Source organism: Mobula hypostoma, chromosome 8 (genome assembly GCF_963921235.1).
Source record: "Mobula hypostoma chromosome 8, sMobHyp1.1, whole genome shotgun sequence".
Taxonomy (NCBI): domain Eukaryota; kingdom Metazoa; phylum Chordata; class Chondrichthyes; order Myliobatiformes; family Myliobatidae; genus Mobula; species Mobula hypostoma.
Window position 1 is genome coordinate 111,465,012 of NC_086104.1, and position 576,716 is coordinate 112,041,727.

The following is a 576,716-nucleotide window of genomic DNA, read 5'->3' on the forward strand; positions in this document are numbered from 1 at the left end:
ATTATACACTCTCTCCACGACCACACTCTCACAAGGAGATTATACACTCTCTCCACGACCACACTCTTACAAGGAGATTATACACTCTCTCCATGACCACACTCTCACAAGGAGATTATACACTCTCTCCACGACCAGACTCTCACAAGGAGATTATACACTCTCTCCACGACCACACTCTCACAAGGAGATTATACACTCTCTCCACGACCACACTCTCACAAGGAGATTATACACTCTCTCCACGACCACACTCTCACAAGGAGATTATACACTCTCTCCACGACCACACTCTCACAAGGAGATTATACACTCTCTCCACGACCACACTCTCACAAGGAGATTATACACTCTCTCCACGACCACACTCTCACAACGAGATTATACACTCTCTCCACGACCACTCTCTCACAAGGAGATTATACACTCTCTCCACGACCACACTCTCACAAGGAGATTATACACTCTCTCCACGACCACACTCTCACAAGGAGATTATACACTCTCTCCACGACCACACTCTCACAAGGAGATTATACACTCTCTCCACGACCACACTCTCACAAGGAGATTATACACACTCTCCACGACCACACTCTCACAAGGAGATTATACACTCTCTCCACGACCACACTCTCACAAGGAGATTATACACACTCTCCACGACCACACTCTCACAAGGAGATTATACACTCTCTCCACGACCACACTCTCACAAGGAGATTATACACTCTCTCCACGACCACACTCTCACAAGGAGATTATACACTCTCTCCACGACCACTCTCTCACAAGGAGATTATACACTCTCTCCACGACCACACTCTCAGAAGGAGATTATACACTCTCTCCACGACCACACTCTCACAAGGAGATTATACACTCTCTCCACGACCACACTCTCACAAGGAGATTATACACTCTCTCCACGACCACACTCTCACAAGGAGATTATACACTCTCTCCACGACCACACTCTCACAAGGAGATTATACACTCTCTCCACGACCACACTCTCACAAGGAGATTATACACTCTCTCCACGACCACACTCTCACAAGGAGATTATACACTCTCTCCACGACCACACTCTCACAAGGAGATTATACACTCTCTCCACGACCACACTCTCACAAGGAGATTATACACTCTCTCCATGACCACACTCTCACAAGGAGATTATACACTCTCTCCACGACCACACTCTCACAAGGAGATTATACACTCTCTCCACGACCACACTCTCACAAGGAGATTATACACTCTCTCCACGACCACACTCTCACAAGGAGATTATACACTCTCTCCACGACCACACTCTCACAAGGAGATTATACACACTCTCCACGACCACACTCTCACAAGGAGATTATACACTCTCTCCACGACCACACTCTCACAAGGAGATTATACACTCTCTCCACGACCACACTCTCACAAGGAGATTATACACTCTCTCCACGACCACACTCTCACAAGGAGATTATACACTCTCTCCACGACCACACTCTCACAAGGAGATTATACACTCTCTCCACGACCACACTCTCACAAGGAGATTATACACTCTCTCCACGACCACACTCTCACAAGGAGATTATACACTCTCTCCACGACCACACTCTCACAAGGAGATTATACACTCTCTCCACGACCACACTCTCACAAGGAGATTATACACTCTCTCCACGACCACACTCTCACAAGGAGATTATACACTCTCTCCATGACCACACTCTCACAAGGAGATTATACACTCTCTCCACGACCACACTCTCACAAGGAGATTATACACTCTCTCCACGACCACACTCTCACAAGGAGATTATACACTCTCTCCACGACCACACTCTCACAAGGAGATTATACACTCTCTCCACGACCACACTCTCACAAGGAGATTATACACTCTCTCCACGACCACACTCTCACAAGGAGATTATACACTCTCTCCACGACCACACTCTCACAAGGAGATTATACACTCTCTCCACGACCACACTCTCACAAGGAGATTATACACTCTCTCCACGACCACACTCTCACAAGGAGATTATACACTCTCTCCACGACCACACTCTCACAAGGAGATTATACACTCTCTCCACGACCACACTCTCACAAGGAGATTATACACTCTCTCCACGACCACACTCTCACAAGGAGATTATACACTCTCTCCACGACCACACTCTCACAAGGAGATTATACACTCTCTCCACGACCACACTCTCACAAGGAGATTATACACTCTCTCCACGACCACACTCTCACAAGGAGATTATACACTCTCTCCACGACCACACTCTCACAAGGAGATTATACACTCTCTCCACGACCACACTCTCACAAGGAGATTATACACTCTCTCCACGACCACACTCTCACAAGGAGATTATACACTCTCCACGACCACACTCTCACAAGGAGATTATACACTCTCTCCACGACCACACTCTCACAAGGAGATTATACACTCTCTCCACGACCACACTCTCACAAGGAGATTATACACTCTCTCCACGACCACACTCTCACAAGGAGATTATACACTCTCTCCACGACCACACTCTCACAAGGAGATTATACACTCTCTCCACGACCACACTCTCACAAGGAGATTATACACTCTCTCCACGACCACACTCTCACAAGGAGATTATACACTCTCTCCACGACCACACTCTCACAAGGAGATTATACACTCTCTCCACGACCACACTCTCACAAGGAGATTATACACTCTCTCCACGACCACACTCTCACAAGGAGATTATACACTCTCTCCACGACCACACTCTCACAAGGAGATTATACACTCTCTCCACGACCACACTCTCACAAGGAGATTATACACTCTCTCCACGACCACACTCTCACAAGGAGATTATACACTCTCTCCACGACCACACTCTCACAAGGAGATTATACACTCTCTCCACGACCACACTCTCACAAGGAGATTATACACTCTCTCCACGACCACACTCTCACAAGGAGATTATACACTCTCTCCACGACCACACTCTCACAAGGAGATTATACACTCTCTCCACGACCACACTCTCACAAGGAGATTATACACTCTCTCCACGACCACACTCTCACAAGGAGATTATACACTCTCTCCACGACCACACTCTCACAAGGAGATTATACACTCTCTCCACGACCACACTCTCACAAGGAGATTATACACTCTCTCCACGACCACACTCTCACAAGGAGATTATACACTCTCTCCACGACCACACTCTCACAAGGAGATTATACACTCTCTCCACGACCACACTCTCACAAGGAGATTATACACTCTCTCCACGACCACACTCTCACAAGGAGATTATACACTCTCTCCATGACCACACTCTCACAAGGAGATTATACACTCTCTCTCGACCACACTCTCACAAGGAGATTATACACTCTCTCCACGACCACACTCTCACAAGGAGATTATACACTCTCTCCACGACCACACTCTCACAAGGAGATTATACACTCTCTCCACGACCACACTCTCACAAGGAGATTATACACTCTCTCCACGACCACACTCTCACAAGGAGATTATACACTCTCTCCACGACCACACTCTCACAAGGAGATTATACACTCTCTCCACGACCACACTCTCACAAGGAGATTATACACTCTCTCCACGACCACACTCTCACAAGGAGATTATACACTCTCTCCACGACCACACTCTCACAAGGAGATTATACACTCTCTCCACGACCACACTCTCACAAGGAGATTATACACTCTCTCCACGACCACACTCTCACAAGGAGATTATACACTCTCTCCACGACCACACTCTCACAAGGAGATTATACACTCTCTCCACGACCACACTCTCACAAGGAGATTATACACTCTCTCCACGACCACACTCTCACAAGGAGATTATACACTCTCTCCACGACCACACTCTCACAAGGAGATTATACACTCTCTCCACGACCACACTCTCACAAGGAGATTATACACTCTCTCCACGACCACACTCTCACAAGGAGATTATACACTCTCTCCACGACCACACTCTCACAAGGAGATTATACACTCTCTCCACGACCACACTCTCACAAGGAGATTATACACTCTCTCCACGACCACACTCTCACAAGGAGATTATACACTCTCTCCACGACCACACTCTCACAAGGAGATTATACACTCTCTCCACGACCACACTCTCACAAGGAGATTATACACTCTCTCCACGACCACACTCTCACAAGGAGATTATACACTCTCTCCACGACCACACTCTCACAAGGAGATTATACACTCTCTCCACGACCACACTCTCACAAGGAGATTATACACTCTCTCCACGACCACACTCTCACAAGGAGATTATACACTCTCTCCACGACCACACTCTCACAAGGAGATTATACACTCTCTCCACGACCACACTCTCACAAGGAGATTATACACTCTCTCCACGACCACACTCTCACAAGGAGATTATACACTCTCTCCACGACCACACTCTCACAAGGAGATTATACACTCTCTCCACGACCACACTCTCACAAGGAGATTATACACTCTCTCCACGACCACACTCTCACAAGGAGATTATACACTCTCTCCACGACCACACTCTCACAAGGAGATTATACACTCTCTCCACGACCACACTCTCACAAGGAGATTATACACTCTCTCCACGACCACACTCTCACAAGGAGATTATACACTCTCTCCACGACCACACTCTCACAAGGAGATTATACACTCTCTCCACGACCACACTCTCACAAGGAGATTATACACTCTCTCCACGACCACACTCTCACAAGGAGATTATACACTCTCTCCATGACCACACTCTCACAAGGAGATTATACACTCTCTCCACGACCACACTCTCACAAGGAGATTATACACTCTCTCCACGACCACACTCTCACAAGGAGATTATACACTCTCTCCACGACCACACTCTCACAAGGAGATTATACACTCTCTCCACGACCACACTCTCACAAGGAGATTATACACTCTCTCCACGACCACACTCTCACAAGGAGATTATACACTCTCTCCACGACCACACTCTCACAAGGAGATTATACACTCTCTCCACGACCACACTCTCACAAGGAGATTATACACTCTCTCCACGACCACACTCTCACAAGGAGATTATACACTCTCTCCACGACCACACTCTCACAAGGAGATTATACACTCTCTCCACGACCACACTCTCACAAGGAGATTATACACTCTCTCCACGACCACACTCTCACAAGGAGATTATACACTCTCTCCACGACCACACTCTCACAAGGAGATTATACACACTCTCCACGACCACACTCTCACAAGGAGATTATACACTCTCTCCACGACCACACTCTCACAAGGAGATTATACACTCTCTCCACGACCACACTCTCACAAGGAGATTATACACTCTCTCCACGACCACACTCTCACAAGGAGATTATACACTCTCTCCACGACCACACTCTCACAAGGAGATTATACACTCTCTCCACGACCACACTCTCACAAGGAGATTATACACTCTCTCCACGACCACACTCTCACAAGGAGATTATACACTCTCTCCACGACCACACTCTCACAAGGAGATTATACACTCTCTCCACGACCACACTCTCACAAGGAGATTATACACTCTCTCCACGACCACACTCTCACAAGGAGATTATACACTCTCTCCACGACCACACTCTCACAAGGAGATTATACACTCTCTCCACGACCACACTCTCACAAGGAGATTATACACTCTCTCCACGACCACACTCTCACAAGGAGATTATACACTCTCTCCACGACCACACTCTCACAAGGAGATTATACACTCTCTCCACGACCACACTCTCACAAGGAGATTATACACTCTCTCCACGACCACACTCTCACAAGGAGATTATACACTCTCTCCACGACCACACTCTCACAAGGAGATTATACACTCTCTCCACGACCACACTCTCACAAGGAGATTATACACTCTCTCCACGACCACACTCTCACAAGGAGATTATACACTCTCTCCACGACCACACTCTCACAAGGAGATTATACACTCTCTCCACGACCACACTCTCACAAGGAGATTATACACTCTCTCCACGACCACACTCTCACAAGGAGATTATACACTCTCTCCACGACCACACTCTCACAAGGAGATTATACACTCTCTCCACGACCACACTCTCACAAGGAGATTATACACTCTCTCCACGACCACACTCTCACAAGGAGATTATACACTCTCTCCACGACCACACTCTCACAAGGAGATTATACACTCTCTCCACGACCACACTCTCACAAGGAGATTATACACTCTCTCCACGACCACACTCTCACAAGGAGATTATACACTCTCTCCACGACCACACTCTCACAAGGAGATTATACACTCTCTCCACGACCACACTCTCACAAGGAGATTATACACTCTCTCCACGACCACACTCTCACAAGGAGATTATACACTCTCTCCACGACCACACTCTCACAAGGAGATTATACACTCTCTCCACGACCACACTCTCACAAGGAGATTATACACTCTCTCCACGACCACACTCTCACAAGGAGATTATACACTCTCTCCACGACCACACTCTCACAAGGAGATTATACACTCTCTCCACGACCACACTCTCACAAGGAGATTATACACTCTCTCCACGACCACACTCTCACAAGGAGATTATACACACTCTCCACGACCACACTCTCACAAGGAGATTATACACTCTCTCCACGACCACACTCTCACAAGGAGATTATACACTCTCTCCACGACCACACTCTCACAAGGAGATTATACACTCTCTCCACGACCACACTCTCACAAGGAGATTATACACTCTCTCCACGACCACACTCTCACAAGGAGATTATACACTCTCTCCACGACCACACTCTCACAAGGAGATTATACACTCTCTCCACGACCACACTCTCACAAGGAGATTATACACTCTCTCCACGACCACACTCTCACAAGGAGATTATACACTCTCTCCACGACCACACTCTCACAAGGAGATTATACACTCTCTCCACGACCACACTCTCACAAGGAGATTATACACTCTCTCCACGACCACACTCTCACAAGGAGATTATACACTCTCTCCACGACCACACTCTCACAAGGAGATTATACACTCTCTCCACGACCACACTCTCACAAGGAGATTATACACTCTCTCCACGACCACACTCTCACAAGGAGATTATACACTCTCTCCACGACCACACTCTCACAAGGAGATTATACACTCTCTCCACGACCCACACTCTCACAAGGAGATTATACACTCGTCTCCACGACCACACTCTCACAAGGAGATTATACACTGTCTCCACGACCACACTCTCACAAGGAGATTATACACTGTCTTCACAACCATAATCTCACTGGGAGATTATACACTATCTCCAGGACTCTACACTCTCACAGGGAGATTGTACACTCTCTCCATGACCACACTCTCACAAGTGAGATTATACATTCTCTCCACGACCACACTCTCACAAGGAGATTATACACTCTCTCCAGGACCACACTCTCACAAGGAGATTCTACACCTCCTCATGACCACACTCTCACAAGGAGATTATACACTCTCTCCACGACCACACTCTCACAAGGAGATTATACACTCGCTCCACGACCACACTCTCACAAGGAGATTATAAACTCTCTCCACGACTACACTCTCACAAGGAGATTATACACTCTCTCCACGACCACACTCTCACAAGGAGATTATACACTCTCTCCACGACCACACTCTCACAAGGAGATTATACACTCTCTCCATTCGACCACACTCTCACAAGGAGATTATACACTCTCTCCACGACCACTCTCTCACAAGGAGATTATACCCTCTCTCCACGACCACACTCTCACAAGGAGATTATACACTCTCTCTACGACCACACTCTCACAAGGAGATTATACACTCTCTCCACGACCACACTCTCACAAGGAGATTATACACTCTCCACGACCACACTCTCACAAGGAGATTATACACTCTCTCCATGACCACACTCTCACAAGGAGATTATACACTCTCTCCAAGACCACACTCTCACAAGGGAGATTATACACTCTCTCCACGAATCACACTCTCACAAGGAGATTATAAACATTTCCTGTCCACGACCACACTCTCACAGGGAGATTATACACTCTCTCCACGACCACACTCTTACAAGGAGATTATACACTCTCTCCACAACCATACTCTCACAAGGAGTTTATACACTCTCTCCATGACCACACTCTCACAAGGAGATTATACACTCTCTCCATGACCACACTCTCACAAGGAGATTATACACTCTCTCCACGACCACACTCTCACAAGGAGATTATACACTCTCTCCAGGACCACACTCTCACATGGAGATTATACACTCTCTCCACGACCACACTCTCACAAGGAGATTATACACTCTCTCCACGACCACACTCTCACAAGGAGATTATACACTCTCTCCACGACCACACTCTCACAAGGAGATTATACACTCTCTCCATGACCACACTCTCACAAGGAGATTATACACTCTCTCCACGACCACACTCTCACAAGGAGATTATACACAATCTCTCCACGACCACACTCTCACAAGGAGATTATACACTCTCTCCACGACCACACTCTCACAAGGAGATTATACACTCTCTCCACGACCACACTCTCACAAGGAGATTATACACTCTCTCCACGACCACACTCTCACAGGGAGATTATACACTCTCTCCACGACCACACTCTCACAAGGAGATTATACACTCTCTCCATGACCACACTCTCACAAGGAGATTATACACTCTCTCCACGACCACACTCTCACAAGGAGATTATACACTCTCTCCACGACCACACTCTCACAAGGAGATTATACACTCTCTCCACGACCACACTCTCACAAGGAGATTATACACTCTCTCCATGACCACACTCTCACAAGGAGATTATACACTCTCTCCACGACCACACTCTCACAAGGAGATTATACACACGTCTCCACGACCACACTCTCACAAGGAGATTATACACTCTCTCCACGACCACACTCTCACAAGGAGATTATACACTCTCTCCACGACCACACTCTCACAAGGAGATTATACACTCTCTCCAGGACCACACTCTCAGAAGGAGATTATTTACACTCTCCATTCGACCACACTCTCACAAGGAGATTAATACACTCTCTCCACGACCACACTCTCACAGGGAGATTATACACTCTCTCCACGACCACACTCTCACAAGGAGATTATACACTCTCTCCACGACCACACTCTCACAAGGAGATTATACACTCTCTCCACGACCACACTCTCACAAGGAGATTATACACTCTCTCCACGACCACACTCTCACAAGGAGATTATACATTCTCTCCACGACCACACTCTCACAAGGAGATTATACACTTCTCTCCACGACCACACTCTCACAAGGAGATTATACACTCTCTCCACGACCACACTGTCACAAGGAGATTATACACGCTCTCCAGGACCACACTCTCACAAGGAGATTATACACTCTCTCCACGACCACACTCTCACAAGGAGATTATACACTCTCTCATGACCACACTCTCACAAGGAGATTATACATTCCTCCACGACCACACTCTCACAAGGAGATTATACACTCTCTCCACGACCACACTCTCACAAGGAGATTATACACTCTCTCCACGACCACACTCTCACAAGGAGATTATACACTCTCTCCACGACCACACTCTCACAAGGAGATTATACACTCTCTCCACGACCACACTCTCACAAGGAGATTATACACTCTCTCCACGACCACACTCTCACAAGGAGATTATACACTCTCTCCACGACCACACTCTCACAAGGAGATTATACACTCTCTCCACGACCACAATCTCACAAGGAGATTATACACTCTCTCAAGACCACACTCTCAGCAAGGAGATTATACACTCTCTCCATGACCACACTCTCACAAGTAGAGATTCATACACTCTCTCCACAAGACCACACTCTCACAAGGAGATTATACACTCTCTCCACGACCACACTCTCACAAGGAGATTATACACTCTCTCCACGACCATACTCTCACAAGGAGATTATACACTCTCTCCACGACCACACTCTCACAAGGAGATTATACACTCTCTCCACGACCACACTCTCACAAGGAGATTATGCACTCTCTCCACGACCACACTCTCACAAGGAGATTATACACTCTCTCCACGACCACACTCTCACAAGGAGATTATACACTCTCTCCACGACCACACTCTCACAAGGAGATTATACACTCTCTCCACGACCACACTCTCACAAGGAGATTATACACTCTCTCCACGACCACACTCTCACAAAGAGATTATACACTCTCTCCATGACCACACTCTCACAAGGAGATTATACACTCTCTCCACACCACACTCTCACAAGGAGATTATACACTCTCTCCACGACCACACTCTCACAAGGAGATTATACACTCTCTCCAGGACCACACTCTCACAAGGAGATTATACACTCTCTCCACGACCACACTCTCACAAGGAGATTATACACTCTCTCCACGACCACACTCTCATAAGGAGATTATACACTCTCTCCACGACCACACTTTCACAAGGAGATTATACATTCTCTCCACGACCACACTCTCACAAGGAGATTATACACTCTCTCCACGACCACACTCTCACAAGGAGATTATACACTCTCTCCACGACCACACTCTCACAAGGAGATTATACACTCTCTCCACGACCACACTCTCACAAGGAGATTATACACTCTCTCCACGACCACACTCTCACAAGGAGATTATACACTCTCTCCAGGACCACACTCTCACAAGGAGATTATACACTCTCTCCACGACCACACTCTCACAAGGAGATTATACACTCTCTCCACGACCACACTCTCACAAGGAGATTATACACTCTCTCCACGACCACACTCTCACAAGGAGATTATACACTCTCTCCACGACCACACTCTCACAAGGAGATTATACACTCTCTCCACGACCACACTCTCACAAGGAGATTATACACTCTCTCCAGGACCACACTCTCACAAGAGATTATACACTCTCTCCACGACCACACTCTCACAAGGAGATTATACACTCTCTCCACGACCACACTCTCACAAGGAGATTATACACTCTCTCCATGACCACACTCTCACAAGGAGATTATACACTCTCTCCACGACCACACTCTCACAAGGAGATTATACACTCTCTCCACGACCACACTCTCACAAGGAGATTATACACTCTCTCCACGACCACACTCTCACAAGGAGATTATACACTCTCTCCATGACCACACTCTCACAAGGAGATTATACACTCTCTCCAGGACCACACTCTCACAAGGAGATTATACACTCTCTCCACGACCACACTCTCACAAGGAGATTATACACTCTCTCCACGACCACACTCTCACAAGGAGATTATACACTCTCTCCACGACCACACTCTCACAAGGAGATTATACACTCTCTCCACGACCACACTCTCACAAGGAGATTATACACTCTCTCCATGACCACACTCTCACAAGGAGATTATACACTCTCTCCACGACCACACTCTCACAAGGAGATTATACACTCTCTCCACGACCACACTCTCACAAGGAGATTATACACTCTCTCCACGACCACACTCTCACAAGGAGATTATACACTCTCTCCACGACCACACTCTCACAAGGAGATTATACACTCTCTCCACGACCACACTCTCACAAGGAGATTATACACTCTCTCCACGACCACACTCTCACAAGGAGATTATACACTCTCTCCAGGACCACACTCTCACAAGGAGATTATACACTCTCTCCATGACCACACTCTCACAAGGAGATTATACACTCTCTCCACGACCACACTCTCACAAGGAGATTATACACTCTCTCCACGACCACACTCTCACAAGGAGATTATACACTCTCTCCACGACCACACTCTCACAAGGAGATTATACACTCTCTCCAGGACCACACTCTCACAAGGAGATTATACACTCTCTCCACGACCACACTCTCACAAGGAGATTATACACTCTCTCCATGACCACACTCTCACAAGGAGATTATACACTCTCTCTCACACCACACTCTCACAAGGAGATTATACACTCTCTCCACGACCACACTCTCACAAGGAGATTATACACTCTCTCCACGACCACACTCTCACAAGGAGATTATACACTCTCTCCACGACCACACTCTCACAAGGAGATTATACACTCTCTCCACGACCACACTCTCACAAGGAGATTATACACTCTCTCCACGACCACACTCTCACAAGGAGATTATACACTCTCTCCACGACCACACTCTCACAAGGAGATTATACACTCTCTCCACGACCACACTCTCACAAGGAGATTATACACTCTCTCCACGACCACACTCTCACAAGGAGATTATACACTCTCTCCACGACCACACTCTCACAAGGAGATTATACACTCTCTCCACGACCACACTCTCACAAGGAGATTATACACTCTCTCCATGACCACACTCTCACAAGGAGATTATACACTCTCTCCAGACCACACTCTCACAAGGAGATTATACACTCTCTCCACGACCACACTCTCACAAGGAGATTATACACACTCTCCACGACCACACTCTCAGAAGGAGATTATACACACTCTCCACGACCACACTTTCACAAAGAGATTATACACTCTCCACGAACATACTCTCACAAGGAGATTATACACTCTCTCCACGACCACACTTTGACAAGGAGATTATACACTCTTTCCACGACCACACTCTCACAACGAGATTATACACTCTCTCCACGACCACACTCTCACAAGGAGATTATACACTCTCTCCACGACCACACTCTCACAAGGAGATTATACACTCTCTCCACGACCACACTCTCACAAGGAGATTATACACTCTCTCCACGACCACACTCTCACAAGGAGATTATACACTCTCTCCACAACCACACTCTCACAAGGAGATTATACACTCTCTCCACGACCACACTCTCACAAGGAGATTATACACTCTCTCCATGACCACACTCTCACAAGGAGATTATACACTCTCTCCACGACCACACTCTCACAAGGAGATTATACACTCTCTCCACGACCACACTCTCACAAGGAGATTATACACTCTCTCCACGACCACACTCTCACAAGGAGATTATACACTCTCTCCACAACCACACTCTCACAAGGAGATTATACACTCTCTCCACGACCACACTCTCAGAAGGAGATTATACACTCTCTCCACGACCACACTCTCACAAGGAGATTATACACTCTCTCCACGACCACACTCTCACAAGGAGATTATACACTCTCTCCACGACCACACTCTCACAAGGAGATTATACACTCTCTCCACGACCACACTCTCACAAGGAGATTAAACACTGCTCTCCAGGACCACACTCTCAGAAGGAGATTATACACTCTCTCCACGACCACACTCTCACAAGGAGATTATACACTCTCTCCACAACCACACTCTCACAAGGAGATTATACACTCTCTCCACGACCACACTCTCACAAGGAGATTATACACTCGCTCCACGACCACACTCTCACAAGGAGATTATACACTCTCTCCACGACCACACTCTCACAAGGAGATTATACACTCTCTCCACGACCACACTCTCAGAAGGAGATTATACACTCTCTCCACGACCACACTCTCACAAGGAGATTATACACTCTCTCCAGACCACACTCTCACAAGGAGATTATACACTCTCTCCACGACCACACTCTCACAAGGAGATTATACACTCTCTCCACGACCACACTCTCACAAGGAGATTATACACTCTCTCCACGACCACTCTCTCACAAGGAGATTATACACTCTCTGCACGACCACACTCTCAGCAAGGAGATTATACACTCTCTCCACGACCACACTCTCACAAGGAGATTATACACTCTCTCCATGACCACACTCTCACAAGGAGATTATACACTCTCTCCACGACCACACTCTCACAAGGAGATTATACACACTCTCCACGACCACACTCTCACAAGGAGATTATACACTCTCTCCACGACCACACTCTCACAAGGAGATTATACACTCTCTCACGACCACACTCTCACAGGGAGATTATTCACTCTCTCCACGACCACACTCTCACAAGGAGATTATACACTCTCTCCATGACCACACTCTCACAAGGAGATTGCACACTCTCACCTCGATGACACTCTCACAAGGAGATGATGCACTCTCTCCATGACCACACCCTCACAGGAGATTATACCCTCTCTCCAGGACCACACTCTCACAAGGAGATTATACACTCTCTCCACGACCACACTCTCACAAGGAGATTATACACTCTCTCCACGACCACACTCTCACAAGAGATTATACACTGTCTCCACGACCACACTCTCACAGGGAGATTATACACTCTCTCCAGACCACACTCTCAGAAGGAGATTAAACACACTCTCCATGACCACACTCTCACAAGGAGATTATATCACTCTCTCCACGCACCACACTCTCACAGGGAGATTATACACTCTCTCCAAGGACCACACTCTCACAAGGAGATTATACACCTCTCCACGACCACACTCTCACAAGGAGATTATACACTCTCTCCACGACCACACTCTCACAAGGGATTATACACTCTCTCCACGACCACACTCTCACAAGGAGATTATACACTCTCTCCACGACCACACTCTCACAAGGAGATTATACACTCTCTCCACACCACACTCTCACAAGAAGATTATACACTCTCTCCACGACCACACTCTCACAAGGAGATTATACACTCTCTCCACGACCACACTCTCAGAAGGAGATTATACACTCTCCACAACCACACTCTCACAAGGAGATTATACACTCTCTCCAGGACCACACTCTCACAAGGAGATTATACACTCTCTCCACGACCACACTCTCACAAGGAGATTATACACTCTCTCCACAACCACACTCTCACAAGGAGATTATACACTCTCTCCACGACCACACTCTCACAAGGAGATTATACACTCGCTCCACGACCACACTCTCACAAGGAGATTATACACTCTCTCCACGACCACACTCTCACAAGGAGATTATACACTCTCTCCAGACCACACTCTCAGAAGGAGATTATGCACTCTCTCCACGACCACACTCTCACAAGGAATTATACACTCTCTCCAGGACCACACTCTCACAAGGAGATTATACACTCTCTCCACGACCACACTCTCACAAGGAGATTATACACTCTCTCCACGACCACACTCTCACAAGGAGATTATACACTCTCTCCACGACCACACTCTCACAAGGAGATTATACACTCTCTCCACGACCACACTCTCACAAGGAGATTATACACTCTCTCCACGACCACACTCTCACAAGGAGATTATACACTCTCTCCAGACCACACTCTCACAAGGAGATTATACACTCTCCACGATCACACTCTCACAAGGAGATTATACACTCTCTCCACGACCACACTCTCACAAGGAGATTATACACTCTCTACATTACCACACTCTCACAAGGAGATTATACACTCTCTCCACGATCACACTCTCACAAGGAGATTATACACTCTCTCCACGACCACAATCTCACAAGGAGATTATACACTCTCTCCATGACCACACTCTCACAAGGATATTATACACTCTCTCCACGACCACACTCTCACAAGGAGATTATACACTCTCTCCACGACCACACGCTCACAAGGAGATTATACACTCTCTCCAGACCACACTCTCACAAGGAGATTATACACTCTCTCCACGACCACACTCTCACAAGGAGATTATACACTCTCTCCACGACCACACTCTCACAAGGAGATTATACACTCTCTCCACGACCACACTCTCACAAGGAGATTATACACTCTCTCCACGACCACACTCTCACAAGGAGATTATACACTCTCTCCATGACCACACTCTCACAAGGAGATTATACACTCTCTCCACGACCACACTGTCACAAGGAGATTATACACTCTCTCCACGACCACACTCTCACAAGGAGATTATACACTCTCTCCACGACCACACGCTCACAAGGAGATTATACCCTCTCTCCACGACCACCCGCTCACAAGGAGATTATACCCTCTCTCCATGACCACGCTCTCACAAGGAGATATTATACTCTCTCCACGACCACTATCTCACAAGGAGAATATACCCTCCCTCCACGACCACACGCTCACAAGGAGATTATACACTCTCTCCACAACCACACTCTCACAAGGGGATTATACACTCTCTCCCCGACCACACTTTAACATGGAGATTATACATCTCTCCACGATAACACTCTCACAAGGATTTGTACACTCTCTCCACGACCACACTCTCACAAGGAGATTATACACTCTCTCCACGACCACACTCTCACAAGGAGATTATACACTCTCTCCACGACCACACTCTCACAAGGAGATTATACACTCTCTCCACGACCACACTCTCACAAGGAGATTATACACTCTCTCCACGACCTCACTCTCACAAGGAGATTATGCACACTCTCCATGACCACACTTTCACAAAGAGATTATACACTCTCTCCATGACCACACTCTCACAAGGAGATTATACACTCTCTCCACGACCACACTCTCACAAGGAGATAAGACATTCTCTCCACAATCACACTCTCACAAGGAGATTATACACTCTCTCCACGACCACACTCTCACAAGGAGATTATACACTCTCTCCACGACCACACTCTCACAAGGAGATTATACACTCTCTCCACAACCACACTCTCACAAGGAGATTATACACTCTCTCCACGACCACACTCTCACAAGGAGATTATACACTCTCTCCATGACCACACTCTCACAAGGAGATTGCACACTCTCCCACGACCACACTCTCACAAGGAGATTATGCACTCTCTCCACGACCACACTCTCACAAGGAGATTATACACTCTCTCCACGACCACACTCTCACAAGGAGATTATACACTCTCTCCACGACCACACTCTCACAAGGAGATTATACACTCTCTCCACGACCACACTCTCACAAGGAGATTATACACTCTCTCCACGACCACACTCTCACAAGGAGATTATACACTCTCTCCACGAACACACTCTCACAAGGAGATTATACACTCTCTCCATACCACACTCTCACAAGGAGATTATACACTCTCTCCAGACCACACTCTCACAAGGAGATTATACACTCTCTCCACGACCACACTCTCACAAGGAGATTATACACTCTCTCCACGACCACACTCTCACAAGGAGATTATACACTCTCTCCACGACCACAATCTCACAAGGAGATTATACACTCTCTCCACGACCACACTCTCACAAGGAGATTATACACTCTCTCCACGACCACACTCTCACAAGGAGATTATACACTCTCTCCACGACCACACTCTCACAAGGAGATTATACACTCCTCCAGACCACACTCTCAGAAGGAGATTATACACTCTTCCACATCACCTCTCACAGGAGATTATACACTCTCCCACACCACACTTCAAAGGAGATTATACACTCTCTCCACGACCACACTGTCAAAAGGAGTTTATACATGCTCTCCACGACCTCTCACTCACAAGGAGATTATGCACTCTCCCCACGACCACACTTTCACAAGGAGATTATACACTCTCTCCACGACCACACTCTCACAAGGAGATTATACACTCTCTCCACGACCACACTCTCACAAGGAGATTATACACTCTCTCCACGACCACACTCTCACAAGGAGATTATACACTCTCTCCACGACCACACTCTCACAAGGAGATTATACACTCTCTCCAGACCACACTCTCACAAGGAGATTATACACTCTCTCCACGACCACACTCTCACAAGGAGATTATACACTCTCTCCAGACCACACTCTCACAAGGAGATTATACACTCTCTCCACGACCACACTCTCACAAGGGATAACCCACGGAGATTATACACTCTCTCCACGACCACACTCTCACAAGGAGATTATACACTCTCTCCACGACCACACTCTCACAAGGAGATTATACACTCTCTCCATGACCACACTCTCACAAGGAGATTATACACTCTCTCCACGACCACACTCTCACAAGGAGATTATACACTCTCTCCACGACCACACTCTCACAAGGAGATTATACACTCTCTCCACGACCACACTCTCACAGGAGATTATACACACTCTCCACGACCACACTCTCACAAGGAGATTATACACTCTCTCCACGACCACACTCTCACAAGGAGATTATACACTCTCTCCATGACCACACTCTCACAAGGAGATTATACACTCTCTCCACGACCACACTCTCACAAGGAGATTATACACTCTCTCCATGACCACACTCTCACAAGGAGATTATACACTCTCTCCAGACCACACTCTCACAAGGAGATTATACACTCTCTCCACGACCACACTCTCACAAGGAGATTATACACTCTCTCCAGGACCACACTCTCACAAGAGATTATACACTCTCTCCACGACCACACTCTCACAAGGAGATTATACACTCTCTCCACGACCACACTCTCACAAGGAGATTATACACTCTCTCCATGACCACACTCTCACAAGGAGATTATACACTCTCTCCACGACCACACTCTCACAAGGAGATTATACACTCTCTCCACGACCACACTCTCACAAGGAGATTATACACTCTCTCCACGACCACACTCTCACAAGGAGATTATACACTCTCTCCACGACCACACTCTCACAAGGAGATTATACACTCTCTCCACGACCACACTCTCACAAGGAGATTATACACTCTCTCCACGACCACACTCTCACAAGGAGATTATACACTCTCTCCACGACCACACTCTCACAAGGAGATTATACACTCTCTCCACGACCACACTCTCACAAGGAGATTATACACTCTCTCCACACCACACTCTCACAAGGAGATTATACACTCTCTCCACGACCACACTCTCACAAGGAGATTATACACTCTCACCATCACCACACTCTCACAAAGAGATTATACACTCTATGCACGACCACACTCTCACAAGGAGATTATACACTCTCTCCACGACCACACTCTCACAAGGAGATTATACACTCTCTCCACGACCACACTCTCACAAGGAGATTATACACTCTCTCCACGACCACACTCTCACAAGGAGATTATACACTCTCTCCACGACCACACTCTCACAAGGAGATTATACACTCTCTCCACGACCACACTCTCACAAGGAGATTATACACACTCTCCACGACCACACTCTCACAAGGAGATTATACACTCTCTCCATGACCACACTCTCACAAGGAGATTATACACTCTCTCCACGACCACACTCTCACAAGGAGATTATACACTCCTTCCACGACCACACTCTCACAAGGAGATTATACATTCTCTCCACGACCAAACTGCGAAAAGGAGATTATACATGTTCTCGACGACCACACTCTCACAAGGAGATTATACACTCTCTCCAGACCACACTCTCACAAGGAGATTATACACACTCTCCACGACCACACTCTCACAAGGAGATTATACACTCTCTCCACGACCACACTCTCACAAGGAGATTATACACTCTCTCCACGACCACACTCTCACAAGGAGATTATACACTCTCTCCAAGACCACACTCTCAGCAAGGAGATTATACACTCTCTCCACGACCACACTCTCACAAGGAGATTATACACTCTCTCCATGACCACACTCTCACAAGGAGATTATACACTCTCTCCACGACCACACTCTCACAAGGAGATTATACACTCTCTCCACGACCACACTCTCACAAGGAGATTATACACTCTCTCCACGACCACACTCTCACAAGGAGATTATACACTCTCTCCACGACCACACTCTCACAAGGAGATTATACACTCTCTCCACGACCACACTCTCACAAGGAGATTATACACTCTCTCCACGACCACACTCTGTAAGGAGATTATACACTCTCTCCACGACCACACTCTCACAAGGAGATTATACACTCTCTCAGACCACACTCTCACAAGGAGATTATACACTCTCTCCACGACCACACTCTCACAAGGAGATTATACACTCTCTCCACGACCACACTCTCACAAGGAGATTATACACTCTCTCCACGACCACACTCTCACAAGGAGATTATACACTCTCTCCACGACCACACTCTCACAAGGAGATTATACACTCTCTCCACGACCACACTCTCACAAGGAGATTATACACTCTCTCCACGACCACACTCTCACAAGGAGATTATACACTCTCCCATGACCACACTCTCACAAGGAGATTATACACTCTCTCCATGACCACACTCTCACAAGGAGATTATACACTCTCTCCACGACCACACTCTCACAAGGAGATTATACACTCTCTCCACGACCACACTCTCACAAGGAGATTATACACTCTCTCCACGACCACACTCTCACAAGGAGATTATACACTCTCTCCACGACCACACTCTCACAAGGAGATTATACACTCTCTCCACGACCACACTCTCACAAGGAGATTATACACTCTCTCCACGACCACACTCTCACAAGGAGATTATACACTCTCTCCATGACCACACTCTCACAAGGAGATTATACACTCTCTCCACGACCACACTCTCACAAGGAGATTATACACTCTCTCCACGACCACACTCTCACAAGGAGATTATACACTCTCTCCACGACCACACTCTCACAAGGAGATTATACACTCTCTCCACGACCACACTCTCACAAGGAGATTATACACTCTCTCCACGACCACACTCTCACAAGGAGATTATACACTCTCTCCACGACCACACTCTCACAAGGAGATTATACACTCTCTCCACGACCACACTCTCACAAGGAGATTATACACTCTCTCCACGACCACACTCTCACAAGGAGATTATACACTCTCTCCACGACCACACTCTCAGCAAGGAGATTATACACTCTCTCCACGACCACACTCTCACAAGGAGATTATACACTCTCTCCACGACCACACTCTCACAAGGAGATTATACACTCTCTCCACGACCACACTCTCACAAGGAGATTATACACTCTCTCCACGACCACACTCTCACAAGGAGATTATACACTCTCTCCATACACATACTCTCACAGGAGATTATACACACTCTCCACGACCACACTCTCACAAGGAGATTATACACTCTCTCCACGACCACACTCTCACAAGGAGATTATACACTCTCTCCACGACCACACTCTCACAAGGAGATTATACACTCTCTCCACGACCACACTCTCACAAGGAGATTATACACTCTCTCCACGACCACACTCTCACAAGGAGATTATACACTCTCTCCACGACCACACTCTCACAAGGAGATTATACACTCTCTCCACGACCACACTCTCACAAGGAGATTATACACTCTCTCCACGACCACACTCTCACAAGGAGATTATACACTCTCTCCACGACCACACTTCACAAGGAGATTATACACTCTCTCCAGACCACACTCTCACAAGGAGATTATACACTCTCTCCACGACCACACTCCACAAGGAGATTATACACTCTCTCCACGACCACACTCTCACAAGGAGATTATACACTCTCTCCACGACCACACTCTCACAAGGAGATTATACACTCTCTCCACGACCACACTCTCACAAGGAGATTATACACTCTCTCCACGACCACACTCTCACAAGGAGATTATACACTCTCTCCACGACCACACTCTCACAAGGAGATTATACACTCTCTCCACGACCACACTCTCACAAGGAGATTATACACTCTCTCCACGACCACACTCTCACAAGGAGATTATACACTCTCTCCACGACCACACTCTCACAAGGAGATTATACACTCTCTCCACGACCACACTCTCACAAGGAGATTATACACTCTCTCCACGACCACACTCTCACAAGGAGATTATACACTCTCTCCACGACCACACTCTCACAAGGAGATTATACACTCTCTCCATGACCACACTCTCACAAGGAGATTATACACTCTCTCCACGACCACACTCTCACAAGGAGATTATACACTCTCTCCACGACCACACTCTCACAAGGAGATTATACACTCTCTCCACGACCACACTCTCACAAGGAGATTATACACTCTCTCCACACCACACTCTCACAAGGAGATTATACACTCTCTCCACGACCACACTCTCAGAAGGAGATTATACACTCTCTCCATGACCACACTCTCACAAGGAGATTATACACTCTCTCCAGACCACACTCTCACAAGGAGATTATACACTCTCTCCACGACCACACTCTCACAAGGAGATTATACACTCTCTCCACGACCACACTCTCACAAGGAGATTATACACTCTCTCCACGACCACACTCTCACAAGGAGATTATACACTCTCTCCAGACCACACTCTCACAAGGAGATTATACACTCTCTCCATGACCACACTCTCACAAGGAGATTATACACTCTCTCCACGACCACACTCTCACAAGGAGATTATACACTCTCTCCACGACCACACTCTCACAAGGAGATTATACACTCTCTCCAGACCACACTCTCACAAGGAGATTATACACTCTCTCCACGACCACACTCTCACAAGGAGATTATACACTCTCTCCACGACCACACTCTCACAAGGAGATTATACACTCTCTCCACGACCACACTCTCACAAGGAGATTATACACTCTCTCCACGACCACACTCTCACAAGGAGATTATACACTCTCTCCACGACCACACTCTCAGCAAGGAGATTATACACTCTCTCCACGACCACACTCTCACAAGGAGATTATACACTCCTCCATGACCACACTCTCACAAGGAGATTATACACTCTCTGCACGACCACACTCTCACAAGGAGATTATACACTCTCTCCACGACCACACTCTCACAAGGAGATTATACACTCTCTCCACGACCACACTCTCACAAGGAGATTATACACTCTCTCCACGACCACACTCTCACAAGGAGATTATACACTCTCTCCACGACCACACTCTCACAAGGAGATTATACACTCTCTCCACGACCACACTCTCACAAGGAGATTATACATTCTCTCCACGACCAGACTCTCACAGGGAGATTATACACTCGCCCCAGGACCACACTCTCACAAGAGATTATACACTCTCTCCATGACCACACTCTCACAAGGAGATTATACACTCTCTCCACGACCACACTCTCACAAGGAGATTATACACTCTCTCCACGACCACACTCTCACAAGGAGATTATACACTCTCTCCACGACCACACTCTCACAAGGAGATTATACACTCTCTCCACGACCACACTCTCACAAGGAGATTATACACTCTCTCCACGACCACACTCTCACAAGGAGATTATACACTCTCTCCACGACCACACTCTCACAAGGAGATTATACACTCTCTCCACGACCACACTCTCACAAGGAGATTATACACTCTCTCCACGACCACACTCTCACAAGGAGATTATACACTCTCTCCACGACCACACTCTCACAAGGAGATTATACACTCTCTCCACGACCACACTCTCACAAGGAGATTATACACTCTCTCCACGACCACACTCTCACAAGGAGATTATACACTCTCTCCACGACCACACTCTCACAAGGAGATTATAAACTCTCTCCACAACCCCACTCTCTCAAGTAGACTGTACACTCTCTCCTCGACCACACTCTCACAAGGAGATTATACACTCTTTCCATGACCACACTCTCACAGTGAGATTATACACTCCCTCCAGGACCACACTGTATCAAGGAGATTATACACCATCTCCACGACCACACTCTCACAAGGAGATTATACACTCTCTCCACGACCACACTCTCACAAGGAGATTATACACTCTCTCCACGACCACACTCTCACAAGGAGATTATACACTCTCCCACGACCACACTCTCACAAGGAGATTATACACTCTCTCCACGACCACACCCTCACAAGGAGATTATACACACTCTCCACGACCACACTCTCACAAGGAGATTATACACTCTCTCCACGACCACACTCTAACAAGGAGATTATACACTCTCTCCATGACCACACTCTCACAAGGAGATTATACACTCTCTCCACGACCACTATCTCACAAGGAGATTATACACTCTCTCCACGACCACACTCTCACAAGGAGATTATACACTCTCTCCACGACCACACTCTCACAAGGAGATTATACACTCTCTCCACGACCACACTCTCACAAGGAGATTATACACTCTCTCCACGACCACACTCTCACAAGGAGATTATACACTCTCTCCACGACCACACTCTCACAAGGAGATTATACACTCTCTCCACGACCACACTCTCACAAGGAGATTATACACTCTCTCCACGACCACACTCTCACAAGGAGATTATACACTCTCTCCACGACCACACTCTCACAAGGAGATTATACACTCTCTCCACGACCACACTCTCACAAGGAGATTATACACTCTCTCCACGACCACACTCTCACAAGGAGATTATACACACTCTCCACGACCACACTCTCACAAGAAGATTATACACTCTCTCCACAACCACACTCTCACAAGGAGATTATTCACTCTCTACACTACCACACTAACACAAGGAGATTATACACTCTCTCCACGACCACACTCTCACAAGGAGATTATACACTCTCTCCTCGATCACACTCTCACAAGGAGATTATACACTCTCTCCACGACCACACTCTCACAAGGAGATTATACACTCTTCCACGACCACACTCTCACAAGGAGATTACACATCTCCCACGACCACACTCTCAGAAGGAGATTATACACTCTCTCCATGACCACACTCTCACAAGGAGATTATACACTCTCTCCATGACCACACTCTCACAAGGAGATTATACACTCTCTCCACGACCACACTCTCACAAGGAGATTATACACTCTCTCCATGACCACACTCTCACAAGGAGATTATACACTCTCTCCCGACCACACTCTCACAAGGAGATTATACACTCTCTCCACGACCACACTCTCACAAGGAGATTATACACTCTCTCCACGACCACACTCTCACAAGGAGATTATACACTCTCTCCACGACCACACTCTCAGAAGAGGTTATACACTGTTCTGCACAATCACACTCTCACAAGGAGATTAAACATGCTCCCCAGGACCACACCGTCAGAGGGAGATTGTACACTCTCTCCACGACCACACTCTCACAAGGAGATTTTACACTCTCTCCACGACCACACTCTCACAAGGAGATTATACACTCTCTCCACGACCACACTCTCACAAGGAGATTATACACTCTCTCCACGACCACACTCTCACAAGGAGATTATACACTCTCTCCACGACCACACTCTCACAAGGAGATTATACACTCTCTCCATGACCACACTCTCACAAGGAGATTATACACTCTCTCCACGACCACACTCTCACAAGGAGATTATACACTCTCTCATACGACCACACTCTCACAAGGAGATTATACACTCTCTCCACGACCACACTCTCACAAGGAGATTATACACTCTCTCCACGACCACACTCTCACAAGGAGATTATACACTCTCTCCACGACCACACTCTCACAAGGAGATTATACACTCTCTCCACGACCACAATCTCACAAGGAGATTATACACTCTCTCCACGACCACACTCTCACAAGGAGATTATACACTCTCTCCATGACCACACTCTCACAAGGAGATTATACACTCTCTCCACGACCACACTCTCACAAGGAGATTATACACTCTCTCCACTACCACACTCTCACAAGGAGATTATACACTCTCTCCAGGACCACACTCTCACAAGGGAGATTATACACTCTCTCCACGACCACACTCTCACAAGGAGATTATACACTCTCTCCACGACCACACTCTCACAAGGAGATTATACACTCTCTCCAGGACCACACTCTCACAAGGAGATTATACACTCTCTCCACGACCACACTCTCACAAAGAGATTATACACTCTCCACGACCACACTCTCACAAGGAGATTATACACTCTCTCCATGACCACACTCTCACAAGGAGATTATACACTCTCTCCACGACCACACTCTCACAAGGAGATTATACACTCTCTCCACGACCACACTCTCACAAGGAGATTATACACTCTCTCCACGACCACACTCTCACAAGGAGATTATACACTCTCTCCACATACAATACTCTCACAAGGAGATTATACACTCTCTCCACGACCACACTCTCACAAGGAGATTATACACTCTCTCCACGACCACACTCTCACAAGGAGATTATACACTCTCTCCACGACCACACTCTCACAAGGAGATTATACACTCTCTCCACGACCACACTCTCACAAGGAGATTATACACTCTCTCCACGACCACACTCTCACAAGGAGATTATACACTCTCTCCATGACCACACTTTCACAAGGAGATTATACACTCTCTCCACGACCACACTCTCACAAGGAGATTATACACTCTCTCCATGACCACACTCTCACAAGGAGATTATACACTCTCTCCACGACCACACTCTCACAAGGAGATTATACACTCTCTCCACGACCACACTCTCACAAGGAGATTATACACTCTCTCCACGACCACACTCTCACAAGGAGATTATACACTCTCTCCACGACCACACTCTCACAAGGAGATTATACACTCTCTCCAGGACCTCACTCTCACAAGGAGATTATACACACTCTCCATGACCACACTTTCACAAAGAGATTATACACTCTCTCCACGACCACACTCTCACAAGGAGATTATACACTCTCTCCACGACCACACTCTCACAAGGAGATTATACACTCTCTCCACGACCACACTCTCACAAGGAGATTATACACTCTCTCCACGACCACACTCTCACAAGGAGATTATACACTCTCTCCACGACCACACTCTCACAAGGAGATTATACACTCTCTCCACGACCACACTCTCACAAGGAGATTATACACTCTCTCCATGACCACACTCTCACAAGGAGATTATACACTCTCTCCACGACCACACTCTCACAAGGAGATTATACACTCTCTCCATGACCACACTCTCACAAGGAGATTATACACTCTCTCCACGACCACACTCTCACAAGGAGATTATACACTCTCTCCACGACCACACTCTCACAAGGAGATTATACACTCTCTCCACGACCACACTCTCACAAGGAGATTATACACTCTCTCCACGACCACACTCTCACAAGGAGATTATACACTCTCTCCACGACCACACTCTCAGAAGCAGATTATACACACTCCCCATGACCAGACTTTCACAAAGAGATTACACACTCTCTCCACGACCACACTCTCACAAGGAGACTATACACTCTCTCCACGACCAAACTCTAACAAGGAGATTATACACTCTCTCCACGACCACACTCTCACAAGGAGATTATACACTCTCTCCACGACCACACTCTCACAAGGAGATTATACACTCTCTCCAGACCACACTCTCACAAGGAGATTATACACTCTCTCCACGACCACACTCTCACAAGGAGATTATACACTCTCTCCACGACCACACTCTCACAAGGAGATTATACACTCTCTCCACGACCACACTCTCACAAGGAGATTATACACTCTCTCCAGGACCACACTCTCACAAGGAGATTATATACACTCTCTCCACGACCACACTCTCACAAGGAGATTGTACACTCTCTCCACGAACACACTATCACAAGGAGATTATACACTCTCTCCACGACCACACTCTCACAAGGAGATTATACACTCTCTCCACGACCACACTCTCACAAGGAGATTATACACTCTCTCCACGACCACACTCTCACAAGCAGGTTATTCAATCGCTCCACGAACACACTCTCACAAGGAGATTATACACACTCTCCACGACCACACTCTCACAAGGAGATTATACACTCTCTCCACGACCACACTCTCACAAGGAGATTATACACTCTCTCCACGACCACACTCTCACAAGGAGATTATACACTCTCTCCATGACCACACTCTCACAAGGAGATTATACACTCTCTCCACGACCACACTCTCACAAGGGGATTATACACTCTCTCCATGACCACCCTTCCACAACGAGATTATACACTTTCTCCACGACCATAATCTCACAGGGAGATTATACACTCTCTCCAGGACCACACTCTCACAAGGAGATTATACACACTCTCCATGACCACACTCTCACAGTGAGATTATACACTCTCTCCACGACCACACTCTCACAAGGAGATTATACACTCTCTCCACGACCACACTCTCACAAGGAGATTATACACTCTCTCCACGACCACACTCTCACAAGGAGATTATACACTCTCTCCACGACCACACTCTCACAAGGAGATTATACACTCTCTCCACGACCACACTCTCACAAGGAGATTATACACTCTCTCCACGACCACACTCTCACAAGGAGATTATACACTCTCTCCACGACCACACTCTCAGAAGGAGATTATACACTCTCTCCATGACCACACTCTCACAAGGAGATTATACACTCTCTCCACGACCACTGTCTCACAAGGAGATTATATACACTCTCTCCACGACCACACTCTCACAAGGAGATTATACATTCTCACCACGACCACACTCTCACAAGGAGATTATACACTCTCCCCACGACCACAGTCCCACAAGGAGATTATACACTCTCTCCATGACCACACTCTCACAAGGAGATTATACACTCTCCCCACGACCACACTCTCACAAGGAGATTAAACGCTCTCTCCACGACCACTCTCACAAGGAGATTATACACTCTCTCCACGACCACACTCTCACAAGGAGATTATACACTCTCTCCACGACCACACTCTCACAAGGAGATTATACACTCTCTCCACGACCACACTCTCACAAGGAGATTATACACTCTCTCCAGGACCACACTCTCACAAGGAGATTATACACTCTCTCCACGACCACACTCTCACAAGGAGATTATACACTCTCTCCACGACCACACTCTCACAAGGAGATTATACACTCTCTCCACGACCACACTCTCACAAGGAGATTATACACTCTCTCCACGACCACACTCTCACAAGGAGATTATACACTCTCTCCACGACCACACTCTCACAAGGAGATTATACACTCTCTCCACGACCACACTCTCACAAGGAGATTATACACTCTCTCCATGACCACACTCTCACAAGGAGATTATACACACTCTCCACGACCACACTCTCACAAGGAGATTATACACTCTCTCCATGACCACACTCTCACAAGGAGATTATACACTCTCTCCACGACCACACTCTCACAAGGAGATTATACACTGTCTCCACGACCACACTCTCAGAAGGAGATTATACACTCTCTCCACGACCACACTCTCACAAGGAGATTATACGCTGTCTCCACGACGCGACTCTCACAAGGAGATTATACACTCTCTCCCACGACCACACTCTCACAAGGAGATTATACACTCTCTCCACGACCACTCTCTCACAAGGAGATTATACACTCTCCTCCACGACCACACTCTCACAAGGAGATTATACACTCTCTCCACGACCACACTCTGACAAGGAGATTATACACTCTTTCCACGACCACACTCTCACAAGGAGATTATACACACTCTCCATGACCACACTCTCACAGTGAATTAATACACTCTCTCCAGCACCACACTCTCACAAGGAGATTATACACTCTCTCCACGACCACACTCTCACAAGGAGATTATACACTCTCTCCACGACCACACTCTCACAAGGAGATTATACACTCTCTCCACGACCACACTCTCACAAGGAGATTAAGTACACTCTCCAGGACCACACTCTCACAAGGAGATTATACACTCTCTCCACGACCACACTCTCACAAGGAGATTATACACACTCTCCACGACCACACTCTCACAAGGAGATTATACACTCTCTCCACGACCACACTCTCACAAGGAGATTATACACTCTCTCCATGACCACACTCTCACAAGGAGATTATACACTCTCTCCACGACCACTCTCTCACAAGGAGATTATACACTCTCTCCACGACCACACTCTCACAAGGAGATTATACACTCTCTCCACGACCACACTCTCACAAGGAGATTATACACTCTCTCCATGACCACACTCTCACAAGGAGATTATACACTCTCTCCACGACCACACTCTCACAAGGAGATTATACACTCCTTCCACGACCACACTCTCACAAGGAGATTATACACACTCTCCAAGACCACACTCTCACAAGGAGATTATACACTCTCTCCACGACCACACTCTCACAAGGAATTATACACTCTCTCCACGACCACACTCTCACAAGGAGATTATACACACTCTCCACGACCACACTCTCACAAGGAGATTATACACTCTCTCCACGACCACACTCTCACAAGGAGATTATACACTCTCTCCAGACCACACTCTCACAAGGAGATTATACACTCTCTCCACGACCACACTCTCACAAGGAGATTATACACTCTCTCCACGATCACACTCTCACAAGGAGATTATACACTCGCTCCACGACCACACTCTCAGAAGAGATTATACACTGTTTCCACAATCATAATCTCACAGGGAGATTAAACATGCTGCCCAGGACCACACTGTCAGAGGGAGATTGTACACTCTCTCCATGACCACACTCTCACAAGGAGATTATACACTCTCTCCACAACCACACTCTCACAAGGAGATTATACACTCTCTCCACGACCACACTCTCACAAGGAGATTATACACTCTCTCCACGACCACACTCTCACAAGGAGATTATACACTCTCTCCGCGACCACACTCTCACAAGGAGATTATACACTCTCTCCACGACCACACTCTCACAAGGAGATTATACACTCTCTCCATGACCACACTCTCACAAGGAGATTATACACTCTCTCCACGACCACACTCTCACAAGGAGATTATACACTCTCTCCACGACCACACTCTCACAAGGAGATTGTACACTCTCTCCACGACCACACTCTCACAAGGAGATTATACACTCTCTCCACGACCACACTCTCACAAGGAGATTATACACTCTCTCCAGACCACACTCTCAGAAGAGATTATACACTCTCTCCACAACCACACTCTCACAAGGAGATTATACACTCTCTCCAGGACCACACTGTCAGAAGGAGATTATACACTCTCTCCATGACCACACTCTCACAAGGAGATTATAAACTCTCTCCACGACCCCACTCTCACAAGGAGATTGTACACTCTCTCCACGACCACACTCTCACAAGGAGATTATACACTCTCTCCATGACCACACTCTCACAAGGAGATTATACACTCTCTCCACGACCACACTCTCACAAGGAGATTATACTTTCTCTCCATGACCACACTCTCACAAGGAGATTATACACTCTCTCCAGGACCACACTCTCACAAGGAGATTATACACTCTCTCCACGACCACACTCTCACAAGGAGATTATACACTCTCTCCAGGACCACACTCTCACAAGGAGATTATAAACTCTCTCCACGACCACAATCTCACAAGGAGATTATACACTCTCTCAAGGACCACACTCTCACAAGGAGATTATACACACTCTCCATGACCACACTCTCACAATGAGATTAATACACTCTCTCCACGACCACACTCTCACAAGGAGATTATACACTCTCTCCACACCACACTCTCACAAGGAGATTATACACACTCTCCACGACCACACATCTCACAAGGAGATTATACACACTCTCCAGGACCACAATCTCACAAGGAGATTATACACTCTCTCCACGACCACACTCTCACAAGGAGATTATACACTCTCTCCACGACCACACTCTCACAAGGAGATTATACACTCTCTCCATGACCACACTCTCACAAGGAGATTATACACTCTCTCCACGACCACACTCTCACAAGGAGATTATACACTCTCTCCACGACCACACTCTCACAAGGAGATTATACACGCTCTCTGCACGACCACACTCTCACAAGGAGATTATACACTCTCTCCACAACCACACTCTCACAAGGAGATTATACACTCTCTCCACGACCACACTCTCACAAGGAGATTATACACTCTCTCCACGACCACACTCTCACAAGGAGATTATACACTCTCCACGATCACACTCTCACAAGGAGATTATACACTCTCTCCACGACCACACTCTCACAAGGAGATTATACACTCTCTCCATGACCACACTCTCACAAGGAGATTATACACTCTCTCCACGACCACACTCTCACAAGGAGATTATACACTCTCTCCACGACCACACTCTCACAAGGAGATTATACACTCTCTCCACGACCACACTCTCACAAGGAGATTATACACACTCTCCACGACCACACTCTCACAAGGAGATTATACACTCTCTCCACGACCACACTCTCACAAGGAGATTATACACTCTCTCCACGACCACACTCTCACAAGGAGATTATACACTCTCTCCACGACCACACTCTCACAAGGAGATTATACACTCTCTCCACGACCACACTCTCACAAGGAGATTATACACTCTCTCCATGACCACACTCTCACAAGGAGATTATACACTCTCTCCACGACCACACTCTCACAAGGAGATTATACACTCTCTCCATGACCACACTCTCACAGGGAGATTATACACTCTCTCCAGGACCACACTGTCACAAGGAGATTATACACCGTCTCCACGACCACACTCTCACAAGGAGATTATACACTCGCTCCAGGACCACACTCTCACAAGAGATTATACACTGTCTCCACAACCATAATCTCACAGGGAGATTATACACTCTCTCCAGGACCACACTCTCACAAGGAGATTATACACACTCTCCATGACCACACTCTCACAGTGAATTAATACACTCTCTCCAGCACCACACACTCACAGGGAGATTATACACTCTCTCCACTACCACACTCTCACAAGGAGATTATACACTCTCTCCAGGACCACACTCTCACAAGGAGATTATACACTCTCTCCACGACCACACTCTCACAAGGAGATTATACACTCTCTCCACGACCACACTCTCACAAGGAGATTATACACTCTCTCCACGACCACACTCTCACAAGGAGATTATACACTCTCTCCACGACCACACTCTCACAAGGAGATTATACACTCTCTCCATGACCACACTCTCACAAGGAGATTATACACTCTCTCCACGACCACACTCTCACAAGGAGATTATACACTCTCTCCATGACCACACTCTCACAAGGAGATTATACACTCTCTCCACGACCACACTCTCACAAGGAGATTATACACTCTCTCCACTTACACACTCTCACAAGGAGATTATACACTCGCTCCAGGACCACACTCTCACAAGAGATTATACACTGTCTCCACAACCATAATCTCACAGGGAGATTATACACTAACTCAAGGAACACACTCTCACAAGGAGATTATACACTCTCTCCACGACCACACTCTCACAGGGAGATTATACACTCTCTCCACGACCACACTCTCACAAGGAGATTATACACTCTCTCCACGACCACACTCTCACAGGGAGATTATACACTCTCTCCAGGACCACACTCTCACAAGGAGATTATACACTCTCTCCACGACCACACTCTCACAAGGAGATTATACACTCTCTCCACGGACCACACTCTCACAAGGAGATTATACACTCTCTCCACGACCACACTCTCACAAGGAGATTATACACTCTCCATGACCACACTCTCACAAGGAGATTTATACTCTCTCCACGACCACACTCTCACAAGGAGATTATACACTCTCTCCACGACCACACTCTCAGAAGGAGATTATACACTCTCTCCACGACCACACTCTCACAAGGAGATTATACACTCTCTCCACGACCACAGTCTCACAAGGAGATTATACACTCTCTCCACGACCACACTCTCACAAGGAGATTATACACTCTCTCCACGACCACACTCTCACAAGGAGATTATACACTCTCTCCACGACCACACTCTCACAAGGAGATTATACACTCTCTCCAGGACCACACTCTCACAAGAGATTATACACTCTCTCCACAAAAATAATCTCACAGGGAGATTATACACTTTCTCCAGGAACACACTGTCACAGGGAGATTATACACACTCTCCATGACCACACTCTCACAGTGAATTAATACACTCTCTCCAGGACCACACACTCACAGGGAGATTATACACTCTCTCCACGACCACACTCTCACAGGGAGATTATACACTCTCTCCAGGACCACACTCTCACAAGGAGATTATACACTCTCTCCACGACCACACTCTCACAAGGAGATTATACACTCTCTCCACGACCACACTCTCACAAGGAGATTATACACTCTCTCCACGACCACACTCTCACAAGGAGATTATACACTCTCTCCACGACCACACTCTCACAAGGAGATTATACACTCTCTCCATGACCACACTCTCACAAGGAGATTGTACACTCTCTCCTCGACCACACTCTCACAAGGAGATTATACACTCTTTCCATGACCACACTCTCACAGTGAGATTATACACTCCCTCCAGGACCACACTGTATCAAGGAGATTATACACCGTCTCCACGACCACACTCTCACAAGGAGATTATACACTCGCTCCAGGACCACACTCTCACAAGAGATTATACACTGTCTCCACAAACATAATCTCACAGGGAGATTATACACTATCTCAAGGAACACACTCTCAGAAGGAGATTATACACATTCTCCATGACCACACTCTCACAGTGAATTAATACACTCTCTCCAGGACCACATACTCACAGGGAGATTATACACTCTCTCCACGACCACACTCTCACAAGGAGATTATACACTCTCTCCAGGACCACACTCTCACAAGGAGATTATACACTCTCTCCATGACCACACTCTCACAAGGAGATTATACACTCTCTCCACGACCACACTCTCACAAGGAGATTATACACTCTCTCCACGACCACACTCTCACAAGGAGATTATACACTCTCTCCAGGACCACACTCTCACAAGGAGATTATACACTCTCTCCACGACCACACTCTCACAAGGAGATTATACACTCTCTCCACGACCACACTCTCACAAGGAGATTATACACTCTCTCCACGACCACACTCTCACAAGGAGATTATACACTCTCTCCACGACCACACTCTCACAAGGAGATTATACACTCTCTCCATGACCACACTCTCACAAGGAGATTATACACTCTCTCCACGACCACACTCTCACAAGGAGATTATACACTCTCTCCACGACCACACTCTCACAAGGAGATTATACACTCTCTCCAAGACCACACTCTCACAAGGAGATTATACACTCTCTCCAGGACCACACTCTCACAAGGAGATTATACACTCTCTCCACAACCACACTGTCAGAAGGAGATAAAACACTCTCTCCACGACCACACTCTCACAAGGAGATTATACACTCTCTCCACTACCACACTCTCAGAAGGAGATTATACACTCTCTCCATGACCACACTCTCACAAGGAGATTATACACACTCTCCACGACCACACTCTCACAAGGAGATTATACACTCTCTCCACGACCACACTCTCACAAGGAGATTATACACTCTCTCCACGACCACACTCTCACAAGGAGATTATACACTCTCTCCACGACCACACTCTCACAAGGAGATTATACACTCTCTCCAGGACCACACTCTCACAAGGAGATTATACACTCTCTCCACGACCACACTCTCACAAGGAGATTATACACTCTCTCCACGACCACACTCTCACAAGGAGATTATACACTCTCTCCAGGACCACACTCTCACAAGGAGATTATACACTCTCTCCACGACCACACTCTCACAAGGAGATTATACACTCTCTCCACGACCACACTCTCACAAGGAGATTATACACTCTCTCCACGACCACACTCTCACAAGGAGATTATACACTCTCTCCAAGACCACACTCTCACAAGAGATTATACACTGTCTCCACAACCATAATCTCACAGGGAGATTATACACTATCTCAAGGAACACACTCTCAGAAGGAGATTAAACACACTCTCCATGACCACACTCTCACAGTGAATTAATACACTCTCTCCAGCACCACACACTCACTGGGAGATTATACACTCTCTCCAATACCACACTCTCTCAGGGAGATTATACACTCTCTCGACGACCACACTCTCACAAGGAGATTATACACTCTCTCCACGACCACACTCTCACAAGGAGATTAAATACACTCTCCAGGACCACAATCTCACAAGGAGATTATGCGCTCTCTCCACGACCACACTCTCACAGGGAGATTATTCACACTCTCGACGACCACATTCTCACAGGGAGATTATTCACTTATTCCACGACCACACTCTCACAGGGAGATGATACACTCTCTCCATGACCAGTTGCTCAGAGGGAGATTACACACTCTCTCCACGACCACTCTGGCATAAGGAAATTATACACTGTCTCCACGACCACACTCTCACAAGGAGATTATACCCTCTCTCCATAACCACACTCTCACAAGGAGATTATACACTCTCTCCACGACCACACTCTCACAAGGAGATTATACACTCTCTCCACGACCACACTCTCACAAGGAGATTATACACTCTCTCCACGACCACACTCTCACAAGGAGATTATACACTCTCTCCAGGACCACACTCTCACAAGGAGATTATACACTCTCTCCACGACCATAATCTCACAGGGAGATTATACATGCTCTCCAGGACCACACTCTCAGAAGGAGATTATACACTCTCTCCATGACCACACTCTCACAAGGAGATTATACACTCTCTCCACGACCACACTCTCACAAGGAGATTATACACTCTCTCCACAACCACACTCTCACAAGGAGATTATACACTCTCTCCACGACCACACTCTCACAAGGAGATTATACACTCTCTCCACGACCACACTCTGGTAAGGAGATTATACAGTCCTTCTATGACCGCTCTCTCACAATGAGATTACACACTCTCTGCAAGACCACACTCTCACAAGGAGATTATACACTCTCTCCACGACCACACTCTCACAAGGAGATTATACACTCTCTCCAGGACCACACTCTCACAAGGAGATTATACACTCTCTCCACGACCACACTCTCACAAGGAGATTATACACTCTCTCCATGACCACACTCTCACAAGGAGATTATACACTCTCTCCAGGACCACACTGTCACAAGGAGATTATACACCGTCTCCATGACCACACTCTCACAAGGAGATTATACACTCGCTCCAGGACCATACTCTCAGAAGAAGTTATACACTGTTTCCACAATCATAATCTTATAGGGAGATTAAACATGCTGCCCAGGACCACACCGTCAGAGGGAGATTGTACACTCTCTCCACGACCACACTCTCACAAGGAGATTATACACTCTCTCCACGACCACACTCTCACAAGGAGATTATACACTCTCTCCACGACCACACTCTCACAAGGAGATTATACACTCTCTCCACGACCACACTCTCACAAGGAGATTATACACTCTCTCCACGACCACACTCTCACAAGGAGATTATACACTCTCTCCACAAAAATAATCTCACAGGGAGATTATACACTATCTCCAGAACCACTATCTCACAAGGAGATTATACACTCTCTCCATGACCACATTCTCACAAGGAGATTATACACTCTCTCCACAACCACACTCTCACAAGGAGATTATACACTCTCTCCATGACCACACTCTCACAAGGAGATTATACACTCTCTCCACGACCACACTCTCACAAGGAGATTATACACTCGCTCCACGACCACACTCTGGTAAGGAGATTATACAGTCCTTCTACGACCGCTCTCTCACAATGAGATTACACACTCTCTGCAAGACCACACTCTCAGAAGGATATTATGCACTCTCTCCACGACCACACTCTAACAAGCAGATTGTACAATCGCTCCACGAACACACCCTCACAAGGAGATTATACACACTCTCCACGACCACACTCTCACAAGGAGATTATACACTCTCTCCACGACCACACTCTCACAGGGAGATTATACACTCTCTCCACGACCACACTCTCACAAGGAGATTATACACTCTCTCCACGACCACAATCTCACAAGGAGATTATACACTCTCTCCAGGACCACACTCTCACAAGGAGATTATACACTCTCTCCACGACCACACTCTCACAAGGAGATTATACACTCTCTCCACGACCACACTCTCACAAGGAGATTATACACTCTCTCCAGGACCACACTCTCACAAGGAGATTATACACTCTCTCCAAGACCACACTCTCACAAGGAGATTATACACTCCCCCCACGACCACACTCTCACAAGGAGATTATACCCTCTCTCCACGACCACACTCTCACAAGGAGATTTTACACTCTCTCCAAGACCACACTCTCACAAGAGATTATACACTGTCTCCACAACCATAATCTCACAGGGAGATTATACACTATCTCAAGGAACACACTCTCACAAGGAGATTATACACACTCTCCATGACCACACTCTCACAGTGAATTAATACACTCTCTCCAGCACCACACACTCACTGGGAGATTATACACTCTCTCCACTACCACACTCTCACAGGGAGATTATACACTCTCTCGACGACCACACTCTCACAAGGAGATTATACACTCTCTCCACGACCACACTCTCACAAGGAGATTATACACTCTCCAGGACCACAATCTCACAAGGAGATTATACACTCTCTCCATGACCACACTCTCACAAGGAGATTATACACTCTCTCCATGACCACACTCTCACAAGGAGATTATACACTCTCTCCACGACCACACTCTCACAAGGAGATTATACACTCTCTCCATGACCACACTCTCACAGGGAGATTATACACTCTCTCCAGGACCACACTCTCACAAGGAGATTATACACTCTCTCCACGACCACACTCTCACAAGGAGATTATACACTCTCTCCAGGACCACACTCTCAGAAGGAGATTATACACTCTCTCCACGACATAATCTTATAGGGAGATTATACATGCTCTCCAGGACCACACTCTCACAGGGAGATTATACACTCTCTCCACGACCACACTCTCACAAGGAGATTATACACTCTCTCCACGACCACACTCTCACAAGGAGATTATACACTCTCTCCACGACCACACTCTCACAAGGAGATTATACACTCTCTCCACGACCACACTCTCACAAGGAGATTATACACTCTCTCCACGACCACACTCTCACAAGGAGATTATACACTCTCTCCACAACCATAATCTCACAGGGAGATTATACACTATCTCCAGGACCACACTCTCACAAGGAGATTATACACTCTCTCCATGACCACACTCTCACAAGGAGATTATACACTCTCTCCACAACCATACTCTCACAAGGAGTTTATACACTCTCTCCATGACCACACTCTCACAAGGAGATTATACACTCGCTCCACGACCACACTCTGGTAAGGAGATTATACAGTCCTTCTACGACCGCTCTCTCACAATGAGATTACACACTCTCTGCAAGACCACACTCTCAGAAGGATATTATGCACTCTCTCCATGACCACACTCTCACAAGGAGATTATACACTCTCTCCAGGACCACACTCTCACAAGGAGATTATACACACTCTCCACGACCACACTCTCACAAGGAGATTATACACACTCTCCAGGACCACACTCTCACAAGGAGATTATACACTCTCTCCACGACCACACTCTCACAAGGAGATTATACACTCTCTCCACGACCACACTCTCACAAGGAGATTATACACTCTCTCCATGACCACACTCTCACAAGGAGATTATACACTCTCTCCATGACCACACTCTCACAAGGAGATTATACACTCTCTCCACGACCACACTCTCACAAGGAGATTATACACACTCTCCACGACCACACTCTCACAAGGAGATTATACACTCTCTCCATTACCACACTCTCACAGGGAGATTATTCACTCTCTCCACGACCACACTCTCACAAGGAGATTATTCACTCTCTCCACGACCACACTCTCACAGGGAGATGATCCACTCTCTCGAGGAGATTATACACTGTCTTCACAAACGTAATATAAACAGGGAGATTATACACTATCTCAAGGAACACACTCTCAGAAGGAGATTAAACACACTCTCCATGACCACACTTTCACAGTGAATTAATACACTCTCTCCCACACCACACACTCACAGGGAGATTATACACTCTCTCCACTACCACACTCTCACAAGGAGATTATACACTCTCTCCAGGACCACACTCTCACAAGGAGATTATACACTCTCTCCATGACCACACTCTCACAAGGAGATTATACACTCTCTCCACAACCACACTCTCACAAGGAGATTATACACTCTCTCCACGACCACACTCTCACAAGGAGATTATACACTCTCTCCACGACCACACTCTCACAAGGAGATTATACACTCTCTCCATGACCACACTCTCACAAGGAGATTGTACACTCTCACCTCGATGACACTCTCACAAGGAGATTATACACTCTCTCCATGACCACACTCTCACAGGGAGATTATACACTCTCTCCAGGAACACACTGTCACAAGGAGATTATACACCGTCTCCACGACCACACTCTCACAAGGAGATTATACACTCGCTCCAGGACCACACTCTCACAAGAGATTATACACTGTCTCCACAAACATAATCTCACAGGGAGATTATACACTATCTCCAGAACCACACTCTCACAAGGAGATTATACACTCTCTCCATGACCACACTCTCACAATGAATTAATACACTCTCTCCCGCACCACACACTCACAGGGAGATTATGCACTCTCTCCACTACCACACTCTCACAAGGAGATTATACACTCTCTCCAGGACCACACTCTCACAAGGAGATTATACACTCTCTCCATGACCACACTCTCACAAGGAGATTATACACGCTCTCCAAGACCACACTCTCACAAGGAGATTATACACTCTCTCCACGACCACACTCTCACAAGGAGATTATACACTCTCTCCAGGACCACACTCTCACAAGGAGATTAAACACACTCTCCAGGACCACAATCTCAGAAGGAGATTATACACTCTCTCCACGACCACTCTGTCAGAAGGAGATTATACTGTCTTTCCTCGACCACTCTCTCACAAGGAGATTATACACTGTCTCCACGACCACACTCTCAGAAGGAGATTATACACTCGCTCCACGACCACACTCTCGTAAAGAGATTATACACTTCTTCCACGACCGCACTCTCACAATGAGATTACACGCTCTCTGCAAGACCACACTCTCACAAGGAGATTATACACACTCTCCACGACCACACTTTCCACGACCACGCTCTCACAAGGCGATTAAACACACTCTCCAGGACCATAATCTCACAAGGAGATTATGCACTCTCTCCACGACCACTCTGTCAGAAGGAGATTATACACTCTCTCCATGACCACACTCTCACAAGGAGATTATACATTCTCTACACGACCACACTCTCACAAAGGAGATTATACACATTTTCCACGACCACACTCTCACAAGGAGATTATACACTCTCTCCATGACCACACTCTCACAGGGAGATTATACACACTCTCCACGACCACACTCTCACAGGGAGATTATACACTCTCTCCACGACCACACTCTCACAGGGAGATTATACACTCTCTCCACGACCACACTCTCACAAGGAGATTATACACACTCTCCACGACCACACTCTCACAAGGAGATTATACACTCTCTCCAGGACCACACTCTCACAGGGAGATTATACACTCTCTCCACGACCACACTATCACAAGGAGATTATACACTCTCTCCACGACCACACTCTCACAAGGAGATTATACACTGTCTCCAGGACCACACTCTCAGAAGGAGATTATACACTCTCTCCAAGACCACACTCTCACAAGGAGATTATACACTCTCTCCACGACCACACTCTCACAAGGAGATTATACCCTCTCTCCACGACCACACTCTCACAGGGAGATTTTACACTCTCTCCAAGACCACACTCTCACAAGAGATTATACACTGTCACCACAAAAATAATATCACAGGGAGATTATACACTCTCTCCATGACCACACTCTCACAAGGAGATTATACACTCTCTCCTCGACCACACTCTCTCAAGGAGATTATACACTCTCTCCAGGACCACACTCTCACAAGGAGATTATACACTCTCTCCACGACCACACTCTCACAAGGAGATTATACACACTCTCCACGACCACACTCTCACAAGGAGATTATACACTCTCTACATTACCACACTCTCACAGGGAGATTATTCACACTCTCGACGACCACACTCTCACAGGGAGATTATACACTCTCTCCACGACCACACTCTCACAAGGAGATTATACACTCTCTCCACGACCACACTCTCACAAGGAGATTATACACTCTCTCCACGACCACACTCTCACAAAGAGATTATACACTCTCTCCAGGACCACATTCTCACAAGGAGATTATACACTCTCTCCAACACCACACTCTCACAAGGAGATTATCTACCGTCTCCACGACCACACTCTCACAAGGAGATTATACACTCGCTCCAGGACCACACTCTCACAAGAGATTATACACTGTCTCCACAACCATAATCTCACTGGGAGATTATACACTATCTCCAGCTCTACACTGTCATAGGGAGATTGTACACTCTCTCCAGGAGCACACTTTCACAAAGAGATTATATATTCTCTCGATGACCACACTCTCACAAGGAGATTATACACTCTCTCCACGACCACACTCTCACAAGGAGATTATACACTCTCTCCACGACCACACTCTCACAAGGAGATTATACACTCCCTCCACGACCACAATCTCACAAGGAGATTAAACACTCTCTCCAGGACCACATGCTCACAGGGAGATTACACACTTTCTCCATGACCACACTTTCACAAGGAGATTATACACTCTCACCTCGATGACACTCTCACAAGGAGATGATACACTCTCTCCATGACCACACCCTCACAGGGAGATTATACACTCTCTCCAGGACCACACTGTCACAAGGAGATTATACACCGTCTCCACGACCAGACTCTCACAAGGAGATTATACACTCTCTACATTACAATACTCTCACAGGGAGATTATTCACAATCTCGACGACCACACTCTCACAAGGAGATTATACACTCTCTCCACGACCACACTCTCAGAAGGAGATTATACACTCTCTCCACGACCACACTCTCACAAGGAGATTATACACTCTCTCCACGACCACAATCTCACAAGGAGATTAAACACTCTCTCCAGTAGCAGATGCTCACAGGGAGATTACACACTTTCTCCACGACCACACCACTCTCACAAGGAGATTATACACTCGCTCCACGACCACACATTCGCAATGAGATTATTCACTGCCTCCAGGACCACATTCTCAGAAGGAGATTATACACTCTCTCCAGGACCACACTCTCACAAGGAGATTATACACCGTCTCCACGACCACACTCTCACAGGGAGATTATACACTATCTCAAGGAACACACTCTCAGAAGGAGATTATACACACTCTCCACGACCACACTCTCACAAGGCGATTAAACACACTCTCCAGGACCACAATCTCACAAGGAGATTATGCACTCTCTCCACGACCACTCTCTCAGAAGGAGATTATACACTCTCTCCAAGACCACACTCTCACAAGGAGATTATACACTCTCTCCATGACCACACTCTCAGAAGGAGATTATACACTCTCTGTATGACCACACTCTCACAAGGAGATTATACACTCTCTCCACGACCACACTCTCACAAGGAGATTATACACACTCTCCACGACCACACTCTCACAAGGAGATTATACACTCTCTCCATGACCACACTCTCACAGGGAGATTATTCACTCTCTCCACGACCACACTCTCACAAGGAGATTATACACTCTCTCCACGACCACACTCTCACAAGGAGATTGTACACTCTCACCTCGATGACACTCTCACAAGGAGATTATACACTCTCTCCATGACCACACCCTCACAGGGAGATTATACACTCTCTCCAGGAACACACTGTCACAAGGAGATTATACACCGTCTCCACGACCACACTCTCACAAGGAGATTATACACTCGCTCCAGGACCACACTCTCACAAGAGATTATACACTGTCTCCACAAACATAATCTCACAGGGAGATTATACACTATCTCAAGGAACACACTCTCAGAAGGAGATTAAACACACTCTCCATGACCACACTCTCACAGTGAATTAATACACTCTCTCCCGCACCACACACTCACAGGGAGATTATACACTCTCTCCACTACCACACTCTCACAGGGAGATTATACACTCTCTCCAGGACCACACTCTCACAAGGAGATTATACACTCTCTCCACGACCACACTCTCACAAGGAGATTATACACTCTCTCCACGACCACACTCTCACAAGGAGATTATACATTCTCTCCACGACCACACTCTCACAAGGAGATTATACACTCTCTCCACGACCACACTCTCACAAGGAGATTATACACTCTCTCCATGACCACACTCTCACAAGGAGATTGTACACTCTCACCTCGATGACACTCTCACAAGGAGATTATGCACTCGCTCGACGACCACACTCTCACAGGGAGATTATACACACTCTCCAGGAACACACTGTCACAAGGAGATTATACACCGTCTCCACGACCACACTCTCACAAGAGATTATACACTGTCTCCACAAACATAATCTCACAGGGAGATTATACACTATCTCAAGGAACACACTCTCAGAAGGAGATTAAACACACTCTCCATGACCACACTCTCACTGTGAATTAATACACTCTCTCCCGCACCACACACTCACAGGGAGTTTATACACTATCTCAAGGACCACACTCTCACAAGGAGATTATAAACTCTCTCGACGACCACACTCTCACAAGGCGATTATATACTCGCTCCAGGACCACACACTCACAAGGAGATTATACACACTCTCCATGACCACACTCTCACAAGGCGATTAAACACACTCTCCAGGACCACAATCTCAGAAGGAGATTATACACTCTCTCCACGACCACACTCTCAGAAGGAGATTATACTGTCTTTCCTCGACCACTCTCTCACAAGGAGATTATACACTCGCTCCACGACCACACTTTGGTAAGGAGATTATACACTCCTTCCACGACCGCACTCTCACAATGAGATTACACGCTCTCTGCAAGACCACACTCTCACAAGGAGATTAAACACACTCTCCAGGACCACAATCTCACAAGGAGATTATGCACTCTCTCCACGACCACTCTGTCTGAAGGAGATTATACTGTCTTTCCTCAACCACTCTCTCACAAGAAGATTATACACTCTCTCCACGATCACACTCTCACAAGGAGATTATACATTCTCTCCACGACCACACTCTCACAAGGAGATTATACACTCTCTCCATGACCACACTCTCACAAGGAGATTATACACACTCTCCACGACCACACTCTCACAAGGAGATTATACACTCTCTCCACGACCACACTCTCACAGGGAGATTATACACTCTCTCCATGACCGCACTCTCACAGGGAGATTATTCACTCTCTCCACGACCACATTCTCACAGGGAGATGATACACTCTCTCCAAGACCAGATGCTCACAGGGAGATTACACACTCTCTCCACGACCACAATCTCACAAGGAGATTATACACTCACTACACGACCACACTTTCCCAATGAGATTATTCAGTCCCTCTTGGACCACATTCTCAGAAGGAGATTATACACTCTCTCCAAGACCACACTCTCACAAGGAGATTATACACTCTCTCCACGACCACACTCTGACAAGGAGATTATACACTCTTTCCACGAACACACTCTCACAAGGAGATTATACACACTCTCCATGACCACACTCTCACAGTGAATTAATACACTCTCTCCAGCACCACACACTCAGAGGGAGATTATACACTCTCTCCACTACCACACTCTCACAAGGAGATTATACACTCTCTCCATGACTACACTCTCACAAGGAGATTGTACATTCTCTACACGACCACACTCACACGAAGGAGAGTATACACACTTTCCACGACCACACTCTCACAAGGAGATTATACACTCTCTACATTACCACACTCTCACAGGGAGATTATTCACACTCTCGACGACCACACTCTAACCGGGAGATTATTCACTCTCTCCACGACCACACTCTCACAGGGAGATGATCCACTCTCTCGAGGAGATTATACACTGTCTTCACAAACGTAATCTCACAGGGAGATTATACACTATCTCAAGGAACACACTCTCAGAAGGAGATTAAACACACTCTCCATGACCACACTTTCACAGTGAATTATTACTCTCTCTCCCGCACCACACACTCACAGGGAGATTATGCACTCTCTCCACTACCACACTCTCACAGGGAGATTATACACTCTCTCCAGGACCACACTCTCACAAGGAGATTATAAACTCTCTCAACGACCACACTCTCATGGGGAGATTATACACTCTCTCCAGGACCACACTCTCACAAGGAGATTATACACTCGCTCCAGGACCACACTCTCACAAGGAGATTATAAACTCTCTCCACAACCACACTCTCACAAGGAGATTATACATTCTCTCCACGACAACACTCTCACAAGGAGAGTTTACACTGTCTCCACGACCACACTCTCACAAGGAGATTATACACTCTCTCCATGACCACACTCTCACAAGGAGATTGTACACTCTCACCTCGATGACACTCTCACAAGGAGATGATGCACTCTCTCCATGACCACACCCTCACAGGGAGATTATACCCTCTCTCCAGGAACACACTGTCACAAGGAGATTATACACCGTCTCCACGACCACACTCTCACAAGGAGATTATACACTCGCTCCAGGACCACACTCTCACAAGAGATTATACACTGTCACCACAAACATAATCTCACAGGGAGTTTATACACTATCTCAAGGAACACACTCTCAGAAGGAGATTAAACACACTCTCCATGACCACACTCTCACAATGAATTAATACACTCTCAACCCGCACCACACACTCACAGGGAGATTATGCACTCTCTCCACTACCACACTCTCACAGGGAGATTATACACTCTCTCCAGGACCACACTCTCACAAGGAGATTATAAACTCTCTCCATGACCACACCCACACAGGGAGATTATACACGCTCTCTGCAAGACCACACCACAAGGATATTATGCACTCTCTCGACGACCACTCTGTCAGAAGGAGATTATACACTATCTCCATGACCACACTCTAGCAAGGAGATTGTACATTCACTACACGACCACACTCTCACAAAGGAGATTATACACCTTTTCCACGACCACACTCTCACAAGGAGATTATACACTCTCTACATGACCACACTCTCACAGGGAGGTTATTCACACTCTCGACGACCACACTCTCACAGGGAGATTATTCACTCTCTCCACGACCACACTCTCACAGGGAGATGATACACTCTCACCACGACCACACTCTCTCAAGGAGATTATACACACCCTCCACGACCACAATCTCACAAGGAGGTTAAACACTCTCTCCAGGACCACATGCTCACAGGGAGATTACACACTTTCTCCACGACCACACTCTCACAAGGAGATTATACACTCACTCCACGACCACACTTTCCCAATGAGATTATTCACTCCCTCCAGGACCACATTCTCAGAAGGAGTTTATACACTCTCTCCAAGACCACACTCTCACAAGGAGATTATACACTCCCCCCACGTCCACACTCTCACAAGGAGATTGTACACTCTCACCTCGATGACACTCTCACAAGGAGATGATGCACTCTCTCCATGACTACAATCTCACAAGGATATTGTACATTCTCTGCACGACCACACTGTCACGAAGGAGATTATACACACTTTCCACGACCACACTCTCACAAGGAGACTATACCCTCTCTACATTACAATACTCTCACAGGGAGATTATTCACACTCTCGACGACCACACTCTCACAGGGAGATTATTCACTCTCTCCACGACCACACTCTCTCAAGGAGATTATACACACCCTCCACGACCACAATCTCACAAGGAGATTATACACTCGCTCCACGACCACACATTCGCAATGAGATTATTCACTCCCTCCAGGACCACATTCTCAGAAGGAGTTTATACACTCTCTCCAACACCACACTCTCACAAGGAGATTATCTACCGTCTCCACGACCACACTCTCACAAGGAGATTATACCCTCTCTCCAGGACCACACTCTCACAAGAGATTATACACTGTCTTCACAACCATAATCTCACTGGGAGATTATACACTATCTCCAGCTCTACACTGTCATAGGGAGATTGTACACTCTCTCCAGGACCACACTTTCACAAAAAGATTATATATTCTCTCGATGACCACACTCTCACAAGGAGATTATACACTCTCTCCATGACCACACTCTCACAAGGAGATTACACACTCTCTCCAGGAACACACTGTCACAAGGAAATTATCTACCGTCTCCACGACCACACTCTCACAAGGAGATTATACACTCTCTACATTACAATACTCTCACAGGGAGATTATTCACACTCTCGACGACCACACTCTCACAGGGAGATTATTCACTCTCTCCACGACCACACTCTCAGAGGGAGATGATCCACTCTCTCCACGACCACACTCTCTCAAGGAGATTATACACACCCTCCACGACCACAATCTCACAAGGAGATTAAACACTCTCTCCAGTAGCAGATGCTCACAGGGAGATTACACACTTTCTCCACGACCACACCACTCTCACAAGGAGATTATACACTCGCTCCACGACCACACATTCGCAATGAGATTATTCACTGCCTCCAGGACCACATTCTCAGAAGGAGTTTATACACTCTGTCCAAGACCACACTCTCACAAGGAGATTATCTACCGTCTCCACGACCACACTCTCACAAGGGGATTATACCCTCTCTCCAGGACCACACTCTCACAAGGAGATTATACACACTCTCCACGACCACACTCTCACAAGGCGATTAAACACACTCTCCAGGACCACAATCTCACAAGGAGATAATGCACTCTCTCCACGACCACTCTCTCACAAGGAGATTATACACTCTCTGCAAGACCACACTCTAGCAAGGAGATTATAAGCTCTCCCCATGACCACACTCTCAGAAGGAGATTATACACTCTCTCCATGACTGCACTCTCACAAGGAGATTGTACATTCTCTACACGACCACACTGTCACGAAGGAGATTATACACACTTTCCACGACCACACTCTCACAAGGAGATTATACACTCTCTACATTACAATACTCTCACAGGGAGATTATTCACACTCTCGACGACCACACTCTCACAGGGAGATTATTCACTCTCTCCATGACCACACTCTCACAAGGAGATTATACACTCTCACCTCGATGACACTCTCACAAGGAGATGATACACTCTCTCCATGACCACACCCTCACAGGGAGTTTACACACTCTCTCCAGGAACACACTGTCACAAGGAGATTATCTACCGTCTCCACGACCACACTCTCACAAGGAGATTATACACTCGCTCCAGGACCACACTCTCACAAGAGATTATACACTGTCTCCACAAACGTAATCTCACAGGGAGATTATACACTATCTCAAGGAACACACTCTCAGAAGGAGATTAAACACACTCTCCATGACCACACTCTCACAGTGAATTAATACACTCTCTCCCGCACCACACACTCACAGGGAGATTATACACTCTCTCCACTACCACACTCTCACAGGGAGATTATACACTCTCTCCAGGACCACACTCTCACAAGGAGATTATACACTCGCTCCAGGACCACACTCTCACAAGGAGATTAAAAACTCTCTCGACGACCACACTCTCACAAGGAGATTATACATTCTCTCCACGACCACACTCTCACAAGGAGATTTTACACTCTCTCCACGACCACACTCTCACAAGGAGATTATACACTCTCTCCATGACCACACTCTCACAAGGAGATTGTACACTCTCACCTCGATGACACTCTCACAAGGAGATGATGCACTCTCTCCATGACCACACCCTCACAGGGAGATTATACCCTCTCTCCAGGAACACACTGTCACAAGAAGATTATACACCATCTCCACGACCACACTCTCACAAGAGATTATGCACTGTCACCACAAACATAATCTCACAGGGAGTTTATACACTATCTCAAGGAACACACTCTCAGAAGGAGATTAAACACACTCTCCATGACCACACTCTCACAATGAATTAATACACTCTCTCCCGCACCACACACTCACAGGGAGATTATGCACTCTCTCCACTACCACACTCTCACAGGGAGATTATACACTCTCTCCAGGACCACACTCTCACAAGGAGATTATAAACTCTCTCCATGACCACACCCACACAGGGAGATTATACACGCTCTCTGCAAGACCACACTCTCACAAGGATATTATGCACTCTCTCGACGACCACACTCTCACAAGGCAATTATATACTCGCTCCACGACCACACTCTGGTAAGGAGATTATACACTCCTTCCAGGACCGCACTCTCACAATGAGATTACACGCTCTCTGCAAGACCACACTCTCACAAGGAGATTAAACACACTCTCCAGGACCACAATCTCACAAGGAGATTATGCACTCTCTCCACGACCACTCTGTCAGAAGGAGATTATACTGTCTTTCCTCGACCACTCTCTCACAAGGAGATTATACACTATCTCCATGACCACACTCTAGCAAGGAGATTGTACATTCTCTACACGACCACACTCTCACAAGGAGATTATACACTCTCTACATGACCACACTCTCACAGGGAGATTATTCACACTCTCGACGACCACACTCTCACAGGGAGATTATTCACTCTCTCCACGACCACACTCTCACAGGGAGATGATACACTCTCACCACGACCACACTCTCTCAAGGAGATTATACACACCCTCCACGACCACAATGTCACAAGGTTAAACACTCTCTCCAGGACCACATGCTCACAGGGAGATTACACACTTTCTCCACGACCACAATCTCACAAGGAGATTATACACTCACTCCACGACCACACTTTCCCAATGAGATTATTCAGTCCCTCTTGGACCACATTCTCAGAAGGAGTTTATACACTCTCTCCAAGACCACACTCTCACAAGGAGATTATACACTCCCCCCACGATCACACTCTCACAAGGAGATTATACCCTCTCTCCACGACCACACTCTCACAAGGAGATTAAACACACTCTCCATGACCACACTCTCACATTGAATTAATACACTCTCTCCAGCACCACACACTCACTGGGAGATTATACACTCTCTCCAATACCACACTCTCTCGACGACCACACTATCACAAGGAGATTATACACTCTCTCCGTGACCACACTCTCACAAGGAGATTGTACACTCTCTCCGTGACCACACTATCACAAGGAGATTATACACTCTCTCCGTGACCACACTCTCATAAGGAGATTAAATACACTATCCAGGACCACAATCTCACAAGGAGATTATGCGCTCTCTCCACGACCACACTCTCACAGGGAGATTATTCACTTATTCCACGACCACACTCTCACAGGGAGATGATACACTCTCTCCATGACCAGTTGCACATAGGCAGATTACACACTCTCTCCACGAACACTTTGGCATAAGGAAATTATACACTGTCTCCATGACCACACTCTCACAAGGAGATTATACACTCTCTGCATGACCACTCTCTCACAAGGAGATTGTACACTCTCACAAGGAGATTATACACTCTCTCCACGACCACACTCTCACAAGGATAGTTTACACTCTCTCCTCGATCACACTCTCACAAGGAGATTATACACTCGCTCCAGGACCACACTCTCAGAAGAGATTATACACTGTTTCCACAATCATAATCTCACAGGGAGATTAAACATGCTGCCCAGGACCACACTGTCAGAGGGAGATTGTACACTCTCTCCATGACCACACTCTCACAAGGAGATTTTACACTCTCTCCATGACAACACTCTCACAAGGAGATTATACACTCACTCCACGACCACACTTTCCCAATGAGATTATTCACTCCCTCCAGGACCACATTCTCAGAAGGAGTTTATACACTCTCTCCAAGACCACACTCTCACAAGGAGATTATACCCACTCTCAACGACCACACTCTCACAAGCAGATTTTACACTCTCTCCAAGACCACACTCTCACAAGAGATTATACACTGTCTCCACAACCATAATCTCACAGGGAGATTATACACTATCTCAAGGAACACACTCTCAGAAGGAGATTAAACACACTCTCCATGACCACACTCTCACAGTGAATTAATACACTCTCTCCAGCACCACACACTCACTGGGAGATTATACACTCTCTCCAATACCACACTCTCTCAGGGAGATTATACACTCTCTCCAGGACCACACTCGCACAAGGAGATTATACACTCTCTCCACGACCACACTCTCACAGGGAGATTATTCACACTCTCGACGACCACATTCTCACAGGGAGATTATTCACTTATTCCACGACCACACTCTCACAGGGAGATGATACACTCTCTCCATGACCAGTTGCTCAGAGGGAGATTACACACTCTCTCCACGACCACTCTGGCATAAGGAAATTATACACTGTCTCCACGACCACACTCTCACAAGGAGATTATACACTCTCTGCATGACCACACTCTCACAAGGAGATTGTACACTCTCACAAGGAGATTATACACTCTCTCCACGACCACACTCTCACAAGGATATTGTACACTCTCTCCTCGATCACACTCTCACAAGGAGATTATACACTCGCTCCAGGACCACACTCTCAGAAGAGATTATACACTGTTTCCACAATCATAATCTCACAGGGAGATTAAACATGCTGCCCAGGACCACACTGTCAGAGGGAGATTGTACACTCTCTCCATGACCACACTCTCACAAGGAGATTTTACACTCTCTCCACGACCACACTCTCACAAGGAGATTATACACTCTCTCCACAACCATACTCTCACAAGGAGTTTATACACTCTCTGCAAGACCACACTCTCAGAAGGATATTATGCACTCTCTCGACGACCACCCTCTCACCAGGCAATTATACACTCGCTCCAGGACCACACTCTCACAAGGAGATTATACACACTCTCCACGACCACACTCTCACAAGGCGATTAAACACACTCTCCAGGACCACAATCTCACAAGGAGATTATGCACTCTCTCCACGACCACTCTGTCAGAAGGAGATTATACTGTCTTTCCTCGACCACTCTCTCACAAGGAGATTATACACTCTCTGCAAGACCACACTCTAGCAAGGAGATTATACGCTCTCCCCATGACCACACTCTCACAAGGAGATTATACACTCTCTCCATGACTACACTCTCACAAGGAGATTGTACATTCTCTACACGATCACACTGTCACGAAGGAGATTATACACACTTTCCACGACCACACTCTCACAAGGAGATTATACACTCTCTACATTACAATACTCTCACAGGGAGATTATTCACACTCTCGACGACCACACTCTCACAGGGAGATTATTCACTCTCTCCACGACCACACTCTCACAGGGAGATGATCCACTCTCACCACGACCACACTCTCTCAAGGAGATTATACACACCCTCCACGACCACAATCTCACAAGGAGATTAAACACTCTCTCCAGGACCACATGCTCACAGGGAGATTACACACTTTCTCCATGACCACACTTTCACAAGGAGATTATACACTCTCTCCACGACCACACTCTGGCAAGGAGATTATACACTCACTGCACGACCACTCTCTCACAAGATGATTATGCACTCTCTCCACGCTCACAGTCTCGCAAGGAGATTATACACTCTCTCCTCGACCACATGCTCACAAGTTCACAAGTAGATTACACACTCTCTCCATGACCACTCTAGAACAAGGAGATTATGCACTGTCTCCACGACCACACTCTCAGAAGGAGATCATACACTCTCTCCACGACCACACTCTCGCAAGGAGATTATACACACCCTCCATGACCACTCTCTCACAGAGAGATTGTACACTCTCTCCACATCTACACTCTCAGAAGGAGATTATACATTCACTCCACGACCACACTTTCACATGTAGATTATACACTCTCTCAGGAGCACACTCTCGCAAAGGAGATTATACACTCTCTCCACGACCACATGCTCACAGGTAGATTACACACTCTCTCCATGACCCCTCTAGCACAAGATGATTATACACTGTCTCCACGACCACACTCTCACAAGGAGATTATACATTCTCTCCATGACTGCACTCTCACAAGGAGATTGTACATTCTCTACACGACCACACTGTCACGAAGGAGATTATACACATTTTCCACGACCACACTCTCACAAGGAGATTATACACTCTCTACATTACAATACTCTCACAGGGAGATTATTCACACTCTTGACGACCACACTCTCACAGGGAGATTATTCACTCTCTCCACGACCACACTCTCACAGGGAGGTGTTCCACTCTCTCCACGACCACACTCTCTCAAGGAGATTATACACACCCTCCACGACCACAATCTCACAAGGAGATTAAACACTCTCTCCAGGACCACATGCTCACAGGGAGATTACACACTTTCTCCATGACCACCCTCTCACAAGGAGATTATACACTCTCTCCACGACCACACTCTGGCAAGGAGATTATACACTCACTGCACGACCACTCTCTCACAAGATGATTATGCACTCTCTCCACGCTCACAGTCTCGCAAGGAGATTATACACTCTCTCCTCGACCACATGCTCACAAGTTCACAAGTAGATTACACACTCTCTCCATGACCACTCTAGAACAAGGAGATTATGCACTGTCTCCACGACCACACTCTCAGAAGGAGATCATACACTCTCTCCACGACCACACTCTCGCAAGGAGATTATACACACCCTCCATGACCACTCTCTCACAGAGAGATTGTACACTCTCTCCACATCTACACTCTCAGAAGGAGATTATACATTCACTCCACGACCACACTTTCACATGTAGATTATACACTCTCTCAGGAGCACACTCTCGCAAAGGAGATTATACACTCTCTCCACGACCACATGCTCACAGGTAGATTACACACTCTCTCCATGACCCCTCTAGCACAAGATGATTATACACTGTCTCCACGACCACACTCTCACAAGGAGATTATACACTCACTCCACGACCACAGTTTTGCAATGAGATTATTCACTCCCTCCACGAGCACATTCTCAGAAGGAATTTATACACTCTCTCCAAGACCACCCTCTCACAAGGATATTACACACTCCCTCCACAACCACACTCTCTTAAGGAGATTATACTCTGTCATCCACGACCACACTCTCACAAGAGATTATACACTTTTTCCACGACCACACTCTCGCATGGAGATTATACACTCTCTCCAGGACCACACTCTCACAAGAGATTATACACTCTCTTCACGACCACTCTCTCACAGGGAGATTATACACTCTCTCCACGTCTACACTCTCAGAAGGAGATTATACACTCTCTCCACTATACCCTCTCACAAGGAGATTATACACTCTCTCCACGACCTCACTGGTTTTTCCAAAGTGCTCCTGTTTCCTCCCATAGTCCAAAGGCATACTAAGTACATTAACTGGTCATTGTAAATTGTCCAGTGATAAGGTCATGTTTAATTGGGCTTTTTGGAAGTTGCTGGGTCTGCATCTTTTGAAGTGCTGGAAGACCATTGTTTATTTATCACTAAATAAATAAACATGAATTCCATTGCTGGTGTTTCAAGAATATTGGGACAGATACATGGATAGAAATGTTTTAGCAGGGTAAAGGCCAAACATAGTCTTCGTGGGGAATCTTGGTTGGCATGGACCACTTAATCTCCTCAAACCATCAGGCACCTGAAGCAGTGTGGGATTTCTTCATTCACTACACTCTGAATGAATTCTATGACCTACATACTCAGTTTTCAGGATTCTTCTTAACTTTTGTTCTCAATGTCATGTTTATTTGTGCAGTTTGTCTGCCTTTGTACATTGGTTGTTTGTCAGTCTTTGCCCGTTTATGTATCATTTTTCATCAAACTGAAATGTATTCAAATGTTCTATTTTTGTTTCCAGGACAGAGATGGCTAATACAGAGGCGGTTAATTATCGATAAATAAATAAAGCTAATGTTTAATCTTTAGGTGGGGTATGAAATGGAGATATATTCATTAGATGTATATGGACTTGCTGGGCATGGGCATTTTCTTCCACTGTAGAATTTCAAACACAAGAAATTCTGCAGATGCTACACATCCAAAGCAGCTTATTCAAAATGGTTCCTTCAGGTTGCTCCAGTCGGGAAGTGGTGGGGTTAGTGGAGATAACCCAATACTGCCTACTAAATGCTCCCAAAGGCATGTGTCTCTGATTGCCTATGACAACCAAGCCCAACTCCTGGCCTTCACATGTACAAGCTACCAGCCTGGTGGAAAAATTTCTACTGACAGGAGAAGGGGCAAAGGTGGGTTACTGGTGCCTCCAAACCAGTCACTCGGGGCAGTTGGGTCTCGTCAGCCATGGCTGGCAGCTCATCTAGGAGAAAGAAAACTCTCATCTGAAACCTTTAGGTAGACCTAGAAGGAAAATGTGGAACTGGAGACCCTAAGGCAGTCCTATGTTGAGTTTAACATTGACTGGCAGCTCCTGAGATGCTGTTCTTGTCAAACAGTTTCAATCTTTGCTGTTGCATGGGCAACCACTTGCTCTCCATATTGTACTGTCCCAACTTTCTTTCTGGCTTGTGTATCATGTAGACAGCTGCGACACAACATCCGTGGTCGAACCCAAACAGAGAACCTCATGACACAAAGTGTCAGAGGAACTCAGCAGGTCAGGCAGCATCTACGGAGAGAAACAAAGAGTTGATGTTTCAAGCCGAGATCTTCACCAGTCCTACCAACTGCCAGCTTGTATTCCTTCTCCTCATCCCACCTTGTTTGGGAATAAGAAACAGAAAACTTGTTTTTAAGTGACACCATTCACCAGACAGGAAGCAAAGAGTGGGAATAAACGGGACCTTTTCAGAATGGCAGGCAGTGACTAGTGGGGTACCGCAAGGCTCAGTGCTGGGACCCCAGTTGTTTACAATATATATTAATGACTTAGACGAGGGAATTAAATGCAGCATCTCCAAGTTTGCGGATGGCACGAAGCTCGGCGGCAGCGTTAGCTGTGAGGAGGATGCTAAGAGGATGCAGGGTGACTTGGATAGGTTAGGTGAGTGGGCAAATTATTATCTCAATGGTGGCCGATTAGGAAAAGGGGAGGTGCAACAAGACCTGGGTGTCATTTTACACCAGTCATTGAAAGTGGGCATGCAGGGTACAGCATATGGTGAAAAAGGCGAATGGTATGCTGGCATTCATAGCAAGAGGGTTCGAGTACAGGAGCAGGGAGACACTACTGCAGTTATATAAGGCCTTGGTGAGACCACACCTGGAGTATTGTGTGCAGTTTTGGTCCCCTAATCTGAGGAAAGACATTCTTACCATACAGGGAGTACAAAGAAGGTTCACCAGATTGATTCCTGGGATGGCAGGACTTTCATATGATGAAAGACTGGATCGACTAGGCTTATACTCACTGGAATTTAGAAGATAGAGGGGGGATCGTATTGAAACTTATAAAATTCTAAAGGGATTGGACAGGCTAGATGCAGAGAGATTGTTCCCGATGTTGGGGAAGTCCAGAATGAGGGGTCACAGTTTGAGGATAAAGGGGAAGCCTTTTAGGACTGAGATGAGGAAAAACTTCTTCACACAGAGAGCGGTGAATCTGTGGAATTCTCTGCCACAGGAAACAGTTGAGGCCAGTTCATTGGCTATATTTAAGAGGGAGTTAGATATGGCCCTTGTGGCTAAAGGGATCAGGGGGTATGGAGAGAAGGCTGGTACAGGGTTCTGAGTTGGATGATCAGCCATGATCGTACTGAATGGCGATGCAGGCTTGAGCGGCTGAATGGCCTACTCCTGCACCTATTTTCCATGTCCAAAACACTATACAGTCACTGAAGTAGTTACTTTTGCATGGCAAGGCACACAGCAGCCATTCCCGGCAGCCCACAACAACACACACAAAATACTGAAGCAACTCAACAGGAACTGGAGGAAGCATCCATGGAGATGAATAAACAGTCGACAGGTGAGAGGAGGCACGAGGCCCAAGTAGGGATAGAAGGAGGGAGAAGGGGGAAGGAATAAGTATTACTGGAAGGAGAAGTTGATGTTCATACCGTCATGTTGGAGGCCACCATGAAAATGAAATATGAGGTGTTGCTCTACCACCCTGAGAGGGGCCTCATCAAGGCACAAGAGGTGGTCATGGACTGACTTGTCAGAACAGGAATAGGAATGGCACTGACTGGTTGGGCACCGGGAAATTCAGCTTTGGCAGATGGAGCAGAGGTGGTCGATAAATCGATTCCCCAAATTATAAAAACAGAATAATTTTGCCATATATTTTTGACGCAGTAGGACCCTAAACACAAGAGACTCTGCAGATGCTGGAAATCCAGAGCAACACACACAAAGCTGGAGGAATGCAGCAGGCCAGGCAGCATCTAAGGAAAAGAGCAAATAGTTGACCCTTCAGCACTCAGGACAGTAGAATCCTTCCAGGCTGCCTCAGCACAAATAATGATCCCATCTGACACAAATGATACATTGTACAGGATGTTTCAATATTTCAATGGGTGTGTGACAAATAAAGGCAATCTTTCTTTGTCCCACATAAGGCAACTTAAAAGTCCTAGGAATTTCTATAAATTCTAACTCCCCTAGCCTAGAACTTCCAGCCTGATTTACCACAGAGCACAAAAGAAGACTGCCCAGTTCATCAAGAAAGTCATAATTCAAAGCTTACCCAAAATATTTTAGAAAATTACCATTGAATACATTCTCAACCTTATGTTGTAGATCAGAACAGCTTGAGACCTGTTCAAAGGTAAGTGTAAATAAAAATGCTGTTAAGTCAGCGAGAATTATGTAGTCAAAGGAGACAGAACTGAAGAAAAATGTCAAAAAATGCCCATTTGGGAAAGAAGGAGATTTTGTTCGACACAGTACAATGTTGCAATCTGGAATGTTCTGTGGAATTGAGTTACAGAACAAATTTGATAGTTATGTTCAGATAGGAATCTGATTAAAAACTTGTATAATAACTATTCACTGAAAAGAATTTTCCTCATTTCTCCTGTGGAACTTTTATTTGCTGTAAATTTGGCTAAAGGCTCAAGCACCATGAAGAACAATGTTTTTTCTCTCGTGAAATTCAAAAGTCAAAGCAAATTTATTATTGAAGAATGCATATGTCACCATAACACTATCTTGAGATTCATTTTCTTGTGGGCTTTTATCAGAAAGTAAAGAAATGCAATAGACTCCATGAAAAGCTGGACGTAAACAAAGACTGACCAATGTGCAAAAAATAAATTGTGCAAACTTTAAAAATAAATATTTAATGCTGAGAACATAAACTGTGGTATCCTTGAAAGTGAGTGTGCAGGTTGTGAAATCAGTTGTGTGTTGAGGTGAGTGAAGTTACCCACGTTGGTTCAGAATCCCGATGAGTTTCAAGGTAGTATATGGTGATACACATGTACTTTGTGATAAATTTACATTGAACCTTGATTCCTCATCACTTTCAAAGAACAGCTCATCTTCCCTGTTCAGACACAACATTCCCAACTCCAATCACAACTTGTCTCCAGAGAGATGTCTGTAAACTTTCACTGAACCAATAGTACCTTTCATTCACAATTACTCCATAATAGTCTATTCCAGCTGAAAGTTAGCTTTAAGATTAAAGAATACCTTAAGTATTTTATCACTATTTCTTCATAAGAATCCTCATGGTACTAAATGATTTGTTTCAGTTTGGGTCTACACTCAGTGACCACTTTATTATGTCCACTTGTACCTAATAAAGTGGCCACTGAGTGTACGGTCATGGTCATCTACTTCTGTAGCCCATCCACTTCAAGGTTTGATGTGCTGTGCATTCAGAGGTGCTCTTCTGAATAACACTGTTGTAAATGCATGGTTTTCCGAGTTCTGTCACCTTCCTGTCAGCTTGAACCAGTCTGGCCATTCTCCCCGACCTCTCTCATTAACAAGGTGTTTTCACCCACAGAACTGCCACTCACTGGACTTTTTTTTCACCATTCTTTGTGAATTCCAGAGTCTGTTATGAAAATCTCAGGAAATCAATGGTTTCTAAGATACTTGAATCATTCCATCTGGCACCAACAATCATTCTACAGTCAAAGTTCATTTCCTCCCCAATCTGATGTTTGGTCTGAACAACTGAACCTCTTGACCATGACTGCATGCTTTTATGCATTGAGTTGCTGCTACATGATTGGCTGATTAGATATTTGCAATAACAAGCAGATTACAAGCAAAACTAATAAAGTGGCCACTGAGTAATTATCATGGACCTCTGGGCATTTAAGAAATAAGATGAAATAAAGACTTTAGCAGAAAAGGGAACAAGTGATTGTTCTGCAGTCATTCCCACCCTGGTTGACTCAGCACAAAACCAGACCTTCCCAGGTCAGCATGCAGCAGCTAGGTCCTGAACCAAATGTGCGATTCAAACCACTCCCTGTGTGTATTTTGGACAGAGCTACAACCATTTCCTTCTTGTCCACCTGCCAGGAGAGCATCATGGAATTATTGTGCTCGCTCCACTGCAGAGGCAGGAGTCTAGAGGTAATAAAGCTTTGGCAGTGCTTGCTGAGTGAGACTCAAAACAACTTTCACTGGTAGATGTTTTTAACTGTTTAACACAGTGATCAGTGCCAACCCACACTAATGTGTTATGCATTCTGTGTTTGCCATTTCTCCTTGGATGATGTCTCTGTCAAAGGAATTTTATTCTCAAATGCTACCATATTCTACTTTGAGATTCAGTTGTGCAGCCGTAAGAACAACAATAGAATTTATGAAAAACTGTACAAAGACTGACAAACAACCCGTGTACAAAAAAAGACATTATGCAAATAGAAACATAGAAAACCAACAGCACAATACAGGCCCTTCGGTCCACAAAGCTATGCCGAACTTGTCCTTAACTGAGAAATTACCTAGGATTACCCACTGCCCGCTATTTTTCTGAGCTCCTTATAACTGACCAGAAGTCTCTGAAAAGACCCTGTCGTATCCGCCTCCACCACCGCCGCCGGCAGCCCATTCCACGCACTCACCACTCTCTGCATAAAAAAAACTTACTCCTGACATCTCCTCTGTACCTACTTCCAAGCACCTTAAAACTGTGCCCTCTAGCCAGATCAACCTTGGGGAAAAAGCCTCTGACTATCCACACGATCAATGCCTCTCATCATCTTATACACCTCTATCATGTCACCTCTCATGCTCCATCGTTCCAAAGAGAAAAGGCCAAGCTCACTCAACCTGTTCTCATAAAGCATGCTTCCCAATCCAGGCAACATCCTTGTAAATCTCCTCTGCACCCTTTCTATGGATTTCACATCCTTCTTATAGTGAGGCAACCAGAACTGAGAGCGGTACTCCAAGTGTTGTCTGACTAGGGTCCAATATTAAATTAGATTAGATTAGATTCAACTTTATTGTCATTGTGCCGAATTCACATACAAAGCCAATGAAATGCGGTTAGCATTTAACCAGAAATGCAAAGAATAGTGTTATTTACAAAATAACTGCGAATAAAAAGTAAGTGCTACAGCACACAAATACAAAAGTATTCAGACAGTACAATATGGGTGCAATACTGCTTAGCGCTGTGGTGTGAGATGCAGCAGGGTCACAGCATCAGGGAAGAAGCCCTTCCTGTGCTTGCTGGTGCGGGAGCCTACCGGATGGGAGGAGTGTGAAAAGGCCATAGTTAGGGTGAGATGCATCCTTGATAATGCTTTTCGCCCTGCCCAGGCAGTGTTTATGGTAGATGTTCTCAATGGTGGGCAATTGGGTGCCGATATAGCTACAACATTACCTCTCGGCTCCTAAGGTCAATCCCATGATTGATGAAGGCCAATGCACTGTATGCTTTCTTAACCACAGAGTCAACCTGCACAGCAGCTTTGAGTGTCCTATGGACTCAGACCCCAAGATCCCTCTGATCCTCCACACTGCCAAGAGTCTTACCATTAATACTATATTCTGTCATCATATTTGACCTACCAAAACGAACCACCTCACACTTACCTGAGTTGAACTCCATCTGCCACTTCTCAGCCCAGTTTTGCATCCTATTGATGTCCCGCTGTAACCTCTGACAGCCCTCCACACTATTGACAACATCTCCAACATTTGTGTCATCAGCAAATTTACTAACTCATCCCTCCACTTCTTCATCCAGGTCATTTATAAAAATCACAAAGAGTAGGGGTCCCAGAACAGATCCCTGAGCAACACTTACTGGTAACCAACCTCCATGCACAATATGACTCATCTACAACCATTCTTTGCCTTCTGTGGGCAAGCCAATTCTGAATCCACAAAGCAATGTCCCCTTGGATCCCATGCCTCCTTATTTTCTCAATAAGCCTTGCATGGGGTACCTTGTCAAATGCCTTGCTGAATTCCATGTACACTACATCTACTGCTCTACCTTCATCAATGTCTTCAGACACATCCTCAAAAAAATTCAATCAGGCTTATAAGGCACGACCTGTCTTTGACAAAGCCATGTTGACTATTCCTAATCTTTTTATGCCTCTCCAAATGTTCATGAAGAGGATGGAGATCCTCTCAGGATCTTCTCCATCGACTTACCAACCACTGAAATAAGACTCACTGGCCTAAATTTCCTGGGCTAGTTCTACTCCTTTTCTTGAATATTGGAACAACATCCACAACCCTACAATCCTCCAACCCTCCGAAACATCTCTCATCCCCATTGATCATGCAAAGATCATCGCCAGAGGCTCAGCAATCACCTTCCTTGCCTCCCAGAGTAGCATGGGGTACATCTCATCCAGTCCAGGTGACTTATCCAACTTGATGCTTTCCAAAAGCTCCTGCACATCCTCTTTCTTAATATCTACATGCTTAAGCTTTTTAGTCACTGTAAGATATCCCTACAATCACCAAGATCCTTTTCCGTAGTGAATACTGAAGTAAAGTACTCATTATGTACCTCTGCTATCTCCGTACACACTTCTCCACTGTCACACTTGATTGGTCCTATTCTCTCATATCTTATAGAAATATAGAAACATAGAAATTATGTGCAGGAGTAGAACATTCCACTCAAGCCTGCACCACCATTCAGTATGATCATGGCTGATCATCCAACTCAGAACCCTGTACCTGCCTTCTCTCCATACCCCCTGATCCCTTTAGCCACAAGGGCCATATCTAACTCCCTCTTAAATATAGCCAATGAACTGGTCTCAACTGTTTCCTGTGGCAGAGAATTCCACAGATTCACCAATCTCGGTGTGAAAAAGTTTTTCTTCTTCTCGGTCCTAAAAGGCTTCCCCTTTATCCTCAAACTGTGACCCCTCGTTCTAGACTTCCCCAACATCGGGAACAATCTTCCTCCATCTAGCCTGTCCAATCCCTTTAGAATTGTATACATTTCAATAAGATCCCCCCTCAATCTTCTAAATTCCAGAGAGTATAAGCCTAGTCGATCCAATCTTTCATCATATGAAAGTCCTGCCATCCTAGGAATCAATCTGGTGAACCTTTTTTGTACTCCTTCTATGGCAAGAATGTCTTTCTTCAGATTAGGGGACCAAAACTGCACACAATACTCCAGGTGTGATCTCACCAAGGCCTTGTACAACTGCAGCAGTACCTCCCTGTTCCTGTACTCGAATCTTTTTGCTATGAATGCCAGCATACCATTCGCCTTTTTCACCGCCTGCTGTACCTGCATGCCCACTTTCAATGACTGGTGTATAATGACACCCAGGTCTCATTGCACCTCCCCTTTTCCTAATCGGCCACCATTCAGATAATAATCTGTTTTCCTGTTTTTGCCACCAAAGTGGATAACCTCACATTTATCTTCATTAAATTGCATCTGCCATGAATTTGCCCACTTCCCTAACCTATCCAAGTCTCCCTGCATCCTCTTAGCATCCTCCTCACAGCTAACACTGCCGCCCAGCTTCGTGTCATCCACAAACTGGGAGATGCTGCATTTAATTCCCTCGTCTAAGCCATTAATATATATTGTGAACAACTGGGGTCCCAGCACTGAGCCTTGCAGTACCCCACTAGTCACCGCCTGCCAGACTGAAAAGAACCATTTATTCCCACTCTTTGCTTCCTGTCTGCCAACCAATTCTCTATCCACATCAATACCATACCCCCAATACCCGTTTAAGTTTGCACACTAATCTGTGTGGGACCTTGTCAAAAGCCTTTTGAAAATCCAAATGTACCACATCCACTGATTCTCCCCTATCCACTCTACTAGTTACATCCCCAAAAAATTCTATGAGATTCATCAGACGTGATTTTCCTTTCACAAATCCATGCTGACTTTGTCCGATGATTTCACCACTTTCCAAATATGCTGTTATAACATCTTTGGTAACTGACTCTAGCATTCTCCCCACCACCAATGTTAGGCTAACCGGTCTATAATTCCCCGATTTCTCTCTCCCTCCTTTTTTAAAAAGCGGGGTTACATTAGCCACCCTCCAATCCTCAGGTACTAGTCCAGAATCTAAAGAGTTTTGAAAAATTATCGCTAATGCATCCACTATTTCTTGAGCTACTTCCTTGAGCACTCTGGGATGCAGGCCATCTTGGCCCTGGGGATTTATCTGCCTTTAATCCCTTCAATTTACCTAACACCACTTCCCCACTAACATGTATTTCCCTCAGTTCCTCCATCTCACTGGACCCTCTGTCCCCTACTATTTTTGGAAGATTATTTATGTCCTCCTTAGTGAAGACAGAACCAAAGTAGTTATTCAATTGGTCTGCCATGTCCTTGTTCCCCATGATCAATTCACCTGTTTCTGACTGTAACGGACCTACATTTGTCTTAACCAATCTTTTTCTTTTCACATATCTATAAAAGCTTTTACAGTCAGTTTTTATGTTCCCTGCTAGTCTTCTCTCATAATCTTTTTTCCCTTTCCTAATTAAGCCCTTTGTCCTCCTCTGCTGAACTCTGAATTTCTCCCAGTCCTCAGGTGTGCCACTTTTTCTGTCTAATTTGTATGTTTCTTCTTTGGAATTGATACTATCCTTAATTTCCCTTGTCAGCCACAGGTGCACTACCTACCCTGGTTTACTCTTTTGCCAACCTGCGATGAACAATTGTTGTAGTTCATCCATGCGATCTTTAAATGCTTGCCATTGCATATCCACCGTCAACCCTTTAAGTGTCATTTGCCAGTCTATCTTAGCTAATTCATGTCTCATACCTTCAAAGTTACCCTTCTTTAAATTCAGAACCTTTGTTTCTGAATTAACTATGTCACTCTCCATCTTAATGAAGAATTCCACCATATTATGGTCACTCTTACCCAAGGGGCCTCTCACGACAAGATTGCTAACCCTTCCTCATTGCTCAATATCCAGTCTAGAATGGTCTGCTCTCTAGTTGGTTCCTTGACATGTTGGTTCAGAAAACCATCCCGCATACATTCCAAGAAATCCTCATCCTCAGCACCCTTACCAATTTGGTTCACCCAATCTATATGTAGATTGAAGTCACCCATTATAACCGCTGTTCCTTTATTGCACGCATTTCTAATTTCCTGTTTAATACCATCCCCAATCTCACTACTACTTATCCTCTTGTTCTTCACATACTTGTAGAATGCCTTGGGGTTTTCCTTAATCCTGTCCGCCAAGGCGTTCTCATGGCCCCTTCTGGCTCTCTTAATTTTATTCTTAAGCTCCTTCCTGCTAGCCTTACAATCTTCTAGATCTTTATCATTACCTAGCTTTTCAAACCTTTCATAAGCTCTTCTTTTCTTCTTGACTAGATTTACAACAGTCTTTGCGCACCATGGTTCTTGTACCCTACCATCCTTTCCCTGTCTCACTGGAACATACCTATGCAGAACTCCAGGCAAATATCCCCGAACATTTGCCACATTACTTCCGTACATTTCCCTGAGAACATCTGTTTCCAATTTATCCTTCCTGATAGCCTCATATTTCCCCTTACTCCAATTAAATGCTTTCCTAACTTGTCTGTTCCTATCCCTCTCCAATGCTATGGTAAAGGAGATAGAATTGTGATCACTATCTCCAAAAGTCTCTCCCACTGAGAGATCTGACACCTGACCAGGTTCATTTCCCAATACCAGATCAAGTACAACCTCTCCTCTTGTAGGCTTATCTACATATTGTGTCAAAAAACTTTCTTGAACACACCTAACAAACTCTACCCCATCTAAACCCCTCACTCTAGGGACATGCCAATTGATAAGTAAGTAAATAATACTGAGAATATGAGTTGTAGAGTTTTTGAAAGTAAGTCCATAGGTTATGGAATTAGTTCAGAGTTGTGGTGAGTGAAGTTATCATGTTGGTCAGAAGCCTGACAGTTGAAGGGTAATAACTGTTCCTAAATCTGGAGGCTTTGGACGTAAGACTCCTGGTACCACCTGTCTGATGGTAGTAGCAAGAAAAGAGCATGTCCTGGTTAGTGGGTGACCTTGATAATGGATGCTGCTTTCCTGTGGCAGGACTCACTGTAAATGTGCTCAATGGTGTGGACTTTAGCAAGGTTTTTGACGAGGTCAATTATACAGGCTAGTCTGTGACGCTAGAAGGTAGGGAACCAGGGGTAGATAGTGGACTGATTCAAAATTGGCTCAGTGGTAGGAAGCAGAGGGTGATGGTCGAGGGTGGCTTTCTCAGACTGGAGGCCTGTGTCTAGTGGTGTATCAAAGGGGTTGGTACTGGGACCTTTTGTTGCTTGTGGTTTATATAAATAATTCAGATCTTGATGTACAAGGCATGGTTGGTAAATCTGGAGACGAGACTAAAATAGTTGATGTTGTAGACAGTGAACAAGGTTGTGAAGAATCACAGTGGGACCTCAATCAACTGAAAGTTGCATCACAGGTAGACAGGGCAGTGAAGGAGGCAATTGGCAGGCTGGCCTTCATCAGTCAGGACAGGAGTTTGGAAGTTATGCAAGACCACACTTGCAATATCGTGCATTGTTTTTGTCACCCCGATAAGTGATAGATGTGATTAAATTAGAAAGATTGCAGAAAAGATTTACCAAGATGTTGCTTGGACATTGTAGCCTAAGTTACAAGGAGAAGTTGTGAAGACTAGGACTTCATTTCCTGGAATGTAGGAGAGAAGGGGTGAACGGATAGAGGTAAACAAGATCATAAAGGGCATAGACAGGGTGAAAGCATACCATCTTTCTCTCCTAAGTATAGATGATAAAAACCGGAAAGCACAGGTTTTAGATCAGAGGTGAAAGGTTTAAAAGGAACATTGGGGTCACCCTCTTCAAACTATGTGTGGTCTGTAATTGGAATGAGCTGCCAGAAATAGCAGTTGAAGCAGGCACATTAGCAACTTTAAATACCATTCAGAACATTTAAAGGAAAGTTTTAGAGTGTTTGTAGATGGGCCAAACATGGGCTGATGGGACTAGCTCAATAGATAATATATTTGACGTGGATCACTTAGGCCGTATGCTGTATGATACTTTGATTCTGTGCTTTTTTGGAGTGTTTGTTCATGGTCTCCAAATGGACTTGCCATTGGTCACATAGCACAAGTAGACTCACATCCCAAAGCTCTCGCCTATCCTGATGGGAAAACCAGCAGAATTCTCTGATTAATTGCTGTTTGGCTATTGTCCATTTTAATTCCATCCCCAGAGCAAATGAAAGTAACTCTTCAAAGAATAGAATGGATTATCGGCACCCAATTGCCCACCATTGAGAACATCTACCATAAACACTGCCTGGGCAGGGCGAAAAACATTATCAGGGATGCATCTCATCCTAACCATGGACTTTTTACTCTCCTCCCATCGGATAGGTGCTACAGGAGCCTCCGCTCCCACACCAGCAGACACAGGAAGAACTTCTTCCCTGAGGCTGTGACACTGCTGAACCTCACATCACAGTGCTAAGCAGTATTGCATCTGTATTGTACTGTCTCAGTACTTTTATATTTGTGTGCTGTAGCACTTCTTTTAAATTTGCAGTTATTTTGTAAATAACACTATTCTTTGCATTTCTGGTCAGATGCTAAATGCATTTCATTGGCTTTGTATCTGTACTCAGCACAATGACAATAAAGTTGAATCTAATCTAATCTATCTAATAGGAAACAATAAAGAAACACACCTTTTCCTTACACTGTCATGATATTTCCCTCTCCAGTTGCTTGTTGATGTGTGCTAAGTAACAACAACTCACGCCTGAAGTTGGCAACTCTGTGCACTAGTACTCTGAAGTGCAGAGACTCTGGAATCTCAGCTGTGCAGTGTGGACACCTGTTAGGGAGATGGAAGAATAACCGGCTGCTCAGTTGATCGTATTCTAAATTTTAATGGGGCATTCTGATTTCAGGAACAATATCTGAGAACTTTTATTAAGCCTTATTAAAATTGGGTGGCAGGATGGAGATACCACAGGAGGTGCAAGGTGCTCCTTCCCTCCGCTAACCTACAGATCACCCTTGGTCAAGGTGTAGCACCTGCTCTGCCACCCTCCCTCCCCCCCACCCATCAGGGTCACGTGAAACCACAGGAGCAAGTGGTGGATGGTCATACGAGCAGCTGGAGCATATCACAAGTCCTGACTATTCCGCCACTGACACCAGGCAGACAATCTTTGAAGAGAACTGGAAATAACTGGAGTCACCTGTCTTGTAGAGACACTGACCAAAATGCAGCAAAGGGGAAACCATTTCAATTTCTGTAGGAAAAAAATTCCCAAGAACAACCATTGTCATGGAAAGACCATGATCGCCCATGTCATATGACGTGGCACATAATGAATGAGTGAATTGAAATTTTCATATCCTTGTTTTCTAGGTTTCCATTGCCTAGACCCTTTGCTGTCTTCTCAAGCCACATAATCAGGGTCAGAAAGGGGTGTGGGGGAAACTGAGCAAATCAGGGAGTCACAAATAGAGGGGTTCCTGTGGAAATCAGAAAAGAGAAGGAGTAAATGTTCCTTTACACTGATGTTTGGTGAATCTAGACTAGAGGTCCTAGGCCTAGAAAAGAAGCCGTTTCCCATCCTAACAGTCCTTGCCCTGATGCTATGATCAGGCTGGAGGTAGCATAGCATTAGGACAAGCACTTTTAGGATGGGAAACAGCTTCTTCCCCCACACCCTGAGCTTACTGAACTACCTGCCACCACTCATCCCATCACTTATGAAGTGCCAGTAGTATTATACTGCACTTTTTAAACTTGTCATAAATCGACCTCACGATAAATGTCAATCTTCTAGAATATTTTTATTGATTGTTTATTTATTTGTGGTAATTTTACTTCATGTGTTGCTTCATCATCCACTCATCGCTCCCCACACAGTTCTCCCTGCGCAGGTCCCATTCCTTAGCGAGTCCATGATCCATCAACCCCCCCCCCCACCCATACTTTCCTGACCCCTAGTACTTTCCCCTGTAACAACAGGAGATGCAATACCACCTCCCTCATGACCTCCCTGGGACCAAAACCACCCTTCCAGGTTCAGGTGAACCTCCTTCAACCTCATCTACAACATTTGGTGGCCCCCATGTAGCCTCCTCCACATTGGAGATCAATGGAGATGATTTGCAGAGCACTTCCAGTGGTCTTTACAAGCTCTCAGCTGCACGCCACTTCAGTTCCTCTTGTCCATCATTGGCCTTCCTCCACTGTAACGATGAAGCCTTACGCAGCCAGGAGAACCAGCACCTCATTCTGCCTGGGTACATTGATTTTTAATCTTTTCAACTTTAGTTAACTATCCACTTTGGTGTGTTTTCACCAATCCCAAACCTCACCTTCTAATCCTTCACCAGTCCTCATATTTTATTAAGATTTAGATTTATTTATCAGATGTACCTCAAAGCATATAGTGAAATGTGCCATTTGTATTAACAATCAACACAACCCGGTGTGTGCTGGGAGATGCTGGCAAGTGTCGCCACACATTCCAGCACAGCACAGCAGGCCCAAAATGTTCAACACGACAAAGCAAACAGCATCAACAACAGAATCAGACAACAGCAAAACAAGCCCCTAACCCACATACCCACAGAGAGACAGGCTTTCTACCCCAGGGCTGGCTACCTCCAGTCCCTCACTCTGGATTTCCAGACTTCCTCCAGGAAAAGTCAAAATAAATTAATTATCGAAGTATGGTGAATCTGTGGAATTCTCTGCCACAGGAAACAGTTGAGGCCAGTTCATTGGCTATATTTAAGAGGGAGTTAGATATGGCCCTTGTGGCTACGGGGATCAGGGGGTATGGAGGGAAGGCTGGGGCGGGGTTCTGAGTTGGATGATCAGCCATGATCATAATAAATGGCGGTGCAGGCTCGAAGGGCCGAATGGCCTACTCCTGCACCTATTTTCTATGTTTCTATGTTTCTATGTACCTGTTAAAGTTCCCACTAATTTGTATTGACCGGCGTGCGCAAAAATCTTGTGCTGAGCAATTTTTTGCCCAGTGACAACAACATGAGCGCACTGAATAATTCCTTCAATAAAAACAGAATAAATAAGTCGCTTCTACAATCTACAGACAAATCATCGCAAACTCCCCCTTGTCAACACCATCCACATCAGAAACCTGAAAAGGAAATGGGATTGTGTACGATCGTGAAATATACTTAACGTGCCAATGAGGTGGAGGGTGACAATCTTCTGTGTGCAGTTTAACCTACAATATTTGTGTGCTAGTAGCAAAAGATGTTGGAGTGTGCACATCTTAGAGGCAACATTGGTCGTCATATACTACCTTGAGATTCATTTTCTTGTGCCCATTTACAGGAAAATAAAGAGATACAGTGGCATTTATGAAAATACTATACACGAATACAGACTGATAAACAACCAATGGGCAAACGACAAATTGTGCAAATAGATATTTATAATACTGAGAGCACAAGTTGTAGAAAGTTTGTCTGTAGATTGAGGAATCAGTTCAAAGTTAGCTGAGTGAAGCTATTCACACTGGTTCAAAAGCCTGATGGTTGAGGGGTAATAACTGTTCCTGAACCTGGTGGAGTGGGACCTGAAGCTCCTGTACCTTCTTCCTGATGGTAGTAGGTAGCAAGAAAGGAATAAATTATTATGCATTGTATGGTACTGCTGCTGCAAAGACAACAGATTTCGCCATGTACACTGGTGATAGCAAATCCAGTTCTGAAGACTGCGTGGCCTGGATGATGGGTGCTGCTTCATTGTGGCTGCACTCCTTGCAAATGTGCTCAGTGGTGGGTTAGCTTTTGCCTGTGATGGACTGGGCCGTATCCACCATTTTCCAGAGACTTTGCAGTTCCTAGGCACAGGTGTTTTCATACCAGACCATCAGGCAACCAATTAGGATACTCCCCACTGTGCATCTATAGAGTTTGTCAATGTCTTTAGTGACGTGCTGAACCTTTCTTCGCACAGTTCCCATTATCACCCCGCTCATCAGATTCCAGCACTGGCAGCCCTTTGCATCCTTGCCTATCAACCAGTCGCTACTTCACTCAGGAGATAGAAAAGACATAGCAGCAGATTTGCCAGGCAAGATTTTCACCTCATGGGAACAATACTGACCTTGACCTATTGTATTATGTGCCTCCAAGTGCTCCAAGCCCGAGCCCTCCTCCTTAACGAGGGCTGCCTTCAGTGCATTTGTTGGTGAGGCAGTGTGAGGTTTAGAAAGTGCTCAGGTGTTTTCAGAACTTTTGGTGGGCTGCAGTCATAAGGCAGGTCACAGGACCAATAAAGGGAAGTGAGTTGTGAGTACAGCAGCCACTGTGAGTGGACAGAGTTGGAGTGGCCAGTCTTTCACTCAACGGGCACAGGCAGAGATTCCAAGCCTCCAGCAAAATTTTTTCCCTGTTAGGACACATCTAACGTGCTGAAAATGGGTCCAGAGTCAGGGATATGTTTCTCCTGTGAGATGTAGGAGTTTTGGTGGGCCTCCAGTCTCTCTGATAACTACTGCACATCTGCAGCTGCTTCGGGACCACGTTAGGGAGTCGGAGATGCACCTCGATGATACTCGGCTCATAGGGGAGACTGCGGAAGTGATAGCTCGGAGATACAGAGAGCAGGTCACACCCAAGCTGCAGGAGGCAGGTAAGTGTGTGACTGTCAGGACAGAGAAAGGCAATAGGCAGATAGTGCAGAATACCCTTGTGGCTGTTTTGGTCAATAATAAGTATATTGTTGGTGGGGGGGAGCCGCAGTGACCTGATTTCTGGCACTGAATCTGTCTCTGTGGCTCAGAAGGGAAAGGGGGAGAAGAGGACTAATGTAATGATAGGAGATTCCATAGTTAGAGGAGCAGACAGAAAATACTATGGATGCAAAAGAAACGACCTGATGGTATGTGCTCAAACATGAGGAATTCTGCAGATGCTGGAAATTCAAGCAACACACATCAAAGTTGCTGGTGAACGCAGCAGGCCAGGCAGCATCTGTAGGAAGAGGTACAGTCGACGTTTCAGGCCGAGACCCTTCGTCAGGACTAAAGAAAGAGCTAGTAAGAGATTTGAAAGTGGGAGGGGGAGGGGGAGATCCAAAATGATAGGAGAAGACAGGAGGGGGAGGGATGGAGCCAAGAGCTGGACAGGTGATTGGCAAAAGGGATATGAGAGGATCATGAGACAGGAGGCCCAAGGAGAAGAAAATGGGGGAGGGGGGGAAGCCCAGAGGATGGGCAAGGGGTATAGTCAGAGGGACAGAGGGAGAAAAAGGAGAGAGAGAGAAATAATGTATGTATATAAATAACGGATGGAGTACGAGGGGGAGGTTGGGCATTAGTGGAAGTTAGAGAAGTCAATGTTGATGCCATCAGGTTGGAGGCTACCCAGATGGAATATAAGGTGTTGTTCCTCCAATCTGAGTGTAGCTTCATCTTTACAGTAGAGGAGGCCGTGGATAGACATGTCAGAATGGGAATGGGATGTGGAATTAAAATGTGTGGCCACTGGGAGATACTGCTTTCTCTAGCGGACAGAGCGTAGGTGTTCAGCAAAATGATCTCCCAGTCTGCGTCGGGTCTCGCCAATATATAGAAGGCCACATCGGGAGGACCAGACGCAGTATATCACCCCAGCCAACTCACAGGTGAAGTGTCGCCTCACCTGGAAGGACTGTCTGGGGCCCTGAATGGTGGTAAGGGAGGAAGTGTAAGGGCATGTGTAGCACTTGTTCTGCTTACAAAGATAAGTGCCAGGAGGGAGATCAGTGGGTAGGGATGGGGGGGACGAATGGACAAGGGAGTTGCGTAGGGAGCGATCCTTGCGGAAAGTGGGGGGGGGAGGGAAAGATGTGCTTAGTGGTGGGATCCCGTTGGAGGGGGCGCAAGTTACGGAGAATAATATGTTGGACCCGGAGGCTGGTGGGGTGGTAGGTGAGGACCAGGGGAACCCTATTCCTGGTGGGGTGGCGGGAGGATGGAGTAAGAGCAGATGTGCGTGAAATGGGGGAGATGTGTTTGAGAGCAGCGTTGATGGTGGAGGAAGGGAAGCCCCTTTCTTTAAAAAAGGAGGACACCTCCCTTGTCCTGGAATGAAAAGCCTCATCCTGAGAGCAGATGTGGCGGAGACGAAGGAATTACGAGAAGGGGATGGCATTTTTGCAAGGGACAGGGTGAGAAGAGGAATAGTCCAGATAACTGTGAGAGTCAGTAGGCTTATAGTAGACATCAGTAGATAAGCTGTCTTCAGAGATAGAGACAGAAAGATCTAGAAAGGGGAGGGAGGTGTCGGAAATGGACCAGGTAAACCTGAGGGCAGGGTGAAAGTTGGAGGCAAAGTTGATAAAGTCAACGAGCTCAGCATGCATGCAGGAAGCAGCGCCAATGCAGTCATCGATGTAGTGAAGGAAAAGTGGGGGACAGATACCAGAATAGGTACGGAACATAGATTGTTCCACAAAGCCAACAAAAAGGCAGGCATAGCTCGGACCCATGTGGGTGCCCATAGCTACACCTTTAGTTTGGAGGAAATAGGAGGAGCCAAAGGAGAAATTATTACAAGTAAGGACTAATTCCGCGAGACGGAGCAGAGTGGTGGTAGAGGGGAACTGATTAGGTCTGGAATCCAAAAAGAAGCAGAGAGCTTTGAGACCTTCCTGATGGGGGATGGAAGTATATAGGGGCTGGACATCCATGGTGAATGGTGAATCCAAGGTACTCCTGTTTGAGTACTGTTGGAGGGGACAGCTTACCGGGGGGAAGCGACAGTGGCCGTGCCTCCGGCACAGAGTCTGGCCCTGTAGCTCAGAAGGGTAGGGCAAGGAAGAGGAGGGCAGTTGTGATAGGGGACTCGATAGTAAGGGGGTCAGATAGGCGATTCTGTGGACGCAGTCCAGAGACCCGGATGGTAGTTTGCCTCCCTGGTGCCAGGGTCCGGGATATTTCTGATCGTGTCCAAGATATCCTGAAGTGGGAGGGTGAGGAGCCAGAGGTCGTGGCACATATAGGTACCAATGACATAGGTAGGAAAAGGGATGAGGTCCTGAAAGGAGAATATAGGGAGCTAGGAAGGGAGTTGAGAAAAAGGACCGCAAAGGTAGTAATCTCGGGATTACTGCCTGTGCCACGCAACAGTGAGAGTAGGAATGCGATGAGGTGGAGGATAAATGTGTGGCTGAGGGATTGGAGCAGGGGGCAGGGATTCAAGTTTTTGGATCATTGGGACCTCTATTGGTGCAGGCGTGACCTGTACAAAAAGGACGGGTTACACTTAAATCCTAGGGGGACCAATATCCTGGCAGGGAGATTAGCGGGGGCTACTGAGGTGACTTTAAACTAGAATGGTTGGGGGGTGGGAATCAAATTAAAGAGGCTAGGCGTGAGGAGGTTAGTTCACAACAGAGGGATGGGAACCAGTGCAGAAAGACAGAGGGGTGTAAAGTGAGCGTAGAAGCAAATGGTACAAAGGAGAAAAGTAAAAGTGGCAGGCCGACAAATCCAGGGCAAGCATTAAAAAGGGCTAAGAGAGTTGTAAAAGAGCGCCTGAAGGCTTTATGTGTCAATGCAAGGAGCATTCGTAATAAGGTGGATGAATTGAAAGTGCAGATTGTTATTAATGATTATGATATAGTTGGGATCACAGAGACATGGCTCCAGGGTGACCAGGGATGGGAGCTCAACGTTCAGGGATATTCAATATTCAGGAGGGATAGACATGAAGGAAGGGGAGGTGGGGTGGCGTTGCTGGTTAAAAAAGAGATTAACGCAATAGAAAGGAAGGACATAAGCCGGGAAGATGTGGAATCGATATGGGTAGAGCTGCGTAACACTAAGGGGCAGAAGACGCTGGTGGGAGTTGTGTACAGGCCACCTAACAGTAGTAGTGAGGTCGGAGATGGTATTAAACAGGAAATTAGAAATGTGTGCAATAAAGGAACAGCAGTTATAATGGGTGACTTCAATCTACATGTAGACTGGGTGAACCAAATTGGTAAAGGTGCTGAGGAAGAGGATTTCTTGGAATGTATGCGGGATGGTTTTTTGAACCAACATGTCGAGGAACCAACCAGAGAGCAGGCTATTCTGGACTGGGTTTTGAGCAATGAGGAAGGGTTAATTAGCGATCTTGTCGTGAGAGGCCCCTTGGGTAAGAGTGACCATAATATGGTGGAATTCTTCATTAACATGGAGAGTGACATAGTTAATTCAGAAACAAAGGTTCTGAACTTAAAGAGGGGTAACTTTGAAGGTATGAGACGTGAATTAGCTAAGATAGACTGGCAAATGACACTTAAAGGATTGACGGTGGATATGCAATGGGTAGCATTTAAAGGTTGCATGGATGAACTACAACAATTGTTCATCCCAGTTTGGCAAAAGAATAAATCAAGGAAGGTAGTGCACCCGTGGCTGACAAGAGAAATTAGGGATAGTATCAATTCCAAAGAAGTAGCATACAAATTAGCCAGAGAAAGTGGCTCACCTGAGGACTGGGAGAAATTCAGAGTTCAGCAGAGGAGGACAAAGGGCTTAATTAGGAAGGGGAAAAAAGATTATGAGAGAAAACTGGCAAAGAACATAAAAACGGACTGTAAAAGCTTTTATAGATATGTAAAAAGGAAAAGACTGATAAAGACAAATGTAGGTCCCCTGCAGACAGAAACAGGTGAATTGATTATGGGGAGCAAGGACATGGCAGACCAATTGAATAATTACTTTGGTTCTGTCTTCACTAAGGAGGACATAAATAATCTTCCAGAAATAGTAAGGGACAGAGGGTCCAGTGAGATGGAGGAACTGAGTGAAATACATGTTAGTAGGGAAGTGGTGTTAGGTAAATTGAAGGGATTGAAGGCAGATAAATCCCCAGGGCCAGATGGTCTGCATCCCAGAGTGCTTAAGGAAGTAGCCCAAGAAATAGTGGATGCATTAGTGATAATTTTTCAAAACTCGTTAGATTCTGGACTAGTTCCTGAGGATTGGAGGGTGGCTAATGTAACCCCACTTTTTAAAAAAGGAGGGAGAGAGAAACCGGGGAATTATAGGCCGGTTAGCCTAACGTCGGTGGTGGGGAAACTGCTGGAGTCAGTTATCAAGGATGTGATAACAGCACATTTGGAAAGCGGTGAAATGATCGGACAAAGTCAGCATGGATTTGTGAAAGGAAAATCATGTCTGACGAATCTCATAGAATTTTTTGAGGATGTAACTAGTAGAGTGGATAGGGGAGAACCAGTGGATGTGGTATATTTGGATTTTCAAAAGGCTTTTGACAAGGTCCCACACAGGAGATTAGTGTGCAAACTTAAAGCACACGGTATTGGGGGTAAGGTATTGGTGTGGGTGGAGAATTGGTTAGCAGACAGGAAGCAAAGAGTGGGAATAAACGGGACCTTTTCAGAATGGCAGGCGGTGACTAGTGGGGTACCGCAAGGCTCAGTGCTGGGACCCCAGTTGTTTACAATATATATTAATGACTTGGATGAGGGAATTAAATGCAGCATCTCCAAGTTTGCGGATGACACGAAGCTGGGTGGCAGTGTTAGCAGTGAGGAGGATGCTAAGAGGATGCAGGGTGACTTGGATAGGTTGGGTGAGTGGGCAAACTCATGGCAGATGCAATTTAATGTGGATAAATGTGAAGTTATCCACTTTGGTGGCAAAAATAGGAAAACAGATTATTGTCTGAATGGTGGCCGATTAGGAAAAGGGGAGGTGCAACGAGACCTGGGTGTCATTATACACCAGTCATTGAAAGTGGGCATGCAGGTACAGCAGGCGGTGAAAAAGGTGAACGGTATGCTGGCATTTATAGCGAGAGGATTCGAGTACAGGAGCAGGGAGGTACTACTGCAGTTGTACAAGGCCTTGGTGAGACCACACCTGGAGTATTGTGTGCAGTTTTGGTCTCCTAATCTAAGGAAAGACATCTTTGCCATAGAGCGAGTACAAAGAAGGTTCACCAGATTGATTCCTGGGATGGCAGGACTTTCATATGAAGAAAGACTGGATGAACTGGGCTTGTACTCGTTGGAATTTAGAAGATTGAGGGGGGATCTGATTGAAACGTATAAGATCCTAAAGGGATTGGACAGGCTAGATGCGGGAAGATTGTTCCCGATGTTGGGGAGGTCCAGAACAAGGGGTCACAGTTTGAGAATAGAGGGGAAGCCTTTTAGCACCGAGATTAGGAAAAACTTCTTCACACAGAGAGTGGTGAATCTGTGGAATTCTCTGCCACAGCAAACTGTTGAGGCCAGTTCATTGGCTATGTTTAAGAGGGAGTTAGATATGGCCCTTGTGGCTACAGGGGTCAGGGGGTATGGAGGGAAGGCTGGGTTCTGAGTTGGATGATCAGCCATGATCATAATAAATGGCGGTGCAGGCTCAAAGGGCCGAATGGCCTACTCCTGCACCTATTTTCTATGTTTCTATGTTTCTAAAATAAAGCGGTGGGGGCCAGGGAACTTAAAATCATCAAAAAGTTTAAGAGCGTGAGAAGTGTCACGAACATTGGTAGGAAGGGATTGAACAAAGGGGAATAAAACCGTGTCGAGGTATGCAGAAACGAGTTCGGTGGGGCAGAAGCAAGCTGAGACAATAGGTCTGCCAGGACAGGCAGGTTTGTGGATCTTGGGTAGGAGGTAGAAACGGGAAGTGCGAGGTGCGGGAACTATAAGGTTGGAAGCAGTGGATGGGAGATCCACTGAGCGGATAAAGTCGGTGATGGTGTGGGAGACAATGGCCTGGTGCTCCTTAGTGGGGTCATGATCGAAGGGTAAATAAGAGGAGGTGTCCGCGAATTGTCACTGTGCCTCGGCAAGGTAGAGGTCAGTACGCCAGACTCATACCTCTTTTGCCAATCACCTGTCCAGCTCTTGGCTCCATCCCTCCCCCTCTCCCTCCCACTTTTAAATCTCTTACTAGCTCTTTCTTCAGTTAGTCCTGACAAAGGATCTCGGCTTGAAACGTCGACTGTACCTCTTCCCAAAGATGCTGCCTGGCCTGCTGTGTTCACCAGCAACTTTGACGTGTGTTGCTTGATGGTATGTGCTTCTTAGATGCCAGGGTCAGGGATGTCATGAATTAGTAGTCATGGTACATACTGGTACCAACAACACTGGCAGAAAAAGGGAGGAGGTCCCAGGAGAGAATAGAGTGGAGAAAACTGAAAAAGGAGGAGGTCCCGAGAGAGAAAGCTGAAGAGCAGGACCTCGAGGACAGTAATTTCTGGATTTCTGCCTATGCCATGAGCCAGGGAGGACAAGAATCAGATGATTTGGCAGATGAATTTGTGGCAGGAGGCAGGGTTTCAGCTTTCTAGATCATTGGGATCTCTTCTGGGGAAGGTACGACTTGTATTAAAGGGATCGATTACATCTGACCCCAAGGGGGAACCAATATCCTTGCAGGCAGGTTTGCTAGAACTGTTGGGGACGGTGTAAACCAATTTGACAGGAGGATGAGAAACTGAGTGGTAAGGCTGAGGATGGGGCAGTTAGCACACAAGTAGATGCAGTGTATAGTGAAACTGTGTTGAAGGAACCAAAGAGTCTCCCGATGATGGGGCAAAATTGCAGTCAGTGGGATGAGTTAAAATGTAACAGTAAAAAACAAAAAGGATGATGAATACAGGACTGAAGGTGTCATATTTGATAGCCCTGGGAGATTTCAATATGCAGGTAGATTGGGAAAAAAACAGGTTGGTGCTGGATCCCAACAAAGGGAATCTCTAGAATGCCAATGAGATAACGTTTTAAGACAGTTGAGCCTACGAGGGAAAAGGCAATTCTGGATTGTGTAATGAATCAGATTTGATTTGGAAGCTTAAGGTAAAGGAACCCTTAGAAGGCAGTAATTATAATAGAATTCACCCTGCAGTCTGAGAGGGAGAAGATAAAGTCAGATCGATCAGTATTGCTGTGGAGTAAAGGGAATTAGAGGCATGAGAGAGGAGCTGGCCAAAGTTGATTGGAAAGGGACACTAGTGGAGATGACGGCAGAACAGCAATGGCTGGAGGTTTTGGAGGCAATTCAGAAGGCACAGGATAGATATATCCCAAAGATGAACAAGTATTCTAAAGGGAGGAAGAGGCATCAGTGAGCGACAAGAAAAGTCAAAGACAGTATGAAAGCAAAAGACAGAACATATGGCAAAAAAAAATTGCGAAGTTAGAGGATTGGGAAACTTCTAAGAACTGACAGAAGACAATTAGAAAAAAAAACAAAAGAAGAGAAAAGATGAGCTAGCCAAAAATAAAGAGGATACCAAAAGTTTTTTTTTCAGATGTATGAAGAGTAAAAGAGGTGTAAGTGGATATCGAACTGCTGGAAAATTATGCTAGAGAGGTAGTAATGGGGGTAAAGAAATTGAAGAATTTTGCATCACTCTTCACTGTGAAAGACACCAACAGTATACCAGAAGTTCAAGGGTGTCATGGGACAGAAATGAATGTAATTGCTGTTACCAAGGAGATGCTGCTTGGGAAGCTGAAAGATCTGAAGGAACAGTTAATAAGTCAACTGGACCAGATGGATTACACACCAGGGTTCTGAAAGGGGCAGCTGAAGAGATTGTGGAGGCATAAGTAGTGAACCTTCAAGAATCACTAGATTATGAAAATTGCAAGTGTCATTCCACTCTTTAAGAAGGGAGGGAGGCAGAATTTGATGGCCCTGAGTTTATAGTTTAGAAGGATGGAGGGATCTCACTAAAGTCTGTGGAATATTGAAAGGTCTGGATGGAGTGGATGTGGAGAGAATATTTCTAGTGGGTGAGTGAGTCTAGGACCTTAGAATAGGACATATTTTAAAACAGAAATGAGAAGGAATTTCTTCAGCCAGAATCTGCGGAATTCCTTGCCACAGGTGGTCAAGATATTGGACATGCTTAAAATGAAGGTTAATAGGTTTTTGATTAGTAATGGTGTTAAAGGTTATGTGGAAAAGGCAGGATAATGGGGTTGAGAGGGAAAAGTAAATCAGCCACGATTGAAGACTTGGTGGGCTGAATGTCTGAATTCTGGTCCTCAATCTTATAGCCTTTTGGTCTCTCCCCTACCCCTAACTCACTTCATCTCCCTTTTGTTAATCTCTTTTGGCAGCCTCCATCTGCTTGTCACTGTCTCCCAACTCCATCTCTCCCCAGCACATCCTGGTCATCAGTCACCCCTCCTCATTGCCCCTTTCACCTTAGGCTCCTGTCTCAACACTCCCGCTCTCCTCTTTGGAGTGGCCATCTCCCCTCTCCACTTGTAGTCCTGATGCAGGGTCTTGACTCGACATGCTGACAGTCCCCTTCCTCCCACAGACATCGCCTGACCCAGTGAGATCCTCCAGCAGACAGCTCGTTGCTCCAGCTTTGTGCATTGTCCTACCATATCTGTTGCAGCTCCACTGGATAATCTGGGCTTCTTTTCCTCTGACTGAAGGGTAACCCAACAGATTTATCTAAAAATCTAATAGACATAGATGTGGTAGGTAGTCAAAACTTTTTTCCAGTAGTAGATGTCAAAATAAGAGTGCATCATTCTGAAATGAGTCGACCCAGTAAAAGTGTGTCTGGAAGGAAGTTGTTTTTTATTAACACACAAGGACTGGTTGATGTCTGGCGTATGCTGGCAGAGAGGATAACATACAGTGTAGAATCACTATGTTTAAGAGCCACTTCAAAAACTATCAAAACATGTGAAAAGTCAGAAGACCAGAAGACATGGGAGCAGAATTAGGCCATTCAGCCCATTCAGACTGCTCCACCATCCTATCATGGCTGATATATATTTAACCCTCTCAATCCCATTCCTCAGCCTTCTCTCCACAACTTTTGACATCCTAACTAATCAATAACCCATCATCCTCCACTTTAAATATACCCAATTACTTGGCCAATAGTCATGGTGCAAAGCAGGCAAATGGGATTAATTTAAATGGGCAAAGAGACCAGCATATACAGTATTGTGCAAGACTTAGGCACAAATATATAGCTGGGGTGCCTAAGACTTTTGCACAGTACTGTATATGCCGGTCTCTTTGCCCATTTAAATTAATCCCATTTGCCTGTATTGCACTGTATTGCTGCTGCTGCAAAACAAAAACACATTTCGTGACGTATGTGAGTGATAATAAACCAGATTCTGATATTGGTCTCTATTGTGGACTGAGAGTGGGAAGAGGGCAGAGAGAGGAGAATCATGGTTGGGAACAGGTGAATGGAGAGGGGAGGGAGTGAGAAGCACCAGAGAGACATTCTGTAATAAACCAATAAAACAATTGTTTGGAATCAGATGACCTTGCCTGGTGTCTCACCCATGACACTCCCTGCCCCTGGCATAACACTACCCGCCCCACACTCCTCCTGTGGCACTTCACCCTCATCTTTCCCAACTTCCATTGCTCCCACCAGATTTACAAACTCGCTCTTTGCTCCACATTAATACAGGAGTGTGCAAAAGTCTTAGGCACCCTAGCTACAGTACTGTACACTGGAATGAAAGGGTATTTTTCTGTGCTGTACAACTGAGTATCACGTGACTCAAGCAAGGCAAAAATTCTAGAAACCCTATCAAGAGAAGGGGTAGTGATAGAAATTTATCCCCAGAGTCTTGATATCTTTCAGAAGAGTCATTACACAAGGCTCTGTCTGTTTCTTTGAGAGTGTAAAAGACCCCATGGCATTAGCTTTCCGAACTGTCCCAGTTGTGTAGTAGGGTGTATGTTGAACAGGGTTGAAGTTTGCACATGGAGGATTATCTTCTAATTGTAGAACTACCTTCTAATTGTACAGTTAACTCAAGCAACCAAGATCAAATTGCTAAACATGATGATTGATGTCTGTTTTCCTGATCTTGTTGCATAGAGCTAAGCCTTTCCTGTAGGTAGCACAAGAGCTGAAACCAAAGTAGGCCAATGCCAATCCCTTGAGCAACGGGAATAATAGCAATAACAGGCAGCTTGTCAGCTGTGAAATGTTACCACACCTTCCCAAATCTTTATTGGCCAGACACTGTAATCAATGCAAAGAAGAACATAACATCTTTGTAACCTATTTTAATACATTATGCTTTCTCAAAGTATCTATATAGGCAATGAAATGTTCAAAACATACAAATCCAGTACAGCAAACTCTACAGAAAATAATGTTCCCTCCCCCTCCCTTCCCTCATCCCAGTTTTACTCTGCCCCCTCCTTCAGCTGCCTATCAGTTGCCTCTTAATTCCGCCTCCTTCTGCTACCCATTGTGCTTTCCCCTATTCATTCTTCACCTTTCCTGCCTATCCCCTCCCTTCTTCCCCTCCCCCACCCCTTGATCTTCCCCCTTACTGGTTTTTCACCTGGAACCTACCAGCCTTCTCCTTCCCACCCTCCCCCCACCTTCTTTATAGGGCCTCTGCTCCTTCCCTCTTCAGTCCTGAACAAAGGTCTCAGCCCGAAATGTTGACTGTTCATTTCCACGGATGCTGCCCAACCTGCTGAGTTCCTCCAGCGTGTTGTGCGTGTTACATTGACCTCAACATCTGCAGAGTATTTTGTGTTTAAGAATCTATCAATTCTGCCTTTGATGTATCTAATGACTTAGCCTCCACGGAAGCCTGTGGCAATGAATTCCTCTGATTCACCACTTTCTAGCTAAAGAAATTCTTCCTCCTCTCCATTTTAAATGGATGTCCCTCTTTTCTGAGGCTGTCCCCTTGTCTAGAACCTCTCTACTATTGGAAACATCCTCTCCACATCCATTCTTTTGAGGAGTTACAATATTAGAAAGGTTCTAATGAGGTCCTTCTCCCCCACCCCCAACACCACATTCATCTCAATTCCATTGAGTAGAGGCCCAGAGCCATCAAGCACTCATCATATGATAAACCTTTCAATCCTGGAATCATTCTCATGAACCTCCTTTGAACCCTCTTCAATGTTAACACATTCTTTCTTAGATAAGGGGCCCAAAACTGCACTCAATACTCCAAGTGAGGCCTCATCAGTGCCTTATAAAGCCTCAACATTACATCCTTGCTTTTATATTCTAGTCCTCTCAAAATGAATGGTAACGTTGCATTTGCCTTCCTCACCACTGACTCAATCTGCAAGTTAACATTTAAGGAATTCTGCACAACATTTAGGGAATCCGGCGCAAGGACTCCCAAGTCCTTTTGTACCTCAGACTTTTGAATTTTCTCTCCATTTAGAAAATAGCTGATGTTTTTACGTCTTCTACCAAAGTGCATGACCATACGCATCCAGACACTGTATTCCATCTGCCATATCTTTGCCCCTTCTCTAAATCTGTCTAAGACCTTCTGAGCCTCTCTGCCTGCCTCCTGAATACTTCCTGCCCCTCCACCTATCTTCATATCATCCACAAACTTGGTCACAAATCCATCATCTAAAGCATTGACATATAATGTAAAAAGAAAACAATTGCTCCCAACACAGCACATTGTGGAACACCACTAGTCACTAGCAGCTAACTAGAAAAGGCTCCCTGTATTCTCACTCTTTGCCTCCTGCTGATCAGCCAATGCTCTATCTATCCTACTACCTGTCCTGAAATACTATGGGCTCTTAACTTGTTAAACAGCCTCATGTGGCACCTTCTGAAAATCCAAGTACACAACATCCACTGATTCTCCTTTGTCTATCCTGCTTGTTATTCTCTCTCCCCCCCCCCCACCCATCCAAAGAATTCCATCAGATTTGTCAGGCAAGATTTTCCCTCAAAGAAACCATGCTATGGGCTACAAACAAGATAAATCTGCAGATGCTGGAAATCCAAGCAACACACACAAAATGCTGGAGAAACTGAGCAGGCGAGGTAGCATCTATGGAAAAAAGCATAGTCAACGTTTACATCAACAGTTCCTTTTTCCCATAGATGCTGCCTGGCCTGCTGGGTTCCGCCTAGATTTTGTCTGACTATAGACTATTTTATCATGTGTCTTCAAGTACCCTGAAACTGCATCCTTAACAATATAGAGGAATGCTCAAGGCAGACAGGCAGATCAGATTAATCATTAACCAACAAGGGCGGTATCGTGCATTTTCAGAAATCAAATAGTTGCTGTATGTACATATATATATATATTAGATTATGAGAACACTCAGTCTTCGTTTATTGTCATTTAGAAATGCATGCATTAAAAAATGATACAACGTTCCTCCAGAATGATATCACCAGAAAACACAGGACAAACCAAGACTGAAACTGACAAAAACACATAATTATAACATATAGTTACAACAGTGCAAAGCAATACCATAATTTGATAAAGAGCAGACCATGGGCACGGTAAAAAAAAGTCTCAAAGTCCCGATAGACTCATCATCTCACGCGGGCAGCAGAAGGGAGGAACTCTCCCCACCATGAACCTCCAAGCGCCGCCAACTTGCAGATGCAGCACCATTGGAAGCACCAGACCACAGCAGACTCTGAGTCCATCCAAAAACTTCGAGCCTCTGACCAGCTCCTCTGACACAGCTTCTCCGAGCACCATCCTCTGCCGAGCGCTTCGACCCCGCCCCAGCTGCCAAGCAACAAGCAAAGCCAAGGACTCGGGGCCTTCTCCTCCGGAGATTCTGGACCACGTAGTAGCAGCAGCAGTGAAGAAGGCATTTCAGACGTTTCACCAGATGTTCCTCCGTACTCTCACGTCCGTCTCCATCAAATCAGGATTGTGTACGGCACCCTACTTGACAAATAACAGACATCACCACCGGAGTGGCCGCTGTGAGCTGCGTTGCACCACCATATTAAAGTTCAAGGTTCAAAGTCGATTTATTATGAAAGTACATATATGTCACCATATACAACCCTGAGATTCATCTTCCTGTGGGTATTCACAGTAAATACAAGAACCACAATAGGATCAATGAAAGTCTGTAACCAACAGGAATGGACAGGATGACGGGGTGATATAATACAAACAGAAAATGCTGGAACTACTCTGCAGGTCAGGCTGCCTGAAAGCAATATTGGTGAGCAGAGAGACCTATGGGCCCAAGTCCATAGTTTTCCTGAATTAGCAACACAGGTCAATAGGGTGGAAACGAAGACAACTGGCAGTCTCATCTTTGTAGGTTGGGGCAATGAATACAAGAGGTAATGGTGCTGTGTTACAATTTATACAATTATTTGTTATGCCACTTTTGGAGTGCTGGGTGCAACTCTAAGTACTGTAGGTTCACCAGGATGTTAGCAGAATTTGAGGAGTATAGTCATGGGGAGGGACTGGATTTCTGTGCTTGTTTTCCTGGGAGTGCAGGTGACCCAATAGAAGTAGATAACGTCATGAGAGATGTAGATGGATAAGACAGTCAAAAATCATTTTTTTGCCATGGCCATAGTTCTATGATGTTTAAAGGGGTCCTTAGGAGGCAAGTACTTTACACAGAGTACTTAATATAGGGAATATGCTGGCAGAGAAGCACTGGAAACAGATGCAATTACAACATTTATTTTTTGAATGGAGAGTGTTGTGTATGTGGCCTGGTTACACAACAATGCTATTAATAAAAATACTTCATACTTTATACTTTATTGTCGCCAAACAATTGGTACTAGAACGTACAATCATCACAGCGATATTTGATTCCGCGCTTCCCACTCCCTGGATTACAAATATTAAATAATAAAAATAGTAAAAATAGTTAAAATTAGTAAATATTAAAAAATTAAATTATAAATCATAAATAGAAAATAGAAAAGTGGGAAGTAAGGTAGTGCAAAATATTTGGAGGTTACGGCCCAGATCCGGGTCAGGATCCGTTCAGCAGTCTTATCACAGTTGGAAAGAAGCTGTTCCCAAATCTGGCCATACGAGTCTTCAAGCTCCTGAGCCTTCTCCCGGAGCGAAGAGGGACGAAAAGTGTGTTGGCTGGGTGGGTTGTGTCCTTGATTATCCTGGCAGCACTGCTCCAACAGCATGCGGTGTAAAGTGAGTCCAAGGACGGAGGATTGGTTTTTGTCATGATCTTCTGCAGCTTCCTTCGGTCTTGGACAGGACAACTTCTATACCAGGTTGTGATGAACCCTAGAAGAATGCTTTTTGCGGTGCATCTATAAAAATTAGTGAGGGTTTTAGGGGACAGGCCAAATTTCTTTAGTTTTCTCAGGAAGTAAAGGCGCTGGTGGGCCTTCTTGGCAGTGAACTCTGCTTGGTTGGACCAAGTCAGGTTATTTGTGATATTGACCCCGAGGAACTTAAAGCTTTTAACCTGTTCCACTTGCGCACCACCGATGTAAATTGGGTTGTGCGGTCCGCTACTCCTTCTGAAGTCAACAACCAATTCCTTCGTCTTGCTGACGTTGAGGGATAGGTTATTGCTGGAGACGTGAGCTAAGGATCATGGTTCTTTACTGGCAGAAACCGAACTTGGCACACACGTACAGATCAATATGCGCCTAATAGCGTGTGCTCAATAGATGCCTTAAAGCGCATTCAACAACGTGTTACTAAAACATAAAGTAGTCCCTTATTATACTGTAGGCTATACGGTACACACCTCCCCTTTTATTTTAATAGTGTATCAACTATTTTTTTAAACTGGGGCATTATGCTAAACAAATATGTTTACCCTTAACATACAAACGCCTACCATTTGTTTACTTAATAACCTAATAATATCAAATTATAACAAGCCTTTTTTTACTTTTGGTCTAAGACCCATTTATAACTCAAGTCTCTGTGGGGCTTCTTCTCTGCCTCTCCGAGTAATGTCTGTCAATAAACTTGTTTGTTTTAATATAGATTTCCATATAAAGGTCATGAAAAGATGACCTCTGAGCATAGGGAGTTAAGAAAATGTGCGCCTCCAACTTGCTAAGTGTTCTAGGCAGCAGATCGCCTCTATATAATGACTACTCTGTGCAGCTGTCCTAGATATATATGCATCTTTGTGCTCTCACTTGTCTTATTTACCCGTATCTCATTTGTCCCAACTGAGCTAATTACACAGCCAATCTTCGTATTCTCCTTAGATTCCAAATAGATAGCGTAACCTTTATGACACCATCTCTTATCGTAATATAACTTTCCATCTTCTATTCGTGCTTCATATCTTTGTGGTGGTGATTCAGCAGGAGTGCTGGGAAGATGCTCAGGAGAAGATGGAGATGCTGGTCTTTTTGGAGATTTAAGCTTATTGAGAGTTCACAGATCTTCCATTATCTGTTCATCTGTTAACAAGTAATTTAACTGTTTAGGTGCAGGTTTTTGTCTTTTGTCTGTAATTAGAATAGGGTCATTAGGTCTCCTCCTTCGTTTCCTATTCCTCATTGGCTTTACCTTCATAGAATCTCCTGTGAGTTCCATTGTTAGCCTTTCATTTTCAATCATATTTTTTTCTTTTCTTCTAACTCAATCTTTTTATCTTCAAGCTCCTTCATTGATGTTTTCTTCTCTTTAATATAATTCCTTTCCACATGTTCTGTCTCCAATTGCAGAAAAAGCTCTGCATTTCATATTCTTTCCTTGCATTGTCATTGTTGATCTAGTTTCTTCATCCTTTTCTGATACTCCTGCAACGTGCCTTCCTGTAACTGTTGTAGCTGTCTATTTTGAAAGATGTCAATTTCTCCTGGTACAACTGCTCTTTTACTCCAGGTAGTCTTCATCATCCTGCTTATTGGCAATATCTGTCTCCCTTGCATCCTCTGTACCTTCATCCGAGTTGCAGCCATGGATACTGCATTCGTCCTCATCATCGATGCTGTCTAGCTCTTCCTCGTCGTTGTAATAGTCGACAATGGGTGAAAGGAGAGCTGTGGACATCTTCCCTGCCGAGCTGCCCTCCTTTGTTTACACATCTAGTGCCTTGATGGTGTGCCAATCCAACTGGATTTTCCTGAGCCATTCACATCCCAGCAACGGTGGTCCTCCATTTTTCAGTACATTGAGGTTCATCTGCTGTGTTTTGTCTCCATAGGCCACTGTCACTTTAATTTTACTTTTGGAACGCACTTTCTGTCCTGTGTAAGTCTTTGATAGAAGTTTAGTTCATTTCAGAGGTATGTGCAAAAACAGTCGTTTGTATTCATGTACGGAAATCACTGTTAAAGCCGAGCCTGTGTCCAACTCCATTTTCAGTCTCACGCCCACCACTTGTGGAGTGATCCATATTACTCTTCGATCATCTGTCTCTTTCACGCTGTGAAGTTGCCGACAAGACAATCCACTTTTGTACCTGTACCTCTTCCTAGAGATGCTGCCTGGCCTGCTGTGTTCACCAGCAACTTTTATGTGTATTGCTAGTCTATCATGTGAGCCAGGTGAGGTCTTGGTGCTTGTTTGTGAGCTTGAGTGATGACATATTCTGCCAAATGACTTTGACAGTCTGCTTGGAAACAAACTCACAGGATCTACCACAGTGGTAGTACTGATTTGCCCATGAAGCAACGGTGTTAGCAGTAACTCCTGCAAATCTCCAAGTCTGTACAAAGACACACCAACAAAACAGGGGAAAAAATTACAAATGGGAATTGGTTGCATGGGCTTTGAGAAGAGTGAAATGTTGGAGGGTGTTGGGAGTGGTATCTAATACTCATTTATTGGTTATTAATGCATTGGTTTACATAGAACAAGATGGCACAGTACTGTTGGTGTAAAAATTAAATTCCCTGAACTATCGGTGAGCTCAGGAAACACTTCAGTAATAAAATCTTTGGGGGAAACCCAGGACCTACAGTAATGTAAATTCTCCAAAGGTCAGGCCCTTTCAGTCACAGAATGCTGGCAAAATTGATTTTTTCTAAATTTACTTGCAGATACAGCACAAAACAGGTCCTTTGGGGCTTTGAGCTGCACTGCCAATAGCCCTAATTTAACCCTAACCTGATCATGGGACAATTTACAATGGCCAGTTAACCTAGCTAGCACCTCTTTAAACTATGAGGGGAAACCGGAGCATCTGGAGAAAATGCACACATTCCATGGGGAGGACTGAGGATTGAGGTCGAATTCCGAACTCTGATGCCCTGAGCTGTAATAGCATTGGGCTAATGTGACAGTCAATCCCCTCTGTAAAAAAAGCATTTCCATAAAGAAAACCAGCAATCTGAAATGATAGCGGCCTTGAATTAAATATTTTGTTTTAGTCAAAAAAAGGGCAGATTACAAAGCTAATCACCTCAACAGTGACTTTCACAACTTCAGAGCAGTTTTGAAGTGCAATCCATTGAAACACTAGAGACAATCTGCAAAGAACAATTTGACCCCAACATGATGGCGTAGATAGATAAACACTGGTGAGGATGTCAGGCATGCTCAGTGGTCACTGTATTATCTACCTCCTGTACCAGATAAAGCAGCCACTGACTGATGTTTCTGGTCTGCTGCTGCAAGGTTTGATGTGTTGTGTGCTCAGAGATGCTCTTCTGCACACCGCTGTTGTAATGTGTAGCTATTTGAGTTACTGTCTTTTTCCTGTCAGCTTGAACCAGTCTGGCCATTCTCCTCCGACCTCTCTCATCAACAAAGCATTTTTGACCACAGAACCATTGTTCCATAGAACCATAGAAACTACAGCACAGAAACAGGCCTTTTGGCCCTTCTTGGCTGTGCCGAACCATTTCCTGCCTAGTCCCACTGACCTGCACACGGACCATATCCCTCCATACATCTCCCATCCATATATCTGTCCAATTTATTCTTAAATGTTAAAAAAGAACCCACATTTACCATCTCGTCTGGCAGTTCGCTGGATTTTTTTTTGTTTTTCACACCATTCTCTGTGAACAGTGAGCAGTGATTCCCAATGGGGCGGTTACATGTTCTAAATGAGTGTTAGGGGGAATAGAAGTCATTGGAGGGCATTCAAGATTCATGGGTGGGGGGGGTGGAACAGTAATCTGCACCCTAACTTGAAGCACGAAACCTGACCTGACCGTTCCACAGCTCTGCAGGCAGTGAGCGCTCGTCCTCACAATGTGTCTGAAACTCGGCAATCTCACCAAACACATAGACAATATTGGGGATGCATTAACTAGCAACCAGGGTGCCCAGCAGTTCCCCTTGACTCACCACATGGAACGAGTTCATGCAATTTAACAGACAAGTCAAGTACTCCCTCTTAACTTGCTCTACAGAAAACAAGTCACACAACAACACGGTGCTAGCCGGAACCAAACGGTGAAATAGAGCAAATCAGTGAACCTGCGACCCTGAGGATTCCTCGTGAGGTGTTCAAAGCGACATCGACTTCATATGTGCTGTCAAGAACCATCTTTGGGGATTATCAGGCCTTACGTGATTAGTCAATCACGCTAACTGGAATAGTATAAAGGTAGCTGCCGATCACCAGCTCCATCCCGACTAACATTCAGATTCCAATCTAAATCCTTCTCTGTTATGGTAGTCTCACCTTCGCCTCACCATTCCTTTGCATGCCATTACCATCATTCAATCCGTGTCAACTCACTGCCGTTGTCAACATCTGATAGGCATTCCCAGATTGTGTTAATATTTATTTTAATTTAGCCTGTTAATGATGGATAAATATGTAAGTGCAATCTCTGAGTCTGAAGGCAGTGAAGCCTTCAATTCTAATCCTGCTAGGAAACAGAAACTATAGAAAGTGTGTCAATACAATGCTACATTCCTGGAGTACGGTTTTATTCCTGACAGATCAGCGACACCCCATGTTGTCTGATTTGTATTACTGTACTGTCGAATGAAGCTATGAAACCATCAGGTTTGCAGGAACACTTCCATAAAAGACACCCTGAAAAGCCTACTTAAGGTATTACTCAGTTCCAGAAGATGAAAGAAGCATTTGAAAAGAATTGTCCACTTGAGTCACTTGCCAAGAAAGCTGAAAATGATCTTGATAGTGGTCTCATTGCTTCTTATACCATTTCCAAAATGATAGCAAAGTGTGGAAAATCTCATACAAATGGTAAAAGATTAATAATGCCTGCTGCATCAGAAGTGTTCACCACTGTTCTCAAAATGGACACCACTATTTTAAAGTCAATTCCCAAGCAATAACTGTGCATAGCTGATAGTGTCTTCACTGATTTCACCAATACCATGAACTACAGAGTTACAAAAAACAGAATTTGTGAAAATAGAAATTCTAATTCTGTTTGCAAAAAATTGTGTAAATCATCTTCAACATCTCTCAGCCAAAAACCTCAGACAGTGACTTTTTTCAAGCATGACTTTCTATATCTGTTATCAGCAAAATTAAAGCTGTTCCTTTAAATAGCACAATATTTCACAGGTTATGCCAAGATAACAAAGAGTTTGAACACTTGCTTCTTTAATAGAGTGTTGACTGCCAAAAGGCTGCTGCTTAAAACATTTCTTTGATCTTTTGACACTGGTTGGATATTTGCTCAAGTCAACAAGAGCTTGGGAAACAAGATTGAACTTCGACATGGAGATGTGGCACACCTAGCTGATTTGTATGACGAAATAAACATTCTAAATATGAAACTGCAGGGTGAGAATTTCAATTTATTCCAGGCAAAAAGTGCCATGACCACTCTCATCAGAAAATTAGAACTATACAAGCAAACCATTAAGAGAAGAATGTTCTCACAGTTTCCCTGCATGGAAAGCATGGCACTCTTTCATAGATGGTGATTTGCAAGAGTACTCCTTACACCTACAGTCGCTGAAGAAGGATGTTCAGAATTGATTCAGAGATTCAAATGATCTGGAAATTACAGACTGGGTAATTAACCCATTTCTTTGCAAGGTGTAAGAACAGGAAGAGAGCTTGTAAGAAGAAATTATTGAAATTCAGAATGATTAAGCAAAAATGCTTTCCAAAAATGTCAGCTTTTGTGGTAGGTGACTACACTGTCATAAGGAGTTTCCTGGTCTTTGGAGAAGAGCCATACTGCTCTTTCTACCCTCCTACCTTGTAAATAAAAAGGATTCAATGCAGTGAATTACATACTCACGAAAAGCAGAAACCGTTTGGATATTGTTACGTGTGGGAACTTAAGGCTTTTGCTGTCAGAACTTGAACCAGCTATTTCAACTCTTGCTAAAAACTGTCAAGCTCAAGGATCACATTGATATTCAGGCTGCTGTATAGGTATTGTGTAAGCTAAGTTTAAAGACAAATAAAAATTGAAGTGAGATCCTTCTCATCATAGACATGTTTTTACACTATGGGGGTGCTAGAAAGTATATTGTGCCCAAGAGGGGTGTTGGCAAGTATGAAGGTACTTTAGGGGGGTGTTGGGCTAAAGAAAAGCTGGGGAACACTTTTAGATACTGTTGTGCACGAAAACTCCAGGAGATCAGCAGTGTCTGAGATATGAAAACCATCCCATCTGGCACCAACAATCATTCAAAGTTTAAAGTAAATTTATTATTAAAGTACACGTTACCATATCCTATCCTGAGGTTCATTTTCTTGTGGACATTCAATCGGTGAAAGACTCACTCAACAGCAGATAAACAACCAGTATGCAAGAAAAAACAAATTGTGCAACTACAAGAAAAATAATAATAATAATAACTAAAAAAGCATGATCATGAGATGAAGAGTCCTTGAAAGTGAGTCATGGTAAAAGTCATTGAGATCACATTTCTTCCCCATTCTGATGTTTGGTTTGAACAAATGGACCTCTTGACCATGTCTGCATTCTCTTATGCATTGATTTGCTGCAAAATGATTGGTGGATTACTCAGATTTTATTAGTTGCATCACTGAGTTCAAAAGTCAAGAGGTTATGTTGCAACATTATAAAACTCTGGTTAGGCCACATCTGGAGTATTTGCGTACGGTTCTGGTCACCCCACTATAGGAAGGATGTTGAGGCTTTGAAGAGGGTGCAGAAGAGGTTTACCATGATGCTGCCTGGTTTAGAGGGCATGTGCTATCATGAGAGACTGGATAAACATGGACGGAGGGGAGATCGGATAGAAGTTTTTAAGACTATGAGAAACATAAATAGCGAAGACAGAGAGAATCTGTTTCCTAGGGTGGAAATGTCTAATACCAGAGGGCATGCATTCAAGATGAGAGGGAATGCGAGGGATAAGTTTTTTTTCCATAAAAACACACAGAAGTAGATGCTGGAATGCAGTGCCTGTGTGGTGGTAGAAGCAAATACATTAGAGGCTTTCAAGAGATGTTTAGACAGGTACATGGATGTGAGGAAGATAGGCGGAAGGTAGGAGGGTTTTTTTGGGGGGGGGTTTGATTTACTTTTTTGCTGGTTCGGCACATTATGAGCTGAATGGCCTGTTCCTGTGCTGTACTTTTTTGTGTTCTATGGGGTGTGCCTAATAAAGTGGACTCTGAGTGGATAAATAGATTGTCTTGTTTGAAATACAATCTGACTCCTTTCACCTTCTTAAGGGTTGAAGCATCTGTTAAAAGTTCTCAGAGCTGAAGTGGATTGGAAGCACTGCTGTTGAAACTATTCTGAACAGTTACATCATTGTCTAGTATGGAAATTCAGAAGTGCAGGATATACAGAGGAGTGAACGCTGCCCGTTTCATCTCTGGCACATCCTTCCTACTATCGGAAAGTATCTACCTCAAGAAAGGAAAATCCATACCATCCGTGCAATGTCATTTCCAAGTCTGCCATCAGGCAGGTGGTAGAGAAGCCAGAAGTCCCACGCCAGCAGGTTCAGGAACAGAGCAGCAACTGCTCACCACTCCATTATGGAACCCAACAGCAAAATTCTAATCACTGCAGTTCAGCAACACAGTGACCACTCTGATCACTTTGCACCAATATGTCTGTTCTCATTTTTTGTAAATGGTGTGTATTTTGTTTAATGCATGTTTTTTCTTGTGAATACTGTCTTTTGGTGTTACGTGCCTGTGACGCTGCTGTAAGCTTTACATTAGACCTCTCATACACTCGTTTGTGCCTGTGACAATAAACTCAGCTTTAGAATTTTAATCTCTTCACTGCATCTCCAAGGCAAGTTTTGAACTCACAACTTTTGACTAGAAGACTGCAGTTTACTCAGCCACAACCCCCGCTGTGGCGAACAGCACGGCAAGCTGTGCTGGGAATGGAAATGTGAACATGAATGCTCCCTGGACATCGGACTGGTGTAGCAGCTGTACAAATGGTGGGATTTCCTGAACAAACAGTTGTGGGACGGCAGTGTGAAGCTCCCATGTGATAATCTGTGATACATGCATCACTGTCAGCCTTTACATCACAGGCTCTGCAGGGTGCCGGCAGACTCTTCCTCCTCAATGACAGAAGCCTAGTATTGTGAAGCCCAGTTGCTGTGCCCGAACCTTTTGTGCCTTTGCACCGTGGAATCACTCTTACAACATTCAAGATTGTTTCATGTCATTTCCAGTACACACGTGTAAAGGAGAACAAAATAATTGTTATTCCAGATCTGATGGAACACAGAAACACAATAAGATAAAGAACACAACACAATCAATATACATGCAGTTCGTTGATTTTCTGTCCACAAAGTGATGCTAGATACATGAGTGACGGGCTCACTGCTTTGATGAGTCAGACAGAAAACACTGATTACGAATAAGCATATTAATTATTTATTTACAAACAGTCAAAGATTCAACCAAACAATTAAGTCCAAAGTTGCACGAGCTACAAAGCTAAATAGTGAAATAACAGCTAAAGTGCACGTGTGGAGCACATCTTCCCAACGGTTCTGTGAGGCCTGCCCTGAGGACACACGAAAGCAAGCAAGCAAGCCTCCCACACATGCTATTATACCCCTGAGAGGCATGGAACCAGAAACTGGCACAAGCCAACCAATGGGAAAGAGCACTGCAAACTTTAAATGGACTAATCAGTAGCCGTCTCGGCAAAGGCTGCTTTTGACCGGCAAATATGCCACACCCCTACACAACAAGGAAATCATAAAGTAGTGGTGATGAGAGGGTGCGGAGAGGTAAAGTTAGTGGGTGGAGGTGTTGATCACCTTACTGCTTAGGGAAAGTAAATGTTTTTGTGTCTGGTGGTGGTGGCATGGATGCTACATAGCTTCCTCCCTGATGGGAGTGGGACAAACGCTCTGTAAGTATGACGAGCTTAATTTGTCACATGTACATTGAAACAGTGAAATGTGCCACTTCTGTCAAATCAAATCAGCGGGGATTTTGCTGGGCACCCAAAACTGTTGGCACAAATCTTTGGCAACACAGCATGCACACAACTCATTAACCCTAACCCACTGGTCTCTGGAAAGTTGGTGGGGGGGAACTGGAGCACCATGGAAGGGATGCACGTGGTCATGGGAAAATGTATAAACCCCTTACAAGCAGTGGTAGGAATTGAACCTCAATTGGTGATCACTAGCTGGCACCGTAAAGTGATGCTCTAACCACTACGCTACCCTGCCACACATTTTTGGCTTCACAGGTGCTCCAGACCCTCACCAAGTTACTCAGCAGGTAATGTTGTCAGGAGGCAGGAACATTCCCCTTCAAAGCTGAGATGTTTCCAGTATCAGCCGTTGTTTTTCTATTTCTGTTGCTCTCAAATTGCATCTGAAGAGAGGAGGAGCTCACCCTGGTGCCCTGGACAATGTTAATCCTCAGATCACATGACCAGGTAATCCAATCAAAGTCATATTTTTAGCTGCAGGAGCTTGCTATCTGCTAGTTACCTGCCATGGTCTTGGCTAGACAACAGTAATTTCCTCCTTTTACTGGCTGACTCGTTTGTTGAGTTGAATCTGTGACACAGTCTGGTTTCAGCTTCCAAATTCTCATGAGTTCATAGATTTAGCTGAATAAGCACCACTTTCCCTGGTTTACCCTAGAAGCCCATTCATGACTGCAGTCCCAGAATTCACTGGGAAACCAGAACATTGATATCTCTAACTTCAGTAATTTCTCCCTTCTCTCTTTTTCCATTTCCCATTCTGGCTGCTTTCTTTCCCTCACCTGCCCATCACCTCCTTCCCTTTCTCTCATGGCCCACTCTCCTCTCCCATCAGGTTCTTCTCCTTCAATCCTCAACCTCTTCCACCACCCACCTCCCTCCTCACCAACACCCACCTACCTCCCTCCCTTCCTCACCCTACCTTCTTCTTGTAACTTCTGCACCCTTCCTTTCTAATCCTGAAGAAGGGTCTCGGCCCAAAACGGCGACTGTTTACTCTCCTCAGACAGACCCTTACTAGTCCTTTGAAAGTACATCATCTTACGTTATTCAGGATTGAATTCTATGGAACATTTCTCTGCCCATTTGTCAACCTATCATTATAATACTCTTACTAAAGGATAACCTACTATCATCAACGACATCTCCAATGTTTGTGTCATCCACAAATTTACTAATTCTGTCTCCTACACTTGTATTCTTATTGTTCATAGGTTTACAAAGAGCAAGAATCGCAGCATCATTCCCGGCACTATTTCACTGGTCACAGGTCTCCAAAGGGAAAAAAAAACAATCTTGATTGTCATCTCTGTCCCCTGTCTCAAAGACAGTTTCAGATCCAATTTGCCAAATTGCTCTATTACTACTACTAGTCCCCATTCATCAGGAGAAGCAAAAGCTTGAAAGCCAAGAGAATTACCACAGCAGTTCAAATTCTACTTGTAAAGCAAGGAATTCCTCAGGGATAATCTGTGTGAAAATGGAACCTAATTCCTCTCTAAAAAATTTGTATCATCAGACAGGTTCACCATTGTAACCTCATCCCCCACACTGTATGAGAAGATGCAATTTCAAAGAAAGGCATATCCAAATGACCAAGGAAAATCTAAACTGCATCTTATTCTCACAGACTAACACACACAACACAAAACACAGGAGAAACTCAGCAGGTTAGGCAGCATCTGTGGAAAGGAATAAAGAGTCAAAGTTTTGGGTCAAGACCCTTCAACAGTACTGGAAAGGAGGGGAGATAAAGCCAGCATCTTATTCTTATTCTCACTCCAGTTTACACATCTTCTATTCCTGAAATACAACCAATGATAGAGATAAACTTGTTGCCACAAGAGGATAAGACGGTTTAATACCATTCACCCATTTACACCAGAAATGATATTGCAGACAATATCAGCAGCAAAACCAGCATCAACAAGTGTCACACTTACTACATTGGACAGGCTCCCAATCACCAAACAACACCAACTCTTTGGAGAGAGGGTTGACCTCACCCAAATCTACAAATGGAGATGTAATATCTTACCACCCGAGTAAAGCATGGCACATAGCAAGTTTTTAAAGTGTTAAGCAAATAGGTGGATTGTTCTTTTATACATAGAGACAGTAAGTTATTGGAAGAATAAAGAGGAATCATCTCTTAGTTATAAGCAGAGGGTTACTATTAGTCCCTCACAAGTGCGTTAGACAATGGATTCCAGTTAATTGAGCCATCTGTCAATTGGGGCAGCCACTTATTTGAGACAATTCTTAAAGAAGAAATACAAATTGAGAAAATTGATGACATTTCCTTCAGTTATTTTGGACACTATGGCACTTAGTTAGGGCAGGAGACAGTCATGTGTACTTATGTGGCCATTAAACACTACAAGAGTTGTGTCAGTTGCATGTGCTTATGTGAAGGTAGACACTGATTCAAAAAGCACTGATTTTTGATAATTTTGTTTTTTTGATTTTGACCTTAAAGAAGTTTTTGAGATCCTTGCCATGAAAAGATTTGACACTAGCCAAAAAAATTACCCTAACAGACCAAATTAAAAGCCATTTGCCTAATGCCACTCATCAATCTGCTGGCAGAGATCACAGAGTGTTGAAATCTACATTTGCACGCTTGATACATCAGCAAGATAAACGGTGAGAAGAATGGGCATAACATTAGGGACACCAGGGAACATTCCACAAACACAGTTGTGAAGGTAATGATCCAGATATTGAAGAGGACCTGGATGAGGGAGGGAGGTAGGTGTGTGTCAGTGACTAATGTTGAAAAACAACTCAGAGGAGCTTGCTAAGAAGCTGGGTCGCAAAAAAATTTACATTAAAATCACAAAAGCATATGGTGAGAAAGCTCGTGCTGATTCTGCAAGTGCAGAAACATGGAAATCTACAAAACTCCCCAACTTGCTTCAAAAACTTTGTGCAGATGATATCTACTACCCAATGAAAAAGGGCCTTTTTATTGTGCCACGGTGGGATGGCTCCTTTGCTGCAAACACGCAACACTATCAGATTCAAAGCAAGTCGTGGATGTGTTGTTCATAAAGGTCAGGAACTGATAAGAAATCGGTGGTTATTGGGAAGTGTTAAACCTCAATGCTTTCAAGGGCTAAGAATGGACAGTTTATCAGTCGAGTACTATGCCAGTGTACACTCGCTGAATTCTTCCATCAATAACCATTACTAACACACAGTTTTATGGTATTCTAGTAATATTGGTCTTATTCTAATGTGTTCTGTATTTCATTTAAATACATAATTTGTTACTCAGTTCAATGGTACCATAGAACCATAGAACCATAGAAACTACAGCACAGAAACAGGCCTTTTGGCCCTTCTTGGCTGTGCCGAACCATTTTCTGCCTAGTCCCACTGACCTGCACACAGACCATATCCCTCCATGCACCTCCCATCCATGTATCTGTCCAATTTATTCTTAAATGTTAAAAAAGAACCCGCATTTACCACCTCGTCTGGCAGCTCATTCCATACTCCCACCACTCTCTGTGTGAAGAAGCCCCCCCTAATGTTCCCTTTAAACTTTTCCCCCCTCACCCTTAACCCATGTCCTCTGTTTTTTTTCTCCCCTAGTTTGGCAGTTTGTCTTTTTAACTACTTCCATGAAACTTTGGGTAATTGAGGCAGTGTTTAATTGGGCCAAAACATACTGGTCCTGAGGTGTCCCAATTAACCAGAATCCACTGCGTTCAGAATTAGAATAGTTTTATCATCATTGATATATGACCTGAAATTTTGTTCAGTGGCAGCAGGACAGTACAAAGACACTATGTTCATTGTATTTTATATTTTTGCACCATTATAATTTATAAAACTACAAAATGAATAAATACATAGATAGTGCAAAGAAAGGAAAAACAAAGCAGTGTTCATTGTTCATTCAGAAATCTGACAGTGAAGGGGAAGATGCTGTTTCTAAATCATTGACTGTGGGTCTTCAGGCTCCTGCACCTCCCCCCTGATGATAGTAATGAGAAGGGGGCATGTCCCAGATGGTGATGGATGCCACCTTCTTGAAAATGTCCTCAGTGGCAAGGTATGCTTCAGCAGCATATTCAGTGCCTACAAAAAGTATTGACCACCGCCCCCCCCCCCAGAAGTTTTCATGTTTTATTGTTTGTCAACACTGAATCACAGTGGATTTAATTTGGCTCTTTTAACACTGATCAAAGGAAAAGACTCTTTCATGTGAAAGCGAAACAAATTTCTACTAACTGGACTAAATTTATTACAAATATAAAACTCAAAGTAATTGATTGCATAATTACGCACCCCCTTCAAGTCAGTATTTTGTAGATGCACCTTTGGCAGCAATTACAGCCTTGAGTCTGTGTGGATAGGTCTCTCTCAGCTTTGCACATCTGGACACTGAAATTTTCCCCCATTCCTCTCTACAAAATTGCTCAAGCTCTGTCAGATCGCATAGGGATCTTGCATAAACAGCCCTTTTCAAGTCCAGCTACCAATTTCAGACATCCCACCCTGCAAAAACTCATTTCAGGGAGGTAGCACCACCATTTCAGGGAGGTAGCACCCCCATGCCCCGCAACCCCATATCCCCACCCCCCTGGTCGACCTCCAAGGGTGTATGTAATACTTTGTTTAGTGATTTTGTCTAATCTGTAAACCAAGTTGGGTATATGCTGAAAATGTGGCATTAAAGTACAACATTTGTATCTACTTATATTATATTAGTTAGAAGAGTGGGCTGAAAGATGGCAGATGGAGTTTAATGCTGAAAAATATGAGGTGCTACATTTTGGTAGGACTAATCAAAATAGGACATACATGGTAAATGGTAGGGCATTGAAGAATGCTGTAGAACAGAGGGATGTAGGAATAATGGTGCATAGTTCCCTGAAGGTGGAATCTCATGTGGATAGGGTGGTGAAGAAAGCTTTTGGTATGCTGGCCTTTATTAATCAGAGTATTGAGTATAGGAGATGGGGTGTAATGTTAAAATTGTACAAGGCATTGGTAAGACCAAATTTGGAGTATTGTGTACAGTTCTGGTCACCAAATTATAGGAAAGATGTCAATAAAATTGAGAGAGTACAGAGGAGGTTTACTAAAATGTTGCCTGGGTTTCATCTCCTAAGTTACAGAGAAAGGTTGAACAAGTTAGGTCTTTATTCTTTGGAGCAAAGAAGGTTGAGGGGGGACTTGATAGAGGTGTTAAAATTATGAGGGGGATTGATAGAGTTGACGTGGATAGGCTTTTTCCATTGAGAATGGGGGAGATTCAAACAAGAAGACACGAGTTGAGAGTTAAAGGGCAAAAGTTTCGGGGTAACATGAGGGGGAACTTCTTTACTCAGAGAGTGGTAGCTGTGTGGAACGAGCTTCCAGCAGAAGTTGTTGAGGCAGGTTCGATGTTGTCGCTTAAAGTTTAATTGGATAAATATACGGACAGGAAAGGAATGGAGGGTTATGGGCTGAGCGCAGATCGGTGGGACTAGGTGAGGGTAAGAGTTCGGCATGGACTAGAAGGGCTGAGATGGCCTGTTTCTGTGCTGTAATTGTTATATGGTTATATTATATTATCATGTTAATTCAACTACAACTTTAAGCAAGTCTACAGGGATTTTGGCATCATCACGTAGGACATCAATAGCGTAGCTCCTTAGCAGCTAGCCAACTAGTTTAAATAATGTTAGCTATGCTAATGAATGAATGACACCTGTTAAACTCACCTCAACAAGTCTTTTACATTTTAACTCACCACGGGCAATAGAAAAGTCACCGTTGCAAACAGTGCAGTGAGCAACACTCATTACTTTTGAGGTCGATTGTAAAGCCTGCCCGCAGAGAAAACTGATAGGTCTACTTAGCAGGGATCCCCAACCTTTCTTGCACCGCGGACTGGTTTAATATTGACAATATTCTTGCGGACCGGCCGACCAGGGAGGGGGTGCTAATCACGACTGGAATATAGGTGATAAGTGAACTATAATTCACTTATAAGTGGCTAATACACTCAATTTCATTTCTAAAAGGGTTTATCTAATGAATTTAATATTAAACACACAGCGCATATTTTCCTCGTATGAACATATAAAATCATTACAACACACCAATATTGCTGAATCAGTGGGAGCCCTGGACTTGTTTTCCTGCAACAAGACAGTGCCATTGAGGGGTGATGGGAGACAGCGATACTCAAAGGGGGTTCCTTATGTCCAATCTATTCTGCAATTTAGTTTTCGTTGCACTCATTGCAGAAAACTCCACTTCGCAGAGATATGTTGGAAATGGGAGCAACGTTTTCAGTGTTTTCGCGGCTATCTCAGGATATTCAGCCTTGACTTTGATCCAGAATGCCGGTAAAGATGTTATGTCAAACATACTTTTCGGCCCACTGTCATTTGCAAGCTCAAGGAGTTGATCTTCCCATGCTGACATAGATGATGCATGCATAATAACCTCGCGTGCATTCAAATTCAACAGTGCATGACAGGGAATGAGGAAAGATGCAGCTGACTCATATTGCCAAATCATATTGTTTCCTCGCAGCCCGGTGGTTGGGGGTCACTCTTAGCACAAAGAGAGACCAATCAGGATGCTCGCTCTCCCTCTCCTTCTCTTTCTCAAAAAAATCTATTTCCAGGGTGTCGTACATAATTTCCGGGTGTCAGGGAGCCACTATCGATATGCAGGAGACTCCTGGAACTTCCGGGAGAGGTGGGATGTCTGCAGTTCTCAATTAGGTTGAGGTCTGACTTGCCACTCCAGGACATTGGCTTTATTGTTTTTAAGCCATTCCTGTGTAGATTTGGCTTTATGCTTGGTGTCATTGTCTTGCTGGGAAACAGATCTCCCAAGTTGCAGTTTTCTTGCAGACTAAATCAGGTTTCCTCCAGGATTTCCCTGTATTTTGCTGTATTCATTTTACTCTCTATCATCACAAGCCTTCCAGCAGTGAAGCATCCCCACAGCATGATGCAGCCACCACCACGCTTCACAATAGGGATGGTGTGTTTTTGATATGTAGTGTTTGGCTTACACCAAACATAACATTTAGCCTGATGGCCAAAAAGCTCAACTTTGATCCCATCTATCTATCTATCTTCTATCTGACTTCAGAGTCTTCCACAAGCCTTTTGGCAAACTCTAGCCGAGATTTCATGCAAATTTTTTCAACAGTGGCTTTCTCTTTGCCACTCTCCCATAAAGCTGTGACTGGTGAAGCACCTGGGCAGCAGTTGTATGTGCTTGTCTCTCCCATCTCAGCCAATGAAGCTTGTAACTTCTCTAGAATTGTCATAGGTCTCTTGGTGACCTCCCACACTAGTCCCTTTCTTGCCCAGTCACTCAGTTTTTGAGGACAGCCTGCTCTAGGCAGATTTACAGCTGTGCCATATTCTTTCCATTTCTTGGTGATTAACTTAACTGCACCCCAAGGGATATTCAGTGACTTGGAAATTTTCTTGTTTCCATCTCCTGACTTGTGCTTTTCAATAACCCTTTTTTAAAGTTACTTGGAATGTTCATTGGTATTCATGGTGTAGTTTTTCCCCAGCAGTTGGACCTTCCAACTAGAGATGTATTTTTACCACAATCAATTGAAACACCTTGATTGCACACAGGTGATCTCCATTTAACTAATTATGTGACTTCTAAAAACAATTAGCTGTAACAATGATGATTTGGTGTGTCATATTAGAGTGGGTGAATACTTATGCAACGATTATTTTGTGTTTTATATTTGCAATAAATTTGATTACCTTGTAGAGATCTGTTTTCACTTTGACATGAAGAAGTCTTTTTCTGCTGATCAGTGTCAGAAAAAGCCAAATTAAATCCACTGTGATTCAATGTTGTAAAAAGATAAAACATGAAAACTTCCAAGGGGGGGTGAATATTATAGTCTGAAAATAACATGCTATAAGCCATCAGTTGCAGACATCAGATGAAATGACAAAAGCAGAACTCTGGAATAATGATAACTAGCCTAGAGCTTAGGGCTTGGTGCCTGAAACTTGGATACTAGGAGTTAAATTCTGGTGTTTGGACTGGGCCCTGCAGATTACACTCCAGCTCTGTGCTATAGTTTATTGCTTGGAGACAGAGCTGGGGTCTGGGCTTCACAGAATCAATCCTGCTTCATGATAGCAGTAAGCAGCGACCAGCAGGGGGGTATAAAATGCGCTCAGTTGTTGTTGTTCAAGATCAGAGGCTGAAAGTGGAAGTGACAAGGTGGTAATCTTCCCGCAGCAATTTGCTGGTCATAAATGCTGTTTATCCCATCGGCTCTCGCAGACTGAAGAAGTGCAGAGTTTTACTGCTTCCCTCCTGTCAGCACTCTTGCTGATTTGTGGTTCCAAGTCCCAGAAGGTGCTCTTTTCCCAAAAAGCCACAGGATCAAGTTACACTTCATGTTAGGACCCTGACCCTGAGTCACCCACTTCCTGCTTCCTGTGACCTCCGCAGTGTGGGAACAACGCTCCCTCTTGCTCAGACCTGCCCCCTGAAATCTACAGACACACTTGAGTGGGCTGGTGCCTATGGGTGACAGAATAAATACATTCTGAGGCTGCTCAGGTGGTGGGGTCTGGAAAACACATTTCAAAGCGGCATAGGTGGGGTCAGACGTTTACCCACAGCCACCACGGCAGGCAGCAAAGAATGGGACTTAATTTATGCTCCACTCACCCAGCTCTAATGCCTCGTCTTCTCCAACTCACTGATGTGGCTGCCACTCTGAATTCCGGGTCATGCTCCCAGCTGGCTCAGTGAGTAACAGGACACAGTTTCAGTCCCAGCTAAGTGAAGACAATGCCTGAGCATGGTAGCGTAATGTTATTACAGTACCAGCGACCAGAGTTCAGTCCCCATAGTAGTCTGTAAGCAGTTTGGACACCATAGCCACGTGGATTTCTTCCGGCTATTCCGGTTTCCTCCTACATTCCAATAGGTTTAATCGGTAACATGATTGTAATTGGGTGGAGCGGGCTCGTTGGGCTGGAAGTGCGCGATACCGTGCTGTACCGCTAAATAAAGAAATAAATGCTCTGTGATTAGTCAACACATAAACTCTTGCTGCAGTCCACCTGGAGTCGATGCCCTAAAGTTGAACATGACCTTTATTTGTCACGTGTACATCAAATCATACAGCCAAGTGTGTGGTTTTGCATCCAATCAAATTACTGAACCCGGTGCTGGGGTAGTCCGCAAGCATCGCCACATTTCCGGCGCCAACACAACTCACTAACCCTAACCCCTATGTGCTTTTGGATTGTGGGAGGGAACTGGAGCACACAGAGGAAACCGACATGATCACATACAAACTTTTTACCGGCTGCGGTGGGATTGAACCCAGTTTTCTAGTATTGTAAAGCATTGTGCTAATCACTGCGCTACCGTGATCTAAGTGACACTGATGGTTGGTGCTAGATGGGGTGGTTTGAGTATCTTAGAAACTGCTGATCTCCTGGGATTTTCACTAGCTAGGAATATAAAGGAGGATAGCAAAAGTTTTTTTAGGTATGTGAAGAGAAGGAAGATAGTTAAGCACAATGTTGGGCCCTTGAAGAATGAATTGGGAGAAATTGTTATGGGAAACAGAGAAATGGCAGACGAATTTAATAAGTACTTTGGATCTGTCTTCACTAGGGAAGACACAAGCAATCTCCCAGATGTATGGATGGGCCAAGGACATAGGATAACAGAGGAACTGAAACAGATTGACATTAGGAAGGAAACGGTGATGAGTAGACTGATGGGACTGAAGGCTAACAAATCCCCAGGTCCAGATGGTCGGCATCCTAGGGTACTAAAGGAGGTGGCTCTGGAAATTACGGATGCATTGGTGATCATTTTCCAATGTTCCTTAGATTCAGGATCAGTTCCTGAGGATTGGCGAATGGCTAATGTTATCGCATCTTTTAAGAAAGGAGGGAGGGAGAAAACAGAGAACTATCACCCTGTTAGCCTAACATCAGTAGTGGGAAGATGCCAGAGTCCATTATTAAAGATGAAATAGCGGCATATCTTGATAGCAGTGATAGGATTGGGCCGAGCCAGCATGGATTTACCAAGGGCAAATCATGCTTGACTAATCTATTGGAGTTTTTCGAGGATGTAACCAGGAAGATAGACGCAGGAGATCCAGTGGACGTGGTGTACCTTCAGAAGGCATTCGATAAGGTACCACATAGGAGATTGGTGGGTAAAATCAGAGTTCATGGCATTGCGGGGAGGATATTGACATGGATAAAAAACTGGTTGGCAGATAGAAAGCAAAGGGTAGCAGTGAATGGGTGTTTCTCGGAATGGCAGGTGGTAACTAGTGGGGTGCCACAGGGCTCGGTATTGGGACCACAGCTGTTTACGATTTACGTCAATGATTTAGAGGAAGGCATTGTGAATAACATCAGCAAGTTTGCTGATGATACTAAGCTGGGTGGCAGTGTGACATGTGATGAGGATGTTAGGAGAATTCAAGGTGACTTGGATAGGCTGGGTGAGTGGGCAGAAACTTGGCAGATGGCGTTTAATGTGAATAAGTGTGAGGTTATTCACTTTGGGAGCAAGAACAGGAAGGCAGATTATTATCTGAATGGTGTGGAGTTGGGTAAGGGAGAAATACAAAGAGATCTAGGAGTACTTATTCATCAGTCTCTGAAGGTGAATGAGCAAGTGCAGCAGGCAGTGAAGAAAGCTAATGGAATGTTGGCCTTTATTACAAAGGGAATTGAGTACAAGAGCAAGGAAATCCTTTTGCATTTGTATAGGGCCCGGGTGAGACCACACCTGGAGTATTGTGTGCAGTTTTGGTCTCCAGGGTTAAGGAAGGACATCCTGGCTGTGGAGGAGGTGCAGCATAGATTCATTAGGTTAATTCCTGGGATGTCCGGACTGCCTTACACAGAGAGGTTAGAGAGACTGGGCTTGTACATGCTGGAATTAAGGAGATTGACGGGGGATCTGATTGAGACATATAAGATTATTAAGGGATTGGACAAGATAGAGGCAGGAAATATGTTCCAGATGCTGGGAGAGTCCAGTACCAGAGGGCATGGTTTAAGAATAAGGGGTAGGTGATTTAGGACAGAGTTGAGGAGGAACTTCTTCTCCCAGAGAGTTGTGGAGGTGTGGAATGCGTTGCCTCAGAAGGCAGTGGAGGCCAATTCTCTGGATGCTTTCAAGAAGGAGCTAGATAGGTATCTTATGGATAGGGGAATCAAGGGTTATGGGGACAAGGCAGGAACCGGGTATTGATAGTAGATGATCAGCCATGATCTCAGAATGGCGGTGTAGGCTCGAAGGGCCGAATGGTCTACTTCTGCACCTATTGTCTATAACAGTTCCGAGAGATTACAGAGAATGGTCTGAGAAACAAAACCATCCAGTGAGCAACAGTCCTATGAGGTGAAAACACGTTTTTGATGAGAGAGCTCAGAGGAGAATGGCCACACTGGTTTAAGCTTACTGAAGGCAACAGCACTCTCTTTGGGGAGAATGTCCAAATTACTTAGAGGACAGCAAACGCCAATCTTACAGCTGGCTCAGGAAAGTGATTGTGCTAAAATATCCGTCTGTCTTCCTCGAACCAGTAAGCTCACTTTCTCCATTCCCCATTTACGAGCAAGAGAATGTACTCATCCAGCAACCTGTCATTGCATTAAGTAGACCAAAGAAGAAGAAAGACTTGTATTTTGATGGCAACTTACACTATATTTAACAGCCATTGGAATTCTTTATAACTGTAGTCACTGTGCAAAGTGGGGGCATTTTGCACACAGCAAGCCCCAGACCTGGGCCTCTGAACCTCTATCTGCACAAACCCAGACCTGGGCCTCTGTAGCTCCCTTTGCACAAACCCAAACCTGTGCCTCTGTAGCTCCCTTTGCACAAACCCAAACCTGTGCCCCTGAACCTCTATATGCACAAACCCAGACCTGGGCCTCTGTAGCTCCCTTTGCACAAACCCAAACCTGTGCCTCTGTAGCTCCCTTTGCACAAACCCAAACCTGTGCCCCTGAACCTCTATCTGCACAAACCCAGACCTGGGCCTCTGTAGCTCCCTTTGCACAAACCCAAACCTGTGCCCCTGAACCTCTATATGCACAAACCCAAACCTGGGCCTCTGTAGCTCCCTCTGCACAAGCTCCAAAGCCTGGCCCTCTGTACCTCCATCTGCACAAGCCCCAGACCTGGGCCTCTGTACCTCCTTCTGCACAAACCCAAACCTGGGCCTCTGTACCTCTATCTATACAAACCCAAACCTGGGCCTCTATACCTCTATCTGCACGAGCTCCAAACCTGAGCCTCTGTACCTCCCTCTGCACCAGCTCCAATCCCGGGATCTGTACCTCCCTCTGCAACTGGATCCTTGACTTTCTTAACATAATAGCACAGTATGTGGGGATGGGAAATAACATCTCCTCCTGAATGACAATCAACCCTGGTGTACTTCAAGGATGCATACTCTCTGCTGTACTCTCTCTGCACCCATGAAAACGTGGGTAGGCACAGCTCAAAAACAACTATAAATTTGCTAAAAACACAACTATTTTTGGCAGAATTTCAGATGTTAATGTGAAGGCGTACAGGAGTGATATAGATCAGCTGGTTGACTGGTGCCATAGCAACAACCTTGCACTCAATGTCAGTAAAACCAAGGAATTAATTGTGATCTTCAGGAAGGGAAAGTTGAGGGTACATACACTAGTCCTTAGCGAGGAATCAAGTTCTCGTGTCTCAACAACTCTGAGAATTTATCTGAGGTCCAACATACTGATGCAGTTACAAAGAAGGCATGACATTCTTTTTTCATATTTTTCATTAATTTCTTGAGCAAAATTGATTTGTCACCAAAAACATTCAAATTTCTACAGATGTACCGTGGACAGCATTCAAACTGGCTGCATCAGTGTCTGGTACGGAGGGCCCACTGCACAGAATCGGAACAAGCTGCAGAAAGTTGTAAACTCAGCCAGCTCTGTCATAGACACTCACCTCCCCAGCATCCAGGACATCTTCAAGAGGTGATGCCTCAAAAGGGCAGCATCCATCATTAAGGACCCTATCACCCAGGACGTGCCCTCTTCTCATTGCTACCGTCAAGAAGGACGTAATGGAGCCTGAATACACAGACTCAATGTTTCAGTAACAGTGTCTTCCCCTCTGCCTTCAGATTTCTGAATGGACATTGAACCCATGAACACTATGTCAGTATTTTTTGCTGTCTTTTTGTACTACTTATTAACTTAATTATCCTTTAAAATATATACTCCTTGCTGTAAATTATAGATGTTATTATGTATGGCAATGTACTGCTACTGCAAAACAACAGATTTCATGATCTATCCCAGTGATATTAAACCTGATTCTGACCATGGCCCACAAGCAGCAGTTCCAGCGATGTTGACCAAGGCATAAACATTGGCCAGAAGTGTGGGGAGAACTGTCATTGCTCTTCCTTGAAATAGCACACTGAGGCTGTGTTTGAAATCTGCATTTCCACTTGGTTTACTGTGAAGTCTGAAAATACCAATTCACAGGGCTACACAGAAGAGCCTCTGCCTCCCATCAGTAGCCTTCTCTGGGGCCCCCAGCCTGTGTTAACAGAAGGCACACTCGTTACCAAGCACTGTCTGGTTAATGAATTACAAGTATCATCCATTCACAGCACATTCAATAACAGTTCAATCACCAGGCCCTCTAATGATAAACAGTTCTTACCAAGTCCAACATCTGCAAACCATTTGCACCATATTCTTGACATTAATGATATAATTCCACCTGATTGAAACCCCATTACCAGCGATGGCCTCCAAAACACATCTGTAGATCATCACATTATTTTCTGCCATATATCCACAAGGAAAGTTTTCCTATTCCTTTTTGGTAAAACAACTGTCAAACAGCATGTCAGGATGAGTTGACTAAACATCTAAAAAAGATGTCCAGCTCTGAACAATGGTAACCCCAGTATTTAAATACCAAAGTGAAATATCCTCAAATGCTTAATGGAATGTGTTCTTAACCAATCTGTGGAGCAAGTCAGCGTTCCTGGTGAGAAGATCTTTGTTAGCTCTCTCTAGCAAACATGAAAAGTCCCCCAGGTCTCTTTTGAAAAGGAGCAGAGTGGTTCTAGCTTGATCTGAACAACTTTTATCCCTTTTCATCATGAAACATATTATTGTGTAGCTTTCTGTGGCTGCTGCTTCCAAAGTTCTCATTCTGCTGGGAATTGTTCTAGAACATCCTTCAGGAGTCTCTTGTCTCTGTCCTGTACCCCGGTGGTCTGGTGAATATTTACCATCCCATCATCACAAAATATATTTTGAAAAACTCTTAGGTAGACACATGGATGAATGCCATGTGGGAGGGAAGAGTAGGTTAAAAGATTGGCACAACATTGCAAGCTGAAAGACCTGTACCGTGCTATAGTGCTATGTTCTATGTTCCATATGTATCTTTCTGAACAATATTAGATTTCAACAGTCTGGACGTTAATACCAGTTCAACAGCCACAGCTGGAAAATTTAAATTCAAGTATTTAAATAACCTGGGATTATAAAATTGTTAATATGATTATGATTATGATTATGAGAACACACAGTCCCCTTTTATTGTCATTTAGTAATGCATGCATTAAGAAATGATAAAAATGCTTTTCCAGAATGATATCATGAAAACACATGACAAACCGACTTAAAAACTAACAAAAACTACAAACGTTTGTACATAATTATAACATATAGTTACTACAGTGCAAAGCAATACCATAATTTGATAAGAACAGTCCATGGCACAGTAAAAGTCTCAGAGTCTCTCGAAAGTCCCATCATCTCATGCAGGCGGTAAATCTCCAGCGCCGTCAACTTGCTGATGCAGCATCCTGGAAGCATCCAACCACAGTCCGTCTCCGAGTCCATCCGAAAAACTCCAAACCTCTGACCACCTACTCGACACCGAGCACTGAGCACCATCTCTGCTGAACGTTTCGACCCCAGCCCTGGCAACAGGCAATACGCAAAGCCAAGGGTTTGGGGCCTACGTCTCGGAGATTCTCAATCGCACAGTAGCAGCGGCAGCGAAGCAGGCATTTCAGAAGTTAATCCAGATGTTCCTCCGTGCTTTCTCACGGCTGCCCCCATCAAATCCAGATTGTGCACGGCACCCCTAGTTACACATATCGATATTCATTCGGAACGGCCGCGCGCACTGCGTCACGCCACCATCTTCTCCTCCCTCCTAGCAATCATGATTTAGACTACTATTAAAAATTTTCACCTGGTCCAGCTCCAGACTGATCCAGGCTAATTAAAAATGAACACTAATTGCTGGTTTTGCCAATGTTGTCTGCATCCTGTGAATTAATTTAACAGAATAGATTTGTTGCCAGACTTCCGATCAAAGTATTTCTGTGTGCTGTACTTCAACGTTGCTGAAATTCATTTGTTCATTATTGCCATGCTGTATGTTGTGGGCGATCATGGTCTTAGACCATGATTGTTCTTGGCAAATTTTTCTACCAGAGAGGTTTGCCATTGTCTTCTTCTGGGCAGTGACTTTACAAGATGGGTGAGCCCACCCATTATCAATACTCTTCAGAGATTGTCTGCCTGGCATCAATAATCACATAACCAGGACTTGTGATATGCACCAGCTGCTCATATGACCATCCACCATCTGCTCCCATGACCTCACGTGACCCTGATCAGGGGGCTATCCAAGTGCTACACCTTGCCCAGGGGTGATCTGCAGGCTGGTGGAGGAAGGAACACCTTCCACCTCCTTTGGTAGAGACATATCTCCACTCTGCCATTCTGAAATTCATTTCTCTAATATTAATGGACTGTTTCAGGGGCAGAATGCAATGTGTTGAAATAACTGTGTGGCTTATTGTTCTTTTTGTGAGGTTATAAATACACTGTAGGCCAGGAGTACAAAAACAAAGAAGCTATGTTAAGCTACACACACAAAATGCTAGTAGAACACAGCAGGCCAGGCAGCGTCTATAGGAAGAGGTACAGTCGACGTTTCGGGCCGAGACCCTTCGTCAGGACTCCTGATGAAGGGTCTCGGCCTGAAACGTCAACTGTATCTCTTCCTATAGATGCTGCCTGGCCTGCTGTGCTCTAAAAGTATTTTGTGTGCGTTGCTTGAATTTCCAGCATCCGCAGATTTTCTCGTGTTTGTGAAGCTATGTTAACCCTTCATTGTGGACACGGATTCAGACTCAGCAAAAACACTTAAAAAGACAATAGAAGTTAAGTAAATGGGGATGTAGCCTGGGCCTGGAATCCAGACTTTCACCCACCACCTGTTTTACAGTCCAGGTTCAAGAATTACTGAAAATATTGCTAAACTAACTGTTAGATGCATTTAACTCTCTAAAATCTGGAGCTAGCATTCTCAAGTATGTACCAAAACACCTCTAATTCAGTTCAGGGAAGATTTTGATAAGAGTGTGTTAAGTTTTTGCTTGACAGCAGTTTCTCACTATCCTAATTAAACTGTAGCTAAATCTTATCCGCTGATTGCATCTGATTTCAGAAGTAAACTGTAAAGCAGTGTCGGATGTTTTAAAATGTCAGAAGTACAATATAAATGCAAAGTTATTGTGAAATTATATCAAACCACTGAACAAAATAAACTTTTGAGAATTTGTGTCTTTGATGTAGGATGACTCACTGAGCAAGTGAATGGTATGATCTAACGGTAATCACCAGGTCTGAGTGCTCAGGATTCTAGTTTATACAATATTCCAGAGGAACTGAGAGGCAATGGGGGGAGGGTGGCATCAAAGGAGGTATCAGAGAGTTGTTCTGTTATGATGCACAGACCGTAAGACTTCAAGTTCAAGTTGAATTGACATTCAGTCATACAAGGTGCCAACAGTCATGCATGAAATAAGGCCACATCTGGCATGTCTGAGAAAGCAAGTAAGCATACAGTCACACATAGCCCAAGTCCCTGAACGACATGTCTTGTAAATTGATGGTGCGTGGGCATTGTGGGCAAAAACAAGCAGTTCTCTGCAGCCTACAGACGAATGTACGCACTCACGCGGCCAATCCTGCTTGCTATTCTACCGATCAAACACTGGGGGGCAGCACCAACATGAGGGCCAGCTCCCAATCCAGTATGGACATCTCCTCAGGTGTAGACCGAGAAACAAGATTAGGCCATCAGCACCATAGTGTCTGCTCTGCCATTCCATCATGGCTGGTTTATTATCCCTCTCAAATCAATTCTCCATCTAGAGGTGGTGGATAGTAATTTAGAAACGACTTGGAAAGGAACTATGAACAGCGGGAGAAAGAAAGCATGGGATGGAGTAGTGCAAAATTTGGCCTGTCCATAAGGTGGAGCATGACTAGGATAGTTTGAAGTATATACAACAGTCAAGAGAGATTTAGGTGGACCAAACTGTCATAGGTATCGCAGAAGAAGAACTTGTGAAGTGCATCAAGGATTGCTTTTGAGAACAGTTAGTTAAGGAATTTACCTTGAAAGAGACTACTTTAGATTTGATCATGAGTAATGGTGAAGGATTAATCATAGACAATATGGTTAAAGGTCCCGTCAAGGCCACTGACCTCAATACAATAGATATCTGATAGGCTGGTGCTCCAGAAGGTTAGTACACCTGGGATCGAGGGTGTCTCAGATATAAAATTGGCTTTGTGGTAGAAGGCACAAGGTGGTAGTAGAAGATTACTTTTTAGATTGGAGGCTATTGATCACTGGTCTGTTGTAATGTGACTGACGTCCTCTTCTTTATCATATATTAGACCATAAGACCATAAGATATAGGAGCAGAATTAAGCTATTTGGCCCATTGAGTCTGTTCCACTATTTCATCATGGCTGTTCCAATTTTCCTCTCAGCCCCAATCTTCTGCCCTCTCCCCATATCCGTTCATGCCCTAACCAATTAAGAATCTACTAACCACAGCCTTAAATATACATAAAGATTTGGCCTCCACAGATGCCTGTGGCAAAGAATTCCACAGATTCACCAGTCTCTGGCTAAAGAAATTCCTCCCCACCTGCATTCTAGAAGGACGCTTCTCTATTCTGAGGCTGTGTCCTCTAGTCTTAGACTCCCCCACCATAGGAAACATCCTCTCCACATCCACTCTATCAAGGCTTTCACCATTTGATAGGTTTCAATTAGGTCACCCCTCTGAATTCCAGTGAATACAGGCCCAGAGCCATCGAACACTCTTCATATGACAAGCCGTTCAATCCCGGAATAATTTTCGTGAACCTCCTTTGAACCCTCTCCAGTTTCAGCACATCCTTTCTGAGATAAGGGGCCCAAAACTGCTCACAATATTCCAAGCGAGGCCTCCCCAGTGCCTTATAAAGCTTTGGCATTACATTCTTGTTTTTATAGAGGCAAGGGAGATTTCACTTTAGATACATAAGAGATGGTGGCATTGTGCTTACATTACTGTGTTAATAATTCTGAGTCGTCTGGGCTAATGCATTGGTGGTATGGTTTCAAATTCTATCCCTGGCAGCACAGAAACTTAAATTGAATAAATTTACAGTAGTTCATTTAATTTAAAATGTTGACATGAAACAACTGGATTGCTGGTTTGCTTTAAACAAAAGCTCTGATTCACTAATGGAAAGAGATGGACTGGTTGATGGAGATTTGGTGCATCAAATTCTGGTAGACATATAAACAAAGTGACAAGAACCTTAGGAGTGTTGTTAAACAGAGGAGCCTTGGAGTGCAAACCCATCGCCCCCTGAGAGTGGCAACACAGCTGGTGAAAAAGGGCATTTGATATTCTTGCCTTCATGGTCTTTGAGTGTAGGAGTTGGGATGTTCTGTCTGGACTGGTGGCAGAGGCAGATACATTCTGGACTTTTAAGAGGTATTTAAATAGACACATGAATGTGAGGCAAATGCAAGGAGATGGACGTAATGCAGGCAGAGGGGATTTGTTTAGTTGGCCATTTAATAAGTAATTTGATTGGTTGTGGGTTGAATGGCCCCTCCTGTGCGACACTGTTCTATGCCCAATGTTAGGTTGTAAAACATTGGTTTGATCATACATTAAATACAGGAAGAATATGGCAGCAATAAAGAGTGTGTTGAAGAGAATTAACGAGTACTCATAAAGAGAGATTGGATAGGCTGTTTTTACTCTTGTTGGGATGTAGGAAGCTGGAGGTTTATTGGATCTAGGTTAAGTTAAAACAACATCTAAATCAACCAGGAAAGTGGGTAAAAGATGGCATTTAAGTTAAATGCATTTGTGAAATTAAATCGAGGCAGGATATTGTGTACAGTTCTGGTCAGCGAATTATAGGAAAGATGTCAATAAAATTGAGAGAGTACAGAAGAGGTTTACTAAAATGTTGCCTGGGTTTCATCACCTAAGTTACAGAGAAAGGTTGAACAAGTTAGGTCTTTATTCTTTGGAGTGTAGAAGCTTGAGGGGGGACTTGATAGAGGTGTTTAAAATTACGAGGGGGATTGATAGAGTTGACATGGATAGGCTTTTTCCATTGAGAGTGGGGAAGATTCAAACAAGAGGACATGAGCTGAGAGTTAAAGGGCAAAAGTTTAGGGGTAACATGAGGGGAAACTTCTTTACTCAGAGGGTGGTAGCTGTGTGGAACAAGCTTCCAGCAGAAGTGGTTGAGGCAGGTTCGATGTCGTTTAAAGTTAAATTGGACAGCTATATGGACAGGAAAGGAATGGAGGGTAACGGGCTGAGTGCAGATCGGTGGGACTAGGTGAGAGTAAGAGTTCGGCACCGACTGGAAGGGCCGAGATGGCCTGTTTCCGTGCTGTAATTGTTATATAGTTATATGGTTATATTATATTATAAATCGAGGCAGGATGTAAAGATGGAAAATGAAAGTAAGTTAGCCCATAATATTAAAGAGGATACCAAAAGTTTCTTTTGATACATAAAGTGTAAAGTGTGAGGCACGAGTAGATATTGGACCTCTCAAAAATGATTCTGGAAAGATAGTTACGGGAAACACGGAAATGGCAGACAAAATTAATGAACGTTTTTCATCATTCTTCACGGTGAAAGGCACTAGGAGTATCGTGGAAGTTCTAGTTGTCAGGGGTCATGAAGTGTGTAAAGTTACCATAACCAGTGAGAAGGTTCTTGGGAAACTGAAGGGTCTGAAGGTAAATAAGTCACCTGGACCAGATGGTGAACACCCTAGAGTTCTGAAAGAGGTAGCTGAAGATATTGTAGAGGCATTAGTAATGATCTTTCAATAATCACTACATTCTGGAATGGTTCCGGAGGACTGGAAAATTGCAGAAGTCATTCCACTCTTCAAGAAAGGAGAGGAGCAGAAGAAAGGAAACTATAGGCCAGTTAGTCTGACCTCAGTAGTTATGAAAATGTTGGAGTCAAATATTAAGGATGAGATCTCAGGGTGCTTGGAGGCACATGATTAAGTAGGCCATAGTCATCATGCTTTCCTCAAGGAAAAATCTTGCCTGACAAATCTATTGGAATTCTTTGAAGAAATAACAAGCAGGATAGACCAAGAAGAATTGTTTAATGTTGTGTACTTGGATTTTCAGAAGGCCTTTGATAAGGTGCCACACATGAGGTTGCTTAACAAGCTTCAAGCCCATGGTATTATAAGATACTATATTTAGAGATAAAGCACAGAGCTGGCTGTTCCATCCCATTGAGCCACACTGCCTAGTAACCCACCTATTTAACTCGAGCCTAATTTACAATGGCCAATTAACCTACCAACTGGTACGTCTTTGCACTGTGGGAGGAAGCTGGAGCACCTGGAGGAAACTTACACACTGATGGGAAGAACACAAAAACATTCTTGTAGGAATTGAACTCTAAACTCTGACAGCCCAAGCTGTAATAGATTCGCAGCAAGGGCTATGCTACCATTTGCCAGTGTGATTCTGCTCCTGGAGACAAATAGTCCACTGAAAGGGTTAACACCAAAAAGAGCTTGGGAGGAAGAGAGATGGCTGTCAAGCCAATCAGAGCAGGCACTTCCGAGCATACTCCCCCTGTCTTTGAAATTAAATCACATCTGTTCCAGCTCTAAGTCTGGGATTAAGCGGCTGCTGCAGAACACTTGGTGGGATCATTTCTGATAAGGTTCATCTATCTCTCACACAACAGATGCATCAGTAGGAACAGTTAATGCTGTTTGTGATAATGACTCTTCTCTATCTTTTAATAATGGGTTGCTGAAATAATTAATAAAGGCCAACAACATGCTCACATTTAGCTTGCCAAATATAGAACCACTTAGTTATTCCAATTCCCCAGCTTGAAATCCACTGCCTTGGCGATTGTAGTTCACCAAGTGCTCAGTCCCATTTCCTGCCTCCACCACCCTTTCAGGCACATTACTGATCCACATCAATCTTTTGCTGAAGCCATGCTTTGTTGTCTAGGCCTCCTTTATTGCTCACTGTGGATTCTCTGAATTAGATCTGGAGTTTCTGGGGATTATTTGTAAGCTCTGAACCGTTGCAGATGGAAACGCCAAACTCCAAAACTTGACATGTGCACCAGAGGCTAGAACTATCCACATGCACCAGACACCAGGGTTAACAACGTAGACTAGAGACAAGGACCATCCACATGGACCAGAGACTAGGACTATCCATTTGGACCAGAGACCAGGACTATCCATGTGGAGCAGAGACCAGGACTAACCATGTGCACCAAAGAGCAGGACTATCCATATGGACCAGAGACCAGGACTATCCATGTGCACCAGAGACCAGGACCATCCATGTAGACCAGAGACCAGAACTATCCACGTGGGCCCGAGACAAGGACTCTCCACGTGGACCAGAGACCAGAACTATCCATGTGCACCAAAGAGCAGGACTATCCACATGGACCAGAGACCTGGACTATCCATGTGGACCAGAAACCAGGACAATCCACGTGGACTAGAGACCAGAGACCAGGACTATCCACATAGACCAGAGACCAGAGACCAGGACCATCCACATGGACCAGAGACCAGGACTACCCACGTGGACCAGACACCAGAGACGAGGATTATCCATGTAGACCAGAGACCAGGACCATCCACATGGATCAGAGACCAGGACTATCCATGTGGACCATAGACCAGGGCCATCCACGTGGACCAGAGACCAGGACTATCCATAGAACATAGAACATAGAACATAGAATAGTATAGCACATCACAGGCCCTTCGGCCCACAATGTTGTGCTGACCCTCAAACCCTACCTCCCATATAACCCCCTAACTTAATTCCTCCATATACCTGTCCAGTAGTCCCTTAAACTTCACGAGTGTATCTGCCTCCACCACTGACTCAGGCAGTGCATTCCATGCACCAACCACTCTCTGAGTAAAAAACTTTCCTCTAATATCCCCCTTGAACTTCCCACCCCTTACCTTAAAGCCATGTCCTCTTGTATTGAACAGTGGTGCCCTGGGGAAGAGACGCTGGCTATCCACTCTATCTATTCCTTGTATTATCTTGTACGCCTCTATCATGTCTCCTCTCATCCTCCTTCTCTCCAAACAGTAAAGCCCTAATTCACTTAATCTCTGATCATAATGCATTCTCTCTAAACCAGGCAGCATCCTGGTAAATCTCCTCTGTACCATTTCCAATGCTTCCACATCCTTCCTATAGTGAGGCGACCAGAACTGGACACAGTACTCCAAGTGTAGCCTAACCAGAGTTTTATAGAGCTGCATCATTACATTGCGACTGTTAAACTCTATCCCTCGACTTACGAAAGCTAACACCCCATAAGCTTTCTTAACTACCCTATCTATCTGTGAGGCGACTTTCAGGGATCTGTGGACATGTACCCGGAGATTCCTCTGCTCCTCCACACTACCAAGTATCCTGCCATTTGCTTTGTACTCTGCCTTGGAGTTTGTTCTTCCAAAGTGTACCACCTCACATTTCTCCGGGTTGAACTCCATCTGCCACTTCTCAGCCCACTTCTGCATCCTATCAATGTCTCTCTGCAATCTTCGACAATCCTCTATACTATCTACAACACCACCAACCTTTGTGTCATCTGCAAACTTGCCAACCCACCCTTCTACCCCTACATCCAGGTCGTTAATAAAAATCACGAAAAGTAGAGGTCCCAAAACAGATCCTTGTGGGACACCACCAGTCGCAACCCTGCAATCTGAATGTACTCCCTCCACCATGACCCTTTGCCTTCTGCAGGCAAGCCAATTCTGAATCCACCTGGCCAAACTTCCCTGGATCCCATGCCTTCTGACTTTCTGAATAAGCCCACCGTGTGGAACCTTGCCAAATGCCTTACTAAAATCCATATAGATCACATCCACTGCACTACCCTCATCTATATGCCTGGTCACCTCCTCAAAAAACTCTATCAGGCTTGTTAGACACGATCTGCCCTTCACAAAGCCATGCTGACTGCTCCTGATCAGACCATGATTCTCTAAATGCCCATAGATCCTATCTCTAAGAATCTTTTCCAACAGCTTTCCCACCACAGACATAAGGCTCACTGGTCTATAATTACCGGGACTATCCCTACTACCTTTTTTGAACAAGGGGACAACATTCGCCTCCCTCCAATCCTCCGGTACAATTCCCATGGACAACGAGGACATAAAGATCCTAGCCAGAGGCTCAGCAATCTCTTCCCTCACCTCGTGGAGCAGCATGGGGAATATTCCGTCAGGCCCTGGGGACTTATCCATCCTAATATATTTTAACAACTCCAACACCTCCTCTCCCTTAATATCAACATGCTCCAGAACATCAACCTCACTCATATTGTACTCACCATCATCAAGTTCCCTCTCATTGGTGAACACTGAAGAGAAGTATTCATTGAGGACCTCGCTCACTTCCGCAGCCTCTCGGCACATCTTCCCACATTTATCTCTAATCGGTCCTACCTTCACTCCTGTCATCCTTTTGTTCTTCACATAATTGAAGAATGCCTTGGGGTTTTCCTTTACCCTACTCACCAAGGCCTTCTCATGCCTCCTTCTTGCTCTTCTCAGCCCCTTCTTAAGCTCCTTTCTTGCTTTCCTGTATTCCTCAATAGACCCATTTGATCCTTGCTTCCTAAACCTCATGTATGCTGCCTTCTTCCACCTGACAAGATTTTCCACCTCACTTGTCACCCATGGTTCCTTCACCCTACCATTCTTTATCTTCCTCACCGGGACAAATTTATCGCTAACCTCCTGCAAGAGATCTCTAAACATCGACCACACGTCCATAGTACATTTCCCTGCAAAAACATCATCCCAATTCACACCCGCAAGTTCTAGCCTTATAGCCTCATAATTTGTCCTTCCCCAATTAAAAATTTTCCTGTCCTCTCTGTTTCTATCCTTTTCCATGATAATGCTAAAGGCCAGGGAGTGGTAGTCACTGTCCCCCAGATGCTCACCCACTGAGAGATCTGTGACCTGACCCGGTTCATTACCCAGTACTAGATCTAGTATGGCATTCCCACTAGTCAGACTGTCCACATACTGTGACAGGAATCCGTCCCGGACACACTTAAGAAACTCTGCCCCATCTAAACCCTTGGAACTAATCAGGTGTCAATCAATATTAGGGAAGTTAAAGTCACCCATGATAACAACCCTGTTATTTTTGCACCTTTCCAAAATCTTCCTCCCAATCTGCTCCTCTGTATCTCTGCTGCTACCAGGGGATCTATAGAATAACCCCAATAGAGTAACTGCTCCCTTCCTGTTCCTGACTTCCACCCATACTGACTCAAAAGAGGATCCTGCTACATTACACACCCTTTCTGTAGCTGTAATAGTATCCCTGACCAGTAATGCCACCCCTCCTCCCCTTTTCCCCCATCTCTATCCCTTTTAAAGCACTGAAATCCAGAAATATTGAGAATCCATTCCTGCCCTGGTGCCAGCCAAGTCTCTGTAATGGCCACTACATCATAATTCCATGTATGTATCCAAGCTCTCAGTTCATCACCTTTGTTCCTGATGTTTCTTGCATTGAGGTACACACACTTCAAGCCCTCTACCTTACTGTCTTTACACCATTTATTCTGCTTCTCTTTCCTCAAAGCCTCTCTATATGTTATTTCTGGCCTTACTCCATGCACTTCTTTCACTGCTCTATCGCTCCGGGTCCCATCTCCCTTGCAAATTAGTTTAAACCCTCCCGAACCATGCTAGCAAACCTACCTGCAAGGATATTGCTCCCCCTTGAGTTTAGGTGCAACCCATCCAAGCTGTACAGGTCCCACCTTCCCCAGAAGAGATCCCAATGATCTAAAAATCTAAATCCCTGCTCCCTGCACCAACTCCTCAGCCACGCATTCAACTGCCATCTCCTCCAATTCTTACCATCACCGTCACGTAGCACTGGCAGCAATCCTGAGAACGCCACCCTTGAGGTCCTGTTCTTCAGCCTTCTGCCTAGTTCCCGAAACTCACACTTCAGCACCTCCTCCCTCTTCCTGCCTATGTCGTTGGTACTTATACTTTATACTTTATTGCCGTCAAACAATTGGTACTAGAACGTACAATCATCACAGCGATATTTGATTCTGCACTTCCCACTCCCTGGATTACAAATATTAAATATTAAAAGTAGTTAAAATTAGTAAATATTAAAAATTTAAATTACAAATCATAAATAGAAAATAGAAAAATGGAAAGTAAGGTAGTGCAAAAAAACCGAGAGGCAGGTCCGGATATTTGGAGGGTACGGCCCAGATCCAGGTCAGGATCCATTCAGCAGTCTTATCACAGTTGGAAAGAAGCTGTTCCCAATTCTGGCCGTATGTGTCTTCAAGCTCCTGAGCCTTCTCCCGGAGGGAAGAGGGACGAAAAGTGTGTTGGCAGGGTGGGTCGTGTCCTTCATTATCCTAGCAGCACTGCTCCGATAGCGTGCGGTGTTAAGTGAGTCCACGGACGGAAGATTTGTTTGTGTGATGTGCTGCGCCATGTTCATGATCTTCTGCAGCTTCCTTCGCTCTTGGACAGGACAACTTCCATACTAGGTTGTGATGCACCCTAGAAGAATGCTTTCTATGGTGCATCTATAACAATTAGTGAAGGTTTTAGGGGACATGCCAAATTTCTTTTGTTTTCTCAGGAAGTAAAGGCGCTGGTGGGCCTTCTTGGCAGTGAACCCTGCATGGTTGGACCAAGTCAGGTCATTTGTGATATTGACCATGAGGAATTTAAAGCTGTTCCACTTGCACACCACCGATGTAAATTGGGTCGTGTGGACCACTACTCTTTCTGAAATCAGTCAATCAATTCCTTGGTCTTGCTGACGTTAAGGGATAGGTTATTGTCTTTGCACCATGCCACCAGGTTCTTAATTTCCTCTTTGTACTCAAACTCATCATTACCCGAGATACGGGTTACAGTTGTTGTTTCAACATGTTGGTACCAACATGTATCACGACTTCTGGTTGCTTTCCCTCTCGTAGCAGGATGTCATGCACCCGGTCAGAGACATCCCGGATCCTGGCACCCGGGAGGCAACAAACCATACAGGTGTCCTTCTCACATCCACGAAGTCTCCTGTCTGCTCCCCTGACTATGGAGTCTTCAATGACGACAGATCTCCTCTTCTCCGTCTCACCCTTCTGCACCACTGGGTCAGACTCATTGCTGGAGGCCCTACCACTGTGCACACACGTGGTCGGTCGTCCCTACCAACAGTATCCAGGACGGTAAACTTATTATTCAGAAGAATGATACACGAGTGCTCTGCACTACCTGTCTGCTCACCTTCCCTTTCTCCCTTCTGACTGTCACCCAATGACCTGCTTCCGAAAGCCAAGGTGTGACTGCCTCCCTGTAGCTCTCATCTATGATTGCCTCATACTCCCTAAGGATCGAAGGACATCCAGCTGCTGCTCCAGATTCCTTGCATGGTTTTGTAATCTATCTGGGCATCCATGTAGACCAGAGACCAGGACTATCACCATGGACCAGAGACTAGGACTATCCACGTGCACCAGAGACCAGGACTATCCACGTGCACCAGAGACAGGACTATCCAAATAGACAATAGACCAGGAATATTCACGAGCACTAGAGACCAGGAATATCCATGCAGACCAGGGACAAGGTCTATACACATAGACAGGAGGCAAGGATGATCCACATGGACCAGAGACCAGGACTGTACATGTAGACCAGAGACCAGGACGATCCACGTGGACCAGAGACCAAGACTATCCACGTGGTCCAGAGCCCAGGACTGTACATGTAGACCAGAGACCAGGACAATCCACGTGGACCAGAGACCAGGAGTATCCATGTGGACCAGAGCACAGGACTATCCATGTGGATCAGAGGCCAGGACAATCCTTGTGGACCAGAAGCCAGGTCTATCAACGTGGACCAGAGACCAGGACTATCCATGTGGACCAGAGACCAGGACTATCCATGTGGACCAGAGACCAGGACTATCCTCATGGACCAGAGACCAGGACTATCCATGTGGACCAGAGACCAGGACTATCCATGTGCTCCAGAGGCCAGGACTATCAACGTAGACCAGAGACCAGGACTATCCATGTGGACCAGAGACCAGGGCTATACTCGTGGACCAGAGAACAGGACTATCCACATGGACCAGAGACCAGGACTATCCATGTGGACCAGAGTCCAGGACTATCCACATGGACCAGAGACCAGGACTATCCATGGACCAGAGACCAGGACTATCCACGTGGACCAGAGACCAGGAGTATCCATGTAGACCAGAGACCAGGACTATCCATGTGGACCAGAGACCAGGACTATCCACATGGACCAGAGAGCAGGACGATCCACATAGACCAGAGACCAGAAGTATCCATGTAGATGAGAGACCAGAACTATCCATGTGGACCAGATACCAGGACTATCCACGTGGACCAGAGAGCAGGACTATCCACGTACCAGAGACCAAGAATATCTATGCAGACCAGAGACCAGAGATCAGGACTATCTTTATAGACCAGAGACCAGGACTATCCACGTAGACCAGAGACCAGGACTGTCCATGTAGACCAGAGACAAGGACTATCCATGTAGACCAGAGTCAAGGACAATCCATGTAGACCAGAGACCAGGACTATCCACGTGGACCAGAGGCCAGGACTATCCTTGTAGAACAGAGGCCAGGTCTATCCACATGGACCTGAGAGCAGGACTATACATGTGGACCAGAGACCAGGATAAACCTCATGGACCAGAGACCAGGGTCATCCATGTGGACCAGAGACCAGGACTATCCATGTGCACCAGAGACCAGGACTATCCACATGCACCAGAGACCAGGAATATCCACGTGGACCAGAGACCAGGACTATCCACGGAGACCAGAGACCAGGAGTATCCATGTATGGACCAGAGACCAGGACAATCCATGTGGACCAGAGACCAGGACTATCCTCGTGGACCAGAGATCAGGGTCATCCATTTTGACCAGAGACCAGGACTATCCTTGTAGACCAGAGACCCGGACTATCAATGTAGACCAGAGACCAGGACTATCCACGTGGACCAGAGACCAGGAGTGTCCATGTAGACCAGAGACCAAGACTATCCATGTAGACCAGAGACCAGGACTATCCACGTGGACCAGAGGCCAGGACTATCCTTGTAGACCAGAGACCAGGACTATCCACATGGACCAGAGACCAGGACTATCCACATGGACCAGAGACCAGGACTATCCATGTGGACCAGAGACCAGGACTATCCACGAAGACCAGAGACCAGGACTATCCACGTGGACCAGAGACCAGGACTATCCACATAGACCAGAGACCAGGACTATCCATGTGGACCAGAGACCAGGACTATCCACATGGACCAGAGACCAGGACTATTCACGTGGACCAGAGACCAGGACTATCCACGTACCAGAGACCAGGACTATCCATGTAGACCAGAGACCAGGACTATCCATGTGGACCAGAGACCAGGACTATCCACGTGGACAGAGAGACTATATCCACGTACCAGAGACCAAGAATATCATAGTCAGACCAGAGACCAGGACCATATAGACCAGAGACCAAGACTATCACGTGGACCAGAGACCAGGACTATCCATGTAGACCAGAGACCAGGACTATCCATGTAGACCAGAGACCAGGACTATCCACGTGGACCAGAGACCAGGACTATCCACGTCAACCAGAGACCAGGACTATCCACATGGACCAGAGAGCAGGACTATCCACGTAGACCAGAGACCAGGACTATCCACATGGACCAGAGACCAGGACTATCCATGTAGACCAGAGACCAGGACTATCCATGTGGACCAGAGACCAGGACTATCCACGTGGACCATAGGCAAGGTCTATCCAGGTAGACCAGAGACCAGGGTCATCCATGTGGACCAGAGAGCAGGACTATCCACATTCACCAGAGACCAGGACAATCCATGTGGACCAGAGACCAGGAATATCCTCGTGGACCAGAGGCCAGATCTATCCACGTCAACCAGAGACCAGGACTATCCACATGGACCAGAGACCAGGACTATCCATGTGGACCAGAGACCAGGACTATCCATGTGGACCAGAGACCAGGACTATCCATGTGGACCAGAGACCAGGACTATCCATGTAGACCAGAGACTAGGACTATCCACATTGACCAGAGACCAGGACTATCCATGTGGACCAGAGACCAGGACTATCCTCGTGGACCAGAGACCAGGACTATCCATGCAGACCAGAGACCAGGACTATCCATGTGGACCAGAGACCAGGACTATCCACATGGACCAGAGACCAGGACTATTCACGTGGACCAGAGACCAGGACTATCCACGTGGACCAGAGACCAGGACTATCCATGTAGACCAGAGACCAGGACTATCCACGTGGACCAGAGACCAGGACTATCCATGTAGACCAGAGACCAGGACTATCCATGTAGACCAGAGACCAGGACTATCCATGGAGACCAGAGACCAGGACTATCCACGTGGACCAGAGACCAGGACTATCCACGTGGACCAGAGACCAGGACTATCTATGCGGACCAGAGACCAGAGACCAGGACTATCCATGTGGACCAGAGACCAGGACTATCCACGTACCAGAGACCAGGACTATCCATGTAGACCAGAGACCAGGACTATCCATGTGGACCAGAGACCAGGACTATCCACGTAGACCAGAGACCAGGACTATCCATGTGGACCAGAGACCAGGACTATCCACATGGACCAGAGACCAGGACTATCCACGTGGACCAGAGACCAGGACTATCCACGTAGACCAGAGACCAGGACTATCCATGTGGACCAGAGACCAGGACTATCCACGTAGACCAGAGACCAGGACTATCCATGTTGACCAGAGACCAGGACTATCCATGTGCACCAGAGACCAGGACTATCCACATGCACAAGAGACCAGGACTATCCACGTGGACCAGAGACCAGGACTATCCACATAGACCAGAGACCAGGACTATACATGTGGACCAGAGACCAGGACTATCCATGTGGACCAGAGACCAGGACTATCCATGTGCTCCAGAGGCCAGGACTATCCAAGACCAGAGACCAGGTGTGGACCAGAGACCAGGACCATACACGAAGACCAGAGACCAGGACTATCCACATGGACCAGAGACCAGGACTATCCTTGTGGACCAGAGGCCAGGTCTATCCACGTCAACCAGAGACCAGGACTATCCACATGGACCAGAGAGCAGGACTATCCACGTAGACCAGAGACCAGGAGTATCCATGTTGACCAGAGACCAGGACTATCCATGTGGACCAGAGACCAGGACTATCCACATAGACCAGAGACCAGGACAATCCATGTGGACCAGAGACCAGGACTATCCTCGTGGACCAGAGACCAGGGTTATCCATGTGGACCAGAGACCAGGACTATCCATGTAGACCAGAGACCAGGACTATCCACATGGACCAGAGACCAGGACTATCTATGTGGACCAGAGACCAGGACTATCCACGTGGACCAGAGACCAGGACTATCCATGCGGACCAGAGACAAGGACTATCCATGTGGACCAGAGACCAGGACTATCCATGTAGACCAGAGACCAGGACTATCCACGTGGACCAGAGACCAGGACTATCCATGTAGACCAGAGACCAGGACTATCCATGTAGACCAGAGACCAGGACTATCCATGTGGACCAGAGACCAGGACTATCCACGTGGACCAGAGAGCAGGACTATCCACGTACCAGAGACCAGGACTATCTATGTAGAGACCAGAGACCAGGACTATCCATATAGACCAGAGACCAGGACTATCCACGTGGACCAGAGACCAGGACTATCCATGTAGACCAGAGACCAGGACTATCCATGTGGACCAGAGACCAGGACCATCCATGTGGACCAGAGACCAGGACTATCCTTGTGGACCAGAGACCAGGACTATCCACATGGACCAGAGACCAGGACTATCCACATAGACCAGAGACCAGGACTATCCATGTAGACCAGAGACCAGGACTATCCATGAGGACCAGAGACCAGGACTGTCCACGTAGACCAGAGACCAGGACTATCCATGTGGACCAGAGACCAGGACGATCCTCGTACCAGAGACCAGGACTATCCATGTAGACCAGAGACCAGGACTATCCATGTGGACCATAGACCAGGACTATACACGTAGACAGGAGGCTAGGACTATCCACGTGGACCAGAGACCAGAACTGTATATGTAGACCAGAGACCAGGACTATCCATGTAGACCAGAGACCAGGACTATCCACGTGGACCTGAGGCCAGGACTATCCTTGTGGACCAGAGGCCAGGTCTATCCACGTCAACCAGAGACCAGGACTATCCACATGGACCAGAGACCAGGACTATCCACATGGACCAGAGACCAGGACTATCCACGTGGACCAGAGACCAGGACTATCCATGTGGAGACCAGAGACCAGGGTCTATCCATGTGGACCAGAGACCAGGACTATCCACATGGACCAGAGACCAGGACTATCCATGTGGACCAGAGACAAGGACTATCCATGTGGACCAGAGACCAGGAATATCTATGCCAGGACCAGAGACCAGAGACCAGAGACCAGGACAATCCATATACACCAGAGACCAGGACTATCCACGTGGACCAGAGACCAGGACTATCCATGTAGACCAGAGACCAGGACTATCCATGTAGACCAGAGACCAGGACTATCCACGTGGACCAGAGACCAGGACTATCCACGTAGACCAGAGACCAGGACTATCCATGTAGACCAGAGACCAGGACTATCCATGTGGACCAGAGACCAGGACTATCCACGTGGACCAAAGACCAGGACTATCCACGTACCAGAGACCAGGACTATCCATGTAGACCAGAGACCAGAGACCAGGACTATCCATGTGGACCAGAGACCAGGACTATCCACGTGGACCAGAGACCAGGACTATCCACGTAGACCAGAGACCAGGACTATCCATGTGGACCAGAGACCAGGACTATCCATGTGGACCAGAGACCAGGGTTATCCACATGGACCAGAGACAAGGACTATCCTTGTAGACCAGAGACCAGGACTATCCACATGGACCAGAGACCAGGACTATCCACGTGGACCAGAGACCAGGACTATCCATGTAGACCAGAGACCAGGACTATCCATGTGGACCAGAGACCAGGACTATCCATGTGGACCAGAGACCAGGACTATCCACATGGACCAGAGACCAGGACTATTCACGTGGACCAGAGACCAGGACTATCCACGTACCAGAGACCAGGACTATCCATGTAGACCAGAGACCAGGACTATCCATGTGGACCAGAGACCAGGACTATCCACGTGGACCAGAGACCAGGACTATCCACGTGGACCAGAGACCAGGACTATCCTTGTGGACCAGAGACCAGGACTATCCATGTAGACCAGAGACCAGGACTATCCACGTGGACCAGAGACCAGAAGTGTCCATGTAGACCAGAGACCAGGACTATCCATGTAGACCAGAGACCAGGACTATCCACGTGGACCAGAGACCAGGACTATCCTTGTAGACCAGAGACCAGGACTATCCACATGGACCAGAGACCAGGACTATCCACATGGACCAGAGACCAGGACTATCCACGTGGACCAGAGACCAGGACTATCCACCTGGACCAGAGACCAGGACTATCCACATGGACCAGAGAGCAGGACTATCCACGTAGACCAGAGACCAGGACTATCCACGAAGACCAGAGACCAGGACTATCCACATGGACCAGAGACCAGGACTATCCACGTGGACCAGAGACCAGGACTATCCACGTAGACCAGAGACCAGGACTATCCATGTAGACCAGAGACCAGGACTATCCATGTGGACCAGAGACCAGGACTATCCACGTGGACCAGAGACCAGGACTATCCACATGGACCAGAGACCAGGACTATCTACGTGGACCATAGGCAAGGTCTATCCAGGTAGACCAGAGACCAGGGTCATCCATGTGGACCAGAGACCAGGACTATCCACATTCACCAGAGACCAGGACTATCCATGTAGACCAGAGACCAGGACTATCCACGTGGACCAGAGACCAGGACTATCCTTGTAGACCAGAGACCAGGACTATCCATGTAGACCAGAGACTAGGACTATCCACATAGACCAGAGACCAGGACTATCCATGTGGACCAGAGACCAGGACTATCCACATTGACCAGAGACCAGGACTATCCATGTGGACCAGAGACCAGGACTATACACGTAGACAGGAGGCTAGGACTATCTACGTGGACCAGAGACCAGAAGTGTTTATGTAGACCAGAGACCAAGACTATCCATGTAGACCAGAGACCAGGACTATCCATGTGGACCAGAGACCAGGACTATCCTTGTGGACCAGAGGCCAGGTCAATCCACGTGGACCAAAGACCAGGACTATCCACATGGACCAGAGACCAGGACTATACATGTGGACCAGAGACCAGGACAAACCTCATGGACCAGAGACCAGGGTCATCCATGTGGACCAGAGACCAGGACTATCCATGTGGACCAGAGACCAGGACTATCCTCATGGACCAGAGACCAGGACTATCCATGTGGACCAGAGACCAGGACTATCCTTGTGGACCAGAGACCAGGACTATCAATGTGGACCAGAGACTAGGACTATCCACATTGACCAGAGACAGAGGACTATCCATGTGGACCAGAGACCAGGACTATCCTCGTGGACCAGAGATCAGGGTCATCCATTTTGACCAGAGACCAGGACTATCCTTGTAGACCAGAGACCAGGACTATCCACGTGGACCAGAGACCAGGACTGTCCATGTAGACCAGAGACCAGGACTATCCATGTAGACCAGAGACCAGGACTATCCATGGAGACCAGAGACCAGGACTATCCACGTGGACCAGAGACCAGGACTATCCACGTGACCAGAGACCAACAATATCTATGCGGACCAGAGACCAGAGACCTGGACTAGCCATATATACTAGAGACCAGGAATATCAACATGGACCAGAGACCAGGACTATCCACATAGACCAGAGACCAGGACTATCCATGTAGACCAGAGACCAGGACTATCCATGTGGACCAGAGACCAGGACTATCCACGTAGACCAGAGACCAGGACTATCCACATGGACCAGAGACCAGGACTATCCACGTAGACCAGAGACCAGGACTATCCATGTGGACCAGAGACCAGGACTATCCACATTGACCAGAGACCAGGACTATCCATGTGGACCAGAGACCAGGACTATCCACGTAGACAGGAGGCTAGGACTATCCACGTGGACCAGAGACCAGAACTGTTTATGTAGACCAGAGACCAGGACTATCCATGTAGACCAGAGACCAGGACTATCCACGTGGACCAGAGGCCAGGACTATCCTTGTGGACCAGAGGCCAGGTCTATCCACGTGGACCAGAGACCAGGACTATCCACATGGACCAGAGACCAGGACTATCCATGTAGACCAGAGACCAGGACTATCCACGTGGACCAGAGACCAGGACTATCCATGTGGACCAGAGACCAGGACTATACATGTGGACCAGAGACCAGGACTAACCACATGGACCAGAAACCAGGACTATCTATGTGGACCAGAGACCAGGACTATCCACGTACCAAAGACCAAGAATATCTATGCGGACCAGAGACCAGAGACCAGAACCAGGACAATCCATATACACCAGAGACCAGGACCATCAACGTGGACCAGATACCAGGACTGTCCATGTAGACCAGAGACAAGGACTATCCATGTAGACCAGAGACCAGGACTATCAACGTGGACCAGAGACCAGGACTGTCCATGTAGACCAGAGACCAGGAGTATCCATGTAGACCAGAGACCAGGAGTGTCCATGGAGACCAGAGACCAGGACTATGCACGTGGACCAGAGACCAGGACTATCCACGTACCAGAGACCAGGACTATCCAGGTAGACCAGAGACCAGGGTCATCCATGTGGACCAGAGACCAGGACTATCCTCGTGGACCAGAGATCAGGGTCATCCATTTTGACCAGAGACCAGGACTATCCTTGTAGACCAGAGACCCGGACTATCAATGTAGACCAGAGACTAGGACTATCCACATTGACCAGAGACAGAGGACTATCCATGTGCACCAGAGACCAGGACTATCCACATGGAAAAGAGAGCAGGACGATCCACATAGACCAGAGACCAGAAGTATCCATGTAGATGAGAGAACAGGACTATAAATGTGGATCAGAGACCAGGACTATCCACGAAGACCAGAGACCAGGACTATCCACATGGACCAGAGACCAGGATTATTCACGTGGACCAGAGACCAGGACTATCCACGTACCAGAGACCAGGACTATCCATGTAGACCAGAGACCAGGACTATCCATGTGGACCAGAGACCAGGACGATCCTCGTGGACCAGAGACCAGGGTTATCCATGTGGACCAGAGACAAGGACTATCCTTGTGGACCAGAGACTCGAACCATCCATGTAGACCAGAGACCAGGACTATCCACGTGGACCAGAGACCAGAAGTGTTTATGTAGACCAGAGACCAGGACTATCCATGTAGACCAGAGACCAGGACAATCCACGTGGACCTGAGGCCAGGACTATCCTTGTGGACCAGAGGCCAGGTCTATCCACGTGGACCAGAGACCAGGACTATCCACATGGACCAGAGACCAGGACTATCCACGTGGACCAGAGACCAGGACTATCCACGGAGACCAGAGACCAGGACTATCCACATGGACCAGAGACCAGGACTATCCACGTAGACCAGAGACCAGGACTATCCATGCAGACCAGAGACCAGGACTATCCACATGGAACAGAGACCAGGACTATTCACGTGGACCAGAGACCAGGACTATCCACGTACCAGAGACCAGGACTATCCATGTAGACCAGAGACCAGGACTATCTATGTGGACAAGAGACAAGGACTATCCACGTGGACCAAAGACCAGGACTATCCACGTGGACCAGAGAACAGGAATATCTATACGGATCTGTTACCAGAGACCAGGGTCATCCATATAGACCAGAGACCAGGACTATCCACGTGGACCAGAGACCAGGACTATCCATGTAGACCAGAGACCAGGACTATCCATGTAGACCAGAGACCAGGACTATCCACGTGGACCAGAGACCAGGACTATCCTTGTAGACCAGAGACCAGGACTATCCACATGGACCAGAGAGCAGGACTATCCACGTAGACCAGAGACCAGGACTATCCATGTGGACCAGAGACCAGGACTATCCATGTGGACCAGAGACCAGGACTATCCATGTGGACCATAGACCAGGACTATACACGTAGACAGGAGGCTAGGACTATCCACGTGGACCAGAGACCAGAAGTGTTTATGTAGACCAGAGACCAAGACTATCCATGTAGACCAGAGACCAGGACTATCCACGTGGACCTGAGGCCAGGACTATCCTTGTGGACCAGAGGCCAGGTCTATCCACGTCAACCAGAGACCAGGACTATCCACATGGACCAGAGAGCAGGACTATCCATGTGGACCAGAGACCAGGACTATCCACGTGGACCAGAGACCAGGACGATCTATGTGGTCCAGAGACCAGAGACCAGGACTATCCATGTAGACCAGAGACCAGGACTAACCACATGGACCAGAGGCCAGGACTATCCATGTGGACCAGAGACCAGGACTATCCACGTACCAGAGACCAAGAATATCTATGCGGACCAGAGACCAGAGACCAGAGACCAGGACAATCCATGTGGACCAGAGACCAGGACTATCCACGTGGACCAGAGACCAGGACTATCCATGTAGACCAGAGACCCAGGACTATCCATGTAGACCAGAGACCAGGACTATCCACGTGGACCAGAGACCAGGACTATCCATGTAGACCAGAGACCAGGACTATCCATGTGGACCAGAGACCAGGAGTATCCATGGAGACCAGAGACCAGGACTATGCACGTGGACCAGATAGCAGGACTATCCACGTACCAGAGACCAAGAATATCTATGCGGACCAGAGACCAGAGACCTGGACTAGCCATATATACTAGAGACCAGGACTATCAACGTGGACCAGATACCAGGACTGTCCATGTAGACCAGAGACAAGGACGATCCATGTAGACCAGAGACCAGGACTATCTACGTGGACCAGAGACCAGGACTATCCTTGTGCAACAGAGGCCAGGTCTATCCACATGGACCTGAGAGCAGGACTATCCACTTCGACCAGAGACCAGGACTATTCACGTAGACCAGAGACCAGGACTATCCACATGGACCAGAGACCAGGACGATCCACGTAGACCAGAGACAAGGACTATTCATGTGGACCACAGACCAGGATTATCCATGTGCACCAGAGGCCAGGACTATCCACATGGACCAGAGACCAGGACTATCCATGTGGACCAGAGACCAGGACTATCCACGTGGACCAGAGACCAGGACTATCCATGTAGACCAGAGACCAGGACTATCCATTTGGACCAGATACCAGGACAATCCATGTGGACCAGAGAGCAGGACTATCCACGTACCAGAGACCAAGAATATCTATGCGGACCAGAGACCCGAGACCAGCACTATCCACATGGACCATATACCAGGACTATCCTTGTGGACCAGAGGCCAGGACTATCCACGTGGACCAGAGACCAGGACTATCCACATGGACCAGAGAGCAGGACTATCCACGTAGACCAGAGACCAGGACTATCCATGTAGACCAGAGACCAGGACTATCCATGTGGACCAGAGACCAGGACTATCCACATTCACCAGAGACCAGGACTATCCATGTGGACCAGAGACCACGACTATACACGTAGACAGGTGGCAGGGACTATCCACGTGGAACAGAGACCAACACTGTATGTGTATACCAGAGACCAGGACCTTCCATGTGGACCAGAGACCAGGACTATCCTTGTGGACCAGAGACCCGGACTATCAATGTGGACCAAAGACCAGGACTATCCACATGGACCAGAGACCAGGACAATCAATGTGCACCAGAGACCAGGACTATCCACGTCCAGAGAGCAGGACGATCTATGTGGTCCAGAGACCAGAGACCAGGACTATCCATATTGACCAGAGAACAGAACTAACCACATGGACCAGAGACCAGGACTATCCACGTACCAAAGACCAAGAATATCTATGCGGACCAGAGACCAGAGACCAGAGACCAGGACTATCCATGTGGACCAGAGACCAGGGTTATCCATGTGGACCAGAGACAAGGACTATCCTTGTAGACCAGAGACTCGGACTATCCATGTAGACCAGAGACCAGGACTATCCACGTGGACCAGAGACCAGGACTGTCCATGTAGACCAGAGACCAGGACTATCCATGTGGACCAGAGACCAGGACAATCCATGTGGACCAGAGACCAGGACTATCCATGTGGACCAGATACCAGGACAATCCATGTGGACCAGAGAGCAGGACTATCCACGTACCAGAGACCAAGAATATCTATGCGGACCAGAGACCCGAGACCAGCACTATCCACATGGACCATATACCAGGACTATCCTTGTGGACCAGAGGCAAGGTCTATCCACGAGGACCAGAGACCAGGACTATCCACATGGACCAGAGAGCAGGACTATCCACGTAGACCAGAGACCAGGAGTATCCATGTAGACCAGAGACCAGGACTATCCACGTGGACCAGAGACCAGGACTATCCACATAGACCAGAGACCAGGACTATCCATGTGGACCATAGACCAGGACTATACACGTAGACAGGTGGCAGGGACTATCCACGTGGACCAGAGACCAACACTGTATGTGTATACCAGAGACCAGGAGTATCCATGTAGACCAGAGACCAGGACTATCCATGTGGACCAGAGACCAGGACTATCCTTGTGGACCAGAGACCAGGTCTATCCACGTCAACCAGAGACCAGGACTATTCACATGGACCAGAGACCAGGACAATCAATGTGCACCAGAGACCAGGACTATCCATGTCCAGAGAGCAGGACGATCTATGTGGTCCAGAGACCAGAGACCAGGACTATCCATATTGACCAGAGAACAGAACTAACCACATGGACCAGAGACCAGGACTATCCACGTACCAAAGACCAAGAATATCTATGCGGACCAGAGACCAGAGACCAGAGACCAGGACAATCCATATACACCAGAGACCAGGACCATCAACGTGGACCAGATACCAGGACTGTCCATGTAGACCAGAGACAAGGATGATCCATGTAGACCAGAGACCAGGACTATCCACGTGGACCAGATACCAGGACTGTCCATGTAGACCAGAGACCAGGACTATCCATGTAGACCAGAGACCAGGACAATCCATGTGGACCAGAGACCAGGACTATTCACGTGGAACAGAGACCAGGACTATCCACGTACCAGAGACCAGGACTATCCTTGCAGACCAGAGACCAGGGCTATCCATGTGGACCATAGACCAGGACTATACACGTGGACCAGAGACCAGGACTGTCCATGTAGACCAGAGACAAGGACTATCCATGTAGACCAGAGACCAGGACTATCCACGTGGACCAGAGACCAGGACTATCCTTGTAGAACAGAGGCCAGGTCTATCCACATGGACCAGAGACCAGGACTATCCACGTAGACCAGAGACCAGAAGTATCCATGTAGATGAGAGAACAGGACTATAAATGTGGATCAGAGACCAGGACTATCCACGAAGACCAGAGACCAGGACTATCCACATGGACCAGAGACCAGGATTATTCACGTGGACCAGAGACCAGGACTATCCACGTACCAGAGACCAGGACTATCCATGTAGACCAGAGACCAGGACTATCCATGTGGACCAGAGACCAGGACGATCCTCGTGGACCAGAGACCAGGGTTATCCATGTGGACCAGAGACAAGGACTATCCTTGTAGACCAGAGACTCGAACCATCCATGTAGACCAGAGACCAGGACTATCCACGTGGACCAGAGACCAGAAGTGTTTATGTAGACCAGAGACCAGGACTATCCATGTGGACCAGAGACCAGGACTATCCACGAAGACCAGAGACCAGGACCATCCACATGGACCAGAGACCAGGACTATCCACATGGACCAGAGAGCAGGACTATCCACGTAGACCAGAGACCAGGACTATCCATGTAGACCAGAGACCAGGACGATCCTCGTGGACCAGAGACCAGGGTTATCCATGTGGACCAGAGACAAGGACTATCCTTGTAGACCAGAGACTCGAACCATCCATGTAGACCAGAGACCAGGACTATCCACGTGGACCAGAGACCAGGACTATCCTTGTGGACCAGAGACCAGGACTATCCACATGGACCAGAGACCAGGACTATCCACGTAGACCAGAGACCAGGAGTATCCATGTGGACCAGAGACCAGGACTATCCATGTAGACCAGAGACCAGGACTATCCATGTGGACCATAGACCAGGACTATACACGTAGACAGGAGGCTAGGACTATCCACGTGGACCAGAGACCAGAAGTGTTTATGTAGACCAGAGACCAGGACTATCCATGTAGACCAGAGACCAGGACTATCCATGTGGAACAGAGGCCAGGAATATCCTTGTGGACCAGAGGCCAGGTCTATCAACGTCGACCAGAGACCAGGACTATCCACATGGACCAGAGACCAGGACTATTCATGTAGACCAGAGACCAGGACTATCCACGTACCAGAGAGAAGAAATATCCAAGTGGACCAGAGACCAGCACTATCCACGGAGACCAGAGACCAGGACTATCCACATGGACCAGAGACCAGGACTATTCACGTGGACCAGAGACCAGGACTATCCACGTACCAGAGACCAGAAATATCCAAGTGGACCAGAGAACAGCACTATCCACAGAGACCAGAGACCAGGACTATCCATGTGGACCAGAGACCAGGACTATCCTCGTGGACCAGAGACCAGGGTCATCCATGTGGACCAGAGACAAGGACTATCCTTGTAGACCAGAGACCCGGACTATCCATGTGGACCAGAGACCAGGACTATCCACGAAGACCAGAGACCAGGACTATCCACATGGACCAGAGACCAGGACTATCCACATGGACCAGAGACCAGGACTATCCACGTAGACCAGAGACCAGGACTATCCACATGGACCAGAGACCAGGACTATCCACGTGGACCAGAGACCAGGACTATCCATGTAGACCAGAGACCAGGACTATCCATGTGGACCAGAGACCAGGACTATCCACGTGGACCAGAGACCAGGACTATCCACATGGACCAGAGACCAGGACTATCCACGTGGACCAGAGACCAGGACTATCCACGTAGACCAGAGACCAGGAGTATCCATGTAGACCAGAGACCAGGACTATCCATTCGAACCAGATACCAGGACTATTCACGTGGACCAGAGAGCAGGACTATCCACGTACCAGAGAGCAAGAATATCTATACGGACCAGAGACCAGAGACCAGAGACCAGGAGTGTCCATATAGACCAGAGACCTGGACTATCAACGTGGTCCAGATACCAGGACTGTCCATGTAGACCAGAGACCAAGACTATCCATGTAGACCAGAGACCAGGACTATCCACGTGGACCAGAGACCAGGACTATCCTTGTAGAACAGAGGCCAGGACTATCCACATGGACCAGAGACCAGGACTATCCACATGCACCAGAGACCAGGACTATCCACGTGGACCAGAGACCAGGACTATCCACCTGGACCAGAGACCAGGACTATCCACATGGACCAGAGAGCAGGACTATCCACGTAGACCAGAGACCAGGACTATCCATGTGGACCAGAGACCAGGACTATCCACATGGACCAGAGACCAGGACTATCCACGTGGACCACAGACCAGGACTATCCACGGAGACCAGAGACCAGGAGTATCCATGTAGACCAGAGACCAGGACAATCCATGTGGACCAGATACCCGGACTATCCACGTGGACAAGAGAGCACTAATATCCACGTACCAGAGACCAAGAATATCTATACGGATCAGAAACCAGAGACCAGGGCTCTCCATATAGACCAGAGACCAAGACTATCAACGTGGACCAGAGACAAGGACTATCCATGTGCTCCAGAGGCCAGGACTATCAACTTAGACCAATGACCAGGGCCATCCACGTGGACCATAGGCAAGGTCTATCCAGGTAGACCAGAGACCAGGGTCATCCATGTGGACCAGAGAGCAGGACTATCCACATTCACCAGAGACCAGGACTATCCATGTGGACCAGAGACCAGGACTATCCACGTAGACCAGAGACCAGGACTATCCATGTTGACCAGAGACCAGGACTATCCATGTGGACCAGAGACCAGGACTATCCACATGGAAAAGAGAGCAGGACGATCCACATAGACCAGAGACCAGAAGTATCCATGTGGACCAGAGACCAGGAGTGTCCATGGAGACCAGAGACCAGGACTATGCACGTGGACCAGATAGCAGGACTATCCACGTACCAGAGACAAAGAATATCAATGCAGACCAGAGACCAGAGACCTGGACTATCCATATGGACCAGAGACCAGGACTATCAACGTGGACCAGAGACCAGGACTATCCACGTAGACCAGAGACCAGGACTATCCATGTAGACCAGAGACCAGGACTATCCATGTGGACCAGAGACCAGGACTATCCACGAAGACCAGAGACCAGGACTATCCACATGGACCAGAGACCAGGACTATTCACGTGGACCAGAGACCAGGACTATCCACGAGGACCAGAGACCAGGACTATCCACGTAGACCAGAGACCAGGACTATCCATGTGGACCAGAGACCAGGACTATCCATGTGGACCAGAGACCAGGACTATCCATGTGGACCAGAGACCAGGACTATCCACGTGGACCAGAGACCAGGACTATCCATGTGGACCAGAGACCAGGACTATCCACATGGACCAGAGACCAGGACTATCCACGTAGACCAGAGACCAGGACTATCCATGTGGACCAGAGACCAGGACTATCCACGTGGACCAGAGACCAGGACTATCCACATGGACCAGAGAGCAGGACGATCCACATAGACCAGAGACCAGGACTATCCATGTGGACCATAGACCAGGACTATACACGTAGACAGGAGGCTAGGACTATCCACGTGGACCAGAGACCAGAACTGTTTATGTAGACCAGAGACCAGGACTATCCATGTAGACCAGAGACCAGGACTATCCACGTGGACCTGAGGCCAGGACTATCCTTGTGGACCAGAGACCCGGACTATCAATGTAGACCAGAGACTAGGACTATCCACATTGACCAGAGACAGAGGACTATCCATGTGGACCAGAGACCAGGACTATCCACGTGGACCAGAGACCAGGACTATCCACGTAGACCAGAGACCAGGACTATCCATGTAGACCAGAGACCAGGACTATCTATGTGGACAACAGACAAGGACTATCCACGTGGACCAAAGACCAGGACTATACATATGGACCAGAGACCAGGACTATCCACATGCACCAGAGACCAGGTCTATCCACGTCAACCAGAGACCAGGACTATCCACATGGACCAGAGAGCAGGACTATCCAGGTAGACCAGAGACCAGGGTCATCCATGTGGACCAGAGAGCAGGACTATCCACATTCACCAGAGACCAGGACAATCCATGTGGACCAGAGACCAGGACTATCCACATGGACCAGAGACCAGGACTATCCATGTGGACCAGAGACCAGGACTATCCACGTGGACCAGAGACCAGAAGTGTTTATGTAGACCAGAGACCAAGACTATCCATGTAGACCAGAGACCAGGACAATCCACGTGGACCAGAGGCCAGGACTATCCTTGTAGACCAGAGGCCAGGTCTATCCACATGGACCAGAGAGCAGGACTATCCACGTAGACCAGAGACCAGGACTATCCATGTGGATCAGAGACCAGGACTATCCACGTAGACCAGAGACCAGGACTATCCACATGGACCAGAGACCAGGACTATCCACATTGACCAGAGACAGAGGACTATCCATGTGCAGCAGAGTCCAGGACAATGCATGTGCACCAGAGGCCAGGACTATCCACGTGGACCAGAGACCAGGACTATCCATGTGGACCAGAGACCAGGACTATCCACGTAGACCAGAGACCAGGACTATCCACGTGGACCAGAGACCAGGACTATCCTTGTGGACCAGAGACCAGGACTATCCACGTAGACCAGAGACCAGGACTATCCACATGGACCAGAGACCAGGACTATCTATGTGGACAAGAGCCAAGGACTATCCACGTGGACCAAAGACCAGGACTATACACATAGACAGGTGACCAGGACTATCCATGTGGACCAGAGACCAGGACTATCCATGTAGACCAGAGACCAGGACTATCCACGTGGACCAGAGACCAGGACTATCCATGTAGACCAGAGACCAGGACTATCCACATGGACCAGAGACCAGGACTATCCACGTAGACCAGAGACCAGGACTATCCACATGGACCAGAGACCAGGACTATCCATGTGGACCAGAGTCCAGGACTATCCATGTGGACCAGAGACCAGGACTATCCACATGGACCAGAGACCAGGACTATCTATGTGGACAAGAGACAAGGACTATCCACGTGGACCAGAGACCAGGACTATACACATAGACCAGAGACCAGGACTATCCATGTGGACCAGAGACCAGGACCATCCATGTGGACCAGAGACCAGGACTATCCTTGTGGACCAGAGACCAGGACTATCCACCTGGACCAGAGACCAGGACTATCCACATGGACCAGAGACCAGGACTATCCACGTAGACCAGAGACCAGGACTATCCATGTGCACCAGAGTCCAGGACTATGCATGTGCACCAGAGGCCAGGACTATCCACATGGACCAGAGACCAGGACTATCCACGTGGACCAGAGACCAGGACTATCCACGTAGACCAGAGACCAGGACTATCCATGTAGACCAGAGACCAGGACTATCCATGTGGACCAGATACCAGGACTATCCATGTGGACCAGAGAGCAGGACTATCCACGTACCAGAGACCAAGAATATCTATGCGGACCAGAGACCCGAAACCAGGACTATCCATGTAGACCAGAGACCAGGACTATCCACGTGGACCAGAGACCAGGACTATCCACGTAGACCAGAGACCAGGACTATCCATGTGGACCAGAGACCAGGACTATCCTTGTGGACCAGAGACCAGGACTATCCACGTGGACCAGAGACCAGGACTATCCACATGGACCAGAGAGCAGGACTATCCACGTAGACCAGAGACCAGGACTATCCATGTAGACCAGAGACCAGGACTATACATGTGGACCAGAGACCAGGACTATCCACATGGACCAGAGACCAGGACTATCCATGTGGACCAGAGACCAGGACTATCCATGTGGACCAGAGACCAGAGACCAGGACTATCCACATGGACCAGAGACCAGGACAATCAATGTGCACCAGAGACCAGGACTATCCACGTCCAGAGAGCAGGACGATCTATGTGGTCCAGAGACCAGAGACCAGGACTATCCACATGGAGCAGAGACCAGGACTATCCACGTAGACCAGAGACCAGGACTATCCATGTGGACCAGAGACCAGGACTATACACGTAGACAGGAGGCTAGGACTATCCACGTGGACCAGAGACCAGGAGTGTTTATGTAGACCAGAGACCAAGACTATCCATGTAGACCAGAGACCAGGACTATCCACGTGGACCAAAGACCAGGAGTATCCTTGTTGACCAGATGCCAGGACCATCCACGAAGACCAGAGACCAGGACCATCCACGAAGACCAGAGACCAGGACTATCCACATGGACCAGAGACCAGGACTATCCATGTGGACCAGAGACCAGGACTATCCACATAGACCAGAGACCAGGACTATCCATGTGGACCAGAGACCAGGACTATCCACGTGGACCAGAGACCAGGACTATCCACATGGACCAGAGACCAGGACTATCCACATAGACCAGAGACCAGGACTATCCATGTGGACCAGAGACCAGGACTATCCACGTGGACCAGAGACCAGGACTATCCTTGTGGACCAGAGGCCAGGTCTATCCACGTGGACCAAAGACCAGGACTATCCACATGGACCAGAGACCAGGACTATCCACGTAGACCAGAGACAAGGACTATCCATGTGGACCAGAGACCAGGACGATCCATGTGCACCAGAGGCCAGGACTATCCACATGGACCAGAGACCAGGACTATCCACGTGGACCAGAGACCAGGTCTATCCACGTAGACCAGAGACCAGGACTATCCATGTAGACCAGAGACCAGGACTATCCACGTGGACCTGAGGCCAGGACTATCCATGTGGACCAGAGACCAGGACTATCAACGTACCAGAGACCAAGAATATCTATGCGGACCAGAGACCCGAAACCAGGAACATCCACATAGACCAGAGACCAGGACTATCCATGTGGACCGGAGACCAGGACTATACACGTAGACAGGTGGCAGGGACTATCCACGTGGACCAGAGACCAGCACTGTATGTGTAGACCAGAGACCAGGACTATCCATGTAGACCAGAGACCAGGACTATCCACGTGGACCAGAGACCAGGACTATCCTTGTGGACCAGAGACCCGGACTATCAATGTAGACCAGAGACTAGGACTATCCACATTGACCAGAGACAGAGGACTATCCATGTGGACCAGAGACCAGGACTATCCTCGTGGACCAGAGATCAGGGTCATCCATTTTGACCAGAGACCAGGACTATCCTTGTAGACCAGAGTCAAGGACAATCCATGTAGACCAGAGACAAGGACTATCCACGTGGACAAGAGACCAGGACTATCCTTGTAAAACAGAGGCCAGGTCTTTCCACATGGACCTGAGAGCAGGACTATCCACGTAGACCAGAGACCAGGAATATCCACATGGACCAGAGACCAGGACTATCCATGTCGACCAGAGTCCAGGACTATTCATGTATACCAGAGACCAGGACTATCCATGTGGACCAGAGACAAGGACTATCCACGTGGACCAGAGACCAGGACTATCCACATGGACCAGAGAGCAGGACTATCCACGTAGACCAGAGACCAGGAGTATCCATGTTAACCAGAGACCAGAACTATCCATGTGGACCAGAGACCAGGACTATCATTGTGGACCAGAGGCCAGGTCAATCCACGTGGACCAAAGACCAGGACTATCCACATGGACCAGAGAGCAGGACTATCCATGTAGACCAGAGACCAGGACTATCCATGTGGACCAGAGACAAGGACTATCCATGTGCTCCAGAGGCCAGGACTATCAACTTAGACCAATGACCAGGGCCATCCACGTGGACCAGAGACCAGGACTATCCACGTAGACCAGAGACCAGGACTATCCATGTGGACCAGAGACCAGGACTATCCATGTGGACCAGAGACCAGGACTATCCATGTGGACCAGAGACCAGGACTATCCACGTGGACCAGAGACCAGGAGTGGACCAGAGACCAGAGACCAGGACAATCCATGTGGACCAGAGACCAGGACTATCCACGTGGACCAGAGACCAGGACTATCCATGTAGACCAGAGACCAGGACTATCCATGTGGACCAGAGACCAGGACTATCCTCGTGGACCAGAGGCCAGGTCTATCCACGTCAACCAGAGACCAGGACTATCCACATGGACCAGAGAGCAGGACTATCCACGTAGACCAGAGACCAGGAGTATCCATGTTGACCAGAGACCAGGACTATTCACGTAGACCAGAGGCCTGAACTATCCACATAGATCAGAGAGCAGGACAATCCACGTAGACCAGAGACCAGGACTATCTATGTGGACCAGAGACCAGAGACCAGGACTATCCACATGGACCAGAGACCAGGACAATCAATGTGCACCAGAGACCAGGACTATCCACGTCCAGAGAGCAGGACGATCTATGTGGTCCAGAGACCAGAGACCAGGACTATCCATATAGACCAGAGAACAGAACTAACCACATGGACCAGAAACCAGGACTATCTATGTGGACCAGAGACCAGGACTATCCACGTACCAAAGACCAAGAATATCTATGCGGACCAGAGACCAGAGACCAGAGACCAGGACAATCCATATACACCAGAGACCAGGACCATCAACGTGGACCAGATACCAGGACTGTCCATGTAGACCAGAGACAAGGACTATCCATGTAGACCAGAGACCAGGACGATCCATGTGGACCAGAGACCAGGACTATCCACGTGGACCAGAGACCAGGACTATCCTTGTAGACCAGAGGCCAGGACTATCCACATGGACCAGAGACCAGGACTATCCACGTAGACCAGAGACCAGGACTATCCACATGGACCAGAGACCAGGACTATCCACGTGGACCAGAGACCAGGACTATCCATGTGGACCAGAGACCAGGACTATCCATGTGGACCAGAGACCAGGACTATCCATGTGCTCCAGAGACCAGGACTATCAACTTAGACCAATGACCAGGGCCATCCACGTGGACCATAGACCAGGACTATCCATGTAGACCAGAGACCAGGACTATCCATGTGGACCAGAGACCAGGACTATCCATGTGGACCAGAGACCAGGACTATTCACGTGGACCAGAGAGCAGGACTATCCACGTACCAGAGACCAAGAATATCTATACGGACCAGAGACCAGAGACCAGAGACCAGGGGTATCCATATAGACCAGAGACCTGGACTATCAACGTGGTCCAGATACCAGGAGTGTCCATGTAGACCAGAGACCAAGACTATCCATGTAGACAAGAGACCAGGACTATCCACGTGGACCAGAGACCAGGACTATCCTTGTGGACCAGAGGCCAGGTCTATCCACATGGACCAGAGACCAGGACTATCCACATGGACCAGAGACCAGGACTATCCACGTGGACCAGAGACCAGGACTATCCACGTAGACCAGAGACCAGGACTATCCACATGGACCAGAGACCAGGACTATCCACGTAGACCAGAGACCAGGACTATCCATGTGGACCAGAGACCAGGACTATCCACATGGACCAGAGACCAGGACTATCCACGTGGACCAGAGACCAGGACTATCCACGTAGACCAGAGACCAGGACTATCCATGTAGACCAGAGACCAGGACTATCCATGTGGACCAGAGACCAGGACTATCCACGTGGACCAGAGGCCAGGACTATCCTTGTGGACCAGAGGCCAGGTCAATCCACATGGACCAAAGACCAGGACTATTCACATGGACCAGAGACCAGGACAATCAATGTGCACCAGAGACCAGGACTATCCATGTCCAGAGAGCTGGACGATCTAAGTGGTCCAGAGACCAGAGACCAGGACTATCCATATAGACCAGAGAACAGAACTAACCACATTCACCAGAGACCAGGACAATCCATGTGGACCAGAGACCAGGACTATCCTCGTGGACCAGAGACCAGGAATATCTATGTGGACCAGAGACCAGAGACCAGGACAATCCATATACACCAGAGACCAGGACCATCAACGTGGACCAGATACCAGGACTGTCCATGTAGACCAGAGACAAGGACTATCCATGTAGACCAGAGACCAGGACTATCCACGTGGACCAGAGATCAGGACTGTCCATGTAGACCAGAGACAAGGACTATCCATGTAGACCAGAGACAAGGACAATCCATGTAGACCAGAGACCAGGACTATCCACGTGGACCAGAGAGCAGGACTATCCACGTACCAGAGACAAAGAATATCAATGCAGACCAGAGACCAGAGACCTGGACTATCCATATGGACCAGAGACCAGGACGATCCTCGTGGACCAGAGACCAGGGTTATCCATGTGGACCAGAGACAAGGACTATCCTTGTAGACCAGAGACTCGAACCATCCATGTAGACCAGAGACCAGGACTATCCACGTGGACCAGAGACCAGGACTATCCTTGTAGACCAGAGACCAGGACTATCCACATGGACCAGAGACCAGGACTATCCACGTACCAGAGACCAGGACTATCCATGTAGACCAGAGACCAGGACTATCCATGTGGACCAGAGACCAGGACTATCCATGTGCACCAGAGACCAGGACTATCCACATGGTCCAGAGACCAGGACTATCCACGTGGACCAGAGAGCAGGACTAACCACGTAGACCAGAGACCAGGACTATCCATGTAGACCAAAGACCAGGACGACCTATGTGGACAAGAGACCAGGACTATCCACGTAGACCAGAAACCAGGACTATCCACATGGACCAGAGACCAGGACCATCCATGTGGACCAGACACCAGGACTATCCATGTGGACCAGAGACCAGGACTATCCTCGTGGACCAGAGACCAGGACTATCCATGTAGACCAGAGACCAGGACTATCCATGTGGACCAGAGACCAGGACTATCCACGTGGACCAGAGACCAGGACTATCCACATGGACCAGAGACCAGGACTATCCACGTAGACCAGAGACCAGGACTATCCACGTGGACCAGAGACCAGGACTATCCAGGTAGACCAGAGACCAGGACTATCCATGTGGACCAGAGACCAGGACTATCCACGTGGACCAGAGACCAGGACTATCCATGTAGACCAGAGACCAGGACTATCCATGTAGACCAGAGACCAGGACTATCCACGTGGACCAGAGACCAGGACTATCCTTGTAGACCAGAGACCAGGACTATCCACATGGACCAGAGAGCAGGACTATCCACGTAGACCAGAGACCAGGACTATCCACATGGACCAGAGACCAGGACTATCTATGTGGACAAGAGACCAGGACTATCCATGTGGACCAGAGACCAGGACTATCCATGTGGACCAGAGACCAGGTCTATCCATGTGGACCAGAGACCAGGACTATCCACATGGACCAGAGACCAGGACTATCCACGTGGACCAGAGACCAGGACTATCCACGTAGACCAGAGACCAGGACTATCCATGTAGACCAGAGACCAGGACTATCCATTCGAACCAGATACCAGGACTATTCACGTGGACCAGAGAGCAGGACTATCCACGTACTAGAGACCAAGAATATCTATACGGATAAGAGACCAGAGACCAGAGACCAGGAGTATCCATATAGACCAGAGACCTGGACTATCAACGTGGTCCAGATACCAGGAGTGTCCATGTAGACCAGAGACCAGGACTATCCACGTGGACCAGAGGCCAGGACTATCCTTGTAGAACAGAGGTCAGGTCTATCCACATGGAGTTGAGAGCAGAATATCCACATGGACCAGAGACCCGCACTATCCACGTCGACCAGAGACCAGGACTATCCACATGGACCAGAGACCAGGACCATCCACGTAGACCAGAGACCAGGACTATCCATGTGGACCACAGACCAGGACTATCCACATGGACCAGAGACCAGGACTATCCACGTGGACCAGAGACCAGGACTATCCACGTAGACCAGAGACCAGGACTATCCATGTAGACCAGAGACCAGGACAATCCATGTGGACCAGATACCCGGACTATCCACGTGGACAAGAGAGCACTACTATCCACGTACCAGAGACCAAGATTATCTATACGGATCAGAGATCAGAGACCAGGGCTCTCCATATAGACCAGAGACCAAGACAATCGACGTGGACCAGATATCAGGACTGTCCATATAGACCAGAGACAAGGACTATCCATGTAGACCAGAGACCAGGACTATCCACGTGGACCAGAGGCCAGGACTATCCTTGTAGACCAGAGACCAGGACTATCCACATGGACCAGAGAGCAGGACTATCCACGTAGACCAGAGACCAGGACTATCTATGTGGACCAGATACCAGGACTATCCACGTGGACCAAAGAGCAGGACGATCCACATGGAGCAGAGACCAGGAACATCCACATAGACCAGAGACCAGGACTATCCATGTGGACCAGAAACCAGGAGTGTCCATGGAGACCAGAGACCAGGACTATGCACGTGGACCAGAGTAGCAGGACTATCCACGTACCAGAGACCAGGAATATCCATGTGGACCAGAGACCAGGACTATCCATGTAGACCAGAGACCAGGACTATCCACGTGGACCAGAGACCAGAAGTGTTTATGTAGACCAGAGACCAAGACTATCCATGTAGACCAGAGACCAGGACTATCCACATGGACCAGAGACCAGGACTATCCACGTAGACCAGAGACCAGGACTATCCATGTGGACCAGAGACCAGGACTATCCACATGGACCAGAGACCAGGACTATTCACGTGGACCAGAGACCAGGACTATCCACGTACCAGAGACCAGGAGTATCCACGGAGACCAGAGACTAGGAGTATCCATGTAGAACAGAGACCAGGACAATCCATGTGGACCAGATACCCGGACTATCCCCGTGGACAAGAGAGCACTACTATCCACGTACCGGAGACCAAGAATATCTATACGGAACAGAGACCAGAGACCAGGTCTCTCCATATAGACCAGAGACCAAGACTATCAATGTGGACCAGATATCAGGACTGTCCATGTAGACCAGAGACCAGGACTATCCATGTGGACCAGAGACCAGGACTATCCACATGGACCAGAGAGCAGGACTATCCACGTAGACCAGAGACCAGGACTATCCACATGGACCAGAGACCAGGACTATCCACGTGGACCAGAGACCAGGACTATCCACATGGACCAGAGACCAGGACTATCCACATAGACCAGAGACCAGGACTATCCACGTAGACAGGAGGCTGGGACTATCCACGTGGACCAGAGACCAGAACTGTATATGTAGACCAGAGACCAGGACTATCCATGTAGACCAGAGACCAGGACTATCCACGTGGACCAGAGGCCAGGACTATCCTTGTGGACCAGAGGCCAGGTCTATCCACGTCAACCAGAGACCAGGACTATCCACATGGACCAGAGAGCAGGACTATCCACGTAGACCAGAGACCAGGACTATCCATGTAGACCAGAGACCAGGACTATCTATGTGGACAAGAGACAAGGACTATCCACGTGGACCAGAGACCAGGACTATCCATGTGCACCAGAGTCCAGGACTATCCACATGGACCAGAGACCAGGACTATCCACGTAGACCAGAGACCAGGACTATCCACATGGACCAGAGACCAGGACTATCCATGTGGACCAGAGACCAGGACTATCCACGTAGACCAGAGACCAGGACTATCCACATGGACCAGAGACCAGGACTATCCACATAGACCAGAGACCAGGACTATCCATGTGGACCAGAGACCAGGACTATCCACGTGGACCAGAGACCAGGACTATCCTCGTGGACCAGAGGCCAGGTCTATCCACGTCAACCAGAGACCAGGACTATCCACATGGACCAGAGAGCAGGACTATCCACGTAGACCAGAGACCAGGACTATCCACATGGACCAGAGACCAGGACTATCCACGTAGACCAGAGACCAGGACTATCCATGTGGACCAGAGACCAGGACTATCCATGTGGACCAGAGACCAGGACTATCCACATGGACCAGAGACCAGGACTATTCACGTGGACCAGAGACCAGGACTATCCACGTACCAGAGACCAGGACTATCCATGTAGACCAGAGACCAGGACTATCCACGTGGACCAAAGAGCAGGACGATCCACATGCACCAGAGTCCAGGACTATCCACATACCAGAGACCAAGAATATCTATGCGGACCAGAGACCAGAAACCAGGAGTATCCATATAGACCAGAGGATAGGACTATCCACGTGGACCAGAGACCAGGACTGTCCATGTAGACCAGAGACCAGGACTATCCATGTAGACCAGAGACCAGGACTATCCTTGTGGACCAGAGGCCAGGTCTATCCACGTGGACCAGAGACCAGGACTATCCACATGGACCAGAGAGCAGGACTATCCACGTAGACCAGAGACCCTCCAGGTCTATCCATGTAGACGAGAGACCAGTGCTATTCACGTGGACCAGAGGCCAGGACTATCCACATAGACCAGAGAGCAGGACTATCCACGTAGACCAGAGACCAGGACTATCTATGTGGACCAGAGACCAGAGACCAGGACTATTCACATGGACCAGAGACCAGGACTATCCATGTGGACCAGAGACCAGGACTATCCACGTGGACCAGAGACCAGGACTATCTATGTGGACCAGAGACCAGAGACCAGGAGTATCCATATAGACCAGAGACCAGGACTATCAACGTGGACCAGATACCAGGAGTGTCCATGTAGACCAGAGACCAAGACTATCCATGTAGACAGGAGACCAGGACTATCCACGTGGACCAGAGACCAGGGCTATCCATGTAGACCAGAGACCAGGACTATCCACATGGACCAGAGACCAGGACTATCCACATGGACCAGAGACCAGGACTATCCACGTGGACCAGAGACCAGGACTATCCACGTAGACCAGAGACCAGGACTATCCACATGGACCAGAGACCAGGACTATCCACGTAGACCAGAGACCAGGACTATCCATGTAGACCAGAGACCAGGATAATCCATGTGGACCAGATACCCGGACTATCCACGTGGACAAGAGAGCACGACTATCCACGTACCAGAGACCAAGAATATCTATATGGATCAGAGACCAGAGACCAGGGCTCTCCATATAGACCAGAGACCAAGACTATCAACGTGGACCAGAGACCAGGACTATCCATGTAGACCAGAGACCAGGACTATCCATGTAGACCAGAGACCAGGACTATCCACGTGGACCAGAGGCCAGGACTATCCTTGTGGACCAGAGACCAGGTCTATCCAAGAGGACCAGAGACCAGGACTATCCACATGGACCAGAGAGCAGGACTATCCACGTAGACCAGAGACCAGGACTATCCATTTAGACCAGAGACCAGGACTATCCATGTGGACCAGAGACCAGGATTATCCATGTGCACCAGAGACCAGGACTATCCACATGGACCAGAGACCAGGACTATTCACGTGGACCAGAGACCAGGACTATCCACGTACCAGAGACCAGGACTATCCATGTAGACCAGAGACCAGGACTGTCCATTTGGACCAGATACCAGGACTATCCTTGTGGACCAGAGAGCAGGACTATCCACGTACCAGAGGCCAAGAATATCTATGCGGACCAGAGACCAGAGACCAGGACTATCCATATAGACCAGAGACCAGGACTATCCATGTGGACCAGAGACCAGGACTATCCACGTTGACCAGAGACCAGGACTATCCACGTAGACCAGAGACCAGGACTATCCACATAGACCAGAGACCAGGACTATCCACATGGACCAGAGACCAGGACTATCCATGTGGACCAGAGACCAGGACTATCCACGAAGACCAGAGACCAGGACTATCCACATGGACCAGAGACCAGGACTATCCACGTGGACCAGAGACCAGGACTATCCATGTTGACCAGAGACCAGGACTATCCATGTGGACCAGAGACCAGGACTATCCACATGGACCAGAGACCAGGACTATCCACGTGGACCAGAGACCAGGACTATCCACGTAGACCAGAGACCAGGACTATCCATGTGGACCAGAGACCAGGACGATCCTCGTGGACCAGAGACCAGGACAATCCATGTGGACCAGAGACCAGGACTATCCTTGTGGACCAGAGGCCAGGTCTATCCACGAGGACCAGAGACCAGGACTATCCACATGGACCAGAGAGCAGGACTATCCACGTAGACCAGAGACCAGGACTATCCATGTAGACCAGAGACCAGGACTATCCATGTGGACCAGAGACCAGGACTATCCACATGGAAAAGAGAGCAGGACGATCCACATAGACCAGAGACCAGAAGTATCTACGTGGACCAGAGACCAGAGACCAGGATTATCCACATGGACCAGAGACCAGGACAATCAATGTGCACCAGAGACCAGGACTATCCAAGTTCAGAGAGCAGGACGATCTATGTGGTCCAGAGACCAGAGACCAAGACTACCATATAGACCAGAGAACAGAACTAACCACATGGACCAGAAACCAGGACTATCCATGTGGACCAGAGACCAGGACTATCCACGTACCAAAGACCAAGAATATCTATGCGGACCAGAGACCAGAGACCAGGACAATCCATATACACCAGAGACCAGGACTATCAACGTGGACCAGATACCAGGACTGTCCATGTAGACCAGAGACCAGGACTATCCATGTAGACCAGAGACCAGGACTATCCACGTGGACCAGAGACCAGGAGTGTCCATGTAGACCAGAGACCAGGACTATCCATGTAGACCAGAGACCAGGACTATCCATGTGGACCAGAGTCCAGGACTATCCACATGGACCAGAGACCAGGACTATCCACGTGGACCAGAGACCAGGAATATCCATGTGGACCAGAGACCAGGACTATCCATGTAGACCAGAGACCAGGACTATCCATGTGGACCAGAGACCAGGACTATCCACGTGGACCAGAGACCAGGACTATCCTTGTAGACCAGAGACCAGGTCTATCCACATGGACCAGAGAGCAGGACTATCCACGTAGACCAGAGACCAGGAATATCCACATGGACCAGAGACCAGGACTATTCACGTCGACCAGAGACCAGGACTATCCATGTAGACCAGAGACCAGGACTATCCATGTGGACCAGAGACCAGGATTATCCATGTGCACCAGAGACCAGGACTATCCACATGCACTAGAGACCAGGACTATCCACGTAGACCACAGACCAGGACTATCCATGGAGACCAGAGACCAGGAGTATCCATGTAGACTATCCATTTGGACCAGATACCAGGACTATTCACGTGGACCAGAGAGCAGAACTATCCACGTACCAGAGACCAAGAATATCTATGCGGACTAGAGACCAGAGACCAGGCGTATCCATGCAGACCAGAGACCAGGACTATCCACGTGGACCAGAGACCAGTACTATACACGTAGACAGGAGGCTAGGACTATCCACGTTGACCAGAGACAGAGGACTATCCATGTGCACCAGAGTCCAGGACAATGCATGTGCACCAGAGGCCAGGACTATCCACATGCACCAGAGACCAGGACTATCCACGTGGACCAGAGACCAGGACTATCCACGTAGACCAGAGACCAGGAGTATCCATGTAGACCAGAGACCAGGACTATCCATTTGGACCAGATACCAGGACTATCCTTGTGGACCAGAGTCAAGGTCTATCCACGAGGACCAGAGACCAAGAATATCTATGCGGACCAGAGACCCGAGACCAGGAGTATCCATATAGACCAGAGACCAGGACTATTAACGTGGACCAGATACCAGGACTATCCATGTGGACCAGAGACCAGGACTATCCACATGGACCAGAGACCAGGACTATCCATGTGGACCAGAGACCAGGTCTATCCACGTCAACCAGAGACCAGGACTATCCACATGGACCAGAGAGCAGGACTATCCACGTAGACCAGAGACCAGGACTATCCATGTAGACCAGAGACCAGGACTATCCACGTGGACCAGAGACCAGGACTATCCACGTAGACCAGAGACCAGGACTATCCATGTGGACCAGAGACCAGAGACCAGGACTATCCACATGGACCAGAGACCAGGACAATCAATGTGCACCAGAGACCAGGACTATCCACGTCCAGAGAGCAGGACGATCTATGTGGTCCAGAGACCAGAGACCAGGACAATCCATATAGACCAGACAACAGAACTAACCACCGGGACCAGAAACCAGGACTATCTATGTGGACCAGAGACCAGGACTATCCACGTAACGAAGACCAAGAATATCTATGCGGACCAGAGACCAGAGACCAGGACAATGCATATACACGAGAGACCAGGACCATCAACGTGGACCAGATATCAGGACTGTCCATGTCGACCAGAGACCAGGAGTATCCATGTAGCTCAGAGACCAGGGTCATCCATGTGGACCAGAGAGCAGGACTATCCACATTCACCAGAGACCAGGACAATCCATGTGGACCAGAGACCAGGAATATCCTTGTGGACCAGAGGCCAGGTCTATCAACGTCGACCAGAGACCAGGACTATCCACATAGACCAGAGACCAGGAGTATCCACGTAGACCAGAGACCAGGACTATCCACATGGACCAGAGACCAGGACCATCCATGTGGACCAGACACCAGGACTATCCTTGTGGACCAGAGGCCAGGTCTATCAACTACGACCAGAGACCAGGACTATCCACATGGACCAGAGACCAGGACTATCCATGTAGACCAGAGACCAGGACTATCCACGTGGACCAGAGACCAGGACTATCCACGTGGACCAGAGAGCAGGACTATCCACGTACCAGAGACCAAGAATATCTATGCGGACCAGAGACCAGAGACCAGGAGTATCCATATAGAACGGAGACCTGGACTATTAATGTGGACTAGATACCAGGACTATCCACGTGGACCAAAGGCCAGGACTATCCTTGTAGACCAGAGGCCAGCTCTATCCACATGGACCAGAGACCAGGACTATCCACATGGACCAGAGACCAGGACTATCCACGTGGACCAGAGACCAGGACTATCCACGTAGACCAGAGACCAGGACTATCCACATGGACCAGAGACCAGGACTATCCACGTAGACCAGAGACCAGGACTATCCATGTGGACCAGAGACCAGGACTATCCATGTGCTCCAGAGGCCAGGACTATCAACTTGCACCAGAGACCAGGGCCATCCACGTGGACCATAGACCAGGACTATCCACGTAGACCAGAGACCAGGACTATCCATGTGGACCAGAGACCAGGACTATCCACGTGGACCAGAGACCAGGACAATCCATGTGGACCAGAGACCAGGACTATCCTTGTGGACCAGAGGCCAGGTCTATCCACGAGGACCAGAGACCAGGACTATCCACATGGACCAGAGAGCAGGACTATCCACGTAGACCAGAGACCCTCCAGGACTATCCATGTAGACCAGAGACCAGGACTATCCACGTGGACCAAAGACCAGGACTATCCACATGGACCAAAGAGCAGGACTATCCACGTAGACCAGAGACCAGGACTATCTATGTGGACCAGAGACCAGAGACCAGGATTATCCACATGGACCAGAGACCAGGACAATCAATGTGCACCAGAGACCAGGACTATCCAAGTCCAGAGAGCAGGACGATTTATGTGGTCCAGAGACCAGAGACCAAGACTACCATATAGACCAGAGAACAGAACTAACCACATGGACCAGAAACCAGAACTATCTATGTGGACCAGAAACCAGGACTATCCACGTAACAAAGACCAAGAATATCTATGCGGACCAGAGACCAGAGACCAGGACTATCCATATAGACCAGAGACCAGGACTATCAACGTGGACCAGATACCAGGACTGTCCATGTAGACCAGAGACCAAGACTATCCATGTAGACCAGAGACCAGGACTATCCACGTGGACCAGAGATCAGGACTGTCCATGTAGACCAGAGACCAGGACTATCCATGTAGACCAGAGACCAGGACTATCCATGTGGACCAGAGACCAGGACTATCCACGTGGACCAGAGACCAGGACTATCCACGTGGACCAGAGACCAGGAATATCAATGTAGACCAGAGACTAGGACTATCCATATTGACCAGAGACAGAGGACTATCCATGTGCACCAGAGTCCAGGACTATCCACATGGATCAGAGACCAGGTCTATCCACGAGGACCAGAGACCAGGTCTATCCACATGGTTCGGAGAGCAGGACTATCCACGCAGACCAGAGACCCTCCAGGTCTATCCATGTAGACGAGAGACCAGGACTATCCACGTGGACCAGAGACCAGGAATATCCACGTAGACCAGAGACCTGGACTATCTATGTGGACCAGATACCAGGACTATTCACGTGGACTAGAGAGCAGGACTATCCATTTGGACCAGAGACCAGGTCTATCCACGAGGACCATAGACGAGGACTATCCACAGAGAACAGAGACCAGGAGTATCCATGTAGACCAGAGACCAGGACTATCCATGTGGACCAGAGACCAGGACTATCCTCGTGGACCAGAGACCAGGACTATCCACGTCAACCAGAGACCAGGACTATCCACATGGACCAGAGAGCAGGACTATCCACGTAGACCAGAGACCAGGACTATCCATGTAGACCAGAGACCAGGACTATCCACGTGGACCAGAGGCCAGGACTATCCACATCGATCAGAGAGCAGGACTATCCACGTAGACCAGAGCCCAGGACTATCTACGTGGACCAGAGACCAGAGACCAGGATTATCCACATGGACCAGAGACCAGGACAATCAATGTGCACCAGAGACCAGGACTATCCAAGTCCAGAGAGCAGGACAATCTATGTGGTCCAGAGACCAGAGACCAAGACTACCATATAGACCAGAGAACAGAACTAACCACATGGACCAGAAACCAGGACTATCTATGTGGACCAGAAACCAGGACTATCCACGTAACAAAGACCAAGAATATCTATGCGGACCAGAGACCAGAGACCAGGACAATCCATATACACCAGAGACCAGGACCATCAACGTGGACCAGATACCAGGACTGTCCATGTAGACCAGAGACAAGGACGATCCATGTAGACCAGACACCAGGACCATCAACGTGGACCAGATATCAGGACTGTCCATGCAGACCAGAGACCAGGAGTATCCATATAGACCAGAGACCAGGACTATCCATGTGGACCAGAGACCAGGACTATCCACGTGGACCAGAGACCAGGACTATCCTTGTAGAACAGAGGCCAGGTCTATCCACATGGACCTGAGAGCAGGACTATCCACGTAGACCAGAGACCAGGACTATCCATGTAGACCAGAGACCAGGACTATTCACGTGGACCAGAGGCCTGAACTATCCACATAGATCAGAGAGCAGGACAATCCACGTAGACCAGAGACCAGGACTATCTATGTGGACCAGAGACCAGAGACCAGGATTATCCACATGGACCAGAGACCAGGACAATCAATGTGCACCAGAGACCAGGACTATCCACGTCCAGAGAGCAGGACGATCTATGTGGTCCAGAGACCAGAGACCAGGACTATCCATATAGACCAGAGAACAGAACTAACCACCGGGACCAGAAACCAGGACTATCTATGTGGACCAGAGACCAGGACTATCCACGTAACAAAGACCAAGAATATCTATGCGGACCAGAGACCAGAGACCTGGACTATCCATATAGACCAGAGACCAGGACTATCAACGTGGACCAGATACCAGGACTGTCCATGTAGACCAGAGACAAGGACGATCCATGTAGACCAGAGACCAGGACCATCAACGTGGACCAGATATCAGGACTGTCCATGTCGACCAGAGACCAGGAGTATCTATGTAGCTCAGAGACGAGGACAATCCAATTGGACCAGATACCAGGACTACCCATGTAAACCAGAGACCAGGACTATCCATGTGGACCAGAGACCAGGACTATCCTTGTGGACCAGAGGCCAGGTCTATCCACGGGGACCATAGACGAGAACTATCCACAGAGAACAGAGACCAGGAGTATCCATGTAGACCAGAGACCAGGACTATCCATTTGGACCAGATACCAGGACTATTCATGTGGACTAGAGAGCAGGACTATCCATTTGGACCAGAGACCAGGACTATCCTTGAACACAGAGGCCAGGTCTATCCACGAGGACCATAGACGAGGACTATCCACAGAGAACAGAGACCAGGAGTATCCATGTAGACCAGAGACCAGGACTATCCATTTGGACCAGATACCAGGACTATTCACGTGGACCAGAGAGCAGGACTATCCACGTACCAGAGGCCAGAATATCTATGCGGACCAGAGACCAGAGACCAGGAGTATCCATATAGACCAGAGACCTGGACTACCAATGTGGACTAGGTACCAGGACTATCCACGTGGACCAAAGGCCAGGACTATCCTTGTAGACTAGAGGCCAGCACTATCCACATGGACCAGAGAGCAGGACTATCCATGTGGACCAGAGACCAGGACTATCCACGAAGAGCAGAGACCAGGACTATCCACGAAGACCAGAGACCAGGACTATCCACATGGACCAGAGACCAGGACTATCCACGTAGACCAGAGACCAGGACTATCCATGTGGACCAGAGACCAGGACTATCCATGTGCACCAGAGGCCAGGACTATCCACATGCACCAGAGACCAGGACTATCCACGTGGACCAGAGACCAGGACTATCCACGGAGACCAGAGACCAGGACTATCCATTTGGACCAGATACCAGGAATATCCACGTGGACCAGATACCAGGACTATCCATGTGGACCAGAGACCAGGACTATCCTTGTGGACCAGAGGCCAGGTCTATCCACGAGGACCAGAGACCAGGACTATCCACATGGACCAGAGAGCAGGACTATCCACGTAGACCAGAGACCCTCCAGGTCTATCCATGTAGACCAGAGACCAGGACTATTCACGTGGACCAGAGGCCAGGACTATCCACATCGATCAGAGAGCAGGACTATCCACGTAGACCAGAGCCCAGGACTATCTACGTGGACCAGAGACCAGAGACCAGGATTATCCACATGGACCAGAGACCAGGACATCCATGTGGACCAGAGACCAGGACTATCCATGTGGACCAGAGAGCAGGACGATCTATGTGGCCCAGAGACCAGAGACCAGGACTATCCATATAGACCAGAGAACAGAACTAACCACATGGACCAGAAACCAGGACTATCTATGTGGACCAGAGACCAGGACTATCCACGTACCAAAGACCAAGAATATCTATGCGGACCAGAGACCAGAGACCAGGACAATCCATATACACCAGAGACCAGGACCATCAACGTGGACCGGATACCAGGACTGTCCATGCAGACCAGAGACAAGGACGATCCATGTAGACCAGAGACCAGGACCATCAACGTGGACCAGATATCAGGACTGTCCATGTAGACCAGAGACCAAGAATATCAATGCGGACCAGAGACCAGAGACCTGGACTATCCATATAGACCAGAGACCAGGACTATCCACGTGGACCAGAGACCAGGACTATCCACGTGGACCAGAGACCAGGACTATCCTTGTAGAACAGAGGCCAGGTCTATCCACATGGACCTGAGAGCAGGACTATCCACGTACCAGAGACCAAGAATATCTATGCGGACTAGAGACCAGAGACAAGGCGTATACATATAGACCAGAGACCTGGACTATCAACGTGGTCCAGATATCAGGAGTGTCCATGTGGACCAGAGACCAAGACTATCCATGTAGACCAGAGACCAGGACTATCCACGTGGACCAGAGGCCAGGACTATCCTTGTAGAACAGAGGCCAGGTCTATCCACATGGACCTGAGAGCAGAATATCCACATGGACCAGAGACCCGCACTATCCACGTCGACCAGAGACCAGGACTATTCACGTAGACCAGAGACCAGGACTATCCACATGGACCAGAGACCAGGACGATCCACGTAGACCAGAGACCAGGACTATCCATGTGGACCAGAGACCAGGACTATCCATGTGCACCAGAGGCCAGGACTATCCACATGCACCAGAGACCAGGACTATCCACGTGGACCACAGACCAGGACTATCCACGGAGACCAGAGACCAGGAGTATCCATGTAGACCAGAGACCAGGACTATCCATTTGGACCAGATACCAGGACTATTCACGTGGACCAGAGAGCAGGACTATCCACGTACCAGAGACGAAGAATATCTATGCGGACCACAGACCAAAGACCAGGCATATCCATATAGACCAGAGACCTGGATTATCCACGTGGACCAGAGGTCAGGAATATCCTTGTAGAACAGAGGCCAGGTCTATCCACATGGACCTGAGAGCAGGACTATCCACATGGACCAGAGACCAGGTCTATCCACGTCAACCAGAGACCAGGACTATCCACATAGACCAGAGACCAGGACTATCCACATGGACCAGAGACCAGCCCGTCCACGTAGACCAGAGACCAGGACTATCCATGTGGACCACAGACCAGGATTATCCATGTGCACCAGAGGCCAGGACTATCCACATGCACCACAGACCAGGACTATCCAGGTGGACCACAGACCAGGACTCTCCACGGAGACCAGAGACCAGGAGTATCCATGTAGACCAGAGACCAGGACTATCCACGTGGACCAGAGGCCAGGTCTATCCTTGTAGACCAGAGGCCAGGTCTATCCACATGGACCTGAGAGCAGGTCTATCCACGTAGACCAGAGACCAGGATTATCCAGATGGACCAGAGACGAGGACTATCAACGTAGACCAGAGACCAGGACTATCCACATGGAGCAGAGACCAGGAACATCCACATAGACCAGAGACCAGGACTATACACGTAGACAGGTGGCAGGGACTATCTACGTGGACCAGACACCAACACTGTATGTGTAGACCAGAGACCAGGACTATCCATTTGGACCAGATACCAGGACTATCCACGTGGACCAGAGAGTGGGACGATCCATGTACCAGAGACCAAGAATATCTATGCGGACCAGAGACCAGAGACCAGGAGTATCCATATAGACCAGAGACCAGGACTATCCACATGGATCAGAGATCAGCCCGTCCACGTAGACCAGAGACCAGGACTATCCATGTGGACCACAGACCAGGACTCTCCACGGAGACCAGAGACCAGGAGTATCCATGTAGACCAGAGACCAGGACTATCCACGTGGACCAGAGGCCAGGTCTATCCTTGTAGACCAGAGGCCAGGTCTATCCACAGGGACCTGAGAGCAGGTCTATCCACGTAGACCAGAGACCAGGATTATCCAGATGGACCAGAGACGAGGACTATCAACGTAGACCAGAGACCAGGACTATCCACATGGAGCAGAGACCAGGAAAATCCACATAGACCAGAGACCAGGACTATCCATGTGGACCAGAGACCAGGACTATACACGTAGACAGGTGGCAGGGACTATCTACGTGGACCAGAGACCAACACTGTATGTGTAGACCAGAGACCAGGACTATCCACGTGGACCACAGACCAGGACTATCCACGGAGACCAGAGACCAGGAGTATCCATGTAGACCAGAGACCAGGACTATCCATTTGGACCAGATACCAGGACTATCCACGTGGACCAGAGAGCAGGACTATCCATGTACCAGAGACCAAGAATATCTATGCGGACCAGAGACCAGAGACCAGGAGTATCCATATACACCAGAGACCAGGACTATCAACGTGGACCAGAGGTCAGGAATATCCTTGTAGAACAGAGGCCAGGTCTATCCACATGGACCTGAGAGCAGAATATCCACATGGACCAGAGACCCTCACTATCCACGTCAACCAGAGACCAAGACTATTCTCATAGACCAGAGACCAGGACTATCCACATGGACCAGAGACCAGCCCGTCCACGTAGACCAGAGACCAGGACTATCCATGTGGACCACAGACCAGGATTATCCATGTGCACCAGAGGCCAGGACTATCCACATGCACCACAGACCAGGACTATCCAGGTGGACCACAGACCAGGACTCTCCACGGAGACCAGAGACCAGGAGTATCCATGTAGACCAGAGACCAGGACTATCCACGTGGACCAGAGGCCAGGTCTATCCTTGTAGACCAGAGGCCAGGTCTATCCACAGGGACCTGAGAGCAGGTCTATCCACGTAGACCAGAGACCAGGACTATCCACATGGAGCAGAGACCAGGAACATCCACATAGACCAGAGACCAGGACTATACACGTAGACAGGTGGCAGGGACTATCTACGTGGACCAGACACCAACACTGTATGTGTAGACCAGAGACCAGGACTATCCACGTGGACCACAGGCCAGGACTATCCACGGAGACCAGAGACCAGGAGTATCCATGTAGACCAGAGACCAGGACTTAGGAAGGGGAAAAAAGATTATGAGAGAAAACTGGCAGAGAACATAAAAACGGACTGTAAAAGCTTTTATAGATATGTAAAAAGGAAAAGACTGATAAAGACAAATGTAGGTCCCCTGCAAACAGAAACAGGTGAATTGATTATGGGGAGCAAGGACATGGCAGACCAATAGAATAATTACTTTGGTTCTGTCTTCACTAAGGAGGACATAAATAATCTTCCAGAAATAGTAAGGGACAGAGGGTCCAGTGAGATGGAGGAACTGAGCGAAATACATGTTAGTAGGGAAGTGGTGTTAGGTAAATTGAAGGGATTGAAGGCAGATAAATCCCCAGGGCCAGATGGTCTGCATCCCAGAGTGCTTAAGGAAGTGGCCCAAGAAATAGTGGACGCATTAGTGATAATTTTTCAAAACTCGTTAGATTCTGGACTAGTTCCTGAGGATTGGAGGGTGGCTAATGTAACCCCACTTTTTAAAAAAGGAGGGAGAGAGAAACCTGGGAATTATAGGCCGGTTAGCCTAACGTCGTTGGTGGGGAAACTGCTGGAGTCAGTTATCAAAGATGTGATAACAGCACATTTGGAAAGCGGTGAAATGATCAGACAAAGTCAGCATGGATTTGTGAAAGGAAAATCATGTCTGACGAATCTCATAGAATTTTTTGAGGATGTAACTAGTAGAGTGGATAGGGGAGAACCAGTGGATGTGGTATATTTGGATTTTCAAAAGGCTTTTGACAAGGTCCCACACAGGAGATTAGTGTGCAAACTTAAAGCACACGGTATTGGGGGTAAGGTATTGGTGTGGGTGGAGAATTGGTTAGCAGACAGGAAGCCCAGAGTGGGAATAAACGGGACCTTTTCAGAATGGCAGGCGGTGACTAGTGGGGTACCGCAAGGCTCAGTGCTGGGACCCCAGTTGTTTACAATATATATTAATGACTTGGATGAGGGAATTAAATGCAGCATCTCCAAGTTTGCGGATGACACAAAGCTGGGTGGCAGTGTTAGCAGTGAGGAGGATGCTAAGAGGATGCAGGGTGACTTGGATAGGTTGGGTGAGTGGGCAAACTCATGGCAGATGCAATTTAATGTGGATAAATGTGAAGTTATCCACTTTGGTGGCAAAAATAGGAAAACAGATTATTATCTGAATGGTGGCCGATTAGGAAAAGGGGAGGTGCAACGAGACCTGGGTGTCATTATACACCAGTCATTGAAAGTGGGCATGCAGGTACAGCAGGCGGTGAAAAAGGCGAACGGTATGCTGGCATTTATAGCGAGAGGATTCGAGTACAGGAGCAGGGAGGTACTACTGCAGTTGTACAAGGCCTTGGTGAGACCACACCTGGAGTATTGTGTGCAGTTTTGGTCCCCTAATCTGAGGAAAGACATCTTTGCCATAGAGGGAGTACAAAGAAGGTTCACCAGATTGATTCCTGGGATGGCAGGTCTTTCATATGAAGAAAGACTGGATGAACTGGGCTTGTACTCGTTGGAATTTAGAAGATTGAGGGGGGATCTGATTGAAATGTATAAGATCCTAAAGGGATTGGACAGGCTAGATGCGGGAAGATTGTTCCCGATGTTGGGGAGGTCTAGAACGAGGGGTCACAGTTTGAGGATAGAGGGGAAGCCTTTTAGGACCGAGGTTAGGAAAAACTTCTTCACACAGAGAGTGGTGAATCTGTGGAATTCTCTGCCACAGCAAACTGTTGAGGCCAGTTCATTAGCTATGTTTAAAAGGAAGTTAGATATGGCCCTTGTGGCTACAGGGGTCAGGGGGTATGGAGGGAAGGCTGGGTTCTGAGTTGGATGATCAGCCATGATCATAATAAATGGCGGTGCAGGCTCGAAGGGCCGAATGGCCTACTCCTGCACCTATTTTCTATGTTTCTATGTTTCTAAACCAGGATTATCTATGTGGACCAGAGACCAGGACTATCCACGTACCAAAGACCAAGAATATATATGCGGACCAGAGACCAGAGACCAGGACAATCCATAGGCACCAGAGACCAGGACTATCAACGTGGACCAGATATCAGGGCTGTCCATGTGGACCAGAGACCAGGAATATCCATGTAGACCAGAGACCTGGACTATCCACGTGAACCAGAGGCCAGGACTATCCTTGTAGAACAGAGGCCAGGTCTTTCCACATGGACCTGAGAGCAGGACTATTCACGTCGACCAGAGTCCAGGACTATTCATGTATACCAGAGACCAGGACTATCCATGTGGAGCACAGACCAGGATTATCTATGTGCACCAGATGCCAGGACTATCCAGGTGGACCACAGACCGGGACTATCCACAGAGACCAGAGACCAGGAGTAACCATGTAGACCAGAGACCAGCACAATCCATTTGGACCAGATAACAGGACTACCCATGTAAACCAGAGACCAGGGCTATCCATGTGGACCAGAGACCAGGACTATCCTTGTGGACCAGAGGTCAGGTCTATCCACGAGGACCAGAGACCAGGACTATCCTCGGAGACCAGAGACCAGGAGTATCCATGTACCCAGAGACCAGGACTATCCATTTGGACCACATACCAGGACTATTCACGTGGACCAGAGAGCAGGACTATCCACATACCAGAGACCAAGAATATCTATGCGGACCAGAGACCAGAGACCAGGAGTATCCATATAGACCAGAGACCTGGACTATCAACGTGGACCAGATACCAGGAGTGTCCATGTAGACCAGAGACCAAGACTATCCACGTGGACCAGAGACCAGGACTATCCATTTGGATCAGAGACCAGGTCTATCCACATGGACCTGAGAGCAGGAATATCCACATGGACCAGAGACCCGCACTATCCACGTCGACCAGAGACCAGGACTATTCACGTAGACCAGAGACCAGGACTATCCACATGGACCAGAGACCAGGACCATCCACGTAGACCAGAGACCAGGACTATCCATGTGGACCAGAGACCAGGACTATCCTTGTGGACCAGAGGCCAGGTCTATCCACGAGGACCAGAGACCAGGACTATCCACGGAGACCAGAGACCAAGAGTATCCATGTAGACCAGAGACCAGGACTATCCACGTGGACCAGAGGCCAGGTCTATCCTTGTAGACCAGAGGCCAGGTCTATCCACAGGGACCTGAGAGCAGGTCTATCCACGTAGTTCAGAGACCAGGATTATCCAGATGGACCAGAGATGTGGACTATCAATGTAGACCAGAGACCAGGACTATCCACATGGAGCAGAGACCAGGAACATCCACATAGACCAGAGACCAGGACTATCCATGTGGACCAGAGACCAGGACTATACACGTAGACAGGTGGCAGGGACTATCCACGTGGACCAGAGACCAACACTGTATGTGTAGACCAGAGACCAGGACTATCCATGTAGACCAGAGACCAGTACTATCCACGTGGACCAGAGGTCAGGACTATCCTTGTGGACCAGAGGCCAGGTCAATCCACGTGGACCAAAGACCTTGACTATCCACATGGACCAGAGAGCAGTACTATCCACGTAGACCAGAGACCAGGACTATCCACATGCACCAGAGACCAGGACTATCCACGTGGATCAGAGAGCAGGACTATCCAAGTAGACCAGAGACCCTCCAGGTCTATCCATGTAGACCAGAGACCAGTACTATTCACTTGGACCAGAGGCCAGGACTATCCACATGGACCAGAGGCAAGGTCAATCCACGTGGACCAAACACCAGGACTATCCACATGGACCAGAGAGCAGGACTATCCACGTAGACCAGAGACCAGGACTATCTATGTGGACCAGAGACCAGAGACCAGGACAATCCATAGACACCAGAGACCAGGACTATCAACGTGGACCAGATATTAGGGCTGTCCATGTAGACCAGAGACCAGGAATATCCATGTAGACCAGAGACCTGGACTATCCACGTGAACCAGAGGCCAGGACTATCCTTGTAGAACAGAGGCCAGGTCTATCCACATGGACCTGAGAGCAGGACTATCCACATACCACAGACCAAGAATATCTATGCGGACCAGAGACCAGAGACCAGGTGTATCCATATAGACCAGAGACCTGGACTATCAACGTGGACCAGATACCAGCAGTGTCCATGTAGACCAGAGACCAGGAATATCCATGTGGACCACAGACCAGGATTATCTATGTGCACCAGATGCCAGGACTATCCACATGCACCAGAGACCAGGACTATCCAGGTGGACCACAGACCAGGACTATCCACGGAGACCAGAGACCAGGAGTAACCATGTAGACCAGAGACCAGGACAATCCATTTGGACCAGATACCAGGACTACCCATGTAAACCAGAGACCAGGACTATCCATGTGGACCAGAGGCCAGGTCTATCCACGAGGACCAGAGACCAGGACTATCCACGGAGACCAGAGACCAAGAGTATCCATGTAGACCAGAGACCAGGACTATCCATTTGGACCAGATACCAGGACTATTCACGTGGACCAGAGAGCAGGACTATCCACATACCAGAGACCAAGAATATCCATGTAGACCAGAGACCAGGACTATCCACATGGACCAAAGGCCAGGACTATCCTTGTAGAACAGAGGCCAGGTCTATCCACATGGACCTGAGAGCAGAATATCCACATGGACCAGAGACCCGCACTATCCACGTCGACCAGAGACCAGGACTATTCACATAGACCAGAGACCAGGACTATCCACATGGACCAGAGACCAGGACCATCCACATAGACCAGAGACCAGGACTATCCATGTGGACCAGAGACCAGGACTATCCTTGTGGACCAGAGGCCAGGTCTATCCACGAGGACCAGAGACCAGGACTATCCACGGAGACCAGAGACCAAGAGTATCCATGTAAACCAGAGACCAGGACTATCCACGTGGACCAGAGGCCAGGTCTATCCTTGTAGACCAAAGGCCAGGTCTATCCACAGGGACCTGAGAGCAGGTCTATCCACGTAGATCAGAGACCAGGATTATCCAGATGGACCAGAGATGTGGACTATCAATGTAGACCAGAGACCAGGACTATCCACATGGAGCAGAGACCAGGAACATCCACGTAGACCAGAGACCAGGACTATACACGTAGACAGGTGGCAGGGACTATCCACATGGACCAGAGACCAACACTGTATGTGTAGACCAGAGAGCAGGACTATCCATGTAGACCAGAGACCAGTACTATCCACGTGGACCAGAGGTCCGGACTATCCTTGTGGACCAGAGGCCAGGTCAATCCACGTGGACCAAAGACCTTGACTATCCACATGGCCCAGAGAGCAGTACTATCCACGTAGACCAGAGACCAGGACTATCCAAGTAGACCAGAGACCCTCCAGGACTATCCATGTAGACCAGAGACCAGTACTATTCACTTGGACCAGAGGCCAGGACTATCCACATGGACCAGAGGCAAGGTCAATCAACGTGGACCAAAGACCAGGACTATCCACATGGACCAGAGAGCAGGACTATCCACGTAGACCAGAGACCAGGACTATCTATGTGGACCAGAGACCAGAGACCAGGACAATCCATAGACACCAGAGACCAGGACCATCCACGCAGACCAGAAACCAGGACTATCCATGTAGACCACAGACCAGGATTATCTATGTGCACCAGAGACCAGGACTATCCACATGCACCAGAGACCAGGACTATCCACGTGGACCACAGACCAGGACTATCCACGGAGACCAGAGACCAGGAGTATCCATGTAGACCAGAGACCAGGACAATCCATGTGGACCAGATACCCGGACTATCCACGTGGACAAGAGAGCACTAATATCCACGTACCAGAGACCAAGAATATCTATACGGATCAGAAACCAGAGACCAGGGCTCTCCATATAGACCAGAGACCAAGACTATCAACGTGGACCAGATATCAGGACTGTCCATGTAGACCAGAGACAAGGACGATCCATGTAGACCAGAAACCAGGTCTATCCACGTGTACAAGAGGCCAGGTCTATCCTTATAGACCAGAGGCCAGGTCTATCCACAGGGACCTGAGAGCAGGTCTATCCACGTAGTTCAGAGACCAGGATTATCCAGATGGACCAGAGACGAGGACTATGAACGTAGACCAGAGACCAGGACTATCCACATGGAGCAGAGACCAGGAACATCCACGTAGACCAGAGACCAGGACTATCCATGTGGACCAGAGACGAGGACTATACACGTAGACAGGTGGCAGGAACGGCAGGAACTATCCACGTGGACCAGAGACCAACACTGTATGTGTAGACCAGAGACCAGGACTATCCATGTAGACCAGAGACCAGTACTATCCACGTGGACCAGAGGTCAGGACTATCCTTGTGGACCAGAGGCCAGGTCAATCCACATGGACCAAAGACCAGGACTATCCACATGGACCAGAGAGCAGTACTATCCATGTAGACCAGAGACCAGGACTATCCACATGCACCAGAGACCAGGACTATCCACGTGGACCACAGACCAGGACTATCCACAGAGACCAGAGACCAGGAGTATCCATATAGACCAGAGATCAGGACCATCAACGTGGACCAGATACCAGGAGTGTCCATGTGGACCAGAGGCCAGGACTATCCTTGTAGACCAGAGGCCAGGTCTATCCACATGGACCTGAGAGCACGTCTATCCACGTAGACCAGAGACCAGGACTATCCACATGGAGCAGAGATCAGGAACATCCACATAGACCAGAGAGCAGGACTATCCATGTGGACCAGAGACCAGAAGTATACACGTAGACAGGTGGCAGGGACTATCCACGTGGACCAGAGACCAACGCTGTATGTGTAGACCAGAGACCAGCACTATCCATGTAGACCAGAGACCAGTACTATCCATGTGGACCAGAGGTCAGAACTATCCTTGTGGACCAGAGGCCAGGTCAATCCACGTGGACCAAAGACCAGGACTATCCACATGGACCAGAGATCAGTACTAGCCACGTAGACCAGAGACCAGGACTATCCATGTGGAACAGAGACCAGGTCAATCCACGTAACAGTGACCAGGACTATCTATGTGGACCAGAGAGCAGCGACCAGGACTATCCACATGGACCAGAGACCAGGACTACCAATGTGCACCAGAGACCAGGACTATCCGCGTCCAGATAGAAGGACGATCTATGTGGACCAGAAACCAGAGACCAGGACTATCCATATAGACCAGAGAACAGAACTAACCACATGGACCAGATACCAGGACTATCTATGTAGACAAGAGACCAGGTCTATCCAAATTGACTTGAGACCAGGACTATCCATGTGCACCAGAGACCAGGGTCATCTGTGTGGACGAGAGACCCGGACTATCCATGTGCACCAGAGACCAGGGACATCCATGTGGACGAGTGACCAGGAATACCCATGCACACCAGAGGCCAGGACTATTCACGTAGACCAAAGACCAGGGCCATCCACCTGTACCATAGGCCAGGACTATCCATGTAGACCAGAGAAAAGGGTCATCCATGTGAACCAGAGACCAGGACTATCCACATGCATCAGAACCAGGACTATCCACGTGGACTAGAGGCCAGGACTATCCATGTGGATTATTGGACAGGTCTATCCACGTGGTCCAGAGACCAGTGCTATCCGCATGAATCAGAGACCAGGACTATCCACGTGGACCAGAAACCAGGACTATCGATGTGGACCAGAGACCAGGACTACCCACGTACAAAAGACCAGGAATATCTATGCGGACCAGAGACCAGAGACCAGGAGTATCCATATAGACCAGAGACCTGGACTATCAACGTGGACCAGATACCAGGAGTGTCCATGTAGACCAGAGACCAAGACTATCCATGTAGACCAGAGACCAGGAATATCCACGTGGACCAGAGGCCAGGACTATCCTTGTAGACCAGAGGCCAGGTCTATCCACATGGACCTGAGAGCAGGTCTATCCGCATAGACCAGAGACCAGGATTATCCATGTGGACCACAGACCAGGACTATCCACATGGACCAGAGACCAGGACTTTCCACTTAGACCAGAGACCAGGGCTATCCACATGGACCAGAGACCAGGTCTATCCATGTGGACCAGAGACCAGGACTATCCTTGTGGACCAGAGGCCAGGTCTATCCACGAGGACCAGAGACCAGGACTATCCACATGGATCAGAGAGCACGACTATCCAAGTAGACCAGAGACCCTCCAGGACTATCCATGTAGACCAGAGAACAGTACTATTCATGTAGACCAGAGGCCAGGAGTATCCACATGGACCAGAGACCAGGACTATCCACGTCCAGAGAGCAGGACAATCTATGTGGACCAGAGACCAGAGACCAGGACTATCCATATAGACCAGAGAACAGAACTAACCGCATGGACCAGAAACCAGGACTATCTATGTTGTCCAGAGACCAGGACTATCCACGTACCAAAGACCAAGAATATTTATGCGGACCAGAGTCCAGAGACCAGGACAATCCATATACACCAGAGAACAGGACTATCAAAGTGGAACAGATATCAGGACTGTCCATGTAGACCAGAGACCAGGAGTATCCATGTAGACCAGAGACCAGGACTATCCATGTGGACCAGAGACCAGGACTATGCACGTGGACCAGATAGCAGGACTATCCACGTACCAGAGACCAAGAATATCAATGCGGACCAGAGACCAGAGACCAGGATGATCCATGTAGACCAGAGACCAGGACTATCCACGTGGACCAGAGGCCAGGACTATCCTTGTAGAACAGAGGCCAGGTCTATCCACATGGACCTGAGAGCAGGACTATCCGCGTCGACCAGAGACCAGGACTATTCACGTAGACCAGAGACCAGGACTATCCACATGGACCATAGACCAGGGCCATCCACGTAGACCAGATACCAGGACTATCTATGTAGACCAGAGACCAACACTATCCACGTGGAACAGAGAGCTGGACTATCCACGTAGAACAGAGACCAGGTGTATCCACATGGACCAGAGACCAGGACTATCCATGTGGACCAGAGACCAGGACCACCTATGTACACCAGAGACCTGGGTCATCTGTGTGGACCAGAGACCAGGACTATCCATGTCACAAGAGACCAGGGTCATCCATGTGGACCAGAGACCAGGACTATCCATGTGCAAAAGAGCCCAGGGCCATCCAGGTGGACCATAGGCAAGGTCTATCCAGGTAGACCAGAGACCAGGGTCATCCATGTGGACCAGAGAGCAGGACTATCCACATTCACCAGAGACCAGGACAATCCATGTGGACCAGAGACCAGGACTATCCTCGTGGACCACAGACCAGGGTCATCCATGTGGACCAGAGACCAGGACTATCCAGCTAGACCAGAGACCAGGACGATCCATGTAGCCCATAGACCAGGACTATCGATGTGGACCAGAGATCAGGACCATTCACGTGGACCAGAGGCCAGACTATCCACATGGACCAGAGACCAGAACTATCCATATGGACCAGAGACCTGGACTCTCCATATGGACGAGAGATCAGGACCATACACGTGGACCAGAGGCCAGGACTATCCATGTGGACCAGAGATCAGGACTATCCATGTGCACCAGAGCCCAGGACTATCCACGTAGTCCACAGACCCGGGCTATCCACATGGACCTGAGAGCAAGACTATCCACGTAGACCAGAAACCAGGACTATCCATGTAGACGAGTGGACCAGAGACCAGGACTATCCACATGGAACAGAGAGCAGGACTATCCTCGTAGACCAGAGACCAGGGCTATCCACGTGGACCAGAGACCAGGACTATCCACGTACCAGAGACCAGGACTATCTATGTGGACCAGAGACCAGAGACCAGAGACCAGGACTATCGACGAGGACCAGGGACCAGGACTATCCACGTGGACCAGAGACCAGGGCTATCCACGTACCAGAGACCAGGACTATCTATGTGGACCAGAGACTAGAGACCAGAGACCAGGACTATACACGCGTACCAGAGACCAGGATTACCCTCATGGACCAGAGACAAGGGTCATTCATGTGTACCAGAGGCCAGGACTATCCACATGGACCAGAGACCAGGTCTATCCATGTGGACCAGAGACCAGGACAATCCATGAGGACCAGAGATCAGGACCATTCACGTGGACCAGATGCCAGGACTATCTATGTGGACCAGAGACCAGGACTATCCATGTGCACCAGAGGCCAGGACTATCCATGTAGACCATTGACCAGGGCTATCCACTTGGACCTGAGAGCAGGACTATCCATGTAGACCAGAGACCAGGACTATCCATGTAGACCAGTGGACCAGAGACCAGGTTTATCCACATGGACCAGAGAGCAGGACTATCCACGTACCAGAGACCAGGACTATCTATGTGGACCAGAGACCAGAGACAAGGACTATCCACATGGACCAGAGACCAGGACTATCCATGTGGACCAGAGACCAGGACTATGCGCGTACTAGAGACCAGGACTATCCACATACCAGAGACCAGGACTATCTATGCGGACCAGAGACCAGAGACCAGGACTATCCATATGGACCAGAGAACAGGACTATCCACATTGACCAGAGACCAGGACGATCCATGTGCACCAGAGACCAGGAATATCAATGTACACCAGAGACCAGGGTCATCCATGTGGCCCAGAGACCAGGACTATCCATGTGCACCAGAGGCCAGGACTATCCACATGCACCAGAGACCAGGACTATCCACATGGACCAGAGACCAGGACTATCCACGTGGACCAGAGACCAGAATTGTCCATGTGCACCAGAGGCCAGGACTATCCACATGCACCAGAGACCAGGATTATCCACGTAGACCAGAGACCAGGACTATCCACGTGGACCAGAGACCAGGTCTATCCATATGGAGCAGAGACCAGGACTATCCACATGGACCACAGAGCAGGACTATCCACGTAGACCAGATACCAGGACTATCTATGTAGACCAGAGACCAGGACTATCCACGTGGAACAGAGAGCTGGACTATCCACGTAGAACAGAGACCAGGAGTATCCACATGGATCAGAGATCAGGACTATCCATGTGGACCAGAGACCAGGACTATCCACGTACCAGAGACCAGGACTATCTATGCGGACCAGAGACCAGAGACCAGAACTATCCATATAGACCTGAGAACAGGACGATCTACATGGAGCAGATACCAGGACTATCCACGTAGACCAGAGAACAGGACTATCCACATGGACCAGAGACCAGGACTATCTATGTGCACCAGAGACCAGGGCCACCTATGTACACTAGACACCTGAGTCATCCATGTGGACCAGAGACCAGGACTATCCATGTGGACCAGAGACCAGGACTATGCGCGTACTAGAGACCAGGACTATCCACGTACCAGAGACCAGGACTATCTATGCGGACCAGAGACCAGAGACCAGGACTATCCATATGGACCAGAGAACAGGACTATCCACATTGACCAGAGACCAGGACGATCCATGTGCACCAGAGACCAGGAATATCAATGTACACCAGAGACCAGGGTCATGCATGTGGACCAGAGACAAGGACTATCCATGTGCTCCAGAGGCCAGGACTATCCACATGCACCAGAGACCAGAATTGTCCATGTGCACCAGAGGCCAGGACTATCCACATGCACCAGAGACCAGGATTATCCACGTAGACCAGAGACCAGGACTGTCCACATGGACCAGAGACCAGGACTATCCACGTGGACCAGAGACCAGAATTGTCCATGTGCACCAAAGGCCAGGACTATCCACATGCATCAGAGACCAGGATTATCCACGTAGACCACAGAGCAGGACTATACACGTAGACCAGATACCAGGACTATCTATGTAGACCAGAGACCAGGACTATCCACGTGGAACAGAGAGCTGGACTATCCACGTAGAACAGAGACCAGGAGTATCCACATGGATCAGAGATCAGGACTATCCATGTGGACCAGAGACCAGGACTATCCACGTACCAGAGACCAGGACTATCTATGCGGACCAGAGACCAGAGACCAGAACTATCCATATAGACCCGAGAACAGGACTATCTACATGGAGCAGATACCAGGACTATCCACGTAGACCAGAGAACAGGACTATCCACATGGACCAGAGACCAGGACTATCTATGTGCACCAGAGACCAGGGCCACCTATGTACACCAGACACCTGAGTCATCCATGTGGACCAGAGACCAGGACTATCCATGTGCACAAGAGACCAGGGTCATCCGTGTCAACCAGAGACCAGGATTATCCATTTGCACATGAGACCAGGGCCATCCACGTGGACCAGAGGCCAGGACTATCCATGTGGACCAGAGATCAGGACTATCCATGTGCACCAGAGCCCAGGACTATCCACGTAGACCACAGACCAGGGCTATCCACATGGACCTGAGAGCAAGACTATCCACGTAGACGAGAAACCAGGACTATCCATGTAGACGAGTGGACCAGAGACCAGGACTATCCACGTAGACTAGAGACCAGGACTATCCACGTGGACCAGAGACCAGGACTATCCACGTACCAGAGACCAGGACTATTTATGTGGACCAAAGACCAGAGACCAGAGACCAGGACTATCGACGAGGACCAGGGACCAGGACTATCTATGTGGACCAGAGACTAGAGACCAGAGACCAGGACTATACACGCGTACCAGAGACTAGGATTACCCTCATGGACCAGAGACAAGGGTCATTCATGTGTACCAGAGGCCAGGACTATCCACATGGACCAGAGACCAGGTCTATCCATGTGGACCAGAGACCAGAGACCAGGACTATCGACGAGGACCAGGGACCAGGACTATCTATGTGGACCAGAGACTAGAGACCAGAGACCAGGACTATACACGCGTACCAGAGACTAGGATTACCCTCATGGACCAGAGACAAGGGTCATTCATGTGTACCAGAGGCCAGGACTATCCACATGGACCAGAGACCAGGTCTATCCATGTGGACCAGAGACCAGGACTATCCATGAGGACCAGAGATCAGGACCATTCACGTGGACCAGATGCCAGGACTATCTATGTGGACCAGAGACCAGGACTATCCATGTGCACCAGAGGCCAGGACTATCCATGTAGACCATTGACCAGGGCTATCCACATGGACCTGAGAGCAGGACTATCCACGTAGACCAGAGACCAGGACTATCCATGTAGACCAGTGGACCAGAGACCAGGTCTATCCACATGGACCAGAGAGCAGGACTATCCACGTACCAGAGACCAGGACTATCCACATGGACCAGAGACCAGGACTATCTATGTGCACCAGAGACCAGGGCCACCTATGTACACCAGACACCTGAGTCATCCATGTGGACCAGAGACCAGGACTATCCATGTGGACCAGAGACCAGGACTATCCACATGGACCAGAGGCCAGGACTATCCTTGTGGACCAGAGACCAGGTCTATCCATGTGGAGCAGAGACCAGGACTATCCACATGGACCACAGAGCAGGACTATCCACGTAGACCAGATACCAGGACTATCTATGTAGACCAGAGACCAGGACTATCCATGTGGAACAGAGAGCTGGACTATCCACGTAGAACAGAGACCAGGAGTATCCACATGGATCAGAGATCAGGACTATCCATGTGGACCAGAGACCAGGACTATCCACGTACCAGAAACCAGGACTATCTATGAGGACCAGAGACCAGAGACCAGAACTATCCATATAGACCCGAGAACAGGACGATCTACATGGAGCAGATACCAGGACTATCCACGTAGACCAGAGAACAGGACTATCCACATGGACCAGAGACCAGGACTATCTATGTGCACCAGAGACCAGGGCCACTTATGTACACCAGACACCTGAGTCATCCATGTGGACCAGAGACCAGGACTATCCATGTGCACAAGAGACCAGGGTCATCCGTGTCAACCAGAGACCAGGATTATCCATTTGCACATGAGACCAGGGCCATCCACGTGGACCAGAGGCCAGGACTATCCATGTGGACCAGAGATCAGTACTATCCATGTGCACCAGAGCCCAGGACTATCCACGTAGACCACAGACCAGGGCTATCCACATGGACCTGAGAGCAAGACCATCCACGTAGACGAGAAACCAGGACTATCCATGTAGACGAGTGGACCAGAGACCAGGACTATCCACGTAGACTAGAGACCAGGACTATCCACGTGGACCAGAGACCAGGACTATCCACGTACCAGAGACCAGGACTATCTATGTGGACCAAAGACCAGAGACCAGGACTATCGACGAGGACCAGGGACCAGGACTATCTATGTGGACCAGAGACTAGAGACCAGAGACCAGGACTATACACGCGTACCAGAGACCAGGATTACCCTCATGGACCAGAGACAAGGGTCATTCATGTGTACCAGAGGCCAGGACTATCCACATGGACCAGAGACCAGGTCTATCCATGTGGACCAGAGACCAGGACTATCCATGAGGACCAGAGATCAGGACCATTCACGTGGACCAGATGCCAGGACTATCTATGTGGACCAGAGACCAGGACTATCCATGTGCACCAGAGGCCAGGACTATCCATGTAGACCATTGACCAGGGCTATCCACATGGACCTGAGAGCAGGACTATCCACGTAGACCAGAGACCAGGACTATCCATGTAGACCAGTGGACCAGAGACCAGGTATATCCACATAGACCAGAGAGCAGGACTATCCACGTACCAGAGACCAGGACTATCTATGTGGACCAGGGACCAGAGACCAGAGACAAGGACTATCCACATGGACCAGAGACCAGGACTATCCATGTGGACCAGAGACCAGGACTATGCGCATACTAGAGACCAGGACTATCTACGTGTACCTGAGGCCAGAGACCAGGACTATCTATGTGTACCTGAGGCCAGAGACCAGGACTATCGATATGGACCAGAGAACAGGACTATCCACATTGACCAGAGACAGTGGACTATCCATGTGCACCAGAGTCCAGGACTATCCACATGCACCAGAGACCAGGACTATCCACGTGGACCAGAGACCAGGACTATCCACGTGGACCAGAGACCAGAATTGTCCATGTGCACCAGAGGCCAGGACTATCCACATGGACCATGACCAGGACTATCCACATAGACCAGAGACCAGGACTATCCACATGGACCAGAGACCAGGACTATCCACGTGGACCAGAGACCAGAATTGTCCATGTGCACCAGAGGCCAGGACTATCCACATGGACCACGACCAGGACTATCCACATAGACCAGTAACCAGGAATATCCATGTGGACCAGAGACCAGGACTATTCTTGTGGACCAGAGCCCAGCTCAATCCACGTGGACCAGAGACCAGGACTATCCAGATGGACCAGAGAGCAGGACTATCCACGTAAACCAGAGATCAGGACTATCCCCGTCGACCAGAGACCAGGACTATCCACGTACCAGAGACCAGGACTATCCATATGGATCAGAGAGCAAGACTATCCACACAGACCAGAGACCAGTATTACCCACGTGGACCAGAGACCAGGACTATCCATGTAGACCAGAGACCAGGACTATCCATGTGGTCCAGAGACCTGGACTATCCATGTGTACCAGAAGCCAGGACTATCCACATGCACCAGAGACCAGGACTATCCACGTGGACCAGAGACCAGGACTATCCACGTGGACCAGAGACCAGATTTGTCCATGTGCACCAGAGGCCAGGACTATCCACGTGGACCAGAGGCCAGGACTATCCTTGTAGACCAGAGGCCAGGTCTATCCACGTGGACCAGAGACCAGGACCATCCACATGGACCACAGAGCAGGACTATCCACGTAGACCAGATACCAGGACTATCTATGTAGACCAGAGACCAGGACTATCCACGTGGAACAGAGAGCTGGACTATCCACGTAGAACAGAGACCAGGACTATCCACATAGACCAGATACCAGGACTATCCAGGACTATCCACGTGAACCAGAGACCAGGACTATCCACGTAGACCAGAGAACAGGACTATCCACGTAGACCAGAGACCAGGACTATCCATGTGGACCAGAGATCAGGACTATCTTTGGAAAGTCAGAAGGCATGGGATCCTGGGAAGTTTGGCCAGGTGGTTTCAGAATTGGCTTGCCTGCAGAAGGCAGAGGGTCGTGGTGGAGGGAGTACATTCAGATTGGAGGGTTGTGACTAGTAGTGTCCCACAAGGATCGGTTCTGGGACCTTTACTTTTCATGATTTTTATTAATAATCTGGATGTGTGGGTAGAAGGGTGGGTTGGCAAGTTTGCAGACGACACAAAGGGTGGTGGTGTTGTAGATAGTGTAGAGGATTGTCGAAGATTGCAGAGAGACACTGATAGGATGCAGAAGTGGTCTGAGAAGTGGCAGATGGAGTTTAACCCGGAGCAGTGTGAGGTGGTACACTTTGGAAGGACACACTTCAAGGCAGAGTACAAAATAAATGGCAGGATAATTGGCAGTGTGGAGGAGCAGAGGGATCTTGGGGTACATATCCACAGATCCCTGAAAGTTGCCTCACAGGTAGATAGGGTAGTTAAGAAAGCTTATGGGGTGTTAGCTTTCATAAGTCGAGGGATAGAGTTTAAGAGACGCAATGTAATGATGTAGCTCTATAAAACTCTGGTTGGGCCACACTTGGAGTACTGTGTCCAGTTCTGGTCGCCTCACTATAGGAAGGATGTGGAAGCATTGGAAAGGGTACAGAGGAGATTTACCAGGATACTGCCTGGTTTAGAGAGTATGCATTATGATCAGACATTAAGGGAGCTAGGGCTTTGCTCTTTGGAGAGAAGGAGGATGAGAGGAGACATGATAGAGGATAGAAGATATTAAGAGGAATAGATAGAGTGGATAGCCAGAGCCTCTTCCCCAGGGCACCACTATTCAACACAAGAGGACATGGCTTTAAGGTAAGGGGTGGAAAGTTCAAGGGGGACATTCGAGGAAGGTTTTTTACTCAGAGGGTGGTTGGTGCGTGGAATGCACTATCTGAGTCAGTGGTGGAGGCAGATACACTAGTGAAATTTAAGAGGCTACTAGGCAGGTATATGGAGGAATTTAAGGTGGGGGGTTTATATGGGAGGCAGGGTTTGAGGGTCGGCACAACATTGTGGGCCGAAGGGCCTGTACTGCGCTGTACTATTCTATGTTCTATCGTATGCTACCTTGAGATTCATTTTCTTGCAGGCATTCAGAGTAGAACAGAGAAATACAATAGAATCAATGAGAAACTGCCTACAAAGACTGACAAGCAACCAGTCTACAAAAGGAGACAAACTGCACAAAAACAAACAAATAAATAAATACATAAATGAATAATATTGAGAACATGAGTTGTAGAGTCCTTGAAAGTGAGTTTATAGGTTGTGGAATCAGTTCACTGTTTCAAGTGAGTGAAGCTATCCACGTGATTCCGGAGCCTGATGGCTGTAGCGTAGTATCTGTTCCTGAACCTGGTGCTGTGAGAGTAATTTGAAACAGCACCCACAGAACTTATAATCGTAAAGCTTGTTTCAGTGAGAACTTCTGTCTTGCTCACTTAAAGTGTAAAGACTTCTAAAGATGATATAAAACAAGACAGTGAAGTGGCTTAACTCACCATAACTTGACCTTCTGTGAACCCTGGGCCTGTGTAATCCAGCTAATCAAGCACTACCATAAATTTCCTGGCCTCTATTTAGTATTGTGATCTGAAATCACTTTTATTTAGTACACATCTAGAAATGTTTTAAACATGTATCTAGGAGGGTAAAGGATTTTGGAACACTTTATCACTCAAGTTTGTTTGAATTATGATGTGGCAGTGTGAATTAGGAGTGACAAGGTGTTTGTTTAATCTTCATTAATTCTGTTGAATGGAAGACTAACTGCATTTTGAATGGTCTCGATGTTATTGCCATCTATTCCCAGCTTTCTGGTTCTCTTGGGGAAGCGATTTGTTGGAAATTTAAATGGGAAGTTGGCATAAAGTGGAGTGGAGGCTACATTCCCAAGCCGATAGACCATGGGGTCTGAGGAATACAACATGGGATGTATTGCTATCAGGGCAAATCTTAAAATTCTGGAATTTAACAGGTGGTGACAGAAATACACCCTTGGTTCCCTGTGCTGAACACATAATATAGATGTATTCTGTTCTCTGCTTCCAAAATGTAACCCATACCATTCTCTGCTTCCAAAAGTAAGTCAACACAGCACAGTTTAGCAGCAGAGTTCAGAGATGTGTCTTTGCATTGCATATGAAAGTAATCTGGAAATCTGCGAGTGAGTTTTCCTCAAGACCTTACAGGTTGTATGCTCAAATTACCCCAAAGACACCCTCATGTCAGGGAAATACATATCATTTCAAGCCTACACCTTGAGTCCTGACAGGGAGTGCACATATATCTCTTGGCATTGGGAAATGAGAAGACTGCAGCAACCCAGAAAGCTGGCAGTTTTCATAAACTACCATTGCACTAAATCTTCCCCAAGAGAGTCGACAAATGTGTTAAGGTATCTCCTGCGTGGTTATTTGACTTACTGTTGTCCTCTTGTCAGCTTGAACCTGTCTGGCTCTTCTCCTCTGACTTCTCTCATTAACGAGGCATTTTCAGCCACAGAACTGATGCTTGCTGGATATTTTTTTCTGTTCTTTGTACCATTATCTGTAAACTCCAGAGATTTTTGTGTGGTGAAAATCCTAGGAGATCAGCAATTTCTGAGATACTCAAACCACCCCATCTGACAGCAACAGTCATTCCATGGTCAAGTCACTTAGATCATATTTCTCAATTCTGGGCTCAACCACAATCTGCTACAAAATGTCATCTCATGGGCTTTCTATAAATTCCCCCTCTTGGAATCCAGCACCAATTTGATATTCCCAATCTACCTACGCACTGAAATACCCCATGACTATTGTAACATTGCTCTTTTGGCATGCATTTTCTAACTGCGATTGTAATTTGCAGACCACATACTCACCACGGCTTGGGGATCCGTATATAACTCCCATCAGGGTCTTTTAAACTTTACAGTTCCTCAGCTGTATCCACAATGATTCAGCAACTTCCGACCCTATGTCACTTCTTTCTAATGATTTGATTTCATTTTTTAACTACTAGAGAAATGCCGCCCCCTTTGCCTTCCTGCCTGACCTTTCACCACAATGTGTATCCCTGGATATTATTCTTCCAACTATAATCTTCTTTCAGCCATGATTCAGTGATGTCTACAACATCATACATGCCTACCTGTAATTGTGTTACAAGTTCATCTACCTTATACTGTATACTGCATGCATTTAAATATAACACCTTCAGTCATATATTCAGCTTTTTTCAATTTTGTCCACCTTTTACATTGCAACTCATTCTGTTGACTGCAATTACATAGAAACATAGAAAATAGGTGCAGGAGTAGGCCATTTGGCCCTTCGAGCCTGCACCACCATTCAGTATGATCATGGCTGATCATCCAACTCAGAACCCTGTACCAGCCTTCCCTCCATACCCCCTGATCCCTTTAGCCACAAGGGCCATATCTAACTCCCTCTTAAATATAGCCAATGAACTGGCCTCAACTGTTTCCTGTGGCAGAGAATTCCACAGATTCACCACTCTCTGTGTGAAGAAGTTTTCCTTTATCCTCAAACTGTGACTCCTCGTTCTGGACTTCCCCAACATTGGGAACAATCTTCCTGCATCTAGCCTGTCCAATCCCTTTAGGATTTTATACATTTCAATGAGATCCCCCCTCAATCTTCTAAATTCCAACGAGCATAAGCCTAGTCGATCCGGTCTTTCATTATATGAAAGTCTTGCCATTCCAGGAATCAATCTGGTGAACCTTCTTTGTACTCCCTCTGTGGCAAGGATGTCTTTCCTCAGATTAGGGGACCAAAACTGCACACAATACTCCAGGTGTGGTCTCACCAAGGCCTTGTACAACTGCAGTAGTACCTCCCTGCTCCTGTACTCGAATCCTCTTGCTATGAATACCAGCATACCATTCGCCTTTTTCACCGCCTGCTGTACCTGCATGCTCACTTTCAATGACTGGTGTATAATGACACTCAGGTCTCGTTGCACCTCCCCTTTTCCTAATCGGCCACCATTCAGATAATAATCTGTTTTCCTGTTTTTGCCGCCAAAGTGGATAACCTCACATTTATCCACATTAAGTTGCATCTGCCATGAATTTGCCCACTCATCTAACCTATCCAAGTCACCCTGCATCCTCTTAGCATCCTCCTCACAGCTAACACTGCCGCCCAGCTTCGTGTCATCCGCAAACTTGGAGATGCTGCATTTAATTCCCTCATCTAAGTCATTAATATATATTGTAAACAACTGGGGTCCCAGCACTGAGCCTTGCGGTACCCCACTAGTCACTGCCTGCCATTCTGAAGAGGTCCCGTTTATTCCCACTCTTTGCTTCCTGTCTGCCAACCAATTCTCTATCCACATCAATACCACACCCCCAATACTGTGTGCTTTATGTTTGCACACTAATCTCCTGTGTGGGACCTTGTCAAAAGCCTTTTGAAAATCCAAATATACCACATCCACTGGTTCTCCCCTATCCACTCTACTAGTTACATCCTCAAAAAATTCTATGAGATTCGTCAGACATGATTTTCCTTTCACAAATCCATGCTGACTTTGTCCGATGATTTCACTGCTTTCCAAATATGCTGTTATCACATCTTTGATAACTGACTCTAGCAGTTTCCCCACCACCGATGTCAGGCTAACCGGTCTATAATTCCCCGGATTCTCTCTCCCTCCTTTTTTAAAAAGCGGGGTTACATTAGCCACCCTCCAATCCTCAGGAACTAGACCAGAATCTAAAGAGTTTTGAAAAATTATCACTAATGTATCCACTATTTCTTGGCTACTTCCTTAAGCAGTCTGGGATGCAGACCATCTGGCCCTGGGGATTTATCTGCCTTTAATCCCTTCAATTTACCTAACACCATTTCCCTACTAACATGTATTTCCCTCAGTTCCTCCATCTCACTAGACCCTCTGCCCTTTGCCCTATCATCAGCCTCTCCTTGCTAAGAGTCTCACTATACGTTGTCTCTGTTTGTAAACCAACTACCTCATCTTCAGCACTATCATTCTGGTTCCCATCCCCTCGCCAAATTAGTTTAAACCCACCTAAACAACTCTAGCAAACCTGCTACAAGAATATTCATCCCCCTCGGGTTCAGGTGGAAGCCATCACTTTTGTACAGGTTACACCTTCCCCAGAATAGATCCTGATAATCCATAAATCTGAACCCCTGCCCCTGCACCAGCTCCTCAACTGTGCATTCACCTGCCAACTCACTCAACTCTTACCCTCACTGGCATGTGACACAGGCAGCAATCCAGAGATTACTACCCCATAGGACCTATTTCTCAGCTTTCTTCTTAGCTCCCTAAAATCTCTCTTCAAGATCTCCTCACCTTGTCTACCTATGTCATTGGTGTCAATATGTGTCTAGACCTCTCCCTCGCCCTTGAGAATGACATGGACCTGATCCGAGACATCCCTGATCCTGGTACCAAGGAAGCAACATTCCAGCTGAATGTCTCTATTGCACCCACAGAGCCTCTGCTCTGTTCCTCTGACTAAGGAATCTCCTATCAACACTGCAGTCCTCTTCACCTTTCTGCTCTTCAGAGCCACAGCACCAGTCTCAGTGCCAGAGACCGGGTCACTTTGCCTCCCCCTGGTAGGTCGCTCCCCCTCAATAGTATCTAAAGTAGTTTATTTTGTCATGGTCTGGTCCGTGAAATCCGCATTCTGGATCATGGTCCGGTTCATCAATCTGGATTTTCCTGTTTTCCCTTGTTCCATTGGGTGCCTTAATTGAGGCACCTGATTCTCGTTTTGGGCTGGACTGTTCTTTCTCTCTCTCTTGCCCCCTCTCTCCTCCTTTCTGAATCCCTCGCAGTTTCTTCGGCAGTTTATCACAACAGTTAGTTTGGCACTAACCTTCGTCTGTAATCTATGTCTGTTACCTTCGCCTGCTACCTTGCCTGCATCCTCGCCTGTATCGCCGTCAAGTTCAATCGCTGGAGTGAGACCAGAGCCTTGTCACGCCAAGGTAAGGAACAATCTATCGTTGTGTTTGGAACTGTCTCTTTGTGTCCCCGTGTTTAGTGTCAGCGTTAAAGAAGTGTCCCGGCCCTAGATCCTGTTCCCAAGGAGAGGTCCTGACTCTGTGTAAAGCCCCGGCCCTACATCCTGTTCCTAAGGAGGGGTCCCAGCTCTGTGTTCCTGTGTTCCTGTGCTCAAGTCCAAGGCTCTGTGTTCCTGTGCTCAAGTCCAAGGTTCTGTGTTCCTGCTCAAGTCCAAGGCTCTGTGTTCCAGTGCTCAAGTCCAAGGCTCTGTGTTCCTGTGCTCAAGTCCAAGGTTCTGTGTTCCTGTGCTCAAGTCCAAGGTTCTGTGTTCCTGTGCTCAAGTCCAAGGCTCTGTGTGCCTGTGCTCAAGTCCAGGGCTCTGTGTTCCTGTGATCCAAGACCTAGTCCAGGTGCCGTGTACCAGCCCTGTCTAAGTTTGAACTTCGCGTCCTCATCCAGTTCTGGTGCCTCTTCCAGCCCAGGAGTACCTTGCCCAGCCCGGTGCTGGGGATTCCTCATCCTATGCTGGAGATCCCTCATCCTGTGCTAGAGTTCCCTCATCTAGTCCAAGCCACATCCTAGAACCTCGTCTAGTCCAAGCTACGTCCAAGAACCTTGTCTAGTCCAAGCTACGTCCAAATACCTTGTCTAGTCCAAACCACGTCCAAGAACCTCGTCTAGTCCAACCTACGTCCAAGTACCTCGTCTAGTCCAAGCCTAATCCAAGCCTAGTCCAAGAACGTCATCCTGTCCAAGTCAAGACTTTGTGTTCTCATCCTGTCCATGTGCCTCGTCCTGTGCAGGAGTTCCACGTCCAGTCCAGTCTTGCCCTCACCTAGATCCGGGGTCGAGTCGAGTCAAGACCCAGGTTCCGGGTCCCCATCCAGTCTCTGGCTCAGAGTCCTAGCCCAGGCTCCTAGTTCCAAGTTCCTTGTCCTGGTCCCACCTTGTCCTAGCCCAGGGCTGGTGTCCTTGTCTCGTCCAGGGCCTGTGTCCATGTCTAGCATTGTTTCTTCCTGACTCCCCTTGCTTTCTTGATAAACCTTGTCCTGTTCCTAGTACTTCAGTGCCTGTGTCTTTCATTTGGTTCCGCTAACATTGCCCCCTTATGACATATTTATTATTGAGAGCAACGGTCATGGGTGTACTCTGCATTGGCTGTTCATTACCTTCCACATCCCCATTCCTCTGACAGTCATCTAGTTACTTGTCTCCTGCAACCTAGGGGTGACTACCTCCCTGTAGCTCCTGCCTGTCAGCTCCTCATTCTCCCGTAATGAAACAGATTTGATTAGGGACCTTAAGATAAAGGAGCCCTTAGGATGCAGTGATCATAATGTGATAGAATTCACCCTGAAGACTGAGGGGGAGAAGCTAAAGTCAGATGTATCAGTTTTACAGTGGAGTAAAGGGAATTACGGAGGCATGAGAGATGAGATGGCCAAAGTTGATTGTGGAAGGGGACACTAGCAGGAATGACGGCAGAACAGCAATAGCTGTAGTTTCTGAAAGCAATTCAAAAGGCACAAGATAGATACATCCCAAAGATTAAGAAGTATTCTGAAGGGAGGAGGAGGCAATCATGAGCGACATGGGAAGTCAAAGAAAGCATAAAAGCAAAAGAGAGGGCATATGGTATAGCAAAAATTAGTGGAAAGTTAGAGGATTGGGAAACTTTTATAAACCTCCAGAAGGCAACTAAAAAGACTTAAGGGTGGAAAAGACAAAACATGAAGGCAAGCGAGACAGTAATATAAAAGAGGATACCAAAAGTTTTCTTTCATACGTTGTAAGAGTAAAGGAGAGGAGTGAGTAAATATTGATCAACTGGAAAATGACACTGGAAAGGTAGTAACAGGGGACAAGGAAATAACAGATGAACTGAATAAGTATTTTGCATCTGTTTTCATTGTGGAAGCCACTGGTAGTATGCTGGACGTTTGAGAGAATCAGGGGGCAGAAGTGAGTGCAGTTGCTATTACTTGGCAGAAAGTGCTGGCTGAAGAGATTTGTGGAGGCATTAGTAATGATCTTTCAAGAATCACTAGATAGTGGCGTGGTCCTGGAGGACCGGAAAATTGGAAACATAACTCCACTCTTCAAGAAAGGAGGGAGGCAGAAAAAAAGGAAATTATAGGCCAGTTAGACTGATTTCAGTGGTTGCAAAGATGCTAGAGTGGATTGTTAAGGATGTAGTTTCTGGGTACTTGGAGACATTTGATAAAATTGTCTATAGTCAGCATGGTTTCCTTAGGGAAACTCTTGTCTGACAAATCTGATGGAATTCTTTGAGGAAATAATAAGCAGGATAGACAAAGGAGAATCGGTAGATATTGTGTACTTGGATTTTCAAAAGGCCTTTGTCAAGGTGCCACACATGAGGCTACTTAACAAGTAAAGAGTACATGGTATGATAGGAAAGATACTAGCATGCATAAGGCATTGGCTGATTGGCAGGAGACAAAGATTGGGAATAAAGGAGGCCTTTTCTAATTGGCTGCCAGTGACTAGTGGTGTTCCACAGACGTCAGTATTGAAACAGCTTCTTTTTACTTTGTGTATCAATGATTTGGATGACAGAATTGATGGCTTTACGGCCAAGTTTGTGTGCAATACCAAGTGTACGGTCATGCATTTTGGTAGAAAGAATAAAAGCACTAACTTTTTTCTAAAAGGGGAGAAAATTCAAAAATCTGATGTGCAGAGACTTAGAAGTCCTCATGCAGGATTCCATAAAGGTTAACTTGCAGGTTGAGTTGGTGGTGAGGAAGGCAAATGCAATGTTGGCATTTATTTTGAGAGGACTAGAATATAAAAGCAAGGATGTAATGTTAAGGCTTTATAAAGCACTGGTGAACCCTCACTTGGAGTATTGTGAGCAGTTTTGGGCCCTTTATCTAAGAAAAGATGTGCTGATATTGGAGAGGTTTCAAAGAAGGTTCACAAAAATGATTCCAGGATTAAAAGGCTTATCATATGAGGAGCGTTTCATGGGACTGGGTCTGTATTCGTTGGAATTTAGAAGAATGAGGGGGTATCTCATTGAAACCTATCAAATGTTGAAAGGCTTAGATAGAGTGTACGTGGAGAGGATGTTCCCTACCATGGGGGAATCTATGACCAGAGGGCACAAGCTCAAAATGGGGGACATCCATTTAGAATGGCAATGAGGAGGAATTTCTTTAGCCAGAAGACAGTAAAACTGTGGAATTTATTGCCACAAGTGGCCAGGGCAGTGAGTGTATAAACAGAATGTAAGACAGGCTTTACACTGTATTCGTGTGACAATGCTAAACTTATAGCAATACCATACCTATAGCAATACCATTCATTACACTAATCTGAGTAACTAACACAGAATTCTGGAGGAACTCAGCAGCTTGAGCAGCATCTATGGAGAGGAATAAAGAGCCAATATTCAGTAATAATAAATTTATTTTGAGCCTTGAGTTCCTCCAGCATTTTGTGTGAATTACTCTGGATTTCCAACATCTGCAGAATCTCTTGTGTCCTGTATTTTCCCTCAAGGAGGCCAGCTGTGTATTTCCAACCCATTTCTATCTCAGGTTTCCATTGCTTGCATCACATGAAGCAGTAAGGGGTGTAGATTGAGGGAGAAGGGACTGGCTATTAATTTCCTCAGTGCTATTTTTAGCACACTGCCTAATGTTGTTGCATTAAATTTTTCATTGTGTTGTCTAAACACAGCCGTTAACTTGTTTATAATAAACAGTTTCAACCCACTCAGAGCGGCCAGCGTGACCACAGCCTGCTGAATGATGATGGAGGGAAAAGGATTAGAGGATTGGCTGAAAGAGGGAGTCAATGGAAGAGGATTCCGCAAGTGCACCTTTGTTTCTGTCAGTCTATGCTTGTGTGTGGCATGGCCAGGTTGCTTCTGCATGTGTTTAGTGTGTGAGAAGGCACCTGGGAGTATTAGTCTGCAGAAATGTTTCTGTCCATAAGAATATAAGTAAATTAGTATGGGGGTAGGGCACTTGGCCTCCCAAGAATACTCCGGCATTCACAGCTGATCTTCCTCAGACCTGGATTTGCACACCAGTTTCAGAAAGGTTGTGCTGGCATTGCAGAGGGCACTAAGAAGGTCAACAGGAATGATCCCAGGAATGAAAAGGTTAATGTGTAAGGAGCATTTGACAGCTCTCGGCTTGTACTTGCTGGAGTTTAGAACCATGAGGTGGGAATCTCACTGAAACCCATCAAATATTGAAAGGCCTGGATAGAATGGACATTGAGAGGATGGAGAGGGGCAGCCTAAGACCAGAGGGCATAGCTTCACAAAACAAGGTGTTATGGTCTTATGATCTATTCACGGGACACTCAGATTCCACTGTATCTATCAGCTCCCTATCTGCAATCTGCCACCATTTTGATAACATGACCGACACCCATAAATCAGGGGTTCCCAACCTTTTTTATGCCATGGACCAATGCCATTAAGCAAGTCAGGCAGAGGCAAATAAACTGTCAATGTTTTGGGATGAGATTCTTCATCAGGATTGGAAAAGAAGGGATCAGAAGCAGAATAATAAAGCGACAGGAGGGGAGGGATTACAAGCTAGCAGGTGACGGGTGAAGCCAGGTGAGGGGGAAGGTTGGTGGATAGTGGAAGAGGTAAAGCTGGGAGGTGATAGGTGGAAGAGGTAACGGGCTGAAAGAGAATGAATCTGATAGGAGAGGACAGTGGACTACAAGGGAAAAAGAAAGAGGAGGGGAAACAGATGAAAATGAAGGGCAGGTGAGGAGAAAAGAATAGGTGAGTGGGTTACCAGAAAGGGAAATGGGAAAAAAGAGAGAAGGACAGAGGGAGGAGAAATTACCAGAAGTTAGATAAATCGACGTTCATGCCATCAGGTTAGGAATTATCCAGACAGAATAGGTGGTGTTGCTCAACCAAAGGGAGGTGATGGGCAGGGGAGGAGAAGGGGTGACAGAAGAACCAGTATGAACAGGGGATTGGAAAAAGAGAGAAGGGGACATGGAGAAATTACTAGAAATTAGAAAAATTGATGTTCTTGCCATCAGGTTGGAGGCTACTCAGACAGAATATGAGGTGTTGCTCCTTCAACCTGATTGCGGCCTTATTGTGGAAGTAGAGGCTGCCATGGTCTGACATGTCAGAATGCGAATAGGAAATTGTGTATTTAATATTTCTGTAATGTTTAAGTAATATTGTAAATATATTGTTTGATTCAGCATTCTTTGTTGCTTACATAATTCATTATGGGTTATATGTAAAAATGTGTGAATGGCATACATCATTAGGCCATTACATCACACGTGCAGGCCTCACCAAAATAAAAATGAAACTAGAGTACACACATTATCTCCTAGCTCTGTGCTTTTCTTTCAATTAGTTTTATGTTCTGGAGATACAAAACATAACAGTGGCAACGAGAAAGATTTAAAATGAACCCAAGGTGACAATCTACCTGTTTGAGCACAGGAAGTTGTTTGAGTTTAAAAAAAAACAGAGTGAGACATTTGACTTAAAAAAATATTGCAGCACCTTTTTTTCTTTGCAAGAGGCTAAAGAAATTTGAGTTTAAAAAAGGCAGAAAGCAAATTCACTGGTTCATAAGCAATGCGTACAGAATGATAATTATAATACATTGAAAAAGAAGCAGAAATGGCTGGCTACATTGGAAAGATAGATGAGTTCAATTGCATAAAAGATAACTAGCTGCTGTATATAGAACAAATTGAGCAGTATTTTGAAGCAAATGGAATAGCCAATGAGAAGCAACAGACAGTTTTGCCATTTGCATTAGGTGGCAAAGCATACAGTTTAACTGCTCCAACCAAACCAGTTGAAGTGAGTTTTGCTGATATTGTGGAAGTAATACAGGAACATTTAGAACCAATACCACTATTGATTACAAAATGTTTTGAGTTTTATAAGCTGAATCAGAGAGCAGAGGAGTCCATTTCAATTTATGTGGCTGAATTGAAGAGATTGAGTAATGTCAGTTCAGTAATGGGCTTAATGATGCACTGAGAGATCATTTAGTTTGTGGAATCTTATGAGAAAACATTCAAAATGTCTCTTAAATGAAGCACAACTCACATTTAAAAGAGTAGTTGAAAGTGCTGTATCGATGGACACAGCAGACACAAATGAGTTGGAGTCAGTAATGAAAGTAGTGTGAACAAGATTGCAGCCCCTAGACAGAAACCTTCCTGACCGAACAAGTTGTGAGAACCATTGTGGAGGTGGTTCACATTCCCCAGACCAAGGCAGGTTAAAGGAGAAACTTGCAGAAAATACAACATAGCAGGACAAATACAAAGAATATATTGGGCAGATGAAAATGAATTAACTGCACAGGGAAGAGAAAATGATAAAAAGTCAAGTTGCAGTTTCAAAAAGAGCACTAATCTGCATGCTGCTGATGAAAAATCTGATAACAATGAGAATGACACAGGCCTGAGTAGTCTTAAGATTTAACATGTGAAAACTAACAAGAGATAAGCAATATGGCTTACACTGGGAGTGAATGGCAAATTAATTAAAATGGAATTGGACACTGGCTCGGCTGAATCAGTCATTACACAAATGAGTTTGCACAACATTTCAAAGATACTGACTGAAGCCTGCAGATATCCAACTAAGAACTTATACTGGAGAAAAAAGCAATTCCTGTGGGAATGACATTCATCACAGTGAAATATAACAACGAACAGGCCATATTGGGATTATATGTGGTAAAATAGGAGGCCAGCATTGTGGGGACATGATTGGCTGAGACCCATCCACCATTTTCAGGCCATGTTCCCTGTGAAATAATCAACTGAAAGAGAATTAGCAAGGAACTGGATGTTGCCACAGCAGTGTTCAAGGATGCCATTGGAAAACTCAAACATATCAGGACTAAAATAGTGATAAATGAAAGTTATGCAAGTTTCCAAGTTTTGCAAAGCCCGACAGGTTCTTTATACCTTCTGTGATAAAGTAGCCAGATTGCATGAAGGCTGAAGGAATTATTTCGAAGGTTGAGTGGAGCCCATTGGACAACTCCATTGGTCCCAGTAGCCAAGGAGGATGGGTCTGTCAGGGTCTGTGGGGATTTTAAGGATACTATCAGCCCAGTACTGAAAGTAGATCAATACTCTGTGCCTAAAGGGACCTCCTCCTTCTTCCTATCTATATCGTTGGTACCAATATGTACCACGACCTCTGGCTGTTCACCTTCCCACTTCAGGATATCATGGAAGCGATCAGAAGCATCCTGGATCCTGGCACCTGGGAGGCAAACTACCATCCGTGTTTCTTTCCTGTATCCACAGATTCGCCTTTCTGACCCCCTAACTATAGAGTCCCCTATTACTGCTACCCTCTTCCTTTCCCTACCCTTCTGAGCCACAGGGCCAGACTCTGCGCCAGAGGCATGGCTACTGTTTCTTCCACTAGGTAGGCCATCTCCCCCAACAGTACTCAAACAGGAGTACTTATTGTTAAGGGGAGAGCCACAGGGGCACTCTCTAGCATCTGACTCTTGCCCTTCCCTCTTCTGCTTAGAAAAATAGAGGGCTATACTCTTGAATCTCTAGCCAGTTTCTCGAGTAGATTACATGGTGGCCCGAAGAGCCTGTAATGTGCTGTAGATTCCTATGTTCTATGTTAAACTGTATATGTAACAAAACATTTTATTTCCCTTTAACAAACCATATTCAGATAAACATGCTTTCACAAAGACAATCTGTAACTAACTTCACTATACTAGAGATTCAGTCTTTTGGGTGGCGCTCTGTTTCTTTCAGGATCATGCCTCTGGACCTATGGAATGGCATCATGTTTGGTCATTGTCTTGTCTAAGGTAACATTCTCAGTTGCTGGTGTCAAGTTGCTGTCAGTGACATGATTATCACTCACAGGTAAATTCAGTGGCTGCAATATGTCCATCTTGTTGGATGCATTCCACTCAGGTGCGTCCTTTGGTTGAGCATCCAGTATCTGGTCCACATGACATCTCCATGCCTGATCTCCAACGTCCACTGTGTACAGCAGTAGTCCGGTTCTTGTAGCCATCCTACTAACTGTCCACTTGGCTTCTCGGTAATCACACGTTAGTTCCTGTCCAATCTCGAAGCTTTATTCTGCATTTCCCTCCGTAAGTCTGATTTCCGGAGGTCTATGAGAAATATCAGATTCCCATTCATGAACATCATTGCAGGTGTTTGATTTGTCATCGTATGAACAGAGTTCCAATACACAAAAAGGAAGTTTTCTATCTTGTGCTGTAGAGAAATATCCTCCTTGTCCATCGCTTTAACGGACTTCTTGAATGTTTGGATAAACCTTTCAGCTAACCCATTCGTTGCTGGGTGGTGAGAAGCTGCCTTGAAATGTCTGATGTCACTTTTCTTCATGAGTAGTCTGAACACTTCTGCCGTGTATTGCAGTGCATTGTCACTCAATTTGTTCAGGTAAGTCATTTCTGGAGAAGATGGTCCTCAGAGCAGAAGTAGACTTTTCTGATGGGGTTGACTTCACTGGTATAACTTCAGGCCACTTCAAATGAGCATCCACAGCAGTGAGAAACATGGAGCCCACGAATGGCCCAACTAAGTCATTGTGAAGACTGCCACTCCCATTGGTGTAATGGTGCCTGTGGGGGTGCATTTTGAACTCAGTGGCATCCCGAACAACTGTTGCTCAAGTCTTCAATATGTCTATCTACCCTCAGTCACCACATGTAGCTCCAGGCGTGACTCTTCATCTTGATTGTATCCAGGTGTATTTCATGCAGACTCTCTAACACTCTGGTATGCACTTTAGAGGGAACCAAACACTGTAGTGTGCACTTTAGAGGGAAGTGCATTCACACATCAGTAGTCTTTGACATACAGACACTTGGTCTTGTCTCACTGAGAACTTTGGAATCATATGATTACCATGAGCTGGCCATCCTTGCATGGTGATTTCATAGACTTTTGACACATTTGGGTCATCCTTTGTTTCTTTTTGTATTTCAGAATTTGTAACCAGCAACAGGTCCACCAATGCTGTGCGGAGCACTTCTGCTGGGTCACAGACTGAAGACCAAGTTCTTCAGTTGTCAACAGTGGAAGACATGACAAGTCATCAACATTGCCGTGTGGTTTGGTACCTTGAACTCTATATATTAGAGTGAGCTCCTAGGAAAAATGCCCAACGTTGTAGCCAGGTAGCAGACATCACTGGTATTTCCTTCCAGGGATTGAAAATGGGCACAAGGGGCAGGTGATCTGTCACTAGTGCGAACTTTGTCTGTGGAGGCAGTGGGTACAACTTCTTTACTCCCCGTACTAGACTAAGGGCCCCTCAATTGTGTGCAGCTGCGTTCTGTGCTTGCCAGTGATGTTGAAGCAAATGCAATCAGACGTTCAGATCCATCTTTCATAGGTGTTACAAAATGGCACCAATGCCATAAAGGAATGCATCACGTGCCGGTCAAATGGGCAGGAATGGGTCATAATGGGTGTGCTGTTTATTGGATGTTTTTAACTCTTTGTTTCCTAGAATGCTCTTTCACATCTTTCTGACCATTCCCGCTTTACTCCTATCTGTAACAGTTCAATGGGTGCAACACTGTAATGATGTTTGGGAGAAAAGTTTGGGTGTTACCAGTTTACAAGGCCCAAGTATGACCTGAGTTGTGACACATTTTCTGGTTTGGGTGCCTGCATCGCTGCTTCAATCTTCTCTTGTGACTTACGTCAGCCCTGCTTGTCAATGACATGTCCACAATATGAGATTTCATTCATGAAAAACTCACATTTCTCTCTCTTTGCACGCAGACCATACTCACTCAGCCTGATAAGCACCTTACCATGGTTCTGGAGGTGCTCTTCATCATTTGCCAAATTGCTGGAGCTGATGGGATGTCAAAGATGAGACAATTATACTGGAACAGACACTTGTGAGTGTGATAGTGAGGAACTTCCTGCTTGATTCTTTGATCTCCATTTGCAGATAGGCTTGTGACAAGTCAATCTTTGAAAACCTCTTCCCACCTGCCAAAGATGCAAAAATGTCTTCTGTTCATGGCTGGGGATCCTGTACAGTACGCAGCACTGGGTTGATGCTCACTTTCAAATCCCCACATAGGCGAACAGCTCTGGCCTTCCCTTTATTGATCACTGAGACAATGGGCATGGTCCAATTGCTCCACTCAACCTTGGAGAGAATGCCAGATGTCTCCAAGCTCTGCAGTTCAGCATCCACTTCAGGACATTGGCCGTAAGGCACTGGACACACTCTACGGAATTTTGGTGTTGCTGTTTCATCCAGTTCTATTCTGGCCTTCATGCCTTTGAGTTTACCAATACCTTCTCAAACACCTCATTAGCATTAAGCAGCTGTGATGGTCTCTGGTTAGTGCTACCATTTGGGCTGCAGTTGCCTGTTGATGACACATTGAAAGCTTTGATTGTGTGCCAGTCTAGTTGGGTTTTTCTCAACCGTTCACGCCTTAAAATTGCTGGTCCTCCACTTTTCAACACATGAAGCCCTAATTGCTGTGCTTTGCTTCCGTATGTCAGATTTGTTTTCAGTTTACCTTTGGGAGACATGTTTTTACCTGTGCAGGTCTTTAGCATCACTGAGGTCTCTTGTAATGGCAGTCTGTTGTAGTCAGCCTCTGAAATTCTAGACAAACTGATCCTCCATCCAGCTCAATTTTCAGTTTTACACCAGACACATCTGTTGTGATCCATATGATTTCACTATCTGCTTCAGTAATGCTATATAGCTCTAGGCATAGCAGCTCACCTTTGTCAGACTCTGTGTTGTCTGATTCCACTTCACATTCTATCACTTTATGCATTTGTTTAGTTTTATGTTTGAAATTTTTCGGTATGATTTTTCTCTTTGGTTGCGCTTTTTGTCAGACTTGAACACTCTCGATGTGACCTTGTCTGTGACACTTTCTGCAAACTTTTTCTTTGAACCAAGAGTCATTTGCATCATGGGAGGATTTAGAATATCGATAATATTTTTGGCATTTTGCGTTACTCAGGGACATTCTGTGCTTTTCACATTCTAAGCTATTTTTCTGTGGTTCTGCTGCATCCTCTTCTGCAGTCTCTAATGATATTGCAATGGTCAATGCCCATTCTAAGGTTAGGCTTCTTTCTGATTGACAGGCATGCCATATACAAGCTTATCCCTTAATGCATCTGAAAGTCCATCTCCAAAGTCACAATATTAGGAAATTTTGCGCAGTTCTGCAATGTATTCAGAAATGTTTTCATTCCTTGGCTGGTTCCTTTTATTAAATCTATTACTAGCAGTTTAGGGCTTGAATGATTTTGTAAAATTGTAACAATTTTTATTGTGTCTTTACAACTACGTGTCAAATAAATAAAAGCACGCACGCAGAGAGGGCAATAGCTGGTGTTTTCACACTGCAGGGAGAGGGAGCAGATCAAAGTGTGTGCATAAACCACAGATCAAAGCGTGTAGGTAAGTTACCTGTCCATACATAGTGTTAATAGCCTCACAAAAGTGCTGTAGGAACTCAGCAGGCCAGGTAGCATCTATGGAAAAAAGTACAGTCAATGTTTTGGGCTGAGACCCTTCATCAATACTGGAGAAAAAAAGATGAGGAGTCAGATTTAGAAGGTAGGGTGAGGGAAGGAAGAAACACAAGGTTATATGTGAAACCAGGAGAGGGGGTGGTGCAGTAAAGAGCTGGGAAGTTAATTGCTGAAAAAGATACAGTGCTGAAGGAGGGGAATCTGATAGGAGAGGACAGAAGGCCAAGGAAAATGAAAAGGGGGAAGAGCACCAAAGGGAAATGATGGGCAGGAAAGGAGATAAGGTGAGAGAGGGAAAATGGGATGGGGAAAGGTGAAGGGGGGCCATTACTGAAAGTTTGAGATACCTCTTTCCACCCTATTACTTATAAAAGTGCCATCCCCTTCTCGCAATTCCTCCGTCTCTGCCCCCTCTGTCCTCATTCTTCCAAGACAGGGGCTTCCCTTCCTCCATCATCAACACTGCCTTCAACCGCATCTCTTCCAATTTATGCATGTCTGCTCTCACCCCATCCTCCTGCCACCCCACCGGGGTTAGTCTTCCTCTTGTCCTCGCCTACCACCTCACCAGCCTCCGTGTCTAACATATAATTCTCCGTAACTTCTGCCATCTCCAAGGAGATGGAGTTGTCAATTGGGGAACTGCGCAGATGCAACAGAAACTTTCCCGTACAGGTCCGGTGAAGGGCTTTTAAAAACCCAGTCTCTATAAAAGAGAGGTACCACTTACTGGAGCATCCATCATGGGAATGGTCAGCGCCGGAGTGGCCTGAGGCAGTGTAGTGAAGCTTTGGCTCAACAGGGCTTCGGTGAGTTCATTCCTTTTTTCTAATTTAAATTTTGAGAGAACGGGGCATGTCTATAGAGCAGTGTTCTGTTCTGAGTGTCAGATGTGGGGTTTCCAGGAGACTACCAGCCTCCCCGATGGCCACTACAGTGCCAGATACATCGAGATGCAGCTCTTTAGAGACATATGTAGGCCTCCAAATAGTAGCCAAGATGTGGGGCTGAGATTGCAAAAGGAGCTGGAAAAGGCATGTAATAAAGGCAATGTCACAATTGTAATGGGGGACTTCAATATGGGGGAATTGAGAAAATCAGATCGCAAGAGAGGGAATTTGTTGAATGCCTACGAGATGCTTTTTAGAGCAGTTTGTGTTTGAACCTACTCAGGGGAAGGGCTATCTTAGATTGGGTGTTGTGTAATAAGCCAGATCTTATTTGGGAGCTTAATGTAAAGGAACCCTTAGGAGGCAGTGATCATAATATGATTGAATTCATACTGTAATTTGAGAGGGAGAAGCAAAGCTGTAATTTGAGAGAGGAGCTTGCCCAGGTTGGTTGGAAGAGGGTACTGGCAGGGATGACAACAGAGCAGAGATGGCTGAAGTTTCTGGGAATAGTTCACAAGGTGCAGGATAGGTATGTCCCACAGAGGAAGAAATTCTCAAATGGCAGGTGTAGGCAACCATAGCTGACAAGGGAAATTAAGGACTACATAAAAGCCAAGGAAAGGACATATAAGGTAGCAAAAGTGAGTGGGAAGTTGGTTGATTGGGAAGCTTTTAAAATCCAACCAAAGACAACTAAAAGAGCTGAAAGAGGGGAAAAGATGAAATATGAAGGCAGACTAGCCAATAATATAAAGCAGGATACCAAAAGTTTTTTCAGTAATATAAAGAGTAAAAGGAAGGTGAGAGTTGGTAATGGACCACAGGAAAATGATGCTGATGAGGTAGTAATGGGGGAGAAAGAATTGGCAGAAGAACTTAATGGGTACTTTACATCTGTCTTCACTGTGGAAGTCACTAGCAGTGTGCCAGAGGACTGTAATTGTCAGGGAGCAGTAATGGGTGCCATTACTAGAAAGAGGAATAATTGCTAGGTAAACTCAAAGGTCTTGATTAATCTTTCAAGAATCAGTTGATTCTGGCATGGTCTCAGAGGACTAGAAGTTTGCAAATATCACTCTACTCTTTAAGAAGGGAGGAAGGCAAAAGAAAGGAAATTATAGGCCAGTTTGTCTAACCTCAAAGGTTGGAAAAGTGTTGGAGTCTATTATGAAGGCTGAGGTTTTGGGGTACTTGGAGATGAATGATAAAATAAGTCAAAGTCAGCATGGTTTCTGTAAAGGGAAATCTTACCTGACAAATCTATTAGTATTCTTTGAGGAAGTAACAAACAGGGTGGACAAAGGAGAGGCAGTGAATGTCACTTACTTGGATTTTCAGAAGGCATTTGATCAGGTGCCACATATGAAGCTGATTAACAAAATAAAATCTTATGGTGTTACAGGAAAGATACTGGCATGGATAGAGGAATGGCTGACAGGCAGGAGGCAGCAAGTGGGAATAAGAGGGGCCTTTTCTGGTTGGCTGCTGATGACTGCTGGTGTTCCTCAAGGGTCACTATTGGTACCGCTACTTTTCACCTTGTTTGTCAATGATTTGGATAATGGAATTAATAGCTTTGTGGGAAAGTTTGCAGATGATAAAAAGCTAGGTGGAGTGCTGAGGAAGCAATACAATTGCAGCAGGACTTAGACAAATTGGAAGAATGGGCAAAAAAGTGGCAGATGGAATACAGTTTCGGGAAATGTACGAAAATGCATCTTGGTAAAAAGAACAATAGTGCAGACTATTTTCTAACTGGAGAAAAGGTTCAAACATCAGAGGTGCAAAGGGACTGGGAGTCCTCATACAAGACTTTCAGAATGTTAATTTACAGGCTGAGTCTATGGTAAAGAAGGTAAATGCGATGTTGCCATTTATTTCAAGGAGAATAGAATATAAAAGCAAGGAGATAATGCTGGGCCTTTATAAGACACTAGTCAGGCTGCACTTGGAGTATCGTCAACAGTTTTGGGCCCCATATCTCAGAAAGAATATGTTGTCATTGGAGAGAGTCCAGAGGAGGTTCATGAGGATGATTACGGAATGAAGTGATTAACATATGAGGAGTGTTTGGCAGCTTTGGGTCTATAATCATTGGAATTTGGAAGAATGCAGGGGGATCTCATTGAAACCTACTGAATGTTGAAAGGACTCGCTAAGGTGGATGTGGAAAGGATGTTTCATGTGGTGTTGGTATCCAGAACTAAAGGATACAGCCTCGAAATAGAGGGATGACCTTTGAGAACAAAGGTAAGGAGGAATTTTTTTAGTCAGAATGTAGTGAATCTGTGGAATGCTCTGTCACAGATTGCAGTGGAGGCCAAGTCCGTGGGAATATTTGAGGCAGAAATTGATCATTTCCTGATTGGTCAGGGCATCAAAGGATATGGTGAGAAGGCAGGTGTATGGGTTTGAATGGGATCCGGGATTAGCCATGATGGAATAGCGGTGCTTCTATATCTTATGGTCTTATGGAGATCCCACCACCAGGCACATCTTTCCCTCCACCCCCCAACTTTCTGCTTTCTGCAGGAATTTCTCCCTATACAACTCCCTTATCTATTCGTTCCTCCCCACTGATCTCCCTCCAGACACTTATCCTTGCAAGCGGAACAAGTCCTACACCTGCCCCTACACCTCCTCCCTCACTACCATTCAGGGCCCAAAACAGTCCTTCCAGGTGAGGCAACACTTCACCTGTGAATCTATTGGGGTCATATACTGTGTCCAGTGCTCCGCGTGTGGCCTCCCGTATATCGGTGAGACCCAATGCAGATTGGCAGACTGCTTGACCAAGCATCTATGCTCCATCTAGCCGAACAAGTGGGATCTCCCAGTGGCCACCCATTTTAATTCCACTTCCTATTCCCGTTCTGATATGTTCATCCATGCCCTCCTCCACTGTTGTGATAAGACCACGCTTAGGTTAGAGGAACACCTTACATTCTGTCTGGATAGTCTCCAACCTGATGGCATGAACATCAATTTCTTGAACTTCAATAGTGCCTCTCCCCCCCACCTTCTCCATTCCCCATCCCATTTTCCCTCTCTCACCTTATCTCCTTGCCTGCCCATCACCTCCCTCTGGTGCTCCTCCCCTTTTCTTTCTTCCATGGCCTTCTGTCCTCTCCAATCAGACTCCCCCTTCTCTAGCCCTCACCAATCATCTTCCCAGCTCTTTGCTTCCCCCCTCACCCTCATTGTCTCACGTATCACCTTGTGCTTCTTCCTCCCCTCCCCCCACCTTCTAACTCTGACTCTTTATCTTTTTTCCTCCGGTCCTGCTGGAGGGTTTTAGCCTGAAATGTCGACTGTACTCATTTCCATAGATACTGCCTGGCCTGATGAGTTCCTCCAGCATTTTGTGTGTGTTGCTCAGATTTCCAGCACCTGCATATTTTCTCTTGTAGCGCTGAGGGGAGTCATTGCTCTTATTTAAATAGATCCATGCATTACAGGCTCTGTTTCTTTAAGGAAACAATTAGAAAATCAAATTCAGGAGTATGTCTAATCATGAAAATGCTGATATATTGTCTATTTACCATTGGAAAAGGAAATATCTGAAAAATTTACAAAATAGAACACTCCACTATTCTCCCTAATGCAAATTGAAAGTCTCCCTATTATAGCAGGAAAACCAGAATAGATCCCCACATTGTCTCAGGTCTACATGGCAAACCAGAATGGCTGGAATGTGCATCAGTTCCCCCATATTTACCAGATGAACTTGCGTTTGACGGAGACTACATTATGAGGGGAGAGAGAGTTGTTGTACCATCCAATCTGAGAGTTACAGTGCAGGAGGAGCTCCACGCCAGTCATCTAGGCATGGTCAGAATGAAAGCGTTGGCTCAAAGCTTTGTCTGGTGGCCTGCGACAGATGAGCGGATCGAGCAGTTTGCCATGTACTGTTCTGGGGAGCAACATTCCAGCAGAAAGGTGTTCAGAGCTGTTAGAACCGCTTCCTGCAGTCTCAGAGTCAACTCCTGCAACCACACGGAGAAGGCCCCAGGACATGAGATTGTTTCACAGCCACAAGTTTCTCCTGCCGAGCAAAGTGACCCGCCCACCACCCTTTCCCACTCCGCCCAGTCAGCAAAGATGTTATTCACAAGAGTAAGAAATCCTCCACAGCAATGAAAGTTGTCAGCCTTAATGGGAGAATTTAAAATTTACAATACTGTGGACGTCTGTATAGTAGTTGTTATTTTATAGTATACTGTGTTATAGTTAAGATGCCTTCTCTATTGAGTTGGAGTCTATAGCTGAGCAGGGAGGAGTGTTGTGTATTTAATATTTCAGTATTAGTTGAGTAATATTGTAAATAACATACCTGGCAGACTCATAGCTGAGGTGTTGCCTCACCTGGAAGAACTGCTTGGGTCTCTGAATAGAAGTGAGGGATGAGGTGTGAGAGCAGATATAGTACTTGTCCCACTTACAGCAATAAGTGTCGGGAGGGAGATCAGCGGGGAAGGACGAGTGGACAAGGGTGTCACATTGATCAGCGGGGAAGGACGAGTGGACAAGGGTGTCACATTGATCTTTTACATCAGTTTGAGAGGATTGAAACGACCTCAGTTTAATATCTGTCTGAAAGGCAGCTCTCCAACAATGTCTCCCCCGCAGTTTTGCCTACATCTTAGGGGAGAGAGGTGCTGTGCTGGCTAAATAGGTTAACACTAAGTACCTGCGTTATTACTCTCTGTGTCCATGACCTACTCACTTTCATTGGCCTACGGAGTGGAAAGTTCTGCCCTTTCAAAGCCGCAATCCATATGCCCCTTCAGAATCAGCATCGGGTTCATTATCACTGGCCTATGTCATGAAATCTGTTGTGTTGCGGCAGCAGTATAGTGCAATACATAAAATACACCATATATTACAATAAGGAATATATATACTTAAGATAAATTCGTAGTGCAAAGTATAAATAGTGGCGTAGTGTACTTGGGCTCATTTTCTATTCAGAAAGCTGATGATAGAGGGGAAGAAGCTGTTCCTAAAACATAGAATGTGAGTCTTTCAGCTCCTGTACCTCCTCCCTGATGATAGTAATGAGAAGAGGGCATGTTCTGGGTGGTGAGGGTTATTAATGATGGATGCCACATTTCTGGGACAAGGTGTTTTGAAGATGTCCTTGATCATCACAGGGTCTGCATTTCTGGCATTTGATCTCACTACTTGGGGTCAGGAGGCATCTTGCTGCAGGGCTTTTTGTCAATGGTTGGAAGTAGGTCGAGGTGCCCCTCCGAGTCAGTTATGTTTACTCATCCATCAATGGTTTGAAGAGAAGCTGACAGGAGTACTGACAACTCTGCCAGATGATGCCAATAGAAATGGGAAGACGCAGATAGATATTGATTGGAATAAGATCGTATAATGCCATGACAGATGGAAAATAAGGTCATCTGGAGTGAGGTGATATATTCTTGTTTGGAGGTAAACAATAGTAATGATACCCTGAATAGATCCCAGCACTGAACTGGTTCCACAAACAATGAATTCACTTACAAGGACTCTGTAACTCACGTTACAAATACTTATTGCTTATTTATTCATTTATTACTATTACTTTGTTTTTTTTCCCTCTCTCTTTTTGTGTTTGCACAGTCTATTGTACATTGGTTGTTTGTCTGTCTTTGTTGTATGTGGTTTTTCATTGATATTATTGTGTATTTACTGTATTGCCCGACACCGGCCCCCGAGGCCTGAGATGCCTGCAAGAAAATAAATGTCAGGTTAGTATAGGGTGACACATATGTACTTTGATAATAAATTTACTTTGAAGTTTGACTGATAAAGATTGAAACTAAGTTATCTGAAGTTGTAGAATTCAATTGAACTTTGAACTTTTATTGTCTTGGTAAACAGACAAGCCAAGGAGTGGGATGTAAAATCACAGAATAATAATGAAAATAACTGAGGTTGAAAACTAATTGAAATCAATGGTTTCATGATAAGTTATTGAATGTGAAAGTTAATAAATTATGATAAAGTGCAATAAAACTTTAAAAAGTGTTATAGAAGTCATGTAGAGTTAGGATTATATAAAAAGAGGAACAGATCACCTGTAAGTTCCTGAGACGAGTGGTACTCCCCTCATCAAGTTCAATAGAATTGAGAGTGCAGAGGTGAGCAATGACCAGAGGATAATGCATGAGTTCTTGTTTTGCTGTAGAACCCTAAGACAGCTTTGCTTTGGAAAACCCTACATTTCTATAGCATCTCAGCTCCCTCAGAGTACCACAAAGCACTTTACAGCAAGTGAAGTATTTTGGAAGTGTAGTCGCCGCGGGAAAGTGGGAAAGGACCTCAGTGTGAAGGTCTCCAAATATATAAAGGATTTCAAGGGAGGAAAAAGAAAACACTGCCTATCATCTCCCTCGGGTGCCCCTCCTCCTTCCCTTTCTCCCATGGTCCATTCTCCTCTCCTATCAGCTTCCTTCTTCTTCAGCACTTTACCTCCCTCATCTATCACCTCCCAGTTTCTCACTCATCCCCTCCACTCCTACCCACCTACCTTCCTCCTCTCCTGGCTTCATCTATCACCTTCTAACTTGTACTCCTACCCCACCCCTACCTTCCTATTCTGGCTTCTTTCTCATTCCTCTCCAGTCCTGATAAATGGTGTCAGCCCAAAATGTCAACTTTTTATTCCCCACCATAGATACTGCCTGACCTGGTGAATTCCTCCACAGTTTTGTGTGTGTTGTGTTACTCTGGATTTCCAACATCTGCAGAATCTGGTACAACTAAATATAAAATTTAAAAAGCTTTGGAAATTGGGTTTTTATTCTTTGAATGTGTCTGATCTTGTAGGTAAAAGGGAAGAATAAATTGATAGATTTTACACCAAAGAAGGCCATAAAAATATCCCCTCTGGCAGCATGTGAGGATTGCATTTTTATCAGCAGAGTTTAAAGCCAAAGCATAATTAGTGCTTTACAATGTCTCCAGCTCAAAATGAACTGATTTTTTTAATGTTTGGGTTGTAGTTCCTTCGAAAAAATTACATTATCCATTGAAGAAGTTGGAAATTATTTTTTATTTTCTATTGTTTGTGATATTTCAGTTGCTGTTTTAATCTCCTATTCTGTCTGGTCTTTATTCATAATATAAAAAATAATTAAGTTTTTGGTTAATATAGTGCTTCATACTTGGTTCCACTTCATTGTGATTGGCTAAAGTCTGCTGAACTTTGTGTGCTACAGATTCCATTGGGTTGATGTCCAACAGAAGCAACATAATAGATTTGTGTTGATCGGAGAAGTCAGACCACTGTAAAAAGTCTGAAGAACCATTCAAATAGAAAAGGACATAACTGTGATAAAGGCCACACTGGACATTAGAATGTCAATATGTTGACCCTGGGCCCTCATTCCCTTGTGAACATTGAAGTATGATTTCAACCTCCTCAATTTGTCACCAAATTCTCCATACGGCTGTATTGTTGTTCTGTATCAGTCAAATTGAAACTAATGTGGGGCAGAAGTTTTACATGCATTCCACACAATGTAGTTGATTTTATTATTCAGTAGCAAAGGAAGCTCTTCATAATTCCAACACGCAGATCATAGAGCTGTACTGCACTGTGTAAACGTGCATAGATTTCAGACCAATGGATTATTTCTAGAGGATCTCTCCTACCATCTGTCAATCATCAATCATTATTAAAGCCCAGCCCTGAAAAACATACAAAATGCTGGAGGAGCAGATTTTATCGTGTTTGTGTTGTTATACCCTTTGTTTTGTCTCACAGTGAGACCATGGAAAGCTGTGTGCAAATCGGCCATTAGATTCCCTAGTTTATATCACTAACAATGTTTCAAGAACTGCATTAAAGGCTGTGAAAAGAACAATGTAGATATTTTTATATAGCTTTGAGGCACAAGAAGATTGTTTACAACCTTTTATGGTGACTGAATGCAGCGGTTCATAGAATGCATGCTCTGGAGAAATGCAGCAGAGATGGAATGTTTGGGATTGTATAATACTAATATATCTCTGTCATGATGGAGTTATCCAACATGGGATCCCAGTTGTTTACAATATATATTAATGACTTGGATGAGGGAATTAAATGCAGCATCTCCAAGTTTGCGGATGACACGAAGCTGGGTGGCAGTGTTAGCAGTGAGGAGGATGCTAAGAGGATGCAGGGTGACTTGGATAGGTTAGGTGAGTGGGCAAATTCATGGCAGATGCAATTTAATGTGGATAAATGTGAAGTTATCCACTTTGGTGGCAAAAATAGGAAAACAGATTATTATCTGAATGGTGGCCGATTAGGAAAAGGGGAGGTGCAACGAGACCTGGGTGTCATTATACACCAGTCATTGAAAGTGAGCATGCAGGTACAGCAGGCAGTGAAAAAGGCGAATGGTATGCTGGCATTTATAGCGAGAGGATTCGAGTACAGGAGCCGGGAGGTACTACTGCAGTTGTACAAGGCCTTGGTGAGACCACACCTGGAGTACTGTGTGCAGTCTTGGTCCCCTAATCTGAGGAAAGACATCTTTGCCATAGAGGGAGTACAAAGAAGGTTCACCAGATTGATTCCTGGGATGGCAGGAGTTTCATATGAAGAAAGACTGGATGAACTGGGCTTGTACTCATTGGAATTTAGAAGATTGAGGGGGGATCTGATTGAAACGTATAAGATCCTAAAGGGATTGGACAGGCTAGATGCAGGAAGATTGTTCCCGATGTTGGGGAAGTCCAGAACGAGGGGCCACAGTTTGAGGATAGAGGGGAAGCCTTTTAGGACCGAGATTAGGAAAAACTTCTTCACACAGAGAGTGGTGAATCTGTGGAACTCTCTGCCACAGGAAACAGTTGAGGCCAGTTCATTGGCTATATTTAAGAGGGAGTTAGATATGGCCCTTGTGGCTACGGGGGTCAGGGGGTATGGAGGGAAGGCTGGGGCGGGGTTCTGAGTTGGATGATCAGCCATGATCATAATAAATGGCGGTGCAGGCTCGAAGGGCCGAATGGCCTACTCCTGCACCTATTTTCTATGTTTCTATGTTTCTAGATCAAGCTCAGATAGGCAGTTCCAGGGATCACATTAAGAACTGTGTTTTGAGTTCCATAGATAGATAATGGATAGATAATAGATAATTGAAATCTATTGAATGTTGAAAGGCCTCAATAGAGTAGATGTGGAGAGGATGTTTCCTATGGTGGGAGAACCTAATACCAGAGGACACAGCCTCAGAACAGAGTGAGGAGACCCTTTAGAATGAATATGAGGAAGAATTTCTTTAGCCAGAGAGTGGTGAATCTGTGGAATTAGTTGGCACAGACAGCTGCAGAGGCCAAGTCACTGGACATATTTAAGGCAGAGGCTGATAGAGTCTTCATTAGTCAGGCCATGAAGGGATACAGGGAGAAGGCAGGAGATCGGGGCTGAGAGGGAAATGGATCAGACATGATGGAATGGTGGAACAGACTTGATGGGCCGAATGGTCTGATTCTGCTTCTATCTCTTATGGTCCTATAACTGTATATTGTACCCCAATAGATCTGAAGTAGAAAGTTGTTCTTAATTTATTTTATTTTTATTGTTTTTTTTATTTAGATACACATCATGGAACAGGCCCTTCTTGCCCACTGAGCAGCACCGTCCAGTAACCCACCTATTCAACCCGAGCCTAATCACAGGACAATCTACAATGACCAATTAACCTACTAACTGGTGCATTTTTGGATTGTAGGAGAAATCCACAGCACCCAGAAGAAACTCAAATGCTTTATGGGGAGAATGTACAAACTTCTTACAGGTGGCACTGGGACTCCAAACTCCAAAATGCTCTGAGCTGTAATAGCATCATGCTAACTGCAACGGTATAATTTAACACTCACTTTGGTCTCCAACATAAACTCCAGCCCCTAGTCACTGTCTCCAAATTCCTTTTGGAAACCAAATAATGTGTTAATAATAATGATGTCACATTTGAATCTGACATTGTTAATTTTCAATTATAATGCCTTTGTGAAGCCCCTTAGGAAATCTTACCAAGATATAGGTATTAATATATTCTTGAGGAGAAGCAGTCTGTGCTTTATCTCTCAAATTGCAGCCATAGACACATAAAGGCACTGACACGAAGGCACAAAGTCTTTGTGGCTTCCTCCACAGTCAAAGCAGAGGCAAAATATTCATTGGGGATCTTAGCCTTCCCTTCTGGATCCACACAAGGACTCAAAGATTCAAGAAATATTTATTATCAAAGTGTGTATGCAGTATACAACCCTGAAGTTCATCTTCCCCACAGACAGTCATGAAACAAAGAAAAAATATGGATCAACCGTTCAAAGAGAAACATAACCCTCCCTCCTCCTCACGTGCAAAAACTATCTCACAAATGACAACAAAAAAAACAATTGAAAACACGGACTATAAAACAAAAAAGGTATATTTCAGTACAGTCCAGCTCAGTGTTTATTATCTGCAGGCCGCCCTGATTCAAAAATCGCCCAAGAATAGCAACGAGAACCAGAACCAGAAATGGATCACATCATAAACCTCAATTAGAGTCCAAATCTACAATCCCCATCGACTAAACCTTGCTCCGGCCCCATCTGCCGACAGCATCGAGGGAGAAAGAGATCACTCAAATGCAGGGGTTTTCCCTCGGGAGCAGTGAATAAGAGAGAGCAAGAAACTTCCACACACAGACACCTTCTCCGGCCACGAGTGAGCGAGAGGCTGGTAGACGGCGCAGAACAGTCGCTCACTCTTGGCGCCCATCTCCATGTTTCAATCTTCCTCAGTGTTTTAATCAGTGAGATCAGTGAGAAATGTAGTCAATCATGGGCTCACGCCCCATCTCCTGGCTTCTTGGCTTCCATGCCGCAAGCTTTGGTCGCAGCCTCCTGGCAACCCTCTCGGAGACAGCAAAGTGCCCGATCGCCCAGTCAGCCCAAAATCACACCACTGGAATGTAGATTACAAGGTTGAACAGTAACAGAACTAGATCTGAAATAAAAAGAAGGAGTAAAAGTTGACTCCTTTGGCAGCATTGTTTGATAGCGCCATCCTCTTCCCAATGCTCCATTTTGGTCTTTGAGGAACCCTATAATCTTCTTAGTTACTCTTTTTCAATGAATATATAAAAAATCTCTTTGGATTCTCCTTAATCTTCTATGCCAAGCCATGTCATGCTCCACCTTTTCCATTCTGATCCCTTCTTCAGTCCACTTGTGCAAATCCTCTACTCCTTTAGGGATTTATTTGATCACAGCTGACCGTATGTGACCCACAATCCTGTATGTGAACCTTAGGGTTCCCTACTGCTGTCAGCCCTGCCCTTCACCCCAACAGGAACACGCAGATCCCGAACTCTTGAATCTGCTGTTGGTTGATGAGTTATCACTTATCCGTGGTTACTTCCAAGTTCATTCAGATTTTAAGTGCAGTTTTCTCTAGGTGCTGATTTAAAGTTTTATTCTGATTTCAGCAAATTAACCTGGACAGACTGCAGAATTATTTTTCAACAAATGGGGGCAAATTAAAAATGAGTTTCGCATAAGTAATTAAAAACCCAATGAATGTGTTAAAAATACAACTGGAAATGTTCTAAGAAAGAGAAAAGTTCATTTAGGGATAGTTTTTTTCCAAATAAAATAAAATATTGTTGTCCAAACTGATGACAGATCATTTATTTAAAAGTCCAAATATGATATTTTAGAATATCTAATTTCTTTATTATCATGATCTCTCTGGAAGGCTGGCATTTAGTGCATAAGCACAGTTGTTCTTGAGGTGAAGAAAGGCATTTGGAATATTGTGTACAGTTCTGGTTACCTAATGACAGGAAAGATATCAATAAACTCGAAAGAGTACAGAGAACATTTAGACCATAAGACCATAAGACAAAGGAGCAGAAGTAGGCCACTCAGCCCATCAAGTCTGCTCCGCCATTTTATCATGAGCTGATCCATTTTATCCTATTTAGTCCCACTGCCCCGCCTTCTCACCATAACCTTTGATGCCCTGGCTACTCAGATACCTATCACTCTCTGCCTTAAATACGCACAATGACTTGGCCTCCACTGCTGCCCGTGGCAACAAATTCCATAGATTCACCACCCTCTGACTAAAAAAATTTCTTCGCATTTCTGTTCTGAAAGGACGCCCTTCAATCCTTAAGTCATGCCCTCTCATACTAGACTCCCCCATCATGGGAAACAACTTTGCCACATCCACTCTGTCCATGCCTTTTAACATTCGAAATGTTTCTATGAGGTCTCCCCTCATTCTTCTAAACTCCAAGGAATACAGTCCAAGAGTGGACAAGCGTTCCTCATATGTTAACCCTCTCATTCCCGGAATCATTCTCGTGAATCTTCTCTGTACCCTCTCCAACGTCAGTACATCCTTTCTTAAATAAGGAGACCAAAACTGCCCACAGTACTCCAAGTGAGGCCTCACCAGCACCTTATAGAGCCTCAACATCACATCCCTGCTCCTATACTCTATTTCTCTCGAAATGAATGCCAACATTGCATTCGCCTTCTTCACTACCGACTCAACCTGGAGGTTAACTCTAAGGGAATCCTGTACGAGGACTCCCAAGTCCCATTGCATCTCAGAACTTTGAATTCTTTCCCCATTTAAATAATAGTCTGCCCGTTTATTTTTTCTGCCAAAGTGCATAACCATACACTTTCCAACATTGTACTTCATTTGCCACTTCTCTGCCCATTCTTCCAATCTATCCAAGTCTCTCTGCAGACTCTCCGTTTCCTCAGCACTACCGGCCCCTCCACCTATCTTCGTATCGTCAGTAAAGTTAGCCACAAAGCCATCTATTCCATAATCCAGATCGTTGATGTACAATGTAAAAAGAAGCGGCCCCAACACTGATCCCTGTGGAACACCACTGGTAACCGGCAGCCAACCAGAATAGGATCCCTTTATTCCCACTCTCTGTTTCCTGCCAATCAGCCAATGCTCTATCCACATATGTAACTTTCCCGTAATTCCATGGGCTCTTATCTTGTTAAGTAGCCTCATGTGTGGCACCTTGTCAAACGCCTTCTGAAAATCCAAATATACAACATCCACTGCATCTCCCTTGTCTAGCCTACTGGTAATTTCCTCAAAAAATTGTAATAGGTTTGTCAGTCAGGATTTTCCTTTAAGGAATCCATGCTGAGTTCTGCCTATCTTGTCATATGCCTCCAGGTACTCTGTAACCTCATCCTTGACAATCGACTCCAACAACTTCCCAACCACCGACGTCAAGCTAACAGGTCTATAATTTCCTTTTTGCTTCCTTGCCCCCTTCTTAAATAGTGAAGTGACACTTGCAATCTTCCAGTCCTCCGGAACCATGCCAGAATCTATCGACTTTTGAAAGATCATCGCTAATGCCTCTGCAATCTCCACAGCTACTTCCTTCAGAACACGAGGGTGCATTCCATCTGGTCCAGGAGATTTATCGACCTTTAGCCTATTCAGCTTCCTGAGTACTTTCTCTGTCGTAATTGTGACTGCGCACACTTCTCTTCCCTGCCACCCTTGAGTGTCCGGTATCCTGCTGTCTTCCTCAGTGAAGACTGATGCAAAATACTTGTTCAGTTCCTCTGCCATCTCCTCATCTCCCATTACAACTCCTCCAGTATCATTTTCTATTGGTCCTATATCTACTCTCACCTGTCTTTTACTCTTTATATACTTGAAAAAGCTTTTAGTATCCTCTTTGATATTATTTGCTAGTTTCCTTTCATAGTTAATCTTTTCTTTCTTAATGACCTTCTTGGTTTCCTTTTGTAAGGTTTTAAAAACTTCCCAATCCTCTGTCTTCCCACTAATTTTTGCTTCCTTGTATGCCCTCTCCTTTGCTTTAACTTTGGCTTTGACTTCTCTTGTCAACCACAGTTGCATCCTTTTTCCACTCGAAAATTTCTTCTTTTTTGGAATATACCTGTCTTGCACATTCCTCATTTTTCGCATAAACTCCAGCCACTGCTGCTCTGCCATCTTTCCCGCCAGTGTCTCTTTCCAGTCAACTTTGGCCAGTTCCTCTCTCATGCCACTGTAATTTCCTTTACTCCACTGAAACACCGACACATCAGATTTCGGCTTCTCTTTTTCTAATTTCACAGTGAACTCAATCATGTTATGATCACTGCCTCCTAAGGGTTCCTTCACCTCAATCTCTTCAATCACCTCCGGTTCATTACACAATACCTAATCCAGTACAGCCGATCCCCTAGTGGGCTCAACAACAAGCTGTTCTAAAAAGCCATCTCGCAGACATTCTACAAATTCTCTCTCTTGAGATCCAGTGCCGACCTGATTTTTCCAATCTACTCGCATGTTAAAATCCCCCACAATTATCATAACACTGCCCTTCTGACAAGCCTTTTCTATTTCCAGTTGTAATTTGTAGTCCACTTCCCTGCAGCTGTTTGGAGGCCTATAAATAACTGCCATCAGGGTCTTTTTACCCCTGCTATTCCTTAGCTCAACCCCTAAAGATTCTGCACCTTCCAATCCTATATCACCTCTTTCTAATGATTTAATATCATTTCTTACCAATAAAGCCATGCCTCCCCCTCTGTCTACCTTCCTATCCTTCCGATACACCATGTATCCTTGGACGTTCAGCTCCCAGAGACATGCATCCTTTAGCCAAGTCTCAGTGATGGCCACAATATCATACCTGCCAATCTGTAGCTGTACAACAAGATGTTGTAGCAGGATGTTGCTGGGACCAGAGGACCTGAGTTATGGGGAAAGGTTGAATTGGTTAGGACTTTATTCTCCAGAGCATTTAAGAATGAGGGGAGATTTGACAGAATTATGAGGGGTTATAGAAAGGTAAATGTAAGCAGGCTTTTTTTCCACTAAAGTTGGGTGAGGCTAGAGCTAGAGGTCAAAGGTTAATGATGACAAGTGAAATGTTTAAGGAGAACGTGAGGAGGGAAGTTTTTCATTTAGAGGGCAGTGAGGGAGTGGAAGGAGCTGCCAATGGAAGTGGTGGATGCAGGGTTGATGTCAACATGGATGGGAGGGGTTTGGAGGCCCAAGGTCTGGGTGTGGGTCAATGGGAATTGGTGGAATAACAGTACAGGTGGCAAAGACTAGATGGGCCATACTATAACTCTCTGCCAGGGCATTTCAGAGACCATTGGTGGACACATATAAGATTTGCATGAAGAAGACAGGTTTCTGTTTCAAACAAATATTCATAACCCAAATGCATTTTTGACATCAATCTACAGTTCTACAATCTTTATGACAATTAACTAATTTGTTTTTCTCTTCATTCCAAAATACTCTGAAACACTTTACAGTACTTTTGAAATGTGATTATCATAGAACATGCAGCCAAATCCCTCTGAGCAAGCAGCAATGTGATCATGGAGGATGTACAGAGACCCCTCACAGAACGGCACTGGAGTTGAACTCTGAACTCTGGAATGCCCCGAGCTGTAATAGCATCACTCTACCTGCTATCTACAATGAACAGGACTCTGTGGTGGCTGAGGGATAAACTCTGACAGGAACTCCAAGGTGAACTCCTCTGACTTTGCCATACAACCTCAGATTTGCACCTGAGAGAACACAGGGAGACTTGGCTCATCTGGAAGAAAACCCTCTTGAAAGGCCATAGGAAACATTGCAACGTTAGAAAAGGATTGATTGGACTGCATCTCAAAACTCAAACTTTACTTCCTTCCATTGTGCTCCCTTGATACAACTAATTGTTAAAAACCTGTCAATATCAGGTGTAAACAAATAGCCTGTCATCAGTTACAATTAGCAAAAGAGATCTCTGTATTTCCGTTACTCATGGCATGTAGATGTTTTTCTTACTTAGACCAAAAGTAGGTGGTGGATACGGCCCAGTCCATCACGGGCAAAGCCTTCCCCACCACTGAGCACATTTACACGGAGCATTGCTACAGGAAAGCAGCATCTGTGATTAAGGATGCCCACCATCCAGATCCTGATTTCTTCTTAATGCTGCCATTAGGCCAGAGGTACTGGAGCCTTTGGTCCCATACCACCAGATTCAGGAGCCATTTAAGCTGCTGGATCAGCTCACCCTCAACACTGAACTGATTCTACAAGCTATGGACTCACGTCCAAAGGCTCTCAATATTATTTGTTACCTATTATTTCTGTAATATTAGTATTTGTTTATTTGTATTTGCATGGTTAGTCTCCTTTTAAACATTGGTTGTTTGTCCATCTTCATTTTTGTATAGTTTTTCACTGATTTTATTGTGTTTCTTTGTACCTACTGTGAAAGCCAGCAAGAAAATGAATCTCAGGGTTCTATGTGGTGGCGCATATGTATTTTGTCAAAAATTTACTTTGAACTTTAGATCAAACTTTGAACTTTTAACTTCATTCTTGAATGATCTAGCTCTAATTTTTAGATTGTGCAACCGGTTCTGGACTCACCAACCATAGGAGGAACTAGTCTCCATATCTTTGATCTCCATATGTTTGGTATCAAATATCAATTTCCTTTCATATCTTGAAAATGCCAGTGAATGACCCATGAACCTTCTAAATACCAGAATATAGTCCAGTCTGAGTAATCTCTCCTTGTTATTTAACTCTAGTAGTCTAGCCCTGCTTAATCTACTTTGAACTCCCTCCAAGCCAAAGATTTCTCCGGAACAGTAACCAGCACTGCTCATGGTGCTCCAAGGGTCTTCTGTCCAAGGCCCTGCACTGCTGTGGGGAGTTCCATCCCCACTCACTACAGTTCTTACCATATAAAATCCAGCACTCTATTTGCTTCTTTCTTCTTTCTGTATAAGGCATTTTAATAATACAAGTTATTTTGAAATCTTGGATCACCATCTAATTTGTTCCCATTTGCTCTTTCTGAACTTCCCCATTTCTCTGCAACATAAAACTTGATTTCACAAACAAGAGAAAATCTGCAGATGCTGAAAATCCGAGCAACACACACAAAATGCTGGAGGAACTCGGCGGGCCAGGCCACATCCATGGAAAAAAGTACAGTAGATGTTTTGGGCTGAAAGGACTGGAGAAAAAAGCTGAGGAGTAGATTTGAAAGGTGGAGGAAGGGGAGAGAGAAACACCAGGCAATAGGTGAAACTTGTGGGGGTGGTGGATGAAGTAAAGAGCTGGGAAGTTGACTAGTGAAAGAGATACAGTGCTAGAGAAGGGGGAATCTGATAGGAGAGAACAGAAGACCGTGGAAGAAAGAGAAATGGGAGGAGCACCACAGGGAGGTGATAGGTGGGAAAGGAGATCAGGTGAGAGAGTGAAAAGGGGATGGGGAATGGCGAAGTGGGGGAGGATTACCAGGAGTTTGAGAAATCGATGTTGAGGCCATCAGGTTGGAGGCTACTCACTCAGAATATGAGGTGTTGTTTCTCCAACCTGAGTGCAGCCTCAGTGCCGCAGTAGAGGAGACCATGGGAATGGGAAGTAGCATCAAAATGGGCAGCCACCACCTCTTCTGGTGGATGGAGAGAAGGTGTTCGGTGAAGCAGTCTCCCAATCTACGTCGGGTCTCACCGATATACAGGAGGCCACACCAGGAGCACTGAACGCAGTATATGACACCAACAGACTCACAGGTGAAGTGTGGCCTCAGCTGGAAGGACAGTTTGGGGCCCTGAATGGTAGTGAGGGAGGAGGTGTAAGGGCAAGTGCAGTACTTGTTCTGCTTGCAAGGATAAGTGCCAGGAGGGAGATCAGTGGGAAGGGATGAATGGACAAGGGAGTCAAGTAGGGAGCGATCCCTGCGGAAAGTAGAACGTGAGTGGGGGGAAAGCTGTGCTTGGTGGTGATATCCCTTTGGCAGAAGTTCTAGAGAATTATGTGCTGGGCACAGAGGCTGCTGAGGTGGGAGCTGAGGACAAGAGGAACCCTATCCTTGATAGAGTAGCAGGAGGATAGGGTAAGAGCAGACATGCGTGAAATGGAAGAGATGCAGCTGAGTGTAGCGTTGATGGTGGAGGAAGGGAAGCTCCTTTCTTTGAAAAAGGAGGACATCTCCTTCATTCTAGAATGAAAAACCTCATCCTGAGAGCAGATGCGGCGGAGATGGAGGAACTGAGAAGAGGGGATGACATTTTTACAAGTAACAGGGTGGGAAGAGGTATACTCCGGGTAGCTTTGAGAGTCCATGGGTTTCATCAATGAGACTATCAGATCATAAGATAAAGGAGCAGAATAAGTCCATTTGGTGCACTGAGGCTTCTCTGCCATTTCATCATGACTGATCCATTTCTCTCTCAGCCTAGTCTCCTGCCTTCCCTTCATGCCCTGCCCAATCAAGAATCTATCAAATTCTGCCATTAATATACCCAATGATTGGCCTCCACAGCTGCCTGTGGCAACAAATTCAGCAGATTCTGGCTGAAGGAATTCCTCCTCATCTCTGTTCTAGATGGATACCGTCCCTTTATTCTGAGGCTGTGTCCTCTGGTCTTAGACTCCTCTACCATTGGACACATTCTCTCCACATCTACTCTATTGAGGCCTTCCAACATTTGATAGGCTTCAATGAGATCCCCCTCATTCTTCTGAATTCCAGTGAGTATAGGGCCAGAATCATCAAACACTTCTCATATGACCTTTCAATCCCAGAATGATTTTTGTGTACCCACTCCAGGGGGCCCAGAACTGTTCATGATGCATCAAATGGGGCCTCACAGGTGTTTACTATTACATCTTTGCTTTTATATTCTAGACCTCTCGAAATGAATGCTAACATTGCATTTACCTTCCACGCCATTAACTCAACCTGCAAATTAACCTTTTGGAAATCCTGCACAAGGACTCGCAAGTCCCCTTGCATCTTAGATTTTTGAATTTTCTTTCCATTTAGAAAATAATCTATGCTTTTATTTCTTTTACCAAAGAGCATGACCATACATGTCTCAACACTGTATTCCATCTGCCAGTTTGCCCATTCTGCTAATCTTTTTAAGCCTCTCTGCCTCCAAAACACTACCTATCCCTCCACCTATCTTTCTATCATCCACAAACTTGGCCACAAATCCATCAATTCCTTCATCCAAATTTTGACATAAAAGGTAAAAATAAGCAATCGCAACACAAACCCCACCAACAGCCAACCAGAAAAGGCTCCCTTTATTCCCACTCGCTGCCTCCTGACAATGTTCTATTCATGCTAGCATCTTTCCTGTAATATGATGGGTTCTTATAAAGCAGCCTCATGTGTGTCACCATGTCAAAGGCCTTTGAAAATCCAAGATCACTGCATCCACTGTTTCTCTTTTGTCTTTGCTGCTTAAATTCCAACAGATTTGTTAGGCAAGAATTTCCCTTGAGGAAACCATGCTGACTACAGCCTATTTTATCAAGTACCTCCAAGCACCCCGAAGCCACATCCTTAATGATCGATTCCAACATCTTCCCAAACACTGAGGTCAGGCTACCCGGCCTATAATTTCCTTTCTTCTGCCTCTCTCCCTTCTTGAAGGGTTTAGTGACATTTGCAATTTTCCTGTCTTTCAGAATATTGCCAGAATCCACTGTTTCTTCAAAGATCATTACTAATGCTTCCACAACATCTTCAGCCTCTTTCAGAACCCTGGAGTGTACACCATCTGGTCCAGGTGACTGATCTACCTTCAGACCTTTCAGTTCCCCAAGCACCCTCTCTCTAGTAATGGCAACTTCACACACTTCTGACCCCTGACACTCTCGAACTTTTGGCATACTAGTAGTGCCTTTCACAGTGAAGACTGATGCAGAATTTTTGTTCAGTTTGTCTACCATTTCCTTATTTCCATTACTACCTCTCTAGCATCTTTTTCCAGCGGTCTGATATCTACTCTCACCTCTCTTTACACTATATATATATCTGAAGAATCCTTTGGTATCCTCTTTAATATTATTAGCTAGCCTACTTTCATATTCCATCTTTTCCTTAATGACTTTTTAAGTCACCTTCTGTTGGTTTATAAATGCGTTCCAATCCTCTAACTTTCCATTAAATTTTGCTCTATTATATGCCCTCTGTTTGGCTTTTATGTTGACTTTGACTTCTCTTGTCAGCCACGGTTACATTGCCCTGCCTTTAGAATATTTCATCTTCTTTGGGATATATCTATTCTGCACTTTCTGAATCGCCCCCAGGAACTCCAGCGGCTCCAGTATCATCCCTGCTATTGTTCCCTTCCAATCAATTCTGGCCAGCTCCTCTCTCATGCCTCTGTAATTCCCTTTATTCCACTGTAGTGCTGATATATCTGACTTCAGCTTTTCCTCCTACAGTGTGAATTCTATCCCAACTTCCCAAGGGTTTCTCTAGATTAATTTGTCTAGTCAATTCCGGTTCATTGCACAACTACCCAGAATAGCTGATCGCCTAGTGGGCTCAACAGGTTGCTAAAAAGCCATTTCATAGGCATTCTACAAGTTCCCCCTCTTAGGATCCAGCACCAACCTAATTTTCCGAATTTACCTGCATATTGAAATCCCCCATGGCTCTTGTAACGTTGATGTTTTGGCATGCAGTTTCTATCTACCATTGGAACTTGTAGACTACATCCTTACTACTCTTTGGGAGTCTGTATATAACTCACACCAGGGTCTTTTTCCATTTTTATTTTCTTTTTTCTTGCAGTTTCTCAGCTTGACCCACAATGATTCTGCACCTTCTGTTCCTATGTCACCCCTTCAAAGATTCAAAGGTTTATTTTTATAAACGTATACGTCTCCGAGATTCGTCTGCTCCAGGAAACCAAGAAAGAAAAGAAAGACGGCACGATTATTTTTCTAATGATTTGATTTCATTTTTTACCAACAGAACCCCTCCCCCACACTCCCTCTGCCTACCTACCTGTCCTTTTGATATAATGTGTATCCTTGGAATTTCTCTGTTCTATCCTTCATTGATCCAAGATGTACGTTCTGATAGTTACTTAATTGGAGCTTATTTTATAGAGTTTTGCCTATTTGCTGAATCTAATACACCTTTCTGACATAATTCTCACACCTGTGCTGCTTATAATACTGTTAATCATTGCGTTGTCAGCTAACCTGGACATATGGGTTTCTATCCCAGATTCTAAGTCATTTGTAAAGATGGTCATTGGTGAAGTTGTGACCCACAGTGCAAATACTTTTATATCATTTGTCAATTTACCAACAGGATAGTTCATTATTTTTGCGATCTCTGATATCTCTGAGTGTAACATAGCGGTGAGTGCAATGCTTTACAGCAAAAGCCATAAGATCAGCACTTAATTCTCACTGCTGCCTGTAAGGAGTTTGTATGTTTTCCCCATGACCGTGTGGGCTTCCTCCAGGTGCCCTACATTTCAAAGACATACGGGTTCGGTTTAGTGAGTTGTGTGCATGCCAGGTTGGCACCAGATGCGTGCTGACACTTGGAAGCTGACCAGGACAGTTCTTGCTGATTTGATGCAAACAACACATTTTACTCTATGTTTCAATGCACATGTGACAAATAAAACTAAACTTCAAAAACAAGATCTAAAGTGGACTTGAACTCACAGAATCTGGAATCATAAGAGCAATGGATTCCCAAAGTACGCATGTGGATTCTTGGTGTACCACCAGGTTTGTTATGGGATCATGAATGCCTCAGGAAATAGGGTGACTTGCTACCATGGGCTGCAAACTCTTGCATATTGCTTCAAAGTTCTAAGTAAATTTATTATCAATGTACATATATGTCACCATATATAACCCCAAGATATATTTTCCTGTAGGTAATCACAGTAAGTGCAGGAAGTACCAGAGAATCAATGGAAGATGATTCTTCCATTGTGCAAAAAAATATAATGAACTGCGCAAGTGCAAAAAGAAATAAATAAGCATTAAATATCAAAAACATGAGATGAAGAGCCCTTGAAAGTGAGTATGTAGGCTGTGGGAGCCTGATGGTTGAAGGATAGTAATTGTTCTTGAGCCTGGTGATGTGGATCCTGAGGCTCCTCTATCTTCTTCCTAATGGCAGCCGCAAGAAGAGAGCATGGCCTGAGTGGTGGGGCTCCTTGACGATGGAAGCTGCTTTCCTGCGACAGCGCTCCGTGTAGATGTGCTCAATGGTAAGGAGAGCTTTGCCCATAATAGACTGGGCCAGATCCACTACTTTTTGCAGAATTTTCCATTCAAGGGCATTGGTGTTTTTATACCAGGCTGAGATACAGCCAGTCAATATATTCTCCACTACACATCATTCGAATCTGTCAAAGTTTGACATGACAATCTTGGCAAACTTCTAAGCAAGTAGAGGTGCTGCCATGCCTTATTTGTAATGGCGGTTACGTGCTGGAGCCAGGGCAGGTTCTCTGAAATGATGACACTAAGAAATATAAAGCTGCAGACCCTCTCCATGTCTGATCCGCAACAAGGACTAGCACATGGGCTTCCAGTTCCCTCCTCCTGGGTCTTGCTGACATTGAGTGAGAGGTTGTTGTTGTAGCACTGCTCTGCAACCTCTCCTGCTTTTTATGAGGCCAAATATGCCAAGGGTCACTTCATCACCAGCTTCTTCGCAGGTGGTGTTCACTCCCACCCTCCCCTCATGTCCCTCCTGCGCACATTCACTTTTGCTGGTTGTGAACAGATTTTTCTTGGAAAATAGCATGAGTCACTCAAATGTTAGAACTCAGTTCACCACTAGACGACTAGCCCTGTACCCAGTGCGCATTGTTTACTGAGTGTTTGAAGTTGAAAGTGGCATACTTGTGGATCCTGGTGGCAGTGGTGGCTTGGTACAGCACTTTGAACGTTGAAGTGTTGCAATCTGAGCTCACTCTGTTATGCAATGCTTGCGAGCCTTGGTTCTTCTACAAATATGGAGAAAACGGCAAAGTCTGTGTGGCTGATTACCCCGGCGTCTCTCAACCCTCCATCCCACTTGTGCTGCATACCCTGGTATTAAAGTGCAGTAATCTAAAGAAAACGAGATAAAGACTAGCTTTATTTGTCACATATACATCACAACATACGTCATTTGCCTCAAGTCAAATCAGTGAGTGTTGTGCAAGGTAGCCCACACTTTAGAGCCTACATACCATGCCCAAAACTCACTAACTCTAGAGGTACATCTTTAGACTGTGGGAGGAAACCGGACAATCCCGAGGAAAGCCACACAGGAACAGGGAGAATGTCCAGACTCCTCACTGACAGTGGTGGGAATCGAACCCTGATCTTACTGCTGGTGCTGGAAAGCGAATGCACAAACCACTAGGCTACTGTGCCACCTGGGTATGTATAATTTGTACATATCATTATTCACTTGGACGCTATTAATCTTTTTCTTATTTTTGCATCCAGACCTAAAAGAATTACCTGCTTCTCTTCGGCACCTACAACCATCTAGCATGCACCTCTGTCTTTACTGGAAGGTTCCTCACAAGCCAAAAGCTGCCACATCCAAACCTCTGGTCAGAGGTCCATGTGAATCTAGAAATCAAGGCCCAAAGGTCAAACCATTATTGTTGAGCCCTTGGGTCTAGGCCCAAAGGTCAAACCCATTATTGTTGAGCCCTTGGGTCTAGGCCCAAAGGTCAAACCCATTATTGTTGAGCCCTTGGGTCTAGGCCCAAAGGTCAAACCCATTATTGGTAAGTCCTGGGGTCGAGGCCCAAAGGTCAAACCCGTTATTGATGAGTCCTGGTGAGTGCTGGATGTCTCATCAGTGAGGGAGAGAGAGGTCACTCTCCTGCAACACCAAGAGTGGAAACTAGCCACTCGCTGTTCTAATGTTACAATCTTCTGCATTGTTTCTCCAAGCCACCACCCCACCCCCTGACTCGGGGACCAACCAGCTCTCATCCTCCATAGAGAAAGAGAGATCACTCAAGTACAGAGGCCTTCATCTGACAGCAGCCAGCAATTAGCAAACACACAGCCTGCTATCTCGAGTTACGGTCTCCCACGATGTCTCATTTGAGGGATCAGGTCGTCCACAGTGGCACTCCCCGAAGGCCCCAGAAGGTCAGACCCATTAATCAGAGCACCTGGAGGAAACCAGAGCACTCGGAGGAAACCAGAGCACCCGGAGGAAACCAGAACACTTGGAGGAAACCAGAGCATCTGGAGGAAACACACATGCTCATTGGGAGAACCTACAAACTGCTTTCCGACAGTGGTGGGAACTGAGGCCAGACTGCTCACACAGTGAAGTGTTATACTAACCACTATGCTATGACTCAAAGCTAAAAACATTTCAGGGAAGCTCCTCACTTAAAAAAAACTCCTGTACAAACGTTTCCTAAGCATTTTGGCACGTGAATTCAATTTTTATCACTTCATCTGCATTGTTAAAAACAACTTTCAAAGGGTTTTTTTTTCAAATGGCCTCTCATTACAGGTTATTGTTCCTGCTTTCTCTTTCAGCATGATGTCACCACGTTTCCTGCCAGTAATGAGATTACACCGTGAAGCCAGTAATGGCAACACTGTTAATTTAGCTAATTTCATAAAAATATTTGCCTTGAAATTACATCATGGGAAATTGGCATCCATGGGATTTAATGATTCCCTCCAAGCTCTACCCTCTGCTGATAAAACAGTCCAAACTGGTCAATACCTACACTGAACAAGAGGCAAACCTAAACAGCCCAGGTGAAATCATTTGCATAGAGGAATTTCAGTTCGTGGACCACAATGATTCTCTCACCAATTAGTTGCAATCCAGTGATGAGGGAAGCAGAGTGTAGGCCATTAGATCAGAACACTGGCTTACATTCACTCCAGAAGGGGCAGACTTTCAGAAATATAAGACATTGGATGCATGGAGATAGATGTGATTGGATAAATCATTTACAGAGATGTGACAGGAATAATAGACAAATACGCTCAGTGGCTACTTTATCAGTTACTTCCTGTACCCAATAAAGTGGTCACTGAGTATTTGTTCGTGGCCTTCTGCTGCTGCAGCCCATCCACTTCAGGGTTTCACAAGTTGTGTGTTCAGAGATGCTCTTCTGCACACCACTGTTGTAACACATGGTTATTTGAGTTTCTCTTGCCTTCCTGTCAGCTTGAACCAGTCTATCCATTCTCCTCTGACCTCTCTCATTAATAAGGTGCTTTTGCCCACAGAACTGCAGCTCACTGGAAGTTTCTTTTTTTGTTGTTGTTTTATTTTTGTGCTCTAGAGATTGTTGTGCATGAAAATCCCAGATCAGCAGTTTCTGAGATACTCAAACCACCCTGTCTGGCACCAACATTCATTCCATGGTCAAGGTCACTAAAATCACATATACTCCCTGATATTTGGTGTGAACAACAACTGAACCTCTTGACCATGTCTGCATGCTTTTATGGATTGAGTTGCTACCACACGATTGGCTGATTAGATACGCATACAAAGCAGATCAAGTAGGATCTATGGAAATGAATAAACAGTTGGCATTTTGGGCTGAGACCCTTCATCAGAACTGGAAAGGAAGGGGGAAAAGAGCAGAATAAAAAGGTGATGGGAGGAGAAGAGGGGTAGCTAGAAGGGGATAGGTAAAGCCAGGTGATTAGAGAAGGAATCTGATATGAAAGAAGAGTGAACCGTAGGAGAAAGGGAAGAAGGAGGGGACCTGGAGGACGTGATGGGCCGGGGAGGAAAGGTTTTTGTATTAATGAGTAGGTGTACAGGGGAATCTAATAAAGTGGCCACTGAGTGTGACATCCATCGGTGATATACATAAACTGCGACTCATAGCCCAAGGAAAGACCAAAAACCATGACAGAGTTCCCTTATCACTCTTGCAATTTCTTAGTTTATCCTTTGTGTTCCTCAGAAGAGCTTTGACAAACTCAGTGGAATCAGAATCAGGTTTAATATTTCAGGACTGTTGTTTTACATTGCAATACATAATTTTTAAAAACTATAAATTACAGTAGAAAGGATGTATATAAATTAAACTGAATGCGTCTTCCGGCTCCTGTACCCTCTCCTTGATGGTAGCACTGAGAAGGGGCAAGTCCTGGGTGATGGGATTCCTTTTTGAGAGTGTCTGGAGGCCAGGGAGGCCATGATGGAGCTGGTAGAGTTTACAACTTCCTGCCACTTTTTCTGATCCCATGCAGTGGAGCCTCCATACCAGACTGTGATGCAATCAGTCAGAATGCTGTCCACGGTACATCAGTGTCTTTGGAGACATACTGCACCAATTCTCCTCAAACTACTAATGAAATAGAGCCACTGTTGTGCCTTCTTTATAATTGCATCAATATGTTGGTCCCAGGATAGATCTTCGAGATGTTGACACCAAGGAACTGCTCACTCTTTCCATTTCTAGTTCCTTGATGAGGGCTGGTGTGTGTTCCCTCGGTTTCCCTTGCTAAAGCCTATCATCAGTTCCTTGGTCTTAGTGATGCCGAGTGCAAAATTGTTGTTGCTACACCACTCAACCAGCTGATCTACCTCATTCCATCGGAAATTCCTCCAGCAGTAGTTGTGTCATCAGCAAAGTTATAGATGGCATTGGAGCTGTACCTAGACACACAAGTGTGAGTGTGGAGAAAGCACAGCAGTGGGTTAAGACGCACCCTTGAGAAGTACAGTGCTGATTGCCAGTGAGGAGAAGATGTTAGAGTCATAATGTCTTCGAACAGTACAGCACAGAAACAGGCCCATTGACCCATGCTGAACCACTTAAAACTGCCTACTCCCATCTACCTGCACCTGGACCACAGCCCTCCATACCCCTACCATCCATGTACCTATCTAAATTTGTCTTAATGGTTGAAATTGAGCTCATGTGCACTACTTCTACTGGCAGCTTGCTCTACATGCTCACAACCCTCTGAGTGAAGAAGTTTATCCTCATGTTCCCCCTAAACTTTTCACCATTCACACTTAACCCATGACCTCTAGTTGTAGCTCCACCCAGTCTCAGTGGAAAAAGCCTGCTTCCATTTGCCCTATCTATACCCCTCATAATTTTGTACACCTCTATCAAATCTCCTCTTAATCTTCTATGTTCCAATGAATAAAAGTCCTAATCTTTCCTTATAACTCAGGTCTTCCAGTCCCAGCAACAATTTTTGTAAATTCTCTCTGTTTTCTTTCAACCTTATTTACATCTTTCCTGTAGGTTGGTGACCAAAACTGCACACAATACTCCAAATTAGGCCTCACCAATGTCTTAAACAACTTCAATATAACATCCCATCTCCTTTACTCAGTGCTTTGATTTATAAAGGCCAATGTGCCAAAAGCTTTCTTTACGACCCTATCAGCCTGCGATACCACTTTCAATGAATTTTGTACCTGTTTTCCCAGATCCTCCTGTTCTGCCACACTGCTCAGTGCCCTACCATTCACTGTGTAAGACCTACGCTGGTTGATCCTACTGAAGTACAACACCTCAAACTTGTCTGTATTAAATTCCATCTTCCATTTTCAGCCCATTGGTCCAGATCCTGCAGCGAGCTCTGCCAATCTTCTCCTACACTATATCGTAATCTTGGTGTCATCCAAAAACTTGCTGATCCAGTTAACCACATTATCATCTAGATTGTTGATATAGATGACAAACAACAACAGACCCAGCACCGATCCCTGTGGCACTCCACTTGTCATAGGCCTCCAGTCAGAGAGGCAACCATCTACTACCACTCTCTGGCTTCTCCCACAAAGCCAATGTCCAATCCAATTTACTACCTCATCTTGAATACCGAGTTACTGAGCCTTCTTGACCAACCTCCCATGTGGAACCTTGTCAAATACCTTAGTAAAGTCCTTGCCTTCATCAGCTTCCCCGGTAAGTTCCTGGAAAAACTCTATAGGATTGGTCAGACATGATCTACCATGCACAAGGCCATGCTGACAATCTTTAGTCTGTCCATGTCTATCCAAATACTCATATCTCCGGTTCCTCAGAATACCTGCCAATTAATTTTACCAACACACATCAAAGTTGCTGGTGAACGCAGCAGGCCAGGCAGCATCTCTGGGAAGAGGTACAGTCGACGTTTCGGGCCAAGACCCTTCGTTAGGACTAACTGAAGGAAAAGCTAGTAAGAGATTTGCAAGTGGGAGGAGGAGGGGGAGATCCAAGATGATAGGAGAAGACAGGAGGGGGAGGGATGGAGCCAAGAGCTGGACAGATGATTGGCAAAAGGGATATGAGAGGATCATGGGACAGGAGGCCCAGGGAGAAGAAAAGGGGGAGTGGGGGAAAAAAACCCAGAGGATGGGCAAGGGGTATGGTCAGAGGGACAGAGGGAGAAAAAGGAGAGAGAGAGAGAAAGAATGTGTATATAAATAAATAAATAAATAAATCTTTCTCTCTCTCTCTCTCTCTCTCTCTCCTTTTTCTCCCTTTATCCCTCTGACTATACCCCTTGCCCATCCTCTGGGTTCCCCCCCCGCCTTTCCTCTCCCTGGGCCTCCTGTCCCATGAACCTCTCATACTCCTTTTGCCAATCACCTGTCCAGCTCTTGGCTCCATCCCTCCCCCTCCTGTCTTCTCCTATCATTTTGGATCTCCCCCTCCCCCTCCCACTTTCAAATCTCTTACTAGCTTTTCCTTCAGTTAGTCCTGACGAAGGGTCTTGGCCTGAAACGTCGACTGTACCTCTTCCTAAAGATGCTGCCTGGCCTGCTGCATTCACCAGCAACTTTGATGTGTATTGCTTGAATTTCCAGCATCTGCAGAATTCCTCGTGTTTGCGTTTTTCAAATAATTTTACCACTTCTGATGTCAAACTCATAAGCCTATAATTTCCTGGTTTATTTTTAGAGCCTTTTTTAAACAGCGGACCAACATTGGTGATCTTCTAATCTGCTGGTACCTCACCTGTTACTCAGGATGATTTAACTATCTCTGCTAGAGCCCCTGCAACTTCTGCACTTCCCTCACACAGGGTCTGAGTGAACACCTTGTCAGGCCCTGGGGATTTATCCACCCTGATTTGCCTCAGGACAGCAAACACCTCCTTCTCTGTAATCTGTACAGGGTCCATGAAGTCTGTGTTAACTTTGCCTCACCTCTATAGACTCTGTATCCATCCCCAGAGTAAATACAGATGCAAAAATTGCATTTAAGATCTCCCCCATCTCTTTTGGCTCCACACAGATTACCATTCTGATCTTCCAGAGGATCAATTTTATCCCTTGTGATCCTTTAGTATAAACAACCTGTCAAATCCTTTATGATTCTCCTTCACCTTGTCTGCTAGGGCAAGCTTATGCCTTCATTCAGACCTCCTGATCTCTTTCTTAGGTGTTCTCTTGTATTTCTTACACTCCATAAGAACATCATTCGTTCCTACCTGCATATACCTGCTATGCACCTCTATTTCCTTCTTAACCGGGGCTTCACTAAGGATCCCTAAATCTGTTATCTTTAACTTTTATTCTGAATGGCAAAATCAAGCTTTGTACTCTCCAAATTTCACTTTTGAAGGTCTCCCACTTACCAAGTACACCTTTGCCAGAAAACGGCCTGTCCCTATCCAAAATTGCCAGATCCTTTCTGATATCATCAAAATTATCTCCAATTTAGAATTTCACCCTGTGGACTAGACCTATTTTTTCCATATTTACTTTGAAACTAATGGCATTGTGATCACTAGATGCAAAGTGTTCCCCTACACAAACTTCTGTCACCTGCCCTGTCACATTCACTAAACGCAGGTCAAGTATCACACACTCTCTCGTTGGGACTTCTACGTACTGATTAAGGAAACTTTCCTGAATACATTTGATTAACTCTATCCTTTTTGGACCTTTTACAGAATGGGAGTTCTAATCAATATATGGAAAGTTAAAGTCACTTAATATAGCAGCCTTATGTTTCTTGCAGCAGTCTGCAATCTCTCTACAAATTTGTTAATTCTGATCCACACAAGTTGTGGTTTCATCATGAGGAAGTCAAGAATCGAGTTGCAGAGGGAGGTACAAAGGCCCATGTTTTGGAGCTTGTTGGTTAGAACTGAGAGTATGATTGTGTTGAATGCTGAGCTGCAGTTAATAAACAGCGGCCTGACATAAGTATTACTGTTGTCCAGGTGATCCAAGGATAAATGGAAAGCCAGTGAGAGAGCATCTGATATAGACCTACTGTGGTGATGGGCAAATTGCAGTGGGTCCAGGTCCTTGCTTAGGCAGGAATTGATTCTGGCCATGACCAAACTCTCAAAGCACTTCATCACAGTAGATATGAGCGCCACTGGATGAGTTGTTGAAACAGATCACCCTGCTCTTCTTGGGCAGTGGTCACCCTTTTGAAGCCGTTGGAAACCTCTGACTGCAGCAGTGAGAGACTGAAGATGTCTTTAAACACTCTCGCTGTCTAATTTAGTAAATGGTCAATGTGCATTATTCCCTCGCACGTTTGGCATACATACCAGCTTCGAATCAGAGGCCATCAATGACTAAGATTCTGGCTGATCAATTGTTACCTTGCTTAGATCACGGAGCTAAGTTAGGCCATTCAGCCCATCAAGTCTGCTCCACCATGGTTGATTTATGATCCCTCTCAACCCCATTCTCCTGCCTTCTCCCCGTACCCTCTGAAGCCCTGACTAATCAAGAATTTATGAACCTCTGCCTTAAATGTATCCAATGACTTGACTTGCATAGCCTTCTGTTGCAAAGAATGCAACAGATTCTCCAATCTCTGGCTAAAGAAATTCTTCCTCATCTCTGTTTCAGAATCCGATTCAGAATCAGGTTTAATATCACCGGCATATGTCATGAAATTTGTTAACTTTGTGACAGCAGTACAATGCGATACATGATCATATAGAAAAAAAAATTATAGTATGTATATGTATGTATGTATATTAAATAGTTAAATTAACCATATAACCATATTATAATTGTGCAAAAACAGAAATAATATTAAAAAGTCAGGTAGTGTTCATGGGTTCAATGTCCATTTAGGAACCAGATGGCAGAGGGGAAGAAGCTGTTCTTGAATCACTATGCGTGTGCCTTCAGGCTTCTGTACCGCCTTCCTGATGGTAACAATAAAAAGAGAGTATGCTCTGGATGATGGGAGTCCTTAATGATGGACACTGCCTTTCTGAGACACTGCTCCTTGAAGATGTCTTGGATACAATAGAGGCTAGTACCCAAGATGGAGCTGACTAATTTTACGACTTTCTGTAGCCTTTTTTGGTCCTGTGCACAAGCACAGCTACCCTACCCCCACCCCCCGCACCCCACCCCCCAAACCAGACAGTGATGCAGCCTGTCTGAATGTTTTCCACGGTAGAAGCTTTCGAGTGTTTTAGTCGACAAATAAAATCTCTTCAAACTCCTAATGATATGTTGCCTTCTTTATAGCTACATCGATATGTTGGGACCAGGTTCGATCCTTAGAGGCCTTGACCTCCAGAAACTTGAATTTTCTCACCCACTCCAGTTCTAAATGGACTTCCCTCAATTCTGAGGCTGTGCCCTCTGGTGGTAGACTCGCCACTATAGGAAACATCCTCTCCATGTCCACAGTATCAAGACCTATCAATATTCAAAAGGTTTTAATGAGATCCCTCCTCATTCTTCTAAACTCCTGTAAATAAAGGCCCAGAGCCATCAAATGCTCCTCATATATTAACCCTTTAATTCCTGGGGTCATTCTCGTGAATGTCCTCTGGACTTTCTAAATTATCAGTACATCCTTTCTCTGGACCAGATGGACTACATCCCAGGGTTCTGAAAGACTCTTCAGCTTCCCAAGCACCTTCTCCTTAGTAATAGCAACTACACTCACTTCTGCCCCCTGACACCTTTGCACTTCTGGCATCCTGCTGGAGTCTTCCACAGTGAAGACAAGTGCAAAATGTTCATTAAGTTCCGACTTCATTTCCTTGTCCCTCATTACTATCGCCCCAGCATAATTTTCCAGCAGTCTGATATACACTCGCTTCTCTCTTTTACTCTTTATATACCTGAAAATATTTTTGTGTCCCCTTTTATATTATTGGCTAGCTCACCTTCATATTTCATCATTTCTCTCTTTACAGCTTTTTAGTTGTCTTCTGTTGTATTTTAAAAGCTTCCCAACCCTCCCCACTATTTTTGCTACATTAAATGCCTTCACTTTTTCTTTTATGTTATCTTTGACTTCCTTTGTCACTCATAGTTGCATCCTCCTCTCTTTAAATACTTCTTCATCTTTCGGATGTTTCTATCCTGCGCCTTCCAAATTGCCCCAAGAAACTCCAGCCATTGCTGATCTGCCATCATCCCTGCTAGTGTTCCCTTCCAATCAACTGTGACCAGTTCCTCTCTCATTTGACTTCTTCCCTTGCTGTCTCGATGTAAACTGGGTCAATAATGTTGGAGACACTGGCTCTCGACTAATTTTAGTCATCTGCATCTTTGTACGATATCGCGGAACCCAGATTCAATCCTAACTCAAGTAATATCTGTGTGGAGTTAATAGATTCTCCCCACGACTAGTGGCTTTCAGCCAAATGTGCTTTTTCTCCCAGAAATGTGTTGGAAGTTGGAGCTAATATTTCCTCTTCTATAGGAATCATTGCTGTAAGACCATAAGACCATAAGACATAGGAGGAGAATTGGGCCATTCAGCCCATTGAGTCTGCTCTGCTATTCCATCATGGCTGATCCCAGATCCCATTCAACCCCATACACCTGCCTTTTCACCATATCCTTTGATGCCCTGACCGATCAGGAAACTATTAACTTCCACCTTAAATATAATCATGGACTTGCCCTGAACACAGTCTGAGGCAGTGCATTCCACAGATTAGAAACATAGAAACATAGAAAATAGGTGCAGGAGTAGGCCATTCGGCCCTTCGAGCCTGCACCGCCATTCACTATGATCTTGGCTGATCATCCAACTCAGAACCCTGTACCAGCCTTCCCTCCATACCCGCTGATCCCTTTAGCCACAAGGGCCATATCTAACTCCCTCTTAAATATAGCCAATGAACTGGCCTCAACTGTTTCCTGTGGCAGAGAGTTCCACAGATTCACCACTCTCTGTGTGAAGAAGTTTTTCCTAATCTCAGTCCTAAAAGGCTTCCCCTTTATCCTCAAACTGTGACCACTCGTTCTGGACTTCCCCAACATCGGGATCAATCTTCCTGCATCTAGCCTGCCAATCCCTTTAGGATTTTATATGTTTCAATCAGATCTCCCCTCAATCTTCTAAATTCCAACGAGTATAAGCCTAGTTCATCCAGTCTTGCATCATATGAAAGTCCTGCCATCCCAGGAATCAATCTGGTGAACCTTCTTTGTACTCCCTCTATGGCAAGACTGTCTTTCCTCAGATTAGGGGACCAAAACTGCACACAATACTCCAGGTGTGGTCTCACCAAGGCCTTGTACAACTGCAGTAGTACCTCCCTGCTCCTGTACTTGAATCCTCTTGCTATAAATGCCAGCATACCATTCGCCTTTTTCACCACCTGCTGTACCTGCATGCCCACTTTCAATGACTGGTGTATAATGACACCCAGGTCTCGTTGCACCTCCCCTTTTCCTAATCAGCCACCATTCAGATAATGATCTGTTTTCCTGTTTTTGCCACCAAAGTGGATAACCTCACATTTATCCACATTAAATTGCATCTGCCATGAATTTTCCCACTCACCTAACCTATCCAAGTCACCCTGCATCCTCTTAGCATCCTCCTCACAGCTAACACTGCCACCCAGCTTCGTGTCATCCGCAAACTTGGAGATGCTGCATTTAATTCCCTCATCTAAGTCATTAATGTATATTGTAAACAACTGGGGTCCCAGCACTGAGCCTTGCAGTACCCCACTAGTCACTGCCTGCCATTCTGAAGAGGTTCCATTTATTCCCACTCTTTGCTTCCTGTCTGCCAACCAATTCTCTATCCACATCAATACCTTACTCCCAATACCGTGTGCTTTAAGTTTGCACACTAATCTCCTGCGTGGGACCTTGTCATAAGCCTTTTGAAAATCCAAATATACCACATCCACTGGTTCTCCCCTATCCACTCTACTAGTTACATCCTCAAAAAATTCTATGAGATTCGTCAGACATGATTTTCCTTTCACAAATCCATGCTGACTTTGTCCGATGATTTCACCGCTTTCCAAATGTGCTGTTATCACATCTTTGATAACTGACTCCAGCAGTTTCCCCACCACCGACGTTAGGCTAACCGGTCTATAATTCCCCGGTTTCTCTCTCCTTCCTTTTTTAAAAAGTGGGGTTACATTAGCCACCCTAAAATCCTCAGGAACTAGTCCAGAATCTAAAGAGTTTTGAAAAATTATCACTAATGCATCCACTATTTCTTGGGCTACTTCCTTAAGCACTCTGGGATGCAGACCATCTGGCCCTGGGGATTTATCTGCCTTTAATCCCTTCAATTTACCTAGCACCACTTCCCTACTAACATGTATTTCCCTCAGTTCTCTATCTCACTGAACCTTCTGTCCCCTACTACTTCCGGAAGATTATTTATGTCCTCCTTAGTGAAGACAGAACCAAAGTAATTATGCAATTGGTCTGCCATGTCCTTGCTCCCCATAATCAATTCACCTGTTTCTGTCTGTAGGGGACCTACATTTGTCTTAACCAATCTTTTCCTTTTCACATATCTATAAAAGCTTTTACAGTCAGTTTTTATGTTCCGTGCCAGTTTTCTCTCATAATCTTTTTTCCCCTTCCTAATTAAGCCCTTTGTCCTCCTCTGCTGAACTCTGAATTTCTCCCAGTCCTCAGGTGAGCCACTTTTTCTGGCTAATTTGTATGCTTCTTCTTTGGAATTGATACTATCCCTAATTTCTCTTGTCAGCCACGGGTGCACTACCTTCCTTGATTTATTCTTTTGCCAAACTGGGATGAACAATTGTTGTAGTTCATCCATGCGATCTTTAAATGCTTGCCATTGCATATCCACCGTCAACCCTTTAAGTGTCATTTGCCAGTCTATCTTAGCTAATTCATGTCTCATACCTTCAAAGTTACCCTTCTTTAAGTTCAGAACCTTTGTTTCTGAATTAACTATGTCACTCTCCATCTTAATGAAGAATTCCACCATATTATGGTCACTCTTACCCAAGGGGTCTCTCACGACAAGATTGCTAATTAACCCTTCCTCATTGCTCAAAACCCAGTCTAGAATAGCCTGCTCTCTAGTTGGTTCCTCGACACGTTGGTTCAGAAAACCATCCCGCATACATTCCAAGAAATCCTCTTCCTCAGCACCCTTACCAATTTGGTTCACCCAATCTACATGTAGATTGAAGTCACTCATTATAACTGCTGTTCCTTTATTGCACACATTTCTAATTTCCTGTTTAATACCATCCCCAACCTCACTACTACTGTTAGGTGGCCTGTACACAACTCCCACCAGTGTTTTCTGCCCCTTAGTGTTATGCAGCTCTACCCATATCAATTCCACATCCTCCCAGCTTATGTCCTTCCTTTCTATTGCGTTAATCTCCTCTCTAACCAGCAACACCACCCCACCTCCTTTTCTTTCATGTCTATCCCTCCTGAATATTGAATATCCCTGAACGTTGAGCTCCCATCCTTGGTCACCCTGGAGCTATGTCTCTGTGATCCCAACTATATCATATTCATTAATAACAATCTGCACTTTTAATTCATCCACCTTGTTACGAATGCTCCTTGCATTGACACACAAAGCCTTCAGGCACGCTTTTACAACTCTCTAATTATGTTGAAAAGTGGCCCTTTTTGATGCTTGCCCTGGATTTGTCGGCCTGCCACTTTTACTTTTCACCTTACTACTTCTTGCTTCTACCCTCATTTTACACCCCTCTGTCTCTCTGCACTGCTTCCCGTCCCCCTGTTGTGAACTAACCTCCTCTTGCCTAGCCTCTTTAATTTGATTCCCACCCCCCCCCCCAACCATTCTAGTTTAAAGTCACTTCAGTAGCCCTCGCTAATCTCCCTGCCAGGATATTGGTTCCCCCTAGGATTCAAGTGTAACCCATCCTTTTTGTACAGGTCACGCCTGCGCCAAAAGCGGTCCCAATGATCCAAAAACTTGAATCCCTGCCCCCTGCTCCAATCCCTCAGCCACGCATTTATCCTCCACCTCATTGCATTCCTACTCTCACTGTCGTGTGGCACAGGCAGTAATCCCGAGATTACTACCTTTGCGGTCCTTTTTCTCAACTCCCTTCCTAGCTCCCTATATTCTCCTTTCAGGACCTCTTCCCTTTTCCTACCTATGTCATAGGTACCTATATGTACCACGACCTCTGGCTCCTCACCCTCCCACTTCAGGATATCTTGGACATGATCAGAAATATCCCGGACCCTGGCACCAGGGAGGCAAACTACCATCCGCTACTCTCTGGATTCACTACTCTCTGGCTAAAAAAAAGTCCTCCTTACCTTTGTTCTGAAAGGTCACCTCTTAGTTGTGAGGCTGTGCCCTCTAGTTTTGGATACCAACACCACATGAAATATCCTCTCCACATCCATCCTATCTAGTCTTTTCAATATTTGGTAGGTTTCAATAAGATTCCTCCCACATTCTTCTAAATTCCAGTGAGTACAGGCTCAAAGCTGCCAAAAGTTCCTCATATGTTAACCCCTTCATTCCTGGAATCATCCTTGTGAGCCTCCTCTGGACTCTTTCCAATGAAAAAACATCCTTTCTGAAGTATGGGTCCCAAAACTATTGATAGTACTCCAAGTGCAGCCTGACTAGTGGCTAATAAAGCTTCAGCATTATGTCCCTGTTTTTATATTCTATTCCCCTTGAAATAAATGCCAACATTGCATTTGCCGTCTTTACCACAAACTCAACCTGTAAACTAACCTTCTGGGAGTCTTGCATGAGGACTCCTAAGTCCCTCTGAACTGCTGATGTTTGAAACTTCTCCCTATTTAGATAATAGTCCGCACCATTTTTCCTTTCGCCAAAATGCATTATCATACATTTCCCAACACTGTATTCCATCTGCCACTTTTTTGCCCATTCTTCCAATTTGTCTAAGTCCTGCTGCTCTAAGTCCTCAGCACTACCTACCCCTCCACCCATCTTTGTATCATCCGCAGACTTTGCCACAAAGTCCTCGATTCCATTATCCAAATCATTGACAAACAATGTGAAAAGTAGAAGTCCCAATATTGACCCCTGAGAAACACCACTAGTCTCTGGCAGCCAACCAGAAAAGACCCCTCTTATTCCTATTCATTGCCTCCTGCCTATTGACCATTCTGTTATCCATGCCAGTTTCTTTCCTGTAATACCATAGGATTTTATTTTGTTAATCAGCTGCTTGTGTGGCACCTTATCAAATGCCTTCTGAAAATCCAAGTAAATGACATCCACTGCCTTTCCTTTGTCCAACCTGCTTGTTACTTTCTCGAAGAAATGATCTGTCAGACAAGATTTCCCTTCATAGAAACCATGCTGACTTTGACTTATTTTATCATTAGTCTCCAAGTACCCTGAAACCTGATCCTTAATAATAGACTCTAACACTTACCCAACCACTAAGGTTAGGCTAACTGGCCTATAGTTTCCTTTCTTTGGCCTTCCACCCTACTTAGAGAGTGGAGTGAGAGTTACAATCTTCCATGCCAGAATCAAGTGACTCTTGAAAGATCATGACCAATGCATCCGTAATCTCTTCAGCAACCTCTCTCAGGACTCTAGGATGTAGTCTATTTGCTCAAGGTGACCTATCCACCTTAAGACTTCTGAGTTTGTCTGGCACTTTTTCCAGTGGTCCAATATCAACTCTCACCTTTTTACTCTTTCTATAACTGGTATCTGGCTTTATATTATTGGCTAGTTTGCCCTCATAGTTCATCTTTTCCCTTCATATAACTTCTTTATTTGCCTTTTTTTGTTTTTGAAAAGCTTCCCAATCATCCAACTTCCCATTCACTTTTGCTACCTTGCATGCCCTTTCCTTGATTTTTATGCAGTCCTTAACTTCCTTTGTTACCCATGGTTGCCTACCTCTGCCACGCGAGAACTTTTTCCTCTAGGGGACATATTTATCTTGCGGCTTGTGAACTATTCCCAGAAACTTCAGCCATCTCTGCCTTGCCATCATCCCTACTAGTACCCTCCTCCAATCCACTTGGGCAAGCTCCTCTCTCATGCCTCTGCCTCTGTAATTCCCTTTATTCCATTGTGATACTGATACATGTGACTTATGCTTCTCCCTCTCAAATTGCAGTATAAATTCAATCATATTATGATCACTGCCTCCTAAGGGACCCTTTACATTAAGCACCCTAATAAGATCTGGGTAGATAGCCTTTCCCTGAGTAGGCTCAAGCACAAGCTGCTCTAAGAAGCCATCTCATAGGCATTCAAAAAATTCCCTTTCTTGCGATCCGACACCAATATGATTTTACCAATTCCCTTGGATATTGAAGTCCTCCATTACAGTTGTGTCATTACCCTTATTACATCCCTTTGCAATCACAACTCCACATCTTGGCTACTATTTGGAGGCATATACATCGGCCCCATAATTTTCTTAACTCCACCCACAAAGATTCGACCATCAACCATCTATCCTTATTATGTGTGATCCACTTACTTGCTTACCTTGCTCTACATTTCCCATTTTCTTTAATCATAAATCTCATGGACTCCCTTGACAAGATATCTTCCTAAAATGATGCTGACTGCAGCACGCAGAGCCCATTTCATTTTGATCTGTTGAAATGGATGTGTTTATCGAACAGCATATTTTGCCGACTCAATTTATTGAATATACCAGTCCTCATCAAGGGATTAGAGTGGAAAGGGTGAACAGTTTCAGTTTCTTTGTTGTCAACATCTCTGATGATCTATCCTGGGCCAAATATATTGATACAGTTACAAAGAAGGCACAACAGCGGCTATACCTCATTAGGATTTTGAGAAGAATTGGTCATGTCAAAGGCTGTCACAAATTTCTCCAGATGTACCACTGGGAGCATTCTAACTGGCTGCATCACTGTTTGGTGTGGAGGGGCCATGGCACAGGTTCGGAAAAAGCTGCAGAAAGTTGTAGCCTCTGCAGGCTCCATCACGGGCATTAGAGTCCCCAGCATCAAGGACACCTTCAAAAGATGACGCCTCTACCTTTAAGGACTCCCGTCACCCAGAATATGCCCTCTTCACATTGCTACCTCCAAGGAGGAGCTACGGGAGCTGGAAGACACTCACTCAACGATTCAGGGACAGGTTCTTCCCCTCCGCTGTCAGATTTCTGAATGGACATTGAATCCATGAACACTACCTCACTGCACTTTTCCTCTCTTTTTGCACTATTTAGTTAATTTAATTTTCTTCTTTTATCTATACTTACTGTAATTTATGTTTTTATTGTTACGTATTGCGATGTACTGCTGCCACAAAACACCAAATTTCATGACATATGGCAGTGATATTTTACCTGATTCTATTTCTTTGCCACCTCATTATAAAGGCCCCTGTTGGAACATAATGGGAGTGTGAGTGGCCATTTGGTCCATCTATTCCTTTCTGCTATTCAATATCATTGTGGACCCTCTTACTTCAAAAAATGTCCTTTCTATTCCTGTTTCTTTCAATTCCATTAAGCATTCAAAGATCCATGAATACATTGGTGATAGGTTGGTGGGAGATGATTCAATAGCAACATTCACTGGGAAACTAGAGAAGTTTTACAGGGACGGTGTGGAAAAAAGGAGTATGTGAGAAGCATTGGACAGCTCTCTCAGAAAGGCAGCATGGAGCAATTGTCTGAATAAGATGTTTGGAGTGATCCAGTGAGCAGCAGCATCCAACTAAATGATCAGCTGCATCTAGACTATGAGGCTAGAGTTTACAGTTCTGAACCATAGACTTCCCCGTGGATGTTGTTTGTAAAAGTTGTCATTGACCTTAATAAATCTAGTCCTTTATTATTTATTCTTGGGTTTTAATGACCTTAGAGCAAGTTCAATGCAAGAACAATACAGTAGGCTGTTTTATCATCTCCCAGATGGCAAGTTACTGATCTTGCCCAGGGAGATAGGAAAGGGCATCACGTGGAAGCAGAGATTGATCCTATAGGGAGGGATGTAAAAAAAGTTAAATGGCAATTAGAGCAGTACTGGCAGAGACTCAGACTAGCTGCTCTCTTGGCTAGGAAATGGTGTGAGGTGACAGGGGAAAAGAGTTGCATCAATTGTTTTAAAAATCCGATTTTCAAAAAAAACAGCTAAGTCGCAGACATGCTAATGATTCCCTTGAAATCAAATGTATTGAGTGCCTGCACTGAACTCGGTGATTGCTGAGGTTGTTTTTGAATTTTCTTAACCAAAGAACAATAAAGGAAATGTTTGCATCCCCACTGGGAGTGATCTTATTAGGGGGGAAGAAAAACCCACAGTGCATGCCTGAATTTTTGGCCCTGACTCAATAAACAATTCTTTGTTTTAAAAGCGATTCTGTGGTTGAATATCTGCATAGCTAGTCTGAAAGCCAATAGATAAAAATTGCATGTTCTCCTAAAATAAAAATAAAAATAAAAATAGAAGATGGTTGAATGAATCTGTAAACATTTTTACCAGTTGAGGGAGTATTAACTTGAGGTTTCTTTGATGTGAGGTTTCTCAGAAATGCAGTATTAGGCCAGGAGAATAGTAGAGGAAATGTTCCTCAGCAGTAGCCATGGAAATCTGACAGATCGATGGTGCCAAAGACTGGACGGAAACACACAACGATTGGGGAAGATTGCTGAGGAAACCTTCGGCCCTAGCAGTCTGACAACATTTAAAATTAAGCATTCCTGGAGAGACACAGAAATTGTTTTGGCTGAGTAATTCATAGAGAATGGGCCTTTTTTTTAAATTTTAGGAGCCTTTCCTGTACATTAGACATTGGAGCCTCATTAGGCCATTCGGCCCATCAATCTGCTCCTCTATTTGATCACGGCTGATTCTATTCCCTCTCAACCTCATTCTCCTGCCTTCTCCTCTAACCTTTCACTCCCCGACTTATCAAAAATCTATCAACCTCCACCTTAAATGCACCCAATTTCCTGGCCTTATCAGCCATCTCTGGCAATGAAGTCCGTATATTCACCATTCTCTGGTTAATGAAATTCCTCCTCATCTCAATTCAATATAGATGTCCCTCTGTTCTGAAGTTTTTACCTCTGATCCTAGACTCCCCCTATAAAGGAAACGTCCTCTATCAAGGACCTTTCAACATTCAATAGGTTGACATCCATGCACTCCATCTCTCAATTTCTCTCTCTCTTACACACACACACACACACACACACACACACACACTGACGCGCACACACACACACTGACACACACACATTGACACACACACACACACACACACACACACACACTGACGCACACACACACACACTGACACGCACACACACACACACACACACACATACTGACGCACACACACACACACTGACGCACACACACACACACTGACACGCACACACACACACACACACACACATACTGACGCGCACACACACACACTGACACGCACACACACACAGACACACACACATTCACACACACACACTGACACAGACACACACATACTCACACACACACATTGACACACACACACACACACTCACACACACACACAGGTACACACACAGAAACACACAGACATGCACACTGACACACACAGACACAGGCACACACACAGATACAGATACAGACACACACACACACACACACACAGAAAGACACAGACACAGGCACACACACAGAGACACACACACACACAGAAGCAGACACATACAGACACGCTGTTTAATGTGCTGTTCACTGCTTTTTGAATTACGTTTTATTAGCTTACATATAGTGTAATATTTGACTTATGTGCTGTGTGTCATATAGAGGAAGTCAAGAGCAGGGGATGAGCTAAAGTATAGGCATTTCTGGAGCGGTCTTGGAGCGAACTGGATGTGGTAGAACCGAGGCAAGATGGGAGTATGCAGAGTATGGTCCTATGAGTGAGAAAAGACCCAAGCTTTGATCAGTTTAAGTGCTGTGCCGAATGGAAAGGACAGGTATGAGCCAAATGGAAAGAACAGGAATGAGCTGAATTCGAAAGGACAGGCATGAGCCAATTGGAAAGGACAGGTGTGAGCTGAATGGGAAAGGACAGGTATGAGCCAATTGGAAAGGACAGGTATCAGCTGAATTCGAAAGGACAGGTATGAGTTGAATGGGAAGGACAGGTATGAGCCAATTGGAAAGGACAGGTATGAGCTGAATGGGAAGGACAGGTATGAGCTGAATTTGAAAGGACAGGTATGAGCCAATTGGAAAGGACAGGTATCAGCTGAATGGGAAGGACAGGAATGAGCCATTTGGCAAGGACAGATATGAGCTGAATTGGAAAGGACAGGCATAAACCGAATTGGAGAGGACAGATATGAGCTGAATTGGAGAGGACAGGTATGAGCCAAATTGAAGCAGTGGGGCTCATGCCCAGGATCGTATCAAAGCAGCAGGGCCTTGGTCTGAAAGCAAATGAATCCTCGCTGGTTTCCTTGGCTACAGAAAGACCATTACATTAGCAGTGTAACCTTTGCCAGGGTGTTTCACAAGGAATGACCTAAGGTTTGGATGATTTAAGCACTGGACCAGATTGGAAAGGTCAGGGTGTCAGGGCCAGAGGGGAGGGATTGGTTGGTTCAGCTCACTGCTCCACGATGTTTACTTGGCTCTGTGCTGAAGTGAGGCTGTGACCTGGACTCACTTTCGTGAACGTGATGATAAATGTCCTTTAAACTTTGATAGAAGGTAGTTTAATCCATGTCAATGAGTAATTTGTGGATATTTTCAAAATTCCGATTCCATCAAGTTTGTCTAAGCTGTTCTGAGGGAACACGAAGACTAAACTAAGACCAGCAAGATGCATTTCTTGAAATGTGCAAGAGAGAAAATGGAAGTCTCTTGTGCTTTTGAGCTTTGTCTGTGTTGTAAGTTGCAGGAATGGTCAATATATTATGGGTGCTAGCCTCCCCGCCATCGAGGACATCTTCAAAAGGCATCTAATTCATTTTTATTTGTATACAGAGTATATTTCTCATTGTAATGTATAGTTTTTATTATTATGTATTGCAATGTGTTGCTGCCACTACACAACACATTTTACACCATGTGCCTGAGATACTAAACCTGTTTCTGATTTTGATTTTTGACTCAGGGACTTTTACAAATAGGAGGAAACAGTGCCAAAGGAGGGGGAGGAGAAGATGGCAGTGCGACGCAGAGCGCGCAGCCGCTCTGAATGATATCATATTTGTTAAAATAGGGGCCGTGCACAATCCTGATTTGACGGAGACAGACGTGAGAAGCACAGAGGAACACCTGGAGAAACTTCTGAAATGCCTTCTTTGCTGCCACTGCTACTGTGCGATCGAGAATCTCCAGAGGCGAAGGCCCCAAATCCTCGGCTTTGCCTATCACCTGTTGCCGGGGCCGGGGTCAAAGCGCTCGGCAGAGATGGTGCTCGGTGCTCGGTGTTGGAGAGCTGGTCGGAGGCTCGAAGCTTTCAGACAGACTTGGAGTCGGACTGTGGTCGGGTGCTTCCAGGATGCTGCATCGGCAAGTTTGTGGCGCTGGAAGCTCCGTCTGCGTGAGATGATGGGACTTTCGAGAGACTTTGAGACTTTTTACCGTGCCCATGGTCTGGTCTTCTATCAAATTACGGTATTGCTTGCACTGTTGTAAGTATATGTTGTAATTATGTGGTTTTTGTCAGTTTATTTAGTCTTGGTTTGTCTTGTGTTTCAGTGATATACTTTTGGAGGAACAAAATGTATCATTTCTTAATGCATGCACTACTAAATGACAATAAAGGAGGACTGCATGTCCTCATAATCTAATCTAATGGGCAAATGGCATTCTTCAACCATAATAACCTCACCTGTACACAAATGACTGAGGAGACATTAGATATCAGTGAGCTAGCTTACATTTTCTCTCTGTAATGTAAGGCTAGGCCTGTCTTGATAGTTGTGTTTATCTCCATCCTAGACTTGGATGGAGCCCACAACCTTTTTGACTCGGGCATCAAATATGACTGAAACCTGAGAAGAATTTTGGGAAAGACTTTTAGGACCTAATCTATGGGATTTTTTTTCTCTCCTTAACCACATTACTACTTCAGATTCTTTCTTGTGAGAAAACCAAGTTCTGGAAAGTTGAAATAAAATCAGAAAACTCTACAATCGCTCAAAGGTCTAATAGCAGTTATGGAGAGATAAATGGTTTAGTATCTCATGTCAATGACCTTCATTTAGAATTGGAAAGAGTTAGGAATCAAGTACATTTTAAGTTACAGAGAATGGTTATAAAGTTACTGAGATACGGAGAAGAATGGGGAGAGCTAAGAGATTGTCTATGATAAAATGGAGACCATAAGACATAGGAGCAGAAGTAGCCCATTGACCTGCTTTTTCTTTACTTTTTGCATTTGCACAGTTTGTTGTTTTTTGAGACTCAAGAAAATCTGCAGCAACACATGCAGAATGTTGGAGGAACTCAGCAGGCCAGGCAGTGGCTGTGGCAGTCGACATTTCAGGCTGAGAGCCTTCTTCAGGACTGAGAAGGAAGGGGGAAGATACCAGAATAATAAGGTGAGGGAGGGGAAAGAAGCTAGCTGGAATGTGGCAGGCCCCTCTCCTCCTTCCCCTTCTGCTATGGCCCATTTTCCTCTCCTTTTAGATTCTTTCTTCTCGAGCCTTTGACCTTTCCCACCCACCTGGCTTTACCGAATACCGAGCTAGTCCTCCTTCCCTTCTCTCCAACTTTTGAAATAAATAAACAAAATACAAAACACAACAAGCACAAAATACTGGTGGAAGCCAGCAGGTCAGGCAGCATTAATGAAAAAGAGTAAAGAGTTGACATTTTGGGTTGAGACCCTTCTTCAAGACTGGAAAGGAAGGGGAGAAGTCAGAGTAAGAAGGTGGGGGAAGAAGAGGAAGAAGTACAAGGTAGCTGCTGATAAGTGAAACCGGGAGAGTTATAGAGTCATAGAGAAGATTTGCACAGAAACAGGTCCTTTGGACCATCTGGTTTATGTCAAAACCATTTTAACTGCTTCCTCCCATCAACCTGCACCTGCTCAAGGGCTGTAGACCTCCATAATGTACCCCTACTATCCATGTACCATCCAAACTTCTCTCAAATGTTGAAATTGAGCCCGCATGCACCACTTGTTCTGCCAGCTAATTACACACTCTCACAACTCTCTGAATGAAGGAGTTTCCCTGATGTTCCCCTTAAACTTTTCACCTTTCACCCTTAATCCATGACCTCTAGTGCAGTTGCACCTAACTTCAGTGGAAAAAGCCTGCTTGCATTAATCCTATCTATACCGCTCATAAATCTGTCAAAACTCCTCTCAATCTTAGGTCATAACCTATTCAATCTTTTCTTAAACTCAGGTCTTCCAGACCTGGAAATATCCTTGTAAATTTTCTTTCTGCCTTGTTTATACAGAATCTTTCTTGTAGGGAGGTGACCAGAACTGCACACGATACTCCAAATTAGACCTCACCAACAGCTTATACAACTTCAACATAATATCCCAACTCCTGTGCTCAATACATTGATTTATGTAGGCCTATCTTCCAAAAGCTTTCTTTATGACCCCTCTACCTGTGCCACCTCTTACAATGAATTATGGAGTTGTTTTTTCCAGATCTCTTTGTTCTACGACACTCCTCAGTGCCCTACGGTTTACTATGTAAGACCTACTCTGGTTGGTCCTACCACCATGCCAAACCTTGCACTTGTCTGCATTAAATTCTATCTGCCATTTTCTGCCCTTTTTTCCAGCTGATGCAGATCCCCATGCAAGCCATGATAGCCTTCCTCACTGTCCACTACACCCCCAATCTTGGTGTCATCCACAAATTTGCTGATCCAGTTAACCACATTATCATCCAGATCATTGATGTAGTTGACAAACAACAAAGGACCCAGCACTGATCCATGCAGCACACCACTAGTCACAGGTCTCCAGTCAGAGAGGCAAGCATCTACTACCACTCTCTGGCTTCTCCCACAAAGCCAATGTCTAATCCAATTTACTACTTCATCCTGAATGTTGAGCAACTGAACCTTTTTAACAAACCTCCCAAGCGAGTCTTTGTCAAGTGACTTGCTAAAGTCCATGTAGACATTACTGCCTTCCCTTCATCCACTCTCCTGGTAACTTCCTCAAAAAACTCTATAAGATAGGTTAGACATAACTTATCACACAAAGCGCTATGCTGACTATCCTTAATCAGTCCATGTCTATCCAAATGTTTATATATTCAGTCCCTTCGAGTGCCTTCCAATAACTTTCCCACAACTAATGTCAGACTCACTGCCCTATAAATTTCTAGTTTATGTTTAGAGTCTTTTTTAAACAATGGAACAATATTGGCTATCTTCCAATCCTCTGGTACCTCTCCTGTCACTAAGGATGATTTAAATATCTTAGGAGGATTAATGGCGCCTAATGGTGACTCCTTTGCTTGCATCTTTGGAAACAGCTCTATTTCCATCTTTAATATCTCTATTTTTCCCTCTCAGGGTTCTTTTGAAGACCCTGACCTGGAGTTACATGCTGACTATGGTTCTTTTCGGGAAGGGGACCTGCTCTTGGGGTTTCATGATTGGCTGTTATTCGGGCTCAGCCTAAGAGCTCAGCTCGCCTTCAGAGAGCTGAGATCTCATAGCTCTGGAGATGGGCAGATCAAAGGTCAGTGTCCGGGCAGGAGGTCGGTGTGTCGTGGGAGGTGGAAGATCTAAGTCTGTGTGCCCAGAGACCTGAGATCTTTGGGCACAGAGCTTGGAAAAAACAATGCAACGGTCTGTTAACATTGTAAACCAGTGAGTTGTTTGTTATGTCTCCCCTCTCACTGTGAAACGGAGACACCTCTTTCTCCCTCATTGGGGAGAGAGACAGAGCCTCTGGTATATGAATACCGGGTGAACAAGTCACCTTTGGAGTACTGCAGGTCTGTGTCTTTGCTGTTGCTTTGCTCACACTTGAGTGCTCAGTAGTGGGTGGCGATGCTTTTATTGCTGGTGGGGGGAGGGGGCAATCATTGCTTGCTGCCACTTACATGTGGGAGGGAGGGGAGCTGGGGCGGGCTTTGGGGTTCTAACATTTAACTGTCATTCATTCTTTGGGGCTCTCCTCTGTTTTTGTGGATGGTTGCAAAGAAAAATCATTTCAGGATGTATATTGTATACATTTCTCTGACATTAAATGTACCTTTGAAACCTTTCAAACCTTTGAAATATCTCTGCTGGGGCCCCTGCAATTTCTACACTTGCCTTCCGTAGGGTCTGAGGGAACACCTTGTCAGGCCCTGGGGATTTATCCACCCTGATTTGCCTCAGGGTAGCAAACACTGTAATCTGTACAGGGTCCATGAAATTGATGCTGCTTTGTCTCACTTCTGTAGACTGTATCCATCTCCTGACTAAATACAGGTGTAAAGAATTCATTTAAGATCTCCCCCCTCTGATTTGACTCCACACATAGATTACCATTTTGATCTTCCCAAGGACCAATATTATCCCTTACAATTTTTTTGGCTTAACATATCTGTGGAAACCCTTAGGATTCTCCTTCACCTTGTCTGTTAGAGCAACTTCATGCCTTCTTTAACCTTCCTTATTTATTTTTAAGTATTCTCTTGCATTTCTTATGCTTCATCAGCACCTCATCTTTCTCTACTTGCCTATACCTGCTATACACCTTCTTTTTCCTCTTATCCAAGGCCTTAATCTTTCTTTAAAGCCAAGGTTCCCTACACTTGTTATCCTTACACTTTATTCTGACAGACACATTCAAGCTTTGCACCCTCAAAATTTTGTTTTTGAAGGCTTCCAACCTCCCAAATACACCTTTGACAGTAAGCATCCTGTCCCAGTCCACACTTGCCAAATCATTTCTGATATGATCAAAATTGGCCTCTCTCCAATTTAGAGTCTCCACCTGCAGACCAGACCTATCTTTTTGCATATTTACTTTGAAACTGACATGGCTGGTTGCATAGTGGCATAAGCATCAGACTCTGGGATAACTGGCTCCCCTGCACGCTTTCCATCCGTGCTGGGTTACGAGCTGGTGATCTCAGGTAAAGGCAATGGCAAACCACTGCTGTAACCTGCCTCGTACGCGATACCTCACTACGTCAGAGAGACGTGGAGGGAAATAGTCCACTAACCAGAGAAATTCCGGATGCAACGTACCTTTCCTTACTTTGAAACTAATGATCAGATGCACGAAGTGGCAAACAGATCAAATTCTCTCTGTCATTCATTGCAGTATTCTTGTTGGACATTCACATCTCTCAGCATTTCTGCTATATTACTCAGTGGCAGAACTCAGGACAGAATTTTAAAGTGATTGGAGGAAAGTATGTGGGGGATGTCAGAGTAAGCTTTTTTACACAGTGTGGGGTGCGCAGAACACACTGTCAGTGGTGGTAGTAGAGGCGGATACATTAGGCGGACCATTAATAGTCTCTTACTGTAGATGGGCACGAGGATGATAGAAAATGGAGACTATGTGGGAGAGAAGTGTTAGACTGATCTCAGAGTAAGTTCTAAGGACGGTACAACATTGTGAGCCAAATGACTGTGCTGTAATGTTCTGATTTATGTTCTATAACACCAGCTGGGGTCTATTCAGTGTTGCAAGTGCATATAGATGACTGCTAGATGATTTCCCTGACCACAATTACATGAACATCACTTGCATCAAAATTGCCTGATGATTAATTGTGGGATTTTTTTAACGTATTATTGGACAGTACAGGATGCATGACAGAAACCGGTTCCTTAAGGTTATCCCATATCGTACTGCCTTTGCTTGCATATCATGTTGACGGCTCGGACACAACAATCTTGGTTGACCTCAACCAATGGAGAGCCTCCAATAGAAACCATTGTTCAGCTCAGTGTCTTAAAGCAGGGGTCCCCAACCTTCTTCTCACTGAGGACCGGCCGACCAGGGGGTGGGGGGGTGGTAGGATTGCCAACGGACAAGAATAGCAGTCAAATATGTTGAGTTTACCCCGACAAAGACTAAAATGACCATGAAGCCTTGCGCGGGCACCAGTGCGCATGCGTAACCCGCCGATATTTTCTCCTCCTTCTACAAATCGTTTTCGGCGATTCTGTTCGGGGGGGGGTGTTAATCACTACTGGAATATAGGTGATAAGTGGCTAATACTCTCAATTTCGTTTCTAAAAGGGTTTATCTAACGAATTTAATATTAAACACACAGCGCATATTTTCCATGCTTGAATATAGTGATAAGTCAATTATCAGGGGAGGACAGGGGAGCTTCAAGTAAGTGTTGGACGAACTTCCAGTAGAAGTGGCAGAAGCAGGTTCGATATTATCATTTAAAGAAAAAATTGGATACGTATATGGACAGGAAAGGAATGGAGGGTTATGGGCTGAGTGCAGGTCAGTGGGACTAGGTGAGACTAGCGTTCGGCACGGACTAAAAGGGCAGAGATGGCCTGTTTCCGTGCTGTAATTATTATATAGTTATATAAGTCAGTCAATAGCATCATAACATTTTAAGTAACGTTTGGATATTAAACACACGGCACATATTTTCTCCGTATGAACATATAAAATCATTGCAACACACCAATATCGCTGAATCAGTGGGAGCTCTGGGCTTGTTTCCCTGCAACAAGACGGTCCTATCGAGGGATGATGGGAGACAGCAACACTCGAAGGGGGTTCCTCATGTCCAGTCTATTCCACAATATAGTTTTCGTTACATTCAATGCAGAAAAAATGTTGGAAATGAAAGCAACGTTTTCAGTGCTTTAGTGGCTATCTCAGGATATTTAGCCTTGACTTTGATCCAGAATGCCAGCAGAGATGTTATATCAAACATAATTCTCAGCTGGCTGTCATTTGCAAGCTCGAGGAGTTGATCTTCTTCCCGCGCTGACATGGATGACGCGTGCGTAATGACCTCACGTGCGTTCAAGCTCAATACAGTAGTGCATGACAGGGAATGAGGAAAGGTGCAGCTGAGTCATATTGCCACATCATATTGTTTCTTTGCCGCCCGGTAGCACATGCTTTGCGGCCTGGTGGTTGGGGACCGCTGTCTTAAAGTGCAAGGCAAAAGAGGCACGGGGAGTGATGGTGGGGAGTAACAATAAGCTTTTTAGCACAGGAGTAGTCCTTAGCTGGTATTCTCTGAATGCAAAGTTGATGTGAGTAATCAGTGCTTTCGGCAGTGACTTGGACAGACACTTGGTGGAAAATAATTTACATGACTAAGCCAGTGAGTGTGGAACTGGGATGGAATGGGATCCACTACAAGAAGCCGTCTAATTCCAGAGGGCATGCATTTAAGTTGAGGGGGTAAATTCAAAGAAGATGTGAGGAGGTGGATTATTTTACAGAGTGGTGGATGCCTGGGGTGGTGGTAGAGAATTTTAAGAGATAGGTACACGAATGAGAGGGAAATGGAAGGATTTCTACATTGTGTAGGCAGAGGGGATTAGTTTAGCTGGCCATTTGATTACTAATTTAATTAGTTCGGCACAACTTTGTGGGCCAAGGGTGCTCTGTTCAATGGGCTGAAGTCTCCTCCTGTAACACGAGAATTCTGTCATTATGAACAGTCTTCTTCACCAGAACAGCAATCATGCATCCTCTTAAAGACTGCTCCCCACCATCAAAGACATCATCAAGAAGGTGGCATCTATCATTCAGGACCATCAGCATTTGAAGCATGTCTTCTTTACACTCCTACCATCAGAGAGAAGGTACACGAGCCTGAGGACTCACTCCCAACATTTTAAGAACAGCCTCTTCTCTGGTGTGAAAGGTCCATGAACCCATAAATGCTCCTTCATTCACCTTTTTCAAAATTCATGTATTTTTGTAACATAGTAAGTTGTGATGTTTTCCACTGTACTGCTTCCACATGCAATAAGTTTCATGACATGCTGCACGTCTGCGATAAGAAGCCTGATTTTGATTGATAGTGACAGTGGCCACAGCAAACCACCTATTACTCCTATCCACACCTAAACAGGATTGATTGTTGTGACGGAATAGAGTAAGTTTTGGCATTGATTAATTCTAGTGCATAAATGCACATATTTCTGAGTACGAATTTCATGGAGTGAACATACAGTAGTTTTGGTTCCTCCAGATTCTTTACTAAGTGGCCAGATACTTCTGCAATCATTTTAAAGCCACCTACTGGTCCTGTTGCAGGGTCTCGACCCAAAACGTAAACCTGCATCTTTCAACGTGTTGTGAGTTTGGGATGCTCTTGTTGTGCACTCAGAGATGCTCTTCTGCACACCACTCTTGTAATGTGTGTTTATTTGAGTTACTGTCACCTTCCTCTCAGCTTGAACTACCCAGGCCAAATTTTTTCTGATTTTTCGCATTAACAAGGTATTTTCACCCACAGAACTGCTGCTCACTTGATGCTTTTGTTTTCTTTTTTGTACCATTCTCTGTAAACTTTACAGACTGTTGGTGTGAAAATGCCAAGAGATCAGCAGTTTCTGAGATACTCAAACTACCCTGTCTGGCACTGACAATCATTCTACAGTCAAAGTCAGAAGAAGAAGAAGAAGAAGAAAGCCCTTAACTCCCAGTGGAGTCATTGGGACCCCATCATGACGGCTTTTTTTAAAAGGCTTTCTTATTTTTATGAGACCAAGTTGCTAGCTCGACACTCAACCCAGCACGGATGGAAAGTGTGCAAGGGAGCCGGCTGGATTTGAACTTGGGAGCCTTTGCTCCAAAGTCTGGCGCTGATGCCACTACACCACCAGCTGGCCACAGTCAAAGTCACTTAGATCGAATTTCTTCCCCATTCTGAAGTTTGGTCTGAAAAACAACTGAACCTCTTGACCATGTCTGCATGTTTTTATGTATTGAGCTGCTGCCACATGATTGGCTGATGAGATATTTACATTAATGAGTAGGTGTACCTAGTAAATTGGTCAATGAATATGTAAGTAATTATAAAACAACTGAATTGAGACTAAGATTGCAGCACTTACAAACAAATTCACTCATCTAGTCTGACCTCTTGTTTATGTTCAGCATGAGTCTCCTTCTACCCTGTGTCATTTCCCTTTGTCAATACCATTTCCAGGCATAGTAGTGTAGCGCTTAGCACAACAGTTTACAGTACCAGCAACCCGGATTCAATTACCGCTGCTGCCTGTAAGGAGCTTGTACATTCTCCCTGTGACCACGTGAGTTTCCTCCAAGTACTCTGGTTTCCTCCCACAGTCCAAAGACACACCAGCTGGTAGATCAATTGGTCATTGTAAATTGTCCCACGATTAGGCTAAAGTTAAATCGGTGGTTGCTGGACAGTATGGCTCAAAGGGCCCAAAGAGCCTATTCCACAATAAATACATAAATAAATACCTTTTGCCCTCTTGTACCATGCAGTTTTCTCTAAACACACCAATTATTTTACTCACATTCAGCTGATGAAAGCTCAGTCCAGGTTATTTGTCACTGTGGAGCGGAGAGCGAGTTTGTAAATCTGGCTGGAGCAAAGGACGTTGGGAATGGTGAAGGTGGAGCACCCGCGGGAGAAGAGTGGGACAGGTGGCAGAGAAGGACAGCCGGGGCTGGGTGGGGGTGGAACGAATGCCGACACACCCAGCCCTGAGAGGTCATTTAATTCCAAACAATTGGTTTATTGGTCATTACAGAATGTCTCTCTGGTGCTTCCCACTCCCTCCACTCTCCCTTCCCCTTTTCCCAACCAGGATTCCCCTCTCCCTGCCCCCTTTCCACTCTCGGTCCATAATAGAAACCCATATCAAAAACAGGATAAACATCACACAATATGTTATGAAATGTTTTGCATTAAATGTACAGTGTAATTCATAAAATTACTATAGTACTGTTCAATAGTCTTAGGCACCCTAGCTATACATACAGTATGTGTTCAAGACCCTTGCCCAGAACTGTATTGGTGGTTAAAAACCAGTACAGGAGCATGAGTGTGAAGATCTTGTCTAACACCTTAATGCAGAGAGTCCTACACTGTTGACAGCTGCCCAGAATAGACTAAAGTGAGAATCTCATCTGCTCTTGAAGAATGGAACAGATTTCGAGCTGCTTTGTTGAGGAATCCAAAGTACAATTCTCCTCTTGATTTCCTTGATCCCAGGTACTGCACTTTTGGACAGGGTAATACCATGATTTCTTTAAACTGACTCTGACTTCCGATAGCATAGCAGGAGCAGTCTGGTAGCATGGGATACCTCTGCCAACGCTCCAGTGTCTAGGATGGTGCTCAGCATCTTGTTCTTTTACCTCATGACAATATCAACCTTCAACCATGGCACTGGAATAAAGTAAGTTTTTACTTTGGAATTAATGTCTAGTCATGCTTTTTAAACTTCCTTTGAAAGCAAGCTGAAGCGATAGCATAACCCCTGGTCTCCATAATTGTGAAACAATCAAAGTTTATCTGCCAAGGTTCTGCCACAGGCTCAAGTCTGTAATGACTAGCTGATATGAGGCCAAACATGCAGGTTTCGGGCAAATATTCTTTTTATTCTTCAGGAGATATCAGCAACAGTGCCAAGGCCAATGTTTCTTGTTCATCCAAAATGATCACCAAATTGAGTTATTTGTTCAGATATTTTAGGGGGAAATAAAAGTCATTCACATTTTGGCTAAACCAAAGTTCAAAGTGAATCTATTATCAAAGTACATATGTATATGTCATCATATACAACTCTGAGATTCATTTGCATGTGGCCATTCATAGTAAATCCAAGAAACACGATAGAGTCAATGAAAGACTGCACCCAACAGGATAGACAAGCAACCGGTGTGCAAAAGACTACAGCTGTGCTAATACAAAAAAAAACAAATAATAACAAGAAACTAAGCAATAAATATCATGAGATAAATTGTCCTTGAAAGTGAGCGCATAGGTTGTGGGAACATATCAATCCTAGGTCAAGTGAAATTGAATGAAGTTAACCCGTCTAGTTTGAGCCTGATGGTTGAGGAGTAATAACTGTTCCTGAACCTGATGGTGTGGGTCCTGAGGCTCCCGTACCTTCTCCTGATGGCTGCAGCAAGAAGAAAGCATGGCCTTGGTGCTGGGTGTCCTTGATGATGGATACTGCTTTCCTGTGCCAGAATTCCATGTAGATGTACTCAATGGTGGTGAGGAGCTGTGAGCTGCAGCTCCTCAAAGAATGTGTTCAAGAACCGGAGCTGCAGCTCGATGACTTTCAGCTCATATGGAAAGCTGAGCAGGTGATAGACAGGAGGAACAGGGAGGTAGTCATCCCTGAAGTGCAGGAGGCAAGCACCTGGGTGACAGTCAGGAGAGGGAAAAGAAGTAGGCAGAGAGTGCAGAGTACTGTTGTGGGCGTCTCCCCTCAGTAATTAGTATACCGCTTTGGATATTGTTGAGGATGGGGAGGGGGGAGACCTATGAGCAGCCATAGTGAGTGGCTCTCTGGTATTGTGCCTCAGAAGGGAAGGAAGGGAAAAAAGAGCTTCAGTAGTGATAGGGGATTCCATAGTTAGAGGAGTTGACACAAGATTCTGTGGACATGAAAGAGGTACCCTGCTGATACATGGTGCCAGAGTGAGGGGCAACTCAGACTGGGTCCATGGCATTCTAAAGGGGGCAGGCTGAGCAGCCAGAAGTCTTGGTACATAAAGGCACCAATGACATGCTGTAGGTATGGAAAGGGAATAGAGAATTTAGGGGGTTAGTAGAAAGCTGAAAGGCAAGACATTCCAGCTGTTATATAAGACCATAACTCATAGGAGCAGAATTAGAATCAGCCCATCACGTCTGCTCCACCATTCCACTCAGGATCCCTGAATTCCATTCAACCCAGTCTTGTCGCCATATCCTTTGATGCCCTTACCAAACAGGAAACTATCAACTTCCGCCTTAGATATACCTGTGGACTTGGCCTCCACCGCAGTCTGTGGCAGAGCATTCCACAGATTCACTACCCTCTGGCTAAAAATATTCCTCCTTACTTCTGTTCCAAAAGGTTGCCCCTCAGTTTTGAGGCCGTGCCCTCTAGTTCTGGATACCCCCACCAAAGGAAACATCCTCTCCACATCCACCCTATCTAGTCCTTTCAATATTCGGTAGGTTTCAATGAAATCCCCCCATGTTCTTCTAAATTCCAGTGAGTACAGGCCCAAAGCTGCCAAATGCTCCTCATAATTAACCCCTTCATTCCCAGAGTCATCCTCATGAACCTCCTCTCGACTCTCTCCGAACCCAGCACATCCTTTCTGAGATATGGGTCGCGAAACTGTTGATAGGTGCAGAATGATTAGTGTCTTATAAAGCTTCAGCATTATCTCCTTGCTTTTATATTCCCCTTGAAGTAAATGCCAACATTGCATTTGCCTTCGTTACCACAGACTCGGCCTGTAAATTAACCTTCTGAAAATCTTGCACGAGGACTCCCAAGTCCCTTTGCACCTCTGATGTTTGAACCTTCTCTCCACTTAGATAATAGTTATGGTTCCTTTTACCAAAATGCATTATCATACATTTCCCAACACTGTATTCCACCTGCCACTTTTTTGCCCTTTCTTCCAATTTGTCCAAGTCCTGTTGCAATTGCATTACTTCCTCAGAACTACCTACCCCTCTGGCTATCTTCGTATCATCCACAAACTTTGCCACAAAGCCATCAATTCCATTAACTAAATCATTGACAAAAAATATGAAAGTAGCAGTCCCAGTACTGACCCCTGAGGAACACCACTAGTCACTGGTAGCCAACCAGAGAAAGCTCCCTTTATTCCCACTCGCTCCCTCCTGCTTGTCAGCCATTCCTCTATCCATGTCAGTATCTTTCCTAAAATACCATAGGATTTTATCTTGTTAAACAGCCTCATGTATGGCACCTTATCAAACGCCTTCTGAAAATCCAAGTAAATGACATCCACTTCCTCTCCTTTGTCCACCCTGGTTTTTTTTTTATGTATAACAATTACAGCACGGAAACAGGCCATCTCGGCCCTTCTAGATTTCTTGATTCCTTGAAGAGCTCTAACAGATTTGTCAGGCAAGTTTTCCCTTGACAGAAACCATGCTGGCTGTGGATTGTTGTCTCTGCCATGCACCAGTGAGGGTAATAATAGGGTGAATTAGAGAGAGAATTCAAAAATCTGAGATGCAAAGGAACTTGGGAGTCCTCATGCAGGATTCGCTAACGTTTAATTTGTAGGTTTAGTCGGTGACTTTGAGAGGATTAGAATATAATAAACAAGGATGTCATGTTTATAATGTGCTGGTGAGGCCTCACTTGGAGTATTGTGAGCGGTTTTGGGCCCCTTTCCTAAGAAAGGATGTGCTGACATTGGAGACGTTCAAAGGAAGTTCAAAAAAATGATTCCAGGATTGAAAGGCTTGTCATATGAGGAGCGTTTGATGGCTCCAGGCCTGTACTCACTGGAATTTAGAAGAATGAGGGGAGAACATTGAAACCCATCAAATGTTGGATGGCCTCAGTAGATTTGGAGAGGACGTTTCCTGTGGTGGGGGAGACTAAGAACAGAGGACACAGCCTCAGGTTAGAGGGACGTCTATTCAGAACAGAGATGAGGAGGAACTTCTTTATCCTGAGAGCGGTGAATCTGTTGAATCTTGGCAGCTGTAGAGGCCAAGTCTTTATGTATATTTAAGGCAGAGGTTCATAGATTCTTGATTAGTCAGAGCATGAAGCATGGGGAGACGGCAGAGGTCTGGAATTTAGAATGAAATGGATCAGCTAGGATGAAATGGCAGAGCAGACTCAATGGGCCAAATGGCCTAATTCTGCTCCTGTATCTTACGATCTTGTGATCTAGCAGATGAATGAGCAAAAATTAGTTGAAGGTAGAGGATTGGGAAGAAAAACCAAAAGAAGGCAACTAAAAAGTCATAAGGGGGAAACAGATAAAATATGAAGGTAAGCTAGCCAATAAAAACGGATACCTAAACTTCTTTCAGATGAATCAAGGATAAAAGAGAGGTGAGAGTAGCTATTGGACTGCTGGAAAATGATGCTGGAGAGGTCGTAATGAGGGACAAGGAAATGGCGGATGAACTGAATAAGCATATTACATCACTTTTTAGTATGAGGACACTTGACAGTATGCTGAACATTCAAGAGTGTCAGGAGGCAGAAGAGAGTACAATTGTTGTAAAAGGGAGAAGGGGTAGGGAAACTGAAAAGAATGAAAGCAGATAGGTCATATGGACCATATGGACCAGGGTTCTGAAGGAGGTGGCTGAAGAGATTGTGAAAGGAGTAGTAATGATCTTTCAAGAATCACTAGATTTGGCCATGGTTTTGGAAGACTGGAAAATTGCAAACGTCACTCACTCTTCAAGAAGGGATGGAGGCAGAAGAAAGGAAATTATAGGCCAGTTAGTGTGACCTCAGTGCTTGGGAAGATGTTGGAGTCAATTAATAAGGATTAGGCAAACACGAGGAAATCTGCAGATGCTGGAAATTCAAGCAACACACACAAAATGCTGGTGGAACGCAACAGGCCAGGTAGCATCTATAGGAAGAGATACAGTTGATGTTTTGGGCCAAGACCCTTCGTCAGGACTAACTGAAAGAAGAGATAGTAAGAGATTTGAAAGTGGGAGGGGGAGGGGGAGACCCGAAATGATAGGAGAAGACAGGAGGGGGAGGGATGGAGCTAAGAGCTGGAAAGTTGATTGGCAAGAAGATACAAGGCTGGAGAAGGGAGAGGATCATGGGACGGAAGGCCTAGGGAGAAAGAAAGGGGGAGGGGAGCATCAGAGGAAGATATAGTGAGAGGGACAGAGGGAGAAAAAAGAGAAAGAAAGGGGATGAGGTCTCAGGGTACTTGGAGGCACATGATAAAATAGTCAGCATGGTTTCCTTAAGGGAAAATCTGTTGGAATTCTTTGAAGTAATAGCAAGCAAGACAGACAAAGAAGTAGATGTTGTGTTCTAGGATTTTCAGAAGGCCTTTGACGAGGTGCCGCAAAGTAGGCTGCTTAACAAGATAAGAACTCATGGCATTACAGGAGAGATAGAACATTGGCAGATTGGCAGGAGGCAAAGAGTGGAAATGAAAGGAGCCTCTTCTGATTGGCTGCCGGTGATTAGTGGTGTTCTGCAGGGGTTTGTGTTGGAACTGATTCTTTTTACGTTATCTGTCAATGATTTGGATGACCAAATTGATGGCTTTGAGGCCATGTTTGCCGATGATACGAAGAAGGGGGGAGGGGCTGGTAGTGCTGAGGAAGCAGAAAGACTCAGACAGATTAGGAGAATAGGTCATTGGATATATGTATACTTATACTTACTTTATAATTTATTGTCACCAAACAATTGGTTTATATTTATACTTAAGGCAGCGATTGCATTCCTGAGAGTTCACCAAATCCTTCAGGTGATTGGTTGAGTTTTATAAAATTCATTAGTTTCACAGAACTGATTACTGATATTTCTTTAGATTGATTTAGCAGAATTTAAGTTCTACAGTGTCAAGGAATTCCAACTTGTCTCTGTAGTATGAATTCAGAAATAGAACCACCAAATAGTTTTATTCCACAAGGTAGCAGAATTAGATTTTTATCTTTGGTGAAGCAATACACTCCAATTATGAGGCAATAATAAGGTAATAAGTGCATCCATTTGTTATAAGATGGAAAGTTTTTTTTGTGCTCTTATTCCCCTCCATCTGCTCAAGAGAAGCCAGCCAGTGGCAGCAGATGGTTGCCTCTCTGATTGGAGTCCAGTGACTAGTAGACTGCTGCAGGGATTGGTGCTGGGTCCATTGTTGTTTGTCAACTATATCAATGATCTGGATGAGAATGTGGGAAACTGAATCAGCAAATTTGTGGATGACACCAAGGTGAGGAATATTATCGTGGCTTGCAGTGGGATCTGAACCAGCTGGAAAAATAGACTGAAAAATGGCAGATAGAATTTAATGCAGACAAGTGCGAGGTGTTGCACTTCAGTAGGACCAACCAAGGTAGGTCATACATAGTGAAGAGTAGGGCACTGAGAAATGCTGTAGAACAACTGGATCTGGGAATACAGAACCATAATTCATTGAAAGTGGCATCACAGGCAGATGGGGTCATAAAGAAAGCTTTTGGCACATTGGCCTTCAAAAATCAAGTATTGAGTACAGGAGATGAGATGTTATGTTGAAGTTGTATAAGATGTTGGTAGGCCAGATTTGGAGTACTGCGTGCAGTTTTTGGTCACCTCGGCCTTGACCCTACCTTGTGCAGCTGGATCCTAGACTTCCTGTCAGATCACCAGCAGGTTGTAAGAGTGGGCTCCATCACCTCCAACCCTCTGATTCTCAATACGGGAGCCTCTCGGGGCTGCGTACTGAGTCCCCTCCTTTACTCCCTGTATACCCATGACTGTATCACCACCCACAGCTCTAATCTGCTAATTAAATTTGCCGATGACACTACATTGATTGGCCTCATCTCGAACAATAACGAGGTGGCCTACAGGGAAGAAGTCATCTCTCTGACACAGTGGTGTCAAGAAAACAACCTCTCCCTCAATGTTGCAAAAACAAAGGAGCTGGTTGTGGATTACAGGAGAAATGGAGACAGGCTAACCCCTATTGACATCAATGGATCTGGGGTTGAGAGGGTGAACAGCTTCAAGTTCCAAGGCATCCACATCACTGAGGACCTCGCATTGTCTGTGCACACAAGCTGTGTGGCAAAAAGGCACAACAACACCTCTTCCACCTCCGATGGTTGAGGAAGTTTGGTATGGGCCAAATCCTAAGAACTTTCTACGGGGGCACAACTGAGAACATCCTGACTGGCTGCATCACTGCCTGGTATGAGAACTGTACTTCCCTCAATCACAGGACTCTGCAGAGAGTGGTGTGGACAGCCCAATGCATCTATAGTTGTGAAATTCCCATGATTCAGGACATTTACAAGGACAGATGTATAAAAAGGGCCCGTAGGATCATTGGAGTCCCAAGCCATCCCAACCACAATCTATTCCAGCTGCTACCATCCAGGAAGTGGTACCGCAGCATAAAAGCCTGGACCAACAGGCTCCGGGACAGCTTCTTCCACCAGGCCATCAGATTGACCAACTCACGCTGACTTGAGTGTACTCTATATTACATTGACTGTTCTATTTATTATAAATTACTATGATTGCACATTGCACATTTAGATGGAGACGTAATGTAAAGATTTTTACTCCTCATGTATGTGAAGGATGTAAGAAACAAAGTCATTCAATACCTACAGGAAAGATGTAAATAAGGTTGAAAGAGTACAGAGAAAATTTACAAGGATGTTGTTGGGTCTGGAGGACTTGAGTTATCAGGAAAGATTGAATAGGTTCAGACTGTATTCTTTAGAACATAGAAAATTGAGGGGAGATTTGATAGAGGTATACAAAAACATGAGGGTATAGACAGAGTAATTGCAAGCAGGCTTTTTTCACTGAGGTCATGGATTAAGGGTGAAAGGTGAAAAGTTCAAGGGGAACATGAGGGAAACTTCACTCAGAATGTCGTGAGAGTGTGGAATGAACTGCAAGCACTAATGGTGACGTGATTTCAATTTCAACGTTTAAGAGAAGGTTGTATAGGTACATGGATCATAGGAATATGGAGGGCTATGGTCCTAGAGCATGTCAATGGGAGTAGGCAGTTTAAATGGTTCGGCATAGACTAGAGGGGCCGAGGGGTCTGATTCTGTGCTATACGTTTCTATGGATCTGTGTCTCTAAACTGCCGAATGGAAAATAACAAATTTAAAAAAGACACCTTCAGGTATTTTGCCCATGAGAGTACTCGCAATGTTTGGGCCCAGCAACTGGCATTTTGACTGTATTCAGGCTGGTAGAAATCACTTCTCCAGTACAAAAGAACTGGAGAAGTGAACCCTTTAGAGTTGGAGGGATTGATAGACAGGATATGTTGGGAGGTAGTTACACCCAAGGTGCAGGACACAGGTAACTGGGTGACCATCAGGAGAGAGAAAGAGGTTAAACAGTCAGTGCGGTGTAACACTGCGGCCGTTCCCCTCAATATAGGTATACCACATTGGATACTGTTGGGGCGGGGTGACCTACCGGGGAAAACCGCAGTGAAGTCTCTGGCACTGAGTCTAACTTTATGGCTCAGAAGGAAGGCAAGGAGAAGAGGTGAGCTGTTGTGAAAGAGGATTTGTTTGGTTAGGAGAATAGAAAGGGGGTTCTGTGAGCAAGAACGAGATTCCCGGATGGTATGCTGCCTTCTGGGTCCCAGGTCTATAGCATTCTTAAGTGGGAAGGTGAGCAACCAGATGTTGTGGTCCACACCATTACCAAAGACATGAGTAGGATGTGTAACGAGATCTACAGCATGGGTTCAGGGAGTTTGGTACTAATTTAAAGGACAGGAATGTCAGGGTTATGATCACAGGATTGCTACCTGTGCCACATGCCAGTGAGGCCAGAACGAGGAAGATCATACATTTTAACACATGGCTGAGGAGTTGGAGTAGGAGGGAGGGTGTCAGGATTTTGGATCGTTGGGCTCTCCTCCAGGAAAGGTGGGACCTGTACAGAAGGGATGGTTTGCACCTGAACTGAACTGCTGTGGAAATAATATCCCAGCAGGAGGATTTGCTAGTGTTGCATGGTAGGGGGTTTAAACTTGGCTCTTGAGTTGCAGGGGGATAGGAAACAGAGCACCAGAACAGATAGTGAAGTGGTTGTGGGGAAAAGTATTGTTAAACCTACATACAAAGTCAGGAACGGAAAGGTTGATCATGGTGGGACTAGCGTTCTACATTGTCTATATCTCAATGCAAGAAGTATTGTAGGGAAGGCAGATGAGCTCAGGACATGGATCAGCACATGAAAGTATGACATTGTGGCCATTAGTGATACGTGGTTGCAAGAGGGGCAGGACTGGCAGCTCAATGTTCTGAGGTTCCTTTATTTTAGATGTGATAGAATGGGAGGGATTAAAGGGGAAGGGGTGGCATTACTAGTCAGGGAAAAGGTACTCAGGAAAGACTAGAGAGCTCATCTGATGAGGCTTTATGGGTAGAACTGAGGAATAAGAAAAGTTTGACCATGTTAATGGGATTATATTACAGACCACCCAACAGTCTGTAGGATTTAGCGGAGCAAATTTGTAGAGAGATTGCAGACTGTTGCAAAAAACAAGGTTGTGAAAGTAGGTGTGCCACAGGGTTAAGTGCTGGGTCTGTTGTTTGTCATCTATATCAATGACTTGGATGCTGGTTAACTGGATCAGCAAATTTAAAGATGACATCAAGATTGAGGGTGTAGTGAACAGTGAGAAAGACTATCAGAGCTTGCAGCGGGATCTGCACCAGCTGGAAAAATGGGCTGAAAAATGTCAGATGGAATGTCAGAAAAGTGTGAGGTGTTGCATTTTGGTAGGACCAACCAGGGTAGATCTTACGCAGTGAATGGTAGGGCACTGAGGAGTGCGGTTGAACAAAGGGATCAGAGAGTACAGATCCATAAGTCCTTGAAAACGACACCACAGGTAGATAGGGCTGTAAAGAAAGCTTATAGCACATTGGCCTTCACAGATCAATGTATTGAATTTAGGAGACAGGAAGTTATATTGAAGTTGTATAAGACATTGGTGAGGCCTAATTTAGAATATTGTGTGCAGTTTTGGTCACCTACCTATAGGAAAGATGTAATTAAGATTGGAAATAAGTGCAGAGAAAAGTTACAGGGAACTTGCTGGTATCTGAGGGCCTGAGTTATAGGGCAAGGTAGCAAATGTTAGGATTTTATTCCCTGGAGCGTAGAAGAATGAGGGGAGATTTGATAGAGGTGTATGAAATTATGAGGGCTAAATGTAAGCAGGCTTTTTCCAGTGAGGCTGGGTGAGATTACAACTAGAGGTTTTTATGGGTTAAGGGTGAAAAGTGAAAAGTTTAAGGGGAACTTCTTCACTCAGAGGGTGGTGAGAGTGTGGAACAAGCTGCCAGTGCAAGTGGTTGATTTCAACATTTGAGAAATTTGGGTAGGTACATGTTTGGGAAGGGTTCAAAGTTCAAAGTGAAGTTATTATCAAACTACATATATGTCACCATATACAACCCTGAGATTCATTTTCTTGCGAACGTACTCAGTAACTCTAATGATGTGGCCTTTTATATATTGGTGAGACCCGACGCAGACTGGGAGACCACTTTGCTGAACACCTACGCTCTGTCCGCCAGAGAAAGCAGGATCTCCCAGTGGCCACACATTTTAATTCCACATCCCATTCCCATTCTGACATGTCTATCCACGGCCTCCTCTACTGTAAAGATGAAGCCACACTCAGGTTGGAGGAACAACACCTTATATTCCATCTGGGTAGCCTCCAACCTGATGGCATGAACATCGACTTCTCTAACTTCCGCTAATGCCCCACCTCCCCCTCGTACCCCATCTGTTACTTATTTTTATACACACATTCTTTCTCTCACTCCCCTTTTTCTCCCTCTGTCCCTCTGAATATACCCCTTGCCCATCCTCTGGGTTCCCCCCCCCCTTGTCTTTCTTCCAGGACCTCCTGTCCCATGATCCTCTCGTATCCCTTTTGCCAATCACCTGTCCAGCTCTTGGCTCCATCCCTCCCCCTCCTGTCTTCTTCTATCATTTTGGATCTCCTCCTCCTCCTCCAACTTTCAAATCTCTTACTCACTCTTCCTTCAGTTAGTCCTGACAAAGGGTCTCAGCCTGAAACGGCGACTGCACCTCTTCCTAGAGATGCTGCCTGGCCTGCTGCGTTCACCAGCAACTTTGATGTGTGTTGCTTGAATTTCCAGCATCTGCAGAATTCCTGTTGTTTACAAGAAATTTCAAGGTTCTTTAATGCTATTTCCAGTACACAAGAGTAAAAGGAAACAAAATAATTGTTATACCCATTCTGATGCAGCACAAAAAACACGATATGTTAAAGAACACAACAATAATAAAAACATAATAAATATAAATTCATAACATAGATTGACTGCATGTACACACCAGCTGTGTGGTGAAAAAGACATGACAACACCTCTTTCACCTCAGACGGTTGAGGAAGTTTGGTATGGGCTCCCAAATCCCAAGAAATTTCTACAGGGTCACAATCGAGAGCATCCTGACCGGCTGCATCACTGCCTGGTATTTACAAAGACAGGTGTGAAAAAAGGGCCTAAAGGATCATTGAGGACCCGAGTCACCCCAAACACAATCTATTCCAGCTGCTACCATCCGGGAAATGGTACCACAGCATAAACGCCAGGACCAACAGGCTAAGGGACAGCTTCTTCCACCAGGCCATCAGATTGACCAACTCACGCTGACTTGAGTGTACTCTATATTACATTGACTGTTCTATTTATTATAAATTACTATGATTGCACATTGCACATTTAGATGGAGACGTAATGTAAAGATTTTTACTCCTCATCATTATGAAGGATGTAAGTAATAAAGTCAATTCAATTCAATTCATGTCCATAAAGTGATGCTAGGCACGGGAGTATCTGTACACAAGGTGACTCTGACAGGACATGATAAAGTAGTGATGCTGGGAGTGTGGAGGGGTGGGTTAGTGGCTGAAGGTGTTGATCACTCTTACTGCTTGGGTAAAGGTACTGATTTTGAGTCTAGTGGTCCTGGCGTGGATGCTAAGTAGGCTCCTCTCTGATGTGAGTGGGACAAACAGTCCAAGAGAAGAGTGAGTGAGATCCTTCATGATGTCACTGGCCCTTTTCTGGCACCTTTCTGTATATATGTCCTTGATGGAGGGTAGGCTGGTGCCGGCAATATGTTGGGCAGTTTTGACTACCCGTTGTAGAGCCACCTAGCATGCCTTAGTGCTGTTTTGGTGCCATGCAGTGGTGCAGCTTGTTAAGATGCCCTTACTATGTACGTGTAGAATGACGTGACTATAGATGCGCACAGTCCAGTTCTCTTCAGCCTGCTCCGAAGTAGAGGTGTTGTTGAACTTTTCTGACTGTGTATAATGTGTTCTCGAACCATGAAAGAAAGGGGGCTGGAGTGACAGGAGGAAGTGGGAGGCCTGGAATCTGTCTAAGAGTTGTAAAGTGTAAGACGTAGAAGGAATGAAGAGACCAGGCTCTGACATGCCTGAAGGGAGGGAAGCTCTGAGAAGTCATATAGATTGTCTGAGAAATCTGGTGGCAGGGAGTGGTTGAGGCCCAGAAATGACTACCAGTTTCTGGGAAGCCTGGAGACAGAGCAAGAACTGGAAAGCCTGAATTCAGAAAGCAGGTTATGGGAGGCTGGAGGCATGGAGCCTGGGAAACTTGGAGTTGAGCAGGGCCTCTGAAATCTGGAGTCGAACAGAAAGGATCTGGGATTCTTGGCAAATGAAAAAAAGCTCAATCTGCATGTCTGTCATAGTCTTTTCTCCAACCAGCCAGCCTCACACACCTGACTGACTGTCTGCAGGGCCTTCTCTTTGTCTCAAGGCCTGGAGACAGAGAGGCCTCTAGGAGGTCTAGACAAGATTCTGAAAAGAGTAGAAAGCGGAATAATTGCAAAGTCTTTTTAATTATCAAGATATGCCTGGTTTGGAAAGGTACAATTTGCCCTATTTATCAGTTTGCTGAGATAACCTGAATGGAGACATTTCTAATTATTTAACTTTTGTTTATAATAAAGCCACAGGGTTAATGGGTGAGTTAACATTCTGCACTAGAATATATTAACGTAACTGGACCAGGACAAAACTGTCCACCTGTTACTCTTTCAAATGAGGAACATAAAGCTTCTATGAAACAAAAATTTAGGGAAGTATATCCATAACAAGTAAAAACAAAATGCACTGTTGAATCAGTCATCTTCTTCTACTACTCCTCTTCAATGTTAACAAAGGAAAGACCGAGTGTGTTGTGGCTGTATGTGTCTCAGATAGTTGCTGGGGAAACAGAGCTCATTGTATAATACTATACCAGCCTGGTGCAGAGTTCATGTTTGCTGTCATTCCCATTGCTCGAACAAAATGCAATTCATTACTTACATCACACAGTCCTTGAATCCATCCCACTTCCAATAGCAAACAGGAATTGCCAATTGAGGTGATCAAAGCCCATCAAGACATGTAAAGAAAGGACAATGGCTGAGGAGGGTGGCACAGGATGTGACATCCATTAGCCTCCCAGCACTGAAAGCTGTTCTTATTCAACACATTGAGCCACATTCGCAAGCATTTCCTTTAAAGCAACAAGTTTTCATCCGAAATAGGAGACAGAAGTTATTAAATCCTGGCACCATATTCTGGCTAAGCTCCAACACAATGACATGAACATTGATTTCTCCTTTCGGTAAAAATTTTCCTTCCCCTTCCCTCTTCTATTCCCCACTTTGGCCTCTTACTTCTTCGTTTCACCTGCCCCTCAATCCCTTCCTCCTTCCTTTTCTCCCATGTTCATTCTCCTCTCCTATCGAATTCCCTCTTTTCCAGCCCTTTACCATTCCCACCCACCTGTCTTCACCCACTATCTTCTAGCTGGTCCTCCTTCCCCTCACCTCACCTTTTTATTCTGACATCTTCCCCCCTTCCTTTCCTGTCCTGATGAAGGGAATTGGCCCAAAATATTGATTGTTGATTCTTTTCCATCAATGCCACCTGTCATGCTGAGTTCCTCCAGCATTTGTGCGTGTTACCACATCCTGGAGAAGACCTGTGCAAGGAACAGGTCTTAAATCTGCAGGTGCTTGGCAATGCTTTTTAAAACTACCAGCAGTTTGTGTTGCGAGAGTTTAGAGAATTTCTGAAAGTGAAAAGGAGTCCTTAAATGTTGATGCACATCTGATCGAGTCTGATGTCACTCTGCTTCTAGGCCTGTACTTGGAACAGTGCATATTTGACAAAGGGAGAAGCCTAAAGCCTGCTCAAAGGTTCAAAGGTCAAGTTTAATGTCAGAGAAATGCATACAATATACATCCTGAAATGCTTTTTCCTTCAAAAAATATCCACAAAAACAGAGAAGTGCCCCAAAGAATGAACAACAGTTAAATGTGAGAACCCCATGGTTCCCCCCCCCAGCTCCCCCCTCCCACGCGTAAGCGGCAACGAGCAACGATGCCCCCTCTCCCCACCAGCAAAAATAAATGCAGATCAGTACTATCACCGAGCCCAAGCGTGTGCTAAGCAATAGCAAATACACTGACCAAAGTTACCCTAAAAGCTTCGCATTTCATCCGAAAATCGACAACCCACAGGTTCTCTCTCTCTCCTTGACCAAGCTTTGAGGCCAAGGGCCTCCCTGTACGAATTTTGCTCATTTCAGAATCAAATTTAGGATCTCTGACTTAGATTGCATGAAATTTGTTGATAGTACGATAGCAAAGCTTCGAGCCCAATACAAGCCCAAACAATCTCTGCTCCTGGTTGTATAGAACCAAGCATAAACTAAATGAATATTAATTTTATCATGGCAATTTCAGGTGAGGTGTAGCAATGTTTGACTTGAATGAGGGTGTTGCACACAGCCTGTACAACAGTGATAATAACAGCTTCATCAAGAGTCTATATACTGTTTCAGATAGTGGATGGATTGGAGAGGCCATATGGGTGGAGCTGGAGAATGGGAAAACTGTGACCACACTAATAGGGTTGCATCATGGACCGCCCAATAGTCAGAGAGAATTGGAGGAGCAAATCTGTAGAGAGATAGCAGACTGATGCAAGAAACGGAAAGTTGTGATAGTAGGAGATTTTAACTTTCAACGTATTGACTGGGACTCCCACACTGTGAAAGGGCTAGAAGGTTTGGAGTTTGTCAAATGTGTTCAGGAAAGTTTTTAAAGTCAATATATAGAGGTACCTTCGAGAGAAGATGCAATACTTTTCTGGCAAGGATGAGTTCAGTAAATGGAAGGCCTTCAAAGGTGAAATTTTGAGAGTGCAGAGTTTGCATGTTCCTGCCATGATTAAAGGCAAAGTTAACAGGCATAGGGAACCTTGGTTTTCAAGGGATATTGGTGATCTGGTTAAGAAAAAGAGAGAGGTGTATAGCAGGTATAGGCAACAAAGAACAAATGAGGTACTTGAAGAGTGTAGAAAATGTAAGAAAATACTAAAGAAGGAAATCAGGAAGGCAAAAGGAAGACATGAGGTTGCTTTGGCAGATAATGTGAAGGTAAACCCGAAGGGTTTCTACAAGTATATTAAGAGTAAAAGGATAGTAAGGGACAAAATTGGTCCCCTAGAAGATCAGAGTGGTCATCTATGTATGGAGCCTCACGAGATGGGGGAGATCTTAAACGGTTTTTATGCATCAATGTTTACTCAGGAAACTGGCATAGCGTATATGGAAGGAAGGGAAACAAGCAGTAGTGTTATGGAACATATAGAGATTAAAGAGGAGGAGGTGCTTGCTGCCTTACAGTGAATAAACCTAGATAAATCCTTCGGGCTTGACATGATATTTCCTCGGAGCTTGAGAGGGTCTAGTGTAGAAATTGCAGGGGCCCTGGCAGAAATATTTAAAATGTCCTTAGCCACGGGTATGGTGCCGGAGGATTGGTGTCAGCCAATGAGGATTGGGACAGCCAAGGACTGATTAAAGTTAGTTAGCATGGCTTTGTGTGCGGTAGATCATGTTGAACGAATCTTGTAGAGTTTTTCAAGAAGGTTACCATGAAAGTAGATGAAGGAAAGGCTGTGGATGTTGTCTACATGGAGTTTAGTAAAGCCATTGACGAGGTCCCACATGGGAGGTTAGTTCAGAAGGTTCAGACACTAGGTATCCATGGAGAGGTTGTAAACTGGATTCGAAATTGGCTGTGTGGGAGAAGACTGAGAGTGGTAGTGGATGATTGCTTCTCAGACCGGAGGCCTGTGACTAGTGGTGTGCCTCAGGGATCTGTGCTGGGACCATTGTTGCTTGTTGTCTATATCAATGATCTAGATGATAATGTGGTAAATTGGATCAGCAAGTTTGCTGATGACACTAAGATTGGAGGCGTTGTGGATAGCGAGGAAGGCTTTCAAGGCTTGCAGAAGGATCTCGACCAACTGGAAAAATGGGTCAGAAAATGACAGATGGAATTTAATGCAGACAAGTGTGAGGTGTTGCATTTTGGAAGGACAAATCAAGGTAGGACATACACAGTAAATGGTAGGGCACTGAGGAGTGCAGAGGAACAAAGAGATCTGGGAGTTCAGATACATAATTCCCTGAAAGTGGTGTCACAGGTAGACAGGGTTGTAAAGAAGGCTTTTGGCATCCTGGCATTCATAAATCAAAGTATTGAGTATAGGAGTTGAGATGTTATGGTGAGGTTGTATAAAACATTGGTGAAACCAAATTTGGAGTATTGTGTGCAGTTCTGGTCACCTAACTATAGGAAGGATATCAGTAAGATTGAAAGAGTGCAGAGGAGATTTACTAGGATGTTGCCGGGTCTTCAGGAGTTGAGTTACAGGGAAAGATTGAACAGGTTAGGACTTTATTCCTTGGAGCGTAGAAGAATGAGGGGAGATTTGATAGAGGTTTACAAAATTATGAGGGGTATAGACAGAGTAAATATGAATTGACTCTTTCCACTTAGATTAGAAGAGATAAGTACGAGAGGACATGGCTTTAGGGTGAAAGAGGAAAGAATTGGGGGAACTTCTTCACTCAGAGAGTGGTAGGAGTGTGGAACGAGCTGCCATCTGACATGGTAAATGCGGGCTCACTCAAGTTTTATGAATAAATTGGATAGATACATGGATGGGAGAAGTCTGGAGGGTTATGGACTGGGTGCAGGTCAATGGGACTAGCGGAATAAAGTTTCTCCGTAGACTAGAAGGGCCAAATGGCCTGTTTTCTGTGCTGTAGTGTTCTATGGTTCTATGGTTCTATGAGTGAAGGATGGGAGATTTCTCGCCGGGGGGAGCATCACTCCCTACTAACATCTTAACTACATTCTACAGAGGCGTGGTTGAGAGTGTGCTGACCTTTTGCATCACAACCTGGTACTCCAGCTGCAGTGCTGTCAACAAAAAGCCTTGCAGAGGGTGGTTAGGGGAGCAGAGAAAGTTATTGGGGTCTCCCTACCTTCTGTCCAAGACCTCTTTCAGAGTCGATGCCTCCAGAAGACACGGTACATCATTAAAGACCCCTCACTCCCTCTCCATGAACTGTTTGTTCTTCTGCCATCAGGCAAACGTTACAGGAGCATCAAAACTAAAACCACAAGGCTACTAAACAGCTTCCTCCCACAGGCAGTCAGACTGCAAAATAGCTGCTCCACCTGACTCTGCTTTGGACACTTTTAACTTGCACTGGACACTTATAACTGATTTAACTGACATGTGGCTGTTGTGTTTTACTATTTATTGTTATGTTTATTATTTAGTGTTGCGTTTGTTATGTTATGATTGCACTGCCCCTGAGGAACGCTGTCTCATTCTGCCCTACAGAGCTGATGTATGGCACTAGATTGATTCCTAGGATAAATGAATTGTAGACTCATGGAGTCACAGAACACTACAGTACAGAAACAGGCCCTTCAGCCCATCTAGTCCATGCTGAACTAGTAATCTGTCTAGTCCCATCGACCTGCACCCAGACTATAGCCCCCCATATCCCTCCAATCTGTGTACCTATCCAAATTTCTCTTAAATGTTGAAATTAAACCCGCATCCACTACTTCTTCTGGCAGCTCATTCCACGCTCTCACAACTGTCTAACTGAAGAACTTCCTCATCACGTTCTTCTTAAAGATTTCACCTTTGACCCTTAACCCATGACCTCAAGTTGTAGTCTCACCCAACCTCAGTGGAAAAAGCCAGCTTGCATTTACCCTATCTATGCCCCTCGTAATTTTGCATATTTCTATCAATCTTCTACATTCTAGGGAATAAAGTCGGAACCAATTCAACCTTTTCATATAACTCAGGTCATCAAGTGCCAGCAAATTCCTTCTAAATTTTCACTGAATTATTTCAATCTTATTTACAAACCCCATTTCCAGAAAAGTTGGGATATTTTCCAAAATGCAATAAAAGCAAAAATCTGCGATATGTTAATTCACGTGAACCTTTATTTAACTGACAAAAGTACAAAGAAAAGATTTTCAAAAGTTTTATTGATCAACTTAATTGTATTTTGTAAACATACACAAATTTGGAATTTGATGGCTGCAACACACTCAACAAAAGTTGGGACAGAGTTATAATAAGTTTGAAAAGTGCACAGAATATTCAAGTAACACCGGTTTGGAAGACTCCACATTAAGCAGGCTAATTGGTAGCAGGTGAGGTATCATGACTGGGTATAAAAGTAGCATCCATCAAAGGCTCATTCTTTGCAAGGAAGGATGGGTCGTGGCTCACCCCTTTGTGCCAAAATTCGTGAGAGAATTGTTAGTCAGTTCAAAAGGAACATTTCTCAATGCAAGATTGCAGAGAATTTAGGTCTTTCAACATCTACAATACATAATATTGTGAAAAGATTCAGAGAATTCTGAGACATCTCAGTGCGTAAAGGGCAAGGTTGGAAACCACTGTTGAATGCGCGTGATCTTCGAGCCCTCAGGCGACACTGCCTAAGAAACCGTCATGCTACTGTGACTATTATAGCCACCTGGGCTCGGGAGTACTTCGGAAAACCATTATCACTCAACACAGTCTGTCGCTGCATCCAGAAATGCAACTTGAAACTATTATGCAAGGAGGAAGCCATACATCAACTCTATGCAGAAACACCGGCGAGTTCTCTGGGCCCGAGCTCATCTCAGATGGATTGAAAGACTGTGGAACCGTGTGCTGTGGTCAGATGAGTCCCCATTTCAGCTAGTTTTCAGAAAAAACAGGCGTCGAGTTCTCCGTGCCAAAGATGAAAACGACCATCCAGATTGTTATCAGCGAAAGGTGCAAAAGCCAGCATCAGTGATGGTGTGGGGGTGCATCAGTGCCCACGGCATGGGTGAGTTGCATGTATGTGAAGGTACCATTGACTCTGAGGCGTATATTAGAATTTTAGAGAGACATATGTTGCCATCAAGGTGACGTCTCTTCCCGGGACGTCCATGCTTATTTCAGCAGGACAATGCCAGACCACATTCTGCACAGGCTACAACAGCGTGGCTTTGTAGACACACGCGTGTAGCACACGCTTGACTGGCCTGCTGCCAGTCCAGATCTATCTCCTATAAATGTATGGTGCATCATGAAGAGGAGAATCAGACAACGGAGACCATGGACTGTTGAGCAGCTGAAGTCTTATATCAAGCAAGAATGGACAAAATTTCCAATTGTAAATCGACTACAATTAGCATCCTCAGTTCCAAAACGGTTAAAAAGTGTTATTAAAAGGAAAGGTGATGTAACACAATGGTAAACATGCCTCTGTCCCAACTCTTGTTGAGTGTGTTGCAGCCATCAAATTCTAAATTTGTGTATGTTTACAAAATACAATTAAGTTGGTCAGTAAAACTATTGAAAATCTTTTCTTTGTACTTTTGTCAGTTAAATAAAGGTTCTCATGAATTAACGTATCACAGATTTTTGTTTTTATTGCATTTTGGAAAATATCCCAACTTTTCTGGAAATGGGGTTTGTACATCTTTCCTGTGGAGAGGTGACCAGAACTGTACACAATACTCCAAATTAGACCTCACCAATGTCTTATACAACTTCAATATAACACTCCACTCAATAACACACACAAAATGCTGGAGGAACTCAGCAGGCCAGGCAGCATCTACGGAAAAAAGTACACGATGTTTTGGGCTGAAACCCTTTGGCAGGACTGGAGAAAAAATGCTGAGGAGTAGTTTTGAAAAGTCGGGGGAGAGAGAGAAACATCAGTCGATAGATGAAATTTGGAGGGGTAGGAATGAAGCAAAGAGCTGGGAAGTTGATTGGTGAAAGAGACAGAAGGCTGTGGAAGAAAGAAAAAAGGGGGTGGGAGAGGAGCACCAGAGGAAGGCAATGGGCGGGTAAGGAGATAACATGAGAGGGACAGGGAATGGGAAATGGTGAAGGGGGGAGGCATTATTGGAAATTTGAGAAATCTATGTTCATGCCATCAGGCTGGAGGCTACCTCACTCAATATTTTGATTTTGAGTGTCTTATAAGATTGAACAGGTTGTACTAATACATGATATACTTCTGGTTAAGATGGCTCGAGCCGCAGTCTCTATTGAGATTGTGACTCGGACTTAGTTGCTTTATAAGTTCATAGGGATGATTTTGGGACAGACAGAGATGTGGAGGAGTTAGAAGTCAAATGAGGACTTAGGGTCAGGACTGTGGAGGAGCTGATGTCAGTTTTCCACTGTAATAAACAAATACCAGTATCACATGATATCACAATTGTTGTACTCATTGCATCAGCCAATCAAAAACAGCAAACCTTTCAACTTTCTCATGACCCTATCTCCCATTTTCAAGAAAGTATATATATTTGTACCCCACGATCTCGCCTCCCGGTACTGGCCCTTTACTGTGCACGTCTTACACTGATATAACTTCTTAAAAATGCATCACCTTGCTGTTGTTCATGTTAATTCCATGTGCCATACAGTTAGACAACTTTCTTTGCTTATGCTAACCATATAACATATAACAATTACAGCACGGAAACAGGCCATCTTGGCCCTTCTAGTCCATGCCAAACGTTTACTCTCACCTAGTCCCACCGACCTGCAATCAGCCCATAACCCTCCATTCCTTTCCGGTCCATATAGCTACCCAATTTAACTTTAAATGACAATATCGAACCTGCCTCAACCACTCCTGCTGGAAGCTCGTTCCACACAGCTACCACTCTCTGAGTAAAGAAGTTCCCCCTCATGTTACCCCTAAACTTTTGCCCTTTAACTCTCAACTCATGTCCTCTTGTTTGAATCTCCCCCATTCTCAATGGAAAAAGCTTATCCACGTCAACTCTGTCAACCCCCCTCATAATTTTAAACACCTGTATTAAGTCCCCCCTCAAGCTTCTACACTCCAAAGAATAAAGACCCTCATGTTATATTTTATAACATGAATTTGGTGCCACTTTTAAATTTACCAGTCATGCTATCTCTATTATTATGAATATATATGACAGACAACAAAGGGCCCAGCGATGACACACTGCTGGTCACAACCTCAAAGGGAGGGAGGAGAAGTTGGCGGCGCGACGCGGCATGCGTGGCAGTCCCGAATGAATATCGATATGTGTATCTAGGGTGCCGTGCATCAATCCGGATTTGATGGGGACAGCCGTGAAAGCACAGAGGAACATCTGGAGCAACTTCTGAAATGCCTGCTTCGCTGCTGCTGCTACTGTGCGATCGAGAATCTCCAGAGACGTAGGACCCAAATCCTCGACTTTGCGTATTGCCTGTTGCCAGGGCTGGGGTTGAAACGCTCGGCAGAGATGGTGTTCGGTGCTCAGTGTTGAATAGGTGGTCGGAGGCTCGGAGTTTTTCGGACGGACTCAGAGTCGGACTGTGGTCGGATGCTTCCAGGATGCTGCATCGGCAAGTTGGTGGTGCTGGGGGTTTTCCATCTGCGGGAGATGATGGGACTTCAAGAGACTCTGAGACTTTTACTGTGCCATGGTCTGTTCTTATCAAATTACAGGATTGCTTTGCACTTTTGTAACTATATGTTATAATTATGTGGTTTTTGTTAGTTTTCAAGTCAGTTTGTCATGTGTTTTTGTGATATCATTCTGGAAAAACATACTTATCATTTCTTAATGCATGCATTACTAAATGACAATAAAAGGGGACTGCGTGTCCTCATAATCATAAAACAAAACAAACTTTACAGGGAGCCAGAAAACAACGAAACCCAGTAGAAACCATTAGATTGTCAAACACCCAATGTGCAAAAGAAAAGAGCAAATTATCCAAACAATAACAAGTAAGTAAATAATATTCAGAGCTAAACTTTGTGGAAGTGAGTTCACAGCCACAAAGCCAGTGGGTCCAGGAGCCTGTTAGTTGTAGGCCACAGTCTCAGGTCACTGCAGAGACAAGTAAACCTTGCTGAGCAGCGATCTGAATACTGGCCCACCCCTCACTCTGGCCCCGACACCCTGACCTTTTCAATCTTGTCTGGCACTTAAAACAGCCGAACCTCGGGTTATTCCTCACTCTCAGGCTCAGGTCCTGCCAAATCTATACATTCTTGGGCTGGAACCCACCACCTCACCTTGGATCTGCTGCTTTTAGCAGAGAAAGTGAGATGAATAAAATATTTAGCTGCTTTGTTTGTTGCCAGCAAGGCATTGCTGTGTTTCACTGGTGTCATCTTAAACCGGATCTTATAAATCATCTAGACAATATCCTTGCCAATACCATTGTTTACCTCCTCGAAAAACTCAAATCAAATATGTGAGGCATGATTTACCCATGCACAATGCCACACAGACTACACCTAACCAGATCTTGCCCTTTGAAATGCAAGTAAATACAGCTTGCAATAACTTTCTGATCACTGAGGTAGGGCTTACTAGCCTGGGGCTCCGTGACTTTCCCCCTGTTGCCCTTCCTAAATGAAGGCAAAGCATTAGTTACCCAACAATCTTCCAGTACCTCACCTATGACTAACAAAGATACAATAAATCTCCACCAAGGGCCCAGCAATCTCCTCCCTTACTTCTTATTATAGGCCAGTGATGTTGTGGGGATGGAACTGGACTCTCTGACGGTGGTGTCTGAAAAGAGGATGCTGTCCAAGTTGCATACCATCTTGGTCAATGTCTCCCATCCACTACATAATGTACTGGGTGGGCACAGGAGTACATTCAGCCAGAGACTCATTCCACTGAGATGCAGCACAGAGCATCATAGGAAGTCATTCCTGCCTGTGGCCATCAAACTTTACAACTCCTCCCTTGGAGGGTCAGACACCCTGAGCCAACAGGCTGGTCCTGGACTTATTTCATAATTTACTGGCATAATTTACATATTACTATTTAACTATTTATGTTTCTATTACTATTCATTATTTATGGAGCAACTGTAACGAAAACCAATTTCACCCAGGATTAATGACTATGACTATTATAATATCCAAAGGTACACCTGGTCAGGCCTTTGGAAGTTACCTGCCTTGATGTGCTTCAAGGCTTCCAACACCTCTTCCTTTATAATGCTGATCACAGACGTAACAGTGATATTAGTGTTACTTCCTCTAAACTCACTATCTTCATTGTCCTTGTCTAGGATAAATACAGCTAAGAATTATTTATCTAAGACCTCACCCACTTGCTCTGATTCCATATATAGATTGTCATACTGATCCTTAAGGAGAACTTCTCACTCCTTAGTTTCCTTTTGCTTTTAAAATACTAAGACGCTTTTAGAATTCTCCTTCATTTTGTCCGTCATGGCCCCTTTTTGCCTTCCTGATTTCCTTCTTAACTGTAGTCTTACATCCCTTATACTCAAGAGACTTGCTTGATCTTTGCTTCCTGTACATGACAAATACCTTCTCTTTTCTTTTTCCTGACCAGAATCCTTAATATCCCAAATGAATCAAGGTTCCCTAATCTTGCCAGCACTTGCAATCTATGCGATGAATTCTCCTGCCTTTGAGGATTCTGTCATTAAATGAGATGCAATTTGACCAAAAACACCTTCCCTGCTTTCTGTCCTGTGCTTCAACTTCCCCATCTGTTATGCTCCAATGTTGGTTTCCTCTTCACTGCTAGTTTAAATCCACCTAAGTGACACTAGCAAACTCCCCATAAAGATATTAGTCTCGTTCAGTCCAGATAGATCTAGTACCTGCTTGAGAAGACAACCCAATGACCCATGAAGATGAAGCCCTCTTACCTGCACCAGCTCTTCAGCCAAATATCAGAGGACACACAGAACATGGAACAGTACAGTACTGCACAAGAACAGGCCCTTTGGCCCACAATACTGTACTGAACCAGCTAAGAAATCAATCAAAACCCCTCAATAACAAATCCCTCCTACTTAAATAACGTCCATATCCCACCTACATAATATCCATATCCCACAGACACAATGTCCATATCCCACCTACACCATGTCCATATCCTATCTACACCATGTCCATATCCCTCCTACACCATGTCCATAATGCACCTACACGATATCCGTATCCCACCCACACAATGTCCATATCCCACCTACACCATGTCCATAATGCACCTACACGATATCCGTATCCCACCCACACAATGTCCATATCCCACCTACACCATGTCAATATGCCACCTACACCATGTCAATATGCCACCTACACCATGTTGATATCACACCTACACCGTGTCCATATCCCACTACACCATGTCCATATCTCACCTACACCATGTCAATTTCCCACCCACACCGTGTCCATATCCCACCTACACCATATCCATATCCCAACTACACCATGCCCATATTCCACCTACACCATGTCTATATCCGACCTACACCATGTCCAATTCCCAAATGCACCATATCCATATCCCACCCACACAATGTCCATATCCCACCTACACTATGCCCATATCCCAACTGCACCATGTCCATTTCCTACCTACACCATGTCCATATCCTACCTACGCCATGTCCAACTCCCACCTACACCATATCCATATCCCACCTACACCATGAACATATACCACCTACACCATGTCCATAATGCACCTACACAATGTCCATATCCCACTACACTATGTCCATATCCCACCTACACCATGTCCATATCCCACCCACACCATGTCCATATCTCACCTACACCATGTTCATATCCCACCTACACCATGTCAATATCCCACCCCCACAATGTCCATATCCTACCTATACCTAGTCCATATCCTACATATACAATGTCCATTTCCCAATTACACCATGTTGATATCCCACCTACACCATGTCCATATCCCACCTACTCCATGTCTATATCCCACCTACACCTAGTCTATATCCTACCTACACCATATCCATATCCCACCTACACCATGTCGATATCCCACCCACACAATGTCCATATCCCACCTACACCTAGTCCATATCCTACCTATACAATGTCCATTTCCCAATTACACCATATAACCATATAACAATTACAGCATGGAAACAGGCCATCTCGGTCCCTCTAGTCCGTGCCAACCTCTTACTCTCACCTAGTCCCACTGACCTGCACTCAGCCCATAAACTTCCATTCCTTTCCTGTCCATATATCTATCCAATTTAACTTTAAACGACAACATAGAACCTGCCTCAACCACTTCTGCTGGAAGCTCGTTCCACACAGCTACCACTCTCTGAGTAAAGAAGTTCCCCCTCATGTTACCCCTAAACTTTTCTCCTTTAACTCTCAACTCATGTCCTCTTGTTTGAATCTTCCCCACTCTCAATGGAAAAAGCCTATCCACGTCAACTCTATCAATCCCCTTCATAATTTTAAACACCTCTAGCAAGTCCCCCCTCAACCTTCTACGCTCCAAAGAATAAAGACCTAACTTGTTCAACCTTTCTCGGTAACTTAAGAGATGAAACCCAGGCAACATTTTAGTAACCCTCCTCTGTACTCTCTCAATTTTATTGACATCTTTCCTATAATTCACTTACCAGAACTGTACACAATACTCCAAATTTGGCCTTACCAATGCCCTATACAATTTCAACATTACATCCCAACTCCTATACTCAATGCTCTGATTAATAAAGGCCAGCGTACCAAAAGCTTTCTTCACCACCCTACCAACATGAGATTCTACCTTCAGGGAACTCTGATTCATTGACCCTCTGTTCTACAGCATTCTTCAATGCCCTACCATTAACAGGTATGTCCTATTTTGATTAGTCCTACCAAAATGTAGCACCTCACATTTTTCAGCATTAAACTCCATCTGCCATCTTTCAGCCCACTCTTCTAACTGTCCTAAATCTCTCTGCAAGCTTTGAAAACCTTCCTCTCCATCCACAACGCCACCTATCTTAGAATCATCTGCATACTTACTAATCCAATTTACCACCCCATCATCCAGATCATTAATATATATGACAAACAACATTGGACCCAGTACAGATCCCTGAGGCACACCCCTACACACCGTCCTCCAATCTGACACACAGTTATCCACCACTACTCTCCGGCGTCTCCCATCTAGCCACTACTGAATCCATTTTACTACTTCTATATTAATGCCTAATGATTGAAACTTCCTAACTAACCTTCTGTGTGGAACATTGTCAAAGGCCTTACAGAAGTCCATATAGACAACATCCACCGCTTTACCCTCATCAATTTTCTTAGTAATCTCATCAAAAAATTCAATAAGATTTGTCAAATACGACCTTACACGCACAAATCCATTTTGACTGTTTCTAATCAGACACTGTCTATCCAGATAATTATATATACCATCTCTAAGAATACTTTCCGTCAATTTACCCACCACTGATGTCAAACTCACAGGCCGATAATTGCCAGGTTTACTCTTAGGACCCTTTTTAAACAATGGAACCACACGAACAATACGACACCATCCCCTTTTCTAATGACATTTGAAATATTTTTGTCAGAGCCCCTGCTATTTCTACACTAATTTCCCTCAAGGTCCTAGGGAAATCTTGTCTGGACCCGGAGACTTATCCACTTTTATATTCCTTAAAGGCACCAGTACATCCTCTTCTTTAATTGTCATACTTTCCATAACTACCCTTCTTGTTTCCTTTACCTTACACAATTCAATGTCCTTCTCCGTAGTGAATACTGAAGAAAAGAATTTGTTCAAAATCTCCCCCATCTCTTTTGGCTACGCACATAGCCATCCACTCTGATTCTCCAAAGGACCAATTTTATCCCTCACTATCCTTTTGCCACTAACATAACTGTAGAAACCCTTTGGATTTATTTTCACCTTACTTGCCAAAGCAGCCTCGTATCTTCATTTAGCTTTTCTAATTTCTTTTTTAAGATTCTTTCTGTATTCTTTATATTCTTCGAGCACCTCATTTACTCCAAGCTGCCTATTTTTATTGAAGATCCCTCTCTTTTTCCGAACCAAGTTTCCAATATCCCTTGAAAACCATGGCTGTCTCAAACTTTTAACCTTTCCTTTCAACCTAACAGGAACATAAAGATTCTGAACCCTCAAAATTTCACCTTTAAATGACCTCCATTTCTCTATTACATCCTTCCCATAAAACAAATTGTCCCAATCCACTCCTCCTAAATCCTTTCGCATCTCCTCAAAGTTAGCTTTTCTCCAATCAAAAGACCTCAATCCTAGGTCCAGTTCTATCCTTCTCCATAATTACACCGAAACTAATGCTATTGTGATCACTAGACCCAAAGTGCTCCCCAACACATACCTCTATCACCTGCCCTGTCTCATTCCCTAACAGGAGTTCCAACACTGCACCTTCTGTAGTTGGTACCTCTATGTATTGCTCCAAAAAACTATATTACACACATTTGACAAACTCCAAACCATCCAGCACTTTTACAGAATGGGCTTCCCAGTCTATGTGTGGAAAATTGAAATCTCCCACGATCACAGCCTTGTACTTACTACAAATATCTGCTATCTCCTTACAAATTTGCTCCTCCAGTTCTTTGTCCCCATTAGGTGGTCTATAATATACCCCTGTAAGCGTCACAACACCTTTCCTATTCCTCAATTCCACCCAAATAGCCTCCCTAGACGAGTCCACTAATCTATCCTGCCAGAGCACTGCTGTTATATATTCTCTGACAAGCAATGCAACACCTCCCCCTCTTGCCCCTCCTATTCTATCACATCTGAAGCAACGAAATCCTGGAATATTTAGTTGCCAATCACACCTCTCCTGCTACCATGTTTCACTAATAGCTACAACATCATTTTTCCAGGTATCAATCCATGCTCTAAGCTCATCCACCTTTCTTACAATGCTCCTAGCATTAAAATAGATGCATTTAAGAAACTCTCTACCTCCCACTTTCTGTTTATCCTTAATGGAGCAAACTTTGTTATCTTTTTCTTCCTTTTCCCCTACATCAACCTTCCCTCTCCTAGTCTCCTTAATTTGATTCCCTCCCTGCAACCATTCTAGTTTAAAGTCATCTCAGTAGCCTTCGCAAATCTCCCAGCCAGGATATTTGTCCCCCTCCGATTCAAGTGCAACCGGTCCCCTTCGTACAGGTCACCCCTGCACCAATAGTGGTCCCAATGATTCAAAAACACCATGTCTATATCCTACCTACATCGTATCCCTAACCTACCTACACCATCCATATCCCACCTACACTGTCCATATCCCACCTACACAATGTCCATATCCCACCGACACCATGTCCATATTGAGTATAAGAGCAAAGAGGTCCTTCTGCAGCTGTACAGGGCCCTGGTGAGACCACACCTGGGGTACTGTGTGCAGTTTTGGTCTCCAAATTTGAGGAAGGACATTCTTGCTATTGAGGGAGTGCAGCGTAGGTTCACAAGATTAATTCCGGGGATGGCAGGACTGTCATATGTTGAAAGATTGGAGCGATTGGGCTTGTATACTCTGGAATTTAGAAGGCTGAGAGGGGATCTTATTGAAACATATAAGATTATTAAGCGATTGGACACGCTGGAGGCAGGAAGCATGGTCTGACTGATTGGTGAGTCCAGAACCAGAGGCCACAGTTTAAGAATAAGGAGTAGGCCATTTAGAACGGAGCTGAGGAAAAACTTTTTCACCCAGAGAGTGGTGGATATATAGAATGCTCTGCCCCAAAAGGCTGTGGAGGCCAAGTCTCTGGATGCTTTCAAGAAAGATATGGATAGAGCTCTTAAAGATAGCGGAATTAAAGGTTATGAGGATAAGGCAGGAACTGGATACTGATTGTGGATGATCAGCCATGATCACAGTGAATGGTGGTGCTGGCTCGAAGGGCCGATTGGCCTACTCCTGCACCTGTTGTCTATTGTCTATTGTCATATCCCACCTACACCATGTCCATATCCCACCTACACCATGTCCATATCCCACCTACATCTAGTCCATATCCTACCTACACCATGTCCATATCCCACCTACACTATGTCGATATCCCACCTACACCTTGTCCATAACACACCTACACCATGTCCATATACCACCTACACCATATCCATATCCCGCCTACACCACGTCCATAACCCACCTACACAATGTCCATATCCAATCTACATGATGTCTATAACCCACCTACGCCATGTCCATATCCTACCTATACCATGTCAATATCCCACCCACACAATGTCCATTTCCCACCTACACCATGACAATATCCCACCTACACCATGTCCATATCCCACCTACACAATGTCCATATCCCACCTACACCATGTCCATATCCCACCTACACAATGTCCATATCCCACCGACACCATGTCCATATTGAGTATAAGAGCAAAGAGGTCCTTCTGCAGCTGTACAGGGCCCTGGTGAGACCACACCTGGGGTACTGTGTGCAGTTTTGGTCTCCAAATTTGAGGAAGGACATTCTTGCTATTGAGGGAGTGCAGCATAGGTTCACAAGATTAATTCCGGGGATGGCAGGACTGTCATATGTTGAAAGATTGGAGCGATTGGGCTTGTATACTCTGGAATTTAGAAGGCTGAGAGGGGATCTTATTGAAACATATAAGATTATTAAGCGATTGGACACGCTGGAGGCAGGAAGCATGGTCTGACTGATTGGTGAGTCCAGAACCAGAGGCCACAGTTTAAGAATAAGGAGTAGGCCATTTAGAACGGAGCTGAGGAAAAACTTTTTCACCCAGAGAGTGGTGGATATATAGAATGCTCTGCCCCAAAAGGCTGTGGAGGCCAAGTCTCTGGATGCTTTCAAGAAAGATATGGATAGAGCTCTTAAAGATAGCGGAATTAAAGGTTATGAGGATAAGGCAGGAACTGGATACTGATTGTGGATGATCAGCCATGATCACAGTGAATGGTGGTGCTGGCTCGAAGGGCCGATTGGCCTACTCCTGCACCTGTTGTCTATTGTCTATTGTCATATCCCACCTACACCATGTCCATATCCCACCTACACCATGTCCATATCCCACCTACACCATGTCCATATCCCACCTACATCTAGTCCATATCCTACCTACACCATGTCCATATCCCACCTACACTATGTCGATATCCCACCTACACCTTGTCCATAACACACCTACACCATGTCCATATACCACCTACACCATATCCATATCCCGCCTACACCACGTCCATAACCCACCTACACAATGTCCATATCCAATCTACATGATGTCTATAACCCACCTACGCCATGTCCATATCCTACCTATACCATGTCAATATCCCACCCACACAATGTCCATTTCCCACCTACACCATGACAATATCCCACCTACACCATGTCCATATCCCACCTACACAATGTCCATATCCCACCTACACCATGTCCATATCCCACCTACACAATGTCCATATCCCAACGACACCATGTCCATATCCTACCTATACATTGTCCATATCTCACCTGCACCATGTCCATATCCTTTATTTTAAGGCATCCGTTAGTCTTGCGAGACCATGGATCTGCGTCTGGAAAGTCTTCACTTTCTAGGGCGTAGGCCTGGGCAAGGTTGTATGGAAAACTAGCAGTTGCCCATGCTGCAAGTCTCCCCTCTCCACAACACCAACGTTGTCCAAGGGAAGGGCATTAGGACCCATACAGCTTGGCATGAGTGTCGTCACAGAGCAATGCATGACTAAGTGCCTTGCTCAAGGATACAACACGTTGCCTCGGCTGGGGCTCAAACTCATGACCTTCAGGTTGCTAGTCCAATGCCTTTACCACTTGGCCATGTGCCCACACTTGTCCATATCCTACCTACAGCATGTCTATATCCCACCTACACAATGTCCATATCCCACCTACACCATGTCTATATCCTACCTACACTGTGTCCCTAACCTACCTACATCGTCGATATCCCACCTGCACCTAGTCCATATTCTATCTACACCTAGTCCATATCCTTCCTACACCACGTCCATATCCCACTACACCATGTCCATATCCCACCCACAGCATGTCCGTATCCCACCTACACAATGTCCATATGCCACCTACACCATGTCCATATCCTGCCTGTTATGTACCCCTAGGGGGTCATATTTTTATGGACTGTACCTTTTAAAAGAGAGAGAGAGAGTTGTCCAACACAAACACTTCGTTATTAAGAGAGAGAGTGAGGCGGAGACTTCTTTGAGATGGTGTTATGGTTTCTCTGCAGCATGGACACTTTTGCAAGGACACTGCCCACTTTTGTGTTCTTACAGAGAGAGAAGGAAAGAGCCACTTAATGAACAGCTGGTGTTCAGCATGTTGAGATAAATACAAGGGAGGTTGATAGACTGACAGACACATGGTTTTGGACACTGAATGGGCTTTGTTTTGCCCACAGAAAAAGTGGGTTTTGGAGGATCGATCAGTGGCTCTCACAGTGTGAAAAAGGTGTGACCGGTGGGGAGTAATTCATGTGTCCAATCCTCGCCTGGGTTGATAATTCCACCACAGGAGAATGGTCCCCTTTGTTGTGGTCAAAGTTGGTGACTTCTAAAGGATTTTGGAGGACAACAGGAAGATCGACGACTCAGCTCACCTGAAGACTCAAACCTCTCTCTCTCTCCATCACTACTCAACTCAATACCACAAACTGAACTGAACTTTACTCATCACCGTAAGACTGTATCTATTTACCCCTAGGCTTGAAGAAGCTTGGTTTTCATATATTTCTACAATTATATACATATAATCTTTGCTAACCTGATTAATATATCTGAAATTATATTACTGTATTGCATAGTTACTAATAAATAATATTAGTGAATATCAATACCGGAGTCCAAAGTGTTTTTCATTTCTGCTGGATCTTTAACCTGTCACGGGGTACATGACATACCTACACAATGTCCATATCCTACCTACATCATGTCCATATCCCACCTACACCATGCCCATATCCCACCTACACCATGCCCATATCCTACCTACACCATCCATATCCTACCTATAGAATGTTCTTATCCTACCTACACCATGTTAATCTCCTACTTGAACAATGTCTGTTCCTTTGCCCTATGCTCCTTTTTCTACCCTTGCCAGCACATGGTATAGGGAGATCACAAACCCAGACAGCCTGCTTTTTAATTGTCTGCCTAACTTCCGATCTTGAATTTGCAGGGCCTCATCTCTCTTCTTGCATATACTGTTGGTAGCAAAAGGGATGACAGTCTCTCAGCACTCAGTTCCCTTTTTCGGAGTGCCATAGATTGGTCCCACTGCTGCTTCCGGAGACCTGCTTCCTGCCTCTTACTCTTAAATTACTATAAGTAGTTTCAGGTCTTCCTTTCTTCTGTCTGCCAAGGCGTCTGTCATTATTCACCCTGGCACAACATATGATACTAGGTACCCACTTGGGGCCACAGAAATACCTTTTTTCACCCTTAACTAAAGTCCCTCAACACTATTCTTCACCTGGAATTTGACTTTTCCTGCTGTAGATGCTGCCTGACTTATTGAGTTCCTCCAGAATTTGCAGAATCTCTTGTGTTTATACTTGTTTGAGATGGAATAGCCACAGGGAACCCCTGACTACTTGCCTTCCTCTCCTGGCAGTCACCCATCTATCTGGCTGAACCTGTGTGACTATTGCTCTTGAACCTCCTATCTATAACACCCTTCTATCTCCTGTATGCTCCTCAGTGAGTTAAACTGCCATGCTAACCAATCTATGCAGTCTGAGAGGTCTGGACTCACTTCCTGCAAATAGAGTCAAAGAGTCATAGAAAAGTACATCATATATGCAGGGCCCTTCAGCCCATCCAGTCTGTGCTGAACCATTTAAAAGTGCCCACTCCCATCGACCTGCACCAGGACCTTTGCCCTCTATACTTCAACTATCCATGTACCTGCCCAAACTTCACTTAAACATTGGCATCAAGCTCACCTGCACCTCTTACACTGGCCGCTCATTCCACATTCTCATGGCACTCTGAGTGAAGAAGTTTCCCCTCATGCTCCCCTTAAAATTCTCACCTTTCACCCTTAACCCATGATCTCTGGTTGTAGTCCTACCCAACCTCAGTGGAAAAATCCTGCTTGCATTTACTTTATTTATACCTCTCATAATTTTGTAACCTCTATCAAATCTCCTCTCAATCTTCTATGTTCCAAGGAATAAATTCCTAACCTATTTGATATTTCCTTATATCTCATGTCCTTCACACCTGGCAACATCCTTGTAAGTTTTCTCTGTTTGCTTTCAGTATTATTTACATCTTTCCTGTCACTGACCAAAACTGCACACTATACTCTAAATTAGGCCTCATCAATGTCTTAAACAACTTCAACACAACATCCTATCTCCTGTACTCAATACTTTGATTTATGCAGGCCAATGTGCTAAAAGCTTTCTTTATGGCCCAATCTACCTGTGACATCACTTTCAATGAATTAAGTATCTGTATTCCAGGATCCCTTTGTTCTACCATACTCTTCAATGCCCTACCATTCACTCTGTAAGAACTACCCTGGTCGGTCCTACTGAAGGGTAATGCCTCACACTCATCTGTATTAAATTCCATTTGCCAATTTCTAGCCAATTTTTCCAGGGCGTCCAGATCCTTCTGCAAGCCATGATAGTCCTCCTTACTGTACACTACAACCCCAAGCTTGGTGTCAACTGCAAATTTGCTGATTCAATTAACCACATTATCATCCAGATTGTTGACATAGATAACAAACAACATTGGACCCAGTAATGATCCCTACAGCACTCCAGTAGTCACAGGCCTCCAGTCAGAGAGGCAACCACCTACTACTACTCTCTGGTTTCTCCCACAAAGCTAATGTCTAATTCTATTTTCTACCCCATCTTGAATGCCAAGTGATAGAATCTTCTTTACCAACCTTCCATTCAGGACTTTGTCAAACACCTTGCTAAAGTCCACGTAGACAACATTCACTGCCTTGCCTTCAAATACTTTCCTGGTAACTTCCTCAAAAAAATCTATTAAATTGGTTAGACACAACCTACCACTCACAAAGCCATGCTGTCTATCCTTAATCAGTCCCTGTCTATCCAAATACTTATATACCCGGTTCCTCAGAATACCTTCCAATAACTTTCCCACCACTGATGTCAGGCTCACCAGCCCATAATTTCCTGGTTTATTTTTAGAGCCTTTCTTAAACTGTGGAACAACATTAATCTTTTGATTAACCTTCCAATCTTCTAGTATTTCCCCAGCCACTAAGGATAATTTCAATATCTCTGCTAGGGCTCTGGCAATTACTGCACTTGCCTCCCGTAGGGTCTGAGGGAACACTTTGTCAGGCCCTGGAGTTTTGTCCACCCTGATTTGCCTCACCTCCTCTGTAATCTCTACAGGGTCCATGAAGATGATGCAGCTTAGTCTCACTTCTATAGACTCTATGTCCATCTACTGATGCAAAAAATTCATTTAAGATCTCCCCCATCTCTTTTGGCTACCAAACATTCCTCACACATTAACCCTTTTATTCCTGGGATCAGTCTTGTGAACTTCCTCTGGACCCTCTCCAATGCTAGCACATCCTTTCTTGGATAAGGGGCTCAAAACTGCTCACAATACTCTGTCCAGTCTGATCAATGACTTATAAAGTCTCAGCATTACATCTTGCTCTTATGTTCTAGACCTCTTGAAATGGATGCTAGCATTGCATTTGCCTTCCTTACCACTGATGGAATCTACCAGTTAATCTTTAGGGAATCCTGCACAAAGACTCACAAGTCCCTTTGCATCTCTGATTTCTCAATTTTCTCCCCTTTTCAAAAATAATCTTATTCATTCTACCAAAGTGCATGACCATGTACTTCCCTATACATGATATTCCATCTGCCACTTCCTTGTTGATTCTCTGAACCTAAGTTGTTCAGTAGACTCCTACTTCCTCACCACTACATATTCCTCCACCTATCATCCACAAAGGTTCAGCAAAGGAACACTGACTTTGTCTAGGGGTGGGGGGTTCTGTTCTTCTTCACAACTGGTCAACTGTGAGCATTCAGCCAGGGAGGACATGGAGATGCAGACAACTTTGTCTGTTTGAACAGAGTTATTAACCTTATGGGAAAAGATAGTGCAGGTGTGTGATTGACTTATTTCACTTTATTTTTAATTAAGATTTAATTTTTCAGTTTCTTAATATAATATTTTCAAAGACTTTTAAAGTTTTTTTTTATTTTCAGAGACATTTAAATCCGTTTAAAACATCTAAGTAAGTAAAGGCATCCGTTAGTCTTGTGAGACCATGGATCTGCACCTGGAAAGTCTTCACTCTCCAGGGCGCAGGCCTAGGCAAAGTTATATGGAAGACCAGCAGTTGCCCATGCTGCAAGTCTCCCTTCTCCACAACATCGATGATGTCCAAGGGAAGGGCATTAGGACCCATACAGCTTGGCACCAGTGTCGCCGCAGAGTAATGTGTGATTAAGTGCCTTGCTCAAGGACACAACATGCTGCCACGACTGGGGCTCGAACTCATGACCTTCAAGTCGCTAGTCGAATGCCTTTACCACTTGGCCACGTGCCCACACTTAAAACATCAGGCAAGCTGGAATGATGGCCTTCGGCAACACACTGACTGAGGCCCGGTCACCTTGTGCTGTTGAGGTTTGCAGTCATTCCAAGCTGAGCTTTGGAATTGGAAGACCAAGATTGATTGGACTCATGAAGTGAGTGCAGGCATAGACAGAACAGAGGGCAGGGTGCAGTGAAAGAGGGAAGGTCAGATTCATTTATTTATCACATACAGTGAAATGCATCTTTTACGTTAACAGCCAGCACAATCTAAGGATGTGCTGAGGGCAGCCTGCGAGTGTTGCCATACACCATGGCGCCAAGATGGCATTCCCCCTATTCTCAGCAGAACAACATAGAACACAGCAAACTACAAAATAACAAAGCAAGCCCCTTTCCACCCTCCCAACACACCCACAAACACAGACAAGCTTTCAACCTCAGGACAGGCCTCTGCCTCCAGCAGAGTCAAAAACAGGCCTCTGTCTCCAGCAGAGTCAAAGACAACAGGCCTCTGACTTCATCTGTTTGATTTAAGACTTATAGGCCCAATTCTTTGGCCATTGAGCTTTACTTCCAGATTTCCGATCGACCTTCGGGCTCCAGTCCTCAATGTTGAACCCTGGACTAGCCAATGACGGGACCCTGAACTTGATTCAGTCTTGTTTGAATTTGGTTCAAGGTTGCAGGAGGTGACGGAATTCAGCTTCCAATTTATCCAAGGACTAGATCATGTATTTTAGTACTGCCTATTGAGATTGTCTCTGACAGCATTGAGAATCACTCTGCTCTTCTTCAAAGTCAAGCCTTAGGATTTCTGATGAGGTCTCTGCCCAAAAGCTTCCCCTATTCCTGACAGTGTGGCAATACTATGGCAATAGCCTCTGGCCAGTTCAATCAACTCTGGAGATGGAAAGGCAGTTCACTGAGCTGCTTCTCAAGAGTCAGCGCTTACTCTGTGCTGATAAATTTCAATCCTAATGTTTCCTTAGTGCCTGTGGCACTGACGATACTCCAGCTGGAAATGACACAATTTACTTAATCATGGTTTACCTCGGTATTCAAAATAACCCGGCCCGCACAACCTCCCCGTCCACAAGCAAAACCCAATTTTAAAAAAAGAGCAAATAAAAATAACCTTGATCATGTACATGGTGTAAATCAGGCTGACAGAATTTGAGGTTTCGATTAGAGCAGTAATTACATAATTTGCATAGTTTCAAAAAGGGAAATTGTGGCTTTCTGCCAAAAATAGAACTGAAATAGAGTTGGGAAGAACAATTCTTTTGATTAATCAACCATCAAAGCCATAAGGCAGGAAAAACAATCAATTATCATCCACTTCTGGCCTATTAATAGAGCTTCTTGCCCTGTCCAATGTAATTATCTATTATTAGAGTCACCAGTCTCCTATCTACCGCTCATCTGACACTTATTACCACCCATCACTGCATCAAACACCGTTACTGCAAAACTAGGACTTGAAAGGGCTCTCCTCGGCCTTGTCTTTAAGGCTGAACAGTGCGGCCCTTGTAAGAGATATGAAGAAAAGATTGAGTGAAGGACAGTGCACTGAAGGGCCCTTTAACCTCTCTCCCTTTTATTTCTTTGTTTGTGCATTGTGTGAGCCCCGAAAACAGCTTGGCAGCAACTCTCTGACCAGCTTCCTGCTGCTCCATTACAGTCCGGAGAGCCGTATGCCAGCAAAAAGCACCTCCTCCCTTTTGCGCTGTCAACCATGCTCTGAGTGCGAGTGTTTGCCGACCTTCCTGATATCCAGGAAGGCAGCTGTAGAAAGAGCCACACTCTAAGACAAAACAAAACTTATTATCTTTGGTTGGAGGGAAGAAGGGAGTGGGGTTTGGCATGAGATCACTGGAATAGAGGTGCTGTCACTTACATATGGCTTTATAGGTCATTAAAATCTGATTTTTTAACATTCATTATTAGTGGTGTGCTCCTTATGAAAGGCGAGTGAGAAAACAGTTACTAAGATTAAAAAACAAAGTACTTATGTTCCTATTGCACTTTTCATACCTTGGTTCCTTAAGGCTGTTATATATGGGGGAGGTAATGGGATAAGCTCCCGCTACCTATTCAATGCTCCCAGTGGTGTGGGTCTCAAATAGCCTCTGACAATCAAGGCCAGCTCCCATGTGGCTTAGCTACTAACCCCAGTGGAACCGTTTCTACTGACAGGAGAAGGGGCAAAGGTGGGTTGCTGGTGCCGCAAAACCAGTTGCATCAGGCAGATGAGGCTCATCAGCCGTGGTTGGCAGCTCATCAAGGAGAAGGAAAACTCTGATCTGAAACCTCTGCTGCCTTGTGGTGATACCCACTCACGGGCGAAGTTTCAGGAGTAAATCCCAAGGGAAAATTGCAGAGCTGGAGTCCCGAAGGCAGTCCTATATTGAGTTCAATGCTGTCTGGTAACCCCCGCATTGCCACTGGTGTCAAACGACATCAGACTCTGCCGTTTCTATGGATTCATCAGCTGCATGGAGATGGGGGGACTGCTACAGGGGAAACAGCCTGCTCTCCATACCACACTGCCCAGGTGTGTGTAACATGAAGACATCCATGGTCGACTCCAACCAATGGAGGCCCTCAGTTTCATAGCTGAAGGACATCCCAAAATGTTTTACTGTTAATGAAGAACAGTCAGTATTGTAATCGGGGAATTTTGTGCCGAAAGGTTCAATTATCAGCAATAAGGGATCAGCACTGGGGAGAACTCTACTTGCTCTGAGTTGTTCCATGAAATCTTTTACATTCCCCTCTATAGAAATACCTATGGGAACCCGGCTGAAAATCACATTTGAAGGTCAGACATGCACCCCTATTATTGGTCTCCTCTCAGTCTTCAATACTCCAGAGAAATCAACCCAAGTTGTCCAAATTCTTCTTATCTCTCATACCTTCTAATTCAGGCAGCACACACAAAATACTGGAGGAACTCAGCAGGTCAGACAGCATCTATGGAAATGAATAGATAGTCGACATTTCAAGGCGAGACCCTTCTTCAGGACTGAGAAGGAAATGGGAAGATGCCAGATTAAAAAATTTGGAGGAGGGAAAAGCTTAGTAAACTTCTTCTGTACCCTTTCCAAAACATTCATACGCTTCCTGTGATGGGGTGGCTGGAAATGCACACAATACTGCAAATGCAGCCTGGCCAAAGTTTTATATGCTGTAACTATAAGGTGACTTTCCGACTCTTATGCTCAATGCCATGACCAATGAAGGCAAGCATGTCACACACCTTCTTTACCATACTGTCTACCTACATGGTCACTTGCTGAAAGGTATGGACCCTGAGATGCTGTAAAGGGCCCTACCACTGACAGCATAAATCCCCTGTGTATTTGACCTGCCAAAGTGCTACATCTCACCCGTGCCCAGATTAAACTCCACTTGTCCATTTCTCCATCCATACATAGTCATTGATATTGACTATTTCCTTTGACAAACTTCTTCACTGTCCATCAATCTTTGTGTAGAGTGTAAACTACTAACTCTCCACCTACATTTTCATCTAGCTTCCCAGCACTGACCCCTGCAGAACACCACAGAGATGATGGCTTTGTGGCCACGTCTGCGGATGATACGAAGACAGTGGAGGGACAGGCAGCATTGAGGAATCAGGGAGGTGCAGAAGGATTTGGACAGATTGGGAGAATGGGCAAAGAGGTGGCAGATGGAATATAGTGTCAGGAAGTGTATGGTCATGCAGAAAATTGAAAGAAGGTATTCAGAATGAAGTGGCAGCATATCAGGAGAGGAGAACAAGGATAACTTTAAGATGAAAGACTCCGATTTAGGGGAAATAGGCAAGATGTGGAGATGTAGAAAAGTGTGTTTTTTGGTATGGTTATGGAATAGACTGACAGGAGGTTCAAAGTTCAAAGCAAACTTAATATCAATATACATATGTGTCACTATATACGACCCTGAGATTCATTTTCTTGCAGGGATTCACAGTAAATAGAAAGAAACACAATAGAATCGATGAAAAACCGCACGCAACAGAGATGGACAAACAACCAAAATGCAAAAGGCAACAGACTGCATTTATACAGAAAGAATAGAAAATAATAATGATAATAAATAAATAAGCAATAAATATCAAGAACATGAGATGAAGAGTCCTTGAAAGTGAATCGATAGGAAGTGGAATCAGTTCATTGTGGAGGTGAGTGAAGTTATCCCCTATGGCTCAGAAACGTGTTGGTTGAGGAGTAACACCTGCTCCAGAACCTCGTATGTGGGACTTGTGGCCACTGTGCCTCCTTTCTGTTGGCAGCAGTGGGAAGAGAGCTTGTCCTGGATGTGTGAGGGTCCTTGATGATGGATGAAGTTTTCCTGAAAATATGTTCTATGGTAGGGAGGGCTTTCCCTATGATGGACTAGGCCATATCCATTACTTTTTGGAGGCTTTTTCATTCAAGGGCATTGACATTTCCATATCAGGCTGTGATGCAACTAGTCAGTATACCCACCACCATATATCTATAGAACTTTGTGAAAGTTTCAGATGACATGCTGAATCTGTGCGAACTTTTAGAAAGTTGAGGCACTGCCGTACCTTCTTTATAATGGCAGTAACGTGCAGGACCCAGGACAGATCCTCTGAAATGATAACACTGATGAATTTAAAGTTGCTGACTCCCTCCACCTGATGAGGGCTGGCTCATGGACCTTCATTTTCCTCCACCCGTAGTTTACAATCAGCTCCCTGGTCTTACTGACACTGAGTGACAGGTTGTTGTTGTGGCACCACTCGGCCAGATTCTCAATCTCCCTCCTGTACGCTGATTGGTCATCACCTGTGATCCAGCCCATGACAGTGGTGCTGTCAGCAAACTTAAAAATGGCATTAGAGTTGTACTTAGCCTCACAGTCATCAGTGTAAAGTAAATAGAGCAGGCCTGTGAAATCAGATTCAACAGTAGTTTTTAAAGGTAATTAGGAAAATTAAATATCAAGAGAAAATTGTAGGGTTATGGGAAGGATGTACAACAGACTGAATGGTTCTAAATGTGGCAAATAAAAGAAAAGGGAGAAAAACGTCAAATGCGATCTTCTGCCCTTCACAGCCCGGCAGCAATGAGCTGCCTTTAGTCATCTTAACTCACTCTCTCTAACTTTCCCAGGACCGTCAGAGAGAGATTCCCCAGCCACTTGAATCTGGGAGTGTCAACTCCAATAGTTTCACTTTCGTGCAGGGCATTATTGATGAGCTTCTGCTCTGCCTCAGACACGTCGAATTGTGGTGTCCTTCATAAATCTACCCGCATCTTGACAGGCAAACCACAGGCTATACTGCTTTTCAGAGGGGGTTTTGAGTGATCCTCCCCATACAATGCTTATAGGCCCCCGTACCGTTGTAGATAATCTGGATTGACCAGACTGACAAACACATCACAATGTGATCTTCATGTGAACTTAAGACTCATTCTCTGTCAAAAACACAAGTATTTGAAGAAGATAAATCCATCTGACAAAAGCTCAGATGATGCCTGTGTCCTGCACACCATTATAGGCAGAACATTTTTTTTATGCAACAAGCCCTCTGAGAACCAGAGAATTAGGAATTTATCCTTTGTTCTGAATGCTAACTGCATAATGTAGAGTTGTACTCCATTGAACTTGAAGCCGATTGATGTGAATTTTGGAGACAGGGAATAGAATGCAGCTCCAACTGCAGTGCATGGTTAGATAATGTGTTTTGGGCCTGGTGGTACCTGAAAAACAAATTAAACCATCCTGCCTTTCAACACTCCATGTTCTTCCCTGCCACCCTGCAAGTTTATCCCCTTTACCCACTGTTCTGAAGAGAGCTGCTGTTGAACCTTGATTCTTGAAGTGAATTTCTGGACTTGCATTCAGAGTCTGAATCAGGTTTAATATCACAGGCATATGTTGTGAAATGTATTGTTTTGCAGCAGTTGTACATTGCAATACCTAATAATAAGCAACTATAAATTACAATAAGAAATATATTTAAAAATTCAAATTACTAAGTAGTGCAAAAAGAACAAACTTAAGCAAAAAAAACTAAGTAATGTTCATGGGTTCATTGTCTATTCAGAAAATCTGATGGTAGAGGCAAAAATGCTGTCTCTAAAACATTGAGTGTGTGTCTTCAGGCTCCTGTACCTCCTCTCTGAAGGTAGCAATGAGAAGAGTGAATGTCCTGGGTGGTGGATACCTAGTGATGAGGCATCACCTTTCAAAGATGTGCTCGTTATAGGGCAGACTTTTGCCCATGGCGGAGCTGGCTGAGTACACAACTTCCTGCAGCTTTCTCTGATCCTGTGCAGTGGTCCCCCTCCTGATACCTGACGGTGATGCAGCCAGTTAGAATGCTCTCCATGGTGCATCTGTAGAAGCTTGTGAGAGTCTTTGGTTCATACCAAATCTCTACAATCGCTTCATGAAATATTGTATAGCCGCTCTCGTGCCTGCTTTGCAATTTCATCATTGCTTCCTAATGTAAGAGAAAACTTGTTTCTGGAACAGCTTTTATTTTCCTTCACATAGAACTGCCTCAGGTGTCTTTGCACTTCCTGCAGACTCTCTGCACTTCTTTAGTGAAATGACCATTAACCCACAAGGAAGATTACATAAAGTAATCTAGAATTTCCTGGAACGTCTACTGTGACAGATTTTCCTGTCCTGGTGTAGGAAATTAGAGTATAAATTACTAAAATTGCTGCAATGGTGTGGTGTCTGTGGTATGCAATGGGGAAATGCCCCTTGGAGTGTGGAGAATATGAGAGAAAGTGATGGCCTATAGTAGCTTCAAGGTATATGCACTCCTGCAGTGCAACTCCTGATTCCCTTCATGTCTGGACTGATTCCACAACCAATGAAATCACTTGCAAGATCTCTACAAATCATAGATTCTTAGAACATTACAGGTCAAGATGGCACCAACGAACAACGATTCCTCAGGCAACATCTTCCAGATAATCAATCATTTCAGCTTTTCTACATCTTCCACTTGCCCTTTTTATCATAATTCTGTTTTTGAAGCTGTTGAAGCCTGGGACTTACAGTCTGTAGTCGATCGAGTTTGCTAGCATTCTGCTTTCCATGAGAAAACTCCAGGAGAGGAATGTGAGCATGAGCTACCACAAGGAGAAGCTCAGAGGTGAGACGAGGGGCCACGATCGACTACATTTCTCACAAATATGGAGAAGAGCAAGCGGTTCTTGAAGAGGCCCGTTTAAAAGTGCTGGATAGTGTTGCAGCCATCGGAAGGGGCACTGGTTCACTTCACTTCCCTTGGAGGGGCCTCTGGGTTGAATCACTGCCCTCAGAGAGGCCACCGTTCCGTGTTGCTTCCCTCGGAGAAGTTGCTTGTTCTTGACGCTTCCCTTGGAGAGGGCACTGGTTTCTCTCACTGTCCTGATATTGTGTCGCTGGGTCCTGACGCTCTTGGAGATGTTCGCAAAATCCGGAGATTTATGTATTTCATATTGGCCACTTTCAGTTCTATGTTTTTTTCATGTTCTTGCCCATTCTTTCTTGTTGCCAATTGGTGGGCTGGGGTTTGGGGTTTGATGTTCTTGTTGCCGATTGGTGGGCTGGGGAATTGGGGCTTGATGTTCTTTTTGCCAATTGGTGGGCTGGGGGTTGGGGTTTGATGTTCTTCTCGCCAATTGGTGGGCTGGGATTGGTAGGCTGAGGGTTGGGGCTTGATGTTCTTGTTGCCGATTGGTGGGCTGGGGATTTGGGGTTTGATGTTCTTGTTGTTTCTCCATGCAAAGATCTGTTAGTTTTTGTGTGAGGGAGGGGGTGGGGGGTTGGGGGGTTGGGGTTTGTAAGTTTTTCTTTCTTCTTCTTTTCATATGGGGGGATTACAATTAGAGGGAAAGGGGGATTGACGTCTTTCTTTCAACTACTTCTATGATTTTCTGTATTTTGTAGCTATCTGGAGAAGGTAATTCTCAGAGTTGTATTCTGCATACTTAGCTTGATAATAAAATAAACCTTTGAACATAGAAACAGGCCCTTCTGCCCATCTAGTCCATGCCAAACTATAAGTCTACCTAGTCCCATCAACCTGCACCCAAACCATTTCCCTCCACTCCATCTACTTACCCAAATTTCTCTTTAATGGTGAAATTGAACCCACATTCACCACTGCAGATGGCAGCTCGTTCTCACTATCCTCTGAGTGAAGTTCCCCCTCACGTTCCCCTTAAACAAATCACCTTTCACCCTTAACCCATGACTTGTAGTTCTAGTCTCACCCAACCTGAGTGGAAAAAGCCTATTTGCATTTACCATATCTCTCTATCTATCTATCCATCTATCAAATCTTCCCTCAATCTTCTATGCTCCAGGGATTACTTGAATTCATGGCCCCAGTGTGATGCAAGAAATGTGATGTTACCTGGATTGGAGAGTATGTCTTTATAGGGACATATTGGAAGCTAGCAAGCAGTATCATTGTAGATCCATCACACCCTGGACATCACCTGTTTCAACTCCTTCCTTCTGGTAGGCGCTTTAGATCACTGCATGCCAGGACAAATAGATACAAGAACAACAAGCAACACACATCAAAGTTGCTGGTGAACGCAGCAGGCCAAGCAGCATCTATAGGAAGAGGCGCAGTCGACGTTTCAGGCCGAGACCCTTCGTGAAACGTCAACTGCGCCTCTTCCTATAGATGCTGCTTGGCCTGCTGCGTTCACCAGCAACTTTGATGTGTGTTGCTTGAATTTCCAGCATCTGCAGAATTCCTGTTGTTTAGATACAAGAACAGTTTCCTTCCATATGCCGTCAGTCTTATGAACACTTGAATTTTAGTCTATTATAAGCCAAGTCCACCTGTACATACACAGGTATACCTTATTGTATATAGTTCACGATTAATTGCACTATTGTTTTGTTTGCTTTTTGATTCTGTACAGCGAGAGCTCAGGGAAACCGGCATCAAATTCCCTGTATGTGTCCACATAGTTGGCAATAATAAAGGATTCTGATATTGACCGAGCTAGGGATTTTCTCTTTGGACTGAAGGAGGGTGAGGTGTACATGACGATAAGAGGCATAAATTGAGTGGATGGCCAGAGACTCTTCCCAAAGAAGGAAATGGCTTAAAAATTGGGGACATCATTTTAAGGTGATTAAAGGAAATTATAGGAGGTGGGTTGGTTGTGGTAAGTTCTTTACACAGAGTGTGGTGGTACTTAGAATGCCCTGCCTGGGGAGGTGGTAGAGACAGATAACTGAGGGGCATTTAAGAAACTCTTAGATAGACATATGGATGATAGAAAAATGGAGGTTTATGTAAGGAGAGAAGGGGTAGATTGATCTTAGAGTAGGTTATAAGGTTGGCATAACATCATGGGCCAAAGGGCCTGTGGTGAAACTATGTTCCAAACATGGCAGCCAATTTTCGCATTACAATCTTTCATAAACATCAGCGTGACAGTGATTGAGACTGATTAAATGCTTAAAGAAAATCAACAGACAACATCTCATTGTCTTCAAATCAGTGTCATGATGTCTTTTATATATCACATTAATGCAATATTACTGCACCTAAAGGTCAGACTAATCTTGTGTACTGAAAACTCTGAATGGGACTCTCACTTTCACTCTCAGAGAAAATAGCGCAACCAAGTTTAGCAATAGTTTAACAATAGTGCTACCTACTTTAGCAATAGTGCTACCTAGTTTAGCAATAGTTCAGTAATAGTGTTATCTAGTTCAGCAGTCTACAAATTAAACTGCACTCACATAGTTTCTGGAGGACACACTTCATCAATGGAATATTCTTATCCAAATAAGTTTCCAAATATATTGTGAAGCAATTTAAAATTCAGAAATCTGTTTAATCAATTCTGAGGCATAGTAGACGCTTTTGAGGGTCTTTGATTGTTTTCCCAATGCTCTGGTCAAATTTTACCCTTAATCGATTGCACTTACTGAAGTGTTATCAAATTACTTTTCCAGGAAATTTTGGTCCAAGGTCGCAGCTGAAAACACAAATTAATTGTGTAATTCAAAGAAAACATTGTGTCTAAATCTCTTAACCTGCGATAACGCTTTGAAGCAACCTCCCCCACTTTCCAAGCAACACGGATATACTTTCAGTTTGAGTGGTGTGCTAATCAAGCGCACAGAACATCACACTTGTACAATGGGTCAAACAGGCTAGAATTAGTGCAGCACACTAGTCTGCTTCCAGATTTCTGATGGTTTGTCAAGATCGATCGTCTGCATTATAACATTACTGGCTGAAGACGGCTGCACGGACGTTGTTTGCGGCAGCAGAGCAGTGTTAGTTAAGGCCTAAGAGTGGGCCCCAGTGGCTGAGGGGGGCACACCAATGTGTCCTGTGAAGTTGATCGAAGATAGTTTAATGAAGTGGCCTGAGAGTGAATGGAGACGACTGTCCCTCGCTGCACAGATGGCTGCTTTGTCACTGGTGACACCTGCCATCTGCTTGTTTGTCTAAATGATGTTGGACGGGCCAGTGCGAGGACCCAATCTACTAAACTGGCTGCAACCGGCCCTGGGTGACCCCCTGACCTCTGTGTCAGACAGGTCCAGTGAGTTTGTTCTTTCTGCTCAGCGTGTACTTCTTTATGTTGCTAACCTCTCTCTGGCCTCTGAGTTGCAACCCAGCTGTCAGCGGATGACTCACAGATTGGAGACCTTTGTCAATATTCACCACGAGCAATCTTCTACTAAGGACTCACTTACTCAAGGGCATTTGAATCCAGGTAATTTTTTAAAAGACATTTCCTGAAAATGCTGTACAACTCTAAGCAAGTAAAAAAAAAATTTTGAAAAAGACGTGCAGATTTGCTTCTCTGTGTGAAATTAAGTATTTCCCTTCAGAATGTGTTAACTCCATAAAGATTACAAAAATGTTTCAACATCTAGGAGAGTGAAATAACCAAAGTGCATGAGGTGGATTGGTAATATTGTTTAAGTACACAAGTTGGGAATTAACTCTGTTGTATAAACTAAACACAGGAAGATGCAGTTTATCTTTCAATTCAGCGGGATTGGGTAACAGCAGAGAACACTGTGCGTACATGACTAGATTGTGCATTTAATACGTGCAAATTACTAACCATGTGGAATTGTATTTTCCTTCAAAGAAATGTTATGGAATGCAGACTTCACTGAGGGGATCTCTTAAACCAGGGAAGGAAGTCTTTTTTTGGAGTGAAAGGGGGCAACGAGTATCCATCCTGTTAACAGAAGACTTCACCATTTACTTCTGACTGGAGGGGTGGAGTGGGTCCTGGCCCTCCAAAACTAATGGTCTCCAGTGTTCAAAGTATTCAGAAGAGGGTCATCTTTTGGCATAGATAAAAGCACAAGGTGGCAGATCTGTAGTGAAGTAGAGTTGCATGTCTGTCCCCTGTCTTTAACTCCTGTGCTTGGAGGCAATGGTTGTTAAGGGTGGAGTGATTGAACACAAAGGTTTCATAGCGTAGGAAGTTACAGGAAAGGCAATGCAGACGGGGTGAAAATTCAGCAGTTGTCTCCTGGGCATTGCACCCGGGCACTAGCCTCTGTCCTGATACCTGTGAGAGCTGGTTTCCACCATGCCAGGTGAATCGCATTAGACACCATGGTTATTTGATCGTTTGTTGGTTTGTTTATTTATTTATTGATATATTGCGTGGAGCTGGTCCTTCTGGCCCTTCGAGACACGCCACCCAGCGATCCCTCGATTTAATCCAAGCCCAATCACGGGACAATTTACAACTTACTCCCTGTCGCAGGGAGAACGTACAAACTCCTTACAGGCAGTGGCAGAAATTGAACATGGCTCACCTGAACTGTAAAGCACTGTGCTGACCACTACACCAGCAACTCTGGCTGCAGTGAACAGCAAGCCTGATATCTTTCTGCACCTCATGGTTGACGAATTATGTGGGAATGAATCATTATGAGGATGATTACTAATGGGTTCACAAAAGCTTAAATAAGCTTGGTCTTAATTAGATCAAAAAGGGGCAGCGCAGTAACATGGCGGATTAGTATGATGCTTTCCAGAGCCAGCAACTGTGGTTCAATTCCCGCTGCTGCCTGCAGGGAGTTTCTATTTGTCCCTGTGACCACATGGGTTTCCTCAGGTGCTCTGGTTTCCTCCCACATTCCCAAAGATGTAGAGGTCAGGGTTAATAAGTTGTGGGTATGCTGAGTCAGCACCAGAAGTGTGGCGACAGTTGCGGGCTGGCCCAGCACAATCCTGAGACTGTGTTGGCTATTGATGCATCTCATTGTATGTTTCGAATGTACATATGGCGAACAAAGCTAATCTTTGCCTTTATCTTTTAATCTGACCAAAACAGGCTATGATGCCCAATCTTTCTGGGGAGGTCAGCTCCAGCTACTGTCTTAGTTTGGAGCCTCTGTAGTGTGATTTCATTGCATTGATGTGATCTCATTTTGCTAATGGGCTTACCCCAGAGTCTGTTGTAGAATGATGGCAAAGTTCACACTACCAACCTATTAGTACCTATGCTGCAGAGTGCATGGTGACTAAGAACAGGACTTTTCTGCAGCATGTGCTTATTGTTGGGTTAGCACTCTCGTCTCTGCTTTAGATTATTGGTTCAAGCCTGGTCTTTTGAGTCCATCTTCAAGGAGTGGTGTCTCAGAAAGGTGGCATCCATCATTGAGGACTCCCATCACTCAGGACATGCCCTCTTCTCATTGCTACCATCAGGGAGGAGGTACAGGAGCCTAAAGACACACTCACACATTGATTCAGGAACAGCTCCTAACCCTCTGTCATCCGATTTCTGAATGGACATTGAACCCATGAACACTACCTCACTACTTTTTTTATTCCTATTTTTGCACTATTTATTTAATTTAATTATTTAATATGTACACCTACTGTATTTCACACTTTATTCTCTGTATTATTATGTATTGCATTGTACCGTTGTCACAAAGAAAACAAGTGATACGACATATGCTGGTGATATTTGACCTGATTCTGATTGTGATTCACCAATATGGAACTGAAGAGTTGCTGCAGTAATAGAGGTGCCTTAAACTCAAATGTTAAATTACATACTTTAGGGCATTTAAAAAACAAATACAGAGGCACATGGATGAAAGAAAAATAGAGGGCTATGTAGGAAGGAAGGGTTCGATTGAAAGGGAAGGGATTGTAGGCCAAAAGGTTGGCACAACATTGTGGGCTGAAGGGCCTGTAATGTGTGCTGCAATGATCTATATTCTACCAATTGCGTCTGCCTTTCAAAGTGGATGTGAAAGACCCCCTGACGGTATTTGTTGTAGGCTAGTGAGTTCTCTTGGCCAAGATTCCTTCATTAATTGACAAGTTACAAACATAGCCAATTTCAGATTCTGAAATTGTTTTAGTCTCTCATAGATGACAGAATTAAAACACAACAAGATCAAAATATATAATGGTCTTTGATGCCTTGGGTATCTGAAAGGATCTTTAGATTTCTGAGGGCTACATGGCCTCCTCTTTTCCCAATGTAACACCTGTACTCTTAATGGCATGCTCCCAAAGTTGAATAGCTTGGCAACCATCATTATCTGGACCTTTACAGTTTATCAAGGTGTCTGGAATTTACTTAACAGCAAACAGAAGTTCAAATGTTGCCATTTATCTCTGTAATAAATGATTAAGCATTGAGTAAAATACCAATTGAAGCAATTAGTAAAGGGGGATAAGTTAGAAGACAGGCAACAAGAATATGGCTGGCTGGTATTTTCTGATAGTCCATATGGAGTATTAGTTATATGTGAAGTAGGTTTAAGTCCCACAATCACACACTCAATGCCTTCAGCACATCTGTCACTGATTGCTAATGTTATGCAGCATCAAAGACCAAACAAAGGGCAAGGGGGAGAAAGAGACTGTGGAGGGGGAGAGATTATCCTTCACAGAGTGGTTACAGGCCAATAATCGATTACTGGGCGGTGTCTGTGCTCTTTCCATCCTCCGTGCAGGGACTCATATCTGTCAAAATCTGAATGTTAACTTAGAGTTTCCTCAGAAAAGAAAAAAAAACTAAAAATGCAGAAGGTAAAGGCAGCCATGAGACACTTGCTTTGATCCAGGCTCTAGAGAAGATTTGTGAAAATCCAGATTGAAGGACTCACTTTTCACTATCCTGTTTCAAAGAATCTTATAAGGTAGATTCTATGAAACAGATTCTACATCCCAGCTCTTTGAAAAAGCTATCCAATTAGTCCCACTCCCTCATTCTTTATCCACAGTCCTGCATATTTTTGTCTTTTCACGTGTACACCCAATTTCCTTTTCAAAGTTACTTTTTAATCCACTACCCTTTCTGGGAGGGCAGTAGAAATTCAAATCTTCTCTTTCAGCAATTGCATTAAACCTCTAAAACTCTCGTACACCTATTCCATCTGTCAGAATTTACGAAGGAAGTGCCAGGTTCATGTTTCAGGTTGGAAACTGCCTGATTTTTTTGCTCTAAACTTTCAGTCACCAAGTAGATAAAATTTGATTTGATATGGTGACAATTTTTGTTCAGTAAACTAATTTATGCTTTCAATAACAACTTGTATTTACATAACACTATTAATGCAGTGATGCCTTTTGAGACACTTTGCTGAGGTGTTATTGGAAAATGGTTGACCATCAAAGGCAGAGTGTTTGCTCCATGGGATGAGTAATCACAAGAATTTTAAATTACAAGGGAGGCTTAAGTTGAAAAGTCTGAGGTTTGAGGCATAACTAAAGAACACTGGTGGGTTGAAGAAAGTTGGGTTTGCACAAGAGATACTCACCACTAAAATCGAGGCGAGAAGACTGCAACTAGCGGGGCACTGTCTACGCCACCCTGAGCTACCTGTCAGCCTAGTCATCATATGGGAGCCCAAGCATGGGAGGATGAACCCTGGGCGCCCTCCCAAGACTATGGTCAACACGCTCCTAGAAGACAGAGGCGCGACTGATGTAGATGAACTGAACACACTGATGAGGGAGAGGGAGAAGTGGAGAGTCTGTCATCATGCCCGATGCCAGTCCTCTAGGCCTGAGTCGACGTAGTAGTAGTGGTGTGAGTTGTAGGATTGGAGCATATGGCAGAGAAAGCTGCACACTGAGAAAAATTGCCAGTTTGTCAGAAAGCACAGAAAGTGGCAGCTGAACAAATTAAGTCATGAGCAGAAGTGCTTAGCAAAGAGAAGTAGTTAAATAGTTTCCTGCTTAACATCCTCACACTCAGCAGGACACCAGGTTTACCCCATTTCTTCAGGTTATTTGCTAAATTCTAGCAGGATTCTAGAAGAATATTAGAATTTCAGTTCCATCCAAAGAAATTTTGTCATGAGTCAGATGATCCACTATTGAGAATTTACAGACTGTTAGGGTGTATTCTGGAGTTAGGGTTATATAGCAAATATTAATTTCAACAGCAACCAATCTTCAGACATGAGTGTGGATTCTGGATTGAATTTACAATGCAGCCCTGAGCAATGATTTTCCTGGGGTTGTAGACTGGTGTTGATTGCAAACCAGACAATGCTGATTAACATTCACTTTGGTGTGTCTGGATTCTGGGTGCAAAGAAGGAGATATGGGAAAATTATATGTCACTCAAATAAAGCTTTGTAGATACATTGTAACTATAGAATTGTCCTGTGGTTATCTTTGATCTTTAGCATATAAAAATGTCATGCAATATTGAGTTGGGAGGCCTCTTCTTCCATGAGTGTCTCAATAGGATGCCTGCAGCTGATTGTTGTTAAATAAAACATTTCTATATCCACTAGCTCCAGTGTCTCTCTGGTGACTTTGTTCACATTACAACAACTACTATTCTGATGCAGCTGAACTTCTCTTGTTTCACACTGTTCAGTCTACATTACCCTCATGAATGAGCTACCATCTCAGTAACCTTTCCCTTGTAGGTAAACTGCATTTCTCCAGGGTTGCTAGTCTGCTTGAGTTTCTTCCTGGAGGTTTCATCATGATCACCAATCTCCGGCAATCCTTTCCAGTCATAGAATCAAAGAATCAGGGAAAAAGCCGCTTGACTAATCAGCTTCATATTGGTTCACAGTAGGACAAACCCTCAGTACTGCTCACTCATTTTTCCCCATGTCTCTGTAAATTACTTGATGTGAAGTGGTAACAGCCCTTACAGATAGTTCCAGATCATTACTACTTGCTCTGTGAAAAACTTCTCTTCTCACCTCTCTTGTAGATTTTGCCCATCACTTTGAATTAGTGTACCTGGTCCCTGAGACTATAAGATAAAGGAGCAGAATTAGGCCATTCATTCCTTCAGGTCTGCTCCACCATTTCATCATGGCTGATCCATTTCCCTTCCAACCCCGTTCACCTGCCTTCTCCCCGTAACCTTTCATGCCCTGACTAATCAAGAACCTATCCACCTTCCGCCTTAAATGTACCCGGTGACCTGGCCTCCACAGCCACCTGTGGCAATAAATTCCACAGATTCACTACCCTCTGGCTAAAGAAATTCTTCTTCATCTCTGTTCTAAATGAATGTCCCTCTACCTCGACTCTCCCACCAAAGGAAATATCCTCTTCACATCCACTCTCTCTAGGCCTTTCAACATTCAATAGGTTTGTTGAAAGGCGTAGATAGAGTGGATGTGAAGAGGATGTAATAAAAAAAACCTTTACTGACCTTACCTAAACACTTCATGATCTTGAATATAAAATAATAGCTCTTGTGGAAGCCTGAAATAAAAGCAGAGAACATTGGAGACATTCAGTAGGTCAAACAGCATCTATAGAAAGAGAAACAGACTGTCACTTGAAGATTTTTCCTGCAGCCACTTGATGATCTTGATTCTTCAACAGATTAGAAAGATTTCCATTTATAGTTCTTTCGAAATCAGCCCAAAGAACATTATGGTCCTTTGAATTCTAGTCACTGTTGATATACATAGGAAACAATTTGCACACAGCAAGCTCCCACAATGATATTGAACAAACACAGATAGCTTGATATTTTTCAGAATGTTGCCATGGTACTTTTCAGGATCATTTAGGTGAGAAGATGTGGCCTGAGGTTAATGATTATTCCAAAGTACAACAACGTAGCACTGCCCTTATACTGTACTGAGATGACATCTCAAACTATGGTGCTCAACTCCCTGGAGGAGTGTCAAGCCTGCTGAGTCCAAAGCAAGCACTCTATCCAATTAATACAAATACAAAACTACCCAAAAAAATAAAATTTAAGAGTACGCAGAGTTATTATTAGCGCACCTTTGGTTGCTTAAGGTTGTCATAGCCGGGGGTGGTAATGGGGATAAGCTCCCACTAACTTGGCCTTCACATGTGGTTTAGCGACTAAGTCAGTATCTACTGACAGGAGAAGGGCAAAGGCGAGGTATTGGCACCTTAAGACCAGTCGCTTTGGGCAGGCAGGGCTTTTCAGCTGTGGTTGGCAGCTCATCTAGAAGGAAAACTCCGATTTCAAACCTCCGCTGCCTTGCAGTTATACACACTCTTGGGGAAGTCTTTGGGAGTAAACCCTGAGGAAGAATCTGGAGCTGGAGACCCTAAGGAAGTCCTACTTTGTGTTCAACACTGACTGGGAACTCTTGTGACGCTGTTGTTGCCAAACTGTATCAGTCTCTGCTGTTCCTTTGGGTTCATCATCTGCATGGAGATGGGGATCCTGGTGCCTGGTCAACAGCTTGCTCCCCATATCATACTTCCCTGGCTTGCGTATCATATAGACAGCTGGGCAGCAAAATTCAAGGTCAACCCCAACCAATGGAAAGCCTCAAGCTTAAGAAGAAGAAGGCGGTACATAGCAGGTACAGGCAGGCAGGAACAAACGAGGTAGAAAACATAGAAAACCTACAGCACAATACAGGCCTTTTGGCCCACAGAGTTGTGCCAAACATGTCCCTACCTTAGAAATTACTAGGCTTACCTATAGCCCTCTATTTTACTAGGTTCCGTGTACCTATCTAAAGTCTCTTAAAAGACCCTATCCTATACACCTCCACCACCGTTGCCGGCAGCCCATTCCACACATTCACCACTCTCTGTGTAAAAAAACTTACCCCTGACATCTCCTCTGTGCCTACTCCCCAGCACCTTAAACCTGTATCCTCTTGTGGCAACCATTTCAGCCCTGGGAAAAGGCCTCTGACTATCCATATGATCAATGCCTTTCATCATTTTATACACCTCCATCAGGACACCTGTCATCTTCTGTCGCTCCAAGGAGAAAAGGCCAAGTTCACTCAACCTATTCTCATAAGGCATGCTCCCCAATCCAGTCAACATCCTTGTAAATCTCCTCTGCACCCTTTCTATGGCTTCCACATCCTTCCTGTAGTGAGGCGACCAGAACTGAGCACAGTACTCCAAGTGTGGTCTGACCAGGGTCCTATATAGCTGCAACATTACCTCTCGGCTCTGAAATTCAATTCCACGGTTGATGAAGGCCAATACACCGTACGCCTTCTTAACCACAGAGTCAACCTGCGCAGCCGCTTTGAGCGTCTTATGGACTCGGACCCCAAGATACCTCTGATCCTTCACACTGCCAAGAGTCTTACCATTAATATTATATTCTGCCGTCATATTTGACCTACCAGAATGAACCACTTCACACTTATCTGGGTTGAACTCCAATTGCCACTTCTCAGCCCAGTTTTGCATCCCATCAATGTCGCGCTGTAACTTCTGACAGCCCTCCACACTATCCACAACACCTCCAACCTTTGTGTCATCAGCAAATTTACTAACCCATCCGTCTACTTCCTCATGCAGGTCATTTATAAAAATCACGAAGAGTAAGAGTCCCAGAACAGATCCCTGGGGCACTCCACTGGTGACCGACTTCCATGCAGAATATGACCCGTCTACAACCATTCTTTGCTTTCTGTGAGCAAGCCAGTTCTGGATCCCCTTGGATCCCATGTCTTCTTACTTTCTCAATAAGCCTTGCATGGGGTACCTTATCAAATGCCTTGCTGAAATCCATATACACTACATCTACTGCTCAACTAAATCTGTTTAGTCATGGCCTCAAAAAATTCAATCAGGCTCATAAGGCATGACCTGCCCTTGACAAAGCCATGCTGACTACTCCTAGTCATATTATACCTCTCCAAATGTTCATAAGTCCTGCCTCTCAGGATCTTCTCCAACAACTTACCAACCACTGAGGTAAGACTCACTGCTCTATAATTTCCTGGGCTAACTCTATTCCCTTTCTTGAATAAAGGAACAACATCCGCAACCCTCCAATCCTCCGGAACCTCTCCCGTCCTCATTGATGATGCAAAGATCATCGCCAGAGGCTCAGCAATCTCCTTCCTTGCCTCCCACAGTAGCCTGGGGTACATCTCATCCTGTCCCGGCAACTTATCCGACTTGATGGTTTCCAAAAGCTCTAGCACATCCTCTTTCTTAATATCTACATTCTCAAGCTTTTCAGTCTGCTGCAAGTCATCACTACAATCACCAAGATCCTTTTCCATAGTGAATGCTGAAGGAAATTATTCATTAAGTACCTCTGCCTTTTCCTCCGGTTCCATACACACTTTCCCATTGTCACACTTGATAGGTCTTATTCTTTCACGTCTTATCCTCTTGCTCTTCACATACCTGTAGAATGCCATGGGTTTTCCTTAATCCTGCCTGCCAAAGCCTTCTCATGGCCCCTCCTGGCTCTCCTAATTTCCTTCTTAAACTCCTTCCTATTAGCCTTATAATCTCCTAGATCTTTAACATTACCTAGCTTTCTGAACCTTTTGTAAGCTTTTCTTTTCTTCTTGACTAGATTTATTACAGCCTTTGTACACCATGGTTCCTGTACCCTACCATATCTTCCCTGTCTCATTGGAATGTACCTATGCAAAACTCCACACAAATATCCCCTGAATATTTGCCACATTTCTTCTGTACTTTTCCCTGAGAACATCTGTTTCCAATTTAAGCCTCCAATTTCCTGCCTGATAGCCTCATAATTCCCCTTACTCCAATTAAACGCTTTTCTAACTTGTCTGTTCCTACCTCTCTTCAATGTTATTGTAAAGGAGATAGAACAATGATCACTATCTCCAAAATGCTCTCCCACTGAGAATTCTGACACCTGACCAGGTTCATTTCCCAATACCAGATCAAGTACAGCCTCTCCTCTTGTAGGCTTATCTACATATTGCATCAAGAAACCTTCCTGAACACACCTAACAAACTCCACCCCATCTAAACCCCTTGCTCTAGGGAGATTTCAATCGATATTTGGGAAATTAAAATCTCCCATCACGACAACTCTGTTATTATTGCACCTTTCCAGGATCTGTTTCCCTATCTGCTCCTCGATATCCCTGTTGCTATTGGGCAGCCTATAAAAAACACCCAGTAAAGTTATTGACCCCTTCCTGTTCCTAACCTCCACACACAGAGAATCCGTAGACAGTCCCTTCATGGAGCCCACCTTTTCTGCAGCCATGGCACTCTCTCCGATCAGCAGTGCTACGCCCCCACCTCTTCTGCCTTCCTTCCTGTCCTTTCTGAAACATCTAAAACCCTGCACTTGAAGTAACCATTCCTGTCCCTGAGCCATCCAAGTCTCTGTTATGGCCACCATATCATATCTCCAAGTACTGATCCACGCTCTAAGCTCATCCGCTTTGTTCACAACACTCCTTGCATTAAAACAGACATATCTCAAACCTTCGGTCTGAGCGCGTCCTTTCTCTATCATCTGCCTATCCTCCCTCTCGCACTATCTACAAGCTTTCTCTATTTGTGAGCCAACCTCTTCTTCCCTAGTCTCTTCAGTTTGGTTCCCACCTCCCAACAATTCTAGTTTAAACTCTCCCCAGTAGCCTTAGCAAACCTCCCCACCAGGATAATGGTTCCCCTGGGATTCAAGTGCAACCCGTCCTTTTTGTCCAGGTCACACCTGCCCCAAAAGAGGTCCCAATGATCCAGTAATCTGAATCCCTGCCCCCTGCTCCAGTCCCTCAACCACGCATTTGTCCTCCACCACATTCTATTCCTTTTCTCACTGTCATGTGGCACAGAGAGTAATCCGGAGATTATAACTTTTGCGGTCCTGTTTCTCAACTTCCTTCCTAAATCCCTGCAGTCTTTTTTTAAGACCTCTTCCCTTTTCCTACCCATGCCATTGGTACCAATATGTACCATGACCACTGGCTGTTCTCCATCACAGTGCAGGATATCTTGGACGTGATCTAAAACATCCCGGACCCTGGCACCTGGGAGGTAAGCTACCATCCGAGTTTCTTTCCTGCGTCCACAGAGTCATCTGATTGACCCCCTAACTATAGAATCCCCTATCACTACTGCCATCCTCTTCCTTTCCCTACCCTTCTGAGCCACAGGGATGGACTCCCAGAGACACAGCCACTGTCGCTTCTCCCAGGTAGTCTGTCCTCCCCAACAGTACTCAAACAGGATTTCTTATTGTCAAGGGGTGCAGCAACAGGGGTACTCTCTAGTACCTGACTCTTCCCCTTCCCCCTCCTGACTGTGACCCATTGTCTTGGGGAGTATAAGAAGTGGGAGAGAACGTTTAGGAAGGAAATTAAGGGGACTAAAAGAAGGCATGAAGTTGCTCTAGCAAGCAAGGTGAAGAACAATCCCAAGGATTTCTAAAGATATATTAAGAGCAATGGACAAAATTTGTTTGTTAATTTTCTGACTATTTTATTAAAGTTGCTGTAGTCCTTGGTAGCTAGTTTGACAAGTATTGGACAATAGAATTCAGATTTTCCCCCAATTCTGCTGCCAGATTTTATTCATCACCTCACCAACTATTTTTACTTTGCTATACTCTAGTAATCCCTCACATTTCCTACCCACAACAGTGCCTATAGATTAGATCCAATGCTTCAGTAGGCAAGAACTGCTTTAGAAGCCACTATAGAAATGAAACGTGTTCTCTCTTCAGTGAAGTACTGTCACTGCACATCGCTGATCAATCGAAGTACAAAGTTAATTGATTATCAAAGTACATATACTTCACCATGTACAACCAACCCTGAGATTCATTTTCTTGTGGGCATACAACAAACTGCAAAGGACAACAAAACTGTGGGACTTTGAAAGTAATAACTGCTCCTTAACTTGGTGGTGTGAGTCCTGAGAAACAGTGCAGAGAAAACTTACAAGGATGTTGCCAAATCTGGAGGACCTGAGTTATAGAAACATAGAAACATAGAAAACTACAGCTCAATACAGGCCCTTCGGCCCACAATGCTGTGACGAACATGTACCCACTTCAGAAGTTACCTAGGGTTACCCATAGCCCTCTATTTTTCTAAGCTCCATGTACCTGTCCAGGAGCATTTTAAAAGACCCTATCGTATCAGCTCCACCACCATTGCCGGCAGCCTATTCCTCGCACTCACTACCCTCTGTATAAAAAACTTACCCCTGACATCTCCTCTGTGCCTGCTTCCAAGCACCTTAGAACCGTGCCCTCTTGTGCTAGCCATTTCAGCCCCGGGAACAAGCCTCTGACTAGCCACATGCTCAATGCCCCTCGTTAGCTTGTACACTTCTATCAGGTCACCTCTCATCCTCTGTCGCTCTAAGGAGAAAAGGCCGAGTTCTCAACCTATTTTCATAAGGCATGTTCCCCAATAGATAGATAGATAGATAGATAGACAGACACGCTTTATTGATCCCGAGGGAAATTGGGTTTCGTTACAGTTGCACCAACCAAGAATAGAGTATAAATATAGCAATATGAAACTATAAATAATTAAATAATGATATGTAAATTAAGCCAGATGGAAATATTGGCCTATTGGCTCAGGGTGTCTGACTCTCCCAGGGAGGAGTTGTAAAGTTTGACGGCCACAGGCAGGAATGACTTCCTATGACGCTAAGTGTTGCATCTCGTTGGAATGAGTCTCTGGCTGAATGTACTCCTGTGCCCAGCCAGTACATTATGTAGTGGATGGGAGACATTGTCCAAGATGGCATGCAACTTGGACAGCATCCTCTTTTCAGACACCACCGTCAGAGAGTCCAGTTCCATCCCCACAACATCACTGGCCTTACGAAGGAGTTTGTTGATTCTGTTGGTGTCTGTTACCCTCAGCCTGCTGCCCCAGCACACAATAGCAAACATGATAGCACCGGCCACCACAGACTCATAGAACATCCTCAGCATCGTCCGACAGATGTTAAAGGACCTCAGTCTCCTCAGGAAATAGAGGCGGCTCTGACCCTTCTTGTAGGCGGCCTCAGTGTTCTTTGACCAGTCCAGTTTATTGTCAATTCATATCCCCAGGTATTTGTAATCCTCCACCATGTCCACACTGACCCCCTGGAAGGAAACAGGGGTCACCGGTGCCTCAGCCCTCCTCAGGTCCACCACCAGCTCCTTAGTCTTTTTCACATTAAGTTGCAGATAATTCTGCTCACACCATATGACAAAGTTTCCTACCGTAGCCCTGTACTCAGCCTCATCTCCCCTGCTGATGCATCCAACTATGGCAGAGTTATCAGAAAACTTCTGAAGATGACAAGACTCTGCAGTAATTGAAGTCCGAGGTGTAAATGGCGAAGAGAAAGGGAGATAAGACAGTCCCCTGTGGAGCCCCAGTGCTACTGACCACTCTGTCTGACACACCGTGTTGCAAGCACATGTACTGTGGTCTGCCAGTCAGGTAATCAATAATCCATAACACCAGGAAAGCATCCATCTGCATCGCTGTCAGCTTCTCCCCCAGCAGAGCAGGGCGGATGGTGTTGAACGGACTGGAGAAGTCAAAAAACATGACCCTCACAGTGCTCGCTGGCTTGTCCAGGTGGGCGTGGACACAGTTCAGCAGGTAGACGATGGTATCTTCAACTCCTAGTCGGGGTTGGTAGGCGAACTGGAGGGGGTCTAAGTGTGGCCTAACCATAGGCCGGAGCTGCTCCAGAACAATTCTCTCCAGGGTCTTCATGATGTGGGAGGTCAATGCCATCGGTCTGTAGTCATTGAGGCCACTGGGGCGCAGGGACGAGGCAGGACGTCTTCCACAGTACAGGAACCCTCTGGAGACTCAGGCTCAGGTTGAGGACATGGTGAAGTACTCCACATAACTGGGGGGCACAGGCTTTGAGCACCCTGGTGCTGACACCATCTGGGCCTGCAGCCTTGCTTGGGTGGAGACCAAGTTCGTTGGCCCTGTCCACACTGCCTTCAGCTCCTCTGTTGCTAGTTTGCCAGAACCCAGTGATGGTCCTCATCCCACTCCAGACCTCTCTCATGTTGTTCTGCTGGAGTTTCCAGTCAAGCTTCCTCCTGTACCTGTCTTTAGCCTCTCTGATCCTGGCTTTCAGGTCCCTCTGTATTGTCCTCAGCTCCTCTCTATTTCCATCTCTAAACACCCTCTTTTTAGCATTCAGGATGTCCTTAATGTCCTTTGTTACCCATGGCTTGTTATTTGAATAACAAAGGACAGTTCTTGCTGGAACATTGCAGTCCACACAGAAGTTGAGGTAACCGGTGATGCAATACAGGCAACATCCTTGTTAATCTAAGGAAAGATTGAATAGGTTATGACTTTATTCTTTGGAATGTAGAAGATTGAGGGGAGATTTGATAGAGGCACACAAAATTATGAGGAGAATAGATAGGGTAAATGCAAGCAGGCTTTTACCTCTGAGATTGGGTAGGACTACAACTAGAGGTCATGGGTTAAGGGTGAAAGGTGACAAGTTTAAGGGGAACATGAGGAGAAACTCCTTCAATCAGAGGGTCGTGAATGTGTCGAATGAGCAGCTAGCACAAGTGGTGCATGCAAGTTCGATTTCAACGTTTAAGAGAAGTTTGGATAGGTACATGGATAGTAAGGGTACAGAGGGCTATGGTCCCGGTGCAGGTTGTCTGGAATAGGCAGTTTAAATGGTTTGGCATGGACTAGATGGGCCGAGGGGCTTGTTTCTGTGCTCTACTTTTTATGACTCTGGCTTATTTGCTTAGTATTATTTGTTTTTTATTTATTTGCACAATTTGACTTCTTTTGCACATAGGTTGTCAGTCTGAATCATGTATTGCTTTTCACAAATTCTATGAAAGTTCAGAAGGTTCTGCTAGGTGTACGCAATTATGAGGGGTGTAAGTAGGGTAAATGCAAGCAGTCCTTTTTCACTGAGGTTGGGTGAGACTAGAACTAAAGGACATAGATAAAGGGTGAAAGGTGAAATACTTGAGGGGAACATCAGGGGGGACCTTCTTCATGCAGAGGGTGGTGGAAGAGTGGAACAAGTTGCCAGCACAAGCAGTGGATGCGATTTTGATTTCATTGTTTAAGAGAAGCTTGGATAGGTATATGGATGGGAGGGGTATGGAGGGTGCGTGACGATGGGACTAGGCTGTTTAAATGGGTCAGCACAGACTAGATGGGACAAAAGGCCTGTTTCTGTGCTGTGGTTTCGTTTTCTATGACTTTATTCTTTATTCTCCTGCAAGAAAATGTACCTGAAGGGATTATATGGTGACATATATATACCTTGATAATAAATTACTTTGACTTTTTAAAATCATTTCTATCCCCACAGCCCACACACACCTGCACAAGTAAGAAACCAATGAAGAGAAAAAGGAAGTGAAAGAAAATAATTCCCAAAACTGACAGCACACTGTGATGTGGAGTTTCAATACCACAATGGCAAGTAGGATTCAATAAAGCTCCACACATCACCACAGACACCACAGTGTGCCACAAACGTTCCACCAACTTCAAAAGGAGTGGCATGGAAAAGTGGCATACGACCAAGGAAAGAGCTGTGTCATCTCCAACAAGCACAGGCAGAGATTTTCAGTACATTGGGAAGGAGAAGTTCGCACAGTTCCTATGAAATGGCATATTTACAAAATGCATCTTGAAGTAATTGTAATTAAGGAATAATATAAACCCCTTTCAAATGAAATCAGTATCTTGTGCCGAATATTTTTCCTTTTACTTTAGGGCAAAATGTTGACTATTAAGTGTAGCTGACATGACCCAATGGTTTCTTCGTAATAAGAGAATACGTTTTGGCCACCATCACATCAGCACTGTACCTTTAAAGTTCCTGTGCTAACTTTACCCCTGGAGCAAGGAATCACACAGCAGTAGTGGCAGGCTTTTGAATTTTGGTGGAGAATTGGGTGATAGTGTTGTCTTAGTAGCAACAATCAACCATTGGGAAACTACCAATGGTGAATCAGAATCAGAATCTGGTTTCATATCACCAGCTTATGCCTTGAAATGTGTTGTTATGCAGCAGGAATACATTACAATACATAATAAAAACTGTTAATTACAGTAAGTATATATATATATTTTAAAAATATATTGACCATCAGCTTGTCACTCTCAACCAACTCTCTGTCTCGATACAGCAACCTTACACCAATCAACCTCCTCTGTTTGAGCCCTGGATTCCAGTGCCCAAACACTTTGATGGATCACCAACCCAATGCACAAACATCTGTCCCATTGTACATTATACTTTGAGCTTCAGCCATCTCTGTATTTTACAGATTGAGCCAAGATTGTCTTTGCCATCCCTCTTTTGAATGGGTGGTCCCTGACCTTGGCCACTTATAGCTGGGAAAATTAAACCTCCATTTGCAATAAATATGAGAATTTCACTCCTGAGATGCACCTGGCTTTTGCGCATTCGGGTAGTGGAAAGGAGACTGTGGATTGGACACTTCACCCTGGTTAAGGCTCACATTCTGTGCTGGATTACATGGTGGAATTTGGACCCCTTGCCATGAAGTGTTGCTGGAATGTGGACGTGCTGCTGACCCAACACCATCACGGCCTCTTGAACTGCTTGAAAGATGAGTTCTCTACCCAGGAGATGCCCACCAACTTCAAAAGCCTCATCAATCTGGCTCTCTGTATTTACAAGGGTCTTATGGGATGACCCTCCAAATCATCGTTCAGAAGCCCATTGAGAACTAGTTTCACTGTAGTTTCAAGTATTCAGGCTTGGAGATGCCAGAAACGGCCAGGAGTGAAAATGAAACGATTTCACTACATCAACAAGTTAGTACTATGAGGAATTTGAAGGATTTGAATTCCTCTGTCAATAGCTATTAGGAACAAATACACAGCCTTACAATACTTTAGTAGCATTGGTACTGTTCTAATTTATTCGCTATTTTATTTAATATATAATTTGTATTCAGTTAAAAGATAGTTTGTCTTTAATGTACCGTTTTAACTATTTCCGAAACTTCAGCTGCTTAATTGGGCCAAAATGTGCTGGTCCTGATCAGTTAACCAGAATCAACCCACTGTCCTTTTTCTGAAGCTCTCCGCCTTCAACCCCACAAGTTTTCAAGATCCCGTTATAACTAATCACTGACCAAGCTTTTTGTGGTCTGACCTAATTTTGTGGCTGGGCATAAATACTCAGTTAATAATTGCTCTCTTGAAATTCTGGTATGTCAAAGGTACATTATAAATGATATTATTTTCTCTTGAATACATGTTGGGAAATCAGGAGTCTGTTACTTGTACTGACCTGGAACATTACCTTCAACATTTCAATTTATTAAACAAAGGATTGCTTCAAGGGATAACCTACTCTCCTTAAAATCTTCCTTCCCTTTAATTAAATTACTCATTAGTGATTACTTCATTAATAACCAGGTGGTGGAGCATGACCATGCAAATTGTTATTCTAATGGAATTATCTGCAATATCGGTTAGATAAACAGATTACAAAAGATAATGTTGTTTAATTTAACCGTATGCTGTAGTAGTTATCACACCATGCCATAACCTACCACTGGCCTCATGCAGGGAGATCCAGAGAAGTTTCCCAGAATCTTGCTGTATGAGTATATAGATAACTTCTCCACAGTGTGTGCTTCAAATATCATCTTATGCAGCAACAAACCTTAGGCCAGCCATTCAAAGGAAGCTGACAGAAAGAAGAGCCCTACCTCGTGCTTGATCCTTAAAACACTGAAAAATCCTGTAGAGTTGTTTCAGGACATAATAGACATCAAAAGAAATGGCATGAAGAATTGTGATGCCTGCCCCTGCAATGCAGCTTCAGGAGATACCTTGAGTAAACTTATAAACACACCCTCTGGTGCAACTTTCCCCCATTCTTCTTTACAAAACTGCTCAAACCCTGTCAGATTGCATGGGGATCATGAGTAAACAGCCCCTTTCAAGTCCAGCCACAAATTTGCAATTGGATTGAGGTCTGGACTCTGATTTGGCCACTCCAGGACATTAACTTTGCTGTTTTTAAGCCATTATTGTCAGGCTTTGGCTTTATACTTGAGATAGAAACATAGAAGCATAGAAAATAGGTGCAGGAGTAGGCCATTCGGCCCTTTGAGCCTGTACCGCCATTTATTATGATCATGGCTGATCATCCAATTCAGAACCCTGCACCAGCCTTCCCTCCATACCCCCTGATCCCTGTAGCCACAAGTGCCATATCTAACTCCCTCTTAAATATAGCCAATGAACTGGCCTCAACTGTTTCCTGTGGCAGAGAATTCCACAGATTCACCACTCTCTGTGTGAAGAAGTTTTTCCTAATCTCGGTCCTAAAAGGCTTCCCCTTTATCCTCAAACTGTGACCCCTTGTTCTGGACTTCTCCAACATCGGGAACAATCTTCTTGCATCTAGCCTGTCCAATCCCTTTAGGATTTTATATGTTTCAATCAGATCCCCCCTCAATCTTCTAAATTCCAAGGAGTACAAGCCCAGTTCATCCAGTCTTTCTTCATATGAAAGTCCTGCCATCCCAGTAATCAATCTGGTGAACCTTCTTTGTACTCCCTCTATGGCAAGGATGTCTTTCCTCAGATTAGGGGACCAAAACTGCACACAATACTCCAGGTGTGGTCTCACCAAGGCCTTGTACAACTGCAGTAGTACCTCCCTGCTCCTGTACACAAATCCTCTCGCTATAAATGCCAGCATACCATTCGCCTTTTTCACTGCCTGCTGTACCTGCATGCCCACTTTCAATGACTGGTGTATAATGACACCCAGGTCTCGTTGCACCTCCCCTTTTCCTAATCGGCCACCATTCAGATAATAATCTGTTTTCCTATTTTTGCCACCAAAGTGGATAACTTCACATTATCCACATTAAATTGCATCTGCCATGAATTTGCCCACTCACCCAACCTATCCAAGTCACCCTGCATCCTCTTAGCATCCTCCTCACAGCTAACACTGCCGCCCAGCTTTGTGTCATCCGCAAACTTGGAGACGCTGCATTTAATTCCAAAGTCATTAATATATATTGTAAACAACTGGGGTCCCAGCACTGAGCCTTGCAGTACCCCACTAGTCACTGCCTGCCATTCTGAAAAGGTCCCGTTTATTCCCACTCTTTGCTTCCTGTCTGCTAACCAATTCTCTATCCACATCAATACCTTACCCCCAATACCGTGTGCTTTAAGTTTGCACTTTAATCTCCTGTGTGGGACCTTGTCAAAAGCCTTTTGAAAATCCAAATATACCACATCCACTGGTTCTCCCCTATCCACTCTACTAGTTACATCCTCAAAAAATTCTATGAGATTCGTCAGACATGATTTTCCTTTCACAAATCCATGCTGACTTTGTCCGATGATTTCACCGCTTTCCAAATGTGCTGTTATCACATCTTTGATAACTGACTCCAGCAGTTTCCCCACCACTGACGTTAGGCTAACCGGTCTATAATTCCCCGGTTTCTCTCTCCCTCCTTTTTTAAAAAGTGGGGTTACATTAGCCACCCTCCAATCCTCAGGAACTAGTCCAGAATCTAACGAGTTTTGAAAAATTATCGCTAAAGCATCCACTATTTCTTGGGCTACTTCCTTAAGCACTCTGGGATGCAGACCATCTGGCCCTGGGGATTTATCTGCCTTTAATCCCTTCAATTTACCCAACACCATTTCCTTACTAACATGTATTTCCCTCAGTTCCTCCATCTCACTGGACCCTCTGTCCCCTACTATTTCTGGAAGATTATTTATGTCCTCCTTAGTGAAGACAGAACCAAAGTAATTATTCAATTGGTCTGCCACGTCCTTGCTCCCCATAATCAATTCACCTGTTTCTGTCTGTAGGGGACCTACATTTGTCTTTACCAGTCTTTTCCTTTTTACATATCTATAAAAGCTTTTACAGTCAGTTTTTATGTTTCCTGCCAGTTTTCTCTCATAATCTTTTTTCCCCTTCCTAATTAAGCCCTTTGCCCTCCTCTGCTGAACTCTGAATTTCTCCCAGTCCTCAGGTGAGCCACTTTTTCTGGCTAACTTGTATGCTTCTTCTTTGGAATTGATACTATCCCTAATTTCTCTTGTCAGCCACGGGTGCACTATCTTCCTTGATTTATTCTTTTGTCAAACTGGGATGAACAATTGTTGTAGTTCATCCATGCAATCCTTAAATGCTTGCCATTGCATATTGAGATCATTGTCTTGCAAGAAAACAAATGTTCTCCCAAATCACAATTCTCTTGCACACTGCATCAGGTTTTCCTCCATGATTTCCCTGTATTTTGCTGCATTCATTTTACCCTCTACCTTCACAAGCTTCCGGGGTCTGCTGCAGTGAAGCATCCCCACAGCATGATGCAGCCACCACCGTGCTTCATAGTAGGGATGGTGTGTTTTTGATGTGTGCGGTGTTTGGCTTACACCAAACATAGCGTTTAGTCTGATGGCCAAACAGCTCAGTTTTGGTTTCATCAGACCGTAGAACCTTCTTCCAACCGACTTCAAGAGTCTCTCACGGGACAAACTCTAGCTAATATATCTTGTGAGTTTTTTTTTCGACAATAGTTTTCTGATTGCCACCCTCCCATAAAGCTGTGACTGGTGAAGCACCCAGGAACAGTTGTGGTCTGTGCAGTCTCTCCCATCTCAACCACTGAAACTTGTAACTCCTCTAGAGTTGTCATAGGCCTCCCTCACGAATTCGCTTCTTGTATTGTCACTCAGTTTTTGAGGATGGCCTGCTCTAGGCGGATTTACAGATGTGTCATTTCTTGATGATTGCCCTCCAAGGGATATTCAGCGACTTGGAAATTTTCTTGTATCCATCTCCTGACATGCGCTTTTCAATAAACTTTTTGTGCAGTTGCTTGGAGTGTTCTTTTGTCTTCTGGTCTAGTTTTTGCCAGGATACAGACTCACCAGCAGTTGGATTTGAAGGATGAAGGATGGTTGTAGTGGGGATCTGAATGTCCAAAGTTACATGTTGTATTGGAGGAATAGGAAGGTAGGCAGAGGGGGTAGCGTGGCTCTGCTGGTGATGAATGGCATCAAATCAGTAGAAAGATGTGACATAGGATTGGAAGATGTTGGATCTTTGTGGGTTGAGTTAAGAAACTGTGAGGGTAAAAGGACCCTGATGGCAGTTATATACAGGCCTCCCAACAGTGGCTGGGAGGTGGACCACAGATTACAGGAGGAAATAGAAAAGGTATGTCAAAAGGCCAATGTTATGATAGTCATGGAAGATTTTAACACACAGGTCATTTGGGGAAATTAGGTTGGTAATGCATCTCAAGAGAGTGAGTTTGTTGAATGCCTAAGAGATGCCTTTTTAGAGCAGTTTGTCGTTGAGCCTACTAGGGGATCAGCTATACTGGACTGGTGTTATGTAATGAACCGAAGGCGATTAGGGAGCTTAAGGTAAAAGAACCTTTAGGAGGCAGTGATCACAATATGATTGTGTTGAACTTGAAATCTGATCAGGAGAAAGTAAAGTCTGACATAGCAGTGTTTCAGTGGAGTAAGGGAAATTACAGTGGTATGAGAAAGGAGTTGGCCAAAGTAAATTGGAAGGAGATGCTGGCAGGGAAGACAACAGAGCAGCAATGGCATGACTTTCTGGGAAAAGTGAGGAAGGTGCAGGATAGATGTATTCCAAAAATAAAGAAATGTTCAAATAGCAAAATAGTATAACCATGGCTGACAAGGGAAGTCAAAGTTATTGTAACAACAAAAGAGAGGACATACAACAAAACAAAAATTAGTGGAAAGACAGAGGATTGGGAAATTTTTAAAAACTTACAGAGAGCAACTAAAATGATCATTAGGAGGGAAAAGGTGAAGAGGGAAAAACGAGCAAACAATATCAAAATGGATTGAAAAAGCTTTTTCAAGTATATAAAAAAACAAAAGGGAGATGACAGTGGATATAGGACCTCTAAAAAATGAGGCCAGAGAAATAATACCAGGCAGATGAACTAAATGAGTATTTTGCATTAGTCTTCGCTGTGGAAGACACTAGCTGTGTGCCAGATGTTGAAGGATGTGTGGGAAGAGAAATGAGCGCAGTTACTATTACAAGGGAAAAGGTGCTTGAAAAACTGAAAGACCCAAGGGTACATAAGTCACCTGGACCAGATGAACTGCAGCAGAGGGTTCTGAAAAAGGTAGCGGTAGAGATTGTGGAAGCATTAGTAATGCTGCAGCTTGATGACCTCCCCTTGTTAGGGGAAGTGAAGCAGTAATAGACAGGAACTACAGAGAGGTAGTCACCCCAAGGCTACAGAGTGACAGTCAGGAGAGAGAAGGTGGAATGTCAGATAGTAGAGAACACATCTGTAGCCATCCCCCTCAATAATACTCTATTTTGAGTACTGTTGTGGGGGACAACCTACTTGGAGGAAGCAACAGCGGCCAGGCTCTGACACTGAGCCTGACCCTGTGGCTCAGAAAGGTAGGGAACTGTAGAGGACGGCAGCAGTAATAGAGGACTCTATAGTTGGGGGACAGATAGGCGATCCACAATATTTCTGAACATGTCCACAATATCCTGAAAAGGGAGGGTGAGCAGCCAGAAGTCATGGTACATATTGGTACCAATGATATAGGTGGAAAAAAGAAAGAAGTATACAGGCAGTTTGGAAGGAAGCTGAGAAGCAGGACCTCAAGGATAGATATTTCGAGATTGCTGTGTGTGCCATGCAACAGTGCAAGGATTCTGATTTCTGGATAATTGGGACCTCTTCAGTGGCAAGTGGGACCTTTACAAAAGGGGTGGGGGTTGCATTTGAATTCAAGAGGGACTAGTATTCTTGTGGGCAGATTTACTAGAGCTGATGGGAGTGGTTTAAACTAATATAGCAGGAGAATGGGAACCAGTATGATAGAGCTGAGGATGAGCCAGCAGGTTTACAAGTAGATGATGGGTGTAACATGAATGTAAGGAAAGACAAGCCAGCCAATGAATGGGTACAAATGCAGACAGAGCAAGGAGTTCAATTGTACCAAAAAGGAAAAATTCAGAAGGGCGAAGCATGCAGGATTGAAGGTGCTGTATTTAAATGTGCACAGCATTCGGAATAAGGTGGATGAACTTGTGCCACAATTAGAGATTGGTCGGTATGACATTGTGGGGATCACTGAGGCTTGGCTGAAAGAAGGCCATAGTTGGGAGCTCAATATCAAAAGGACAAGCAGGAAGGCACAGGCGGTGCTGTGACTCTGTTGGTAAGAGATGGAATTACATCTTTAGAAAGAGGTGACGTAGGGTCAGAGAATGTCAAATCTTTGTGGGTGAAGTTCAGAAATTGCAAGGATAAAAATCCTATTACGGAAATCATATATCTGCTTCCAAGTAGTAGCCAAGATATGGGGTTGAGATTGCAAAGGGAGCTGGAAAAGGTAGTAAAGACAATAACCTATCCTCAACGTCAGCAAGACGAAGGAATTGGTTGTTGACTTCAGAAGGAGTAGCAGACCGCACGACCCAATTTACATCGGTGGTGCGCAAGTGGAACAGGTCAAAATCTTTAAGTTCCTCGGGGTCAATATCACAAATGACCTGACTTGCTCCAACCAAGAAGTCCACTGCCAAGAAGGCCCATCAGCGCCTTTACTTCCTGAGAAAGCTCAAGAAATTTGGCCTGTCCCATGAAACACTCACTAATTTTTATAGATGCACCGTAGAAAGCATTCTTCTAGGGTGCATCACAACCTGGTATGGAAGTTGTCCTGTCCAAGACCGAAAAAAGCTGCAGAAGATCATGAACACGGCGCAGCACATCACACAAACCAATCTTCCGTCCTTGGACTCAGTTTACACCGCATGCTGTCGGAGCAGTGCTGCCAGGATAATCAGGACATGACCCACCCAGCCAACACACTTTTCGTCCCTCTTCCCTCCGGGAGAAGGCTCAGGAGCTTGAAGACTCATATGGCCAGATTTGGAAACAGCTTCTTTCCATCTGTGATAAGACTGCTGAACGGATCCTGACCCGGATCTGGGCCATACCCTCCAAATATCTGGACCTGCCTCTCAGTTTTTTTTTCCACTACCTTACTTTCCCATTTCTATTTTCTATTAAATTTTTAATATTTACTAATTTTTACTATTTTTAATATTTAATATTTGTAATCCAGGGAGTGGGAAGCACAGAATCAAATATCGCTGTGATGATTGTACGTTCTAGTATCAATTGTTTGGCGACAATAAAGTATAAAGTATAATAAGGGTAATGACTCAATTGTAATAGGGGATTAAAATATGGAAGGGGATTGGGAAAATTAGGTTGGTGCTGGATTGCAAGAGAGGGAATTCGTTGAATGCTGACGAGGTGGCTTTTTTAGAGAAGCTCGTGCTTGAGCCTGCTCAGGGAAAGGCTATCTTAGATTGGGTGTTGTGTAATAACCCAGATTTTATTAGGGAGCTTAATGTAAAGGAACATTTAGGAGTCAGTAATCATAAAATGATTAAATTCACACTGCAATTTGAAAGGGAGAAGCAGAACTCACATGTATCAGTATTGCATGGAATAAATGGAATTACAGAGCCATGAAAGCAAAAATTGTTCAGATGGGTTGGAGGAGGACACTGGTGGAGATGACAGCAAAGCAGAGATGACTTATCCACCTCAAGGCGTTTCAGTTTGCCTACCTCTTCTTCCTTTGTAATAGCAATGGCACTCACTCTTGCTCCCTGACATGCACGGACCCCTGGCACACTGCTAGTGTGACAAAGGAAAGTGAGAGGACAAAAACTGCATAAAAGCCAAGGGAAGGGCATATAAGGTAGCAAAAGTGAGTGGAAGATGGATGATTGGGAAGCTTTTCAAAAACATTAAAAGGCAATTTAAAAATCTATAAGAAGGGAAAAGATGAAATATGAGGGCAAACTAGCGAATAATATAAAGCAGGATACCAAAAGATTTTTCAGTTATATAAAGAGTAAAAGGGAGGTGACAGTTGACATTCGATCACTGGAAAATGATGCTGGTGAGGTAGTCATGGGTGACAAAGAAATGACAGATGAACTTAATGGGTACTTTGCATCTGTTATCATTGTGGAAGACACTAGCAGTGTGCCAGAGGTCTGACAGTGTCAGGGAGTAGGAGTGAGTGTCATTGTTATTGCAAAGGAAGAAGCACTAGGCAAACTGAAAGGTCTTGAGGCGGATAAGTCACCTGGACCAGATGAACTACACCCCAGAGTCCTGAGAGAGGTTGCTGAAGAGATAACGGATGCATTGGTCAGGATCTTTTGAGAATCGCTTGATTCTGGCATGGTCCCACGGGACTAGAAGATTGCATATGTCACCCCATTCTTTAAGAAGGGAGAAAGGTAAAAAAAAAGAGGAAGTTATAGGCCACTTGGCCTAACCTCAGTGGTTGGAAAAGTGTTGGAGTCTATTATTATGGATGAGTTTTCAGGGCACATGAGACTAATGACAAAATAAGTCAACACTCACAACACGCTGGAGGAACTCAACAGGTCAGGCAGCATCCGTGGAAATGATCAGTTTCCACGAAGAGTTCCGGCCCGAAACGTTGACTGATCGTTTCCACGGATGCTGCCCGACCTGCTGAGTTCCTCCAGCGTGTTGTGAGTGTTGCTTTGACCCCAGCATCTGCAGAGTATTTTGTGTTTACGATAAAATAAGTCAAAGTCAGCACGGTTTCTGTAAAGGGAAATCTTGCCTGATAGAGTTCTTTGAGGAAGTAACATGCAGGGTAGACAAAGGAGAGGTAGTGGATGTCACTTACTTGGATTTTCAGAAGACAATTGATAGGGTTCCACACATGAGGCTTAACAAGGTAAATTCCTATGGCATTACAGAAGAGATACTGACATGGATAGAGGGATGGCTGACAGGCAGGAGGCAGTGAGTGGGAATAAAAGGGGCCTTTTCTGGTTGGATGCCAGAGACTAGTGATGTTCCTCAAGGGTCAGTATTGGGACCACTACTTTTCACATTGTTTGTCAATGATTCAGATAGTGGAATTGATGGCTTTGTGGCAATGTTTGCGGATGACACAAAGGTAGGCGGAGGGGTAGGTAGTGCTGAGGAAGCAATGCAATTGCAGCAGGACTTAGACAAGTTGGAAGAATGGGCAAAAAGTGGCAGGTGAAATACAGTGTTGGGATATGTATGATAATGCATTTTGGTAAAAGGAACAATAATGCAGAATATGATCTAAATGGGGAGCGGGTTCAAACATCAGAGAAGCAGAGGGACTTAGGAGACCTTGTGCAAGACTCCCAGAAGATTAATTTACCGGTTCAGTCTATGGTAAAGAAGGCAAATGCAATGTTGGCATTTATTTCAAAGGGAATAGAATATAAATGCTGAGCCTTTATATGACACTAGTCAGGCCACACTTGGAGTATTATCAACAGTTTTCGGTCCAATATCTCAGAAAGGATGTGTTGTTATTGGAGACAGTCCAGAGGAGGTTCATATGGTTGATTCTGGGAATGAAGGAGTTAACATATGAGGAGCATTTGGCAGCTTTGGGACTGTACTGATTGGAATTTAGAAGAATGGTGGGGGATCTCATTGAAACCAATCAAATATTGAAGGGACTAGATAAGGTGGATGGGGAGAGGATGTTTCCTATGGTTGGGGGTATCCAGAATTAGACAACACAGCCTCAAAAGTGAGGAGTGACCTTTCAGAACAGTGATAAGGAGGAATTTTTTTAACCAAAATGCAGTAAATCTGTGGAATATTCTGCCCCAGACTATGGTGGAGGACAAGCTCATGGGTATACTTAAGGCCAAAGTTGACCATTTCCTGATTGCTCAGAGTATCAAAGGAAATGGTGAGAAGGCAGGTGTATTGGGTTGAGGGGGATCCAGGATCAGCTATGATGGAACGTCAGAGCAAAATCAATGGGTTGATTGGCCTAATCCTGCTCCTATGTCATATGGTCTTATGGTCAGCACAGTTTTGTTAAGGAAAAATCGGAAAGGTGCCACAGATGAGGCTGCTTACCAAGTTAAGAGCCCATGGTATTACAGGAAAACTATGGTTAGTGCATTGGCTGATTAGAGCATTGGCTGATTGGTAGGTGGCAGTGAGTGGGAATGAAAGAATCCTTTTCTGGTTGGCTGCCAGTGACTAGTGGTGTTCCACAGGGGTCAGTGTTGGGATCACTTCTTTTTATGCTGTATATCAATGATTTAGATGATGGAGTAGATATCTTTGTTGCCAAGTTTGCAAATGTTACCAGGATTGGTGGAGGGGCAGGTACTGTTGAGCCAACAGGTAGGTTGCAGGTGAATGGGCAAGAAAGTGGCAAGTGAAATACAATCAACAGGAATTCTGCAGATGCTGGAAATTCAAGCAACATACATCAAAGTTGCTGGTGAACGCAGCAGGCCAAGCAGCATCTATAGGAAGAGGCGCAGTCGACGTTTCAGGCCGAGACCCTTCGTCAGGACTAACTGAAGGAAGAGTGAGTAAGGGATTTGAAAGCTGGAGGGGGAGGGGGAGATGCAAAATGATAGGAGAAGACAGGAGGGGGAGGGATAGAGCCAAGAGTTGGACAGGTGATTGGCAAAAGGGGATACGAGAGGATCATGGGACAGGAGGTCCGGGAAGAAAGACAAGGGGGGGGTGACCCAGAGGATGGGCAAGAGGTATATTCAGAGGGACAGAGGGAGAAAAAGGAGAGTGAGAGAAAGAATGTGTGCATAAAAATGAGTAACAGATGAGGTACGAGGGGGAGGTGGGGCCTTAGCGGAAGTTAGAGAAGTCGATGTTCATGCCATCAGGTTGGAGGCTACCCAGACGGAATATAAGGTGTTGTTCCTCCAACCTGAGTGTGGCTTCATCTTTACAGTAGAGGAGGCCATGGATAGACATGTCAGAATGGGAATGGGATGTGGAATTAAAATGTGTGGCCACTGGGAGATCCTGCTTTCTCTGGCGGACAGAGCGTAGATGTTCAGCAAAGCGGTCTCCCAGTCTGCGTCGGGTCTCACCAATATATAAAAGGCCACATCGGGAGCACCGGACGCAGTATATCACCCCAGTCGACTCACAGGTGAAGTGATGCCTCACCTGGAAGGACTGTTTGGGGCCCTGAATGGTGGTAAGGGAGGAAGTATAAGGGCATGTGTAGCACTTGTTCTGCTTACACGGATAAGTGCCAGGAGGGAGATCAGTGGGGAGGATGGGGGGGACGAATGGACAAGGGAGTTGTGTAGGGAGCGATCCCTGCGGAATGCAGAGAGAGGGGGGGAGGGGAAGATGTGCTTAGTGGTGGGATCCTGTTGGAGGTGGCGGAAGTTACGGAGAATAATATGTTGGACCTGGAGGCTGGTGGGGTGGTAGGTGAGGACCAGGGGAACCCTATTCCTAGTGGGGTGGTGGGAGGATGGAGTGAGAGCAGATGTACGTGAAATGGGGGAGATGCGTTTAAGAGCAGAGTTGATAGTGGAGGAAGGGAAGCCCCTTTCTTTAAAAAATGAAGACATCTCCCTCGTCCTAGAATGAAAAGCCTCATCCTGAGAACAGATGCGGCGGAGACGGAGGAATTGCGAGAAGGGGATGGCGTTTTTGCAAGAGACAGGGTGAGAAGAGGAATAGTCCAGATAGCTGTGAGAGTTAGTAGGCTTATAGTAGACATCAGTGGATAAGCTGTCTCCAGAGACAGAGACAGAAAGATCTAGAAAGGGGAGGGAGGTGTCGGAAATGGACCAGGTAAACTTGAGGGCAGGGTGAAAGTTGGAGGCAAAGTTAATAAAGTCAACGAGTTCTGCATGCGTGTAGGAAGCAGCGCCAATGCAGTCGTCGATGTAGCGAAGGAAAAGTGGGAGACAGATACCAGAATAGGCACGGAACATAGATTGTTCCACAAACCCAACAAAAAGGCAGGCATAGCTAGGACCCATACGGGTGCCCATAGCTACACCTTTAGTTTGGAGGAAATGGGAGGAGCAAAAGGAGAAATTATTAAGAGTAAGGACTAATTCCGCTAGACGGAGCAGAGTGGTGGTAGAGGGGAACTGATTAGGTCTGGAATCCAAAAAGAAGCGTAGAGCTTTGAGACCTTCCTGATGGGGGATGGAAGTATATAAGGACTGGACATCCATGGTGAAAATAAAGCGGTGGGGGCCGGGGAACTTAAAATCATCGAAAAGTTTAAGAGCGTGAGAAGTGTCACGAACATAGGTCGGAAGGGATTGAACAAGGGGTGATAAAACAGTGTCGAGGTATGCAGAAACGAGTTCGGTGGGGCAGGAGTAAGCTCAGACAATAGGTCGGCCAGGACAGGCAGGTTTGTGGATCTTGGGTAGGAGGTAGAAACGGGAAGTGCGGGGTGTGGGAACTATAAGGTTGGTAGCAGTGGATGGGAGATCCCCTGAGCGGATAAAGTCGGTGATGGTGTGGGAGACAATGGCCTGGTGTTCCTTAGTGGGGTCACGATCGAGGGGTAAATAAGAGGAGGTATCCACGAGTTGTCGCTGCGCCTCGGCAAGGTAGAGGTCAGTATGCCAGACTACAACAGCACCCCCCTTATCAGCGGGTTTAATAATAAGGTTAGGATTAGTGCGGAGGGAGTGGAGAGCAGAGCGTTCCAAAGGAGTGAGGTTGGAATGGGGACAAGGTGCGGTGAAGTCGAGACGGTTGATGTCCCGTCGGCAGTTAGCAATAAAGAGATCCAGAGCAGGCAGAAGACCAGAGCGGGGTGTCCATGAAGAAGAGGATGGTGAAATACAATGTTGGAAAATGCATGGTCATGCACTTTGGTAGAAGAAATAACCATGCAAGCTATTTTCTAAACAGGGAGAAAAATCCAAAATTCTAGATCAAAGGAACTTGGGAGTCCTTGTGCAGATCACCCTAAAGATTAACTCGCAGGTAGAGTTGGTGGTGAGGAAGACAAATACAATGTTAGCATTCATTTCAAGAGCAGGGATGTGATGCTGAGGCTTTATAAGGAACTGGTGAGAACTCACCTTGAGTATTGTGAACAATTTTGGGCTCCTCATCTAAGAAAAGATGTGCTGGCATTGGAGAGGGTTCCGAGGAGGTTCATAAGGATGATTCAAGGTTCAAGATTCAAAAAACTTTATTGTCATTCTAACCATCCATCGGCTCTGCAGGGCAGAATGAGATAGCATTTCTCAGGGGCAGGGCAATTCATAACTCCAGGATTCCAGGAATGAAAGGATTATCATACGAGCAATGTTTGATTGCTCTGGGTCTGTACTCACTGGAATTTAGAAGGATGAGGGGAATCTCATTGAAATCTCTTGAATGTTGAAAGGCCTAGACAGAGTAGATGTGGAAAGGATGTTTCCCATGGTGGGGGAGTCTAGGACAAAAGGGCATAGCCTCAGGATAGAGGGGCATCCATTTAGAACAGAGAAGTGGATAATTTTTTTTAGCCAGAGTGTAGTGAATTTGTGGAATTTATTACCACAAGCAGCTATGGAGGCCGGGTCGTTGGGTGTATTTAAGACAGAGATTGATAGGTTCTTGATTGGACACAACTTCAAAGGTTGTGGGGAGAAGGCCAGGGAGTGGGGCTGAGGAGGAGAGAAAAGGATCAGCCAAGATTGAATGGTAAAGCTGACTCGATGGACAAAAAGGCCTAATTCTGCTCCTATGTCTTATGGTCTTATGGACCTTTCAGATACAGGTCTATGTTTACTACAATCAATTGAAACACCTTGATTGCACACAGGTCTCCAAAAACAGATCTCCATTTAACTAATGATGTGACTAGTAAAACCATTTGACTGCACCAGTGATGATTTATGTGTCATATTAAAGGGGGGAATAGTTATGCAATCAATTATTTTATTTTATATTTGTAAAGAATTTATATCACTTTGTTGAGATCTGTTTTCATTTTGACACAAAAGAGTCTTTTTTGTTGATTAATGTCAAAGAAGCCAAATTAATTCCATTGTGATTCAATGTTGTAAACATGAAAACTTCCAAGGGGGTTGAATACTTTTTATAGGCACTGTAGTGACAATGTTATTCCCAGTCAGTGTGGAGTCATTGGATAATCCTCTTCAATCATGCCTTATTCTGGAACTTTGAAAGTCGAGGCCTGGTGGCCATAGACTCCACTGGGGAAGTTAAATTCCCACTGTCCACAAATCTGCAAGTTTGCTGCTAAATTCAAAGACACAACATCTGCAAATTTCTGCGAGTCTACTGGGGAAGTCAAATACCTATTGTGTGTGAATCTCTGCAATTCCTCTGGGGAATTGTGAAACTCTGTGAATCCTCTGGGAAATTCAGAGACCCAAAGCCTGTGAATCTCCGCAAATCCACTGGGAAATTTAGAGATCCATTGTCTGTGAATCTCTGCAAATCCTCTGGGGAATTCAAAGACCCATTGTCTATGAACCTCCGCAAATCCAATGGGGAATTTAAGGATGCCAGGTCTGCAAATCCACTCGTCCACCAGAGTCTGGAGGCTGATTACAGCTTGTTCTGGCATTAGAGGACTGTGTATGATGGCGAGTGGGTGTACGTGGCTTGTTTTTTTGCTGTTGCTTAGTCACTTGGTATGTTGTGTTCTGTGTTGTTCTGTCAGCTGTGATAGGCACACAATGTGGCAACACTTGCCGGCTGCCCCCACCATATCCTGTGCTGGCTGTCAATGTGAACATCACATTGCACTGCCAGTTTTGATGGATAAATATTAATGTGAATCTGTATGATTGATTGAGACTGATTTTATGCAGCTAGCGTGCTTTGTCTTGTGCAGATTGCTGGAAAGATGACCCAATCACATTGCAATGAGGTCAGTTTGGGACCTCACAAGCTGTGAACAGGAATAAACAGTAAGCTGAAGTCCGAGAAGGTAATAGACACAACGTAGAAAAATGATCCATTGAAGCGGCAGCCAAAACTGTTATTCTCATTTCATTAAAAAAAAACTGAATGTCAAACATGAATTTGTTTCTGATAAATCATGATGAAAATGGGTGAGCACCCACTCTTATCTGACGTGATAAATTGATGTGCAGGATGTGGATATGCCTTCAAAAGCAAGACAGGAACAGAATATCTAACAGATCTCACTTGCCAAAGTCTTTCCACCATCAAGTCAGAAGCCAGGAATAGTGCTTCAGTTGTCTGGATGAGTTCACATCCACATATTCGAGAAGCCCATCAATGTGCAGCCCACTTTATTAATACCTCATTTTCCACTATTACCGTTCATTTTGCTCAGTTCCTGCATGCGGTGGCTGCAGAGTGGGCCAGACTTCCCATGAGTTGGTGGCATGCTAGGTCACAGTGGGATCTACACGGCCAACAAGAGGTATTATTGTCCTTGTTAAACATATTTTTTACCATTGCAATATCCTGCTGGACACTAAGTACTGCTGGTCAACCCCATCAGTGAGTTGCTTGTCGGCAGAGAAACTGAAAGAGCTGAACTGGTGCAGACTGTGATGCTGCCTGTGATGGAGAGGCGTCGGAGTGGGTGTGCAAAGGAGGTGTGCGGTCTAACAGCGAATATTTGCCTTAGTTACTATTCTTGTGATTCCAGGACATTATTACTGTGGAATGCTGGAAGACTTCACTGGCTCATTGGCGAAGTTTGGGGGAGCTGCATGGCCTTAGTCGTAGAGAGGACTAGGCCTCGAGCTGCGGTGTCTCCTGTTTGCAGCCTCACAGAGGGAGGCGGTAGAGTCAGGCGCTAGATGTAGTGCGACGTGATGTCCATGCTGGAGTTAGTGCTGGCCCCTGTTGGTGCTCACTCTGCAGATGGCAAGCTGTATTGTGTTCAACTACAGACTGCTGCTACATTCAATGACTTAGGGACTTGGACTATTTTTTGTGTGACTTTCTTTTACTGCTGTTTCATGCGCTTATATGTGCCTTGTGCTGTGTATGACTGTTGGTACTGTGTTTTGCACCTTGGCCCCAGAGGAGCACTGTTTTGTTTGGTTGTATTCATGAGTATTCATGAATGGTTGAATGACAATTAAACTTGAACTTGAACTTGAACTTCAAAGTTTGTTATTACTCATCAAGTTTATTGTGAAGGGCATCTCTGGAGAGCTGCACAGAAGATCTGTGAGGATGTTGCCAAGGCTACTGCATTATAGCAAAGCAAAAAAGCTGCTTTGAAACAAAGGAGATCAAGGGAGATTAAATTGTAAGGGCACACGAGGAAATTTATGAGGATGTTACCAGGCAGGTAGAGATAGTTTTTAGAAGATAATTATATAGTTATCAAACCTTTCCCATTCTGCAATGATCAGGACTCTAATTGCAGCCTAATGTTTGAACATGATTCCTCTGAGCTAGTGTTCTATATCTTAGGCATTAAAGGTAGATATCCTATAGAGCCTTTAAACACCTGTTGTGCCACCTTCCGACATGAGCACACTTCAGCAGATTTCTCTCTACTTACCTACTCTATTAAAAATCCTTTCAATCCAAAATAATCTCCATCAGGTCACTGAAGCAGAGGCATCCTGTTCCAACCATCTAGAACCCAAGTGAGAACACATCTGGCAAAGATGGTCTGATCTTCCAACCCAAACGATGATATACTTGCTTCCAACTTCCATCCCACCTTCAAATTTACTTGGTCCAGAGAAACATAGAAACAGAGAAAACCTACAGCACAATACAGGCTCTTCAGCTTTGACATCTCTCTCTATCTCCGGAGACATATTATCCACTGACATCTACTAAAAAGCCACTGACTTTCACGTGCTCACACCAACACTTGCAAAGATATTATTCTTCTGTCACATTTCCCCTGCCTCCACTCTGTCTATTCTCATGATAAGGCCTTCCAATTCAAGATGTCTCCTCTTTTACAGAAAGTGGGGCTTCACCCTTTTCCAACACTGCTATTCACTCGCAGATAAAATTCCCTTGGTCCTCACACACCACCCCACACATCCAAAATATTGTACTTCTGTTATCTACAGTGGAACCAGGTACATCTTTTACTCCACTTCCTATAGTGATCATGCTCTCTGAGCCAACCTCTTCCATTCATCCCTCTCACAAATTTTTTTTGCTCTCCTGGTTAACCTGCCTCTTACACCTTCTCCATTACCACCACCCAGGACTCTAAACAGTCCTTCCAATCTTTCACATGTGAATCATGTTATTTAATGCGTTGTATGCTCCCATTGCAGTCTACTCTGGGAGACTGGACACAGATTAGGAGACTGCTTCTTCCAGCAACTCATTTCATCGACTATGCCAGCCAGGATCTCCTGGAGGCAAGCCATTTCAATTCCCATTCTCACACTGACACATTTTGCCACTGCCAGGAGAGAATAAGACCATAAGACATAGGAGCAGAATTCAGCCCGTCAAGTTTGCTCTGCCATTTTATCATGGCTGATATATTATCCCTCACAACCTCATTCTCCCATCTTCTCCCTATAACCTTTGACTCCCTTATTAATCAAAACTTATCAACCTCTGCTTTAAATATATCTGATGACTTGGCTTCCATGGCCGTCTGTGGCAATGAGTTCCACAGATTCACCATCCTCCGGCTAAAGAAATTCCTCCTCATCTCTGTCCTAAATGATCTTCCCTCTATTCTGAGACAGTGTCCTCTGGTCCTAGACTCTTTCTTCCATAGGAAACATCCACCACACTTTCACTCTATCCAGCCATACAATATTCGACAGGTTTCAATGAGATTCCCCTTCATTTTTATCAACTCAGGTAAGCACAGGCTCAGAACCATAAAACACTCTCATACGTTAACCCTTTCATTTCCAGAATCATCCTTGTGAACCTCCTCTGGACCCTCTTCAATGCCAGCACATATTTTCATAGGTAAGGGTTCTATAACTACTCACACTACTCCAAATGTGGACTGACCAAAGTCTTAAAAAGCCTTGGTGTTACTTCCTTGCTCTTACATTCTCATCCTCTCTTAAATTAATGCTAACATTGCATTTGCTTTCCTTACTTCTGACCCAACCATGACAACTCCCAAATCCTTTTGCATCTCTGATTTTTTAATTTTTTCCCTCTTTAGAATATATACTACACCTTTATTTCTGTTACCAAAGTCCATGTCCGTATATTTCTCTGCACCATATACCATTGCCACTCCCTTACCCACTCTGCTAATCAGTCTAAGTCATTCTGCTTCTTCTGTGCTTCCTTAACACTACCTGCCCCTCCACCTGCCTTCATATCATCTGCAAACTTGGCCATCATCCAAATCACTGACATATAACGTGAAAAGAAGTAGTCACAACACTAACCCCTGTGAACTATCACTAGTCAAAGCCAATCAGAAAAAGTTTGTTTTATTCCCACTCTTTGCCTCCTGCCAGTCAGACAATCTTTTATCTATACCAGTATCTTCCCTGTAATACCATGGGCTTTTATCTTGCATACATACTTATGTGTGACACCTTGTGAAAATCCAAGTAAACAACGTGCAAATAGACCCTCCTGATCTATCCTGCCTGTTATTTTAGATTAGACTATGAGGACACTCAGTCCTCATTTATTGTCATTTAGAAATGCATGTATTAAAAAATGATACAACGTTCCTCCAGAATGATATCACAAGAAAAACACAGGACAAACCAAGACTAAAACTTACAAAACCACGTAATTATAACATATAGTTACAACAGTGCAAAGCAATACCATAATTTGATAAAGAGCAGACCATGGGCACGGTAAAAAAAAGTCTCAAAGTCCCGATAGACTCAGCATCTCACGCAAGTGGCAGAAGGGAGAAACTCTCCCTGCCATGAACCTCCAAGCACAGCAAACTTGCCGATGCAGCACCATTGGAAGCACCCAGCCACAGTGGATTCGGAGTTTGTCCGAAAACTTCGAGCCTCCGACCAGCCCCTCCGACACAGCCTCTCTGAGCACCATCCTCTGCCGAGCGCTTCGACCCCGCCCCAGTCGCCGAGCAACAAGCAAAGCTGAGGACTCAGGGCCTTCCCCTCCAGAGATTCTGGACCACGCAGTAGCAGCAGCAGTGAAGCAGGCATTTCAGAAGTTTCACCAGATGTTCCTCCATGCTCTCACGTCCATCTCCATCAAATCAGGATTGTGCACGGCACCCTACTTGACAAATAACAGACATCACCACCGGAGTGGCCGCTGCGAGCTGCGTCGCGTCGCCATCTTCTCCTCCATCACTGCCTCAAAGAATTCCAACAGATTTGTCTGGCAAGCTGTCCCATTTAGGAAACCATACTGACTTTGTCCTATTTTATCATGTGCCTCCAAGTACCCCGAAACCTCATCCTCAGAAATGGACTCCAACATCTTTCCAAACACTGAAGGCAAGCCAATTGGCCTATAATTTCCTTTCTTCTGCCTCCCTCTATTTACAAAGAATGGAGTGACATTTGCAATTTTCCAGTCCTCCAGAACCATTCCAGAACCTAATGATTCTTGAAAGATCATTACTGATGCCTCCACGATCTCGTCAGTCACACCTTTCAGAACTCTAAGGTTCAGGTGACATATCTACCTTCAGAACTTTCAGCTTCCAAAGCACCTTCCCCCTAGTAGTGGCAATATTCAAGATGACGCCTTGCCCGGCAGCCGTGTTATGTACTCCGAATTGGCATTGCAATTTTCTGCTTATCTCTCTACTTCTCTCTGCATTTCTCTTACAAGAAGCTGAAAGTCACATCAGGTATGATCAATTGACTCTTTTGAACATCGGGAAGACGACATTCAATCATAATGTGCTGCCTTTCTTCCACTGGGACCCCCTGCCCGCACAAACCATGGGAGCTTCATTCACCACACCGGCATTACCGAGGAAGTGTTGCCGGAGATAAGGAAGAAGAGCCGGTGTCTCGGCTAGGTTAAGACAGTGCGCAAATCGGCGGCCACTTCCTAATATACTCCTGGCCAACATGTGGTCCCTGGACAAGAAGCTGTGTGAGCTGAAAGCCAGAATTTCCTACCAAAAAGAAACAAAGCGCTGTAATATCTTATGCTTTACCAGAACCTGGTTGTCAGAGCAAATACCAGACCAAGCCATCAAACGCATCAGGTTCTCTGTGTTCCAAGAGGACAGATCGAAAGACCTCTCTGGGAAAAGTAAAGGTGGGGGCGTATGTTTCATAGTGAACAATCGTTGGTGTGACCCAGGTAGCACGCACACCCTCAAATCCTTTTGCTCCCCGGATCTGGAGTACCTTATGCTGCTATGTCGACCTTTCTGGCTGCCTAAAGAATTCGTCTGTTATTATTACAGCTGTGTATATCCCACCACAGGCCGATACCAACCTGGCTCTCGGTGAGCTTTGCGAAGCCACCAATAGCCATGAAACCACACAGCCAGAGGCTGCTTTCATCATCGCTGGACACCTTAACCAAAGTGTCACTGACCCAGCTTACCCAAAGTTCTGCCAGCACATCGAGGTGAGCACACGGGGAGGAAGCATACTCGACCACTGCTATTCTCCCTTCATAATGCCTACAAAGCACTTCTCTGCCCTCCGTTTGGAAAGTCTGACCACTCTTCCATCTTGCTCCTACCCACCTATGGGCAGAAATTGAAACAGGAAGCGACCAGAGTGAAAACCATCCACTGCTGGTCCAACCAATCAGACGTTACAAAACTGCTCTGATCGGGTCACCTGGGAGGTCTTTCGAGCTGAGAACATCTCCAAATACATGGAGGTGGTCACAAGCTTCATTCAGAAGTGTAGTGAAGACTTTATTCCCCAAAAAGCGGTCCAGGTCTACCCAAGCCAGCAGCCTTGGATAAATAGTTCAGTGTGAGTTGCTCTCGGCACAAGGGATAAAGCCTTTGCCTCCAGAGACCGACAGAAGCTCAAGAGATGACACTATCATTTACATAGAGCCATCAAGGTGGCAAAACGGCAACACGGGGACAAAATCCAGTCACAACTCTGTGACAATGACATGGCAAGGACTGCACACCATTGTGGACTTCAAGAGGAAGTGCAGCAGTACGGCCAACATTTCTGCCTCACTCCCGGACAAGCTAAATGTTTTTTATGCTCAATTCGAGGTTGATAGAACTGAACCCCCGAGGAGAGCCACTGACGAGACCTACACCTTGGTCATCTCCGAGGCTGAGGTATGCGGAACATTCCAGTATGTCAACAGCCATAAGGCAGCGGGGCCAGACGGCATCCCAGGGCGGGTCCTCAAAGTGTGTGCTGAACAGCTGGCTGGTGTGCTTATGGACATTGTTAATCTCTCCCTCTCCCAGTGTGTAGTGCCCTCCTGTTTCAAATCGTCCATCATTGTCCCTGTACCTAAGAAACCCAAGGCAGCATGCCTAAACGATTAGCATCCTGCCATACTCATCTCAGTTATAAGCAAGTGCTTTGAGAGGCTGGTTGAAGACTACATCTGCAGCCTGCTGCCACCCACGTTGAACCCCGTACCAATGAAACCGGTCTACTGATGATGCAATAGCCACAGCACTACATACCATCTTCACTCACTTGGAGAAGAATGTATGCATACATTACAATGCTGATCCTGGACTACAGTTCAGCATCCAACACTATAATTCCCTCCAGACTTGACAGGAAGCTCAGAGTCCTTGGCCTGCACCCCACCTTGTGTATGTGAGTACTAGGCTTCTGATTGGATGGCCAACAGGTGGTAAGGACGGGCTTCCTCACGCTGCCCCTCAACACAGGTGCCCCCCAGTGTTGTGTCCTGAGTCCCCTCCTCTACTATACTGCCACACTCAGCTCCAATCTGCTGATCAAATTCACAGATGACCCAACTTTGATTGGCCTTATTTCTAACAGTAATGAGACAGCCCACAGAGGAGAGGTTAACACCCTGACATAGTGCTGCCAGGATAACAACCTCTCCCTCAGTGTCCAAAAAAAACAAAAGAGCTGATTGTGGATTACAGGAGGAACGGAGACAGGCTCGGCCCGATCAACATCAATGGGTCTGCAGTTGAGAGTGTTAGTAGTTTCAAGTTCCTCGGTATACACATCACCAGTGATTTCACCTGGACTGTACACACCAGTTTTGTATTGTAGTAAAAAAAACACAACAGCATCTCTTCCTCCTCAGGCAACTGAAGAAGTTCAGCATGGGCCCTCAAATCCTCAAGATCTTCTGCAGGGGCACCACGAAGAGCATACTGACTGGCTGTACAACCGTCTGGTACAGGAACTGCACTAACCGTGATCGCTGGGCACTGCAGAGAGTGGTACGGACAGCCCAGCACATCTGTGGATGTGAACTTCCCGCCACTGAGGACATTAACAGCAGCAGGTGTAGAAAGAAGGCCTGGAAGATCATCGGGGACACCAGTCACCCCAACCATAAACTGTTTCAGCTGCTTCCATCTGGCAGAATTTACCACAGCATTAAACCCAGGACCGACAGGCTACGGGACAGCTCCTTTCTACAAGCCATTAGACTTATAAATTCACATGTCTGTATATTGCAACAGAGTCATAGCGCAAAGATTTTTACTCCCACACATTGTGGGATGGATGTAAGATTTAAATAAATTCTATGCATTCCCTTCTGCCCCCTCTGGTATTTTGTTAGTGTCTTCCATAGTGAAGACACAAAAAAATACTTATTCAGTTTGTCCACCATTTCTTTGTCCCTTACTACCTCTCCAGCATCCTTTTCCAGCGGTCCTATATCCACTTTCGCCTCTCTTTTACCCTTTATATATTTGAAAAAAACTTTTGGTGTCCTCTTTGATATTATTACCTCGCTTACCTTCATATTTCATCTTTTCTCTACTTATGACTTTTTAGTTGCCTCTGTTGGTTTTAAAAGCTTCCCAATCCTCTAATTTCCCACTTGGTAGAACATGGAATAAATGGAAGCTGGTGGGGAATCAAAAGGGAGAAAGATGTGGGTTTATGTGGGTGGTGGAGCAGATTGTGAAGGGGTAAGTAAGCTAGAAGTGAACAAGGGGAAGGGGTGGGAGTTGGACTGAGAGGAGGGTAACCAGATTGTGAAAGAGTAAGTGGGCTAGAAGTGAACAAGGGGTGGGGGCAAGAGTTGGACTGAGGGGGGTGGTGGAGCAGATTGTGAAGGGGTCAGTGGGCTGGAAGTGAACAAGGGGTGGGGTTGGGAGTTGGACTGAGAGGAGGGTAACCAGATTGCGAAGGGGTAAGTGGGCTAGAAGTGAACAAGGGGTGGGGGCGGGAGTTGGATTGAGAGGGGGTAACCAGATTGTGAAGGGGTAAGTGGGCTAGAAGTGAACAAGGGGTGGGGGTGGGAGTTGGACTGAGGGGGTTGGTGGAGCAGATTGTGAAGGGGTAAGTGGGCTGGAAGTGAACAAGGGGTGGGGATGGGGGTTGGACTGAGGGGGGTGGTGGAGCAGATTGTGAAGGGGTAAGTGGGCTGGAAGTGAAGAAGGGGTGGGGTCGGGAGTTGGACTGAGAGGGGGGTAACCAGAAGTTAGAGAAATTGATTAAGACGCTGCCAAAGTGAAGACTACCAAGACAGGATATGAGGTGTTGACCCTAGCCTCAATTTAGCAGTTGAGGAGGCTGTGAATGAGCTTGTCCTTTCAAAGTATCAACATCACATTTAAAAACATGAAGCAGGACACCAAAACAGTTTCCTCTTACATCGGTTAATAATGATCATCCTATTCATAACGGTGATTCAACCCATAAAAATCTTTATTTGCCCTTCGATGACACCCAGGCATCTACGTTAAATTTAAACCTAGGAATTTGAATTTACTTTTTACTATTTCTTAAGCTCTTTATTTGATTCCCACTCAGTGCAACTGCCCAGTAACAGACTCAAAGACTCAATTTTTATCCAAGGCAGCAGGCTGAGCGGAACTGCTTAGCCCCACACAATGGTGCACTGTGGATCAGCTGGCAAAGTGTGTGCCTTGCTAAACGTTGGCAGGGGTGAATGGGACTCCTTACATATCCCCCAGCGACCATCACATGAGAACTTCCAGCAGTCAGGTTTTAACTAAATACTAAACAGCTGGCCTTGTGCCAATCTATGAGGAGAACTATTGATGGCACGGTGTACAGAAGCCATGCTGGTGTTCAATATGTAAATAATATGGATTTCTTTATTGGTTGGGCCCGCTTGTGTTTTGTTTTTAACTTCTTAACTATTCCCAAAGTCTGTTTCTTTGAGGTTTAGTTCAGGCCAGGTGGCTGTGTCAGCCAGTTAATTGGATATTTTTTGTATTGTTGACTGATTGTCAGTGACTGGCGCACAGCATTTTCCTCTTAATTGAGAAAACTGGGTGGAAGGTCAGGGCCCACTGTAGAGGATGGAATTATTAGTGAAATAAAGGGTAATGAGGAAATCTAAAATAAATGGCAGCAGGTTTGTGCTTAAGGTGCCGGAAGGGAAAGAAAATCTGCTTAGATGTACTGAAATGTGAAATTGAAAAAAATATTAGATTAGAAAAGAAATACTTGCATTTGTAAAATACCTTCCATTAACATAGCAAAACATATTCCCAGTGTAGACAGATATAATGTAGGTAATAAGCAACAATAATAAGACCATAAGACATAGGAGCAGAATTAGGCCATTTGGCCCATTGAGTCTGCTGCACCATTCCATCATGGCTGATTCATTTCCCTCTCAACGCTATTCTCCTGCCTTCTCCCCATACGTTCTCACACCCAAACTTATCAAGAGTTTATTAACCTCTACCTTAAATATACCCAATGACTTGGCCTGCGCAGCAGTCTGTAGCAACATATTCCACAGATTCTCCACTCTTTGGCTAATGCTTCCTCATCTCCATTCTAAAAGGGCATCCCTCTATTTTGGTGTTGTGCCCTCTGGTTCTAGACTCCCCCACTAGAGGAAACGTCCTCTCCATGTCCACTCTAATGAGGCCTTTCAACATTTGATAGGTTTCAATGAGGTTCTACATTGCAGATTGGATCCTGAACTTTCTACATACATTAAGCAAAATCCCAGAACATTGTAATGACAAGAAGCCCTCATGTGTAATGTTGATTTAGGTATAATTCATCAACAGACCACTGGGATCTTTTAATCCACCTGAGAAGAGAATTAGAATGGTTTAAACTAATATGAAAGGTCATATTTCCAACATCATACCTTCATGAAGTATTAGCCTTATTTTAATTTCAAATTCCTGAAGTGAAATGACTTGAAACCACAACCTTCTGAGTATCAGACAAGGGGACATAACTGAAAGCTAGGGCAGATCAACCATGATCCTGTTGAACTGCCGGGGGGTTTGAGAAGTAAACTGCAGACACAAGAGAGACTGCAGATTCGGGGATAGGAGGCATCAATCTACAGGAGGATCTCAGCAGCTTGAGCAGCATCTCTGAGGAATATTCCTCTTAATTAAGGAATCTGGATGGATGGGCAATGCCCATAATGGGATTGTTGTTTGTTGTTTGAGAGGTCAGGTAACTTTTTTCCTGTTCCTTTCTTCCTGTGAGCAATTTCAAGTTCCTGTGTGTCAATATCTCTGAGGATCTATTCTGGACCCAACATACAAAGAAGGCAAAACAGTAGCTATATTTGAGGAGATTTGGTATGTCATCAAAAAGACTCAGAAATTTCTATAAATGTACCATGAAGAACGCTCTAACTGGCTGCATCACAATCTGGTACTGGTGGTGGCGGGGGAACTCTACTGCGCAGGATCAAACTAAGCTGCAGAGAATTGTAAACTTAATCAGCTCCATTATGGGCACTGCCCTCTGTAGTATCCAGGACATCTTCAAGGAGCAATGCCTCAAAAAGGTGGCGTCCATCATTAAAGCTCCCCATTACACAGGGCATGACTTCTTCTCATTGCTGCCATCAAGTAGGAGGTACAGAAGTCTGAAGGCACACACTCAATGATTCAGTGACAGCTTCTTCCCCTCAGCCATCCGATTTCTAGATGGACATTGAACCCATAAGCACGACCTCGCTACTTTTTTATTTTTTATTTCTATATTTGCACTACTTATTTAATTTAATTGTTTAATAAATACAGCTTTTCTTACTTAAAATATATTATTTATTTAAAATATATACAAGTCACAAGTGATTTTTCTCTATTATTATGTATTGCAATGTACTGCTGCCACAAAAACAACAAATTTCACAAGATAAGCAGGTGATAATAAACCTGCAAACACGAGGAAATCTGCAGATGCTGGAAATTCAAGTAACACACACAAAAAATGCTGGTGGACGCAGCAGGCCAGGCAGCATCTCTAGGAAGAGGTACAGTCGACGTTTCAGGCCGAGACCCTTCGTCAGGACTAACTGAAGGAAGAGCTAGTAAGAGATTTGAAAGTGGGAGGGGGAGGGGGAGATCCAAAATGATAGGAGAAGACAGGACGGGGAGGGATGGAGCCAAGAGCTGGAAAGTTGATTGGCAAAGGGGATATGAAGCTGGAGAAGGGAGTGGATCATGGGACGGGTGGCCTAGGGAGAAAGAAAGGGGGAGGGGAGCCCAGAGGATGGGCAAGTATAGTGAGCAGGACAGAGGGAGAAAAAAGAGAGAAAAAAAAGGTGTGTAAATAAATAAATAAATAAATAAATAGGGGATGGGGTACGATGGGGAGGTGGGGCATTAACAGAAGTTAGAGAAGTCAATGTCCATGCCATCAGGCTGGAGGCTACCCAGACTGAATATAAGGTGTTGTTCCTCCAACCTGAGTGTGGCTTCATCTTTACAGTAGAGGAGGCCGTGGATAGACATGTCAGAATGGGAATGGGATGTGGAATTAAAATGTGTGGCCACTGGGAGATCCTGCTTTCTCTGGCGGACAAAGCATAAGTGTTCAATGATGATAGACATATCAGAATGTCCAACAAATAATTCTCCTTAACTTCTACCACCTCCAACAGAATCCCACCACTAAGCACATCTTTCCCTCCCCCCCCACTTCTGCTTTCCGCAGGGATTGCTCCCTACGCGACTCCTTTGTCCATTTGTCCCCCCCATCCCTTCCCGCTGAACTCCTTCCCAGCACTTATCCTTGTAAGCGGAACAAGTGCTACACATGCCCTTACACTTCCTCCCTCACCACCATTCAGGGCCCTAGACAGTCCTTCCAGGTGAGGCGACACTTCACCTGTGAGTCAGCTGGTGTGATATACTGTGTCTGGTGCTCCCAATGCAGTCTTCTATATATTGGCCAGACCCGACGCAGACTGGGAGACCATTTCGCTGAACACCTATGCTCTGTCCGCCAGAGAAAGCAGGATCTCCCAGTGGCCACACATTTTAATTCCACATCCCATTCCCATTCTGACATGTCTATCCACAGCCTCCTCTACTGTGAAGATGAAGCCACACTCTGGTTGGAGGAACAACACCTTATATTCTGTCTGGGTAGCCTCCAACCTGATGGCATGAACATCGACTTCTCTAACTTTCATTAATGCCCCACCTCCCCTTCGTACCCTATTCCTTATTTATTTATTTATTCTTTTCCCCTTTTTTTTCTCTCTTTTTGCTCCCTCTGTCCCTCTCACTATTACTCCTTGCCCATCCTCTGGGCTTCCCCCCTCCCCCTTTCTTCCCCCCTAGACCTCCTGTCCCATGATCCTCTCCCTTCTCCAGCCTCATATCCCTTTTGCCAATCATCTGTCCAGCTCTTGGCTCCATCCCTCCTACTCCTATCTTCTCCTATCATTTTGGATCTACCCCTGCCCGTCCCACTTTCAAATCTCTTACTATTGCTTCTTTCAGTTAGTCCTGATGAAGGGTCTTAGCCCGAAATGTGGACTGTACCTCTTCCTATAGATGCTGCCTGGCCTGCTGCGTTCACCAGCATTTTTTGTGTGTGTTGTTAATAAACCTGATTCTGTTCCTGGTCTTGGATAACAAACCAGTGCCCCTGCGTAGGCCACAGATGTTTTGAAAGTGATGAGTTCAAATCACTGAAAGCGTGAAGAGTAGGCCAACACAGCCATAAGTGAAGATGAGTAGCAAGGAGAAGCTTGCCAACAAAATGAAGAGAAGAAAAGCTGGCGAAAAGGTATGGGTGCTCACAAACAATGTTCTCTCTAAGGTGTGCATGCACACATCTTTTGCTACTAGCGCACAAAGTAACTTAAGCTGCACACAAAAGGTTGTCACCCTCCACCTCGTTGGCATGTTAAGTATATTTCACAATCATACATAATCACATTTCCTTTTCCGGTTTCTGATGCAGACAGTGTTGAAAATGTGGAGTTAGCAATGATTTGTCTGCAGATTTTAGAACTGGCTTATTTGTACTGTTTCAGAGAGGCGTGGAGGGAAATCGTCCGTTAACCAGAGAAACTCTGGATGCGATGTGCCTTTTCTTATTGAAGGAATTATTCAGTGTGCACACGTTGTTGTCACTGGACAAAAAATTGCACAGCATAAGATTTTTGTACACACTGGTCATTACAAATTGGAGGGAACTTTGTTCACAAATAAAATGGTGTGAGGTGTTTCATGGTTAAGAAAAAGCATAACAACTCATTTATTGTATTCCAAACACTGAACACAACCAAATTTCATGGAATTACGTCATCACGTCAGACCAGCCTATTAAAGTGAACTTCCAACTCAATGTCGGTGGTTATGAATTACGTACGTTTCCACCAATTATATTACCCTACACAGGCCCCCCCCCACCCCAGAATTTACTAAAATTGGCATTGTGAGCCTGTTTGACCCTCGGACTACATGCCCGGCTTGGATCCTTGACGCATGGGTGGAGGAACTGCAGGTGTCTCTGGCTCAACCAGAGCTGCATTGACATGCTCATTGTCATGTTGTGACACCAGGGGCATGGCAGCAGAATACTCCAAATTCTGGTGGGCTGGTTTAAGGTGATCTACTGAAATACATTCAGGTTTACTCCTCTTATAGGTGATGAAGGTCTTGTCTCTCCGTTCCAAAATGCATAATGGGCCATTGTAAGTGGGCCTAAGGGGACATTGTGTTTCATGATGGATGGATGAAAGCAAACGAGGTGGAATGTAGGTCAACAGGGGAGATGACTGGACGTGAGGTAGGAATAGGTGCAAAGGAATTGAATTCACTGAGGAGGTGGAATGCTGTTCAGAGGCCGACCAGCCAGTCGTGGTGTCAGGAATAAAATCATCTGGCACTCGTAATGGCTGCCTGTATACCAACTCTGCCACCAACAACTGTAGGTCTTCCTGTAGAGCTGTTCTGAGCCCCAGCAGGACCCATGGGAGATGATCATGCCAACACTCATCAGTCAGGGAAGTCCTCAGAGCAGCCTTTAAGGAGCGGTGAAACCACTCACATAGTTCATTGGATTACGGGTGATATGTCATGGTGTGATGTAGCCTAACGCCAAGGTTCTGGGCCTTCACAGATCAGAGATCTGAAATGAATTGGGGACCACGGTCAGAGGAGATATCAGATGGGGTACCAAACCGAGCAACCCAGATGTTAATGAGCACCTGAGCCATGACCGCAGACATTGTTGATGTTAGAGGGATAACCTCTGGCCACCTGGTGGTATAGTCCTCCATGGTGAAGCGGTGAAGAGGGCTACCAAAGTCAACGTTGCCATGGCCAAACCATGCTTCAGGGACCTCAATAGGTGTCAATGGCACCTAGACATGATGGTTACCTTTTGCCTGCTGGCTGCTCTCCAATCATACATGTCCTTTCTAAGACCATGTCACACAAACTTTCGTGCAATCTGTTTCTGTGAGGCCTTCTGGCCCAGATTCAAGAGGCCATATATGGAGCTAAAAACAGCCTGCTTCCAGTTTGAGGCAAGGCCAACCAGCTGAGACGTCACACAGGAGAGAAAACCCAGCTTCCCTGAACTTAGTATGCAGCCAACCGCAGGTCTCAATGTCTGGCTGTGAGAGGCAATCAGCCAAGACATTATTTTTCCCCATGGTATGCTGTATAGCAGTTGTGAACTCGGATATGTAGGCCAGGTGGTGTTGCTGCCCTGCGACCAAGGGTCTGATACTTTGGCTATTGCATGCACGAGGGGTTTGTGGTCAACAAATACTGTGAAATTATGACCTTCTAGAAGAAAACACGAATGGCGGACAGCCAGATAAAGACCGAGAAGCTCACAGTCAAACATCCTTTCAGGAGGATGGACTTGCCAACTAAAGAAGGTGAATGGCTACCACATGCCTCCGATCAACTGTTTGTGCACGGCACCCACAGCATAGTCTGAAGTGTCAATAGTGATGGCTATGGGTGTGTTGGGGAGTGGGGGCATCAGTAAGGTCGCGCTGGAAGGAGCTTGTTTGGTGTCATCAAATGCCCTGGTCATGTCTGCTGACCAGTCAAGCATGTGATTAGGGATATTGTCTTTCTGTGCACTATACAGGGGGTATAGCAGCTCACTCAATGAAGTGGTGATAGAAATTCACCATGCCTAAAAGCTCCTGTAGTTTTTAGTAGTGTGGGGTGTTGGGAAATCCATAATAGGGATTACTTTTGATGGCAAGAGTTTCACACCTTCTGTGCAGATGCAATGGCCAAGAAAATCAATGGTTTACAACCCATATTGGCATTTAACAGGGTTAATTTTCAACCCATTTTGGATTAAGCACTGGAAAGCTATGTGAAGATGAGACAGTGCTCGGATTTGGATGCACTTGCAACAAGTATGTCATCTAGTTTAAAAAAAAATCCAGGTCTTTTAATAGAGAGTTCATCAGTTGTTGGAAAGTTGTTGCATTTTTCAGCCCATGTGGCATGCTCAGAAACTCAAAGAGGGAAAACAGGGTTATCACAGCCATTTTGGAATGTCCTCCGACCACCAGATACGATGGTACCTTTAGAAAAAATTAACTTTCCACTTAAAAGTGCCGAAAAGTCTTGGATACGTGCGGCCTGGTAATGATCAGGGGCAGAGACCTCTTTAAGGCTCCTGTAATGGCAAAATGGGTGGCAACCACCATAGGGACCCTGTGGAGGGGCGAAGCCCAGGGGCTATCCGACTGACGTACGATGCCAAGTCTTTCTATGTTGGCAACCTCAGCCTTCGTGGTCGTCAGCTTTTCTGGGTCCAGTCTACGTGCACAGGTATGGACTGGTGGATCAGTTGTGGAACATGGTGCTTGACCCCATGTTTTGTGACTGTAATGGAGAATACAGGCTTGGTGAGGTTTGGGAATTCACCCAGCAGTCAAGTAAACTCAGACGCAGTGATGTATGCACTTGATAAAATCATTGTGGGGAACTTACAGGGGGAGAAGGGTCACAATCCAAAGTCCTTGACATCCACAAGCTGGCAGTTTGTAAGATTGACTAATAGTCCTTGGACACGCAGGAAATCTACACCGAGCAGAGGTCTAGTCACTTTAGCCATGACGAGGTCCTACGTGTATCATAAACCACTGAAGCAGACTGTTACTCATCATGTCCTGGAAGTCTGGGTCCTGCTGTCACTGGTGGCCTCCAGTGAGGTTTCATCCCTCTTTGCCTTTTCATCAATAGGGATTGCTGGCAGCGCACTCACCTGAGTACCAGTGTCACACAGAAGCATTGGCCTTAAAGAGTGTCTGTAATGAACAGTAGACGACCCTGGCAGCTGGAACCCAGTGTTCACAGACCCCTGATGTCCCGATGTGCTGGCACTGTCGAAGCTGCAAGGCGATCGCCACTTCCTAGCGTCTGTATCAAAGCAAGTGCAGACCCGGCATTGTCTGTTTCACAGCTGCAGACATCCTATGTTGGGGGCCTTGCTGACTGGGCTTTGTGAGGCAGGGAAAGGAGGAGAAATGATGCATTTCTTCCCAGCTGAGTGTGATCCGAGCACGACACCGGCCGCATGGAGAATGCCGACATGTGGGAAATGTAAGCCCTAGAGATATACAGGCAGTCTATCCGGGAACCTTCCTCTATAGATTTTCTATTTTAACAAGCTCCCTATGGTCCTTCATGAGTGCATTAGTGAGGGCTATGCGAACTTGATCAGGCATTTGTTGCTTGAAGATTTCTTTAAAAATAAAACAGGGATGGTGATTTCCCAGGAGAGACAGCACGCAATCCATTAGCTCTGACAGCTTAAAGTCACCAAGGCCAGGCAAGGAGAGCAACTGTTTGGCATGCTCAGACTCTGATAGTCCAGAAGTCTATAAAAGGTGACTTATCAGTGATGGGTATTTACCATGTCCGGCGGGTGTTCAAGCATAATCACCACTCTCACTGTTGTGGAATTGCTGAGCAATGCTACCACATAGTAAAATTTGGTGTCATCCACAGTGATTTCTTGCAGAGCAAATTGTGCCTTGGCTTGTTCAGACCAAGGGACAGCATTTTGTTCCCAAACCTCCGGCAGTTTCAAAGCGACTGCATTGGCAAAATGCGCCATAATTCTGGCATCATCCTGGAGCATCAGGATCACCAATGTAGGTTATTCAGAAGTAAAACAGCGTGAGCCGTTTTATGTTTTAAAAAACTGTAATAACTCATTTATTGTACTCCAAACACTGAACACAAAAGCGTGGTAACAGAACATCACATAATTACATCATCATGGCAGTTCAGACTCTTAAAGTGAACCCCCAACTCAATGTTGGTGGCTGTGAATTACGAGGAGTGATTGATAAGTTCGTGGCCTAGGGTAGAAGGAGTCAAATTTAGAAAACCTAGCACACATTTTTTAACATAGTCCCCTCCTACATATACACACTTAGTCCAGCGGTTGTGGAGCATACGGATCCCTTCTTTGTAGAAGTGGTCCACAGCAGGGGTGATTGATAGGTTCGTGGCCTAAGGTAGAAGGAGATGAGTTATTAACTTCAAACTTTCTGCATTACCACTCAAAGAGTTGAACTGCACATGCATGTAACGGCAGCATCTTGGACCTCCAGGGGATGAGTTATACAGCTCCCGTTACATGCACGTGCAGTTCAACTCTTTGAGTGAAAATGCAGAAAGTTTGAAGTTAATAACTCATCTCCTTCTACCTTAGGCCACGAACTTATCAATCACCCCTGCTGGGGACCTTTTCTGGAGGTCCAAGATGCCGACCTCTACAAAGAAGGGATCCGTATGCTCCACGACCACTGGGCTAAGTGTGTAAATGTAGGAAAAATAAATGTGCTAGGCCTTCTAAAATTGACTGCTCCTACCTTAGGCCACGAACTTATCAAACACCCCTTGTATGTGCATTTCCACCAATTCCATTACCCGACAAAGGAAACATACCCAAGAAATGATAAGGAATCCCTCCAGCTATCACCCACTACTGTCACAATAAAAATAGAACTGCTGAATCGCAGTCACTGTATCCAGGCCTGTCAGTAAGAGATGTTTATGGCTGGGAAGTGTTTTTGTAGTAGGGCGGTGCAGTGGTTTCTTGATGCCTTTCCTCCAGAGCCCCATAAAATGTTATTTAAACAGTCACACAATGGTAAGGTGTATCAATTCGTACACTTCCAGTGGGCACACAGCTGCTACTGTGATGTTTCTAATACTCCAACAATCGCAGCGTGCGGGTGTAACGTCCAAATGTAACGATAAGACATGGGAGCAGAGTTCGGACATTTGGCCCATTGACTCTGCTGTCATGGCTGAATTATTATCCCTATCAACCCCATTCTTACACCCTCTCCCTGTGGTCTTTGACACCCTTACTAATCAAGATCCCGTGATTTGGCATCTACAGGTGTCCATGGCATTTAATGCTCATCTCACAGTGTGTTGAATGAGGCAGAGAATCACAGCTAGTTCCAAAAGAGTTGTATCATGCCAGACCAGGACACGATGTCAGTCCTTATCGTTCAATAAATAAATAAATAATAAGTGTGTCAGATTTCCTTCCCTGACAGACGTTGAAATTGGAATGATGACCTGGTCAATTCATGGACTTCATGTCCTTTTATTTCAGGTTCATTAAACTGCCCATCTCCAGAACCCAGTATAACATTGACTACAAAATATTAGCCCTCTGCCACAAATGCAACAATTATTTTAAACCACATCGAGTCTAATGTGTATTTATTCAATGGCATTTGTACAGAATTTTTTTTTAAATTACACAAACTATTATTGCTGAATTCTGATTTTGCAGCCAATTCGAATATATCAGGAACTTGCTACAGTGTCTATGCCTTCTGTGTGGTGTATAGGTAGTAGTCATCACATAGGGGTTGAATAAGTTGTTCATTAAAACAGGGTGACTTATGTGATAGGACAACCTATTCTAGTTGAAGCCAAGTAATTCATGGAGAGATATTTTCATGAAAGCAGGGTCCTTTGGCCCTGCAAAGATACAGGCAGCTCACTGCAGAGGAAAGAGCACCACCACTAATCCCATTTCATTCACCCATATCAATGTTGCAGATCTACCACACACCTGAACATGAAGGAGAACTTACTGCTAACCCAAATGTCTTTGAGGTGTGGAAGAAATGTGAGCACCTGGGGGAAAACAATGCAGTCACAAAGAGAAGAACAGGCAGGATCAAACCTGGACACAAGAACGGCAAGGTTTGGAGACCTGTCTGACTGGGTGAGTGGGGAGGGATGGGAAAGGGATGTCCAGCTGGGTGGAGTGGGGAGGGATGGAAAAGGGATGTCTTGCTGGGTGAGTGGGGAGGGATGGGAAAGGGATGTCTGGCTGGGTGAATGGGGAGGGGTGGGAAAGGGATGTCTGGCTGGGTGATGGGGAGGGGTGGGAAAGGGATGTCTGACTGGGTGAGTGAGGAGGGGTGGGAAATGGGTGTCTGACTGGGTGAGTGGGGAGGGGTGGGAAAGGGATGTCTGACTGGGTGAGTGGGGAGGGGTGGGAAAGGGGTGTCTGACTGGGTGAGTGGGGAGGGGTGGATAAGGGATGTCTGACTGGGTGACTGGCTGATGGGGAGGGGTGGGAAAGGGATGTCTGACTGGGTGACTGGGTGATGGGGAGGGGTGGGAAAGGGGTGTCTGACTGGGTGACTGGGTGAGTGGGGAGGGATGGGAAAGGGGTATCTGACTGGGTGAGTAGGGAGGGGTGGGAAAGGGATGTCTGACTGGGTGAGTGGGGAGGGGTGGGAAAGGGATGTCTGGCTGGGTGACTGGGGAGGGATGGGAAAGGGATGTCTGACTGGGTGAGTGGGGAGGGGTGGGAAAGGGATGTCTGACTGGGTGAGCAGTGAGGAGTGGGAAAGGGGTGTCTGACAGGGTGACTGGGTGACTGGGAGGGGTGGGAAAGGGATGTCTGACTGGGTGAGTGGGGAGGGGTGGGAAAGGGATGGCTGACTGGGTGACTGGGGAGGGATGAGAAAGGGATGTCTGACTGGGTGAGTGGGGAGGGGTGGGAAAGGGATGTCTGACTGGGTGAGTGGGGAGGGATGGGAAAGGGGTATCTGACTGGGTGAGTGGGGCGGGGTGGGAATGGGATGTGTGACTGGGTGAGTGGGGAGGAGTGGGAATGAGGTGTCTGACAGGGTGACTGGGAGGGGTGGGAAAGGGATGTCTGACTGGGTGAGTGGGGAGTGGTGGGAACGGGATGTCTGACTGGGTGAGTGGGGAGGGGTGTCTGACTGGGTGAGTGGGGAGGGGTGGGAAAGGGATATCCAGCTGGGTGATGGGGAGGGATGGGAAAGGGATGTCTGGCTGGGTGATGGGGAGGGGTAGGAGAGGGGTGTCTGACTGGGTGACTGAGTGAGTGGGGAGGGATGGGAAAGGGATGTCTGACTGGGTGACTGGGTGAGTGGGAAGGGATGGGAAAGGGATGTCTGACTGGGTGACTGGGTGATGGGGAGGGGTGGGAAAGGGGTGTCTGACTGGGTGACTGGGTGAGTGGGGAGGGATGGGAAAGGGATGTCTGACTGGGTGACTGGGTGAGTGGGAAGGGATGGGAAAGGGATGTCTGACTGGGTGACTGGGTGAGTGGGGAGGGGTGGGAAAGGGATGTCTGACTGGGTGAATGGGGAGGGGTAGGAGAGGGGTGTCTGACTGGGTGACTGAGTGAGTGGGGAGGGATGGGAAAGGGATGTCTGACTGGGTGACTGGGTGAGTGGGAAGGGATGGGAAAGGGATGTCTGACTGGGTGACTGGGTGATGGGGAGGGGTGGGAAAGGGGTGTCTGACTGGGTGACTGGGTGAGTGGGGAGGGATGGGAAAGGGATGTCTGACTGGGTGACTGGGTGAGTGGGAAGGGATGGGAAAGGGATGTCTGACTGGGTGACTGGGTGAGTGGGGAGGGGTGGGAAAGGGATGTCTGACTGGGTGACTGGGTGATGGGGAGGGGTGGGAAAGGGGTGTCTGACTGGGTGACTGGGTGAGTGGGAAGGGATGGGAAAGGGGTGTCTGACTGGGTGACTGGGTGAGTGGGGAGGGATGGGAAAGGGATGTCTGACTGGGTGACTGGGTGAGTGGGGAGGGGTGGGAAAGTGGTGTCTGACTGGGTGACTGGGTGAGTGGGGAGGGATGGGAAAGGGATGTCTGACTGGGTGACTGGGTGATGGGGAGGGGTGGGAAAGGGGTGTCTGACTGGGTGACTGGGTGAGTGGGGAGGGATGGGAAAGGGGTGTCTGACTGGGTGACTGGGTGAGTGGAGAGGGATGGGAAAGGGATGTCTGACTGGCGACTGGGTGATGGGGAGGGGTGGGAAAGGGGTGTCTGACTGGGTGACTGGGTGAGTGGGAAGGGATGGGAAAGGGGTGTCTGACTGGGTGACTGGGTGAGTGGGGAGGGATGGGAAAGGGATGTCTGACTGGGTGACTGGGTGAGTGGGGAGGGATGGGAAAGGGATGTCTGACTGGGTGACTGGGTGATGGGGAGGGGTGGGAAAGGGGTGTCTGACTGGGTGACTGGGTGAGTGGGGAGGGATGGGAAAGGGGTGTCTGACTGGGTGACTGGGTGAGTGGAGAGGGATGGGAAAGGGATGTCTGACTGGGCGACTGGGTGAGTGGGGAGGGATGGGAAAGGGATGTCTGACTGGGTGACTGGGTGAGTGGAGAGGGATGGGAAAGGGATGTCTGACTGGGTGACTGGGTGAGTGGGGAGGGATGGGAAAGGGGTGTCTGACTGGGTGAATGGGTGAGTGTGGAGGGATGGGAAAGGGATGTCTGACTGGGCAACTCGGTGATGGGGAGGGATGGGAAAGGGATGTCTGACTGGGTGACTAGGTGAGTGGGGAGGGATGGGAAAGGGGTGTCTGACTGGGTGACTGGGTGAGTGGGGAGGGATGGTAAAGGGATGTCTGACTGGGTGAGTGGGGTGGGATGGGAAAGGGATGTCTGACTGGGTGACTGGGTGAGTGGGGAGGGGTGGGAATGGGATGTCTGACTGGGTGATGGGGAGGGGTGGGAATGGGATGTCTGACTGGGTGATGGGGAGGGGTGGGCAAGGGGTGTCTGACTGGGTGAGTGGGGAGGGGTGGGAAAGGGGTGTCTGACTGGGTGAGTGGGGAGGGGTGGGAATGGGCTGTCTGACTGGGTGAGTGGGGAGGAGTGGGAATGAGGTGTCTGACAGGGTGACTGGGTGACTGGGAGGGATGGGAAAGGGATGTCTGACTGGGTGAGTGGGGAGGGATGGGAAAGGGATGTCTGACTGGGTGAGTGGGGAGGGGTGGGAAAGGGATGTCTGACTGGGTGAGTGGAGAGGGATGGGAAAGGGGTATCTGACTGGGTGAGTGGGGAGGGGTGGGAAAGGGGTGTCTGACTGGGTGAGTGGGGAGGGGTGGGAATGGGCTGTCTGACTGGGTGAGTGGGGAGGAGTGGGAATGAGGTGTCTGACAGGGTGACTGGGTGACTGGGAGGGGTGGGAAAGGGATGTCTGACTGGGTGAGTGGGGAGGGGTGGGAAAGGGGTATCTGACTGGGTGAGTGGGGAGGGGTGGGAATGGGCTGTCTGACTGGGTGAGTGGGGAGGAGTGGGAATGAGGTGTCTGACAGGGTGACTGGGTGACTGGGAGGGGTGGGAAAGGGATGTCTGACTGGTTGAGTGGGGAGGGGTGGGAAAGGGATGGATGACTGGGTGACTGGGGAGGGATGGGAAAGGGATGTCTGATTGGGTGAATGGGGAGGGGTGGGAAAGAGATATCTCACTGGGTGAGTGGGGAGGGATGGGAAAGGGGTATCTGACTGGGTGAGTGGGGCGGGGTGGGAATGGGATGTGTGACTGGGTGAGTGGGTAGGAGTGGGAATGAGGTGTCTGACAGGGTGACTGGGAGGGGTGGGAAAGGGATGTCTGACTGGGTGAGTGGGGAGGGGTGGGAAAGGGATGTCTGACTGGGTGACTGGGGAGGGATGGGAAAGGGATGTCTGTCTGGGTGAGTGGGGAGTGGTGGGAACGGGATGTCTGACTGGGTGAGTGGGGAGGGGTGTCTGACTGGGTGAGTGGGGAGGGGTGGGAAAGGGATATCCAGCTGGGTGATGGGGAGGGATGGGAAAGGGATGTCTGGCTGGGTGATGGGGAGGGGTAGGAGAGGGGTGTCTGACTGGGTGACTGGGTGAGTGGGGAGGGATGGGAAAGGGATGTCTGACTGGGTGACTGGGTGAGTGGGGAGGGATGGGAAAGGGATGTCTGACTGGGTGAGTGGGGAGGGGTGGGAAAGGGATGTCTGACTGGGTGACTGGGTGATGGGGAGGGGTGGGAAAGGGGTGTCTGACTGGGTGACTGGGTGAGTGGGGAGGGATGGGAAAGGGGTGTCTGACTGGGCAACTGGGTGAGTGGGGAGGGATGGGAAAGGGGTGTCTGACTGGGTGACTGGGTGAGTGGGGAGGGATGGGAAGGGGATGTCTGACTGGGTGACTGGGTGAGTGGGGAGGGGTGGGAATGGGATGTCTGACTGGGTGATGGGGAGGGGTGGGAAAGGGGTGTCTGACTGGGTGACTGGGTGAGTGGGGAGGGATGGGAAAGGGGTGTCTGACTGGGTGAGTGAGGAGGGATGGGAAAGGGATAGCTGACTGGGTGACTGGGTGAGTGGGGAGGGGTGGGAAAGGGATGTCTGGGTGACTGGGTGATGGGGAGGGGTGGGAAAGGGGTGTCTGACTGGGTGATGGGGAGGGGTGGGAAAGGGGTGTCCGACTGGGTGACTGGGGAGGGGTGGGAAAGGGGCTTGCTTTGCTGTTGGTGTGGTGTTATTGCTGCTTGTGTTGTTCTGCTGAACATTGTGGACGTCCGCTGGCACCAGGAATGGTGGCACCACTTGTGGGCTGCTCCCGGCACATCCTTCGCACCACGCTGGTTGTTCGTGCAGGTGGTTCATCTCACTATACGTCTCAATGTAGGTGCGAAGAATCAATCTGGGTCACTGCAGCAGCTCCACGGCTATGCCACTGAGCAGGAAAGGAAGAAATATTAAAAGGCCTGAACAGATTAGAAATGGCAAAGTTATTTCTCATGGTAGGGGAGTCTAGGACAAGAGGGCACGACTTCAGGACTGAAAAACATCTATTTAGAACTGAGGTGCAGAGAAATTACTTTAGTCAGAGGGTGGTAAATCTGTGGAATTTGTTGCCACAAGCGGCTGTGGAGGCCAAGTCATTGGGTGCATTTAAGACAGAGAGGGATAGGTCCTTGATTAGCCAGGGCATCAAATGGTATGGGGTGAAGGCAGGGGAGTGGGGATGACTGGGAGAATTGGATCAGCCCATGATTGAATGACAGAACAGACACAATGGGCCGAATGGCCTACTTTTGTTCCTATTTCTTATGGTCTTATGGTCTTAAGTCCTGTTGCACAAGAAGAAAGATACAGGCAACTTACTGCAGAGGAAAGATGCACCAGAAAATGAGATATTTGGGGAAAGAAAGGAACCAGTGGAATGAAGGAAAGTAAGAGCTGATGGGAGAGTTCTTTGAGGAGGTGACCAGGCATATAGATGAGGGTAGTGCAGTGGATGTGATCTATGTGGATTTTAGCAAGGCATTTGACACGGCTCCACACGGTAGGCTTATTCAGAAAGTTGGAAGGCATGGGATCCAGGGAAGTTTGGCCAGGTGGATTCAGAATTGGCTTGCCTGCAGAAGGCAGAGGGTGGTGGTGGAGGGAGTACATTCAGATTGGAGAATTGTGACTAGTGGTGTCCCACAAGGATCTGTTCTGGGACCTCTACTTTTCGTGATTTTTATTAACGACCTGGATGTGGGGGTAGAAGGGTGGGTTGGCAAGTTTGCAGACGACACAAAGGTTGGTGGTGTTGTAGATAGTGTAGAGGATTGTCAAAGATTGCAGAGAGACATTGATAGGCTGCAGAAGTGGGCTGAGATGTGGCAGATGGAGTTCAACCCGGAGAAGTGTGAGGTGGTACACTTTGGAAGGACAAACTCCAAGGCAGAGTACAAAGTAAATGGCAGGATACTTGGCAGTGTGGAGGAGCAGAGGGATCTCGGGGTACATGTCCACAGATCCCTGAAAGTTGCCTCACAGGTGGATAGGGTAGTTAAGAAAGCTTATGGGGTGTTAGCTTTCATAAGTCGAGGGATAAAGTTTAAGAGTCGCGATGTAATGATGCAGCTCTATAAAACTCTATAAAAGTCCTGACGAAGGGTCTCAGCCTGAAACGTCGACTGCGCCTCTTCCTATAGATGCTGCTTGGCCTGCTGCGTTCACCAGCAACTTTGATGTATGTTGTTTGAATTTCCAGCATCTGCAGAATTCCTGTTGTTTGTGTCTATAAAACTCTGGTTAGGCCACGCTTGGAGTATTGTGTCCAGTTCTGGTCACCTCACTATAGGAAGGATGTGGAAGCATTGGAAAGGGTACAGAGGAGATTTACCAGGATGCTGCCTGGTTTAGAAAGTATGCATTATGATCAGAGATTAAGGGAGCTAGGGCTTTACTCTTTGGAGAGAAGGAGGATGAGAGGAGACATGATAGAGGTGTACAAGATAATAAGAGGAATTGATAGAGTGGATAGCCAGCGCCTCTTCCCCAGGGCACCACTGCTCAATACAAGAGGACATGGCTTTAAGGTTCGGGGTGGGAAGTTCAAGGGGGATATTAGAGGAAGGTTTTTTACTCAGAGAGTGGTTGGTGAATGGAATGCACTGCCTGAGTCAGTGGTGGAGGCAGATATAGTAGTGAAGTTTAAGGGACTACTGGACAGGTATATGGAGGAATCTAAGGTGGGGGCTTATATGGGAGGCAGGGTTTGAGGGTCAGCACAACATTGTGGGCTGAAGGGCCTGTACTGTGCTGTACTATTCTATGTTCTATGTTCTATGAGAGAGTCAAAAGGTTGCAGAAAAGAGTGGAAATCAGTGATGGTGGAGCAGAAACTCCAAGGAAGTACAGGAGTGGAGCAAATTGTCAAGCAAGTGAAGAGAGAGGTGAAGGGGAGAGGGCTGGCAGTGGGGCAGTCAGGTGAGAGAGCAATAAGGAAGGTTTATGTGAAGAGGAGAGAACTGGCAGTAGGAGGAAGCAGGTGAGAGGGAAGAGGGAGTTTTAGGTAAAGGAGAGATGACTGGCAGTGGGGGACGCAGCTGAGAGAGAGGAGGGTGGCTTAGGTGAAGAGGAGACGTCTGGCAATATGAAGAAGCCAGGGGAGTGGGGAGACAGGAGCAATGTTTCGGTGAAGGGGAGGTGAGTGGATGTGGGGAAGCAGGTCGAGAGAATGGAGGGAGCTTTAGGTGAAGTGGAGAGGACTGGCAGAGCAGGGAATCAGGTGGGAAAGAGGAAGGAGCTCTAGTTGAAGGGAGATGACTGGAACTAAAAGTGGAGTGAGGTAGGTGAGAGGGAAGAGGGAGCTTCAGGTGAAGTGAAGAGGACAGGCAGTGGGGAAGCAGGTTGAGAGAGCAGAGGGAACTTTAGGTGAAAAGGAGTTGACTGGCAGTGAGAGGCAGCATGTGAGAAAGAGGAGAGAACTTTTGGTGAAGGGGAGATGGCTGGATGTGAGAAAAAAGTAGGGAGAATGGAGGGAGTTTGAGGTGAAGGGGATAGGACTGGGAGTGGGGGGAGTAGTTGAGAGAGAGGTGGGAGCTTCAAGAGAACGGGAGACAACTGGCAGTAGAAGGAAGCCACTGGAGTGAGAGGAGGGAACTTTAGTTGACCAGGAGAGGACAGGCAATGGGAGAAGTTGGTTGGAGTGAGAGGAGGGAACTTTAGTCGAACAGGAGAGGACAGGCAGTGAGGTTAAAGCCAGCTGAGAGACTGGAAGCAGCTTTAGGTCATGGCAACAGGATTGGAAGTGGGGAGAAGCAGTTGAGCGAGAGCAGGAAGTTTTGGTTGAATGGGAGAGCACAAACAGTAGTAGAATCAGGTTAGAGTGGGAGAATGGTAGACACAAAATACTCTGCAGATGCTGAGGTCAAAGCAACACTCACAACACACTGGAGGAACTCAGCAGGTCAGATAGCATCCGTGGAAAAGACCAGTCAATGTTTCGGGCCAGAACCCTTCATCAGGGCTGGGAGAAGGAGCTTCAGGTGAAGGGGAGAGGACCAGCAGTGGGAGAAGCAGGTGAAAGAGAGGAGGCTTTATTTGAAATGGGGATGACTGGCAGTGGGGGAAACAAGTGGAGAGAGAGGAAGGAGCCTTAGGTGAAGGAGAAGCAGGTGAGAGAGAGGAGGGAGCTTTATATGAAGGGAGAGAATTGGGAGTGAGGAAAGCTAGTAGAGAGAGGGGAGGGAGCTTTAGGTGAAGGGGAGAGGACTGACAATGGGAGGAAGCAGGTGGTGATGAAGAAGGAGCTTTAGAGTCATAGAATTATATAAAAGTATAACACAGAAACAGGCCCTTCAGTCCATCTTGTCTGGGCTAAATCACTTGATCTGCCTACTCCCATCGACCTACACCATGGCTATAGCCACCCTACCACTACCATCTATGTACCTATCCAAACTTCTCTAAAATGTAATCGAGCTCGCGTGCACCACTTGTGTTGGCAGCTTGTTCCACAATCTCGCAACCCTCTCAGTCAAGAAGGTTCCTCTCATATTCCCTTTAAACTTTTTACCTTTCACCCTTAACCCGTGACTTCTAGTTGTAGTCCCACCCTACTTCAGTAGAAAAAGCCTCCGTGTATTTACCCAATCTAGACTCCTCATAGTTTAGTGTGTTGTTGTTGTTCAGTCGTTAAGTGGAGTCCGACTCTTCGTGACTTCACGGACTCCGGCTCACCAAGCCTTCTTGTTGGAATCTGCCTCGCTAAGATCCCCCAAGGTCATACACATTGTCTGAGTAATATTATCTATCCATTGTAGCCCCCGTTGTCCTGTCCTTCCTTTACCTTCTGTTTTACCTAACATGAGAGTCTTCTCCAAGAAATCCTGTCTTCTCATGATGTGGCCAAAATATTTGAGATTTTGTCTCATAATTAAGCCTCCTAGTGAGCAGTCTGACTGTATTTCTTCAAGTATTGACTTGTTGAATTTTATGCTTTAGTATAATCTACACTAAATCTTCTTGATTTTGTATACCTCTATCAAATCTCCCGTCAATCTTCTATGTTCCAAGCAATAAAGTCCAAATCTATTCAATCTTTCCTTGTAAATTTTCTCTGCAGTCTTTCAACCTTCAATCTCCTTCAATCTACCCTTTGGTAGGTGACCAGAACTATACACAATACTCAAATTATACAACTTCAACATAACATTCCATCTTCTGTACTCAGTACTTTGATTTATGAAGGCCAATGTGCCAAAAGCTTTCTTTACCACCCTATCAACCTCTCAATCAGGACCTTGTCAAATGCCTTAGCAAAGTCCATGTAGACAACATCCACTTGCCTTCATCTACTTTCCTGGTAACTTCCTCAAAAAACGCTATAACCTACCAACTACAAAGCCATGCTGACTATCTTTAATCAGCCCATGTCTATCCAATACTCATATATCCAGCTCTCCCACTACTGATGTCAGGCTCACTGGCCTTTAATTTCCTGGTTTACTTTTAGAGCCTTTCTTAAACAGCTGAACAACGTTGTCTATCTTCCATTTCTCTGGTATCTCACTAAGGATGATTTAAATATTACTGCTAGGACTCCTGCAATATCTGCACTTGCCTCCCACAGGGTCTGAGAGAACACCCAGTCAGGCCCTGTGGATTTATCCACCCTGATTTGCCTCAGGGCAGCAAACACCTCTTCCTCTGTAATCTGTACAGGGTCCATGAAGATGATGCAGCTTTGTCTCACTTCTATAGACTCAGTGTCCATTTCCCGAGTAAATACAGATGCAAAACACTTATTTAAGATCTCTCCCATCTCTTTTGGCTCCACACATGGATTACCATTGGGATATTCCAGTGGACCAATTTTATCCCTTGCAATCCTTTTGGTCTTAACATACCTGTAGAATCCCTTGGGATTCACCTTCACCTTGTCTGCTGCAACAGCTTCTTACATTCTTTTAGACCTCCTGATTTCTTTCAAGAGTTCCCTTGCATTCCTTATTCTCCATAAACACTTCATTTGTTCCTACTTGCCTACACCTGCTATGCATCTCTTTGTTTTCCTTAACCAGGGGCTCACTGTCTCTTGAAAACCAAGGTTCCTTTCACCTGTTATCTAGAGAGGAGAAAGGGTTAGGTGAAGGGGAGAGGACGGGCAATGGTCGGAAGCCAGTGGAGAGAGAGGAGAAAGGGTTCGGTGAAGGGGAGAGGAGAGTCAATGGGCAGAAGCCGGTGAAGAGGAGGGAGCTTTAGGTGAAAGGAAAAGTACTGGCAGTTAGGAAAAGCCGGTGGAGAGAGAAGACAGAGATTTAAGTTAAGGGCTGACAGCAGGCAGTGGTGGGGTGGTGTGGAATATCTGGTAGAGACAGAGGAGGAATCTTTAGGTGAGCAGAGAAGACTGGCAGTGCGAGGAAGGCCGTGTAGAGAGAGGAGGGAGCTTTCGGTCAAGGAAAGAGGAGTGGAAGTTGGGGGAAGTAGTTGGAAAGAGAGGAGTGAGCTTTAGGGGAAGGGAAGAGAACCTTCAGTGTAAGGAACCTGGCAGAATTGAAGAGGAAGCTTTAGGTGAGGAGAAGAGAACTAGCAATGGGGGAAACAGGTGGAGATAGAAGAGGGAGTTTTAGGTGAAGGGAGAGGACTGGGAGTTGAGGGAAGCAGGTGGAGATGAAGCTTTAGGAGAAGGGGAGGATAATGAGTAAAGCAGGTGAAGATGGAGGAGAGAGCTTTAGGTGATGGGAAGTCAGTTGGAACAATGTTAGGTAAGTTGTGGAGTGGAAGAAATTTTAGAGTAATTGAGTGATAGAGTCATAGAGTACAACAGCACAGAAACAGGCCCTTCAGCCCATCTAGCCCATTCCAAACTGTTAATCTACCTAGTCCCATTGACATGCCCCTGACCATAGCCCACCATACCTCTGCCATCCATGTACCAATGTGGATTTCTCTTGGGTACATTGACGGGTGGGATATGGAGGGTTACTTACCGGGTACAGCTCAATATTCCTTCATTTAGATGAAGTTCAAAGGTCTAGTAAATTGATTTTCAACGTACTTATGGGTCACCCTATACAACCATGAGATTTGCCTTCTTGTGGGCATTCACAGCAAATCCAAGAAACACAATAGAATCACTGAAAGAACACATCCAACAGAATGGACAAACAACTAATGTGCAAAGACAACAAACGTGTGTAAACACAAAAGAAAAAAGTAACAACTGTGGTAAACTGTTATGTCTAGTTACTTTAGATTCCGGACTAGTTACTGAGGATTGGAGGGTGGCTAATGTAACCCCACTTTTTAAATAAGGAGGGAGAGAGAAACCAGGGAATTATAGACCAGTTAGCCTAACATCGGTGGTGTGGAAAATGCTAGAGTCAGTTATCAAAGATGTGATAACAGCACATTTGGAAAGCGGTGAAATCATCGGACAAAGTCAGCATGGATTTGTGAAAGGAAAATCATGTCTGACGAATCTCATAGAATTTTTTGAGGATGTAACTAGTAGGGTGGATAGGGGAGAACCAGTGGATGTGGTATATTTGGATTTTCAAAAGGCTTTTGACAAGGTCCCACACAGGAGATTAGTGTGCAACCTTAAAGCACACAGTATTGGGGGTGTGGTATTGATGTGGATAGAGAATTGGTTGGCAGACAGGAAGCAAAGAGTGGGAATAAACGGGCCCTTTTCAGAATGGCAGGCAGTGACTAGTGGGGCACTGCAAGGCTCAGTGCTGGGACCCCAGTTGTTTACGATATATATTAATGACTTGGATGAGGGAATTAAATGCAGCATCTCCAAGTTTGCGGATGACATCAAGCTGGGCGGCAGTGTTAGCTGTGAGGAGGATGCTAAGAGGATGCAGGGTGACTTGGATAGGTTAGGTGAGTGGGCAAATTCATGGCAGATGCAATTTAATGTGGATAAATGTGAAGTTATCCACTTTGGTGGCAAAAACAGGAAAACAGATTATTATCTGAATGGTGGCCGATTAGGAAAAAGGGAAGTGCAACGAGACTTGGGTGTCATTATACACCAGTCATTGAAAGTGGGCATGCAGGTACAGCAGGCGGTGAAAAAGGCGAATGGTATGCTGGCATTTATAACGAGAGAATTCGAGTACAGGAGCAGGGAGGTACTACTGCAGTTGTACAAGGCCTTGGTGAGACCACACCTGGAGTATTGTGTGCAGTTTTGGTCCCCTAATCTGAGGAAAGACATCCTTGCCATAGAGGGAGTACAAAGAAGGTTCACCAGATTGATTCCTGGGATGGCAGGACTTTCATATGATGGAAGACTGGATGAACTAGGCTTGTACTCGTTGGAATTTAGAAGATTGAGGGGGGATCTGATTGAAACGTATAAAATCCTAAAGGGATTGGACAGGCTAGATGCAAGAAGATTGTTCCCAATGTTGGGGAAGTCCACAACGAGGGGTCACAGTTTGAGGATAAAGGGGAAGCCTTTTAGGACCGAGATTAGGAAAAACTTCTTCACACAGAGAGTGGTGAATCTGTGGAATTCTCTGCCACAGGAAACAATTGTGGCCAGTTCATTGGCTATATTTAAGAGGGAGTTAGATATGGCTCTTGTGGCTAAAGGGATCAGGGGGTATGGAGGGAAGGCTGGTACAGGGTTCTGAGTTGGATGATCAGCCATGATCATACTGAATGGCGGTGCAGGCTCGAAGGGCCGAATGGCCTACTCCTGCACTTATTTTCTACATTTCTATGTTTCAAAACATTAAACTAATTCAAATAAAGGTATGGGAATCCAAAAAATGCAGGTGTTACTTTAAGCAAGGCACCACGTATCACGTGATGACATATGCAGTTCACATATTTGTAGAAATAAGCCATAATGAGCTACTTAAATACAAGAATGCTTAATAAATCTATGTAATGCAATCTCACTCAAATTTTACTGAAATATTAAATACACAACATGAACTATTGCTTCAAAATGGTCAGCTGGATTCCTCTTTTGATTGGCCTTTTGAAAGGTACTACCTAATATACATCATCTCCCTCCATTGTTCTTTTCAACTCTGGTATGATATTCACCTCGGGTTTTATATTGGGGGTGTTATCTTTAGGGTTTAAACTGAGTGTCCAGTCTGGTAGAACAATATTGCATAAGCTTCCATTATCCAAGAGAGTGATGGATGCACCATGTTCTCAGCAGATCTCCTTCTCCTCATTGTCCAGTCATGGGTGATGCTTGCTTGTATTTGAGAGAAGGAACTAGGAGAGCTGCCATAACCCTTTGCTGAAATAACTTAGTGGTACGTCTATTAGGGTAAACTACAGCTAAGCAGCTCCACCTCATACCGCAGTAAACTCAGTACCTTCAGTCTGCTGGTTTATTTTGTTGTATTTATTTAAAGATACAGCATGGAATAATCCCTTCAGCCCAGTGAGTCACACCGACCGGCAAACACTGAGAACTGTGGACTGTGGAAGGAAACACGAGGACCCAGGGAAGACCCTATCGTTCTACGGGGATGACGTACAGAGACTCCGACAGAGGACGCCAGCACTGAACTTTGAACTCTGACACCCCAAACAGGAATCGATTCACATTAACTGCTACACCACTATGGTGCCCATGGTTGATGGGGAGAAGGGAGGTATTAAATGAGTACAGGTAATTGGAAAGTGAAGTAACAGTATCGTTAAAGCACAAGTGTTTCCTTTCACAGTTACACACACAGAGTACTGGAGGAACAGCAAGCCAGGCAGCATTGATGGAGGAGAATACAGAGCCAACATTTCAGGTTGAGACCCTACCTTAGGCTCGTCTGGTGTGCTTATGTTTCTCTTTGCATTCCGCTTTTCCCTGTTCACTTCTTACGCTCTCTTGCAGTTATAACTGTGCTTGGCTACGTACATATATATGTGTGTGCGTGTGTGTTTTATGTACTGTATATGTACATTCAGCTTTGTTCAAAATAAGTTTACTATCAAAGTACATAAATGTCACCATATACAGCCCTGTGATTCATTTTCCAGTGGGCATACACAGTAAACACAAGGAAACACAATAGAATCAATGAAAAACTACACACAAGAAAAGACAAACAGACAGTGTACAAAACTGTGCAATTACAAAAATAAAATAGCAAATAAATAATAAATTATCAAAATCAGTTTTATTATCACTGATATGTGTTGTAAAATCTGTTGTCTTTCAGCAGTAGTACATTGTAATACATAATCACCATAACCATATAACAATTACAGCACAGAAACAGGCCATCTCAGCCCTTCTGGTCCATGCCGAACTCTTACTCTCACCTAGTCCCACTGACCTGCATTCAGCAGTTAACCCTCCATTCCTTTCCTGTCCGTATATCTATCCAATTTAACTTTAAACGACAACATCGAACCTGCCTCAACCACTTCTGCTGGAAGCTCGTTCCACACAGCTACCACTCTCTGAGTAAAGAAGTTCCCCCTCATGTTACCCCTAAACTTTTGCCCTTTATCTCTCCACTCATGTCCTCCTGTTTGAATCTCCCCCACTCTCAATGGAAAAAGCCTATCCATGTCAACTCTATCTATCCCCTTCATAATTTTAAATACCTCTATCAAGTCTCCCCTCAACTTTCTACGCTCTAAAGAATAAAGACCTAACTTGTTCAACCTTTCTCTGTAACTTAGGAGATGAAACCCAGGCAACATTTTAGTAAATCTCCTCTGTACTCTCTCAATTTTATTGACATCTTTCCTATAATTCGGTGACCAGAACTGTACGCAATACTCCAAATCTGGCCTCACCAATGCCTTATACAATTTCAACATTACATCCCAACTCCTATACTCAATGCTCTGATTTATAAAGGCCAGCATACCAAAAGCTTTCTTCACCACCCTATCCACATGAAATTCCACCTTCAGGGAACTATGCACCATTATTCCTAGATCCCTCTGTTCTACTGCATTCTTCAATGCCCTATCATTTACCATGTATGTCTTATTTTGATTAGTCCTACCAAAATGTAGCACCTCACATTTTTCGGCATTAAACTCCATCTGGAATCTTTCAGCCCACTCTTCTAACTGGCCTAAATCTCTCTGCAAGCTTTGAAAACCTTTTCATTATCCACAGCTCCACCTATCTTAGTATCATCTGCATACTTACCAATCCAATTTACCACCCCATCATCCAGATCATTAATATATATGACAAATAACATTGGACCCAATACAGATGCCTAAGGCACACCGCTACACACCGTCCTCCAATCTGTCACACAGTTATCTACCAATACTCTCTGGCATCTCCCATCCAGCCACTGCTGAATCCATTTTATTACTTCGATATTAATGCCTAATGATTGAACCTTCCTAACTAACCTTCTGTGTGGAACCTTGTCAAATGCCTTACTGACGTCCATATAGACAACATCCACCGCTTTACCCTCGTCAACTTTCTTATAATAGATAAACTATCAATTACAATATGAACTATATACAGTATATATAAAATTAAATAAGTCAACCAAAAAGAAAGCAAAAAAGAAAAATAAAAAAGGTGAGGTAGTGTAGATAGGTCCATTGTCCATTCAGAAACCTGAAGTCAGAAGGGAAGAAAATGTTGAGAGTACGTCCTTCCTGATGGGAAGAGGCATGTCCTGGGTGGTGGGGGCCCTCAATAAGGGATGTTGCCTTTTTGAGGCATCACCTTTTGAAGATGTCCTCGATGGTGGGGAGACTAGTGCCTATGCTGGAGCTGGCTGGGTTTGCAGCTTTCTACAGTTTTTCCCGATCCTGTGCGGTGGCCCCTCCATGCCAGACAGTGATGCGACCAGTCAGAATGCTCCCCATCTGTAGAAATCTGAGTGAGTCGTTGGTGATGTACTGTACTAATTCTCCTCAGGCTCCTTTCTGTGCACATGTCATACAAGGCACATGCACATGTCATACAATGCGTGTGCACATGTAGTGTTAGCCTGTGTGAATTGTGGAAAATCACACCATTATAGGCCAAGTTGGAGAAAGCAAGTTGCCAATGTTTCTGAACTGAGATTTCCACTGAGCTGCTCTTTTCACAGTGTCTTGCAGAGTTTGGCAGCAGCCACACAGTCACACCACAGGCCCTCACAAAAAGATAAACAGGCAGTATGGAGTGAAGTGAGCAGTGAGGAACAGCATAAAGTATTCACTGCTTCCTCCGAGATAAGCCACATTCTCATCTTTTTTAATGAACTGCCATAACCCAGTAGCTTATTTTGAAAACTGAAGGTGAAATATACAAAGCTGAATAGTCTCTCCTGAAAAATTCCTCTCTGTATTTCTGTACCATGTACATCCCTCCTGAGTCTCCATCAAGAAACCTGAGCATTATGTCTGTTAGGAGCGTGAAAATACAACAGTCACACAATAACAGCCTAAGTCACTGAGCTTTCTCTTCCATGGAAGGAAGATTGCTTCGTTTTTCTTTGATGGTACTTATTAGGAGAGCCGGAAAAGGAGACGGAGATAAAAAAACAAACAAAAATCCCAGAGGAAAAAATCCAGTGATTTGATTGCTGCTCCCCTCCCCCAATCATCACACCACATCCAAATGGCTTTCCTCATAGATATTGTAGAAATCAGAGACATTGTTCCTTTCAGAAAGATAAATATTCAAGGCTTAGAAGAGCTAGGGGTAGGCTAGCAATGGGGAGAGGGATGGTGCTGGATAGCATTCCAATTTTCAGACTTGTCTAAAGCCTATCCACTTTATATCTAAACAGCACCAACGGAGGACAACACAAACCCCAGCTGGGCAAAGAATTCTGGGCTCTGTCTGCACTGCATAGAGCGATTGCCATTTTATATGGATTTTCTGGGATTTGCCTGAATCACTTTGGACTCTTGCTATAAACCCTCCAGTCCCCTGTCCCTTTAGAGATTTCTAAAAGGAAATGATCTGTCAGTACACGTCTGATCAGAAATAGAATTATCACTAATATTGGTCGTGAAATGTGTTGTTTTGTAGCAGCAGTGCAGTGTAATGCATCAAGAATATATAAATTGCAATAAAATTTATAAAAGGACTAAATTATCTAGGTAGTGCAAGTAGAGGGCAAGAATGATGAGTTCATGGATTGGTTCGGAAATCTGATGGCATAGGGGAAGAAGTCGTTCCTGTCTTCAGGCTCCCTTACCTCCTCCCTGATGGTAGCAATGAGAAGACAGCACATCCTGGGTAATGCAGTTCCTTAATTATGGTCTTTAAGATGCCCTTGAAAACTCCCGCCAGTTAGCTGGCACGGGTTTTCAGTGCTCAACCAGGCACATCATAGAGCAACAGAAGTCTTCAGCCAAAAAAACAATGGTTCATTGAAGCCAGGGAGAAAGAGCAAATCCAGCCTTCAGCAGAAGCTGATTATCAAAAGCATGAGGACATGAGGTACATGAGGCTCGGAGCAATTACCTTATCTAAATGTTCATTCACAGGACGATGCAGTTAGTGCCCTTTCCAATTTAACCCCTGAGTTTAGTGGACTATGAGGCTATTTCAGAGTGCAGTTCAAGGTCGCCACCTCATTCGGTCAGGAGTCACGTACAGTTGAAAGATTTCCCTCACTTTCCTGGTTTTATTTTGTTGGTTGATGGCTCCCAGTCCATATTTCTTTAGAGAGACTTAAACCCACATCTTCAGATCAATCGTCCATGCCTCAGTTAATTAACCAGTTTAGAGACTGCATTAAGAAATCTTAAAGGCAATTTTGGCTTCTTGCTCATCTCTAAATTTAATTGCAGCACCAGTGGTGTCCCAGAATGGGATGGATCACCATCCATAAACACCTTCACCCTTTTCTCCCTCCTCAACACAGAACTTCTTTATAAAGCATTTGGTTATTTGAAGTAATACCTCTTTACTTCTTGGTATTAAAATTTGATTATGCTGCTGTGAAGTATTTTAAATTTGTTTCCTTGTGCTAAGATGCTCTATAATTCAAGCTATTATTAATGTTGTGGATCAAATTCACTTAACTAATTTGAACTTACATCTTCTGTCAGTCTTATTATTACTCATAGATGATAGAGACAGACGCTGACAAAGGGTTAAATGTCTGTTGAAGGCTGGAAGGGTGGTCTCAGGATGTGGGACATGGGTGGGACGTGTCAGCAGCAAGGAAGCACTGATTCACAGCATCTTCAAAGAGGAAATGGGCACAGATTCTGAAGGAAATTGTTTTGAGTTCCTGATTAATCAGGTAGGCAGGGCCCGACTGGTGTTCCTGCTCTTTCCCACTGTTCTCAAGCTACTCCTGTATGTTGCCCCTGAAATTGACAGATCCAGAGGCTTCAACAGGAGCCCTGTGAAGGAGAAGTGTTTGGGGGTTGGGAGGTGGAAATGCTAACCGCAACCAGTTTAGAAATGTCAAATGAGTAACGAGGAAATATCATCAGAAATCTCTACTCCTCGATGTGAGCAGTGATTTAAAAGATTTATATTTGAAACTCATGCTTGGAGAGAGTGGGGTGTGGTGTGGTGTGGAGTGGAGTGAGGAAATGTTGTACAGGACATTAGAAAGTTAGTTACAATGCACTGGTTGTGCTGAGAGTGAAGTATTTGCATGCTCAAATGCATTGCCTTTATTTGTATGAAGTCCACTGGCAGTCCTAGCCAATATATCCCTCTCCTTATACATTCCCAACTCTGTGACAATAGCGTTAATACACTGGCAATTGTCTCTCTGTTCATTGATGCAATCCTGCAGTGTGTCAAATGGTAACCAATTTGCCCATAGTAAGGGCACTGAAACACCAAATATCTAACCCTAATTCTCCTGTGCATTTCAGATTCAGATTGATTTATTTATCATATTTACATTGAAACATACAGTGCCTATAATAAATATTCACCACCCCCCCTCCGGAAGTTTTCATGTTTTATTGTTTTACAACACTGAATTACAGTGGACTTAAGTTGTTTTTTTTACACTGATCAACAGAAAAAGACTCTCTTCAAAGTGAAAATAGATCTCTACAAAGATTTCTAAATGAATTACAAATATAAAACACAAAATAGTTGATCGCATAATTGATTCATCCCCTTCAAGTCAGTATTTAGTAGATGCACCTTTGGCTGCAATTACAGCCTTGAGTCTGTGTGGATAGGTCCCTATCAGCTTTGAATATTTGTTATAGGCACTGTATGTTTCAATGTAAATGTGATAAATAAATCAATCTGAATCTGAAATTCAGATTTCAGATCTGAAATCTGGGAGGGGAACAAATCTTCTCCCAAATCACAGTTCTCTTGCAGACTGTATCAGGTTTTCCTCCAGGACTTCCCTATATTTTGCTGCATTCATTTTGCCCTCTACTTTCACAAGTCTTCCAGGGTCTGCTGCAGTGAAGCATCCCCACAGTATGATGCAGCCACCACCATGCTTCACGAAAGGGATGGTGTGTTTTTGATGATGTGCGGTGTTTGGCTTATGCCGAACGTACCATTTAGTCTGATGGCCAAAAAGCTCAATTTTGGTTTCATCAGAACCTTCTTCCAGCTGACTTCAGAGTCTCCCACACGCCATCTGGCAAACTCTAGCTGAGATTTCATGTGAGTTTTATTCAACAGTGGCTTTCTCTTTGCCACTCTCCCATGACTGGTGATGCACCTGGGCAACAATTGTTGTATGCACAAGTCTCTCCCATCTCAGCCACTGAAGCTTGTAACTCCTCTAGAGGTGTCATAGGTCTCTTGGTGGCCTCCCTCACTTCTTGCATGGTCACTCAGTTTTTGAGGACAGCCTGCTTTAGGCAGATTTAGAGCTGTGCCATATTCTATCCATTTCTTGATAATTGACTTAACTGTACTCCAAGGGATATTCAGTGACTTGGAAATTTTCTTGTATCCATCTCCTGACTTGTGCTTTTCAATATCCTTTTTGTGAAGTTGATTGGAATGTTCTTTTGTCTTCATGGTGTAATTTTTGCCAGGATACAATCACAATCAATTGGACCTTCCATATGCAGGTGTATTTTTACTACAATCTATTGAAACACTTTGACTGCACACAGTGATCTCCATTTAACTAATTATGTGACTTCTAAAACCAATTGGCTGCACCAGTGATGATTAGTGTGTCAGATTAAAGAGGGTGAGTACTTATGCAATCAATTATTTTGTGTTTTATATTTATCATTAATTTAGATCACTTTGTAGAGATCTGTTTTTACTTTGACACAAAAGTTTTTTTTCCTGTTGATCAGTGTCCAAAAAAAGCCAAATTAACTCTACTGTGATTCAATGTTGTAAAACAATGAAGCATGAAAACTTCCAAGGGAAGGTGAATACATTTTATAGACACTGTACAAGTGAAATGTGCTGTTTACATTAGCAGCCAACATAACCGAAGGATGTACTGGGGACAACTGCCAACTGTTGCCAAACATTTCCATGCCAACATCACATGCCTACCATGTTCTCAGACTATAGCTTATTGGTACTTCATTGGTGCTTTGATGAGACATCAGAGTCATAGAAAAGTACAGCACAGAAACAGGCCCTTCCGCCCATCTAGTATGTCCTGAACTATCTGCCTAGTCCCATCGACCTGAATCCGGAGCATTGCCCTCCATACTCCTATTATCCATGTACCAATCCAAACTTTTAGTACACACTGAAGTCAAACTCACATGCACCACTTGTGCTGGCAGCTTATTCCACACCATCACAACCCTCTTAGTGAAGACGTTTCCCCTCATGTTCCCTTAAAGTTTTCATCTTTCACCTTTAACCCATAAGACCATAAGACATAGGAGCAGAATTAGCCCATTTGGCCCATCGAGTCTGCTTCGCCATTTCATGATGCTTCAAGTCTCACCCAACCTCAGTGGAAAAAGCCTGATTGTATTTACCCCATCTATACCTCTCATAACTTTGAATACTTCAAGGGTTCAATTTATTATCAGAGTATATATGCAGAAAACGGCATCAACTCGAACCTACGGCCTTTCTGATAACCCCTCACTCTCCTCCGCATTTGCCTCAATGTTTCAATCATCGCCGAACCTTTAATTGGTGAGAAATGTAGTCGATCATGGCCCCTTGTCTCGTCTCTGAGCTTCTCCTGATGGTAGCTCGTGCTCGCATTCCTCTCCTGGAGTTTTCTCAGGGAAAGCAGAGTGCTGGCAAACTTGATCAAACTGCAGACTGTGAGTCACAGGCTCCAACAAGATGTAGAAAAGCTGAACTGATTTACTACCTGGAAGATGTCATCCGAGGAATCATTAGTCACTGGCATCATCTTGACCAGAAGCTTCTGTCAATTTTCCTTTCAATCTTCTACGTTCCAAGGAATAAAGTCTAACCTATTCAATCTTACCTTATAACTCAGGTCCTCCAGTCCCACCAACAGCTGTGTAAATTTTCTCTGTACTCTTTCAGCCTTATTTACTTCTTCCCTGTAGGTAGGTGACCAAAATAGCACACAATACTCCAAATTAGGCCTCACCAATGTATTATACAACTTCAATATTACATCCCATCTCCTGTACTCAGTTCTTTGATTTATGAAGGCCAATATGCTAAGAGGTTTCTTAACAACCCTATCTACCTGTGACACCACTTTCAATGAATAATAGACCTGTACTGCCAGATCCCTTTGTTCTATTACACTCCTCAGTGCCTTACTGCTAACTGTGTAAGACCTACTCTGGCTGGTCCTCCCAAAGTGCAAAACCTTACATTAAATTCCATCTGACATTTTTCAGCCAATTTTTCCAGCTGGTCCAGTTCCCACTGCAAGCTCTGGTGGTCTTCCTTGCTGTTCACTACATCTCCAACCTTGCTGTCATCTACTGATCTGCTGATCTAGCTAACCATATTATCATGCAGATCATTGATATTGATGACAAATAGCCAAGTATGCAGCAGTGATCCCTGTGGCACTCCACCAGTCACAGGCCTCCAATCAGAGAGGCAACCACCTACTACCATCCTCCGTCTTCTCCCACAAAACTAGGAAAGACCTAGTTAAACTGAAAAGATTTTTAAGGATACTGCCAGAACAACAGGGCCTGAGATATAGGCTAGGTCTTTACTTCTTGGAACATAGGAGGGTGAATGACAACCTAATAAAGATGTTTAAAATGATGAGAGGTATTGATCAGAGGGATGGAACAGTTTTCCACATGGTAGAGGAATGCAACACTACAGAGCATAGGTTTAGGGTGAGGAGGGGAAAATTGAAAAAAAGACCCGAGGGGCAACTTTATCATACAGAGGAAGGTGAGCATATGGAATGAGCTGGTTGAGGCAAGTTCAACAATATCACTTAAAAGCACCCAGATACGTAGGTACCTGGATGGACTTGGATTAGTACAGGGGACCACACAGTTAACAGAAGGGGTCAATAGACAATAGGTGCAGGAGTAGGCCATTCGGCCCTTCGAGCCAGCACCGCCATTCACTGTGATCATGGCTGATCATCCACTATCAGTACCCAGTTCCTGCCTTATCCCCAATCCAGTTCCTGCCTTATCCACAAGGGTCCAGGGCATAAAAGAAGGTTGGGAATCCATGGCTAGGAGGAACTTAGGCAGAGTGCAGGAATTTGGGACCAGCTGGGTATGGACTGTGGCCAACACTGGCTCATTAGGCTGAAGGACCTGTCTCCAAGCTATATTGCTCTATGAGACTTTGGCTCCATGAATGACAGGCAATATCCCATCGACATTTCTAATTACAGTGGATTCCTGTTAATCGGGACACATTGTGGCCAGTACATCTTGGCCCATTTCAATGGCTGCCCCAATTAGCCAAAGTTTCATGGAAATAGTTAAAAAGGTATATAAAAAAGACAAACTGCTGTTTAACTGAGTAACAAATAATGTATTTAAATGTAATACAGAACAAATTTGAACATTATCAATACTATTACAGTACTATAAGGCTGTATATTAGTTCCTAATAGTTATATACAGAGGCACTGAGGAGTGCAGTAGAACAGAGGGATCTGGGAATACAGATACAAAATTCCCTAAAAGTGGCGTCACAAGTAGAGAGGGTCGTAAAGAGAGCTTTTGGTACTTTGGCCTTTATTAATCAAAGTATTGAGTACAAGAGCTGGAATGTTATGATGAGGTTGTATAAGGCATTGGCGAGGCCGAATCTGGAGTATTGTGTTCAGTTTTGGTCACCAAATTACAGGAAGGATATAAATAAGGTTGAAAGAGTGCAGAGAAGGTTTACAAGGATGTTGCCAGGACTTGAGAAACTCAGTTACAGAGAAAGTTTGAATAGATTAGGACTTTATTCCCTAGAGCGTAGAAGAATGAGGGGAGATTTGATAGAGGTATATAAAATTATGATGGGTATAGATAGAGTGAATGCAAGCAGGCTTTTTCCACTGAGGCAAGGGGAGAAAAAAACCAGAGGACATGGGTTAAGGGTGAGGGGGGAAAAGTTTAAAGGGAACATTAGGGGGGCTTCTTCACACAGAGAGTGGTGGGAGTATGGAATGAGCTGCCAGATGAGGTGGTAAATGTGGGTTCTTTATTAACATTTAAGAATAAATTGGACAGATACATGGATGGGAGGTGTATGGAGGGATATGGTCCGTGTGCAGGTCAGTGGGACTAGGCAGAAAATGGTTTGGCACAGCCAGGAAAGGCCAAAAGGCCTGTTTCTGTGCTGTAGTTTCTATGGTTTCTATGGTTTCTAATTCATCCAATGTACACTCGCACATTCTTTTGATTGATTGTAAATGAACAAAATCAGCATAGACACCTAGTGTAGTTAATGGACTGCCTTAAAACAATACTATCAACAATTGCATAGACACCTAGTGTAGTTAGTGGACTGCCTTCAAACAATACTATCGACAATTGCATAGACACCTAGTGTAGTTAATGGACTGCCTTCAAACAATGCTATCGACAATTGCATAGACACCTGGTGTAGTTAATGGAATGCCTTCAAACAATGCTATCGACAATTGCATTCTCCAGATCTTCATTTTCATTGTAACATTCGAGATGATTGATGATACCTTCAAATTCTTCATAGTGCCTAAAACTTGTTGTTGTTTCAATTTCCCCTCCAGCTGTTTCTGGCATCTCCAGGTCTGAATGCTTGAAACCGCAATGAGCAAAACAGTTCTGAATTGTCTTATTGCATCTTTCTTGCCAACTATCACTGTTTTTTGCACACAAGGGAACACAGCTGATGCTGTTTAAAAGCTGTCACTTCAAGCACGGTATAGTGTCTAACGGCCATGCAAGAGCAAGTGTTTGATGCTAATTAGAAAATGTTCGTCAACAATCTCCTGTCCCAATTAAGTGGCAGAGTGTCCCAAATAAACGAAGGGAATCCTGGCTATTTTCTCGATTCAATTTTGTTCTTGAACAGATATCCCAAATAAATGGCTGCCCCGATCAACCGATGGCCTAATTACTGTATTTGCGATACCCTCATGTTAAGTTTGGTCTTCCTACACACCCAGATCCCTCTGAACAACCATATTAAATGGTATGAAAAACATGTCATTTTACTAACAATGATTTGCATTTACACAGAACCTTTATCTGAGCACAGCAGTTCACAAGCACTTCACTTCAGACTTCATGCTTCAAAACAGGAAGAGTTAGCAGGAGATTTGCTTTAGATTAGCTTTTCCAGTTACTAAACGGCAGCCAGCATTTCCCAAATGCTGATCTTGCATTCAATCTGACAAACAGTGCAACGGTCGTTAAAGTGCCAAGCTCTGCTGCAATTTGCAACAATAATTTGAAACAGCGAGACTATTTGACATTATTGGTACTTAATCTTCTGTCTGTGCTTGCTGGAGGCTCTCCAGGGGACATGGGGGTCCCCTCACTCAGATGAAATTCAGACGTTTTGACATACTAAATCTTAATGGCCACACTTGTAGCCAAAGCCAGTTCTTGGCTGGATTCCAAAAAGGTGAGAGATTCAAAGACTCAGAAGTCAATTAAAACCAGCAAAGAGGTTGGTTGGCAGACTGGTTTAGGGACGAATGCAAACTGAGACAAAATGCAAGAGGCATGCATGGAAACCAGGAAATAAAACAGTTCTGTAATTCCAAGACATTTTCAGGTCTACAGTAACATTTAAAAGCCAGCTAGATGGTAGAGGTTTATAGGGGCATGGATCAAATAAATGCAGATGGGACGAGTTCATTGGACAACACTGTTGTTGTGGACTAGTCATTTCCATATATGTGACCCTATTACAGTATTCTATGGGGTCCTGTGGGGTGCACAGCAATTTTGTTTGATACCTCCCGATTCCAACTTGCCAAATCCATTGGCTTGTCTAGGAATGAGGAGCTCAGCAAAAGATGTCTGCTTCAAAAAATGGTGTTGCATTTTACAAAAAGCAAGCAACCTGAAACAAGTTTGCCTTTCACTCCGCAAAGGCTTCCATGGCATTTTCATTTGTTACTTCAGACTCCAAAGAACGGCAGTAATTCCTGTATTTTTCTTCGTCATGGCACCATTCATGATCTTATGAAAGCCAATGAAAAGTTTCAACCACTGTATGGTTTCCCGAATTTAGTACGTGAGGTGGTACAGTTAGTCCCAGCCTGAGATTTCAAGGATGACAACTAAAATACCATCCCAAACATGTTGATGTCATAATCAAGAAAGCACATCAAATTCAGCATGTCCGTGCCACCCCTCCCCAGTACACTATAGAAAGCATTCTGCTTGGATGCCGAACAGTATGGTATGACAACTGCTCAGCCCATGCACAAGAAACCATAGAGAGTAGTGAACACAGTTCACCACATCACATGGACCAGCCTCCCCTCTATGGACTCTGTCTGTACTTCTCGCTGCCCCAGTAGATCAGCCAGCATCATCAAAGTCCTCACTCACTCCGGACATTCTCTCATCTTCCCTCTCCCATCAGCCAGAAGATACAAAAGCCTGAAAGCAGATACTATCATGCTCAAGGACAGCTTCTATCCCTCTCTTATCAGACACTTGAACAGGCATGTTGTACAATAAAATGAACTCCGAAACTGACAATCTACCTCATTAGGATCTCACTCTCCTGCACTGCACTCTTTAGGGAGCTTTTACATTTTATTGTGCATTTTAAAGTTTTACCTTATTCTAGCTCAATGCTAGGCAAGTTTTTCACTGCACCTTGGCATATATGACAATAATAAACCAATACCAATGCCAATAAGGTAATCCCATGGCTATCGCCCTCTAGTGACTTCATATTAAAAATGAATGTGTCCAGTCAACAGGGAGTGATTCTGCTGGGCGAACCCTCTCATCCCCAACAGGATTTTGTTTCCATGAGTAACAGAGGATGGTCATTTCACTCTTCATATTTTGGACTACTTCAGTGCATTGTCAGTGGCAGAGTGGAGATGAGTCTCTACCAAAGGAGGTGTAAGACGCTCCTCCCCTCTGCTAGCTGGCAGGTCATCCTTGGCAAAGTGTAGCACCTACTTTGCTCCCTGATCAGGATCATGTGAAGCCATGAGAGCAGGTGGTGGATGGTCGTACGAGCAGATGGTGTATATCACAAGTCCTGGTCATATGATCACTGACACTAGGCAGAAAATCTCTGAGGAGTAGTGAAAATGGCTGGGTCAGCCATCCTGTAAAGAGACCTGCCCAAAAGAAACCAATGGGAAACAACTTCTGTAGAAAAATGTGACAAGAGCAATAATGGTCATAGACCATGATTGCCTATGCCAGGGGTCCCCAACCCATTTTGCACTGCAGACCGGTTTATTATTGACAATATTCTTGCCGACCGGGGGGGGGGGGGCAGTAGGGTTGCCAACGGACAAGAGTGGCAGTCAAATACATTGTGTTTACCCTGAGAAAGACTACAATGACCATGAAGCCTTGCGCGGGCACCAGTGCACATGCGTGGACGTGCCGATTTTTTTTCTGCAAATCGTTTTTGGCGATTCTGTTCGGGGGGGGGGGTTGTTAATCACGACCGGAATATAGGTGATAAGTGACTAATACACTCAATTTCATTTCTAAAAGGGTTTATCTAACGAATTTAATATTAAGCACAGAGCGCATATTTTCTTCGCATGAATATTGTGATAAGTCAATTATCAGGGGAGGGCAGGGGAGCTTGACGTAAGTGTTGAACGAACTTCCAGTAGAAGTGGTAGAGGCAGGTTCGATATTAACATTTAAAGAAAAATTGGATAGATATATGGACAGGAAAGGAATGGAGGGTTATGGGCTGAGTGCAGGTCGGTGGGACTGGGTGACAGTAGTGTTCGGCACGGACTAGAAGGGCAGAGATGGCCTGTTTCTGTGCTGTAATTGTTATATGGTTATATAAGTCACTTATAAGTCAATAGCATCATAACATTTTAAGTAACGTTTGGATATTAAACACACAGCACATATTTTCCCCGTATGAACATATAAAATCATTGCAACACACCAATATGGCTGAATCAGTGGGAGACCTGGGCTGAATACTTGTTTCCCTGCAATGAGACGGTGCCATTGAGGGGTGATGGGAGACAGCGATACTCGAAGGGGGTTCCTTATGTCCAGTCTATTCTGCAATTTAGTTTTCGTTGCATTCATTGCAGAAATATGTTGGAAATGGAAGCAATGTTTTCAGGCCTTTCGTGGCTATCTCAGGATATTTAGCCTTGACTTTGATCCAGAATGCTGGCAGAGCTGTTATGTCAAACATACTTTTCAGCCCGCCTTCATTTGCAAGCTCGAGGAGTTGATCTCCTTCCCGCGCTGACATGGATGACGTGCAGGTAATGATCTTGCATGTGTTCAAGCTCAACAGTGGGTGTGATAGGGAATGAGGAAAGGTACAGCTGACTCCTATTGCCAAATCATATTGTTTCCTCGCGGTCTGATAGCACATGTTTTGTGGCCCGGTACCGGTCCGTAGCCCTGTGGTTGGGGACCGCTGGCCTGTGCCATTTGACGCAGCACATGATGATGAAGTAGATCAAAAGCCCCAACTTCCATTGCCTCAATGTGCCTGTGAAAATGAGTAAAATGCTCAATAGTATCTGTGAAACTGAATCCTTTGGCTATTGGGCTCTCTATTAGTTGGGGTTGACCATGGGCGTTACATCCTAGCCATCTATGTGATACACAAGCCAGGGCAATATGACATGGAGAGCAACTGGCTGCCCATGTAGCAGCCCCCCCACCCCCCCCCGCCTTTGAATCCAAAGGAACGGCAGAGACCGAAACAGTTTGGCACCAATGTCATCACGGGAGCCGCCCATCAGCGTTGAACTCAATGTAGGACTGCTTTAGGGACTCCAGTTCTGGATTTTTTCCTTGGGGTTTACTCCCAAAGCTTCTCCATGAGTGGGTACAGCCACAAGGCAGCGGAGGTTTGAGATCAGAGTTTTCCTTCTCCCTAGGTGAGCTACCAACCACGGCTGACAAGCCCCATCTGCCCAAAGCGACTGGTTTTAAGGCTCCAGAAACCCGACTTTGCCCCATCTCCTGTCGGTAGAAATGGTTCCACCGGGCTCAGTAGCTAAGCCACATGTGAAGGCTGGGAGCCTTCCCGGCCTTGGTTGTCAGAGACTATTTGTGGCCCACACCAATAGGAACATTTAATAGGCAGTGGGAGCTTAGCCCCAATACGTCCCCCGGATATAACAACCTGAAGGAACTGGAACTGAATCACTGCTCTAATGATGGCCACTGTGCCTTCAGTTCGAATTCTCTCCCAAATCTTTCTGTCTCTCTTTTCTCTTTCAGGATGCCCCCCAAAACCTCACTGAGCAAGACTGTTGTCACCTCCCCTTCACTGACTGCAGTACAATTCATACGTGTATGAAGTATCCAACTTTCTTAAGCTGATAAATAAATAAAAGTTGTTGTTGTGTGTAGAAAGACAGCACAGACTGGACAAGTGTGGATCACATCCCTGCCCACCATCTAGCTTTCCAGCCATTCTCATCTGGTCTATTGCAAGTCAGTTCATCAATCGCACACTAAATGTTCAGAGTTATGCCTTGCTCCAAGCTGACCACAGGAAGTCACACAACACTACAACACACAATCAGGCCCTCTGGCCTATCTAGTCTGTTCCAAAGTGTTAATCTGACCTGCACCCAGACCATCGCCCACCATACCCCTCCCATCCACGTACCTATTGGTATTTCTCTAATCTCCCTTTAACCAGTGTTGCAAAAAGCAGTTTTACTTTTGCTTGTGGCACATTATACAGAAAATAAATTTTTAGCAGTCGCCACTATGATCGAGAGGATGTGTGTCCCTTCACTATCCCCCTCGTAATTAACTTTGATTACTGCAATGCAACCAGCTCTGCTAATTTCATATTTGGTTCTAATCATGTTTATTCTTCTTTAACTTATGTTTCGCTTCTAAATGGTGTGCCTTTTGTGCACTGTGCCTGTGATGCTACTGCTAATCATGTCATGGTTCGGTCCGTGAAGTCCGCATTCTGGTTCACTCTCCGGTCCGTCGATTCCTTATTCCGGGTTTTCCTGTTTTCCCTTGTCCCATTGGGTGCCTTAATTGAGGCACCTGATTCTCATTTTGGGCTGGCACATTAATACCTATCAAACCAAGTACTTCCGGCTGGACGGTTCCCCTCCCCTTCCTTCTGAAGCCTCGCCTGCATCCTCGTCAAGTCCAACTGCCGGAATGAGACCGGAGCCTTGCCATGCCAAGATAAGGAACTATCTATCGTTGAGTTTGGAACTAACTCTTTGTGTCCCCCTGTTTAGTGTCCGTGTCAAAGAAGAGTCCCGGCTCTATGTCCTGTTCCCAAGGAGGGGTCCTGACTCTGTGTAAAGCCCTGTCCCTAATTCCTGTTTGCAAGGAGGGATCCCGGCTCTGTGTTCCGTGTTCCTGTGTTCCAAGTTCCAGGCTCTGTGTTCCAGTCCTGTCCAAGTCAAGGCTTCATGTTCTCATCCAATCCAGTAGTCCCTCGGCAGTTTACCTCAGCAGTCATCCTGGCCCTGCGTCCTAGAAAGGGTCCCAGTCCTGCGTCCTAGAAAGGGCCCCGGCCCTGTGCTCCAAGGAGGAGTCCCAGCTGTGTACCCAAGAACTTAACCAAGCTGAGTCCAAGTGCGGAACCAAACCTCGTCCAAGAGCATTTGGGCCCACCTCCAGTACGTCCCCTTGTAAAAAGTGAGTTCCTAATTGTACCTATGCAGTCCTGTACTTGTGCATATGACAATAAACTCAATTCAACACGGTTATAATAATTGTATTTGAAGTACATTTCAAATCTCAGTGTCCCTGAGGCTGACATGCCAGAGGCCTCCAGGAGTGTGAACCCATGGAAAGCATTCAATCCAGACGGGATACCTGGCTGAGTACCAAAGACCTGTGCTGATCAACCAGCTGGAGTGTTCACTGAGATCTCTAATCTCTCACTTCAGCTGTCTGAAGTGCCTGTCTGCTTCCAGCAGACCTCACTTACTGTATACCAGTGCGTGTGAACCTGCCTCAACGACTACCACCCAGGAACACTTACATCCACAGCGAAAAGTGTCTTGAGAGGTTGGTGATGAAAATACCAACTCCTGCCTGAGAAGCAGATTGGCTCTTCACTCAACCCTGCAACATCAGGAAAGCAAAGATGCATACATCAGGATGCTCTTTATTGACTACAGCTCAGCATTTAATACCATCATCCCCTCAAAACTAATCAGTAAGCTTCAAGATCTTGGTCTCAATACCTCCTTGTGCAATTGGATCCTCAAATTCCTCACTTGCAGACTCAGCTCATATTGGCAAAAAGATCTCTTCCACAATCTCCATCAGCACAGGTGCACCACAATCTGTGTACTTAGCCCCCCATTCTACTCGCCTTAGACTTATGACTGTGTGGCTAAGTGCAGCTCCAAAGCCATACTTAAGTTTGCTGGTGATATCTCTGTCATGGTCAAATCAAAGGTGGTAACGAATCAGCCTATAGGAGGGAGATTGAAAATCTGACTGAGTGATCTCACAACAACACCTCTTACTCAATGCCAGCAAGGCCAAGAAGTTTATTATTTTTTTCAGAGGCCCATGAGCCAGTCCTCATTAGGGGATCAGAGGTGAGGGTCAGCAACTTTAAATTCCTCGCTGTTATCATTACAGAAGATCCGTCCTGGGCCCAGCACATAGGTGCAATTACAAAGAGAACACAGCAGTACCTTTACTTCTTAGGAGTTTGTTGAAGGTTCAGTATGATATCTAAAACCTTGACGAACTTCTACAGATGTGGTGGTGACTATATTGACTGGCTGCATCACAGCCAGATATGGAAAAGCCAATGCCTTTGATTGGAAAGTCCTACAGAAAGTAGTGGATATGGTCCAGTCCATCACAGGTAAAGCTCTCTCCACCACTGAGCACATCTACACGGAGCGCTGTCGTAGGAAAGCAGCGACCATCACAAGGAACCTCCATTATCCAGGTCATGCTCTCTTCTCGCTGCTGCCATCAGGAAGAAGATACAGGAACCACAGGACTCACCACCAGGTGCAGGAAAGGTTATTACCCTCCAATCAACACACACAAAATGCTGAAGGAACTCAGCAGGCCAGGCATCTTCTATGGAAAAAAGTACAGTGGACATTTTGGGTTGAGACCTTTTGGCAGGATGCTTCAACCATTAGGCTCTTGAACCAGTGGGAATAACATCAGTCACCCCCTCAATGAAATCCTCTCACTACCTATGGACTCACTTTCAGGGACTCTTCATCTCATGTTCTTGACATTTATTATTATTTTATTATTATCATTTCTTTTTTCTTTTGTATTTGCACAGTTTGCTGTTTTTTGCACATTAGTTGATTGTTTTCCCTGTTGAGTGTGATCTGTCAATGATTCCATTCTGGGTCTAGGATTTACTGAGTATGACTGCAAGAAAGCAAATCTCAGGGTTGTACATGGTGACATTTATGCACAGTACCTTGATAATAAATTTACTTTGGACTTTAAACTGCTGCAATAGTACATGCTGAACTAAATGGGAAACTCCAGATTCCAGAAACTGCTTTACTGATTTCATAAGGACTAGATATAAAAGCAAGGATGCAATGCTGAAGCTTCATAAGGCATTGGTGAGACTACTTTCAGAGTATTGTGAGCAATTTTGAGTCCCTTGAAAAAAAAGGGACCCAAAGTTGACCCACAATGCTCCAAGTAATACGAGTGGAAGTATGTGATGACATTGCAAGAGGTAAATGAGAATGATCCTAGGAGTGAAACAGTTAATGTATGAGAATGATCTGATGGCTCTGGGCCTGCTCACCTGAGTTTAGAAGAATGAGGGGAATCTCATTGAAACCTGTCAAATATTGAAAGGCCTAGTGATGTCGCAGTGGATGTGGAGGGGATGTTTTCAATAGTGGAACCACAGGGCATAACCTCAGAATACAGGGACGTCCCTTTAGAATGGAGGTGCGGAGGAACCTCTTTAGCCAGTGGGTGCTGAATCTGTGGAATTCGTTGCCACAGGCAGCTGCGGAGGCCAAATCACTGGGTATACTTAAAGCAGAGTTTGATAAATTCTTGATTAGGAAGGTGTCCAAGGTTACTGGGAGAAGGTAAGGGAAGGGGGTTGAGAGGGACAATAAATCAACCATGATTGAATGGCGGAGCAGGCTCGATGGGCCAAAGGGCCTAATTCTGCTCCTATGTCTTATTGTTTTATGAATACACAAAGCAGTTCTATAATATCTTATCGTTGGCACACAACACTTTACACATATTGTCCTGATTGTAATCTGTCTTCCAGGCATTATGCAGCCCTTAATTATAATGTAAAATTGTGTTTATAATGTAAAAAAGTACTAACAATGGCAGGGAGGGTTTGAAAACAGTGAGTCACGCTGGTGTTTTTATCTGACTATATGGTAAATTCAAGGTTGTCAAGCTGAGGAGTGGTAGTGGGAACAAGCTCCCACGACCTGAAAGGTCCTCATGGCATGCGCCTCAAATAGCCTCTGACAACCAAGTCCAACTCCTGGCCTTCTCGTGTGGCTTAGCCTCTAAACCCGGTGGAACTGTTTCTACTGACAGGAGAAGGGGTGAAGGTGGGTCCTGGCGCCTTAAAACCAGTGCTTCGGGTAGATGGAGCTCGTCAGCCTGGGAAAGCAGTCCATCTAAGAGAGGGAAAACTCTGATTTCAAACCTCTGCTGCCTTGCGGCCATACCCACTCACGGGAAAGTCTTCGGGAGTAAACCCTGAGGACAAATCCAGAGCTGGAGTCCCTAAGGCAGTCCGACGTTGCCTTTAACCTCGTTCTGGCAACTCCTGCGATGACACTGGTGCCAAGCTGTACCAGCCCTTGCCTTTCCCTTGGACAACATCGGTGTCAGGAGAGGGGAGACTTGCTGCATGGGCAACTGCCGGTCTTCTATACAACCTTGCCCAGGCCTGTGCCCTGGAGAGGACACTCCAGCGTCGCCTCACTGCGACGGCACAACTGAAGCAAGACTTTCCAGGTGCAGATCCATGGTCTCGTGAGACTAACGGATGCCACCACCATGGTAAATGCAATTGCCAGCACCCTTTAAGAGAAGATGTGCTTTTATATAGTGTCTTACTAAGTGCTCAAAGGATTAAAGCTGGCTTAAGTGGTTACTATTGAAGGGGATGGCACAAGCAGAGCTACAGTTTGTTGTAGAATAGGGACATACAGTGTATTCCTGCAGTCCTGGTGTAGAATTTAGACCCATAACATTGGCAATTCCTTTCCTCACTCGGGTAATTTTTGCAACACAAATGTGTCTGTTGATTGGAAGACAGTTTTCCTTTACAATTGATCACCTGGTCCCTCAACACCAGCTCCATAGCAAAGAAAGCCCAGCAGCGTCTCTCCCTTCTGCGAAGGCTGAGAAAAGTCCATCTCCCACACCCCATCCTCACCACATTCTACAGAGGTTGTATTGAGAGCATCCTGAGCACCTGCATCACTGCCTGGTTCGGAAACTGCACCATCTCGGATCACAATGTTTTTTTTCAAAATCTGCCAGGTCTTCCATTTCTCTTTATCACATATTCACACAAGATGAGATGGATAATGGTTCCATCGTACCTTCAACATTGTCCTTCAATGTGGTGAATTAGTTTCAAAATTCTGAATAAAAAAAGCATGATCTTCTCAAGACTCTTGACTAGGCGGCAGGGAATAAGCATCTCATTGAAAAGCATCAAAACTGATGAAGGTGTATCGATGTATTTCAATTGTTTTGATCTGTATACCAAGCACACGCAGTTAATTCATGTCTGTCATTTTAATGTTTTTAGTGCAACCACACAATTTCATTTCGAAAAGCAGTCATAAGGTTTTAATTTTTAATTTACTTAATTCAATATGTTTAAATATCTATCTGTTTTGAGCTCCCATCTTGGTCCCTGCATACCAGTCCATTATGCTGTATCTCAATAAATAAAATAATATCAATAAGGAACTGAGCTCTCCATTTCTGGAGAGTTCCTTGTGCAGCCTCTCAAGTATAATGATATTTTTCCAATTGTGTCGACCAGAACAGCATACAATATTCCAAGTGTAGTCTTACTTTAATTTCCCAAAGTACATTACTTCATTACATGTCTGTGTTAAGTTCCATCTGGCTGTCCTCCTTTACCTCCCTTTACAATTGATCACCTAGTCCCTCAACACCAGCTCCATAGCAAAGAAAGCCCAGCAGCATCTCTACTTTCTGCAAAGGCTGAGAAAAGTCCATCTCCCACACCCCATCCTCACCACATTCTACAGAGGTTGTATTGAGAGCATCCTGAGCAGCTGCATCACTGCCTGGTCTGGAGATTGCACTGTCTCGGATCGCAAGAACCTGCAGCAGATAGTGAGGTCAGCTGAGAAGATCATCGGGGTCTCTCTTCCCGCCATTACAGACATTTACACCACACGCTGCATCCACAAAGCACACAGCATTATGAAGGACCCCACTCACCCCTCATATAAACTCTTCTGCCTCCTGCCATCTGGAAAAAGGCACCGAAGCATTCGGGCTCTCACGACCAGACTATGTAACAGTTTCTTCCCCAAGCCATCAGACTCTTCAATACCCAGAGCCTGGACTGACACCAACCTACTATACCCTCTACTGTGCCTACTGTCTTGCTTATTATTTATTATTATTTATTGTAGTGCCTGCACTGTTTTGTGTACTTTATGCAGTCCTGGATAGGTCTGTAATCTAGTGTAGTTTTTGTGTTTTTTCTTACGTAGTTCAGTGTAGTTTTTGTATTGTTTCATGTAGCACCATGGTCCTGGAAAATGTTGTCTCATTTTTACTATGTTCTGCACCAGCAATTATGGTTGAAATGACAATAAAAAATGACTTGACTTGATTTGACTTGAATTCTTGACCTCATCAGACCACAGTCAGTACAGATCTGCGATATAACATCTCCTCCTCGCTGACAGTCATTACAGGCACGCCTCAAAGATGCCAGCTCTAAATGGACGATTCATTATCTTCAAACCTATGACACTAGATCTAAACATTCTCGCCAGAAGGAACATAAATTCTGCCCGCGCTAAGGCAAACCCTCGTGCCAGCCGGCCGTTGGCGTAGTGGCATCCACACTGGACCTCGAGGAGAGTGGTTTCAGGTTCGAATCCGGCCAGATCCTTGCACACCTTCCATCCATGCTGGGTTGATGGTCGAGCTAGCAACTCGATCTCGTGAAAAAAAAACAAAGTGCTAAAGAAACAGCGAGCTTGCTGCCCAATGTGCGGAGAAAAACAACAATGTCAAACCTTCTAAAAATTTGTGTTTCAAAAATCTTGTTCTTCTGGAAAACAAAGTAGATCTGGGAAATAATGTAAATAATTAATGTATTTGAGCATATTTAATCTGTCTAAGTAATTTATATTTTCCTTCTCCAGATTTGTCTGCTTTAAGGAAAGTAACTGCTCCAGTTAATCAGACCCCTCATTTCTGAAACCATTCCTTTAAATCTCTTCTGCACTCTTTCCAAAACTTTCATTAACTTTCCACAAGGTAGAGGCCAGAAATGGACACAATATTCCACTGGTCTGAGCTTATGGTTTATGCAGACCTCCTATAACTATGCTTTTATCAATAAAATTGAAGATTCTTTCATACTCCAGAATTTGTATAGATACCCCTTTGACTTCTTCCCCTTTCTTTTCAGACCTGATGACAGGTCTGAGATGTGGACTGTTTATTCCCCTCCATTGATGCTGCCTGACCTGTTGAGTTCCTCCAGTGTTACCCCTATGTTTTCTGCCTTGTACCCTCTTTACTATCCAGCTTGCATTGTCTCTCCTCATTCCCCTGGTAAAATACTTTTCACATTCAACAGCTAGGAAAGCTGATTGAGACTGTGATCAGCCTGAGGTTTTTACGATACTTTTAATGTCTGAGAAAAGATAGTGACAAAGAGAAACAGCTCTGGAAAGCACCATAATGTCTATCTACCTTCAATCTGACAGAACTTCTTTATTCCAATTACCACTGAGCACCAGTCATTGGTAGGAGTGAAATCCCTTTCACGTATTGCTACCGGCGATGGATTAATTCAAATTTCACACTCAACAGTTTGCATGATAACAAAATTGCAACAGGCCCATTATGCAGTGGATGTTAAAACTACACAGCCTGTAATTATGCAAATGAATCATAGAACCACATCATTATTACTGCACAGAAGGAATCCATGTTGGCACCTAGTAAAGCAATCTATTCAGTCACATTTGCCTGCTCTTTCTCATAGCCCTGCAGATTAATTTTTCTCAAGTACCTATCCAATTCCCTTTTGAAAACCTTGATTTCCATCATGCCTAAAGGAAGTGCTTCCAGATCTCTGCATTCTCTGAATAAAATAAGTTTTTTTTTCTCAGAACCTCCTTGTATTATTCCTTGCCATTATAAACCTGTGTTATGCCCTTGAATCATTTGCTTTGGGAATGACTTCCCTCTGTTGAGTCCTTCTAAACCACTCTCAATCATCCACACTAGCTTCAAATCGGCCCTCAGTTTGTCTTACTCCAAGAACGACTCCAGGTTCACCAGCCTAACCGTATTAAAATTGCAAAAACCCAGAAGGGCATTAAAGAAACACAAACAACTCAAAAGAATTGTGAGGAGAAAAGCATCTTTGATTCTGGCATTGAATCTGTGAGAATTAAACTCCTAACTAATCTCGTACCCTCTGCCCACACAATGTCTATCCCTCCATTCTCTGCACAGTTGAGTGCCTACCTAAGAAACTTCTAATCACCCCTTTCATATTTGCCTCCACTACCATCACTGATAGTGTTTTCCAGACACACACCACCGTCTGTGTAAAGAAAAAACTTGCCACACACATCTCCCTTGAGCCTTAAACATTTCAGTCCTGGGAAAAAGGCATCGGTTGTCTACTCATTTTTGCCTCTTACAATTTTATCAACTTCTGTCATGTCTGCCTGCCTTCAGCCTCTGTCTGTGAAAACAGCCCAAGTTTAAGTAACCTCTCCTAATAGCACATGCCCTCACATCTTGGTAACCTCTCCAAAGCCTCCACATCCATCCTATAATAGAGTGAGCAGAACACAATGTAATTCCTGACTGAAGATTTATGCTGTCCCTTCGAATGAATTCCAATACTACAGTTAAGCTAACTGGCTTGTATTGGAGACACAATTGTCCACTGTCCTCTCCTACCAGATTCAAGTTTCCTTAGTCCAATCAGCGCCCAGTTTCACTCTGTCCCTCCCTCACCTGCCTATCACACTCCTCTTACCTGGATGAATTTATCACCCACCAGCTCTTGCATCACCTTTTTATTCTGGCTCTCTCCTCTTTATTTCCAGTCCTGATGAAGGGCCTCAACACGAAACGTCAACTGTTAATTTCTGTCCATAGATGCTGCCTGACCCGTTGAGTTCCTCCAGCATTTTGTGTCTTCCTCGGGCTTGTAATTATTTGGTTTATCTCGTTGTTCCTTTTTAAATGATAGTTCTATGTTAGTCTTCCTCCAATTGACACCATTCCAGTAGCAAATGATAATTTAAAAAATTGGCAGAACTTCTGCAGTTTGGTCAGCAATGAACAATCTTCAGGGGGAACTTAGCAGGTAGAGCAACACCTGTGGGTTGAAAAGAATTGCTAATACCTTGGAACATGAACTGGTGAAGGACGGAGTCCTGGTGCATGGTTTCAACATGAAACATTCAAAATTCTTTTCCTTCCGCAGTTGCGGCTCAGCCTGCTGAGTTCCTCCAGCAGATTACTGGTCCAGATTCCAGCATCTAACACCTCTTGTGTCCCTCTGCAGTTTCTTTCCTTTTTGCTTGGGATATTTTTCATCCAAGCCTGGAAATTGATCCATTTTCAAACGCAATAAACTAATTAAGATTTCCTCTTTTACTATCTTTTTTGCATTAAAATCATTCCGTGCCTGCTTTGGCTTCTTGGTCTTGTACAGTTACAGTAGTCTCTACATTTAAACAGGTGAATTGATTATGGGGAGCAAGGACATGGCAGACCAATTGAATAATTACTTTGGTTCTGTCTTCACTAAGGAGAACATAAATAATCTTCCGGAAATAATAGGGGACAGAGGGTCCAGTGAGATGGAGGAACTGAGCGAAATACATGTTAGTAGGGAAGTGCTGTTAGGTAAATTGAAGGGATTGAAGGCAGATAAATCCCCAGGGCCAGATGGTCTGCATCCTAGAGTGCTTAAGGAAGTAGCCCAAGAAATAGTGGATACAGTAGTGATAATTTTTCAAAACTCGTTAGATTCTGGACTAGTTCCTGAGGATTGGAGGGTGGCTAATGTAACCCACTTTTTAAAAAAGGAGGGAGAGAGAAACCGGGGAATTATAGACCGGTTAGCCTAACGTCGGTGGTGGGGAAACTGCTGGAGTCAGTTATCAAGGATGTGATAACAGCACATTTGGAAAGCGGTGAAATCATCGGACAAAGTCAGCATGGATTTGTGAAAGGAAAATCATGTCTGACGAATCTCATAGAATTTTTTGAGGATGTAACTAGTAGAGTGGATAGGGGAGAACCAGTGGATGTGGTATTTTCAAAAGGCTTTTGACAAGGTCCCACATAGGAGATTAGTGTGCAAACTTAAAGCACACGGTATTGGGGGTAAGGTATTGATGTGGGTGGAGAATTGGTTAGCAGACAGGAAGCAAAGAGTGGGAATAAACGGGACCTTTTCAGAATGGCAGGCGGTGACTAGTGGGGTACCGCAAGGCTCAGTGCTGGGACCCCAATTGTTTACAATATATATTAATGACTTGGATGAGGGAATTAAATGCAGCATCTCCAAGTTTGCGGATGACACGAAGCTGGGTGGCAGTGTTAGCTGTGAGGAGGATGCTAAGAGGATGCAGGGTGACTTGGATAGGTTGGGTGAGTGGGCAAATTCATGGCAGATGCAATTTAATATGGATAAATGTGAAGTTATCCACTTTGGTGGCAAAAATAGGAAAACAGATTATTATCTGAATGGTGGCCGATTAGGAAAAGGGGAGGTGCAACGAGACCTGGGTGTCGTTATACACCAGTCATTGAAAGTGGGCATGCAGGTACAGCAGGCTGTGAAAAACGCGAATGGTATGCTGGCATTTATAGCGAGAGGATTCGAGTACAGGAGCAGGGAGATACTACTGCAGTTGTACAAGGCCTTGGTGAGACCACACCTGGAGTATTGTGTGCAGTTTTGGTCCCCTAATCTGAGGAAAGACATCCTTGCCATAGAGGGAGTACAAAGAAGGTTCACCAGATTGATTCCTGGGATGGCAGGACTTTCATATGAAGAAAGACTGGATGAACTGGGCTTGTACTCGTTGGAATTTAGAAGATTGAGGGGGCATCTGATTGAAACGTACAAAATTCTAAAGGGATTGGACAGGCTATATGCAGGAAGATTGTTCCCGATTTTGGGGAAGTCCGGAACAAGGGGCCATAGTTTGAGGATAGAGGGGAAGCCTTTTAGGACCGAGATTAGGAAAAACTTCTTCACACAGAGAGTGGTGAATCTGTGGAATTCTCTGCCACAGGAAAGAGTTGAGGCCAGTTCATTGTCTATATTTAAGAGGGAGTTAGATATGGCCCTTGTGGCTACGGGGGTCAGGGGGTATGGAGGGAAGGCTGGGGCGGGGTTCTGAGTTGGATGATCAGCCATGATCATAATAAATGGCGATGCAGGCTCGAAGGGCCGAATGGCCTACTCCTGCACCTATTTTCTATGTTTCTATGTTTCTATTTAACACACACATGCATCTGCTATACACCTACATACAACACAGAATATTTTGGTTATCCTTTTCGTGAGATCTGAAAGACCAATATACCCTAACAGCTATAACATAAAAATAATTTCATATGAATAAATAGTGAGAAGATGTTCAGTGTGAAAACTAACATCAGCATTTCTTGGAAAAGGATCTAGTGCTTTCCCAGCGTACATGATGAATAAACTCTTCTTGGGCTTCCAGCCAGGTATAGGTATCGATTATAACCAGCATTTCAATGACAAACACTGCCATCTTCATCAGGGATAATGCCTGGGCATATCTAGTCTGGTGGTATTTAAACCCCCATAGACCGTCCGTCCTGACTGGTTACTCTTCATCCAATCAGGTTTTTGCTCTCCCACCTTGTTTACAATCGAATTCCAGTTCTTACTTAGAGTGAGACATTCTTCTTTGTTAAAATTCCTTTCTTCTCGTTTTATTTCAATGGTTTCCTTCATCAGGCCGTCAGTCTCAAAGGCCAATGACGTGGCACAGTAGTTTTGTATCGTCAAAGTCAATCCTATGGCCATTGCAAATGCAGTGTTCTGCTACCGCCGGTTTCTCCAGGTAACCCAAATGGATACACCTCCTATGTTCCATGACGCAGGTTTCCACTGTGCTGATATACGCCATGTCTGGCCAATATACACTGCTCCGCATTCACAGGGAATCCTATAAGTGCCATCCCACCTGAGCCCCAGGTCATCATTGACCCGCATAAACTGATTTGAACTTCCTTATGGGGTTGCGGATGGTATTAATCTGGTATTTCTTCAGGAGCCTGGTGATTCATCCAGAAATATAGGGAAGACAGGTGGTAGCAACAGGTTCATCCTCATTGTTAGGCTTCCTGGTTTTTCCATCAGCTCTTTGAAGGATTAATTTCCTTAACCTTGTAGCCATTCTGTAGGAATGTCGTGTGTAATTGTTTTATTTCCCCGGGAGACTATTGGGGTCCGAAATAGTTTTCACGCGGTTAATCAAAGCAGAAGGAACCACTCTATGTTGGGACAGTAACAACCACCATCACGCCTCCCAACATAGAACGGTTATTTCAACTTTTATTAACCATGCATTTACAGGATTCCCTGTGAATGCAGAGTAGCGTATATCGGGCAGACAGAATGCCTAGTGGAAACCCGCATCATGGAGCATGGGAGGTGTATCCGTTTTGGTTACCTGGAGAAAGCTGGCTTTTGAGACCGACTACCTGATGAAGGAAGCCGTTGAAATAAAACTAGAGGAAAAGAATTTTAACAAAGACAAGTTCTAAGTAAGAACTAGAATTTGATTGTAAACCAGGAGGGAGAGTGGAAATGTGATTGGATGAGGACTAACCAATCAGGAGTCACGGACGATGGAAGTATAAATACCACCGGACCAGACGTGCCCAGGCATCATCCCTGATGAAGATGGCCAGAGTTTGTCATTGAAACATTGGTACACTCACAATGCACTGGAGGAACTCAGCAGGTCAGTCAGCATCAGTTGAAAAGATTAGTCGACGTTTTGGGCTGAAAACCTTCGTCAGGACTGAAGGAAGAACTTTGGGGAGGGTTTGAAGAATGCTGGTAGTTGAAAAAAACAGTAATTTGAAAGACAAAGGGGTGGGGAGGGGAAGCAGGGAGGTGATTGGTAGGAGAACAATGCGCAGTAGTAGAAGGAGGCGGAACTATGAGGGAGGTGATGTGAGATAAGGATAGAGGAAGGGAGGGGGAGGGAATTACCGGAAGTTGGAGAATTCTATGTTCATACCAAGGGGCTGGAGACTACCTAGACGGTATATGAGGTGTTGCTCCTCCAACCTGAGTTTAGCCTCATCATGGCAGTAGAGGAGGCCAAGTATGGACATATCTGAATGGGAATGGGAAGCAGAGTTGAAGTGGGTGGCTACTGGGGGATCCTGTCTGTTGTGGCGGACGGAGTGGAGGTGCTCGACGAAGCGGTCCCCCAATCTGCGTCGGGTTTCACCGATGTAGAGGTGGCCGCACCGGGAGCACCGGTGACAAGCCCACTGACTCTCATAACTACCTCGACTATACCTCTTCCCACCCCGCCACATGCAAAAATGCCATTCCCTATTCCCAGTTCCTCCGTCTCCGCAGCATCTGCTCCCAGGATGAGGCTTTCCACTCCAGGACATCTCAAATGTCCTCTTTCTTTAAGGATCGTGGTTTCCGTTCTACGGTGATAAATGATGTCCTCACCCGCATCTCCTCCATTTCCCGCACTTCAGCCCTCACCCCATCCTCCCGCAACCACAACAGGGACAGAGTTCCCCTTGTCCTCACCTACCATCCCACCAGCCTCCGGATCCAGCACATTATCCTCCGTAACTTCTGCCACCTTCAACAGGACCCCACCACTAAGCACATCTTTCCCTCTCCACCCCTCTCCACTTTCCGCAGGGATCGATCCCTCCGCGACTCACTTATCCGCACGTCCATCCCCACGGATCTCCCACCCGGCACTTATCCCTGTAAGCGTAAGTGCTACACCTGTCCCTACACCTCCTCTCTTGCCACCATTCAGGGCCCCAAATAGTCCTTCCAGGTGAGGCAACACTTCACTTGCGAATCTGTTGGCGTCATCTATTGCATCCGGTGCTCCTGGTGCGGCCTCCTCTGCATCAGTGAAACCCGATGCAGATTGGGGGACCGCTTCGTCGAACACCTCCACTCCGTCTCCACAACAGACAGGATCTCCCGGTAGCCACCCACTTCAACTCTGCTTCCCATTCCCATTCAGATATGTCCATACATGGCCTCCTCTACTGCCATGATGAGGCTAAACTCAGGTTGGAGGAGCAACGCCTCATATACCATCTAGGTAGTCTCCAGCCCCTTGGTATGAACATAGAATTCGCCAACTTCCAGTAATTCCCTCCCCCTCCTTTTCTCTATCCCTATTTCACATCATCTCCCTCATAGTTCCGCCTCCTTCTACGACTGCGCATTGTTCTCCTGCCAATCACCTCCCTGCTTCCCCTCCCCCACCCCTTTGTCTTTAAATTACTGTTTTTTACAACTACCAGCATTCTTCAAACCCTCCCCAAAGTTCTTCCTTCAGTCCTGACGAAGTGTTTCGGCCCGAAACGCCGACTAATCTTTTCAACTGATGTTGACTGACCTGCTGAGTTCCTCCAGCGCATTGTGAGTGTTCCTTTGACAACAGCATCTGCAGATTATTTTGTGTTTATTGAAACATTGGTTATAGTCGATACTTGTACCTAGCTGGAAGCCCGAGAAGAGCTTATTCATCAACATTTTTTGATGATTGATAGTGAGGCCCTCAATTGGTCAGTGTTGACCATGAATGTAGTGTCCTGTGATACGCAAGCCAGGGCATTCCGATATGGAGAGCAAGCTGATGTCCATGTAGCAGGCTCCCCACCTCCATACAGCTGATGCATCCAAAGGAATGACAGAAACTGATACAGTTTGGCACCAGCAACATCACAGGAGTTGCCAGTCAACATAGGACTGTCTTAGAGACTCCAGCTCCAGATTTTTCCTCGGGGTTTACTCCCAAAGCCTTCCCATAGTGGTCATAACCACAAGGCAGCAGAGGTTAGAGATTAGTGCTTGCCTTCTCCTAGCTGAGTTGCCTCCCAGGGCTGTCGAGCCCCATCTGCCTTGAACGGCTGGTTTTAAGGTGTCAGTGACCTGCCTTTGTCCCTTCTCCTGTCAGGAGAAATGGTTCTCTGGGCTTAGGAGCCTCATGTGAAGGCCAGGAGCTGGACCTGGTTGTCAGAGGCTATCTGGGACACAAGCCATTGGGAGCATTTAATAGGTAGTGGGAGCTTATCCCAACCACCTCCCCCAGCTATAACGACCCTAAGGAACCTGCCTGATACTGGTAATCATTTATAATGTAATTAAGATGATGGTTGTGCTTCTTTTATGATATGTTATTAATTTATCTCTCAATCTTAAATTTTTGAGGAAGCTGTCCGAATGGAGTCGGCTGGAATAATCCAGCCAATGTTAGAACAGGCGGGCAGGGATATTAGCAAATAGCTTGAACTGCATTCAAGTAACAAGGCTTAAAAAGTATATCTAACGTCATCAGTCACCAGGTACCAGCCCCCGCACCCCTGAGGACAATACTATCTTGCATCCAGGGCCACACACCAACTGCTGGAAGAACTCAGCAGGTCGGGCAGCATCTATGGAAATTAATAAACTATCAACATTTCAGGCCGAGACCCTTCTTCAGGACTGGAAAATAAAGGGGAAGATGCCAAAGGGTGGCGCGATGGGAAGGAGGACTAGCTGGACAATGATAGGCGAAGCCAGGTGGATGGGAAAGGCAAAGAGCAGGAGAGGAAGGAATCGGATAGGAGAGGAGAGTGGACTATGGACAAAAAGGAAGGAGAAGGACAATCGGGGGAGGTGATAAGCAGGTAAGAAAAAGAAGTAACAGCCAGAGTGGGGAATGGATGGGGGATGGGTGACAGGAAAAGGGAAAAAAGAAGGAGAAATTGATATCCACACCATCAGGTTAGAGGCTACCAAACAGGAATATGAGGTGTTGCTCCTCCACATGGAGGGTGGCCTCATCGTGGCAGAAGAGGTGTTTGAATGGGAATGGGATAGGAATTAAAATGTTTTGCCACTGGGAAATGCCGCTTTTGGCAAATGGAGGAAAGGTGCTCAACGAAGTGGTCCCTGATTTACGATGGGTCTCACCAATGTAGAGGAAGCCGCTTTGGGAGCATTGAGTACATGGGCAACCCCAACAGATGCACAGGTGAAGAGTTGCCTCACCAGGAAGGACTGTTTGGGGCCCTGAATGGAGGTGAGGGAGGAGGCATAACATTTCTCTCACTGGCAGGTATATGTGCCAGGAGAAAGATTAGTGGGAAGGGATGAAAGGACAAGGAATCACAGAGGGAGTGATCCCTTTGGAAAATGGAGAATGGGTGGAAGGTTAAAATGTATTTGCTGGTAGGATCCCATTGAAGACGGTGAGAATGATGTGTTAGATGAAGAGGCTCATTGAGTGGTAGGTGAAGAAATGAGGAACTCTATCCCTGTTAAGGTGGTAGGAGGCAGGAAATTGGGGTGAGCACGGATGTCCAGGAAATTGAGGCGATGTGGGTGAGAGCAGCATCAATAGTGAAGGATGGAAAACCATGTTCTTTAAAGAAGGAGGACATCTCTGATGTCCTGAAAAGGAAAGGCACCTTGGTACAGATGCAGCGAAGGTGAAGGAACTGAAAAAGGGGGAATAGCATTTTTTACAGAAGACGGGGGGGGTGGATGTGGGGGTGAAACAGATACAGTCAAGATAACCATGGGAATCGGTAGGTTTATAAAAGATGTCAGGTGACAATTTGTCTCCAGAGATGGAGACAGAGACACAGAGAGATTGAGAAAGGGAAGGGAGGTGTCTGAAATGGACCAAATGAATTTAAGGGCAGGGTGGAAGTTGGAGGCAAAATTGATGAAATGGACATGCTCAGCATGGCTGCATGAAGCAGCACCAATTCAGTCATCAATGCAAAGCCAAGCATTGGCATTGAAGGCTTTGAATATGCACGATTCCACATAGCCAATGAGAAAGCAGGCATTGCTGGCACCCATACGGGTTGCATGGAGAAAATGAGAGAAAATGTTCTCTGACCCTGAAGCTGTTCCTTGACAGAGCTGATCATATATATCATAAAGATATTTCACTAATGGAGACCTCTTTAAACATTCACCGTTGGACTATTCCTGAGTTAAAAAGATATTTTAAAAGAATCAATTTTCAATGCAAGAGGCACATGAGTTCTGAAATTTGGTTTCCTATCCATCCAGGAATACAATCAGGGGCCATTTTATTCGGTACACCTGTACACCTGCCTGTGAATACAAATACCTCATCAGCCAATCATACAGCAACAACTCAATGCATAAAAGCATACAGGCATGGTCAAGAGGTTCAGTTGTTGTTCAGACCAAACATCAGAATGGGAAAGAATGTGATCTAAGTGACTTTGACCATCTAATGATTGTTGATGCCAGATGGAGTGGTTTGAGTAACGCAGAAACTGCTGATTTCTTGGGATTTTCACGCACAACAGTCTCTGGAGTTTACAGAGAATGGTGCAAGAAACTAAAAAAATCCAATGAGTGAGAGTTCTGAGGGTAAAAAAGCCTTATTAATGAGAGAGGTCAAAGGAGAATGGACAGATTGGTTCAACTGACAGTAACTCAAATAACCACACATCACATCAGTGGTGTGTAGAAGAGTATCTTTGAATGCACAACACGTTGAAACTTGAAGTGGATGGGCTACAGCCACAGAAAGCCATAAACACACACTCAGTGGCCACTTTGTTAGGTACAGAGGGTAACTCGTAAAGTGGCCACAGAGTGTATAGTTTGCAAAAGGAATGTTTGATGTTTCAATAGAGATGCAGCAAACTCACTTGACAAGAGCCATGTCCAGGAGAAATTCTCAGTTATCAACAGTGAAACCTCTCTTCTAAGAAGTTATTGCTCTCAAGATGCAAAACTCATCCACTGATTGAGGTGAAAATTTCTGCTGGAATTAGTTGGCATTAAGGAGTCTCAGCTCACCATTTTCCTTTGAAGCATGTGAGTTAATGCTCTTTCACCGCTCTGTGCAGTTATTTTATTTCACGCCAGTGTTGTAGAAATAAAAATAGCATTTTCTTTAAAACAAGAAACAAGCTATGAATTTATTTGCACAAATCCTTGCTTTGAAGTTAGTAATGCCTCACATCACATAGTATATCAAGCTCTCTTAGAGTCTTAGTGGGAGTCCTGCAAACAGATGACTTTGTAAAGCAATAAAACAAATCTAGTTTCAATAGATCTCCAGTATGCTCAATTTATAATTTTTCTGACAGGGGCTCAAAAGAACTTTTTTATTGTTGTGCATTAATTGTTTCAAATAATTAGTACCAGGTAAAGGTTTAGCTTGACGTACACTGAGTGGCCATCTGCTTGTTAATGCAAATATCTAATCAACCAATCACGTGACAGCAACTCCATGCATTAAACATGTAGATGTGGATGAAGTTCAGTTGTTGCTCAGACCAAACTTCAGAATGGGGGAAGGAATGTGATCGAAGTGAATTGTTGATTGATTTATTTAGCCGTACAGGACGAACAGGCCCTTCTGGCACCATCCAGCAACCCACCTGTTCAGTCCAAGGCTAATTACAGAGAAATTTACAATGACCAGTTAGCCGAATAACCAGTTCACCGGAGCAGCTGGAGGAAACCCACGCACTCAAAGGAAGGATGTACAATCTTCTTACACACAGCGTCGGAATTGAACTCCGATGCCCCAAGCTGTAATAGCGTTGCGCTAGCTGTTACACTGGCTGTTGGTGCCAGGCCAGGAGGTTCGAGTATCTCAAGAAACTTTTGTGGGCAAGTCAGTTCTGGATCCACAAAACAATGTCCCCTTGGATCCCCTGCCTCCTTATTTTCTCAATAAGCCTTGCATGGGGTACCTTATCAAATTCCTTGCTGAAATCCATGTACACTACATCTATTGCTCTACTTTCATCAATGCGTTCAGTCACATCCTCCAAAAAATTCAATCAAGCTCGTAAGGCACGACCTGCCTTTGACAAAGCCATGCTGACTAATCACATTATGCCTCTCCAAATGTTCATAAATCCTGCCTCTCAGTATCTTCTCCATCAACTTACCAACCACTGAAGTAAGACTCACTGGTCTATAATTTCCTGGGCTATCCCTACTCCCTTTCTTGAATAATGGAACAACATCGCAACCCTCCAGTCCTCCGGAACCTCTCCCGTCCTCATTGATGATGCAAAGATCATTGCCAGAGGCTCAGCAATCTCCTCCCTTGCCTCCCACAGTAGCTTGGGGTACATCCTGTCCGGTCCCGGTGACTTATCCAACCTGATGCTTTCCAAAAGCTCCAGCACATCCTCTTCCTTAACACCTACATGCTCAAGCTTTTCAGTCTGCTGCAACTCATCCCTACAATCACCCAGATCCTTTTCTGTAGTGAATACTGAAGCAATGTATACATCAAGTACCACTGCCATCTCCTCCGGTTCCATACACCCTTTTCCACAGTCACACCTGATTGGTCCTATTCTGTCTTATCTTATCCTCTTGCTCTTCACATACTTGTAGAATGCCTTGGGGTTTTCCTTAATCCTGTCCACCAAGGCCTTCTCATGGCCCCTTTTGACTCCCCTAATTTCATTCTTAAGTTCCTTCCCGCTAGCCTTATAATCTTCTAAATCCCTATCGATACCTAGCTTTTTGAACCTTTCGTAAGCTCTTCTTTTCTTCTTGACTAGATTTACAACAGTCTTTGTACACCATGGTTCCTGTACCCTACCATAACTTCCCTATCTTATTGGAATGTACCTATGCAGAACTCCATGCAAATATCCCCTGAACATTTGCCACATTTCTTCTGTACGTTTCCCTGAGAACATCTATTTCCAATTTATGATTCCAAGTTTCTGCCTGATAGCCTCATATTTCCCCTTACTCCAATTAAACGCTTCCCTAACTTGTCTGTTCCTTTGGGCCTGTACTCACTGGAATTTAGAAGAATGTGGGGGGATCTCATTGAAACTTACTGGATGTTGAAAGGACTTGATAGGGTGGATGTGTAGAGGATGTTTCCTATGGTGGGAGTGTCCAGGACTAAAGGGCACAGCCTCAAAATTGAGGGCAAATGCTTTGCCACAGACTGTGGTGGAGTCCAATTCTGTGGGTATATTTAAAGCAAAAATTCATAGTTTCCTGATCAGTCAGGGCATCAAGGATATGACGAGAAGGTAGGTGTGGCGGAATGATGGAATGGCAGAGCAGACTCAATGGGCCAAATAGGCCTAATTCTGCTCCTATATGTTATACATAAGAACATAGAACATAAGAAATAGGAGCAGAAGTAGGCCATCCAGCCCATCGAGCCTGCCCTGCCACTCAATAAGATCATGGCTGATCTGTCCGTAAACTCAGCTCCATCTACCTGCCTTTTCCCCATAACCCTTAATTCTCATACTATGTAAAAACCTATCTGTTTCTTAAATATATTTAGCGAAGAAGCCTCAACTGCTTCCTTGCACAGAGAATTCCACAGATTCACCACTCTCTGGGAAAAACAGTTTCTCCTCATCTCCATCCGAAATCTTCTCCCCTGAATCTTGAGGCAATGTCCCCTAGTTCTCATGATCTTATAATCTTATGATCTTATAGATGGAGATGGAAGAAGAGTCCAAAGTGTTTCTCGCCATTGACACTCAGAAACAGCTTTATAAAAGCAGCTTATATTTGGAGCAGCATCTGCACCTGTCTCTGGCAGAATGCTATGGTCCAGGTGCTAGAAGGCTACCCAGGCACTCAGTATTACCTGAATTGCATGATTGTTACCATTGCAGATGACAAGGAATATCTGCAAAATCTCAGGACAGTGTTAAAAAGATTCGAAGATTACTGTCTTAGGGCATGATGTGACAAGTGTGAATTCTTTAAACCAAGCATCACTAACTGTGCTCACAACACTGATGCACAAGCATAACATAAGTGTGCTGAGAAGATTTAAACAATGTTGAATGGCCCGAGGCCAAAGGACGTGTCACAGTTGTGGTCCTTTTTTTTGGATTTGACAATCACTATAACATAGAAACATAGAAACATAGAAAATAGGTGCAGGAGTAGGCCATTCGGCCCTTCGAGCCTGCACCGCCATTCAGTATGATCATGGCTGATCATCCAACTCAGAACCCTGTACCAGCCTTCCCTCCATACCCGCTGATCCCTTTAGCCACAAGGGCCATATCTAACTCCCTCTTAAATATAGCCAATGAACTGGCCTCAACTGTTTACTGTGGCAGAGAATTCCACAGATTCACCACTCTCTGTGTGAAGAAGTTTTTCCTCATCTTGGTCCTAAAAGGCTTCCCCTTTATCCTCAAACTGTGACCCCTCGTTCTGGACTTCCCCAACATTGGGAACAATCTTCCTGCATCTAGCCTGTCCAATCCCTTTAGGATTTTATACGTTTCAGTAAGATCCCCCCTCAATCTTCTAAATTCCAACGAGTATAAGCCCAGTTCATCCAGTCTTTCTTCATATGAAAGTCCTGCCATCCCAGGAATCAATCTGGTGAACCTTCTTTGTACTCGCTCTATGGCAAGAATGTCTTTCCTCAGATTAGGGGACCAAAACTGCACACAATACTCCAGGTGTGGTCTCACCAAGGCCTTGTACAACTGCAGTAGTATCTCCCTGGTCCTATACTCGAGTCCTCTTGCTATAAATGCCAACATACCATTCGTCTTTTTCACTGCCTGCTGTACCTGCATGCCCACTTTCAATGACTGGTGTATAATGACACCCAGGTCTCGTTGCACCTCCCCTTTTCCTAATCGGCCACCATTCAGATAATAATCTGTTTTCCTGTTTTTGCCATCGAAGTGGATAACCTCACATTTATCCTCATTAAATTGCATCTGCCATGAATTTGCCCACTCACCTAACCTATCCAAGTCACCCTGCATCCTCTTAGCATCCTCCTCACAGCTAACACTGCCGCCCAGCTTCGTGTCATCCGCAAACTTGGAGATGCTGCATTTAATTCCCTCATCTAAATCATTAATATATATTGTAAACAACTGGGGTCCCGGCACTGAGCCTTGCGGTACCCCACTAGTCACTGCCTGCCATTCTGAAAAGGTCCCGTTTATTCCCACTCTTTGCTTCCTGTCTGCCAACCAATTCTCTATCCACATCAATACCTTACCCCCAATACCATGTGCTTTAAGTTTGCACACTAATCTCCTGTGTGGGACCTTGTCAAAAGCCTTTTGAAAATCCAAATATACCACATCCACTGGTTCTCCCCTATCCACTCTACTAGTTACATCCTCAAAAAATTCTATGAGATTCGTCAGACATGATTTTCCTTTCACAAATCCATGCTGACTTTGTCCAATGATTTCGCCACTTTCCAAATGTGCTGTTATCACATCTTTGATAACTGACTCTAGCATTTTCCCCATCACCGATGTTAGGCTAACCAGTCCATAATTCCCCAGTTTCTCTCTCCCTCCTATTTTAAAAAGTGGGGTTACATTAGCCACCCTCCAATCCTCAGGAGCTAGTCCAGAATCTAAAGTGTTTTGAAAAATTATCACTAATGCATCCACTATTTCTTGGCTACTTCCTTAAGCACTCTGGGATGCAGACCATCTGGCCCTGGGGATTTATCTGCCTTTAATCCCTTCAATTTACCTAACACCACTTCCCTACTAACATGTATTTCCCTCAGTTCCTCCATCTCACTGGACCCTCTGTCCCCGACTACTTTCGGAAGATTATTTATGTCCTCCTTAGTGAAGACAGAACCAAAGTAGTTATTCAATTGGTCTGCCATGTCCTTGCTCCCCTCAACTACCTGATATGCCAGGTTGTTCAGTGTGGAACGTATTGATACGCTCGGGAGATCAGTATGGAATGTATTGATATGCTTGGGAGATCAGTGCAGAATGTATTGATATGCAAGGGAGATCAGTGTCAAAATGTATTGATATGACAGGGAGATCAGTGTGGAATGTATTGATATGCTTGGCAGTTCAGTGTCAAACTTATTGATATGCTAAGGGCATCAGTGTGGAATGTATTGGTATGCAAGGGAGATGAGTGTGGAATGTACTGTTATGCCAGGAAGATCAGTGTGGATTGTATTGACACACAAGTGTGATTGGTGTAGAAAGTATTGATATGCTAGGGAGATCAGTGTCAAATATATTGATACGCCAGGGAGTTCAGTGTGGAATATATTGATATGCTATTGATATCAGTGTCGAATGTATTAATATGCGAGGGAGATCAGTGTGGAATGTATTGATATGACTGGTAGATCAGTGTTGACCGTATTAATATACTGGGGAGATCAGTATAGAATATATTGATATCCTAGGGAGATCAGTGTGGAATGTAGTGGTATGCCAGGGAGATCTGTGTCGACTATATTGACATGTGAGGGGGATCAGTGTGGAATGTACTGATATCCCTGGGAACTGAGTGTGGAATATACTGATGTGCGAGGAAGATCAGTGTGGAATGTATTGATATGAAAGGAGTTCAGTGTCGAATATATTGATATGCTTGGGAGATCAGTGTAGAACATACTGACATGCAAAGGAGATCAGTGTAGAATGTACTTATATGCGCGGGTGATCACTGTCGAATTTATTGATATGCGTTTTGATCTGGCTTTAGAACCCTTAGCCATAGCCTTTTCAGAATCTGATGATATCACTGGTATTCTAAGGAGAGGCACTATCCACGATGTTTCACTTTACGCTGATGATCTATTGCTCTTTATTTCTAATGTTGAGACTTCGTTATCCCATGTGCTTTCTTTACTCTCCTGTTTTAGCCAGTTCTCAGCTTATAAACTGAATTTACATAAGTGAACTTTTTCCTTTGAATAATTGGATATCAACTACATTTGTATTAAAATGAATATTTTACCTAAATTTATATATCGTTCTTCAAGCATGTCGTGTTTTTATCCCTAAATCTTCTTTTGATTCTCTTTGACAAGGTTCCACATGGAAGGTTAGTTAGGAAGGTTCAATCGTTAGATATTAATATCGAAGTAGTAAAATGGATTCAGCAGTGGCTGGATGGGAGACGCCAGAGAGTAGTGGTGGATAACAGTGTGTCAGATTGGAGGACGGTGTGCAGTGGTGTGCCTCAGGGATCTGTACTGGGTCCAATGTTGTTTGTCATATACATTAATGATCTAGATGATGGGGTGGTAAATTGGATTAGTAAATATGCAGATGATACTAAGATAGGTGGCATTGTGTATAATGAAGTAGGTTTTCAAATCTTGCAGAGAGATTTAGGCCAGTTAGAAGAGTGGGCTGAAAGATGGCCGATGGAGTTTAATGCTGAAAAATGTGAGGTGCTACATTTTGGTAGGACTAATCAAAAGAGGACATACATGGTAAATGGTAAGGCATTGAAGAATGCAGTAGAACAGAGGGATCTAGGAATAATGGTGCATTGTTCCCTGAAGGTGGAATCTCATGTGGATAGGATGGTGAAGAAAGCTTCTGGTATGCTGGCCTTTATTAATCAGAGCATTGAGTATAGGAGTTGGGATGTAATGTTGAAATTGTATAAGGCATTGGTAAGGCCAAATTTGGAGTATTGTGTAGAGTTCTAGTCACCGAATTATAGGAAAGATGTCAATAAAATTGAGAGAGTACAGAGAAGATTTACTAAAATGTTGCCTGGGTTTCATCTCCGAAGTTACAGAGAAAGGTTTATTCTTTGGAGCGTAGAAGGCTGAGGGGGGACTTGATAGAGATGTTTAAAATTATGAAGGGGATTGATAGAGTTGACGTGGATAGGCTTTTTCCATTGAGAATGGGGGAGATTCAAACAAGAGGACATGAGTTGAGAGTTAAAGGGCGAAAGTTTAGGGGTAACATGAGGGGGAACTTCTTTACTCAGAGAGTGGTGGCTGTGTGGAACGAGCTTCCAGCAGAAGTGGTTGAGGCAGGTTCGATGCTGTCATTTAAAGTTAAATTGGATATATATATGGACAGGAAGGGAATGGAGGGTTATGGAACGAGTGCAGGTCAGTGGGACTAGGTGAGAGTAAGAGTTTGGCATGGACTAGAAGGGCCGAGATGGGCTGTTTCCATGCTGTAATTGTTACATTGTTGTTATATGTTATATGATTCTATTATATCATCGTATATATGGAAAAATAAGCATTCTAGACTAAATAAAATCCATCCTCAAAAAGCTAAAAAGAATGGAGGGCTAGCTTTACCAAACTTCAGGTTCTATTATTGGGCAGTTAATTTACATAATCTTACATTCTGGTTATATTACATTAATCATTATATTGTCCGATGTGGGTTCCTTTATCCCTGAGTAAGTTAACTGACTCTTTGGTCATTAAACATACTATGAGAATTTGAGTAGAATTCCAAAAATACTTTGGCTTATTGAGATTTTCTCTTTCTTGTCCCATTTTTTTCTAATTATTTTTAAAAATTTGCTATGATAGATGTGGCTTTTAAAGGATGGGATCGATTAAGTATTAAATGCTTCCAGGACTTGTTTGTGGAGGGAAGTCTCCTTTTGTTCGAGCAACAGTCAGCTAAATATAGCTTACTCAAAACTCACTTTTTTTGATACTTACAAATAAAAGACATGTTACGGTCTCAAATATGTATATTTCCTAAAAGTCCTGAAAAGAATCTACTAGAAGTAATTTTTAATTTGAAGCCTTTTTATAATGGATCTATATCTAATATTGATAATATGTTGCTGAGACTGAGAAGAGTTCCTTGAGATAAATTAAAAATCTTTGGGAACAAAACTTACAGACTTGTAGTTCTGAGGAAACTGGGAATGAAATTTTTGAATTGGTTAACACTTCAACGTTATGTGCTCACCACTCTCTCCTACAGTTGAATGTGGTCCATAGGGCCCACATGACCAAGGATAAGTTGTCTTGCTTTTATTTGGATATATCTCCTTACTGTGATAAATGTAATAATGGAGAAGCTTCACACATCCATGATTTGGACATGCCAGAATCTGGAAAAATATTGGAAAGAAGTATTTCAAACCTTCTCGGTACTTTTTAAAGTAAATTTTAAGCCTAATCCTTTGACTGATTTATTTGGTATTTTTGGAGAAAAGGATATTATTTTGGAGGAATCTGATTTGTACATTTTGGCTTTTACTTCTCTGATACCTAAGAGGGTGCTTTTGCTTAAATGGAAAGATGCGGTCCCACCCAGTCAAGTTCAATGGCTGCATGATGTGATGTCATGTTTAAATCTAGAGAAGATTCGGTGTTCAATTTCTGAATCTAATCAAGATTTTCAAACGTTGTGGGACCTTTTTTGAACTATTTTCAAAACCTTTGATTTGCCATTCAAGCACAGATGATGTCTAATAATATACTTTGTTTTACTTTTTTTTCTTCTTTACTAATCAGCTTCAGTCTTGATGGTGAGTTAGATTTTTTTTCCAGAAAATAAATTTACTATATTTCAGTATTATGAATTAATCAATTTGTATGAATATAGAGTAAGGAGTTTTCATGTACGATTCAGTATGATGCATTTGATATACTTCTTTTTTCTTCAACTCTGTATTCTCCTATATAGAAAATTAATAAAAATATTGAAAAAGGAATGTACTGTTATGCCAGGGAGATTTGTCTGTAATGTATTGATATGCTCGGGAAATCAAGTGGAATGTACTGATTTGCTAGAGAGATCAGTGTCGAATGTATTGATATGCAAGGGAGATCAGTGTGGAATGTATTGATATGCTAGGGAAATCAGTGTGGAATGTAGTTCTATGCCAGGGAAATCAGTATCGACTGTTTTGACATGCTAGGGAGATCAGTGTGGAATGTATTGATATGCTATTGATATCAGTGTCGAATGTATTGATATGCTAGGGAGACCAGTGTGGAATGTACTGATATGCAAAGGAGATCAGTGTTGAATGTATTGATATGCTTGCTAGATTAGTGTTGAATTTATTGATATGCTAGGGAGTTCAGTGTCGAACTTATTGGTATGCTAGGAGGATCAGTGTGGAATGTATTCATATGCAAGGGAGATGAGCGTGGAATGTACTGTTATAGGACTTGCTTGCTGGTCGATGATGGAGTAACAGGTCTTTCCTAGTGCTCTTAGTTTGCTTCCTCTTTTGTTTCCATCCTTGTGAAATATTACTGTTAAACGTGTTGTTATCTTACTATGGATACCAAAGCAGTTTTGGAATCCATTAAGGGCTTGCTTCAAAATCTTTCTACAGACTCACAAAAGCTTACCGAGGAGTTTCTTCAGTTCAGAAAAGAAGTGTCGGCCGATTCACAACAAATCAGCTTTGAAGTTAAACAAATAGGTACAAAACTGGGTGTTATTCAAGAAACTTTAATCGAGCATGATAGGAGGATAAAAGAGCATGATGAGATTATAATGATACTGGATAAGGAAACTGATGATCTGCAAAAGCTGTAAGAAAAACTATCCATGTCCAATGGAAAACTGAGACAGAAGATTATTGATTCGGAAAATAGATCTAGGAGAAGCAACTTATGAATCTTGGGTCTTAAAGAGTTAACGGAAGGAGATAATCCTGAGGAATTCTTTGCAAACTTTCTGATGGAATTATTCCCTGATATTGGATTAGATTAGGTTAGATTATGAAGACACGCAGTCCTCTTTTATTGTCATTTAGTAATGCATGCATTAAGAAATGATACAATATTCCTCCAGTGTGATATCACAGAAACACAGGACAGACAAAGACCGAAAAACTAACAAAAAACCACATAATTATAACATATAGTTACAACAGTGCAACAACACCATAACTTGATGAAGAACAGTCCATGGGCACAGTAAAAAAGTTCAAAGTCTCTCGAAAGTCCCACATCTCACGCAGACGGGAGAAGGAAGAAAACTCTCCCTGCCATGCCCGACCACAGTCCGACTCTGAGTCATCCGAAAACTTCGAGCCTTCAACCAGCCTTCTGACACCGAGTACTGAGCACCATCTCTGCCAAATGCTTCAACCCCAGCCTTGGTCACCAGCAGCAGGCAAAGCCAGGGATTTTGGGGTCTTCCCTTCGGAGATTCTTGATCGCACAGTCAGATATTATACAGTCTTTGCCTTAGATTGATCGTGTTCACAGATCGCCTAATTATAGATCGACTTCAGAATCAAGACCAAGATCGGTCATGAGATGCTTTCATGAATTTCAAACAAAGGACCTTTAGATTCGTGAATCCCGTTGGAAAAGTGTGATTGACAAGAGTAAGAAGATTCATATTGTTGAACATTTCTCATCGGAAGTTATGGAAGAATGTGCTAAGTTAAAAAAAAGTTATGGCAGAACTTAATAGTAAAAACTTCAAGCTTTCTCTTCACTATCTGGCTCGGCTGAGAATTACAATGCACGATGGCCTAAAGAAATGGTTTCTTATGAACGAAGAGGCTCAGAAATTTTTAGACTTAGAAATATAACTGTTTAATATTTTTAGTATGAATAATTGCTTCTTTTGCTTGGTAAAACTGTATAAGCTTATTTTTTACTGCATTTTGCTTTGTCTTGGTAGGAACAGTAATCAACCTTGAATTCTTTGGAGCAGTTCCAGCAGGCTTTTCTGGGGGGATGATATTATTGGGGGTAGGCATCGGCTGCCTTTTGGCCAATTTTCTCTCTTTGGGAGGAGGGAAGGGGATGGGGAGTTTTTTTCTTGAAGCTGTTTTAGAAATTTAGTCAACTCTGTTGCCGAGTTACCATATCTCAAGGTTTATTGTTTGGGTTTAATATACACTCTTCTGATTGTTACTTTAACCTTTCTTATAAATAGTTTTAAAATGGATCAAAGTACTAATTTACTTAGTTTTAACGTGAAAGGGCTAAATCACCCTGTGAAAAGAAATAAAATTTTTGCCTATATTAAAAAACTTAAGGTACCAATTGTTTTTCTTCAAGAAACTCGTGTAGGTAAATATGACAATTCACACCTTTTTAATCAATGCGGCAAGTCTCATTTCCATTCTTCGTTGCAGGCCACAGCCAGAGGCGTTTTGATCCTTATAGATAATAAAGTTTCCTTTGTTCAACATAAAGTAATTTCTGATACTAATAGGCATTTTGTTATAGTATCAGGGAAGCTAGGTAACAAATTAATGGTATTTACCAATGTGTATGCTCCAAATATAGATGACCCAGGCTTCTTTGAGCGTTTTTTTTCCATTTTTGCCAGATCTGAGTCTGTACCCATTGGTGATGGGAGGAGACTTTAATTGTTGTTTAGATCCAGCTTTAGATCATTCATCTTCTAAACTAGTGATACCAAATAAATCAGCTGTTTTTATTAAATCTTTTCTACTGAAACGTGGTATCGTTGATGTTTGGCGTTTTTTTTCATCCAGTAGACAGGGAATATTTGTTTTTCTCTCATGTCCATCATACATATTCCAGAATTGATTATTTTTTTACTGATAGTCAAATGATTCCATTAGTTCGATCCTGTGCATATAAAGAGATTGTAGTCTCAGATCATGCTCCTGTGCTCTTACCTTTAAATCTCCCTGGCCTTCTTCAAACAAACAGGTCTTGGCATTTTAATCTAACTTTGTTATCTGATAAAGATTTTCAAAAGTTTATGGAGACAAATTACTTTTTTTTTGAAGAGAATACGTTAGAGGAGACTTCTAGTCTTATCAGATGGGATGCCTTTAAGGTGTATACTAAAGGATAAATTATTTCTTATACTGCAAGTATTAAGTAAAAAGCTAATAAAGAGAGAAATGATTTAGCTAACCAATTGAAACAATTAGACCAACAGTATGCCTTGGTTCCAGATCCTGCTTTATATAAAAGGCATGTTGAAATTAAAACTAAATATGATCTCCTTTTAATTTATCCAATTGAAACTCAACTCCTAAAAGATAAAAGTCAATTTTATATTCATGGAGACAAAACAGGTAAATTATTGTCTAATCAAAATAAAACCTTTATAGCTAAACAGCAGATTAAAGAAATACATACAGCTAACGGTGATAGGCCAACTGATCGTTTAAAAATAAATGATACTTTTACAGAATTTTATTCTAGACTCTATAGCTCTGACTCTCCTAAGAATAACACTGTAATAAACAATTATTTAGACCAATTAAACCCCAATCTCTGTTGACAACAGAAAGCAGTTGGAACGACCTATTTCTTTTGAGGAAATTGTCAAGGCTGTGCGCTCATTGCACTCAAGGAAAGCAATGGGTCCAGATGGACTTTCTGGAGAGTTTTATAAGACCTTTGCCGCACTGCTTATACCTCATTTTATGTTCCAATTTTTTGGATTCATTCAAGTTGGGCAGGCTGCCTCAATCTTTCTATGAGCCTTCCATTTTGCTTATGCTCAAAAAGAATAAGGATCCAATTGAATGCTCTTCCTATAGACCAATTTCTTTACTTAATGTTGATACTAAGATTCTATCTAAAGTTCTGGCCCATAGGACTGAAAATATTTAACCATCTGTTATTTCTGATAATCAGACTGGATTTATCAAAAATCGATATTCTCATTTTAATATTCGTCATTTATTAGATGTTATCTAAGGAGATATTGGAATGTGTGGTATCCCTAGATGCTGAGAAGGCTTTTGACAAAGCTGAATGGAATTATTTATTTAAAATTTTAGAAAAATTCAATTTTGGACCTGATTTCATTCAATAGATTAAATTACTTTATTGAGCTCCTTCTGCAAGGGTTATTACTAATTCTCAGAACTCCAAACTATTTAAGCTTCAACGTGGCACCAGACAAGGCTGTCCGTTGAGTCCTTTGCTTTTTGATCTGGCTTTAGAACCCTTAGCCATAGCCTTTCGAGAATCTAATGATATCACTGGTATTTTAAGGAGAGGCACTATCCACAAAGTATCGCTTTATGGTGATGTTCTATTGCTCTTTATTTCTAAATATAGCTTACCCAAAACTCACTTTTTTCGATACCTATAAGTAAGAGATATTTTACAGTCTCAAATATGTACATTTCCTAAAAGTTCTGAAGAATCTACCAGAAGTAATTTTTAATTTGAAACCTTTTTATAATGGATCTATATCTAATATTTATAATATGTTGCTGGGAATGAGAAGAGTTCCTTTAGATAAAATTAAAAATCTTTGGGAACAACACTTACAGACTTCAATTTCTGAGGAAACTTGGAATGAAATTTTTAAATTGGTTAATACTTCATCGTTATGTGTTCACCACTCTCTCCTACAATTTAAAGTGGTTCATAGGGCCTGCATGACCAAGGATAAGTTGTCTCATTTTTATTTGGATATATCTCTGTATTGTGATAAATGTAACAATGGAGAAGCTTCACTCATCCATATGTTTTGGACATGCCCAAATTTGGAAAAATATTGGAAAGAAGTATTTCAAACCTTTTTGGTACTTTTTAAAGTAAATTTTAACCCTAATCCTTTGACTGATTTATTTGGTATTGTTGGAGGAAAGGATATTATTTTGGAGAAATCTGATTTGCACAATTTGGCTTTTATTTCTCTGATGGTTAGGAGGGTACTCTTGCTTAAATGGAAAGATGCGGTCCCACCCAGTCACATTCAATGGCTGCGTGATGTGATGTCATTTTTAAATTTAGAGAAGATTTGGTGTTCAATTTCTGAATTATAATCATTGTGGGGACCTTTTATGAACTATTTTCAAAACCTTTAATTTGGCATTAAAACACAGATGATGGTTAAAAATGTGCTTTCTTTTCTTATTTCTTATTTACTAATCACCTTTGGTCTTGGTCGTGGGTTACATGTTTTTTTTTCCAGAAAATAAATTTACTATATTTCAATATTACGAATTAATCATTTTGTATGAATATAGAGTAAGAAGTTTGTATGTGCAATTCAGTATAATGTATTTGATATACTTCTATTTTCTTCAACTCTGTATTCTCCTATATAGAAAATTAATAAAACTATTGAAAAAGGAATGTACTGTTATGCTAGGGAGATTTATGTGTCATGTATTGATATGCTCGGGAAATCAAGTGGAATGCACTGATTTGCTAGAGAGATCAGTGTCGAATGTATTGATATGCCATAGAGATCAGTGTGGAATGAACTGATGTGCTCAGGTGATTTGTGTCGAATGTATTGATATGCCAGGTGTGACGGGGTCCTGAATTACCCATATGAACTGCGCTTTTGAAAAGAGAGAGACAGAGTTATTTAACACCAACATCTTTTTTTTAAGAGAGAGAGAGAGAGACAAAGACAGATTTGGATGATGTTATGGGCTTTCTGCAGCATGTTTACATTTCTACAAGGATGCTAGCTGCCTGGAACTTCTTACAGAGAAGGGAGGAGCTGTTTGAGTGACAATTGGTATTCAGCACGGTGAGATAAATAGAAAGTCAGACGATAAACGGACAGACACATGGTTTTGGACACTGAATGAGCTTTGTTGTGCCCACAGAAAAAGTGGGTTTTGGAGGATCGATCAAGTGGATCGATCAGTGGCTCTCGCAGTGTGAAGAGGGTGTGACCGGTGGGGAGTTACTAGTGTGTCCAACCCTCGCTTGGGTTGATAATTCCACAACAGAAGAACGGTCCCCATTGTTGTGGTCACAGTCGGTGACTTCTAAAGAATTTCGGAGGACAACGGGAAGATCGACGGCGTCAGCTCACCTGAAGGCTCAAATCTCTCCCTCTCTCTCTCTCCATCACGATTCAACTCAATACCACGAACTAAACTGAACCTTACTCATCATCGTAAGGCTGTATCTATTTACCCCTAGACTTGAAGAAGCTTGATTTTCATATATTTCCACACACACACACACACACACACACACACACACATATATATATACATACATACATACACATATACATTCATTGCTAACCTGTTTTATATATCTGATTTTATATTACTGTATTACATAGTTACTAATAAATAATATTAGTTAATAGCAATACTGGGCTCCAAAGTCTTTTCCATTTCTGCTGGTTCTTTAACCTGTCCCAGGGTATGTGACACAGGGAGATCAGTGTGGAATGTACTGATATGCTATGGAGATCAGTGTGGATCAGCGCCAGGTGCGCCGAGCTGCAGCTCCTAAGAGACTGCGTTAGGGAACTGGAACTGCAGCTCAATGACGTTCGTCTGGTCAGGGAGAGTGAGGAGTTGATAGAGATGAGTTACAGGCAGGTGGTCACACCGGGGCCACGGGAGACAGACAAGTGGGTCACAGTTAGGAGGGGGAAGGGGAAGGGTCAGGTACTAGAGAATATCCCGGTGGCTATGCCCCTTGACAATAAGTACTCCTGTTTCAGTACTGTTGGGAGGGACAGCTTACTTGGGAGAAGCAACAGTGGCCATGCCTCTGGCACAGAGTCTGGCCCTATAGCTCAGAAGGGTACGGAAAGGAAGAGGAGGGCAGTAGTAATAGGGGACTCGATAGTTAGGGGGTCAGATAGGCAATTCTGTGGACGCAGTCAGGAGACCTGGATGGTAGTTTGCCTCCCTGGTGCCAGGGTCCGGGATGTTTCTGATTGCGTCCTAGAGATCCTGAAGTGGGAGGGAGATGAGCCAGAGGTCGTGGTACATATAGGTACCAATGACATAGGTTGAAAAAGGGAAGAGGTCCTGAAAGGAGCATAAAGGGAGTTAGGAAGGGAGTTGAGAAGAAGGATCACAAAGGTAGTAATCTCGGGATTACTGCCTGTGCCACGTGACAGTAAGAGTAGGAATGGAATGAGGTGGAGGATAAATGCGTGGCTGAGGGATTGGAGCAGAGGGCAGGGACTCAAGTTTTTGGATCATTGGGACCTCTTTTGGCGCAGGTGTGACCTGTACAAAAAGGACGGGTTGCACTTGAATCCCAGGGGGACCAAAATCCTGGCAGGTAGATTTGCGAAGGCTACTGGGGAGACTTTAAACTAGAATGGTTGGGGGGTGGGAATCAAATTGAAGAGACTAGGAGAGAGGAGGTTAGTTCACAAATAGAGAAAGCTAGTAGTCAGTGTGTGAGGGAGGTTAGGCAGGGGACAGAGAATGGGAGCACTCAGACTAAAGATGTAGGGGAGAAGGAAGAAAAAGATAACAGAAGTTGTTTGCTCCATTAAGGATAAACAGAGAGTAAGAGGTGGAGAGTTCCTTAAATGCATCTATTTTAATGCGAGGAGCATTGTAAGAAAGGTGAATGAGCTTAGAGCATGGATTGATACCTGGAAATATGATGTTGTAGTTAATAGTGAAACATGGTTGCAGGAGAGGTGTGATTGGCAACTAAATATTCCTGGATTTCGTTGCTTCAGGTGTGATAGAATTGGTGGGGCAAGAGGGAGAGGTGGTGCATTGCTTGTCAGAGAAAATATAACAGTGGTGCCCTAGCAGGATAGATTAGAGGACTCACCGAGGGAGGCTATTTGGGTGGAATTGAGAAATGGGAAATTTCTGTAAAAGGGCTGGATGGTTTGGAATTTGTAAAATGTGTGCAAGATAGTTTTTTGCAGCAATACATAGAGCTACCAATTAGAGAAGGGGCAGTGTTGGATCTCCCGTCAGGGAATGAGATAGGGCAGGTGACGGAGGTATATGTTGAGGAGCACTTCGGGTCCGGTGATCACAATACCATTAGTTTCAATATAATTATGGAGAAGGATAGGACTGGACCCAGGGTTGAGATTTTTGATTGGAGAAAGGCTAACTCTGAGAAGATGCGAAAGGATTTAGAAGAAGTGGATTGGGACAATTTGTTTTATGGGAGGGATGTAATAGAGAAATGGAGTCATTTAAAGGTGAAATTTTGAGGTCCGGGATCTTTATGTTCCTGTTAGGTTGAAAGGAAAGGTTAAAAGTTTGAGAAAGCCATGGTTTTCAAGGGATATTGGAAACTTGGTTCAGAAAAAGAGAGGGATCTACAATAAACATAGGCAGCTTGGAGTAAACGAGGTGCTTGAGGAATATAAAGAATGTAAAAAGAATCTTAAGAAAGAAATTAGAAAAGCTAAAAGAAGATATGAGGCTGCTTTGGCAAGTAAGGAGAAAATAAATCCAAAGCGTTTATACAGTTATATTAATAGCAAAAGGATAGTGAGTCCCTTACAGAATCAGAGTGGACAGCTATGTGCGGAGCCAAAAGAGATGGGGGAGATTTTGAACAATTTCTTTTCTTCGGTATTCACTAAAGAGAAGGATATTGAATTGTGAAAGGTAAAGGAAACAAGAAGGGTAGTTATGGAAAGTATGATGATTAAAGAACAGGAAGTACTGGCGCTTTTAAGGAATATAAAAGTGGATAAGTCTCCCGGTCCAGACAGGATATTCCCTTGGACCTTGAGGGAAATTAGTGTGGAAATACCAGGGGCTCGGACAGAAATATTTCAAATGTCATTGGAAACGGGGATGGTGCTGGAGGATTGGCATATTGTTCATGTTGTTCCATTGTTTAAAAAGGGTTCTAAGAGTAAACCAAGCAATTATCGGCCTGTGAGTTTGACGTCAGTGGTGGGTAAATTGATGGAGAGTATTCTGAGAGATGATATATATGATTATCTGGATAGACAGGGTCTAATTAGGAACAGTCAATATGGATTTGTGCATGGAAGGTCATGTTTGACATACCTTTTTGAAATTTTTGAAGAGGTTATTAGGAAAGTTGAAAAGGGTAAAGCAGTGGATGTTGTCTATATGGACTTCAGTAAGGCCTTTGACAAGGTTCCATACAGAAGGTTAGTTATGAAGGTTCAATCATTAGGCATTAATATCAAAGTAGTAAAATGGATTCAGCAGTGGCTGGATGGGCAATGCTAGAGAGTGGTGGTGGATAACTGTTTGTCAAATTGGAGGACGGTGTGTAGCAGTGTGCCTCAGGGATTTGTACTGGGTCCAACGTTGTTTCTCAAATATATTAATGATCTGGATGATGGTGTGGTAAATTGGATTAGTAAGTATGCATATAATACTAAGATAGGTGGAGTTGTCGAAAATGAAGTAGGTTTTCAAAGATTGCAGAGAGATTTAGACCATTTAGAAGAGTGGGCTGAAAGATGGCAGATGGAGTTTAATGCTGATAAATGTGAGGTGCTATATTTTGGTAGGACTAATCAAAATGGGACATACATGGTAAATGGTAGGGCATTGAAGAATGCAGTAGAACAGAGGGATCTATGAATAATGGTGCATAGTTCCCTGAAGGTGGAATCTCATGTGGATAGGGTGGTGAAGAAAGCTTCTGGTATGCTGGCTTTTATAAATCAGAGAATTGATTATAGGAGTTGGGATGTAACGTTGAAATTGTATAAGGCATTGGTAAGGCCAAATTTGGAGTACTGTGTACAGTTCTGGTCACTGAATTATAGGAAAGATGTCAATAAAATTGAGAGAGTACAGAGGAGATTTACTAGAATGTTGCCTGGGGTTTCATCTCCTAAGTTACAGAGAAAGGTTGAACGAGTTAGGTCTTTATTCTTTGGAGCGTAGAAGGTTGAGGGCGAACTTGATAGAGGTATTTAAAATTATGAAGGGGATAGATAGAGTTGACATGGATAGGCTTTTTGCATTCAGGGTGGGGGAGATTCAAACAAGAGGACATGAGTTGAGAGTTAAAGGGCAAAGGTTTAAGGGTAACATGAGGGGGAACTTCCTTACTCAGTGAGTTGTAGCTGTGTGGAACGAGTTTCCAGCAGAGTGGTTGAGGCAGGTTCGATGTTGTCATTTAAAGTTAAATTGGATAGATATATGGATAGGAAAGGAATAGAGGGTTATGGGCTGAGTGCAGGTCAGTGGGACTAGGTAAGTGTTCGGCACGGACTAGAAGGGCCAAGATGGCCTGTTTCCACACTGTAATTGTTATATGGCTATATGTTATACATTATATGCATTGACATGCTAGGGAGATCAGTGTGGAATGTATTGATATGCAAGGGAGATCAGTGTGGAATGTATTGATATGCTCGGGAGATCAGTGTGGAATGTTTTGAAACGCTTTAGAAATATGTGTCGAATGTACTAATATGCTAGGAAGATCAGTGTCGAATATTTTGATATGCCAGGGAAATGGGTGTCGAATGTATTGCTATGCCAGGGAGTTCAGTGTGGTATTCATTGATATGCTAGGGAAATCAGCGTGGAATGTATTGATATGTAATGGAGATCAGTGTCCAATGTATTGATATTAGATTAGATTAAATTATGAGGACATGCAGTCCTCTTTTATTGTCATTTAGTAATGCATGCATTAAGAAATTATACAATTTGTTCCTCCAAAATGATATCACAGAAACACAAGACAAACCAAGACTAAAAAAACTGACAAAAACCATATAATTATAACATACAGTTACAACAGTGCAAGCAATATCGTAATTTGATAGAAGAACAGACCATGGGCACGTTAAAAAGTCTCAAAGTCTCTTGAAAGTCCCATCATCTCACGCAGATGGTTGAAGGAAGAAAACTCTTCCTGTCATGAGCTTCCAGTGCTGCAAACTTGCCAAGGCAGCCTCCTGAAAGTACCCGACCACAGTCTGACTCCAAGTCCATCCGAAAACTTCGAGCCTCCGACCAGCTCTCCTACACCGAGCACCATCTCTGCTGAGCACTTCGACCCCGGCCCCAGCAATAAGCAATAGGCAAAGCCGAGGATTTGGGACCTTCCCCTCTGGAGATTCTCGATCGCACAGTAGCAGCAGCAGTGAAGCAGGCATTTCAGAAGTTGCTCCAGATGTTCCTCCATGCTTCTCACAGCTGTCTCCATCAAATCAGGATTGTGCACGGCATCCTAGTTCACAGATACGATATCAATTCGGAGTGGCCACGCGCACTGCGTCACATAACCATCTTCTCCTCCCCTCCTAGGGACATTAGAGTCAAATGTATTGATCTGCTCGGGAGATTAGTGTCGAATGTATTGATTTGCCAGGGAGATCAGTGTGGAATGTATTGATATGCTCGGGAGATCAGAATTGAATGTACTGATATGCTAGGGAGATCAGTGTCGAATGCATTGATACGCTAGGGAGATCAGTATCAAACATATTGAGATGCTCGGGGGATCAGTGTGGAATGTACTGATATGCAAGGGAGATGAGTGTGGAATACATTGATATGTTCAGGAGATCAATGTGAAATGTATTGATTTGGTCGGGAGATCAGTGTCGAATGTATTGATATGCTAGGGAGGTCAGTGTGGAATGCATTGAAGTGCTCGGGAGATCAGTGTGGAATATATTGATATGCCAAGGAGATCAGTGTAGAATGTATTGATATGCTAGGCAGGTCAGTGTGGAATGTAGCAATATGCTATGGGAGATCAGTGGTGAATGTATTGATATGCTAGGGAGATAGGTGTCGAATGTATTGATATGCCAGGAATTTCAGTGTGGACTGTCTTGATATGATAGGGATATCTGTGTCAAATGTCTTGATATGCTAGGGAGATCAGTGTGGAAAGTTTTGATATGCTACGGAGATCAGTGTCAACTGTATTGATATGCTGGGGAGATCAGTTTCGAATGCATTCACATGCTAGGGGGATCAGTGTGGAATGTATAAAAAAGCCAGGGTGATCAGTGTGGAATGTATCGAAAAGCTAGGGTGATCAGGGTGGAATGTATCGATATGCTAGGGAGATTACTGTGGAGTATATTGATATGCTATGGAGATCAGTGTTGAATGTATTGATTTGCTAGGGAGATCAATGTGGACTCTATCAATATGCTAGGGAGATCAGTGCCAAATGTATTGATATGCCAGGGGTGTCAGTGTGGACTGTCTTGATATGACAGGGATATCTGTGTCGAATGTCTTGACATGCTAGGGAGATCAGTGAGAAATGTATTGATATGACTGGGAGATCAGTGTAGAATGTTTTGATATGCTAGGGAGATCAGTGTGGAATGTATTGATATGACAGGTAAATCAGTGTGGAATGTATCGATAAGCTAGGGTGATCTGTGGAATGTATCGATATGCTAGGGAGATTACCGTGGAATATATTGACATGCTATGGAGATCAGTGCGGAATGTATTGATACGCTAGGGAGATATGTGCCTAATGTATTGATATGCCAGGAATTTCAGTGTGGACTGTCTTGATATGATAGCAATATCTGTGTCGAATGTCTTGATATGCTAGGGAGATTAGTGTGGAAAGTTTTGGTATGCTACAGAGATCAGTGTCAAATGTATTGATATGCTGGGGAGATCAGTTTCGAATGCATTCACATGCTAGGGAGATCAGTGTGGAATGTATCGAAAAGCTAGGGTGATTAGTGTGGAATGTATCGAAAAGCTAGGGTGATCAGTGTGGAATGTATCAATATGCCAGGAAGATCACTGTGGAATCTACCGATATGCAAGGGAGATCAGTGTGCAATGTTTTGATATGCTAGGGAGATCAGTGTCGAATGTATTGATATGCTCGGAAGATCAATGTGGAATCTATCGATATGCAAGGGAGATCAGTGTCGAATGTACTGATACGCTAGGGAGATCAGTGTGGAATGTATTGATATGCCAGAGATATCAGTGTGGAATCTATTCATATTCTGGGAGATCAGTTTAGAATGCATTGGTATGCTAGGGCGATCAGTTTGGATTGTATTGATATGCTGGGGGATCAGTGTGGAATGTATTGATATGCGAGGGAGATCAGTGTCGACTGTATTGGTCTATGAGGGAGATCGCTGTGGAATACATTGATGTTCCAGGGATATCAGTGTAGAATGTATTTATATGCTCGGGTGATCAGTCTGGAATGTATTGATATGCCAGGAAGATCGATGTGGAATGTATTGACATGCTGGGGAAATCAGTGTGGCATCTATTGATATCTAGGGAGATCAGTTTTGAATGTGTTGATGTGCTTGGGAGATATGTGTGGAATGTATTATTGATAAGGTTTGGAGATCAGTGTCGAATATATTTATATTATGGGGAGATCAGTTTGGAATGTATTGATATGCTAGGGAGATCAGTGTGGGATGTATTGATACACTCGGGAAATCTGTGTGGTATGTATTGATATTGCAGGGAGATCAGTGTTGAATATATTGATATGCAAGCGAGATCAGTGTGGAATGTATTAATATGCCAGGGAGATCAGTGTGGAATGTATGGATATGCCAGGAAGATCAGTGTGGAATGTATTGATATGGTCGGGAGATCACTGTGGAATGTATTAATATGCTATAGGAGATCAGTGTTGAATTTATTGATATGCTAGGGAGATATGTGTCAAATGTATTGATATGCCATGCAGCATCTCCAAGTTTGCGGATGACACAAAGCTGGGTGGCAGTGTTAGCAGTGAGGAGGATGCTAAGAGGATGCAGGGTGACTTGGATAGGTTGGGTGAGTGGGCAAACTCATGGCAGATGCAATTTAATGTGGATAAATGTGAAGTTATCCACTTTGGTGGCAAAAATAGGAAAACAGATTATTATCTGAATGGTGGCCGATTAGGAAAAGGGGAGGTGCAACAAGACCTGGGTGTCATTATACACCAGTCATTGAAAGTGGGCATGCAGGTACAGCAGGCGGTGAAAAAGGCGAACGGTATGCTGGCATTTATAGCGAGAGGATTCGAGTACAGGAGCAGGGAGGTACTACTGCAGTTGTACAAGGCCTTGGTGAGACCACACCTGGAGTATTGTGTGCAGTTTTGGTCCCCTAATCTGAGGAAAGACATCTTTGCCATAGAGGGAGTACAAAGAAGGTTCACCAGATTGATTCCTGGGATGGCAGGTCTTTCATATGAAGAAAGACTGGATGAACTGGGCTTGTACTCGTTGGAATTTAGAAGATTGAGGGGGGATCTGATTGAAACGTATAAGATCCTAAAGGGATTGGACAGGCTAGATGCGGGAAGATTGTTCCCGATGTTGGGGAGGTCTAGAACGAGGGGTCACAGTTTGAGGATAGAGGGGAAGCCTTTTAGGACCGAGGTTAGGAAAAACTTCTTCACACAGAGAGTGGTGAATCTGTGGAATTCTCTGCCACAGCAAACTGTTGAGGCCAGTTCATTAGCTATGTTTAAAAGGAAGTTAGATATGGCCCTTGTGGCTACAGGGGTCAGGGGGTATGGAGGGAAGGCTGGGTTCTGAGTTGGATGATCAGCCATGATCATAATAAATGGCGGTGCAGGCTCGAAGGGCCGAATGGCCTACTCCTGCACCTATTTTCTATGTTTCTATGATATGCTAGGGAGATCAGTGTGGAAAGTTCTGATATGCTACGCAGGTCAGTGTCAACTGTATTGATATGCTGGGGATATCAGTGTCGAACGCATTCACATGCTATGGACATCAGTGTGGAATGCATTGATATGCTCGGGAGATCATATGGAATGTATAGATATGCCAGGGAGATCAGTGTGGAATGTACTGATATTCCAGGGATATGAGTTTTGAATGCATTGGTATGCTAGGGAGATCAGTGTGGAATGTATTGATATGCGATGGAGATCAGTGTGGAACGTATTGATATGCTCAGGAGATCTTTGTGGAATGTATTGATATGCCAGGGAGATCAGTGTCGAAAGTATTGATATTCTGGGGTGATCAGTGTGGATTGTATTGATATGCTAGGGAGATCTGTGTGGAATGTATTGTCTGCTGGGGGAATCAATGTGGAATCTCTTGATCTAGGGAGATCAGTGTCGACTCTATTGATATGCTAGGGACATCAGTGTCGAAAGTATTGATATGCTTTGGAGATCAGTGTTAAATGTATTTATATTATGGGGAGATCAGTGTGGAGTGTATTGATATGCTAGGGAGATTAGTTTGGAATGTATAGATATGCCAGGGAGATCCGTGTGGAATGTATTGATATGCTAGGGCATTCCTTGGTAAAGTAGAAGGTAGTGTTGAGTCCCTTAAATAGCATTAATATGGATAAGTCCCCAGGGCCTGATGGGATGTCTCCTAGGTTATTGAGAGATGCAAGAGAAGAGATTGCTTGTTCTTTGACCAATATCTTTGTATCCTGACTTGCCACAGGCAAATTCTCAGAGCAGTAGCGAGTAACTACTTCTGTTCCAGTGTTCAAGAAGGGAATTAGGGATTTTTTGCCTTGAACAGCGTGGAAAGTATAGGCCTGTTAGTCTCATGTCAGTGGTTGGGAAGTTCTTGGAGAGAATTCTTCTGGGTAAGTTCCGTGAGCATTTGGAAAACTAATTCTGGAGAACCAGCATGACTTTGTGCGGGACAAGTCATGTTTGACTAAGTAGATTGAGTTTGTTGACGATGTGATTGTGAGGGTAATTGATGAAGGTAGATTTATGGATATTGCTCACATGGATTTTAGTAAAGTGTTTGAAAAAGTCCCTCATGGGAGGCTCATCCAGAAGATTAACTGTATGGGATCAATTGCGAATTAGCCTCTTGGATTCAGAACTGGCTTGCCAATAGAGACAGAGGGTAGAGATCTAAGGGACTTATTCTAGCTGGAGGTCTGTGATTAGTAGTGTGTACAGGGACCTGTACTGGGACCTCTACTGTTTGTGATGTATATAAATGATCTGGATTAAAATGTTAATTGATTGGTCAGTAAGTTTGCAGGTGAAACAAAGATGGTTGTGTTGTGGATAGTGTAGCAGACTGGCAAAGAATACAGCAAGTTGTCAATCATTTACAGATTTGGGCAGAGAAAAGGCAGTTGGAGTTTAACCCAGTGAAATGTAAACTGTTGCATCTTGGTAGGTCAAATGTAAAGAGATGGTATGCTGTTCAAGGCAAAACTTTCACAGTGTTGATGAGCAGAGGGTTCTTGGGGTCCAAGTTCATAGCTTCTTGAAAGTGGCTACACAGGTTGATATGATGGCTTTTGGAATGCTCGCCTTTGTTAGTCGAGGCAGTGAATTCAAATGTCAGGAAGTTTTGTTGCAGCTTTATAAAACTCTAGTTAGGCTGCATGTTGAGTTTTGCATACAGTTCTGGTCACCGCATTATAGGAAGGATGTCAAGGCTTTGGAGACGCCGTGGGAGAGGTTTACGAGAATGTAATCTGAATTAGAGGGCTTGTGCTATCAAGAGATTGGATACACATGCAGTGTTTTCTCTGGAGCGGTGGAGGCTGATGGAAGGTATGATGGAGGTTTATAAGATTATGAGAGGCATAGACAGAGTAGACAGACAATAACTTTTCCCAAGGGTTGAAATGTCGAATACCATAGGGCATACACTTATGATGAGAGGGAGTAATTTTAAAGATGTGAGGGACAAGTTTTACACAGAGAGATGGTAGTGGCTGGAATGTGCTGCCTAGGGTGGTGGTTGAGGCAGATACAGTAGAGATTTCTAAGATTGTTAGTGAGGCACATGAATGTGAGGAAAATGGAAGGACATGGACACCATGTAGACATAAGAGTGGTGCAAGTTATGAAGTTGACAATCAACTCCTGTGATTTGTTGACTTTGAGGAAGAAGTTATTTTTCTGGCACCAGCCCTCGAGCTCCTCCACCTCCTCTCTGTAGTTTGTTTCATCGTTGCTAGTGGCGAGCCTCACAGCTGCTATGTCATTGTCGGACTTGACAATGCGACTACTCGGGTGTTTGTCCATGCAGTCAAGTGTGGACGGAGTGTACTGCAATAGGCTCAGCACACAGCTTTGGTGGGGTTGGGGCACCTGTATTGAGGAGCATAGAGTGGGAAGGGCAGTTGTGCATCCTATCTGGAAGTCCAACACCCAGTTGCATAGAGGTGTATTTAGACCGAGGAGAGGAGGTTGTCATGTATTGCAAAACAACACATTCCATGACATATATCGAGTGATATTAAACCTGATTCTGATTCTGACCACAATCTATTACTATCCATCATCATCCCATATAAAGTCATAGAGTTATAGAAAAGTACAGCACACAAACAGGCCCCTTGGCCCATCTAGTCCAAACTGAACCATTTAAAACTGCCTACTCCCATTGACCTGCAGCAGGACCACAGCCCTCCTTACACTTACCATTCATGTACCTATCCAAACTTCTCTGAAAAGTTGAAATCGAGCTTGCATGTACCACTTGTGCTGGCAGCGCATTTCACACTCTCATGACCCTTAAAGTTTTACCCTTCACCCATGACCTCTGTTTGTAGTCCCACTCAACCTCAGTGAAAAACCCTGCTTGCATTTCCCCTATCTATACCATATAACAATTACAGCACGGAAACAGGCCATCTCGGCCCTTCTAGTCCGTGCCGAACACTTACTCTCACCTAGTCCCACCGACTTGCACTCAGCCCATAACCCTCCATTCCTTTCCTGTCCATATATCTATCCAATTTAACTTTAAACGATAACATCGAACCTGCCTCAACCACTTCTGCTGGAAGCTCGTTCCACACAGCTACCACTCTCTGAGTAAAGAAGTTCCCCCTCATGTTACCCCTAAACTTTTGCCCTTTAACTCTCAACTCATGTCCTCTTGTTTGAATCTCCCCCACTCTCAATGGAAAAAGCCTATCCATGTCAACTCTATCTATCCCCCTCATAATTTTAAACACCTCTATCAAGTCAGCCTCAACCTTCTACGCTCCAAAGAATAAAGACCTAACTTGTTCAACATTTCTCTGTAACTTAGGAGATGAAACCCAGGCAACATTTTAGTAAACCTCCTCTGTACTCTCTCAATTTTATTGACATCTTTCCTATAATTCGCTGACCAGAACTATAAACAGTACTCCAAATTTGGCCTCACCAATGCCTTATACAATTTCAACGTTACATCCCAACTCCCATACTCAATGCTCTGATTAATAAGGGCCAGCATACCAAAAGCTTTCTTCACCACCCTATCTACATGAGATTCCACCTTCAGCGAACCATGCACCATTATTCCTAGATCCCTCTGTTCTACAGTATTCTTCAATGCCCTACCATTTACCATGTATGTCCTACTTTGATTAGTCCTACCAAAATGTAGCACCTCACATTTTTCAGCATTAAACTCCATCTGCCATCTTTCTGCCCACTCTTCTAACTGGCCTAAATCTCTGCATGCTTTGAAAACCTGCTTCATTATCCACAACGCCACCTATCTTAGTATCATCTGCATACTTACTAATCCAATTTACCACTCCATCATCCAGATCATTAATATATATGACAAATAGCATTGGACCCAGTGCAGATCCCTGAGGCACACCGCTACACACTGATCTCCAATCTGACAAACAGTTATCCACCACTACTCTCTGGCGTCTCCCATCCAGCCACTGCTGAATCCATTATACTACTTCAATATTAATGCTTAACGATTGAACCTTCCCAACTAACCTTCTGTGTGGAACCTAACCCTAACCCTGAAGTTCATATAGACAACATCCACCGCCTTACCCTCGTCAAATTTCCTCGTAACCTCATCAAAAAATTCAAAAAGATTTGTCAAACATGACCTTCCACTCACAAATCCATGTTGACTGTTCCTAATCAGACACTGTCTATCCAGATAATCATATATACCATCTCTCAGAATACTTCCTATCAATTTACCCACCACTGATGTCAAACTCACAGGCCAATAATTGCTAGGTTTACTCTTAGAACCCTTCTTAAACAATGGAAGCACATAAGCAATACGCCAATCCTCCGGCACCATCCCCGTTTCTAATGACATTTGAAATATTTTTGTCACAGCCCCTGCTATTTCCACACTAACTTCCCTCAAGGTCCGAGGGAATATCTTGTCTGGACCCGGAGACTTATCCACTTTTATATTCCTTAAAAGCATCAGTACTTCCTCTTCTTTAATTGTCATACTTTCCATAACTACCTTTCTTGTTTCCTTTACCTTACACAATTCAATATCCTTCTCCTTAGTGAATACCGAAGAAAAGAAATTGTTCAAAATCTCTCCCATCTCTTTTGGCTCCGCACATAGCCGTCCACTCTGATTCTCTAAGGGACCAATTTTATCCCTCAATATCCTTTTGCTATTAATATAACTGTATAAACCCTTTGGATTTATTTTCACCTTATTTGCCAAAGCTGCCTTGTATCTTCTTTTAGCTTTTCTAATTTCTTTCTTAAGATTCTTTTTACATTTTTTATATTCCTTCAGCACCTCATTAACTCCAAGCTGCCTATATTTATTGTAGATCCCTCTCTTTTTCCGAACCAAGTTTCCAATATCCCTTGAAAACCATGGCTCTCTCAAACTTTTAACCTTTCCTTTCAACCTAACAGGAACATAAAGATCCTGTACCCTCAAAATTTCACCTTTAAATGACCTCGATTTCTCTATTACATCCTTCCCATAAAACAAATTGTCCCAATCCACTCCTCCTAAATCCTCATAATTTTGCATACCGCTATCAAATCTCCTCTCAATCTTCTATGTTCCAAGGAACAAAGCCCTAATCTATTCAATCTTTCCTTATAACTCAGGTCCTCCAGTCCCAGCAACATCCTTGTAAATTTTCTCTGTACTCTTTCAACCTTATTTACGTCTATTGGGACCGTGCACAATTCTGATTTGATGGAGACAGACGTGAGAAGCACAGAGGAACATCAGGAGAAATTTCTGAAATGCCCAATTCACTGCCGCTGCAACTGTGCGACCTAGAATCTCCGGAGGGTAGGCCCCAAATCTTCGGCTTTGTCTGTTGCTGGCGGCTGTGGCTGGGGTTTCAGCGCTCGGCAGAGATGGTGCTCGGTGTCGGAGGGCTGGTCGGAGGCTCGAAGTTTTCAGACGACTCAGTCGGACGACTGTGGTCGGGTGCTTCCAGGATGCTGCATTGGCAAGTTTGCGGCACTGGAAACTGATGGCAGGGAGAGTTTTCTTCCTTCTCCCGTCTGTGTGAGATCATGGGACTTTCAAGAGACTTTGAACTATTTTACCATGCCCATGGCCTGTTCTTCATCAAGTTACGGTATTGCTTGCACTGTTGTAACTATATGTTATAATTATGTGGTTTTTGTCAGTTTTTCAGTCTTGGTCTGTCTTGTGTTTCTGTGATATCACATCGGAGGAACATTGTATCATTTCTTAATGCATGCATTTCTAAATGACAATAAAAGAGGACTGCGTGTCCTCATAATCTAATAATCTAATCTAATCTTTCCTGTAGTTAGGTGACCAACACTGTACACAATAATCCAAGCTGGGCCTCGCCAATGTCTTATACAACTCAAACACAACATCCCATCTCCTGTACTCAATACTTGTGGGACATCTGCAGCACATTCCGGTTCCGGTGACGTCATCGTCCAGATTGGCAGTTTAAATCAATAGCTCCTCCGGAAAAATGCATATATTGCCCCGTTAATCCATCTTTCGAAAAAAAGATATTTTCAGATCTTTTGAAAATATCTGAATTGATAATGGGGGCAAGAATGGGGAAAAAGAATGGAGATAAAAAAAAGCATCACTGCGGAGCCTATGGACAAGTGAGGTGCAATGCGCGGTTCTCTTACCCAAACACATGCTAGCGAGGCTGACGATGAGCCTCGTTCAGGCGAAATGGCAAATATGATAAAAATTCTGGAAGAGATACGAGGATTTCAAAAAGATATAAAACAGCAACTCAATGATATCAAGTCAGAGCTCGCCAACGTCAGTCAAAAAATAGCGGTGGCAGAGACTCGAATTGAGAAGGCGGAAGATCGCGTGCAAAACGTGGAACGGATACTAAGTAAGACGATAAAAATATTAAATCAACAAGAAAGTAAACTGATGGACCAGGAGGGAAGATCGCGACGGAAAAGTATCAGGATATACAATGTTCCCGAAGGAGCGGAGGGTTTGTCTATGATGGAGTTTGTAGGAAAGTTGCTGCGGGACGCGCTGGAGATTCTCTCCACTATGGAGCTTGAAACTGAGAGGGTGCATCGTGCGCTCGTCCTGAGGCCTACTGGAGACAGAGAAGTTAAGCCATGCTCAGTAGTAATTAGATTCCTTGATACAATACCAAGGCAGAGATTCTACAAAGGGCCTGGAGTAAGAAGAGGGTGTTTTTGGATGGGAAATTAATATATTTCGATCAAGATTACCCCCCTGGCGGTCCTGCAGAAACATAAAGAGTACTCTGCAGTAAAGCAAGTATTAAAGCAAGGAAAGATTAGATCCCGAACTCAGTACCCTGCTGAACTGCAGGTGTTTTATGAAGATGGTATACAACTGTATCAGACAGTGGAAGAGGTGACTACAGACATGAAGAACAGAGGGCTGCCCGTCAGCGTGATCAAACAGAGGGAAAGCCTGGCTGAGCAGTTATCCCGAGCTGCTTGGGAAATAGTAAGAGAACTGAGAAAGCAGGGGACGGGAGCCAAGGTGGGCGAGAGAATATCAGGAAGAGACCGTGAGTTTTCCGAAAACGGCCCTCACCCCCTCCAGAAGAGCCATAAGGTTTGGTTAACTTTAAAAATGTTGATAAGGTAAACGGAAGCAAAAATAGACGGTGCTATACCTATTTCAAGAAATACTTATTATAATGTGGATTTTATATTACTCATTTTTTTTATTCATTCATTCATTCCTCTTTCTCCAGCTAAATGAGAATATATATATTGGAGGAATACACAGGGAAATCTTTTCTGTGTAATGGATATAGACTTGTTCACTTACTTTTATGTGTACAGTAATGGGGGCCCCCAACTCACAGGGAGGAGGGGCTATACCCCACCGCTAGATTTTTCCTCTAGCTCAACCCAGGGTCATCTACTAGACACCTCAGCCTTGGAATCACACCTTCGTTGCCTATATTAAACTTCATACATTAAAACAAAATGGGAGAAGGAAGGAGGGATAATTATATCTGAGGAAGAATGGACAATAACATGGAGGTATCAATGGAAATGTACCAGTTCACAGAAATGGAGGGAGTGCGGATGGAAAAACTTGATAAGATATTTTAGTACACCCTCTCAGAAATCCAATTATGATAGTAACCTCCCTGTTTGCTGGAGAAATTGTGGAAATCAAAATGCAAACCATTATCATATTTTCTGGGAATGCCCCATTATCAAAGACTATTGGAGTGGGATACACAATGCCCTACAAGATATTTTTAAATGTGAAATACTCTTAGAAAGTAAGACTATATATTTTGGGTATGTACCTCAATAATGGTTGAAAAGAGATAAATATTTAATGAATATACTGCTGGTGGCTGGTAAAAAGACTCTTACCAGGAAATGGTTATCACAGGAGTGCCCAACTTTAAATGTATGGATGGAAATTACAATGGACATTTACAAAATGGAGAAGATAACAGCATCTGTTAATCATAAGCTGGAACAATTTGATTCATACTGGGAAAAATGGTTTAACTACATAACAACTCCTAGACCTGATTTTATTCTCACAAATCAATATGTTGTAAAAAACAAATCACTCCCTACTTGTACATAGTTTTCTTCTTCTGCTTGTTCTTTCTTTCCTCTCTTTCCTGTAGGTGTATACCTCAGATAAATATTATGTGGAGATTTGTGGCAAATACGATTATTTGATATATATGTACAATATCTGAAACACATCTTATGGAAATGTTTGATGATGAACTTCAATAAAAAAATAAATTACAAATAAAACAGAAACTTTTTACACCCCAAACCAGACTCAAGGGCTCTTTGTCAATCTGTGCATATTTTTTTTTCTGCAGCGGGAAGGGAATATGATGCAAAGGCTATGGGGCTTAATTTCCACATGTGACAGACCTGCACCTATACCATAAGATGAGGCATCACACGCAAGCTTCACTGGATGATGTGGAACATAATGTGTGAGTGCAGTGCCTGATGTCTCCATTTCCTTTGTCTTTTGGAAAGCTACCTCACACTGCTTTGTCCATTGCCATTTCTTCCTGATCTTCCCAATTTCTTCCATTGTCACAACAGTGGGGTGGGAACAAGTGCAGAGAGACAGAGGGGTGTAAAATGAGGGTAGAAGCAAAAAGTAGTAAGGTGAAAAGTAAAAGTGGCAGGCCGGCAAATCCAGGGCAAAAATCAAAAAGGGCCACTTTTCAACATAATTGTATAAGGGCTAAGAGTGTTGTAAAAGCGAGCCTGAAGGCTTTGTGTGTCAATGCAAGGAGCATTCATAACAAGGTGGATGAATTAAAAGTGCAGATTGCTATTAATGAATATGATATAGTTGGGATCACAGAGACATGGCTCCAGGGTGACCAAGGATGGGAGCTCAACATTCAGGGATATTCAATATTCAGGAGGGATAGACATGAAAGAAAAGGAGGTGGGGTAGCATTGCTGGTTAGAGGGGAGATTAACGCAATTGAAAGGAAGGACATTAACCGGGAGGATGTGGAATCGATATGGGTAGAGCCGCATAACACAAAGGGGCAGAAAACGCTGGCGGGAGTTGTGTACAGGCCACCTAACAGTAGTCGTGAGGTTGGGGATGGTATTGAACAGGAAATTAGAAATGCGTGCAATAAAGAAACAGCAGTGATAATGGGTGACTTCAATCTACATATAGATTGAGTGAACCAAATTGGGTGCTGAGGAAGACGATTTCTTGGAATGCATGCGGGATGTTTTTTGAACCAACGTGTCGAGGAACCAACCAGAGAGCAGGCTATTCTAGACTGGGTATTGAGCAATGAGGAAGGGTTAATTAGCAATCTTGTCGTGAGAGGCCCCTTGGGTAACAGTGACCATAATGTGGTGGAATTCTTCATTAAGATGGAGAGTGACATAGTTAATTCAGAAAAAAAAGGTTCTGAACTTAAAGAAGGGTAACTTTGAGGTATGAGATGTGAATTAGCTAAGATAGACTGGCAAATGACACTTAAAGGGTTGACGGTGGATATGCAATGGGAAGCATTTAAAGATCGCATGGATGAACTACAACAATTGTTCATCCCAGTTTGGCAAAAGAATAAATCAGGGAAGGTAGTGCACCCGTGGCTGACAAGGGAAATTAGGGATAGTATCAATTCCAAAGAAGAAGCATACAAATTAGCCAGAAAAAGTGGCTCACCTGAGGACTGGGAGAAATTCAGAGTTCAGCAGAGGAGGACAAAGGGCTTAATTAGGAAAGGGAAAAAAGATTATGAGAGAAAACTGGCAGGGAACATAAAAACTGACTGTAAAAGCTTTTATAGATATGTGAAAAGAAAAAGATTGGTTAAGACAAATGTAGGTCCCCTACAGACAGAAACAGGTGAATTGATTATGGGGAGCAAGGACATGGCAGACCAATTGAATAACTACTTTGGTTCTGTCTTCACTAAGGAGAACATAAATAATCTTCCGGAAATAGTAGGGGACAGAGGGTCCAGTGAGATGGAGGAACTGAGGGAAATACATGTTAGTAGGGAAGTGGTGTTAGGTAAATTGAAGGGATTAAAGGCAGATAAATCCCCAGGGCCAGATGGTCTGCATCCCAGAGTGCTTAAGGAAGTAGCCAAGAAATAGTGGATGCATTAGTGATAATTTTTCAAAACACTTTAGATTCTGGACTAGCTCCTGAGGATTGGAGGGTGGCTAATGTAACCCCACTTTTTAAAAAGGAGGGAGAGAGAAACCAGGGAATTATAGACCGGTTAGCCTAACATCGGTGGTGGGGAAAATGCTAGAGTCAGTTATCAAAGATGTGATAACAGCACATTTGGAAAGCGGCGAAATCATTGGACAAAGTCAGCATGGATTTGTGAAAGGAAAATCATGTCTGACGAATCTCATAGAATTTTTTGAGGATGTAACTAGGAGGGTGGATAGGGGAGAACCAGTGGATGTGGTATATTTGGATTTTCAAAAGGCTTTTGACAAGGTCCCACACAGGAGATTAGTGTGCAAACTTAAAGCACATGGTATTAGGGGTAAGGTATCGATGTGGATAGAGAATTGGTTGGCAGACAGGAAGCAAAGAGTGGGAATAAACGGGACCTTTTCAGAATGGCAGGCAGTGAGCAGTGGGGTACCGCAAGGCTCAGTGCTGGGACCCCAGTTGTTTACAATATATATTAATGACTTAGATGAGGGAATTAAATGCAGCATCTCCAAGTTTGCGGATGACACGAAGCTGGGCGGCAGTGTTAGCTGTGAGGAGGATGCTCAGAGGATGCAGGGTGACTTGGAGAGGTTAGGTGGGTGGGCAAATTCATGGCAGATGCAATTTAATGTGGATAAATGTGAGGTTATCCACTTTGGTGGCAAAAACAGGAAAACAGATTATTATCTGAATGGTGGCCGATTAGGAAAAGGGGAAGTGCAACGAGACCTGGGTGTCATTATACACCAGTCATTGAAAGTGGGCATGCAGGTACAGCAGGCAGTGAAAAAGGCGAATGGTATGCTGGCATTTATAGCAAGAGGATTCGAGTACAGGAGCAGGGAGGTACTACTGCAGTTGTACAAGGCCTTGGTGAGACCACACCTGGAGTATTGTGTGCAGTTTTGGTCCCCTAATCTGACGAAAGACATCCTTGCCATAGAGGGAGTACAAAGAAGGTTCACCAGATTGATTCCTGAGATGGCCGGACTTTCATATGAGGAAAGACTGGATCAACTAGGTTTATACTTGTTGGAATTTAGAAGATTGAGGGGGGATCTGATTGAAACGTATAAAATCCTAAAAGGATTGGACAGGCTAGATGCAGGAAGATTGTTCCCGATGTTGGGGAAGTCCGGAACAAGGGGCCATAGTTTGAGGATAGAGGGGAAGCCTTTTAGGACCGAGATTAGGAAAAACTTCTTCACACAGAGAGTGGTGAATCTGTGGAATTCTCTGCCACAGGAAACAGTTGAGGCCAGTTCATTGGCTATATTTAAGAGGGAGTTAGATATGGCCCTTGTGATTAAAGGGATCAGGGGGTATGGAGGGAAGGCTGGTACAGGGTTCTGAGTTGGATGATCAGCCATGATCATACTGAATGGTGGTGCAGGCTCGAAGGGCCAAATGGCCTACTCCTGCATCTATTTTCTATGTTTCTATGTTTCTGTCAATACATTTGACACTGATCTCACTTGTGATGAATATAGTCGACACTGATTTCCCTGGCATATCACTATAGTCCACACTGATCTGCCTAGCATATCAATATATGCTACATTGATTTCCCTGGTATATTAATACAGTCAACACTGATATCCCAGGCATATCAATACATTCCACATAGATCTCCCTAGCATATTAATACAGTCGACACTGATATTAATAACATATCAATGCATTCCACACTGATCTCCCAGAGCATGCTAATACATTCTACACTGATCTCCCTAGTTTATCAATACAGTCGACGTTTATTTCCCAGGCATAGCAATACATTCCACATTGATCTCCCTGGCGTATCAATTGTTACATACCTCATGGGTATCTTGTGACTATCTTGTGAGCATGATGTAATGGTCTTTTTTATGGGGGAGTGATGTAATTTTCCCGCGAATGTGAGCTCACATGGTGACATGTTCCCAACAGGTATATAACAGGAAACCCCTGTTGTTATGCAGTTGGATTCATTGTTTAATTCATCAGTTACTCCATTATGCTGCGTATTTGTCTCATGATGCAGGTTTCTTTTTAAAGTGGAGTTTTACTTTCTATTGTAAGGTAAAATCATTGTGCCGAATTTTTGCCAATGGCTGCCAGTTTTTGTTTGGCGTACCTTTGAATTACCTTTACAGTCCAGTACTGGAGAGTGAAGACTTACCAAAGTATGGGAACCCAAAGGATTGAGACAAGTTGGTGTCATTCGGCGGTTTCATAAAGGATCGACCTTATTGAGTCTTCATTCAGGAATAGTGACCTGCATCTGAGATAACCCCTGTAAGATCAGGAAGGTTTGTGCAGTGTTCATTCACCGGAAAATGTCAGTTCTTTTTAGCCGTTTTATTTCCTTTGCCATAAGTCCTTTGGATAGGATCAGCAGTAACATCACGTTTTCGAAGAAATCTGTTGTCAGAGAAGTCTGTCCTTATTGACTGTATAAATCACTTGGACTTTCGAATTTACCACTTTAAGACTGTGTTCGAATTTACCACTTTAAGAACTGTTTCAGAGTTTTACTATTTGTTAAATTGCCGTATAGCAGTTAATTTCCGGTTAAGTTAGTCGTTTGAATTCTTTTCACCATTGTTGAGCAGAATTTAATAACTGTTTATGTTTGTTTATAAAACCTGACTCAATTCTATATTCATTGTTGCTGGTCACGTGACAAAATTGGGGGCTCGTCTGGATCGTTCCGATTTTGAACTTAAGTGTTTGTTTAATTATCAATCTGATGTGGAAAAGGGAAATACCTGATTCTTTTGTTTGATTGGTCTGTGGGTGGTATTCGGCAGCAATGACTATTGACGACTTTATGGCAACGCCAAACTCGGAGGTATTAGTGAAGGCAAAAAAGGGTGATGTATCCAAGATTGCTAGAAGGTTGGACCTTAAAGGAATTTCGAAGGTTACAACAAAGCCAGTAATTCAGAGGAAAATAGCGGAATATTATATAAATTCGGGTGATTTTGATAAAGAGGTGTTAGATATGTCCCCAATGAGTAATCTTGAAATGCAATTACATATCGAACAGATAAAGTTGGAATTATTTAAAGTGGAGGTGGCCGAAAGCGAAGCTAATAGGATAAGGGAATTTGAAGCTAGAGAAGCAGATAAAAAGTGGGAGTTTGAGCGAGCGTTGGAGAAATTAAAGCTAGAGAATCAGTCCTCTGGTTCTAGGAAACCATTTGTTGCTAGTCAGGAAATCATATTGGCTCCTCCATTTAATGAAGCAGAAGTGGACAAATACTTCCAACATTTTGCTCTGATTTCAGGTTGGCCGAAAGATAAATGGCCAGTAATGTTACAAAGTGTAACTAAAGGTAAGGCACAATGCGTCTATGCAGCTTTAACTGCTAAACAAGCATTTGATTATGATATTGTGAAGCAGCATATACTAAAAGTGTATGAACTGGTTCCAGAAGCTTATAGAGAAAGATTCAGGAATTTGAAGAAATCCATGGAAAAATCAGAAACAGGCCATCTTAGCCCTTCTAGTCCGTGCGGAACTCTTACTCTCACCTAGTCCCACCGATCTGCACTCAGCCCATAACCCTCCATTACTTTCCTGTCCATATAGCTATCCAATTTAAATTAAGTGACAATATTGAACCTGCCTCAACCACTTCTGCTGGAAGCTCATTCCACACAGCTACCAGTCTCTATGGAAAGAAGTTCCCCCTCATGTTACTCCTAAACTTTTGCACTTTAACTCTCAACTCATGTCCTCTTGTTTGAATCTCCCCTACACTCAATGGAAAAAGCCTATCCACGTCAACTGTATCTATCCCCTTCATAATTTTAAATACCCCTATCAAGTCCCCGCTCAGCCTTCTACACTCCAAAGAATAAATACCCAATTTGTTCAACCTTTCTCGGTAACTGAGATAATGAAACCCAGGTAACATTCTAGTAAATCTTCTCTGTACTCTCTATTTTGTTGACATCTTTCCTATAATTCGGTGACCAGAACTGTACACAATACTCCAAATTTGGCCTTACCAATGCCTTATACAATTCCAACATTACATCCCAACTCCTATACTCAATGCTGTGATTTATAAAGGCCAGTATACCAAAAGCTTTCTTCACCACCCTATCCACATGAGATTCCACCTTCAGGGAACAATGCACCATTATTCCTAGATCCCTCTGTTCTACTGCATTCTTCAATGCCCTACCATTTACCATGTATGTCCTATTTTGATTAGTCCTACCAAAATGTAGCACCTCACATTTTTCAGCATTAAACTCCATCTGCCATCTTTCAGCCCACTCTTCGAACTGGCCTAAATCTCTCTGCAAACTTTGAAAACCTACTTCATTATCCACAGTTCCACCTATCTTAGTATCATCTGCATACTTACTAATCCAATTTACCACCCCATCATCTGGATCATTAATGCATATGAAAAACAACATTGGACCCAGTACAGATCCCTGAGGCACACCACTGGACACCGGCCTCCAATCTGACTCAGTTATCCACCACTACTCTCTGGCGTCTCCCATCCAGCCACTGCTGAATCCATTTTACTACTTCAATATTAATACCTAACGATTGAACCTTCCTAACTAACTTTCCATGTGGAACCATGTCAAAGGCTTTACTGAAGTCCATATAGACAGCATCCACCGCTTTAACCTCGTCAACGTTCCTAGTAACCTCTTCAAAAAATTCAGTAAGATTTGTCAAACACGACTTTCCATGCACAAATCCACGTTGACTGTTCCTAATCAGACCCTGTCTATCCAGATAATTATATATACCATCTCTAAGAATACAAAGTGTACTTTCCATCAATTTACCCACCACTGACGTCAACTCACAGGCTGATAATTGCCAGCTTTACTCTTAGAACCCTTTTTAAACAATGGAACAACATGAGCAATATGCCAATCCTCCGGCACCATTCCCGTTTCTAATGACATTTGAAATATTTCTGTCAGACCCCTGCTATTTCCACGTTAACTTCCCTCAAGGTCCTTGGGAATATCCTGTCAGGACCCAGAGACTTATCCACTGTTATATTCCTTAAAAGTGCCAGTACTTGCTCTTCTTTAATCATTATAGTTTCCATAACTTCCCTGTCTGTTTCCCTTCCCTTACACAATTCAATATCCTTCTCCTTAGTGAATAACAAAGAAAATAAATTGTTTAAAATCTCCCCCATCTCTTTTGGCTCTACACATAGCTGTCCATTCTGATTCTCTATGGGACCAATTTTATCCCGCACTGTCCTTTTGCTATTAATATAACTGCAGAAATCCTTTGGATTTATTTTCACCTTACTTGCCAAAGCAACCTCATATCTTCTTTAAGCTTTTTTAATTTCTTTCTTAAGATTCTTTTTACATTCTTTATATTCCTCGAGCACCTCATTTACTCCATGTAGCCTACATTTATTGTAGATATCTCTCTTTTTCCAAACCAAGTTTCCAATTTCCCTTGAAAACCATGGCTCTCTCAAACTTTTAACCTTTCCTTTCAACCTAACAGGAACATAAAGATTTTGCACCCTCAAAATTTCACCTTTAAATGACTTCCATTTCTCTATTACATCCTTCCCATAAAACAAATTGTCCCAATCCACTCCTTCTAAATCCTTTCACATCTCCTTAAAGTTAGCCTTTCTCCAATCAAAAATCTGAACCCTGGGTCCAGACCTAACCTTCTCCATAATTATATTGAAACTAATGGCATTGTGATCACTGGACCCAAAGTGTTCCCCAACACAAAACTCCATCATCTGACCTATCTCATTCCCTAACAGGAGATCCAACACTGCCCCTTCTCCAGTTAGTACCTCTATGTATTGCTGCCAAAAAATATCTTGCACACATTTTACAAACTCCAAACCATCCAGCCCTTTTACAGTATGGGATTCCCAGTCTAAGTGTGGAAAATTAAAATCTCCCACAAACACAACCTTGTGCTTACTACAAATATCTGCTGTCTCCTTTCAAATTTGCTCCTCCAATTCTCGCTCCCCATTTGGTGGTCTATTATGAACCCCTATAAGTGTTACTACACCTTTCCCATTCCTTAATTCCACCCAAATAGCCTCCCTAGACGAGCCCTCTAATCTATCCTGCCAGAGCACTGCTGTAATATTTTCTCTGACAAGCAATGCAACACCTCCCCCTCTATTTCCTCCGATTCTATCACACCTGAAGCAATGAATACATTAATATATCAATATATTCGACACTGATCTCCCTGGTATATCAACACAATCCACACTGATGTCCATAGTACATCAATACAATCCACTCTGATCTCCCTAGCATGTCAATGTGGACAACAATGATTTCCCCAGCATATCAATACAGATTACACAGATCTCCCTAGTGTGTCAATGCATTCGACACTGATCTCCCTAGCATATCAATACATTCCACACTGATCTCCCTAGCATATCAATACATTCCACACTGATCTCCCTAGCATATCAATACATTCCACACTGATCTCCCTAGCTGACCCCAACAGACTCACAAGTGAAGTGTTGCCTCACCTGGAAGGACTGTTTGGGGCCCTGAATGGTGGCAAGAGAGGAGGTGTAGGGACAGAGGCCAGACCAGGTGCTCCCGGTGTGGCTTCCTCTACATCGGTGAAACCCGACGCAGATTGGGGGACTGTTTCGTCGAGCACTTCCGCTATGTCTGCCACAACAGATAGGATCTCCCGGTTGTCACCCACATCATCTCTGCTTCACATTCCCATTTGGATATGTCCATACATGGTCTCCTCTACCGCCATGATGAAGCTAAACTCAGATTGGAGGAGCAACACCTCATATACCGTCTAGGTAGTCTCCAGCCCCTTGGTATGAACATCCGGTAATCCAACTTCCGGTAATTCCCTCCCCCTCCCTTCCCCTATCCCTATTTCACTCTTCCCCTTCCCCCAGCTGCCTATCACCTCCCTCATGGTTCCGCCTCCTTCTACTACCGATTGTGTTTTCCCCTATTCCTTCTTCACCTTTCCTGCCTATCACCTCCCTGCCTTCCCTCCCCCACCCCTTTGTCTTTCCCCTTACTGGTTTTTCACCTGGAACCTACCAGCCTTCTCCTTCCCACCCTCCCCTCACCTTCTTTTATAGGGCCTCTGCCCCCTCCCTCTACAGTCCTGACGAAGGGTTCTGGCCCGAAACATCGACCGATCTTTTCCACGGATGCTGCCCGACCTGCTGAGTTCCTCTGTCGTATTGTGAGTGTTGCTTTGACCCCAGCATCTGCAGAGTATTTTGTGATTACTATTTAGACTGGTTACTGATTGTTTTACTTATTTGGGTGCTAAAATTACTAAGAAGCATAAGGATCTATTTAAAGTTAACTTTTTACCCTTAATTGATCATGTTAAACAACTGCTTGCTAAATGGTCCCCATTGTCCCTATCATTGATTGTTCAAATCAATGCTATATTAAGATGATTATTTTACCTAAATTTCTGTATCTATTTCAGGCGGTACCAATCTTCACCTCTAAATCTTTTTTTTATATTATTGATTCTAAAATTTCTTCGTATATGTGGCAGAATAACAATCCTAGATTAAATAAGGAATATTTACAGAAATCAAAAAAGGATGATGGTTTGACATTGCCGAACATTAGATTCTATTATTGGGCAATTAATATTCGATACCTGGTGTTCTGGACACAAGATTTGGATGAATTTCAATGTCCATGATGGGTGAACCTCGAGTGTGAGTCTGTACAGGGGTTTTTATTGGCTTCTATTCTAGGGGCTTTGCTTCCCTTTGCACTTACTAGACTGAATAAACAAACGATTAATCCAATAATTAAACATACAATACTGTGATGGGGTCCTGAATTACTCCTATGAACTGTGCTTTTGAAAAGAGAGAGAGAGAGAGTTATTTAACACCGACATGTTGTTTTGAAAAGAGAGAGAGAGAGAGAGACGAAGACTAACTTTTGGACTGTCACTTTAAGGCACAAGAGGAACTTTGAGATTTCTGCTGAGTTGGAGGGAGACAGCACCAAGCAGCTCGTTAGTCACTATGGTGACTGAAGGCAGTGTTATTTGATGGACCATCGATGTTATGATTTTTCAGCAGCGTGTTTATACTTCTCAAGGACATCACCTGCTTGTATTCTTGCACAGACAGAGAAGGGCGGAGTTATTTGAAAGACAGTTGGTGCTCAGCATGGGAAGATGAAACAGAAGGTCAAATGATAGACCGGAGACACATGTTTTGGACACTGAATGAGCTTTGTGTGCCCGCAGAAAAAGCAGCTTTTCTGAAGGATCGATCAGGCAGATCGATCAGTGACTCTTGCAGTGAAAAAAAGGGCAGTGACTGGTGGGGTGTTGTCGATGTGTCCTACTTTTGGCTGGGTTGATAGATCCACCACAGGAAAACTGTCCCCTTTGTTGTGGTCACAGTCGGTGACTATTAAAGGATTTCGGAGGACAACGAGAAGATTGACAGCGTCAGCTCACCTGAAGACTCAGATCTCTCCTTCTCTCTCTCTCCATCACTACTCAACTCAATACCACGAACTGAACTGAACTTTACTCATCATCGTAAGACTGTATCTTTTTACCCCTAGACCTCAGAAGCTTGGTTTTTCATATATATATCTCCACACTTACTGATTTACTTACTTATATATAATCATAGCTAACCTGTTTGATTTATCTACATTTATTTTACTGTATTGCGTAGTTACTAATCAATATTTTATTAGTTAATAGCAATACTGGACTCCAAAGTGTTTTCCATCTCTGCTGCTTCTTTATTCCTGTCACGGGGTACGTGACAATACAAATATGGTTTCAATTTTGTATATTTTTTGGATTGAGTAAATTTATCCTATCAAGTCCTATTATATCCAATTTTTTCTTCCAACCATCCAGAACTGATCAAGCTTTTCGTTTATGAAAAACAAAGGAAATAATATGTTTTCATGATTTATCCACGGATCATTGTCTCATGTCCTTTGAACAGTTGTCTAATAAATATAATTTGCCTAGATCACATTTTTCAGATATTTACAGATTAGAAATTTTTTGAAGGTTATTTTACCTACTTTTCCGATATCACATCAAACTGAAATTACAGAAAATATTTTAGGTTTAAACTCCTATCAGAAGAGTTTAATAGCAATTGTTTATGATTTAATTACAAAAATACATTTTGGTATGCCTGATAAAATTAAGAATGAATGGGAAAGAGAACTTCAGGTATCTTTACCTATAGAGAAATGGGAGAAAATTCTCCAACTAGTTAACACTTCTTCAATGTGTGCAAGACACACCCTGATACAATTTAAGGTGGTTCATAGGGCCCATATGTATAAGGATAAGTTAGCTCATTCTTATGGTCATATAAATCCTGTCTGCGACAGAGGTAATTCTCAGGTAGCTTCCTTGACCCATATGTTCTGGTCTTGCCCTCTTTTGGAAAAATATTGGAAAGACATTTTTGATATTATTTCAGTAGAATTACATATTGATTTACAACCTCATCCTATTACAAAAATTTTTGGACTACCTATGATAGACTTTAGTCATTTATCCTCTTCAGCTTGTCATATAATTGCATTTGTTACATTAATAGCCAGAAGATCCATTTTATTTAAATGGAAAGATTCTAATACCCCAACTACATTTAAATGGTTTTCCCAAACTTTAACATATTTAAACTTGGAAAAACTTAGGAGTGGTACCACAGATCCTTCGGTTAAATTTGAAGAAACACGGAGGCCATTTATTCAACATTTTCATATGATGTAAACTGACCTTTTTCTGAATCCTTTTTAATAACTTTTTGTTTGTGTATAGAGGAGCGGAGTTAATGACAAATTATGATCTTAAACAATGAATTATGGCAGCTCAGTCTTTGCCTTGTGTTTTGTTATGTTTTCTTTTTTTTAGTGTGGGGGGGGTAAAAACTTTATTTTGAATTTTTTTCATGTTAAGAGATTGGCAGGTTTAAATTAAATAGTTACTTGGAGTCTGTGTCTGTATACGTAAATCGTTATTAATCTATTCCCAATCTTTTTTATTATTATCATTATGTTTATCAATTTGAAATTCAATAAAAAAGATTGAAAAAAAAAGAAAGAATACATTCCACAGTAATCTCCCGAGCATATCAATACATTCCACACTGATCCCCCTAGCATATCAATGCATTCTACTCTGGTCTCCCTAGCATATCAATACATTCGATACTGCTCTTCAAATCATATTAATACATTCGACACTGATCTCCCTAGCATATCAATACATTCCACAGTGATCTTCCTGCCATATCAATACATTCGACAGTGATCTCTCGAGCATATCAATACCTTCCAAATGGATCTCCCTATCATATCAATACATTCCACACTGATCACCCTGGCATGTCAATACATTCAAAATTGATCTCCCTCGCATATCAATGCATTATACTCTGGTCTCCCCAGCATAATAATACATTCGACACTCATCTTCCAATAGTATCAAAATATTCAACACTGATCTCCCTAGCATATAAATACATTTGACACTGATCTTCCAAGCATATCAATACATTCGACACTGTTCTCCCTAGCAAATCAATACATTCCACAGTAATCTTCCTGCCATATCAATACATTCGACAGTGATCTCCCCAGCATATCAATACATTCCACACTGATCTCCCTTGCATATCAATGCATTCTACTCTGGTATCCCTAGCAAATCAATATATTTGACACTCATCTTCCAAGCATATCAATATATTCGACACTGATCTCCCTAGCATATCAATACATTCAACAGTAATCTCCCTAGCATATCAATACCTTCCACACCGATCTCCCTAGCATGTCAATACATTCAACACAGATCTCACAAGCATATCAATACATTCCACACTGATCCCCCAAGCATATCAATATATTGCACCCATATCTCCCATGCATATCAATACATTCTACACTGATCTCCTAGTATATAAGGACAGTATACAGTACACTAATCTCCCTGGCATATCAATACATTCCACACTGATCTCCATAGCATATCAATGCATTCCACAGTGATCTCCCTGGAATATCAATACATTCGACACAGATCTCCATAGCGTATCAATACATTCCACACAAATCTCCCTGGCCTATCAATACATTCCACACTCATCTCCCCAGCATATCAATATATTCCACTCAGATCTCCCTGGCATATCAATACATTCGACGCTGATCTCCCTCACATATCAATGCAATTACTCTGGTCCCCCTACCATATCAATACATTCGACAGTGATCTTCCTGCCATATCACTACATTGGACAGGGATCTCCCTAACATATCAACACCTTCCACACTCATCTCCCTAACATATCAACACCTTCCACACCGATCTCCCTAGCATATCAATACAGTCAACACAGATCTCAGAAGCATATCAATACATTCCACAGTCATCTCCCTAGCATATCAATACATTCCACACTGATCCCCCATTCATATCAATACATTCTACACTGATCTCCTACTATATAAGGACAGTATACACTGATCTCCGTGGCATAGCAATACATAAAACAGAGATCTCCCGAGCATATGAGTACATTCCACACTCATGTCCCTAGCATATCAGTACAATCAACACTGATCTCCATAACATATCAAAACATTCCATGCTGATCTCCATGGCATATCAATACAATTCCCACTGATGTCCCCACCATAACAGTACATTCGACACTGATCTCCCTAGTATATCAATAGATTAGACACTGATCTCCTTGGCATATCAATACATTCGACGCTGATCTCCCTCACATATCAATGCAATTACTCTGGTCTCCCTACCATATCAATACATTCGACAGTGATCTTCCTGCCATATCACTACATTGGACAGGGATCTCCCTAACATATCAACACCTTCCACACCGATCTCACAAGCATATCAATACAGTCAACACCGATCTCACAAGCATATCAATACATTTCACAGTCATCTCCCTAGCATATCAATACATTCCACATTGATCCCCCAAGCATATCAATATATTGCACCCGTATCTCCCATGCATATCAATACATTCCACACTGATCCTCCAAGCATATCAATATATTGCACCCGTATCTCCCATGCATATCAATACATTCTACACTGATCTCCTACTATATGAGGACAGTATACACTGATCTCCCTGGCATAGCAATACACAAAACACAGATCTCCCTAGCACATGAGTACATTCCACATTCATCTCCCTAGCATATCAATACATTCCACACCGATCCCCCAAGCATATCAATATATGGCAGTACAATCAATACTGATCTCCCTAGCATATCAATACATTCCACACTGATCTCCATAACATATCAATACATTCCACACTGATCTCCATAACATATCAATACATTCCACGCTGATCTCCTTGGCATATCAATACATTCTACACTGATCTCCCTAGCATATCAATACATTCAACACAGATCACCCTCGCAGATCAGTATATTCCACACTGATCTTACTACCATTTCAATACATTCTACACTGATCTCCCTAGCATATCAATACATTCCACACTCATCTCCCCAGCATATCAATACATTCCACACAGATCTCCCTGGCATATCAATACATTCGACTCTGATCTCCCTCGCATATCAATGCAATTACTCTGGTCTCCCTACCATATCAATACATTCGACAGGGATCTCCCTAACATATCAACACCTTCCACACCGATCTCCCTAGCATATCAATACAGTCAACACAGATCTCCCAAGCATATCAATACATTCCACAGTCATCTCCTTAGCATACCAATACATTCAAAACTGATCTCCCTGTCATATCAATACATTCTACACTGATCTCCATACTATATCAGGACAGTCGACACTGATCTCCCTGGCATATAAATACATTGCACACAAATCACTCTACCATATCAATACAGTCAACACAGATCTCCCTGGCATATCAATACATTCTACACTGATCTCCCTAGTATATAAATACATTAGACACTGATCTCCATAGTATATCAATACATTCCACACTGATCTCCCTGGCATATCAATACATTACACACTGATTGCTCCAGCATATCAAAACATTTAACACTGATCCCCCTAACATATCAATACATTTGATACTGATCTCCCCAGCATATCAAAACATTCCACACATATCCCTAGCATATCAATACTTTCCACACTGATCTCCCTAGCATGTCAATATATTCCACACTTGTCTCCCTCGCATATCAATACATTCGAAGCTGATCTCCATTGCAGATTCAAACGTTCCACACTAATGTCCCTGTCATATCAATATATTCCACACAGATCTCCATAGCATATCAATACATTCCACACTGATCTCCATGGGATATCAATACATTCCACACTAATCTCCCTGGTGTATCAATACATTTGACGCTGATCTCCCTAGCTTATCAATACATTTGATACTGATCTTCCTAGCGTTTCAATACATTCCTCGCATATCAGTATATTCCACACTGATCTTAATACCATTCTACACTGATCTCCCCAGCATATCAATATATTCTACACCGATCTCCCTACTATATCAGGACAGTTGACACTGATCTCCGTAGCATATCAATACATTCCACACTGATCTCCATAGCATATCAATACAATCCACAATGATCATCCTAACATATCAATACAATCCACACTGATGTCCCTGGCATATTGACACATTCCACAATGATCTCCATAGCATATCAATACATTCCATGCTGTTCTCCATTGCATGGCAATACATTCCACACTGATCTCCCAAGCATATCAATGCATTCCACCCTAATCTCCCCGGAATATGAATACACTCGACACTGATCTCCATTGTAGATCAACACGTTCCACACATAATCTCCCTGTCATATCAATACATTCCACACTGATCTCCCAAGCATATCAATGCATTCCACCCTAATCTCCCCGGAATATGAATACACTCGACACTGATCTCCATTGTAGATCAACACGTTCCACACATAATCTCCCTGTCATATCAATACATTCCACACTGATCTCCCTAGCATGTCAATATATTCGACACTGATTTTCCTGGCATATCAATACATTCCACTCTAATCTCGCTAGTATATCAATACATTTGACACTAATCTCCCTGGCATATCAATACATTCCACACTGATCTGCATAGCATATCAGTACTTTCCACACAGATCTCCCTGGCCTATCAATACATTTCACACTGATCTCCCTAGCATATAAATACACTTGACACAAATCTCCCTCGCATATGAGTATATTCCACACTGATCTTAATACCATTTCAATACATTCTACACTGATCGCACTGACATATCAATACATTCGACGCTGATCTTCCTGGCGTTTCAATACGCTCCACACTGATCTCCCTAGCAAATCAATACATTCCACACAAATCTCCCTGGCCTATCAATGCATTCCACACTGATCTCGCTAGCATATCAATACATTCAACACAGATGTCCCTCGCATATCAGTATATTGCACACTGATCTTACTACCATTTCGATACCTTCCACACTCATCTCCGTAGCATATCAATACTTTCCACACTGATCTCCCTCGCGCATCAATACACTCCCAACTGATCTCCCTCGCATATCAATGCATTCCACCCTAATCTCCCTGTCATATCAATACATTCGACACTGATCCTCTATCTTATCAATACATTCCACAGTGATCTTCCTGGCATAACAATACATTCCACGCTAATCTCCCGAGCATATCAATACATTCAAAACAGATCGCCCAAGTTTATCAATACATTCCACAGAAATCTCCCTAGCATATCAATACATTCGACTCTGATCTCCCTGTCCTATAAATACATTCCACACTGATCTACCTAGCATATCAATACATTCCACAGTGATCTCCCAGGCATATCAATGCATTTCTCATTGATATCCCTAGCATATCAAAACATCCAATACAGTTCTCCCTTGCATATCAATATATTCCACACTTATTACCCTCGCAAATCAATATATTCCACACTGATCTCCCTGTCATATCAATACATTCCACAATGATCTCCATAGCATATCAATACATTCGACACTGATCTCACAAGCATATAAATGCATTCCATCCTAATCTCCCTGGAATATTGAATACATTCGACACTGATCTCCATTGCAGATCAAAATAGTCCACACTAATCTCCCTGTCATATCAATACATTCCACACTGATCTCCCTGGTATATCAATACATTCCACACTGATCTCCCTGGTATATCAATACATTCCACACTGATCTCCCTGGTATATCAATACATTCCACAGTGATCTCCCTAGCATGTCAATATATTCGACACTGATCTCCCTAGCATGTCAATATATTCGACACTGATTTTCCTGGCATATCAATACATTCCACACTGATCTCCCTAGTATATCAATACATTTGACACTGATCTCCCCAGTGTATCAACACAATCCACACTGATCTCCTTGGCATATCAATACATTCCACACTCATCTCCCTGTCATATCAATACATTCCACACTCATCTCCCTGTCGTATCAATACAATCCACACTGTTCTCCCTAAGTATCAATGCATTCGACACTGATCTCCCTAGCATATGAATACACACGACACTGATCTCCGTAGCATATCAATGCATTCCACACTGATCTCCCCAGCATATCAATAAATTCCACACTGATCTCCCTACCATATCAATACATTCCTCACTGATCTCCCAAGCAGAACAATACATTCCACACTCATCTCCCTTGCATATCAATACATTCCACACAAATCTTCCTAGCGTATCTATATATTCGACTCTGATCTCCCTCGCATATCAATGCATTCAACACCGAACTCCCTAGCATATTAATACAGTTTGACTCTGATCTCCATAGCATATCAATACATTCCACACTGATCTCCCTCGCATATCTCCTTTGCGTATAAATACATTCCATTCCGATCTCTGTAGCATATCAATACAGTCGACACTGATCTTCCTGGCACATCAATATATTTCACAATGATCTCCGTCCCATATCAAGAAGTTCAACACTGATCTCACTGGTATATCAACACATATGGCACTGATCTCCCTTGCGTATCAATACCATCCATACTGATCTCCCTGACCATCAATACATTCGACAATGATCTCCCTAGCATTTCAATACATTCCACACTGATCTCCCTGGCATATCAATACATTCCACACTCATCTCCCCAGCATATCAATACATTCCACACAGATCTCCCTGGCATATCAATACATTCGACTCTGATCTCCCTCGCATATCAATGCAATTACTCTGGTCTCCCTACCATATCAATACATTCGACAGGGATCTCCCTAACATATCAACACCTTCCACACCGATCTCCCTAGCATATCAATACAGTCAACACAGATCTCCCAAGCATATCAATACATTCCACAGTCATCTCCTTAGCATACCAATACATTCAAAACTGATCTCCCTGTCATATCAATACATTCTACACTGATCTCCATACTATATCAGGACAGTCGACACTGATCTCCCTGGCATATAAATACATTGCACACAAATCACTCTACCATATCAATACAGTCAACACAGATCTCCCTGGCATATCAATACATTCTACACTGATCTCCCTAGTATATAAATACATTAGACACTGATCTCCATAGTATATCAATACATTCCACACTGATCTCCCTGGCATATCAATACATTACACACTGATTGCTCCAGCATATCAAAACATTTAACACTGATCCCCCTAACATATCAATACATTTGATACTGATCTCCCCAGCATATCAAAACATTCCACACATATCCCTAGCATATCAATACTTTCCACACTGATCTCCCTAGCATGTCAATATATTCCACACTTGTCTCCCTCGCATATCAATACATTCGAAGCTGATCTCCATTGCAGATTCAAACGTTCCACACTAATGTCCCTGTCATATCAATATATTCCACACAGATCTCCATAGCATATCAATACATTCCACACTGATCTCCATGGGATATCAATACATTCCACACTAATCTCCCTGGTGTATCAATACATTTGACGCTGATCTCCCTAGCTTATCAATACATTTGATACTGATCTTCCTAGCGTTTCAATACATTCCTCGCATATCAGTATATTCCACACTGATCTTAATACCATTCTACACTGATCTCCCCAGCATATCAATATATTCTACACCGATCTCCCTACTATATCAGGACAGTTGACACTGATCTCCGTAGCATATCAATACATTCCACACTGATCTCCATAGCATATCAATACAATCCACAATGATCATCCTAACATATCAATACAATCCACACTGATGTCCCTGGCATATTGACACATTCCACAATGATCTCCATAGCATATCAATACATTCCATGCTGTTCTCCATTGCATGGCAATACATTCCACACTGATCTCCCAAGCATATCAATGCATTCCACCCTAATCTCCCCGGAATATGAATACACTCGACACTGATCTCCATTGTAGATCAACACGTTCCACACATAATCTCCCTGTCATATCAATACATTCCACACTGATCTCCCAAGCATATCAATGCATTCCACCCTAATCTCCCCGGAATATGAATACACTCGACACTGATCTCCATTGTAGATCAACACGTTCCACACATAATCTCCCTGTCATATCAATACATTCCACACTGATCTCCCTAGCATGTCAATATATTCGACACTGATTTTCCTGGCATATCAATACATTCCACTCTAATCTCGCTAGTATATCAATACATTTGACACTAATCTCCCTGGCATATCAATACATTCCACACTGATCTGCATAGCATATCAGTACTTTCCACACAGATCTCCCTGGCCTATCAATACATTTCACACTGATCTCCCTAGCATATAAATACACTTGACACAAATCTCCCTCGCATATGAGTATATTCCACACTGATCTTAATACCATTTCAATACATTCTACACTGATCGCACTGACATATCAATACATTCGACGCTGATCTTCCTGGCGTTTCAATACGCTCCACACTGATCTCCCTAGCAAATCAATACATTCCACACAAATCTCCCTGGCCTATCAATGCATTCCACACTGATCTCGCTAGCATATCAATACATTCAACACAGATGTCCCTCGCATATCAGTATATTGCACACTGATCTTACTACCATTTCGATACCTTCCACACTCATCTCCGTAGCATATCAATACTTTCCACACTGATCTCCCTCGCGCATCAATACACTCCCAACTGATCTCCCTCGCATATCAATGCATTCCACCCTAATCTCCCTGTCATATCAATACATTCGACACTGATCCTCTATCTTATCAATACATTCCACAGTGATCTTCCTGGCATAACAATACATTCCACGCTAATCTCCCGAGCATATCAATACATTCAAAACAGATCGCCCAAGTTTATCAATACATTCCACAGAAATCTCCCTAGCATATCAATACATTCGACTCTGATCTCCCTGTCCTATAAATACATTCCACACTGATCTACCTAGCATATCAATACATTCCACAGTGATCTCCCAGGCATATCAATGCATTTCTCATTGATATCCCTAGCATATCAAAACATCCAATACAGTTCTCCCTTGCATATCAATATATTCCACACTTATTACCCTCGCAAATCAATATATTCCACACTGATCTCCCTGTCATATCAATACATTCCACAATGATCTCCATAGCATATCAATACATTCGACACTGATCTCACAAGCATATAAATGCATTCCATCCTAATCTCCCTGGAATATTGAATACATTCGACACTGATCTCCATTGCAGATCAAAATAGTCCACACTAATCTCCCTGTCATATCAATACATTCCACACTGATCTCCCTGGTATATCAATACATTCCACACTGATCTCCCTGGTATATCAATACATTCCACACTGATCTCCCTGGTATATCAATACATTCCACAGTGATCTCCCTAGCATGTCAATATATTCGACACTGATCTCCCTAGCATGTCAATATATTCGACACTGATTTTCCTGGCATATCAATACATTCCACACTGATCTCCCTAGTATATCAATACATTTGACACTGATCTCCCCAGTGTATCAACACAATCCACACTGATCTCCTTGGCATATCAATACATTCCACACTCATCTCCCTGTCATATCAATACATTCCACACTCATCTCCCTGTCGTATCAATACAATCCACACTGTTCTCCCTAAGTATCAATGCATTCGACACTGATCTCCCTAGCATATGAATACACACGACACTGATCTCCGTAGCATATCAATGCATTCCACACTGATCTCCCCAGCATATCAATAAATTCCACACTGATCTCCCTACCATATCAATACATTCCTCACTGATCTCCCAAGCAGAACAATACATTCCACACTCATCTCCCTTGCATATCAATACATTCCACACAAATCTTCCTAGCGTATCTATATATTCGACTCTGATCTCCCTCGCATATCAATGCATTCAACACCGAACTCCCTAGCATATTAATACAGTTTGACTCTGATCTCCATAGCATATCAATACATTCCACACTGATCTCCCTCGCATATCTCCTTTGCGTATAAATACATTCCATTCCGATCTCTGTAGCATATCAATACAGTCGACACTGATCTTCCTGGCACATCAATATATTTCACAATGATCTCCGTCCCATATCAAGAAGTTCAACACTGATCTCACTGGTATATCAACACATATGGCACTGATCTCCCTTGCGTATCAATACCATCCATACTGATCTCCCTGACCATCAATACATTCGACAATGATCTCCCTAGCATTTCAATACATTCCACACTGATCTCCCTGGCATATCAATACATTCCACACTCATCTCCCCAGCATATCAATACATTCCACACAGATCTCCCTGGCATATCAATACATTCGACTCTGATCTCCCTCGCATATCAATGCAATTACTCTGGTCTCCCTACCATATCAATACATTCGACAGGGATCTCCCTAACATATCAACACCTTCCACACCGATCTCCCTAGCATATCAATACAGTCAACACAGATCTCCCAAGCATATCAATACATTCCACAGTCATCTCCTTAGCATACCAATACATTCAAAACTGATCTCCCTGTCATATCAATACATTCTACACTGATCTCCATACTATATCAGGACAGTCGACACTGATCTCCCTGGCATATAAATACATTGCACACAAATCACTCTACCATATCAATACAGTCAACACAGATCTCCCTGGCATATCAATACATTCTACACTGATCTCCCTAGTATATAAATACATTAGACACTGATCTCCATAGTATATCAATACATTCCACACTGATCTCCCTGGCATATCAATACATTACACACTGATTGCTCCAGCATATCAAAACATTTAACACTGATCCCCCTAACATATCAATACATTTGATACTGATCTCCCCAGCATATCAAAACATTCCACACATATCCCTAGCATATCAATACTTTCCACACTGATCTCCCTAGCATGTCAATATATTCCACACTTGTCTCCCTCGCATATCAATACATTCGAAGCTGATCTCCATTGCAGATTCAAACGTTCCACACTAATGTCCCTGTCATATCAATATATTCCACACAGATCTCCATAGCATATCAATACATTCCACACTGATCTCCATGGGATATCAATACATTCCACACTAATCTCCCTGGTGTATCAATACATTTGACGCTGATCTCCCTAGCTTATCAATACATTTGATACTGATCTTCCTAGCGTTTCAATACATTCCTCGCATATCAGTATATTCCACACTGATCTTAATACCATTCTACACTGATCTCCCCAGCATATCAATATATTCTACACCGATCTCCCTACTATATCAGGACAGTTGACACTGATCTCCGTAGCATATCAATACATTCCACACTGATCTCCATAGCATATCAATACAATCCACAATGATCATCCTAACATATCAATACAATCCACACTGATGTCCCTGGCATATTGACACATTCCACAATGATCTCCATAGCATATCAATACATTCCATGCTGTTCTCCATTGCATGGCAATACATTCCACACTGATCTCCCAAGCATATCAATGCATTCCACCCTAATCTCCCCGGAATATGAATACACTCGACACTGATCTCCATTGTAGATCAACACGTTCCACACATAATCTCCCTGTCATATCAATACATTCCACACTGATCTCCCAAGCATATCAATGCATTCCACCCTAATCTCCCCGGAATATGAATACACTCGACACTGATCTCCATTGTAGATCAACACGTTCCACACATAATCTCCCTGTCATATCAATACATTCCACACTGATCTCCCTAGCATGTCAATATATTCGACACTGATTTTCCTGGCATATCAATACATTCCACTCTAATCTCGCTAGTATATCAATACATTTGACACTAATCTCCCTGGCATATCAATACATTCCACACTGATCTGCATAGCATATCAGTACTTTCCACACAGATCTCCCTGGCCTATCAATACATTTCACACTGATCTCCCTAGCATATAAATACACTTGACACAAATCTCCCTCGCATATGAGTATATTCCACACTGATCTTAATACCATTTCAATACATTCTACACTGATCGCACTGACATATCAATACATTCGACGCTGATCTTCCTGGCGTTTCAATACGCTCCACACTGATCTCCCTAGCAAATCAATACATTCCACACAAATCTCCCTGGCCTATCAATGCATTCCACACTGATCTCGCTAGCATATCAATACATTCAACACAGATGTCCCTCGCATATCAGTATATTGCACACTGATCTTACTACCATTTCGATACCTTCCACACTCATCTCCGTAGCATATCAATACTTTCCACACTGATCTCCCTCGCGCATCAATACACTCCCAACTGATCTCCCTCGCATATCAATGCATTCCACCCTAATCTCCCTGTCATATCAATACATTCGACACTGATCCTCTATCTTATCAATACATTCCACAGTGATCTTCCTGGCATAACAATACATTCCACGCTAATCTCCCGAGCATATCAATACATTCAAAACAGATCGCCCAAGTTTATCAATACATTCCACAGAAATCTCCCTAGCATATCAATACATTCGACTCTGATCTCCCTGTCCTATAAATACATTCCACACTGATCTACCTAGCATATCAATACATTCCACAGTGATCTCCCAGGCATATCAATGCATTTCTCATTGATATCCCTAGCATATCAAAACATCCAATACAGTTCTCCCTTGCATATCAATATATTCCACACTTATTACCCTCGCAAATCAATATATTCCACACTGATCTCCCTGTCATATCAATACATTCCACAATGATCTCCATAGCATATCAATACATTCGACACTGATCTCACAAGCATATAAATGCATTCCATCCTAATCTCCCTGGAATATTGAATACATTCGACACTGATCTCCATTGCAGATCAAAATAGTCCACACTAATCTCCCTGTCATATCAATACATTCCACACTGATCTCCCTGGTATATCAATACATTCCACACTGATCTCCCTGGTATATCAATACATTCCACACTGATCTCCCTGGTATATCAATACATTCCACAGTGATCTCCCTAGCATGTCAATATATTCGACACTGATCTCCCTAGCATGTCAATATATTCGACACTGATTTTCCTGGCATATCAATACATTCCACACTGATCTCCCTAGTATATCAATACATTTGACACTGATCTCCCCAGTGTATCAACACAATCCACACTGATCTCCTTGGCATATCAATACATTCCACACTCATCTCCCTGTCATATCAATACATTCCACACTCATCTCCCTGTCGTATCAATACAATCCACACTGTTCTCCCTAAGTATCAATGCATTCGACACTGATCTCCCTAGCATATGAATACACACGACACTGATCTCCGTAGCATATCAATGCATTCCACACTGATCTCCCCAGCATATCAATAAATTCCACACTGATCTCCCTACCATATCAATACATTCCTCACTGATCTCCCAAGCAGAACAATACATTCCACACTCATCTCCCTTGCATATCAATACATTCCACACAAATCTTCCTAGCGTATCTATATATTCGACTCTGATCTCCCTCGCATATCAATGCATTCAACACCGAACTCCCTAGCATATTAATACAGTTTGACTCTGATCTCCATAGCATATCAATACATTCCACACTGATCTCCCTCGCATATCTCCTTTGCGTATAAATACATTCCATTCCGATCTCTGTAGCATATCAATACAGTCGACACTGATCTTCCTGGCACATCAATATATTTCACAATGATCTCCGTCCCATATCAAGAAGTTCAACACTGATCTCACTGGTATATCAACACATATGGCACTGATCTCCCTTGCGTATCAATACCATCCATACTGATCTCCCTGACCATCAATACATTCGACAATGATCTCCCTAGCATTTCAATACATTCCACACTGATCTCCCTGGCAAATCAATATGTTCGACAATGATCTCCCTAGCATTTCAATACATTCCACACTGTTCTCCCTGGCTTATCAATACATTCGACATTGATCTCCCTAGCATATCAAAACATTCCATACTATTTCAGGTGGTATCAATTTTTATCCATAAATCTTTTTTAATATTATTGATTCTAAAATTTCTTCATATATATGGCAGAATAGAAAACCCAGGTTAAGTAAGAAATATTTACAGAAATCAAAAAAAGAAGGCGGTTTGGCTCTGCTGAATCTTAGATTTTACTACTGGGCAATTAACATTCGGTAGTTAATGTTTTGGACACAAGAATTGGATGAAACTCAATGTCCACGATGGATGAACCTCGAGCGGGCGTCTGTACAGGGTTTTTCGCTGGCTTCTATTCTAGGAGCTGCACTTCCCTTTGCACTTACTAAATTTAATCAACAAATGATAAATCCAATAATTAAACATACAATACGAATATGGTTTCAATTTCAGAAATTCTTTGGATTGAACAAATTTATCCTGTCAAGTTCTACTATATCTAATTTTTTTTCAACCGTCTAGAATTGATCAAGCTGTTCTTCTATGGAAAACAAAGGGAATAACATGTTTTCGTGATTTATTCATCGATGATTGTTTTATGTCTTTTGAACAGTTATCTAATAAATATATTTGCCTAGACCACACTTTTTCAGATATTTACAGATGAGAAACTTTTTGAACGCTACTTTATCTACCTTTCCAATATCGCATCAAATTGAAGTTACAGAAAAAATTTTAGGTTTAAACTCCTATCAGGAAGAGTTTATGATCTGATTATAAAAATACATCGAGGTACATCTGAGAAAATTAAGAATGAGTGGGAAAGAGAATTTCCATAAGAGCATAAGACCATAAGACAAAGGAGCAGAAGTCGGCCATTCGGCCCATCGAGTCTGCTCCGCCATTTTATCATGAGCTGATCCATTCTCCCATTTAGTCCCACTCCCCTGCCTCCTCCTCATAACCTTTGATGCCCTGGCTACTCAGATACCTATCAATCTCTGCCTTAAATACACCCAATGACTTGGCCTCCACTGCTGCCCGTGGCAACAAATTCCATAGATTCACTACCCTCTGACTAAAAAAATTTCTTCACATTTCTGTTCTGAATGGGCGCCCTTCAATCCTGACGTCATGCCCTCTCGTACTAGGCTCCCCCATCATGGGAAACAACTTTGCCACATCCGCTCTGTCTATGCCTTTCAACATTCGAAATGTTTCTATGAGGTTTCCCCTCATTCTTCTAAACTCCAAGGAATACAGTCCAAGAGCAGACAAACGTTCCTCATATGTTAACCCTCTCATTCCCGGAATCATTCTCGTGAATCTTCTCTGTACCCTCTCCAACGTCAGCACATCCTTTCTGAAATAAGAAGACCAAAACTGCCCACAGTACTCCAAGTGAGGTCTCACCAGCACCTTATAGAGCCTCAACATCACATCCCTGCTCCTATACTCTATTCCTCCAGAAATGAATGTCAACACTGCATTCGCCTTCTTCACCACCGACTCAACCTGGAGGTTAGCCTTAAGGGTATCCTGTACGAGGACTCCTAAATTGCATCTCAGAACTTTGAATTCTTTCCCCATTTAAATAATAGCCTCCCATTTATTTCTTCTGCCAAAGTGCATAACCATACACTTTCCAACATTGTACTTCATTTGCCACTTCTCTGCCCATTCTTCCAATCTATCCAAGTCTCTCTGCAGACTCTCCATTTCCTCAGCACTACCGGCCCCTCCACCTATCTTCATATCGTCAGCAAACTTAGCCACAAAGCCATCTATTCCATAATCCAAATTGTTGATGTACAATGTAAAAAGAAGCGGCCCCAACACGGACCCCTGTGGAACACCACTAGTAACCGGCAGCCAACCAGAATAGGATCCCTTTATTTCCACTCTCTGTTTCCTGCCAATCAGCCAATGCTCTATCCACGTATGTAACTTTCCCGTAATTCCATGGGCTCTTATCTTGTTAAGTAGCCTCATGTGTGGCACCTTGTCAAAGGCCTTCTGAAAATCCAAATATACAACATCCACTGCATCTCCCTTGTCTAGCCTACTGGTAATTTCCTCAAAAAATTGTAATAGGTTTGTCAGGCAGGATTTTCCTTTAAGGAAACCATGCTGAGTTCTGCCTATCTTGTCATATGCCTCCAGGTACTCTGTAACCTCATCCTTGACAATCGACTCCAACAACTTCCCAACCACCGATGTCAAGCTAACAGGTCTATAATTTCCTTTTTGCTTCCTTGCCCCCTTCTTAAATAGCGGAGTGACATTTGCAATCTTCCAGTCCTCCGGAACCATGCCAGAATCTATCGACTTTTGAAAGATCATCGCTAATGCCTCCGCAATCTCCACAGCTACTTCCTTCAGAACACGAGGGTGCATTCCATCTGGTCCAGGAGATTAATCTACCTTTAGCCTATTCAGCTTCCTGAGTACTTTCTCTGTCGTAATTGTGACTGCGCACACTTCTCTTCGCTGCCACCCTTGAGTGTCCGGTATACTGCTGTCTTCCTCAGTGAAGACTGATGCAAAATACTTGTTCAGTTCCTCTGCCATCTCCTCATCTCCCATTACAATTTCTCCAGCATCATTTTCTATCAGTCCTATATCTACTCTCACCTGTCTTTTGCTCTTTATATACTTGAAAAAGCTTTTAGTATCCTCTTTGATATTATTTGCTAGCTTCCTTTCATGCTTAATCTTTTCTCTCTTAATGTCCTTCTTGGTTTCCTTTTCTAAGGATTTAAAAACTTCTTAATCCTCTATCTTCCCACTAACTTTTGTTTCCTTGTATGCCCTCTCTTTTGCTTTAACTTTGGCTTTGACTTCTCTTGTCAACTACGGTTGCATCCTTTTTCCACTCGAAAATTTCTTCTTTTTTGGAATATACCTGTCTTGCACATTCCTCATTTCTCGCATAAACTCTAGCTACTGCTGCTCTGCTGTCTTTCCTGCCAGTGTCTCTTTCCAGTCAACTTTGGCCAGTTCCTCTCTCATGCCACTGTAATTTCCTTTACTCCACTGAAATACCGACACATCAGACTTAGGCTTCTCTTTTTCAAATTTCACAGTGAGTTCAATCATGTTATGATCACTGCTTCCTCAGGGTTCCTTCACCTCAATCTCTCTAATCACCTCCGGTTCATTACACAATACCTAATCCAGTACAGCCGATCCCCTAGTGGGCTCAACAACAAGCTGTTCTAAAACGCCATCTCGCAGACATTCTACAAATTCTCTCTCTTGAGGTCCAGTGCCAACCTGATTTTCCCAATCCACTCGCATGTTAAAATCCCCCACAATTATCATAACACTGCCCTTCTGACAAGCCTTTTCTATTTCTTGTTGTAATTTGTAGTCCACATCACTGCAGCTGTTTGGAGGCCTATAAATAACTGTCATCAGGGTCCTTTTACCCTTGCGATTTCTTAGCTCAACCCATAAAGATTCTGCACCTTCCGATCCTATATCACCTCTTTCTAGTGATTTAATATCATTTCTTACCAATAAAGCCACACCTCCCCCTCTGCCTACCTTCCTATCCTTCTGATACACCGTGTATCCTTGGACGTTCAGCTCCCAGAGACATGCATCCTTTAGCCAGGTCTCAGTGATGGCCACAATATCATACCTGTCAATCTGTAGCTGTACAACAAGATCATCCACCTTATTCCTTATGCTGCGTGCATTTAAGTACAACACCTTAAGACCAGTATTTGATACTTTTTGCTTTGATTTCACTGCAACTTTATTGCACTGCAACTCATCCCAATGGCTACAAATTTGCCCCATCACCTGCCTGTCTTTCCTGACATCTTTACTGCTCACTATCTTAGATTTATTTCTGTTTTCCCCATCCTCCGCTCTGTCATTCTGGTTCCCATCCCCCTGCCAAATTAGTTTAAACCATCTCTAACAGCTCTATTAAACTTTCCCGCCAGGATATTGGTCCCCTTCGGGTTCAAGTGTAACCTGTCCTTTTTGAACAGGTCATACCTCCCCCAGAAGAGATCCCAATTATCCAAGAATCTGAAGCCCTGCCCCCTGCACCAGTCTCTCAGCCGCGCATTCATCTACCTGATCCGACTATTCTTGCTCTCACTAGCACGTGGTACAGGTGGCAATCCCGAGCTTACTGCCCTGGAGGTCCTGCTTCTCAGCTTCCTTCCTAACTCCTGGAAATCTCTCTTCAGGACCTCCTCCTTTGTCCTATCTATGTCATTGGTACCAACATGTACCAAGACAACTGGCTGCTCACCCTCCCCCTTCAGAATATTCAGGACCCAATCCGAAACATCCCGTACCCTGGCACCTGAGAGGCAACTCACCATGCGGGTATCTTCATCAGGCTCACAGAATCTCGTTCCCCTGACTATGGAATCCCCTATGACTACCGCATTCCTCTTCTTCCCCCCTTCTCTCCTGCACAACAGCACCAGGCTCAGTGCCAGAGACCCGGTCACTGTGGGTGTCCCCTATCAGGTCATCCCCCTCAACAGCATCCAGAACAAGATATTTGTTGCTGAGGGGGACAGCCACAGGTGTGCTCTCCACTATCTGGGCATTTCCCTTCCCTCTCTTGACAGTGACCCAGTTTTCTGACCCCTGTAGCCTAGGGATGACTACCTCCCTGTAGCTCCTGTCTATCACCTCTTCACTTTCCCTGATAAGCAGTAGGTCATCAAGCTGCAGCTCCAGATCCCTAACACGGTCTCTGAAGAGCTGCATCTCGGAGCACCTGGCGCAGATGTGGCCATCAGGGAGGCTGGAGGACTCCCAGGATTCCCACATCTGACACCCTGAACAAAGCACTAACCCTACAGGCATGCTATCTAATTCTACAGGAACGAAACAGGAAAAATAAGTCTACTCACCCACTTACCTCGCCAAACAGACGAACTTTTTAAACCGTTAGCTGTGAGAACCCTGCTGTTCCTGTCTGTCTGGGCCGATTCGCGAAAGTGGGGGGGGGCAGAAAAAAAAAGTTGACGCTTCGCTCTTGCCTCTTCCCGTTTACCACCGAAGCCCGTTGAAGCCAAAGCCCTACACTCACGTTGCCCGCTCCAACAGCTGCCCGCTGTATAGGGTGGTCTCCATTTTAAACTCTCCGCGCTGTCCTGGTACGTCACGCGCCTGCGCAGTCTCGTCCTTCTTGCACTCGAAGAAGTTTTTTAAAAAACTGCCTTCCTTCAGAATTCAGCTCCCACGATGCTCTGTAGTCCCGATCCAAAAGATATTTCAAATATCTATCTACAGAGAAATGGGAGAAAATTCTTCAATTAGTCAATACTTCCTCAATGTGTGCCAGACACACCCTGATACAACTTAAGGTGGTTCATCGGGATCATATGTCCAAGGATAAACTAGCTTGTTTTTATTGCCACATAGATCCTGTTTGTGATAGATATAGTTCAGAGGTAGCTTCCTTGACACATATATTCTGGTCTTATCCTCTTGCAGAAAAATATTCAAAAGATATTTTTGATATTATTTCAGTAGTTCTGCGTATTGATTTTCAACCTCATCCTATTACTGCAATTTTTGAACTACCACTGATAGACTCTAGTTGTTTATCCTTGTCAACCTGTTGTCCAATTGCAGTTGTTACATTCATAGCCAGAATATCTATCTTATTTAAATGGAGAGGTTCTAATCCCCCCACTACATTTCAATGGTTTTCCCAAACGATAGCATGCCTAAACTTGAAAAAAATATGGATCCTTCGGTTATATTTGAAGAAACTTGGAGGCCATTTACATCTGATGTAAGTTGACCCTTTCTAAATCCTTTATAGTAATTTTTGGTTCATGTATAGAGGAGCAGAGTTAATGACAAATAATAATTTTAGCCGATGTAATATGACAGCCCAAGCTTTGTTTTTCTTAGTTTACTTGTTTTTTTTTTAGTTTAGGGGGGTTCTGCTATCTCTCATTATAAAATATCTTTCACATGCTCAGTTACTATGAGATTGGGAGGTTAAGCTATATTTGTTACTTGGAATCTGTGCTTGTACATGTTACTGTTATTATTGTAATCCCAATCTCTATGTATCATTACTATTATTGTTATGTTTATTATACTTTATACTTCATTATTGCCAAACAATTGATACTAGAACGTACAATCATCATAGCGATATTTGATTCTGCGCCTCCTGCTCCCTGAGTTACAAATCGATAGTAAATATTAAAAATTTAAATTATAAATCATAAATAGAAAATAGAAAAATGGAAAGTAAGGTAGTGCAAAAAAACTGAGATACAGGTCCAGATATTTGGAGGGTACGGCCCAGATCCGGGTCAGGATCCGTTCAGCAGTCTTATCACAGTTGGAAAGAAGCTGTTCCCAAATCTGGCCGTACGAGTCTTCAAGCTCCTGAGCCTTCTCCTGGAGGGAAGAGGGAAGAAAAGTGTGTTGGCTGGGTAGGTCGTGTCCTTGCTTATTCTGGCAGCACTGCTCCAACAGCGTGCGGTGTAAAGTGAGTCCACGGATGGAAGATTGGTTTGTGTGATGTGCTGCACCATGTTCACGATCTTCTGCAGCATCTTCTGGTCTTGGACGGGACAACTTCCATACCAGGTTGTGATGCACCCTAGAAGAATGCTTTCTTCTTGATCTTTGATCTTTAATCTTGAAACTTAATAAAAAGATTGAAAACGAAAGATATCCCTGGCATATTAATACATTCCACACAGATCTCCCATGCATATCAATATATTCTACTCTGGTCTCACTAGCATATCAAAACATTCCACTGTCATCTCCCAAGCATATCAATATATTTCAAACTGATCTCCCTGGCATATCAATACAATCCACACTAATCTGCCTGGCATACCTATACATTCCACACTGATCTCTCTGGCGCATCAGTACACTCGACACTGATCTCCCTCACATAACAATACATTCCACACTCATCTCCCTAGCATATAAATACATTCCACACTGATCTCCCTCGCATATCAATACATTCCACACTCATCTCCCTAGCATATAAATACATTCCACACTGATCTCCCTCGCATATCAATACATTCCACACTCATCTCCCTAGCATATAAATACATTCCACACTGATCTCCCTCGCATATCAATACATTCCACACTCATCTCCCTAGCATATAAATACATTCCACACTGATTTCCCTCGCATATCAATACATTCCACACTCATCTCCCTAGCATATAAATACATTCCACACTGATCTCCCTCGCATATCAATACATTCCACACTCATCTCCCTAGCATATAAATACATTCCACACTGATCTCCCTCGCATATCAATACATTCCACTCTGATCCCACTGGCATATTAATACATTCAACACTGATCTCCCCAGTTTATCAATAGATTCCACACAGATTTCCCTGGCATATGAATAATGTGAACACAGATCTCCCTAGTGTATCAATACATTTGATAATGATCTCCCTTGCATATCAATACATACCACACAGATCAACCCAGCATGTCGATACATTCCACTCTGATCTCCCTCGCGTATCAATACATTCCACACTGATCTCCCTAGCATATCAATACATTCCACATTGATCTCCCTAGCAGATCAATACATTCCACACTGATATCCCCAGCATATCAATACATTCCACACTCTTCTCCGTAGCATATCACTACGTTCCACACTGATCTCCGTCGCATATCAATGTGTTCTACACTGATCTCCCAATCATTTCAATACATTCCACACTGATCTCCCTAGCATATCTATACAATCCACATTCATATCCCTCGCATATCAATGAATTCTACAGTCAACACTGATCTCCCTAGCTCATCAATACATTCCACACTGATCTCCCTCACATATCAATACTTTCGACACTACTCTCCTTGGCATATCAATACAGTCAACACTGATTCCCAGGCATAACAATATATTCTCCACTGATCTCCATAGCAGATCAATGCATTCGACACTAATTTCTCTAGTGTATCAATACAATCCACTCTGATCTCACTGTCATATCATTATATTCAACGCTGATCTCTCTGGTTTATCAATACATTGCATACTGATCTCCCCAGCATATCAATAAATTCCACACAGATCTCCCTAGCATATCAATACATACCACAGTGATCTCATAAGTATATCAATAGATTGGACACATCACCATAGCGTATCAAATCATTCAACACTGATCTCCATGGCAAATAAATACATTCGACACTGATCTCCCAAGCATGCCAATAAAGTCAACACTGATCTCCCCAGTGTATCAATGCATTCAACACTGATCTTCTTAGGATATCTATATATTCCACAATGATCTCCCTAGCATATCGATACATTCCTCACTTATCTTCCTCCCATATCAATACATTCCACACTGATCTGTTTATCAATAGATTGGACACTGATCTCCATACCATATCAATATATTCCACACTTCTCCCTAGCATATCAACACATTCCACACTAATCTCCCTCGCATATCAATACATTCCACACTGATCTCCATAACATATCAATATATTTTACACTGATCTCCCCAGTATATCAATAGATTCGACACTGATCTCCCTAGCATATCAAAATATTTGATACTGATCTCCCCAGCATATCATACATTCCACTCTAATCTCTCTAGTATATCAGTATATTTGACACAGATTTCCCAGGAGTATTAAGATATTTGACATTGATATCCCTAGCATATCAAAATATTCCACACTGATCTCCCTTGAATATCAATACATTAGACACAGATCTCACTCACTTATCAATACATTTGACACTGATCTCCCTGACATATCAATACATTCCGCACTGATCTCTCTAGCCTATAAACAGATTCTACTCCGATCTCCCTAGCTTATCAATACATTCCACACTGATCTCCCCAGCATATCAATACAATCCACATTGATCTCCCTAGTGTATCATACATTCCACACTGATCTCCTTAATGTATCAATACAATCCAAACTGATATTCCTGGCATATCAATACATTCAACACTGATCTTCCTAGCATCTCAATACATTCCATGCTGATCTCCCTAACATATCAATACATTCCACACTGAACTCCTTGGAACAGGAATGGAGGGTAATGGGCTGAGTGCAGGTCGGTGGGACTAGGTGAGAGTAAGCATTCGGCATGGACTAGAAGGGCTGAGATGGCCTGTACCTGTGCTGTAATTGTTATATGGTTATATCAATACATTCAACACAGATCTCCCTAGCATAACAAAACATTTGACACTGATCTCCCTAGCATATAAATAAAATCTACTCTGATCTCCCTTGCTTATCAATATATTCCATGCTGCTCTCCCTAGCATATCAATACATTCCAAAATGACCTCCCTAGGTTATCAATACATTCAACAGTGATCTCCTTCCTGCATCAGTACCATCCAAACTGATCTCCCTGGCATATCAACACATTCTACATTGATCTCCATAGCATTTCAATACATTTCACACTGATCTCCTAGCATATCAATATATTCCACCCTGATTTCCCTGGCATATCAATACATTTGACACTGACCTCCAAAGCATATCAATACATTATTTTCTATGTTTCTATGTTTCTATATTATAGACTGAACTCCCTGGCATTTCAAGATATTCCATACTGATCTCCCGAGCATATCAATGTATTCCACACTGATCTCCCTAGTGTATCAATGCATTCATCCCTGATCTCTTTGGTATATCAATACATTCGACAGATCTCCCTAGCATATCAAGACATTCGAAAATGATCTCCCCAGCATATCAGTACAGTCGACTCTGATCTTCCTGGCATATCAATACATTCCACACTGATCTCCAATACTATCCACACTGATCTCCTGGGATATCAATACATTCGACTCTAATCTCGCGAGCATATCAATACATTCGACACTGATCTCCCTGGCATATCAATACATTCCACACTGATCTCCCTAAGCGGATCAACACATTCCACACTGATCTCCCGAGCAAATCAATACATTCCACACTGATCTCCCTGGCATATCAATACATTCGATACTGATCTCCCGAGCATATCAATACATTCTACACTGATCTCCTTAGTATATTAATACATTCGACAGTGATCTCCCATGCGATTCAATACAATCCACACTGATCGCCCTAGCATATCAATGCATTCCACACTCATCTCACTTGCATATCAATACGTTCTACATCTCCTTCTTATATCAATACAGTTGTCACTGATCTCCCTGGCATATCAGTACATTCCACACTGATCGCCTTAGTATATCAGTGCATTCCATTTAACTCTGATAAAGAAGAAGAGAGTTTGAGGAGTATAAAAAGTTCAAAAAAATACTTCAGAAAGAAATCAGGAGGGCTAAATGAGACATGAGGTTGCTTTGGCAGTCAAGTTGAAGGATGATCCAAAGAGCTTCTACAGGTATGTTAAGGGCAAAAGGATAGTAAGGGATAAAATTGATCCTCTTGCAGATCAGAGTGGTCGGCTATGTATGGAACCAAAAGAAATGGGGGAGATCTTCAATGGGTTTTATGCATCTGTATTTACTAAGGAAACTGGCATGGAGTCTATGGAAATAATGCAAACAGGTAGTGAGGTCATGGAACCTGTACAGATTGAAGAGGAGGAGGTACTTGCTATCTTGAGGCAAATCAGAGTAGATAAATCTCCAGGACCTGACAGGGTATTCCCTCAGACCTTGAAGAGACTAATGTTGAAATTGCAGGGGCCCTGGCGGATATATTTAAAATGTCGTATATACGGGTGAGGTGTCAGAGGATTGGAGGATAGCTCGTATTGTTCCGTTGTTTAAAAACGGCTCTAAAAGTAATCTGGGAAATTACAGGCTGGTAAATTTGACATCGGTAATAGGTAAATTATTGGAAGGAGTACTAAGAGATAGGATCTACAAGTATTTGGATAGGGACTTATTAGGGAGAGTCAACATGGCTTTGTTTGTGGTAGGTCATGTTTAACCAATCTATTAGAGTTTTTCGAGGAGGTTACCAGGAAAGTGGATGAAGGGAAGGCAGTGGATGTTGTCTACATGGACTTCAGTAAGGTCTTTGACAAGGTCCTGCATGGGAGGTTAGTTAGGAAGATTCAGTCACTAGGTATACATGGAGAGGTAGTAAATTGGATCAGACTTTGGCTCAATAGAAGAAGCCAGAGAGTGGTATTGGAGGATTGCTTCTCTGAGTGGAGGCCTCTGACTAGTGGTGTGCCACAGGGATCAGTGCTGGGTCCATTGTTATTTGTCATCTATATCAATGATCTGGATGATAATGTGGTAAATTGGATCAGCAAATTTGCTGATGATACAAAGATTGGAAGTATAGTGGACAGTGAGGAAGGTTTTCAAGCTTGCAGAGGGATTCGGGCCAGCTGGAAAAATGGGCTGAAAAATGGCCGATGGAGTTTAATACAGAAACGTGTCAGGTATTGCACTTTAGAAGGACAATCCAAGGTAGAACATACAGGGTTAATGGTAAGGCACTGAGGAGTGCAGTAGAACAGAGGGATCTGGGAATACAGATACAAAGTTCCCTAAAAGTGTCGTCACAGGTAGATAGGGTCGTAAAGAGAGCTTTTGGTACATTGGCCTTTATAAATCAAAGTATTGAGTATAAGAGTTGGAATGTTATGATGAGGTTGTATAAGGCATTGGTGAGGCTGAATCTGGAGTATTGTGTGCAGTTTTGGTCACCAAATTACAGGAAGGATATAAATAAGGTTGAAAAAGTGCAGAGAAGGTTTACAAGGATGTTGCCAGGACTTGAGAAACTCAGTTACAGAGAAAGGTTGAATAGATTAGGACTTTATTCCCTGGAGCGTAGAATAATGAGGGGAGATTTGATAGAGGTATATAAAATTATGATGGGTATAGATAGAGTGAATGCAAGCAGGCTTTTTCCACTGAGGCTAGGGGAGAAAAAAACCAGAGGACATGGGTTAAGGGTGAGGGGGGAAAAGTTTAAAGGGAACATTAGGTGGGGCTTCTTCACACAGAGAGTGGTGGGACTGTGGAATGAGCTGCCAGATGAAGTGGTAAATGTGGGCTCATTTTTAACATTTAAGAAAAATTTGGACAGGTACATGGATGAGGGGTGTATGGAGGGATATGGTCCAGGTGCAGGTCAGTGGGACTAGGCAGAAAAATGGTTCAGCACAGCCAGGAAGGACCAAAAGGCCTGTTTCTGTGCTGTAATGTTCTATGATTCTAAGGTTCTATATCAGTACATTCCACACTGATCTCCCTGGCATATCAATACATTCCACACTTATCTCTCTAGTGTATCAATACAATGCACGCTGACATATCAATACATTCGACACTCATCTCCATAGCATATCAATGCATTCCACACTGATCTCCCTAGCGTATCAATACATTCGACATTGGTCTCCCTGGCATATTAATACATTCGACACTGATCTCCCTAGCAGATCACTACATTCCAAACTGATCTCCCTGTCACATCATTATATTCCACTCTGTTCTCCCTGGCATATCAAAACATTTGACACTGATCTCCCTGGCATATCAATACATTCCAGACTGATCTCCCTCACGTATCAAAACATTCAACACTGATCTCCCTAGCATATCAATACATTCAACACTGATCTCCCCATCCTCTACATCCTTCTGCTTGGTAAATACTGATGTAAAGTACCCATTAAGAATATCCTCTGCATCCGTGCAAATGTTACCCCCCTTTACCTTTGAGTGGTCCTATCCTCTCCCTAATTAGCCTTTTGCTCTCTCTGAAGAATGCCTTGAGATTCTCGTTAATCGTACTTGGCAAGGACTTTTCATGGCCTCTTGCGCTTTCCTAATTCCCTCTTGAGTTCTTTTCTGTTTGCTTTATAATCCTACCTCTGATTTTAGCTTCCTAAGCTTTACATACTTAACCTTTTTCTTGACTAAATTCATCATTTCTCTGGACATCCAAGGTTCTCTTACTTTGTCGTCCTTGTCCTTCCTTCTGACTGGAACACACTCTGTGCATTTGGTCTTTAAACACCCTCTGCATGTCAGATGTGGACTTGTGCAAAAACTGTTCCCCATTAATTCTCCCGAGTTCCTGCCTAATGATCTTGTCATTTACACCATAGGACCATAAGACATAGAAGCAGAATTTGGCCCATTGAGTCTTCTCCGCCATTTAAACATAGCTGAACCTTTTTCTCTTCCTTTGCCCCATTCCCCAGCCTTCTCCCCTTAACCTTTGGTGATGTGTCCAATCAAGAACCTATCAGGCTCTGCCTTAAATACACCCAATGACCCGGCCTCCACAGCTGCCTGTGGTAACAAATTCCACAAATTCACCACCGTCTGGCTAAAAAAAAGCCTCTGTATCTCTGTTTTAAAATGATGCTCCTCTATCCTGAGCCTGTGCCTTTTTGTCCTAGACTCTCCCACCATGGGAAACACTGTTTCCACATCTACTCTGTCTAGGCCTTACAACATTCGAAAGATTTCAATGAGATCCTCCCCCATCCTTCTAAATTGCAGTCAGTACAGACCCAGAACTATAAAACATTCCTCGTATGATAATCCTTTCATTCCCGGAATCATTCTTGAGAACTTCCTCTGAACTCCCTTCAATGCTAGCACATCTTTTCTTAGATGAGGAGCCCAAAACTGTTCACGATACTCAAGGTGAAGCCTCACCAGTGCCTTATAAAGCCTCAGCATCAGATCCCTGCTTTTGCATTCTAGACCTCATGAAATAAATGCTAACATCGCATTTGCCTACCTATCTTGTCCTGTGTCACTAAATACTCTATAACCTCATCCTGAACACTGACTCCAACATCTTCCCAACCACTGAGGTCAGGCTAACTGCTCTATAATTTCCTTTCTGCTGCCTTCCTCCTTTTTTAAAGAATGAAGTGCCATTTACAATTTTCCAGTCTTCTGGCACGATGCCGGAGTCCAATAATTTTTGAAAGATTATTACTAATGTCTCTACAATCTCTACCACTACCTCTTTCAGAATCCTAGGATGCAGTTCGTCTGGTCCGGGTGACTCATGCACCTTTAGGTCTTTCAGCTTTTGGAGCACCTTCTCTCTTGTAACAGTAACTGCACCCATTCTCTTCCTTCACACACTACAACATCTGGCACACTGTTAGTGTCTTCCACAGTGAAGACTGATACAAAATTCTCATTTAGTTCATCTGCCATCTCCTTATCCCTGGTATTATTTCTCCGACCTCATTTTCTAACAGTCCCATATCCAGTCTCATCTCCCTTTTATTTTTTCACATACTTGAAAAAGCTTTTTATATCCACTTTGATATTGTTTGTTCACTTTTCCCTCTTTACCTTTTCCCTCCTAATGATTTTTTTAGTTGCTTTCTGTAAGTTTTTAAAAGTTTTCCAATCCTCTATCTTCTCGCTAATTTTTGCTTTGTTGTATGTCCTCCCGTTTGCTTTTACATCAGGTTTGACCTCCCTTTTCAGCCACGGTTGTACTATTTTGCCATTTTATTATTTCTCCGTTTTTGGAATACATCTATCCTGCACCTTCCTCGTTTTTCACAGAAACGCATACTATTGCTACTGTGCCGATGTCCCCACCAGCAGCTCCTTCCAACTTACTTTGGCCAATTTCTCTCTCATACCACTGTAATATCCTTTACCCCACTGAAATACTGCTACCCAGACTTCACTTTCTCCCTATCAAATTTCAAATTGAACTCAATCATATCGTGATAACTGTCTCCCAAGGGTTCTTTTACTTTAAGTTCCCTAACCACCTCTGATTCATTACATAACATCGAATCCAGTGCAGGTGATCGCCTAGTAGGCTCAATGATAAACTGCTCTAAAAAGCCATCTCATAGGCACTTAACAAACTCAATGTCTTGATTTTCATTACCAACCTGATTTTCCCAATCAACCTCCATGTTAAAATCTCCCATGACTATCATAGCATTGCCGTTTTGACTCGCCTTTTCTATTTCCTGTTGTAACCTGTGGTCCACCTCCCAGCCACTGTTGGGAGGCCTGTATATAACCTATCAGGGTCCTTTTACCCTTACAGTTTTTTAACTCAACTCACAAATATTTAACATCTTCCAATCCTATGTCACATCTTTCTACTGATTTGATGCCATTCTTTACCAGAAGAGCCAAACCATCCCCTCTGCCTACCTTCCTATCACTCCGATACAACATGTAACCTTGGACATTCAGCTCCTTCAGCCATGACTCAGTGATGGCCACAACTTCATACCTGACAATCTGTAATAGTGTAACAAGATCATCCGCCATAATCTGCCTGCTCCCCTGCAAGTTCCATACTTATTCTTATCTATAACTATCTTAAAACTTGAAGAGTTGTAATCAATGTTCCCTAACTGCTCACAAACTGAAAGGTCGCGTGGCCAGGTTCATTACCCAACACTAGGGCCAGAACAGCCCCTCCTCTTGTTGGACTGTCTAAATATTGATTTAAGAAATCCTCCAAGATGGGCCTTAACAAATTCTGCCCAATCTAAGCCTCCTGCACTCAAAAGGTCCCAGTTTATATTAGGGAAGTTTAGGGTCCCATTGAACAAGCCTATTGTTTAACACATTTCCTTAATCTGTATGTATATCTATTCCTCAGTATCATGGTGGCTATTGGGGGTCCCGAAGTACAATTCTATCAGAGTGATTTCAGCTTCCTACTTTTGAGTTCTACACATGTACTCTGTGTAAATGAAAGTCATTGAGCATTCAGTGGATGAGTCTCCATTATGTCCTCTCTCAGTGCATCTCTGATATTGTCCCTGATTAGTAGTGCAACTCTCCCTCCTCTTTTAACATCTTTACATTTCTGAATGGACTATGAACCAATGGCGGAGGGGAAGAAGCTGTTCCTGAAATGCTGACAACAGGAATTCTGCAGATGCTGGAAATTCAAGCATCACACATCAAAGTTGCTGGTGAACGCAGCAGGCCAGGCAGCATCTCTAGGAAGAGGTACAGTCGACGTTTCAGGCCGAGACCGTTTGTCAGACCTGACGAAGGGTCTCGGCCTGAAACGTCGACTGTACCTCTTCCTAGAGATGCTGCCTGGCCTGCTGCGTTCACCAGCAACTTTGATGTGTGTTGCCTGAAATGCTGAGTGTGTCTTCAGGCTCCTGCACCTCGTTCTTGATGGTAGCAACGAGAAGAGGACATGTCCTGGGTGATGGGGGTCCTTAATGATGGGTGCGGCCTTTTTGAGGCATTGTCTTTTAAAGGTGTCCTCAGTGCTGAGGAGGCTAGCTCTAAAATGTTATACTAGTTGAGAGGTAATCCAGCAATCACAGCAATGTGGACCTGCTGCTCAATGACTTTCATTTACACAGAGTATCTGTATGGCAAAAAACATCCCTAAGGTTGATTTATTTATTTAGAGATAAAATGCAGAATGGGCCCTTTTGGCCTTTCGAACCATGCAGCCTAGCAAACCTAACAACCCTGACTTAACCCTAACTCAAGCACAGGACAATTTACAATGACCAATTAACCTACACAATATGACTTTGGACTGTGGGAGGAAACCAGAGCACCCAGGGAAAACCTCGTAACAGCATCGCGCTAACTGCTATGTTGCCATGCGCCCATGAGGAGAAATGATAAAGAATAACTTTTACCAAACACAAAACCTGATAGTGAGTAACAAAATTAAGTGTTAGGAAGGTGACAAACAGTTAAATTAATGAAGATGGTTTTAAGCAGTATTATAGGACAAGAGAATGAAAGAGAAGTGGTTGGATTTAAGGAAGTAAGGGAAACTGTAAGTACAACCATTAACCATGATATGATTTAAATCATGATTTAAATTTGTAGCTGGCCAGGCCAGAATCAAGTTCAAGCTCAAGTTCAGTAGTCTGAAGGCTGGGGGGAAGAAGCTGTTCTCCATCCTAACAGTCATTGCCCTAACGTTATGGTACCTCCTGCCTGATGGTAGGGGAGGGGGGTCAAAGAAATTGTGAGATGAATGGGAAGGATCCTTGACAATGCGAAGGGTCCTGAGAATCTAAAAAGTAAAGAGACCATGAAAGGCTGCAGGGTTGGTGGAGTTTACAACAACATGGAAGAATTTGTAAACAAGGATGACAAGTTTAAAATTAAAGCAAAACTGGGCTAGGAGCTAATGCTGATTAAGTAACCATGAGTAAGATGAATACGGCTAACATAAATTCATGTAATTAATTATCATATATTTTCACAGAACATAGAATAGCATAGCACAGAAACGGACCATTTGGCCCACACCATTGTGGATAATCAATATTCCTGGATTTCAGTGCTTTAAGAGGGATAGAGAGGGTGGAAAAAGGGGAGGAGGGGTGGCATTACCGGTCAGGGATACTATTACAGCTACAGAAAGGGTGGGTAATGTAGCAGGATCCCTTTTGAGTCAATATGGGTGGAAGTCAGGAACAGAAGGGGAGCAGTTACTCTATTAGGGGTATTCTATAGGCCCCCTGTGAGCAGCAGAGATACAGAGGAGCAGATTGGGAGGCAGATTTTGGAAAGGTGCAAAAATAACAGGGTTGTTATCATGGGTGACTTTAACTTCCCTAATATTGATTGGCACCTGATTAGTTCCAAGGGTTTAGATGGGGCAGAGTTTGTTAAGTGTGTCCAGGACGGATTCCTGTCACAGTATGTGGACAGGCCAACCAGGGGGAACGCCATACTAGATCTAGTACTAGGTAATGAACAGAGTCAGGTCACAGATCTCTCAGTGGGTGAGCATCTGGGGGACAGTGACCACCACTCCCTGGCCTTTAGCATTATTATGGAAAAGGATAGAATCAAAGAGGACAGGAAAATTTTTAATTGGGGAAGGGCAAATTATGAGGCTGTAAGGCTAGAACTTGCGGGTGTGAATTGGGATGATGTTTTTGCAGGGAAATGTACTATGGACATATGGTCGATGTTTAGAGATCTCTTGCAGGATGTTAGGGATAAATTTGTCCCAGTGAGGAAGATAAAGAATGGTAGGGTTAAGGAACCATGGGTGACAAGTGAGGTGGAACATCTAGTCAGGTGGAAGAAGGCAGCATACATGAGGTTTAGGAAGCAAGGATCAGATGGGTCTATTGAGGAATATAGGGAAGCAAGAAAGGAGCTTAAGAAGGGGCTGAGAAGAGCAAGAAGCGGGCATGAGAAGGCCTTGGCAAGTAGAGTAAAGGAAAACCTCAAGGCATTCTTCAATTATGTGAAGAAAAAAAGGATGACAGGAGTGAAGGTAGGACCGATTAGAGATAAAGGTGGGAAGATGTGCCTGGAGGCTGTGGAAGTGAGCGAGGGCCTCAATGAATACTTCGCTTTGGTATTCACCAATGAGAGGGAACTTGATGATGGTGAGGACAATATGAGTGAGGTTGATGTTCTGGAGCATGTTGATATTAAGGGAGAGGAGGTGTTGGAGTTGTTAAAATACATTAGGACAGATAAGTCCCCGGAGCCTGACAGAATATTCCCCAGGCTGCTCCACGAGGCGAAGAGAAGAGCCTCTGGCTAGGATCTTTATGTCCTCGTTATCCACAGGAATGGTACTGGAGGATTGGAAGGAGGGGAATGTTGTCCCCTTGTTGAAAAAAGGTAGCAGGGATAGTCCGGGTAATTATAGACCAGTGAGCTTTATGTCTGTGGTGGGAAAGCTGTTGGAAAAGATTCTTAGAGATAGGATCTATAGGCATTTAGAGAATCATGGTCTGATCAGGGACAGTCAGCATGGCTTTGTGAAGGGCAGATCGTGTCTAACAAGCCTGATGGAGTTCTTTAAGGAGGTGACCAGGCCTATAGATGAGAGTAGTGCAGTGGATGTGATCTATATGGATTTCAGTAAGGCATTTGACAAGGTTCCACGCGGTAGGCTTACTCAGAAAGTCAGAAGGCATGGGATCCAGGGAAGTTTGGCCAGATGGATTCAGGATTGGCTTGCCTGCAGAAAGCAGAGGGTGGTGGCGGAGGGAGTACATTCAGATTGGAGGTTTGTCACTAGTGGTGTCCCACAAGGATCTGTTTTGGGACCTCTACTTTTCGTGATTTTTATTAACGACCTGGATGTGCGCGTAGAAGGGTGGGTTGGCAAGTTTGCAGATGACACCAAGGTTGGTGGTGTTGTAGATAGTGTAGAGGATTGTCAAAGATTGCAGAGAGACATTGATAGGATGCAGGAGTGGACTGATAAGTGGCAGATGGAGTTCAACCCGGAGAAGTGTGAGGTGGTACACTTTGGAAGGACAAACTCCAAGGCAGAGTACAAAGTAAATGGCAGGATACTTGGTAGTGTGAAGGAGCAGAGGGGTCTCGGGGTACATGTCCACAGATCCCTGAAAGTTGCCTCACAGGTGGATAGGGTAGTTAAGAAAGCTTATGGGGTGTTAGCTTTCATAAGTCGAGGGATAGAGTTTAAGAGTTGCGATGTAATGATGCAGCTCTATAAAACTCTGGTTAGGCCACACTTGGAGTACTGTGTCCAGTTCTGGTTGCCTCACTATAGGAAGGATGTGGAAGCATTGGAAAGGGTACAGAGGAGATTTACCAGGATGCTGCCTGGTTTAGAAAGAATGCATTATGATCAGAGATTAAGGGAGCTAGGGCTTTACTCTTTGGAGAGAAGGAGGATGAGAGGAGACATGATAGAGGTGTACAAGATAATGAGAGGAATAGGTAGAGTGGATAGCCAGCGCCTCTTCCCCAGGACACCACTGCTCAATACAAGAGGACTGGCTTTAAGGTAAGGGGTGGGAAGTTCAAGGGGGATATTGGAGGAAGGTTTTTCACTCAGAGAGTGGTTGGTGCGTGGAATGCACTGCCTGAGTCAGTGGTGGAGGCAGATACACTAATGAAGTTTAAGAGACTACTAGACAGGTATATGGAGGAATTTAAGGTGGGGACTTATATGGGAGGCAGGGTTTGAGGGTCGGCACAATATTGTGGGCCGAAGGGCCTGTACTGTGCTGTACTATTCTATGTTCTATGTTCTATCGTACCAAGCCAGCTAAAAACCAAATCACTCATTGAAACACTAATCCTTCCTATCTACCCATGTCCATATCCCTCCATCTTCCTCCAGAGCTATCCAATTGTCTCTTAAAAGCCTCTAATGTATTTGCCGCTGCCACTAAACATCTAAACTTACCCCTCACATCCCCCTTGAACCTACCCCCCTCACCTTCAATGCATGCCCTGTGGTATTAGACATTTCTACGCTGGTAAACAGATTCTCTCTGTCCACTCTATCTCTGCCTCTCATGATTTTGTAAACCTCTATCATCAGATCTCCCCTCAGCCTCCAGCGCTACAGAGAAACCAGCCCAAATTTATCCAGACTCTTATGATAGCACATGCCCTTTAAACCATACAGCATCCTGGTAAATGTCTTCTGCATCCTCTCCAAAGCCTGAACATCCTTCCTATTGTAGACTCCTGGTAAACCTCAGGCTCGCTCAGCTCGCTTTCATCTGGGGGAGCAGCCTTCGGCCCCGCCAAATGGGGTAATCAAGTTGGTGTAGATGCTGTGTGATGTACCCCACCACACCAAATAACAGACAGTACACCATAAGTGATTAAAAGATTACACTTCATAAGTATTTCTTGGTGATGAGTTAGGAGAAACAAATACAATAAAGGCGCCAAGTCAGTAACTCTATCAGTTTTGTGCACAAATAATTCGTTGGTTCTTACAGAACCGGGTCTCCTTTCCTCCAGTTGATGTCCTCCGAACTCCCCCGACCCTCGAATAGGACCTCCCTCGGTGGTTGACCAAACACTCCACACGAGTCTGTCCTCGTCTCCTCTCCTCGCTGAAGACCCTGGGCCTCGGACTCCTGCTTGGGGTCCATTCCTTGCCCAGCTTACAGCATCTATCTCATCATGTCTTCTTTCTCTGTCCCCATCGCGCCTTCTGCCCAAAGCCCGCGAAAACAATAGCTTACAGACACACAAGAAAGAATATCATCTATCCCAATTGGTTAGCAAATAAATACAATTCTCGTTATCAGTAATTATAACCCAAACAAGCTGCTACCATTAACTCAGCAGTTAACATTACAGAGAAATGATTTTATTATAACATAACAAAGAAGCCATTTTATTAGCCTTAGCAGTAACATAAAAGAAGAAACCCCTTACACTACAGTGGGGCAACCGGAACAGTATGCAATACTCCAGATGTGGCCTAAATAGAGTTTTAAAAAGTTGTAACATAACCTCTTAACTTTTGAACTCAATGCCTCAACTAATAAAAGCAAGCATTCCATAAGCCTTGTTAACCACCATGTCAACCTGTGTAGCCATTTTCAAGGAGCTGGGAACTTGGATCCCAAGATCTCTCTGCTCAGCAACACTGTTAAGGATCTTGCCTTTAACAGTGTACTGTCTCCTTGCATTTTCCCTACCAAGATGCAACACCTCACATTTAACATGGAAACACAGAAAACCTACAGCACAATGCTTTGGCCCACAATGCTGTGCCGAACATCTACTTACTTTAGAAATTACCTTGGGTTACCCATAGCCCTCTTTTTTTCTGAGCTCCATGTACCTTTCCAGGAGTCACTTAAAAAACCCTATCGTATCCGCCTCCACCACCATCGCCGGCAGCCCATTCCACGCACTCAGCATTCCCTATGCAAAAAAATCACTTCTGACATTTCCTCTGTATCTATTTCCAAGCACTTTAAAACTGTGCCCTCTCGTGTTAGCCATTCCAGCCCTGGGAAAAAGCCTCTGACTATCCACACGAACAATGCCTTCCATCATCTTATATACCTCTATCAGGTTACCTCTCATCCTCTGTCGCTCCAACGAGAAAAGGCCGAGTTCACTCAACCTATTCTCATAAGGCATGCTCCTTATCCAGGTCCTTAAACTCAATCCCACGGTTGATGAAGGCCAATGCACCATATGCCTTCTTAGCAACCTGTTCAGCAGCTTTGAGTGTCCTATGGACTCGGACCCCAAGATCCCCCTGATCATCTACACCAGGGGTCCCCAACCTTTTTTGCATTGCGGACTGTTTTAATATTGTCAATATTCTTGCGGACCAGCCGACCGGGGGGTGGGGGTAGGGTTACCAACGGACAAGAGTAGCAGTCAGATGCGTTGTTTACACAGAAAGACTACAATGGCCATGAAGCCTTGGGCATGCACCAGTGCGCATGCGCGTCGTGACCCGCCGATTCCCGCCCCGCTCGCCCGCCCACCATCCCCCCAGCAAATCCTTTTTGGCGATTCTGTTCGTTGGGGGGGGGGGGTGTTAATCACTACTGGAATATAGGCGATAAGTGGGTAATACACTCAATTTTATTTCTAAAAGGGTTTATCTAACAAATTTAATATTAAACACACAGCGCATATTTTCCTCACATGAATACAGTGATAAGTCAATTATCAGGGGGGACAGGGGAGCTTGAAGTGTTGAACGAACTTCCAGTAGAAGTGGTAGAGGCAGGTTCGATATTATCATTTAAAGAAAAATTGGATAGGTATATGGACAGGAAAGGAATGGAAGGTTATGGGCTGTGTGCAGGTTGGCGGGACTAGGTGAGAGTAGCGTTCAGCACGGACTAGAAGGGCCGAGAAGGCCTTTTTCCGTGCTGTAATTATTAAAGGGTCACTTATAAGTCAATAGCATCATAACGTTTTAAGTAACATTTTGATATTAAACACACAGCACATATTTCCTCCGTATGAACATATAAAATCATTGCAACGCACCAATATCGCTGAATCAGTGGGAGCTCTGGGCTTGTTTCCCTGCAACAACACAGTCCTATTGAGGGGTGATGGGAGACAGCGATACACGAAGGGGGTTCCTTATGTCCAGTCGATTCCGCAGTTTAGTTTTCTTTACATTCATTGCAGAAAAATGTTGGAAATGAAAGCAACGTTTTTAGTGCTTTTGTGGCTATCTCAGGATATTTAGCCTTGACTTAGATCCAAAATGCCGACAGAGATGTTATGTCAAACATACTTTTCAGCCCGTCGTCAATTGCAAGCTCGAGGAGTTGATCTCCTTCCCACCCTGACACGGATGACGCGCGGGTCACGACCTCGCGTGCGTAATGGCTGATCAGTGGCCGTGACAGGGAATGAGGAAAGGTGCCGTTGACTCATATCGCTAAATCATATCGCTTCCTAGCAGCCCGGTACCGCATGCTCTGCGACCCGGTACTGGTCTGCAGCTCAGTGGTTGGGGACCGCTGATCTACACTGCCAAGAGTCTTATCATTAATACTATATTCTGCCGTCATATTTGACCTACCAAAATGAAACATCTTACACATCTGGGTTGAACTCCATCTGCCACTTCTCAGACCAGTTTTGTATCCTATCAATGTCCCGCTGTAACCTCTGACAGCCCTCCACACTATACACAACACCCTCAACCTTTCTGTCATCAGCAAACTTACTAACCCGTCCCTCCACTTCCTCAGCCAGGTCATTTATAAAAATCACGAAGAGTAGGGATCCCAGAACAGATTCCTAAGGCACACTACTGCTCACCGACCTCCGTGCAGAATATGACCCGTCTACAATCATTCTTTGCCTTCTGTGGGCAAGCAATGTCCCCTTGGATCCCACGCCTCCTTACTTTCTCAATAAGCCTTACATGAGCCACCTTATCAAATGCCTTGCTGAAATCCATATACACTACATCTACTGCTCTATCTTTATCAATATGTTTAGTCACATCCTCAAAAAAATCAATCAGGCTCATGAGGCACAACCTCCCTTTGTCAAAGCTATGCTGACAATTCCTAATCATATTATGCCTCTCCAAATGTTCAAAAATCCTGCCTCTTAGGATCTTCTCCATCAACTTACTAACCACTGAAGTAAGACTCACTGGTCTATAATTTCCTGGGTTATCTCCACTCCCTTTCTTGAATAAGGGAACAACAACTGCAATCCTTCAATCCTCCTGAACCTCTCCCATCTCCACTGATAATGCAAAGATCATCGCCAGAGGCTGAGCAATCTCCTCCCTTGCCTCCCACAGTAGCCTGAGATACATCTCGTCCAGTCCTGGAGACATCCAATTTGATGCTTTCCAAATGTCTTAATGTCTATCTGCTCAAGCTTTTCAGTCCTCTGCAAGTCAGGCTTACAATCACTAAGATCCTTTTCTGTAGTGAATACCGCAGCAAAGTATGCATTAAGTACCTCTGCTATCTCCTCCAGTTCCATACACACTTTTCCACTGTCACACTTGATTGGTCCTAATCTCTCACGTTTTATCCTCTTGCTCTTCACATACTTGTAGAATGCCCTGGGGTTTTCCTTAATCCTGTCTGCCAAGGCCTTCGCATGGCCTCTTCTGGCTCTCCTAATTTCATTCTTAAGCTCTTTCCTGCTAGCTTTTTAATCTTCTAGATCTCTATCATTACCCAGTTTTTTGAACCTTTCATAAGCTTTTCTTTTCTTCTTGACTAGATTTACAACAGCTTGTACACCACGGTTCCTGTACCCTACCATCCTTTCCTATCTCATTGGAACGTACCTGTGCAGAACTCCACACAAATATCCCTGAACATTTGCCACATTTCTGCCGTACATTTTCCTGAGAACATCTGTTCCCAATTTATGCCTCCAAGTTCCTGCCTGATAGCTTCATATTTCCCCCTTACTCCAATTAAACACTTTCCTAACTTGTCTGTTTCTATCCCTCTCCCTCTCCAATGCTATGGTAAAGGAGATAGAGTTGTGTTCACTATCTCCAAAATGCTCTCCCACCTGACATCTGACCAGGTTCATTTCCCAATAACAGATCAAGTACAGCCTCTCCTCTTGTAGGCTTATCTACATATTGTGTCAGGAAACTTTCCTGAACACACCTAGCAAACTCCACCCGATCTAAGCCCCTTGTTCTAGGGAGATGCCAATCAATATTTGGGAAATTAAAATCTCCCACCATGACAACCCTGTTAACATTACACCTTTCCAGAATATATCTCCCAATCTGCTCCTTGATGTCCCCGTCACTATTAGGTGGTTTGTAAAAAACATCCAGTAGAGTTATTGACCCCTTCCCGTTTCTAACTTCCACCCACAGAGTCTCAGTACACAATCCCTGCATGACTTCCTCCTTTTCTGTAGCCGTGACACTATCTCTGATCAGCAATGCCACACACCCATCTCTCTTGCCTCCCTCCCTCTCCTTTCTGAAACATCTAAAGCCTGACTCTCTAAGAAACCATTCCTTCCCCTGAGCCATCCAAGTCTCTGTAATGGCCACAACATCAAAGCTCCAAGTACTGATCCATGGTCTAAGCTCATCTGCTTTGTTCATGATGCTCCATGAATTAAAATGGACACATCTCAAACCATCAGTCTGAGCGCAACTCTTCTCTCTCACACTGCCTACAAGCTTTCTCGATTTGTGAGCCAACAGCATCTTTCTCTGTCTCTTCAGTTTTAGCTGGCTTAAACTCCATTTGCCTTTTCTCTGCCCATACCTGGAACTGATCTATATCTCATTGTGTTCTTTGCCAGTCTTCTATGCCAGTGGTCCCCAACCTCTGTGCTGTGGACCAATACATTGCCGCGAAAAATGCAGGGGTGCAGCGGTGGCCGGAATGCACCCAGCACATCTTTAAGAAAAGAGCCAAAATAAACAAGCTAATTAATTAGGTGCCGCCCAGCACTCAAGTGTCGGCCCAGATCAGAGGAGACGCAATCAGCAATCGCAGGCTTTTTACATGAGGTTGGGTGAGACTAGAAGTAGAGGTCATAGGTTAAGAATGAAAGTGAAATATTCAAGGGGAACCTGAGAGAGAACTTCTTCACTCAGAAGATGGTGAAAGTGGAGAACAAACTGCCAAATAAAGTGGTGAAAGCAGGTTATATTGCAACATTTAGGAGAACGTTGGATAAGTGCATGGATGGGAGGAGTATGGAGGGTGATGGTGGATGGGACCTAGCCAGATTACCCATTTGCATGGCCTAGATGAGCTGAAGAGTCTGTTTCTGTGCTGTAATGCTCTATGACTCTGATTCTATAAACCAATTTTGACCTTTGACTGCATTGTTCTTTGTTTTATTAATTTATTTGATAAGGCCAAAATCCAAGGACAGGATTTAATATCCATCCTTAATTCTCCAAGCAGCTGGTGTCGAACTGTTCCGGTGAAAATGTTGCAGGTAATGAAGGTGCTCTCACAATAGGAGTGAAGGGCTTGTGGGGAGTTGCGGAATTTAAATTCAGCAGTGATAAGTTCCCAAGTCAAACGTCAATGTTCAATTTGGCGCCTGGACCCCATCTTTTCGATACGCTGGGTCCTGGATCCTGTCTCTTCGATACACTGGGTCCTGGATCCTGTCTCTTCGATACACTGGGGCCTGGACCCCATCTCTTCGATACACTGGGGCCTGATCCCTGTCTCTTCAATACACAGAGGACTGGACCCCATCTCTTCAATACACTGGGGCCTGGAACCTGTCTCTTTGATACACTGGGGCCTGGACCCCGTCCCTTCGATACACAGGGGCCTGGGCCCCATCTCTTCGATACACTGGGGCCTGGACTCCATCTCTTCGATATACATTGGGGCCTGGACCCTATCTCTTCAATACACTGGGGCTTGGACTCTGTCTCTTCGATACACTGGGGCCTGGACCCCGTCTCGTCAATATTATAAGCCTGGACCCTGTCTCTCAGATACACTGGGGCCTGGACCCTGTCTCTCAGATACACTGGGGCCTGGACCCTGTCTCCTCGATACACTGGGGCCTGGACCTTGTCTCTTCAATACACTGGAGCCTGGACCTCTGGGGCCTGGACCCTGTATCTTTGATTCACTGGGGCCTGGACCCCATCTCTTCGATACACTGGGGCCTGGACCCCATCTCTTCAATACACTGGGGCCTGGACCCTGTCTCCTCGATACACTGGGGCTTGGACCTTGTCTCTTCGATACAATGGGGCCTAGACCCTGTCTCTTCAATACATTGGGGCCTGGACCCTGTCTCTTCGATACTCTGGGGCCTAAACCCTGTCTCTTTGATTCACTGGGACCTGGACCCCATCTCTTCAATACACTGGGGCCTGGACCCCATCTCTTCGATACACTGGGGCCTAAACCCTGTCTCTTTGATTCACTGGGGCCTGGACCTTGTCTCTTCGGTACACTGGGGCTGGACCCTGTCTCTTCAACACACTGGGGCCTGGACCCTGTCTCTTCAGTACACTGGGGCCTGGACCCCATCTCTTCAATACACTGGGGCCTGGACCCTGTCTCTTTGATACACTGGGGCTTGGACCCTGTCTCTTCGATACACTGGGGCCTGGACCCCGTCTCTTTGATTCACTGGGGCCTGGATCCCGTCTCCTCGATACACTGGGGCTTGGACCCTGTCTCTTCGATACACTGGGGCCTGGACCCTGTCTCTTTGATTCACTGGGGCCTGGACCCCGTCTCCTCGATACACTGGGGCTTGGACCCTGTCTCTTTGATTCACTGGGGCCTGGACCTTGTCTCTTCGATACACTGGGACTGGACCCTGTCTCTTCGATACACTGGGGCCTGGACCTCTGGGGCCTGGACCCTGTCTCTTTGATTCACTGGGGCCTGGACCCCGTCTCCTCGATACACTGGGGCTTGGACCCTGTCTCTTTGATTCACTGGGGCCTGGACCTTGTCCCTTCGATACACTGGGGCTGGACCCTGTCTCTTCAATACACTGGGGCCTGGACCCTGTCTCTTTGATTCACTGGGGCCTGGACCCCATCTCCTCGATACACTGGGGCTTGGACCTTATCTCTTCGATACACTGGGGCCTAGATCCTGTCTCTTCGATACACTGGGGCCTGGACCCTGTCTCTTCGATACTCTGGGGCCTAAACCCTGTCTCTTTGATTCACTGGGGCCTGGACCCTGTCTCTTAGATACACTGGGGCCTATACCCTGTCTCTTTGATTCACTGGAACCTGGACCCTGTCTCTTTGATACACTGGGGCCTGGACCCTGTCTCTTCGATACACTGGGGATAGGACCCCGTCTTTTCGATACACTGGGGTCTGGACCCTGTCTTTTTGATACACTGGGCCTGGACCCTGTCTCTTCGATATACACTGGGCCTGGACCCTGTCTCTTCGATATACACTGGGGCCTGGACCCTGCCTCTTCGATACACTACGACCTGGACTGTGTCTCTTCAATACACTGGGCCGGGACCCTGTCTTTTCGATACACTGTGGCCTGGACCCTGTCTCTTTGATTCAGCCTGTACCTGGCCTTTCTCGTTCAGCCCAGCACAACCATCAGGTCAAGGCTGGTGTGTGACTTGGGGAGAAGCCTATTTGGTGGCATTCCCAAACACCTCATGATGTAGACTACATTAAACAGTTGGAGTGTGATCACTCGAGTCGAGCAGTGTGTTCTCCTATGGGGTTGTAGACTCCTCAGGTGGCTGTAGACTCTGATCTGTGAACCTCATAACAGGGATGTTAGAGTGGATTCTCTTAATGGAAAACGCCCCTGCATGACTTTGTTTAAACGTGGGGAGGCTGATGCACGGGCAGCCACCCTGTGGTCCTTGACAGATGGGGGTCAGGGCCTGGTGCCATGGATTGTGATGTGTCATGGGTGACTCTACCAGGAGCTACACAACAGATGGCTAAACTCCAGACAGCGTCACTCTTGGGATGTCAAGAACTCAAGCCTCTCCACCATGGTAAGGTGACGATCCTCAGAGGGGACTTCAAAGTAGATTGGTAATTAGTTTATCACTGTTACATGCATGAAGATGCAGTGAAAAGGTTTTGTGTCCAAGCAGATCATTCCATAGTGCATACATTAAAGTGGTAGAGGAGGGAGTTATCAAATAATACAGAATAAAGCCCCACAGTCACAAAGTGCAGTGCAGGTAGACAACTAAAGTGTAGTAATCCAAATGGACAAAATATATGTTGAAAGGAATACAGGTCAGGAAAAGAAAAAACATAATGGAACATAGGAAAAAAGTGGTAAGTGTTATAAATTCAAGTTTAGTTATCATTCATCCCATGTATACAGCCAAACAAAACCATTCCTCTGGGGCCAAGGTACAAAACACAGTACCAACTGTCACACACAGTACAAGGCACATAAAGTACATACAAAATTGCACTAAAACGTACAGTCACACAGAAAATATATATAGGCCAAGACCCTGAGTGACTTGCCCTGTAAATTGATGGTCCATGGTGGTTATTGGGAAGAGCAAGCAGTTCTCAGCAGTCCACACTCAAATGTACACATGCACTAATTATATTTATATTTATATATATGTGTGTGTGTGTATATATATATATATATATATATATATATACACACACAGTATAATTGACAAGTTTTTCTTCTATTATTATGTACTGCCGCACAAGGACAACAAATATCACCACACATGCCAGTGATACTAACCCTGATTCTGATTCGGATCCTTTAGCTACCTGTTAATTCAGAGACAAAGCCTTAACCCTACTTACAGTAACATTTGCAACTGGTCCTTTAGTGTTATGAGTTCTGATGAAGGGTTTCAACCCAAAACGTAAACTGTTTATTCTTCTCCATAGATGCTGTCTGATCTGCTTATTTCCTCCAGCATTTTACTCTGGATTTCCAGCACCTGCAGTATCTCTTGTGTTTGCCTTTCATTGATTCAAAGATTAATAGGTTTATAAAATTTAAGTAATTGAAAATTTCTTGCCGGCAATGGTAAAGTGAGGGAAAGTTGCTTAGATCCCATTGCTTCCCCATTCTCATGTTCAGTCTGAACAACAGCTGAACCTCTTGACATCTCTACGTGCTTTTATGCATTGAGCTGCTGCCATAAGATTGGCTGATGAAATATTTGTGTTAACGAGCTGGTGTGTAGTACAAAAGTTTGGGCACCCCTGGTCAAAATTTCTGTTACTGTGAATAGCTAAGCGAGTAAAAGATGCACTGATTTCTAAAAGGCATAAAGTTAAAGATGACACATTTCTTTAATATCTTAAGCAAGATTACTTTTTTTTTCCATCTTTTACAGTTTCAAAATAACAAAAAAGGAAAAGGGTCCGAAGCAAAAGTTTGGGCACCCTGCATGGAAGTACTTAGTAACACCCCCTTTGGCAAGTATCACAGCTTGTAAACGCTTTTTGTAACCAGCTAAGAGTCTTTCAATTCTTGTTTGGGGGATTTTCACCCATTCTTCCTTGCAAAAGCCTTCTAGTTCTGTGAGATTCTTGGGCCGTCTTGCATGCACTGCTCTCTTGAGGTCTGTCCACAGATTCTCGATGATGTTTATGTCAGGGGACTGTGAGGGCCATGGCAAAACGTTCAGCTTGCGCCTCTTGAGGTAGTCCATTGTGGATTTTGAGGTGTGTTTAGGTTCATTATCCTGTTGTAGAAGCCATCCTCTTTTCATCTTCTGCTTTTTTACAAACGGTGTGATGTTTGCGTCCAGAATTTGCTGGGATTTAATTGAATTCATTCTTCCCTCTACCAGTAAATGTTCTCCATGCCACTGGCTGCAACACAAGCCCAAAGCATGATTGATCCACCCCCATGCTTAACAGTCGGAGAGGGGTTCTTTTCATGAATTTCTGCACCCTTTTTTCTCCAAACATACCTTTGCTCATTGCAGCCAAAAAGTTCTATTCAAAAGTTTCAAAGGAACATCTAAACAAGCCTGATGCATTTTGGAAACAAGTCCTGTGGACTGATGAAGTTAAAATAGAACTCAAGCCATGTCCAATCCTATAGCCATGTCATGTCCTCGTCTAGTTCCGGGGTCCAAGCCCGAGTCAAGACCCGGGTTCTGGGTCCTTGTGCAGTCGCTGGCTCGGAGTCCAAGCCCAGGCTCCCAGTTCCCAGTTCCTTGTCCTGGTCCCACTTGCCTAGCCAATGTTCTAGCCCAAGTCTGTGTTCTTGTCCCAGCTCTTAGTCTGCATCCAGTCATGTCCCTAACCCAGCTCTCTAGTCAAGTCCTGTTCCTAGTACTTCAGTGTCTGTGTCTTGCTTTTGGGTCCACCTCCCAGTGCTCCATCCTTATGACAGCTTGATGATGTATGTGAGTGATAATAAACTTGATTCTGTTATGGGTCTCTTTTGTGGACTGAGAGTGGGAAGCGGGGAGGGAGAAGGGAATTATAGTTGGGAAAAGGAGAAGAGAGAGGGTAGGGAGTGGAAATAACCAGGGAGACATTCTGTAATGATCATAAACCAATTGTTTGGAATCAAATACCTTGCCTGGTATCTCAGGGCTGGGGTGTATCTGCACCCACGACACTCTCCGCCTGGGCATTCCATTTCTGCCACCTGTCCCACAGCCGTCCTGCAGCACTCCACCCTCACCATTCCCAACATCCTTTGCTCCCACCAGATTTATAAACTCGCTCTCTGCTCCACATTAACAAATAGAATACTGAGCAAAAGTCTGAGGCAGCCTAGCTACATATACAGTATGTGCCTAAGATTTTTGCACAGTGCTGTAAACTATGTAAAAACATTTTGTTGAGGCTTAAAATTATCAGGTAATTTGTTCAAAATTGAATGGGCTAAATTAGTTATATTGGGGAACCCACTGCAAAAGATACAAGCGTACTACTGCACAGATTCACCAAGATAGACAATTACAGTTAAAAGAAATTTAAGAGGGAGTCAGAGGAGATATAATTAAGATTTTTTTTAAATTGGTGAATGGTTTTGATGGAAGAGAGTAATTCCTTCAACTCAGAAATCAATAAAAGAAGGTCGTCGCATTGAAGTTTTCATATGAATGAGGGCTAATTTATAATTTTCTAGGATGTGGACCTAGGTGGAAAACTTGACATTTATTACACATTTCTAATTAGCTTTGAAGTTATTATCCCATTTAAAAATCAATGATATGGATAGAGATCTGGAGTCATTCTTAGGCCAGACTCGGCAAAGAGGGCAGATTTCTTACTCTGAAGGACACAAGTGAAGGAGAGTGTTCTTAGAAATCCCAGGTTTAACAGCAACCCATTACTGATAGTAGCTTTTTGTTTGCATTCCAGAATTAAATCCCAAACTACACTAGAGAAATTTGTTATTTTAGCTGGATTAAATATCTCATCTTTAATAACTATGAGTCCAGTTATTTGAACCTACTCCCTTAATAATCAAATGATTGTTGCCTTGTTCATATTTTAATTAGTCACAGTGGCACGAGGTTGGTAGGATCTGTTGACTTAGTGGTTGAGTACCCGAAGCCGAGTTGGGAATAGGGTTATGCAGAGATACTGAAGATTAGTTCAAAACTCGAGAGGCTATAAGTTATTAATGAACTTTATGTCTTCCAAAATGATTCCAACCAGTGTTGAGATTTTGCCACTGGTGTTTAGGGTAGCCATGAAGGTCCTCCATCTCCATCCTAGACCACTCTCAGATGTAGGAGGATTCTTCATTGCTGTCTCCATTGCAGTTTTGTTTAACCAGTCAGGGTTGTTCGCTCTGAGCTGAACCCCCAAATGTGGAGGACAGGTGGACCACTCTTAGTCTAGCCTCTACCCTTTGACCTGTTTGGCATGGGTGACCCTACCAAGAGCCAAAGCACAAGGCCCTGACTCCAGCAAAAAATAGCTCTCCAGGTCATTGAGGCACGCAAGCATCCAAACCCTATGACAAGGCCCTGCTCCTCCTACAGCGTTGAGATTCTTTAAAATATCAGCTTTATTTCTCACATGTATATTGAAACATCAAAATATATGGTGAAATATGTTATTTGTGTCAATAACCAACAGATTCTGAGGATGCGTCGGGTCAGCCCACAAGTGTTGCCACACTTTCCGCACCAATATAGCATGCCCACAGTATACTAACCCGAACCCCTATGTCTTTGGAATATGGGAGGAAACCAGAGCACCACGTACAAACTCCTTAAAGATGGTGATGGGATCTGAGCCCTGAATACTGATTTTGCAGGCGCAGTAAATCATTGTGCTGATGGCTACACGACCATGTTACCGCTACGATATCATGCTGCCATTATGAAATGTCCTGCAGTTTGCATTTAGCTTTATTTACCTGGTGCTGTTCGAATTAGTACAAACCTTTCAGAACCATCTGACTAATTAGCCAGACTATATCATAGTCTCTGATTCGGAACAGGCTCAATGGGCTAACTGACCTCATTCCTCTCCTGTACCTTATGGTTTTATCTCAATGTGTAAACACTGATTTTTTAAAAAACTGTACAAACATTCTGCTACAAATTAATGTCTTAAGGCAAATCAGTTCAAACCGACTGGAGCATTATAAGCATTATCAACTTGGGTTCATTATCGTTTATGCAACAGTCACCTTTGAAAACAACTTCATAATTTACTATTGTATCCATAACCCTAGTTAAGATGAAGCAGAATTGCTATTTCTCTCAGATCAGAAGGCCTCAGTTTAACAATAACAGCATCCTCTCCCAGCCTCCTGCAGCTTGTGTATGCTTGACTTTGACAGGTTGTCCTTTCCAGAAAATGCACATTCCATTACACCTTCTCTCTCAAAACTTCCAAAATAATCTGCAGCTACTAATTAGCAGCCACATTAAGAACAAGTTGTTGTCATTTATGGGCAAACCTGGCAGCCATACATGCAGACAACAGGAATTCTGCAGATGCTGGAAATTCAAGCAACATACATCAAAGTTGCTGGTGAACGCAGCAGGCCAAGCAGCATCTATAGGAAGAGGCGCAGTCGACGTTTCAGGCCGAGACCCTTCGTCAGGACTCATACATACATGCAGGCCTGGCACCAGCTGACGTTAATACAGCAACTTTGAACACAGCACGCTTTTCTGCACATCATGCTGACAAACCATTTGAATGAACCCTTCTTCTTGTAGCAAACCTACCAGTAAGTAAGTGCGATCAGTCGAGTTGAGAGCGATGTTCTCCTGAGGGGTTGTCTTGGGTGGCTGGAGGCCGATCCGGGATCCCTATATCCTGCTGCAGTGTGGGCAAGAATAAGTGCCGGCTGTGGTCAGTGGTTGGGTCTTTTGCTTGTTCAGTCTCTCCTTTTGCACTTGTTCTCTGTGGCACAGGGGAGGCCATTCCCACGTAGCGTAGCTCCCTCTGGAACAGATTTCCTCCAGGTGTATCTGTTGAGTGCAATGTCTTCCCAGTTTTTAGGTGTGATGTTGAATTTCTTCAGGCTGATTTACTGGACAAGGCTAATATGCCAGCTGGGAAGTGTTTCGTTTGCCCACCAGGGGCTCACTGGCCTTCCTTCAACTGGGAATAAACCTAGCAGTACCATTCCGTCCAGCTCATAATCCTTCCTCATGGATGGTTATCCTCGTAAACTCCTGAACTCCCAGCCTGTTTCACGTGGGCTGTAGAGATGGTTAGCTTGACATAAGGTTCAGCTTTTGTGTCATCTAACTGTACATACAGTATATACAACCAAAAGAAACAGCGTTCCTGTAGACCACGATGCACCCACACAATATATATCACACAGCACACAAACCAAAATATTATACTGTCAATAAGTTAATAAAATATAATTCAAAATACCTGTAGTATGAAGCACAGGCAAACAGTCCAGCAGACAGCTCACTGTCCTAGTGACAGGACCTCGGTGGTGGTCTCACAGCCTGAGGGAAGAAGCTGTACCAAATCAAGCAGTCCTACTCCTGAAGCTCCTTCCTGATGGTCGTTGGCCAGAGTGATTGTGAGGTGGGAGGGCTCCTTAACAAGGCTTTGGGCCCTTTGTCTGCAACACTCCCAGTAAATGTCACAAGGAGCTGGAACGGAGACCCCAGTGATCCTCTTGGCCAGTGCCCATCACTGAATGCCCAGAAACTGACTGGTTTCTGGGCTATTTCAAAATAACTTTAAAGAATTATGGTCCTAGAAATTATTTCTCACAATCCAAAAATGATGCCAAAGCAATTCAAAATCGGCTTGAGCAATATTGGAGACTGGGAGACGGCTTTGCTGAACACCTACACTCTGTCCGCCAGAGAAAGCAGGATCTCCCAGTGGCCACACATTTTAATTCCACATCCCATTCCCATTCTGACATGTCTATCCACGGCCTCCTCTACTGTAAAGATGAAGCCACACTCAGGTTGGAGGAACAACACCTTATATTCCGTCTGGGTAGCCTCCAACCTGATGGCATGAACATCGACTTCTCTAACTTCCGCTAATGCCCCACCTCCCCCTCGTACCCCATCCATTATTTATTTTTATACACACATTCTTTCTCTCACTCTCCTTTTTCTCCCTCTGTCCCTCTGACTATACCCCTTGCCCATCCTCTGGTTCCCCCCCTCCTTGTCTTTCTCCCCGGACCTCCTGCCCCATGATCCTCTCATATCCCCTTTGCCAATCACCTGTCCAGCTCTTGGCTCCATCCCTCCCCCTCCTGTCTTCTCCTATCATTTTGGATCTCCCCCTCCCCCTCCCACTTTAGGGTTCAGTTAGGCTTCCTTCGGTTAGTCCTGATGAAGGGTCTCGGCCTGAAATGTCGACTGTACCTCCTCCTAGAGATGCTGCCTGGCCTGCTGCGTTTACCAGCAATTTTGATGTGTGTTGCTTGAATTTCCAGCATCTGCAGAGTTCCTGTTGTTTGAGCAATATTCATCCTTTTCCAGGCCTAGTAGGAAGTTTGACCCCTGAATCTCTGGTGGCATGTTCACAGTTGTGAGTAAGATTTCTCTGGCTTAAAAACACATGAAATATTATTAACAATAGTGCATTCTTCAGAATTTGATATCAATGTGATTTGACATGTGTGAAAAAGCACATTTCTTATTTACTCTCATTTGGTGGTGTATTATAGATCACCAAATGGGAAGTGAGAATTGGAGGAGCAAATTTGTAAGGAGATAGAAGATATTTCTAGTAAGCACAAGGTTGTGATTGTGGGAGATTTTAATTTTCCACACATAGACTGGGAAGCCCATTCTGTAAAAGGGCTGGATGGTTTGGAGTTTGTCAAATGTGTGCAGGATGGTTTTTTGCAGCAATACATAGAGGTACCAACTAGAGAAGGGGCAGTGTTGGATCTCCTGTTAGGGAATGAGATAGGTCAGGTGACAGAGGTTTGTGTTGGGGAGCACTTCGGATCCAGTGATCACAATGCTATTAGTTTCAATATAATTATGGAGAAGGATAGGTTTGGACCCAGGGTTGAGATTTTTGATTGGAGAAAGGTTAACTTTGAGGAGATGCGAAAGGATTTAGAAGGAGTGGATTGGGACAATTTGTTTTATGGGAAGAATGTAATAGAGAAATGGAGGTCATTTAAATGTGAAATTTTGAGAGTAGAGAATCTTTATGTTCCTGTTAGGTTGAAAAGAAAGGTTAAAAGTTTGAGAGAGCCATGGTTTTCAAGGGATATTGGAAACTAGGTTCGGAAAAAGATATCTACAAACGTACAATAAATATAGGCAGCATAGAGTAAATGAGGTGCTCAAGGAATATAAAGAATGTAAAAAGAATCCTAAGAAAGAAATTAGAAAAGCTAAAAGAAGATATGAAGTTGCTTTGGAAAGTAAGGTGAAAATAAATCCCAAGGGTTTGTACCATTACATTAATAGCAAAAGGATCGTGAGGGATAAAATTGGTCCCTTAGAGAATCAGAGTGGACAGCTATGTGTGGAGCCAAAAGAGATGGGGAGATTCTGAACAATTTCTTTTCTTCGATATTCACTAAGGAGAAGGATATTGAATTGTGTAAGGTAAAGGAAACAGGTGGAGAAGTTATGGAAACTATGATGATTAAAGAAGAGGAAGTACTGGAGCTTTTAAGGAATATAAAGGTGGATAAGTCTCTGAGTCCTGACAGGATTTTCTCCAGGACCTTGAGGGAAGTTAGTGTGGAAATAGCAGGGGCTCTGACAGAAATATTTCAAATGTCATTAGAAACGGGGATTGGCCTATTGCTCATGTTGTTCCATTGTTTAACAAGGTTCTAAGACTAAACCTAGCAATTATCGGCCTGTGAGTTTGACGTCAATGTGGGTAAATTGATGGAAAGTATTCTTAGAGATGGTATATATAATTATCTGGATAGACAGGGTCTGATTAGGAACAGTCAACATGGATTTGGGCGTGGAAGGTCATGTTTGACAAATCTTATTGAATTTTTTGAAGAGGTTACTAGGAAAGTTGACGAGCGTAAAGTGGTGGATGTTGTCTATATGGACTTCAGTATGGCCTTTGACAAGGTCCCACATGGAAGATTGGTTAGGAAGGTTCAATCGTTAGGTATTAATATTGAAGTAGTAAAATGGATTCAGCAGTGACTGGGCAGGAGATGACAGAGAGCGGTGGTGGATAACTGTTTGTCAGATTGGAGGCCGGTGACCAGTGGTGTGCCTCAGGGATCTGTACTGGGTCCAATGTTATTTGTCATGTACATTAATGATCTGGATGATGGGGTGGTAAATTGGATGAGTAAGTATGCAGATGATACTAAGATAGGTGGCGTTGTAGATAATGAAGTGGGTTTTCAAAGCTTGCAGAGAGATTTAGGCCAGTTAGAAGAGTGGGCTGAAAGATGGCAGATGGAGTTTAATGCTGATAAATGTGAGGTGCTACATTTTGGCAGGACTAATCAAAATAGGACATACATGGTAAATGGTAGGGCATTGTAGAATGCAGTCGAACCGAGAGATCTAGGAATAATGGTGCATAGTTCCCTGAAGGTGGAATCTCATGTGGATAGGGTGGTGAAGAAAGCCTTTGGTATGCTAGCCTTTATAAATAAGAGCATTGAGTATAGGAGTTGGGATGTAATGTTGAAATTGTACAAGGCATTGGTGATGCCAAATTTGGAGTATTGTGTACAGTTTTGGTCACCGAATTATAGGAAAGATGTCAACAAAATAGAGAGAGTATAGAGAAGATTTACTAGAATGTTACCTGGGTTTCATCAACTAAGTTACAGAGAAAGGTTGAACAAGTTGGGTCTTTATTCTTTGGAATATAGAAGATTGAGGGGGGATTTGATAGAGGTATTTAAAATTATGAGGAGGCTAGATAGAGTTAACGTGAATAGGCTTTTTCCATTGAGAGTAGGGGAGATTCAAACAAGAGGACATGAGTTGAGAGTTAAAGGGCAAAAGTTTAGTGGTAAATTGAGAGGGAACTTCTTTACTCAGAGGGCTGTGTGGAATGAGCTTCCAGCAGAAGTGGTTGAAGCAGGTTCGATTTTGTCGTTTAAAGTTAAATTGGATAGCTATATGGACAGGAAAGGAATTGAGGGTTATGGGCTGAGTGCAGGTCGGTGGGATTAGGTGAGAGTAAGAGTTCGGCATGGACTAGAAGGGCCGAGATAGCTTGTTTCTGTGCTGTAATTGTTATATGGTTATGGTTATACTCAAAGATCATTGAAACATAAGAAATTTGAACAGAAGTAGGCAATTGTCCGCTTGAGTGTTCACTGCTATTCATCAATAGCATTGTTAATTTCACACACAAACACGATGGAGATCCAAAGCAATATACACAAGATGCTGGAGAACTCAGCAAGTCAGGCAGCATCTACAGAAATGAGTAAACAGTCAACGTTTTGGGCTGAGCAGGACTGAGAAGGAAGGGGGTAGAATATAAAGTATGGGGATGGCAACAAGACTAGCTGGAAGGTGATGGGTGAAGCCAGGCAGGTGGGGAAAGTAAAGGGCTGGAGAGGGAGGAATCTGATAGGAGAGGAGAGTGGACAATAGGAGAAAAGGAAGGAGGAGGGACCCAGAGGAAGGTAATGAAGTAATAGGCAGGTGAGAAGTAAAAAGTCAGAATAGGGAATGGGGGTGGTGGTGGTGGAGAGGGATTTTTGTTACCCAAAAGGAGAAAATAATATTTATGCCATCAGGTTGGAGACTATCCAGATAGAATGTAAGGTGTTTCTCCTCTACCCTGGAGGTAACCTCATCTTGGCACAAGAGGAGTCTATGGACCAACATGTTAGAAAAAGAATGGGAAAGGGAATTAGAATGTTTGGCCACCGGGAAGTCCCGCTTGTGGAGGATGATGTGGAGTCACTCAATGAAGCAGTCCCCTGATTTACGACAATATTCAGCAATGTAGAGGGAGCCACACTGGGAGCACCAGACACAATAGACGACCAGCAGGTTCGCAGGGGAAGTGTTGCCTGACACGAAATGCTGGAGAAACTCAGCAGGACAGGTAGCATCTATGGAGAGGAGAGAACATTTTGGGCTGAAACCTTTCATCAGGACTGGAAAGGAAGCTTTAATAACCACAGTGAATTACATTGAATCAATCTGGGCTCATTGTGGGATAACACACCAGCTTGCATTCACCTGTGTCCCTCGAGTTTTATTTCCCCTTCAGGCTTTGAGGGCAGCACGGTAGCATAGTTGTGAGCATAATGCTATTACAGCACCAGTCACCACTGCTGTCTGTAGGTCTGCCTGTTTCTACCTTCCTCCCTGACCTTGTGGGTTTCCTCTCGGTGCTCAGTGCAAAGCAAACACGTAAGAATTACTATAAATGGCAAGATTAGTTGTGGAAAAAAATGGAATAACAGGGCAGTATTCATGGGTTCAAGGGCCATTCAGAAATCAGATGGCAGAGGGAGCTCTTCCTATATCTTTGCGTATGGGTCTTTTTGCACTTGTACCTACCACTGGGGAGGCCCAATGATAGTAACAAAATGAGGACATATCTAGGATGATGAGGGTTCTTCTCGAGGCACCACCTCTTGAAGATATCCACCATGGTGGGGAGGTTTGTGCCCACAATGGAGCTGGCTGAGGCCAATACTCTGCAGCCTCTTTCAATCCTGTGCATTGGAATCGCCGTGCAGGTTATGATGCAACCTGTTGGACTGTCCTCCACCCAATATCTATAGAAATGTGCAAGAGCCTTCGGTGACATACCAATACTTCCCAGACTCCTAATGAAGCAGAGTCACTCGTGTGCCTTCTTTTGTGATTGTATCAACTTACTGGGTCCAGGATAGACCCTCCAAGAAGTTGACACCCAAATGCTTAAAGTTCTCTCCTTTTCCACTGGTAGGACTGATGTGTGTTCTCCTAACTTCCTCTCCCTGAAGTCCATGGCACAATCTATTCCTAGGTCTTGTGCATCACCACTCAGCCAGACAAACTATCTTACTCATCTACACCTCCTTGCCACCATATGAAATTTTATCAATATCATCGAATTTATAGATGCAATTTGAGCTGTGCTTAGCCACACACCCCAAGCTTTGAAGCTTGGTAATTAATTGAAACCTACCAGACACTGTAAGACCTTTGAGTGGACATGGAGAGGATATTTTCATTAGAAGAGACTAGGAAAAGAATGCACAACCTCAAAATAAAGAGATCCCCCTTTAGAACTGACTGAGGGGTTACGTCAGCCGGGAAGCGGTGAATTCATTACCACACAGGACTGGAGAAACCAAGTGTTTGGAAATATTAAGGCAGAGATTAATAGGTACCTGACTGATAAAGGGGAGAAGGCAGGACAATGAGGATGGAAAAAATCAGCCATTGTGGAATGGCAGAGCAGACTCAATTGCCAAATGGCCTGATTCTGTTTCCCTATATTGTGGTCTTACGGTCAAATGAGAATGTTACCAGGACTAGAAGGCTTGATTTCTAAAGAGAGGCTGGCGAGCCTGGGACTTTTTTTGTTGGAGCGTAGGAGACTGGAGGTTGACCTTCCTGAGCAATTGAAAAATCATAAAGAAGTATACTGTAGGTAGATGGTTGTAATATTACCCTAGGGGTGGCAGGGTGGAGATACATCTCTACCAAAGGAGGTGTAAGGCACTCCTTCCTTCCACCAGACAGTAGGTCACCCTTGAGCAAGATGTAGCACCTGCTTGCCCATTCTGCATCCCCCCACCCCGGGTCAGGGTCATGTGAAACCACGGGATCAGGTGGTGGATGGTCGTATGAGCAGCTGGTGCAGATCACAAGTCCTGGCTATGTGATCACTGATGCCAGGCAGACAGTGAAGAGTATTGATAATGGCTATGGTCACCCATCTTGTAAAGGCACTGCCCAGAAGAAATCAATGGCAAACCGCTTCTGCAGAAAAATTTTCGAAGAACAGTCATAGTCTTGGAAAGACCATGATCATTCATGTCATACGACAAGGCACATAATGAATCCATTATCCTAAGCTACAGTTGTGTTTACCATCAGAAGTATTGCTTAAGTCAGCTTACTGGGTAAATGTGAAAAGGCATGTTACATCTATTGTTCATGTATATTGTTATGTTCACTGAATACAGCAGATCCTCTTCAATGTTTCTTTTGGCTATGAATAAGGATCTTTCTCATCATGCAGAGTGTTAAAGAACACTTTAGCACTGTCTACTGTAGTTAGATCATTCACAGGGGAGATTTTTATTTACATGTATGATCAAGGGCCCTGGCTGAAGGTGGATCACAAACCTCCTCTCTGACAGGAGACGAGTCAAGCACATCTCTACACCCTGCTCACTCAGAATTGCTACACCAGAGGGGTATGTTTACCCCTCTCCTTTCTCTCTATACACCAGAGGGGAATTTCACACCATCTTAAAAGTTTCTTCCAGCAGACAGTTAATCTGATCGACCACTGTAGTTAACCACCCCAACCCCCTCAATCTATTACCATCCCCCATCACTTCCCTGTAGACACTTTTTATAATGCTGTTTACATTGTAAATACATACTGATATTTATTTATCCACATTTTATCCCAGATAAAATCTGTTTATCTATAAATATTTTTATAATTGTTGCTTATTTTTTTTATAATTGTTGAATGTTGTTTTTGTCGCATCACGCCCTGACCAACACACCATTGCAAGTTCCTCCCACATGTAAATGTATGTTCCAGAACTTGGTAGGTCAAATGTAAAGAGATAGCACCCTTAACATTGTTGATAAGGAGAAGGATCTTGGGGTCCAAGTTAGCACCATGAAAGTGGCTCCACAAGTTGATAGGTAATGAAGAAGGTTTATGGCATGCTTGCCTTTATTAGTCGAGGTATTTAGTTCAAAAATCAGGATATTATAAAACTCTAGTTAGGTCATATCTGAAGTATTGCGTATGGCTCTGGTCGTTCCATTATAGAATGGAGGTTGAGGCTTTGGAGAGGATGCGGAAGAGGTTCAGCAGGATGTCGGCTGGATTAGAAGGCATTTACTATAACGAGGGGTTCAACAAATGCAGGAGAAATGTTCTCATGCAGGTCCGGAGCAGAGCTTGAAAAACCCAGTCTCCGTAAAACAGGCACCATCTAGTGGAGTGGTGATTGTTGGAGAGGTCTGAATCAGAATGGTAACGCTTTGGCTCAATCGGCTTCGGCAAGAACAGGCAGAGGCAAGGTGAGTAAGTAAGCTTATTTTTTATTTCTTTTCCTTATTAAACTCTTTAAAGAATAGTGGGTATGTCTCCAGGGCCAGCGTTCTGTTCTGGGTGTCAGATGTGGGATTTCCAGGGGACTTCCAGCCTCCCTGATTGCCACATCTGAAGCAGGTGGATGGAGATGCAGCTCCTTAGAGAAAGTGTTAGGGAACTGGAGCTGCAGCATGATGACCTTCAGCTTGTTACAAAAAGACAGGAAGTGATAGCCAGGAGCTACAGAGCGGTAATCACCCCAAGTGACAGGAGACAGATAAATGAGAGACTGTCAAGAGGAGGAGGGAAAATGACAGATAGTGGAGAGCACTCCTGTGACTCACCAATAACCATTCCATTTTGAGTACTGTTGGTGGGAGGGAGCAGCCTGCCTTTGGGAAGCAACAGCGGCCATGTCTCTGGCACTGAGTCTGGCCCTGAAGCTTAGAAGGGTAGGGAACTGAAGAGGATGGCAGCAGTAATAGGGGACTTCATGGTCAGGGGACAGACAGGTGATTCTGTGGACACAAAAAATAAATACAGATGGTTGTTTGCCTTCCAGGTGCCAGGGTCTGTGTTGTTTCTGAATGTGTCCACAATATCCTGAAAAGGGAATGTAAGCAGTCAGAAGTCATGGTGCATATGTTCTAACAACATGGGTGGAAAAAGGGAGGAGGTCCTGAAAACAGAATACAGAGAGTTAGGAAGGAAACTGAGAAGCAAGACCTCAAGGGTAGTAATCTCAAGATTGCTGCCTGTGCCATGTGACAGTGGGGATAGGAAGAGAATGAGATGACATAGAAACATAGAAACATAGAAAATAGGTGCAGGAGTAGGCCATTCGGCCCTTCGAGCCTGCACCGCCATTTATTATGATCATGGCTGATCATCCAACTCAGAACCCCGCCCCAGCCTTCCCTCCATACCCCCTGACCCCCGTAGCCACAAGGGCCATATCTAACTCCCTCTTAAATATAGCCAATGAACTGGCCTCAACAGTTTCCTGTGGCAGAGAATTCCACAGATTCACCACTCTCTGTGTGAAGAAGTTTTTCCTAATCTCGGTCCTAAAAGGCTTCCCTCTATGCTCAAACTGTGAACCCTCGTTCTGGACTTCCCCAACATCGGGAACAATCTTCCTGCATCTAGCCTGTCCAATCCCTTTAGGATCTTATACGTTTCAATCAGATCCCCCCTCAATCTTCTAAATTCCAAGGAGTACAAGCCCAGTTCATCCAGTCTTTCTTCATATGAAAGTCCTGCCATCCCAGGAATCAATCTGGTGAACCTTCTTTGTACTCCCTCTATGGCAAAGATGTCTTTCCTCAGATTAGGGGACCAAAACTGCACACAATACTCCAGGTGTGGTCTCACCAAGGCCTTGTACAACTGCAGTAGTACCTCCCGGCTCCTGTACTCGAATCCTCTCGCTATAAATGCCAGCATACCATTCGCCTTTTTCACTGCCTGCTGTACCTGCATGCCCACTTTCAATGACTGGTGTATAATGACACCCAGGTCTCGTTGCACCTCCCCTTTTCCTAATCGGCCACCATTCAGATAATAATCTGTTTTCCTATTTCTGCCACCAAAGTGGATAACTTCACATTTATCCACATTAAATTGCATCTGCCATGAATTTGCCCACTCACCCAACCTATCCAAGTCACCCTGCATCCTCTTAGCATCCTCTTAGCATGACAAATGAATGTGTGGCTGAAGAATTGGAGCAGGGGGCAGAGATTCAGATTTAGACCATAAGACCATAAGACAAAGGAGCAGAAGTTGGCCATTCGGCCCATCGAGTCTGCTCCATCATTTTATCATGAGCTGATCCATTCTCCCGTTTAGTCCCACTTCCCCACCTTCCCACCATAACCTTTGATGCCCTGGCTACTCAGATACCTATCAATCTCTGCCTTAAATACGCCTAATGACTTGACCCCCACTGCTACCTGTGGCAAAAAATTCCACAGATTAACCACCCTCTGGCTAAAAAAATTTCTTCGCATCTCTGTTCTGAAAGGGCGCCCTTCAATCCTTAGGTCATGCCCTCTCGTACTAGATTCCCCCACCATGGGAAACAACTTTGCCACACCACTCTGCCCATGCCTTTCAACATTTGAAATACTTCCATGAAGTCCCCCCTCATTCTTCTAAACTCCAAGGAGTACAGTCCAAGAGCAGTCAAACGTTCCTCATATGTTAACCCTCTCATTCCTTGAATCATTCTAGTGAATATTCTCTGAACCCTCTCCAATGTCAGCACAGCCTTTCTTAAATAAGGAGCCCAAAACTGCACACAGTACTCCAAGTGAGGTCTTACCAGTGCCTTATAGAGCCTCAACATCACATCCCTGTTCCTAAACTCTATTCCTCTGGAAATGAATGCCAACATTGCATTCGCCTTCTTCGCCATCGACTCAATCTGGAGGTTAACCTTAAGGGTATCCTGTACGAGGACTCCCAAGTCCCATTGCATCTCAGAACTTTGAATTCTCTCCCCATTTTTAATAATAGACTGCCCGTTTATTTCTTCTACCAAAGTGCATAACCATACACTTTCCAACATTGTATTTCATTTGCCACTTCTTTGCCTATTCTCCCAATCTATCCAAGTCTCTCTGCAGATTCTCTGTTTCCTCAGTACTACCGGCCCCACCACCTATCTTTGTATCATCAGCAAACTGGAGGGAGGAGAAGATGGCCACGTGATGCAGCGTGCGCGGCAGTTCCAAATGATATCGATTCTGTGTTAACTAGGGGCCCAATCCGGATTTGATGGAGACAGCCGTGAGAAGCACGGAGGAACACCTGGAGTAACTTCTGAAATGCCCGCTTCGCTGCTACTGCCACTGTGCGATCGAGAACCTCTGGAGACGAAGGCCCCAAATCCTCAGCTTTGCCTATTGCCTGTTGCTGGGGCCGGGGTCGAAGCGCTCGGCAGAGATGGTGCTCAGTGCTCGGTGTTCGAGAGCTGGTCGGAGGCTCGGAGTTTTCGGATGGACTCGGAGTCGGACTGTGGTCGGATGAGTCCAGTATGCTGCATCGGCAAGTTGGCGGCGCTGGAGGTTCACTGTCTGCATGAGATGATGGGGCTTTTGAGAGATTTTGAGACTTTTACCGTGCCATGGTCTGTTCTTATCAAATTACGGTATTGCTTTGCACTGTTGTAACTATATGTTATAATTATGTGTTTTTTGTTAGTTTTTAAGTTGGTTTGTCATGTGTTCATTCTGGAAAAACATTGTATCATTTCTTAATGCATGCATTACTAAATGACAATAAAAGAAGACTGCGTGTCCTCATAATCATAATCTTAAAAACTTAGCCAAAAAGCCATCTATTCCATAATCTAAATCGTTGATGTACAATGTTGAAGCAGCCCCAACACGGACCCCTGTGGAACACCACTAGTAACTGGCAGCCAACTAGAATGGGATCCTTTTATTCCTACTCTCTGTTTCCTGCCAATCAGCCAACGCTCTATCCACATATTTCGGGCTCTTATCTTGTTTAGCAGCCTCATGTGCAGCATCTTGTCAAGGGCCTTCTGAAAATCCAAATATACAACATCCACTGCAACTCCCTTGTCTAGCCTACTTGTAATTTCCTCAAAAAATTGTAATAGGTTTGTCAGGCAGGATTTTCCTTTAAGGAAATCATGCTGAGTTCTGCTTATCTTGTCATATGCCTCCAGGTACTCCGTAACTTCATCCTCGACAATCGACTCCAACAACTTTCCAACCACCGATGTCAAGTTAACAGGTCTATAATTTCCTTTTTGCTTCCTTGCCCCCTTCTTAAATAGCGGAGTGACATTTGCAGTCTTCCAGTCCTCCGGAACCATGCCAGAATCTATCGACTTTTGAAAGATCATTACTAATGCCTCCGCAATCTCCACAGCTACTTCCTTCAGAACACGAAGGTGCATTCCATCTGGTCCGGGAGATTTATCTACCTTTAGACTATTCAGCTTCCTGAGTACTTTCTCTGTTGTAATTGTGACTGCGCACACTTCTCTTCCCTGCCACCCTTGAGTGTCCGGTATACTGCTGATGTCTTCCTCAGTGAAGACTGATGCAAAGTACTCATTCAGTTCTTCCACCATCTCTTTATCTCCCATTACAATTTCTCCAGCATCATTTTCTATCGTTCCTATATCTACTCTCACCTGTCTTTTACTCTTTATATACTTGAAAAAGCTTTTAGTATCCTCTTTGATATTATTTGCTAGCTTCCTTTCATAGTTCATCTTTTCCCTCTTAATGACCTTCTTAGTTTCCTTTTGTAAGCTTTTAAAAACTTCCCAATCCTCTGTCTTCCCACTAATTTTTGCTTTCTAGTATGCCCTCTTTAACTTTGCTTTAACTTTGGCTTTGACTTCTCTTGTCAGCCACGGTTACATTCTTTTTCATCTGAAAATTTCTTCTTTTTTGGAATATACCTGTCTTGCACCTTCCTCACTTCTCGCATAAACTCCAGCCGCTGCTGCTCTGCCATCCTTCCCGCCAGTGTCTCTTTCCAGTCAACTTTGGCTAGCTCCTTTCTCATACCACTGTAATTTCCTTTACTCCACTGAAATACCAACACATCGGATTTCGGCTTCTCTTTCTCAAATTTCACAGTGAACTCAATCATGTTATGATCACTGCCTCCTAAGGATTCCTTCATCTCAATCTCCCTAATCACCTCCGGTTCATTACACAATACCCAATCCAGTACAGCCGATCCCCTGGTGGGCTCAACAACAAGCTGTTCTAAAAAGCCATCTCGCAGACATTCTACAAATCCTCCCTCTTGAGATCAAGAGCCAACCTGATTTTCCCAATCCACTCGCATGTTAAAATCCCCCACAATTATCATAACACTTCCCATCCGACAAGCCTTTTCAATTTCCTGTTGTAATTTGTGTTCCACATCACTGCAGCCATGAGGAGGCCTGTATATAACTGCCATCAGGCCCCTTTTACCCCTGCAATTTCTGGATCTATTTGACCTCTTCTGAGGCAGGTTTGACCTGTACAAAAAGGATGGGTTGCACTTGAATCTGAGGGGGACAAATCCTTGTAGACAGGTTTGCTAAAACTGTTGGGAGAGGTTTAAGCTAATATGCAGAGAGGTGGGAACCAGGATGATAGAGCTGAGGATGAGCCAGCAGGTTTACAAGTAGAAGACATGTGTAACATGAATATAAGGAAGGACAAGCCAATGATTTGGTACAAATGCAGACAGTGCAAAGAGATAAATTGTACCAGAGGCAGAATTATAAAGAGCGAAGAATGCAGGACTGAAGGTGCCGTATTTAAATGCACATAGTATTCAGAATCAGCTGGATGAACTCATGGCGCAATTAGAGATGGGTTGAGATGGCAAAGGGCATCTATTAAGGTTAATATCACAATTGTAATGGGGGATTTCAATATGCAAGGGGATTGGGATAAATCCAGTTGGTGTCAGATTGCAAGAGAGGGAATTTGTTGAATGCCTGCAAGATGGCTTCTTACAGTAGTTTGTGCTTGAGCCTACTCAGGGAAAGGCTATCTTAGATTGGATGTTGCGTAATAACCCAGATTTTATTAGGGAGCTTAAACTAAAGGAACACTGGAGCCTGTGATCATAATATGATTGAATTCATATGGCAATTTGAGAGGGAGAAGCACAAAAGTCACATGTATCAATATTGCAATGGAATAACAGGCATGAGAGAAGAGCTTGCCCAAGTGGGGAGGATACTGGCAGGGTGACGGCAGAGCAGAAGTGACTGGTTTCTAGGAATAGTTCACCAAGGTGCAGAATGTCACACAGAAGAAGTTCTCAAATGGCAGGGATAGGCAACCATAGCTGACAAGAGAAGTTAAGGGCTGCATAAAAGCCAAGGAAAGGGCATATAAGGTAGCAAAAGTGAGTGGGAAGTTGGATGATTGAGAAGCTTTTAAAATCCAACAAACAGCAACTAAAAGAGCCAAAAGAAAGGAAAAGGTGAAATATGAAGGCAAACTAGCCAATATTATAAAGCAGGATACTAAAAGTTTTCATTTATATAAAGAGTAAAAGGGAGGTGAGAGTTGAGATTGGACTACTGGAAAATGACACTGGTGAGGTAGTCGTGGGGGACAAAGAATTGGCAGATGAACTTAATAAGTACTTTGCATTAGTCTTCATTGTGGAAGACACTAGCAGTGTGCCAGATGTCCATGAGTGTCAGGGAGCAGGAGTGAGTGCCATTGCTAATTCAAAGGAAAAAGTGCCAGGCAAACTCAGAGGTCTTAAGGTGGATAAGTCACCTGGACCAGATGGACTACATCCCAGAGTCGGGAGAGAGGTTGCTGAAGAGATAACTGATGCATTGGTCGTGATCTTTCAAGAATCATTTGATTCTGGCATAGTCCCAGAGGACTGGAAAATTGTAAATGTCACTCCATTCTTTAAGAAGGGAGGAAGGCAGAAGAAATGAAATTATAGGCCAGTTAGCCTAACCTCAGTGGTTGGGAAAATGTTGGAGTCTATTATTAAGGATAAGGTTTCGGGGCACTTGGAGACTAATGATAAAAAAAAATCACTGCAATCAAAGTCAGCATGGTTTCTGTAACGGGAAATCCCATGGCATTACAGGAAAGATATTGGCATGGATAGCAGAATGGCTGACAGGCAGGAGGCAGCGAGTGGGAATAAAAGGAGCCTTTTCTGGTTGGCGGCCAGTGGCTAGTGGTGTTTCTCGGGGGTCAGTATAGAAACCACCACCTTTCACATTGTTTGTCAATGATTTTGATAATGGAATTGATGGCTTTGTGGCAAAGTTTGCGGATAATACACATTCCATAGATGTAGGGCTTAGTAAGATATGAGCATGCCATGTTGGTGTCAGAAGCATGGCAAAACTTGCAAACTCCCCCAGCACATCATCAAATTGAGTTGGTTGTTGATGCAAAAGACTCATTTCCCTATACGTGTCTGTAATGTAATTAGTGCAATGACCCCTGTTACCACCACTTATGGACAGAAAATTTACCACGCGCATTGATCTGTTCTCTCTCTCTCTGCAAAGTGAATATAGGTTAACCTCACCTGTGCATGCGTGCTTTTATTTAATTGATAATAGTTCTGCAGACACAACAAATTGGCACCAAGTACAAACCTGAATGTCAGCAAATATCACCCACTGCACCAACAATTACGAGACGACAGAAGTCAGAGGAAGGGAGAGAGATGACGAGAGGAAAAGGTTAAACAGTATGGAAAAGGACATCTCGAATGCTAACAAAGGGATGGGTGTGTAATAGTGCACAGTCACAGTAACTAGCAAAGTTAAAGTGAAAGTAACGTGACACTGGCCTTGGTCGGGGAAGTTGATGAATTTGATAGTGCTAATGAGAAATGGGATTTGTATATCGAGAGGGTTGAACTGTATGGTAACATAAATGATGTGGATAAGGAAAAGAAAGCCTTCATGTTACTTCATGGGTGCTAAAACACACCAGCGCTTATGCAACTTAGTAACTCCTGGAAAGCCAGCTAGCAAGGCGTTCAACAAAATTGTTGTAATTTTATAAAATCGCTCGAGCCCCAAAAACTAGTAATAGCTGAGAGCTTTAGATTTCACAAAAGGAACCAGTCAAGGAATGAAAACATTGCTGAATACATTGCAGAACTACACAAACTTTCCCAATATTGTGACTTCTGAGATGGACTTTCTGATGCATTAAAGGACAGGTTTTTATGTGGCATGCATTGATAAAGCTCTCAAATGAGACTACTGTCAAAAAGAGATCTAACCTTAGAATGGCCATTCACCATTGCAATATCACTGGAAACTGGAGCAAAGGATGCAGCAGAACTACATAGTCATAGTCATAGTCATACTTTATTGATCCTGGGGGAAATTGGTTTTCGTTACAGTTGTACCATAAATAATAAATAGTAATAAAACCATAAATAGTTAAATAGTAATATGTAAATTATGCCAGTAAATTATGAAATAAGTCCAGGACCAGCCTATTGGCTCAGGGTGTCTGACTCTCCAAGGGAGAAGTTGTAAAGTTTGATGGTCACAGGCAGGAATGACTTCCTATGACGCTCTGTGCTGCATCTTGGTGGAATGAGTCTCTGGCTGAATGTACTCCTGTGCCCATGCAGTACATTATGTAGTGGATGGGAGACATTGTCCAAGATGGCATGCAACTTAGACAGCATCCTCTTTTCAGACACCACCGTGAGAGAGTCCAGTTCCATCCCCACAACATCACTGGCCTTACGAATGAGTTTGTTGATTCTGTTGGTGTCTGCTACCCTCAGCCTGCTGCCCCAGCACACAACAGCAAACATAATAGCACTGGCCACCACAGACTCGTAGAACATCCTCAGCATTGTCCGGCAGATGTTAAAGGACCTCAGTCTCCTCAGGAAATAGAGACAGCTCTGACCCTTCTTGTAGGCAGCCTCAGTGTTCTTTGACCAGTCCAGTTTATTGTCTACATAAAAAGAGTTTAGAATGTGAAACACATAAAATATCTCTGAATCGTGCAAATAAACCAAATCCTCCCATGATGAAAAGAAAAAGTTTGCAGAGAGTGTCACAGGCGAGGTCACACAGACAGAGTTTGCGCAAGTCAGACAAAAAACACAACCAGAGTGAAGCCAGAGTGAAAAGTTTCAAACACAAAACTAAACAACTGACAAAGTGACTGAATGTGAAATGGAATCAGACAACACAGAGTCTGACAAAGGTGAGCTGCTATGCCTAGAACTACATAGAATTACTGAAGCAGACAGTGAAATCATATGGATCACAAGAGATGTGTCTGGTGACTGGTGTCTGGTGTCTGGTGTATTGAGCTGGATACAGGGACGTATTTTGTCTATAATTCCAGAGGCTGACTACAACAGACTGTTTTCTAAGCCACCATTAGAAAAGACCTCAGTGATGCTAAAGACCTGCACAGGCGAAAATGTGTCTCCCAAAGGCAAACTGAAAGTAAATGTGACATACAGAGGCAAATCACAGCAATCAGAGCTTTATGTGCTGAAAAGTGGAGGGCCAGCACTTTTCAGACGTGCATAGTTGAGAAAAATCCAACTAGACTGGTACACAATCAAAGCTTTCAATGTATCATCAGCAGGTAACTGCAGCCCAAACAAACCAGAGACTGTGACAACTGCTTAATGTTAGTGAGATGTTTGAGAAGGGTGTTGGTAAACTCAAAGGCATGAAGGCCAGAATAGAACTAGATGAGACAGCAGCACCAAGTTTCCAGAAAACATGTCTAGTCCCTTACACACTACATCCTAAAAAGGATGCTGAACTTCAGAGCTTGGAGGCATCCAAGATTGAGTGGAGTGATTAGGATATGCTCATTGACCCAGTGATCTGGAAAGGGAAGGCTGGAGCTGTTTGCATATGCAGGAACTTCAAAGTGATCATCAACCCGGTGCTGTGTGCTGTGCAGTATCCCCTGTCACAAATAGAAGACATTTTTGCATCATTGACAGGTAGGGAGAGATTTTCAAAGATCGACTTGTCACAAGTCTATCTGCAAATGGAGATTGAGGTGTCCAGTAGGAAGTTCTTCACAATCAACACTCACAAGTGTCATGTTCCAGTATAATGGTCTCATCTTTGATGTCCCACCAGCTCCAGAAATTTGGACCAAGTGCTCCAAGATATCCCAGGAACACAAAAATGATGAAGAGCACCTCCAGAACCTTGGTAAAGTGCTTGCCAGGCTGAATACGGTCTGCACGCAGAGAGAGACAACTGTGAGTTTTTCGAGAATGAAATCTCATATTGCGGACGTGTCATTGACAAGCATGGCTTACACAGTCACAAGAGAAGACTGAAGCAGTGCTATAGGCACCCAAACCGGAAACGTGTCACAACTCAGGTCATATCTGAGCCTTGTGAACTATTCACCAGCAGCTCCTCCCGAACATCATTACAGTGCTGCACCCATTGAACACACTGTTACGGACAGGAGCAAAGTGGGAATGATCAGAAAGATGTGAAAGGGTATTCAAGGTAACAAAAAGACTAATAACATCCGATGAATTGCTCACTCATTATGACCCATCCCTGCCCATCAGATGATGTGTCCCCTTATGGCATAGATGCCATATTGTCACACAGTATGAAATATAGATCTGAAGATCCAATTGCTTTTGCTTCAAGATCATCGATGAACACAGAAAGCAACTACGCACAGATCAACCAAGAGACCTTTAATCTAGTATGGGGAATAAAAAAGTCCCACCACTGCCTCTATAGACAAAAGTTTTCTCTAGTGGCAGACCACCAGTCCCTTGTGTCCATTTTCAATCCCAGTGATATCTGCTATCCAGTAACAATGTTGGGCACTTTTCCTAGGAGCCCTCTCTTGTCGGGGTACACAACCCGGGCCGCAACCTGTCAGGGCACACAGCCCGGGTCAACACAGTGCAATACTGATTGAGCTCTGATCTGTGAATGGTTGCCTTTTGGATAAGACTTTAAAACTAGATGAACATTCAAGTTCCCCTGCTACTCCTTGGAAGAAGAGTGCAGCCAACTATCCAGTGAGTCCTCCTCAACATTTATCATCTATTCCAAATTACTGAAGCAGTATAGCTCCTTGTCAGACATTGCTGTTTGTGGGAGTCATAGAATCTGAGAGTTCCACAGCACAAACCACTGTCTGTAATGACTATCATACCCACTTATGATAATACCTCAGTAAGGGCCTCACTTTTATTCCCTTGTGCTCCCGCCTTTGTGAATTCCGCACCTGCCATGATGCTGGGCTCTTCTTCCACCACCTCCATCTCCGAGCCTATTTCTTTGGCAAGGACTGTCCACCCCGCACCAATGACCCCTTCTCCCGTCTTCAACCCTCCTCCTCTTCCTGGCCACCCAGCCCTGGTCTTCTGCCTGCTCTGGACCTTTTCATTGCCAACTGCTGACAGGACATTAACCATCTAGACTTTAACCCTCCTCTCTTCAATTCCAACCTGTTCTAAAAAGCCAAGCTGTTCTAAAAATCCATCTCGTAGGCATTCAACAAATCACTCTAGCGTGATCTGACAACAACCTGATTTTCCCAATCCCAATGCATATTGAAGTCCCCCATTACAATTGTGACATTACTCTTATGACATGCCCTTTTCCAGCTCCCTTTGCAATCTCAACACTACATCTTGGCATCTTGGCAAAGGAATTGGAGTCCAGAAGCAGGGAAGTTTAGTTACAACTGAACAGAGTGTTGCTGAGTTACACTATTCTGGTCCTCTTATCCAAGGAGGAATATAGGCATTTGAAAGGGGATTAACCATACTCATTCCCAGGATGAGATGTTTGACCTATAAAGAGAGGATAAACAGGTCCGTTTGTGTTCTTCACAGTTAGAGTTGATCTTCCTGGAAGATCTTAACATGACAGAGTAGATATTGAGATGCTTTCTCTGCCAGATGAGTATCAAACAAGAGGACAAAGTTTTAAGACAACTGAGAGGGTAACTTATAACTGAGGTACTGAAAAATTTATCCTGAGAGAGGGTAGTAAATCACCATAATTCTCTACTCCAGGGAATTGCAGCATCCATCATCGAGGACCCCCACCACACAGCTCACGCTCTCTTCTCACTGCTGCCATCAGCAAGGAGGTAAAGGGGCCTCAGGTTCAGGAACAGTTATTACCCCTCAAACAACAGGCTCTTGAACCAGATGACATCACTCATCTTCACTTGAACCATCATTGAAATGTTCCCACAACCTATGGACTCCTCATCTCATATTCTTGATATTTATTGCTCATTTATTATTGTAAATTTTATTATTGATTCATTTGTATTTACACAGTTTGTTCTCTTTTGCACACTGGTTGTTCGTCCGTCCTGTTGGGTACGGTCTTTCATTGATTCTACTGTGTTTCTTCTGTTTACTGAGTATGCTCGCAAGAAAATGAATCTCATGGTATATATATAGTGACATCTATACAACTTGACAATGACATTTACTTTAAACTTTGAATTGAATTTTGAATTTGAATTGACTTTATTACTTACATCCTTCACATACATGAAGTGTAAAACTTTCTGTTAGACTATAGTATACTTACGTAAAACTATAGTATTAATGGTAAGCCTCATGGCAGTGTGGAGGATCAGAGGGATCTTGGGGTCCGAGGTAAGTTTTTTATGCAGAGAGTGGTGAGTGCGTGGAATGGGCTGCCGGCGACGGTGGTGGAGGCGGATACAATAGGGTCTTTAAAGAGACTCCTGGATAAGTACATGGAGGTTAGAAAAATAGAGGGTAATTTCTGAGGTAAGGACATGTTCGGCAAAGCATTGTGGGCCAAAGGACCTGTATTGTGCTATACGTTTTCTATGTTTCTATGTTACTTCTCTGTCTAAATGTGCAATGTGCAATCATAGTAACTTATAATAATTTATAATAAATAGAACAGTCAATGTAACATAGAAATACACTCAAATCAGTGTGAGTTCATCAGTGGAGGCTAGATCATTAGGAATATGTAAAATGCTGGTGGAAAGATGAGGGAATTGAGGGCACTTGGCGTTTGGCATCGAGGAGGTATCTGATGCCTGTGGTAGGTCAGCTATCTTTGTACTAAATAGAAATCCTACCCCTGCTTCTAATATTGTGTCCTTGTGATACGCTACAATTAGATTTTCATTCAGCTTTTAAGGAGGATCTAATGATTGGAGATTATTAAAAACACTTCCATGGTAGTTTATTATAGTAATACTTTATGCATTTAGGATAATAAATTACCATGAACTGAGGATTGATTGATGGATAATGGATATAAAGTAGGAATAAATGTGATCACTGGAATTCAGCAGGGATCAATGCTAGAGCACCAGCTGTTTTGTATCAATGATTTAAGGGTTTAGTGCAGTAGATCCAAGTTTGCTGTTGACACATAGATAGATGGCAGTATCGACCATGGAACAAATTTGGAGGAACCTCAGGGGGGATATAAACAGGTTTTGTGAATGGGCATGGATGTGGTGGTGGATCATATTATGGAAACTATGTCATCATCCAGTTTGGTCAGAAAAATCGAAAGAGCGTTTTTTTTAAATGGTGAGTCATTGAAGATGACCGATGCTCAAAAGATCAGATGGCCTTGTACACAAAACATGGATAGGTAATGTGTATGTTCATCTAGGAGGAAAGATTGAGCAGACTGGGCCTGTACTCACAAGCAACGTGCACAAAGTGCTGGAGACATTCAACAGGTCAGGCAGCATCTATGAAAATGAATAAACACTCGACGTTTTGGGCTGAAACCCTTCTTCAGGACTGAAAAGGAAGCAGAAAGACATCAGAATGAAAAGGAAGATGGAGGGGAAGGAGGATAGCTGGAAGGCGATAGGTGAAGTCAGGTGGGTTAGAAAGATAAAAAGGGCTGGAGAAGAATGAATCTTGTAGGAGAGGAGAGTGGACCATAGAAGAAAGGGAAGGAGGAGGGGACCCAATGGAAGGTGATAGACAGGTGAGACGAGGCAAGTAGTGAGGCATAGAGGAAGAGGGGAGGGGGAGGGATTTTTTTTTAACTGGAAAGCGAAATCGATATTCATGCCATCAGGGATGGCATTTGGAGGCTACCCAAACGGAATACAAAGTGTTGCTCCTCCACCCTGAGGTTCATCTCATCTGAGCACAAGAGGAAGCCATGGAAAGACATATTGGAAATCAGAATTAAAATGCTGGGCACGGGAAATTCCGATTTTGGAGGATAGTGTGGAGGTGCTTAATGAAGCGGTCCACCTATTTATGACGGGTCTCACCAATGTAGAGGATGCCACATTGGGAGCACCAGATACAATCGATGACCCCAGCAGATTTGCTGGTGAAGTGTTGCCTCACACAAAACAATAAATTTCACAACATGTGCCAGTGATATTAAACCTGATTCTGATATTGGCAGAATCTCAAATAGTGACACAGAGGCATACAGACGTGAGATAGATTGGCTGATGGAATGATGCTGCTGCAACAACCTTGCACTCAATGTCAATGAAGCCCCTTCACTGGGCTTGTATAGAAATTTGCCTCGTTAGCCAACTCTGCTAACAGCCACTGGACTCAGCAATGAGAAAGCACCTTTCTCAAACAATGTACAGTGCCTATAAAAATATTCACCCCTCCCCCTCATCTTGGAAGTTTTCATGTTTCATTGTCCTTTCAACATTCGGAAGATTTCAATGAGATCCCCCCACATTCTTCTAAACTCCAGTGAGTACAGGCCCAAAACTGCCAAACGCTCCTCATATGTTAACACCTTCATTCCTGGAATCATCCTCATGATCCTCCTCTGGACTCTCTCTAATGACAACACATCCTTTCTGAGGTATAGGGTCCAAAACTCTTGACAATATCCAACTGCAGCCTGACTAGTGTTTTATAAAGGCCCCTTGCTTTTATATTCTATTCCCCTTGAAATAAATGCCAACATTGCATTTGCGTTCTTTACCACAGATTCAACATGTAAATTTAGCTTAATCAAAGGGGAAAAGAAAAACAACTAAATAAATAAGTAAACCAGCCTAAATATGCACAGTGTTGAAGGACATATCTTTCAAAATCAGAATATGTCCCTTACTCATGGCGCCAACTTCTCATCACCGATCACTAGTAGAATTTCCCCTTTTGGACCCCTTCAAATTGAATCCTTCGGCCTGTTTTCCCAATCTTCTCCTTTCTCCAACTCCCGCCAAAAGTCCACAAACCCCACCAGTGTCTGTCACAAATCTCTCTTCACCCAGCTTTCTCTCAAACCTTCTCCCAATTCCACCATCCTGATTGGCTGACACAACATCCCTAAGCTGAACATCACAGCCTGTTATCTTTAACTGAAACTCAAACACTATCAGCAGGACACACTGCTTCCACAGAAAGCTACTAAACGAAATACCCTAAAGCATTACAGTAAAAACCTTAACTGGGGCATTACATCAGAATGAAAGGGTGGGTGGAGGGGTAGAGCATGAGCTGGCAGGTGACAGGTGAATCCAGGTGAGAGGGGGAAGACTGGAGAGTAGGGTGAGGAGAAAAGGGAACAATGTGAGAAGGTGGGGGTGACAGGTGGGATAGGCAAAGGGCTGAAAGAGAAGAGATCTGATAGGAGAGCACTGTAAACCATGGAATAAAGGGAAGAAGTGGAGAACCAAATGCAGATTATCCAACAATATTGTTTATAAATACACAGACTCCCACAGTTACCTTGACCATACCTTTTTCCAGTCTGTCACTTGCAAGGGTGCCATTCCCTTATCTCAGTTTTTCCATCTCCATTACAGCTTTTTCCATGATGAGGCTTTTGATTTGAGGAAAGCTGAGGTAGGATTCACCATGTGCAATCAATGTAGTGCTCAACCACAGCCTGTTCCTCCATTTACTCCCATCTGCCTTTTCCCCATTCCCACCCAAAGTAAGATGGACAGGCTTCCCATTGCCCTCATCTATCACCCCACGATCCTTCACAGCCAACACAACATTCTACCATCTTCACCAGCCACATCTTCTCCTCTTCTCCTCTCTCCACTTTCTGCAGAGATCACTCTTAGCACATACAGGACCGTAAGAGAAAGGAGCAGAATTAGGCCATTCGGTTCATCAGGTTTGCTCCACAGACTCTGAATGTTATGCCTGCCCCCTGCATCCATTCAGGGCCCTATATGGGAGGCAGTAATTCACATGTGACTCTGTTAGTATCATTTATTATATCCACTGGTCTTGGTGCAGCCTTGTCTACATTGGTGAGACCTGATGCAGAATGGGGGACTGCTTGGTCAAGCACAACAGCCGAAATTTCCCAGTGGTAAGCCCATTTCAATTTGACTTCCCAGTCCCATACTGTCATACCTGTCCATGGCCTTGCTCCGCTGCCACGTTGAAGCCAAATGCAAACGAGAGCTGCAACACCTCATATTCCATCTTGTTAGTCTCCAGCCTGATAGTGTCAATATCAATTTCTCTAATTTCCCGTAAGAACTTCCCTCTGTTTTCCCTTATTCCTGTGGCCCTGTTAACCCTACTTTTGCCCCGCCATTGCCCTCATGCCTGCCTTCCACCTTCAACTTCCTCCCTCTGTTCCCCACCTCCTTCACGCTATACTGTCCTTTCCTCTTCTTCAGCCCTTTGCCCTTCCCAACTTCTCCATTTCTAATCATTTCCCCCACCCTTCTGTCTTCCATCTTTCACCTGGATTCACAAATCACTGACCAGTACATGTTCATCCTACCACACCACCACCCAACACCCTAGCCCCCATTCTTTTATTCCGCTTCTGCCCTCTCCAGATGAAGGGTCTCAGCCTGAAATGTTGGCTTTTCATTTTCCCGACATAGATGCAGCCTGACTTGCTGAGTTCCTCCAGCATTTTGTGGGTATCAATTGTTTCTGCGCTCTTTTCAATTTAGTACGTATTTCCTATAGCAAGCAACTTCCTCATCTTTCCTAATTCGAATTGATTCACATTGATTCTACCTCTCGACTGTTGCTTCAGACTCTCGCATTAAGTAAGATATCCTTTTACTTGTTCAGGGTAAGGAGATTTTTTTTTTTACAGTGCCACTCGACAATCAGGCCACAACAAGCTCCCCCACCCCACCCCTGCCAAAATGATTATAAAATTACAAGATGATTACTGTCACCGTTCATTCCATCTGAGTGCGTTCAGAGAGATCGTACAGATCCATTGTTTCTGAAATGTTGTAAGCATCACTGAACATTTCAACATAGATTTCCATAAAAACAATCCCAGTCAATCCCAAGCCTGGTTCTTCCCAAAAGCTATGTAATCTTTTCTCACTCATGAGCCTATCTAATTCCTTTTTCCCAATTGAATTTGCTTTCAACAATTTTTTTCAGCTAAGTGCTGCCTAACCTGCTGAGTTCCTCCATCATTTTGTGCGTGTTGCTCTGGATTTCCAGTATCTGCAAAATGTCTTATGTTCACAGTAACTATGTCCACATTACAGATAAGAATGTAGAAGGCATGGTTGTAAATTTGCAGGTGACACTAAAATAGGTAGGTGAAAAATGCAAAGTAAATTTATTGTCAAAATACATATAGGTCATCTTATACAACCCTGAGATCCCTTACCATAGAAACTACAGCACAGAAACAGGCCTCATGGCCCTCCTTGGCTGTGCCGAACCATACTTGCAGACAATCACAGTAAATACAGGAAACACAAGAGAATCAATTGAAGTCAAGCCAACAGGACCGACAACAAACAATGTGCAAAGAAAAACAACAAACTGTGGAAATACAAAAAGGAGGAGAAAAAGAGAAACAATAATAATAAATAAATAAGCAATAAATATTGAGAACATGAGATGAACAGTGTTTGAAAATGAATCCGTCCAGTTCAGTGGGAACTGTTCCGTGATAGGATGAGTGAAGTTGAGTGAAGGTATCCCCTCTGGACCCTTCACCAGTCCTGATGAAGAGTTTTGGCTTGAAATATCGATACTTTATTCCTCCCCATAGATACTGCCCCACCTGCTGAGCTCCCCCAGCATCTTTTGTGTATTTCTCTCAATTTCCAGCATCTTGTATTTGTACTAATTTTGGACACCGTATGCCAAGGGTGTAGTGAGTTACTATTGCAGAGAGTGAAAGTGGCCTCCCATTCACTATTTTCACTACTGTAGTCTGGATAACTGTCCAGCAAGTTAGAGGAATACAAACTCCTTGGATAATGAAAAAAATTAGAGGCATGCCTTTCTATGGAGTTCAGCAACCGTTAACTGTCGCTTCATATTATATTTTTGAAATGAATATTTAGGAGTGAAAAACAAAAGAATAAAGTGCAAGGTACAGCCACTGGAGAGCACACTTGGATTAAAGCTCTGACAACTAGCTACAAAACACCATGGTGCCAAGTGAAAGCTGTGTCTTTGTGCAGCTCTAATGAGGTCATTAACCCTTCCTGGGCAAGTTTGACATTTCTGCATCATTTCAAGAATATAATAAGTTTCTAGCATTTCATTTTAATATTCACTGACTGTTGATTGAAAGATGTTTTTCCAGTCTAACTGCAGCACTGAACTCATTGCATTGTAGCGTGAGGGTAGGTAGTTATCTAACTTTAACCAAATGGAACTTTCTAGATGTCAACAGTTGCTTTTGTCAATGTCGGTGGAATAGATGTGTTACTGAATTCGTGATGTGCGACTCAAGTCTTTTCTTAACGTATTTCCTTCAGTCTCACAGCATTTGGTTTCCAGCTCCAACAAATGTCATTGCATAAAACTTGAACCTTTCTTTGCCCACTAAGGAGTTGTTAATCACTTACATATTTTTTTAGTTCCATACATCCAACATTGATGATTATACTTTCTAACCTTATCATGACTTGCCCCTTCATTCTTCCTCTGAACAAATATCATCTGGAATCTGATTTGAGAAGGTCCACGAAGAGAGTCCTGAGGAAGTTCACGAGAATGATCTTAGGAATCAAGGGGTTAACATATGGGGAGCATTTAATGGCTTTGGGCTCATACTCGCTTGTGTTTAGAAGAATGCTATGGGGGGGATCTCAACTGATGTTGAGATACATCCTAGGATACATCCTGAGGTCATCGGGTGCTTCACGTCATTCAACATTAGACAGTCTCTCTCAGCTGACCCAGCCAGGGTTGATCAGGCCCTGGCTTGTGTCCCAGCAGCATTGGTCAACAGGTCACACCTCTTGATCCAAGACATCTTAAGACTTGCTCAGCAGCTGATGGCTCTTTTCTTTGCAGCCCACGTAATGGCAAGGAGAGAGTAGGTTCTGCACAGCGAGCAGCCAGCAAAGCCTCTACACCTCACACCTATAGGCTTACATCATGCCCTCAGATATTGAAAGGCCTAGACGGAGTGGGCATGGAGAGAATCAAGGTCAAGAAAACACAGCCTCAGAATAGAATCACATCCCTTTAGAACAGAAATGAGGAGGAATTTCATTAACCAGAGGGTGGTGAATCTGTGGAATTCATTGCTACAGATGGTTTTGGAGGCCAAGTCATTGGGTATATTTAAAGCAGAAGTTGATAGATTCTTGATTAGTAAGGGTGTCAAAGGTTACAGGGAGAAAGCACAAGAATGAGGTTGAGAGGGAGCCATGATTAAATGATAGAGCAGATGCAATTGGCCAAATGGCCTAATTCTGCTCTGGTGTTATGGTCTTATGGTCAGACTGAATGATGCACACTAGGTACAAAAAGAAAAGTGAATGAAAAGGCAGAGGAAAGTTAGCACCTTCAATCCAAATCCCTCCAAGGATCAATGCTTTCAAAAGAGTTGAGGGAGAGGCATTCAGAAAATACAGATGAAAGTTTGAGATGGCAGTGTATGTGAATGTGACATTGGCCATGGGCATCTAATATCTGTAGTAAAAGAAATCTCAGGAATTCTTCTAAAACATAGGAATTGTGGTTTGGTCTTTCCATTCTCATAAATTTGAAGAAAAATTTGCAAAAATAAGTTGTAACATTACTTACTCCTGCACTGTATTGTCTCATTGAATCCTTTGCCAAAGTTCCAATGGTTGTTGAGAAAAAAAGACCCAGGAGGATTAATTCATGTGTAAAGTGTATCAAATATTTTTGACACGTATTGAGACCAATCCAAAAGCACTGACAAAAATATAAAATAAATGATCTGAGTTGTAACAGAAATTGAGCATGGGGAGGATAGGTGGGCAGGGATGAATTTTGAAGTTTGTCAGTGACAGCGAACAAAAGGAATGACTGATTTATTATAATGTCTAAATATTAAAACTATCAGCTGCTCAGTGATCACATCAGTGACAGATTCAGTTCAATGTAAAAATGAGAAACTATTCTTTGAGAAGAAAGAAAATGGTAAGAAATTCTGCAAAAAAAAAAAAAAAGAGGTTCCTGAATTTTGACTATGAAGCAATGGCAAACTGATGGCTTTAAGATCGATTTACCATTTTGGTAAAAAAATCTTTCCTCCTCCCCCCCCCCATTCTTTTTCTATTCCCCACTCTGGCCTCCTACCTCATCTCGCCTGCCTATCACCTCCCCCTGGGTCCCCTCCTCTTCCTTTTCTCTATTGTCCCACTCTCCTCTCCTATCACATTCCTTTTTCTCCATCACTCACCATCTGGCTTCATTTCCTGCCTTCCAGCTACTCTCCTTCCCCTAGCCCTACGTTTTTATTCTGGCATCTTCCATCTTCCTTTCCAGTCCTGAAGAATGGAATCTCTTCCAACTTCTTTTCCAGTCCTGAAGAAGGGAATCTCTTCCGTCTTCCTTTCCAGTCCTGAAGAAGGGTCTCAGCCCAAAACCTTGACTGTTTATTCCTCTCCATAGATGCCACCTGATCTTATGAGTTCCTCCAGCATTTTATGTGAGGTGCTTTGGCAAACATTTGTCCACATCGAAATAGTATGTTTGATGTTTCCATGTGCCTGCTGTCTTTGACCCTACAGGTAGCAGGGTCACAATAAAATTGTCTCACTGTAGTGAATAACACAAACTGCAGTCATGATGCATCAGGTCGGTGACATGAGGGGCCAATGACAGACAGAGATATGGTATGAGCTCAGCCTCATGGTTGTTTGCTTGAGTATTCCTGGACTTTCCACCATGTATATTCATAGATGGACCAAAGGGGGCAAGGACAGTTGGATCGCTTGTTTACCTTGTCACTGAACTCTGTTAGAAAGGGACAGAGAAGTGTCTGGTGGCAAAGGCTATTTCAAATCAAAGGGATTAGAAAGTATCAACTGATAGGGTTTTCAAGTTGGAACAACAAATCTGTGAACCTGTCGGTGAAGCATTACTAAAATGTTAGCTTCAATCCTTGTTTCATAATGTAATCTACAGTTTTACCATAATATGGAAGATATAAACCCTAAAAAAAAATCAGAGATAAATGTTTGAAGTGGTGGATAATTTGCCAACAAAGATTACCTTCACTTGCTTGACAGTGTAAAAAAAATAAATATCATTAAATAACAGAGCTGGTAAAGTTATGACAGGAAACCCAGTGTGCAGAGAACAGAACGACATAACCAACACAGATGAAAGAGGCCCCACCTCTTTGTTCGGGGGTTGACCAAGAATCCTGCATCCAACTGTCTACATTATACACAAGCCAGGGCAGTGCGATATGGCAGTGCTGTTGCCCATGTATCAGGCTTCCCCTCTCCATGCAGTTGATAAATCCATCGGAATGGAAGAGACCAATACAGTCTAGCACCAGCAGTGTTGCAGGAGTTTCTAGTCAGTGATGAACTAAATGCATGACGGTCTTAGGGACTCCAGCTCCAGATTTTTCTCTCAGAGTTTACTCCCAGAGCCTTCCCCATGAGTGGGTACAGCCGCGAGGCAGCGGAAGCTTGAGATCAGAGTTTTCCTTCTTCTAGATGAGCTGCCAACCCCAGCTGACGAGCCCCACCTGCCCAGAGTGACTGATTTTAACTCACTTTTGCTCCTGCTCCTGTCAATAGAAACGGTTCCATTGGGTTTAGTCACTTAAGCCATACATGAAGGCCAGGAGCTGGACTTGATTGTCAGAGGCTATCTGAGTCATACGCCATTGGGAGCATTGATTAGGTAGTGGGAGCTTATCCCAACCACCTCCCTGGCTATAATAACATTAAGGAACCAGAGGTGAAATATATAGTGTGTTAATAAACTTTAGATAATGATCAGTATCAAATCCATCCCCTGACAAATTAAATAATTGTATTTAATTTTGTTTACTGTTTGGTAATGTGCCAATAAGCAGTTTTAGGTCACTGGACCCAACTATTCCACATTGATGATTAAGCCTTCTGTAAGTGGATAGTTCTAATCACCTTTGCACCATCTGCCACAAGCAGCACTTCCCGGTGGCAAGACATTTTAATTCCCATTCCCATTCCCGTTCTGATGTGTCAATCTATGGCCTCCTCTTGTGCTAAGATGAGGCCACCCTCAGGTTGGAGGATCAACACCTTGTACTCCATTTGGGTAGCCAACCTAATGGCATGAATATCAATTTCTCCTACCAGTGAACAAATTCCCTTCCCACCCTTCCTCAATTCCCCACTCTGACCTTTCAGTTCTGCTCACCTACCTCTTATTTCTCCCTGGGTCCCCTCCTCCTTTGCTTTCTCCTATGGTCCACTCTCCTCTCCTATCAGATTCCTTCTTCTCCAGCCCTTGACCTTTCCCTATCACCTGGCTTCACCTATCACCTTCCAGCTAGCCTCTTTCCCCTCTCCCCGCCTTTTTATTCTGACACCTTCCCCCTTCTTTCTCGGTCCTGAAGAAAGGTCTCGGCCCAAAGTGTTGACTGTGTGCTCTTTTCTATCAATGCTGCCTGACCTGCTGAGTTCCTCCAGCGTTCTGCGTGTGTTACTCTGGATTTCCAGCATCTGCAGACTTTCACATATTTCTAATTGCCTTTATCTTTCGAATCCTGCTCTTTCATTCATTCATCTATTCCAAGTCATGTAAGTTATACCAATTGTTGGGATTAGTTGGAAGTCAAAGCCTAATCCTGTGTTACATAGATGCTTCTTTTCTAATCTTCCTGCCTTGTAGTCTTGTCTTCCGATTGGGCACTGGCAGATCAGCAATGCTGGCCAACACATAATAGCCTAGAACAAACTCTGGTCACCAATGAACTTCTCAGTAAATACCAATCTGTTACTAATGCAACATAAGACCACCTTAGCTTAAAATCTTCTATTTATATCATATAATTCTTCTCAATGCAGTCTGTAAATCTTTCTCCAGTAACAAGTCTGCAATTCCAAACCTGTAACTCATTTCATGTTTTCTTTCTTTGACAAAGTCAGGGATATGGTCTTATTGATCAATCACGAAGGGCTGTATGGCCTTTTTCTGCTTCTGATTTATATGCTTATTCTCATGAATCCATTCGTAGGAACTTACAACACATTACAGGCCCTTCAGCCCACAATAAATTAGCAATTGCATAATAACTAAAATCTTCGCTCATTTAATAGGGCTCTTGTTCTCTCAATCCCAATTCTGTTCTTCAAAGACAACTAAACAATGCCTAGAGTCACAGCAAGAGACTAGAGGAAACTCCACATAGCAAATCCATAACTCTGTTATGTTATTTGCCTTGTACATGGTAAGATAGGGTGGAGACCATTTGGCTCTTCTCCATTTTCCAGTAACTGGAGAGATTTGAAGAACAACAGGAATTCTGCAGATGCTGGAAATTCAAGCAACACACATAAAAGTTGCTGGTGAACGCAGCAGGCCAGGCAGCATCTCTAGGAAGAGGTGCAGTCGACGTTTCAGGCCGAGACACTTCGTCAGGACTGCCAGATTTGAAGAACACTATCAATTCTGAAATATTTCTCCTTTAACTTCTAATGCACTGTGGTTAGGATTATTTTTTAGATTAATTAAAATCTAGTTTCTCTTCACTATCTCTTTCAGCTTCACAAGATCACAAGACAAAGGAGCAGAAGAAGGCCATTCGGCCCATCGAGTCTGCTCCGCAGCTCCCCCATGAGCTAAGCTATTCACCCATTTAGTTCCAATTTCCGGCTTTTTCCCCATATCCCTTGATACCCTGACTAATTAGATACCTGTCAATCTCCTCCTTAAACACCCTCAATGATCGGGCCTCCACAGCTGTATGTGGCAACGAACTCCACAAATCCACGACCCTCTGGCTAAAAACATTTTTCCTCATCTCTGTTTTAACTGGGTACCCTCTAATTCTAAGACTATGGCCCCTTGTCCTGGACTCACCCACCAAGGGAAACAACCTTTCCACATCTACTCTGTCCAACCCTTTCAACATCGAAATGTTTCTATGAGATCCCCTCTCATTCTTCTGTAATCTAATGAATACAATTCAAGAGCAGACAAACGCTCCTCATATGTAGCCCCTGCATTCCAGGAATCATCCTCGTAAATCTTCTCTGAACTCTCTCCAACATCAGTACATCTTTTCTAAGATAGGGGGCCCAAAACTGCACACAGTATTCCACATGAGGTCTCACTAATGCCCCATAAAGCCTCATCAACATCCCCTTACTCTTAAACACTATTCCTCTTGAAATGAATGCCAACATAGCATTCGCTTTCCTTACCGCCGATCCAACTTGGTGGTTAACCTTTAGGGTATCCTGCACGAGGACCCCCAAGTCCCTTTGCACTTCCGATTTTTGAATTTTCTCCCCATCTAAATAATAATCTGCCCGATTATTTCTTCTTCCGAAATGTACAACCGTACATTTGTCAAAGTTGTATCTCATCTGCCATTTCTTTGCCCACTCTCCTAAACTGACTAAGTCTCTCTGCAACTTTTCAGTTTCTTCAACATTTCCTGCTCCTCCACCTATTTTGGTGTCATTCGCAAATTTAGCCACAAAACCATTTAATCCATAATCCAAATCATCGATATACATCGTTAAAAGAAGCGGCCCCAACACCGACCCCTGCGGAACAACACTAGTAACCGGCAACCAATCAGAATAGGATCCCTTTATTCCCACCCTTTGCTTTCTGCCTATCAGCCAATGCTCCACCCATTTCAATATCTTTCCTACAATTCCATGGGCTCTCATCTTATTAAGCAGCCTCATATGCGGCACCTTATCGAAGGCCTTTTGAAAATCCAAATACACAACATCCACAGCCACCCCCTTGTCAATCTTATTCGAGATTACCTCAAAAAATTCCAATAGGTTGGTGAGACAGGATCTTCCCTTCATGAAACAATGCTGGCTTCGGCCTATCTTGTCATGCACCTCAAGGTATTTCATAACCTCGTCCTTGAGGATTGAACTTCAATATCTTTCCAACTACCGACGTTAGACTAATAGGTCAGTAATTTTCTTTTTGCTGCCTCCTTCCTTTCTTAAATAACGGAACTACATTAGCGACCTTCCAGTCCTCCGGAACCATGCCAGAGTCTATTGATTCCTGGAAGATCATTTCCAATGCTTCCACAATCTCCAAAGCCACCTCCTTCAGAACCCTTGGGTGCACCTCATCCGGACCGGGAGACTTATCTATTCTTAGTCCACTTAGCTTCCCAAGCGCTTTCTCTCTAGTAATCTTGACTGCACCTAATTCTATTCCCTGATACCTCTGGCTATCAGGTATATTGCTCATGTCTTCCACTGTGAAGACTGATGCAAAATACTCATTCAATTCCTCCGCCATCTTTTTTGTTATCCATTATAATTTCTCCAGCATCATTTTCAAACAGTCCCATATCTACTCTTGTCACTCTTTCACTCTTCATATATTTAAAAAAACTCTTAGTATCCTTTTTATGTTAATCGCCAACCTCCTTTCATAATTCATCTTTTCTTTCCTAATGACTTTCTTAGTTTCCTTCTGTAAGTTTTTAAAAGTCTTCCAGTCCTCATTTTTCCCACTAATTTTTGCTTCCTTGTATGCTGTTTCTTTTGCTTTTATTTTTGCCTTAAACTCTCTTGTTAGCCACATTTGTGCCATTTTTCCATTCATGATTTTCTTTTTTCTTGGAATATATTTTTCCTGCATTTTCCTTACTTCTTGTAGGAATTTCATCCAATTCTGCTCTGCCGTCCCTCCATTTAGCTTACTTTTCCAATCGACTTGGGCCAGTTCCTCTCTCATACCACTGTAATTTTCCCTGTTCCACTGAAATATCGATACACCTGATACCAGCTTCTCCTTTTCAAATTTGAAACTGAACTCAATCATATTATGATCACTACTTCCACGGGGCCCCTTTACCTCCAGCTCCCTAATCGCCTCAGGTTCGTTACACAGCACCCAATCCAAAACAGCCGGTTCCCTGGTGGGCTTCTGGACAAGCTGCTCCAAAAAGCCATCCTGTAGGCATTCTACAAACTCCCTCTCCTGAGATCCATTACCTTCCTGACTTTCCTAATCCACTTTCATATTAAAATCCCCCGTAATTATCTTGACATTTTCCTTCTGACACGCTTTTTCTATTTCCAGCTGCAACTTGTAGTCCACATCCCGGCTGCTGTTTGGAGGCCTGTGTATAACTGCTATTAGTGTCTTTTTACCCTTGCCATTTCTTAATTCTACCCATAAGGATTCTATCTCTTCTGATCCTATTCTTTCTATTGATTTGATATCGTTACTTACCATCAGGGCCACACCACCCCCTTTACCCATTATCTTTCCTATACACTGTGTATCCTTGGATATTCAGCTCCCAATCACATCCATCATTTAGCCATGACTCGGTGATGGCCACAATGTCATATAGAAACCATAGAAAACCATAGAAAAACTACAGCACAGAAACAGGCCTTTTGGCCCTTCTTGGCTATGCCAAACCATTTTCTGCCTAGTCCCACTGACCTGCACACGGACCATATCCCTCCATACACCTCTCATCCATGTATCTGTCCAATTTATTCTTAAATGTTAAAAAAGAACCCGCATTTACCACCTCATCTGGCAGCTCATTCCATACTCCCACCACTCTCTGTGTGAAGAAGCCCCCCCTAATGTTCCCTTTAAACTTTTCCCCCCTCACCCTTAACCCATGTCCTCTGGTTTTTTTCTCCCCTTGCCTCAGTGGAAAAAGCCTGCTTGCATTCACTTTATCTATACCCATCATAATTTTATATACCTCTATCAAATCTCCCCTCATTCTTCTACGCTCCAGGGAATGAAGTCCTAACCTATTCAACCTTTCTCTATAACTGAGTTTCTCAAGTCCGGCAACATCCTTGTAAACCTTCTCTGCACTCTTTCAACCTTACTTATATCCTTCCTGTAATTTGATGACCAAAACTGCACACAATACTCCAGATTCAGCCTCACCAATGCCTTATACAACCTCATCATAACATTCCAGCTTTTATACTCAATACTTTGATTAATAAAGGCCAATGTATCAAAAGCTCTCTTTACGACCCTATCTACCTGTGACGCCACTTTTAGGGAACTTTGTATCTGTATTCCCAGATCCCTCTGTTCTACTGCACTCCTCAGTGCCTTACCATTAACCCTGTATGTTCTACCTTGGTTTGTCCTTCCAACGTGCAATACCTCACACTTGTCTGTATTAAACTCCATCTGCCATTTTTCAGCCCATTTTTCCAGCTGGTCCAAGTCCCTCTGCAGGCTCTGAAAACCTTCCTCAGTGTCTACTACACCTCCAATCTTTGTATCATCAGCAAATTTGCTGATCCAGTTTACCACATTATCATCCAGATCATTGATATAGATGACAAATAACAATGGACCCAGCACTGATCCCTGTGGCACACCACTAGTCAGAGGCCTCCACTCAGAGAAGCAGTTCTCTACTACCACTCTTTGGCTTCTTCCATTGAGCCAATGTCTAATCCAATTTACCACCTCTCCATGTATACCTGGCGACTGAATTTTCCTAACTAACCTCCCATGCGGGACCTTCTCAAAGGCCTTACTGAAGTCCATGTAGACAATATCCACTGCCTTCCCTTCATCCACTTTCCTGGTAACCTCCTCGAAAAACACCAATAGATTGGTCAAACATGACCTACCATGCACAAAGCCATGTTGACTCTCCCTAATAAGTCCCTGTCTATCTAAATGCTTGTAGATTCTGTCTCTTAGTACTCCCTCCGATAACTTACCTACTACCGACGTTAAACTTACCGGCCTATAATTTCCCGGATTACTTTTCGATCCTTTTTTAAACAACGGAACAACATGAGCCACTCTCCAATCCTCCGGCACCTCACCTGTAGACAGAGACATTTTAAATATTTCTGCCAGGGCCCCTGCAATTTCAACACTAGTCTCCTGCAAGGTCCGAGGGAACACCCTGTCAAGTCCCGGGGATTTATCCACTTTAATTTTCCTCAAGGCAGCAAGCACCTCCTCCTTTTCAATCTGTATAGTTTCCATGATCTCACTACTTGTTTCCCTTAATTCCATAGACTTCACGTCAGTTTCCTTAGTAAATACAGACGCAAAAAACCTATTTAAGATCTCCCCCATTTCCTTTGGTTCCGCACATAGCCGACCACTCTGATCTTCAAGAGGACCAATTTTATCCCTTACAATCCTTTTGCTCTTAATATACCTGTAAAAGCTCTTTGGATTATCCTTCACTTTGACTGCCAAGGCAACCTTATGTCTTCTTTTAGCACTCCTGATTTTCTTGCACTTCTTATACTCCTCAAGCACCTTATTTACTCCCTGTTTCCTATACATGTCGTACAACTCCCTCTCCTTCTTTATCAGAGTTGCAATATCCCTTGAGAATCAAGGTTCCGTATTCCTATTCACTTTGCCTTTAATCCTGACAGGAACATACAAACTCTGCACTCTCAAAATTTCTCCTTTGAAGGCTTCCCACCTACTGATCACATCTCTTCCAGAGACCAACCTGTCCCAATCTACGCGTTTTAGATCCTTTCTCATTTCTTCAAATTTGGCCTTCTTCCAGTTCAGAACCTCAACCCTAGGACCAGATCTATCCTTGTCCATGATCAAGTTGAAACTAATGGTGTTATGATCACTGGACTCAAAGTGCTCCCCTACACAGACATCCGTCACTTGTCCTAACTCGTTTCCTAACAGGAGATCCAATATTGCATCCCCTCTAGTTGGTCCCTCTATATATTGATTTAGAAAACTTTCCTGAACACATTTTACAAACTCTAAACCATCTAGACCCCTAACAGTATGGGAATCCCAATCAATATATGGAAAATTAAAATCCCCTACCACCACAACTTTATGTTTCCTGCAGTTGCCTGCTATCTCTCTTTTGATTTGCTCTTCCAATTCTCGTTGACTATTAGGTGGTCTGTAATACAATCCCACTAATGTGGCCATACCTTTCCTGTTTCTCAGCTCCACCCATAAGGACTCAGTAGACAAGCCCCATAATCTGTCCTGCTTGAGCACTGCTGTAATATTTTCCCTAACAAGCAATGCTACTCCCCCACCTTTCATTCCTCTGCCTTGATCACATTTGAAACATCGGAACCCTGGAATATTAAGCTGCTAGTCCTGCCCCTCCTGTAGCCACGTTTCACTAATTGCTATAACGTCATAATTCCACGTGTCAATCCACACTCTCAACTCATCTGCCTTCCCCGCAATACTCCTAGCATTGAAATATATACACCTCACAAGATTTTTACCACCACTCACAACCTTTCTATTAGCAGATTGGCTTGAACTTTTAACATCATTTATTTTCATCCCAGCCACACTATCAGCTCTGGCTCTCTGGTTCCCATCCCCCTGCAAATCTAGTTTAAAGCCCCCCAATAGCACTAACAAACCTCCCTGAAAAGATATTGGTCCCCCTGTAGCTCAAGTGTAACCCGTCTCTCTTGTACAGGTCCCACCTGCCCCAGAAGAGGTCCCGATGATCCTGAAATCTGAAACCCTGCCCCCTACCCTCACTGGCACGTAACACAGGTAGCAATCCTGAGATTACCACCCTTGAGGTCCTGCTTTTCAACTTCCTACCAAGCTCTCTATACTCACTCTCCAGGACCTCCTCACTCTTCCTTGCTATGTCATTGGTACCGATGTGCACCACGATATCTTTTAACCTGCAGCTGTGCAGCAAGGTCATCCACTTTATTTCTAATGCTGCATGCATTTAAGTACAGTACATTTAGATCAGTATCTGTTGCTGATTTTGCTATATTTCTATTTTGCAGCAAATTATCCTGTATGTTCACTGGCCTGTCCTTCTTGCCATCTTTGCTGCACAGTATTTTTGACTTATTACTATTTTCCTCTTCCTCGACCCTAACACCTTTGTTTCCTTCCCCTTGCCAACTTAGTTTAAACCCTCCCTAACAGCTATATTAAACAATCCCACCAGGATATTAGTACCTTTTGAGTGCAGGTGTAATCCATCTTTTTTGTATAAGTCATACCTTCCCCAAAATAGATCCCAATGATTCAAGAATTTGAAGCCCTGCCCCCTGCACCAGTTACTTACCCACACATTCATCTGCTTAATTCTGCTATTCTTACCATCATTAGCGTGCAGCTCAGGCAGCAATCCTGATATTATTACTATTGGTATATGCTTATCTTTTTTATATAATTGTTTACAGCATTAAAAAGAACTATTCGGCCCATTATCTCTGTACTGGCTATCCCATCAGTCCAACTTACCCTACCTTTCACCCTAACCATGCAAATTCTTACTCTTTGATCACAAGTGTAGATCTCTGACAAAGCAGTTATACTGAAATGGGTCGTTCATTCACTAGACCAGGTAAGGATAGCCTTCTTCCCTAAAGAATGGAATTATTATTTTATTTTTAATATCGGGATAAAGCGCAGGATTGGTCCTTCCAGCCCTTTGAGGTGTGCCGCCCCAGCAATCCCCCGTTTTAGTCCTAAAACAATGACCAATTAACCTTCCAACCCTGTGGAGTGTGGGAGGAAACCAGAGCACCCGGAGGAAACCCACACGGTCACATGGAGAACGTACAAGGCAGCGACAGGAATTGAACACACGTCATTGGTTCTTTGTGCTAACCACTACGCTACCGTGAACCAGTTTTTTTTACAGATAATACCCATAATTTTCATGGTTACCATTACAGATATTAGATTCCTATTAAATTCCAGATTTAAAAAAAAAATTAAATGGAGTTAAATTCCCCAGCGAGTCCCGGGATTTGAACTCATGCTTTGGGATTCTTTAGCCAGACCACAAATCCAACAACATAACCACTCTGCCGTTATCTGTTCTTAGGCAGTGATACATTGTATGAAACAATGTTTTTAAATTATTTGCCAGTATATACAGAGTGGCCACCTTATTCGGAACCTCCTGTACTGAATAAAGTGGCCACGGAGTGTATGTTCATGGTCTTCTGCTGCTGTGGCCCATCCACTTCAGGATTCAATGTGTTTTGTGTTCAGAGATGCTCTTCTGCGCACCACTGTTGTGTCGTGTGGTTATTTGAGTGACTGTCAGCTTGAACCAGTCTGACCATTCTCCACTGACCCCCCACATTAACAAGGCATTTTCACCCACACAACTGCTGTTCACTGTTTTTGTTTGGTTTTTGCACCATTCCCTGTAAATTCTAGAGGCTGTTATGTGTGAAAATCCCAGGAGATCAGCACTTTTTGAGATTCTCACGTGGCAAGGGCAAAGTCACATATCTTGCCCGTTCTGACGTTTGGTCTGAACAACAGCTGAAGCTCTTGACCATATGGTTTTATGCATTGAGTTGCTGCCACATGATTGGCTGATTTTATACTTGCATTAACAAGCAGTTTTACAGGGGTACCTAATAAAGTGGCCACTGTGTGTATGAGATGATGTTCCAGAAATGTATTTATATCATTATGTGGGAAGCTAGCAGATTTTGGTTCGTTTCAGTAAGCCCTAAGCTTTTCCAACACCTCCAGGATTTCTAGGGCGGCCAAGGAGCAGGTCAGAGCCTTCCCACTGCTCAGTGACAGTTCCTCAGCTCAACAAGGGATGTTTAACTCTGCATTCCAATTTCTGTGCACAAAAGAGTGAACGTGCTGCCTTGGAGAGGGCTTCAAGGACATGTAAAACTTTGCCAGTTACACTGGCCTCTTGGAGCGATGCTGGAGATCGAGGTGCAGAAGCAGCAGCAGCTGCTGTAACCCTGTCACAAACTGGGTAACCTGGCTTCCAGCCCAGAAACTCATGTCAAACTGTTGGAGTCAGGAGTTTTTTTTCCCAAGGACTGACAATTCAGCCACATCTGACTGATGTGCAGGATAAAGAGGGTGATTAGCATATGCCAGATATCTGGTGCTCTTCTGTTGTTAATGCAAGGTCAGTGTCTGTGCAGACGTATTGATCTTTTTATTTGTTTGTACAGAAAGCAGGCGTCACTTGCAGTGCCAGCATCCATTCCTCATTGCTAATTGCTCTTCAGATGGTGGTGAGGGTCATCTCTGGAAACCATTACAGTGCTGGTGAAGAAGCTCCCATAATCCTGTTACTTTGTGACTTCTCAGAGGATCGTTATCCTTGTCTCAGTGGAGAGTCTGGTGAGTTCCTGTGATCCCAAGAGCAATGCCGTCTAGAGCTTAGTGCATGGTAGGGTCAAAGGGGAGGTTTCAGACAAACAGGAATCAAACTGGTGGAGCTGGTGGGAGATGATGACACATCACAGCAGCAGTGAAGGTGGAGGAAGGCTGCTGCAGTGAAGGTTCCCCAGTCATCCTACTTTCCTGGCCTCTGGGCCCTGACCCCCATCTGTCAAGGACTCTGTGATGGCTGCCTCCCTACGTTAAACAAGGTCACACACAGGCGTTCACCATTAAGGGAAGAGACAACCCTCAGGACATCATCATACTCGGCATGAGTGATCACTCTACTACTTCAGACTTGAGTTCAGAGAAAATGAATAAGCAGCAATATGTTTGCAAGTTATATGCCTCCAAGGCAAACCTGAAACTGGCAGCGTTCCCATAGTTGTAGAGGTCACATGCTTGCAAGGAGCCTTAGTGTGTGTTGTAGATAGCACACACTATTGTCACCAATTTGATCTTGGTGGAGCGACAGGATATTCAAGATACTTGAGACACCAGTCAGGTGAATAACACCAATGAACTTGAAAACCATTGGTGCTGCACTCATCCTGAAAAATGGAGTGTACCACTCTGCTCACTGAGAGGCATTGCAGATGGAAGGAGATGGGTTACTTGCTGCAATACGTGCAAGCTCAGACCTGCACTTTTAGTCATGAGGTTCAATTATTGAGACAGCGGTAATCTGAAGATTTTAATGGTGGGTGGGTTGGTGCCATAGTAATTTGGCAGAATAATACTTTGGCATGGACTAGATGAAGTGAAGGGCAGTTTCTGAGTTGTAGTGTTCTATGATTCTGTGTGATGTTCTTGAGTATCATGGCTAGATGCCTCTATTCTCTCTTGTTCATTTGCTTATTTGCTTGCAGCTATGTGGTACGAATGCTACTTGCCACTACAGTCCTTGTGTGAATATCTGTCGGGTTTCGGTGGGACTCAAGTGCAGACCAATGAATACTTTTTCCACCAGGATTTATTAGGGAGCACAAAGACAACAGTCTTTCAGAAACAGAAGGCAGGCACGAATCCAAAATGGCAGGCAGAGGTCTTACCAGGAAAGGCAGTCAGGCAAGGGCAGACAATCCAGAGCGCACAGGCAAAAATCAAGTCCAAAAACAGTCAAAATCCAAAACACAGAATCAGGCAAAATCGGTAGGCAGAAGTCACAATGACAGGCTAGAACAACACAGGTCAGAACTGGGATGAACTGGCAGAGAATGCTAGTCAAGACAGGGTTTAAATGGACAGGGTAATGGGTGAAAATTAGAAACAGGTGGGTGCAAATGAGGAGACAAGCAGGTAATTGGAGGAAGTCCAAAAAGGAAAGGGGCTGGGCCAGAACCCACATGGCCAGGTGAAAGAAAACAGAAATTAAAGACTGTCGTGATCCAGAGCTACCAGCAGAGGCCATTCGACCCAGTGTTCAGGCCGGATCCTTAACAATATCCCTTGTGGGCAATACTGGCTGATTATTGTTGGACACAAGCAAGAATCCTCAGACACAAGCCTCAGCCTCAGATTGAGTACAAAGGAAAATCATCAGCAAAACATTTTTAGCCTAGTTGAACTATTGCAAAGCGTTAGCGCCGTTGTGCAATTAAACACATTATATTTTTAAAAAGTTAATTTCTTGTTTCTCCAAGCTCCTGTGTGATATAGTATTCTGAGACTACATTTGTGTTCAGCCTCAGGCGGTCTATCATAGCCATAGAATCATTCTGAGGAAGCAACACCTCTGCAAAAATTTGCTGTCCACTGTTATTGTCTCGCTTTTTTTGTATGTCAAGATGGACTGAATGTTGTGAAGTGGTTAAGTGGAACTGAACATTCTGTGGTCATCAATAAATAACAACATCTGATCTTATCATGGAAGAAATGTCATTGCTGAAGTAGTTGAAGATATTTAGGCGTATATATTGGCCTGAGGAAACTCTGCAGTGATTTATTGGTCCTGACGAGGGGTCTCAGCCCAAAACGTCGACTGTACCTCTTCCTAGAGATGCTGCCTGGCCTGCTGCGTTCACCAGCAACTTTTATGTGTGTTGCTTGAAATTCCAGCATCTGCAGGTTTCTTCGCGTTTGAGTGATTTCTTGGTCTAGCTTTCAAGCACAGTCATCTTTCCCATATTGAATATGACCCAATCATTGGAGTGTTATTTCACCAAAATCTCCTTGACTTTAGCTTTACCAGAATTCCTTAATATCACACTTGGCATTCGAGGCAGCATGTTAGCATAGCAGTGAGCACAATGCTTTACAGCGGCAGGAATCACCAGCTGGGGTTTGATTCCCATCTCTATCCGTACATTCTGCCCGTGACCACATGGGTTTTTCCAGTTTCCTCCCACATTCCAAAAGATGTACAATGAGGGTTAGAAAGTTGTGGGCATGCTATCCTGGTGCCAGAATCGCAGCAACACTTGTGTACTACCCTGAGCACAATCATCGGACTGTGTTGATCATTGATGCAAATGGCACATTTTACTGTACTTTTCGATGTATATGTGAAAAATCTCTTTAATCCCTTTGATCAACTGCTGCCTTTTTGTCAAGAGGTGTCACTGTCACCTTATTTCTAGATTTCAAGTGTTTGGTCAATGTTTGGAGCAAGTCTGTGATGAATCTGGAACCAAATGGTCTTGCAAATGGTCAACAGGAACACTGGTGGGTAAGTACCACCCAACACATGTCAATGACATCTTTCTGAACTTTGCTAATGATCGAGAACAGTGTGTAATGAACCAGATGTAACTCGGCAATTTTTAATAAACTTACATTTCATTTGTACTGAAGCATCTTAGCTGGAGATCTGAAATTCCGAGATTCACAGTTTCAGTACAATAGACAGAATGTTGTCTTGTTTCATAGTCCTTGATGTCTCCAATGGCTTCACTGTGGGATTTCTTAGCTCCATTTATTGCTTGCTAATTTTGCAGGATGCTTTGTTGCAACTTTGCTCAGCTGCACTTCATTTTTAGTTATAGTTAATGACACAGTGCTGGAGGAACTCAGTGGGCCAGGCAGCATCTATGGAAAAGAGTATAGTCAACATTTCAGGCCAAGACCCTTCGGCAGGACTCCTGCTCAAGCAGTAGTGTAACAGTTAGCAAACCGCTATTAAAGCTTGGGGCATCGGAGTTCAGAGTTCAATTCTGATGCCATCTGTCAGAAGTTTGTTCATCCTTCCTGTGACCGCAGGGCATTCCTCCCACATTCCTAAGATGTACTGGTTAGTAGGTTAAATGGTCATTGTAAATTGTCCTGTGATTTGGCTAGATGAAGATCATTCCTCTCCCAGGAATGAGGTATTAGGAGCTTCTGTTGGTGTTTCTGTAGCTCTGATTTTTTACAAGATGGCATTACTAGCCTCATGCCCAACCTCCTCCTTTCACAGCTGAGCTTGCGACCATCCATGGCAGAGTTAATCTGATGATTGTAGTTAAAAACAAATTAATTCTCCTTTGTCTTCTATCCATCCATCCAAACCGTAGACCTTCCTATTAACAGACATAATATAAAGCTTGTCAGTTGGGCCTGGTAAGACACTAACCACATATAATTAGTTCTTAAGCTGTAGACACGCTGAAAGTGTCCTATCTCTCAGAAATTAAGGTCCCAACTAGTGTTGGAAGCAAATGGGTTGAAGTCACAAATGGGGTAATGATGTCCAAAATGTTCAAAGTATTGCAAAGCATTGCTAGTATGAAACATACTGTCGGTTTTCCTTCCATATCGCCTCAGCCTCAGTCAGACTATGTGCCCTTGTTTCTGTATTTTATGCTCTCTGACTGCATTATCAATGGGGAGTTGTTGCCCTGATGTCTCTATCTAGCTCCTGGCCACTGGCCATGCAGATCAAGGGCCTGTCTAGTGCTGGCCCCTTCCCAAATTCACTCCACTTCTAATTTTAGGAGCAATTTCTCTCAGCTGCTCAGAATATGGGCTCATCTGTTTGGAAACAGAGAGTTGCTTTCTAGTTTAATTAGAAATTTTAATTGGGATAGGCTTGAGTTACTTGCCTGAAGCTTACTGGAACTAACAGACGCTGATCTTCTCGATGGTTACCTTCCACTCAGAGGGCCAGGCTTTCCTGTTTTACATCTGTTCTTCTGGCATGGTTCTATCCAACAAACACACATTTCCTGAAGCCAAATGTTATGCCACCAAAGTTTTGAATGATTCTATAGTCTGTTCATCCATCTCTGGATGCCAACCATTTTGTTACCATTTAATGCATATCCTCATATGCCAGAAGTTCACCAACCGAAGCATTAAGGCATAGGCAGAGATCAGCAACCCATATTCTACTTCCTTTATCCTTGTTGTATCATCAAATAATGTTCTCCTAATTCTTTCCATTTGTAAAGGAGATCTTTATTGATGTCTTATTACTATTACTTGCAGGGTGGTGCATCGTGTTGGGCTAGAAGGGCCTGACCCGCACTGTCTCTCCGAATAAGGAAAAAAATAAAATGTTTTAAAAAGATTGACCTGAACAATCTAGGGTTGTTCTCCTCGGATCAAAGAAATTTGAGAGGGGATTTGATAGAGGTCATTGTTTGTTAAAATAAGATAAGCCGTTCCCCTTAAATTGAAACTTTGTCTACAGGTTACAAGACAGAACATAAAGAAAAACTCAACTTTATTGAGAATAGTTAATATTTGGAATTCATTATTTGTAGAAACTTCAAATGAAATTCCTGTCAAAAGAAATGGTAAAGGAGAACTTTTGGCACATTGGCCTTCATAAATCGAAGTATTGAGTACAGGAGATGGGATGTTATGTTGAAGTTGTATAAGATGTTGATGAGGCCTAATTTGTATGCAGGGTGAGAGGTGAAATGTTTAAGAGGAATCTGAAGGGAAACTGGTTCACTCAGAGGGTGGTGGTGTGAATGAGGAATGAGCTGCCAGCAGAAGTGGTGGATGCAGGTTTGACTGCAACATTTAAGAGAAGTTTAGAAAAGTACAGGGATTGGAGAGGTATGGAGGAATATGGTCGTGGAGCAGGTTGTTGGGACTAGGCAGAGTAACAGGCCAGCATGTTCTGGATGGGCTGAAGGGTCTGATTCTGCGCTGTAGTTCTCTATAACTCCATTAGATAGGTGACAGAGGACAATTTACAGGAACATGGGGAGAGAGAAGAGGAATGGGGCTGACAGACTTGCTCTACTGGAAGCTGCTCAGATTCCTTCTGCATTATTCCCAAACCAAACTACCTATGATAGTCCGCAATCCAGGTTATATCATCCTCAATGAAACTAGGAAACAAGTTTAGATGAACCATTGATACAGTACATCTAAAGGGACAAGGAAAGACCAGGTAGTGCCTTTAATATGATGTTAATTTGATGTATAATCTTCAAGCTGCCAAACTTTGAAAATCATGTGCAGTTCCATTTGTATGGTCTCTTCATTTGGGTTGATTTACTGGGATAAGAACGATTAAGATCCAAGTGGGTGAGAAAAATGAATTCTTCAACATCTTGGCTTGTTGACTGAGAGACCAGAAGATAAACAGCGTGTTTGGTCAAAGAAAAGTTGTATATTACGAGTGTACTATTTTTCCTGGACCGTCTTAATGCAAGGTACTGTAGGGAAGATTGGAGTTGAGATCTAACTTGGAAGTTTGGAAACAAGTCACATTTCTTTAAAAAGCAGCAGTTCAGTCACTTTGCAGATTTCTTTATTAAGAATTATGCATATAAGTAAAATGACATATAGACCAAAAGACGATAAGGTACGTTAGAGTGAATTTTTTTGGGTAGATGATTTGTTTACAGTTAAATGACTTTGGCCACTAGACTTCTATTTGACAAAATACTGTGGATTGAGTCCACAACAATGCGCTTCCTAAAAGGGTGCCAATACCAGATGATTCTGACACCGTAGTTTTACCTGATGCTGTAGTTTCGAAGACATTATTATCTATACATTATAAATATTAATTGTCTTCTATGTTAGCATGGGAAATGCCAAATAAATGTATCGGAGACTTAACTTACATTCCTAAAGGCTGTGGATACCAACCCACACATGTTGGCGTCAGGAGGAAAGGATGGTGTGAGATTTTGTATGTAGCTTCAAAAGGAAGCATTGTCTATGCATTGTCTGTAACTTTTTAAGTAGCGATTGCCTTCGTGTTTAGCATATAAATATCGAGCCCACATTGAGCTAACAGACCTTTCTGCCGAAAGTGTCTCCGTCCGTATGATGCCTGCTTGTTGTGTCGAATAAAGAAGCTGCTTTGTATCTACCAGTGACTCTGTCTCTCCAGTAATTTCATTCACGATACAACAAGGTATAGGAGCAGAATCGGGCTTTTTGGCCCATCAAGTCTGTTCCTCCATTTCATCATGATTAATCCATTTTCCCTCTCAGCCCCAATCTAATATCCCTTCATACCCTGACTAATCAAGAATCTATCAACCTCTGCCTTAAATATATTCAATGACTTGACCTCCACTGACACCTGTGGCAATGAATTCCACAGATTCACCACTCTCTGGTTAATTAAATTCCTCCTCATCTCCATTCTAAAAGGATGCCCCTCTATTATAAAGCTGTGTCCTCTGATGTTAGCCTCTCCCACCATGGAAACATCCTTTCCACATACACTCTGTCTAGGCCTTTCAACATTCAATAGATTTCAATAAGGTCACCCATCAGTCTTCTGAATTCCAGTGACTAGAGGCCCAGAGCCATTAAACACTCTCGAGCCCTTCAATCCCGGAATCATTTTTGTGATCTTCCTGTGATACTTTGTCAATGTCACAAATCTTTTCCGAAAACTGCTCACAATACTCCAAGTGAGGCCTCATCAGTGCTTTATAAAGCCTCGACATTACATCCTTGCTTTTATATTCTAGTCCTATTGAAATGAATACTAACATCACATTTGCCTTCCTCACCAGAGACTCAGCCTGGAACTTAACCTTTAGGGAATCCTGCATGAGGACTCCCAAGTCCCTTTGCAACTCAGATTTTTAAATTTTCATTCTATTTAGAAAATAGTCTAGGTTTTTATTTCTCCTACCAAAGTGTATGACCATATGCATCCTGGCCCTGTATTCCATCTGCCACATCTTTGGGCAGCCAGTAGCTCACTGTTTCAATGTTACAGTCTGCAGCATCCCTTTATTCTGAGGTCCCCTGACTCATGACTCCCGGCAGCAAACTCTCTCCCACCATTGAGAGAGACAGAGAGAATGATCACTTGAGTGCAGAAGCCTCTGACTGTCTCAATGTTGCAATCTCCCACGATGCTTCAACTGGTGAGGAGTCGAGTCATCCACAGGGCCGCACAAGGCCGTACCCTGAAGGGGCCTCCAGGCTGCTGGAGACATCGGGAACACTCGGTTGCTCAGCGAGCTCCAAGAACGGGAATCCACCGCAGTTTGAATGCAGCTGCAGATCATGGACTCTGACAGGGCCACAGCCACCTTGAAAAGGAAAGAAGAGACATTAAAGAGAAGAATTTAAACTGTTCTTCTGATGAACTTGAAGATGTTGTCCCGATTTTTTAGCTCCTCCTCCTTGTAGTGTTCTTTTCCAATTAATTTTGTCCTGCTCCTGTCTCATGCCTCTGTAATTCCCTTTACTCCACTGAAAAAAGGATCAGCCATGATTGAATGGCAGAGCAGACTCGATATGCCAAATGGACTAATTCTACTTCTATGTCTTATGGTCTTATGGTAATACTGATACACCTGACTTCAACTTCTCCTTCTCAAATTTCAGTGAATTTTATCATACAATGATCACTGGCCCCTAATGGTTCCTTTACCTTAAGTTCTCTAATCAAATCCAGTTTATCGCACAACAACCAATCCAGAATAGCTGTTTGGGGGTCCTTACAACTGCCTGCGGGTCTGTATACAACTTCCATCAAGGTCATTTTACCCTTGCAGTTCCTTAACTCTACCCATATCGATTCAACACCTTCTGATCCTATATCACTTCTTTCTAAGGATTTGATTTCAATTTTTTTAACCAACAGAAGCACGCCATCCCTTCTCCCCATTTCCTTGTTCTTTCAATGCAATGTGTATCCTTGGACATTAAGCTCCCAGCTATAATCTTCTTTCAGCCATAATTCAGTGATGCCAACAACATCATACATGCCAATCTGAAACTGTGCTACATGTTATTCTGTATACTGCACACATTCAAATATAACAGTCCTGTATTCACTCTTTTTCATTTTGTCCACCTTTTACATCTCATCCTGTTGACTGTAGTTTTACTCTATCATTAGCCTCTCCTTGCTAGGAGTCTCACTACACATTGCCTCTGTTTGTAAACCAACTACCTCATCCTCAGCACTATCACTCTGGTTCCCATCCCCCTGCCAGATAAGTTTAAACCCACCCAAGCAATTTTAGCCAAACTGCCTACAAGGATATTGGACCCTCTCGTGTTCAGGTGTAACCGGTCACTTTTGTACAGGTCAGAGCTTCCCCAGAACTGATCCCAATGATCCAGAAATCTGAGCCCCTGTCCCTTGCACCAGGTCCTCAGCCATGCATCCACCTGCCAAATCACCCTACTCTTATCACTGGCACAAGGCACAGGCAGAATCAGATATTACTACCCTGAAGGTCCTGTTTTTTTGATTTTCTGTCTAGCTCCCTAAAATCTCTCTTCAGGACTTCCTCACATTGTCACTGGTGCCAATATACGCTGACTTTTGGCTACTCACTCTCCCCCTTTACATGCTGTGGACACCCCTGGCCCTATCACCTGGGAGGCAATATATAACACCCACAGAATCTCATCTCTGTTCCTTTGACTATGGAATCTCCTCTCACTATTATAGTACTCTTCACCCCTCTTCTCTTCTGAGCCACAGGACCAGACTCAGTGCTGGAGGCCCCGTCACTGCTGCTCCCCCCGCTAGTCTGTCCTCCTAAATAGAATCTAAAGTTATATAATTATTACTGACGGAATGGCCACAGGTGTTCTCTACTCAGGCTGTGCATTTCTCCTCTTCCTCTTGATAGTCAGCCAGTTACCTGTCTCCTGAAACCGAGGAATGACTATCTCCTGTAGCTCCTGTCTGTTACCTCCTCATTCTCCTGTTTGAGTTGAATGAAGGTTATTGAGCTGATCTCCCGTTCTTCAATATGTTCTCTCAGAATCTGGAGCTCAGTGTTTATCCAGGAGTCTGGAGGTCTCCCAGACTTCGCACATCCATACACGGTACAAAACACTGCCTTTGGAGTCATTCTCTCTACACTACTATGCCCTAACAGATGAAGAATGAAAAATTAAGAACAAAAAGAGAAACTTGCCAGATACTCAACCCTAATCTCGCCTAAGCCTAATGAGCCAAAGCCACTCTAAACACTGATCCACTCCAAACAATGGCCGCTCCAAGAATGGCTGCTCCATTTGCACTTGTGTTACTTTTACTTGCCCTTTCTAATGAATCCTGCTTGGTGATTGGTTGTGGTCCATCTCCAAAAAAATTGCCACAACGTTCTGCCTTTTCAATCCACCTTAAACAAACCAAGACCAAGAAACAGCAAAGTGCAAGGATGACAAATAGATAAATAGATAGATAATATTGCGTAGAGTTTTTCTAAGTGTGGAATCAGAGTATTGAGGTGAGTGAAGTGTCCATGCTGGTTCAGGAGCCTGATGGTGAATTGATCCTGAACCTGGTGGTGTGAGTCCTCAGGCTCCTCTTCCTCCTGCCCGATGGCAGCAGTGGGAAGAGAGCACAGCCCACATGGTGGGGGTCCTAGCTGATGGTGTTCCATGTAAATATGCTCAATGGTGAGGAGGCCTTTTCCTGGGCCATATCCAACACTTTCTGTAGTCAATCATAATCATCTTATAAGCTCTCTCTTATAAAAACTTGGCTTAATTGATTTCAAATATCAATCTACTATGGTGGGATTTGAACTTGGATTCTGTACTAACCATACACCCCAGCCAGGAACAGGTACAAACACGAGCTATAATAACTCAGCAAGTTGGGTTGCATATGTGGTGGGGGAAGGTCAAAGGCTTTTAATGAACTTGTCATGAGTTCTGCTGAAAGGTCATGAATCTGAAACATTAACTCTTTATTTCTCACACGTGCTGCTCAACCTACTAAGTGTTTTCAGAAGGTTTTATTTTAGATTTATAACATCTGCAATGATTTACAGTACATCAGTATCCTAAATAATTCATTCAGAGTACAATGAACAGTTCTTTACCATTTACATTAATGACCTGGAAGAAATTCTTTTTCTCAGAAGTTAATGAACCTCTGGATTTCTTTGCCACTAGGAACTGTGGAGGCCAGAACTTAGACATATTTAATGTGTAGGTAGATAATTGAACTTTCCACATATTAACTAGAACTCACCTACTCTAAGAGGATTAGATGAGATAGAGTTTGTCAAATGTGTTCAGGAAAGTTTCCTTAATCAATACATAGAAGCTCCTACAGGAAGAGTGTGTGATACTTGATCTCCTGTTAGGGAATAAGACAGCACAGGTGACAGAAGTTTGTGTAGGGGAACACTTTGCATCTAGTGATCATAATGTCATTAGTTTCAAGTAAATATAGAAAAAGATGGATCTGGTCTACAGGTTGAGATTCTAACTTGGAGGGGAAAAAAGCCAACTTTGATAGTATCAGAAAGGATCTAGCAAGTGTGGATTGGGACAGATTGTCTTGATACATATTGGCACCAATGACATCAGTAGGAAAGGTGTGGAGGTGCTGAAAGGGAACACAAATCCAGAACACAAACTCTACTGCTGTCAACGTCGTTTCCTATGACCCTGGACACCTTCAAACTGTTAACTGTGCGACCTCCAGCTCCGGACCCAGCTGGGAACTTGACCGCCAGCACCTCCAGGCTGAGACCTTATGCACAGCCACTGGACTCCAGTCTCCACCACCAGTCTGCAGTCGTCCTATGTTTCTCAGATGCCATCGTCAGCTCTTGGGTCCTCAGAGCCTCCTTCATCCTTCCACCCCACCTTCCCTGAACACTCCAACCCTCTTCTCTTCTCTAAACCACCAGCTCACTTCCGCCCTCTGATCCCAGCTCTCGTCCATGCCTAATCTTCACTATTCCCTCTAACCTTCCCTTCTCTGAGGCAAAATGTTCTGTCCTCAGTAAGAGACTCACCCTGTCCCCCATCATCCTCAGTGAGTTCCATGCCCAATACGACATCGAGCTCTTCTTCATCGCCTTCCTCTCCGAACTCACTTGCTTGTCAAGAACTCCACACCCCATGCTGACGACCCCTTCTCCTATCTTCAACCTCCATCCACTTCCTAGACATCCTGATCTGATTTCCTGCTTGCTCTGGGCCTCTTCATCTCAAATTGCTGACAAGACATCAACCATCTCGACTTCAGCACCCCGCTCTCTTCCTCAAACCTTACCCCCTCTGAATGCACTGCTCTCCTCTCTCTGTGCACCAGTTCCAACCTTACCATCAAACCCGCAGACCAGCAAGTTGCTGTTTTAGCATGGCGCACTGACCTCTATCTTGCTGATGCTAGGTGGCAACTCTCAGACACTTCCTGAATTAACTTCGTAAATTGCAATTTCAGAAGGCCTTTGACAAGTTGCCACAAGTGAGATCGCTAACCAAGTTAACAATATACTGGCATGGATAAAGCATTGGCTAATTGGCAGGAGGCAAAGAGTGGGAGTAATGGGAGCCTTTTCTAATTGGCTGCCAGTGACTAGTAGTGTTCCACTGGACTCAATACTGGGACTGCTTCTTTTGATATTATATGTCGATGATTTGGATGATGAAATTGATGGCCTTGTGGTCAAGTTTGAAAATAGGTGGAGGGACAGGTAGTGTTGAGGAAGTAGAGAGGCTAAAGAAGGACTCAGATAGTTTAGGAGAATGGGTGAAGAAGTAGCAGATAGAATACAGTGCAAGTGGAACAAGTGCTACACCTCCTTCCTCACTACCATTCAGGACCCTAAATAGTCCCTCCAGGTGAGGCGACACTTCACCTGTGAGTTTGTTGGGATCGTTTACTCTATCTGGTGCTCCCAGTGTGGCCTCCTGTATATCAGTGAGACACAACATAGATTGGGAGACTGCTCCGACCACCAGAACAAGCGGGACCTCCCAGTGGCCATCCATTTTAATTCCACTTCCCATTCCCATTCCAATATGTCCATCCATGGCCTCCTCCACTGTCGTGAAGAGGCCACACTTAGGTTGGAGGTACAACACCTTATATGCCATTTGGGTAGCCTCCAACCTGACAGCATGAATATCGATTTCTCAAATGTCCAGTAATGCCTTCCCCCCGCCCCCTCGCTTCACCATTTCCCATCCCCTTGTTCCTCCTTCACCTTATCTCCGTGCCCGTCCATTGCCTCCCTCTGGTGCTCCTCCCCGCCCCCTTTCTTTCTTCCATGGCCTTCTGTCTCTTTCACCAATCAACTTCACAGCTCCTTGCTTCACCCCTGCCCCTCTCAGTTTCCCCCAACGCCTGGTGTTTCTCTCGCCCCTCCCCGCACCTTCTAAATCTACTCTTCAGCATTTTTTCTCTGGTCCTGCCAAAGGGTTTTGGCCCAAAACATCAACTGCACTTTTTTCCACAGATGCTGCCTGGCCTGCTGAGTTCCTTCAGCATTTTGTGTGTGTTGCTCGGATTTCCACCATCTGCAGATTTTCTCTTACGTATACAGTGCCAGGAAGAATGTGATCATGCACATTGGTAGGAGAAATAAAATTGAACACTATTTTCTGAATGGAGAGAAAATTTAGAAATCTGTCGTGTCAAGGGACTTGGGAGGATTCCCTAAAGGTTTATTTGCAGGTTGAGTCAGTGGTAAGGATGGTTAGCATTCATTTCGAGAGAACTAGAATATAAAAGCAAGTACTGTATGTAATGTTGAGGCTTTATAAAGCACTGGTGAGGCCTTATTTGGAGTACTGTGAGCAGTTTTAGGCCTCTTATCTAAGACAGGATGTGCTGACATTGGCAAGGCGAGGGTTCAAAGGAGGTTCATGAAAATAATTCCACAATTTAAAGCTTGTCATATGAAGAGCTTTGATGGCTCTAGGCCTGTACTCACTGGAATTCAGAAGAATGAGGAGGGACGTCATTCAAATGTTGAATGCCTGCGATAGAGTGGATGTGGAGAGGATATTTCCTATGGTGGAAGAGTCAAGGACCAGAGGACACAGCCTCAGAATAGAGAGACATCCATTTAGAATGAGCGAATGAGGAGGAATTTCATTAACCAGAGAGTGGTGAATCTGTGGAATTCGCTGCCACAGGTGGCTATGGAGGCTAAGTCTTTGGGTATATTTAACGCTGAGGTTGATAGATTCTTGGTTAGTCAGGACATGAAGGAATATGGGGAGAAGGCAGGAAATTGGGGCTGAGAGGGGGATGGGAACCGGAATGATAGAGCGGAAGAAGGGGAAAACAGAAATAAATCTAAGATAGTGAGCAGTAAAGATGTCAGGAAAGACAGGCAGGTGATGGGGCAAATTTGTAGCCATTGGGATGAGTTGCAGTGCAATAAAGTTGCAGTGAAATCAAAGCAAAAAGTATCAAATACTGGTCTTAAGGTGTTGTACTTAAATGCACGCAGCATAAGGAATAAGGTGGATGATCTTGTTGTACAGCTACAGATTGACAGGTATGATATTGTGGCCATCACTGAGACCTGGCTAAAGGATGCATGTCTCTGGGAGCTGAACGTCCAAGGATACACGGTGTATCGGAAGGATAGGAAGGTAGGCAGAGGGGGAGGTGTGGCTTTATTGGTAAGAAATGATATTAAATCATTAGAAAGAGGTGATATAGGATCGGAAGGTGCAGAATCTTTATGGGTTGAGCTAAGAAATAGCAGGGGTAAAAGGACCCTGATGGTAGTTATTTATAGGCCACCAAACAGCTGCAGGGATGTGGACTACAAATTACAACTGGAAATAGAAAAGGCTTGTCAGAAGGGCAGTGTTATGATAATTGTGGGAGATTTTAACATGCGAGTAGATTGGGAAAATCAGGTCAGCACTGGATCTCAAGAGAGAGAATTTGTAGAATGTCTGTGAGATGGCTTTTTAGAACAGTTTGTTGTGGAGCCTACTAGGGGATCGGCTGTACTGGATTGGGTATTGTGTAATGAACCGGAGATGATTGGAGAGATTAAGGTGAAGGAACCCTTAGGAGGCAGTGATCATAACATGATTGAGTTCACTGTGAAATTAGAAAAAGAGAAGCCGAAATCTGATGTGTCGGTATTTCAGTGGAGTAAAGGAAATTACAGTGGCATGAGAGAGGAACTGGCCAAAGTTGACTGGAAAGAGACACTGGCAGGAAAGACAGCAGAGCAGCAGTAGCTAGAGTTTATGCGAGAAATGAGGAATGTGCAAGACAGGTATATTCCAAAAAAGAAGAAATTTTCGAGTGGAAAAAGGATGCAACCGTAGTTGACAAGAGAAGTCAAAGCCAAAGTTAAAGCAAAAGAGAGGGCATACAAGGAAACAAAAGTTAGTGGGAAGATAGAGGATTAAGAAGTTTTTAAATCCTTAGAAAAGGAAACCAAGAAGGACATTAAGAGAGAAAAGATTAAGCATGAAAGGAAGCTAGCAAATAATATCAAAGAGGATACTAAAAGCTTTTTCAAGTATATAAAGAGCAAAAGACAGGTGAGAGTAGATATAGGACTGATAGAAAATGATGCTGGAGAAATTGTAATGGGAGATGAGGAGATGGCAGAGGAACTGAACAAGTATTTTGCATCAGTCTTCACTGAGGAAGACAGCAGTATACCGGACACTCAAGGGTGGCAGCGAAGAGAAGTGTGCGCAGTCACAATTACGACAGAGAAAGTACTCAGGAAGCTGAATAGGCTAAAGGTAGATTAATCTCCTGGACCAGATGGAATGCACCCTCGTGTTCTGAAGGAAGTAGCTGTGGAGATTGCGGAGGCATTAGCGATGATCTTTCAAAAGTCGATAGATTCTGGCATGGTTCCGGAGGACTGGAAGATTGCAAATGTCACTCCGCTATTTAAGAAGGGGGCAAGGAAGCAAAAAGGAAATTATAGACCTGTTAGCTTGACATGCGTGGTTGGGAAGTTATTGGAGTCGATTGTCAAGGATGAGGTTACAGAGTACCTGGAGGCATATGACAAGATAGGCAGAACTCAGCATGGATTCCTTAAAGGAAAATCCTGCCTGACAAACCTATTACAATTTTTTGAGGAAATTACCAGTAGGTTAGACAAGGGAGATGCAGTGGATGTTGTATATTTGGATTTTCAGAAGGCCTTTGACAAGGTGCCACACATGAGGCTACTTAACAAGATAAGAGCCCATGGAATTACGGGAAAGTTACAAACGTGGATAGAGCGTTGGCTGATTGGCAGGAAACAGAGAGTGGAAATAAAGGTATCCTATTCTGGTTGGCTGCCGGTTACCAGTGGTGTTCCGCAGGGATCAGTGTTGAGGCCGCTTCTTTTTACATTGTACATCAACGATTTGGATTATGGAATAGATAGCTTTGTGGCTAAGTTTGCTGACAATACGAAGATAGGTGGAGGGGCCGGTAGTGCTGAAGAAACAGAGAGTCTGCAGAGAGACTTGGATAGATTGGAAGAATGGGCAGAGAAGTGGCAAATGAAGTACAATGTTGGAAAGTGTATGGTTATGCACTTTGGCAGAAAAAATAAACGGGCAGACTATTATTTAAATGGGGAAAGAATTCAAAGTTCTGAGATGCAATGGGACTTGGGAGTCCTCGTACATGATACCCTTAAGGTTAACCTCCAGGTTGAGTTGGTAGTGAAGAAGGCGAATGCAATGTTGGCATTCATTTCTAGAGGAATAGAGTATAGGAGCAGGGATGTGATGTTGAGGCTCTATAAGGCGCTGGTGAGACCTCACTTGGAGTACTGTGTGCAGTTTTGGTCTCCTTATTTCAGAAAGGATGTGCTGACGTTGGAGAGGGTACAGAGAAGATTCACTAGAATGATTCCGGGAATGAGAGGGTTAACATATGAGGAACGTTTGTCCGCTCTTGGACTGTATTCCTTGGAGTTTGGAAGAATGAGGGGAGACCTCATAGAAACATTTCGAATGTTAAAAGGCATCGACAGAGTGGATGTGGCAAAGTTGTTTCCCATGATGGGGGAGTCTAGTACGAGAGGGCATGACTTAAGGATTGAAGGGCGCCCTTTCAGAACAGAAATGCAAAAAAATTTTTTTAGTCAGAGGGTGGTGAATCTATGGAATTTGTTGCCACGGGCAGCAGTGGAGGCCAAATCATTGGGTGTATTTAAGGCAGAGATTGATAGGTATCTGAGTAGCCAGGGCATCAAAGGTTATGGTGAGAAGGCAGGGGAGTGGGACTAAATAGGAGAAAATGGATCAGCTCATGAAAAAATGGCAGAGCGGACTCAATGGGCTGAATGGCCTACTTCTGCTCCTTTGTCTTATGGTCTTATGGTCTTATGGATCAGCATGATGAAAAGGCATTGAAGAATTAAGATGAGGTAGTAAATTGGACTAGACTCTGGCTTTATGGAAGAAGCCAGAGAGTCATTGCGGATGGTTGCCTCTCTGACTGGAGGCCTGTGACCAGTGGAGTGTTGTAGGGATTGGTGCTGGGTCCCTTGTTGTTCATCATCTGTATCAGTGATCTGGATGGTAATGTGATTAACCGGATCAACAAATTTGCAGATGATTGGAAGGCTATCAGTGCTTGCAAGGAAACTGGACCAGCTGGAAAAATGGGCTGAAAAATGACACAGAATTTAATGCAGACAAGTGTGAGGTGTTGCACTTTGGTAGGACCAACCAGGGTAGGTCTTACAGAGTGAATGGTAGGGCACTGAGGAGTGTGGTAGAATGAAGGGATCTGGGAATACAAGTGCACAGTTCATTAAAAGTGGTGTCACAGGTAGATAGGCTTGTCAAGCTTTTGGTGAACTGCCCTTCATAAATCAAGGTACTGAGTATAGTAGATTGGATGTTATGTTGAAGTTGTATAAGACATTGATGAGACCTAATTTGAAGTATTGTGGGCAGTTTTGGTCATTACCCAAAGGGAAGATGTAAATAAGGTTGAAAGAGTACAGAGAAAATTTACAAGGATGTTGTCAGGACTGGAGAACATGAGTTATAAGGAAAGATTGAATAAATTATGACTATTCTTTGGAACATAGAAGATTGAGAGGAGATTTGCCAGAAGTATACAAAATTATGAGGTTATAGATAGGGTAAATGCAAGCAGACTTTTTTCACCGAGGTTGGATGGGACTACAACCGGAGGTCATGGGTTAGGGTGAAAGGTGAAATGTTTAAAGGGAACATGAGGGGAAATATCTTCACTCAGAGGGTCGTGAGAACGTGGAACGAGCTGCCAGCACAAGTGGTGTATGCAAACTCAATTGCAACATTTAAAAGAAGTCTGGATAGGTACAATGATGGTATGGAGGGTTTGTTGTCCGGATGCAGGTTGATGGGAATAGTCAGTTTAAATGGTTCTGCATGGACTAGATGGGCCAAAGGGCCTGTTTCCGTGCTGTACTTTTCTATGACTCTATAAATATTTGAAAAGTCAATGAATTGAAGGCTACAGGGAATTGTCACACAAGATGAATTGAGGCCAGCTCAGATCAAATATTGAATTATTGACTTAAAGGTAAAACTGCTGCTATTTTCTTGTGTTCAGTTCAGAATCAGAATTAAAGTCAGGTTTAATGTCACTGGCATATGTCGTTAAGTTTGTTGTCTTCACAGCAGCAGTACAATGAAATACATAATAATAATAGAGAAAAAACTGTGAATTACTGTAAATATATATTAAATGATTAAATTTAATAAGTAGTGGAACAATAGCAAATATACAAAAAGCAGCACGGTAGTATTCATGAGTTCAATATCCATTCAGAAATTGGATGGCAGAGGGGAAGAAGCTGTTCCTTAATCATTAAGTGTGTGCCTTCAGGCTCCTGTACCTCCTTCCTGATGGTAACAATAAGAAGAGGGGATGTCCTGGGTGATGGGGGTCCGCCTTTTTGAGGCTTCGCTCCTTGAAGATGTCCTGTATACTACAGTGGCTACTGCCCATGATGGAGCTGATTAAGTATGCAGCCAGCTAGAGTCCTCTCCATGGTGCATCTGTTGATATTTGCGAGTGTCTTTGGTGGTATAGCAAATCTCCTCAAACACCAAATGAAATATAGCTGCTGTCGTGCCTTCTTTGTAGCTGCATCGATATATTGGGTCCAGGATAGATCCTCAGAGATTTTGACACCCAGGAACTTGAAATTGCTCTTTTTTCCACTTCCAATCCCTCTGTGAGGGCTATTGTGTGTTCCCTTGTTTTACCCTTCCTGGAGTTCACAATCAGTTCTTTGGTCTTACTGATGTTGAGTGCAAGGTTGTTGCTGTGACACCACTCCACTCGCTGATCTATCTCACTCCAGTGCGCCCTCTCTTCACCATCTGAATTCCTGCCAACAATAGTTGTGTTGTCAGCAAGTTTACAGATGGCATTTGAGCTGCACCTAGCCACACAGTCATGGCTGTGCAGACAGTAGAGCAGTGAGCTAAGCACACACACCCAAGGAGCACCGGTGCTGATTGTGAGTGAGGTGGAGATGTCATTTCCAATCTGCACAGATTGTGGTTTTCCGCTGAGGAAGTGCAGGATCCAGTTGCAGAAGGAGGTACAGAGACCCAGGTCCAATCAGAACTCAAGGAAAGATTGTATTAAATGCCGAACTGTAGTCAATTTACAGTGTCTTGACATAGGTATTAGTATTATCCACGTGATTCAAAGCCACATGAAAAGCCAATGAAAAGGCATCTGCCGGAGACCTGTTGTGGGATAGTTTTTTAATCACCTTAAGATCATGTTACTAATTGAACAGAATGGCTGCAGTTTTCAGCTGTAACACCTAGAACGGGAATACATGATGGTTTCCATCAGAGCAGCTTGCATGAGTCACCTTCTTGATGGCGGCCTGGAAGTTTTACTGGCTCATGGACCTCTGGTTTCCTACTCCTGAAGTCTACAATCATTTCCTTGATCTTATTGACATTGAGTGAGAGGTTGCTGTTATTACACCACTCAGCCAAATTTTCAATCTCCCTCCTGTATGCTGACTCATTCCCACCTTTGGTACAGCCCACAACAGTGGTGTATTCGGCAAACTTGTAGATGATGTTGGAGCTGTACTTAGCCACACAGTTATAGGTGTAAAGCAGGTAGAGCAGGGGCTAAGTACACATCCCCACACTGCTCCTGTGCTGATGGAGATTGTAGGGGAGATGTCTTTGCCAATCTGAACTGACTGGGGGAGGAAATCCAAGATCCAATTGCACAAGGGGGTCTTGAGGCCCAGGTCTCAGAGGTTATTGATTAGTTTTGAGGGGATGACCATGCTGTAATTGATGAAGAGCATCCTGATGTATGCATCTTTACTGTACAGATTTTCCAGAGTGGTGTGAAGAGCCAACAGCACCTGCAATAGACAGCAGCAATACAATGAAATACATGATAATACATGCGAAGAAATTTTTTTAGTCAGAGGGTGGTGAATCTATGGAATTTGTTGCCACGGGCAGCAACGGAGGCCAAGTCATTGGGTGTATTTAAGGCAGAGATTGATAGGTATCTGAGTAGCCAGGGCATCAAAGGTTATGGTGAGAAGGCGGGGGAGTGGGACTAAATAGGAGAATAGATCAGCTCATGATAAAATGGCGGAGCAGACTCAATAGGCCGAATGGCCTACTTCTGCTCCTTTGTCTTATGGTCTTATGGTCTTATAAATAAATATAGAGAAAAAAACACTGAATCAGAGTAAGAATATGTATACACTAATATTAAATGCTACTAACTTACTAACTACAAACTTACTAATATTATATTATACTTACTGTAGTAAATAGTTAAGTTAAAAATAAGTAGTGAAGAAAAACAGAAATAAAAAATGTAGTGAGGTAGTGTTCAGTTTCAATGTCCATTCAGAAATCGGATGGTACAGGGCAAGAAGCTGTTCCTGAATCATTGAGTGTGTGCCTTCAGGCTTCTGTACCTCCTTCCCAATGGTACCACTGGGAAGACAGCACGTCCTGGGTGGAGGGGGTCCTTTATGATGGATGCCACCTTCCTAAGACATTGCTCCTGAAGACGTCCTGTATACTACGAAGGTGAGTGCCCATAATGGAGCTGACTAATTTTATAAGTTTCCACAACTTACTTTGATCTTGTGCAGTAGCTCCCCCACCGCGCGCGCCCCCCCCCCCCGTACCAGATGGTGATGTAGCCATTCAGAATGCTCTCTCCAGAATATTTATAGAAGTTTTTAAGTGTTTAGGTTGCCAAACCAAATCTCCTCAAACTCCAAGTGAAAATTCAGCTGCTGTCTTGCCTCCTTTATGGCTGCATCAGAAGACTGCATCCAGGTCCTCAGAGATCATGTGTTACATACCTCATGGATATCTTGTGACTATCTTATGACCATGATGCAATTGAGTATCTTATGAGCATGAGGTAATGGTCATGTGATGGTGGGGTGATGTAATTTTCCTGCCAGTGTGAGGTCACGTGATGACATGTTCACCACGGGTGTAAAAGGAAGATCCCTGGGGTGACACAGTTAGTTTGTTATTTAATTCATCAGATACTCTGTTATGCTGCGTATTCATCTTATGATGCAGTTTCGTTTTAAAGTGGAGTTCTACTTTCTATTGTAAGTAGTATTGGAGAGTGACGAACTTACCAAAGTACAGGAATTCGCCGAGTCAAGTAAAGCTGATATTGTTTGGCGGTTTTGGAGAGGATCGACCTTTATTGAATCTTTGTTCAAGAAAAAGTGACCTGTATCTGAGATATCCTCTGCTAAAGCAGGAAGGATTGCGCAGTGTCTATTCTCCAGAAGAAAAGATCAGTTCCTTTAAACCATTTTACTTCCGTCGTTGTGAATCCTGCGGACAAGGCAGGTTCTGGCTGGGATCAGCAGTACATCGCGTCTTCGGGGAATTCTTTACTTCAGGAAAGTCTCTCCTAATTGACTGTATAAATCTCTTGGACTTTCGAATTTACCATTCTAAGAACTGTGTTCAAATTTACTACTTTAAGAACTGTTTTCACATTTACCCTTTTAAGAACTGTTCCAGAGTTGCTGTATAGCAGTTAACTTCCGGTTAAGTTAGTCATTTAAATACATTTCGCTATTTTAGAGCAGAGTATAATAAATGTTTGTTTATTTTTATAAAACCTGACTCAATTCTATATTCATTGTTGCCGGTCAAGTGACACTTGACACCCAGAAACTTGAAATTGCTCACACTCTCCACTTCTCATCTCTCTATGAGGATTGGTTTGTGTCCTCTCGTCCTGCCCTTTCTGAAGTCCACAATCAGCTCTTTGGTCTTGCTGACATGGAGTGCAAAGTTGTTGCTGTGACACCACTGAACTATATCTCACTTCAGTATGCCCTTTCATCTCCATCAGTAATTCTGCCCACAATGGAATCCAGTGATTTTTGAAAGATCATTACTAATGCCTCCATAATCTATTTAACCACTTCTTTCAGAACCCTGGGGTGTAGTCCATCTGCTCCGGGTGACGTATCTACCTTCAGACCTCTCGGTTTCCCAAGAATCTTCTCCCTAGTAATGGCAACTTCACACACGTCTGACCCCTGACACACTAGAACTTCCAGCATACTGCTGGTGGTTTCTACTGTGAAGCCTGATGCAAAATGCTTATTCAGTTCATCCACTATTTCTTTGTTCCGCATTAATAGCACTCCAGCATCATTTTCCAGTGGGCTGACATCTACTGTTGCCTCTCTTTTATACTTTATTTATTTGAAGAAACTTGGGCATCCTCTTTAATAATATTGGCTAGCTTACTTTCTTATTACATCTTTTCCTTCTTAATGACTTTTTCAGTTGCCTTCTGGTGATATTTAAAAGCTTCCCAATTCTCTATCTTCCCATGAATCTTTGCTCTATTATATGCCCTCTCTTTGGCTATGTTGGCTTTGACTTCTCTTGCTAGCCATGCCTGTGTCATCTTCACTTTAGAATACTGCTTCCTCTTTTGGATGAATATATACTGTCCTTCCTGAATTGCTTCCTGAAATTCCAGCCATTGCTGTTCTGCCGTCATCCCTGCCAGTGTTCTTTTCCAATCAATTTTAGCTACCTCCTCTTTCATACCTCTGTAATTCCCTTTACTACACTGTAATACAGATATATCTGACTTCAGCCTCTCCTTCTCAAATTTCAGAGTGAATTCTACCCCTGAGGGTTCTTTTACCTTAAGCTCTCTAACCAATCAGGTTCTCGCACAACACCCAATTCAGAATAGCTGATCCCCCAGTAGGATCGACCACGAGCTGCTCTAAAAAGCCATCTTGTAAGCATTCTAAAAAATCCTCCCCTTGGGATCCAGCACCTGAGTTAACTTCCATCAGCCTAAATGCTAAATTCCTTCACTCCAAGATGCTATCCCATTGACACTTCCTGCACCTTATCTATTACATTCACCCTCTAGTTAGTCTATCTACAATGGCATGCAAAAGTTTGGGCACCCCGGTCAAAATTTCTGTTACTGTGAATAGCTAAGCGAGTAAAAGATGACCTGATTTCCAAAAGGCATGAAGTTAAAGATGACACATTTCTTTAATATTTCAAGCAAGAAAACTTTTTATTTCCATCTTTTTCAGTTCCAAAATAGCAAAAAAGGAAAAGGGCCCAAAGCAAAAGTTTGGGCACCCTGCATGGCAGTACTTAGTAACAACCCCTTCGGCAAGTATCACAGCTTGTAAACACTTTCTGTAGCCAGCTGAGTCTTTTAATTCTTATTTGGGGGATTTTCACCCATTCTTCCTTGCAAAAGTCTTCTAGTTCTGTGAGATTCTTGGGCCGTCATGTAGTCCATTGTGGATTTTTAGGCGTGTTTAGAATCATTATCCTGTTGTAGAAGCCATCCTCTTTTCATCTTTGGCTTTTTTACAGACAGTGTGATGTTTGCTTCCAGAATTTGCTGGGATTTAATTGAATTCATTCTTCCCTCTACCAGTAAATGTTCCCTGTGCCATTGGCTGCAACACAAGCCCAAAGCCCACCCCCGTGCTTGTTGGAGAGGGGTTCGTTTCATGAAATTCTCACCCTTTTTTCTCAAACATACCTTTGCTCATTGGGGCCAAAAAGTTCTATTTTAACTTCATCAGTCCACAGGACTTGTTTCCAAAATGCATCAGGCTTGTTCAGATGTTCCTTTGAACCTTTTGAAATGAACTTTTTGGCCGCAGTTTTATAAAGCTGCCCAACTTTTGAACTCAATGTCTTGACTAATGAAGGTAAGCATACCATATGTCTTCTTAAGCACCCTAATCAAACTGTGCAGCCACTTTCAGGGAACTGTGAATATGGACACCAAAATCCCTCTGTTGTTCAACACTGTTAAAGGTCTTGCCCTTAATGGTGTACTGTCTCTTTACATTTGACCAATCAAAGTGCAGCACTTCACATTTAGCCAGGTTAAATTCTACCTGCCATTTCTCTGCCCGTATTTGCAACTGGTCTGTATCCACTGCATTCTTTTCCAGTTTCCTGCACTATCTACAACACCACCAACTTTTTATCATTGCAACCTTACTAAACTACGTCCCCCCCCCCCCATCTACATTTTCATCCAGGTCATTTATATAGTGTACATCACGAACAGCAGAAGTCCCAGTTCAGATGCCCATGGAACATCACTAATCACAGACCACCAGCTAGAATAAGTCCCTTTGACCATTACACTCTGTCTCTATGGGCAAGCCATTCCTGGGTCCAAACAGCTAATTCACCATGCATCCCATGCATTTTAATCTTCTGGATGTTCCTCCCATGAGGAACATTAGCTAATGGCTTACTGAGGGGATGAACCTAGAGCATGGAACTACGATGTTGTGACTGTTACTGAAACTTGGCTGGAGGAAGGGCAGGATTGGCTGAAGCAAGTTTAGGTGTTTTAAAAGGAACAGGATGGCAGGTAGAAAAGTGAGGTGGGGGGAGGGAGTAGCATTACTGGTCAGGGATAGTATCATGGCTATAGAAAGTGAGGACACTGCAGAGAGAGTGTCCACTGAGTCAGTGTGGGTGGAAGTCAGAAATAGGAAGGGATCAATCACTGTGCTGGGAGTAGTCTATAGGCCCCCAAATAGCCCTCGGGACACCGAGGAGCAGATAAGCAGGCAGATTTTAGAATGGTGAGGGAAATACAGGGTTGTAGTTATGGGTGATTTCAACTTCCCTCATATTGACTGGCACCTCCTGATTGCAAGGGGGATAGATGGGGCTGAATTTGTCAGGTGTGTTCAGGAAGGATTCCTGACACAGTGTGTGGACCGGCTGATGAGAGGAGAAGCCATTCTGGATCTAGTTCTGGGTAATGAACCTGGTCAGGTGGCAGATCTCTTGGTGTGGGATCATTTTGGTCAGAGTGACCACAACTCCCTTAGCTTCAGCATAGCTATGGAAAAGGATAGAAACAGACAAAATGGGAGAGTCCTTAACTGGGGAAGGGCTAACTATGAAGGGATGAGGCAGGAACTAATGAGAGTAAATTGGAAACAGATGTTCAAGGGTGAAAGCACTGAAGTAATGTGGAGGAAGCTTAGGGACCACTTGTGCTGGGTTCAGGATAGGTTTGTCCCACTGAGACAAGGAAAAAATGATAGGAAAAGGGAATCGTGGCTGACAAAACACGTGAGGCAACTCGTCAAGAGGAAGGAGGAAGCATATGTTAGATATAAGAAGCAGGAAGCAGGAGGGGCTCATGAGAAATATAGGATAGCCAGGAAGGAGCTTAAGAAAGGATTTAGGAGAGCTCGAAGGGGACATGAGAAGGCCTTGGCATGTAGGATTAAGGAGAACCCCAAGGCGTTCTATGCGTATGTAAAGAACAGAAGGATGACAAGAATAAAGGTGGGGCCACTAAAGGATACAGAAGGGAATATGTGCCTGGAGGCGGGGGAGGTTGGAGAAGTCCTAAATGAATACTTTGCTTCAGTATTCACAAGTGAAAACCTTGATCAGGGTGAGGTCGAAATAGAACAGACCTGTGTGCTGGACAGTGTGGAAACTAAGGAAGAAGAAGCATTGGATCTTCTTAAAAACAACAAGATCGATAAGTTCCCAGGGCTGGACGTTATATACCCCAGGTTGCTGTGGGAAGTGAGAGAAGAGATGGCTGGAGCAGTACCTATGATCTTTGAATCCTCTTTGGCTGCAGGGGAGGTGCCGGAGGATTGGAGAATGGCAAATGTAGTACCCTTGTTTAAAAAAGGTAATAGGGAGAATCCTGGGAACTATAGACCGGTGAGTCTTACGTCAGTGGTCTTCAAACTATTGGAAAGGATCCTTAAGAATAGGATCTACGAGCACTTGGAGAAGTACAGTCTATTCAAGGATAGTCAACATGACTTTGTGAAGGGAAGGTCATGCCTCATGAGCCTAATTGAGTTTTTTGAAGAAGTAACAAAAGGAATTGATGAGGGTAGGGCGGTAGATGTGGTCTACGTGGATTTTAGCAAGGCAAATGACAAGGTCCCCCATGAGAGACTCATCCAGAAAGTCATGAGGCATGGGATCAGCGGAACCTTGGCTGTTTGGATTAAAAAATTGGCTTAAAGGAAGAAAGCAGAGGGTAGTAGTGAAAGGAAAGTATTCTGCCTGGAGGCTGGTGACTAGTGGAGTGCCGCAAGGATCTGTCCTGGGACCCCTGCTCTTTGTGGTTTTTATAGATGACCTGGATGAAGAGGCGGAAGGATGGGTGAGTACATTTGCGGACGACACGAAGATTGGAGGAGTTGTGGATGGAGCTGTAGGTTGTCGAAGGTTACAAGAGGATATAGACAGGATGCAGAGTTGGGCAGAAAAGTAGCAGATGGAGTTCAATTTGGATAAGCGTGAAGTGCTGCATTTTGGAAGGACAAACCAGAAGGCTGAGTACAGGGTTAATGGTCGGTTACTTAAGAGTGTGGATGAACAGAGAGACCTTGGGGTTCAAATCCATACATCCCTCAAGGTCGCTTCACAGGTTGATAGGATAGTTAAGAAGGCCTATGGGATGCTAAGCTTCATTAATAGGGGGATTGAGTTCAAGAATAGAGAGGTCATGTTGCAACTCTACAAATCTCTGGTGAGACCACACGTAGAGTATTGTGTTCAGTTCTGGTCACCTCATTATAGGAAGGATGTGGAAACTATGGAGAGAGTGCAAAAGAGATTTACCAGGAAGTGGCCTGGATTGGAAAACAAGTCTAAAACGCAAGGTAAGCAGAGCTGGGACTTTTCTCTTTGGAGCGTAGAAGGATTGAGAGGGGACTTGATCAAGGTCTACAAGATTATGAGAGGCATAGATAGGGTGGACAGCCAGTACCTGTTTCCCAGGGCACGAATAGCAAACACCAGAGGGGGTATGTACAAAGTTAAGGGAGGGAAGTTTTGGGGGGACATCAGGGTAAGTTTTTTTACACAGAGGGTTGTGGGTGCCTGAAATGACTTGCCAGGGATGGTGGTGGAGGCTAAAACATCAGGGGTATTTAAGATCCTCTTGGACAGGCACATGGATGAAAGAAAAATAGAGGATTACGGGGTAGTGTGGGTTTAGTACGTTTTTTTTAAGGAATATATGGGTTGGCACAACATCGAGGGCCGAAGGGCCTGTACTGTGCTGTAGTATTCTAGTGTCTAGTGTTTAATATTTATGTTGACAACATCCACAGCTTCATCAATCACCCTCATCACCTCATCAAAAACTCAATCAGGTTAGTAAGACATAGCTTGCCCCATACAGAGCCATGCTGGCTCTCCCTAATCAGGCCATCATTTTCCAAATGCTCATGAATCCTGTACCTGAGAATTCTCCCCAGTAACTTTCCCATCACTGACATAAGATTCACCGGACTATAGTTTCCAGGATTATCCCTGGTTCCCTTCTTGAATAATATTGGCTACTCACCAACCTTTGCCTTCTAAATGAAGAAGTTCCCCCTCATGTCCCACTTAAACATTTTACCTTTCACCCTTAATCCATGACCTCTAGTTGTAGTCTTACCCAGTCTCAGTGGGGAAAGCCCGTTTGTATTTGCCCTATCTATACCGCTCATAATTTTGTATACCATGATCAAATCACCTCTCAATCTTCTACATTCTAGGGAATGAAGTTCTAGTCTAGGTAACGCTTCACTATAACTCAGGTCCTCAAGTCCCAGCAACATCCTTGTAAATTTTCTCTGTACTCTTTCAATCTTATTGATATCTTTCCTGTGGGTACAGTAGATCACCAGAACTGCACACAATGCTCCAAATTAGGTCTCACCAACATCATATAAACTTCAACATAATATCCCAACTCCTGCACCTTGACTTATGCAGGCTAATGTGCCAAAAGCTTTCTTTATGTCCCTATCTACCTGTGATACCACTTCCCTTAGAATATTTTCCAATAACTTACCCACTTCTGATGTCAGGCTCACTTGGCTTATTGTTAGAGCCTTTCTTATACAACAGAACAACATTACCTATCCTTCAATTCTCCAGCATCTCACCTGTCCCGAAAGAAGTTTTAAAATATCTCTGCTAAGGCTCCAGCAATTTCTGCACTTGCCTCCTAGGATCTGAGAAAACACGTTGTCAGGCCCTGGGGATTTACCAGCAATCACCTCCTCCTCTGTAATCAGTATAGGGTCCAGACCTCACTGCTGCTTTGCCTCACTTCTACAGATTCTGTGTCCATCTCCCAGGTAAATACAGATGCAGAACATTCATTTAAGATCTCCCCCATCTCTTTTGTCTACATGCATAAATTACCATCCTGATCTCTCAGAGGACTAATTTTGTCCTTTTACTCTTAATATATCTGCAGAATCCCACAGGATTCTCCTTCACCTTGTCTTTTCGAGCAACCTCATGTCTTCTTTTAGCCCTTCTGATTTATTTCTTTAGTGTTTCCTTGCATTTTTTATACTCCATAGGCACCTCATTTTTTGCTACCTGCCTATACCTGCAATGCACCTACTTTTTTTAATTAACCATGGTATCAGTATCTCTTGGGAAAGCCAAGGTTCCCTAAACCTATTATCCTTGCCTTTCTTTCTGACAGGAATGTACAAACATTGCACTCTCAAAATTTCACTTTTGAATGTCTCCCACTGACCAAGTACACCTTTGCCAGAAGACAGCCTTTTCCAATCCACACTTGCCAAATCCTTTCTAATACGATCAAAAATTGTCCTTTCTCCAATTTAGAATCTCAAATCAAGGACCAGACCTATTATGTCCCATAATTACCTCGAAACTAATGGCATTATGATCACTAGATGCAAAGTGTTCCCCTACATAAACTTTTGTCACCTGCCCTGTCTCATTCACACTCTCTGTAGTTGGGACTTGGATATACTGATTAAGGGAACATTCCTGAACATATTTGACAAACGCTTTCCCTTTTATAGCATGGAAGTCTGAGTCAACATGTGGAAGGTTGAAATTACCTACAATCATAACCTTACATTTCTTGCAACAGTCTGCGATCTCCCTACAAATTTGATGCTCTAAATCGAGCGACTGTTGGTCTATAACATACTCCCACTAATGTGGTCATACCTTTCTTATTCCTCGGTTCTACTCATAAAGCCTGACTAGAGGAGCTCTCCAGTCTGCCCTGATTCAGCACGGCTCTGGCATTTTCAGCTTTTCCTACAATACTCCCCGCATTGAAATATACTCACCTCAGAAGGTTCATACCACCATGTTCAGCTTTGTATGTAGGCTTAACAACACCTTTCTCCATAACCATGCCACTATCTGTTCTGGCACTCTGGTTCCCATCTCCCTGCAACTCTAGTTTAATCTCCCCCACCCCTGTGCAGCACTAGCAAACCTTCCCTTTAGGATATTATTCCTCACCAGTTCAGGAGCAAACTATCCCTTCTATACAGGTCTCACCTTTCTTGGAAGAGATCCCAATAATCCAAAAATCTGAAGTCCTTACTCCCGCACCAAATCTTTAGCCATATGTTAAGCTATTATCTTCCTATTCCTGGCCTCACGAAAACATGGCAAAGGTATTAATCCTTAAATCACAACCCTGGAAATACTGCCTTTAACTTAGCTCCTAACTAAGTTTGCAGGATCTCATGCCCCTCTTTCCCATGTCATTGGTACCAACATGGACCACGGCCTCAGAAATTCTTCAAGACCTCACGTCTGGCTAAAGAAGACAAAAAAGATATCTTTCAAGGCCCCAGCAATCTCTTCTCTTATCTCCCTTAATGACTACATTAATGGCCTCCCATCAGGCCTTGAGAACTTATTCCTCTTAATGCTCTTTAAGAGTTCCAATATTATTTCCTCCCTTACCTTGAAATGCCCTAGCTTATCAACATGCTCAGCACTGATCTCCCTATCCTCCACGTCCTTCTCCTTGGTAAATACTGATGTAAAGTACTCATTAAGGACCTCACTCACATCATCCACATCTAAGAAAGTGTTCTCCCCTTTATCCTTGATGGTCCTATCTTCTCCCTAGTTACCCTCTTGTATAGATTACTTTGGGATTCTCTTTAATGCTACTTTCCAAGGACTGCTCATGGCCCCTCCTGGCTTTTTTAATTCCCTCCTTTACTTTTCTGGCTTCTTTATCATCCTCAAGGGCTCTGTTTGACACTAACTTCCTAAGCTTTTTCCTTTATCTTCCTGACCAAATTCATCACCTCTCTCAACATCCAAGCTTCTCTTATTTTGCCATCCTCGTCCTTCGTTCTTACTGGAACATACCTGTCCTGTACTCCGCACAATTGGCCTTAAACATGTCAGATGTAGACTTGCCCAAAAACAGCCATTCCCAAGTAATTCCTAGTTGGAATAGAATTGAACAGATCTTCATTCTCATTGCTCAAGATGAGATTGCAGTGCTACTCCAGTCCAGATATTTACAATGCATGTGGTATAGTTCAATTAAGAAAAATTCCCATATTTACATAATATATTGACAAGCCAGGGTGTAGAATTATTCAGCTGCACAAAAGCCCTCAGGGAGAAGCTGATTTTCAGTCTTGCTGTCTTAGCTAAGACGTTTCGGTATCTCCTACCAGAAAGCAGGAGATTGAACAGACAGAGTCAGGGTGAGATAGGTCTTCAATGATGTTACAAGCACACCGTAGACATTGCGAGTCCTAGAGAGAGTGCTCTTTATCGACTACAGCTCAGCATTTAACACCATTATCCCCTCAAAACTAATTAGTAAACTCCAAGATCTGGGCCTCAAAACCCCCTTATGGAATTGGATTGTGGATTTCCTCACTTGTACATCCTGATCAGTTCAGATTGGCAAAAACATCTCATCCACAATCTCCATCAGCACAGGAACACAATAGGTCTGTGTGCTTAGCCCCCTGCTCTACCCACTTTACACCTATGACTGTGTGGCTAAATACAGCTCCAACATCATACACAAGTTTGCTGACGACAACACTCCTGTGGGCTGTATCAAAGGGGATGATGGATCAGCATACAGGAGGAGATTGAGTGGTGTAATAACAACAACCCCTCACTCAGTGTCAGTAAGACCAAGGAACTGATCGTAGACTTTAGGAGTGGGAAACCAGAGGTCCGTGAGCCAGTAATCAGTGGAGGGTCGGTAGCTTTAAATTCCTGGGTGTCACAATCTCAGAGGATTTGTACTAGACCCATCACTAAATATTATTGCAAAGAAAGCACGACAGTGCCTCCACTTCCTCAGGAGTCTGTGGAGGTTTCGCACGCCATTGTAAACCTTGGCAAACTTCTATAGACGTGCAGCGGAAAGTGTGCTGGCTGGCTGCCTTACAGCCTGATATGGGAACACCAATGCCTCTGAGCAGAAAATCCTACAAAGGTAGTGGATACGGCCCAGTACATCACGGGTAAAACTCTCCCAACCGTCGAGCACATCTACATGAAATGCTTCCGTAGAAAAGCAGAATTCATCATCAAAGATCCTCCCCATCCAGGCAATGCCCTTTTCGTGCTGCTACCATCAGGTAGAAGGTACAGGAGCCTCAGGACTTGCATCACCAGGTTCAAGAACAGTTACTACCCCTCAACCATCAGGCTCTTCAACAAAAGGGGATAACTACACTCATTCTATTTCTGCTGTTTCCACAACCGATAGTCTCACTTTAAGAACTCTTTATCTAGTTATTTCATGCTCGTTATTTATTCCTATTCATTTAAAATTTGCATTTGCACAGTTTGTTGTTCATTAATCCTGCTTACAGTTACTGTTCTATAGACTTGCTAAGTATGCCACAGGAAAAAGAACCTCAGGGTTGAATAAGGTGACATGATTGTACTTTGATAATAAATTTTACTTTGAACTTGAAGTTTGAACATTGAGGTTGTCTCCAGGTCTGTAGTTGAGTCTCAATGATGTGCTGAGCCATCCTAATCTCCCACTGGAGTGCTTTGTGACCTATCTTACTGTAGCTGGAGTGCAACACTGCCATTCTATCTGTCAGTATACTCTCCATCGCACATCGATAAAAGTTGGCCAGCATTTTTTTGGGGGGCAGATTAGCTCTCCTTAAACATTTCAGGTAGTACAGTCCTGCCTAATAATCTCATAATTTGACTTGCTCCAATTTAATACCTTCCTGCAAGGCCAATATGTATCCTTATCCATGGCTCTTAAAACTTTAGGAGTTGTGATCACAGTTCCCTAATCGCTCACCCACTGAAAGGTCGATCACCTGGCCAGGTCCATTACTTATCCAAGCTTCCCTGAATGCTGCATTCAAACCTGCATCCACCAATTTCACCAACAGTTCATTCCACATTTGCACCACTCTCTGAGTGAAGAAGATCCCCCTCAGGTTCCGTAAAACATTTCACCTGTCACTTGTAAGCTATAACCTCTAGGTTTAGTCTCACCCAACCTCGGACTAAGATGTTAACTGTCCTGTGCTATCACCAGTGGGATCATCAGTTGATCTGCCACCTGTCTTCAGGAGTTTCTGCCCGCTTATGATCCAGACTCCCTCGAGGTGGTGGGCCAGCAGTGCTAAAGCACCACCTCCCACTGGTGAGCTTAAAAACTTGGCATCTGCCTCTATCAGATTTGTTGGTCGCTTCCATCCAACAGATAGTCTGCTCTTCAAGTGACTATGCAACTACTGAAGGGTTTGCAAAAGATGTATACACTGTCTGACTATCTGCCCCTCTGGACATACTTGGTCCACACCCATGCTGATCCTTTCTCTGCTGCCTCAGCTACAGCCCTGCTGGTTGACTTGATCTCTCTTCTAGTGAAGCCAAGGTCATGCAGCCACTTCTGGAGAGTGAACGCAATAAACCCACGGCAGCCTACTTCAAATGGATAGCATAAGATCTTCCACCCTCTGTCTCTGCACTCTGATCTTAATTCTGCATACTTGGTTAACTTGCGCTCATGGGCTTCATCAATGTTGTCTTCCCAGGGGACGGTGAGTTCACCAATAACCACTTCTCTACTGGTGTCAGACCATACGATTATATCTGGATGCAATGTTGTGAAAGCTATTCACTCCGGAAAACTGCCTTTCCTGTCCAGGTCAGCCTTGACACACCAATCGTTGGCTGAAGAAAGTATGCTTGATCGTGAGCCTACGCTGTACACCCTTGACTTGGAGCCTTCTTTCACAAATGGTATGCGATGTTCTGTGCAGCATGGGGCATGAGATAAGTTGTGCTGCAGTACTCTCTGCTCAACCGCTTCTGTCACAACTTTGAGAACATTGTTATGTCTCCAAGTGTACATGCTGCTGGAAATTTTCACTCTGCATGCACTCAAGATATGTTGAAGTGTTCCCTTCTTGCCACAAGCAGCACACCTGTCTGTCTTATCTTCATACCAGGTGCTGAGGTTGGCAGGTGTTGGGAGCAGATTGTACGCTGCTTTGCATAGAGAAGAAATGTGGAGCCGTTCCATCTGCCACAGAACATTCCAAGATAGATGTCATTGTTCAGCACTTTCCCACCAGGTCCAAGCCCCTTGTTTGGTCAGGCCAGCTGTTTTAGTTAACCTCCTCTCCTCTTCTACCTCTCGTATTTCTTGTGTTACAAGCTCACGGTGCTCCTTACCTGTAGAAGATGACCACCACTTGTGGGTTGTCCATCCAAGTCCCTGGTGACCTAGCTGGATAGCCCCAACCGTCTCCTTGTGCTTCAATCTAGACTCTGTCTCATCAACTGCTACACGGGCTGACCACTTCCTGCCTGATCTCACATCCGGCTGGGTGTTCTTGATGACAGAGTCTTTTGAGTCTCGAAGCATCAAGAATGATCTTACTTTGGCTACCTTGACCTCCTCAACAAGGGATTGCACTGGGATGGTAAGCTTTGTCTGGCTACTGTGGATTGCAACATTGGTGAGGCTGCTTGGTACTCCAAGTCACCTTCTTCACATACTTGTTGATCTTCTGTTCCATTGCCTTAACATGGGACATTGCCACTTCATAGACAGTTAGTGGCCACATTATCCATGGCATCAGTCCATACTGCAAGCACCACAACTTCAACTTGCCAGGCAAGCCACACTTGTCAACAGACATCAGACCTCTGCTGATCTGTTCTCCTGTCTCTTGAACCCTCCTGGTGTCTCTCAGCTCCTCTGTGTACCATCGCCCGAGGCTCTTAACTGGTTGGTCCTGAATGGGTGGAATCTCCTCTCCACAAAGGGTGAAATAAAAGTCAACCACATAATATTCCAAATTTGGCCACATCAATGTCTTACACATCTTCACAATAAAGGCTGATTTATACTTGTGCGTCAAATTGACATTGTAGGTACGGCATAGCCGCGAACCCTACGCTGTACTCTACGCAAACCCTACACCGTAGCCTAACGCACACCTCTCCCAAAATGTAACCACACGTCACAGCAACGCAGACTGAACAACTGTGATTGGTCCACTTGGTAGCAACTCTGGCTGCAACGCTTTCTATAAAGCTTTACAGACCTCCGAAATTATAGAGGACACATTTCGCTTTAACGAAAGACCTACATTAGTACCTGTTTTCGTTAACCAAAAGAGGATGTTCGCTTTTACGGAAAAAGACACTGGCTTTAAACTTGTTTACCCTGAGAAAGACTACCATGACCATGAAGCCTTGCACAGGCAGATGCGTGCGCATGCGTGTACGTGCCGATTTTTTTTCGACAAATTGATTTTGGCTCAAAATTCCCGATTCTGTTAAGTGACACTACACTGTACATACAGAAAGTTCACCCTCCTTCAGTTTCGGTCACCAGTGTTTGAAGTTTGAGTTTCTACGTGTTGAGTTTCAACACGAAGAAACTCAACACAGTGGCATAGAAACCCCACCGCCAACTAGCATTTTGGCGGTGAATTGCAGAGCGACGCAGACACACCAACGCACAAATATAAATGCTCACAACAGCATAGCCCACTTGCGTAGGTTTCGGAGTAAGCTAGTACGCGCAAGTATAAATCAGCCTTAACATCCCAACTTCTGTACTCAATATTTTGATTTATGAGAGCCACTTGTGTGATAGTGGACCAAGAATGACTTGCCACTGTGACTTGTCTCATGCATTATTTGTTGTGCTCCATTTGCTACAAGGATTCATCATTCATTAACCAGCTGAGAGATTTTAATGCTGTGCCAAGGTCCAGCAGGAATTGGGCATAAAAGGGTACCATGCAAAGATCTTGATTTCCAAGGAGTTTTCTGTCTACATCAGCTGCCTTGGCTCAGTTTATACTTATTCACTGTTAGGCCTCCATACATGACCTACTTCTTCAGGAAAGTACACGCATTTCATTCAATTTGCAACTGTGTCTTCAAGCATTCTCAATTGCTCCCTCTCTGCTGCTATGGCAATCAATCTTTTGGCTTTAATGAATTCCCTTTCACATCAGGTTCATGATATTCTGGAAGATCTTAAACACCAATCTTACCCCTCAGTATGGTAAGAACATAAGACATAAGAGCAGAAATAGGCTATTTGCCCCATACAGTCTGCACTGCCATTTCATCATGGCTGATTTTCTTATCCCTCTCAAACCCATTAGCCTGCCTTCTCCTCAAAACCTTTGACACCCTGACCAATCAGGAATCTCAAACATGAGAAAATCTACAGATGCTGGAAATCCAAGAAACACACACAAAATGCTGGAGGAATTCATCAGGCCAGGCAGCGTCTATGGAAAAGAGTAAACAGTCGAAGTTTCAGTCTGAGATCCTTCAGACCTGATGAAGTGTCTCAGCCCAAAACGTTGACTTTGAATTTTGCAACTATGACTGCCAGTGCTGATTGCTGGCTCCTCTTTGTGTTCCACCTTATGTTCATTTTGTTCTGCTTGGGTCTCAAGTGCAGAAGACAGTGGTTTTGGTCAGCAATAAATTGGGATTTTCAACATGATAGTCGGGAATATGAATCTTATGCCCTTTGATGCTACTGTAGGCATCCTCAGATCGATCTGATTATTCCGTTGGAATTTTAAACAGGCCAAGATGCATCATACTGACCAGTCATAGTAGTAATAGTATGATCACTCGAGTTGAGTATGATGTTCTCCTTAGGGATTGTCTATTGATGCGTCCTCAGGCCGATCTGGGATACACATATTCTGGCGCAATGTGGGCAGGACCAAGTGGTGGCAGTGGTTAGTGGCTGGTCTTTAGTTTGGGTCTTTCGATATGATGGCCTAGTCCATCACGGGTAAAGCCCTCCCCACCACTAATCACATCTGTATGAAGCATTGTCACAGGAAAGTAACATCCACCATCAAGGACCCCCACCACTGAGGTCACGCTCTCTTCTCACCGCTGCCAACAGGAAGCAGGTACAGGAGCTTCAGGACTCACACCATCAGGTTCAGGAACAATTATTACCTCCTCAACCCTTGAACCAGAGGAGATAACTTCACTCAACTTCATCATTGAAATTTTTCCACAACCTATGGACTCACTTTCAAGGACTCTTCAGCTCATGTTCTCAATATTTATTGCTTATTTACGTATTATTATTAATATTTCTTTCTTTTTTGTATTTGCACATTTCATTGGCTTTTGCACACTGGTTCAACACCCGATTTGGTGAGGTCTTTCATTGGTTCCATTATGTTTCTTGGATTTATTGAGTATGCCCACAAGAAAGCGAATCTCAGGGTTGTACACGATGACATATTTGTACTTTAATATAAATTTACTTTGTACTTTGAACTTTGAGTTTGATTTCCTGTCTTTTGCAAGACAGTGCCATTCTCTGCCCTGTGTCTCAAGCACTTCACCTGAAAATAGTCATGTTTATTCCAGTCTGATCAATGCTTTATAAAGCCTCAGGATTACTTTACACTATTTTAGAAATGTTAGCAAAAGAAAAGAATAAGAGTTTGGCCCCAGGACTAACTCCCTTGTTCATCTTCAAAACAGGGGCACTGGAATTTTATACCCAAGTAGGAACACATTTAAAAGATAGCACTTCCAACAGTGTGGACACACTCTGCTCTGCATTGCAGGTTCAGTCTAAATAATTTCTGTTTACATTTCTGGGATAAGACTTGAACTCAGAGCCTTTTATAATTGAGGCAAGAGTGCAACCCAGTGAACTATGGCTGTAAGGATAGTTGACGAATGTACTACAAAGGTTCCACGGAGTTCCTGTCAGTATTCCAAACACATCATGCTACATAAAGGAAAACACTAGATGTAACTCCGCTGTCTAGTCTCAGGTACAATGGAAGCAAAGTTATCTGTCCATTCCAGGATGGGCAATTCTCAGTCTTATAACAGAAACTAACATCCTCAAGAAACGTGCCAGATTAGAAAACATACGAAAAACCATGGGGGTGAAGGATGCAGGCTTGCCTGCAATGGGTGGTGATTGTTTGAGGTAACTACAGAGGGGATTTATGCCAAGGACAGTCAGGGTGGTATAGATAGACACATACCTCTAGGAAGCATTAGCACATTCATTTGCAATTGAAATCCTGCACAGATGCTGTCATTAACATTCCAATGAGCTTGGCTTTATGTCTTTGAACCTTGTGTGACACATTACCTGATCTCACACCACTTTCCTGTCTGCCATGGAGAAGTAAGCAACATGTTTGCAGCAAGCCAAGTGGAGGCTTTAATTTATGTCATCAATCAGACATTGGCACTTGCTGCAGTCTGGCATGTCATTCCCACACCCGAGCCTCTTACCCCAACATGTGCTTACTGTGAGGCGAAAGCAGCTTGAAGTCTAAATGTCCTTTGTGACATTACTTGGTTCACACATCGGTCTGAGAAGCACTGGAGATCTCTTTTTGTATCACAAGAGGACATAGCACTAATGTGCCTCGAAAACAATTTCTTTATTGGTGTTCACTCTCTTAAATTCTCAAGAAAGCGACACACAAAAAGCAATGCCTGTGAGGGGAGGGAGTGTGTGGGCTGGGATTGATGTGGGTGAGTATGATCATCCATTGTCTCCAGGCTCTTTGCTGAATATGATATCAATAGATGCGGACTGAAGAGGCAGTAGTGAACTCTTCCTCCACCTTTCATCCTTCATCGAAAGCAGCTTATTTTCACCACAGCAGAAAATAAACAGAATTATTGTGTATGGTTATAAGAATAAAGGGTAGTGTAGTAGTCATGACAACGCTTTCCAGTACAGGTAACCTGGGTTCAATTCCAGTTGCTTCCTGTAAGGAGTTTGTACGTTCTCCCCATGGCCACGTGGGTTTCCTGCCACAGGCCAATGACAGAACAGTTGGTAGATTAATTGCCTGTGGATAGGCTAGAATTAAGTTCAGAATTGCTGGGCGGTGTGGCTTGAGGGGTGTTCGATCTCAATAGATAGATTACAGTAGATAAATGTTCCAGTTATACAATATTCCACAGGATGCTTATGTGTCCAAATAAACAAGCACCCGTGAAGTCCAAACATCTTTGTCAACTCTCTTCATTCCCAAGCAATACACACAAAATGAGAGAAGGACTCAGCAGTTCAAGCAGCATCAAGCAGCAGGTAAACAGTCGACATTTCGGGCAGAGACCCTGCATCAGGAGTCCACTTATTCCCAACTTAACTTCTATCAACCTCCACTATTAAAGATAAGTACAGATCAAGTTCTAGCCTGTGATCTCCAACATACTGACCCTCCCATGTAACTCCAAGATACTGACCCTCACATATATCTCCAACATACTGACCCTCACGTATATCTCCAACATACTCACCCTCCCGTATATATCCAACATACTGACCCACACATATAACTCCAACATACTGACCCTTGCATATAACTCCAACATACTGACCCTCACATATATCTCCAACATACTGACCCTCCCATATAACTCCAACATACTGACCCTCGCATATAACTCCAACATACTGACCCTCCCGTATAACTCCAACATACTGACCCTCGCGTATAACTCCAACATACTGACCCTCACATATATCTCCAACATACTGACCCTCCCGTATAACTCCAACATACTGACCCTCACATATATCTCCAACATACTGACCCTCCCGTATAACTCCAACATACTGACCCTCACATATATCTCCAACATACTGACCCTCACGTATATCTCCAACATACTGACCCTCCCATATAACTCCAACATACTGACCCTCACGTATAACTATAACATACTGACCCTCACAAATATCTCCAACATACTGACCCTCCCATATAACTCCAACATACTGACCCTCACATATAACTCCAACATACTGACCCTCACATATATCTCCAACATACTGACCCTCGCATATAACTCCAACATACTGACCCTCCCGTATAACTCCAACATACTGACCCACACATATATCTCCAACATACTGACCCTCACGTATATCTCCAACATACTGACCCTCCCGTATAACTCCAACATACTGACCCTCACGTATAACTATAACATACTGACCCTCACAAATATCTCCAACATACTGACACTCCCATATAACTCCAACATACTGACCCTCACGTATATCTCCAACATACTGACCCTCGCGTATAACTCCAACATACTGACCCTCACGTATATCTCCAACATACTGACCCTCCCGTATAACTCCAACATACTGACCCTCACATATATCTCCAACATACTGACCCTCCCGTATAACTCCAACATACTGACCCTCACATATATCTCCAACATACTGACCCTCCCGTATAACTCCAACATACTGACCCTCACATATATCTCCAACATACTGACCCTCACATATATCTCCAACATACTGACCCTCCCATATAACTCCAACATACTGACCCTCACGTATAACTCCAACATACTGACCCTCACATATATCTCCAACATACTGACCCTCCCATATAACTCCAACATACTGACCCTCCCGTATAACTCCAACATACTGACCCACACATATATCTCCAACATACTGACCCTCACGTATATCTCCAACATACTGACCCTCCCGTATAACTCCAACATACTGACCCTCACATATATCTCCAACATACTGACCCTCCCGTATAACTCCAACATACTGACCCTCACATATATCTCCAACATACTGACCCTCACATATATCTCCAACATTCTGACCCTCCCGTATAACTCCAACATACTGACCCTCCCGTATAACTCCAACATACTGACCCTCACATATATCTCCAACATACTGACCCTCACATATAACTCCAACATACTGACCCTCCCGTATAACTCCAACATACTGACCCTCCCGTATAACTCCAACATACTGACCCTCACGTATATCTCCAACATACTGACCCTCACATATAACTCCAACATACTGACCCTCCCGTATAACTCCAACATACTGACCCTCACATATATCTCCAACATACTGACCCTCACATATATCTCCAACATACTGACCCTCCCGTATAACTCCAACATACTGACCCTCACATATATCTCCAACATACTGACCCTCACGTATATCTCCAACATACTGACCCTCCCGTATAACTCCAAAATACTGACCCTCACAAGTATCTCCAACATACTGACCCTCACATATATCTCCAACATACTGACCCTCACGTATATCTCCAACATACTGACCCTCGCATATAACTCCAACATACTGACCCTCCCGTATATCTCCAACATACTGACCCTCACATATAACTCCAACATACTGACCCTCGTGTATAACTCCAACATACTGACCCTCACATATATCTCCAACATACTGACCCTCCCGTATAACTCCAACATACTGACCCTCACGTATATCTCCAACATACTGACCCTCCCATATAACTCCAACATACTGACCCTCACGTATAACTATAACATACTGACCCTCACAAATATCTCCAACATACTGACACTCCCATATAACTCCAACATACTGACCCTCACGTATATCTCCAACATACTGACCCTCACATATATCTCCAACATACTGACCCTCCCGTATAACTCCAACATACTGACCCTCACGTATAACTCCAACATACTGACCCTCGCATATAACTCCAACATACTGACCCTCACATATAACTCCAACATACTGACCCTCCCGTATAACTCCAACATACTGACCCTCACATATATCTCCAACATACTGACCCTCACGTATATCTCCAACATTCTGACCGTCATGTATACCTCGAACATACTGATCCTCACATATATCTCCAACATACTGACCCTTGCATATAACTCCAACATACTGACCCTCACATATATCTCCAACATACTGACCCTCCCGTATAACTCCAACATACTGACCCTCCCGTATAACTCCAACATACTGACCCTCACGTATAACTATAACATACTGACCCTCACAAATATCTCCAACATACTGACCCTCCCATATAACTCCAACATACTGACCCTCACATATATCTCCAACATACTGACCCTCCCGTATAACTCCAACATACTGACCCTCCCGTATAACTCCAACATACTGACCCTCACATATATCTCCAACATACTGACCCTCCCGTATAACTCCAACATACTGACCCTCCCGTATATCACTAAAATGCTGATCCTCTCATATAACTCCAACATACTGACCCTCCCGTATATATCCACATTACTGACACACATACATATATCCAAAATACTGACCCTCGCATATAACTCCAAAATACTGATCCTCACATATCTCTCCAATATACTGACCCTCCCGTATAACTCCAACATACTGACCCTCACATATATCTCCAACATACTGACCCTCCCGTATAACTCCAACATACTGACCCTCGTGTATAACTCCAACATACTGACCCTCACATATATCTCCAACATACTGACCCTCACATATATCTCCAACATACTGACCCTCCCGTATAACTCCAACATACTGACCCTCACATATATCTCCAACATACTGACCCTCCCGTATAACTCCAACATACTGACCCTCACGTATATCTCCAACATACTGACCCTCACATATATCTCCAACATACTGACCCTCCCGTATAACTCCAACATACTGACCCTCGCATATAACTCCAACATACTGACCCTCGCATATAACTCCAACATACTGACCCTCGCATATAACTTCAAGATACTGACACTCACATATATCTCCAACATACTGACCCTCACGTATATCTCCAACATACTGACCCTCCCGTATAACTCCAACATACTGACCCTCACATATATCTCCAACATACTGACCCTCCCATATAACTCCAACATACTGACCCTCACGTATATCTCCAACATACTGACCCTCACATATATCTCCAACATACTGACCCTCCCGTATAACTCCAACATACTGACCGTCGCATATAACTCCAACATACTGACCCTCCCGTATAACTCCAACATACTGACCCTCACATATAACTCCAACATACTGACCCTCCCGTATAACTCCAACATACTGACCCTCACATATATCTCCAACATACTGACCCTCCCGTATAACTCCAACATACTGACCCTCACGTATAACTCCAACATACTGACCCTCACAAATATCTCCAACATACTGACACTCCCATATAACTCCAACATACTGACCCTCACGTATATCTCCAACATACTGACCCTCACATATATCTCCAACATACTGACCCTCCCGTATAACTCCAACATACTGACCCTCACATATATCTCCAACATACTGACCCTCCCGTATAACTCCAACATACTGACCCTCACATATAACTCCAACATACTGACCCTCCCGTATAACTCCAACATACTGACCCTCACGTATAACTCCAACATACTGACCCTCACATATATCTCCAACATACTGACCCTCCCGTATAACTCCAACATACTGACCCTCACGTATATCTCCAACATACTGACCCTCACATATATCTCCAACATACTGACCCTCCCATATAACTCCAACATACTGACCCTCACGTATATCTCCAACATACTGACCCTCCCGTATAACTCCAACATACTGACCCTCACGTATATCTCCAACATACTGACCCTCCCGTATAACTCCAACATACTGACCCTCACATATATCTCCAACATACTGACCCTCCCGTATAACTCCAACATACTGACCCTCACATATATCTCCAACATACTGACCCTCCCGTATAACTCCAACATACTGACCCTCACATATATCTCCAACATACTGACCCTCACATATATCTCCAACATACTGACCCTCCCATATAACTCCAACATACTGACATTCACGTATAACTCCAACATACTGACCCTCACAAATATCTCCAACATACTGACACTCCCATATAACTCCATCATACTGACCCTCACGTATATCTCCAACATACTGACCCTCCCGTATAACTCCAACATACTGACCCTCACATATATCTCCAACATACTGACCCTCACGTATATCTCCAACATACTGACCCTCCCGTATAACTCCAACATACTGACCCTCACATATATCTCCAACATACTGACCCTCCCGTATAACTCCAACATACTGACCCTCACATATATCTCCAACATACTGACCCTCACATATAACTCCAACATACTGACCCTCACATATATCTCCAACATACTGACCCTCCCGTATAACTCCAACATACTGACCCTCCCGTATAACTCCAACATACTGACCCTCACATATATCTCCAACATACTGACCCTCACATATAACTCCAACATACTGACCCTCCCGTATAACTCCAACATACTGACCCTCCCGTATAACTCCAACATACTGACCCTCACATATATCTCCAACATACTGACCCTCACATATATCTCCAACATACTGACCCTCCCGTATAACTCCAACATACTGACCCTCACATATATCTCCAACATACTGACCCTCACGTATATCTCCAACATACTGACCCTCCCGTATAACTCCAACATACTGACCCTCACAAGTATCTCCAACATACTGACCCTCACATATAACTCCAACATACTGACCCTCACGTATATCTCCAACATACTGACCCTCGCATATAACTCCAACATACTGACCCTCACGTATATCTCCAACATACTGACCCTCCCATATAACTCCAACATACTGACCCTCATGTATAACTCCAACATACTGACCCTCACATATATCTCCAACATACTGACCCTCCCGTATAACTCCAACATACTGACCCTCACGTATATCTCCAACATACTGACCCTCCCATATAACTCCAACATACTGACCCTCACGTATATCTCCAACATACTGACCCTCACATATATCTCCAACATACTGACCCTCCCGTATAACTCCAACATACTGACCCTCCCGTATAACTCCAACATACTGACCCTCGCATATAACTCCAACATACTGACCCTCGCATATAACTTCAAGATACTAACACTCACATATATCTCCAACATACTGACCCTCCCGTATATCTCCAACATACTGACCCTCCCGTATAACTCCAACATACTGACCCTCACATATATCTCCAACATACTGACCCTCCCATATAACTCCAACATACTGACCCTCACGTATATCTCCAACATACTGACCCTCACATATATCTCCAACATACTGACCCTCCCGTATAACTCCAACATACTGACCCTCACATATAACTCCAACATACTGACCCTCCCGTATAACTCCAACATACTGACCCTCACATATATCTCCAACATACTGACCCTCCCGTATAACTCCAACATACTGACCCTCACATATATCTCCAACATACTGACCCTCCCGTATAACTCCAACATACTGACCCTCACGTATAACTATAACATACTGACCCTCACAAATATCTCCAACATACTGACCCTCCCATATAACTCCAACATACTGACCCTCACGTATATCTCCAACATACTGACCCTCACATATATCTCCAACATACTGACCCTCCCGTATAACTCCAACATACTGACCCTCACATATATCTCCAACATACTGACCCTCCCGTATAACTCCAACATACTGACCCTCGCATATAACTCCAACATACTGACCCTCCCGTATAACTCCAACATACTGACCCTCCCGTATAACTCCAACATACTGACCCTCACATATATCTCCAACATACTGACCCTCCCGTATAACTCCAACATACTGACCCTCACGTATATCTCCAACATACTGACCCTCACATATATCTCCAACATACTGACCCTCCCATATAACTCCAACATACTGACCCTCACGTATATCTCCAACATACTGACCCTCCCGTATAACTCCAACATACTGACCCTCACGTATATCTCCAACATACTGACCCTCCCGTATAACTCCAACATACTGACCCTCACATATATCTCCAACATACTGACCCTCCCGTATAACTCCAACATACTGACCCTCACATATATCTCCAACATACTGACCCTCCCGTATAACTCCAACATACTGACCCTCACATATATCTCCAACATACTGACCCTCACATATATCTCCAACATACTGACCCTCCCATATAACTCCAACATACTGACCCTCACGTATAACTCCAACATACTGACCCTCACAAATATCTCCAACATACTGACCCTCCCATATAACTCCAACATACTGACCCTCACGTATAACTCCAACATACTGACCCTCCCGTATAACTCCAACATACTGACCCTCACATATATCTCCAACATACTGACCCTCACGTATATCTCCAACATACTGACCCTCCCGTATAACTCCAACATACTGACCCTCACATATATCTCCAACATACTGACCCTCCCGTATAACTCCAACATACTGACCCTCACATATATCTCCAACATACTGACCCTCACATATAACTCCAACATACTGACCCTCACATATATCTCCAACATACTGACCCTCCCGTATAACTCCAACATACTGACCCTCCCGTATAACTCCAACATACTGACCCTCACATATATCTCCAACATACTGACCCTCACATATAACTCCAACATACTGACCCTCCCGTATAACTCCAACATACTGACCCTCGCGTATAACTCCAACATACTGACCCTCACATATATCTCCAACATACTGACCCTCACATATATCTCCAACATACTGACCCTCCCGTATAACTCCAACATACTGACCCTCACATATATCTCCAACATACTGACCCTCCCGTATATCTCCAACATACTGACCCTCCCGTATAACTCCAACATACTGACCCTCACATATATCTCCAACATACTGACCCTCACATATAACTCCAACATACTGACCCTCACGTATATCTCCAACATACTGACCCTCGCATATAACTCCAACATACTGACCCTCCCGTATATCTCCAACATACTGACCCTCACATATAACTCCAACATACTGACCCTCCCGTATAACTCCAACATACTGACCCTCACATATATCTCCAACATACTGACCCTCCCGTATAACTCCAACATACTGACCCTCACGTATATCTCCAACATACTGACCGTCCCATATAACTCCAACATACTGACCCTCACGTATAACTCCAACATACTGACCCTCACATATATCTCCAACATACTGACCCTCCCATATAACTCCAACATACTGACCCTCCCGTATATCACCAACATACTGACCCTCACGTACATCACCAACATACTGACCGTCTCATATAACTCCAACATACTGACCCTCACGTATAACTCCAACATACTGACCCTCACATATAACTCCAACATACTGACCCTCACATATAACTCCAACATACTGACCCTCCCGTATAACTCCAACATACTGACCCTCACATATATCTCCAACATACTGACCCTCACGTATATCTCCAACATACTGACCCTCCCGTATAACTCCAACATACTGACCCTCACATATATCTCCAACATACTGACCCTCCCATATAACTCCAACATACTGACCCTCACATATATCTCCAACATACTGACCCTCCCGTATAACTCCAACATACTGACCCTCCCGTATAACTCCAACATACTGACCCTCACGTATAACTCCAACATACTGACCCTCACATATATCTCCAACATACTGACCCTCCCGTATAACTCCAACATACTGACCCTCACATATATCTCCAACATACTGACCCTCCCGTATAACTCCAACATACTGACCCTCCCGTATAACTCCAACATACTGACCCTCACATATATCTCCAACATACTGACCCTCCCGTATAACTCCAACATACTGACCCTCCCGTATATCTCCAACATACTGACCCTCGCGTATAACTCCAACATACTGACCCTTCCGTATAACTCCAACATACTGACCCTCATGAATATCTCCAACATACTGACCCTCCCGTATAACTCCAACATACTGACCCTCACATATATCTCCAACATACTGACCCTCCCGTATAACTCCAACATACTGACCCTCACATATATCTCCAACATACTGACCCTCCCGTATAACTCCAACATACTGACCCTCCCGTATAACTCCAACATACTGACCCTCACATATATCTCCAACATACTGACCCTCACATATATCTCCAACATACTGACCCTCCCGTATAACTCCAACATACTGACCCTCACATATATCTCCAACATACTGACCCTCCCGTATAACTCCAACATACTGACCCTCACGTATATCTCCAACATACTGACCCTCACATATATCTCCAACATACTGACCCTCCCGTATAACTCCAACATACTGACCCTCGCATATAACTCCAACATACTGACCCTCGCATATAACTCCAACATACTGACCCTCCCATATAACTCCAACATACTGACCCTCACATATATCTCCAACATACTGACCCTCACGTATATCTCCAACATACTGACCCTCCCGTATAACTCCAACATACTGACCCTCACATATATCTCCAACATACTGACACTCCCATATAACTCCAACATACTGACCCTCACGTATATCTCCAACATACTGACCCTCACATATATCTCCAACATACTGACCCTCCCGTATAACTCCAACATACTGACCCTCGCATATAACTCCAACATACTGACCCTCCCGTATAACTCCAACATACTGACCCTCACATATATCTCCAACATACTGACCCTCCCGTATAACTCCAACATACTGACCCTCACATATATCTCCAACATACTGACCCTCCCGTATAACTCCAACATACTGACCCTCACGTATAACTCCAACATACTGACCCTCACAAATATCTCCAACATACTGACACTCCCATATAACTCCATCATACTGACCCTCACGTATATCTCCAACATACTGACCCTCACATATATCTCCAACATACTGACCCTCCCGTTCCAACATACTGACCCTCCCATATAACTCCAACATACTGACCCTCACATATATCTCCAACATACTGACCCTCCCATATAACTCCAACATACTGACCCTCACATATATCTCCAACATACTGACCCTCCCGTATAACTCCAACATACTGACCCTCACATATATCTCCAACATACTGACCCTCCCGTATAACTCAAACATACTGACCCTCACATATATCTCCAACATACTGACCCTCCCGTATAACTCCAACATACTGACCCTCGTGTATAACTCCAACATACTGACCCTCACATATATCTCCAACATACTGACCCTCACATATATCTCCAACATACTGACCCTCCCGTATAACTCCAACATACTGACCCTCACATATATCTCCAACATACTGACCCTCCCGTATAACTCCAACATACTGACCCTCACATATATCTCCAACATACTGACCCTCCCGTATAACTCCAACATACTGACCCTCACGTATATCTCCAACATACTGACCCTCCCGTATAACTCCAACATACTGACCCTCACATATATCTCCAACATACTGACCCTCCCGTATAACTCCAACATACTGACCCTCCCGTATAACTCCAACATACTGACCCTCACGTATAACTCCAACATACTGACCCTCACAAATATCTCCAACATACTGACCCTCCCATATAACTCCAACATACTGACCCTCACATATATCTCCAACATACTGACCCTCCCGTATAACTCCAACATACTGACCCTCACGTATAACTATAACATACTGACCCTCACAAATATCTCCAACATACTGACCCTCCCATATAACTCCAACATACTGACCCTCACATATATCTCCAACATACTGACCCTCACAGTATAACTCCAACATACTGACCCTCCCGTATAAAAACAACATACTGACCCTCGCATATAACTCCAACATACTGACCCTCACATATATCTCCAACATACTGACCCTCACGTATAACTCCAACATACTGACCCTCACATATATCTCCAACATACTGACCCTCCCGTATAACTCCAACATACTGACCCTCCCGTATAACTCCAACATACTGACCCTCACATATATCTCCAACATACTGACCCTCACATATAACTCCAACATACTGACCCTCACATATATCTCCAACATACTGACCCTCCCGTATAACTCCAACATACTGACCCTCGCATATAACTCCAACATACTGACCCTCCCGTATAACTCCAACATACTGACCCTCACATATATCTCCAACATACTGACCCTCCCGTATAACTCCAACATACTGACCCTCACGTATATCTCCAACATACTGACCCTCACATATATCTCCAACATACTGACCCTCCCGTATAACTCCAACATACTGACCCTCACGTATATCTCCAACATACTGACCCTCACATATATCTCCAACATACTGACCCTCCCATATAACTCCAACATACTGACCCTCACGTATAACTCCAACATACTGACCCTCACAAATATCTCCAACATACTGACCCTCCCATATAACTCCAACATACTGACCCTCACGTATAACTCCAACATACTGACCCTCACAAATATCTCCAACATACTGACCCTCGCATATAACTCCAACATACTGACCCTCACATATATCTCCAACATACTGACCCTCCCGTATAACTCCAACATACTGACCCTCACATATAACTCCAACATACTGACCCTCCCGTATAACTCCAACATACTGACCCTCGCATATAACTCCAACATACTGACCCTCACATATATCTCCAACATACTGACCCTCCCGTATAACTCCAACATACTGACCCTCCCGTATAACTCCAACATACTGACCCTCACATATAACTCCAACATACTGACCCTCCCGTATAACTCCAACATACTGACCAACATACTGACCCTCCCATATAACTCCAACATACTGACCCTCACATATATCTCCAACATACTGACCCTCGCATATAACTCCAACATACTGACACTCACATATATCTCCAACATACTGACCCTCCCGTATAACTCCAACATACTGACCCTCACATATATCTCCAACATACTGACCCTCGTGTATAACTCCAACATACTGACCCTCACATATATCTCCAACATACTGACCCTCACATATATCTCCAACATACTGACCCTCCCGTATAACTCCAACATACTGACCCTCACATATATCTCCAACATACTGACCCTCCTGTATAACTCCAACATACTGACCCTCACGTATATCTCCAACATACTGACCCTCCCGTATAACTCCAACATACTGACCCTCACATATATCTCCAACATACTGACCCTCCCGTATATCTCCAACATACTGACCCTTGCGTATAACTCCAACATACTGACCCTCCCGTATAACTCCAACATACTGACCCTCACATATAACTCCAACATACTGACCCTCCCGTATAACTCAAACATACTGACACTCACATATATCTCCAACATACTGACCCTCACATATAACTCCAACATACTGACCCTCACATATATCTCCAACATACTGACCCTCCCGTATAACTCCAACATACTGACCCTCGCATATAACTCCAACATACTGACCCTCCCGTATAACTCCAACATACTGACCCTCACATATAACTCCAACATACTGACCCTCCCGTATAACTCCAACATACTGACCCTCACATATATCTCCAACATACTGACCCTCCCGTATAACTCCAACATACTGACCCTCACGTATATCTCCAACATACTGACCCTCACATATAACTCCAACATACTGACCCTCCCGTATAACTCCAACATACTGACCTTCACGTATAACTCCAACATACTGACCCTCCCATATAACTCCAACATACTGACCCTCACATATATCTCCAACATACTGACCCTCACATATATCTCCAACATACTGACCCTCCCGTATAACTCCAACATACTGACCCTCCCGTATAACTCCAACATACTGACCCTCGCATATAACTCCAACATACTGACCCTCACATATATCTCCAACATTCTGACCCTCCCGTATAACTCAAACATACAGAACCACACATATAACTCCAAAATACAGACCGTCCCGTATAACTACAAAATACTGACGCTCACATATATCTCCAACATACTGACCCTCACGTTTATCTCCAACATACTGACCCTCACATATATCTCCAACATACTGACCCTCCCGTATAACTCCAACATACTGACCCTCCCGTATAACTCCAACATACTGACCCTCACATATATCTCCAACATACTGACCCTCCCATATAACTCCAACATACTGACCCTCACATATATCTCCAACATACTGACCCTCCCGTATAACTCCAACATACTGACCCTCGCATATAACTCCAACATACTGACCCTCACATATAACTCCAACATACTGACCCTCCCGTATATCTCCAACATACTGACCCTCCCGTATAACTCCAACATACTGACCCTCCCGTATAACTCCAACATACTGACCCTCACATATAACTCCAACATACTGACCGTCCCGTATAACTACAACATACTGACGCTCACATATATCTCCAACATACTGACCCTCACGTATATCTCCAACATACTGACCCTCCCGTATAACTCCAACATACTGACCCTCACATATATCTCCAACATACTGACCCTCCCGTATAACTCCAACATACTGACCCTCACATATATCTCCAACATACTGACCCTCCCGTATAACTCCAACATACTGACCCTCCCGTATAACTCCAACATACTGACCCTCACATATATCTCCAACATACTGACCCTCACATATAACTCCAACATACTGACCCTCCCGTATAACTCCAACATACTGACCCTCCCGTATAACTCCAACATACTGACCCTCACGTATATCTCCAACATACTGACCCTCACATATATCTCCAACATACTGACCCTCCCGTATAACTCCAACATACTGACCCTCACATATATCTCCAACATACTGACCCTCCCGTATATCTCCAACATACTGACCCTCCCGTATAACTCCAACATACTGACCCTCACATATATCTCCAACATACTGACCCTCACATATAACTCCAACATACTGACCCTCACGTATATCTCCAACATACTGACCCTCACATATAACTCCAACATACTGACC

At 44.5% G+C, this 576,716-nt stretch overlaps 2 long non-coding RNA genes and 1 pseudogene across 6 annotated transcripts; 2 read left to right on the forward strand and 1 right to left on the reverse strand.

Annotated features, from left to right (window-relative positions):
• Positions 1–207,831: 207,831 nt before the first annotated feature.
• Positions 207,832–473,639, reverse strand: LOC134350848 (uncharacterized). Of its 5 annotated transcripts, none has more exons than XR_010018997.1 (4): positions 473,342–473,639; positions 455,509–455,876; positions 429,197–429,438; positions 400,928–405,086 (listed from the first exon to the last, which is right to left on the reverse strand). It is a non-coding gene; the product is annotated as an uncharacterized LOC134350848 (long non-coding RNA). The 5 variants fall into 5 exon arrangements; XR_010018998.1 differs by lacking the exon at positions 400,928–405,086 and adding an exon at positions 412,591–413,366; XR_010018999.1 differs by lacking the exon at positions 400,928–405,086 and adding an exon at positions 412,591–413,439.
• Positions 295,495–366,954, forward strand: LOC134350847 (uncharacterized). The gene is made up of 3 exons (XR_010018996.1): positions 295,495–296,135; positions 346,834–347,002; positions 360,198–366,954. It is a non-coding gene; the product is annotated as an uncharacterized LOC134350847 (long non-coding RNA).
• Positions 473,640–508,698: 35,059 nt separating the features above from the next.
• LOC134351182 (NADH dehydrogenase [ubiquinone] 1 alpha subcomplex subunit 1-like) lies at positions 508,699–513,674 on the forward strand (annotated as a pseudogene).
• The last annotated feature ends 63,042 nt before the right edge of the window (positions 513,675–576,716 follow it).